The 574,504-nt window shown below is 41.0% G+C and overlaps 23 protein-coding genes, 2 long non-coding RNA genes and 2 other non-coding genes across 60 annotated transcripts; 13 read left to right on the top strand and 14 right to left on the bottom strand.

The window, feature by feature from the left end:
- Positions 1 to 1,275: 1,275 nt before the first annotated feature.
- iqsec3b (IQ motif and Sec7 domain ArfGEF 3b) lies at positions 1,276 to 65,816 on the bottom strand. Its single transcript, XM_058645795.1, has 15 exons — positions 64,926 to 65,816; positions 52,703 to 52,777; positions 36,140 to 36,257; positions 33,183 to 33,584; positions 31,805 to 32,529; positions 30,775 to 30,936; positions 28,221 to 28,343; positions 18,148 to 18,314; positions 12,190 to 12,329; positions 11,918 to 12,049; positions 11,702 to 11,801; positions 6,889 to 7,047; positions 6,701 to 6,793; positions 4,712 to 4,755; positions 1,276 to 3,315 (listed from the first exon to the last, which is right to left on the bottom strand). Exons 1-15 carry the CDS (start codon positions 65,480 to 65,482, stop codon positions 2,896 to 2,898), a joined length of 3,417 nt encoding a protein of 1,138 aa, XP_058501778.1. The 5' UTR covers positions 65,483 to 65,816; the 3' UTR covers positions 1,276 to 2,895.
- On the top strand, positions 5,717 to 12,859 carry LOC131470164 (uncharacterized). Its single transcript, XR_009241868.1, has 3 exons — positions 5,717 to 6,117; positions 6,692 to 7,010; positions 10,594 to 12,859. It is a non-coding gene; the product is annotated as an uncharacterized LOC131470164 (long non-coding RNA).
- Positions 65,817 to 66,314: 498 nt separating the features above from the next.
- On the top strand, positions 66,315 to 76,109 carry wash1 (WAS protein family homolog 1). Of its 2 annotated transcripts, none has more exons than XM_058646028.1 (11): positions 66,315 to 66,435; positions 68,536 to 68,676; positions 69,289 to 69,400; positions 70,072 to 70,218; positions 71,366 to 71,502; positions 71,599 to 71,734; positions 71,821 to 72,016; positions 72,294 to 72,476; positions 73,394 to 73,552; positions 74,807 to 74,878; positions 75,824 to 76,109. In XM_058646028.1, the coding sequence occupies exons 1-11, from the start codon at positions 66,428 to 66,430 to the stop codon at positions 75,964 to 75,966; spliced, it is 1,434 nt and encodes a 477-aa protein (XP_058502011.1). In that variant the 5' UTR covers positions 66,315 to 66,427; the 3' UTR covers positions 75,967 to 76,109. The 2 variants fall into 2 exon arrangements, with proteins under 2 accessions (XP_058502011.1, XP_058502012.1); XM_058646029.1 differs by having other exon boundaries at positions 74,810 to 74,878.
- Positions 76,110 to 76,202: 93 nt separating this feature from the next.
- ddx11 (DEAD/H (Asp-Glu-Ala-Asp/His) box helicase 11) lies at positions 76,203 to 89,190 on the bottom strand. The gene is made up of 28 exons (XM_058646027.1): positions 89,117 to 89,190; positions 88,626 to 88,768; positions 87,788 to 88,003; positions 87,607 to 87,693; positions 87,372 to 87,508; positions 87,219 to 87,276; positions 86,353 to 86,460; positions 85,502 to 85,589; positions 84,085 to 84,287; positions 83,867 to 83,941; positions 83,444 to 83,521; positions 83,103 to 83,149; positions 82,910 to 82,989; positions 82,758 to 82,799; positions 82,613 to 82,680; positions 81,802 to 81,840; positions 81,567 to 81,705; positions 80,782 to 80,916; positions 80,564 to 80,676; positions 80,407 to 80,479; positions 79,720 to 79,823; positions 79,487 to 79,636; positions 79,011 to 79,079; positions 78,728 to 78,828; positions 78,313 to 78,397; positions 77,370 to 77,445; positions 77,124 to 77,278; positions 76,203 to 77,037 (listed from the first exon to the last, which is right to left on the bottom strand). Exons 2-28 carry the CDS (start codon positions 88,752 to 88,754, stop codon positions 76,999 to 77,001), a joined length of 2,694 nt encoding a protein of 897 aa, XP_058502010.1. The 5' UTR covers positions 88,755 to 88,768; positions 89,117 to 89,190; the 3' UTR covers positions 76,203 to 76,998.
- Positions 89,191 to 89,667: 477 nt separating this feature from the next.
- On the top strand, positions 89,668 to 89,739 carry trnaw-cca (transfer RNA tryptophan (anticodon CCA)). Its single transcript has one exon. It is a non-coding gene; the product is annotated as a tRNA-Trp (tRNA).
- Positions 89,740 to 90,757: 1,018 nt separating this feature from the next.
- Positions 90,758 to 100,319, top strand: fkbp4 (FKBP prolyl isomerase 4). Of its 2 annotated transcripts, none has more exons than XM_058645050.1 (12): positions 90,758 to 90,842; positions 91,650 to 91,776; positions 92,513 to 92,657; positions 92,754 to 92,896; positions 94,506 to 94,626; positions 95,794 to 95,950; positions 97,353 to 97,443; positions 97,842 to 97,925; positions 98,037 to 98,222; positions 98,826 to 98,969; positions 99,068 to 99,163; positions 99,272 to 100,319. In XM_058645050.1, exons 2-12 carry the CDS (start codon positions 91,678 to 91,680, stop codon positions 99,374 to 99,376), a joined length of 1,371 nt encoding a protein of 456 aa, XP_058501033.1. In that variant the 5' UTR covers positions 90,758 to 90,842; positions 91,650 to 91,677; the 3' UTR covers positions 99,377 to 100,319. The 2 variants fall into 2 exon arrangements, with proteins under 2 accessions (XP_058501033.1, XP_058501032.1); XM_058645049.1 differs by lacking the exon at positions 90,758 to 90,842 and adding an exon at positions 91,354 to 91,461.
- Positions 100,320 to 101,644: 1,325 nt separating this feature from the next.
- b4galnt3b (beta-1,4-N-acetyl-galactosaminyl transferase 3b) lies at positions 101,645 to 135,521 on the top strand. The gene is made up of 20 exons (XM_058645048.1): positions 101,645 to 102,176; positions 109,408 to 109,463; positions 109,547 to 109,627; positions 113,950 to 114,045; positions 116,207 to 116,297; positions 116,399 to 116,499; positions 116,600 to 116,667; positions 118,266 to 118,344; positions 118,976 to 119,036; positions 120,493 to 120,627; positions 120,757 to 120,866; positions 122,488 to 122,588; positions 124,976 to 125,037; positions 125,145 to 126,291; positions 128,769 to 129,031; positions 131,395 to 131,548; positions 131,648 to 131,720; positions 131,906 to 132,059; positions 133,178 to 133,304; positions 134,365 to 135,521. The coding sequence occupies exons 1-20, from the start codon at positions 102,041 to 102,043 to the stop codon at positions 134,480 to 134,482; spliced, it is 3,213 nt and encodes a 1,070-aa protein (XP_058501031.1). The 5' UTR covers positions 101,645 to 102,040; the 3' UTR covers positions 134,483 to 135,521.
- Positions 135,522 to 139,781: 4,260 nt separating this feature from the next.
- c2cd5 (C2 calcium dependent domain containing 5) lies at positions 139,782 to 176,058 on the top strand. 17 transcript variants are annotated; one of them, XM_058644660.1, is made up of 30 exons: positions 139,783 to 140,100; positions 141,626 to 141,734; positions 142,319 to 142,405; positions 142,512 to 142,683; positions 142,780 to 142,875; positions 143,520 to 143,675; positions 143,791 to 144,028; positions 147,530 to 147,690; positions 149,531 to 149,755; positions 150,148 to 150,236; positions 153,766 to 153,874; positions 160,221 to 160,335; positions 160,468 to 160,566; positions 160,681 to 160,792; positions 160,889 to 160,968; positions 161,734 to 161,920; positions 162,004 to 162,168; positions 163,493 to 163,537; positions 164,093 to 164,233; positions 164,756 to 164,819; positions 164,909 to 164,970; positions 166,140 to 166,238; positions 167,136 to 167,225; positions 167,314 to 167,392; positions 167,683 to 167,769; positions 170,070 to 170,102; positions 170,370 to 170,501; positions 172,551 to 172,744; positions 172,828 to 172,974; positions 173,962 to 176,058. In XM_058644660.1, the coding sequence occupies exons 2-30, from the start codon at positions 141,645 to 141,647 to the stop codon at positions 174,076 to 174,078; spliced, it is 3,471 nt and encodes a 1,156-aa protein (XP_058500643.1). In that variant the 5' UTR covers positions 139,783 to 140,100; positions 141,626 to 141,644; the 3' UTR covers positions 174,079 to 176,058. The 17 variants fall into 17 exon arrangements, with proteins under 17 accessions (XP_058500639.1, XP_058500641.1, XP_058500652.1 ...); XM_058644661.1 differs by lacking the exon at positions 163,493 to 163,537; XM_058644671.1 differs by lacking the exon at positions 163,493 to 163,537 and having other exon boundaries at positions 170,370 to 170,471.
- Positions 176,059 to 176,901: 843 nt separating this feature from the next.
- Positions 176,902 to 187,747, top strand: lmf2a (lipase maturation factor 2a). Its single transcript, XM_058645420.1, has 14 exons — positions 176,902 to 177,119; positions 179,765 to 180,018; positions 180,332 to 180,360; positions 180,728 to 180,921; positions 181,125 to 181,303; positions 181,712 to 181,850; positions 182,075 to 182,203; positions 183,803 to 183,908; positions 184,001 to 184,097; positions 184,216 to 184,398; positions 185,357 to 185,525; positions 185,616 to 185,727; positions 186,743 to 186,851; positions 186,958 to 187,747. Exons 1-14 carry the CDS (start codon positions 177,026 to 177,028, stop codon positions 187,279 to 187,281), a joined length of 2,118 nt encoding a protein of 705 aa, XP_058501403.1. The 5' UTR covers positions 176,902 to 177,025; the 3' UTR covers positions 187,282 to 187,747.
- Positions 187,748 to 187,792: 45 nt separating this feature from the next.
- miox (myo-inositol oxygenase) lies at positions 187,793 to 195,561 on the bottom strand. The gene is made up of 10 exons (XM_058645421.1): positions 195,016 to 195,561; positions 194,854 to 194,934; positions 194,615 to 194,695; positions 191,382 to 191,544; positions 190,572 to 190,639; positions 189,763 to 189,872; positions 189,431 to 189,498; positions 189,223 to 189,272; positions 188,639 to 188,751; positions 187,793 to 188,552 (listed from the first exon to the last, which is right to left on the bottom strand). Exons 1-10 carry the CDS (start codon positions 195,031 to 195,033, stop codon positions 188,444 to 188,446), a joined length of 861 nt encoding a protein of 286 aa, XP_058501404.1. The 5' UTR covers positions 195,034 to 195,561; the 3' UTR covers positions 187,793 to 188,443.
- A 4,950-nt stretch (positions 195,562 to 200,511) lies between these two features.
- adm2b (adrenomedullin 2b) lies at positions 200,512 to 208,482 on the bottom strand. The gene is made up of 2 exons (XM_058645422.1): positions 208,066 to 208,482; positions 200,512 to 201,210 (listed from the first exon to the last, which is right to left on the bottom strand). Exons 1-2 carry the CDS (start codon positions 208,167 to 208,169, stop codon positions 200,820 to 200,822), a joined length of 495 nt encoding a protein of 164 aa, XP_058501405.1. The 5' UTR covers positions 208,170 to 208,482; the 3' UTR covers positions 200,512 to 200,819.
- Positions 208,483 to 220,298: 11,816 nt separating this feature from the next.
- LOC131469657 (MOB kinase activator 2) lies at positions 220,299 to 226,830 on the bottom strand. Its single transcript, XM_058644877.1, has 5 exons — positions 226,361 to 226,830; positions 223,506 to 223,645; positions 223,329 to 223,425; positions 221,369 to 221,493; positions 220,299 to 221,011 (listed from the first exon to the last, which is right to left on the bottom strand). The coding sequence occupies exons 1-5, from the start codon at positions 226,438 to 226,440 to the stop codon at positions 220,773 to 220,775; spliced, it is 681 nt and encodes a 226-aa protein (XP_058500860.1). The 5' UTR covers positions 226,441 to 226,830; the 3' UTR covers positions 220,299 to 220,772.
- A 3,838-nt stretch (positions 226,831 to 230,668) lies between these two features.
- On the bottom strand, positions 230,669 to 252,505 carry ppp6r2b (protein phosphatase 6, regulatory subunit 2b). Of its 6 annotated transcripts, none has more exons than XM_058644882.1 (26): positions 252,197 to 252,505; positions 249,684 to 249,825; positions 249,444 to 249,602; positions 249,226 to 249,324; positions 247,638 to 247,824; positions 245,152 to 245,289; positions 244,997 to 245,062; positions 243,253 to 243,365; positions 243,010 to 243,123; positions 242,434 to 242,554; positions 241,478 to 241,639; positions 241,146 to 241,370; positions 240,975 to 241,039; positions 240,775 to 240,890; positions 240,531 to 240,616; positions 239,772 to 239,849; positions 239,562 to 239,659; positions 239,420 to 239,477; positions 239,043 to 239,164; positions 238,791 to 238,966; positions 237,940 to 238,096; positions 237,548 to 237,627; positions 236,722 to 236,932; positions 234,996 to 235,019; positions 233,323 to 233,466; positions 230,669 to 231,309 (listed from the first exon to the last, which is right to left on the bottom strand). In XM_058644882.1, exons 3-26 carry the CDS (start codon positions 249,569 to 249,571, stop codon positions 231,276 to 231,278), a joined length of 2,802 nt encoding a protein of 933 aa, XP_058500865.1. In that variant the 5' UTR covers positions 249,572 to 249,602; positions 249,684 to 249,825; positions 252,197 to 252,505; the 3' UTR covers positions 230,669 to 231,275. The 6 variants fall into 6 exon arrangements, with proteins under 6 accessions (XP_058500865.1, XP_058500867.1, XP_058500863.1 ...); XM_058644884.1 differs by having other exon boundaries at positions 233,315 to 233,466; positions 241,137 to 241,370; positions 252,197 to 252,504; XM_058644880.1 differs by having other exon boundaries at positions 241,137 to 241,370; positions 249,444 to 249,599; positions 252,197 to 252,501.
- A 2,315-nt stretch (positions 252,506 to 254,820) lies between these two features.
- Positions 254,821 to 263,909, top strand: dnaja2b (DnaJ heat shock protein family (Hsp40) member A2b). The gene is made up of 9 exons (XM_058646050.1): positions 254,821 to 255,003; positions 256,906 to 256,965; positions 258,938 to 259,164; positions 259,252 to 259,332; positions 260,784 to 260,917; positions 261,015 to 261,211; positions 261,317 to 261,461; positions 261,621 to 261,748; positions 261,841 to 263,909. Exons 1-9 carry the CDS (start codon positions 254,926 to 254,928, stop codon positions 262,027 to 262,029), a joined length of 1,239 nt encoding a protein of 412 aa, XP_058502033.1. The 5' UTR covers positions 254,821 to 254,925; the 3' UTR covers positions 262,030 to 263,909.
- A 3,515-nt stretch (positions 263,910 to 267,424) lies between these two features.
- LOC131470313 (uncharacterized) lies at positions 267,425 to 277,549 on the bottom strand. The gene is made up of 19 exons (XM_058646049.1): positions 277,533 to 277,549; positions 277,310 to 277,447; positions 275,622 to 275,711; positions 275,414 to 275,542; positions 275,236 to 275,324; positions 274,416 to 274,591; positions 274,191 to 274,329; positions 273,214 to 273,345; positions 272,622 to 272,741; positions 272,410 to 272,524; positions 271,603 to 271,726; positions 271,252 to 271,517; positions 270,716 to 270,995; positions 270,252 to 270,637; positions 269,650 to 269,907; positions 269,418 to 269,567; positions 268,240 to 268,344; positions 268,066 to 268,157; positions 267,425 to 267,976 (listed from the first exon to the last, which is right to left on the bottom strand). Exons 1-19 carry the CDS (start codon positions 277,539 to 277,541, stop codon positions 267,904 to 267,906), a joined length of 2,871 nt encoding a protein of 956 aa, XP_058502032.1. The 5' UTR covers positions 277,542 to 277,549; the 3' UTR covers positions 267,425 to 267,903.
- A 926-nt stretch (positions 277,550 to 278,475) lies between these two features.
- Positions 278,476 to 311,777, bottom strand: kcp (kielin cysteine rich BMP regulator). Its single transcript, XM_058646048.1, has 46 exons — positions 311,234 to 311,777; positions 309,790 to 310,328; positions 309,322 to 309,394; positions 307,729 to 308,033; positions 307,475 to 307,643; positions 304,177 to 304,250; positions 303,991 to 304,084; positions 303,797 to 303,879; positions 303,612 to 303,705; positions 303,290 to 303,369; positions 302,866 to 302,951; positions 302,635 to 302,725; positions 300,544 to 300,643; positions 299,829 to 299,914; positions 299,598 to 299,691; positions 298,481 to 298,630; positions 298,304 to 298,410; positions 298,135 to 298,228; positions 297,340 to 297,513; positions 297,121 to 297,203; positions 296,942 to 297,035; positions 295,959 to 296,141; positions 295,708 to 295,878; positions 295,424 to 295,597; positions 295,258 to 295,340; positions 294,357 to 294,447; positions 293,074 to 293,156; positions 292,788 to 292,961; positions 291,509 to 291,688; positions 291,147 to 291,411; positions 289,621 to 289,703; positions 289,428 to 289,521; positions 289,176 to 289,349; positions 287,623 to 287,705; positions 287,423 to 287,543; positions 286,952 to 287,034; positions 286,344 to 286,443; positions 286,177 to 286,262; positions 285,084 to 285,186; positions 284,784 to 284,926; positions 284,299 to 284,471; positions 283,715 to 283,826; positions 283,024 to 283,125; positions 282,769 to 282,933; positions 280,776 to 281,076; positions 278,476 to 279,360 (listed from the first exon to the last, which is right to left on the bottom strand). The coding sequence occupies exons 1-46, from the start codon at positions 311,337 to 311,339 to the stop codon at positions 279,140 to 279,142; spliced, it is 6,324 nt and encodes a 2,107-aa protein (XP_058502031.1). The 5' UTR covers positions 311,340 to 311,777; the 3' UTR covers positions 278,476 to 279,139.
- Positions 280,103 to 280,175, top strand: trnaf-gaa (transfer RNA phenylalanine (anticodon GAA)). Its single transcript has one exon. It is a non-coding gene; the product is annotated as a tRNA-Phe (tRNA).
- A 3,289-nt stretch (positions 311,778 to 315,066) lies between the features above and the next one.
- Positions 315,067 to 326,359, top strand: LOC131470166 (cadherin-related family member 5). Of its 2 annotated transcripts, XM_058645797.1 has the most exons (16): positions 315,067 to 315,166; positions 317,074 to 317,195; positions 317,315 to 317,520; positions 318,965 to 319,021; positions 319,093 to 319,185; positions 319,250 to 319,336; positions 319,415 to 319,525; positions 319,865 to 320,035; positions 320,459 to 320,549; positions 320,813 to 320,919; positions 321,850 to 322,050; positions 322,172 to 322,303; positions 323,308 to 323,386; positions 323,511 to 323,701; positions 323,802 to 323,822; positions 324,942 to 326,359. In XM_058645797.1, exons 2-16 carry the CDS (start codon positions 317,108 to 317,110, stop codon positions 325,674 to 325,676), a joined length of 2,370 nt encoding a protein of 789 aa, XP_058501780.1. In that variant the 5' UTR covers positions 315,067 to 315,166; positions 317,074 to 317,107; the 3' UTR covers positions 325,677 to 326,359. The 2 variants fall into 2 exon arrangements, with proteins under 2 accessions (XP_058501780.1, XP_058501782.1); XM_058645799.1 differs by lacking the exon at positions 315,067 to 315,166 and having other exon boundaries at positions 316,980 to 317,195.
- Positions 326,360 to 328,119: 1,760 nt separating this feature from the next.
- Positions 328,120 to 334,439, bottom strand: calub (calumenin b). The gene is made up of 7 exons (XM_058646461.1): positions 334,282 to 334,439; positions 332,925 to 333,167; positions 331,989 to 332,182; positions 331,574 to 331,740; positions 331,421 to 331,481; positions 330,554 to 330,753; positions 328,120 to 329,648 (listed from the first exon to the last, which is right to left on the bottom strand). Exons 2-7 carry the CDS (start codon positions 333,143 to 333,145, stop codon positions 329,544 to 329,546), a joined length of 948 nt encoding a protein of 315 aa, XP_058502444.1. The 5' UTR covers positions 333,146 to 333,167; positions 334,282 to 334,439; the 3' UTR covers positions 328,120 to 329,543.
- A 148-nt stretch (positions 334,440 to 334,587) lies between these two features.
- gtf3c6 (general transcription factor IIIC, polypeptide 6, alpha) lies at positions 334,588 to 343,466 on the bottom strand. Of its 4 annotated transcripts, XM_058645481.1 has the most exons (10): positions 343,170 to 343,466; positions 339,992 to 340,068; positions 337,802 to 337,946; positions 337,489 to 337,568; positions 337,101 to 337,134; positions 336,719 to 336,799; positions 336,553 to 336,616; positions 335,670 to 335,714; positions 335,467 to 335,574; positions 334,588 to 335,280 (listed from the first exon to the last, which is right to left on the bottom strand). In XM_058645481.1, exons 2-10 carry the CDS (start codon positions 340,009 to 340,011, stop codon positions 335,150 to 335,152), a joined length of 708 nt encoding a protein of 235 aa, XP_058501464.1. In that variant the 5' UTR covers positions 340,012 to 340,068; positions 343,170 to 343,466; the 3' UTR covers positions 334,588 to 335,149. The 4 variants fall into 4 exon arrangements, with proteins under 4 accessions (XP_058501464.1, XP_058501465.1, XP_058501466.1 ...); XM_058645482.1 differs by having other exon boundaries at positions 337,489 to 337,946; XM_058645483.1 differs by lacking the exons at positions 337,489 to 337,568; positions 337,802 to 337,946.
- Positions 342,702 to 361,267, top strand: LOC131469997 (zinc finger homeobox protein 4-like). Its single transcript, XM_058645479.1, has 11 exons — positions 342,702 to 342,790; positions 345,560 to 347,261; positions 347,343 to 347,881; positions 347,973 to 348,186; positions 348,827 to 348,934; positions 349,934 to 350,070; positions 350,860 to 350,970; positions 352,461 to 352,620; positions 352,771 to 357,437; positions 357,558 to 358,223; positions 358,301 to 361,267. The coding sequence occupies exons 2-11, from the start codon at positions 345,596 to 345,598 to the stop codon at positions 358,415 to 358,417; spliced, it is 8,385 nt and encodes a 2,794-aa protein (XP_058501462.1). The 5' UTR covers positions 342,702 to 342,790; positions 345,560 to 345,595; the 3' UTR covers positions 358,418 to 361,267.
- Positions 352,973 to 371,011, bottom strand: LOC131470002 (uncharacterized). Its single transcript, XR_009241850.1, has 4 exons — positions 370,850 to 371,011; positions 370,035 to 370,276; positions 366,452 to 366,530; positions 352,973 to 353,102 (listed from the first exon to the last, which is right to left on the bottom strand). It is a non-coding gene; the product is annotated as an uncharacterized LOC131470002 (long non-coding RNA).
- si:ch1073-390k14.1 (deoxyribodipyrimidine photo-lyase) lies at positions 370,051 to 376,124 on the top strand. Its single transcript, XM_058645480.1, has 9 exons — positions 370,051 to 370,281; positions 372,019 to 372,637; positions 372,728 to 373,039; positions 373,131 to 373,303; positions 373,384 to 373,468; positions 373,543 to 373,775; positions 373,885 to 374,079; positions 374,843 to 375,068; positions 375,152 to 376,124. Exons 1-9 carry the CDS (start codon positions 370,051 to 370,053, stop codon positions 375,694 to 375,696), a joined length of 2,619 nt encoding a protein of 872 aa, XP_058501463.1. The 3' UTR covers positions 375,697 to 376,124.
- On the bottom strand, positions 376,115 to 380,900 carry LOC131470001 (glycine cleavage system H protein, mitochondrial-like). The gene is made up of 5 exons (XM_058645486.1): positions 380,750 to 380,900; positions 380,374 to 380,456; positions 379,631 to 379,694; positions 378,014 to 378,145; positions 376,115 to 377,305 (listed from the first exon to the last, which is right to left on the bottom strand). Exons 1-5 carry the CDS (start codon positions 380,874 to 380,876, stop codon positions 377,208 to 377,210), a joined length of 504 nt encoding a protein of 167 aa, XP_058501469.1. The 5' UTR covers positions 380,877 to 380,900; the 3' UTR covers positions 376,115 to 377,207.
- A 3,052-nt stretch (positions 380,901 to 383,952) lies between these two features.
- fam107b (family with sequence similarity 107 member B) lies at positions 383,953 to 411,215 on the bottom strand. Of its 6 annotated transcripts, none has more exons than XM_058645657.1 (4): positions 411,124 to 411,215; positions 390,366 to 390,537; positions 386,329 to 386,485; positions 383,953 to 385,298 (listed from the first exon to the last, which is right to left on the bottom strand). In XM_058645657.1, the coding sequence occupies exons 2-4, from the start codon at positions 390,491 to 390,493 to the stop codon at positions 385,179 to 385,181; spliced, it is 405 nt and encodes a 134-aa protein (XP_058501640.1). In that variant the 5' UTR covers positions 390,494 to 390,537; positions 411,124 to 411,215; the 3' UTR covers positions 383,953 to 385,178. The 6 variants fall into 6 exon arrangements, with proteins under 6 accessions (XP_058501640.1, XP_058501641.1, XP_058501638.1 ...); XM_058645658.1 differs by lacking the exon at positions 411,124 to 411,215 and adding an exon at positions 408,269 to 408,437 and having other exon boundaries at positions 390,366 to 390,504; XM_058645655.1 differs by lacking the exon at positions 411,124 to 411,215 and adding an exon at positions 408,269 to 408,437.
- A 21,612-nt stretch (positions 411,216 to 432,827) lies between these two features.
- elapor2a (endosome-lysosome associated apoptosis and autophagy regulator family member 2a) lies at positions 432,828 to 450,881 on the top strand. The gene is made up of 22 exons (XM_058646297.1): positions 432,828 to 433,122; positions 436,068 to 436,188; positions 438,937 to 439,126; positions 439,203 to 439,350; positions 441,235 to 441,324; positions 441,773 to 441,878; positions 441,965 to 442,117; positions 443,307 to 443,395; positions 443,819 to 443,999; positions 444,086 to 444,214; positions 445,360 to 445,450; positions 445,539 to 445,641; positions 445,728 to 445,865; positions 446,975 to 447,238; positions 447,327 to 447,500; positions 448,185 to 448,371; positions 448,454 to 448,550; positions 448,639 to 448,740; positions 448,830 to 448,956; positions 449,038 to 449,216; positions 449,811 to 449,979; positions 450,178 to 450,881. Exons 1-22 carry the CDS (start codon positions 433,015 to 433,017, stop codon positions 450,244 to 450,246), a joined length of 3,015 nt encoding a protein of 1,004 aa, XP_058502280.1. The 5' UTR covers positions 432,828 to 433,014; the 3' UTR covers positions 450,247 to 450,881.
- An 8,757-nt stretch (positions 450,882 to 459,638) lies between these two features.
- grm3 (glutamate receptor, metabotropic 3) lies at positions 459,639 to 513,854 on the bottom strand. 2 transcript variants are annotated; one of them, XM_058645390.1, is made up of 14 exons: positions 513,721 to 513,854; positions 508,465 to 508,567; positions 501,289 to 501,348; positions 488,128 to 488,665; positions 486,096 to 486,239; positions 480,211 to 480,480; positions 478,137 to 478,758; positions 467,693 to 467,935; positions 467,378 to 467,567; positions 465,279 to 465,588; positions 464,531 to 464,724; positions 464,032 to 464,164; positions 461,005 to 461,185; positions 459,639 to 460,361 (listed from the first exon to the last, which is right to left on the bottom strand). In XM_058645390.1, the coding sequence occupies exons 4-14, from the start codon at positions 488,443 to 488,445 to the stop codon at positions 460,285 to 460,287; spliced, it is 2,682 nt and encodes an 893-aa protein (XP_058501373.1). In that variant the 5' UTR covers positions 488,446 to 488,665; positions 501,289 to 501,348; positions 508,465 to 508,567; positions 513,721 to 513,854; the 3' UTR covers positions 459,639 to 460,284. The 2 variants fall into 2 exon arrangements, with proteins under 2 accessions (XP_058501373.1, XP_058501374.1); XM_058645391.1 differs by lacking the exon at positions 501,289 to 501,348.
- Positions 513,855 to 574,504: the final 60,650 nt, after the last annotated feature.

The raw sequence follows: 574,504 nt of genomic DNA on the forward strand, positions 1-574,504 counted from the left end.
ATACTATATAATTTGATCAGTTTTCATGATTTTTTTCTTTGCTACCTGAAAACATCCGACAAGACGCTCTCAGAATGCGATCCTCTTCCGTAGCAGCCTGTCTGCATTTCAAGTGCATCAGCTTATATCCATGAAGCGTGCCATATTTATTTAAATGATTTTGGAGAAACAGTGCAATGTCCAGCAGATCCAAAGTTTTCTTTCTGTAAGAACAAACGTCCTGTGGTGCCTGCACCTCAGAAGCTTCACAGCTCACTCTCTCATTCAGAAAAACAACATCTCCACACACTCAGAGACCCGCGTCCTCCTCGCATGCCTTGTATGGACTCATGAGTGAGTTAGTGAGGATGACAAAGAGTCTATAAAGAGGATCATGACAGACAGGACTGAGCGAGTATAGAGTAAAAACTACTTTATTCTTTCATTCTCTTCAAACAGAAAAAATTAGAAATATTCCTTTAGTAAACATTTTTCATCTTTAAGAAATCTCCTTGTTAGAAATATTGTGAGGGTGCAAAGATTAATGACAATACTCCACAGTGAAGGATGCAGATTGGTGGGTCTCCATGACAACCTAGGAGAGGCCGGGGGCTGGGGAGTAGTAAGGGCTTGGGTTAGGGAGTAGAGCAAGTGAAGAAAAGGACATTAATCAAGCCGACATGCCCTGACAATAATGATACAAACATATCATTTAACTGTAAATGAAAAACAAAGCAAATTAACAGTAAAAATATATCATGCTGTAGAACAAGTCAGTCAGAGATTACAGTAAACAAAGCAGGGATGCTGACTTGAGTCATCGAGCAGTTTCTAATGTGTTAATCTGAGATTTACCTCATCTAAGATTTGTTGACGCTTTGGCAACTGTGTGTGTGCGTGTGTGTGTGCATGTGTGTGTGTGTGTGTATCTTTGTGAGGAAGCAAAGACATAGCTGCTCCTCACTTTCTGTCACACCTGGTTTTGGGATTAGAATTAGGTTTATATCAAATTTAGATTAAAGGTTGAGATTAGGGAATGCATTATATGGATCAGTGTCCTCACTAAGATAGCTGTACACAATGTGTGTGTGTATGTTTTCTTGTATGTGTGTCTTTGTGAGGACCAAAAAAACTAACCAAAATCCTATAAACCAGGTTAAAATTGTGTTTAGGTTAAGGGTAAGGGTTGTGATGGTTAAGGTTAAGGTAAGGGAATGCATTATGACTATGAGCGTCCTCAGTAAGAATGCTGCATGATTGCATGAGTGTGTGTGTGTGTATGCATGTGTCGTGTGTGTGTGTGTGTGTGTGTGTGTTAAATGTTCACCAGTACAGCATAGCCCTTTACACACCCCATCTCCTAATAATCCTGTAATAATACAACATGGTAATTTAATGACAAATATAGATCAGTAACGATATCAGTGTGTGTGCGTGCGTGTGTGTGTGTGTGTGTGTGTTACCATGGTAACTGGAGTGTGTTCTATAAAAGCTGCCTATTTCCCCATCTCTTGAAGTAGCAGGATTAAGGACAACCCCCCTGATATTAGACGTGAATAATATTAACTATAATCTTTTTAATAATATCATTTTTCTCCTTTTAAACTATATCTTCTCTGTACAAATACGTAGATACACACACTGGGCAAACCCGTCACTTTTTTCAGAATAAATCTATATCAGCTATTTACAATATATCCAACTTATTCGGTGGTGCAAAAAGTACAAGAGGTGCGTGGTGTGTGTGTGTGTGTGTGTGTGTGGATGACTTTTGATCTGCGTTACAATCACGCTCCAGCTCAAAAACGTTGATGAAATCAATAATTAATCGATCTTCACATTCACTACATTTATGCGTCTCTGCTTGTGTAACATTTTCAGTGTGCAAGGAAAAATAAAACACACATGAGGCTTCTTTTTTTAGGTTATCGATTATTAAACTAAAGATAAATCTCTGTGGGGATAGATACAGCCTAAATGAGCATCAATATTCACACTAGATAAGCCATTAGGAGTAAATTTACAAGGAGAGGAAGTGATCTGCCTTTTTTTTTAACCTTGTTTTGGATGCATTGCCAGCGTCGCTCCCTGTTGTGCATGAATAAGCAGAATGAGCACACAATCGCTCGGCTCTGGATACGACTCAGAGGTGCAGATATTCTGTGTTGATGGTGTTTTACAATGCGGCGCATCTGTTCCTGAACACTGTGAGAGCCAGACGCCACAGAACCAGGGCAAACATGTGCGTCTGTGAAGGTCACACAAGAGCCGAAATGAAGCCCAGATCATGTGATTGTCATCAGGATGAGTTTAGTGAGTAACATCATCCTTCCTTTACGACACTACACTAAAACATAGAAATGTTAGAGCCGTCTTTTCCATCTTCCTCCATCTGTTTCCTCACACACACACACACAGATTCTCTGTTCCCTAGAAAATGGAGGAAACAATCAAAGCGGATAGTCTTCACATTATGCAGAGATGAGAGGAAAATAATTACAGCGTGGAGAAGCTATATTAGCAGTGCTGAAATGATTCTTCGCTCTGTGTGTGTGTGTGTGTGTGTGTGTGTGGTATCTAAGACTGAAAACCTGCACGTGTAACAAATATCTTCAGATTTAAAGCTGTTCTGTGTCCTTTCATGGTTGCCAGAGTCTGCTTCTCTGCCTCAGAGACAGTTGCTGGAGAGGTGACACAAAAAAGCAAAGTCACGGGATCTCATGAAGACTGTGAAATCCTGACAGACGACGCTTTACAAGACAACACTGTGAGTGGATTCCTGTTGGTTTCCTTCTCCGTCGTCTCTTCATGTGACGGTTTGACTCACTGCGATGCTACTTTGACCATTTCACTTATTAACTTGTTCTCCAGCAAGTGTGCGAGAGTTTGGATGAAGGTAACATCGTAACCCAGGACTCAGACGATGCTGCGGGAGCCACTGGAGTTGCGCCTGCGGGTGAGAGGCATGGTGTGGTGCAGGGGCAAGGGGGAGTCAGGGGGACAGAACTGGTGTGGGTGGTTGTAAGGTGGAGGCGGTGGCGGCAGCGGGGGCTGGGGGCCGTCCCCCTCTCTGACGCGCACAGGCGTGGACATGGCCGACTGGATGAGCTGATGCGTGGCTGGGCCCTGGCTGAGAAAGGCCTCCATGCGGCCTCGTCCACTCTGGTCCACGACGATCACCTTGACGATCTGCTGGCACTGGATGAGAGTTTCTGGGCGGAGCTCCCCGGGCTGCACGGAGCTGAGCAGTGCGGGAGGAGCGGTCAAGGCCAGGGGGGTGGAGTCAATGCTGGGCTGGCTCAGTTGATAGGTCTGCAGCCTGTTGTGAATTGACACCTAGTTTAGAAACAGTCAGAGAACGCATGAGGAGTTACCAGCCTGAACACAGCCTCTACGCAGCCCTCTGGTGTGTTACGCACGTGGGCATGCAGGCATGCAGGGAGGCGGTGTGCAGAGCGAGCGCATGCAAAATACACGCCCTCTTTCTTTCTCAGTTGTGTTCCTTTGGTTTTTTTCGTCACATGATTCACAATTTCTCTCAACATCGTTTTTCACACATACACAACACAAACCAGCCCAGAGAAAGAAATGGGTTATAGGATAAGACTTTAGAGGATTTAGGTCAGAGAATGTGGAAACAGGTTTGTGTGTGTGTGTGTGTGTGCGCGCGCGTTACTCATGTTGTGCGGATTTAAATCTGTTTACACAGTAACATCATGGGGACTTCTCATACTTATGGGGTCATTGAATGCATTTAGTTGTGATGGTTAGGGTTCTGTCAATAGTAGGTACGGCTGCCATAAGAGTTTGTCTCCAGAGAACATCGTTCTGGATGTGTGTGTGTGTGTGTATATGCGTGTACTTGTACATACATCTTTGTGAGGACCAAAAAACCTATAAACCAGAGGAGGTGAGGACATTGTGACTCCTCCTCACATTCTGTCACACCCTGAAAAATCAAGTTTAAGTGAAGGTGAAGGGCTAAGATTTAGGATTAAGTTGTGATGCTTCACGTGTATGAATGTCCTCACTAAGAATGCTGCGCAAACGTGTGTGTGTGTGTGTGTGTGTGTGCACATATGCTCAATGAGTTGGAGAATGAGAGGCTTAAAGGTTTAGAGGTTGTCAGGAGAGGAGAGAGAGAGAGGTGACACCGAGGGCTTGGTGTCTCGCTAACACAGTCATTTACAACTCTAAGGGACTGAGTGAGAGGCAGGAGAACGAGGAGAGAAACTAGTGAGGGGAAAAAACAGCTTCTGTCGCTATGTTTAGCTAAAGGAACGGCTGTTTTTTTTTATGTGTTTTTTTACAAATACACATCCACCCACGCTCACTCGACAGACTGTTAAACGTATCAAGCTTATCTGGCTTTGTAGATGGTTCTCTAGGAGCCAGCCAGGGCTTATGGTGGCTTGCAAAGGCTTACAATACAATAAGGCTGGCAAACAGCCGCTGATGAAAGGAGGGTTGTTGTGTAGTGAGTCGTGCGACTGCTGATCCACTCACGAGGCTCAGTTTGTGATACCACTATTGTATCTGTGGCTGTATAGTTGGGATGTGCCTCGGGTGCAGCTCTTTTAAAAGCAAAGCAATGAAGCAGACTTTGTTCTCAGGACGAGGCACAGTCCCTGTCTAACTGCTCACACACACACACACACACACACACACAGAAGCACAGAGCTGAGGAGACAGATACTCACCTGAGGGAGACATGAGAAGCTTTGGCACTCACCTCTACTGTGTTGTTGCCCGTTTGATCATACATGTCCTGTTGGCCTGTGGAGCGAGGAAAAGAGAAAGAGCGAGGAAGAGAGTCGACATGTTGATTTCAGCCTCATAAACACAAATCATCATTTCCCCGTGTCATTCACACGTCCAGTGTTTGTTTCTTGTGTCTAGACTTTTTTTATTTTCATTGTTAAACAAGAACAAGATCTCTTTTCAATAATGTTTAGTTATATCCAACAACTTCGTGCCACATTTGTGTCCTGGAGGAACAGCATCATAACAGGACACTGAATAAGATAAAGTTTAAATCATTGTTGGTAATGTTAAGGATAAACTCAACAGTCACTCCTTTAAAATGGTACTGTACTGATTACTTTATCTCTAACTAATGTAATTAGTTATATTAATAGTACATGTATTAGTTACTTTTGCTCACACACCTCTCCCTCTCTCCCCTGTAACTTAGTATTATTATATAATATACTATTATAACTGATGTAAATGACTGCACTACAGGAAAAGTAATCCCATTAAAAACACGTTGTGCTGTTGCCCAACAGTGAATCTAAACATACAAGTTTGGCCAAAAGGTGTAACATGAGTCCAGTTTTTAGTTAATTTAATATTATAGACTAAATATTGATATAGTTGATGTGAACATCACTAACGTCCTCTGGTATCTTTTATTTACTGAATGATTTAGACATACACGCCTCATATGTATAACCTCACACAAACAAGTGCATCCAAAATGTTCATAAAAAAGGTTAACAAATAATATAGTACGTGGTATAGATAGGAGTATAAAAAACAGTACTACTTACGTATTAAAACTACTCAAATGTCAAATTTAATTTAATTTTCAATTTTTATTGTGTTACTGGATTTAAAATGTATATTTTTGTTTCTTGTATATTAAGCTTATTATGCTGGAGGTTGAAATAAAGAGATTCACATTTCTATTTGTTTATTTTCTGAACCAATGAGTAGCGAGTTGTAGGTCATGTGTCAAAGAGAGAGAGCGCGCGAGCCGGGACACAGCTCACAGGTGCTAGATAATATAAGTTATCAGTGGAAATACGTAACCCACATATTTCCTGAAGTTGGTTCCTGTATTATTGGAGCACACAAAACGTGAACTCTGTGTTTTCAGTGGAGAGACTGTTGTGAACAATGTCATCCGACGAGGAGTCTATGTTCCGACAGTTAGCCACCTGCGTTAGCCTAGCTCTACGGTGAGCGAGAAGCTACCACTGTGGGACGCTAAGGGATGTACGTTCGCCGACACGCGGAGCGCGACACAGCGGAGTAACCTAGATGAAGCTGGAGCACCATCGAGATGTTCTGTGAGGGACACTGCACGGGATTCGGGAGAGAGGAGCTTCGTGGGCACTTTCTGCTCAGGAAACGGTGAGTTTTCTTCGGGTTTGTGCCTTCTTCTAACTCGGGAGAGTGAAGCAGCTGCTATTTGGGTTAGCTAATACGTAGCAAGCTACACTCAGCCTGCAACAAACTAAAATTGGTATTTATAACTATCTTGCTGGCTTCAGTTTTATTTTAATCTAATGAGGTTTAAAGGAACCATTTTTTGAGTTGGGAATTTAATGTGCACTTGAAGTGTGTTGTTCTGTTTGATGTTGGTTAATCCAATAAGAGATTTGTAACTCAAGTGAAACACACTGTTTTCTTTTAATTTGACCATTTGAAACTGAGGAATATTGATTTAAATGTTTCTTATGGTAGGTTGGTTTTGGGAACATGTGTGAAGGTTTATTGATCATAATCTAAAGTGGTTTTACTCTTCTATTGCTATTGATCACAGTGAAAAGCCTAAACCAGACACATATTTATAGTTAGAGATAACACATTATTTAAAGAACCCAAGGTAGTCACCTCTACTCATACCCAAAGTGCTAGGGGGTGCTACATATGCACTGCTATGAGTAATGTATGCTGTGTTATGCGTTTCATGCTGCGCGAGCAGAAGCAGCACCTGAGGGAGAGCCATGTCCTGTGTGTATGTCCACTTGACCACCGTTGGTGTGTATGCTGTGCGGCTGGATGCCCTGTTGCCTCTCCAGTTCCCCTGCAACACCGGAAAGTGAGATTACATACACTGTCAACCTTATACAGTGCAGTGTGTGTGTGTGTGTGTGTGTGTGGGTGTGTCCTCTTTCTTACACTGGATGTGTATCTGCTCCATTTCGTTGACCTCTGTGATGGCCTCTCGGAGCTCCTCTGCAAACTTCCTGAGCTCGTCACCGCTCGGGGAGCAGAAGCTCACCAGCTGCTTCTTCTCTGAGGTAAACGGGCTCAGCATGGTGATGCCATGGGCGTAGTCTTTAGAGAAACACCAAGAAAAAGACGTTCATATGATTATTAGAATGGTGTATTTCCTTGTAGAATTTATCCAGCTTACTTCCTCTTCTACTCTGTAGTTTTCCTTTGTGTGTGTTCCAGGTGTTACTCGTGTTGTGGGGACCAAAACATGGTCACATTATGGGGGATTGTCCTCCTTAATGAGACAAAATCAAGCCCCCGTAATGTAAATTATTATTTTTTAAGGTGAAGGCATGGATGATGAGGTTAAGATTGGGATTAGACTAGTAATAGTTATGGTTAAAGGAATATTTCACCGTTGGAAAGATGAAGGTCAACTATGTGAAATAACATTTGAAGCAAGTATAGATGAACAACAACAACTCCCAGAATGCACTGCGCTCGCTGCCCCACAAGAGTCTCGCTGTCTCAAGCTTCGAAGCAGATAGATAGATAGATAGATAGATAGATAGAATACTTAATTCATCCTCGAGGGGAAATTGTATTAGCTTAACTGTTAGCAAAGATGGCGGACACCGTGTTCCGTGTTTACATTCTGGTGAATGAAGTCTCGTCTCCCTGTGGGTGAGTCTAAAAAGTGCAGAACTGTAGTTGTAGATTCAAACCTTGAACTGATGTTTACCCTATGCTGATTCCAAAATTTCCAAAATTTGATTTTTTTACAACTCAGTGGAAAACTGAGGGAGCGAAGCACATTTAAAAAAAAAATACTACTGCTATTCTAGCAATACAAAGACGCATGCAAATCAGTGAAGTATTCCTTTAAGGTTGGAGTAAGTCTCCAGGAAAGAATGCAAGTCAATGTACTGTCCTCTGAAGTCACGGAGAACAGAGTGTGTGTGTGTGTGGGGGGGGGGGGGGGGGTCATTAGATCCAATTCTGAACCTTTCAAACTGTATGATTTATGATCAAACACCTGCCACACTAACAACAGCCCCATCACTCTCAGCTTTTGTTTGGCATTCATAGATTCTTCCAGTGAAAGACGAGATGTCAAAATCTATTTATAGTTCCACAATTTGCGAGCAATTTTATGACAAACTGTCCCGTTAACAGACTGTTTTCTAGTCAGTGTATCATCGGTGCTTAGTATGGACACAATGAACTGTTGAAAATGACATCTTTGTGTTTTCTTGCAGTATTTAAACCATTTGCAGTTTGATTTTGGACGTATAATATTTTTGTCACATTAGACTTTACCACCAATAAGTAAAAAGCACTCTTGTTTTTTATGAATATATGGTGTTGTTTGTACGTTCACTAAAACACAAAATCTGTCCTGACCTTCAAGATAACAGATAGTCCCTTAGTAACATTTGTCACGAACCACTCGAAGAACCCACAGAATCATAAATATAAAGAAAAATAGACATAACTGGAGCAGGAAGCATTAATCAGCATTTACAGCAGACGCATGAGAATCAAAGGAATGCAGATCGCCTCAGACATTACACACACACACACACACACACATCACACGGCTAACACAGTCCATTAGGCTCACTCACATTCAGGACAATGAGAGCTTTGTGCCCACTTCAGTCGCATTCATTCATGGTTGACAAATTAATTGTATTTATTGAATGCATTTGTGTAATCTAAGCTGTGCGTAACAGCTGTTTGTATGTTGTGTGTTGATGCCGCGTCGGGCTCTGTCTCATTTTTACACTCACACATTTAGACGTTTATGTTTTTCCACTTTTTGACATTTGAAGCTTCACTTTTGTGTTTTTATTAGGGATGCACGATATATCGGCATTAATATTGGTATCGGCCGATGTTCGTCATTTTTTAACATATCGGCATCGGTGCAATGAGTAAAACTGCGCCGATTTTAACAACCGATGTTTATACCCGTCTAATTGCTGTTTGTGTATGTGTGTCGGGAAGGGGACAGCGTCAGTGATGCAAGCGCAGCACAAGGTGTGTGTGTGTGTGTGTGTGGAGGAGAGAGAATGTCAGCGGTGTGGGCGATTTTCAGGGTGTCAATAGAAGATACGCGAAAAGCATTATGCAACACTTGCAAAGTCGAGGTAATGCGAGGAGGGTTCCGCGTCAAGTCATTCAATACCACAAATTTGATCATGTCATTTGAAAAACCGCCACCCAGAAGTACACAAACAACGGCAGGAAGCTAACGCTAGTAACATTAGGCAGCAGACAAAAAGAAAGCAGCGCAGCTGGGACTCGACCAAAGGAAGACAGTGGCCAGGGCAATAACGATCAAGGTAATGGAAATGATTGCTCTTGACGACCAGCCGAGGGTTCCGACGGTTGATAGCGCATATTGAACCCCGCAACAACCTGCCAAGTCGGCGCTACTTTTCCGATGTTTTGCAATTGAATAAATATCTGGTTGCCATGAATACTGGCAAGTTTGATAAAGTATTTTAACATGTTTTTTTTAATTATGGCAGCTCTTAGTAGAGCTTGTCAGGTATTGTTTCTCATATCTGTTGTGTAGTTTTATTGTGAAGGGAAGTGGCGCGGTTGTTGTTGCCGGGAGGAAGGGTTGTTGACTTTATTTACGTACCCAGTATAGACGCCCTTATCTCGGTTACAGTAACTTTGGCAGGGTATTATTTTTATTTATGTTCATGTTTGTAATTTATGATCCAAACTTTCTCACAGGAGTTTAGTGAGTTGAGGGAGTTAAACTGTACTTTAATTTAGTTACACACTTGCTACAAGTGGTAAAGGTTTCTAAAAACCTTTACTTGTAGTTGGTTACTTGTGTCTTATGTGACCTTGTTATTTGGAGGTAAAACATGTTTTGAAAATAAAGAAAGACATTCAAAAATTCAGCTTGCATGATTTTCATTCTGTACAAACTTTTATCATCTCAGAAACTTTTTTTTAAAAACATATATCGATATCGGTAAATATCGGTTATCGGCCATAGCAGCAATATTAATATCGGATATCGGTATCGGTGGAAATAGTCATATCGGTGCATCCCTAGTTTTTATTGTATTTTCTTCAAATAACGATCGTCCCTCAGTTGTTCTACACATTCTGTTTTACAGCCTTGTGTATCTTGTTTACTTGCTCTCACACATCATAGATTTCCTTCCCTGTCCCCGTGTTTTCCTAATGGTTTTACCTGAGCCTCCTTGTGTCAACTTCTCCCATTTAGTCTCTGTGTTTACCTTTATTTCCAGCTGCGGTTGCAAGGGGGTGGGAATTATGGGAATTAACTGGAAATGTTTGATAAGATTAGATTACTGTAAATTCAGCTCATACAGGTCAGGACGCACCCTGAAACTGAGGAAGCCGAATGGAATTCAGCCATGATTATGTGGATTATTTACACCTGTTCATTTTAGTTTTCTTTCTTTCTTTGAAACTGAGGAGATGAGGTGGGAAATCAGCAAATCAGATTATTTATTTTACAAAAAAATGACCATAGCATAGACAATATAGTATCACTGTTGATGCTGACACTAAAACCATGATGATAGATTTTCATATTGTTCTATTTTGTATATTGTTCTATTTTGTGAGATTTTCACACACACTTCACTTAAATTCCCCTCTCCTAATCAGCACCATTGTTTCTGGGTGTACACCTGGCGAACGACGTATCTACAACCTCTAACACCATGGTCATCACAAAGAAGGCACAACAGTGGCTACACACATCCCTCCGGAGGCCAAAGCAGGCTAGCTGACCCATGCCAGCCCTCACCACTTTCTACAGGGCACCACTGAAAGTGTTCTTACTGTATCCGTGCCTGGTTTTGGTCTTGCACAGTATCTGAACACAAACAGTTGGACAGGCTTGTGAAAACAGCAGGGACGACCGTTGGTGCCCCTGTTCCATCTCTGCATCTCTGCTGGAAATCTTCACCCAGCGCTGTATCTACAGAGCTGCCAGCATCATCAAAGACCCCTCCCACCCTTCACATGGACTGTACAGGAGCATTCGCACCAGGACCACCAGATTCCTCAATAGCATTGTTGATCTTTCAAACCCTCCTCGTCATGGCCCTCCTCCCACTCCTGAAGGACATAACCCTTCACTGGACTCCACCAGTACATTACCTCACACTGCACAGTGACCTTTACACTTCACAAGTGCAGTTCTTACAGTAACATTGTTGCACCTCATTTCAGTTTAGTATGTTTTGCTGGTACTGGGTGAACGTGTGTGATTGTATGTACAGTTTTGTGCTATTATTTATGTGCATTGTTCATGTTAGGGGAATGTTGTTTCACTTGTGTCCGTACAGAAGTGCAAGTAACAATGACAATAAACTAAATAAATATCCTAATATTATCTAAAGTGCCGTCGTCATACACCAACTACGTGGTGGGCAGAGGGTTTATATGATAATGTTTCGCGGGGGCATAAAGATATTATATATTATAACAGATAATATAGTTTTCTTTGGTTGATCACTGCCTTAAAGCAGAAAGTCTAACACTGTATACTTGAGTATCTGTTTTATATATCGCCATATTTATCAATGTTATTGCACAGTGCAGTCATGACCCTTTGACAAGTGGTTCAAAACTTGGATCCTGACCCAGACTCAACAGACAACTATGCTGCTAATAAGCTCACTCAGCAATTTTTCCAGCACGAGGTGTGAACTGTACTCAGAGAGAAAGTGCTGCAGAGAGAGAGAGAGAGAGAAAAAAAGCATCTTACACTCATTGCTGAAGAGGTGAAACTGCATTCCCAGAAGACCCATCGCTTTACAGAAGTTGTATGAGGCCGAGCTTTTTTTCTTGGGACACAGTTTGAGGATCTGCAGTCGAGACAGGAAACGCAACAAAGCTGAATGAACACACACGTTTTGTGTTGGTTTATTCTCAGGTGTCTATTTTCAGCACTTGAACGTATACATCTACGGAGTATCTGTACCAGAAGCAGGTCATTGAAGAGGAAGACCTCCCTCTGAAGCTGGGACAGTTTCTGCTTGTGAGGCTTGTTGGCATCAGGGACTTCAAACAAACGACAGCAGCACACCAGACGTCTGTGGGGCACAGCCAGGATCTACAGGGGCGGAGTTAAAAACATGGAGACAAAATAATGTATAACACCAAAGAAGAGAGGAGACTGGACACACAGGAACAGACAGGCTCATGATGCAGTAGGGGTGGGGAAAAAGGAGAATACATGAAGACATTACTCACAGTTTTCAGGCCCAGGATGGATTGCTCCACGCGGCTCACATAGGTGACATGATCCTCATTTGAGCGGAGCTCTCTCTGCTGAATCCGCTCATAAATGCCTGCCACCATCTCTCTGGGGATGTCGGCTCCATCATCCACACCTGAGGAAACAAGGGCCCACAGGATGTGATCGGTGGACAAACATGAGGTGACAGAGAATCTCACCATCATTGATGAAGACTGTGATCACGTTTAAAGCTGTAGTGTGTAACTTTTAAATATACAGAAATGTTTGTTACATTCAAACCATTGTCAACTGAGTTCACACAATACTGATTAAGCCTCCGCACGACCCTCTCTGTGTTTAATTCAACTCCATTCAAATGTATTTGCAGGGCGCCAAGTCACAACATACATAAACTCAAGGCACGTAAGGCAAATAATATTTATTTAATATTTACAATATTATAGAGAGCAGAGAAACCCAGCAATTCACATGATGAGCAAGCACTAAGCATCATAGGAGAGAAAAATCTGACAGAACCAGACTCAGATCCCATGCAATGACGTTACATGGGAAGTAATCAAGTAAAGCAAGATGGTTGCAAACATGTTGAAGTGATAAAACATAAAGAATCACAAAAAGTGAATTGTTATCTTCTATATTGTACAGGTCCGGTGACTTCATGTAGACCCTTAGGTAGATTTGTTTTGCAGTAAAAAGGAGGAGACAAAACATGGCCAAAGACACGTTATGGTTAATGGTCTGTATCTATACAGCACTTTTCCTGTCTTGATAACCACTCAAAGCGGCTTCACACTACAGTTATTGCCATTCACCCATTCACACATCTGTCATACTCCTTCACATGCACATTGGCCTATAGACTAGCAGAGTGGAGAATTGGACCCAAAACCTTACAGTTGAAAGACAGCTCTCTCTACCACTGAGCCACTACCGTCTCCCTAAAAAGTCATCCAATAAATAAAATTAAATAAATAAATAAAGAGCAATTGCAACAGCTGTTTGTATCACGATTAGCCTCAGACCTCGGGACTTTAAATCTCTGACCAGATAGAAGGTGCTGAGAATCACTGAAAAGAGGATGGGAGTCGTCATCACAAACGGAACAACTGTGAGAGTATGCAGTGACCCTGGACACAGCTGTGACTCCCTGATTCACTGTATAGTGTATGTTTCTATTCTTTGTAAATGTGATGTGTTTGTAATCTGCACATGTGACACCTCTACACATCTCTGTGGATCTGATGACGTTTCACCCATTTTTTCCTGTTAAAATGGTTTTTGTGAAGAAAAACGTCACTGAACAGATTGTAAAGCCCATCTTGGCAAACGGTGTTTGTGATGTTATATACAATCGACTTGACTAGAAATCTACTGCTCTTAAAAGCATTTTTGACAGAATAAATGCTTATTGTCTCCACCCACCCCTGTGCTGCTGCTGTATAGACACAAACGCTCCCTCAGTCAGCTCTGTTTTCAGATAAAGGACACGGCAAACAAAAAATAATCATTCCAAACACGGGAAGAATAACAACATGAACAACAAAATCACCACTGCAGATTTTAATACTTAGTTATTTTATGACTTGACTTTTATCATCAAATATTCCTAGTTATTTCTGAACATGTTTTTACTCATAGTTGTTTTAATTATTGTCAGATATTTCTATTTCTGTGACCCTATAATAAGGTAAGGTTGCTGCACAAATGGAATCTTAACATGTAGTCAGCATTATCACCACCCACACGCTCCTTCTGTTTTTATTTTGAAAGGCTAGAGCAAAGTGTGGCCCGCCTCCGGTACTGTAGTGGGTCATAAGAAGTCATTAAAAATAGCAATTTAAGTTTCTAACTTTCAGTGTTGTAATTGAACTTCACACTAAATAACCCATAAAAGATAAGCGATTTAAAGAAGTAACTAGCGTTAATAAAAGAACCGTGGCATTTAAATCATTCTTTCTCATCTTTTACACACAGCAGCCGTTCACACGTTTTGACATGAAAAGCTCATGTAACAGTAAAACAACATGGAAGCTAAATGGATCTCAGCCATCATTGATTGGATTATTTATAGTTCTGATTTTCTTACTGTGACCCAGGGTGACGGTCAATCAGTGGCAGAGTGAGTCGTCTTTGAACGGGGTGTGGGTATGAAAGACGTGTGATAAAAATGTGCTGCATATAGATGTACTGTATGAATGTGACAATGAATGGTTGTGAATGAGCAAGTAGCAAATACTGTAGTGGAAAGCAACTCTTGAGTGGTCATCAAGGTTAGAAAAAAAATACAGACCATTTACCGACTGCTCTGCAATAGAACATCACTGAGGATTCAGTTTGTTGTTGTCTGGTCTTCACTTCACACTTTCTCCCTTTTCCTTTTTGGTCTCTTTGTATTAATTGCCTTTTCATTTCTCCTCGGCCACCCGTCACCAACACCAGGGCAATAAAAATCAGTCATAACCCACTGGTGAGGACTTCACCACTAAAAGCTGACAATATCTCCGGTAACTGGAGAGGGATCATATTTGGCGTGATGGAGGATGGCTTTTAGGTGGGAAAAAAGAAAAATCTGTTGATATGAGTGATGATTAAAGGTTTTGGTGGACATAGCAGAATTTCAGAATTTAAATTGAGTGTGTGAGAAGAAGGCATGGCCTTTCAACTGCTTTATCTACCAAGTCCAATTCTGAGCTTTGATATCAGACACTGCTGTTCAGCAGATTAGCAAACAGTCATTTCAGAGTAGACAGCATTGTGGCTAACCAGAGTCTGCCAGCGGTTTGATTTCACACTGCAGACACGTTGTTTGGACCAACTTCAGAAAAAAAAAGGGAACCAATCACAAACCCCTGGTGTGATAGAGGCGGGCTTATCGTGATGATGACAGAGAAGCGACGTCTAGCAGCGTTTGTAAACAACATGGCGGTCACCGAAGAAAAGCTGCGGTGTTTCCATTCGGCCGTTGCTTCCACCTTAAGTGACTTGCTCAGCTCAGTATAGCGGGTAAAAGTCTTTAGACACCGTGACTTGATAGCCATCGCTGGGATGTTTTCCATCACTCTGCATACGTCATCCAGCTCATTGGTGTGATTGGATGTAGGTGCATACAGAGGCATTTTCATCTATGCTGGTTGCTCGTACTCAATCTCAAATGAGGTTTAGATGCAGTCTGGTGTTAGTCAGGCTACATCGGGCCATAAAAGTTACAAACAAAATAATGCACAAAATGTCCAATGAAGTGTGGAGCAGAATAATCTACAATGGCATTTTATCAATAGAAAAAATCAGGACTCCTTGAGGAGAGACAACTGAGATTGAAATCACCAATAAAATCTTGTCTTATTATTATTTTTTATTACACAATTATTATAAAACATTTAGCTTATATTTATATATTTCAGCAACTTAATATTTCCATTAATGCAAAGGTGTATTGTGCACAAAACTGGGCTTATTTCCTTGGGAGAGAATGTCAGGTACATGTTACACTGTGAGACAGGTTTAATATTCCTTCCTGTCAGTAATATCACAGACTGGTTGACAGTCGTTGGAAGACAAGCACCAAGAAACGCAGCAATGTGTCTGCACAAGCAGTGACATGGAAAAATTCCAGGGATGTAAAAAAATATGCAAAAGGCTAAAAAAATCTAGTTGAACGATTGCTTTTTGAACAATGGAAATAATTCACTGTGTTTGCTTGACTTTAAGGACAAACAAAACACCTTTTAGAGAGTGAAACTGAGTGTAAACCCAACTTTTACATGTAGCAACAGGAAAATCCAGAGGACGTCAATATGGTCTGTAGACCTAGGAATAAGGTGGATTAGAGATCATCATTAAAACCATAATTACCACTGAATTTGGGGCGGCTTATCTAATTTGTGTCTAAGATAATAAAGGCAAATTACTTTCCTCTCACTGTAGCAGCTCTGAATCACAGAACACACTTTTATCCCAGTATGTGTGTAATTTGATTGTGTTCCTGCAGAGCACGATTATCCTCACACAAGTCTGACGCTGCTTTACATGGTGTTGGTAGAAACCTGCTCCGATGACTAATTATAACTGGCTTGCACCATAAAACTACAACATATAACACATGTTGTTTAATGGTGGATTTTCTGGGTGTAAAAATGAAAGTCAACCTGCTGTGCTTTGAGCCGTGCCTGCGTGAGCTTGGAGGAGCTCGGTGCAGGTGATGAGATGCTTCTGGAAACCGAGTCTCCTGTTATTAAATCTAACACAAAGTGAGCCTCAATTAAACGGGTCGACGCTTCGTTCTCTGGGGCAGGGCTTTCAGTCGAGGATATCTGAAACATCCACCTGCACAGCTGATGCTTTTCTTGATGGTAGTGAGTGGAGGCAGGCTACCGCCGTCTCCTTGAGTAATTTACTACTGTTGAAGAGGCTGTCACTCAAACACTGATAGTGAGATTAAAGTGAGGTTTATAAGAGTTTTCTTCTCCTTTCGGCTTCTCCCTTTAAGGGTCGCCACAGTAGATCATCTGCCGCCATTTTGTCCTCTCCCTTGTGTCCTCTTCTATTACACCAACTGTCCTCATGTCGTCCTCCTCAACATCCACGAACCTTCTTTTTGGTCTTCCTCTTTTCCTCCTGCCTGGCAGCTCCATCTTCAACATCCTTTGTCCATTATAATCACTATCCTTCCTCTGCAGGTGGCCAAACCATCTCAACCGTGATTCTCTCTCACTACTGCTGGAGCTATCTCCAAACAGACTGTGCTGTTCTATGCAGCTCCCTTTCAATTTCCACTTCTAGTAATACTAGTGTAGTGGCCGTTTATACAAAAGTCCAAGTTTCTACAGTTGGCCACTTAATCTGCAGCGGTTTAGATTCTGACTCGTGTCCAATTAGTTATCTTCTCTTCTTGAGAAACCCAGTGTTATTCACAAGTTTAGTCCAAAATCTGCAGTTATACACATGTCCTACTGCACACGTGGCAAACTGCCTTAAAGCTCCATGAACTGGCGTAAAGCTGCAACACAATATTAAGCATATTGTTGTAACTGCTTTTATCCATCCAAACACAAATTAGTCTTAAAATAACCAGAAACTGTCCATATACTATTGTTGAACTGTTGCATGAACATGAGTGTATTCAGAACATATTGCACATAATACATATTCTAAAAACACTTAAACATTTAACACATCCAAATATTACTTTGTGAGTGGCTCTCACAGCTAACGTATATTGGAATATGCAAATACTCTCCTGCACTGGTGTCCACTGAGAGAGACAACTTCAACAAATATGAACTCATTATTATCCGAAAATAGACCTAAAATGTCTGTAACTCCTGTAGAACAGTTAAAAAGACAATCCCCGAGATCTCATGATTTAACAGAGGGGGTATGTGGTGGTGTATTTAGCAAGACAGACGGACGGTCATGGAGGAAGTACTGAACGTTTCAGTGAACAAATCTTTTTAATGAACTGATTCTAATGATTCAGTGCACCAAAAAACTGCTTTGCCCGTCACTAACAGGGATTCTGTCTTGCTCCTGCTAACCTCCATTCCTCTTGTCTCCAGTGTGTACCTCCACCTCTCCGTCTGTCCCATACTCTCACTACAGATTGCAATATTATCTGCAAACAACATAGTCCACTTGCCTGATCTCATCTGTCACCCTGTCCATCATCAGTGCAAACAACAAGAGGCTCAGAGAGGTTGATAAGATGGACTTCCCTGCCCTCTTCTCTCATTTGCCTCCTCCTTATCATTATTTCCACACAGTCTGCAGCAACACCTCTGAGTTGTGCATGTGTTGTAACTATTTTTAACCCCTATTTCAATCTCATGAACCGCTTTCCATGAATATTTACAATTCATTATAGCAGCTCTGTCCATTGGGAAGACTCACGCTCCCTGAAATGAAACACTCTGCACATGCGGCCTCTATGTTAACACACAGACAGAAACACCAACCTCTCAGGTTGCGTATGAAGTCATCGAGGCCCATTTTGCGCTGGGGTTTGATGTTGGGGGAGTACATGTCCGTGTTGAGGAGGACCACAGCAAAGGCCAGGATGAAGATGGTGTCTGGGTTGTGAAACTGCTGCACGACATCAGGATTGCACATACAGTACCTCTGGCTGTGGACAAAAAAACAGCACAATAGAGTTGTTTAATGATGTCTTTAATGATTTAATCACTGTGCCACATCTGCAGACACAATCTCTCTGTAGTTGCCCCTTTCAAATGTTGCCTGGTCTAAGAAGCTTCAGTTGACCTTATTTGAGTAAATGGCTCAAATGACACACCCTGTTATGTCACAGATGATGTCACCCCGTGTTGGTGGAGACGTTGCCAAGGACCCGATGAAGTGCGGTGTCAAGTGTGAAGTGTTTTGAAAGAGCGCCTCTCTAGAAAATTGAAAAATACAGACCTTAACTCAAAGGAGAGAGAATTCTGTGGCAGAACAAATATGACCTTGCTATTGTGGCTAATCGTTCTTATTCAGCTTCGACTTGAGTTGACTTTTAAAACAGCGTCAGAGACTTGTGAGAAAATGGTCTTTTTGTGATAAGGCTTATAGTTAAACCTGAACTATACCTTAGTTGTGCTGATATAGACCTAGACTGCTGCATTGAACGCTGACTTTCTCATACTCTTTGTATGATATTATTACATGACACTAACCTTCTTCTTTCTCCTTCCTAGAGTTTATATTATTATTAGAAACTCTTTAGAAACTCTTTATTAGAAACTCTTTAGCTGGGTGGAACGGTTCAGTACAGTTCGTATATATATTTTTTTGTGTTTCTAACAGGAATAGTACCAAAATAACTGTCCCCAACCGTTCCATTCAGTGGTACCATTCCCTTTCCTTGGGGTGCCAGAATAAAACGGTACAGTATTGTCTGGGTGGAGCAAGACTGACTCCACCCATGACAGTTAGCTGATTGGGTGACAGGAAAGTGCTACTCCTTTTGCGATCAGTGTAAATATCCCATAGAAGTCGAGGCAAACGGCCGCAGTCTGTTCTCATACAAAGATTTATTATGTCTTGTTGAGACAAACGGCCACAAAGTGAGCAGGAAAAAAAGAGCTGCTGGATGTCCTCCATTGTTGTCTGTTGTGTTGTGTTCAATGTCGTCTTTCATTGTTGCATCGGTACAACGTCACACTTGCATGGTCATTGGGCACAGCCCACACTCCACCAACCAAGTAAAGGTACTGTTCTCAGTTGAAACACAAGCCTGACCCTGGGCGTTTCCATTCCAGACCATACTGTACCATGATGGACAGGAACCTGTGACTCCAGGGCTGCAGGATCCATAAGTGATGTTGCTATTATTAGTAGTAGTGGTGTATTGTGAAAGTGATATCGGTATCACTTGTATTGCATTTCACGCTAACTGCTTGTTTGAATAGCATTATAATACAATAAAGATATTACGACTGTCTTTAGAACGACTCTGACAGAACTTAATACTATTATACAGCTGCTCCTGGTCTCACTCTTCTGTTTTTACCCCCCACCTTTCTGTCCCCCCACCTGTCCTGTCAGGTGTCCAACTAGTCGTGGGTGCACGTGTTTGGGTCTGGTTATGTCAGAGATTTATTCTTGTTAAAAGTTTTCTCTCGCTATAATATTGTAAAGTCTCTGCCTTACAATGTAAAGTCCTGTGAGATAATGTGATTTGATTTTATCTTATCTTATCTGACCTATCTCTCACTTTAAGACAGAGCGGTCTAATGAATGTGACTTTTACTGTACATATACACATAAGAACAGTAAAAGGGTATTAGAGAGGAAAGACACCTTCAGATGTATGACACTTCTAGTTATGAATGCAAATAGTCACATGTGACCTTTACTGGATTTGATCACTGTGGATGGTAATCTGACGATACAAGAAAATGTAACTTCACTTCAGATGTGGATGAAGGAAGGAGTCAAGTGAGACTGGCACCACGCAGGAGATGTGAGCTAACGCTGCCCAGTCTGCTTCACGTCTGAACCAGAGATGTTGCATATGGAGGTGCTTTTCTCTGCTGCCCACAGGCTTCACAGACTCTCCTTTCCAGCCCTCCTCCCTCCCTGCAGCTCCCTCCCCGTCTCTCTTTACTGTCACTTACACTTACACAGCGGGCCATTTCAACGAAGGGAGGCTTTTATCTCTGCAGCCAGGCAGAATGCAGACATAGAGAGGGCTGCTCTGCTTCAGAGGACTGTATACTTGTCAAAGCACATGCAAGCAAGAAGCCACATATATGAGCCCTCCGCAACAAGAAAGCCTGTTCCCAGACCCCCACACGAGATCTGAGACCAGGGAACTCACTGGATATCACTGGATATATGCTGGATATTGCTTCCTGCTCACTGGTGAGCAGGAAGAACAGATCCTGCTCACCACAAACACCATGGCATATATAATATGCACATATTCAACACACACAAGCACGTGGAGGCACAAATGAGCGTTCTGTCGACTTGATGTACTTCTGCAGCAAATACATCAGAGCCTAAACGTGAGGAAAGAGCTGTGGTATGTATGCAAATGATCACGTATGTGAATGTGTGAATGTGTGAGTGCATACGTGCGCACATGGTCGAGTGTTTGTGTGTGTGTGTCAACAAACATGCAGATTAGGAAATTTGGACACTAAATTACAGGTGCGAGTATCAGAGTGAATGGTTGTTGTTTGTGTGTTGGCTCTGCGTTGGACTGGTGTCACTCTACAGCCCCCCCATGACCCTAACGTTGTATAAAATGCATGGATGGTTGTGGTAGTTAAATTAAGGTCTAAGATGTATAGTTAAGTTAATAACCTATAGTTAGGTTAGGGTTGGGCATTCACTGGTTAAGATTAAGGTTAGTGATAGCACTTAGTTTAGGCCGACCAAATGAAGTCTGTGCATACATGTGCGTGTTTGTGCTTCATTCAGTCATTTCCATGTGTGGCTCTCTGTCTGTTATGTAACCAGTTTGTTTGAGCACCAGCTCCCAATCTCTCATCTTCATATCTGCATATGAAGGTTGCATGGCAGCCAGCTCAAATACCTCTGTGTGGAAGCACTTGCATGCTACAAACAGATGACATAACAGCTATTACGTAACAGACACGACATCAGAAGTCTGGCTGTCCTAATAAAGCTCACTCCTGTCTGACTTACACACTCACAGCTCCGGCTAGAGTGTGTAATCTCAGAACACTGATGAATTTGTAATGTGCACCCAGGGGCTCTGCGTGTATGATTGTGCGTGATGTGATTAGCTCATGATTAACTGATTGGCCCTCTAATCAGAAGCAGTCAAGGGTGGTTGGGGGGGGGGAGTCATGACTTCTCCCTTTTTTCTGGTTAAAAGTGACAACAGTGTTTCTGAAAGTGTAGTGTGTCCCTGAATGGCTGAGTTTAAAGGATGTTACGTCATTGAACCCTACAGAAGGACTGTTGCTTTGGAGCAAGGGTATCGGGGGAGGAGGGCAACATAGGGCGAGAGGCAGGGTATACCCTGGACAGGTCACCTGGACAACCATTCACTCTCACATTTACACCTACGGCCAATTTTGAGTGTCCAGTAAATCTCTGCATGTTTTTGGACTGTGGAAGTGACTGGAAAGAACAACACACACACACACACACACACACACACACACACAGATAGTTCTATCTGTAAACTACATACAGAAGATCCTAACCAGTGACCTCCTTGCTGTGAGGTAATAATGCTAGCCACTTCTCCTCCCAACTGTGACCCAACTATTACCTCAAGCCAAGCACATTTAGAACCATGGTTGACCCAAATGCTCTTTAAAGCACTTTTCACTCAAACCTGCTTTACACTGCAGTCATTCAAACTTAATCACTCGTGCTTTCATACAGTGCACCTACAGTATGTGCAGTATGCTGCTGAGGCAGGAATCAAACCCACAACCTTTAGCTTGAAAGATGACTCGCTCTACCACGGAGCTACAGTCACCCCATGTGCGTTAAGAGGTAAAACAACAAGGTGAAAAATGCAACACGATAAAACATGATAAAAGTCAAACTGTAAAAATAATAATAAAATAAATGAAATGGTAAAAATGGACTTAGACTAAGTGAAAGCCAAGGAGACGAGGTGGGTCTTGAAAAGTGATTTAAAAGGTTTGTTAATGGCAGATTTAATTTGAATGGGTAAATGAATCAATCAATGACACATTAATACCCTCTTGCGAGCCTGTTGCATTTGCTTTTCTAGAATGTTCAAGAAAGAAAAGAAGCAGTCTTGCTGAATCTTGGTAGGACCCAACTCAGAAGGATCCTCTGTACTGAGGACGGTTCAAGCATATGATGAATTTATCCCCAGGTTTTCGTGTGGATGCATCTACAGGTGGATGTAGTCTTCCAGTGTGAGACTTACATGATCTGTATGTTTTGTGGACGAGCAGAGTTAGGAATCAAACCTGCATCTGAGACGTCTGAGCCAGCGGATCCTTTCAACAGGACAGGCCGAGGTACCGCTGCTCTGTGCTGGACACTGTGAGCACCGAGCGCCCACATATGCTGAGCCGTTCCTCCCAAGTGCGTCATATCTAAATAATAATCTTGATACGTTAAACACGTTTTAAATGTATTTTAAATTTTAAAAAAAATGATCAAATGATCTTTTCTCTTTCAGCGAAATGCATTCTGGGATACATGGCTTTCACAAGTATGCACAAGTCACCACCTGATGCATACTTGGACCAATGGATGGAGCGAGTATGAGAACCGTTCTAGCTGCTTGTGAAGTGGAACAGTACTCCAACTGTGGGAGTACAGAGAAGTACAGAGAAGTACAGAGAAGTATGTATATTGAGAAACGCCTGTGTGTTCCTGCCACAGGCTGGGCGTGGCAGACCCTGAAACCTGCCATCACACCTGCTGCTCAGCTCACTGATTGCAACCCTGTTATAAATAATCTTCAGCTCCAGTCTTCCCCAGGTTGTTGTTAATCCTCAGATGGTAATGGCATGTCTGAACTCATCTTTAAGTTTTGTTTAATTAGTCTCTTGTTGGCCTCCTGCCAGCCGCACTGCTTGGTCCTCCTCTGCTTCAGACTTAGATAAATATTTTACTGTGCCAGCATTTTTTAGCAAGTTAAACGTTTCTCTCATGTTTTGATCCAGTCAGAAACTAAAGCTTAGCAATATTGGCCATTTTGCCCCTTGCTGCAGCACATCAGGAGTCCACCATATTGGGGACTGGCTTGTAAACACATTATTCCAATCTGCCCACAGGATCCATCATAGTACTGAAACTGCCCCGTCAAGATCACTAATGATTGCCTATAATATTATCATAATGAACTGCAGGTCATTTGGTCTGCGGGGGATACGGACACTAGATTGGTTTTAACTTTTTTCAAAAAGATATGAAGAGTCTTTCAGTCAATCCTTTTGCAGATGATAGCATTAATCTCTGTAATATTACAGCATTAATCTCTGTAATATTCTCGATAAATTTCGATTAGTTTTTATAGTATTTATGATCTATGTGGAGTACATTAATAAGTGCAACATGGAATTTATCAAATGAATTACTGAAGAGATGGAAGAGGAAGTGTAAAACGTCACACTGTGTCAATCATGGTTGACATACCCCGTATAATATGAATCTAACATTGTCAGGAGGTTTGATTGTGTAAATGGCTTTATGCTTGTGTGCCTGACACAAAGAGGCATTAAGTGCAATGCAAGTCTCTAGTAGCTCATTTCAGACCAACGCAGTTGTCTTTCTCCCATTCAGTGACCGTGCTGTTGAAATAGAAAATTCACCATCTGAGTGCGCGTGGTTGGTCTTAAAATAAGACGCGGTCATGTTGGAACAAAGCTGTGTGAGGACGGATGTGATTGTTTTGACAAACCAAAAGCTGGTGTGAAGTAAGTGCTGCTGTATTCCACTCGTTTTTGTTTGTCACACACACACACACACACAGAGGCTCGGCTTTTGCTTAAAGTGAAACAGTTTTCTCTGCAGAGACACATTCTCTATTAAGCCGTGTTTCCACTGGGTGGAATGGTAGGGTTTGGTACACCACATTATGTATTTTACTTTTGCTTTTCCATTAGGAACTGTGCCAAAATAACCCCAACCGTTCCATTCTTGTACCCTCCCTTGGGGTAACAGAGTATGGTACGGAATGGTCAGAGTGGACTCCACATAAGCTAGTCCGCTGATTGGGTGACAGAAAAGTGTCGCTTCCTTGCGCTGTAAATATCCCATGGAAGTCGAGGCAAACGGCTGACGTCTATTCTCACACAAAGCTTTGACGTGTTGTTGAGACAAACAGCCACAAACCAAGCAGGGAAAAAAAAGTGATGCTCCACTCCTTCTGTATCAAAAATCTTAATAATCAATCTAAATGTTTCTTTAGAAACTAAAACAGACTATTACTATTTCCTCCTCCACAACAGAAAGGATTTCCTCCAAGTGTGATTCTTTCTTCGGAATAAATTTCTTTTAAACTTTTTACAAAATCTTTTTAATACAAGTCCTGATACTGATGTTAATGTGGTGCTTAATGTGGTCTTTCCTTATTTGTGAAGCCCAAACCAAAGAATAACTTCACAAGATGCTCACATGTTCCTCATCAGCAGCTGATCATCTGATAGTTTGTTTGAATATATTACAACTTTGTTATTGTAATATTGCAACTTTTTTTCTCTTAATATTAGGACTTTATTCTCCAAAGCTTGTTTTTTGTCAGTATGGCCCTGATACTCAGTCATAGGAGATTGCAGTCTGACAAACACATTTTTTCATTCTGCTGTTCAACCAAAACAAAAATTATTCATACATGCCCTAAAAGCTGCTTTGCGATGCTCTTACATCATGAAAAAAAGCGTCTTTCCTCTTCAATATTTCAGTGTTTGTCAGAGGGACTGAATGATGATGAGGTTAGGGCTGTGTGCCAAAGGAAAGTGCCAAATAATGAACCAAAAATTGTTGGTTTTTGGGCTTTACACATGGGATTTGATGATGATGAAAATGTAGAACAACCAATAATGGCCAGCCTTTCAGACAGAGGTCTCAAACTTGCGGCCTGTGGGCTCCCCAATATAGTTCATGTGACCCGCCACTTAATATCAACTTAAAATGTCATTTTTTATATATTTATACATTCATTTTGCATCATAAATATTTTTTATTGTTGTTTTATTAATGTTTTATTAGGAACTAACCTAATAACTTATTTTTGAAAAGCTGTGAAATACTGTCACAAATATTGGTATTGCAATCAGTCATGATTGAATATCCATCCATCCACCCGTCCATTTTCTACCACTTTACATAACACACACCTGTACTTAACAGGTTTACAGGTTTTTCTGGGAGGGTTCACTTGAGTGATTTTGAATAATGGAAAAGGACATATTGTTAAAACAGTTCAGAGGAGCAGTCATGACCCTGTTCACATTCTATTTCCTGTGGGAAAGAGCAGCCTATCAGTGCAGGGAGACACAACAAGCTAACCAATTACTTTGAAACAAAAAACAATGATCACATTTTTATTGCAGTTTTTGTCCTAAGGGTAATCTTTAGATATTAGCAGGTCATTTGAAGGAGAACTTCAGCCAGAGGATACTGTACCAATTGCAGAAGTTATTTGTCCTCCCTCTACTATCTGTTTTTGCCTCAAAGATGGCAAAATGGCATCATAAAAAAGCAGTTTCTCTCCAGCTGATGTTACACTACACATTCCACTCAAAGGCATAAATGGAGTGTGCAAACGGACTCTCAAGGTCCTCTTGGTATTTAACTGAATCATCTTCATCTCTATTTTTATACCAAGGGAAATTTGATCTGCACAGGGCAAACAAGACACATCATAACAGGAAATATGACAACAGCAGCAGTAATCCACAACACAGGTACAGGTACAGTGAAGGTAATCCAGCCTCACTCAAACAAAAACTGAATTACACTTAAAAACATTGTCAAGTCAAGAGCTGTACGTATAAAAACAAAGCTACGAGCAAAGATACACATGAAAGAAAGCAAAGTATCTGCAGCTTCTCAGTGACCACAGAGATAAAGAAGCTAGGGCACTTAAGTATCCTAACTACGGGTGTGTTTACACCTAAGGCCTTGTTTAGACTGCAGCCCAAAGGGCTTTGTAAGCATATCCAGATTGTATGTATCTTGATTTTTGGACTGTCTGAACAGCTAAAAAAACACAAATCTGATCAGATTTTTACAGATCTAAAGTCTCAGTTGCTCAGATAGGAAGTCAAAGTGTCCTCTGCGTCACTCACAGAAAACAACAGTGACCAGAGAGATGGAAGTTAATTGGAAGCACGACCAAGAAACAGAGGTGAGCCAGCAGTTTTGTGGTGCTTTAGGGTGATGATGCTCAGCTAAATGTGTAAGACATGGATGATGGATGTGCCGGTCTCACTTCCATATATACATAAGCTTGCCCTTCTCCTCACTTGTGAATGTAGATGAGAACACTTTAGCTATTGACACCGATCTATAAAAGAACCGCATTAAAGAGTAAACACACCAGGGATCAATTTAATCACACTGAACAAGGCTGGTGTGTGAACACGCCCTAAGTTTATCTTTCACTTGGATTTGCTGCACCTGAGTCACTTCACTGGATGCTGGGAGACCACAACGCTGCTAAAAGTTAAGTTAATACCGTATGTTTATTATGTTATTTTGGATTAACTAATTAGGGATAAATGTATACTTTTAAAATTGATATTTATTTATTCTTCTCTCCTCCTTCAAAGTGTGTCAATCTGTTCTTATTCTATGTGAGACCTCATGTTTGTTTCCTGTTGCACCGCAGACAGGCTGCCAGTCCGTCACAGGGCCAACACACACAGACACTCACACTCACCCCTACGGTCAGTTTAGAGTGTCCAATTAACCTCTGCATGTGTTTGGACTGTGGGAGGAAACCAGAGAACCGGCATGCTGAAAGGCTCTTGTTCTGACTAGGGCTGCCACGATTCGTCGACTAGTCACGATTATGTCGACTATTAAAATCGTCGACAACTAATGTAATAGTCGACACATCATTGTTTTGTTTTTTTAACGTTGTTTTCTCTCAAAACTGCTGCGACACCTTCCACTGCCGCGTCTGCCTTTCTGTCCTTGACACACATGCTCAGTAGTGGTAATCTGGGTCAGCAGTGATGTCACCGGAAGTTATACCAGACGGGCTTAATTGTCTTCATTTTTAGTTAGCATATATACCTTAAACACCTCAAGCTGAAAGCTAATGATTGTTATATAAGAGCAGCTGCATGCTGGTGTGATAAACTGTATGTTACATATTCAGTTAACGTATGATCCAATTAGTCGACTAATCGAAAAAAATAGTCAGTGATTAGTCGACTATCAAAAATAATCATTTGTGGCAGCCCTAGTTCTGACCGGGTCGCAAACCCTGCAAAGGCAACAGTGTTAACCACTACACCAACTGTGTGGTGCTAAAACAAGTGTCGGAAAAAGGAAATGTGCTCATAGTGTTTTATGGACAGGAGAGAAGAACATTACATTTACCATTTAAACATATTCAGTGGATTGTAGATGTAAATGGACACTGTTCACAAACAGAGCATCTATTTTTGTCCTGATGTTGATTACCTGCAGCTCAGATCTCCGTTGTGATTGGCTGATAATCAAACGCTGCTGGGTTTAGGAAAAGGTTACATGCAATCAGTGTAATTTGCTAATGACACAGACCGGATTTGGTTTCATCAGCGCCTGTGACGGTGAGCAGCAGAACCACAGTCTGTCTATTACAATGTCATTGTGGCTATGTCTGCTGCCCTGAGGCTCAACATGTGACTGTGGTTATGGCTCATTGTTTTTCTCTTTTGCATAGATGCCCACCGGCCAAAGGTCTATTCATTTAAAAGAGTTCAGAGTGCCCTCCTCACATCCTTGCTCGTTCATGTGGTTGTTGTTTTGAATTTGCATTAAAAGATGAAGCCAGAGCCAGTGAGCGAGTGAGTGAGTGAGCGAGTGAGTGAGGCCTGGTAACGTGAGCGAGAGATGACGGACTCACCTGAAGGCTTCGATGAGTCTCTCCACTTTCTGTGCTTCTCCCTGAACACGGACATGAGCCTGGAACTTTCTGAGGGCTTCATCAAGCTCCATACCGGAGAAATCCATCTCATCCACGACACAACTGAGAACAGACGATGAGAGAAGAAGAAAACAGGAATCAGAGAGAAGGACGAGGGTGGGCGTGTGTTTATTCTTGTATTTGTTACCTCTTCAGGACCGTTTCTGGCATAAACAGTAATCGTTATGGAGACCAAAACCTGGTCCTAATGAAAAACTGGTAAAGTTTCGAACTAAGATTTTAATTGTAGTTAGATTAAGGTTAGGGTTCGGCATTAACTAGTTATGGTTAAGGTTAGGGATAAGGCCTTTCTTAAAATGCATAGAAATACGAGAATGTGTGTGTGTGTGTTCCAGGTATTACTCATGTTGTGGGGACCTAAATCAAGTCAAACAGTAAATTATTACATTTTAAGGTGAAAACATGGATGACGTTAGCGTAAGGTTAAGGTTAGGGTTTGACCAGTAGTAGTTAGTAGTTAGTAGTTAGTAGTGTGTGTGACTGTGCCCAAGAAAAGTGATGGAAAATCTTTCTTTTACAGTCTTACTTCCATTACTCAGTCACTGACCTGGAAGATGCACAAAGTGACAGCATGTTTGCACAAACACCTCCTCACACATGCACGCACACACACACACACTTTGTGCAAATATCAATGAAGAAAAAAGGGTCTGATGACAGGGGGACATGAGAGGGAAGGAAAGATGGATAAGAGGCTGAAATAATGAAACACAAAGAGCATGGAAGCGAGAGAACGAGAGAGAGAGGTACATGAAAGGCCGAGTGCACACACACACACACAATATACTGTGATAGTACTGTGTGTGTGTGTGTGTGTCTACAGTGACCTATTTCTACAGTTTCTGCAACAACCTCAGCAGAAAAGCCTCCTTATCCTGGATCTCTGTTGACAATGGTTGGATGCATTGAGTCGGCGCTCGTTGTCATGGACAGTGATGCATGTTTGTCTGTGTGTGTTTCTATTAGCCAATCCTGTTTTCAATGTTTGAAAATCCCTCAGTTGATTCTGATTCAGTTGATCTGTGTAAGAAATGTAAATCTAAATGTTCTGGATGAAACTAAATATTTAGGGTGGAAATAGCCTTTTATTTCTGTATTTTAGAAAAGATCTGGTCATCGTTTAAAATGCAATAACTTGCTGTTGTACATATTTTTCATATATCACCTTTAAAGTCAGAGTCATAATTAACTTCACTGTTGACACCCATGAAATGAAATCTTGCATTGATTTTACTATATATATATATATAAATGTATATATTTATACATGTAGTCACAAAAGTTTTTTACATAAAAATCCTTGTAGTCTTCAGCTATTTGACTCATCCTGAACTCTTTTTTGTTGTTTTGGTTGTTTTATTAATTTTGCCTCCAATGAAAATGCATTGCTGGCTTTGGATCTATCAGCTTGAACACATATGGCCTCGCTCCAAAAATGATTTGATTCTAGTTGTTGACGTCATCCTTCATCATAGGTTCACTCTACACACACTGCACAAACACACTGTCGTGTCCCTCAAAACGAGGAAAAACAGGAAAACTTTTTGCTTTCACAAGCAAATCAATTCTGTCATGTAAGAACAATTTACTTAAAAAACTCAAAAACTTCTAACTCTTCCTTTATTTGGTTAAGCTGACTTTGAATTTGCACACACTGACTCATGGTTTTAGCTTGTTACTGATAATTAATTTTTCTAGTGCAAAACTTGCTTGTCAAGATTATTTTTCTTTTTAGGCAAAAAAAATAAGAACAACTTCCCAGAAATAAAAGTCACTACAACACGAAAGAAAATGTCTCCACAACAGAGTGCAGGACATCCTCATGCTTTTAACACGCTGTTATATCTGGTTCAGGTGTTTCCATTGGCTACTGTAAAGACAGAGCTGTGTGTCTTTACAGGCAAGGAAACACTTACACTTGTTTTTCTGCCGTTTCCGTGTAGATGTGGCCTTAAATATGCCGGATCAAACAGCGATCTAATTAAATCTGCATTTCTCAGATATGAGTCATTGTTGAAGGAAGATAAATGACTTGATTAGATCCACATGCTCAGTAGCATTTGATGAACTGACGGAATCATAAGTGTTTCTTTTAAAGGTGCACTTTCATTTTCTTTCTTTAGTGTTTTTTTTCTCTCTCTTTTGTGGAGGGTTGTTGGACTTGGTTGGTTTCTTTATATTTATAAAAGTGTTATTAACAACACCATCAGTTACAATCTCAAAACACCTACACAGAGAGAAAGAGAGAGAGAGCGTTGTCTTTCAACTCCCTTGGCAACACACTTGAGTGAATGGGTGAACGGTAAAACACAGCTCAGCGAGGTCATCAAGACTAGCAGAGCACTATATAAATACAGATTCAAAGAGATTCAGAATTCAAAGAAGTGATTCATCACATGAATTAGATACAAAGAAATATGTACAAGGTACAAACAATATATACGTGTGTACAGTATATAGAACAGGAACTCACTCAAGGACATCTCGGTTGAACTGCAACTTGCTGTTCCCCAAGAACTCTCCGATCATCTGTCGGCTCAGGCCCTTCCTCTGCAGCAGGAAGTGAGCCACACCGATGGCTGTATCTGGGACGAAACCACGCGTGATCAGGAAGTGGATGCCTTTTTCTGGGTTCCTGCCCACAGATGGCCAACAGCAAAAAAAATTAATGAACGTTAGAGCTAACACGGAGTGTGCAATGGTTTCTGTGCATTCGAGTGAAAAGTTGTGGGGGCAGAGAGACACAGTGTGTGTGTGGGTTAAGGTTAATGTCCTCTGAAGTCATGGAAACCAGACTGTGTGTGTGTGTGTGTGTGTAAGGGGAAAGAGCAGCACAAAGAAAAGAAGGAAAGGAAGAGTGCATCCATGCACAAAAGCTGTTAGCTCTGGACCTCTGGATCAGACCCATAGTCACTGATGCATGTGAGTTAATTTAATTTAATTTGTATTAACTAATAATAAGTGCAGGCCAAGCGTGGAATCTATTTATAGGCACTGAGAGGCTCCAGAATTGTTCCTGACCTCCTTGACTGCTTCTGTATCCCTCGACTGTGTTTTCTGCTCTTTCCTATCTTTTGCTCCTGGCCACTGCCCCCCCACCCCCACCCCCACCCTCTCTTCACATCTGTTTTCATGGCTGTTACAAAATGGCACTGAAAAGATGTCCTCCCAACAATAATCAACAATGATGAGAGTGTTTTGCCGTAATACATGTACTTTGAACACAGAGCCAGAGGGGTGTGAGTGTGTGTGTGTGTGTGTGTGTGTTTCTCTCATAGGATACACATTTCAGACTGTCTGACTACCAGTCGAGTGTCTCCTTCAAATTGGGACAAAATCTGTGTCTCACAACTGAGAAATAAGCTAATTTTTGGGTCAGTGGTTGTAGGATTTATCCAGGAAATGAAGCTAGGATGAGAAGAAAGATTATGAGTCAGTGGGCCCCTGGCACTGACTCCCCCCATGTATGAGTGGTTGGGTGTGTGTGAGACAAGCAGACTCACACATTGAAGAGGTTGAGTCCTATACGATAGAGGCGTTTTCGGTGTGTGTCTGTGGACAGGGTTGGCGAGCGGCACGAGGCTGGATCCTGGCATCGATCCCTGGGAAGAGAGACAACCAGGGCCTGCAGGGCTTCGGGGCTTGGCCCACCTGGGATCTGCTGCGGATGAGTGTAGTGGTACTGCTGGTACTGGGTGTAGATCTGAGCAGGCTGCTGGTTAGACTGGGTGGACGTGGAGATGGAGGTGGAAGCAGAGGTAGAAGTGGAGGTGGACCCCAGTCTGTCTGAACCTGTCTCCCCCTCCATCCCTCCTCCTCCTGGAGCTGGCAATGTGGAGCCCCTCCTGGATCCTGGATCGACCATTTCCAGCTCCTCACTGGGAGGAGGGGCCGGAAACTCAGGTTCTTCCATAGACTGGCCATCTCCTCCACCAGCCATTCCACTGAGAGAGGTCTTTCTGCTGCCCGACTCTCCTCCCCCTGTGTTGCCCAGAGAGGTTGTAGTTGTCGTTGTGGCGGAGGAGATGGTGTAGGAGCTATTGCTGTCAATGTGGACAGTGACATCCCTGAAGGCCATGAGCAGCGAGCTGGCACTCCGAGGCAGACAACTGCTCTCCGCAGCTGCACGAAGAGCTCCCGGGTCCATCAACAGGCCCTTGCCCTCTCCACCCTCTGATAAGCTCCAACCGCGAAGGGCCTCATCGATCGACTGGGCCAAAGAGTGCAGCTGCAAACAAGATGACAAAAATACTCACACACTTCAAAACCACTGATTTCTTGTCAACTCCTGCATGATTAATGAGTGGAAAAGTCTCAAACTGCAGCAGGCACGCAGATGGTGGCAGCAGTCACTTCATTTGTTGAGCTATAGCTGCTGAGTAAGGTGCTTATTTTTGCCTTTAAAGCAGAACCATTATGGTTTTTACCATAATTTAAAAGCTTTAGAGTCATTGTGATGGTTAAATGTCTTGTTGTGGGGAGACTGGGGGCTGTCTCCACTCCAGCCTTGCAAGATCGGGGCCACAGACCCGCGGTCGTCAAAATCTGGAGGTCTCGCAAAGTCTCGTGTCTCGCAAGAAACACAAAGTACTTCATGGCACTACACACACACACCTCAGCCAGGTACCAGCTATAAGAGCAAGGCAGCGATAGCGCTATTTTAGACGATCATCATGGCAGAGCCGGTGAAAAAGAAGCAGAGAAAACGGAGGAACTGTATGACCGAGCAAGAGGCTGAACACGAGTAAACATCAGAGCAGCTGTTTCTGAACAGTGAGAACGTAAAAACACAGAAGCATGCAAAACGGATGCCAACCATCATGGACATGGCTCCACGGCTTGCTGGTAATAGGAGGTACAGAACGAAATGAGAAGACTCACTTGTTCAGAGAAGCAGTCCTCCAGCTGTGTGAGTGTGGATCCTGGGGTTGGAGACGGAGCTGTGGTTTGGGTAGGAGATGGAGCAGCAGCTGGGGCAGATGCAGGTGACGGTGGCAGAGAGGTGGAACGACATGGAGGAGGAGGTGGAGTTTTGGAGCGCAGAGGTATTTGTCCCCCTCCTGGATGCAGACTGTAACTGTGTCTCTGGGCTGTATTCCGGTTTCGGTCTGAAGGGCTGGGATGGCGCAGGGAGATCCGCCGGGGCAGCTTGCTCTCAGACAGCGAGTTGCGGATCTTCTGGAAGTTTTTGCTGAGCTGATACTGACGGAAAGCCGTCTGGATACGACGGGCTGCCCGCCTTGCTATGAGATGTCCTCCATACTTCTGCTCCAACTCTTCTATCTGCAGAGGAAAAACAAGTGTGTTTAAATATCAAAGTTGTTTACAAGGCTCTGAAATGTACTGACGACACAGCAAGAGTGCTTTTGCAAAGTGCGGCGTTCATCCACCGACAGGAAAACATCATACTGACATTTTGCGCCCAGGTCTACTTAAAGTAAAAAGAATTCAAGCATTCGCTGGAAGCTACAGCATCCTGAGTGTGTTGTATAAGCCCTGATATGCCTCGTACACAAAGACGTCAGCTTGACATCTTATTGCTGCAGAGGTAGAGCGTCAGGCCTTCTCCAGCTTCACTGTTGTTTTTAGTAGCCACAGCAATGGTTAACTGTGAGCTGAAGGTGGCTTGCACATTTTGAAATAGCTTTTACAGCGACTAGAGATGTAGTACACTGTTACTGTATTGTGCTTAGAATAGCTGGGGGTATTGTAAGCACTAACTTCCAGGTATTTTTACCAGACGGCAAAGCTGACACTAACGAAGAAGAGATTTTTGAAAGGCCACTGACATCATCTCAGACTACATATGACCCAATCCTGTTTCTCATTTCTACTCATACCCCTTTTTCACTTGGAACTATTACAAAGCAGACATTCAATTCAATTCAATTCAATTCAATTCAATTCAATTCAATTCAATTTTATTTGTATAGCGCCAAATCATAACAAACATTATCTCAAGGCACTGTAGATAGACAACATCAAGGAGTTGTTCACACAATGAGCAAACACTAGGCATCAGTGGAGAGAAAAAACGCCCTCTTAAAGAAATCTCTGACAGAACCAGACTCAGAGATGTGCAGCCATCTGCCTCGACCGGTTGGGGTGAAAGGAAAATAAGGAACAGAGGAGAGGTGGGGGACAGAAAGGGGGGAGGGAAAGGACAAGAGGGAGATGAGGTAGCGACAGAAGAGAGAGAGAGACCTGGAGCAGATACACAACATCTGTATCAAGTTACAAGTTTATACAGTCATTAATGACATGCTTATAGCAATACAATGTAATTTACATAAGCAGCAGCAGAAAGTGTTGATAAAAATGATATTGATATCAACTTTTAATTATAGCATAATAATAATAGTGATGATATGTATGATAGTAATAGCCTCAAAAACTGGATCTGGATCCTGCAACCTGCATGCGACATGACTTGCATTTGCTAGATATTCAACATGCTGTCCTCACTTGGTGCATTAATAACTGTAACTAAACCCCTAAACCACTATACTGTAAACCACTGATATCTAGTCATGTTGTTTGTTGATCCAGATGCAATTCTTCACATATGAGTGTGCCACAGCTTTCTTAGTCCACTCTTCTGTCACTGGTTCACTCTCTCATCATCCGTTTGTCCAAGCAGTGCGAGGCACATTGTCGCAGACCACAGCCCCTGCACTGCTCCCCACTCTCGCTCCCACCTCCTCTCCCTCACTCAGCTCTCAGCCCACTTCTTGGCATTTTTTTTTTACAAAATCAGGCATTGGGAGGAGTTAGCCTCAGAAAACAGGGTTAAGTTAGCCTTTAAACACTTCACAGGAGAAGCAGAGACATGTCAGAAAACATCTGGATGAATTTATGATGTGCACAAAAGGAAAGCAAGCAATTTTTGTTGTGTAGTGCAGCTACACAGTATGCTTTCCAATGTTTGCTTTATGAGGGCAACAGCATTTTCCTCGGGTATGGTTCATCTGGGAAAAATGTCACTTTCAAAGGCTCATACAATTGAACCTACTACCTGACCTCAACAAGAATTATGACACGCTACGCCTTCTCAAGTGGTTGGGGCACTTGAGAAGGGGTGAAACAGGATTGAGAGTATAGGCGGAAGGTCCCGCCCCGTCTTGACATATAGCATATATACATATATATACAGTATGTATCTGCTAATACTGGCGAACAACAGAAGGCTGTGATAAAGGTGTTACTAAAAATAAATGAAAAAGTAAACCCCTGCCCAACCCTATATCTATTGTTTGTTAGCAGATCTACTCATCCCAAAATCTAAGTATCCTTCTGAATTTTTACCAACCCATATTTTCAGCAAGAGGGAGAAAAGAAGGAGGGTGGGAGTGGGAGTCAAGGGAAGATGAGACAGAGAGGGATGAAAAAGGAGGACAGCCATGCAAGTGTCTGCGCAAAAACACGCGCACACAAAGTGTGCGGACACACACACACACACACACACGCTCATGTGCACACACACACACACACACTGCAGCAGCAGAAGCAGTGACAACAGCAGACCCTTCAGCAGTTTGCTCTGAGAAATGAAGACATCTCCAGTCGCCAGGAGCAGTTATTAGCTGTTACCATGACAACCAAGCATCTTTTGTGCTCATTTTGCTGTGGCGGTGGAGTTACTGGTGCTCTTTGTCATGTCAGTAGAGACGGAAATGGATCCGAGAGGAATTTCTTTTTTGTCAGACAAGACACAAAGTCAAGTGATCATCCATCACACACTTCGACAACTGGATAGGTGGAGGAGTCCACATCTGCCCCGTCACACCATGACAGTGAGTGTGGGCCCACACACACACACGCTTTAAAAAAGACATTACCTGTTTATTCTTATTCTCCAGGCTAATTTCATACTCGCTGGGTCCCTCCCTCTTGGTTCCCTCCACTTCCTGTCCACTGCCAGAGGAGGTTCCATCCTCCAGGCTCAGCATCTGTCCACTGTCATGGAAATAAAACAGAAAGCTATCAGTCATCCCCTCTGACCTTCAAAAATCTGCCATTATCACAGTAGCAGCTCATCAGCTCTGCAGAGTGTGAAGAGGTTCATGAGGGAAGCAGCAGGTTGGAGCGGGATGTGTGGATGTGGTGAGACGATGATTGCAAGACTGGAACTGAGACTCTGCAACCGACATGTGACTTCAGTGTTTGTGCCCACATTGTGAAATGGTCTCTACAGTTTGTGACACTGTTTGTTCACTTGTCTATTTGTGAAAGGTTAAGCAGATCAAAAGATAGATTATCTTTGGTTGTGGAAATGCCAGCGCATTTAGATGCTCAGAGCAGAGCGGAGTGTGAGCCAACACTCGATGGGAGAAGGTTAAGGACTGAGGTCAGGGTTAGGATAAAGATCCAGGTTAGGCTTAGTGGACTCATTCACTGTTGGCTCACACTCAGTATCATTAATATTTCCATGACCCATAAAAATCCATCCATCCATCCATCCACTGTCTACCACTTTATCCTTCACATGATGGTGGGATAAATAATTATAAATAATATGGAGGTCTGTGGAGAGGTGAAGGTAAACACGTACAAATGAATATTCAACCAATAAACAGAAAAGGGCCATCAGATTAATAAATAACAATAAGGATATAGAGAGCACACAAGTGAACTCTCCAGTGCAAATAATATTCAAAGCAAGAAATAACTGACTGCCAGATAAAATCAAGAAATAGTTTTCAGAGACAAGGGGGATATCATTTGAGAGGGAAGCTAAATTTAAAAATACACTGTGCCAGGAAAACTTTAAAAAGTATATGTGTTTTAATCTCCGCGGTTAAATTATGAAACAGTCAAATCAGAGTAAAAAAAACAAATTTTAAATAAATATAAGGGTGAAGAACAGCAGTTTAATCCCAGACGGTGATGGAAATTGTTGTGTTTAAGGCCAGAAATAGTGATGAGATAAAGAAGCCGTTACATTGAGTTGTGTGTAATAGGACTGGGGTAGGAACATGTATAAGTTTATGCTTCTTTCTATACTGCTTTTCAAAAATGTGACGAGAAGGAAATGTGAAAGTGTTAAAAAAACAAATAAATAAAATATATATATATATATACATATATAAATAAATAATTGTGAATGTTGAACGTGTTTGAAATAAATATATATTCACAGTTGGATGTAGGGAGGAGTAGTTAAGGCGTTGCTTTGATTTTAAATGTATCAGCTTTACAAAGTCAATTTTTTTATATATAAAAATACATTTAAAAAGAAGTATGGCAATGACATAATATGGATTCCAGTGTCTGATTCATAGACAAACAACTGAGTGGTTTTCATGTTCTAGTGTCTGGATTATAGTATAAGAGGATGATAAGTCTGTGATATTATATAAGCGCTCAAAAACATGCAAGACAATAAAAGACAGAGTCAAAAGTGACATGCAGGAAAAATAGAAGAATGAACAATTTGAGCTGCACAGGTCAATAATTCTATGAGTTATAATCTCAAGGACAAGTTAAATAAATGATATATTTACATCTGGCCTGACTCTGAACGTCAGTTTCAGTTGGAGGAGGAGGAGGAGGAGGAGGAGGAGGAGAAGGAGGAGGCTGCACTTCTAATCCCAAATCCTATATTCCCAGATGGAACAATGTTCTTTTCATAGGCTGCTTCTTTTTACATGACAGCACTATCTGCTGCACATGCTGTTAGAGCTGCGCAGGACTCCCTGAATCAGAGTTATGGCCATGATGACACAGCAGAAACCATCCTTTTTATTGTATATATATTGAGTTTTCCATTTTACACGTAAGGGTCCAAAAACATAAAGTGGCCACATTCTCTATAGCTTCTCATCTCACCACTTTAAAAGGAGAGAAAACATTGACATTCAGCACCGTTCAGCCTGTATTCAGCCAAACTGGTCTAAGCATAGATGTATGATCCACGCCTAAGAGCTTTTATAATGGTGTGCTATTATGTGTGTGTGTTTGGTACCTCTTTGGGACCTTATGGTATAAACACAGTCCTTGTGAGGACCAGTGGTCCTCATGGAGACCAAAACCTTGTCCCAATGAGGCAGACTTTCTGAGGAACTGGTAGAATTTAGATTTGAACTGTGATGAGGTTGTTTAGGGAGACTGTGGTCTGTGTTTGGGTTACCGATCCAGAGTCCTCACAATCAGGAGGTCTTGCAAAATCTCAGGTCTCACGAGAAACACAAATGACTTCATCGCACTACACACACACACACACACGCACACACACACACACACACACACCCTATCCAGGATTTATTTTAGTTATTTTAGACGTTCATCGCGGCAGAGCCGGCAAAAAAGAATCAGAGAAAACCAAGGAAACGGAAGAGGTGAGTTTTTACAATAGTGAGGATAAAGCAGTAGACGGTGGATGGATGTTTACAGTAGTGTTGTAAAAGTATGTGCTTCTAAACTGTAGGGGGCGCTCCATAGAGAAAAAGGTGAAAAAGTGACCAGTTCCACATTAAGTTTCAGGCTAAAGCTGCAACTAAGAAATTTTGTAATACCTGATTAAGCTGTCGATTATTTTCTCGATAAAACAATTAGTTGTTTGGTCCAGAAAATGTTGAAAAAGGTTGATCAATGTTTCCCAACCCTCAAAATAATGATATGATCTCTAAACAAACCACAATAAAACCAAATATTCAGTTTTAACCATGACCATACACATATTCACATTTAAGAGCTTGTTTTAATCATTTAAAAAATCACAATTATCAATGAAAATAACTAGTACTGAAAATAACTAGTACCGCGCGCGGTTCTGAACGGGTTCGAGCCGACCCACGCGGGTCGCCGTGTGCCACGGCTCCCCGCGTGCCTCGCGCTCTCACCCGTTCATTCACCGCGCGCGGTACTAGTTATTTTCAGTACTAGTTATTTTCAGCGGCGTCCCCGCGCATGTCGTTCCAAATTTCGAGGGGGATCGTGCAACGTATGGCAAAGTTATAGGGCACTTCCTGTTTAAAATGGCAGACTTCCTGTTTGGTCAAGTGCGTGTCCGTAAACGTGTTCAGGGAACTTCCCTTGTCTTACATATCAAGTTTTGTGCAGATCGGACAATCTTATAGTTTACTTCCTGTTTCGGGCATTCCACTTCCTGTTGGGAGGTCATCTCTTGCAGACATGCTCAGGACAGGTCCCTGGTGTCACATAAAAGGTTTCGTGCAAATCGGACTACGTACGGCAAAGTTAGAGGGCACTTCCTGTTTAAAATGGCAAACTTCCTGTTCGGTCAACGGCGTCTCCGTGAACATGTTCAGGGAAGGTCCCGTAACTCACATATAAGGTTTCGTGCAAATCGGACAACGTACGGCAAAGTTAGAGGGCACTTCCTGTTTAAAATGGCCAACTTTCTGTTCGTCTGTGGAAACATGTTCAGGGAAGGTCCCGTAACTCACATATCTAGTTTTGTGTCAATCGGACAATGTAAGACTTTACTTCCTGTTATGGGCGTTCCACTTCCTGTAGGGAGGTGACCTTTTACAGACATGCTCAGGACAGGTCCCTGGTGTCACATATAAGGTTTTGTGCAAATCGGACAATGTACGGCAAAGTTAGAGGGCACTTCCTGTTTAAAATGGCCGACTTCCTGTTCGTCTCCGGAAACATGTTCAGGGAAGGTCCCGTAACTCACATATCCAGTTTCGTGTCAATCGGACAATGTAAGACTTTACTTCCTGTTTTGGGCCTTCCACTTCCTGTAGGGAGGTGACCTTTTACGGACATGTTGAGGAAGGGTCTGGGGTCCCACATACTAAGTTTCAAGTGGATACAACAATCCCTGTTGGAGCAGCATCAAAAACTATAAATGTAATTCTGTCTGCTGTCACCAGGGGGCGCTGTATTTGAAAATGAATATTTTCATATAGACATGTTCAGGGCCGGACTGTCATCAATCCTTGCAAGTTTGGTTCAGATCGGACCAGGATTGGCAAAGTTGTAACAGTTTGTTTTTTTAGAATTTTCTACCACCACCAGGAGGCGCTGTTTTCAAAATGTACCGTTTCAGCAACATAGTCGTCTTCAGCAACTAACCATCATCAACTATAGCAAGTTTGGTTGGGATCAGACCTTCCATCGCGAAGTTATAAGAGTTTCATTGTCTGTTATGAAAAATTATTATTATCTCCAATTTTGGCGCCCCCTATCTCCTACGCCATACAATATTTTAAAAAGCTTTTGATAACTTTTGATGCTCAACTCGTCCACATTGATCTCACCAAGTTTGAAGGTGATCGCACAAAAGCTCTAGGAGGAGATAATTGAAATACAAGCTGTCATATTGTCTGCTGTCACCAGGGGGCGCTGTTTTCGAAATTTAATATTTTCCTATAGACGTCTTTAGGGCCGGACTATCATCAATCCTAGCAAGTTTGGTTCAGATAGGACCAGGATTCACGAAGTTGTAGCAGTTTGATTTTTTGTCCCAAAAATCCGACTTTGCGTCGTTGCCACAGCAACACCGTTAAACGATTTGTCGTCATATTGATCACGCATCATCTACCATGTGTTTTGACTGTTGTCACCAATTTTGAGTGCGGTACGATTATCTGTGTAAAAGTTATTCCCGAAATCGTAAAAAAACTTTTTTTTGGTGTATTTTCTTTCACCACAAGGAGGCGCTGTTTTCAAACTTCACCGTTTTTTCATAGACGTCTTCAGCCATGGCCCATCATCAATCATAGCAAGTTTGGTTCGGATCGGACCTTCCATCGCAAAGTTATAAGAGTTTTGTTTTTCTGATGCGAAACATCAGAATCATCACGAACTTTGCCGCCCCCTATCTCGTGCGCCGTGCGACATTTGAAAAAACATTTGATACCGTGAGCTCCTCAACTGGTCCACAGGGACCTCACCAAGTTTGAAGGTGATCGCACGAAAACTCTAGGAGGAGTTAGTTCAAATACCATTGCTGCGAATTCGCCAAAATCGCCAAAAAATCGCCAATCAACCCAAGATGGCGGATTTCCTGTTGGGTTTGGATCATGGTCATAATGTAATTTTTTCTTCATCCTGACCCACTACACATGTGTACCGAATTTCGTGCATGTGCGATATTTGTGTTGGTCATGGTGAATTTGGACAGGTGGCGCCGCACTTAATGGCCCCTCCCACATTCAATCTTCGACGCACATTCCCCGAATCTTTTTCAGACGTAAATTTACACCAGGATTGATGCGGTCACAAAAATTGGTGAGTTTTGGGGTATGGGAAAGGCCTCAAAAAGGCAATTCATTTGGGGGAATAATAAGAATAATAATAATAAAAATAACTAGTACCGCGCGCGGTTCTGAACGGGTTCGAGCCGACCCACGCGGGTCGCCGTGTTCCACGGCTCCCCGCGTGCCTCGCACTCTCACCCGTTCATTCACCGCGCGCGGTACTAGTTATTTTCAGTACTAGTTATTTTCAGTACTAGTTATTTTCAGCGGCGTCCCTGCGCATGTCGTTCCAAATTTCGAGGGGGATCGGGCAACGTATGACAAAGTTATAGGGCACTTCCTGTTTAAAATGGCAGACTTCCTGTTCGGTCAAGTGCGTGTACGTAAACGTGTTCAGGGAACTTCCCTTGTCTTACATATCAAGTTTTGTGCAGATCGGATAATCTTAGAGTTTACTTCCTGTTTCGGGCATTCCACTTCCTGTTGGGAGGTCATCTCTTGCAGACATGCTCAGGACAGGTCCCTGGTGTCACATAAAAGGTTTCGTGCAAATCGGACAACGTACGGCAAAGTTAGAGGGCACTTCCTGTTTAAAATCGCCAACTTCCTGTTCGTCTCCATAAACGTGTTCAGGGAAGTTCCCTTGTCTTACATATCAAGTTTTGTTCAAATCGGACAATGTAAGACTTTACTTCCTGTTTCGGGCGTTCCACTTCCTGTAGGGAGGTGACCTTTTACGGACATGCTCAGGACAGGTCCCTGGTGTCACATATAAGGTTTTGTGCAGATCGGACAACGTACGGCAAAGTTAGAGGGCACTTCCTGTTTAAAATGGCCGACTTCCTGTTCGGTCAACGGCGTCTCCGGAAACATGTTCAGGGAAGGTCCAGTAACTCACATATCTAGTTTCGTGTCAATCGGTCAATGTAAGATTTTACTTCCTGTTTCGGGCGTTCCACTTCCTGTAGGGAGGTGACCTTTTACGGACATGTTGAGGAAGGGTCTGGGGTCCCACATACTAAGTTTCAAGTGGATACAACAATCCCTGTTGGAGCAGCATCAAAAACTATAAATGTAATTCTGTCTGCTGTCACCAGGGGGCGCTGTATTTGAAAATGAATATTTTCATATAGACGTGTTCAGGGCCGGACTGTCATCAATCCTTGCAAGTTTGGTTCAGATCGGACCAGGATTGGCAAAGTTGTAACAGTTTGTTTTTTTAGAATTTTCTACCACCACCAGGAGGTGCTGTTTTCAAAATGTACCGTTTCAGCAACATAGTCGTCTTCAGCAACTAACCAGCATCAACTATAGCAAGTTTGGTTGGGATCAGACCTTCCATCGCGAAGTTATAAGAGTTTCATTGTCTGTTATGAAAAATTATTATTATCTCCAATTTTGGCGCCCCCTATCTCGTACGCCATACAATATTTTAAAAAGCTTTCGATAACTTTTGATGCTCAACTCGTCCACATTGATCTCACCAAGTTTGAAGGTGATCGCACAAAAGCTCTAGGAGGAGATAATTGAAATACAAGCTGTCATATTGTCTGCTGTCACCAGGGGGCGCTGTTTTCGAAATTTAATATTTTCATATAGACGTCTTTAGGGCCGGACTATCATCAATCCTAGCAAGTTTGGTTCAGATCGGACCAGGATTCACGAAGTTGTAGCAGTTTGATTTTTTGTCCCAAAAATCCGACTTTGCGTCGTTGCCATGGCAACACCGTTAAACGATTTGTTGTCATATTGATCACGCATCATCTACCATGTGTTTTGACTGTTGTCACCAATTTTCAGTGCGGTACGATTATGTGTGTAAAAGTTATTCCCGAAATTGTAAAAAAACTTTTTTTTTGTGTATTTTCTTTCACCACAAGGAGGCGCTGTTTTCAAACTTCACCGTTTTTTCATAGACGTCTTCAGCCATGGCCCATCATCAATGGTAGCAAGTTTGGTTCGGATCGGACCTTCCATCGCAAAGTTATAAGAGTTTTGTTTTTCTGATGCGAAACATCAGAATCATCACGAACTTTGCCGCCCCCTATCTCGTGCGCCGTGCGACATTTGAAAAAAATTTTGATACCGTGAGCTCCTCAACTGGTCCACAGGGACCTCACCAAGTTTGAAGGTGATCGCACGAAAACTCTAGGAGGAGTTAGTTCAAATACCATTGCTGCGAATTCGCCAAAATCGCCAAAAAATGGCCAATCAACGCAAGATGGCGGATTTCCTGTTGGGTTTGGATCATGGTCATAATGTAATTTTTTCTTCATCCTGACCCACTACACATGTGTACCGAATTTCGTGCATGTGCGATATTTGTGTTGGTCATGGTGAATTTGGACAGGTGGCGCCGCACTTATTGGCCCCTCCCACATTCAATTTTCGACGCACATTCCCCGAACCTTTTTCAGACGTAAATTTACACCACGATTGATGCGGTCACAAAAATCTGTGAGTTTTGGGGTATGGGAAAGGCCTCAAAAACGCGATTTACTTTAAGGAATAATAAGAATAATAATAATAATTAAAGCTGCAAGCAGCGTTGTACGGGACCTCGCGGCCGCCACCCTCTACCGGCATGTCATGTATAACGTGGGCTCTGGCCGGGTTACTTATCTCGCATGTGAAGTTTATTGCAGATTGGTCGACGTATGGCAATGTTACGGGTCACTTCCTGTCTGGGAAGACCTACTTCCTGTGTGCAGGTCATGGTTTGCAAACATGTTCAGGGCGGGCCCTTGGTCTCACATATCAAGTTTTGGGCCGATTGGTCAATGTTTGGCGGAGTTAAAGGGCACTTCCTGTTTCGGGCGACCTACTTCCTGTGTGCAGGTGATGTCTTGCAGATGTGTTCAGGGCGGGCCCTTGGTACCACATATCAATTTTGGAGCCGATTGGTCAATGTTGGGCAAATGACAGGGCACTTCCTGTTTCGGGCGACCTACTTCCTGTGTGCAGGTCATACTTTGCAGACGTGTTCAGGGCGGGCCCTTGGTGTCACATATGAAGTTTCGGGCCGATTGGTCAATGTTTGGTGAAGTTAAAGGGCATTTCCTGTTTCAGAGGATCTACTTCCTGTGTGCAGGTGATGTCTTGCATATGTGTTCAGGGCGGGCCCATGGTCTCACATATCAAGTTTGGAGCCAATCGGTCAATTTTTGGGCGAGTTACAGGGCACTTCCTCTTTAGCGGCGAAACGCGTAAATCAAAATGGCCGACATAGCGTTGGGGTCAAGTTTGCATTCGTAGACGTGTTCAGGGGCGGGGTCTCGTGTCACGTATGAAGTCTCGTGTGGATAGGCGAAAGTATGGCGAAGTTATAGCACACGTGTTGTTTCGTGGCGAGCCGCCGAAATTCGCCAAAATTCCGATGGCTGCCGTGGCCACGCCCCTTTGAATCTGCGAAAGTTTTCTATAACTTTTGATCTTGGATGGGTTTGGAACAATTTGACGCGTTTTGCGCGTTGCTACGATGAACGCCCTCAGACAAGTTCGTTCAGTTACGAAACTTGTAAAACGCCAAGATGGACGCCAAATCCAAGATGGCCGACTTCCTGTTGAGTCGAGGTCATGGTGTCAAAAGGATTTTTTGTTCGGCTTGCGCCGAACAATCACCCCACCAAGTTTCGGGAAATTCGGTAAAACTAAATTTTGCCTGCTCCATAGGCAGTGACCTGTGGGGGCGCTAGTGAGCCATTTTGCATTGGTTTTTCGCAATTCCACAAATTTATCGAATTTTTCGGCAGTTCTGATGTGCGTGCCAATTTTCGTCCGTTTTCACACAGGTTCAGGGGGTCAAATTCCAGATCCCGTGGAGAGAAAGAAAATAATAATAATAATAATAATAATAATAATAATAATTCCTAGAATAACAATATGTCCTCGCCCACTGCGTGGGCTCGGACCCTCCGCGCACTGTGTGAGTGCTTGGTCCTCGGTCCTTGCACACTACTGTGTTAGTGCTCGGTCCTAGGTCCTTGCACACTGCTGTGTGAGTGCGCGGTTTATGTTGCTAGAATTACAATAGGTCCTCGCACACTGTGTGAGTGCTCGGTCCCTAATAATAATAATAATCCTTCCAGTTTCAATAGGGTTCTTGCAACCTTGTTGCTCGAACCCTAATAAAAATAACTAGTACCGCGCGCGGTTCTGAACGGGTTCGAGCCGACCCACGCGGGTCGCCGTGTGCCACGGCTCCCCGCGTGCCTCGCGCTCTCACCCGTTCATTCACCGCGCGCGGTACTAGTTATTTTCAGTACTAGTTATTTTCAGCGGCGTCCCCGCGCATGTCGTTCCAAATTTCGAGGGGGATCGGGCAATGTATGGCAAAGTTATAGGGCACTTCCTCTTTAAAATGGCAGACTTCCTGTTCGGTCAAGTGCGTGTCCGTAAACGTGTTCAGGGAACTTCCCTTGTCTTACATATCAAGTTTTGTGCAGATCGGACAATCTTAGAGTTTACTTCCTGTTTCGGGTATTCCACTTTCTGTTGGGAGGTCATCTTTTGCAGACATGCTCAGGACAGGTCCCTGGTGTCACATATAAGGTTTCGTGCAAATCGGACAACGTACGGCAAAGTTAGAGGGCACTTCCTGTTTAAAATGGCCAACTTCCTGTTCGTCTCCGTAAACGTGTTCAGGGAAGTTCCCTTGTCTTACATATCAAGTTTTGTGCAGATCGGACAATCTTAGAGTTTACTTCCTGTTTCGGGCGTTCCACTTCCTGTAGGGAGGTGACCTTTTACGGACATGCTCAGGACAGGTCCCTGGTGTCACATATAAGGTTTTGTGCAGATCGGACAACGTACGGCAAAGTTAGAGGGCACTTCCTGTTTAAAATGGCCGACTTCCTGTTCGGTCAACGGCGTCTCCGTAAACATGTTCAGGGAAGGTCCAGTAACTCACATATCTAGTTTCGTGTCAATCGGACAATGTAAGACTTTACTTCCTGTTTCGGGCGTTCCACTTCCTGTAGGGAGGTGACCTTTTACAGACATGTTGAGGAAGGGTCTGGGGTCCCACATACTAAGTTTCAAGTGGATACAACAATCCCTGTTGGAGCAGCATCAAAAACTATAAATGTAATTCTGTCTGCTGTCACCAGGGGGCGCTGTATTTGAAAATGAATATTTTCATATAGACGTGTTCAGGGCCGGACTGTCATCAATCCTTGCAAGTTTGGTTCAGATCGGACCAGGATTGGCAAAGTTGTAACAGTTTGTTTTTTTAGAATTTTCTACCACCACCAGGAGGCGCTGTTTTCAAAATGTACCGTTTCAGCAACATAGTCGTCTTCAGCAACTAACCATCATCAACTATAGCAAGTTTGGTTGGGATCAGACCTTCCATCGCGAAGTTATAAGAGTTTCATTGTCTGTTATGAAAAATTATTATTATCTCCAATTTTGGCGCCCCCTATCTCCTACGCCATACAATATTTTAAAAAGCTTTCGATAACTTTTGATGCTCAACTCGTCCACATTGATCTCACCAAGTTTGAAGGTGATCGCACAAAAGCTCTAGGAGGAGATAATTGAAATACCAGCTGTCATATTGTCTACTGTCACCAGGGGGCGCTGTTTTCGAAATTTAATATTTTCATGTAGACGTCTTTAGGGCCGGACTGTCATCAATCCTAGCAAGTTTGGTTCAGATCGGACCAGGATTCACGAAGTTGTAGCAGTTTGATTTTTTGTCCCAAAAATCCGACTTTGCGTCGTTGCCATGGCAACACCGTTAAACGATTTGTCGTCATATTGATCACGCATCATCTACCATGTGTTTTGACTGTTGTCACCAATTTTGAGTGCGATACGATTATCTGTGTAAAAGTTATTCCCGAAATTGTAAAAAAACTTTTTTTTTGTGTATTTTCTTTCACCACAAGGAGGCGCTGTTTTCAAACTTCACCGTTTTTTCATAGACGTCTTCAGCCATGGCCCATCATCAATCATAGCAAGTTTGGTTCGGATCGGACCTTCCATCGCAAAGTTATAAGAGTTTTTTTTTTCTGATGCGAAACATCAGAATCATCACGAACTTTGCCGCCCCCTATCTCGTGCGCCGTGCGACATTTGAAAAAACTTTTGATACCGTGAGCTCCTCAACTGGTCCACAGGGACCTCACCAAGTTTGAAGGTGATCGCACGAAAACTCTAGGAGGAGTTAGTTCAAATACCATTGCTGCGAATTCGCCAAAATCGCCCAAAAATCGCCAATCAACCTAAGATGGCGGATTTCCTGTAGGTTTCACAGGAAAGTCGTCATCGACTTTTTTGACCGTCCCCACCTAATGAACGTGTGTACCAAGTTTCGTTCACATACGTTAAACCCGACATGAGTTGACCTAATAGAAGTTTTTTGCGTGACTTTTTAGCCCCTCCCACTTCCAATTTTCCACGCATTTTCCCCGAACGACTTTCAGACGTAAATTTACACCAGGATTGATGCGGTCACAAAAATCTGTGAGTTTTGGGGTATGGGAAAGGCCTCAAAAATGCGATTTACTTTTAGGAATAATAATAATAATAATAATAATAATAATCTTTTGCATTTCAATAGGGTTCTTGCAACCTTGTTGCTCGAACCCTAATAATAATAATAATAATCCTTCCAGTTTCAATAGGGTTCTTGCAACCTTGTTGCTCGAACCCTAATTATCAAAATAGTTGACGGTTAATAGATAGACAGGGCTGGTTATGGTTAAGGTTAGGTGTAATGTTTTGTTTCTGAAATAAAAGGAAAGCATTGCAAACCTGTGTGTGTGTGTGTGTGTGTGTGTGTGTGTTGTGTACAGTGTTTCCTCCCCTATGATAATGCTTACTCTAATCATTTTTACACGAAGGGGACTAAACAGGACTGTGTGTGGGGGGGGGGGGATAAAAAGCCTGCTCATGGTTAAATAATGAGTGCATCACTAAAGTTCCTCTTTGTTTTCTGTGATTGCTGTGAAAGCAACTATTCTCCGTCCCAAGCCACGGGTCAGAGACGGAGCCAGAGGAGCTCGGTCATATCTTTAAATGAGACGAAGCTGGAGAGAGAAAAAAACAGAAGAGAGGGAAACCAAGGGGGAAAGGCCGAGATAGAGACTGAGAGAGGAGACGGGAAGACACAGTGAGAGTGTTGGTGTGTGCCTGCTGGAGGCTGCCTCTATCACAGACTCTATTAAAACACTGCCGGGCCCCAGCGCTGCAACAGAATACATTAGAGTACATTAGAATACTTTAGAGGATTTAAAAGCAGGAGTTGAGGTATTAATGCATCTGGACAGCAAAAGCCTCTTTAATGATATGGGTGCTATACACTCACTCTCTCTCTCTCTCTTACTCTGTTTCTAATAGACACTCTCACACCCACACACTAAAACTATGATTTCTCTTTTTTTGTGCATTTTTTAGTTTGTTTTCTGTCTTTAAACGACTTTCATTTGAATGTATTTGTTGATATTTTCTGAAGTTTGCTTGAGAAAACATGTGAACTAATGTGACTGAGTGTACCCAAAGAAGTTCCAAAAATATGTTCCATGTTCTATTCACCAGTGTTAAAAAAAAAAGCATTCAAACATTTAACTTACACATTTAATGGTTATTTATGTAAAATGTTGTGTTAGAAATGTTATAAAATGTTACTGACGAATGCTGCAACAATGTTAGAACGTCACTAATGTTAGTAAAATGATTTAAAATGACTTCAGTGTTAAGTTTATTTTTAGTGGACATTTTAAAGCAGAGGTGTCAAACTTGCGGTCCGTGGGCCAATCAATTTCCAACATTTATTGTTCTGCATCAAAATACTTTTATTTTTCACATTCTATGAAATATCATAATGAAAAATGTTATTGGGGTTTAATTATGGAATTCTGTGATATGATTTGAATCCCACTTTGTCCACGCTGACTGAACACTTGTTGTTTTTTCCCCCCAGGTCATTTGAGTTTGAGTTTTTGAGTTTTTTAATGGGAAATACATGAATGATAAATGTGATTGTTGAGGATAAAGCGGTAGAAGATGGATGGATGGATAAATGATTAGGTCCTGGGATGACTGGAAAGATGCAAGCTCCTCCTTCAGGGACTTCACAGACTAGGTTTGCAGGATAAACAGCATTTTCAAGTCAACAATGTGAAATATTTAGTGTAACTCTAACCCACAGAGCATTTAGGCAGCTTTTCCCCCATTACTGCTGGATGTTAAAACGTATAATACAGAGGCTGTATTAGAATGTGCAGTATAGAGCGTCTTGTATCCTTGTTTTAGCACAACCTATCGATAATCTGATGAAAAAGATTTAATTTTTAATTTTCACCAACTATGTAAAAAAAAGTACTACAAATTTTTTTTAAATCAGATTAAATTTGTGAAATTTGGAAATATGTCAAAGTTCAAAGTTCGTTGGCTCTTTTTTATGAACAAAAATAAAATAAAAATTGTCTTTTTATCACTACTACCATATTTAAGTGAGCACTAAGGGTTAATATCAACTTATGGTGAGTGCTTTTTTGTAACGATGCATGATAATATTGTGTATTGTCCCTTATCCATGCACATGCTCACATAGCAAACACACTCAGAATTCACTCCTGCTCCAATTGTGTGATGTCACGATGAAAGAGGAATGAATATCTGTCACATTCCATCTCTGGAGGCCCTACAGTAGCGACACAAACACACACACACACACACACACATAGAGGGTGGGAAGAAAAAAAGGCCAGAGGCTGATCTTATTCAATGTGTGATGGTGGTACAGCCATCAGTCACACACACACACACACACACACACACACACTGAGCTGTGGTTTTACACACAGCTTCTCTGCATGTCATCATGTCAGCTGAGCGTCCACTGCTGCTGTGCCTGTAGTCCGTCCAATTAGGACTAGATTATAGTATGTGGGTGTAGGAGGAGCTATACGTCATCAGAGGGAGGGATGTGATAGATGGAGGAATGAGATAGTGATGACGACAGAGAGATGATGATGAGAGGAGTAAAATAAAGTGCTACACAGGAATATAAAGTAGATAAGAGAGAAACATACATACAGTGATACGTGTGCATTTTCATGTTTATTCTGTATATACTGTATTGTTTCTAACTTGTTGTCTATTCATTGAAACTGAGAGTTTCTACATCTGAGGTAAATGAAAATGATGTTCCACGAGTTACTAAGGCCACGTCCAGACGGGATCTTTTTCAAAAAGTCCCCCGTAAAGACTCAAAACGCTGTAGTACATATGCCAGCACTGTAGGTTGTGCTGTAACGTTACACCAAAAAACAGAGAAGAGGTCATTGTGAACATTAGATATAATAACAGAAACTGAGTCAGAGAAAAGAAAGGTGACTTTGTCATAAACACAAACCTTTAGGAGAACGCACAACTCTGCTGCATGAGTGAGATTCATCACACACACACACACACACACACACACACAGCGCACATAAACAGTCACAGACGAGCTGTGGATGTTCAGCACAGCAGACTGTGTGTGGAACAATCACTGATCTGTTTTCAGTTTTTTCTCTTTATTTTATGATTCAACACTTTTTTCACCCCCGTGTGTGAAATCTCTAAAGACAGGACGTGTTCTAGTCTTTACATTTTACTCTTCATTGACAGTAGTTAAAGGTAAAACTGTCAAACAACCTCCAAACACAAGACAGAGACAGAGCTGGGAATATGATGTCATCGTTTTCATAAAGTATCGTGAAGTACTTTCTGTCTACGCGGAAATGCGAGGCAGCCGTTTTCAAAAACTATTGTTCTAGGTCCTCAAACGCTGTCTCCGGCAAAAAAGTACACGTGTTCACCTAAAGCCGTTTCTGTCCCTAAATATGATATTCACATGACAGTGTTTTGGAATTTTATGAGAATTCCTTCGTTTTACTAAACGCTGGTGAAAACGGACGAAAAGTGGCAAACAAATCAGAACAAATATTTAATAAAATAAAGAAAACACGTAAAAAAAAGTGGTTCAGAATGGCTCAGTAGCGCCCCCTGAGGTGAGACCCAGTAAGCCAAAACTAAGTTGCATCAAATACCATAAAACTTGTCACAGACATGTCACAGCCCGAGACGAACAAAAAGGTCAATTGGGACCATGGCCTCAACTCAACAGGAAGTCGGCCATTTTGAATTTGGCGTCCATCATGGCGATTTGCGCATTTTGTTTTCGCTACAAAACAGGAAGTGCCCTGTAACTTTAATTTTATGAATAAAATTGTTTTACAAACAGAAAAAGTCATCACAGATACACGATATACGATATAACGACATCCAAAATCACCTGTCTCATGTCACGATATAGATATAATATCAACCGACCGACATGATCCTGACAGACTAATCGGAAGTAGATTCAACTGACGCAATCTACAGAGAACTAGTCAAACGTTGGTTAATAATACTTAAAAAATAAAAGTAGTATTTGTAGTCAAGAGGCACTTTTGTATCTGGTTAGGGTTAGAGACACTCCAAGTCTCCTGGCAGTTACTCATCAACTGTTTACCTGTTGCCATGATACTGAATACCCGTTGATTACTAATAGAGAGTGAACAATGGACTATATAAAGTAAATAAAGTGTTCCCCAATAAATTAATCAATTACATGGAATGAATTGTGACTAAATGGTTACACACACACACACACAGACACACGCAGACACACACAATAAAAAAAGAACAAGCTCACACACATAAAGCGATAGAAATAGACGGGAAACACACAACACACAGGCAGGCGTGCCCACGCTGAGACAGATGGCAGAAGTGGCTCCAGTATAGATCCTTAAAGTCAACACTTCTATTCTCCGGTTACTATGGGAGTAACAGCCATTGCGTCATTGCTGCGTTGCCATGGGCACTTTGATAGTGGCAGCATCAGTTCATACACTGTCTTCACACACACACACACACACACACACACACACACACACACTGCTCTGTAGCTATATACAGTACATGTGAGTTGCCCTTGAGGCTGTAAGCGCTATAGGTTTGCTATGGTGAATTTAACTCTCCTACTGTAACTCTGTGCTCTATAAATAAAACAGTTCTCTCACACACACACACACACACACACACACACACACTGATGGGCATATTTAAAAGCTCATCAGTTAGATGACAACACGCACTAGAGAGACGGAGAGTTTTCATTGGCTGAAGGAGCAGATTGAGACGTGAACAGATGACGGGCTCTGTGATTGGCGGCTGAGTCTCTCTTACCCAGATGAGCAGGTGGTGTCGCCCTCTGGATGTTCAGGGGCAGGGCAGCAGAACTGATGCAGCACGATCTCACTTCTGTAGAAGGAAAGACAAGAAAAGGAGAAGAGGTGAGCAAAGAGGGGGAGACAGGCAGAAACTGAAGGACAGCATGTCTTTGGTTATTGTTGGCCATTTGCTGGTTGTTTGCCTCGTCTGCTCATTTTAAGTCAGAGATCCCAAAAGGCCCTGAAGAGACTCATTAGACTCCTCTGGGTTTTCCCCATGAGTTTGATTACACTGTGGCTCAATTCAATTAGAGGTACAGTACACAACTGAATCCGTAAAGCAGATTTCTCAGGCCAGTTATTGGCATTTTTATATGAATGGCATCCACAGATATATGAATATATATATCATTAATGATATGTACGCACACAGCAGACAACAATGGCTGGCTGCTACAAATGCTGTGAAATTTTAAGTTATTAGAGGAGAGTGGGCACTACAAAGACCGAAGGTAATTTGATCCACGAACCATGAATATACTTCCTGTGGACTCGTACGCCTGGATGGCCGTGATGAGCCTTTTCTGGTCTCAAAACAAACAAAACTGGAAGGACATTTGTTTTTGTTTTTATTGCAGTTGATTGCTGGTGTATCTACATGTCTACTCCAAATGAAGATATTAGAATAAAAGAAAACAATGGCTGGCTGCTGTTTGCTGGCATCATTTTTTTCTTCTTTGGAACATGTTTCCATAAGGAATAGTACCAAAATAACCAGCCCCTATTGGAGCTGGACCAGCTCCACCCAGGACAGTCAGCTGATTGGACGACAGAAAAACATCACTCCCTTGTGATTGGTGTAAATTTCCCATGGAAGTCGAGACAAACTGTGCTGAGTGTGGGGGCAGCAAAGGCCCTACCACCTCTAGACTGTAGTCTGGTTTGAGAGGAACCTCCAGCAGCAGTTGGTCAGAGGACCTTAAGACTCTGGTAAGACTCAGGGGCCCTCTGTATACCATTGAGGGCTTTAAAAAATATGTATTATACAATTAATACAAGCTGCTGGATGTCCTCCACTGTTGTCTGTTGTGTTGTGTTCCATGTCGTCTTTCATGCCGTCGTTACGCTACACGTCCATCGGGCAGTTTCATGTCAAATGATTAATAACTGTTTCTTTTAGTTAAACTATCACGTGCATCAATTGTTATTGTTAAACAGTTATATTTTATCTGATGGAGGGAAGAAATAAAAAAATCAGCCATCAGCAACACTGGATTGTTAAGATTAGATTTGGCATATATTTCATAGAACAAAGCATTTCAGTGGAACTCTCAATTCAAGGCTGAGAAAGCATAGCATGAGAGTGTGAGTATTTCCATGTTCTGTGCTTCTTCACACCTGCCTCCGCTCAGTTCATCATCAATGAATACTTGGCAGATTTGCCAAAACCCAATCTCTAGAGATTGTTCCTCCATCATGTTCTCTAATCATTCTCTTCTCATGTTCACTTCTCTCTCATTTCTCTCTCGTACATTTTGAATTGACAACAATTAACAGACGCATCACATGTTGTGAGTTGTATTCAGTATGTTATTGTTGTCTAAGCCAGTGATTATCAAAGGTTCAAGGTAGATTTTTTTTTTGGGGGGGGGTCCTCAAGTACATCCAGCATCTTAACTCAGTCAGCATTTTGGAGAAAAGCCACACAAATGGGGAAAACATGACTCCACACAGACTCCAGACTCCACACAGAAAGACCCTCAGTCAAACCGGGTTCTGAACCTTCTTGCTGTGAGGCAACAGTGCAGGCCACTTGTTGCAGTAGTGGCCTGCACTGTTGCCTCAAGATTTATGAAACTGCATCCATAAAATGAAGCTGCAGTTCATTTATCAAACATGGAAATCTTGCAAATGTCTAGTTTATCTATTCAAAAATCTTATTATGGTAAAAACTGTCAGAAACATTATATTATGCACAACTTTGCTCTTGTCATGATTTATGGAAATGAATTGGTTCAAGAAGGTTTGTCTTATTCCATTTTTTTTATTTATTTAATATTAAAAATTAAAAAATCTCTTGTGCAAAGACCTGGCCAAGACAGGCAGCAGGGCATGGAATACAACTTTTTCAGGCAAACATACACTTACATTACATTACATTATATTACATACATACATACATACATACATACTCAATTATATGTCAAAGATTAAAAAAATATACATAAAATACAGTATCTACGTACCTAAATTATACAAAATCCAATATAAAATCATATAAGTAGCAATTATGTTCCTGGCTCCATTCCTTTTCACCCTCTACACAGAGACTTCATGTTCAGGTCATGTCAATGCCACCTGCACAAGTTCTCTGACGACTCTGCGATCGTCGGCCTCATCAGGGATGGAGATGATATTTATATAAATGTTCTATATTTTTCAGTGTACTTGGGCACAGTATAGCATTGTTAAAATTGCACTTAATTTTCTCAAGAAATTTCAGGTTGTTCATAATCCGTTTTGTAAAAAGATAAAACATAGGGAAACATTTGGAGTTCTTGTTTTCTATAGATTATTATGCTGTTATTTTACTGGTCTAAAATGAATTTGACACCTCTCATATAAACAGTCAGTCAATCATGACTTCCTGGTTTGGTTGGTATCTGGTGTCCAATCCTTTCACACTGAGCTGAAAGCATTACAATGAATGTCTTAAGTCTCGTGACCTTGGCGCGGCTTATTGCTGGTGACACAGACCCACAGTGACAGCCATTCTTTCTCTGAGTTAGTGCAAAACTCAGAGTGACAGTCGAGGCTGCTTTTCCACAGCATCTCCCACCGACTTAAAGGTGCAAATGCCTCCAATCTGCAGACTTTATGTGAATAATACTCCTCCATCTGTCCTATACGCCTCTAAGCCCACCGCTGACATCACACACACTCACAAACATTCTGCTCATGCACGAGTCGTTTTCTAGCCATCACAGCGTCAGTGTTGGAGCTTTGAGTGCAGTAGCTGCTGTCTTCATAGACAAAGCATTGTCACTATATTTGGAATATTTTACATCTCTCTTTGGAAAAATCCATTTTCTCTGCCAGAGGCTTAAAACTCTCAGAAACAATTATGTCATATTTCATTATTTATTTTTCAGCGCAATCATTTCTATTGTGCTGTGTTCCTTTACGTGATTTGTCATAAAAGGTGACAGAACTGTGGAAACTCAACAAACTCAATATCATCCTTAAAACTCGCTTTTTATCATATAGTGTATTGTTGATTTTTTTTTGGGGGGGTCATTTTGTAATTACTTACTTTTGGAAACACTTTATATTTCCATGTTTTGACTTTCACTATTATTTTAACACCTACCTTGTTTGTTTTGTTGTAAAAAACTGCTGCAATTATCGATTATTTTCACAATCGATTAATCTGACGATCATTTTCTCAATTAATCTAGTAATCATTTGGTCAAAATAGTTCACGTTTAATTTAGTGATCGATTAATAACCGATTAATTGAGTAATTGTTTCAGCCCTCGTTGTAAAGCACCTTATGAGTATGTATTGAAAGATTATTATTATTATTATTATTCAGGGCCTAAACATGCATGAACAGTGGTGGTGAAAGTGTATGTGAGCGTGGTTCAGTGATCCTGAACATGAAAGAAAGTGCACAAAAGGTCATTTTGGTGATTGTTATTATTACATCATAAAAACCAGGAACATCTGGTCAAATAAAACTAATACTAGTACATTCAAAACCACTTATATCAAACAATCCTGTCAAAATAAAAGTGCGCTGAAGAGTAAGACTTTATTTCAAACCATTTTATGGTACAAACAATTTAGGCTTTGATCTTACTATTTTATTCGACTCATTTTGCTCATGTATAGGCCACGCGGTTGGTGCAGTGGTTAGCACTCTTGCCTTTGCAGCATGGTGTTCGTGACCCGGTCGGAACAAGGGTCTTTCTGCCATGGAGTTTGCATGTTCTCCCTGTGTGTGTGTGTGTGGGTTTTCGTCCAATAACATGCAATATGTGGATTAGGTGAATTGGACACTCTAAATTGACCACAGGTGTGAATGTATAGAAAATGGATGGATGCTCATGTACTATCTGGTCTAACATTGTATGATCTGCAAATAGCTTTTAATTTATTATATTATTTATTAATGAATTATTATCATAAGTAGGAGTAGTAGTGGTAATGAGCCGTACGTTTCCTCCTCTGCTTTTAATTCTACCCAAGGCTTTCTCATGTATGAGACGATTATGTGATGATTTATGTCCCTCTTTGTCGTATCGGAAAAAGAAAACTATCATTCAAAAGACCATTTCAGAGCTGGTGCTTCTCTTCAACCTCAAGTGCACAAACTAATTCAGAAACTATAAACCTGTGCTGTAGAAATGAGCGGGGAAATTGAATCACAGGGTTTAATATCACTAACAATTTTATCGACGCTGTCTTCATTGGCATCAAATTGGCATCAAATTAACCATTTAAAACAACATCCCGGGTTGTGATGAGCCGCCGAGTAGAGAGCCAAGTCTCTGAGACAGTTACCACATCAATAATTGACAGGAGACATCTGTGAGGGAAGAGTTCGATGGGGTTATTTCTTGCTCCACAGCAAAGATCAATGACTAAATATGAGTAGTGAGCAAGAGAGGAAATGTGTGTTTCCTAAAATATCAAATATACTGAATGTCAAAATGCATGGGATAGGAATGAAAACACAAAAAGATGTTGAGCTGTAAGTAAAAAACGTCATGAAGGGTAAAAGTAAACAAACAGACATTATTTCCTTGTCTTTCCTCTTGCTCGGTCCATTCTGTCTTTGTTTCTGTTTTTAAATCGAATATTTACAACGTCATCTTCTCTGTTTTTGGTGTAACGTCAAATTAAATGCATTGCATAAAGTTCTGTGCCTGAAATAATTAAGACCTGTTGTTGACGGGATTTTTTCGGAAAATTAATACTATTAGACAGACTATATTTCATATATGGTCCTGCACTGATTTGGAGTCATTAGGTCACATGACTTAAATGAGACTGCGGTAGTTAAGAGCGATGGGCCGGACATTGAACAAGCCGTGATTGTGCAGCTATCACTGGGTGGAAACGGAGGAGGTCACCAATACATCTGGAGCGAATGTCCATTGAATATCCAACTGGAAAATTCTTTTTTATTTTACTCATTTATTACTGATTTAATCATTCTTCCTCGTTCATCGCAGCGCTGGCACGGTGCTGCATTTGAACGAGTTGTGACAGCTGCAGATTTGTAAATTCATAATTGTAGAAGTCGTAACTTTCTGAATCGTATCCTCAATAAACCAGTTATGACAGTTATCTTACCCCATACGTATAGCACACACCCTGGCTGATCCCTGATCGACATGGAGCGACCTCAAGTCAGTTTTTTCACTATAATCGAGCTGATTTCTTCTAATTGGATTGATATGGCACAAAAATACACCAATGACAATGTAACTGAATTGGCTTTTTACTTTTGGGAACACTGTTACTAGGCAACGATAACAAAATACAGCACCCCATCAATGTGAGAAGTACCAACAGCAAAAGTAACCGCTAGAAATCAAACATAAACGAAATCATCTACTAATGAACTATGATATTGATGGTGTGTATTACAGTGTACTGTGTATATCAGAAAGGTTTCTCATTGTAAATACCTCTCTGATAAAGCAGGAGGATTACTGGACCTGACAAGGTCAGAGAGAGGTAGCACACACACACACAGGGAGTCACCACATTGGTTGGTACAAGACATAATGGCTATCTGCCTCCAACAACACTGACAAAGAGAACAGGTGAATATTTTAACAGTACATGCCTCCTGCTGCTGTCGGCCCGTGCTCTCTCTCTCTCTCCTGTGTTGTAAGAATACTTTAAACAGTGCTTTGCACCAGCCACTATCCAGTAGTTAGTATAAGGAACAGGGGGAGGAGAAGGAGTGTTGACATGCAACAAGATCAACTGTGTTTAGACTCCAAATCCATTGCCAGTGCTTTGTATTCACCTTCAACGGCATCACATGACGTGAGGCCTGTCCCTGCGCTGTCCAACCCATTTGTCTGCCAGCAAGACAGGTAAACAGAGGAGACAGCTACCTTAGATGCACCCTTTTTCCACCATGCTCATCTCTGTTTCCATCTCTCCTTTTACCTGTCTCACCCCCCTCTCCCCCTCACTCTCTGTCTCTCTCTCTATCTGCCTCTTTCACTACGGTGCATTCCAGTGTCAGCCTCCAGCTCCTTCCTCTGGACACCTCCAAAGGCTGCATCAAAGACGACTGAGCACATTCCTCTCTCCCCTCTCTGTCTATCTTTCCTCTCTCCTAAGAAAGGCTGATTACTGTTCGCTCCATGGGCTAAGTGGGGCAGATAGGAGGCTCAGCTGGAGAGAGGGAGAGAGAGAAGCAGGGGAGGGGATCCTGTCTCACCCTCCGACTAAGGCAAAGCCACATGCATAGGCAATGTTGACAACAAAGCAATGCACACAAACACACTCAGAGCTGATGTTAAACTTGACCACATGTGTCTGTGAGGGAAATAAAACTGGGCCGTCTTAAGCAGAGGCGGTCCTAGACTCTAAATGACCAGTGAACTTCTAGTCTGGTCAGGAGGGGGCAGTTAACCGCTCAGTGATTTGAAATCAAAATGATATTTTGATAATCCATCATGATGTTGCAAATTAAAAACAGTCAGGATGATGATGATGATGACCATTTAAAAGTAAGATTATTTGTTTTGATATATAGTTCTCATGTTTGAGACATCTGCCCTCATGAAAATACAACCAGCACTTTTTAAACATCATTAACATTTGTTTTTAAACATAAATAACCTAAAACTATACACACTTACAAACATCAAATAATCCCACACACACACACAAATAAAAAAAACATTGCTGGGTGGGTCTTCAAAACTGTTGCTGACCAGAAACAAATGTATGCCTGTCTTTTTCTGTGCGCCTCTGCTCTTAAGCCCCATTCTGACTTGGTATTAAAATCTAACCTGTGTGGTCCAATCACATGTGGACAGCCTGAAACACGACTGTTCACATCGGGCACTAAAACACATCCTGAATGCATCTGCATCTGCACATTATGATCAGATCTGACTTTCACACACACACACACCTTTATTCAAATAAACAAGATTCAAGAGTCTTTATTGTCTTTTACTAAGTAGCAATGCAGTTGTTACTTAGTACAAGAAATTAAATTATTAGTGCTTGATTCAACTTTCCAGAAGCTGCATTGATGAGGTAGAAAATACAGTGAGTCAAGTCATATAAAATAAAGTATAACATTTATTTAACCAGGAATAAACTGATTATAAATAACTAATAATAACTAAAAACTGCCTGTTCTGCCTGTTCTGATCAACATATATAAAAAAGCAATGAAATGCAAAATAATAAATAAAAATGAAACTAGGCTGCTGCAAACTGTTAAGCAGCTGAAGCAAACAAGTACAAACAAGCTGAAACAAATGATGTGACAATCTGTGTTAATGCTGTGAATATGCGATGTTGTCCATAAATTGATGTATAAAATAAAGCTTTGCCACTTTTAAACATAAACAAACTGTCATTCAAACCATTGTCAAAGGAGTGATTAAGCCTATCATCTGAGGAATGAAAACACCAACAAGCACTCATGAAACAAACACATCAGCAGCATCTCTATCACTCACTGCAGAAGCTCAAATGATGTCTGTTTCTTCCTGCTGAGAAACTACCTGAAAAATACCTAGAGTGTCTTTGATTCACTTCTCTGCTTCTTTTGTCCACTCCTCATCAGGGGGGTGGAGGCTGCTCAGCTCAGATCAGAGGATGTCAGCTTAGGATGCAGCCTCTAATCTGGACCGAGGACAGATTGTGTTCACAAGGCTCAGGATTGTGGTCACGTGCTTCTTCAAAACACATTAGAGTTTGGTTTTTGTGATCGGATCAGAGGACGCGTTCAGGATTGGGAGTGTTTGGACTTGAATTTAGAGTGATTTACATGTGATTGTTGACCCTCGTGTGGAGAATAAAGCGGTAGAAGATGGATGGATGGATGGATGGATCAGTCGGGACAGATGTTGATGCCAGGTCATTCATGGGTCAAAATATAGAGTGAGATAAACACTTGATACATGCATTAAGTGAGATAAATGGTCAAATGGTCTGTATTTATGTAGCGCTCTTCCACTCTTAGACTAGTCTTCAGTTGTTAGAGGCCAGTACTAGAAAACTACAACAAGCACATTTGTTGACACGGTTTGGTGTTAGCCGTGCTTGCTTTACACTACAGTTTCTGCCATTCACATTCATACCCATGCTCACAAGCAATTTGGAGTTAAAGATCCCATAGCCTGGAAGTGCCAATTAACGCTGCATTTTTGTGTGTATCTGCGTCATAACCTCCTTTATGAAGCCCTAAAAGTCCATAACAATCAGTTCAGCCACTGCTGAGAGCGCAGGGTTTGATTGTTTTCCTGAGCTCTATGAAGCGGAACGGCACTTCTGTTGACTAGTTACGTCACTGGCGAATTTCACCACTCCTCTAAACAGCAGCGCCTCCTAGTCCGGGCACTAGAGTCCGGGCACATCCGGGGACGTACTTTCAACCGTAGAAGTAGAAGAACTACTCTCGTTGTAGCTGCTGAGCTCCGTACAACCGATACGCTCAGCAGCTACAACGAGAGTAGTTCTTCTTCTTCTACGGTCAAAGTAGCAATATAAAGCAGGACACAGCACCGAACTTCACCTAAAGGAAGGAGCAATGCCAACAATACGTATATAACTGTCTTTGTGTGCTTGTTTTGTCGTTTAGCATTAACGTTATCCAAGCTACAGGCGTCCTGCAGCAGTCTTTCACTTGTCACAGTGTCTTCTGACTCTGGCTCAGACTCCGGATCAAATGCGTAAGGGATTACGGGATTACTCAATGTTTTGATAATTGCTAGCGGTGCATCTGCCTTTCTAGAGGGGGAGCTTCCAGGTAACTGGCCAATCACAAGACAGTGGGAAAGCTCTCGTTGGCTGGCCAATCACAAGACAGTCCGTGTTCTGCGGCTCATCGGCTCGTTTGTAGCGACTAGGACGTTTTTGACCATAAAAACGACTTCACACTTGATAGTACACCTCCATATCTCACATATAAGTGAGATAGGACCATGCTATGGACTCTTTAAGTGTCATGCCCAGGGTCACATTGGCACGTAGGCTAACAGAACAAGGAATCAAACCCTTGACTTTCCAGTCGAAAGGCGACTCGCCCTTCCACTCACCCACTGTCAATGTGAAAGCGAGTGTTTGCTCATTGTGTGAACTGTTAGGTTTCTCTGCCCTGTATATAGCATTTTAAGGTCTAAGCCTTACTATAGTCCACCACCTCGAATCGACCTGCCTCACCTTGGCACAGTACGTTATTTTGCGTTTATAGTACCTGATACCAGGTACAGGATGCAGCAGGCAGTGACAGGATCCTCTTTAAATATGCAAGTGAAGGCTTGTCTCACCTTCACCTGTGTGACCAGCCAGAGGCAAAATCTACAAAGTAGGTGTTAAATTACTGGCCTTATCCAGATGGACTTCAAATCACTGATGACATTGGGATGTGAGGTTGCATTCAAGGACACGTAGTAGAACTGCAGGAGCAGGAAGGCCATTAAAAAATAAAAAATAAAACTCAGCTCACACTTCTGCATGATCAACTGGTGGTGGAAGCTTCTGCTGTTTTCTACCTCCGGCTTTTATAACAACAATTGATTTATTGTAATTGTCTTCCTTGCCTGTAAAAGTAATTTGAATTGGGAATCACTGGTGTGATGCTGATTCCTGTCAAAGACTGACACATAGTAGCTGCAGGGTACACACTGGTTCCAGGTTAAAGATACGGAGCTCATCGTTTATTTTTCTAATTGAATGTTTAGTTTTTATTTGATTTTTATTTTTGTTGATATTTGATATCAATTCTCAACGATTAAAAATGTGGTCACTTCTGCAAAACAACAGAGGTTGTATGCAGTACAGTGGGCCAATATAATATCAGTGAATGATTCATGGATTAATCATTGCAGCCCGAGTATACCAGTTATTAATCAATTACTAAATTAACCGTCAACTATTTTACCGATGAATCTGTGTTTGTTATTTAAATAATTAAAACAATAATTCTTTTCAGATTAATTTGCTCGATATAAGAAGACATTTGAGAACATTACCAATTTCAGGTTTTGACAGCATTCTTTCCAGATTTTCTGACGATTAATCGATTAATCGTTTGGTCTAATTTACACAATTAGAATGCAAGTATGTTCTTCCTTTTTTTGTGGTGTGATTTCTCATTTGGTATGTATAGTTAGTTTTTTATTAATTTGTTGCTGTTGTATATTTTACACTATTTAGAGCACTTTCAGCTAAATGAGTTGTTATTTATGTGTAAACATGTAGATTTTTTAGATTAATTTGTGAGCTTTTGCCCCATGAAATGTCTGATAAAAGTGTGGCAGGTAAAACTTCTTGTAAGATTTATACCAACAAATTCTTTAAAAAAAATGATATACATATATATATATATATTTCCGCTCTGTTCCTCCCCTGTTCTGTGTTTCCCCCCTCACTGGAGGTGGGGTCCCAGTGAGCCCAATCAGCGCTCCTGCTGTGATACAACACACACACACACGGTTTTCTCTCATTAAGTGATGTAATGTAGAATGAAGCTCTGGTTCCAAGCAGGGAGTCTCCAGCCCTGTGTGTATGACTGTGTGTGTGCACGTGTGTTTCATCTCACACAGCTACATCAGAGGCATGCTGCTCTCCTGAGACTTCCAACATCCTGTGCAGTAAATAATGGAGAAACCAGCAGCGATGATGATGATGACGACGATGATGATGATGATGATGATTGGACACGGTGCCTCATCTTCGCACGTGAAGCTGCTCCATGTCTGACATTGACCGCTGCACTGAGTGTGTTTCCAGCACATTCTCACACACTCACACACACATGATTAGGCCTACAGCTGTTTGTTATGTAATGATCCAGTAATCGTGATCCAGTTTCTGATTTAAATAATCCAGCTCTTCCTCTTGTGGCACAGTCCTCAGCTAACACACACGCTGAAAATTGCAAATGTGCAAGTGCCTTCCCTCATTAGTTGAACACCACTCTTACTGCAGGACGCGCATGCTCGTGCACATTCTTAATGATACTGGGTTTTTTTTTTCCAAGATAAAAGCCTCACATCTACTGTGAAGGATTCACAATGGAACAGTTTAGACGATACTGCAGGTCTTGCAACCATATAGGGGTGACCCTAGAATTTATTGTGATACATTTAAATGACGCAAGGCCATATATCGTGATCTGTTACCTCTAAAAAAATATTGGATTTGAAGAAAAACTTGAATTGTAAAATGAACGATGTAAGCATTAGCAAAATGAACAATGTTAATTTACAATGCATATACCTTATATGTCTAGTGAGAGGAGTGGAAGCAGGAGGAGTCGGTCAAATGGTCGCAGGTCTGCAGCCAACTAGTGGTCGGAGGCTTAAGTACAAGACAAAACCAATGTGTAAGAATACTTCCAAATTGATATTGCCCTTCAAGTATTCTATACAGTATCAATATTTAATGTCACCCCTGGTCAGTACTGCAGAAAAAACCATAGAGTGTTTTACATTACATTAAAAAAAAGAAAAACTACCATAGAAACCATGGACTTGCACACACACACACACACACAGTCACACAGACTAATGTCCTCCTTTAGAGGACATTACACTGACTTGTTGTTAACCATTTAAATATCACGTCTTCCCATTAAAATGTAAAAGTCTACAAGGAATTTGTTTTGAGGAAGACTATCTATCTATCTATCTATCTATCTATCTATCTATCTATCTATCTATCTATCTATCTATCTATCTGGCTGAACTGGAATCAAAATATCTCTTTGCAATTCTAACACCTGCAATTTCCTTTTGATTTGTACTTTTTAAGACATGCTTTAATCGAGTGTTATAGGTTTCATGTAAGACAGAGCTCTTCTATAATGCAAGGGTGAGAACTTAAAAAGATATTCCTTGTTTCTAAGATGTGTATTGCATTCAAGAGGCAAAAAAACCAACAACAACTCAACAGAATAACCTTACATTAATATAATTCCTATAGACCAGATGCAAACAACCATAAACCTCTGCTCCACTCACTCAGGTTTCCTTGCCAGGGCCAGAGATCGACAGAGGGTTGTCGGGGTCATCTGCACCAAAGAGCGGCAGCTGGAGTAACTTCCGCCGTCGTTCTCTGGGTCACTTTCGATCGGTGAAACCGTGGACGGATCGGCCGGCACCAGCTGCATGTCCCCCGGGTCCATTGGTTGTGAAGGCGAAGGCTGGCCCCCCGGAGTGGCCTCGACCGGTGCTGGTGCAACTGCATGCTCTGGCAAAGAGCCAGTGTGGAGCTGAGGCTCCTGTGGATGAGGATGAGGACGGTGGTGGTGGTGGTGGAGGAGGTGAAGACAGCCGGGGTCGGCTTGTTGTTGATGATGATGGTGATGGTGATGAAGATAAGGATGCTGCTGATACTGGACCCTGACATCCCGCAGGTGCCGGTTCTCGCCGATGAGCTCGTCCACCCGCCGGTCCAGCTCTTCTATCCGGGAGCGCTGGGTCTGGATGAGACTCTGCTGGTTCTGGACGATGGTGGTGAGCTCCCGCAGGTACAGAATCGCCTGCACGGGGTTGTCGAGCAGACTGGAGCTCATCATACCAGAATGCAAGAGGAGGAAAGAATGAGAAGAAGAGAAAAATGAAAAAAGAGGCAGCTGGAGTGACAGAGGAGATGCAAGTAATCGGTGAGTGCGGATAAGAAGGTGAGCTGCTGTCCTTCCTGTCCGCTCTCCTCTCCTTGATTCTCCTCGGTTGTGGAGGATGAGGCTGCACCGACAGAGCTATGCTCTCTCTCTCTCTCTCTCTCTCTCTCTCTCTCCTTCGCTCTCCGTGCAGAGTGGTGCTGATGAGAGGAGCTAGATCCAGATGTGACAGCAGAGAGGAGGGGATGAGGAGGAGGAGGAGGAGGAGAGAGGACAGATACGTCGTTACACACAGGCCTAGAGAAGACTACAGAGTAAGCACGCGCCCTATAGGCTGCAGAGAGGCATTCAGTGTTTTAATATTAATAAGAATAATATCATATGTGGTGTATTAAACATTAACAGTATGTAGAGGTATAAATAAATAAATGTAGAACTTTTGCATATTTTACTTACGTAGAAGCTCAACTATTTTCTTCATAAAGTAGTCACGTTCCTGTCTCGCCTGGTGAGCAATTGTTTTCTGAATAGGATAATTTCTTCCTTAAATCATAATCCACATCCTTCAGAATATTTCAAATCCATCCTTTACTTTTTGAGTCATTCCGCTCACAAACAAACAAACAAACAGACATACAGACAAACAAACAAAGAAACACGGCCAAAACGTGTCCTCCTCGGCAAAGATACATAATAATAATAGAGGAAGAAGAAGACGACGACGACGAATCAAAAAGAGCTGAAATTTCCGAGGTGTCTCAAAGGCATCGTCACTTTTTCGGCGCGGTCACGTGTCACGGAGATGCGGAAGTGCTAGCTGTGCTAGCAGCTCTCACAGTCCAGCTTCTTCTGCACATTATATCCACTTTTTTCAAAGCTGGGAACAAGTAAACTGCACTCATGGTCAGGTAAGACACGCTATATGTTGTTTATGGTTCAGCTAAAGTGATTATTTCAACGTGAGTAGGTTTAGTCAGTCAATGAGTGACTAATTGGTATACATTATTTTATTCCTAATATTTTCGCTAGTAAACTGTTTGACTGTATGTTTGTTTATTAGCAGTAGGCTGTTAACAGTATTCAACGCCAATGATGATGAAGTCGGACAGATAACATTTTGAAACTGAAAGAAAATCATCACAGTTACTTTGTATATTTGAGTATCGTCACGTGAGTCCGACGTGTTAACATTAGACAAGCGTGTGTGTCAGCAGTTAAACCGTGAACCGTGAGTCTACTGAACAACAGCTACAGCAACAAGCACAACCAAAGAGATCACTCATGACTACAGACAGACACGTAAGGAGACAGTAAACCATAAAGTTGAGTAGAAGTTAAAGACCCAGTGTGTAAAAGTGAGGCCAAATTACCACATTACCCCAGAATGAGCTTTTTGGGTATAAGTATCAGGGTCAGCTCTATCATCCATCATGTTTTTACAACAGCCCACAATGGACAAACTTTAAAAAAAAGTCTTTTGAGTTTTGATGAGCTATAGGCTACATAAGTTCTTGGAAGAGAAAAGTGAGGTGCATCATGTAACTTCATCAACTGTTGCTGCATGTTTACACTGTATCTTTAAGACCACATTGAGGTCAATGAATTAAGACCAAGTGCATATACATACATGTGATGCAAGACTTTGCTCCACATTACATTAAAAAGTTTCTAATCTAATCTACAGCAAGTGCTTTGAGATAACATATATTGAGTCAGTCAAGTGAATAAAACAAACGTCAGGGGATATTGAAGAATTTTATAAGTCACCATGAGTAGCTATGACTGGGAAACCGTACACTCAGTATCAGTATTGTGACCAAAACCACTTGATCAGATATCATAAAAAGGAAAAAAATGAACACCCGATAAGATCCGTAAACCTTAAATATGACAAATGCGTCAATAAGCATAAGGGACATGCTGTCAAGTGAGATGTCTGTTGCCACCATCATGTGACTGGGGTGTGAGTGAGGACAGCAGATGCCCTCTAAGCAGTTGGACCATCATGTCTTTGTTATAGATGAGTGGTAATTGTATCAGCTGAAATGTCTTATTAACAGCTAAATTGTGAGACTATATTGGATTGATTGGTCTGTGACATGTGGTATTGGACATAAAAATTCATCCCTAACCACAAACATCATTTTTACATCATGTTCTGTAAAACCAATAAGAATTCATATGAGCAAATAAACATCATAATCATATTCTGTGTGAGTGTGTTGTAGTTGGGAATACTTTGGCTGCATTTGAAAGCGTTTATGCAGTATAAATATTTCATTAGTTTCAACATTGTGTTTACAATCTCTCAACAAAGCACAGATCCCATGTCTAAAGCTGGTCCTGCTCACCACACTGAAAACACACACATTTGAACTGTAACTGTGTATTTGGATTCAATTTTGGCTCTAATAGAGTAAAGTCCACTCTGCTTATTCCCTGACATAGTAGCCTAATTATATTTTATATAAATGGAGGTGCAGAGATTGATCTCCGCTATCTGCCATCACATCTCTCTCACCCACATGACTGAGCGTCTGTGGTGTTTTCTCTGTGTGTGTTTTAGATGTTGTTATGCAAATCACTTCTGTGGTTTAGGATAGCAATTTTTATATATATTTTATAGAACATTCTAAATACTTACATTATTGTTTATGTTTATGCATTTGAAGATAGAAATCCATCCAGTCACTTCATACAATCATTTGTGATCTTGACCGGTCAGAATTAAAAATACCAGGTCCTCTATAACAAGATAGAGTAAAGATCTGCCTTCTAAAAGTGGTCTTGAGACCAAAAGCACTGTAACACTACCACAGCGAAATCAAAGCTGAACCACCAAACAAACATCTGCAAGCAAACACCAAAGGGGTTGTCAAAGAGATACACCACAATTATATAATGAATGCATTTGGTTCACCTTAAGGACAAAAAAAAACTTTTAAATAACTTTTACTATCATGTGCCTTGTTGTAGCTTCACACTGTTGATGTGTTGATGTTTGTCAGGATGAACCAGAAGCACAGTCTGGAGGGTCAGGTGTACTCGGTGCCTCTCATCCAACCAGACCTGAGGAGAGAGGAGGCTGTCCATCAAATAGCTGATGCACTTCTCTATTTGGACAACATCTCTACAGATATTTTCAAAAGGTAAAACCCAGACTCTCTGTCTCTCTCTCACACATAGTCACACATAACTGCTGCTACTGTTATTTTCTAATATTTGTGTCTTTTCCCATGGTGGGCACTTGACAGATCACACAGATTGCTTTTTTTTTTGTAAGACAAGAGTGAGGTCACATTGATGACATGATACGTATGTTTTTTTTATTTTTATTTTTTTCTTTATTGTGCAAAATATAATTCTAGGCAATGGAAGCTTTTAATTCAGGCAATATTTTTTTTTATTGTATAAATAAATAAAATGGTCTTCTTGCTTCAGGATCTTGTTGAGTGTTTATAAAGGAGGCAAAGTGGAAAAGGTTTTCTGAACTCACACGTTTTATGTGATTGTACAGTAAGGTCTCACTCTCAGACAAGTGTTTTCCTCTCTGTGTCTTTATTACTTCACCCAGAGTGAAGGATTATTTTTGGTGGCTGTGTGTGTGTGTGTGTGTGTGTGTGTGTATGTGTGCTTCCACACTTGCCACTATGACTAACAGAGGGCACCAGAGGCTTGTTTGCGTGAATGGGGTGAAGTCTGCCATCTCTGATTGCCTTGTTCATGTTGGTGTGTGTGTGTGTGTGTGTGTGTTACTCCAGGGTGTCAGAGAGCGTAGAGAAAAATCGGCGGCAGCTGCAGAGCATCACGGACCGGATCAGACTCGCTCAGGCCCGTGTTGACAAAATCAAAGGCAGTAAGAAAGCAACTAAGGTGAGGTACCGTCATTGTACCAGGGTTCCCTCAGTCATGAAATTCCTCATAAAAAAGTTTTGAAATTAGAAAAACTGGTTTGGACGTACGTCTTTTTCCAAGTGTTTTGGAAGAGTTTTAAATCAGGAATGGCCCGATCCAATATATGACTACTTATATAGATATACTCACTTATGTCGCATGATATAGTCAGTATACATTATGTTCACTTCATGGTGATGTTATCAACCTCTAACATGATGCTAATCTGCAGATTAAATGCAATTTTAATAATGTGTGGCTATCAATTGACAAATATAAGACACAAAACAGACAGACATTCCATTCCAAATTCCATGTCACATTTTTGCTACAAAGCCTATGATAGGGCTCTCGCATCAATGTAAGAGCCTCATTACTGTGTCCTATGGTCACTGTAGTGGCCAAACTACTAAAATTGAATCATGGAAGTTGGGTAAATTGTTGTGGAAAAGTTTTGAAGAGTGAGACTGAGGTGATGAGACAGAATAAGACAGACTGGGTAGTGTAGGAGTTTTCTAACTTGCAGTAATGCAATATCATTAATGCAAGCTGCCGGTAAACCTCGTAGAAGAAGAAGACAATCCCATATTACTTTGAGGTTTGTTTTTTTAAATCAAATTAACAGTACTAACCATTGTCTGTGTGTTTAGGTTTTCTCCAGTGCCAAGTACCCGGCCCCAGATCGCCTTCAGGACTACTCATCTATCTTTACTGGTGCCACAGACCCTTCCTCACAGAACCGCCCACGACAGAGGATACAGAACAAACTTCGACCCTTCGATGAAAAGGCCTTGCAGGTCAGATAAATATTCAATCAGTTGGATGATTAACCAAGCCGAATTCTTTGTAACAATTAACATAGGCCGATTGTTATTTGATTACTACTTATTTGTGTATGTTTACACATACCAAGTGCACAAAAACCTTGTTTTTTTTCTCCAGAAGTTCATTTTAAGTTTAGTTTGTTAAGTGTCATGTATGTAATAATATTTAGTGAGGGACAGATCATAAGTGACAGCAATTTAAACTGTTCCATTTTATCACAAAAATAACTCATATTTTTTCTAAAAAAAAAAAAAAAGATAAATGTATAGGTGACCCTGCTCTACAGTTATTATGACTGATGTTAAATAACGCTACAAACTTTGAGGGCTAAGATTTGAATTGTGGTTAAAGTTAAAGTTAAAGTTAGGGTTAGGGTGAGGCATTAACTGGTTATCGTTATGCGGATCACGCTTTGTTTAGGTTGTGCAAATAAATGGAAGTCAATGCAGTGTCCTTAGAAGAAAAGCTGTGCAAACCTGTGTGTGTGTGTTCCAGGTGTTAAAGGAGACCTGAATGTGTTTACACAGTCACAAATCAAGTCCTCGCAATGTAAATGATTCTATTTAGGGTGGAGACATGCGATATGGTTACAGTGAGGTTAGAGACAGTCTCCAGGATATTAATGTAAGTCAGAATAATGTCCTCTGAAGTCATGGAAACCAGACTATGTGTGTGTGTGGGTGTAAGAGTGTGTGTTTCTGTGCACACTCACATTCAGCACAAGGTCCTGAATTATTTATTGTGAACACTACACTTTTTCCTTGACTATCTTAGGAAACTTGATGAAAGCCATTATATTTCTGCTGTGTGTGTATGTGTGTGTGTGTATGTGTATGTGTGTGTGTGTGTGTGTGTGTGTGTGTGTGTGTGTGTGTGTGCATTTGTCAGAAATGGAGAAACATCTTTGGCCGTTTTCATCCGGAGCAGAAAATGCATTATTCACTATTCCCCCAGCAGCAACAGCCCTGATGATATACAGTGTTTCTGTGTGTTCCAGTGGTTGTGGACACGCGCGTCAGTGTGTGCAGGAGCACTTTGCTGACATTTGTGATATGAGTTATTCAAGTGTGTGTGTGTGTGTGTGTGTGTGTGTGTGTGTCTCTGCGTCATCTCTCTCAGGAGAAGTTGATGTATTTCCCAGTGTGTGTGGGAAACAAGAAGAAATCAGAGGATGAGACAGAGGAGGGACTGGGAAGTCTGCCGCGCAACATTTCATCTGTCAGCTCCCTGTTGCTCTTTAATACCACAGAGAACCTGTGAGTCCACAAAAAAATGAATACTAGTAACTGTAAACACTGATCCTATTTCCATAATGTCTTCATGTATCTGGATTTGTGTGCGTGTGTTTTAAGGTATAAGAAGTATGTGTTCCTCGATCCTCTGGCGGGAGCAGTGACCAAAACACACACAACTTTAGAGACGGAAAAAGAAGATAAACCGTTTGACGCTCCGTTGTCCATCACAAAGAGAGAACAACTAGACAGACAAGTACGTCCAACTACGACACATTGTTAACCAGACTTTCTTTTATACAGTATTTCTCATTCACTTTGATGATCCATTTTCTCTCTCAGACGGCAGAGAACTATTTTTATGTACCGGACCTGGGAGAAGTGCCCGAGATAGATGTGCCGTCTTACTTGCCCGACCTGCCGGGTATAGCAGATGACCTGTCCTACAGCGCTGACCTCGGGCCCGGCTTTGCCCCGTCAGGACCCACACACAACATCCCTGAGCTGCCCTCTTTCACTGATGAGAGCAGTGCACAAGGTACACTGTACAGTATATGCACCTTCACCTGTTTAGACTTTGCTTTGTTTATTCTCATTCTAAGTGTCCTCACTAAGAATATAGTATACAAGAGGTGAGTGTGAGAGACTGAGGAGGGTCAGGGGGATAGACAGAGGTGTGATACTGCAGTGTTTCCACGGGGGGGCAATAGTAGTTCCGCACTGGAGCTTGAAGACATTTCTTTTTTCAATGAGCTTATTTATTTAATGTCACAGCATTTATTGCATTAATATTATTGTTTCCTCTCTCATTTCAGGATTTCAGCTGCAGCGTAATGCTGCACCTCCACCTCCACCCCCGCCGCCTCCTCCTCCTCCTCCTCCTCCACCTGAACCGACCATCACCTCAGCTCCTCCCACAGGAGCTCCACCTCCTCCACCTCCTCCACCCCCTCCTCCTGCCAACAGCTCCACAGAAGTCTCTGCAGTGCCCAATTCAGGTTTGTAACATTCTTAGTGTGAAAAATGACTCTAGGACTAAAACCTTAAAATTTAAAGTTCACAAAGACTTAAACAAACAAAACAAGGTGTAAATAATATAAATGTGGTAATAATAATGATAAGAAGAAGAAAGAAATCGATGAACAACATGAGATACCCATTTTAAAATCATAGGAAAATAAAGATTAATGATGACGTGAAAAGAACTAAATTCAGTTCTAAATATGATGGATAATTAAAATAAATACATTTGAAAATGAAGAACAACCAAAGAAAATGTCTTAAGTAAAGAGGTAGACAGTTTGAACATCCTACAATATAACAGTATTATATCTATATCATGGTCTTAGATATTGGATGTAGTCCTATGATGATAAGGTATCTATGATGACGTTTCCTGGTTTGTTTTAAAGGCTGTTACTTGATAATCATCACTTTTATTATATTGAAATACAGTAAATAGTCAGATATTGGATATTATTGTTCTTATTATCATGATATATTCATTAAAAATACATACAAAATGATATTTATTCCTCTTGCCCAAGGACACATCAGCATATAGACGAGCGTATTTCATCGTTTCTAACATGTAAATATCCTTCATTTAACATTAAAAAGCCAAAGAAATAAAGCAGCTATTATCTGAAATGAAAGGTAATAATTCTATTTTAAGATCATGTGATGCAGATTATGAACAGCAGATTATTTACAGCAGATTATTGTCACTCTCCTTTGAGAAGCACAAACATGCAGCAGCTTTAGATGATGTATATCAGGATAGCTATTTCCCAGACTTACAGAAATATTGATGTGATTTATATTTTACAGTATAACGATATATCAATAATGAAATAATGATAAAATAGTATATATTGGAACCCTGAAAGGCACATGTGACTCTCCCTGACTGCAGGTGCCATGTCCGGTGCTCCCAGCGAGGTGGTCCAGCCGTCAGACGGCCGTGCCAGTCTGCTGGAGTCCATCCGCAACGCCGGGGGCATCGGCAAAGCCCAGCTGCGCAACGTCAAAGGACGCAAGATGGAGAAGAAGAAGCAGAAGGAGCAAGAGCAAGGTGACGCTTGTTTTATTCACCGCCACACGACGCAGCTTCAGCAGTGATCAGAAAACAATGTGTGACGAAATCCTGACTTAGAAATCACGGTCACTCATCAGAGGTTGTGAGGGCTGCAAGTCATTAATGGGTTAGTTGTTTGTTCCATAAAATAACATAAAAAGTTGTGTCTCAGTGTTTCCCAAACCTCCAAATGACGAGGTTCAAACATGGGATTTTTTTTTGTCCACAAACCAAAATGTAAAAAAAAAAGTTTTAATGATTTCTTTGTTTCGTGGAGCAAAGAAACCAGAAAACTTTCACATTTAAGAAGCTGAAAAATCAGAAAGTTTGTTTTTATTATAACACTCAAAAATGGTTCACAATTAATTTAGTCGTTGATTAATGATCAATGAATCGTTGCAACCCTGGAAGTGATCTTTGAAGTTATGATGAGATTATACCAAGATGATTGGGGATATATATTATTGTGATTATTAAGACAGATATTGCAATAGTGGATTTGATTTGCCATATTATTTATGTACATTATATACAGTTCAGTACTTGCTGTATAACAGATGAATACCTTAATGCAGCAGTGATACATAGCAATCAGAAATATGAATGAATGCGTGTTGTCTCACATTTTGAATCTGGAGTATTTCATTATTGATTATAAAAAGCAAGTTAAGTCAGTCATGGTGAATATTTGTAATATATTAAATGTTATTAATGCATGAAAGTTTTATAAAAACAAATCATTCTACTCCAGTGAAGACCTCATTTGTGGTGCATCTTTTATCACGAGGTGGCAGCAGCAAGCGTTTCATTAGTGGCCTCGTGTGTTTTTGCAGAAGTGTTGACATTTCCCAGATTTCTTGAATGCATCTTATAGCTGCTCCTCTAATCTCAACAGGCTGTAGGTCTCACAGAATCCATGAAATTTACCAGGGGAAATGTGACAATATGGTAAATGTCAATTTACCAAATGTAAAATCAAACAGCGGGTAATGACAGTGCCATTAGCTCAACATGCTGTGAACCCTGCTTTACTTTTATTAGTTCAAAGAGAAAAAGCAAGAGAGAGAGCGAGAGAGAGTCATGGGCAACAGTATTAAAGACAGGTTAGCGACAATAAACAATTAAACATGGACAGAACACGAAAAAACAAGATTACACAAATTTATTTCCATAGTTTTTACAGTTTAAATGTATTTTACGATGTAGTAGGACTTTCTCTACTTACTAATACTGATTCTCTTTGTCTCGCAGCAGTTGGAGCGGCATCTAGTGGTGGAGACTTTATGTCTGACCTCTTCAATAAACTGGCCATGAGAAGAAAAGGTGAGCAAACTTCTTATCATGTCACATGTCAGTAAGCCTTTATGCTGATGATGTAATGCCTCTCCTTTAAAACTCACAAAGCTCTCGTTCTGAAACTAAACTTCTCAGCCATTTCCAGATGGAGTGAGAGATAATTAGGGCCCGAGCTACAGATGGCAGGAGCCTATTGTTCTCCTTCAGATTATTATTCTCTCCGTGTCTTTGCGGTCATTTTTGAGGAGGTTAACGTGCATAAAAAGTCTTGAAACTTGGCATGGAGGTGAAAATGCAATATTGGCATAGTTCCCGGACCCCTGCGTTGCTCATGGGCTCTATAGCGCCCCCCTAAGGTGAAAACAGAGGCAAAATTGAGTTACACTGAATTCCCTGAAACTTGGTGGGAAGATGACGAATAGAAAAGTCGACTGTAACCATGGCCTGGACTCAACAGGAAGTTGGCAATTTGGAATTTTGGCACTACGTAAATGAGCGAGACACATCAGAGGCGAAAAGTTTCCTAGTTATAATTATTTGGCTAACACTTTAGATTAGGGAACTCATTTTCAATATGAACTAGGTGCTCACTAACATGCATAAACAGCACACTATCCCTTTATTAGTAACTATTAAGCACGTCTAACACCTTATTCTATATAACCTTATTCTACCTCTATTACGACATGAATTAAAATTTTTCCTGATCAAGGTGTTAATGCGTGCTTAATAATTACTAATAAAGGTCTGGTATGCGACTTATATGCATGCAAGTGCTACCAGTATTTGTATCATTTTCTACACATTTACATACCCTGGTATATTCAGCAGAGCAGTGTTTCTGATTTTCCTCCACCAGAGGAAGCTCACGTACCACGTACCACAACCTGTGGCTAGATATTAAACAAACATAATGTCACATGGTGAGAGCTTTGAGCGCATGTTGAATAATGTGCCGTGTCTCCTCTGCAGGTATATCTGGGAAGGGTCCGGCAGGCGGGGAGTCGGGTGACGCTCCGCTGGGCAACAGCGGCGCGTTTGCCAGGATGTCGGATGTCATCCCACCACTTCCTGCGCCACAGCCGACAGCAGACGACGACGACTGGGAGGCATAGAACGTGAAGACTTGAAGCTGTGATGTTTTAATTTCCCCTCACAATGCCACTGATAATGTTGGATATTGATTTGTCCAAACAACTAATTATATTAATATATTCATTGTAAAACATATTTTCATCCATTAAAACAATTAATCAACGCTGAAATCACAGAAACATCCTTTAATTAAATAAAAGTCACTTTTTCCATCACACAACACCTCGATTACTAAACGGATAATCGACTTTTCAGCTTCTTAAATGTAAATATTTTATTGTTTCTTTGCTCCATGAAACAAAGAAATCATTAAAGCTGAATCGTTTTGGTTTGTGGACAAAACAAACAAACGCTGAACGACAGTTTTCAACTTTCTCTGACATTTTACAGATGAAACAAGTAATCAATGAATGTAGGAAACACTGACAGATGAGTCCATTATGAAAACATAATCCTACTTCACTGTTTCAAATTTTTCAAATGTCTGTAAGGGTCAATCAGAAACATGGCCACCTTTGTCAGTGCTGTGTCTGAAATTGTTGCAGTAGTTGTTTTTCTGGTGAATTTTGAACTTGTTCCAGGCTGAAAACTGTCTGCAGTGAACACTCGAGTTGTTAAGATTCATTATTTTCCACATTTTCATACATGAAACAGTGAAAATGGAAGAACTGCCTCTCTGCTTGTCTATTGAACTTAATGTAGAGGTCACTTTAAAGGTCCGGTGTGTAACATGTAGCATGTGACGTTTGTATTAATATATAATATAATTATTTTAGAAATAGAAAAAATCCTTTGGTATTTGTAGCCTTAGAAATAGACTTTTACATACTTATATATATATATACGGCCGCCATCTTGTGCTGCTATGTTTCTACAGCAGTCAAACCAACCACAGCTTTCACTGTGCACTGTGTGTGAGAACAGCATTCTCTCTGGTAGGTGAAGGCCACTGTAGTTCCCTGAAGCACTTGGGAAAGGGAGGGTTCTTCAGATGTCAGTTTTCCCCTCATCATCCAGGCTCTTCATGTTTCCATTCAGAGAATGGGACGATGTCAGTTGAGCGTCTCCTCCCGCTTTTTCTCCTGGAAGAACTAAAAACACACGACGTGTGTGAGCGGCAAAGAAACTGGACGAGTGAAACATTGTTAAGTAAAAACAGTTTGAATTGAATCTTTACCTTCCTCAAGGCAGCGAACGCCGGGCCAAAGGAAGTGTGCGTGCTGGTGCGATCTCTGATCCATGAGGGGAGTTTGGAGAGCGTGGCTGCTCGGGAGTAACGTCTGTCACACAGCACGATGGACGAGTAGTCACCACGGTGACGGATAGCTCTTCCTGTTTGCGGGGGGAGGAGTCAAATAGTCATAAATATTCATTACTGTCTCATAAACATGGACATTTTCAGTCATGGAAATGGACTCTTTACCTATGGACTGATTGACAGCCTTCATGCAGAGGTTTTCTATCAGTGCTTGGCCAGGACTCCTCCCTCCACTGTGAGGCTAAACAAACAAACAAACAAACCATTAGATACTGTAATAATATTACTTTACCAAGCAGTAAGTAGCAGAAGGCAGTGAGTGTTTCCCAAAGTCTTGGTCAGCAGATTTTTTTTTGGGGTCCTTTTTGTGCATGTGTTTAAAAATAACATTTATTTACCAAACATATTCATTGACCATCAAAATAAAAGATATCAGCTGTTACAGATATGTCACAATGTCTATTGTAATTTGGGTCACAATAGTTGGCCATCACAGAAAGTTGTGAGGTTTACAACATGAATAAAAACATATACGACGATTTGGAAATCCTTCTCGACTTATTATTCCATTGAATTCACTACAAAAACAAGGTATTTAATCTTCAAACTGATCAACTTTATTGTCCACAGAACAAGTTGACTGGAAACAGGTGAGTGTAATGATCGGGTCGTTCGGGTTGAGCGTAAGCAAAAAGTCCAACAGTTTACGAACAACGTACTATTCCATCATCTACAGCTCATAGTATCATCAAAATCAGTTTTATCATTAAATATCTCGTCTTTTTCTATCCAAACACCCTTGAATTTTTTACCATGTACAGACTGTGAAAATCAACATTTTAGCCGAGTCATGTTCTGAACTGTTTATTTATTGGGAGAGGAGGAATATTTGTTACACAGATGTCGTTTAAAAGACGAACAACAACTGTATCCAACATGAAAACGTGACATTAGTTCCATCCCTAGTTTCATGGAGTAATTTAACAAGAAATGTAACTTGTATTACTGATACCAAGTAATAAGTAGAGTAAAACTGTTATTTTTAAAGCGTAATAAGTCATTTCATACACTTCCTGACTAATTAGCCTCACACTGGTCAGAGTCTCACCAGGTGCTTGTCCAGATAGGTCATCTTTTCCTGCAGCTCCGGGGACTTGATGTTGGGATACGGCATTCCCACCATCACCACACACCTGTGATCACATGCACAAATGAACACGTCACACTGGCAGCAGCACTGCTCAGTGTCAGTATCGCTCACTGAATCAGACAGATAAAAATGTGAAATACAACACAATCCAAACATCCTGTTTGTCACATGCTTCCCTCACTGAGTCATGTTTGTGGGCGGTTTCTTTCTTCTTTATGGGAGAAGAATATTTGTTCCACAGTTGGAGAATGGTGCACAGATGTGTTGTTAACAGCTTGATCAGCTTGAACAGCTTAAAAAGGTCTAAAATGACTGAATCGCACTGATATTAGTTGTTTGTGTTTTCAGTATTCGACTGTCAGACCGCACACACCTGCCCAGGTCGTCAGAGAAATTGATGCCCTCGCTCATCTTTCCTCCAACCACAGAGAAGAGTAACGCACCGGTGAGTCCACCACTGTCCAGAGCACAGCGCTGCAAGAGTGACATCACAAAGTGATCACATGAGGTTTGACTCTAAATGAATGGTCCGCTATTTTGATAATGAATCGTTTGGGTTTTTTTTTTATATGTGAATATTCTCCATTTTCTTTGATGCATATAACAAAGAAATCATTTTGGTTTGTGAACAAAGTGAGAAATGTGTCTGTTTTTACCTGGATACAACGGGTGAAGTCATTCAGCACCTGCTCTACCTGGTTGGCCTTCTTTGGCTCCTGGAAGATCTGTGGAGGTGTTTGATGTCGATCAGAGGCCGATGATAAACGTTCTCCAGACAGACTGACATACATAAGACATGCTGTTAGGAAACTGGAAGTAGCTCCTAGCCGACTGCCGCACCTGCAGGCAACACTTTGGCCACAGGGCTTTTCAGTGTCGCTGCTCCGACGCTCTGGAACTCACTCCCTCTGGCTACTCACCACACACCAACTCTGCATTTTCATCTTGAAAGTGGGAGGTGACTGCATTCGTCAGGCTAAAGCCCTGTTACAACACTGGGTCAAATTTGAAAGAATTCTCTGAAGGAGCTCTTAAGATAATATACGTACAAGGTACAAAGGTTCTCAAGGATGATGCGACGGTCAGAGTGAAGGTTTGTGCCAGTAGTAAAGAAAGTGCCGTCATATTTCACCTTCTTCTTGTTCGCGAGGCGGCCCAGAGTCCCGCTGGCCTCCCAGTGAGAAACGATCCTGCGTGAGTATTCGTAAGAAGGGAAGAAACACACGACTCCCCCTGGCACCACGTTGCAGATGTTGGAGAGGATGCGGCCCGTCTCATCCATCTGCCCACAAGCAGCCACAGAAAGGTTTGTAGTTGTGTAGTCATGTGACAAAGACAGTGCAGTAGAAAGTCTGGATAACGTACCATTTTTGGGGAATCTCTGCTCTGATAAGTGAAATCCAGCTCCTGACCGGATGGACCGCTGCACAGGACCAGAGGAAGAATGTTCTCAGGAGGAATCACATGACCTACAGGCACAAAAAGGAATGGTTGAAGCTGTTATAAGTAATATAAGGGATTTTCTATTTCTAGCAAATATAGTTATTTGTCAAATATTCTAACTCCAGCGCATGAAAGCTAGTGAAAGTAATGCAGGGTTCACAGTTGAACTGATGCAATGAAATATCACAATGTTTTGTGTGGCGATGATATGATATCGCGTTTGAGACACCAAGACATTTTTGTAGAAATATTTGGTTTTATAAATACAATCATTGAGAAATTTAATTTATCACGAATTGTCACAGTAACTGATCCACTTTTTATAAATCAAGCGACTACTCATGCCCATCCCTCATTTTATACATAATAATCATAATAATAACCACAAATCTATTAGCACATGAAGAAAATTGCTAAAATTATACCCGTTTAATTTATACTTAAATCTCAAATTAATCTGGAGTTAATAACAGTGTGTGCCTCTAATTCTTTGAAACCTGCATTCTATGAGTTAGTCAATCTGATAACCCAGTAATAAACTAGGTCTCAAAGTCAAAATATAAATGATTATTTGATTGTTTCTGTAAAGAGTGTATGATAAAAACTCACCACAGCAAAACTCAGTGATGCGTTCCTCACTCACTCCGGCAGAAATCAGCAGCTCTTGTTTAAAGTCTGAAACCTACACAAACAATATAACTTTAGAGCCGTTGAACATGCACAGAAAAGTCCTGGATCATTTGCAGCAGATGGAACGTAAACCCACAGGCTGCATGGTCCCGCCTGCAATGATGACTGCTCTGCACTCCTTCAGCACCTGAGCAAAGTGGACGGCTGGATTCAACAGCAGGAACTTCACACTGCTTTCTGACAAAGTACCTGAACGTGAGAGAGATAAAGAAGAAGAACAACAACAATAACTTAAAGTGGTTACATTTTCTTCAATCCCTGCTTTCATTGTCGTGTGTGTAAATATGAAAGGACCTTGTCTGTGCAGCACCACTCTGCCGTCAGTGTTGCTGTTGGTGAGAGCCACGAAGAAAGCCTCCACCTGCATCATGGGAGACGCAGACAGTGCTTTCTCTGTCTCTACAGACCCCTGCTGGTCTGATGAGGAAACTGCACACAGGGGAACAAAGCAATTCTGAATTGGCATGAAAACAAAAATCACTGCAAACAGAAATATGGCAACCGTCCGCTTTAAGATATGTGTGCAAATCAATCAATCACTGCAGTGCACAATCAATTTAAATACTTCTTTGGCCATCAATCATCGAGCAACAGACGTTCAGACATAATTAAATGATGTATTCTGCAGCTACACGAGTGTCTACTGAACATTAATGTGTGTAAAGAACGTGTTTAACCTGCTCCTGAAACTATTAAGATTGTAGTGGGTAACTCTTTTAAACAAAAACAAATATGATTACATCAGTGTGTCAGTGTTTAGATCTTCACAGGAAGAAGCTTTATAGCTTAATGTCAAAACAGACGAAGGCAACAGCAACATGAGTGCTGGTAAAGTGAGCAGGCTGCAAACAGGTGACAGTTGGACTGAAAACACAAAGAAGCTAATTCTGCTGCTCAAAAGACTGCTGCACTACTGCTGTATACACAATAACACTCCCTCAGCCAGGTCTGATAGAATAAATAGAAGATTATTCAAAGATACCATCTACAGCTTTTAGTTTTTCAGTATGACACCATGTGTGTCAAACTATTTTTATCATGTTAAAAACAAGCCCCGTCTTGGGTGTGCGATGTCTGACCTGGTGTCGGGCTGTGGCTGCTCTGCAGTGTTTGAAGGTAACGGTTTAAACCCTCTGTGCGTCGGTTCTCTTTGCTGGAGGCGCTGTGAGTGTGAAGGCTCACACCGGAGCCTGCGTACTTCTCCACAAAGCCGCCGAGCTGCAGGGAAAACACACGTGTATGTTCTGTTCTACAGCAACTCATCTACTGCATATGATCCATACATTTAAAAAAAACTATATTACAAACACTTACCTTTCTGCTGATCATGCTTTTCCCAAAGTATTTCTGTAACTAAAAAGAGAATGACGGTTTAGAGCTTAGAGCTGCAACTAACGATTATTTCATAATCGATTAATCTGTCGATTATTTTCTCGGTTAATCAATGAACCAGTTGGTTCATAAAATATCAGAAAACCTTAAAACATATTGATCAGCGTTTGTCAAACCTGGAAATGATGATGTTCTCACATGTATTGTTTTGTCCACAAACCAAAATGATTGACTTTTAATGATTTCTTTGTTATCCAGAGCAAAGAAATTAAGAAAATACTCACATTTAAGAAGCTTCAACAATCGGAAATCTTGTTTTAATCATGAAAAAAGCTTCAAAGCGATTAATCGATTATCAAAATAGTTGTCGATCAATTTAGTAATCGATTAATAATGAAAATCGATGAATTCTTTCAGCTGTAATTGTGTTTACAAGCTACAAAGGACTTCACTACAGCTGAGCATATACACTGCTATCACTATTAGATTCTACGATGCATTACAATGCACTATGTCCTCAATTTTCTATATTAATGCACACAGCCATTTTTCATCAGCCAAGAAAGGCAGTCAGACAAAAATTCACTTAACTATGGGTTTAAAAATGTCTTTACAATTGAAATGTAGTGTTTTCTGCACTGAGTTTCAGCGTCTAGCAGCTTGAAAATGTAGACCACTATGTGCCGTCAATGCCTTGATGCAAAAATCATCCATTTCTGCACAGCACCGCATCTTAAAAAACGATTATTCTCAACATTCTTACTTGTAAAAGCATCACAACACTGACTGATACCTTAAACAAGTTGATATTGTCGATCTGAGCCTTGAAGAGGAAGTTGTTAATGGTAAACATCTCGGTTCCTAAAAGAAAAACGGACATTATTTTAATGAATTCGGTGTATTACGTGTTTAATATCTGTGTACTTTAACTTACTTACCTGTTTGTGTAATCTGGCTCTGTGGATTCTGCCCCACTTTACCTGCAGGAGCAACATTTGCACCATGATCAGATCAATGTTTTTCCCTCTCTCTGTTTGTCATTTGTCAATAATCGATTATCAAAAACTAATTTGAGACCAAACACACTCACCTCCCAGCACCCGGACGAGCCCTTCAATCACAAACTGTATCTGTTTGATGTACATCAGGTTTTTTGCCTTCAACCTGTTCCTGTTCTCACACACACACACACACACACGTTTCAGAATGATGATTAAAATGTGAATCTGTACGTCGTGTGTGTGTGTGTGTGTGTGTGTGTGTGTGTGTGTGTTAATCCTCACCTGTAGCGGTCAGCATACTGGGTGAGCTGGGAGTGAGCACGACTAAGCTGCAGAAGGTTGAGATTTTAGCATATGACAGAAAACACTGTGCACGGTTTGTGTGTGTGTGAGTGTGTGTGTGTGTGTGTGTGTGCGGGTATTACTAATGTTGTGGGGACCTAAAACTGTTAACACAGTCACATTATGGGGACTGTCTTCCTTGTGGGGACAGTAGTAGTAATTGTGGTTAAGGTTAGAGTAAGTCTCCAGGAAATGAATGTAAGTCAATGCTATGTCCCCTCAAGTCATGAATGTCCAACATGTGTATGTGTGCGTGCGTGCGTGCGTGCGTGGGAGTTCACCTGAGCTCCGGACAGCTCTGCACTGTGTACACAGGAGAGTGTGTCACTGAGGTTGTGGGCTTCATCTATGATCACCACCTATAAAACCATGTCAGTAATATGACAAATTAAAGGACCTGATCATTCTTATCACTTCAAAACACACATTCAAAATGATCACACAGGGTTGTTAAGGGCTGCTACTCACAATCATTTTTCATAATCGAGTAATCTGTGGATTATTTTAGTTGCTTGGTCCAAAAAGATTTAAGAAAAATATGGAAAAAATGTGGAAAAATGTTGATTTTTGCTAATTATACACTTTGTTATATGGAGCAAAAAAACTTAAAAAAATGAGTTGCCGTTGCAGCCGTGTTGCTCACAAAGAGTAATTCATCAATGATATTATTTTTATAAAAAAGTAATAATAACATGTAATCCTACCTGTCCCTTCAATTGGACTCCGGCTGCCTTTCTTGTGGCTTCATGAAGTACCATCTGATAGGGCAACACCACCAACTGTGCAGACATAAAAACATATGCAAAGCAATTCATATATGTGAACAGAGCATTAAAAATTAAAATAGTGTAGTTCAGCCTTTAAATATTTAGCAAAACTGTAGAGATGTTAGCACAGAGAAACAGTGTGCAGTGCGTTTCACCTGTGCAGGGGGAATGGCGAGGCGTGTTCCGTAATAAGGACACGAGTGCGTCTCCCTGCCCTGCTTCAGCAGCTGCTCGATGTCATGAACCGTTCCAAGGAGTTGGTCCCTCATCTGCTGCAGTGCCGAGGCTTTATTAAAGGGACACACGGCCTTTGGTGGGCCTCGCTTACGCTTCACACCCTCGTCCTGATGAGGTTTCTCTGCAGAAATCATTCACAGAAATTGTGATGCCACTCACGGTCACACACCATAGTCCTCTGTTAAATATTGAGGTTTTAGACATTTCCCTGGTAATTGTATGAGATTAAGCCATGTTTTTAGGATTGTGAAGTTGTTTTGACTGATCTACAGTTCGGCATTGTTTGGCTTGATTCTTGTGTCAGACGTCTCTTCCTGTGACGCCGCTCTGACCAATCAGTGGCCGACAGTCTGGTGACATCACGTTTAGTACCTACTCAGCTCGCTTGGAACCTCACCAGAGCAGGTACTAAAAAAAGTACCTGGTACCAGATACTATGCTAGTGGAAAGGCAACTTAATCGTGCCGTGGCAAGGCGAGTAGAACCGTTGGTCTTGCAACCCTTACCCTGCAGGTACCATGCACACTACTTCAGACGTCATTGTTTGTTTACACTCAGGTGTTGTTTAGCCCCGCCCCATGGTCCAGCCTCTCTTCCTCTTGATATGTCCAGTCAGATTTCCATTTGGACTTTTTGCCGATATCCAATATGCCGATAAATTGGGGGTGCTTGGGCCAATAACAGATATAAAGTATTCTCCTTGTACAAATTACAGAGGTCATTTAGTCTCTTCTGGAGTGAAATTATTTTTCATACCCACTGTGCAACAGATAAATAAATGTAAAATAAATAATAGTTTGAGAGGGTGCAAGCAAAACAGTCGAGGACGTAGCAGCCTATTCAGCCTACTATTTTAGTTATTAATCATATTTGGGGGTCTAGGTGTGTTTCTGGATATCCAATAATACTTTTCAAAGTCAACACCGATTGTGCTGATGATATCGTGCTTCCCTAGTTTCCATCGTGTAGCCTGTCATGTATATTGGCATGAATTAACACTCTGTGATCACTAAATATGACATAGTGACCGTCGTATCAGACAAAACATTGTGTAGTTACATTGCATCTTGTCCATGAGTTAAAAACTCGAGTCTCTTCTGTCACAGTTTTGGCCAGAGCCCAGGACGCTCACTAGCAGCTGTCACAAGCTCATTTACAGCCACATGTGTCGCTAGGAGCGACTGTTTTTAGCCCCTCCAAATATTTATTTAATTACCACCAGTCATATCATCATCAGCATATTCAGCAATGTTATCATATAATGCTTGTTTGTTGCCTGCGATTGTCCCTCTGTTAGTTCAGTCGTGATGGAGCCGTCATGTGAGCGTCACTCACCATGTTTGTTTTTCTGCATCTCCATGCAGCGGTCATTAATGCGCTGGATGCTGCCCAGGCGACGCACCTCTTCATTGATGCACAAATTCTGGAAAGAACACGGTGTTGTGTTTACTGGGCAAATAGTCACATGTCAGTGTAAATAATTATGTTTTTACGAAGGGAACACAAACAATATTTTAGTAAGCCTCTGTCTGTGTGCTGATGGACAGAAATGTAGACGTGAGACAGCTTCGGACACCTTGTATCTAATTTCAGCTCCTGTTATTTAAAGCTCTGGCCATGTAATCACATTTGTGACATTATTCTTAAATTAGAAAACACTAGAAAGGAAACAGCCCACTTGTATTTCTACATGGAGACAGGCAAGGCTGCTCTAGATCGTTCACAAAAGATTGTGTTAATAGCACTGCTGTTGTCATGCTGACCACTGCAACTGCCTTTGGTTCACTGATACATCAAAACTGTTCTCCGAAATTCTTCATTTTTCATTTCTATCGTGTGGTCAACAAAATATTATGAATACTGTGGAAGAGTGATTACACAATAGAAAAATAATAAAGAGCTCTGTGTTTAATTTGAATGTGTCACAAACATCTAACTTTGATTTCTTTTAATTGAGTCTATCAGACAGTGAATCCAAAATACTAGATTTCAGAATGTTAAGATTGTGTGTGTGTTCCAGGTATTACTCATGTTGTGGGGACTGACATCTGTTCACACAGCTAAAGAAGCAAGAAAAAGGAAGACCCATAACTTAAATGATCACATTTTAAGTGGAAGACATGTTGACCAGGTTTTGGTGAAGGTTAGACATTCACTGGTGTGTTTGTGTGTGTGTGTGTGCATACCTGTCGTGAGCCCAGTGTGACCAAACTAATGTCCTTGCTGAACGGGCTCTTCTGAACCTCATGAACAAATTGAGCCAGCTGGGAGTGAGTGCGACTGCAGTAGTAAATCTGTGATCACACAAAGTTATATTTAAAGAATTATACATATCATATTCAGGGTCACATATTGAAAACACTCTAAAATAAAGGAAGAAGATAAAAACACAGTTGCTTTCACAACTCTAAAAGCTCAGAAAATAATATGGCGTTGGAAAGCAACAGCTACATTTGCACCGAACGTCTTTTGCATCTGGGATGCACCGCACATTTAATTTAATTTTTTTTTTATGATGTTTTATTTATAACTTTGTCTTACGGTTCTGAGCATCTAAAAAGAGATACAAAACCTAATCTTGTTGCATTTCTGTGCTGCTCAAAGTCAGTCTTTAGTTGTAGTTTTCTTTGTTGAGACAAAGATCTTGGAATTTGCATTTCCCAGGCATCGCATCATTTGCTCGCTCTTACTTAACTTTACTCGCTCATTGTTCTGCACAGAAACTCTCGTCAACAGCAGAGAGAGACAGTGGACAGTGTCCACAACACCAGTAATTCTGACTCGACGTACATAGAGCCATGCAGAGTGCATGAAGGGCCTTGAAAAACAACGTTCAAATTCACAAACTGTCGAGGATTTCACTTAGTTTACTAAGATCTATCCTCAGATTTCATGCAGAAAGCACCGAGTAGGATTTTGTGATCATTTTCAAATATTTATAATTTTACAGTTTCACCTAAAGGGAATAGGTTTTGTATATGAAGTACATTATTTCTAATAGTTATGGTTCACATTTTCTGCCTCACTCACACACACACACACACACACACACCTTGGTGACGTGTTCCTCGATCAGTTCATCATCTTCATCATTTTCCGGGCCACAGAATCTGGGCATGTAAACAAACACATGTTTGTTCATCTGACTTTTTTCAATGTGATGCAACATTCGACAGAGTTGACATTTATTCACTTCTCTCTTCACCTGCTCGTTCTCTTTGACTCATCATCGCTCTCATATTCTGCAATGATGAGCTCCTCATCCTCTTGATCTCCTTGCGTCTCTGTTTGGTCTTCTTTACTGAGCTGAAGCAACTTGAACGCTTCATCATCCTCACAGCTCTTCAGACACATACACAGGAATTCATGTTTTTTATTTGTAAAACAGTAATTGACAATTGTTTTTTTTGTTTAAAATGCCACCGTTTAATACCACTTACCTTTCTTTTCATTGCATACTTCAGCTGAACGTTATTTCTAATCATCTCTAACCGCTCCTCTCTCTTCTTTCTTTTTAATTCTTCCTCCTGACACATAAAACATACAATTTTATTTTAAAAGCCAAACAGAAGACTTTCTTTTGTTGGAGATTCACACCAAAGTAACATCTGACACTCTTACCTTCAACTTTGAAACCAAATCACGTTCAGCCTTTTTCTGGACAAAGTCAGTGATCCAGTCGGGCTCTGCTGAGGAGCCGGCAGTGGCAGACGAAGCACTCGACGTGGAAAGAGATACTTCTCCTTCCTGAAGCAAAGCAGCAGCTTCCTGCCTCCTCCTCTCCTCATAGTCTGTGAGCCAGCTCAGAGCTCCACATATCAGACTCAGAGACTTACCCTGCAGTTAAAAAAACAAAGCATGCACAGGAAAGATTTAAGTGCTGCATGTAGTGATTTTTACTACCATTTCGCTACAACTGTATTAAGTTGTGGATCACAACTTTATTTTATGCACATTATTGAATAAATCTTTGAAAACAGTAAGTGCAATGTTTTCTGCGACCCATCTGTGGGTCCCAGGCCAGTCTCTGGGATGTCTTTGTGTCACTTATTGTTACTCATATTAGTATCACTTAATATTTTCCCTGTGCTCTGTTTGGCTGCGAGGATCTATTTTGTGTTTTGTGTTGCTTAGGGCTCCAACTCCCGATTATTTTCACAATCTATTAATATTTTCTCAATTAATCAGTTAGTTGTATGGCCCATAAAGTGTCAGAAAAACCATGAAATGGTCTTCTCAAATGTCTTGTTTTGTCACACAAACCAAAATTATTCAGTTTTAATTATTTCTTTGAACTTTAAATAAATAAAAATTATTATTAAAAAAACTATTAATTAAGTGATCAATTAATGACCTCTAACAAATTCAGTACAAATTCAGGACTGTCTGATCTCACACATAGAAACAAATTCAGGACTGTCTGATCTCATACATACATCCACACATACTCTATACATACCGTTCCTGTTGGACTTTCAAATATGCCCACTTTCCCCTGGTCAAGTGCAGTGTACAGTGCTTGCATGAACTGCTCCTGGATGTTATAAGGCTGGTAGGGAAATGGAAACTGGGCCCTGCCATTCTCCATTCTTGTGATTCTGACTGAAAGACGACACAAAGGTCGGATTTAACGATTCAGGTCAGATATAATTAATCTTAACCATCTAAGACTGACTATATCTTATATAGCTGACAGCTATGTTTACGTGTGTGTGGCTTATAATTCACTTAAGCTCACTATAATACACTCCGTTCATGGTAAGCATTCCGACTTCTGTATGTGTCAGTGTATCTAGCAGCTAACATTTGGTGTGCTGTCTTTAAAAAGCTGTCAGCTGCCTCAAATTCATTTCTGCCTAATTTACAGTCAACTTAGTCACCTTGTTATCTTAAGTCGTACGTAAAAGTAACGTGTACTGTACTAATAACCATGCTACTGCTTTTACTTACCCCCCGTTTCTCTAAAAAACGAGCTTTTGCTGTGTGTTATTATTGTTGACACATGGGTATTGAACACTCCCGCCAACAGGAAACACTGGATCCGGTATCTGACCAATAGGAGACGAGATACGAGAAGAAGCGCTTGTTTTGGGTGCAACCGTGCTTGCGTGTACGGGGCTAAGTGCCTACATGACCTCTATGTGTTCGATATCGTAGAAATGTTTCGTTTATATAAATTATCTGAATATAAAAATTATATAACAGTACATGATATGCATCAAAAATGCGGTTACTATGTTCTACTCAAACGCACCGCCTTTCCTGGGCGTACCTGTAAAATAATTTAATACTACCATGAACGCCCGTTTTTTTCCTTTTCGTTTTTTTAATAAAACTTTATTTGAACAAGTATACAATTACAACAAGGCAATCAGAGATGGCAGACTTTCACCCCATTAACGCAACAAGCCTCTGTCGGCCTCTGCTGTCAACGTTAAAGATGAGTAACTATCACATATAGATTTGGAGCTAACTTCTCTGATATATGAGATCGTGCAACAGACTCTGTGGCGCAACGGTAGCGCGTCTGACTCCAGATCAGAAGGTTGCGTGTTCAAATCACGTCAGGGTCAAATTTCTTGGTTAACGCAGGTAGGTAACATAAATCATAATTTCGCTCCTCTTGGTCACCAAAAACAATATTTCATTCCAACTCCGTGGGGTGAAGTAATCAAAGAAATATAGAGATACCGACCCAAGCCAGGGTTACTATGGAAACAAAACTCTAAGGTAACATAAAGAGAATAGACCACTACCTAAAACAATTGCTTAAAAGATTAAGCTTTTTAGTTTGAGCCTGAATCAGCAGAAGGCTCAAGGAAATTATTTGTGAATATGAAAGTTGGATGAGAAAATTTAAATGTCAATATTTGACATTAACGTTACCATAACTGTAGGTCAGGACAATCATAGTTGTATCTATATTTTGTCCAACCCCTGACGTAAGGTATATCAGAGTATTGGACAAACTTGAAAAAGGGAAAAACTGGTTTTAGCCACTAAACAAAAGCCTATGTCAGCTGAGATTGGCACAGCACCCCCGCGACCCCAGTGTGGAGGATAAAGGTAGATGTACACTAGAGGTGTAATGCTGCCCTCCTCAGTCTAAACTGTGAGTATGGTGACCCACTTTTTAGAGATCACAATATAAATCATGACGAGCAAAATTGTGCATAAAGTAGTGATTAACTTACAGCCATATGTGTAACACCTGAGATAACACAAAAAAATCTCCTACAACCGACCCACAGATGGGTTGTAGGAGTATACCGTCGTATACCCTGGACTACACCACTGGTCCCGACCCAGTCTTTGGGAACCACTGATTTAGATAAACCTTCAACTTGAGAGAGTAGAATTTTGCCTCTAAGCCATTTAACCTGACTGCAGCCTGTCCTGTACCAACACAGGGTGCTAAAAGAAACAGTCTACAATTAAAATAGAGGTTAAATAATAATCAGAAGTTTAATCAAAACTTACATTTTTTAACTATATCAAGTTCTATCGTGTAGTGAAGCGTTAAAATCTCAAGATCACAGCGATATAAGGTAACGAGCAAATGGTTTTCTTCCTGTAGGGGGCAGCATTACCCCCTCTATGTGTATAGCCTGCCGGAGATTATTGTTAGAAGAAGAACGTAAACCGTTGACGCATTCGCTCTTCCCACAACGTACAGGTGAACACTACTTCATCACATTATAAACAGGAATAATAATACATTGTTGTTGTAATATAGGTCTCGTACTAATATGGTAGTCTATATGTGTGCTTCACGTTGTAACATCAAACTGTATATATTGTTATAACGATAGAGTTTGCGCTATAAAGTGCGTTATAAAGTGATACTAATCTGATTGGCAGCAAAAAGCTTCTGCCCGCACTCACACACACAGGTATGAATACACACACACACACACACACAGAGAGAGGCAGGCTAAACGTTACTTCCCAGCTACATGAAGTTGTATTATATATATATATATATATATATATATATATATATATATATATATATATTATTATTAGGTATTATTGTTGCATTTTCAGGAGTCTCAAACATATGACGTTTGGGAATATGCTTTTTAATTCAGTATATTTGCCTTTGAACGTGTTACTGCAGACCGGGGTGCTTGTTGCTCTCGCGAGACTTGGCAACTGCGCTCATACCCCGCGGTAACTCGTAGACTGTCTGGAAACTTCTCCGTCCTTCTATAACCGTTTGTCAAATCTCAGACGGCGAGACAACGTGGACGTGAAGCTTCCTCCCTGAATGCTCGTCCTCTGCTCGGAGCCAGGTGTGAGAGGTGTTCAGTAAGAGCAGGCTGCTTTCTGCGCTGCTACCCGGGAGCTTTACTGCGCATTTTATTTGTATTTTATATAGCAGTATTGAGAGTAGCTCAATAAAGCTAGCGGGTGCTGCCTGCTTCACTCTGGTTTGAGCAGTAGTTAGCTTTAGCCTCAACTGTCTTGAATTGTGGTACAGATCTCAGGAGGACATCAGCCTCTTGACAATGAAAATGACTGCAGAGGAGCAGACAAGTGAAGGACAACACACCATCCCTATGGAGGGAGAGGACATCACCCCAAAGAAAGACGGGGGCGTTTTAAAGGTAAATGACGCTGTTTTGATGCTTTATGTCAACCCAGCTAGTTGAGTGGTTACTTGTTTGCTTGTTATTCTCTCATTCGTTTACGATAATGTTAGCTGTTTTTTAGCTAGGCTACCGTGTAAACCACTGTGTTGACAACACTTTAATCTTGTTTTCTATCATTGCTTTCATACATTGCTTATCAACATGGTATCAAAACACAAAACAAGTATGCAACCCACGTATCTACATCTCGTTAAGGCTATGGGAAATGCCAAATGTAAATGACAGTTATGTTATTTAATATTCCAACACACACACGCTGGCTTTTTAGTAATTGTTAGGACAGTAATAGACATAATGCAGTCCCTACCCTTACCTTCATAATGTCAAAACATGCCATATGAACCTTTTACTGACCTAATTTATTTATAACCTCAATGTTAAAGCAAAGTGTCCCACCAGACATTTATTTGAAACTAGAGAAATGTCACAATGGTGCTTTTAAACAAAACTGTATCCAACTACAGAAAGACATGTAGACACACACACTCACCAAGAGGTTCGATTAAATGAGATAGTCTATGTTCATTCAACTCCTCTGATGCAAAGTATCAGACTACAGACTAAATATGTGTGCAGCTGTTTAAAACCATGTGGTCAAATGACTCATAGTTGTAGTTGATTATAATTATGTAATATAATAATTCACCCTCAGTTCTTAATATGAAGTTCTCATGATGTTTTTGTGTTCCAGCTGGTGAAAAGGGAAGGCACAGGCACAGAGTTTCCCATGACTGGCGATAAAGTGTTTGTACATTATGTGGGCACATTTGTGGATGGTACTCAGTTTGACTCCAGCAGAGGCGGAGGAGACAAGTTTTCCTTCGAGTTAGGCAAAGGTTGGTCTTTACATGTAACAAAGACATGAGCATTTATGTGTCATGGTTGATAGTTACCCATCTAGTGTGTTGATAATTTGTCTTCTCTTTGTTCAGGTCAAGTCATAATGGCGTGGGACATAGGTGTAGCCACAATGAAAGCGGGAGAGTTGTGCCAGCTCATCTGTAAACCAGAGTATGCTTATGGATCTGCAGGCAGCCCTCCCAAGATACCACCCAATGCTACTCTTATTTTTGAGGTAAGTCCCAGGCTACATCCACACGAACAATAATAATAGCTTCAATTGTGCCTTTTAAGAAACCCAAGGTTGCTTTATAAACGGTAATAACAGAACGAAACACGACAAACACAAACACAATTAATTGGTAAAACATATATTTAAAAGACTCCAGAGTTGGTGCCTGGCGAATAGCCAGAGAGAGTGAGTTCCAAGGGCTTGGCGTTGCGAGTCTAATGGCTTGTTTCCACTGGTTCGCCTCGGCACAGTTAAGTTGCATTTCCATTAGCGTAGTACCTGATTCCAGGTACTGTTTTTAGTACCTTCTCTGGCGAGGTTCCAAACGAGCTGAGTAGGCACTATGTGTGACGTCGCCAGACTGCCGGCCACTGATTGGTCAGAGCGGCGTCACAGGAAGAGGCGCCCAACACAAGAATCAAGCCAAACTGTAGATCAGATAAAAGGACTTAACAATCCTAAAAACGTGGGTTAATCTCCGTATTTAGCGACAGCACTGCTGATTGCGACCGGTGAGCTGCATCACATACCCTGCCGCTGTATGTCAGTCCAGTGGCTGTGTCAGACGAGGCTGTGCTCCGGTCATGGAGGAAGTACTGAACAAATATTTGAACTGATTATAATGATTCAGCTACACTGAAAACAACTGCTTTACAAGTCACTTGTAAAGCAAGTGTGTGTGTGTGTGTGTGTGTGTTTGTGCGTTGCATCTCAATCTCATGTGAGATCGAGTATGAATCATGAAAGGGTGTAGTCGCCTCCTACTTTCGCTGTACACAATTAGATAAACCTACAACTAATCAGACCAATGATTTGGGTGAGCAATGGAAAACATGTCAATAAATGTGCTTGTTGTAGTTTTTTAGGATCTAGTAATGGTGTCTAATGACTTTTAGAAGAAACAGCCTAATCGAAAAACGTCTACTCTTAGGTGGCTGCCTTGTTGGATTAATACAAAAGGTCCTAGATATTGCTTCTCTGTTGTCATCTCGGTTTAGCCCGCCTCTTGTGCACAGGGGGTTTGTGATTGAGTCCCTTTTTTTTAGTCCTTGCGGACTTGTCTACAGAGTGAAATCAAATCACTTTCTACATCAAATTCTATTGCTTTCCACACTACCCTGGCATTTTCAAGCCCTGAAAATGGACACGTTTGCAAACAGTACTAGCTCAGTTCTCATTTCATTTGAGACATTTGAAAAGATGACCCACCTTCACTTCCTCATTGGTGCTTACCAATAATGATTAGACTATAAACTGGGAACGAAAAAAGCTCTGTAAACACTTGGTTTCACTTTCACCTCGTCGTCTGTCTCACAACAGGTGTCCATACTTTTCACCTTTGTTTTTTCTTGTTAGTACTTTCTGAAACCAAGCAAATGATTGCTAAGGAATCAGCGTCCTGTACCTGAAAGTTGGTATGAATGTGGATTGCCTCTCGAACAGAGCTAAAATGCATGACTGTATTATCAAATGAAAATGTGTGGATGTAGCCTCCATGTTGTCTGAATGTTTTATTTTATCATTACATACTACAATGTATATTTCAGGGAATGTGATTTAAATACAATATGCTTTACCTTGATCCTAACTTAACCTGTATGGACACTTGTAGGTGGAACTGTTTGATTTCCGAGGAGAGGACATAACTGAAAATGAGGATGGAGGAATCATTCATCGCATTATTACCAAAGGCCAGGGATATTCTAAGCCAAATGAAGGAGCTTCTGTTGAAGGTAAAGGCTCACATCAAGGCTCAGTCCCATTTCACCCCTTGCCCTAATTACTTATGGAGCATTCAGTTTTCTTTTTTTTTTTAGAATTGACATCGATCATGATTCTCTGGCTCGATTTTTTTTTCACAATTCAAAATGTTTATTGCAATCATGAACAAAGATTAGAAACATTCAATTAGGCATTCAAGTAATGTGTGATTTCTTTAGGCCCTGCATGAAGCGCTTATTGTTATTATTGTTATCGTTATTGTTGTTATTGTTATTGTTATTATTGTATGGCGTGTTTCCACTAGCTCGACTCGGGACGTCATAACCAGGGAAAATGCATGACGTCGTCAGACTGCCTTGCACTGATAGGTCACAGGAAGAGGCAAAAGAATGAAACCAAACAATGCCGAACTGTAGATCAGTTAAAAATACTTTACCAACAATTACCAGGCAAATGTCTAATATCTCATAATTTAACAGACGAGTCTGGTGTATTTAGCGACAGCACTGATGAAAGCCTGCGAGTTACATTCATATTGTTAATAAATAATTAAAATTTGGCATTAAATGTAGTGTGGTACATTGCAAACAAATGGTGGACATATCACTCATGGCATCATGTAGACTGTCAACATGGGAATTACATGGTTAATTAAATGACATAAAACCAAAGATTGTAGAAAAATGACAGATCTGCGCTAAAAGAGAGAAAAAAAGACATGGAGAATCGAATCGTGACCTTAAACTTAAATCGAATCGAGGATTTGGAGAATTGTGACACCCCTAGTCAAGTGTCAGATTTTCTTCAATATCCTGTTCTTTTCATCCTGCCCTCTATAAATGTCAAGTTCATTTTATCACCAGAGCACAAAACAACATGCATATGTGGAGATGTGTCTTAAGGTTTGGGACTGAATGTTGTGACAGAAAAGTGACAGTTGAACTCCATTGTAACTCTTCTGAATCAAAGCAGCATGTACGGGACATAGCATCAGCTCCACAAACTTTTCACAGGTGCATTTCAGTTTTAATGAGTGGAGAGGGGGCAAGTAGTAGAGTATATAAATAACACAACCTATATGAGATGGCAGGATTACTCTTTAGTTTAACCCACAGTTGACCAGCAGGATGTTGTTGCTTAACCTAATCCAAGCTTCTTCTTTTCTTTACCTCTTGTAGTAACTGTGGAGGGCACCTGTGAGGGTCGCGTGTTTGACGAGAGAGAGCTGAAATTTGAGATTGGTGATGGGGAGAGTCTTGGCTTGCCACCTGGAGTGGAGAAAGCTATCATGGCTATGGAGCAAGGAGAGGAGGCTCTCTTCACCATGAAGCCCAAGTATGATCATTATTACTAATTTAATGATGTCACTACAATAGTGAGGGTTTCATTTTTATTTTATTTTTCTATTGATTTTTATCATTGTCGTTAAAGTAGGCTTAAAGTAGTTACTGTGGCCATGTCACCTGTTCAAATTTATGTAAGTCTTTCAGTAACTATAGTTGCAATATTAGAGGTGGGTGATATATATTGTCTGTGATAGTAGCACTTGTTTTTTAACGATGTGCAAATTGACAATATCAAGTATACAAATGACTTCACATCACGATGAAACACGCATGTAAACTTACTCGATGAATGCATGCCGCAGAAGTCATCCTCGCTGCAGCAGTCAGCACTGAGTGGCAGGATTCAGTGTCATGTGACCACTAATAGACTCGAGAGTAGGGATGTCGCGATTACTTGATTTCACAATTAATCACGTATTAAGCGCTACGGTATATTAATCATAACTTTTCCTTGATACCGTCCCCAATTGTTAAAATCTGGCAGAGGAAGAGTTATTCCCTCCAACAAAGCGCATTAAATCAGCCTTGTGGAAGTTTTTTGGCTTAAAAAAAATGACTACGGTGTCATTGTGGATGACGGTCATCCACCTGCAATCACGCCATTTTTTGTGGCGTGATTGCAGGTGGATGGCCGTCATCCACAATGACACCTTAGTCATTTTTTTAAGCCAAATGGAGGAAATACGAGTAATATGTTTCACCATCTGCGGGATAAACGCCCGGCTCTGTACGCCAGAGTTAAGGTTAACACACAGTAACTGGGTTAAATTACGTTAATGTTCAACTAACGTAACATTGAAATGGTAGGAAATTAAATGTTAGCGTGTCATTTGCAATTAATTGTGTTCTACACGTGTTCGGCTTTCAGTGTAACATGACGGCGGCATCTGGGAATTAATTTAAGAAATTAAGAGTCATTATAAATTTGTTTAAATTTAATTTTTGGATATAGTAATAGTATTATATTCTTGTATATATTAATGGCATTTGTTTAAAACTCATTCTCTATTTTTTAAAGCTTAAACTTTAAGACAATAAGTAAGAGTTGTTTCCTTATTGTGTCCACTAATACAGACAATAAAAATCACATTTTTAAAGGATATCAGTTGTTCACATCTTAACGAAGCCGTGTTGAATCACACCAGTACAACTAATACTGTCCTAATCCAACCCATTTTAAGCAAATGTGTTAAATTCACAAGTGTAAAAACCCAATCTTGTGTTGTGTTCAGGGTTAAAGATGACATTAAGGAAATTTGCCACATACATAAGAGTTAAAACCTAAGCTGTGATTATGATACCACACCAAATTAACCCTGCACAGCTATGTTTAGTACAAGGCATAGTCACAACATTTGAAATAATTACTGATGATTATCTTTGATTTGCAGGTATGGCTTTGGGATTGAAGGAAATGTTAAGTATAACATTCCAGGAGGAGCAATGCTGCAATACAAGATTAAGATGGCAGCGTTTGAGAAGGTAAACATTAGGGTTGTGAATCTTTAGTTACCTCACAATTCAATAATCCAGTGGCGTTTATTACCCTTTGTTTGCACTTGTCATAAAGTGATTGCAGCTCCTGCCTTGTAACGTAAAGTTTTTATTTTGCCTCAAAATCACTTGATTTCATTCCGCACAAACCCCTCCGCTTGGTCGCCGTGCTCCCTCGCATTTACCATTACACTAAAATAAAATCCTGCCTAGAACCCTGCACAGTGGGAGTCAGTACTTCTAACATTCAGTCCATTAAACCGAGTGAAAACATTTTTCTTCTTTGTTCTTGGTGCTGTGTAACTCGTGCTACTTGATTTTTAGTTGGGCAGTTTGTGTGCTGCAACAGTTTTCCCCTCTGAGTCGTTAAAAATGTTTTTCTGTAGGCCAAGGAATCATGGGAAATGAACACAGACGAGAAGCTGGAACAGAGCAGCTTAGTCAAAGAGAAGGGAACACAGTATTTTAAGGTACAGTAAACAGGGGATATTGTATTTATAAAGCAGGCAACAATAAAACAAATCATAGGCCGATTTTGATTGCTGATTCTTAATGTTTTCCTATGATTTTCTATTCCTCAGGAAGGAAAATACAAGCAGGCATCAGTCCAGTATAAAAGGATTGTGTCATGGCTGGAGCATGAATCTGGTTTGTCCGAGGAGAATGAGAAGAAAGCGAAAGCCCTGCGGCTGGCTGCACATTTGAACTTGGCTATGTGCTTCCTTAAACTGCAGGAGCCAGGCCTAGCCTTAGAAAACTGTGACAAGGTAACTTATATATGTGGCTTATTTTACAACCACTTTTGATGTTGAAGTCAAAGTGCTTCAATTTAATGTCTCTTATGTGGGTCCACTTGTAAGCACTAATTACTGACATGTTTAACTGGAGAAAGCAGTCTGTTCCCCTCATTGTGAATCTCACAAGGTTAACAATTGTTTTTTAAATGAAAATGAAAATCCTGATCTGTGTCAGACACATGGTATGACAGTGGCTTGCATTGTTGCCTCACAGCAAGAAGGTCACAGGTTTGAATCCCACTTTTACTGAGGGCCTTTCTGTGTGGAGTGTCATGGTCTGTCTGTGTGGAGGTGATTTGGTTAATTGGACACTCTAAATTGATTGTAAGTGTGAGAGTGTCCAGGCAGGGTGTGACCCCGCCTTTTAGCCCTGTGTCAGCTGGGATTGGCTCCAGCTCCCACATGACCCTCGTGTGGAGAATCAATGAGTGAGTGTGAGCGTGAAAGTCATCTGTGTCAGAATCATGATCTGTGATTCATGTAAACAACCATGGCCAAAAACCCAACCCAACTTTTGAATCATTCTAATTGTAATCATAATTATGCAGGTTATGATTTGATTCATGATTACAGGCTCTGCAGTTGGACGCAGCCAATGAGAAAGCTTTGTTCCGAAGGGGCGAGGCGCAGTTTGGTATGAAGGAGTTTGACAAGGCGAGAGACGACTTCCAGCGAGTTATTCAGCTCTATCCTGCCAACAAGGCTGCCAAGAGCCAGGTACACATTCATGTCTTCATGTTGTATCAGCCCAGTGACTGTCATCATGAGGGTAGAGTGAAATACAAACTAAACAGTCTTATGTCTTTACACACCAGGTGCTTCTTTGTCAGAAACATATTAAGGAGCAGCACGAGAAAGACAAACGCATCTACGCCAACATGTTCCAGAGATTTGCAGAGAGGGATTCCAAGGTGAGGAGTTGTCAGCCACAAGGGGGCAGAATCAGCATATGTATAGATTGTCATAGAGGTTAAACATGTTTCCCTCTGTCTCTGTCTTTTTCTGCCTTCATTGAGCAGAAGGAAGCAGTGAAAGTGGCCGGTGACAGCAAACAGAACGGCGATGGAGATGAGATGGAGGTGGAGAGCAGAGAAAAAGAGTCTGCAAGTGAAGAAAAGGCATAGATGAAGCTCCGACTGTATTTACTGTTCATGTGTAATTTCAGACTTTTTGTAACTTCAGCTCTTTGTGTTAAGAGTGTGTGCGCGTGAGTGAATGCGTGTGGGTGTATGTGGGAGAATTGGCGCTGGCACACAGGAGCACTGCCTTTGCCAGCTTGTGTCTGGGCTTTTTTTTGCTGTTCTAGTTAGTAAACAAATCTTTGGAGTGCCACGACATCACTCACCCCTGAACCCTGTTTTTGTTGTTAAATCCACAGCTTTGAACTGCACATGTGGTGTCTCAGCATTTTGGGTAGGAAAAAAAAATGAAATCCCAACCCCTCACCCGTCAAGGGCTAGAACATTGATCCTTCTTCATGGTGTTTTGTTCTTTTTCTGCTATCCATCCAACTCTCTTCCTGGGCCTACTGATCAATTCTCAGAGTTGTGATGACTGTGTGCACAAATATGACATGTCTGAATTTTAATGTCCCAAAGTACATATGTAGCAGCACTGTGGATAATATGGGACAATGAGACCTTTTTCCTGCTCCCCTTTAGCCCTGAAGGTACAAGACTGTTGTTGACATTTGCTTTGACTTTGTAATTATAATTATTATTCTTTTTCCCCCTCCCCTGTATTGTGCTTGTGATTTTTCTGTAATGTTCATGAAATGAGTTCAACTGTTAACTGGAATATGTGCATTGTTTTTTTTAAAAGCAGCTACAGTAGAAAGGAGCGTGAAATAGCTTTTTCCTCAATGAGCTCAAGTAATAAAAAAAACAGTTAAGTGTTAGTCTTAATTTACTGTAAAAACTTATGAATGCGTGTGTGTGATTCAGCTCTGTGTTGTCACATACAGCCGGGCTGTGGGCCATGTGATGAGTTTTGTTTTGTCAGAAGGGCTATGGTTTGTTCTGCCCTGACGGAAGGATATAATAAACAATAGTTACATCTCTGCTTTGACATTCTTGACTTATTTGTTCTTAAGGTTTTCTGTTATGTGGGGGATTTCTTATGTATATGAATCTGCAGACACTGGAGCACAATTAAACAGCTGAACATTAATATGAAGTGAAATGTACTTTTCTTCTTTCACTAGTGACTCATCTTTTCATATTAAACCTCTCTGTACAGTTAAAAAACAAACTGTCCCGATTGATTCATTCTGCATGGAAAATTATTGGTGTCAAGCACATATCCATGCAGAGTATTTGTGTACAGGATACTTTAAGACAAGCCAATAGAATCGTTAGCGACGCTAGTCACATTCTGCACACAGAGTATGAGATGCTGCCCTCTGGGAGGAGGTTTAGAGCTCCTCGCTGCAGACTGAACTGATTCCTTTTATTCCTGTGTCTATTAGGCTTTTAAATAGTGGCAGATAAAAACCGAAATAGGCTCAGGGTTGTGTTTTTCATGGCTACTTTTATTTTATTTATTTATTCATTCAGCAGAAATGGGAAATGTGTTGAGAGCGCACTGTTGGGCACCATGTTGTGTATTACTCACCATTAGGGTCATTTTAAAATTTGTTGTATCGTGGTGTATTGTATTTGTATCATGTTGTATATGTTTTTTCGACTGCAGCATGGGTGTAGGGCAAAGACAAATTTCCCACTTGTTGGACAATAAAGTTAATCTTAATCTTAATCTTAATCTTAATACAGATTTGAAATGTTTTCTTGAATTTTTCCTGAAACCCATTTTTACGTGTTTTATAGCCTAAACCAGAGGTGTCAAACTGGTGACACGTGGGCCACATACAGCCGGTATGTGGAATATAATTCCACATAAATTTGCTAGAAATATTTTTATAATAATATATATATTTTATTTAATAGAATCAGTTCATGCCGTTGCTAAATACACCAGACACCTCGGTTAAATATTGAGATTTTAGAGTTAGTTTCCCTGTTAATTGTTGGAGATTAACCCACGTTAATCTCATACATACTCAGCTCACTTGGAACCTCAACAGAGCAGGTACTAAACAAATACCTGGTACCTGGCACGGTTAAGTCGTGTTTAAAGACACCATAAGAGGTATTCTTAGAAAGTCTTACATTATATTTAAAGAATCCTGACAGTATAGAATAGATATTTCAAGAGCCCTAAAATGAAGGTCGAGAAATTGTTTCATGTTTGTGTTTACATCCGGTTTTTCCGGCAGATGGCTTTATTTTGAAGGCAGAGCAGACGCTAACTTCCTGTTTGTGTGTGTGTGTGTGTGTGTGTGTGTGTGTGCGTGCGCGCGCGTGTGTGTTAATTAGTGTGGGAGCAGCCTGGTCTGCAACCACAGGTCAGAGCCTCAGAGGCTCAGAGCAGCGGCGGTAACACCAGCATCTTCTTCCCGGAGCGGTGTGTAAGAAGCACAGCAGAAGGAAACGTGTCTGAAGTTCTAAGTGATAGAACGAGTTCGCAGCGTCTGGTTCTTGTTCGCGTCTAGTCGCGCTGGAACTTTCTTCCCGCGGGATGAGAGGAGGAAGCAGCGGCGCCTCTGCTCTTCATGGTGTGGGACACCGGTAGCTGCTGAGTGAGCGTGAACCCGCCGTGAGCAGCGGACTGCGGCTGGCAGCAGCAGCAGCAGCAGGACGGGCTTCGCGGTCTCGGGTGTCGCTCCCGCTCCCTGTGTCGGTTTGACAAAGCCGGTGACTGATGTAGAAACCGATACTGTGGAGCCAAACATGATCTCGGTGTTTTTCCCCCTGAAGAAGCTGCGGCGGAACAGCAAATGCCTGCTGTTCTCTGCCATCCTGCTGGTCTGTGCTGTCGCCGTCTACAACGAGATGTACGCCGCTAGAGCCTGGAGCAGTGATCCGAGTAAGTTCTGACCCACTCTTACCGAGCAAGTGTTTGTTTGTTTGTTTGTCAACTTTTGCATCAAACTCTCATGTGTTCACTTGTGCTGTTAGGTCACGTCATTACCTGAAAGTGATAAACAGCAACATAACAAAGAGAGAAAGGAGAAACACGCTTATTAAAGGATTACAGAGAAAGTAAGACGAAACTCACAGTGTAGTTTAAAACAAACAAACATCCAACACAAAGATCATAACAAAAGTTGACCTGTCCTGTTTACTTATTTACATGTTTGTCACATTCATCTATTTATAAACAAAGAAAATCATGTAGAAGAGAAGCACATATCAATTAAAAAAAGTTTGTTATAGTGCAGCTTTAAAAATGACCACATTATATTAGAAGCTCGGTACATACATACATTACATATACATGTAGCTGGACAGTAATTCAATAACAACAATCATCATAATACACCGTTTCTACAGTAGAAATGTTATAAAACTCAACAGTGTGTTGATGTGTTGTCTATGCACTTGTGCAAACGTTGCGGTTTGATAATCACACACTGTATATTTGCTGTGACAAGCCTCCTCCCTGGTACTTTAATGCTTGACTCATCTGTCTTGAGAAGCTTAAAGCTGCTTTTCCCCCACAATTCTCACTCAGAAGAGTAAATATATTGATCATAGGTAAATTAATAGAAACAGAATAAGTTAAGTTAATTCAAAATAAAGATAGATAGAGCAGAAGATGTTGAGAACCATGTAGTCTTCATCTAACTTTGAATGAACCACATTTATTTAATTTATTACTGATTGAAGTGTTTTCTTTTAAAGATTGTCTATAGATAGATATATAGATAAATGGTTACACCTAATTGAATTAAGTGAATTCAAACTATAATAAGCAAGATTCTTTGTATAACTAGCAAACGTTAGTTAGTTACGACTTAGATGTAACAGAATAAAGCACTTTTTTAAGTTTGTCTAGTGATAGATAGATATATAGATAGACAGATATTGAACTAGTTTTTAACTATTATTTCATTATAGATGCATAGACCTTCATTGTTATTGTAAATTACACACAACTGGCTATTTATATGCATCACTTTCAACTAATGTGAAACTCCTTATCATGATAACCTTTGTGGCCATGTTTTTTTTCTTTCTATATATTGCAATGTTTTAATGAATTTAGCTTTTTGTGTCTTTAGTTTGCAGCTTGTTGCTCCTCACCATAGTTGGCATTAATGATTGTGATGATTGTAGGACAAACACTGTGCTGTTACTTTTTCATGTCTTTAATGAGGCTGGCGACGTTTGCACAGGAAACACGAGCCACAGCAGGTGAAACAACACATCCATTTAAAGAGACCCACCTGTGTGTCTGTGTGTTCTTGTATGGGTGTCTTTGTGAGGACATTTTGGCTGGTACTCACATTCTTTGATAGGCTTTTTTGATGGTTCTAGGGTTAAGGATAGAATTGGTTTTAAGACGCTTCGTTGTGATGGTTGAGGTTAGGGTAAGGTGCTAGGGAATGCATTATATCTATGAGTGTCCTCACTATGAATGCTGCACAAACGTGTGTGTGTGTGTGTGTGTGTGTGTGTTTTAACACAAGAGTGAAACAAGTGAAAAAGAAGGGGGGTGGGGAGGTCACAAGGTCAGATCACAGGTTTAAAGGAAGTCTTGCCTCACCAAACTTCCCGCCCGTTACCATATTTACACCTCAGCTCACCATCTGTTGTAACCACGCACTCACTCACTGTGAGGGCACATGCAGTTGCACTGGATGGAGATGAAAACACATGACACACAGACACAGACACACACACACACACACTCTTTTTGAACAAAGCCCGGCATGTAAACACATGCCTGAGACCTACATTACAGGGCCTGCCTATATGTACACATTCCTGGGCTGCAGCCCCCTCGTCACAGTCAGACGTGTCTCAAAAGCTGGAGGACTTTCCACAGCTTTCAACCTCCACTGAAAGAACAACGTGGACAAAGAAATGTGACATAGGAGGTGGAGATGTGGACACGAGTGTGTCGTGGTGCGTTCCTTTTGGAGACAGAGTTCAGAGGGCATCCTGAACTCGGATTTCCAACTCGCAAACTCGGATCAGCCTCCCCGACGCCGATAAGGGATTCCAAGATGGTTGCTACCACACAAACGCTGAAAATGTCATGATTAATATTAAAGGTTCACGATAATATTGCAATAATTGTTAAAAAAAAGAAAAAAGAAGACAAAGCAAGGGCTAATGTTAAGGACAAATGTTGGAACCGATAAAGGGGAGCAAATCTGTTGAATGAATGCTGTAAAAAAGACAAGAATCTTTAATATGATTGTTATCCAATCCAACTTTATTTATAAAGCACCTACAAAACGACCACAGTGGACCAAAGTACTGTACAGAGTAATAAATCAAAAGACAGAATATATAAAAAGCAATTAAAAGACATATAAGCGGGGCGGTGGCAGCTCAGGGGCAGAGCGAGACGTCTTGCGTGTGAATGTGCACCTGAGTGAGGGCTGCAGGTGTGTAGGGTGTGTAGCAGCTTACAGGGGCAGGGCGGCTCAAGGACATTAAGGGATTTAAAAACGAAAATAGAATTTAAAAATGTATCCGAAATGTATGAGCAGCCAGCGGATTGAAGCTGAAATCACGAGGTCCAGGAAATCCTGAAAGATGTTCAAATAGTTCTTTAGGGCTGTGTAGCTGTGTTTCCATGGTTGTCGTTTGTCACAGCGTGCACCCCGCTTCACAAGTAAAGGTACTGCTCTCAGTGGAAATGCAAGCCTGACGCTGGACTATAGTTGGGATGCTTTATATTATCGGCTGATATTGGCTGATTACTAAAACAAGAGGATGGATAGGCTGCTACCTGCTTGTGATGAAAATGTACATCATCAACTGTTGCAACAAGTAACTGCATCTCGCAGTGAGCTGTCTCATAAAAGCTCATAAAAGTTTGAATTGATTTGAACAAATTACGAGTCATTAATGCCGGGGTTCCTGTCCGTCACATCAGCTCATCACCTTCCGTCTAAACCACAGTGAGAGAGATTAAAACTGAAGCCCCAGGTTTCCAGGGCAGCACTCAAAGGCTTGGTCTTTAAGGGATGACTTGTTTTTCCCACATGTAGGTCACATGGGCTCTTAAGAAGATAGATAACGTATGAAGTGTTGCAGTTAATAAATGTCCCGAATCCCAGCAGAGAAGTGGTGGCTCTGTACAGCTGAGTGGTTTTTATGTGCCGTTCTGGCTGTGCTGTGCACTTCATGTTTAAATGATACTGTGAAGAAAAGCTTGTGACGGCGAAAATGAGGAGATTTATTTATGTATTTTGACATCGTCTGTCCTGGAGAACACTTCCAAATGCAGATCATTTTACCCCCCAATATAGAGTGGCTGCCACAGGAGAATAGCTGTGCTAAATCTAGATTAGATGGAAAAACAGTAGCCATCAGGGCTCAGTGTCTGTGTCTGTTAACAATATCACAAACTTGTAGTCTAAATTCTGAATGACCATGTGAGGCTGAACTATGTGATGCTTCCTCCTCACTCAGGTGGTGCACAGGTGAGTCTTTGCCGTCTCTGATGTGTGATGCATTGGATACTGTAGTTCAGGAGGCTCTGCTCCCCCATAGAAACAAAGACGCACCTGGGCAACAAGACCACGTCGGAAAACTTACAAAGTAACGAAAAATGCTGGCAAAATAGTTCACGTTACAATGTCAAATTAGAATATGTGAGGAGTTTACGATGTTTCCATTCAAACACATTATGTGCATGAGCAACTATGTAAACACTGCTGTGTTCTAGTTACAGATAAGAAACTACCTGCCCACCCCCACCCATTCATAACTCTCTGAAACACAATTTCCTGCAGTTTGAGGTGCAAATGTTGTGGAAGGTGTTAGACTTGACTGACCCTGATGATGATGATGATAATAATGATAATTATTATTAATTACTGTCTGTCTTCTTCCTCTTTTCCTCATTTTCACAAAAGTAACTCACAAAAAGTGTAAAAAAAAAAGTCCTCATTTTTATATAGCCTTCATATTATAAAGGACATTATCGACTGTAAATATGTCAATAGTGGGAATGAAGCACACTGTTCTCCACAAACAACATCCATTTATCCACCTTTTAAAAGTTGGCTTCCTATTATTCAAAGGAACCAAACAAAACTTCAATTTTCTTCAGCTTCATCACTCAAGTTGAGTGTGTTGCCATGTGTGGAGGCAGCAAGTTTCTTTCTATCAGCTCCAACATTGTAGCTCTGATTTCACAGAGTAAACACAAACAGTCAATGTGCAATGATGACCCCAACAAGAGGAAAATCAAATGGATCATTCTTGTTGTGGTAAATAGTGTGAAGGAAAGGGAAAGGGAAGGCAGGAGAGCCAGATGAGCACAGATGAGGATAAAAATACTCTGCTCTAGCTTGCTTTCCAAAACCTCCACTCTAGAATTACTCCTGTTGCCATAATTGGCCACGATGTCTCAGGGGTGTGTGTGTGTGTGTGTGGGTGTGTGTGTTTGGAGATCTCCACCCTGGTGATAATGACAGACTTGGTGTCCACAGGCTCTGTAAACCCATTTCACTGGCTGACACCGCAGGGTACGTTAGGTCCTCTTTTTAAAAAACCCTCCACCCTCTAATTTGAGACAGACCATGTTTGAACTGGAGTAATATTTCTGCTTCTGCTCTTCCAGAGCAACAAAGAGAGCTGCCGCTGCTGGAGCTCATTAAAGACTGAGATGAGTTACACCGGTCACCAATGTTGAAATGGAGCAGTGGCTGGGTGGGACTCCTTTGGGACACTGGGCTTCCTGCAGCACAGTGGAAATGAATGAAAAAGCATGTTGCATGGAAAAGACTGGACAGTCTCTTCACAGCCATAGTAATGACCCTCCCTGAAGCATCAAGTTAGATTTATAGTATGGTTATATACGTATGTTGTGGTCATTTGCAGACATGGGTGTGTTTCAGTGGTTACAGCAGGATGTTGTCTTTGCCAGGTTTTTGATATTCAACTTAGCAGGTAATTCAAAGTCCATTTGTAACGTTATGGAGGGTTTATTGGCAGAAGTTGAATACACAGTCACTTCAAAAATAACTTGACTTACAAAGTCAATGCACAGACGCGAGTAAACGCGCGTTTCACTTTGGCCGGGCCGGACAGTGCCAACAGTCGGCCATGTTTTTGCATCATTCGCTCGAGTAGAAAAATGTCACCTGTGGCAATAACTACGTCTCATACACTGACACAAAGAGCAGTTGGCCTCGAGATTCTCCAACTAATGTCACGTCCGCGACACAAGGGTTGGTTCACAATGGAGGATAAACTTATGTACATGATCTACAACATATTTATATTTAAACTGTAGTGTGTAGAGGTCGTCAAAGTTGGGTTTTTCTGTCGCTGGTGCCGATGTTAAGAACTCGGGGTCAGCCAATGGCCATTATATGCTGCTGATAATTGAAAGTTTTCCCCTCTGTTTGCATGATAAAATGTTACTCTAATGCATATTACAAAAAAATTGTTTTCAACAGTCAGATTGCTTACAATTTGTTAAATAAAATAACTTTGTTGTGTTACACAGCCTTGTATGCAAGGACAATGCAAACCATCAGTGGCGGATAGACGGGTTTAATGAGGAAGCTAACCGCTCAAACAAAGTAGCGTCATCTTATCTGAATCTCCGCACTCAAACGCAAACAAGTTGCACTGAGGAACCGATTGTCAGCATTAAATGAACCATGCTTATGGACAAACTTATCATCAGAGGTGTATAAAGTACTTAGTAAAAGTACAAATACCACCCGTAAGAAAATCACTTGAGTAAAAGTAGCTCACATTAAATGTACTTAAGTATCAAAGTATCTTGTAAAAAAATATACTAAGTATACCAAGTATCAAAAGTACAAAGTATTTTTATAATACGCATAAAAAGAAGCAAAACAACCAAAAATGTTTAGATGGAGAGTTCTTAAACGTCTTTATCTCGTGGCCCTTTGGGCACAAGAGGCACTTCATTCTGTATGTTTTAGGATTTTCCCCCATCTCAAGGAGATGCTGTCAGTGTGGTAACATTTTCCACCCTTACCTCTAATCTTCATGAGTACGTATATTGTTCTTCTCGTCCTCTCGGACACGCCCATTCCAGATAATCCCAGAGTAATTATGTTTCTGTTTTAATTTGTAATAAGTAACGAGGTGGCAAATGTCAAAGTAACGGAGTTTAAGTATATGTTTTAATATTTAAATGTAGTACAGTAAAAGTCCTGAGTTTTTTTGAGGTTCAAGTATTGAAAACTACTTAAGTAGTGTAACGAAGTACATGTACTTTGTTACTAACCACCTCTGCTTATCTGAGCACGGTGCCGTCTGTGAGCAGGGCGGAGTAACCTAACCCTCATCCACGCTGCACTGTTTGTGTGAGCTGCTGCCGGCTCCACCCACACAAAGAGTGGAATTCTCCTGTGACAAAAGTGTGGTTCATGTATCAACAGCCCGGCTGATGCAGACGCACGGCGCTCACAGTGCTCGGTACAGAGCAGCGGTTCCTCGGCGTGTCCTGTCAAATTTAAACGCTGGCTCACAACTTGAAATAAAACATCTTCTGTATCGTGGAGCGCCGTTTTAAAAACATTTGAGGCGAGACATTGGAAATTAAGTTGTGGTTTATGTATCAAGATAGGACATATTTATAGTTTGCAGCGACAATGTTGGAGACTCTGGCTCAGAAACTGGTTTTTCGATGATTATAAGATACAACTTTCAAATTTGCATGGAATTTCCATCCCTAAATTTGTAGATATTTTTAGGGTTTCTCCAGGATTGTTGAAGGATTTTCCAGAACGTCTGGCTTGGGGTCGTTCACACGTGGCAGCAGGGTTGAGGATTTAAACATAGCGACGTACATTACTGCCAAAAAAACATACTTATTTCCGAGTAAGAGTATATAATATATATATTATATAATATGTGCTTAAGAGGAACCTTGCACACACCCTCAGATTTTCCAGTGCCAACAACCATAAGAATTACATCATGCTCAATGATCATTTTGGTTTTACAATATGACTTATTTGAAGCCAAGTCAGTGCAGAGACACTTGAAAAATAACATTTTCCACCAAATAGAAGAGGAGAAAATAAGTAGAAGTGACAATGTTGTGCACAGTCACAACTGTCTGAATGCATTTTTTTTTTCCTCAGGTATGAATGCAGCAGTTGACGAGAACAGCTGGAGGAGAGCAATGTTTGACCAATGGGTAAGGATGGCACACAGAAAAACAAGCGCTAACAGGAAATGTGGTGATCCAAGTGAAGGTTTCGGAACATTTGTGTTTTCCAGTTCAGGAAGGACCAAGTTAACTACATGGAGGATTCAGCTGCTTGGGCGTCAAGCTATACTCCACAAACCTGGAAACCAGAGGTGTGTTTGTACATTATATATATAGTGTGTGTGTGTGTGTGTGTCCCCAGTGCCTACGTTCTGTAACACTCACCTCCTTTGAACTCTGGGTAACCTGTCTGGGCCTGTTGAGCTCCCTCCCACCTCCCTGTATTTTCCTCTGTGTACAGTTTCCTGCTGCAGAGTGTGCTTCACCACCTTTCATCTGCTCTGTGTCAGGGTTATCATATTTCCACTGTACTATGCAGCAGGTCTCAGGTTTGGCCAGTTGTTTACACCTCACATTTCAGTTGATGTTGTAGTTTCTGGCTCTGATCGATGTAATCAAACGAAACATTAATACTGCAATGATCCCGCAGATCCTTTCCGTGTATGTGAATGGCATAGTAGTTCACATGGTAATGAAGGACGGGCAGGAGTATTCCTTCAATTGTTCTTTGCTCCGTATAACAAAGTCAGTTTGGTTTGTGGACAAAACAAGACATTTGAGATGGTTTCCAGGTTTGTTCTACATTTTCTAACATTTTACAGACCAAACAATTGCTCGATTCATTGAGAAAATAGTCAACAGATTGATCGATTTTCAAAATAATCATTAGTCGCAGCCTCATAAACATGTTAGTACAACTTATCAAAACATTAATTACTTTCAGTCGGACCAGACTTCAGCTGACCTGAGTGCTCCATACATGTACAGTACCACAGTGCCCCCACCCCTGGCTAATGCCCGGGAAAAAAGGAAGAGAAAGAAGAAGAAATGAGTAGAGAAGAGAAATAAACAACAACCCAACTGGACTGATGCAGAGACTGAAGTTATTGTCTGTCACCTTCAGTTCATAGAGAGTGGGAAGATTTGGAATTGCACTCGATATAGGTTTTGCACTATTTGTCGCTGTGACATTGATGTAAGTACTGAAGGAAAATGCTCCACTGAAGATGGACAGATAAACATAAAAACAATAGACATGCCGCCGATTCCTCTTCTATAATGTTGGTTTTTTTGAGAAGCTTGTACATGTACCAGAGGTTCCTTAGCAACAAAACTAGCAGAACTATTGCAGATAGACATTCAACTATGCATTTACTTGATATGATGCAGCTTTATTTATTTGTTAGATTTCATTTTAATTTGCACTGACTGAATAGATAAAATTCTACATTTTACGTCCAGAAATGTTCTGCTTTCTGACAGTTTCTTCTTTTGCCAATTTGCAATATTGTTGTTGTCTGATCTCAGATGTCAGTTTTTGAAACAAATTCTATTAAGAAATAAGTTTTTCTGTGTTACGCATACATCATGATCCATCCATTTTCTACGATAGGCGGGGTCACACCCTGGACAGTTTGCCAGTCCATCGCAGGGACACACACATAGAGACAAACAACCATTCACTCTCACATTCACACCTATAGTCAATTAAGAGTGTCCAATTTACCTAATCCCCATATTGCATGTTTTTGGACTGTGGGAGGAAGCCGGAGAACCTGGAGAAAACCCACGCACACACGGGGAGAATATGCAAACTCCATGCAGAAAGGCCCTTGTTCCAACCGGGGCTTGAATCAGTCTTCTTTCTGCAAAGGCAAGAGTGCTAACCACTCCACCACCCGTGCGGCCCACATCATGACATATCAAACGTTTAATAACTCAATAACGAATAGACTATCTCAGAGAAGACCATTTACCATTCAGTATAACAAAGGTTAGGTATATATACATTTTTTTACTTCAGAAATGATGAAACAAGTGCTTATTTTAACTATCGGACATTTTATCACGATAACTATTGTTATTAGGGCTGCATCTAATGCATATTTTCCCAATTGATTCATATGCAGATTATTTTTTCTGATTAATCAAGTAAAAAAATTATTTTTTCCCAAACCAAATTCTCAAATATCTCGTTATGTCCTCAAATCACAATTTCTTTGTTATAGGGAGCAAAGAAACAAGAAAATATTTAAAATAACACTCAAACTGGTTAATCGATTATCAGAATAGTTGACATTTGACATTTATTCGCCCCAACTGTTCTTAACTCATTTTGAATTTCTCTATCATGACAATGATTTTAACCTCATTAAACCCACATGTAAAATGGACATCTTACTGTTGCAGCTCCACATGAACAGTTTCAATATGTACAATGTACAGTAAATGTACCTGTTCTATTATAAAAGATTAAGTAGGTCAGCACTGGGTTTTCTTTTTTTCCTACTCACAGTAAATGAATGAAAGAGGAAATACACTAAGTTAAGACTGAGCTGCACAGCAAAACAAACTCCTCAGACTCACGTGGCCTTTCATTGCACACACATGGAACATGAAGGGAAAGGGGCGTGGCCATGGTTAAAGAATGATAACATGCGACACAGAGCCTGTAAAGCACTCTGGAGTCACTAATTTACTCCTGTGTCCTCCTGCCATATTTTAACATGTAACCACCACAGAGTCTTAAGCTTGACCATTAATAAAATCTGATGACTAATGAAATACAAAAGGCTTTGTGTCTGGGAGCTGCACGCCTCAACTGCGCTGTAATAAACACACACACACGCACAGAGAGAGAGAGGGAGAGAGAGGGAGAGCGATGGAGAGATCAGATAACATGACCTCTTCAGCAGATGTCACAGAGGTGTATGTTTACATGGCATCTGCTGAAACTCCACTGCCTCGTGTGTGTGTGTGTCTCCTGCTGACTTTCACTGGAATCATTGTAAGTGTGGAAGAGAATTAAGTCTGCTTTCCTCTGACCTTGTGAAGACCTGCATCAGATTTTCATCTCTATCCAAATTCAGCAGCAGTAAATGGGATTTCAACCCTCATGTAGAGGATAAAGCAGCGATGAGGGAATTGTGCTTATTGCCATATTGACTGCATCAACAGGTACTTCCTGGTTTTCAATAAAGCAACCTGACTATTTCAACTAAGAACGATGTTCTGTAGTCGGTGTCTGCAGACGTTACTAGTGTTTAGTGATGAATTAAACTGTAGCTACTAAGTAACTACTAAAAACAATGTAAACATTTTTTGTTTACATTGTCTTATGTCATCATTTTGAATTGCTAACTTAATCTTACAAGCAATAATTTACCAGAAATGCCCTGGCTTATATTTTAGTTGTTATAGAAGTTGTAATGTGTTGTTGTTGCAGTATACATATAGTAACAAGGTAACATAGTTTAATTGTGAATGCTGATGGAGGAGGACAAATGAGTCTTTATTTTTGTGCTGTGTATCTCTCACTGAAGAGTAAAAGCTTGTACTCATGGGATGGATGTGTTCCAGACTGGATTGAGCCTGGAGGAGGCCGTGAATCCTCCAGAGATTCTCTTGCTCTGTTTCTCACATGAACTCACTTGGACATTAACCAGAGATTACACCAGGGAGCTGGCAGAGGATTATCTGGAGAATTTGCGTTCACACATCAAATCTCTAGAGGTTAGGGCATGACTGAAAGCAGTTCTATCTGTGGTAGAAAGCACTTCTGAAGGATATTACCCACAATCAAGTCCTAGTATTAATTGGTTGCTGTTATTTCACCTCTGAAAAGGACGATATGTTTGTGGTCTGTTTTTTTGTCTAGTGTGAGCAGCACAATTATTATTATTAATTCTTGGAATAAAGTTTGTGGCTGAAGGAAGCAGGGATTCAATCATGCTCTTATGTTATTTGTGAATGAGTTATCTATTATCTTTGATGTTGCAAAACAACTGGATCCCATGTGCCTGCTCTTTGGTCTTCCACATCATCATATAAACATAAAACACAAGAGACAAATGAATTTATTGACTTTTGCTGCCAGGAAGACTATTTAGCTGTTTTGGCTGAAGGATGTGTCTCCCCGGGGTTTTTATGTCACAGATGTCACATAAACATGCCAGTCCAAAAAACTCCTACATACACACAGTTCAGAAACAGATTTATACTGTGTGTCCATCGTCTTCCGCGTCAGTGTTCATATAAACAGTCGATCCCATCATGACTTCCTGGTTTGGTGCTATCACGTGTCCGTTACAATGTAGCTGTAAATTCCAATCTGAACAAAAGTAATTGTTTGGTCCATAAAATGTTGAATAAAATGATTTGGTTTTAATGATTTCTTTGTTATATGAAGAAAAGAAACCAGAAAACCTTTGATGATAAAATGATAATATGGTTGGTTTAAAATGACTAAATCCTGAGGTCAGATGAATTACTCCACAAACACCAGTGTGTTGTTCACAGCAGTGTCTTCTCTCTCTCTCTCTGCCTCTCTCTCTCTCTCTCTCTCTCTGCCTCTCTCTCTCTCTCTCTCTCTGCCTCTCTCTCTCTCTCTCTCTCTCGCTTTCCCTCTCTGCAGTATAAAGGACAGGCCAACCTGCATGTCTTTGAGGACTGGTGTGGTGGTTCCATAGCCGGGCTCCGCAAGAACCTGCACTACCCGCTGTATCCTCACGTGAGTTCCGACCCTTACATCAGTACTTGACTCTACTTTGGTTATGTTTGGTTGGTTATTTTCCTGAAATATTTCTGCCACCATCTGTTGGATTGCCATTGCATTCAGTGTGCCAACTGTTGAGGCGTCTTTCCACCGGCTCCAACCTTCACACATGCATCAAATCTGAATCAAATCAATCAAAAAACAATATTTTGCCAATATTTTAGAGACGCCCCCAAAATCTCACAAATCATGTTCCCATGTTCCCAGGGGAGATCATGTCCCACCTGGCTCCCCGGTAGTTCACACCATTATTGCATTCATGTTCCCCAGAGGGTGAATCACACTCACTTTGGTGACCCTTACAGTTTTCTGCCCATGTCCTTTGAGGAAAATGTTATAACAACTCCTGGATGGACTGCCATGAGATTTCATCCAGACATTCACGGTCCCCAGAGGATGAATGATACCGATTTTAGTGATCCTCAGACTTTTATTCTTCTGTCATCACAGGTACTTCTGTGGTTTTGAGTCAACAGTCACAACATTGATTGTTCTGAAATGTGACAAATTCACAGTCCCCGGAGGATGAATGGTACTGACTTGTGATCCTGTGACTTGTCACTGTGAAGTTTTCCTCCAGAGTGAAATTTCACAACAACTATTGAAAACACTACGATGAAATATCACACATACATTCATGATCCCCAGAGGATGAATCGTGCTGACTGAAGTGATCCTCAGACCAGTGTCATCACACGGTTTCTTCTTTGGTTTCGAGTGAACCGTGACAACAAATATGCTGGATTAGCGAGATTGCCATGAAATGCAATTTATTCATGATCCCTAGAGGATGATTCATACTGACTGTAGTGAAATATAACACATTCATGATCCCCAGAGGATGATTCATACTGACTGTAGTGAAATATAACACATTCATGATCCCCAGAGGATGATTCATACTGACTGTAGTGAAATATAACACTTTCATGATCCCCAGAGGATGAGTCATACTGACTGTAGTGATCCTCAGACCTTTCTTCTTGTGTCATCAAGGTTGTCATCTGTGGTTCTTGAGTGAACTCTCACCACAAATATTGGATGGATTCCCATGAAATATCACACATACATCATGATCCCAGAGGATAAATCATGCTGACTTAAGTGATCCTCAGACCATAGTGTCATCACATGGTTTTCATCTGTGGTTTTGTGTGAGATGTCACATCAACTGTTGGACTGGTTCCTAGTATTGAAAAGTATGTCTTTCTGCACATGAACTGCATTCATTTTTCATGATCATTTGGCTTTTATTTAGCACCACTATCAAGCCAAGATTGAACTTGGCTTTAGCTGTATTTTGTGTCTACTTCTCATTGGCAAATGGCAGGATATTGACTTACCATGTAGCATTAGCGTGGTATATCCCCATAATGGTAAGTTCCATTTGTAGTCGGAACACAGATTTCTAACTAGGCTACTTGATCAACCCCGACATAGGATTCCATGATGGCTGACACCATAGAAACACTGCTACTTACCATTACCATTAAACGTGCTTCTGTTGTATTTGTTTCACAGTAAATCAGTCGTACACATGGTACGGTTTCATATTTTAACCATAGACTTGTTGCCTCACTGTTTGTGTGAGCAGAATACATGTAGAACGTTGTCCTTGACTGGTATTAACAACTGCTAGCCCGACATACGTTTGTGTCCATGGTTCTTTCCAACTTCTGGACTAGAACGTGGTGGTGACTCTTCATAGAGCCTCACATGATATGTACTTGTGAGTTGCAGCTTTTAGTGTAGCTTTAAACCTCTTGTTCATTGGTTTAGGGTGAAGCTTTTTTATGATGGATGTCTGATTTGTGGTTTACACATTGTCTGAATTAATCTTGCACTGTATTTCAGTAATGGCGATGCTTTCATGTGCATGTATATCCTGTCTTACCCTCTCATAAAAGGATAGTGCTGCAGCTGTGTGTGTTATGTGGCAAGAGGACATTGCTGCACCCAGTCTGTCACACAGAGACACACTTGTTTTCACACCAAGAAGCATTCTGTATCCACATGTTAGATCCTCATGTACCTGGACTCGAGATGAACGGTAGTTCAGCTTTGAGTAAACACTTTATGTGAGTGATTCTCTGTTTCCCTGTCCTCACTCTTTCAGACCAGGACTACAGTGCAGAAACTTGCTGTCTCACCTCAATGGACGAACTATGGGCTCAGAATCTTTGGTTATTTGCATCCATATATTGACGGTACAACATGTACTTTTACATTTCCTCACTTTCTGTGACCACACTTATGTCTTTTGTCTGTCTCCTGACATCTTTGTCTCATTTTTCCTCTTGCCTTTCAGGAGACTTTGCTTTTGCTTTGAGCTCTGATGATAACTCTGAATTTTGGCTCAGCTCTGATGACTCTCCCCTTAATGTGCAGTTATTGGCCTGGGTTGGAAAGGTATGGATGGCAGTTGTTTTTCTTAAGCAGCAGAGAATGACTGTATTTCCCCATTTGTGTCACTATAATTTGTGTCTGCTTGTGGGTTTGGTTTCTGCAGACTGGCACAGAGTGGACAGCCCCCGGCGAGTTTGATAAATACAGTACTCAGACTTCCAGACAAGTTTGGTGAGTTTATTGTCAGATCGACAGCTGTGGTCAACAATAGCCCCCTTTTACATAACCTGTTCAAGGTAGAAGTGTTACACCTTATTCTCTCTCACGGATCTGCACAAAGGGGACAACAACTGAATGGGAGACATTGTTCTGCTTTCATGCCAGAAGCAAATGTAGACACGGAGCTGAAACCATGTCTCTAACGCGGGTGTCCATTGGAATGTGACACCAAATTTTAAAAATTCACTAATTGAAAATGCATTTCCATCCATCAAGCTAGTTAGTTCACAGAGGTGGTGCAAAAGTCTGGATCACCATAGAGGAAAGATAAGAAAGCACAACTTGGTGACGTAAATACAGTAAATATCAATTGTTTTAATTTTTAATTAAGGAATGTTGTGTTCCACATCAACCAACACGTATTTAAATTTACATTACTTACTGTATACTGTACTGCAGTGACTTTTCAGTCACATGATTTTATAAACGTAATCTTTTGGCTGAGTAATCTGTTTCCATCACACTTATTTGCAATTCATTTTCATTGATGCATCAACTTTTCCAAAGAATAAGATAAACTAGAACATGATCAAATAATAGGTGCAGTAGTATAGAGATTAAACTCCATAAAAGAAGTGTAGAATGAAATCATTTGTGTCAGATCCTAATATGAGTTCAAATAAAGATAATAAGATAATAAAACAAGATAAAGAAAGAACAAAAAACAACAACTGTTGTCTCTTTAGTCTCTTTCAAATAATATTCTAATATTATTGTCTAGGAAGTGACCGATCGACCGGGCAGAACTCTATCAATAAAAGAAGCTACAGTCTGACACAGCAGCTGGATGTCTCATTACATCTTTATGGCAACCAAAAAGTAGCCAAAATGGTCATGATGTTTTCAATTAAGGATTCCTTTTAAGATAGAAAATATAATCATCATGGAGGCAACTACTTGTATAAACACTGGCACTTCAATGCAGAAAAGGTACATGACCTTCTGGGAATCCAACAAAGAAGACGTGATGTGGTGATACGGTAAACACTCATGACGGAAAGCTGTGTCACACAGCGTGGGTGTTATGGTAGGCATCACTATCTAGAGCAGTTTGAGTTGACACTATTAGCAGAAAAAGTAAATATCAGCATGAGATCAACACCATGCACTGCATATGAATAGTGTCATTGTTTGCTCGGTAAGAACGGTTTTGAAAGTGTTTGAATAGCAAAACAAACTGTCCAGGGTGTGACCCAGCCTATCGCCCTGTGTCAGCTGAGATTGGCACAGCACATATGCGACCCTTGTGTGGAGGATAAAGTGAAAGAAAACGGATGGATGGATTGATGAATAGCAAAACATGACTTGCCCCAAAAAAACAAAACAAAAACACACACATATTGTGTGAACAGCATAGAAAAGCGATAAAAAAACAACTAGTGCAGCAACATTTTAAGCAAGTAGATTTAAAAAAAAGTTAACCCTAACCCTTGGACATTTGTGTAGTGCTGGGAATGAACCTGAACTGTGTAATTAACCTGAAAAGACATATAGTTATCTGTATTTTGTGTCTGATATGTCCATGATGAAGTTTTTTTACTGTCCGACAGGCTTTCAGCTCAGAGGCGCTACTTTTTTGAAGTCATTCACAAGCAGGACCATAAAGGGACAGACCACGTGGAGGTGGCAGTAAGTACTTTGATTCAGTACAGACGTACTTCCTTCTTACGTCACTGGTTCCATCCCTCTGGTCTTATTACCTCCACCAAGGAGGTTATTTTTTCATCAGTGTGGGTTTATCTGTAAATTTGTTCTTCTGTTAGCAACTTTTCCGCCTACAGTTTTTGACTAATCAGATTTTTTTGTGATGGGTAGGCAATCACCCAAATATGATGTTGTCACAAGATATTATCACATTTTCAAGAAATCCTTATCACTTATAATGGGCAAAACTGTAGAAAAAAAGAAAAAGAAATCATTGAAAACTGAGTAGATTTGAATTTGGTGTGTGTTTGCAGGATCAGACACTCACCTAATCAGAAGATTAAGTTTCATCCAGATTTGATCCATATTGTGGATTAGGTGGCAGTTTAACATGGTTCAGATTTGTATACAGTATCTCAGTGACATTCAGGATTAATTTTGTCATGTTTATGTAAGATGGTAATAACTAAGCAGGTGAAGTTCTGTACAGATCCAGAAAGATGTAAAACACAGGTGACTAAGTGTTTAAGCCTCGTGGAGGTCTCCACTCTCTGAGTGATCTTGTCCGTGCTAGTTTTTACGACATGCAGATCTTTGTGTTTGTGTCTTCACACAGTGGCAGTTTCATGGCTTCGATTTCATGGTTATTGAATCCAGGCACATGTCCCTCTATGTCAGTAAGTACACACAAGCAAGAGAAAACACGACTTAGTCAGGATATTTCACATATGGCACTAAAAATAAATGTACAAAACATTTACTATGTTGATTTTCTCAAAGTCGGACTAATGATGCATTCCATTTACATCTGAAGGCAGAGCTGGGAATGACCCACAGGTCCACTGCACTCTCGTTGAGAAGTGAGAAAAAATAATATGGATGCAAACAAACTATGATTGCATTTGCTCACAAAAATTGGCTAGCAGCATGTCTATGGTTAAACATTAAACAATGCTACAATTCATGACTACGGAAATTCTGAATACCAACTACAAATAGAGCACAACCAGATTTTGCATTGAGGAGTTGAATTACTATTGCATGCAAATGTTTAACCCAACGTTAAAAAGAAAGATACATCAATGTTTACCAAACTTACAATATGATGACCAACTTTTTAAATTTGTACGTAATGTAGCCTCTAATTCACAGCCACCTAATATCAACTTCCTACTGTTAACCTCCTAGTATATTTAAAACGTATACTCATGTATTTCATATACTTCAATACACCCGTTTGTGTATAAACTCTGGAGAAATTCCGCTAGCTTAAATGCTAACACGTTAGCATAAAGTCCGTTAGCTTAAATGGTAATGCGTTAGCATAAAGTCCGCTAAAGTGAGATTGGAGTCGGCATGACCAGAAGCCTCTATTGACGTTAAGAAGCCACAATTTAGTTCTCCTGCAATGTGTTTTTTCTTGTCCATCTTCATTTAACGGTGAAAAACACGTCACATAGCTGAAATAGAAGGTTGGGAAAAGTCTACAAATCTGTTTGGGGACCGCCAAGAAACCTCCTGCGTCCCATTTGTCAGTCCCAACCAAGTATTAAGGAAGCACTGCTCTACATGGTACCAAAGAGCTGCCAGTTTAAGTTGTGTTGTATTTGACAAAAGAGTTCAACCAGAAAACACAGAATACTAACAAGCTGAAAGGGGCCAGGACAATACATTCAGACTACGAGTTGGACAATACATCGGTTCTCTGCTAGTGCTTCCGTACTGGATCGTTTAGTCGTCAGTTATTTAAACCCCTGCTTCTGAAGTTCACTCCACCCTGTGCCTGATTTTCATTGTACTGCTGTATAATGACAATAAAGGCATTCAAAATTTTGAAAACAATGCAGCCCTCTGTCGAACCCGGTCATGAACCCAGGTCTTTTAGCCACTACGCCGCTGTGTGACCCTCAATTTCATTCAATAAATCAATTCCCCTCGAGAGCTTGTACGCTAGACGAAAGGACTGCGCTTCAGGTTGAAACAAAGTGAGTGAGATTTCACAGTAAATCTGGATCACACAGTGTCCTAACCATAAACTGTTGCCTTGCATGTTCTTCTCAGAAGCTCACACCGCACACCAAGTCGGAAGATAAGTTTCACAGTAAGCTCAAAGAACTTCTCTTCACCCCGCAGATGAGTCAACATTTTCGATGAGTGATGTTACCCACATACCACAGACGGCTGCAAGTCACCAGATCACGCCCCCAAAACAACACAGTGCTACAGTCGACATGCTGAGGAAAGACCTGCGAGACACGCTTTACCAAGGTGAAAGACGTTCAAGCACATGAAGTGTCTTCACTTCCTATTGTCCTGGATGCATGTGTTATGCAAAGTAAGTTCCTTCCACCACAGCGCAGAGTAATCATCTCTGCGATCTCTACATTGTGCTTGCAGTGCCTTTGATCAACAGCAAGTTCCTACAGGGGGTTCTGCCTGACTGTGTGTACAAACCCAGCTACACAATCAAAGACTTTCCTCTGCTGCGCTACCAAGGACTCAAGTTTGTATGTATTTGTATATGTTTGCTGAATTTATCTTGGCTCATGTGCAGCTCTCATGACTCTTTTTACTTATTTTATTCCAATATTTGTTTTAAATTTCACACAATTAATACAACAAGAAACTGAGAAATTACAAGAAATTACATGAGTCGACTCACACTAAAAAAAATCAAAGTGAAGTGCTCAGCAAACACACTGATGGATGACTTTCAAAATGATGAAAATAGTGAGCACATTCTCCCTGATAAGGTGTAAGTGTTTTTCTGAGGCTAAACAGCCTCAAAGAGAACTTCAAACCATTGTCCATGTGGTGCCTCAGTAGTTTTCCATGCATTTTCAACAATGTTTGGAAGGAAGTGCGCACACGCTTGTTATCTTAAAATTGCACCACATGAGTGACGCCTAATAGTGAGACCACAGATTTTAGCAAACAGAAAGCCTCACCTCTCTCTTTCACAGGTCAGGGAACTATGGTGGCCTTCATGTGCCAAAAAGGATGTTCTTTGTTTGTGTAGTGAGCTCTTCATGACGCGATAGAATGCTTTGGCTGCTTTGTCCATTCGGGCTGCCGTAGAAACTTGGTGGCCTCCATAAAGTAAGACCCATTGCCTTAAAGCTGCAGTGTGTAACCTTTGGAGGTTTTCATTGTCGTTAATGTCTTTCTCTCTTTTTTGTTAATAATTTCACGGCAACAGAGGGTTTTTTTGAGCAGTAAAATTCACTCCTGAAACTTTTCAGTCATACTCATAACCTGTTTGCAGTCAACTCACTTTACTCACGCAATGTTGCTGTTGCCTCTCTTTCCCGACATAAAACATCACGATGTCAACAACGATTTCAATGTTACAGACAATTGCTTATAATTGAAGTGAATCACTGCAGGTTTAAGTACTTATAAAAAGTTGAATCCAAGGCAACATAAACAAAAGGATTGTTTTAAAAAGCAATTATACACTTATACAAACATATAAATGGATAGTGTTACATTTCTGCTGATAAATAAATGTAATACAGTGGATTTTTTAACTCAGGTGGAAAACAGTTCAGTTTAGTTTCAGATACAGTCATTGTGAAGTTTTCCCACAAAATCTTCGCTCAAGAGGAAATAAAAAACGTGCCTTCTTTTCGTAGTTGTTGCTTTTGTGAAGTTAGTTTCTGTTGATAGTGAGCATTGCTGTCTCTCTGAAGACTCTAAATTAGGATAAGACCATTTGAAATATAAATAATAGATATCTATATGAAATATATAGAATAAAGTCATTATGCACCCATTTAATTAATTTAATTAAAACAATTGAAATGCTGGTTTCTTTCACGTCCTACAACCTCTCCTATTCGTCTCATAAGTCTCCATATGTGTCACTTTCCAGTGACTCTGGTGGTTGCCAGGCAACCTCATGCTCATGTCACTACTCAGCCAAAAAGTACTGTGCAAACTTGCCCCACCATAAAACCACAACCTTTTTTTTTTTTTTTTAACGTTTTGATATTTCTGCAGCTTAAACAAAGTAGGTGTAGTTTTGTACACGTACACACACACACACACTATAATCGCCTCATCAAATATATTGTCATGAGAATGTAAGCTCTTTTAACAACATGTCCTTTAATTTCATCTCACCAGGTGCACATGTCCTACATCTACCCCAACGACTACACCCGACTCACACACATGGAGTCAGAGAGCAGCTGCTTCTACCCGGAGAGCAACTTCTACTTTAAGATGTGAGATAAACTGACTATAGATCCATATGTAGTGAGGCACACTTTGTGCATGCATAGTCCAACGAAGATGGGACACAAAAGTTCTGGGGGCCACTGAACACCTAGTCTGATCAGGGGGTCAGGAGGGGGCCAGTCAAGTGAAAAAAGATCAACTTTTTGGGGAAAAGCAACACTTAAGTGGTGGTGGGTGATATGAGCTTAAAATCATATTGCGATTTTTCATCGTGACTTGCAAAATTTCAAAATCAAAGTATTTGTGTGACTATGAATCGATTTCATAGTGCACAATAAAAACATTTATTTATGACCTCTGCCTTTAAGGGTAACTAAGTATTCTCTTCTGAGGCTAACTGAATTTGAAGTGGGCTGAGAGCTGAGTGAGGGACAGGAGGGGGGAGTGCAGGGGGCGTGGTCTGGTAGTGAAATCTGACGAAAGCGTCGACTAAGAAAGCCAAAGAATTTGAATGCAGTAGCTGGTGTTTGATCATAGAGGCACTAAATACACCAGCTTTTATCAAAACATGTATAATTTCTATACTTTACACTAAACTGTGATAAGATTTGCACCTGGATCAACAAATAACATTAGTACATATATATATTATATACATACACTGGTTTACACCTGGAAAAAGTGGTTCAGTGTGGGCCGGGCGATGGGAAAAAATCTTATCACAATATACTTTTTTACATCATTTGATATCAATAATATGGCGATAGAAACCAAATCAATATTTCTGTAAGGCTGCGCAATATGGCTTATAAATAACGTCTGGATATTTTTTGGCTATATGGAGATATATGGGATATAAAGCTGCGCACAGGTTGTGTCTCTGGACTCGTGAAAAGACGCATATTGTGATGTGCACTCTAAAATAAAATATCCACTGTTGATGATCTGTATTACATGATCTTAAAATGCACTTGAATTATATTTACGTGTTAAAAACGATTAAAATTGACTTAAATTCTGCTAGAACACAAATAAATAGGCTTAAAATGAAAGAAGTGTGATTATAATATAATATTTTTACCAAAACTTTGTCGATTGCATGTATGTGTTAACCCCTATATAGTATCTCATGTCACAATACAGATATCATATGGTTGTGTTGCCCAGCCCTAGGTTTCTTGTCAGTGATCTCCTGTGTGATGACAGGTGTTACATGATCGTGCTCTTCCTCAGGGCTAACTATGCCATGTTTGAGAATTGTAACCTACTTTTTTTTTACCGTGCTGTAGGCAGTTTGGTGATCAGTTCACTCAAGCCGGAGTCTGATTCCAGTCTCATGTTCACGTCTGAGTCACAAAACAAGCGTCTGAATCAAAGTTGTAGAATTCATGTACACAAAGCATGACTTTCGGTCTCTTCACACTGTGAGCTGTGAACGTGTTTGTTGTCTTACATGCTCACGAGAAAGTGATGGCGTTCATGTAGCAGGCAGTATTTCCTGAGATTGAGTCCAATTAACATATGACAAGAAAGTCTGAATGAAGTAATGTCTCAAGACAGGATTCATCTAGAAATACAGAAATATCCTTATTTATAAACCATGCCAGTTTGCCTTTATAAATCTATTATATATAAACATAATCTATAGCTGTATTTCCATTGAGTGGAACATTTCAGTTAGGGTGCAAATTTGTTTGTGCTTTCAGTCGAAATAGTCCCAAATGTACCCACCCCTACCATTCCATTCTTTGACACCCTTCCCTTGAGGTACCAGAGTAAAATGGTACGGTACAGTCAGGGTGGAGCTTCATGCAAAAACGTCCTATATAATAGTAATCATTATTGTTCAGTACATTTCAGGGAGTCTCAGTCAAGCAAGGTTTCATGTGTCTGTTCAATCATGCTCATCTTGTTGTCAGCAGAAATGATTGGATTTATTTTCCTGAGTGAAGGCATGATGACACTTTTTTGTGTCCAATACCACAAACTTTGACTGATACTGTTACAGTCATTGTGGACCTTGAGCTATTAACAACACATTTTAAGCTATTTCAAAGACATAGTCCTTAAACTGTGTCACAAATATTCTTCTCCTATTAAAGAATTTCATGGATTTTACATTTTTATCCGTCCAATATCTGATCCGGTGATTTTGACCAGTATTGGACCGATGCTGATACTGATTATCGTATCAGTTCATTTCTATTATTAATCCCAAACTCTGCGTAGAAAGTGACGTATTCTTATTTTATGTGAGGTAGCGTATAACTGCACAAAGAAAGCGCTGACCTGTAGTTTCTTTGTCACACAAAACAGATCTACCACACAAGGAAATGACTCATCTCGTCCTTGTCCTACCAACAGAATGAGCTGTAGCCTCTATTATTTCAGCTGAAACACGATGTAGACTAACTCTTTGTCCCTTTAATTCCAGGTATGGTTTCTCTGAATACATGAGACTTGATCATCCTGATATGAATGGAAACGGAATCTCTGGTAGAGTTGGGGTTTTTTCCCCACTTTTTCTTAAGAAAAAGTTCTTTGTATTCATTTTTGTGAGCCTGTTTCACCCTTATTTCTTTGTGTTTCCTGGTGAATGTTAGATTTTGACTTCCAGCAGAAGTTAGTCATGCATGAAGACGATGATTTTGATGACAACAATGAGAGGGAAAGGGAATCCAGGCGTGACCAGAACAACAATGCACTTTTTCCTGACTACGGAGATGATTTTGACGACTACAGTCAGAAACGCACACGTAAACTCTTCTCTGTACCCGTGCAGGAAGTTAACAACATGCCAAACTCCTCTAACACAAGACTGCACATGGGTAAAGTGAAGATGAGACAAAAGAAATATAATGTGCCACAGGCTCAGACTGAGAAACCAGAGACACCTCTGCCAACACAAGCCTCGAAACATCACCTGGAACAAAAGAAGGGCCTGGGTAAAAAAGTTCAACAGGTGAAACCTGAGGGAAAGCGACTGCCTGAGAGACAAAAGAGAAAATCAGCAGCAAAAAAAAGGCAGCGTAGGAAAAGTGATCTAATACAGCTTAAAGCACAGGAGCGACCTGTCGTTCCAACAGAGCAGCTCATCACTAAAAAACATCCCATTCAGAGGTCTCGTTCACTGAATCAAACCAGAATCCAGAGACGCAAAGCCTCAAAGAAACCCACTGTGACCAAGCAGCAGAGGATTGTAACTGCACAAGTGGAACATCACCCAGACACGAGGAAGCATGTTACCGCTCCTAAAAGAGACATCATCCCACCTTTAGTGCGGTTAGATCAGAGAGACCCCTTTATCAGAAAACACCTCAGGGAAAAGGAGATGAAGATGATGGTGAAGCCTCAGGATGTAGATAATGACATCGACGGGCCTCAAATGGTCACCACAAAGACTGACGGTGATTGGTCAGATACGAGGGGACAGGAGGACATGCTGATGAACGAGGACAGAGGAGATGACCTGGCCGGGAAGCAGATGTACAACAGAGACTCAGACTCTCTGTGGCAACCACAAGAGGACTCTGAAGGCACCGACAATGAGGATTTTACTCCTGCACCAGTGTTTGATGCCGAGGTGAAGTGGAGCCAAACCTTCCAGTTCAATCACCTGGACATTCAGGCTCAGCGCTCGGACCGGATAGACCTGCACTGCAACATCTCCGGCAACCTGCTGCTCCACTCCAGTGATACCCTGCCGGTGGTCGAGGCCTTCATGGAGCAACTCAACAAAAAGCATAATGGGTAAGTGTGTTTAAAACTAACCAAAGTCTTAAAACCAAAACAGGATGAAGTGGAACGGTTCAGTTCAGTACGGTACGTAGTTTTCTTGCTTGGTTTCTATCAGGAATAGTACGCCCTCAACCTTTCCATTTTTCCGTAGCCCTGTCTTGTTGTAAATGGAACAGTACGGTATGGGTGGAGCTAGACCCACGACTGTCAGCTGACTGGGCGATAGAAAAGCGTCACTCCCTTGCTGCCGGTGATTCTTTAATGCCTGCAGTCTCTTCTCATACAAAGATTGACGTGTTGTTGCGACAAACAGACACTAAATGAGCAGAAAACTAACGAGCTACTGGATGTCCTCCATTGTTGTCTGTTGTGTCGCGTTTGATGTTGTTGTTTGTTATAGCCACGCAGCCACAATGTCATACTGTTGTCATACTACTACTAATGTTAAATTTCCCTGTAAACATAAACGATCACAAATCAACATCAAATTAAGTGCAATTAGGCTCCAGCTAAAAGAAAAGCAGTTAACCTTACAATAAATGAGTGAAAGGAGACGATACGATGTGAAACTAAAGCTTATAAATGTATGTAACATAAAAAGTATACTGTTTACAGTACACTATATAATCATCTGTGCAGGATATGATGTGCAGGACACATGTTTATGATGAGAGCCGGTGCATTTACAGTATATCAATGTCCAAGAGTGGGATCAAAGTCAGTGTGTGTGTGTGTGTGTGTGTAATCTTACTGATAAGACTCACAGCAGAGGGGAAGAACATGTGCTTGTGGGGTGAAGTTTGGTCTGGATGGACCACAACCTTCTGTCAGATGATGCTTCAAACTGTGCGTGCCTGGGGTGGGAGGAGTCAGCACTGGGTGGCATCAATAGTAATAGCAGAGAGTCTCCCAGATGGATATAAACAATTTACTGCACCAGGAAACCTAAAAATATAAATACTGTACAGGGATGACACGATACCACGGGTCCGATATCACAGACTTCAGTATCTGTTGATACCGATATCAGTCTAACACAGTCATTTTAGACCTTTTAAATTGTTAAGCTGTAAACAACACTTGTGACATTTCAAGCTATTTTGCAAACATAGTCCAACTGTGCATCAAATATTCTTCTCCCATAAAGAAGAACGCTGCTAAAATGCTTTGGCTGATTTCTGTTTACGCTCTGTGCAAGCAAGCAATACAGAGGATTTTACATTTCTATCTGTCCGTTATCCGATCATGTGATTTTGACCAGTAATGTATTGGCTCATCCCTATTTAACATATAAGTCAACAAAGCCATAGATAATGTCAAAATGTGAAATGTAAAGAGATCTCCCACAGTCTCTAAGACTGAGTGGAAAATACTGAAATTGAAGTTAATAAAATTGAAAATGAATATACTACCCATTAGTATGTTTGTGAAAATGTATAACCTCTTTTTAAGTAATGGAATAAGCCTTTGACAGTGTGTGCCTGGCTTTAAGGACAGCAGCCACAACGGGCTAAACCAGAATTTGCATTTCACGTTTTGAAGCAGGAAACTTACAACGCAAATGATAATTATGACGCATAAATCAATCCAGAGGGAGGAGACAAAGTGAGAGGGGTTCCTTCCTGGAATGTAAAGTTGCCTGACGTGGTTGACAAAGTGATTACACTCTGTGCTCTTAGCATTAAATGACACCAACGCTTACACACTAGACCTTTAATATACAAGGGTGGGCTGAAAGGTGTTCTCTGAAGACACACTGTTACCTGTGAATCAGGGGTGCTCTGAAAACACCCCCCATTAGCACTTGGTACATTCCTCCAGATGAAATCAAATTAACCACAGACTGTATGAAATTAACACGGCAAAAAGGCGACCAATCAGAATTTGAGTCGAGCCAGAACGTATGGACTCATAAATCGACCAGTCGACTGGGACTTTACAGCCCTATCAGTTACTCCGTTTGTGTGTTTGTGTCACATATGAAACAATGTCATGACAGTTTTGTCATGACGACCCCGCCCACACTGAGGAGGAACTATGAAGTCATGGAAAACAACGTGCCTCATACCAAACTGAGTAGTGTTAGTTCGATTAGAGACGAGTAGTGCTAGAACTGTAAAAGTGCCACACACAGAAGTAATGGCAGGGCAAAGATACTTGGCATGCATTAAATTCAATCTTTCCTGATACTAACTGCATTGTTTCCTTCCAACTAAAACCCACATTTGACAGCTAATGGCGGACTTAGCAAACATGGCAAAATTTGGCACCTGCTCTTGTCTCTGAAGAGGCAAAAGTGTGCAAGAAACCATATTTTGTAATTCTATACTGTGCATAAAATAAGTACACATCACAATGTGCTCTCTACAAAAATTTTAATTACCCTAGTTAGTTCAAAATCAAAATCAATTTAAGAATATTTGGGCTGTTTTTGCAGTGTAATCATGTGCATGTGCCGTCATAATTGTGACTCTGTGTGTCACCTGCAGGCGCTTCGCCTTGGAGCGTGTGGTCAACGTGGTGAAACGTGTGGATAAAGTGCTGGGAAATCGTTACCTTCTGGAGCTGCTTCTGAGAGACGGGGTGAGCGGCCAGCTGCTGCGTCTGTCCAAGTACGTCTACGTTCTGATCCGCCTGAGAGGGCCACGCCACTGGGACCGTGGTTTCCAAAACCAGCAGTCTGACACTGTGCTGAGTAACCCGGTGGGCTTCCGCTGGAACCCCGATGCCACTGTCCACTTCATAATACCAGGTACTGTACATCCTTATCGGAACATGTGCAAGTGCACTGAACGTTGTGTTAACAATAAACCATAAACACAATAAACAGAAGCAGAAACAGCAGATGATATTGATATATCTGTAGTGAGAGTAGGGCACAGGTGGAAGGTCTGCACTGGAGAGAAGAGGAATGAAGGTTAGCAGGAGCAAGACAGAATACCTGTGTGTATGAATGAAGGTGGTACGGTGAAGATGTGAGGAGTAGAACATGGCGTCACATGTATGTCAAAAGTCGTGAGAGCGGTAAAACATGTTCACTACCAAATAATATGAGTGCACGCTTGCAGATATTATCGTACGTCCATGCTATATAGGTCTTTGCACCCGAGCAGTTCAGACAGCTGCGAGTGAGAAAACTCAGCTGTGTCACTCAAGTCGACCAGACATCAAATATATGCTTCAACATGAGTTCTCGTCTGTGCAATTGTTTATATGGTGTTTATTTTTTGAACATTACAAACTCTTTGCTTCAGGCTCAGACAGGGTAATACATCCAAATACATCTCAAAAAAAACAGGCAAATACATTTTAAAGAGGAGAAAACATGGGTAAAAGTCATTTGTTACACTTATCTTTGTTTTTTTGTTATGTTGTGTTCTTGTCTAGTTAGTACATTGAGTTGTATATGCACTATATTAATTAAAACTGTTACTTTAACTCACAAATCTTCTTACAAGTCTTTTGGAAGACTCATAGAATTATAGCATCATTGCAAGCACTATGTAACTGTCTTCATTGTTTATTGACCTGGAGATAATTCAATAAAAAAGAGAAGAAGAAGAAAAAATGGGTAAACAAAACTTCCACACAATAAAACAATAAAAAAAAAACACAACTTAAATTGTGTCAAAGGCCAATGTAAAGAGATGAGTTTCAAGAAGAGATTTAAAAGCAGACAGGGAAAAGGCAGAGGTTTGGTTTTTGGCTGATGATTGAGCAGGTGGGTGTGTTAGGGTGTAGCAGTTTAGCAGAGGTGGGGCAATGCATATAATCTGCTCTTTAATTTCTAATCCCTTAATAACCTTATTAAAGGATTAGAAATTAAAGAGCAGATTATATGCATCGCAATTTCAGTACCACAGCACTTCACACACCCTCTCAATGAACATCTAGCACTACTGCCCTCAGGCTGTTACAGGGCTATAAAGGTGCATTTGAGTGGCAGGTCTGATTCCCTCAGTCTGATTCCCTCAGCCCGATTCCTTCAGTCTGATTCCCTGTTTGATTCCCTCAGTCTGATTCCCTGTTTGATTCCCTCAGTCTGATTCCCTGTTTGATTCCCTCAGTCTGATTCCCTCAGCCCGATTCCTTCAGTCTGATTCCCTCAGTCTGATTCCCTCAGCCCGATTCCTTCAGTCTGATTCCCTGTTTGATTCCCTCAGTCTGATTCCCTCAGCCCGATTCCTTCAGTCTGATTCCCTCAGTCTGATTCCCTGTCTGATTCACATAGTCTGATTCCCTCAGTCTGATTGCCTCATTCTGATGCCCCGTCTGATTCCCTGTCTGATTCCCTCAGTCTGATTGCCTCATTCTGATTCCCTGTCTGATTCACTCAGTCTGATTCCCTCAGTCTGATTCCCTCAGTCTGATTGCCTCATTCTGATTCCCTGTCTGATTCCCTCACTCTGATTCCCTCACTCTGATTCCCTGTCTGATTCCCTCACTCTGATTCCCTCAGTCTGATTCCCTCAGTCTGATTCCCTCAGTCTGATTGCCTCATTCTGATTCCCTGTCTGATTCACTCAGTCTGATTCCCTCAGTCTGATTCCCTCAGTCTGATTCACTCAGTCTGATTCCCTCACTCTGATTCCCTCAGTCTGATTGCCTCATTCTGATTCCCTGTCTGATTCCCTGTCTGATTCCCTCAGTCTGATTCACTCAGTCTGATTCACTCACTCTGATTCCCTCAGTCTGATTCCCTCAGTTTGATTCTGATTCACTCAGTCTGTGTAAGAGTGGATTCATGGTAGTAAAGTATGTTAAGTTTGTATTGTGGAGTATTGTGTTGTTGTGTTGTTGTGTCTGTTAAACAAGTGCAGTGCTGTGAAGAGAGGAAAGAAGTCCGAGTGAAAAACCAGTGAAAGATATTCTCCAGGCTTTCTTCATTCCTTCAGTCCCTGTCGTTGTATACATTGTGATGTGAAAGCTTTATTTTCAAACAAAAAGTTTGTTCACAGCTCATTATGCCATATGCGCATGCTCGCAGTCTTCTTCTCCAGTTGTGGTGTAGCGGTGCTACAGCGCCACGCACAGGCCTCGCGCGTGTACTACAGTGTTTAAAAAAACAATGCCATGTTTGCAGATAACTTTATCTTTGTGTCCTGTGTGTCTCAGTGAAAAACCAGGGTCGATGGGTCAGGACGCTGATCGATTACATGGAGAAACTGTTCAGAGAAACTGGGGACACCAACTTCAACCTCATCATCACGGACTACGACAGCACTGACATGGACGTGAGGAAGGCTCTGCAGAAATCTTCACTCCCCAGGTTTCCGTATTTCTGTGCTTGCATTTCCTTTCACGCAGCTCATAAATGAATATTTATAGAGTGTTAATGTGCTTTAACAATCCCTGTTCAATGTTTCAGGTATCAGTATGTGAGGCTGACTGGAGATTTTGAACGCTCTGCTGGTCTGCAAGCAGGAGTCGACCTTATAAATGTAAGTAGAAACATGAGTTGAAAACATCCTATAATGATATACCTTTTCATATCATTCACTATCAATTATATTGATATATCAAAATAAGACGATATCCAAAATCTAAGCATATGTTGTCTCATGCTGCGATTACAGATAAAATATTGATATATTTCCCCGCCTTAATGGATGATTATCTTCCTCAGGACGACCACAGCATTGTGTTTCTGTGTGACCTCCACATCAACTTCCCTTCCTCGATCATTGACACCATCAGGAAACACTGTGTGGAGGGATACATGGCCTTCGCTCCCATAATAATGAGACTGGACTGTGGGGCGACACCACTGGATCCCAGAGGTACACACACACAAACATCTGCAGTTTTACTGCCATGCGATCGCAGCTGCTTGAAAACGGAATTTCAATTTGTTAGAAATAGCGACATCTAACGATGACACTGCAGTGAGCAACTCTGCATTCCAAGAAATGGATGTCGTTCTTTGCCTGTTTGCACTTCAAAATAGTGAAATGCACACTTTCTCTGTCTGTTTAGGCTGCTGTAGAACGATGGTGGCGGTTCTGAGTAGGGATGTATATCGTTAGGATTTTATCGATACCGATACTCCTTATCGGTACCGATACTTATCGATCAATTATGTCATTTTTTGTTACAAGGTGTTAAAAGATTCAACCTTTTTTTTTATTACCACATGTTATATTAAAGCTTCAACAGAACATAAGCTATGCAATTACAAATGCTTCTCAGAAGAACATGAAAACAGACAGAGCCGTACGTCAAACTTCTCCTGCCACATTTGGCCCTTTTTGTTAAAGAAAAGCAACACGGAAAAGTGCTTTTACCCATTTTTTCCAGAATAACTTTTAATATCTGCCAGTTATGTTAAAATAGTATATTAACAATTTGAAATGAAGAAAGACTAAACGTTTTATTGAGGAAAACACTGTAGTTGAACAGTACAAAACATATTTAAAATAACAAAAATGGAAACTCTCCTCTCTGGTGACAAAGACGCTGATTCTCCGGCTTCTTCTTTTTGCTTAATGCTGGACAGTAATTTGACCCTTCTGAAAGAGAGGCACATCTCTAATGATGTCTTCCAACATGGGCTACACAGTAAGGTAGTGGTTAGTATTGTTGCCTCACAACAAAAAGGTCACCGGTTTAAATCCTGGTTTTCGACCGATAGCCTCTCTGTGTGGAGTTTGCGTGTCCTCCCCATGTGTGCGTTGGTTTTCTCAGGGTTCTCCGGTTTCCTCCGACAGTCCAAACACATGCAGAGGTTAATGTGACACTCTGAAGCGGCTGTAGGTGTGAATGTGAGGATGAAGAGTTGCTTGCCTCTGTGTGTCGTCTGGTACCTGTCCATGTCGCCCTGTGTCAGCTGGGATTGGCTCCAGCAGCAACACACACAAGTTTGTGTGTGGCTCCATAATGTGATGTGTGTGGTTTGCAGGTTACTGGGAGGTGAACGGCTTTGGCCTTCTTGGAATTTATAAGTCGGATCTGAATGCAGTGGGAGGAATGAACACCAAAGAATTCAAAAAGCAGTGGGGAGGAGAAGACTGGGAGCTCCTGGACAGGTGTGGTCCTTACTGAAAAGTGTCATTACATTGTTTTTCCACTGTTCATCTTTTATTTCTGAGTACATATTTTTAAAGACACCACCGTAAACATCCATCCATGTTCTCCCGCTTTATCCTCAATTTATTGTAAAAACTCACAGCTGACTGTGACTGACTATGTATCTCACGAGTTACGTATGTCGTTCCCACGGGTCAGTATCGCGCGGCCATGGGTTACACATCTCAGGCCATGAGTAACGTGTCTTGTTCCCACACGTTACTGCGTGGCCATGGGTGTACGTATGTTGTTGCCACAGGTCATGAGCACACAGCCACAAGTTACGTGTCCTGTTCCCAAGCATGTGTGGCCACGAGGTACACGTACATACTGTATCTCATGAGTTACATCTCGTTCCCCCAGGTCAGTATCGCGTGGCCATGGTTTACGCATCTCAGGCCACAAGTTACATATGTCTTTTGCATGTTATTAATTAGTTATTAATGCGTGTGGCCGCGAGTTACGTGTCTCAAGAGTAATCGTATTTCACGAGTTGCATATTTCAAGAGTTACGTACCTCGTTCCCACACATTATTAATGCTTAGCCACAAGTTACATATAGCGTTACCACAGGTCATTAATGCACAAGTTACGTATCTCGTTCCCACAGGTCAGTATCACGTGGCCATGGGTTACGCATCTCAGGCCAGAAGTTACATATGTCTTTCACATGTTATTAATTAGTTATTAATGCGTGTGGCCGCGAGTTACGTGTCTCAAGAGTTATCGTATTTCACGAGTTGCATATTTCAAGAGTTACGTACCTCGTTCCCACACATTATTAATGCTTAGCCACAAGTTACATATAGCGTTACCACAGGTCATTAATGCACGAGTTACGTATCTCGTTCCCACAGGTTATTAACTCGTGGCCATGAGTTTAAGTATTTTGTTCTCAAGCGTGATTAATGCGTTGCCACGAGTTAACATATCTCACGAGTTACACATCTCATTCCCAAGGGTCATTAAAGTAACGTGGCCAAATGTGATGAACCAAACCCTCTTTGTTTTCTGCTCCAGGATCCTTCAGGCAGGACTGGAGGTGGAGAGGATCTACTTGAGAAACTTCTTCCATCACTTTCACTCCCGCCGTGGCATGTGGAACCGGCGTATCCCGCCTTCGCCCAGCCACAGGTGACCTCACAAAAATGACATCACTACAGTTACAACCAGAGCACTTTACAGCTGAATCATGGAAACTGCTGTTACACCTGCTGACTGACAGGAAGTGACATACCAGAGGTGCAGATACCGCGCGAGTTCACGCAAACGTCGCAGAGCAGCGACACCTCAAGGAGCCGCAGTGAAATACAGCAATATGGAGATTCTACTGATTCTACACTCCTGAGTTTGTTTCGCTGGATGTTCTATTGACTACTGAGACGGTACTGGCTGGTGCCACTGACTGTGTGATATTTATATGAAGGTACTGCTGTGCACCGTGTTACTGACTGCAATGATGATGATGATCTGCACTACTGCCCGACCGACCACAGACGCGACACAAATGAAACGGCAGCGCTCGCATAAACCCAAGTGTCTTACATCACAACTGTCTCAAGTTTTGCACATTTCGGATTGTTCTTAACTGGACGGAGAGAAAATAGTTTTATTTGTGACAAAAAGGAAATGTCCTGTTTGTATTTGACTGGAGGGCCTGTAGAGAGTAAACGCAGCTTCACTTTGACGTGATTTAAATGAGAGGAAATATGGAATATTTATTGCATCAATGTCTGTGGGATTTTCTTCATGGATGTTTGTTCTTGTTATTACTCAAAAACGAGCCCCGACTATTCTGAATCATGTACCTCAAGTTGCCTGTTGATTGTTGTCGCCCGTGTTTAACGTGCCTTCTGCTGTTGTTGTTGTTGTTGTATTTGTATTTATTCAGGTACCGAATTCAGGAAAAAAAGCTTTAAAGTGGTGAAAATATTTTGGCAAGAAAAGGGAATCATAGTCAAATGTTGTGTTTCACAATGCATCACAGACAGTGATATAGACTGTATTTAATAGAAAGCTGATTGTTGCCTGTTCTCTGTGCATCACCACTTACCGAAGACAATAGGTTTATGTTTAACATGCAGCTTATTAAATATGTAAATATGGCATTAGTCCAGGCGTAGTTTTACTGTCATTGATCTGCTGGCTCCATTGAATTGTTGTGGATCATAAAAATAATATTTCACAATAATGAAACTTTTTATACAGTAAGTTATAGGTAGGAAATGTAGCTAAGGAAAATAATCATGTTGGTTCATGTTTGCTTTGTAAATGAAGACAAAACTAACGTTTTTCCGATTTTCCACATTCCGGTTGAACAGAGTTGAAGAAATGACACTTTTTTATTGTGGGCAGAGTTTTGTAGTTTGGTTTCTGGTTTGAGCAGGGGACGTTTTGATACTTTCCATTTTTCTACCAAAAACCGTTTCTCCTTAAACTCTTCTCCTTTGTTGTGTTTAGATATACCTCATCCCTCCCTCGCTCTCTCAGTGGTAGGAGTTCACCTCTGCCGTGTTGTACGGTTCAGTCGTCTCTTCTCTCAGGGACATTTCTGTTTCACTGTGCCTTTAAATTCTGAGGAATAAATTTCTCTAAAAATGTATATGTTGCCTTTATTTTCATTACAATCTGTGTTAATACTTTTATTTTGCGTTTATTTTCCATATGGAATTTACACATCTGAGTTATTCTTGCTTCTCATTTTACATTAAAAGATATACAGGATATGCCGTATATCTATGTGTGTGTTGGGTTATTACTGTCTATAACGGATATTTGTTTTGGGTCCATAAAGTAGTATACAGATTTTTTCAAACTTTTTGTTAAGATTTACAGCACGTGTTTATGTTTTAACCCTTAGAACACAGAGCATTTTGGCTGCTTTTTTCCATTACTATGTTAAAACATGGCCACACAGTTGGTGTAGTGGTTACCGTTCTTGCCTTTGCAGCAAGAAGAGCCAGGTTCGAGCTCTGTTTGGAACAAGGGTCTTTCTGCATGGAGAAACACACAGAGAGAGTTGTGTGTAGCTGACAACGGGTTGAACGTTGACATTTATTTGGATTTAAATATTATGCACTGCACTTTTAAGCAGGTGTATATTTTATAAGATGACCCTTCTGTAAAGAGGCTAAAGGTCATGATCCCTGTTTCTTTACCTTGGATTTTTGTTCTATTTGTCTGCTATTCTGTTCCTTGTTTCCTGTTTTATTTTGTAGTTTTTCCCTGTCAAGTTTTACTTCCTGTACTGCCTTCCGTTTTGATCGTCTGTTCCCCTCTGTTGAGTTTCACCGTCTGTGCTCCCCAGTGTCTGTCAGTTCATTTAGTTCAGTTTCTTTAGTTAATTCTTGTATCTGTGTTTTTCGTTTGCCAGTCTTTCCTGCATTGGTTTCTTTTTTGCTTTTTTTTTATCGTTAAAGACTTGGTTCATTCTTGAAACTGCATTTGGGTCCTCAATTTTAACATAGTGACATTAAAATGTGTTTTCCCTTCATGGAAAGGAAGTAGAAGAGGTTCGACTAGCACACTGCAAAAAGTGCAAAGTATCCCTTTAAACGGTTGGTATATTGCATGATTTCACTTCACTTTCACAGCTGCATATTAAATGTGTTGTAAGTTTCATAGTAACGTGTGTCATCTGAGAGCAGTGTTATGCAGTAATGAACTGCATGAGTTATTATTGCAGCCAGAGACAGCGCAGAGAACACTTGTGTTTATTAACCACTGAGATTAACGGGGTCTTCACTGATGCTGTCACTATGCCGATGAGGCATAGTCTGAAATGTCCTCTCCTGACCAGGGTATTAGCTGAAGGTCACAGCATCTGTTGTTGATGTGACTGTGCCTCGGAACAGCTTCAGCAGATGTGCTTCAGGTTTACCCAAACTTTCTACACAGGAAGCTTCTTTTTAAAGTTGACAAACTTGTTTGGGGACCCCAAAAAAAGTCTCCTGTGACCCATCTGTGGGTCCCGACCCGCTGTTCTCAATAAAACTCAATAAAAAGAAGAACAATATGATGAATAGGGAATTGTGCATATAAAGGATGTGTCTCATGCTTTTTATTTCACAGGTTAAGTTTGGAAACGCAACATTTAAAACAGATGTATGTCCCAAATCCCTCAATCCACCATGGAACTCTAAGTGGTTCAAATTTGAGGTAAGAATCCCAGTGAGCATCTCTTTAAACAAGGGCTGATAAGTATACTAAATATAGCATTGTAAAAATAACATGTATCAAAATATTTTATATTAAATGCTTAAATATCACAGTTAACACAACAGTTCTTCTTTCTTAGAAGCTGTCGCAGCTGTCGCTGTCCCATCATGCCTTTGGCTGTTGGACGTGCCGAGCAAGTAGAGCACGGGGACGGCTTGTTCATATAGCCGAGAGGTATTATGGGATATAAGTAGGTAGGTAGATGGATAGATAGATAGATAGATAGATAGATAGATAGATAGATAGATAGATAATAAGCTAACTAGCATAGATAAATAATTCGCTAAATAGCTTAGATAGATAGATAATAAGCTAACTAGCATAAATAAATAATTAGATAGATAGATAATAAACTAGCATAGATAGATATTTCACTAAATAGCTTAGATTGATAGATAGATAGTATAGATGCTATAGATAGCTAGATAGATAGATAGATAGATTGAAGTTGTTGTTTTTGCACACCTCCCTCCTCTCTCTCTTGTGGTTGAATTCAAATGACCCATGGGTCATTTAGTGTGTCTCTGTGTGCTTTGCAATATAATTACAATTTGAGTAGTATAACAATAATAAAAATAAATACATATATTGTTTGATGTGTATTTCATCCTTATCGTATTGCATGTATATAAGAGCTGCACATTATATTAATGACCTTATTATAATTATTGTCACATACAGATTTTTATTTTCCAGTAGGGTTCAGTATACATACAAAAGCCTTTTGTTCAAATTTAGTTTGAATTCTTTCAGGGAGAAAAAACATGTTTTTTGTGAATAACTTTTTCTATTATTGTATTATTATTTTCTATATTAATTTCTAATATTTAGCAAGTTCTTGCACTCATATAAAGTCTATAAATATATAGTATATAAATAGTATTCTTGTCCACTAATTACTTAATAATGTTGCTGTTTAATAGAATTTCACATATTTATATAGTTAGTTAACTATGTACTTAATCTTGATTGATGGCTCTTTCCTCAAGAGTTCCAGGGATGGCACAGTTGTTTCTCTTTGTAGATACATGCTGACGAAAAATATCAGTCTGTGTGGTGTAAAAAGATGCAAACCCTAAGCTCTAACTGACATTTCCTGAAAATGGAAATGTTAACCTTCATATAGTGTCATTTTGGTTTCGTGGTGCATACATACAGTACAACTCTAAATTTTAAGATGATTTTCAGCCATACATGCAGTATACTTGTGAGCATGATCGGTAATGTGAGAACAAATGAAGGAAAGTGCTAGTCAGTGTAATGACGTAGTTCCCTGATGTAATTTCCTTAGCTACAGGGAACCTTATATGTTAAGTTCAAGTTATTCTTGTGTTTTTATGGGCCTTGACAGGAGAAAGAATAGAAACTCCCCACACCCGCCCTGAGTGTGGGGAGTTGCCTAGGCATTGGTGGCTGCCTAGGGAAACACATAAGGGTGGGCTGGATGCCCACAAAGAAAACTCCCAAACTTTCTATATGGGGACACACTTTTTAAAGACGGCAAACCAACGCAACATAGCAACATAAATCATGACAACAGCAAATTTATGCACATATCTTTGATTTGGTAAACAAATTGTTTCCCAAAAATGTTAACACATAATTTTCAACTAAAAGGTTGAGAATATTCTGCAAATGTGTTTGTGGACCCAAAAAACATCTCCCATGATCCGCACTGATATACATGTAGGCTATGAATTTCCCCAATTGATGCTACTTTTCAGTTTTTGTACAAGACAAAAATGGACAGGAAAAAATGTTTTTTGCACCTTGATCATAACAATGCCGTAACGATCTCTTTGTACAAGGAGAAGGGAAGAGGAGGAAAAATATAGAGGTATGTCAACTGGTAGTTGCTTTATAGCATTTTATTATATTAAAATAAATGATAAAATACCAGATAGGACTCAAAGCTGTGTCCACAACCTTGAAGATGAAACAGGTAGTAAATGTTTCCCATGTCCATTACGAAGTATGACGCTGCCTTTACGTGCTGTCGGAAAACAGGGCTTTATTACGTAGCTACCACAAAGACCGTAAACTAGATTCAAAACCTGCTTTTAGTGTTTGGTATGCATGTGTGTATACTGATTAATATTTAAAATGAGGATCTTTCTAAACAATGTTCACATCACTTATCATTGTCTAACTGGAAACTAGTAGTGTGACGTTTTAAGTGTACGCTACGAGTTTACGAGGTGTCCTGAAAGCAGCACACACCAAACCCTGCAAATTCATTCAACACGGGTTGTATCTTCAAGCTAGCTGCAGGCTCACACGCTAGCCAGCAGCATGTGTAACGAATTAAAACGTCGGTCTTTAACTTAAGTTCCACAGCAGTAACAATATACGTCAGTAGCAGCATCACTTAGTGAATATAAGTGAGCGAAAGGACACTTTTTAGGCGGGTGCGTTGGTAACGAACGTGTCGTGTTATGGGAGAGAAACGGAGGTCAGATGAGCGGTGGGCAGAGAGTGACGAGCCTGCTGCTGCTGCTGCTGCTGTTTTGACAGCTCTCCTGTGATACTGTAGTACTGGTAAGGACGACTGAATGTGACGAGCAGCACCATGTTATTGCTGTACAGTATGATGAGGGTTTATAAACATGGCCGAACAGGTAGAGCTAAAGAGATTGTGGCTGTCTGAGTGGCTTTACCTGCTAGCCCCGCTTTGCTAACATAATCTTGGCTAAAAGTGACGGTTGCGTCTGTGCTAATAAACGCCACTGAGAGTTCAACACATCAGTTCAAACACAGCTGCTAAGATATTTATGGATACATTTCAAGCGTTAAATACTCACATTAGAGCAGGAGATAGCAAACATCCACCAAGGCCGCTCGGTTTCACACAGTCACCACAGTTCTCCCACACAAATGTAATCATTTGTTTCTTAGGCCATGCCACTGGCAGAGGTCCGTTTCATTAGCATTGCATAAATAATATTACTGGTTGACAACTTAATAATGTTGTACAATACTTTGTGGGGATTGCATAATGACATATTTATTCATATAATTCACAATCAACACTGGAATGTTTTGGAATGAAATGCACAAGTTCCCTGTGGTGTGTGAAAACTATTTCAAGCTCAACCTTCGATTAAAGACTTTACAATATTCTCCACAATTTTGTCAGCTTTACTGAAAGCAACAGTGGTTGTTGACTGATGAAGGAATTTTTACAATAATTATATTTAGACTGATGACTACCATACAGGGCCACACGGTGGTGTAGTGGTTAGCACTCTCGCCTTGCAGCGAGAAGACCCGGGTTCGAGCCCCCGGTTGGAATAAGGGCCTTTCTGCATGGAGTTTGCATGTTCTCCCCGTGTGTGCGTGGGTTCTCTCCGGGTACTCCGGATTCCTCCCACAGTCCAAAAACATGCAATGTGGGGATAGGTAAATTGGACACTCCAAATTGACCATAGGAGTGAGTGTGAGAGTGAATGGTTGTTTGTCTCTATCTATGTGTGGCCCTGCGATGGACTGGCGAACTGTCCAGGGTGTACCCCGCCTATCGCCCGATGTAGCTGAGATTGGCACAGCACCCCCCGCGACCCTCTGGTTGAGGATAAAGCGGTAGATGATGACTGACTGACTGACTACCATACACTGTTATTAATGTGTTTGTTTCATATTTAACTCTAATGTATTACTCTCTTCAGTTGACTGTGTATTTAAAATGAATCTAAATGATTTAGTAGAGAAAGCACTTAGAGAGCACAAACCTCTGATAATGTTGCTCAGTTTCCCACAATGTCCGTAAACTCCCCTGACAATCCCTGACCTGTGTCGCCATCATTACCAAAGTCAGTTAATTTTTTCCTTGGGCCATAACTCACATCTCCAGAAGATTTCATTAAAATCTGGCCTTTATTTTTTGAGTTCTTCTGCTCCAAATCAGACAAACCTTTCTTTGTAAAGGTGATGCGTTAAGCTGCGTGAAGCTAACATATGAGCCAGGGTGGCGGGGGCACTCTCCATACTGTCAACAACATATGTCCTTGTTATGCTGAGTCCCTCTCACTGATGTTTGTGACTGTAGGTTACTCTTTGTTTACAGATCGACTTACATTACAGTCATGCCTGGGAAACTAAAGGCAAAGATTGTGGCGGGGCGTCACTTACCTGTCATGGACCGAGCCAGTGACCTCACTGATGCTTTTGTGGAGGTGAGTGAATGTGCTAAAAAAAAAACCAACAGGCTTGGTTTATTATATGGACGTTTGTGTATCTGTGTCTGACATTACACTGTAAGTGTAAATATGAAATGATTGATGGCTGAGTTCCATTAACTTACCTCAACTTCCCTCCTGGGTGCGTTGGGCTTTTTTTAGGAAGGAAAGCACACATGTGACTGACATAATGATGATGATGTTAAGTTCAAGTAGTTATGACTGTGTGGCAGTGAATCCACATGCACCATGAAACTGAGAAAGCTGAATGGAACTCCGCCATCATTCATATGATTATTTACACCTGTGCATGCATTTCCATCAGTGACGTAGAAAACAAGGCCTATTGTGTTAGAATAAATATTAAGTTGTATTGTGTTACTATATAAGCATGGTGTGCATCTGTGTTTTGTTTTTGTTTGTCTCGCCTGTTTTAATCTGTGTTGTGGTTGAATAGTGTGAATCCTGCTGTTTAAAACTGACATTAGCGCTTCTGTGCACATTTGGTGCAATGTGCATTTGCTGTTGAAAACAGCAATAAAAAGAAGAAAAGTATGATTAATATGCTTTTTATTTCACAGGTTAAGTTTGGAAACACAACATTTAAAACAGATGTATTTCCCAAGTCCCTCAATCCACAGTGGAACTCTGAGTGGTTCAAATTTGAGGTAAGAATCCCAGTGAGCATCTCTTTAAACAAGCGCTGATAATGTTTTAAATGCATCACAAACAGACAATTTATCATCTGTCCTTTTTCCTCCTAATGCTGTTTAGGTTGATGATGAGGACTTGCAGGATGAACCATTGCAGATCACTGTTTTGGACCACGACACCTATAGTGCCAATGATGCCATAGGGAAAGTTTACATTGACATTGACCCACTACTGTGCACTGAGGCTGCTTCTGTCATCTCTGGCTGGTTTCCCATCTATGATACCATCCATGGTATGATAAGAACTAATAAGACTATAGAATAGCATCACACTGTACTGTATGTGTTATTCCTATTCTAATGTTTTTCTCTTTATTATTTGCCATTAGGTATTCGAGGGGAAATCAATGTCCTCGTCAAAGTGGAGCTCTTCAATGATTTGAACCGCTTCAGACAATCCTCCTGTGGTGTTAAGTTCTTCTGCAGTAAGTCTGACTTGACTTGTTTTGTTTGTTGTTGTGTGTTTACAGCTTTAAAATGCATCATGAAACACAATTTGTACACTTGAACCAACAACACATTAAACCACAGGAGTTTGTCTGCGTTAGAACGGCACTTTATTCACAGCACTACAGGGTGATACACAGCTTCTCTTATTATTGTACAACTCTCACAATAAGAGGAATAACAAAAAATATACAGGGTGATATTCACCTGCTGCTCGCTAATGTAAACGCATGGCACACATTACTTCGTGCTTACATACACACAAGTCACACACACCAGGCTTAGCCTGTAACTTAGAAGAGACTAGATTAGTTTGTGTCTGACAGGGTGGGGGTGTGGCATCACGCTGGAGAGTCACCATCGTGATGCCACACCCCCACCCTGTCAGACACAAACTAATCTAGTCTCTTCTTAATTACAGGCTAAGCCTGGTCGGTCAGCCAATCACGATGCCAGTCACGATGGCACAGCCCTTGCGACTTATACATTCAGAAAAAAAATTTGACTTGTGTTTAAGACTTGCAGTTAAAGGTGTACCAATAGGAAATGGGTAGCTCAAATTAAATGTTATGGTTTGAGATCCTTTGATTCTGCCTGATGCTTATCCACTTGTGTATAATAGCCACATCTATTCCACGCTGCTACCGTGTTGCGATGGTGCATGGGTTTGTGGAGGAACTCGTGGTGAATGAAGATCCGGAATACCAGTGGATCGACCGTATCAGAACTCCCCGGGCCTCCAACGAGGCTCGTCAGAGGCTCATCTCCCTTATGTCTGGTAAGAGCTTTCACCATGATCCTCTTTTCATGTGGATGAAGAGGAAGAAAAATGAATCGCCTGCTTTACACCATCTCATTGCTGGTCCAATGCTCTTTGCGCTGTCTGTGTTTAGGAGAACTGCAAAGGAAAATCGGGCTTAAGGTACTGGAGATGGGCGGGAATGCAGTGGTGGGCTACTTGCAGTGTTTTGATCTGGAAGGAGAGTCTGGCCTGGTGGTCCGGGCCATAGGTACTGCCTGTACACTGGATAAAATCAGCTCTGGAAGTGCCCCCAGCACCGCCACACATGTGCATCCTAACACAGCCCCTGCTTCTAATGCCTGCAATTCCCCCTCGAAGGATGGAAAGGAGTGAGTATGGACCAGTAACACATGCATGGATCCTACATTTGTTTATATATATTACTGGGGATTTAGTTTGTGAGAATGAGGAAAGATGAATGCATGAGAATGAGAGTGTGTGGATGAAATGAATTGTATGCCAGCGTATGTGTGTGTGTTAAGATACAATTACTCTTGTGTGTGTCTCAGTATCTTTGATTGTCTCACATACAGTTTGTGTGTCTCTGGTGTCACATGTGTATTTCTCCACGAAACTAACTGCACAGGACGTAACCTGAGACACACACATGTACAGTACACACACCCATCTCCCCTATTTGCTCTTTTAGGCCACTCTTGCATGGCTTTCTGCTCTGCCTCTGCATGTTCTAGTGCTTTTAGTGAGTATCTAGCAGACATATAGTTACATTACTTTGTCCTGCTGTCCTAACCCTGGCTACTGAGTGGTTAGTTTGTGACTTCACCCAGTTACTCTAACTACACCTGAGTGCATGTGTGCCTCTTTCCTGTATATCTTTGTGTCATTGTTTTGGAGATGGAGTTTGGAGGTATATTCTGAATATATATATATATATATATATATATATATATATTCATATTTGGGGATTAAACTCCTCTTTGACTCTACTTCTGTATGGCACCATTGGGCACCTTTCTGAAAATGTGTGAAAAAATGCATTAGAAGAGGTTAGCGGTGTGGAGTTTCACTTGTGTCCATCGTTACTAAGCAATCAAAACCTGAGGGCTGCTGAGATGACTGGAGGTCCTGCAGCCTCAATGAATTAATAAACAGATTCATTCAAGAAAGAAATTAAGACGGAAATAATGAATTATCATTACCACATTTCCCTCATAGCAGCTTTGCTGCTTGATGGGTGTGCACTGCAGGTAAATCCCCCCAAAACAAAACTAATCTTGTCTGTGTGCACCCTTTCCTTTTAAATAATTCAGGAGCTTCATTTGGATGATGGCGATTCAAAACTTATTTCGGAGGGGACAAAGGGGACAGAGTTTTTAGGGATGCACGATATTGGGCTTTTTGCAGATATCTGATATGCCGATATATTGGGGTTGCTTTGGCTGATAATGGAAACCGATATGTATACATTTGTCCCAGCAGAGCCCTGAAAAGTTAAAAGTGCAGGATTTCTCTATTTATTCACAACATGGAGAACGAAGTGCATAAAGTCTATGTATGGAATGTGGATGGGACATCTCCTAACGTCACTTTTTGTGCCATTATCCCACTGTAAATTCCTTCTCCTTTGGCCAGGTAACTTCCAAAATTCAAGTTTCCCTCATTCATTTGAGCAGACATCATTTTCACCATTATTGCACGAGGATGGGCTATGATATGTATCGGCAAAAATCGATATTTTGACCCACCCCTAAATAACAATATTGTGCATCCCTACCTTTTTTTTATCTCCTTTGACCCAAATAATAAAATAGGTGTTCAGTGCTTATTGCAGTAGGAAATGTTGAGATTATTTCATCTTTGTGCAACACTGAACTTTGCTTCATAGCCACTGTATGCCACAACCAATGCATACGTGAACCCCCACGCGTAACCTCCCAATAGTAATATTTTGGGAGCTGATATAATCAGTTGTTGGTCATTTTTGCTTGTTTTTTCAATCTGTCATGAATATTGTTGCTCTTGTAGTTGTATGTTGATGTACATGAATGTGCCTCTTTGGGCCTCTTTCTGCTGTGTTTTCTTCCCTGCTGTGTACATTTGTTAGAGGCTACATCCACATTACTCTGTTTTCATTTAAAAACACACACACTCTGCTCTTGGTACGCCTGTTGTCCACATAACCTCGGAGAAACAATGAAAATACTGTTGGTTCTGTTTTAGTTTTGAAAATTGTCCAGCTGCATTTTATTCTGGATGGACAGAAAGCTAGACCTTTGGAAGCAATGTTACAGTTACCAATAATTACTTCCTATCAGCCACAACTGGATTATTAGCTGTGAATTGAAAAGTTTTTCAAAACACTTACTTTCATTTTCACCCCGTCAATGGGTCCTCATAACAGAAGTTGTTCTTACTTTTCACCATTATTGTTTCTTGTTTATAGTAACAGGATAAGAAGACGGTGAGAATGCACATACAGCATGTGTGCTGTGTACAAAACTTTCTTTAAGTAACCATTACAATACAAACAATCACAGAAACAGAGTCAGAATGAAGAAAGGCAGGATGACTAAGGAAAGAAAATAAAAGTTATCACAAAGCAAATAGACCAAACTATCTCCAAACACAAGAAGAGGAGGACGACAATGACAAAGAACAGCAAAATCATGACTCCGTGTTAGTTGTCTACATGAAAACACAAGGGTGGTGTTTGTATGCATAGTTTATTTGAATATGCTGCATCAAAATGAAAATATAGTGTGGATGTAGCCTGAGACTAAGATGTGTAAGCTGAGAGCTATGCATGATTTTTCCTTCTCCTTTCACACGGCTTTGAGTGGAGTAACAAAGGCGACGCAGACAAATCCTCTTTTCTGTTCTTTTTTCCTTTTGTCTCCTTTTGTAAGTTGTTGCAATGTTGTGGTGTTGGTTGTTGTATGCATCTCTCTCTTTCTCTCTTGCTTTTCTCTTGCCTACATTTGGATCGGGACGTTTCTCACTGCCCGTGTTCAAAACCTGCCCTCCATCTTCCTCTCTTTTTCTGCGTGCTGATTGGCCCAGGTCTCCCCTTGCCCATGGATGTCGCTCCACCCACAACAGCCCAGTGCATTCGGCCTGCAGCTCCCAGAGACTGTCCCAGAACTTCTCTGTCTCTGTTCCCACACTCATCTTTACTGGTACGCAGGGTCAGGGAAGGTAATACGTATGGAAGACAGACGGAACATAGATGATGTTTAACAGCAAATATAAGCCACATATGCCGGGTAGAGTGACCACCTTCTCGTAACAATAGAGAACTTGTATAGACAGAGGTATAAAAGAAGACACACCCTTTTACGAGAAAGAGACGGAACAATAATCCTAGCCTCAACTAGCTCCTCCTATCTTTTTCCAAGGGTAGAAAGGAGGTTTCACATTTCCACCTGCATTGGTCTGCATTGAATGGCTTATTGCAGGAAGGTGATAGGTGGTGTGGCTGTAGCCCTGAGGAAGGGCCTGCCATCGCTTCAGTCACCTGACCTTTGCCTCATCCTATGGGGACACATGCTTCAGCTCATCATCCTCTGTTCGATCGAAACCTTTTGTTTGCCATGTTGCTTTTGTTGTAGCTTATTGTGTGTGTGTTTCTTTGTGTTAATGTGTATATATTTTTTGCCCTCCCCCCTCCCCATGCTTGCTTTGTTTGGTTCTCCAGCCACCTGTAGCACCTCACACTCACCTCACCCAGGAGACTTGCAGATTAAAAAGTCAACACTGACTCCACACCCTTAAGTACATCCACACAAATGCCCACAGGCTGAGGTGGCGACTGATGTATGTATGTGTGTGTGTGTGTGTGTGTGTGTGTGTGTGTCATGTTCTCCTGGCAGGCCGGTTTTTGGTGAGGATGTACTCTCGTTCTCTGGCCCGCCCACCCCTTTCAGAGCCCTCCCCACCTCCTCCTCCTCTCCTCCCCCCTTCTCTCCCTCCAAGCCATGCAGCCGCCAGTCCTCATCATCAGACACAGACCTCAGTTTGACGCCCAAGACGGGTAAGAACACTGTCCCCCATCCCCACTTTCCCTGTTGTCACCCCCTTCTTCCCCTACAACTCTTCCGTACAACTCATTTTGGTGCTACTCTGGTGGTCGGTTTTAAATTTTTGTTGTTTTTTTTTCTTTTACTTTTACGTTTCATGATTATGAATCCTTCCCTCGTGTCCTCAGCAGACTGGTGTGTCTTCTTGCTCCACTGTATTTAACAAAAGGTTTTCTTGAACATGTATGATTACATGAAGTCACACCAGATCTGTGTATGTGTGCTGTTCCCCTTTTGTTGTGGGTTTTACATGAAGCACTGTGTCTCACAAGAGGATGATGTTGATCTGAGGTCGCCGCTTCATTGACAGCTGTTGCAGTTAATCACTGAGGACAGGGCTTGCGTGATCAAACTCAATGCCAAGGCACCTGAGCACATTTTAACACAGTTAAGCATAAATGCTGAAAGGCCTGAAGAACCATCTTATCAGAGCCAGCTCTTGACCTTTCAGGGAGAGACCAGCAGTCTACCTTCCTCCTTATTTCCTTGTTTCTTCCAATCCTTTCTCCTCTTCTTTGTCATTTTCTTCTCTTTGTTCAGCCTCCATTCTTTTGTCCTTCTCTTTAACAATATATTGATAATGAGTTTTTTGAAACCTAAATTTAAAATAAAATGAGCGTGCCGCTATTGGGATCCTCCTAAGTGTGGATTTGTCGTCTGGATGATGTCAAAATGCGTCAAAGCGATGTGAACTGTCCCAATTGACACTCAAATTGCTGGCTCCTTCTCATGCGGCAGACAATTGCTTGTTTTTGAAGGATACATTAATGTATCCTTCGCAAGTGAGGCTGTCCTAGACGTCTGTGAGTGCCAGTGGCAGGGCTTTTTTTGTAAACTTTGATAACAACACAAGTAAGGGCTTGGTGGAACCTGGATCATTATATTCCCAACAGAAATGTTATATTTGTGGTTTAATCCACAAATATAAATTCTTCAAAAGTAAACCCTGTTAAAATTGCATAAAGAATGAGTTAAAATTACTTGGTAAGCCCCTTTAAATATTAGATTTTTATCTAATTATATCATAATCATATCTTCTTCTTCTTTGCATTTGTCTTCATCTCCAGGTTGCACCTGTTATGTCAGGTTGTTGCATATATCTTCAGATTTTTAAAACAGAAAGGTGCATTACCGCCACCCTTATTGCACTGCTGTTGGTGCGCAAAGAATTCTTGGATATGGTCGGCCGCAAAAGATACACAAATATATCCTTCAAAAATGAATTAGCTGACGGTTCATGTGACAATTAGGACAGCCCGCAACACAGTGCTGTAGCGCATTTAGACGACATCTGGATAACAAATGCACACTTGGAGGAAGCAGCCTTGAAGATTGAGACAGAGCTAAAGTATACACTCACAGAAACAGAGCCAGGGGAAAGGAAGAAAATTAAAGCGAACAGACAACAACAAACAACAGTGTTTTTCTAAATACTGTTTCAAGGCTCCCAAAATGCAGTTTGCATGTGACTGAAACACCAGAACAACAAGGCTACCAGAGATGGCAGACTTCACCCCATTCATGCAACAAGCCCCTGTCGGCCTCTGTTGGTCATGTTGGCAAGTGCGGAAACACAAACGGACACACACACAGAGCCACTTAAAAATGTGGATTCACGTTCACTCGTTTCTGTGTGGACTGGCCCTAATCCAGACACATCCCTTCTTTCCATACATACTTACTCTGTCCTTTTGTCCCCCCCTTTTCTTCTGTTTACATTGATGCTTATTGCTCTATCCTGTTTTCCTCTGTGCACCCTCCATGTTTTTTTTTATTTTTGAATGTGCTGGACAGAGAAACCCCAGCTAGTGAGATGCAGGCCCGGCATCTTTCTCTGCCCCAGCTCCCCCATCCTCTCTTCAGACAATCTTTACTTCCCTGGGTCTGGCTCACTGGGCCGTGGTCCCAACACTGCCCTGAGAGCTGCCACCCCACCCTGTATCTCCTCCATCCAGTCAGACTCTGCCCTGCTGAGAAAGAGTGTGTCTTTCACTGAGGACCTACTGCTGGCAGCCTCTGGTATAGTAGGACTGCTGTGTGTCTTCAAGTAACACAACCTTCTAACAGTTTTGCTCTGGCATCTCTTGTGTGTTGGTATCTGGACACATCACACCCAGATTGACTTGACTGGAGATTTCAGAAACATTAACAACATATGCATGGTATAACCGCTCAGAGCAGAAACACTTGGACTGATTCCTGCAGCATGTGGTTTGATGGAGTTGTCAGGTGAACACAGTCCTCACTCTCGGTTCAGTAGAGTAAAAGAAAATGCTTAGAGTTGTCTTAGGAAGAGTGAGGTATGGTATTAAGGTGCACAATATCAGCAATTGCTATAATCGTCTGAAAGTGTGGCATTTCTTGCCTTTTGGTTAATGTGATAAAAGTGATGAACTCTCCTCCATGATCAGGTATGGGCAGTGGAGGCAGTGCCGGCAAAGAGGCGGGACCTCTGAAGACCCTGCTGCGACAACAGACACAGACAGCCCTTGAACAGAGGGTATGATCACATGCTCACACACACACACACTCACCTTTCATGTATTTAGTTACTCACTGTATGTGGAGACATTTGAGACTGAAACGCACTGTTTTATTTCAGCTAAGGCTTTTGTTGAAGTGTCATTTCACTTGGATTTACTTTAACTTTTATGCCAAATAAATAAAAACTCAGTTAATGCTTTGACATGTCTCAGATGTATGCACATAAGGCACACAAAGCTTTCTTTGACCCTTTTCAAATCTGGCATTACCATCCTTTCTCAGTGGTCGTGTGGAATGCTCTAAGTTCAGACTCCAAATCCATCCTGAATGTGTCCTTGGATCCAGTCACAAACGACAGTGGTTGGAGGGACACTTTTGTCCACATTCCTTGAACTGCATGAACACTGTCTGTCTTCAGGACAGATGAGACAACTTCCCCAGCTGCTGTCCTCCCAATAACACTTTTTTATACTCAGCACTCACACATTGATTTATTTCCAACCCTGTCACAATATTAACACTAATCACCATGTGATGTTTGGATAATGGTTTAAACACAGAGCTCTGATTCACTCAGCTCCTCTCTGTCACTCACACAGACACACAGATGCACACTAGGGCTTTCACTTTTTATCAAAATGTTGGACAACCATTCAAACTTGGGTAGGGATTTTCCAACTCGGACCATAAAAACTAGTAATGCAAGTGCTTTCAGACTGTGAGGTAATTATCAAGTTGTTCAGCAGAGGGCGCTGTGAGCCCAGTTTGTCCTGCATCCACTTTGTATTTGCTCCTCAAAAGAGGAAACAATTAAGTAACGTTGTTTTATGGTGACAATGGAGGACAAAAACAAGCTTAAATGTATTTTAAGTGGACAGTCTTGACAATAAATCATATGAACATGTAGAAATAATTCTGGTTTTATGCCATCAATGGCAGAGTAACTAATAAATCAGCATACTTTGCTGTTCACTAGATGGTGCTGGTAGAGCTAACTGTTAACGTAGTCAATGCATCACACACAGCCATCTGTTGTTTTTATGTGTGTTTGTGCGGGTGTCCGGGAGGTGAGAAATATCTGAATATCTGCAATTGTAAATTTTATTATGTAATATATAATATATGGTTGAGCATGACGTTTGTTTGTGTGAATAATTAAACACATTAGTCCAACTAAAATCCTGCTAGTCTTAGTCGGTCTAACATACCTGGATAATGCAATTCATAGTCTGATTGATCCTGCATCGAGTTGGACATAGCGTTCTGCAGAAGTAGAAAGGGACGATGTATAAACCGCAGTACTGTTGTACACGATGGCATCGGCTAACAGCAGATATGAAACGGACGGACGGACTACGGCCAATACATTTTCTCCTCTACATATAAACCCGGACCCTGCAAGTTGTCCGATTCCCTGTCTTAGAGGGACTACGGCCTTAGCTCGTAGATTAAACTGTGCATGTAAACATGCAGAGAGTTTTCAAAACTTTGAGAAGATAATGTTCTCAAATGTCTTGTGTTATCCACAAACCAAAATTATTCAGTTTTAATTATTTCTTTGTTATATGGAGCAAAGAAACCAGAAAAAAATGACATTTAAGAAGCTGAAAAATCTGACAACTTGGTTGCACTGTCCACATGAGGTCAGACTACTGAGGATGGATGTTAATACCAGGTCTGACTTGGGCCTGTGTTAGACAATACTAATTTACACTTATGAGATGGGAAGTGGGTCTGTGTAAGAGCAAGTAATATTCCCTCTTTTTGTCCTCTTGATCACTTGTGCTACATCAGGGAACGTCCTCCTCTGGGTTATTGTTAAACGCCAGGGTATGTCCCAATCAGTGTGACACTTCCTCTGTCAACCTTTCCTCTTAACACCCTGACCTGCTGACGGCCACCATCCAGTCTGAATCGGCTCCTTACCCTTCCCTCCCTGATCTCTGTAGAGGGACGGGCTGGGTTGAGTGACATGGCTTCCTCATGTGTCCTCACATTTGCTTGGCACCCACTGTGCTCTAAAGGGTTTACATGCACGTTGGGTTGAGGGCTGGCGGGTGGGGGGGGGGAGGCTAAGAGTTGTGGTTTCCTCAGGTTTTGAAAGAAGGGCATGTGACTGCGCGTGTGTGTGTGTGTGCGCGTGTGCCTTCTAGTTACTCATATGAAGTCCCCCTTCTGTCTGACTCCTTTTCCTGAGTGTGTTTCTGGTTGCTCGGGAATGAGCATGGTCACCTCATCACCTCTTTCTTGCCTCTGTAGTCTGAGTAGAAGATGTCAACCATATTAGTATATTGGACAAGAATAAAACAAATGGCAGTCCCACACCTGATTTTTAAACTCTAAAGCCCCATCTCCACCAAGCAGTACAGTTTGGTTCAGATTAGTACTTGACACAATTATTTGCATTTCACTTGTCGAAAGTTGGGAAAATAACTGATCCATACTATCTCACATTTGTATATGGGTATCTAGTAATGTTGTTTTTGATCCAGGTTCAAACCAAAAAAAGGATTGCAATTATACATGTTTTGATACAAATCACTGCCTCTCTGATCAAACTTCAGCTACTCAATTTTGCCAATAGCTATTTCAGTCCATGCTTGCATCACTGGTACACTCTTTCATCACCCTCTCATCAGCGTGAGGCTTGTTGTCCCAGCTTTCAAAATCAGGCAAAATCAGTTAGCTGCAGAAGATGGGGTTTTAGTTACGCTTTAGCAAATGATGTCTTAAATGTTACGTGTTCTTGAATGAATGAATTAGCAGGCTGTGTTGTGTCGCTACTGTATGTAGTTGATACAGATATCGCCATCCAGCCATTGAAATGCAAGTCAGGTCAGGATTTACCATTCCAAAACGTACAGTAGCGAGCTGAACTGCACTGCACTGCTTGAGCCAATCCATCATTGCATGATTGGTAATCACAGCAAACCTCAAGGTTTCTGTAAAGTTGGTATCCCTTTAACAGAGAATGATTCTAACAGGCACAGAAAGTCATTTTAACTTCACTTGTGAGTGATTGCATGGATTATGTGTGTGTTTGGGTGCCCTTCAATTTAACTTGAAAGGATTGAATAAACCACTTAATCATTGATATTGAAAATACTTAATATCAGTCACTTTCAGATCTATTTGAATTGGGGAATTCTTGCACGGGGGAACTCTATCATATCTTTTGCTGCATGCTTGCACATTTACTAACATCAGGTTTGCACAGTTAAAGATGCACTATGTAGCATTTGGGACTTCAAAAATTCAAAAGCCGCTATTGGACATTTGAATCTTTTTAAATATGCCTGTTTTGGGAATTTGTAATATTTAATTTGAAGTGGACTGAAAACATTTAAAGCTTTTTACGATTTTGTATCATAAAAAAAAAAAAACAAAAAAAAAAACCTCATCTCTTTCCAAAACTGCAAACTTAAACTCAGACACCTGCATATCAAATTAAATCATGACATTTAAAATATTGTAATCAATCAAAACTACACAGGAAAAGTGTTTTTTCTCCAATACTCATGACCACACTTGTTTTCTTTCATCAGGAGTTTCCATTCTTCACTTTAACATCTTTCCCACTGGGTTTTCTGGTCCATGTCGGTGGAGTAGTCAGTGCCCGCTCCGTCAAACTACTGGACAGAATACACAACCCTGGTGAGTCCCACACACAAAAAAACACAAGTGTCCTAATGTGTCTCGTCCATTGTCCAAAACGCTATCAGTTAGCTCCTCCATCGACCTACAATATTGTGTGAGTGTCCAGTCTTGCCGCAAGTGGGTGTTAGTTGATGCTGCCCCTATTATCTGCCTGTGTTCCACTCTGTTTGACTGTGTAGATAAGTTGTGTTGTAAGACCTCAGTTCTCGAGTCCTAAAGTGGGTGAAAGCTGTTCCTGGTGGTCACGCAGCTTTGCCGCACTTTGGCGGCAGTAATCTCAGTTTAGGCAGTAATCAAAACAGTGAAAAACACTTTCATGAATGGGGCAACTTTCACTTTATGATTTGACTGACTGGCTGTGTGTAATCTTTTGCTGTGCTGGTGATGCGATGGTTGTGTCTGTCTGTGTTTGTGCGTGAGGTGCAGCCCCCCCCCCCCCCCCCCCCCCCCCCACCCCAAAATGAGGCTTTGTAGTGGTGCATGGCTCCAATCTGTTGCCTGCTGCTTCTGTTGTGTGATGATGATGATGTTTGGTGTTTTACATTTCTCTGCTCAGCTGATCAGCTTCTGATTTGTGTTCACTTCTAGTCTATTATTTTGTAATGTAAATTTAAAAAAAAAATTAGATTAACATCGACGACAGCCAGATTATTATTCATTAAGTGAGTAGAAGCTGTTTAAAGGTCCATTTATTAGCCTGAGTATTTTTTTCCATTTGACTAATTTGAATCATGGATTCTGAGAATTTAGGGAAAGTGGGGGTGGTGCTGATGACTGTTTGCTGGGTTTAGGATAAGCATGGTTCTTTTCAGACGTGGACAAGGAAACAAACATTAGTCACTCAAATCTTTTACTGCTAAACTGCAAAAAAGTCAAGCGTCTGAAATGCTGTCTGCACTTGTGCAAATCTTATAGTTTGACTTGGAAACCATTCTGAAGAGAGCCCTGTTCACTGTTGCTGTCGTATATTAATTACAGATCAAAGTTACAGCTGTCCTGTGGAGTTTTTTGACCGATTTTTTTGGTCAATTTACCTGTGCGTTTGATAAGAATTTTGCACAGTGATGCTCACTTAGAAGGCAAAACATATGAAGGAGATGATGTAATGTAATTTGGTTCATTTAAGTCTTAACTAAAGTTAAGTTGATGGCTTTAAAACACAACAATTTTGTTCAGGTTGAGTGATTTGACTAAAATACCTAATTGCATTTTTCATGAAATACTACAGGTATATTGCAAAAGAGAATTACTTGATTGGGTATTATCAATATACTGACTACTATACTACAAGGATGAGAACTTAAAGATGTCAAATGTGAATTATTTCTAACATTTATGTATTTAAACTTGCATAGAACATAGTAGGGACGAGCCGATACCATACTGAGTATTGATATTGGTCAAATACTGGTCAAAATCAGTGGATTGGATCTCGGAAAGAGAACAATCTTAAATCCAATAGGGCTGCCACAAACGCTTTTTTCGATAATTGACTATTCACCGATTATTTTTTCGATTAGTCGGATCATATGTAAATTGCAGTTTATAGCTCCAGCATGTTGATATGGAAACGATTAATTGTTCAGCCCTACTTCCAAATATTATATATTATTTACAGATGTTTTTAAAGCAGTTTATAATCTCAATAATACACCTAACACATGCAAACTCCACAGGCAGGGCACCTTCTCTTGTACTAAATTGAACTGTTTCTGCATGTTGTTTTTTTTAATGGCTGGGTCTTTATCCCTCTTCTCTTTTCCTTGTCAGTCTTCTTCCTGTATGATTGTTTGAGTAGGCCTGAATTAAGTTGGTGTCTGCACAGTGACTGTGAAGTGCCGTGTGACCTCTGCTGTTGTCTTGTGCTTGTTTGTTAGACTCTCTCTTTTCTTTTTCTCTCTCTCTCTTGTTTTCTGTACTAACGGTGTGTTCTGGCCCAGCCTTGGGTAACACGCGCTCATACAAACTGCTAGACTGGAATAGTATCACTGCAGGTATTTCCCCCCTTTTATAGCTCTTACCCATGTGAGCAGTGGCAGCTCAATGAAGTTAAACATCTTTAAATGCATCTAACACTCAGACCAGCCAGTCTGTTTATGTACAAAGAGATTTAAAAAGTCTGCCTGAGTTACTCGCTGAGTTCACTGAGCTGCCATTCTCCTCTCTCTAATCGGTGTGAGTGTATGCTGAGCTGATTGGAGCATGCGCTGTGTCCCACCCACCCCATCCAGCCTGACCTGGCTGCCCCCACCCCCCCCCCCCTCTCCTCCCCACCCCCAGCTCATCCTACTGCATGGAAGAGCTGCAGCTCTTCCCTAATGTTGTCCCAGCGCTGTTTCTTATGCTTTCTGAATCAGCATTGTGGTCAAACCTGTCTAGACCAGTGGAGGTTTAGGAGGTTTACTCAGTGACTAAGAGCCACTGACTGGGCATGTGCATCCCTAACTCACTGGGCCGTATTCATACTGGGGGGGGGGCAAGCAAAGGAGGGATGGACGGATGGATGGAAAGCAGACTGATTGGATGGGTGGCACTTGAGGAAAAATGAATGGGGCTGTATGATTGGGGTGGAAAGAAAGAGCTGAGGTTGGGGAATGTAGAAGGACACTCTAACTTTGAAACTAGACTAGCTTTGAAAGGACTCTGGTGAATGAATATGGCCCTTCCCTGCCCATGAGAGTGTACATGGTCATGAGCGTGCACGTTGGTGAGCTTGTGCCTGTGTGACATGCTGCTTCTGATTCAAAAGTGCCCACCTTGTGGGCTTGATGCCTGACCATCAACCACTATTTATCATCTCTTCACTTTCATCTCCAATTCTTTACCCTCTCATTCATTCATCTCCTCCTTCTCAACAGGCAACTGAGTGTCTCTCTCTCTCTCTCTCTCACTGGGGCTCTGTCAGCATGTCATGTCAATTAGGGATGCACGATATTATCGGCACGATATTGTCATGGGCCAATATTGACCATAAAATGCATTATCGGATTCAGATATCGGCAAACATGCCAAGATTCCTGGACTAATGGCTTAAACAGAGGCTGCTAACTCTTTCACTTCTATGCTTGTGCCTTCTCCAACTTCTGTAGTGAAAGGTGTATATTGTGTAAATATTTAATAATTTCATGTTTTACACTTTTCATTATCTTGGTTTTATTGATATTATCTTTGTTTTTATTACTATTTTGGATTTGTAATATGTTTTTCCACATTTGTGCATGCCACTTTTTGACCCCTGACCTTGTTGTTGGATCAGTAAAGTAAATTCTGATCTAAGCTATCTTTCTTCACAAAGCACAGGTGTGCAAATAATAAAAACTAACAGACCTCTCCTGTCTGGAAATATACTAGGGATGCACAATGTTCTTGGCACGATGTCCGTATCGGCCAATATTGGCTTTAAAATGTATTTTTGTATATCGTCAAACACGCCGAGTTCCCCCCGATATGACTAATGAGCAATGACTTAAACAGAAGGCTTAATAGGCTGCTACCTTCTTCTTGTTTTACTTGTGCTTGCAAAAAAAAGTATATATACATTTATATATATACCAATATATATATATATATATATATATATATATATATATATATGTATGTATATACGTGTATATATACATATATATGTATATATATATATATATATACATATATACATATATATGTATATATATATATATGTATGTATGTATATACGTATATATATATATATATATATATATATATATATATATGTATCGGTATCAGTTTTCAGATATATCAGCATATGGTGCATCCCTAATGTCAAGGCGTCATGAGGTGCAGCTCATTACTCTAAAATAGCTTCCTTCATGTATTCGGTGATCCACAACTACCTAATGAATTACATGAAACTCGTCAACAATGGTTAGACTAAAGCCTATGTCACACATAGGTGGGTATTTTTTCTTCCCCCCAGTTTTAAATGTAATCTTGTGAACACATGCCAGATTCTCTGAAACCTCTTCATTCACATGATGAAAACACAAAAAGCTCAACAGATATAACCCTGACTGTAATGTCTTGTTGACCAATTAGAAGACCTGTGCACGCTGTCCACTTAGTAATGCTCATACTAGCACAAGTTGATTTCGTACACAATGTGATGTCACAAGCCCAAAACTCTGTTTACCCTGTTGCCAGGGAGGTTGTGAAAATCTTTTCTAAAATGTGCATTTTCAGAGATTTACAGTAACCTACGGTTTGTTTGTATGAAAGATCAAAACGCACAGAAAAAAATACCCACCTATGTGTGGACTGGGCTTAGTTTAATAGTCGTGGTATAATTTTAGCAAAGCCTTGTAATACTTTTAAAATGCATCCATGGCTTATTATAATGATAATCCTTTTGATTTCAAATCCTTTGTCGCCAGGTTAGGAAAGTCTTTCTTCATAAGGAGGGGCACTGTCTTTTATATAATGAATCTATAAAAACAGTCATTAAAGGGGACATATTATACCCTATTTCCCCCATTAAAATAGTTCCCTGGTGTCCTAATGAACATGTCAGTGACATGCCTTGGTCAAAATACCATAAGGATGAAGCATCATAGCAGTTCAATAACCCTGCTAAGCCCGCCCCTTTCAGAACGCTCGGTTTTCGTGCTTGGTCCCTTTACATGCAAATGAGACACAGGCAAACACACACCCACTTCTTCCAGGGGGTTTCTGATTTGTCCTCGTTACAGCGCTTTACAGCTCTATTCGTCTCCCCCTCCCTCCACTAGTTCTCTGACAATATCAACATGGCAGCGTGCGCAGAAAACAGCCAGAGTGCCGTCACAGGAAGAGACGTTCTACATAAGGATCGAGCCGAACAGTGCCGAACTGTTAATCAGTTAAAAACACTTAGGAACAGCACCACTGATCGCCAGCGGCGCGCGGCGAGCTGCATAAGCTGGCGCTGTATGTTACTGTATCAGACCGGTGACTATGCTCCGGAGACCTCGTCACCGCGCCACCGCTGATCGCCACCGCCGAGCGGCGAGCTGCCTAAACGCATACAGCGGCCGTTTAGGCGGCTCGCCGCTGGCGATCAGCGGTGCCGCGGTGGCGATCAGCGGTGCCGCGGTGGCGAGGTCTCCGGAGCATAGTCACCGGTCTGCACCGGAGCTGGCGATCAGTCGCATACAGCGGCCGTTTAGGCGGCTCGCCGCTGGCGATCAGCTGATTTTCACAGAGAGTGCAGCACCTCTGCACAGAGAGTGCAGCACCGCTGATCGCCAGTGGCGAGCGGCATAAACTGCCGCTCGCCGCTGTATATGTGATTGTATCAGACTGAGTCTGTGCTCCGGTCATGGAGGACGTACTGAACAAATATTTTTAATTAGGACGTCTCAGAATGGTCAGTTATGAGCTCTATGTGACCTTTTCTTAACAACGTGTGTGTGTTTGTACGTCGGTGAAATACGTCCCCTGACTAAATACGGCGACCGCTGTCTAGTGCGAACACACGTTTGCTGACTTTATCCGGCACATTAGCTTCATATATCAAATCCTCTGTGGAAGTTTGTGTAAAACACTGTGCTCCACTATGCAGCCACGAACAGCACACTTGTCCCTCCGCGTTGACATAATACCGCTCTTCCTCCCTCGCCTGCACTCTCGCAGGGACAAGGTGGAGCTAAGGTGGAGCTCTCGAAGTAAACTTACTGGTGGGGCGGTAACATTCGCGGTGAAATGCGCATGCTGACGTCATAAACGCAGGGAATTCAACATCGAGTGTTTTATCGCCTATACTTACACTAAGGGGAACCACGAAAACATGACGGAGTATTCTTTTTCCACACTTTGGTGACTGGTAGGGCCCCCAGAGTCCCAAATATAAGTATTAAAATGGTTAAAAAGTTGATTTTGCGTAATATGTCCCCTTTAAGATATTCTTTCCACACCACTTCAGCTGGTGCCTGTTGTTTACACTGTTCTGTTAGTGTAGCTGACTAAAGGGAGACGCAGACAAGAGAGAGACCATGTTTTTTTCTTATAGTGTAGGAATGTCACACACATCGATTGTCATCGTCATAAAACATTCTAATTGTCTCTTTGTTTTTACAGAATGATAGTTGGTTTTGGCTTGCTTTATTATACATTTTAACCCATCAATCATCAGAAAATATAAATTGTTATTGTTTGATTATGCTGTGGTAAATTTGTCAGATTAGACAGCAGATTAGATGCAGACTATTTGTAAACCGTTCAATTGAAGAGGAGTCTTAAATTAGTTGCTAGTTTTAAAGATTTTAGGGTTTATGGTTTTAGAAGATGATTCAGTCAATCTAGAAATGAGTTGTGGATTTTGTTTGACTCAAAGTTTTTTGTTTTACAGACGAGCCAGAGACTCGTGATGCCTGGTGGGAGGAAATCCGTCAGGAGATCAAGTCTCATGCCAAAGCTCTTGGCTGCCATGCTGTTGTGGGCTACAGTGAGAGCACCAGTATCTGGTATGTAATAGTAAATGACTTCCCACTTATCCAACTAAACTACAGCCAGTTTTTTGACCAAACTGGCTGTCTCCTGTCCTCATCACTGGCAACTTCTCTCTCCCCTAATGTCTCCATTTCTCTTCAACACAGTGAGGAGGTGTGTATCTTGTCAGCGTCGGGCACAGCATCCATCTTGAATCCCAGATACATGCGTGAAGGTTGCCTAGACATCGGAAACACTGATCACAGGTTGTTTTTGTGTGAATCTCTCTGCATGTATAGAAAATGTAAATTAAATATCCGTACGTACAGGATGGACGGAGTCATGAAGGCTAATACCACAAGGTGCGTGTTGTTTGCCAGGTTTGAGGAGCCGTCGCCTCCAAGCTGTGGTTTCTGTCACATCCCGTACGATGAGCTGAACATGCCATTTCCCGCTCAGCTCACATACTGTCACCACTGCAGACGACAAAAGGTCTGAAGACGTGATGCATATAACTTTGGTTTCCCAGAAAGAAATTGTTAGTGAAAAAGTAAGTTGATTATTTAAGTTGTTTTTTTTCCCACAAAGGTTCCTGATGTGCTCTTCACAACAATTGACATGCCATCTGAAGCAGCCGTCTCAGGGAAAGGCTGCCTTATTCAGGCCAGGTAAGAAAACTTACAGTTATAATCTGCATTAGCCCATTATTACTTCTGAATGGAAATTTGCATATTTTGTTTGTTTGTTTGTTTATTTATTTTTTTTTTTTTTTACTTAAATATACACATTTTTCCTCCAGAAACTTGATAGTCAGTAAAGCTTTTTTTGCTATGCTTTTATTTGACAGTTTAGTTCTTTGATTGTCTTTTTCATGTATTTAATTCTATACATTATTTTTATTCAAAATATGTAAATGCTCTGCATTGTGGACTTATAATGCAGATTGGTGAAACAGTAAATGTTTATTGAACCCTGGCGTTCAATTTACATACATGCATTAGCCTGTCATAAGACTTATTTTAACATAGGCAGCAGTCAGGAACCACAGCTCTGACCTGCTCTATCCTCATATCACTAATACCACCAGTCATGTTCTTAGCAGAGGTTTAGTGGTTGTTCCACACATTTCACTGAAAACATTGTAATTATAGCTCCTACTGTGTCTTTTTCATGTTATTTAGTTGCTCATATATTTTGTGGCTTTTTTTTAAAATCCTTCATGTTTTTATCTATAATATTCATCTTAATTTTATTTCATATAAATAACAGAAAAAAACAAAGAAACCTGAACACAAATATTTTCTTTCAATTCAAATTGTACCATTGATATGTGATGATATTCTCCAGTAGATCAGCATAAAATTGAATTCATATTCAATATATTGATCACACTGATCAATGTGAGTTAACTGCAGTGTGTATTGTCTTCTTAGGCTGTGTCGTCTGAAGAAGAAAGCCCAGGGAGAAGTGAATGCTACGGTCATCTCCAACCTGCTGCCTTTCATGGAATACGAGCTTCACACTCAGCTGATGAACAAACTGAAGCTGCGGAACATGAACGCTCTGTTTGGCCTACAGATACAGATCAGTGTTGGGGAGAACATGCTCCTGGGTCTGGCTGTATGTACAGTATATTTGAGTTTAACATGTTTTTTGTTTATTTTCCTGCAGCCTTGTCCCTGATAATCTCTGTATGTGTGCAGTCTGCCACAGGAGTGTACTTGACAGCATTGCCGGCGCCAGGGGGAATTCAGATTGCAGGGAAGACTCCTATTGACCTGAGCAACGAGCACCACATCCTCACCATCCAGAAAAGGATCAATGACACTATAGCCAAGAACAGAGAGCTTTATCAAATCAATCCTCCGGTGAGACGCACAACATACACTGTGTCTTCAGTACAAAACATTTGTTGCCATAATTAAATGAATTAAGTCCAGTACATAAAGATGTCAACAATTCTCACAACGGTACAATACGGTACACTATTTATTGCGCTACTGTGATAGTAACGTATCTCTGAGTAGCTGGTGTGTGGTGAATGAGATGCACTTTGATTGCTTGTGGCTCTTTAAAGTTTTGCCTCTTTATAGAGAACTAGTTATAGTGTTTGATAATATGTCTTTGGCAGGATTTTATACTTCGTCTCCATCATATTTACTAACAACCTAAATCCAGCAACCTTAAATATTTTTGCAAAATGTGTAAAAATGTATAATGTATATAACATTTTGAAGTCCTCCAAGACATAAACATAATACTTGAACAAACCTTTAAAGGTTATTGATAGGCCTGGGCATTATATGTATTATCGTGACAGACATGAAACAAGATATGGTCTTAGATTTTGAATATCTTCATATAAGGATATGTATCTGTGAGGACCTTTTCTGGTTTTAAAGGCTGATAATCATGATATTATTTATTATGTTGAATACATCAGTGGATTGATTAAAAATACATGAAGTCAAAAAAATTATGTTTATTATATTAGTCTTGATTGTAAGCCTAATAATTTGTTATATTATAGCAGCATTTGACTATATTTATAGGCAATTTCATTGTTTTTAACACATAAATATCCGTCATTTGTTATTAAAAATCCAAAGAACCCTAACTAATAAAACATAAGGAAATATTGGTTTGATTTATATTACATATATATATATATATATATATATATATATATATATATATATATATATATATATATATATATGTATATATATATATGTATATATATATATATGTATGTATATATATATATATGTATGTATATATATATATATGTATGTATATATATATATATATGTATATATATATATGTAATGATTGCCCAGCCCTACTAGGAACAACATATACAATACATGACAAGATATTAATATTCAAACTTGGCCTCCCAGTGTATAAGATTTAAGTGTCCACTCGGACTAAAAAGTATGGAAACATAACATTTGAAGAAAACTTTAAAAGGTTATTTATTTTGAGAGTCATTCATGACATAGACAAGGTTTGAGCATTATTTTAAGTCCAGTTGTATCAGGATAATTAGGTGCTATTTACAGAATAAAGAGTTTCCATTATTTTGGACATAATGATCTCTGTTCGAGTGTTGCTCATGTAATCATACATTATCTGCTCTCTGTGAATCCTGATAAACTTACCCCTCTCCTCTCTCTCTGGTCATTAAAGAAATTATTTGCCCTGGACCCCGAGGTGTTCGGCGGCATAAACATGGTACTGAGCACGCTAACTTTATGCTGTGAGACGCAGCAAAGCATGACAAAAATAATTCACTCTATTAATCTAAATACTGCACCACCTTTACCATAACTGAGTAACAGATCTTAACTGGGGACTTTGGGAACAGGACAAAGTGTAATCCACTCCAGATTAAACCACTATAGACTATTCCACTCATTCACACTCTCACCTGTATATTTTTATTTTGTCTGCATTTGCACCACTCCATACTTTATACTCCAGATTTATAGTTGAATTAACACCAGTCGTGTGTGTGTGTTTGTGTGTGTGTGTTTGTGTGTGTGTGTGTGTGTGTGTGTGTGTGTGTGTGTGTGTGTGTGCGTGCGCGTGTTCGTTCGTGTTTGTGTGTTTTATGGTTCAGCTGACTGGGTACATGAGTGAGTTTGAGCATGTGTTGCGTTTATTAACACGGTCCTTCTACTACAATCAATAACAGCTGTGAGGTACAGGAGTGCAGGGCTGCTGTGGTGATGATCTGGTGCTCACGTTGACCTCCTGTACACTCTGAGACCTTGCATTTGTTGACAGGAACTGACTGAGGAAGTGGTGGGTTCTCCAATCCCTGAGCCGAGACAGCGGTCCAGACTTTTCCGCTCGCACTCGGAGAGTTCAGATGAACTGTCAGAGCTGGACCTGTCCCACGGCAAGAAGGATGCCTTTGTCCTGGAGGTGAATAAATATGAAGATAAATGAGATACATATAGTATATGTATATGATTCCTGTCTGCCCATCACATATTTGTCAATCCTATATCTTAGAAGTGACTCAAGCAATTTTTTTCAGATTTTACACAAAAGTTGAGGATGAAGTTTTTTGACACAAAGGTCAAAATCACAGATGTCGCACAATACATTTTTGTGAATGAATGTGCTAATTATGACACATTTTCTGACATTCAAATTGAACATCAACTTAATTGTGACAATATAATGTTCTGGAAAAAAGGGAAGCATTTCTGGCCACGATTTAACGCCGTGAAGTGTAACTTAAGCACTTTTTGTCAAGTGTAAACCAGAGTATGGGTAGTATCTAGTAATGTGTTTTGCTGATCCAGGTGCAAATCTTCACAGTTTAGAGCAAAAATATTGACACACACAGGCTCTCAGCCCACTTCTTGGCATTTTTCAAAATCAGACAGTTAGCCTCAGAGGACACTTAATTGATAAGTGTTGATTGTTCCTTTTCTACAGATTGATGACACTGATGCTGTGGAGGACATCCACTCTCTCCTCACTGATGCCCCTCCCCCACCTGGTATGTAGACAGGGAATTAACAAATATGTATAGTAACTCTGTCAATTTCTGTGGCTCCTAACTAACGTTATTATTTCTCATGTCTCCAGGTTTCTACAGCTGCAACACTGAGATTATGCCTGGGATTTGCAACTGGACTTCAGCAGTGCAGGTCACACTTCACATCATCATCATCTTCAACCATTTAAAATGATTTTTATAAGTTACAGGCCACTTTTAGAAATGTACACACACTGTGTAGTTGTGTATGCTTGGTGTTCTGTTTACCAGTTAACATACAGTATGTTTTATGGCTGAGCAACATAGCTTATAAATAATATATAAACCTATTTTAGGTTTTTTTAGGATATAAATCTGCATACAGCTTGTTTCACTGCACTCGTGAGAAGTTTTCTTTTGAGATGTTGATCTCAAAAGTGAGTGTCAGTACACTCTAAATTAATCGTCAACTATTTTGATAATCGATTAATCGGCTGTTTTTGAAGCGTTTTTTTTAAAGGATTTAAACTAGTTCCTCAGATTTTTCAGCTTCTTAAATGTGAACATGTTCTGGTTTCTTTGCTCCACATAACAAAGAAATCATTCAAACTGAGTCGTTTTGGTTTGTGGACAAAAACAAGACATTAACGAACATCATTAATACCAAGTTTGAGAAAGAATTATCAACATTTTTCAACATTTTCTGACAGTTTATGGACTAAACAATTACTCGAATAATCGAGAAAATAATCATTAGCTGCATCCCTACTGTAAATACACTCTAAAATAAAATGTCTACTGTTTATTATCTGTAATACATGATCTAAAAGTGTACTTATTACCTTTCATTTTCGACGATACCCGGTTTATTTCTCTGGTTTTTTACTGTTAAATGAAGAATGTGTTAGAAACCATGAATATGGTCAAATTCTGCTATAACATTACATTACATTACATTACATTACATCACATTACATGTCATTTAGCAGACGCTTTTATCCAAAGCGACTTACAAGGGAATTCAGTACAACCTGCCAGGGGTGGAGTTGAACTTGCGACCATGAAGTCTTTTGCACACAGGGTGCACAGGGTACCGGTCTTAACCACTGAGCCACTCCACCCCAATATAACACAAATAATTAGGCTTTAAATGTTACTGAGTTTTTAAAATATAATTTTGTCGATTCCATCAATAAATACAATATTTAGTGTATATAATATAATATTTTGTGTATTTTAATAATTTATTCAATATAATAAATATGAGGATTATGAATGTGACAGCCTTTAAAACCAGGGATTGATTATTTAATGTGACGTGTCTCTGTTACTGTCTTACAGATGTTTACGTCAGTGAGAGTCTTTAGGTTGAGTAATGTCAATCTTACGAACCAAGGCTTGAACAAGATCTTTACTGACTTGTGTGAAAATCTGCTCAAGGTAAGGAGCCACTTATTGATTATTATTGATTACTTATAATAGTATAATCTGTACTTCAGGTTGTACCATGCTGATACACTATAACTGGACTTTGATATGTATGGTAGAGCTGTTTCAACAATACTGTTTTGTTACACCTATCACAAATTCACACTCGTTCATTTTATGATTTATAATCTGCTCAGCTTTAGGGCTGCGGCAATTTATCGATTTTTAATTGATTACTGAACTAATCACTAACTATTTTTTTTAATAATTAAAAGAAGTTTTGCAATTTTTCAGTTTCTTAAATGTCAATATTTTCTGGTTTCTTTGCTTATTGTAGCAAATAAATTGTTAAAACTGAATAATTTTGAGACATTTGATCATTATTTCCATGTTTGGGAAACAGTGATCAAGGTTTTCCCACATTTTCTGACATTTTATGGACTAAAACAACTAATTGATTAATCGAAAAATAATTAATGGATAATGAGAATAATCATTAGTTGCAGCCCTACTTAGCTTTGACTGTCTCACTGTAAGAACATGAGATGGAACACAATGGTCTCTGTAAATTGTTTTGCACCACATGCAGACAAAATAGCTGGATACAGAATATTTTGAAGGGATCATGTTTTTGGTCAGGTACTGTTAAGTGTACAGGGTCTTTCATTTCATATCTGTGTGTATAATGGATCAGTGTTACTGCGTATGCCTGGGAAAGCAAGCAACATTATGTCAGGATTACTAATATAAATTATGTTAACTGTGGTTAATGTCACAGTGGTTTTCATAAATATACATGGCAAGAAAAAACAATTTATTCTGCTCTTGTATATTGCTGATATACAAGAGCTGCTGCAGAATAATGGTGATTTCAGTGGTTGTGTTTGTAATTGATTGTATTTTTTTCAGAGTTTTTACTTCAAGTTGCGCTCCATGATCCCCTGCTGTCTGTGTCATCTCAACTTCACTGTAGCAGTGCCAGAGGACGAACTCATACAGGTAAAAAAGCCTCCTACACTGCAACTCGTTTGCATTATCGCACACATGTTAGAATTTACCGATATACACCGCTCTGTCTCCCTCACAGGTTGCAGTGACAGCAGTTGCCATGACCTTTGACAAGGACCAGACACAGGAGAGGACAGCAGACAAGCCTGTCACCAAAGGTCTGTCTGCTTATTTATTTGGTGTTTTAACTCAGTTTATACTCGGGATATACTTTTCATTGGATAAGAATTTGGTAGTTAACCTTAAGTAATGCTAAGAGTTACAATGCTAAGATGGCTAATGTCAGAATTGAGTTTAGAAATACTCTCAGAAACCTAAAAAGGCTTTAAGAGTCTGTCTCACAAACAGACTTATCCTTTTAAAGCCAGGCTACTTTAAACAGTAGCATCACCTCTGTTGTGTTGCATGTTAGAAATGTAAACACCAGTTGGATTGTGCATCTTTTCAGGGTGCAGTGAGACTGAAGAGCAGCTGCAGTTTCCCTTGGAGTTGTTTGCAGACTCATCCAACACTCAGACATCATCCAAAATCTCAGGTAGCCTTTAACTGTGTTCCCTTTCATTGCTCCCCGAACTCTTCCTCCTTCTGTCCGGCTTCACTAACAGGCAATGCCCATCTCCTCCACTAACACTTCAGGTACAATCTCTTTACTCACCCCTGTTGCAAAACTCTGCCAAAATCAGCTGGTTATGGTTCGTTCAGCAGGTAAATAAAACAGTGATGTGGTGTGTGTGGCCCAGTTTGCGCTGTTTTGCTTTAAACTTAGACGCAGTGTTGTAGTAGCATCACTAAATCTTGAGTACTACAACACTGCTTAGATGATGGCGTGGTGTAGTGTGTTCTAGATGATATGTCCTGTCCTACACTGTGGCGGAACAGTTGTCAGCCAAATGAACACATTAACATTGCAATGTAAACTGTCAATCAGTGTTGGCTCAAATTGAGTGGATCACAGCACTTTCTTGACAGCAGAGTTTGATGATGCATTCAGCAGCTTCTTTCTGCTCTCCATAGACAGTGTATCTCCAGCTCATGTCTTCAAAGGAAACACTATTCAGGTCTACAGACGAGGGGATACAGTGAAATATCGTGATATTTTGCGTGACAGTATTGTGTCGCCTTTCAGACACCAAGTATTGATTTTTTGGCATATCATTTTTAAACTGATGTTAAAAAATAATGAAGCTTTTTGTGGATTGGCATAAAAAAATCAATTGATGTTTCAGTCCACTAGATGGTGCCAAGTGTTCACGCTCACTGAAGCTGTTGTATATTACAATATATGATTTGGCAAATACTTTATTGTGGTGTGTCTGGTGATTCCCACCCCTACTACAGACTGGGTGTGATTGACTGAACAACCCAAAGCATCCATTTTATTTTACATCCACTTTAATGTTTAGAAGGAGATGTAGTAGGCTACAAAGTATTCCACATTTTACATTAAAGAGGGGTGTTGCAACACCCCTCTTTAATGTCCTTTTTGGAGTATTCAAGCAGTCTTATTGAATTAAAGTTTTGTATTATTATTTTTTTTTTTTTTTGTAGTTGTACTAACTGTATAGAAAGGCACTTTAATGTGCCACAGCCTGTTCTGTAGAGATGGACTGTCTCTGTTTGCACTTTGCAGAAGTGCTTTTTTTACTGTACAAAATTTGTTTTCAAGTAGTATTTGAAAAGTTTGCCCAGAGTCGCCTTTAAGTTTACAACAGTGCCACTGAATTTGCACAATTTGCAGAATTTTTTTTTCACAAAAAATACTGTTAAAACCTTGTTTTATGGAATACATTTTGTATTTTTTGTGCTCCTTAATATTTGAGTTGAAAAATAGCAGCATTTTCTTTGACAATGCAGCAAGTAGACTCATAATACCATTTATTTATTGTATACTAATTATACAATATTGTCCACTTTAATTTCAATCACACATTTTTATTGAATCGTGCAGCACTACCTCAGACAACAATCAAGTTCTTGCATTTTGAGACCATTTTCTAACTGGGATTGGGTCCCCTGTCTTTAAAAGCCATTTTTGTAGCACACCTCATCATCATCATCATCATCATCATCGCTGTTAGATAGAAGTGGATCAGAGCTGTGTGCCAGAGAACCTGGCAGTGAAGCACAGGGATTAGATTTGACTTTACTGAAAACCCTCCAGCGAGAGTAACTTGTTACAGCAAGAAGGTCCGGGGTCAAAAAGTGACAGGAACCAAAATAAGCAAGAAGGTCATTTACAAAAGTCAGAATTTTAAATTACAAATAAAAATAGGATTAGAATTAGGGATAAACTGATACAATATTCTGTATCAATCAAAATCACTGGATCAGATAGAAATATAAAATCTGACACAATCCAAAAATCCTACATATATTGCATGCTTCACTACTGTAAAAATCATGTTGTAGGCTGTTTTTTTTTTTTCTTTATGGGTGAAAAATATTTATTACACAGTTGGAGAATTATGTCTTTGAAATGGCAAAAATGTGTTGTTAACAGCTTATTGTAGTTTATAAAGGTCTAAAATGACAGATGTATTGGATAGATATCGGTATTGGCAGATACTCGAGTTTGTGATATCGCTATTGGTATCGGACTTAAAAAAGTATTTAAGAATCAGCAATTAGAATAAGCAATATAAAATATGGAAGTATAAACAATGAAAATGATTGTTTCCATAATTTACAGCACACACCTTTTACTTCTGAAAGTAATTTGAGAAACACTGCTGTAGATAAACCATGTCATGTACAGAGGAAAATGACCCCAGACTCTTCTAGCTCTCTGTCACGTGAAAAGTAGACTTTAATTTCTTTTGTGTGTGTGACACACAGGTGTCCCAGAGAGTACCGGTGTCTCACCCAGAGGTAAGCCCCTCCTTCATCCCCACCATCTCCCTCTACCTCCCTACTACCAGAACGACTACACTGCCCTGTTTTTTGACTTCTCATCCCTTTGTCTCGGACAGAGTGATTCTTCACCACTCCCAAACCTCATCCACTTTTGTTCTTTTCTGTTCTTCTGTTTGTTTTTTTTCTGTCTTGTTGTTGTTGTTGTTGTTGTTGTTGTGTTTGTGTATGTTTGGGTGTGTGTGTGTGTGTGCGCGCGTGTGTATGTATATATGTTCTCTCCAGCTGCCTCCGTTGATTACGGTTCCTTTGCAGACAGATGCAGCACCTGGCTAGAGCTGCTTAGGCTGAAAGCTCACACCATAAGACGAGGATCAGTTAAGACAAGTAGGAGGACACAGTCTCTAGCACACTCTGGTGATCATGCCCACAAATGCAAAACGCAGTTCCACAAGCAATCCCACACTCACATACACAACACGCACACAAAGCTTGCATACACGCACACCCCTCTTCATGCATGCCGCTGGGGGGCGGAGCATCTTAAAAAAATAAATAAAGTGCCAGCTTTTTAGCTACAGTGTGAAAGTTGAAGCCTCGTCCCTCAGAGGGATCGCCATCAGCAGCTTGGCTTTGAGATGCCTGTAGCCATGGTAACAGCAAAGTGAATCTGATTTGTTTTATTCTTTTTGCACTTGCAAGCAAATCTTTCCACCGACGCACAGATCTGATGATGATGATGATGATATCTGTATTGATTAAAACGGCTTTAATGAAAAAATACGATTTTGTAAACTAATAAAACTTTGTCTGAATCAAACATACACAATATAGACAAACGTATTGGGCTACAACTTTTATTATTAAAATAGGATAGGATTTTCTGGGGATGGCCTGTGTCACCTCGTTCTAGTGAAGGGAAATCTTACTGCTTCAGCTTACCAAGACAATCACTCCAGCCTCCTGCTTTGTGGGAACAGTTTGGGGAAGGTCCCATAACGTAACTGGCCTGTACAGAGCCCTGACCTCAACTCCACTGACCACCGTTTGGTTATGAGAACAGAGACTATGAGCCAGACTCGCTCTTCCATCAGTCCATCTTACATCCGTCAGTCAGTACCTTCCCATACATACACAGTTAAAGTCATGAGTTACTTTGGCTACTGTCCAAGCACTGACTTGGAATGTATTTATTTTGAATGGTGTGAGTCTAACTCCACTACACTAGGTGATATATGTTCCCTTTCAGCTCAGTATTAGGTTAAGTATTAGTTTTCTGGTCGACCTGTTACATCACAGACCAGGATAACCTTAACTGGAGCTACAGTAGTTGGTACCATGTTGAGTATCATTCCATGTCTTTCTTACCATCCATTTACTTAAAGCTGTACATTCAGCCTCATTGTCTGGATTTTGCCATGTTTTTCTAGCTTTTGTCACCTTCTTCTGTGTACTTGCTTTGTTTATTATTTCTGGATCACATGTTCACATGTGCAGAGCTTTGTAATGTCATGTAAACGTACTAACTGTCTGACCTCACAAACTCCAAAATGTTGCAGAAAGCCTTCCCAGAAGAGTGGAAGTTCTTCCTCTTCTAATAATTTCCAACAGGCTGTAATGCTGCGCTCCACAATTCAAAGTTCTTCAGTCTCATTCTCTTCATCACAGTTCAGATTTTCTCATTGAAGTTCACAAAGTTATCCATCTAACTCCTCCCATCTCCCCAGACACGCCCATCCCCTCAAAGTTCACACCCTCCCCTATGAATTTAGAATGTGTTGGTGGTCCAGTACTTTTGTCTATGTAGTGTATCTTGTCATCGTTAAAGTATGGAAGAGGACAATGATTTTCTGCAAGACTTGTTGTGATTTTCAATCCACAGTAAGTGAAATCCAGTGTAATGTGTTGCCCTGAAGGCTCCTGATCTAATGGGACGCAAGTCACGTCATGCAAATAACGGAGCATCTTTCACACTCTGGCTCATATACATGTTTCCCTCAGCTCATAGCTGTCTCTGTCCGTCTCCATTTCTCAAGCCTCTTCCACAAATGCACACAGGTCCAAATATTCTTTCCGTGTACCTCACTGTACTGCGAAGATTGTATTCACACACGTCAACTTACACAGCTGTGCCCAGGTCTGTCCGTCTGTCTGCAGACACTGTGTATGTGTCCTGTCTGTTTGCCTCAACTGCATGACATGCATGGCAGAGTACTGCTACTACTGCATGTGAAGTCACACATGAACTTACACACACACAAATGCAAATGCTAACAGGGTTGCATTTTTTGCACGTACATTGCACATTGACATTCCTTTTGCTTCAGAGTTCACAACTGCTTTTTATTTATTTTCCACTATTTTTAATATTTTCTGGTATGTATACTTTTTTTTTCTCTCCTGTCCCTTTGTTTTCTTTTCATATCCGCTCTTCTGGACTTCTCTCTGCTCTCTCTGTACCTGCAGCCTCCTCTTTGGATCGCTGCAGTCCGTTGCCTGAGGGACGTTCCAGATCGCTGCGCTCCAACCGCTCCTTTGGGGGCGGTTCCGTCACCGTGGTGAAGATGACGCCGCTCTCTTTCCTCCCTGGGACACGCATCCTTAAATATCTGGGGATTATCAATATGTTTTTCATCAGAGAGACAACGTCCTTGCGGGAGGTATGAGCTGACATCATCATTCATCATTTCTTACAAAACATGAAGATAAACTTAAAACGTGTGCGTGTGTTTCTCCTCTGCAGGAAGGCGGTGTTAGTGGCTTCCTGCATTCGTTCATAGCAGAGGTGTTTGCGATGGTGCGAGCTCATGTAGCAGCCCTAGGCGGTAATGCAGTAGTGTCCTACAGCATGAAGGAGTGTATGTTAATGGAAAATCCACATAAGAACCAGGTATTCTATGGCACTCATGCACAGTATAGAAACACAGACTTAACATGTGCATTTACATTTACATTCACAACACATTTTAGACTGTTGTTAAAAACCAAGTTTTTTATTTATGTGCCCATGTATTTATTTGAAATATTCATGACAGTTCCACTTTGGGAATAGTGGACCAATGACAGTCTCAAAAACCTTCTATCTTATAACACTAGCCATTGTTAAGAGTGTGATCGCTAGCCAAAGAATTGTTGCATGATGAATAGAAATAGGGAGTGGGCAAATTTACATATTCATGTACATTATAAAATACAAAGTAGGTGGTTGTGTAGTATCTCTGCATCATTCATTGGCTTTTGCAGCTGCTGCTGTTTTACATAGGGTTTGTCTTTGAAAATCACTACAAATAATAAACTAGACTAGACATTCTAAATACTCCTCTGAACTCAATAAAATGCCCGGACTCATTCAGTGTCCTGGTCCTGTAATATTTCACAATTGAAGCCTAAAAATGAATGGAACCGGGGAACAGTAACACTGCTCTTACTTTGAAACAGGTACAGGATTGTTGTGTTTGTGATGCGTGTCACAAATATAGACATGTACGAGCTGTTCAGCAGAGAGAGACAGAAAAACAAACTTCATTTTTAAAAACCGCTGATTGTTGTGTGGTGTATGCAAGGGATTTGGGAAAAAGGGAATTAATCACTAAATCAGGAAGTGAGCTGACACTTATGATCTCCACGCTGCTCCCCAAAGCCACCAAAGTTATTGTTTTGAGATAGACTCTCAGCAGCAGAAATTACATGTTGTCTATATAAGGCCATGAAATTAGTTTTATTTATGCAACAAAAACAACAGTTGGCAATATAAAATTCTGAGAAACAACGATGAGTTTTAATCGTTTTAATCTTTGCAAGGAGAAGAAAATACTCTGCTATTTTTGTGAATCCTCCAAGGTGTTTTTAACGTGGGGTCTCCTTGTTCCTCCTCTAGGCTCAGTGTCTCATCAATGTGAGTGGGGATGCCGTCATCTGTGTCTTGGAGACAGACCAGGAGCCCATGTCCTCAACAACAAGCATTGGACAGACCTGCACTAGTGGAGCCACATGACACTCAGTCTGAATGAATCCACTCAACGAGCCGTCCAAATGAGTCTTTAATGCCTGCCTTACAATTCTGTGGACACAGATGACAAAGAACATGTACTCACACATACCCTCAAAAACATCTGTATTAATATAAGATAGTTCCTCTTTGTGTTCTTCTATTTAACGAGAGCAATTCTGCATGGAAAACCAATGTTAGAGTATTTAGCATCATCAATCTCAGCCATATATTTCTGCCTGTGTATTGCAGCCGTCCAGAGTGGGCTCACCCACAGCTAAAACGTCAGCCATTCCTTTGTTTTGCACCAATGACATGTGCTACGGCAGCTATGACTCATAATGTCCAGCCGAGGATCACATGAGGCAGGAAATGGACATGCCAAAAGGGACGAGAAAAAAACAAACATCCAGTCTTTCCCGCAGTGTTAGACCTTATCAGACCTGGTAATGACATTCATCCTGAGTGACTAAACACTCCTTCCTCTGAGCCAACATAGAGACGGAGATTGTCTCCTCAGCTGATTTCCACCAGTTTGCTGCAGTTTCACAGTATTTTTACACTTATCGGTGCTCATACACCACTGCCACAATAGTAACACTGATTCGCACATGATTTCTTATTCTAATTGTAAAAATGGTAAAAAAAAAAAAAAAAAATGTGTTATTTGAATAACTGGAGCTCATCTTTTTGTCTCTCATTTTTTTTTTACTCTCATGCACACACACACGCCAACATCAGACTCCTTACAAACACAAGAAATTGACATTAGATGTGAAGAAACAAAGATAATGAGAGACTGGATGGTGCAGGAGTGTAATGATTTCAGAAGATGGCAGTAATGTAGCATCATGGATTTAATCTTGACGCATCCAGGATGCATTTTAATGCCAAAGGGTTAACAGTCCTACTTCAAGATGTCCACTCAGGGTTGATGTTTGTACCAGGTCTGAATGTGCTGTAGGTAACATGCATGTCGAATGTTCATTTGTCCATTTATATAAACATCACCATGGCTTCCTGGCAGTCTGGGATATCAGTTTTAAGGCTAAAATCCAAACGGTGAAGGAAAACCTTTAACGCCATTTTGTTATAATCATGTAATCATTCATTTGTGTCATGTTTTAATTTCCAAATTCGAGTTTGTATTGATTATTGTTGATTAATCATCTTGATTGCTGTTACAGTATTGCTCGTTGCAGTATCCTGTCCAAATTCCATCAGTAAGTGTCAAATAATGATGCCACAGATTACAACCATGTTTCTTTTTGTTCTAAATGTCTGGAGTGACTCGAGTTACGCATGTTAATAAATGGATCATATACAGATGTGCACCATATACAGATGTACATATCTACAGATAGCATATTTTTGTAGAAAAAGTATTTTGATTGCTTTATCTTAAATAATAATAATTTCTATGCCATTTTTGGTCACCTTGGACGTAGAGAGGGAAACTGATATAATACAAATATGGAAGTTGCTGAAAATCTTTTTGACTGAACTACACCTGGAGCGGTGTGTGCACGTCAGTTTCTTCTCTTGATGCCTTTCACTATTAAAGTCAAATTTCACATCTTTTTGCCAAGATTATTGCATTGGCAGTTATTTACCAAATAAGTCGTACTACTGATCTGACTCTTATGCTGGAAACGAACGCATCTCTCTGTGAAGGTGCCACCTGAAACTTTATGTTCTCTAAATCAGATTTTTAATATTTTTCTATCATGAAGTTTATATTGCTCATGTTGCTTGTGCAATGAATCCCTGATGTTTTAACTGTCATTGTCAGATATTTAGTGGTACCTCTAATCTGTTGTGTGATCAGGGCTTTGTGATCAGTTTCTCATACTTGTGTGTAAAACTTGAATGTACATACTGAGATGCTCTTGTTTTAGCAGCATGCAGAGCCCACTTTTCTGTTGCTTTGAATCTGTATGTTTGCCTGGTAAGTCTCAATACACAATAAACTCAAACCAAAATGCCTCTGTTTGTCATCACTGATAACGTCTGAATCATGCCTATACATATGTTTTTTATGAGTTGTGTCTCTAATGTCAGAAATGAGTGAAATCACCATGGTGATGCAATCAAGTTGTCGATGTAGAAAAACAAAAACCCATGAAATGAAAAAGTTAATTCTCACATTTGGAACTACTGAAACCATTGTTGATTCAATCATTAATATCTGATTGATCTTAACATTTCTGGCAATATGTCAGTGTGTTGTTTTGTTTATCTCATTTTCATTGACTGAATGTCAAACCCAGGCACAATTTTTAATACCTTTTCAAATAAAATGATTGAATATGCTTACTTTTTATCACAAAGGTCAAAGTTTGACGGTATTTTGACAAAACCCATACTATATTACTGAAAAGAGACAATATTTTACGTTAAACAGGGATTAAAATGCCAAAAATTCAAATATTGAGGTGGTGAAATAATGCTGACTCATTTTAATTACTCTGAAAACGTAGTAATAATCATAATTTCAGTAATATACTTTGTATTCATTTTGTTGGTGATAATGTACTTTTACATTTCAGATTAGATTAGATAATCCAGTATTGCAGGGGAAAAAGCACTTTTTTACAGCAGCAAGGTCAGGTCAAAATGACCAAATCAAAGTTAAAAGATCGAATTTAAAAATCCAAATTCGAAAAAAATTGTATAAACCGTACAATAAGACACAAACAGCAATATAATAGTATATGGGAACACATATTAAAACAATTATATTGATCAAATAAATTGTGTTTTATCAGATGCGTCGTGAATGCAGCACAACGGGCATCACAAACTGCAGCGACATCGTGAGGCTGAACGGGTGAACTTGCTACCTTTTTTTTCAACTACGTGTCCGTCCGCTCCGGTGCGCCCTGCTTCCCGTCGCTGCTGCCGTAGGACAGCGGCTGTTCAGATTCAGGTCCTCGGCCGAGACAGCTCAGACATGGGGGAGATAACACTGCCGCGGCGCATGTTCCTCTGGTGCATGGCGCTCATTTACCTCTCTGCCTTCGTTTCCCTTTACGTGCAAATACCAGGTGAGACACACACACACACACATAATATATGCGCTACGGTGACATTTGGCTACCTAACTTACTGCTGCTCCCTGTGTGTGTGTGTGTGTGTGAGTGATGATAGCTTGTTAGCTACGAACTTGGCGCCCAGTCTTCATGATGTTCCTCCGCCTCTCGCGCTCTGCAGAACCTACTGGAAGTTTCTCTACAAGCTAACATATGTGTATATATATATTTATGTACTGTACATATATATGTATAAATATATATATACATTTTCAGTTTTAACAAAATCATTTTTTTTTCTTCAAACCGTGTCACAGATATAAATGCTGGATGTTTCCACTGAATGGACTGTGAGAGGGGAATGAGAGTATGTGATTTTCACATTGTTTATAGTAGTTTACGGAAACTAGATCATATTTATCTATGGAACATGGATGGGACAATATATTATATTATCGTGCATCGCGATAAAAAGCTGTGACGGTGAGTTAAATGTCCTTTATTGTTATAATATTAGATGTAAATCTTTTGAGTGACTTTCTCCAAATGCCACTAGTGGGAGCCTGTATCCAGGACTTCATGAAGATTTTTTATAGCATTTATGAGTATCACGGTCTGCAACGATTTGGGTGATGATGAATCTGTTTCAGTGTTGTTGTTGTTTTAATGATTAAAATAAGTTCTTTATATTTGACATTTTATGGTTTCTGTGCTCCTTCAAACTGAATAACTGGTTTGTGGACAAAACAAGACTTTTGACATCATCGTTATTTTAAAGTTTGGGAAACAGATGAACATTTTTCAACGTTGTCTGACATTTTATGGACCAAATGATTCATTGAGAAAATCATTGTAGACCATAATCTTCAGTTGCAGCCATTGTTAGCAACTTGTTTTTGTTTATTACAATCCTTAAAAATAATTTAGGTAACTAATTAAATAGTTGATCTGTTCCCTTGTCTGTATTTGTGCACATAAAAAACGAAAAACTGCCCATATGTTTATGCATAAAATTTTTTTAACTGTGTGTTTATAATAATCTTAGTAATAGTGTAAAATGACGTAATTTAAGTCATAGTATTTGTGACAGAATATTTGTTGTTCCATGACTACTATTTATTTATTTATTTATTTATTTCGGTCATGACATTTAGATCACTCATCACATAACAGTGCAGTTCACACAATATACATAACCGAAAGGGAAAGCGGGAGAAGCAAAGCTTAACTAGTCCCGCCCCCATTATCATCATATATTTCATTTCCTCTTTTTTTTTTTTTTTATGACATTTTGACAAAGAAAACATGTTTCAGCATCTGGTAGCACTCAGAGATATAGTCTAGCTCTAGACAGTCAACTCAGACTCCATGTGTGTCTGTACATGTGTCCATGATGTTCCGTCGCACCGTTTCCCACAGTGTCTACAGATTTCTGTCCCTGACCTTTGTCATACTTTCCTTCTGTGTCATTCTTTATCGATTAATAGTCATCTCTACATACTTCTTTTTAAATACACTCAGTTTTGCTGATTTTTTCATCTCCTCATCCAGATTGTTCCACTGTCTGACCCCCGTGACCGATACAGTAAAGGATTTTAATGTAGTTCTTACCCTTCTCTGCCTAAACCTCATGTTCCCTCTTAGATTGTGTCCCTCTCCTCTGTTCAGGAATAATGTCTGTAGATTGTGAGGGAGGTTTTTGTTGGCAACCCTATAAATCATCTCTACTGTGCGGTATTTTATTAAGTCATAGAATTTAAGTATTTTTGATTTGGTAAATAGTTGATTTGTATGTTCTCTGTAACTGTCATAATGTAGGATTCTCAAGGCTCTTTTTTGGAGTATAAACAGGGGATAAGTATTGGTTTTGTAAGTGTGTCCCCAGACCTCTGCGCCGTATTGCAGGTGTGGAGAGACTAGTGCGCAGTACAACAAGTACAGTGCCTTCTGGTTTAATAGTTTTTGTGCCCTCCAAAGTATGGACACACTCCTGGCCAGCTTGCCTTTTAAATATATATAATATATACTATAAAAATGTACACATGTTCCTACACAAAACAGGAAAAGCTTAATTGAAATGGAAACAAATAGTTAACTGTTATAATTAGTTCCTCATTTCACTGTCAGTCTCTCTAATCATGTGTTATTCTGCTTTCCTTTGTCATGTATCATCATAAACCTATGTATTATAGTTGTATATTAACACTGTAAACCTTGTAAGCTTTTATTATTATCGTAAACAATTGTATTGTGAAGACCTTTGCAGGAATTTCATCTGGACCTGTTAAGTTTTGGCACTATGACACTTTCTTTAATGTTTCATAGAATTAATCTTTGATTAAAAACAAAAAATTGCTAAAAAAAAAAAAAGTGTTAATCACGTAACAGCTTGACAGGCTTCAAACTTGGCAGGTGACTGACTGAGGCACCAGTGTGTGCAGCAATGACTTTATAAGATAAGAGATCAGAGATATTGGTAAAAAAGTAAACATTGAATGGGTAATGCACTATTCAGTAATAAACGTAAATGTTACAGCAAATACATGCATTTCTTGACACCTGGAGAAGTGCTGCCTTGAAGCATTGAAGTTGCACATTTTTCTGCATGAGTCTTGAATGTTGGTCCTTTCACATGTTTACAAGTTTGTGTTGATTTGCAGGTCTCTATGGTAACGAGGGACTGTTGCCGGCTCGTCGGCAGCTGCGGTACAGCGGTAAGCCCCTGATGGAACAGCTACTGTCCTCTCCCACTCTGCTGTGGCTCGGGCCTCGGCTCGGCCTGGACACACACACCGCCATGGAGCTGCTGTGCCTCATAGGAGCAGCACTGAGCCTCGCTGCTACACTGGTGGAGGCTCTGCGAGGCAGCGTGGTGTTCTTCTGCCTCTGGGCCTTATACCTGTCCATGTACCAGGTAGACTTGTATCTTTTTTTTCTCCTTCTACTTCTTGTGGCTTCTCTCTTTAGGGCTCGCCACAGCAGATCATCTGCCTCCATCTTGTCCTCTCCCTTGTGTCCTCTTCTGTTACACTAACTGTCCTCATGTCCTCCTTCACAACATCTGTGAACCTTCTCTGTGGTCTTCCTCGTTTCCTCCTGCCTGGCAGCTCCATCTTCAACATCCTTTGTCCAATTTAGTCACTGTCCCTCCTGTGCACATGACCAAAGATGGTGCCACTGTCTGAAATGTCCAGCTTATACTCATTGTACATATTTGTCTCTTTCAGGTGGGCCAGGTCTTTCTCTACTTCCAGTGGTGAGTGTTATGCTAATATAATGAAGAACTAACTGACAGTAGCGTTACTTAGACCCTGTTCAGACGTGGTATTAACATCCACCCTGAGTGAGTGATCCGTTCACATGAAGCACAAGTCTGAACGCAGCAAATGTCTCCTAAAAGCTTTCTCACATCTAATCTCAAAACAAACCACATTCCTGAGCAGCAGGAATGTAATTTGTCCTGAGGAGGGATTACAGACTGACCCACTGCAGTTCTACAGTTTTTACATTTATCAGAGCACATACATTAATTTATCTTTTGTCACCACCACAAATAAATACTGATCAACATTTTATTATAGATAGTTTTAAATATTCTGTTTTTTCTTGTTCTTTTATAACAGGGACAACCTGCTGCTAGAGACAGGCTTCCTCTGTATCCTTGTTGCTCCTCTGTCACTAATCCGAGGGTCACGAGGGGTCAGAGAGCACGATGGCATGACCTTCTGGTTGATCCGCTGGCTGCTCTTCAGGCTGATGTTTGCCTCTGGTGTGGTGAAGCTCACATCACGCTGTCCCACGTGGTGGGGCCTCACAGGTACACACATACCTGACCCCCCCCCAAAAGCTCCATGGGGGAGTCACAACACTGTTTTAATTTTAAGAATGTGGTATTGAGCCATCTCTAATGTGTACAGTGGTGAAAAATAGATGGGAACCACTACTCTATTGTGTTTAAGAATGTAAAACACCAGAAGCTGAACTTAATCTCTTACGACATCTCATTAACTCTTCTTACAGCTTTGACGTACCACTATGAGACTCAGTGCATTCCCACTCCTCCGGCCTGGTTTGCTCACCAGTTGCCAGTGTGGTGGCAGAAGCTCAGTGTGGTGGCAACCTTCGTCATTGAGATTGCTGTACCTTTTTTGTTCTTCAGTCCTCTACGCAGACTCCGAATTGGCTCCTTTTATTTGCAGGTGGGTAAGGCTGGCCAATGTGGCCTATAAAAAATATCTGTTTAGGCTATATCCAGATACACGAGATATATGTGGATATAAAGCTGCACACAGGTTGTTTCTCTGGACTCTCCTTTTGAGATGTTAGTGACAATACGCTGTGAATACACTCTAAAATAAAATATCTACTGTTTATGATCTGTTATAATCAATTAAAGTGATTATGAATATGGTCAAATTCTGCTATAACACAAATAATTAGGCTTAAAATGAAAGAAGTGTTATTGATTGAGTTTCTCTAATTCAATCAAATGTGTTGATTCCATCCATCAATATATGTAATGTTAAAAGTTTTTGTCGTGTCTGCGATGACAAGCTTGTGCTTAGTATAACCATATTTACTCCTCTTAAATTGTCTTGTTTGTGTAGATGCTGCTCCAAGTGCTGATCGTCTTGTCTGGAAACTACAACTTCTTCAACTTGCTGACAATGATCCTCTGTCTGTCTCTGCTGGACGATCAGCACGTTCACTTCTGGCTACGCAAGGCAGACAGGAGCCCCAACAGTGGTAGGATAAACATGTGGGATAATGTATTTATGTTTGTGTCCATTATTAGTCCATTTATAAGCTTAAATTATCATATTAAAAAAAGGTTTTTGCAGTTTTAACTGATGTGTGTATGTGTGCTATTGATTGCTGCATAAAAAGCGGCTGTTTGGACCTGATCTTTTTGTATTTTGTATTTAACAGAGTATCACACATGCTTGTTTTTCTGTTTGTGCTCTGACCAGAGTCCAGGGTGTGGTCATGGCTGTGTTACCTTGTGGAGCTGGCTGTCTGGTCTTTGATTATCTTTGGATCAGTTCTATGCTTTGACCTGCAGCTGGATCAAACAAAGAGTGGCATCTCATCCAGGACAGGTGTGTGTGTGTGTGTACACATTAGAGGCGTTGCGATACCCCATTATTACCTCTGCCAAGGAGGTCATGTTTTTGGCTTTGTCTGTCTGTCTGTGTGCTGTATAAGTAGCATTAGAAAAGGACAGACACATTTTCTCATGTTCCATGGAGAGGAAATGATCATATTTTGGTGGTGATCCTTTTTTCCAAAAAGTGAGTGTATTGACACTGTGGGCGGCTTAGACACATCTTTGCACATAATATATCGTGTCAATAATTTATTTTTGGAATCCAACATATTAGGTATTGTTGCTAGTTGCATATCTATAAATGCAAAGAACATCTGTCTGTCTGTTCATCATATAACTGTCCAACTGTGCGCTTGACAGACTTCAAACTTGGCAGGTGACTTAATAAGGACAACAGTGTGCACGGTGTTGACCTTGATGTTGTTTGGATGATAAATGCAAGAGATATTGATAGAAATGTGACACTATATTGCTAAAATAGTCGTTTCCGCCCCCTCTCAGCCAGCTGCCACACACACAGCGCAGCACCATTTATCTGTTGATGGGATTCTAACATTGAAATAATTAAATGTTGAGGAAAAACAGTTTCTGTATCAATAGACGTATTTATCTCACACAACTTAACAGTTTTAGTTAAAACTGTTGAAGTTAAAGTTTTAAAAAATCAGCTTTATTCTACAGTTTTCGCATCGACATACAAATCCAGGTCTTCACGGCACTACGTTCACTAATCATGCTTGAGCAGTAAGACGTAGACGGTACAACCAGCACCAACTCCGTACTGGGAGTTGCTTCTTAGGGATGTCCACGGAGCAGGAGGCGACACCACCTTGTGGCGCTATTTAGTATTGCAGTGACAACACATCTAGACTGTGATTGTTAGTCTTGAAGAATTTATCTGTTAACCTGTTCCATTTATTTTAACAGAAAGTACATGACTGAAAAATTGGTTATATTTCAATGTTAGAATTTATATTAAAGAAAAGATAGAAAATAAATCTCTGGAGCATCCCTAAAAATCACCTTCAAACTTTCTTCCTTGGTTCATAAAATTGAATTCAAATCCGTCCATCACAAGCAGAAGAACACAGACGATGTATGTGTATCTGTGTATCCAGTATATGCTATACAGTATTATTAGTTATATAAGAAAAGTGTGCTATTAATAATTATTCTGATCACCTGATCTGTCAATGAGATTATCATATGTTTGCAAAGCCCTAATTTGAATAAAGTAAAGTTAAAGATTATATTATGATTTACAGATGGGCATAAGAATTTGATCAGGTCCAATGACTATTCATAATATATCAAAAAAACAAACATTTAGTTCGTGGATTTCATGTGTTGCAGAAGTGATGAAATTCAAAAGGATCCTTGAATGCATCTCGTTAGCTCAACACACTATGAAACCTGCATTATTTGATTTCATGCACTGGAATTTATAATATACCACAAATAATACCATTGAATATTTGAATAGAATTTTTGCTAGAAATGCCTATCCCTGTCATTATTATTATTCAAACTCTGCATTTTTTAAGTTGTGATCATTTTTCAGCTTATTGTTTACATTGTTTGGTCCTTGCAGCATTCACATACCACCAGTTTAACCAGTTTCTGAAGACTGTTACTATCCCATGTATCTGGATTGGGGTTCTCTCTCTGACCTGGGAGATGGTCAAAGCCATGTTCAGGTAGGACTCTCATCAGTGCAGAGCAGCACACTTAATGACGTAGTGTGTTGTCATGAAGACTTTCAGTATGATGTGACTTTTTTTTTTTGTAGGTGTGCTTGTGTGTGTGGTTTCCTGAAGAGGTTTTGTGGAACACTTCAGTGGACCGTGTTTGCTGCCGCTACTGTTGCCATGTTCACCGTCAGTCTGGTTGGTGCTGTTGCAAAATTAGCAGCTCAGTTACTAGCAACTTCACATTATGTTGAACCTCATATCAAGTCAGTGGGATAACTCTGTAATGTGGAATGTGGAACTTTTTCTGTTTCAGGTGCCGTTCACCTACATCGAGTATGACTCCAACGCCAGGTTGTGGTCAGGAGTGCGTCGTGCTAATGAGGTTGTTAATCGTTTCCAGCTGGTCAACTCATACGGCCTCTTCAGACGGATGACGGGCGTTGGGGGACGACCAGAGGTCGTCATCGAGGGAAGCAACGATGGAATCACATGGACGGTGAGTGAAAATACATACAACACTAAGTTGTTGTGGATCCTGAAGGTTTAAAGGTCTAGATTCAGGACTTGTCTGCCATTCATCCCTCCATTTTTTCCAAACATATCAGAAACATTGTTGTAGTCAATGACCAGGATGAGATGTCAGCTGATGTGGTTCCCATGGACACAAATGCTTTAACATGGTTCATGTCTTGGGTTTATGTGGATGGATCTGTTATTGTTTGCATTGTAAGCTTCCACTGGGCTTCCACAAGGGAGACAGCAATCAGTGGTGGAGTGAGTCATCTTTCAACTAGAAGATTGTGGGTTCGATCCCTGGCTCTGCTAGTCTACATGTCGATGGGCAAGACACTTAACCCCCACACTGCTCCTGACAGCTGTGCCGGCAGTGTGTGAATGGTTCGGTTCGGTTCATATCACCGTTTTTGATTTTATGCAATCATGCAAAAACTGAAAGACTGGAGCAGCTTGATTAGACACGTCATTGTCCGTCCATCTATCTTCCACCACTTTATCCTCCACATGAGGCCCTCCTCTTGTGTGTTCTCTCGCCATTTGTACAACTGACCCTACTGCACGTAGTTGTGCTGTGTGTGTGAGTGAGTGAGTGAGTGAGTGGTCATCAAGACTAGAAAAGTGCTTTATAAATACAGATGTATGTATATGAACCAGTATGGCTGGTTTGTCCATTCAGGCTGCTGTAGAAACATGGCTAAAGTACATGTAAAAGTCTTGTTCTAAGGCTACAAAAAACAAAATAATTACGGTTATTATATTATATTATATTCAGTGGAGCATTAAGCTGGTTCTAAATATGCTTCTGAATGATCACACTGATAATTACGTACGGGAAAAGATATTTCTATTTTCAAAATCTGTACAATAAATACAGTTTTTCATAATAAATAATAAAGCACAATAATAAATAATATATTGTGGTTTTTTTTGGCTTTTAGGAGATTGAGTTCATGTATAAACCAGGGAACCTGAGTGCACCTCCCCCTGTGCTGACGCCTCACCAGCCCAGGTTGGACTGGCAGATGTGGTTCGCTGCCCTCGGGCCTCACACAGAGTCTCCATGGTTCACCAGCCTGGTGTACAGACTGCTGCAGGGAAAGCAAGATGGTACGCTCCCCCAGAAGCATGTCACACCCTCTCAAAGTCTGAGTTGCAGTAAGAAGTGAATCTCTGAAAGCTCTGTCCTGTGTTGTACAGTGATAGAGTTGATCCAGACAGATGTGTCGCAGTATCCTTTCCACCAGCAGCCTCCTGCCTACATACGAGCTCACCGCTACAGATACTGGTTCACTCGACCACAGGCTGACGGGTCAGTTCTCTCTTTATCCCACACTTCACTGAACACACGTGCTGTGCTATTACTGCCATATTATTCACAGGTACTAGCATGATTTTACTGTCACCATCAGGTAAACATGTTTTTTAAGTTCCCTTCATTTTTGTGTGCAGTCACATCCTGAAAACATACAAATCTTTATGTAGACTGTACTTGGTTTGTTTAGGTAGGTAGCAGTGTTGGACATATTACTTAAAAAAGTAAGTTACTGCATGGTAAATGTAACTAGTTATCAGGGAAAGTAACTACAACGCATGAAACTCTAAATTCAACCATATGTTCAATTATTTACAGTAGAACTGAATATTAAGTATGTTTAATGAATGAAATGGACACTTAATAGAATCAATTATTAACAGAAGACATTGCACACTAATCTACACCATTTTAATGTTATGTGAGACAAATGTAATACATTGTTGTTTACTTATTACTATGTTTATTATTATATTAATAACAACAACATTAATAATAACAATGAAGCAAATCAGATGTACTTCCAGTTGGTAAACACTGGTTTTAAACATTTGTTTTCCACTTTATAGTGAGCGATCATTAATTAACGGTAATAATTGTTAATAAAGGCTTAGTTGTAGTTAAGTAATGCTCATTAAGGGAAGGCATGTTTTACATTTTACATTAAGGGAGCATGAATAAAGGCAAATTATGCTTGAGTAATGCTTAGCGGAGAAGTAATGATTATTTAGTGATATTATATATGAATGAAGAGTCACTAAAGGGAAAAAAACTGAAACCTTTAACTGAAGTAAAGCTTAATGTAATTTTAACTGTCAGTTAACAGTTATTACTGACATTAACAGGAGCTTTATAGACCCTTGAATAATATATGGATTCATAACTACATTAAAACGAATTACATCAATAAATGGTTTGTTAAAACATTAACTGTTAGTAAATGCTTAGAACAATTAATGTACTCTTATTGTTTAGTGTTTAGCAAATAACTGTGATTGATCTTTGTTGGCAGTTCTTATCCTCAGCGCTGGTGGAGGAGGGTCTATGATGAGGAATTCTATCCCACAGTGCACCTGGGAAACACAGTCCTGGAGAGCATGCTCAGCCACTACGGCCTCAAAGTAAATACATGTTTAAAATCATCACTTGACTCTTGATTGTACTTCATCAGAAACAGGACAAAAGAGATGTCTGTGTACTTGAATATTGATCTTTATTCATCTACAGGACAAAGCGCCTCCACGTACGTCCAACACAGCCGTTGCCCAGGTGGTGAGGTGGCTGCGCTCTCAGGTCAGAGGTGTTCCTGCCCACTCGCTCATCTGGACACTCATTGGCTGCAGCGCCACCTTCTGTCTCATCCGGGGACTGTTGAAGAGGAACGCGGGGACGACGCTGGAGCATCACACAGAAAAGTCAGATGAACCGCAGGCAGTGGAGGAGGAAGAGGAGAAGAAGAGGAAGAGAGAGGACAGTGAAGATGAAGTGGAGGAGGCTGAAGAAGACGAGCAGGATTCTGCTTGTGACGATGAAAAGGAAGATGATGAATGAGAAGAGAACTTTTGATGATGTAGGTTAATGGCTTTTTTTCATCACCACCTGCCTTTAAAATTGTTTTCCTGTTTCACAATTTACCAAATACTGAATATGTCCAACTTCCTGCACTACAATGTTTTTACTGTATTTCTGTTTTCCACACCAGAAACCAACCCACCACCTAATCTCCAAGCTGAATTCAATAATTAATCTCATTGGGTGTTTATATTTTATTTAAATCCTCTATTGTTGTTTCAAACTCTTTATATCTGCAAATTAGTTCATATTGAATCACAATAGAGAAAAATATATAATATAAGATGGTGGAGGGTTTGTTTTGTTTATGTTGCCACTGTGTATGTGTGTGTGTTTGTGTATGTTTGTGTGTGCGCGTCATCCTGTGGAAATAATGCTGCACTTTTTATTTCTAGTCACCAGCTTTTCTTTTGTCTTTCACAGTATTAGAAATTACACAAAATACTCTTTGTAATAATTTTTTTGTACAAAGATGAAATAATAAAAAAAATCCTTTTCTATAAAATTTTATTTGAAAATGAGTCATAATTATCAGTGACATATAACAATATCAGTAATATCAGTACAAAATCCATCTATGTAGTTTTAAATTTGATAGTAAATTAGTGAGCTCTTACATTTTTCTGGGTGTTTTATGGCCTTTAGCAAGGTTTGACAAAATAATATGGAATATAAAGATCTATAAATGCCTATATTCACATGTCTCAAGGTGTCCTGTGAGCCCTTTTACAGGCGTGTTTTTTATTGTTGTGGTCTATGGGAAAATTGCTTTTTGGGCAGCATGAGTACTTTTTGTTGCAGTACCACGAGTGACCACTGGAAGAAATTAGCTGCAAACGTAGGGGGGCGGTGCTCTATCCAGTTCTTGTAATACATCCATGGTTTGGATTAGAGGAGCAGCTTTAGGATGCATTCAAGAAACCTTGTAATTGTCATCACTTCTGCAAACACACTAACTAAAGGGCGTGACCTTGTGATAATCAATGCGCCATGTATTCACCAGGTCATCATTGGAGTAGAAAGATTTGCTTTTATGAATGCAATCATTGATAAATGTGTCGACTATTTATATACATTGTATCATTTTAAAATATTAAGAATAGCCACAGTAACTGGTGGACTCATGACCGTCCCTTTGTCGTCACCACTTCAGTGTTCCTGGACAGTACTTGTCGATCAGAGACTGGTAGTAGGGCTTCAGCTTCTCGACGTCGGGGAGTTCAGTGGTTTTTGTGTACAGGTCAAATTTGCTGCAGAGAGAATCAAAACAGTCCAGCTTCAGTTCAAAAAGGGTGAAGTGGACAGTGTGAAATTGAAAAAGAGGACAGTAACTCACTTGAATTCTTGGACCCAGGGCAGCATCTGCAGGTCTCTGTCGTCGCACAGGTGCATGTAGTCTCCGTGGGAGTGCCATGGGTAGAACGAGTGGAAGCGGATCATGTTCATGCCCTGAGGAAAAAGATGGAATTGGATGAGCGGGTGAAGAAAGTGGATTTTCTGTTCAACTTTGACTGATCTGTTCTGCTTAGTCAAAACCTAAGGAGAACTTCTAACAGCTCATATATCTGCGTAGATTCATTCATCCAGGTCATAGATCTCCTAATGTCTTTGAATCTGCTGCAAAAGTAGTAGATTCATTGAAGAGGTTTCACCTCTAATTCAAGAGGCTTCTTCACTTCTGACAGTTGGTGATAAAACCCAGGAGTTTAACCTGTGAGGGAACTCCAGTGTGTCTGAAAGTGTAACTATATAAACCAGTGTATGTGGGTAATAATCTAGTAATGTTATTTTCTGATCCAGGGACAAATCTCATCATATGCTGTGATAAAAATCAGCATATGATGATCAGCAAACACCAGCTACTGCATTTGCTTTTGCGACAAATCATTCAATCATGACTTAACATGATAACTCACTCACCTCTTGTGGGATGGAGCAGTTGTTGAACTTCAGGACTCTGTAGAGATACTCTGCAGACAACACAAGTTCAAAGTTCAAAGTTCAAGTTCATGAGACAAACAGACGTTTTGATTGGAACGCAGCTTATTTTACAGGTTGTGGTCTGTGTGTGTGTGTGTGTGTGTGTGTGTGTGTGTGTGTGTGTCTGTCAGAACATGATGTTTCATACCATCATGGCCCCAGGACATGAGGACTTTGTCGAGCCCACAGTTTGGTTCATACATCCCATATTCAGTGCTGATGAGAGACAAAAGAAAAAAAATAACCTGTTATCACATTAATCAACATGCGTGAAACAGCACAGACAGCAGAGCAGAGTCATTCCCACACAAGGCTCAGTCACACAGATTCATAAAAGCTGCTGGATTATTGTTTTATTCATCAAAACGTAAAGTAAATCTCCTGTTTTGTCATTTTGACAATCCTGGTTAATAAGAGTTAATAAGAGGGTTTTTACTTGTTTAAATGTTCACACAAATGACACAACACAAGGATACTCACTTGTAGTTGGTGTTTTTGTCGTCTGGGTTATCGAGGAAGGTGTTGTCTCTGAACACAACTGACTTTTGATACTGGCATCCCACGGGGAAGGTGTCGCCCACTACAGCCCACTGCACACACACACACACACACACACACACACAAAGCTTGAATAAGATTATCTTTTGGCATACGACAGCCACTGTAGTTCAGGAAAGGGAGGAGTTATAGGAAGAATTCTGTGCCACTTTGCACCAGAATGTAATTCTTTATATGTGAATGTGAATCACTCAGTTTGAAATAGAATGTACTGCTTTGAAAGTGTTCTCATGCTTTTGTGCCATACATCCAGGTCCTGAGAGTAATGCAAAACCAAACAGATGCTGATGGATGGGTTTGAAAGGAAGGTAGAGCCAAGGTTCTCAAACTGTGGCATGTGTACCACCAGTGGCACGTGAGCTTCATGTGGTGGAGAAAATGACACAAAAAACAAAATAATATTAATAAATGAAATAATAAGAATTAGAGTGGCCTTATCTCTCGCTCCATATTTGGCTCATTTCACTACAGCGGTGTGTGAAAAGTCTGTAGCTGACTTTACCCGACCTATTTACACCGCTGTATTTTAACGTTGGTTAGAACCACTGAAGTGGAGGACATAATTAGACATGTGGAGGTTGTTCAGAGACAGAGGCAGAAGAAGAAGGAGAAGGAGAAGAAGAAGAAGCTAGTAATGCAACATTACAGATGTCTGTTGTTGTAAAACAACAAAGAAAACGAAAAAGGCACCACAATGAAGCTGGTCAGTCCGGTTTGAATGTGTCTCTTACCTGTGGCTCTTCCCAAAGACCCAACATCTTCCCAACATCATGAATCAGACCCACCAACTGGAACCAGTCTGTGGAGGATATTTCGGTTTAGGAGTTCAAACACCTGGGGTCAAACATCCAACGCACAAGAGAGGTGAAGAAGAGAGTGGAGGCAGGGCGGAGTGGGTGGAGACGAGTGTCAGGGCTGATGTGGGACACAAGGACGGCAGCAAAGGTGAAAGGGAAGGTCTACAAGACGGTAGTGAGACCTGCTATGATGTAAAGCTTGGAGACAGTGGAACGGTCTGAAAGACAGCAGGAGGAGGAGCTGGAGATGCTGAGATGTTCATCCAGGATGTGACCAGGATGGACTGGATTAGAAATGAGCATATTTGAGGGTCAGCTCAGGGTGAACAGTTTGGCGATAAAGTAAGAGATGGTTTGGTCACATGGTCACGAGGCGAGATAGTGATTATATTGTTAAAGATGGAGCTGCTGGGCAGGAGGAAAAGAAGAAGACCACAGAGAAGATTCATGGATGTTGTGAAGGACGACATGAGGACAGTTAGTGTAACAGAAGAGGACACAAGGCAGAGGACAAGATGGCGGCAGATTTTGTCCTAAAGGGAGAAGCTGAAAGAAGAAGATTTTTAGATTTTTACAAAAACACAAAATGATTGACATCATAAAGGATAAATTACGTGAGCTAAAAAAACTGATCAGTCATTAAGAAAATTATGTTTTTGTAGCACCATATGTTTTTCTGTCAAAGAAGAAGAAGAAGAAGCACATATTTATACTTAAACGTTGTCTCTCTCTCTTTAATGTTACCTTTGTCTGGGTGAGCTTGGCGGATGCCCTCAGCCGTCTGGAAGGCGTGGTAAGAGTTAGGAAAGTCCACGTCAGGGTCAGATTCATCCACCAGCAGGTTCAGAGCCAAGATGGCGTCCATCATCCCCATCTGGGTGTGGTTGAAGGCTGTCCACTGAGAAAGCTACAAGGAGGCAAGAGGAAGTTTACCATGAAAGTGAAGCTTCTGGGTATGAACCTGGAAATGAAGGAATCAGCTTTAGACTCACGGCAATAGATTTTTCAACAAAGTGAAATAAGTTTATTTTTCAAATTTAAGGAAAAAAACATCTAACGTTGCCTTAATAAGATCTTGCACCTTGCTTGTAACAAGCTACAATGGTTTATATGAAATGTTTAAATTAATGTGTTAAATCTATTACAGATCGGTGTGTGTGCAAATATAAGAAATTCTAAGGTAGAAATAGTCAAAGTTGACTTAATCAAGTAAAGGAAGAGTAATTTTAAGTCAATTACATGACAGAATTTCTTTAATTTAAATGTACTAACTCTTAAATTTTGGCCTGTTTTTCTTTGTTTTAAGGCTCGTCACAGTCTGACAGTGGCTGCAGATTAACAAGCTAGTTTCAAGTATTCTAGCCAAGATTATTTTTTCTTAGAACAATAACATTTTAATCAGTTTAAGAATATTTGGGCTGTTTTTACAGTGTAAAACCAAAAATGTCCTGCTTCATCCAGTGGCGTCATTAGGCCTATTTTAGGCTAAAGCCCCCCTAAAAAATTTTTTTTACAAAAAAGTGCTGACAAATTCAATATAATGTGGCGAGAATTTGAGTTTAGATAAATAATCATATAACCAGTTAAATGTGATCATAAATCTTAGTTTCCCTTATGGAAGCGGTAGAGAGTCAGAGTCAGTGCGTCGTTATCGAGTCCATTCCACTTGTTCATATAGAGCACGCCCAAATCACTGAAATCCAGTCCACGTTTTCCCTGCAACCTAGCTTGCACTCGGTACCTGGGTACCTGCAGTGTGTGTACCGGGAGCGGAGCACACAGAACCGACTAGAGCAGCATTAGGAGAAGAACGTGAACAAGAATGGACATACGACATTTTTTCAAGAGAGTAAGTATCACTGCTGATAGTAACAATAAGTTAGCTGCAGCCCCCCAGCTAACAGCAGAAAGTCCCACGTAATTGCCAAATGCTCCCTGTTTGACAAATAAAAACCTGGCTTACACACTCTGTAGCCGAAAGCCCCCTGTACAGGAGGCAGCGTGAGATGCGTGCTGTATATCTCTGTGCACGTCTTACCTTTATTGTTTGCGGTCAAAAGTTACATTTCAGCTCCAAAAGAACTCTGCTACTTACAGTAGCTAGCTAGTTAGTCCGAAATGCAATGTGAAGGTCCTGGTTGTTTATAGAGTTAGGTGTGCACTCTTCATATTATCTTTGGGGTGACTTCCTTCTGGAGCATCAGCTCAAGCATCAGATGCACACCGTGAAACAGCTCATTCACGTATGATTATGTGGATAATAATAATAATAATGATAATACGGTAGTAATAATAATAATCACTCCACCACCCCTATTGACCTGAAGGAGTCAGGGCAGAGGAGCAGAGAGAGTGAGAGGGGAGAAACCTCTACTGGAAAGGTGAGTCTAAAGGATTTCACAGGATAGAGTCATTTGTGATGCAGACAGTCCTGGAATTTTATGGAACTCAATATGAATATGAAATATGAAACATTTCAGTCCAAGTGCACCATACAAGACTTATTTAACTTGAGCTTTTATTTAGGAGAGTAATGATTGGAAAGTGGAGATAGCCAAGAGAGTGATGTATAAGCCAAATTAGCCTGGCCCAAATATTTTCAAGAGTACCTTAATATAACTGTCATTTATGTAATTAAGTTACATTTTTTCAGGGCTTAAAATTACAACCATTTTAGTCACATATGTGCCCAAAATATATTCTGTGTGACTTCAAAATATTTGGGAGTAAACAATTATTGTGTTGTGAGTGAAAGTCATGGCATTACCCTCTTTGTTGATCAGTTATTAATTCAAATCATTGTGTTAAATGTATCTTGAAGGGTCAGGCAGAAGGAGATGCGGAGGGAGAAAAAGATCAACAGGCAAGGTCAAGGCAGAGAGAGCAAGGGGATCCAGACATGGATCAAGAGGCATTTGCACAGTAAAGTATCTCTGTTAAATCTGTCCAAAACGTGCCATTTCTCAGTTTTTGTTAGCTGTTTGTGAAATTAAACGTTCGCTCACATTCTGTGCATCTCCTGGGGGCTAAGCCCCCCCTGTCCTTAAAACCTAGTGACGCCCCTGGCTTCATCAAATTCACTCTCACTTCAGTCTGCTGCTCTGTGCGGCTGCAGGTGCATCAGTCGGCCACCAGGTGTCCTTCTTACACACTTTGTTAGACTTTGCAATGAAAATGAACCAAAAAGAATAAATCAGCTGATCTCAGTTTAGCCCTGGTCAGGTGTGTGATATTAGTGTGACTGTAAATGTATTATTTTAAGTTGACATTTATTAAAAGTTTCTGTAAAGTGAAACATTTGTTTTCCTTTGGTGAAACTTAATTTATGTATAATAACACTATATATATATATACTGTATATATGTATATATATCTATTTAGTGCTATTATACATAAATTAAGTTTCACTAAATGTAATGTATTATAAGTGTAAAACATGTTGTAAATCTTAGTATCTGTGTGGTTGTTGAAGGGTCAAAGGGAACAATAATAAAGGTTAACAATGGTTAATAAATGCTTAATGATAGTTAAATAAAACTTTTTCAGCTCTCTCATGAATAGTTTACAGTTATTATTTATTAATTATTAACCCTTATGATGTATATCTGTATATATTCTGGAAACTGTCTATAATGTATATTCTATTTTAACTGTTTATCGTCTTATTATCTTTCTATATTGTACTTTCTTGGAAATGTATGTTTATTATCTTTGTCTTCACTGTCTTTGCTGCTGTGTGTTAATGTAAATTTCCCCACTAATAATCTTATCTTAATCTTATGATTGTTATGATGATTATAATGATTGAAAGGATCACATGGTCTGCTCGAGTCTAGAAAAGGTAAATAAAAGGTCAGGGTTGATCTTTAAAAAAGAGTCTGACTGATATTTCAAACTTGTTGTGTTCTTCTTGACTGATTGTTGATGTCAAACATCTAACGTTTCTCTGTGGTTTGAGTTTGTTTGGTTTTTCTCACCTTTTGCTTCACAAAGTCCACAGTTTGGTTGGTGTGCATCAGCTTATACGTCCTGAAGACGCGGTCAAATAGGCTCCCAGTCTGAAACACAGAGATCGATCACTCTTTGTTTCCTGTCACTTTTGACTATAACTGACCACCAGTGCCTGGATCAGCTGACTGTGCATAAATATAATACTTAATAAAGAGCAGGGTTAGGTTAGTTAACTCAGTGTTACATGTGCTTAAAGAATTCTTACCTCAAAGTTTCTGTAGTCTTCTTTCTTCTTGGCTTCGTCCTTCTCTAAGTTGGGACGATATGTCAGAGAAGGGTCTGGACCCTGCACGTGAAACAACAGTGCCATCATTAGTTCAATACATGTTTAAAATGATATTTCAAAGAAAGTAAAGCGTCTACATACAACGTGAATGACCCTCATGGTTGTCAGCTGAAATCTTTGCTTGTTGACGTGTTGTTTGTCCTCTGGAGCTCAGTGTCTGTCCCTCTCTCTTCATATATACTTGTTCTGTAGTACTAACTCATGTCCAGTCACTTTTTAACCAAACCTCACCTAACTGGGTACAACCTGTGTGTGTGTGTGTGTGTGCGTGTGCGTGTGTGGTGTGTGTGTGTGTTCCTGTCAGACGCTGCTTTTGTGGACACATTCAGTTTACAGCCGGTCAACTTGGGGAAGGCTTATTTAGTTTAGCAACAATATCTGTGTGTGTGTCCTCTACTGTGTGTGTGTGTGATTTTCTCAATCATCAGCATTTTATCTGTTTTTACTGATGCAGAATGACTCAGTAGTTTTTGTGTCACTGTGTAGTTAGTGCCTGCTGCTGCAAGGCATACTAGTGAGAACCTAGAGTTCTCACTAGTATGCCTTGTTTTAAGTATGTCGTCCAAAAAGTGACAAAAATGTCATAGTTTAGTATGTCGTCCAAAATGTGACAAAAATGTCATAGTTTAGTATGTCGTCCAAAATGTGACAAAAATGTCATAGTTTAGTATGTCGTCCAAAATGTGACAAAAATGTCATCGTTTAGTATGTCGTCCAAAATTTGACAAAAATGTCATAGTTTAGTATGTCGTCCAAAATGTGACAAAATGTCATAGTTTAGTATGTCGTCCAAAATGTGACAAAAATGTCATAGTTTAGTATGTCGTCCAAAATGTGACAAAATGTCATAGTTTAGTATGTCGTCCAAAATGTGACAAAACTGTCATAGTTTAGTATGTCGTCCAAAATGTGACAAAAATGTCACAGTTTAGTATGTCGTCCAAAATGTGACAAAAATGTCACAGTTTAGTATGTCGTCCAAAATGTGACAAAAATTTCACAGTTTAGTACGTCGTCCAAAATGTGACAAAAATGTCACAGTTTAGTACGTCGTCCAAAATGTGACAAATATGTCACAGTTTAGTACGTCGTCCAAAATGTGACAAAATGTCATAGTTTAGTACGTCGTCCAAAATGTGACAAAAATGTCACAGTTTAGTATGTCGTCCAAAATGTGACAAAATTTCACAGTTTAGTACGTCGTCCAAAATGTGACAAAAATGTCACAGTTTAGTACGTCGTCCAAAATGTGACAAAAATGTCACAGTTTAGTACGTCGTCCAAAATGTGACAAAATTTCACAGTTTAGTACGTCGTCCAAAATGTGACAAAAATTTCACAGTTTAGTACGTCGTCCAAAATGTGACAAAAATGTCACAGTTTAGTACGTCGTCCAAAATGTGACAAAAATGTCACAGTTTAGTACGTCGTCCAAAATGTGACAAAAATGTCACAGTTTAGTACGTCGTCCAAAATGTGACAAAAATGTCACAGTTTAGTATGTCGTCCAAAATGTATCCATCTATCTATCTATCTATCTATCTATCTGGGGGTGGAGTGGCTCAGTGGTTAAGACCAGTACCCTGTTTGTGGAAGACATCATTTTCGCAAGTTTGACTCCACCCCTGGCTGACTGTACTTAATTCCATTGTAAGTCGCTTTGGATAAAAGTGTCTGCTCCATGACATGTAATGATATATCTATCTATCATTTGTGCTTTTCACACCACACCATGTTGCTGGACTGGTGTATTATTTAGAATAATAATAACAAGGCATTAGTTTGACGTGCAGCTGTGCCGACAGAGGTCAGGGCTGGGACACACACACACACGCACACACAATATTTGAATGGACTCTGCATTATATTACTGTTGTTTGTCCGTCTGTCCCCATGAATGTGTTGTTTAACAGCAAGAGCGATATTATATGTGCGATGAATCGTCAGATACACTCTCAAACTAAGCATTTCTTAAACTCCCTCATCTTTCTTTTTGTCTTATTTTAAAAATCTTGGATTCATTTCACCTTGACTTAAACCTATTTTCTGTTTAAATTATTCATTAAATGACTCCTTTTTAAAACCTTTAATCTTTTTAATGTTTGAATCTCCCACTTTTTAACAGTTTGTTAATGATTGTAATTGTTACCACTGTGTTGTTTTCTTACATGTCTTTCTCTCTGTTGTTCCGTTGTGAATGAGTGTGAGGTCAGGTGGAGCAGAGGTCACCTGAGGTCACTGACCTTTGAGGTAAGTTGTGTTTGTGATGTGGGGTTATATCAATAAAACTGACTTGACCGGACTTGACAGTGTCCTGTGGTAACCGCAGTCAGTTTATTGAACTGTGAGCATATTCATGGCTGTTTTGATGCATTTAGGGGATGGCAAGACACACACACACGCACACACACGCACACACACACACACACACACACGCACGCAGGGATATGTCATGTCATGGTGAACTTGACAAATGTGGCATGGTTTGGAGTTTCCTGATCACCTGTCCTTTCGTCTGTAGTCTCATTGGTCTGCAGATCATTCTCTCCCCTGTTAGACAACCCCAGGTCCAGGAACAGTTTTGTTCTTTTTATTCATATAAGCTTAGATTCGCTACACTTTACCATTAGTTTTTAAATAAAAAAAGATTAGACAGTTAAATTAAGTATTTTTGTGCTACCAAGTAATATAATTCTGTTCAGTAAGGCCTCCATCACTGTCATATGTAAAAAAAATAAGCGCACCATTTCCAGACACAGTGACATCTGGTGGATTCTTTTTAGTATAACATGCCTCAATCATGAGGTAGAGATGGCTCAGTAAGGTTGAGTTTAGTTAGGCACTCAAATGAGCTAAAGTTAAAGATAAGACCTGGTTTTAGGGTTAGGTTTAGAATTGGGTTTAGGTTAAGGTTAGGGTAAGGGGTTAGGAAATGTGTGATGTCAATGATGTGTCCTCACTAAGATATGAAATATCTTGTGTGTGTGTTACTCATGTTGTGTACACAATCACATTATGGAGACTTGTCTGGCTTTTGGGGACAAACATCAACTCTCCATAATGTAAATGATTTCATTTTAATGTGAAGGACATGCTGTATGGATGAGGTGTGTGTGTGTGTGCGTGCGTGCGAGCCATCATTATCACTAACACAGTTTAAAGAATGTCTCACTCATAAACCACGTGAGCGTCCACATTAAAAAGTCCGACCTCAGACCGTGACATTTGACTGGTGTTTTATTTCCCAGATGGTGCGACTGTAAAAACAGAGTTAGACCAGAATATCACTTCCAGGCAGTTTAGAGAAGGACACTTGACACATGAAGATGTAGAGACGTGGAATATTTACAGCACATTCATTTTAAGTTAAATAACACATTAAAATTCAAGTCATAATGATGATTATAAAGACGTATAAAGTGCTTTCATGCGTTTCTATAAGAATATCTACGATAACAAGAGTTATGCTGACGTGGCACACACACAGACAAAAGCACCAGCCTACATTAATGAAGCAGTAAATAAACAATTAAGGCTCAAAAATTATGAAAATCAAAATATTGTTTAAAAAAAAGCACTCTGTGGTCGAGTTTGTAGAGTTGTCCGCTCTCTGGTTCACATTTTAAGCTGGTGAAGACATTCGATGTGTTAAGACGTGTGCAGACAGATCATGGATTAGTGTGAGTGGTTTATTTTGACTGACTGTGTGCACTGTGGGGAACACAGGGGTGAAGGGTTAACTGGGTTTGACTGGTAGTTTATTCCTGGTTTCCATTCACACTGAAGCAAAGCTACTTGTTTGCAGAGGGAGCAAATGGATTAGCTCAGATCAGAAGGATCAGAAGTGATGACGACAGCAGACATTAGTTGCACACTTTGACCGAGGCTTCTCTGACATCACACTTTTCCTCCGACACACTTAGTGTCTAAAAATATTGTGTACATGCCTTGGACTACAATGTCCCAGCAAACAAGTGTGTGGTAACGGCTTAAATCAATCTCCTGTTTGCTTTGAACAACCCTGAAGTGATGCATACAAAGAATCCACTTCATTATCACTCACTTTTCCATAATACAGGTCTAGCACCACACGACTCCACTCGACTGGGTTTGGTATCAGACACGTCGTTTTCCATTACTGGGCTCATCATAGCACGGCTGCGCGAAACTGCTGTGATGTTGTTTTATACGCGACACAAACGCAAACTAACGACAGGCAAAGCAGTTCTTTTAGGTGTACTGAATCATTAGAATCATTAAAAAGATTTGTTCAGTCCTGTATGACCGGAGCACAGACTCGGTCTGACACAGTCACTGAACTGAAATATGGCTGAAAAATGGAAAAGAACGAGTAGAGTCGAGTCGAGCCGAGTCGTGCTAGAACTGTGTAATGAAAAAGTGCCATTATAAAGTCATACTAGGATTCTACCCATTTGAATCATTGGTAGGATCCATAAAGTTGACTCATCACAGTAAGCATTCCCTCATGGGTTCAATTCCCAGCTCCGCTAATCTACAAGCCGATGTGTCCTTAACACTTAGCCCCACGTTGCTCCTGACAAGTGTGATGGGTATGAAAAATGTAATGTGCTGCACATAGATACATAAATACACTGTGTGAGTGAATGGGTGAATGGCGAAACTCTAGTGTTAAGCAGCTTTACACGACTAGAGAATCCACAATATAAACACAGACCATTTACCATTTGTTAGCAGAGTTGCATTCCTATCAATAATGTGTTGTCATGGTAGTTTTTTTGGCCTCCGAGCAAATGAGCAAACTGAATTTATTTTTGAACCTAACCAATAATGCTAAAACTCTGCTAAAGTATGTCCACTAATAGCAGATGCAGATGAGTTTTGCAGCCTTTTACTCAAGATTTCTGTCTATATAATTCCAACAACATGCATAAAATGACACTATGATTTATTTAACTGGAAATGGCCAATTTACCTAATCAAAATAATAAGAGGTGTTACAGAAATGGCTGTAAAATGAACAGAAACATTAATATTATCACTTAAGGGTGTGAGTGGCCTGCTAGAATAGGCTAAATGTATTTATTTAGTCCTTTTTATCACATAATCAATGTTTTCACATGTTAATGTGTTGTATTTTGCTCTGACCACATTATAATGTGAGAGATAAGGCACTGCTTAGCACTTTTTTACCACAAGTGTTTTCCCTTTGCTGCAGAATTATCAGTGATTATGTTTGTTATCTTATCTTTTTGATGCCCTGTTGACCTTCACCTTGTAAATTAAGGTAAATGCACGATATTGGACTTGTTACTGATATACGATATGCCAATATATCAAATATACATATACATGTATGTATATACATACACTTCCCCCCCTGCATCCAATTGCAGAGGTCATTTAGTATCTTCTGTAGTGAAATTAACATACATGTTTTCATACTCATGTCACAGCAGATGTATATATTTTTTATCACTATGCAAAAATAAATGAACATAAAAAAACAATAGTTGTTGAGGCCGCCAGCATAGAAGTCAAGGAGGTAGCAGCCTATTCAGCCTACTGTTCTAGTCATTAGTCATATCAGGGTGTCATGATCGCCAATATCCAATAAAACATTTTATAGCCATTATCGGCCAATAATATCGAGCATCCCTAGTAAAACTTGATGTAGAGTTAATATTTACCATTTAAAGGTCGGGTGATACTTCTCTTATCCCCCTCTTACGTTGCATTACTTTTCTTTTTTTTATCTTTTTACCGAACAATAGAATAAGACCTAAATTGCAAAGAAACACAATAATCCTACGCACAAACATCAAAAGCCTTATTCTCAGGTTTTGTCATGTTACTGTTGCAATAACATCTGGGTTTCTTAAAGGCGTGTTGCCAGAGTTTCGGTGTTAGCCGTAGCTGTGAGGACTGCGAGGGTTGACGGGGGAGGAGTCTTCCCTCCCACTCTGTCCAATCAGCTGGTAGAGACGGTGGCTGAGGTTCTGAACCTGACAGGTGCCTAAGACGCACCCCACCCTCATCAGGTGGCTGTGGCTCCTCCCACCAGCGGCATGGCGCCGACCTCTTGAACCGCGCAGGTGAGCCGGTGCTTCCTGCAGCAACAACGGATCAGACCATGTGAGCGGGGCCTCTTTGTGCAGCAGTGCTTTCCATGAGAAATGTCTGTTGTGTCCTGGTGTGATGTGGTTGTCAACGGTAACAGAGAGGTCAGACACAGGAGGCATGGCGGTAACGTGAGGGGAAGATTTGGGGGGTTTGGAAGTTCTGGCTAAACTCAGCCTGTAATACACAGAGAGAGAGAGAACATTTTAGAACAGACACACACAAACTTGTTTTTATATCTTAGTGGGGACACCAGGCACACAGACATCATGCATTCCCTGGCCTTTTACCCTAACCCCAACATAAACCTAATTCTAAAACCCTAAAAACCATGTCTTAATCCTGAAAAAGCACGTTAAAGTTGTGGGAGCCAGACAAAGATAGATTTGTAGGTTTTTTTGACTGTACAAAGATTTAAGTACACACGCACACACACACACGCACACGCACAAACACACACACACACAGAGATAGCATATACATGAATCCTGCTTAGGTTTCTCAATGAAACTGGATCCAGATGTAAGATGAAATGCCTAACAGGAAGTCAGGCTTGTCCGAAGGGAATATTGTCTTTACTCAATCTCCAGTCTCAAAAACCACAAAGAGTTGATTGAAGAAAACAAATGTGAGAAGGAAAGATAGAAGGAGAGCTGGACAGTGTGGTGAGAACTGCTTCTGTCACTGGGGAGGATTCACACTGGCAATCATGCTCTCTATGTGTGTGAGCTGTTAATCGATGTCCTGCGCTGATGATTTCTTTGGTGAACCAGCCCAGAGGTCAATGGTTGCACTGACAAAAAGCATTTACACTCATGTTTTTGTGGCAGGCTCTACCTCCTTTTGCACCTTGTACTCAGCCTGCTTTGCACCTTCCAAGAAAATCATGTGCATAACAATTCCCTAAAATACAGATTTTTTTTGTTTTTCCATGGTACCCAGTGTTTTTTTTACCTGCTCTAAAAATCCTGAAAATGTGTTAATTTCCATCATTTAGCAAAGAAATTTCTTAAATATTGTTATTTAACAGAGGAGTCTGGTGTATTTAGTGACAGCACTGCTGAAAGCGGGCAATCATGAGCCAAATCCCAACTTTTTCAGTGGTATTTCAGATCAGTTCAGTACTGTTAAACTAAACTCTCTCAACATTCACTGTTTTGCTGATCCAAAAATTGGCCCGTGTTGTGCAAAAGTCTTAGGCCACCATTTGATTTGTTTTAGCTGTGCCATCATGACCATGCAGTATAATTATGTGATTATTTCCAATCACTTGATCAGAACACATCCAGAGAATACAGGAAACATGTATGCAGATTTAAAATAACACATTTTTAAAGTGTGAGTCCTTACCTGACCTCCCTGGCTCTCTTAAAACTGGAGAAGAACCCCAATTATTGTCATTGGTAAAACTTGTGTTTGACCAACTTTCAGTCACATCATTCTAATCTAAATGCCAATAGTCAAAGAATTCGACAGACATAAAAACAACAAAGCAAACAGTTAATGGTGCTTTTAGACAGTACTGTATGTATGACATGTACTGGATTAAACTGACATATTGTAGATGCTCTCCTCTGGGTAAAATATTACAAAAAGTAGAGCCCCTTACATGTGAAAAGGGCTTGAGACTGCACACATGTTCACGTGGACCTGCAGAAGACAGTTAAAGAGTAATGAGCTGTTTTCTCGTACACGTTAGTCAATAACTGACATTTTAGTGTTGAAACCGACTAAAATGCCAATTAGGGACCTCTAGACATTGTTCTGCTTCCTGTACTTATCCAGACCAAAGTGGTTCAAACTGACTGTCAACCAACAACTGACACTGTCATCCACTCATCAGCACAACTAAATGTTGTGTTAATCAACTACAGTGTGTGAGCTGACACAGAGTACAGGACAGGAGGGAAACTCGCTGTTGTCTGTTTTATTTTAACTTTTTTTTATCTTTAACGTTTTGTCTTGACTTTTGTGGAAACCTAAATCTGTTTACACAGTCACACCCTGGTGACTTGTCTTCCTTATATGGACAAAAAGCAACTCCCCATAACATAATATTATTACAGTTTATGGTGAAGACATGTTGTATGGTTGGGATGAGGTTAGGGTTAGGGTTAGGTTAAGGTTACCCCAAACAAATATGGATTCTTCATTGTCTAATTCACTCCAAACATGAATAATTAACATTATGATGAATTGGTGGCAATAAATTAAATCAGAACTTCAGAAGTCCAGAATTATATTTGGCTATTGCTGGGCTTTTCCACAGAGCCCGACGTAGATGCTGGTAAACCACTTCTCTTGACTTGTGTGAAAGTACTTTCTTTCACACCTCCCTGCTGAGCAGACAGGCCTCTTATTCAAGAGTTTAACCACCATTTTGCAATACTTAGTAGATAATGTGAAGCAGCAGGGGGCAGAGGAACCTGGATGATGTCCAGCTTTTACTCAGTGTAGATCTCTGTTACAAAAACATCAAAATCATTAGAAAAATTCTATCTTGCTTCTCCCTCTGGTGCTGTTATTTACACAAAAACTCTTTCAATTATATGCAGGTGAGGTTTGTCAGAGGAACACTCAGATAATGGTGTGAACTGCTGGTACCAGCCCACAAGGCCCGGGAAAGACCTGACCGTGGGCTGTTCAGAATGGTCTCCTACTTTTCTCAGGTACTGTGTTTCCTTCTTGGTCCATTCACATTTCTGAAGGTTCAGTGTAAGTCCTGCAGTCCGGATTGTACCTAGGACCATCAGGACTGCTCCAGATGTTCTTCCCAGGTTAAGCTGAACACAACCACATCAACTGCTGTAGGTAAGGGTTACACTGCTGTCCTCACAACCTTGCAGCACTTTGTCTATGAGCCTCTGGAATGTTGCTGGGGCACCGTGTAATCCAAAAGGTATTACAGGGAAATAAAAGAGGCCAAAAGAGGTCCAAAACGCGGTGAGGGACTCAGACTTGCTGTCCAGAGGGACCTGCCAGAGACATACCTGCTCTTGCAGAGGTCCAGGGTGGTAATAGAGTTGGCTTTCCCAATCTTCTTTAGCATGTTCTCAATCCGGGGCATAAGGAAATGCTTACATGAGCACATGTACACACACACACACACTTACACTTTGGAAATTGCATTGACTTGCGTTCATTTGGACATCCGAAACTTAACCACAATTTACATAGCAGCCCTAGACTTGACCAGTTTCTCAGAAATTAAGTTCTGCCTCAGTAGGACCAGGTTTTGGTACTGGTTTTTAACAAATGAGGCCCTAATGAGCCAAAAAAAATACAAGTACACACACATTCATTTGCACAGCATTAGTAGTGAGGACACTCACAGACATAACCCATCACCTAACCTTAACCTAACTAAATGACTAACCCTAACCCAATTTTAACCCTAACCCTAAAACCTTTTTAAGAAAAGAATGTGGGGACCAACCAAGATGTCCTCACTTTCCCAAAATGTCCTTGCACCCCACAGTTTATGTTTTTTTTGGGGTCTTCACAAAGATACCCATGCAAGAACACACACAGTTTGGTTTCCATGACTTCAGAGGACATTACACTGACTTCCATTCATTAACTGGAGACTTTACTCTAACCACAACCTCATTTAACCATACACAATGACTTCACCTTAAAATTTAATATTTCACATTATGGGGACTTTTTGTCCCTATAAGAGATTTAGGTCCCCACAACATGGGTAAAAATACACACATGCAAGTAACGTGACTGTCTGGCAACACATGATTTTACGACACAAATCATGTTCATCATGCTCACTCATATGTGCAAATGCTACACACACACACCCACAGACGACACACACACGCACACACACACACACACGCACAGACGACACACACACCCACAGACTACACACACACGCCCACCGTACTTGGTTACAATGAACTAGTAAAGTTCAAAGCAATCAAAACTGTTATAACACAAACAACACAGGTGCAAACTATACCTGCACATACAGTTCAGACATGAAATAATAAAAGTGTGAGTATGTGTTTGATGAAAATGATGTTGCAGTGTTTTTCTCTGTAAACAATGACGTGATGTCACATTAGCACAAATAAAATAAAACAGCTTTTTTCTCATAATATTATGACATAATGACTCTAATACTCTAATAAATTGTTTCCTTTAGCTGCAGGACTGAAGCTAATAGAACTGTGCACAACTGTCCACACTCCGTTTCCTCGCAGTGAGAGGACCTGCACGGTCTCAGTCCGTCATATTGTGGGATTCAACATGCAGCACAAACTATGAGAGGTGGTGAGACCTGAATGCAGCACTTTTGCGTTAAATAATCACTGAAACTTTTGCCTTTATTTATGTATTAGTGTCGCTAAGCACTTTTTTTACATTCTGCATTAACTTGAAATACAATAACTTCACACATTTATCTCGTAGTTTCTCAATAGCCTGAGTTTAAAAGTGTCTGGGCTAACCATAAACCCTGGGGTTCACGTTTCCCAGAAATTGAGTTGTGATGTCACTGATGTCCACAGTAACTTCCATGAACTGAGTGTTTTTCTCAGATAACCGGGTTTGTTCTGATACGGACTGGGATGTATGCTGTGAGTGAGGTCAGCTTTATTTGTCTGTTCTTTCCCAAACAGAAAACTTCTCTTTCAACATGACCTTCACACACGGATGTTAATACTGTCACATATACTTTATTATACTGCACCTCTACACATGTGTGGAGCTCCACTGATATGGCTTTTTCTATGGTTGTATGTATGATGCCAGGATGATTTTCTTTCTTTCTTTTTCTTTTACTATTTGTATAACAAATGATACACAAAAAAAACATACACCAAACTCTAATGGTCTCGTATAAAAGAAATTATTTCTAGTATAAAAATAATGAACAAACTAAGTATTGAATACATGAAAAGAGGACATCACAGAACTAAACTCTGGCAAACAAAAATTTAGTAACTTTGCAACATTTATCAAGTTTTTAGGAAGTTTTCTGGCATAAACACTGATCTTGTCAGGACCAGTAGTCCTCATGGAGACCAAAACCTGGTCTGAATGAGGCAGAACCTTTTCTGAGGAAATGGATACATTCAGGGCTAACATTTGAATAATAGTGGTTAGGGCAGTAGTAGTTATGGTTAAGGTTAGAGTCATTTTCCAGGAAATGTATTCATGTCAATGTAATGTCCTCTGAAGAGTGTGTGTGTGTGTGTGTGTGTGTGTGTGACAGACAGACAGACAGACAGACATACGACTTTATTGATCCCTTTGGGAGGTTCCCTCGGGGAAATCAACAGCTCCAACATCAACACCCAGCACTGTTAAGATTAGAGTCACACTTTACAGGAGACTGGAAAGAGAAACACCCCAGGTACCAAACACCATAAAATATAGAATAGAATAAAATAAGCTAAAAATAAAGATAAAATAAAAATAAAAATCTAAAAAAGTATAAAAATACAAACGTAAATGACCCATGCTATATATATGTATGTATGTATATATACATACATACATACATACAAACAACACATATACATATATATATACACATATATATATACATACATACATATACACACATATATACATATATGCACATATATATACATACACACACATAGGTGTGTGTGTGTGCGTGTGTGTGTGTGTGTGCGTGTGTGTGTGTGTGTGTGTGTGCGTGGGTGTGTGTTGTGAACTTGTGAAGAGCCTGAGAGCAAAAGGAGATTCTACAACATTCCTCCCAACTAAGAGCACAGCATGGGGTTCTTCACTGAACTGAACACACACACACACACACACACACACAGGTTTGTGTATCTGTTCTTCTTAGGACACTGGACGCACTTGCCTAAACAAAGTGTTATAACCTAAACTATAGGTAATGCCCAACCCTGACCTTAACCTAACCATGTCTTCACCATAAAATATACTCATTTACTTTATGAGGGCTTGTTTTCGTCCCCATAAGAAAATCTAGTTTCCCATAATATGACTGTGTAAACAGGTTTAAGTCCCCACAATGTGAGTAATACCTGGACTACACACAGACACAGTCCTGACAGGGTCAGTGTTCATACATGTCCTCACTGTCTCACTCGTTATTATAATATAATCCTCTCACTTCTTCTTTATCACTCATTGTGATTACTGTTAACACCTGAGACTTCTCCTGCACTCTAAACAAATAAATCACCTAGTGCACAAACAATAACATGTAACTATGCAGACATATTACTCCACTGAATAAATCACTACTGAAATGTTGGCGACCATAAACTTTATATAACATCTTAAAAAAATCATACAATAAAACAGCAGAAATAAAGCAACTCGTCATACTCCTTTAGCACTGCAAAAAAACATGTACTAGTGTAACTGAATTGAATTCAGTGTATTCAGTCTAATCACACCATCTTTTCAGTTTCAAGAAAACTGTCAGAAAAAGGCAGATCATTTATGCTTGAAACAAGCGATTTTCCCCTAATAGTGGTTATATTGTCTTGTTTTTTAAAGGCATGTTTGAATATCCAACCATTATAAAATACAAAGTAAACTGATAACACATGTGACTTTTATAATCAAACTGTGCTGCTGTGTGTGTGTGTGTGTTGTTTGCTGCCTGGCCTCTCATGAGTATTGCTCATGTATCCTTGTCCCAAATCCCACTAAATCAGCCTCCACCGTCTCACCTCCTGCTGCTCTGAGGAATTACCTCATTCTGCTGCTGCTGGACCTTTTTCTCACATTAATAACTGCCAGGCAGCAAAATACAGACATAACAATAAAGTGCAATCTGTGATTTACTGATTGATAAATTAGATATTCTGTTTGTTTAGTGAAACAAAATCAGAGAAAACATAATAATGAACTCATTCAGCATAAAAATAAAGAGGTTTTTATAGAAAGGTCAACCTAAATCATCGAATGCAGATGAAGCCACATCATAAAGTTCAGTAAAGTAATGAAATGCTTGTTCCAGATGTCACTGGTGAATGATGAGTGAGTGAGTGAGTGAGTGAGTGATGGTACCTGTGTCTGTGAGAGAGGCTCTGCAGAGTTAAAGCTCGGGTCTGGACCTCCACAGGCAGGAGGCCAAGCAGCAGCCACAGCCACGCGGGCAGCAGCGCACACATCACAGGCGAGAGACAGAACTCAAACCACTCAAAAAAAACAAAAAGATGTGCAAAGAAAACCCTGAAATGATGAGGAAGTATAGTATATAAAAATCCAGCCAGTCGTTTTTTCCCTCTCTAATCAGTAAATTGTCCAGTATGGATGAGAGACAGTGTCAGCATCCTCAGTCCTGCTGCTGCTGCTGCTGCTGCTGCTGATGATGATGCTGCTGCTGATGATGATGATGGTGCATCCTTCCCTCTGCTCTTCTCGCCTGTACTTGAGGGAAAAAGTCAGAAACTGAATGGGGCTCACTCACATCGAGTGCAACTGGAGCTTTCTCATTTATAAAACCCGACTGGAGGAGGAGGGAGGAAGAGGAGGAAGGAAGAGGAGGATGAGGGAGGGGGAGGGGGAAGCTTATTGTGTGTCCTACTCCACAAGGTAACCTCTAATGAATCCTACAACCTAATTACCCCCTGCTGTTTCTTTTTTCCTCCATATGTAATCTCTGTGACGCGGCGTGAAGTCCATGTGTCACTTGTCACTGCTTTTATCAAATGTCAGGTCACGGTGACCTAATTATTAAATGTTTATTATTGCATTTCATTTCTTCTTTCACTGTGAACTCCTGCTTTTCTTTCCTCTTACTGTCCTTATAAGAACCCAAAGAAACAGCAAAAACACTGTTATAGCAGCCGTTTCTCATTTAGGATGAAGACAAACGCCACATGAAGTCAATCAGGAGCTGATAAACACACTTATCCATCACTGATGACATTACAGTTCAACTTTGTTGCTAAAAGATGAAAGAGAGGCCTCTATTTACCTCAAAGCTCTTGGATCTATGGTCTAGCACATGAGTCACTGAGCTGTGATGAATGTCCTCATGCCCTTTTCAAAAAACATCTTCTCCAGATGAAGAGTGTGTTTGTGTGACATTTATAAATGTAACTGTAAAAACTGACCTTTATCTTACAACTGAGACTCAATCTCAGTCAAAAGCAGAAATACTGGACTATACAAGGGTTTTATAGAAAGGTTTTTTTTGCAAGTATGGAAGCAGAGGCGTATTAAAGGAGTTTAGGTCCTAGGGAAAAATGGATCTGGGGGGCCCCAACTTCAAGTATCGAGGAGACCGTCGCACACTGTCTGAATTTGCTTGATAAAATACTGTTATTATTGTGATGTTTCAGTACTAGACGGTGCTTCACAGGTCCTCTTAATAATATAGTAATATCAGGAAAACATCTGATATGTGTGAAGTTTTCTTTCCTGTTTTGAGTTCCTACTTCAAACCAATCCTCACAACACTGTTGTTCATGTATAAACAGTTCAGACATAACGTCTCTGAACTATGTAACTATTATGAGCAGGTAATTCACCTCCAACTAAATGTTCTACTGCTACAGATAAAACTCTTTGTTTCACTAATTTCATCTGTCTCATGCTTTGACACCAGACCTGAGACCAGGATGACGACTTAGAAATTGCAAGGCAACTTTGTTTTCATTAAATAAATGGAATAGCTTCAGAACGGCTAAATAACATCAGACTCCTGTTTCAAAATGAAACATAAAGCAACTGGAGTACATGGTTTTGAATTTTTACAAAGATAAACTATGACGCACGATATCTTATATTATATTAAGTTCAAAGTAGTAAATATTATTATTATATATTTGCAGTAAATATTGGTTAAATAATCTTGATTTGTGGATCCTCTTGTTGCAAGTGTGCACCTTTGACTGTGATCATGAAACGACAAAGGAACACTTATGAAATGATGCAGAGTGTAAACAAAGATACAAAGATATGAAGATGTTTGAAATAACAAAAATAAAATAAAAAGCCTGGACCCACTGTGGTGGCCCCCATCCCTCAGCTCAGAGGCCCCCAGACAAGCTTCACCCTCCGTGTGGAGACGCCCCTGCTGCCACATGTGCACATGTTTTTTTGATGTGATGTCACTGCACTGTGACCCACATGGTTCCCAACCTTAAAGTAGTGGCTGAGTTAATCTGAGGAGTTATGACACCATGATGAATGAGGAAGATAAACAGGGTTAGCGTTAGCAGGCTAATGTTAGCTCTTCCTGTCTGTGCACAGTCACAGTAAACAGTGGATAAGATAAGATAAGATAAGATAATATAGCTTTATTTATCTCACAGTGGAGAGAAAACGGCGTTACAGCAGCTGTGTGGAGGCTAAAGAGAGGCTGCCGCTGACTCACAGCTCACTGAGTTGGTTTTAAATATTACAGACATATTAATCACAGGTCACTCAACCACAAAAAGCAGTTTGGAGTGAGTGTGAAATAAAAGAAAGAAAGAAAGAGTCAGTGATCTTGTTCTCTTCTTTTCCTCCGATAACAACTTGTCTTTTCTTTTCTCTTTGTGTGACTGAGGACACAGACGAGAGGCTCCGAGTGTGAACCCGATTAAAGAATGTTCTCGATGTGGAGGTGGGGTCACTTCAGGTCTTAATTAAAGGAGAGACTTGTGTGTGTGTGTGTGTGTGTGACTCAGCGTTTTTCAGTATTAACTTCTAAGCTCAGTTTCCAACACTGTGAGCCGCCACTCAGTCCAACATGTGCATTAACACCAATGTCTGTGTGTGTGTGTGTGTGTGTGTTTGTGCTTGTATGTGTGGCTTTGTGAGGACCCACAAACAGTGAGGGCATTCTGGGAACGTGGTCTTCACAACTTTAAAGCACATTTTGAGAAAGAAGGGTTAGATTTAGTTAGTTCAGTTAGTTATTATGGTTAAGGGTTAGGGTTAGAGTTAAGGTACTTGTACTCTCTATGAGGACCAAAGGTCTTATGAACCACAGGAAGGACATTTATCTTGGTCATTATGTTCTGTCACTCCTTATAAGGCTTGCTTATGGGTCACGACATAGTTTTAGGGTTAGAATTAGGTTTACGTTAGGGTTAGGTTAAGGGTCAAGGTTAGGCATTTAGCTGTAATGGTTATGGTCAGGATAATGGGTTAAGCGAGGGAAGTCACTGTGTGTGCACTTGTAGTTGTTAACCCTTAGAACACGGAGCACACCTGAGCAAAAAGTCATCAAATTGTTTAAAAATCGGATTGAATTTCACAGCTTGTTTTATGAACAAAAAGAAAAGAAAAATTCAACATTTTAGAGCATGAATATGTGACCTATAAACACACACACACCCTAGGATGTCCATATAAGGAGAACTTGTGGGTTAAGGTTAAGTTTAGGTTGACTTTGTGGTTGTGGTTAAGCTGAGGTGAGGCTTACCTAGTTATGATTAAGGTCAGGGATAACACTTAGTTTGAATCAAGGTCAGTGAGGTGTCCTAAGAAGAATAGCTGTGTGTGTGTGTGTGTGTGTGTGTCCTCCTCTCCCAGGTAACGATGCTTTGGCTCTCTCTGGACAGACTGAGTTTCAGTATCAGACTTACAGTTTTCCCCCCTTCGATACCTTTTTCCAGAAACTGTCTCAGTTTCTCAAAACTATTCACTCAAACTGAAAAGAAAGTAACTGCTTTGTCTCACGACAGAACTCAAAACTGTGTTCTCTCTCCTCTCAAAAGTGACTCTTTTCACCAAATCAGTGCACACAGCTATTCCATTAGTGACGGCCTCTCTTTCTATGCCCCAACATAAACCACGACATTATCCACTAACTTTTCTTTAAAGGCTCATTATTGTGCATTTAGTTGTAGTAGTAGTAATGGTAGTAGTAGTAGAAGTAGTGGTAGTAATAGTAGTAGTAGTAGTAGTAGTAGTAATGGTAGTAGTAGTAATAGTAATAGTAATGGTAGTAGTAATGGTAGTAGTAGTAGTAGTAATAGTAGTAGGAGAAGTAGTAATAGTAGTAATAGTAGTAGGAGAAGTAGTAGTAGTAATAGTAGTAGTAGTAGTAGTAGTAGTAGTAGTAATAGTAGTAATAGTAGTAGTAGTAGTAATGGTAGAAGTAGTAGTAGTAGTAGTAGTAATAGTGGTAGTAGTAGTAGTGGTAATAGTAATAGTAGTATGCACATAGGGTTAGGGTTAGATTTTTTTATTATTTTTTGTTCCATTCAAATGAATAGTGTTTTGAATGAGTTTCCTTTTACTTATTTTGGTGAAGTGCAGATTTAGTTTTTGTCCAAAATTACACGACATTTAAATACAACATATATGTCATGTACATTATATGAACAGTATTGAGGCCCCCATTTTAATGAATGAATTCAGGTGTTTCATTCAGTCCCATTAGTGAAAGAATTGGTCATATTTATACATTAATATAGCTCACTGAACTTGAGTGTGGTACTATAATAGATATCTGACGGTTTCTGAAAGCTGAGAAGTTGCAAGTTAAAACCAAAATGTGGTTATTACAGTAATTTGACTTGTGCTGTTGCAGGAAGATTGACAGCAAATCAATGTCTCTGTCACCAGAGAGGAAAGAGTTGGAAAACCTGTACATTTTTCTTTAATTCTTTTGCCTGTTTTTGGACATTGAGATAAAGACAAATTTAAAATTGAACACGCAAAATCTGGTGTTAATGTACAACTAGTGGGTTGTTGTTGTTGTTGTTGTTTTTAAATAAACCTTTTTGTTTTTCTTCATGTTAAAGTGTTAATACACTATTTAACATGCAGTAAACTGTAAATAACTGCCAGATCTGGCCCTTTTATGGTTAAAATAAGAAAAAAAAAAATCAAGGATATTCTGAAGCTTAGGTATTAAAGGGTTAAAGATCACTGTTTTATTAAAGGTCACTATTTTACATAAATCAGTTTTAATTCTTCATCTTACCAATACTTTTTAATAATTCAATGCTTCTATGTTTAAAGGAATGGCCTTTTTTCCCAGCACAGTTGTGTAAGTTTGGTGATAAAGAACATGACTGTTTAAAGCCCTGACCTCAACCCTAACAAACACCACTGGGATGAATGAGAACAGAGACTGTGAGTCTCATCCAACATACACATCATCCTCTAATGTGTGAATGGGCCAAGAATCCCTCAGACACATTCCAAAACACTTGGATAAATTCTCCCCACACGAGTGATAGCTGTTATATTTATAGAATATAGAATGAGCTGTCATATAAATGCCTGCAGGTGTGAATGTCATGTGTAGGTGGCCCAATACTAATCATTTTAAGGATAAAGCATGTAAATGCACATATTTCATGTACTTTAAACGCTCATCTCAATCTCTTGCTAATAGTTCTATGAGACTGTGCAGGTGTTTGGATCAGGAACATACGTTGCACAAGAAACTGGACGTTTCTTTCATGTCGTTACAGTGAGTCCAGCTGGAGAGTTAAGAAAAGGAGATTCTGTTATTTGAAGATGTTTGAGTAGAACATTCGATCAGTCAAACTCCACCTACATCCTCAAACTTTGACCCCTCTGAGGAACAAAAACAATTGCACTAACAATATTTAAAACTTTTATAGCTCTACATTGAAGCTATTCTTTTTAAACAGCAGCAGTGAACACACACACACACACACACACACACAAACCAGGTGCAGGAGCAGTGGGCAGCACTTCTGGGATTGGGTGCCTTGCTCCTTGACCTGTCCCAGGATTTGAACCAGCAACAAGCCCAATTCCCTTCCACTCGACCACGGGCTTCTAAAGTGTTTTGGGCAGTTCAATCGTTCTGTAAAATCTTTTTGTCTTTTAGATTTTTTTTAAGTCACTGAGGGCATGTAATACCATGTTTCACCACAGAGAGGCGTCAATAGACGCAGACAGACAGACAGACAGACAGACGACTTTATTAATCCCTTTGGGAGGTTCCCTCGGGGAAATTAACAGCTCCAGCATCCACACACAGCACTGTTGAAAATAGAGAATAGAATAAAATGAGATAAGAATAAAAATATAAAAATAAAAATGAAAGTGACCCATGCTATATATATGTATGTATACCTACATACACACAACACATGTATATACAGTATATATACATACATACATATATACATGTATATATACGCACACATACATACATATACATATATATGCATACATACATATACACATATATGTACATATATACACATACATACATACATATACACATACACACATATATACATATATATATGTACATACATACACACACATATACACACATACTAGGTACACACACACCTACAGTTACCCCATAATGCCCAGGGTTTTATTGCACATGTCTTTATGGTTTTATTGCACATGTTTTTATGTTATTGTTGTGGTTGTTGTTTGTTTAGTTCGTACTGTTTGTTTGTTTAACAGTTAAAACACAGTTAAAACACAGTTAAAACACTGTTTTGCTTTGTTTAACCAAAACCATAAATGCCCAGTGTTTTATCTTATATATTATTGAAATATGACGCCTGATGACAGCAATCTATAGTAAAATAATAACTCTATATTCTATATCCTTTGCTGCTGTAACTGCTGTAATGTGAATTTCCCCAGTGTGGGATCAGCAAAACCTAATCTAATCTAATCTAATCTAATCTATCCATCTTCTACCACTTTATCCTCCACATGAGGGTCGCAGAGGGAGCTGTGCAAATCTCAACTGATATAGGGCAATAGGCGAGGTCATACCCTGGACAGTTCACCAGTCCATCGCAGGGGCTAATCTAATTTGATCTGATCTGATCTGATCTGATCTGACCTGATCTGATCAAATCAAATCTAATCTTACTTTACATGGCAGTAAAACCATACATTTTAGCACACTAACAACATTATTATAATAATATTGTAATAATTTTGTTTTAAAAAAGGTAATATTACGTGATACAATCTTATTTTTTTTAATTCCACTTTTTGGTAATAACAATGTAATAATGTAGTAATAAGGGGGGAATATTACAGTAAAATAATGTTATTTTCAAAGTTATATCAGGAAATAGCTTGGTAATAAGAAACACTACCTTCAGATGATCAAATTGATAGTTATCATATTATATAAAGTTGAAATTAATTAATTCACTGTATGAATGAATTGTTATCATTTTGGGTGTTTACTATGGAAAATTAGATGGTATTTATGATAATATACCTAATACCTATTACTACCCATTATATTACGTGTTGCCTTTATGGTTTATAGCAATTCGTCTTAATTTTCTTTTTTTTTACAATTTAAATGAATTGCTGTCATCCAGGGTTGTGTTTTTTGGACATTTTTTAAAGAAAGTGTAGTGGACTACTGATGCCTCTCTGTGGTGAGATATGGTATTACATGCCCTCAGTAAAGAAGATCATCAAATCGGTCTTTATTCAGAGCTTTTGTTGGTGCAGTGTTTGAATGGGCCAAGACTTTTATACATGGGGGGGAGGGGGGGGGGGGGGGGGGTTGGATGGTGGGCAAGGTTTTAACAGGGGGGCCATATACTAAGAAAGGAAATGATTGTGTTCCTCTAAGCTGGTACTTAAGGAACATGATTATTGATCATTTTTATTACCCAGTGTTAATGCTTCTCTCTCTCACACACAAACACACACTCACATACTGTACACTGCTGTCATTACTGTGGTCACATTAGAGATCAAAAGCTGTTATCACATATTATATATATACATATATATGTATATATATACTGTATATACATATTTATGTATATACGTATATATATATATACACACGTATATATATATATATATATATATTTTCACGATTCTTAACATAAAAAAAACACAATATCTAGCATGTTCCATATATACTACATTATTAGCACCTTAAGTGCCAAAAATGTTCCATCTGTATAAACAGCAACTTCAATTAAGTGATTTGTTTTTAACCAATATCGTCACCTGGAGCCTCATGTACAAAGGTTGCGTACGCACAAAAACGTGGCGTCCTTTTTCCACATTTAGTCATCAGAGTGATCAGAGACACACAATTAACACAAGAAAATGGTATTAACAATGGCAGCGTTAGCATTATTAGAGGACCATGCAAATGGTGCAATCCGACGTGAGCGAGTATTTAGGGAACGATCGTTTACCAAGGCCAGTGTTACTGGAGTTGTACGCAGAGCTGCGGCCGGCCCAAGAGCAGAACATCCCCCCACTGGAGGAACCGGATGCCGGACCCGTCAACTTCAACCCACCCCTGGAAGCCATAGGGGCCCGGTAGAATGGGATTTCAAGCATGTAAAGAGGCAAGGACAGAATTTACTTGTACACAAGTGCATTTATTGATTTGCTTATATCACTGGAGTACATTAATTAGTTGATCCAGTCGATTTCACTATTTCGAGGAAATGTGATTCCACGTTGATTGGGATGTACAAAAGAAACGTCTGAATTTATTTGTGCCTACAACAGTTTCTGGGTTTCGGCATACGCCAAGTTTCAGTAGGAAATCCATGCAAGTCTTTGTACATGAGGCCCCTGGTCATTCATTTTCTGGGTTAAACTAGGCCTTCACTGACTATTCTATTATACAACAGCACCACCTGCTGGATTAGCTGGAAACTTACATCTATGCCCAGTGGAGGAATATTTTAGCCACCAAGAACATTTCTTATTTTCCTTTTGTACTCAGATAATGACTCCAAAGAATCTATGAAGCAGGGCCGGTTCTAGGCAGGCATATATGAGGGGGCAGTCAGAAATGTGAAGGGGGCATCATGTGTACACATCATGCTCCAGCACTTGTTTTGTCTGTGCTTATAGTAACAATGCTTTCTTCATTGAAAGGGGTCTATGTGTCCAACCCCAACCTAAAGAAGTGGATTGCACTTTGTCAGGCCTCTACCTTCAGACCTGTCCAACTTGGGTTTCCCACCTGAAGACTAAGCTCCTGCTGGTATAGCTCTTAAGGTCACTGAGGCACGCAACCTCCCTGACCACAATACGGTGGCAATCCCTCAGGGGGGGAAACTGAAAAATAAAAATAAAATAAATGAATAAAATAAAATAAAATAAAAACATCCTTCATCCAGATTTTATCAACCAACAACATAACATTTATCTTAACTGGATGGCCTAATTCTCAAATTTTAACCTAAAATAGGACTTCACACACTATAGTCAATATTTACAAAACTGAAAGGTAGTCTTATGAATAATAATAAAACATCTTCTCAAACTAATTTATAAAACACAACAGATATACAGCAGAACTTTTTTTTTTTGCCAACTTAACAGCTCAAAAAACGAATTTCTCTCAGCTGTGATTATATAAATGACATGTAATGTAAAAAAAAAAACAGTACAGAACTACAGCCTGGGGCGGGGCTTTACGTAGGGGTCCGTCAGACACAGGTCACTTGTCTTCAGTTTGTCACATGCAGTGGACATGGCGCTCCTTCAAAGTCTAACCCACTCCGTGGCCGTGCTGAAACCTGACACAAACTGTCAGGCTACGTCTTGGCTCATTTGCATACTGCAACAGTGATTGGATGTTTACTGAGGGCTGAGGTGTGTGTGTGTGCGTGTGTGTGTCTGTGCTGCGCAGCCTGTGAATACAAGCACAGCGGAGGGACAGAGAGATGAGAGGGATGTATCGTGTGTGTCCCTTTTTCGGCGGATTTTTCCGCCACTGCATATTATTTTGGCAACTTGTAATGTATATTAATTGTGTGAGTATATTAAAATGTGCTTTCTCAAATTCCAAAATTTCGATTTGAGGGGGCAATACATTTATTTAAGGGGGCTCTGCCCCCTCTTGCCCCTGCGTAGAGCCGGCCTCGCTATGAAGTGCATGTTTTGAAGGGTTTTTTTTGTAATGACATATTAAAAGAATAAAAACCGAGTTAGGCCTCTGAGATCTACTGGCTCAGGTCACATAGTCGAGCCCAGAGTTCAGACCAAATGGTGAAACAGCATGTAGCTGTTATGCTGCTCTCAAATTTCCCCCATTTTCCCCTACATTCATTTTCACATACACTGTATATGTGCCCAGCCATGGCAAAACCAGCAACAAGTGGGCTGAGGGACATTTTGAGTTATTTACAGATTCTGAAGGTGTGATTTCTAAGCTTTCCATCAATGTCTAAACCAAAATCTGAAAATATGTGAAGAAGATGTGGCCATTTGAATGTAGGCACTCCTCAAACTGCTTTAGGGAGAAGTTTAGCCTGAAGGATTTACACCTTCTGGGAGCCAAGAGACAGAATCATCACATTTACATAGCCCAACCCCCTCCTGGTCTAGCTGTCAGTGAAACCACACCTCTCTGTATGTGCTACTTCTCATCACAGAAACTGGAGCACAGATACTATTTTGTAAGCTACACTGCTACACAGAACAATACATAAAAAAACTGGACATAATGACCTCTTAAAATTTGAAATGAAATAACTTGAAAAATATATAGGAAGGGGTGTGTGGCTTATTCTGTTATCATTTCTTGTCCTTACATCTGTTGTTGTTGCTGTTTCTTTTTGTTTTGAAATAACAGTTTGCAGTGCAGTTGCAGTAAATACGGTTATTCTCATGTCACTGCCAGTCTCCGTTGGCTGCTAAATAATCCATCTGTTTGGTATAAACTCTGGAGAAATTCAGCACATCAGCATAAAGTCCGGGACCACAGCAGAAGAGAGATCGGTGTTCATTGAGAAGAACAGCCACGATTTAGTTCTTCTGCAATGTGTTTTTCCTTGTCCATCTTCATTCAACAGGGAAAACACAGGCACAGCTTCTGAAGCAACAATAACAGTGAGGAGCCTCTGCAGCAGCAGCTGTATATTAACTAGCCATATGTTTCCTCTGTGAAGAGCAGCTGATTGGCCGAAAACAACAAAAGCAGTGAATGTGTTATCACCATTTACAGTGATCAAACAACCCTAATTCAAATACAAAGTGTATGGTTTATAAAAAAAGTGGGGTGCTCAGTATTAGGTTATAACGAGAAACTATCACGTTATAACGAGAGAAACTATCACGTTATAACGAGAGAAACTATTACGTTATTTCGAGATACGATGTTATCTCGTTATAACGAGTTTGCGCTGGGCCCACTTGTTGCTGGTTTTGCCGTTGCGGCCGTTTATACAGCGATGGGTGTATCTTGTAATAACTGAATACTTGTGTGATTATGTTGTGTTAGACCTTGATATTTTCACAACTGCACTTCCCATCATTTAGGAACTTATTAACCAGCTAACTAGTTAACTAGTGAGCAACATCCAGAGTCCAGTGTTCTTGGCAACATTTGCTCTCATGTTTGTGAAGAAAAAAAAGTGTTCTGAACGAACTGTTTGAGGTTCTTGTTTTCCCTGTAGTCATAAACACACAAACCCTTATCACTGGATCACTGTGACGCTGTGTGCTGGGAACTTCAAAACAGAATGATTCTCAGAAATTACTAATTTTGTTTTCTCATGTTTCTATAAATGAGTAGATTTTTTTTAAATCTGTAATAGATTTTTTATGTCTTTATGTTTTAAATATTTACATGCTTTTACCAATTTAAAATTATATTAGGATTTACAGACATGTCTGTAAATTAGTAGTATACTCATTTAAATGCATAATAATAATAATGACAATGACAATACTACTTGTTAATGATAATCACTGGATCTGGATCCTGCAGCCTGTGAGATGAGGACACACAGAGAGAGAGAGAGAGAGAGAGAGAGAGAGAGAGAGAGAAACTTGGGAGAGAAAGAACAAAGTTAATGACATGTAATAAAGTCACATTTATACCCCGAGTGTGAGAGTGTGTGAGTGCACCACATAATTTTACACAACAGTCTAGATCAGAGGTCTCAAACACGCGGCCCAGTGGCCACATGCAGCCCTTCCATTGATTACAGATGGCCCGCCACTTAAATCTTTGTTTTTGATATATATAGATTCATTTTGCATCAAGAATATGTTTCTTTTGTGAATGACATATCGTTATACGGCAAAATGAACACCTTTATTTTGTAAAAGAAATATCATTCACATGCTGCCGACACAGCCCAAAGACACATCCACATGTAGACTAGCATAGAACCCACAACCTTCAAGCCGAAAACTTTTTTTTATCCTCTACGTTAGCCGTCTGTCAAGTCTGCTAGGACAGAAAACTGAGTGATAACTTTACGATCTGTACTTTTACTTGAACAGAATGACTCCAAGTAGACTTAGTGATATAGTGAAGCATCTGTCGTTACCTCTCTGTGTGTGCTCTCATTTGTGAATCATTGCAAAGAAAAAAGCATGACATGTGATTTTGAGTTGACCGTATTCAGAGAACGGGTCTGTCATATACTGTATGTTTATTACAGAATCATACATGAGAAGATACAGATTCAGTTACAACAATGTCAATGTCGCTGTCGCTCACGTCGCTCCACAAACCAATTCAGGCGTGTGGGATTATTTTAAAAAGCAACCGTTGTTCATAATTGTCTGTGAAAAGACACCAGGAGATGTTGTGTTTTCTGTGAGACATATATAAACGACCTTGAAGATCTTGACCTTATCAAAATATAATAATGCACCAATATTTTTAAAATACACATACATGCAATATTTATGTTTCACACAGTATCACAATGACTATTTACAACAACAGCCACACAGGCCTTTCTGCTCTGAATTACAAACAAGAGTTTGGCCCCGAGTGGAGAGAGAGAGACATTACACTTTTATAAATGCGATTTACGTGAATATGTGTGTGTGATTAAAATGCATGTCCAGGTTCAGTCTTGCTGTCCCAGAGCGTTGATGAGGTCCAGCATTGGCTCAATGTCCTCAGGCTCCAGCAGCGTGTGCTGCCGACAGAAGGATGTGAGGTGTGTGAAGAGTGTGTTGAGATGGCCCTGCAGCCCCAGAGCCACCGTCTCTCTGTAGTGAGACCAGTAAATGTGAGCCAGGGTCCTGAACAACAGCAAAAACACTTTCTGGGCCAGGAAGAAGAAGCCTGTAGGAAACACTGAACCTGGGAAAGAGGGGAGAGATGATGAAGCTTCATCATGTTTATCATTTATCCACTTTTCGAACATCTGACCTCAGTGATCTAATCTCTCACGGAGATAGCGTTAAGTATATTATATGCAAATATAAGGTACAAAATGATGGTTTTTAATGAGTCTAATTATGTTTAGACACAAAAAATTTCTTTGTCCCTCATTGACTTTGTTGGGATGTGGCCTCACTATCAGCGACACATGAGTCCTCAAAGCACCTCCCAGTGCAGTTTTCATGATCAGATCTTGGAACGCGTTCAGCACAGATTGAGAGTGTTAAGATCTGAGATGAGTGAGGACGTCCAGGTGGAGGTCACACATTCATGTACCTGTTTTTGTGGGGAACACATCTTCATCAGTGAGCAGGTCCTGAATGTAAGACATGGCGTAGTCGAAGTAAAGCGGAGCAGAGCACTTTAGCTTCCTGCCGTGGTCGTCAGTCCACATGTAAATCCTGACAATGACAGCAACACACATAGGGTCATTCATTCATTCATTCACTTTAAAAAAACAGTGGTAGCTAAATCTGCTCAAAGACTGTGTTATTACTGGATCACATCAGGATCAACTAAACATGAGAATGTCTGCAAAATGTGGTGGACACATGCATTTATAGTATGATATTATATCATATTTTCCTGCACAATACAAGTATTATTAGCATATGAGTATTTGAAGTGTCTATGCAAAGAATACAGTAACTACACACATGCACAAGGCAGAAAGAAGAGACATCATTTCAAATATATCAAAACAAGTTCGAGCACTTTCATCATTTCTAATGAAATGTGGGATGTTGGTCTCATTTTTTTATTGCCTATTCTATATCCTTTTACCATTAAAAGTACTTCTTATATTTGTCAATTGTCTCTGAACACCCCAGATCAATCTCATCTAATATAATCTAATCTAATCTAATCTAATCTAATCTAATCTAATCCATAAATGATACTTTTTGTACTTCTGGAGGACACGTTTCACCCAGAGAGCCAACGAGGTTATAAACATGCTGCTGTTTGTTTGTCTGTATCTAAGGAAAAGCCACTTAATAGACTTTAATGCAACTTTATTGGAGGGTGTGGCAACCAGTGAGATACTTGTTCTCCTGTTCTGACGCCTCCAGGATCACCATTTGGCTGCTGCTATGATGGGGTCTTACAAACAGAGGGAGAGGGATCACCTGCAACCAGGCTCCTACTGGACAATACCAGCGGTCACTCACACTGGTGTTCACTCACACTGGTGTTCAGTTCATTTAAAAATATATAGTCTTTAGGAGTGTTTCCCAATTTTTCTCCATGTGTTTTTAAAGACAATCAATTGTTGTAAATGCAATGTTTTTGGAACATGTGATATCAGAACTTCAATAGGAAAGCAAATCATCAGGAGATTTAGTAAATTAAATAAAACCTCATATCATACTTTTTATCATTTTTTTGTTTTTTTAAATACAAATAGACATAAATCTCTCTCCCTCTATATATAATATATATATATATGATATATATAATATATATATATTATTATATATATATTATTATATAAGTCTTTGTTGATATCTGATATCTATAGCAGGTGACAGTTGATGCAGATCCTGATTTTAGTGTTTAGTGCACTTTCTAGTTTCCCCTATTGTTGTCATATACAGTATTGTGCAGAAGTCTTAGGCCACCATTAGATTTGTTGTTTCAGCAATGCTTTAACGACAACAGAGGATCATTATTTATATTTCACTTTACTGGAACACATCCAGAAAATATGTATGCAGTTTTTTGTTGTTTAAAAAAAAACAAAAAATATTGTTGTTACTGGTAAATCCTGTGTTTGTCCTACTATTTCATTGAAATAAATATCTGCTGTAAAAAACGTCTATTACGCCAGGTTTATTCAAGACATGCTTGAGCATCACATACACATGCTGCATGAGTTCAACTCACTGACAGCTCGCTAATATATAAGAGCAGTTTTAAGTCACATCACTTCACTTTTGCACAGTACTGTACACTCTTCAATAACACACATGTTGGGTCACATGGGGGATTAGTGGCTAGCACTGTTGCCTTGCATTATAAAGACCTGGGTTTGTAACCTGGTCTGACCTACAGTCTCTCTGTGTGAAGTGTGTGAAGTGTGCATGTTCTCCCAGTGGCTGTGTGTCTGTGTGTGTGTGTGTTGCCCCTGTGATGGACTGGCGTCCTGTCCAGGATGTGACCCCGCCCTTTCACCCCATGTCAGCTGGGATTGGAACATAAAGCGGTCAACAACGAATGAATGAATGAATGAACTCACATGTTGCCTGGTCCACATGCAGTTGGACAGGTGGAGGGAGTGCAGAATTCCGACAGTGCGCTCGAGAACAGGTTCACATGCTTAAAAAATGCCACCGCTGAAGAGAAATGAAGGGAAAGGACACATTGAACACGTCTGTCTTCAGAGGAAACAGTGGATTAACTAGGATCTACTCACTGTTGCTGGCCAGCCACTCGGTCTTGTCGACACCCGGAGGCAGTGTAGTGAGGGTGGACATGTGTGTCTGTGTGATTCTTTGGCACACGTACTGCTCCTGCAGATACGGACGCTCCTCCAGATTGTTGTTATTAATTCCCCTTGGGAGGAGAGTGCAGAGTTAATGAAGCGGGGACCGAAAAATATGACTGTGTAGAACAATCAATAGGTCAGTGGATTAATTACTGCTGCTGCAGCTGGGAGATAACACCTTTTACAACCATCTCATCACACACACACACACACACACACACACGCGGACGCTGCTGAGACTGCAGCTCTGTCTGGACAGTTGATTCAGAGTCATTCATGAAGTCACTGCTGCAGTGGTCATCACAAAGGACCTGATATGACTTTGTAGAAGTGTTTCACAGAGGTGGAAGTAACCGAGTACGCTTCTCTCCTTCTTTTGATGACGTTTTACTTTTAACATACAAACATCTGTACTTTAATATTCCTTATATTCTGAAAACAGTGGCCCTACTTTACTTAGTTAACACTTCATATTGCAGTACAGTGACACTATGGTCATGTAATAGCTTGGTAATAACAATGAACAACATGTGTGGGACATGAGGGAGAAACAATGTCAGGTTTATGATATGGTGATTGTTATTCATTTTCATGTGAAGGTATTACTTATTAACAATTAGCTATTGCCTGGATATTTGTATGGACATGTGATTGAGTGGTTAGATGTTTCAAGTGTCAGCTCACATGGACGTAAAAGACACACACACAAAAATACAGCAAGTCACAATGAAATGAAAAAACAACAAAAACAAACTGAGACAAACTGAACACTTCATAATGAAATTTCATTGTATTTTCCTAAGACATAAAAAACAAATCTAAACCTTCTGCACTTTTTGTTTCTGAAACAACAGAAGTCTATGTTTCTGATATACTGGATAATGAAGCAAAATTAAAAATAAAAATAAAAAATAACATGGTAAAAAGTAAATAATGTCATAATTTCATTATATTCCCAACTACAACATTATTTCAATACTATAACCAAACTATTAGCATCTTGTTACTGAACTGTAAAGTAAAATGTTTGATTCTAACCTACACAGGGAGGGAATGTCAGCAGTGACATGTTTGAATAAAACTGAACCAGGATCTGTGTGCACTGTTAAAGGCACAGTTCACGTGTTTTGAAATCGGACTTGTGTGACATGTGTGTGTGTGTGTGTGTGTGTGTGTGTGTGTGTGTGTGTGTGTGGGGGGGACGAGCAGAACATGGTGAGGGCAGAGCAGTTCTGAAGACCCAACTGAAAAATATCAGTAACATTTACACTTGATTTGGAGCAGTTAAACTGTGTGTAAAATATAATGGTTAAAAATATAATACATAATAATAGATTCAGAAAACACATGACTAACCCCTCAAAATATTCAAATTAAATCATACAGGTTGTTTTTTTTCCACTTGGGGGTTCTTTTACACGGCTATAACACCTTTCCTCCGCTGTCCCTGTTCACATCACAACAAAAAACTCTTGAACTATTCCTATTTACTAAAGCCTCCTATTGTGTGTGCTCTAGAACTCTATTCTAATTTTCACTGAAGTATTAAGTCGATCATGTATCTTTTAAGTTAAACATTCTTTCTTTTGACTTTAGTAATTAAGGAAAGTGTTCTGTGAGTACTGTCTCTGTAATCACTGACAGAGTTGGCAGTTTGGGGACTTGTTTGTTCATAATGAATCATGTTTGCAAAGCCAGTGTGCACTGGAAAGTCAAACACGCCAGTGCAATTTGACTTTATGCAAAACGCGGCAGCCACGTTTGACACAGAGATATTTTCTTTGGGATTGAAGAGAATATTTTAAAGTGTATTCAAATAGTGCAGCTGTTTTTAGACACACACACACACACATGCACAAAGCAGCTGTTTCGGAGTTTACTCAGTGTGACCTTGCTTGCTGTGATAAGGGGGAAACACACACTGAAGCTCTCTGTGAGGTTCCACTCACCCTTTGGTGTGTTATGTGTGTGTATGTGTGTGTGTGATGACAGGACAGGACATGGAGAAGGACTTAAACTGTCCCAACAACAGCAGGTCTTTGTCCAGAGTAAAAGGTCAGAGGAGGAAGAGAAGGAGGAAGAGCAGAGCGAGGGGAATGTAAACATTAACTGTGTAAAAGGTACAGTCGTCCAAATCCAAACCATGATGAACTTCTCCAGCGTCCACAGGAACTTCTTTTGTTAACATCCTGTCGTGCTCCTCCTCAGTGCGAGTAACTCAGTTACCACCTACTGGCTTCTAGTTGTCAGCGTGCAAACACACACACACACACACACATTAAAGCCTGGGGCTACTTGTGATGTTGTGTTGGTGTGTAAACACGCTCCTCTGTGACCCTGCTCTCCCACTCTCAGCCATGTGTTTACACTTTACCTCTGCTGTGAGGGCGAGGCAAACACTCGGCTCCAGCTGACTCCCTGAACATTCATCCCACAGCAAACATTTGCATAGCAACTCAGATCAAGCATGTTGACACACTTGTCTCTGTTCTAAATACTTCTCAGTGTGTGTGTGTGTGTGTGTGTGTTGGAGGAATCCACCTTCACTGATGCCATCAAATATGTAACACACCATGTTATCTGGAGGACATTCCTCGGTAAACCATGTGTGGCCAGTTTTCTGGTCATGTTTCATCCACAGATGTCACTGCAGTTTCCTTTTAGAAGTTACTTTTTGTTCTTTCAGACACAGGAAGACAGAAAAGCAAACGGGGGGAAAAAAACACTTTGTTTTTCAGACAGGAAACTGAAACATGGAAAGAGAGAATGAAGACTGAACTTACAGTTTTCCCTTGCTGATGTCAGACGGATGACTCTTGCTGCCTGCCTCTGTAGCTGAGGGGTAACTATGGCAACCCCCCATGGCGTAAAGCTAAGACCACAGCTGCAGGTCGTGCCAGTCCCACTTTTCCATCCCAAACATTCTCTCACTCCCGCACACACACACACACACACACACACACGTCTACACTCTGCAGGCAGCACACCACACGGCCACAACAGTGCCAACACAAACTTCTCTCAGCTCACAAATGGATCCACACAAGCTCACAAACACAACACAACCTCCCCTTTTTCCTCCCGACGACAACTTTTCCACACACAGAAGAAGCTGAAGATCGTGTCCTGTGCTGGAAGTGAAGCCCTCCAGCTGTCTGACTCCCCTTTTTAGCTGCAGTGATCCAGTGTCAGTGTGTATGTGTCTCCTTTGTCTGGAGTCCCACACCCATTGGCTCCTCCTCTCCCAGCTCTGAGCGGACAGGCAGGTTTCTCCACAACCCATTTAAGTACAGATCACAACTCCTCCTCCTCCTCCTTCTTCCCCTTTTCCACACACACACACACATATGCACGCACACACACACACACATTGGACATTCATGACTTGAGGGGACATTGCATTGACTATTCTATTCTCATTCTATTCTATTCTACATTCATTTCCTAGAGATTTACTCTAACCTTAACCACAATTACTACTGGCCTAATCCTAACCCTGACCCTAACCTTAAAACATATCTTCACCTTAAAATGTAGTGATTTACGTTATGGGGACTTGCTTTTTGTCCCCACAAGGAAGACAAGTCCCCATAATGTGAATGTGTAAGCAGGTGTAGGTGTCCCCACTCTGGGATTGGGAAGTGATAGAAGTAGCAGCATAAGCAGGGGAAGGCAGAGCAGCAGCAGGTGTGTTCACTGTCAGTATTCTTGGTAAACTACAGAGGAATGTGATGACATACATGGTGCATCTTAGTCCGAGGAATGAAAACAACCAGCACATTCGTGCAGTGATATATAGACAGAGACAGGAATCCAGGCTGTGCAGTTAGTGAAAATATGATAAGTAAATGACTGGGCTTTCAGCTCCTCCCCTCTTCTCTTTCACATACATAAGCTTCATCTGTGCCTGCAGCACACCGAGTATCTACAGTATGTGACAGGTAGGTTTGTGTTTCACATGTGTGTGTGTGCGCTGAGACAACACAGCCAGGAACATAATCCTGCAGCTCACCTGCCCTCAAGGTAAACATACGTTAAAGAGCAAGTCCGGCCGCTCAGCGAGACAATCACAGACTCGGGCTTGGTTTGTGTTTTTTTGGTCAGACATTTATTGGCTTCATATCTGAATGCACCGGCTAAGTTGACACAACAGTTAACAGACACGTTACTTTCTAAGTGAAAATAAAACAAGTCCACCAGCATCAGTCCACTTTACAAAAAAGAAAAAAGAAGGGCATTTTACAACACTGCTGTCTTTCACACCACTGCACAGACACGGATGTAACACGCTGTAGGATGGAGGAGAAACAAAAAACAAAAAGATAGAAGTGACCGACAATGGGAAGAATTAATAACTCATTTTCTCTCAGTTACAAATTCTGGACTCAACACGGTTCGATCCAGGTCTACGGAGCTTGAAGTGGGCCAGCACTTCTTACGAGCTGTCAGTACTCTGTCCAGTTCATTATGGCGCAGAATAATCATTTCCCAGGGTGCACTGCATGACATTCACCCGTTCTCCCGAGAGTCTAGCGCTTGTTTCTGGTGTCTAGAGTTTTTATTTCACTAATATTCATTTACTTCTTATTTCCTGCAGAACAGCATAATAACAAGACACTAAATACAAATGTGTGCTTATAGTTTAAAGATTATCTAAAGATACAAGTGTCCAGTTTTTAGTTATTTTAATGTGGATGAAATAATTAAATAAATCTTCTGGTATCTTTTATGTACTGAGGATTTCCCTACTTTAATGATTTATACACAGGCGCCTCATAAGGAGAAGGGGAGTACTGACACTTCACATACTGCAGCGCTCTTAAAAATGACTGAATCTCACTGTACCCGTAGCTGAACTGAACACACACTACACTCTCAGGATGACAGAAACAAAGGTGAGGGTCAAATGCAGTGCTAATGTTTGACAAAAGACGGGGACAATATTTTCTGACAATGTACACGATCCAGACGGAAAACAGCCCCCATTCTTTTCTAACCCTGACTTCAAAGTGTGCTAAACTAAACTCTCTGTACACTTCCACTTCACACAGCTCAAAAAGTACAGAACAGATCACAGCACTGCCATCCAAGAGGAATATCCCACCGCTGATAACTCCGGATCAAACACAGACTACTTTAGATAAATCTGTAAGACCACTGCAAAAGAACTCCACTAATATGAAACCCAGTTGAGGACTGGTGGGAAGACACACTTTGGCAGAAAGCATTGAAGGAAAAGAAAACATTTGTCTTAATTATCTACATGAGTCACTCGTCCACGTCAAAACATTCCCACCTCTTAGAGAAGGGAGTAATATGGTGGCATTTTAAACACCGAGTACTAACCAAAAGTGCTTCTAGAAAAAAGTGCTTTTAAAATAAATTCAACAATATCCACTGTATGTACATTGTTCTGTTGACATACAGCAGATTCAGTTAAAGTCAACTCCTGCCCTGAGAGAAAGAGAGACGAGGAAAAGGGCAAAGTAAAGCATGACTGTCTCGCACGCACAAACTTGAAGGATAATTCCGGCTGAATACAACTTTGCTTGTGTTTTGGCAAATATGATGGTGGGAAAACTTCAAACACGTAAATGTGAGTGTCAACGACGATGGTTTTAAAATCTCTGGACACATATATGTTTGCAGTTCAATACACAATGTATTTGTGAATGTAAACAACTAAAAGTTGTTTTTAAAAGTCTTAAATCTGTTAAGTATTTGTCTTTAGGATCATTGTTTGGTCTATAAAACAGTCAGGGAGCATATTTTTGTCTCTCATCAACACAGCGATGACATTCACTGAGGAAAAACCTCCACAAACCCTCACATTACGAGTGTAGGATTTAGTGACATCTAATGGTGACGTTACATATTACAACTGAATATTTCTCACAGCAAACCTGTAAGAGAAAATGGTCATGTACAATACAGAGGTAAGGTCGGTCCTTAATTTAACTTTAAAAAGCCAAAGAAATAAAACAGGTTTTATCTGAAGGGTAATAAGTGTATTTTAAGATCATATAATACGGATCATAAACAGTAGATCTTCCTTTTTTAGCGTGCATTTATAGTGTTTTGTCACTAAAGTAGAAGCAAAGTCTATAAATCTAGATATCCAGATATTATTTATAAGCCATATGAGGGATGTTGGATCCACACACTGAACAAAAATAATGCCAAAATATGGCTGCTGCCATCTCGTGTCATTTGGGGCTAGAGTCTATACAGAAGGGGAAGCTACAGTGTACAGCACGTTTACCTGGAGCTGCTGCTTCATCACATATGAAGAGAGGTGAATGTACACAGTGTTTCTTCACGTTCACATGTTCTAACACATGTGACATGTAACATTGTCGGCGGTTTAAAGCAAAGTTGTAATTAACCATAGTTTATCCTTTTGGTAAACAACATGGAAGACTTACTGCACACTCATGATCACATGTCCAAACCTCTGTGTAGATGAAGGCATAAAGCAGAGGATCAGCAACTGAAACACAGACATCATTATTGCCTTCAACTCTCTCACACACACAGGATCCACACACACACACACAGCAACCTGCAAATCAACCTTTCCATACATTATATGTATTCCAAAAATAGATATGTTTATATATTTATATATATGTACTGTTTACATTTATATTACGTTTACATGTTACCAAGAATAGCCACAACCTAATACAGGTTCAAATTCCACAATATTATATTTAAACAGTTCTGAGGGTGATATGAAGTGATGTCACCGTCTTTTTAAAGTTTGTGTGTGTGTGTGTGTGTGTGTGTCTGTGTGTGTCTGTGTGCGTTACACATGTGTGCTTTCTTTGTGACTGCACCTCACCTTAGACCTGAGAATGCACTCTTGTACCTTTAACCGTGCTGAAACACACACACACACACACATGCACGCACGCACGCACATGCACGCACACTTACTTCACACTCTAAATGACATGATTCTCTCTGAGGTTTGAGGAGGAAATGACACGTGATGCTCCCAGAGGAAGAAAAAGAGGGAGCACTTTTTGTTCCAAAAGCAAATCATTCACATTTGGAGTTGTAGGGGTTCTGGCAGCATGTATGGGGGGGGGGAATGAATATAATTTGCACAGTAGCACTAATGAATCATCTGTGGCAGCTAGGAGTTTTGCAAGCAACTTGGATTTTGTAATCTTGGCTGATAATTTCATTATAATTCCTTCACCAAAGTGTAAACAGTCAAATGCTTTTTTCTAGAAAAAGTCCACTGGGCTGTGATTTAGAACAAACTGATATTCTGAAGCTGAATTCATAAAAAGATCAAAACCTTCTTGAGATTAAAGTACTATAGCCGGCACTCGGACACTCAGTGTCTTACTTCCCAAAAATTTGTATGTAACACAATTTGGCTGCCAGGTGTCTGGCAAAAGTAATTCAAGATGCACATTCTCCTCTGAAGTGCACCAGATTTAATTATGTCCTGATTCCTTAAGTGCAGTGGAGACAGAGTCATCCCACGTGTGTGTCTGTGGAATCCATCATACATACTGTTCAGAGCTATTTGACATTTAGGATCTTCCTTTGGACACAGAAAAAGGGAAATGAAGAGCTGCTAACAGGAAGCGGAGGAGTCATGGCCATGGCTATGTGTTGAATGAACTGGAGATGCACACAATTGTGTGTGTGCACGCGTGTGTGTGTCCCTGTATGGCATCATTAGGCCGGTCCATTAGCAGAGGGCTCCTTCTCTCTGTAAGGTTTGAAAGAAATTAGAAAGAGAAAGAGAGAGAGGCAGAGAGTTAGTCTGTTTAATTTACACTTATCTTCACCAAGCGTCACCATAACACTTTTTATGTAGTGATATCAATCTAACTGTATGATCAGTTTTAATGAAATTAAATACATTTTTTATTTCAGGCATATGTTTAAATTGTTGGTGTGCATAGAAACCGTGCCATGGCAGACTACATAAACTTTTATGATAGTCATTCAGAATTATACAGCAGTCAATTGCACGTTGGAAGCAATAAATCATCTAACTATACAATAAAATATACAAGGAGACAATAAAAAAACAGCACCATACACACTTATTGTAGTCAATGAGCACAAATATGAAAATTACCAAGTATGTAAAAGGCTAAAAGATTCATTTGAGCAACACACTCACAGCCCATTTATTATCAGGTAATGTAACTAAAGTAAATCTTTCTATCTAATAAGCCAACCACATGTCAGCAACTGCATTTACGCATGCTGAATAAATATCCAGTGAGCAGCAGTTCTCTGGGAGAAAATGCCTTGTTGATGCCACAGGTGAGAGAGGAAGGATCAAACTTTGAAGCACACGGGCTACAGCAGCAGAAAGACCACTAATGACACTTTATTAGAGGTCTAATATACCTAATAAACTGACCCGTGAGTGTATAGATTTTTATACATTTTTGGTATGTGGTACATATTGACTTGTCATGACAAAAAACAACAACAACATAGGTTAAACTAGTGATGTTAATATTTCAGCATGCCAGTACCAAGGCCCTTACCCGGGTACACCAGAGTGACATTTTTAGATTTTAGACCAAGATTACATGTACGGAGACGGTTTGGAATTTCCTGTCAGTAGTTGTGTAGCTTTACGCAGCAGACAGGACAACAACTTTAACAGATTACAGGTATCATGTGTGCAGTCTGATGTTGCTAAAACAGCAGCGGGTTTAAGTGAAAGGCTTTAATGGAACATGAATGCATTTCATTCATTCATTTATTCAAACGTCCAAACTGAGCAACAGCACAGAATTATAAAAAAATATCCTCACACATTAAATGAAGTCACTTCTTCATGTTTATCGATAGTTACGAGTGTTTGCACAACATTGCCAAGAAAGCAGACGCGCTCTGTTCAGATACGTGAAGGCAACCAATACTGGAAGTGCCACACATAAACAGGAAGTCTGACCCTACTTGTGATAGGTTGAGAGGTGCTTTCCCGTGTATTTAGAGCATTTAAGATATGTGTTGACAGCGTGCAGATGGGTATTGGCCCTTTTCCACTATGGTCCCAGCTCACCTCGCCTCGCCTCACCACGGCACGGCACAGGTTGGTTTTCCACTACAAAAATAGGACCTACTCAAAGTGGGCAAAGTAATCACTGCATGAAACAGCAGTGACTTCGTTTTACACAAACACACAAATGAGTGACTCGTGACTTGTAAAGCAGTTGTTTTCAGTGTAACTGAATCATTAGAATCAGTTCATGAAAAATATTTGTTCAGTACTTCCTCCATGACCGGAGCACAAACTCTGTCTGACACTGTCACTGGAATGAAATACAGCGCTCGTGATCCTCTGTTAAATATTGAGATTTTAGACATTTCCCTGGTAATTGTTGGAGATTAAGCCACGTTTTTAGGATTGTTAAGTCTTTTTAACTGATGGACAGTTCGGCATCGTTTGGCTTGATTCTTGTGTCAGACGTCTCTGCCTGTGACGGCGCTCTGATCAATCAGTGGCCGGCGGTTTGGCGACTCTTGGGTCACTTGGAACCTCACCAGAGCAGGTACCAAAAAAACGCAAGTGGAAGTGGAAACGCAACTTAACCGTGCCGAGGCAAGCCGGTGGAAACACGCCATATGATTTATGATGTGTTAATGTAATTGAAAAAAATGAGTGAAACTTTGTGTTGTGTGCATGGGTGTTATTAATGGCAAACCTGCTATGTAAGGTGCTTTAAATGGTCATCGAGACACAACACATAGTTACCGTGTGGAGGCAGCCTGGGTGGATGAACTGGCAGTAGTTGGGTTGGTACAGTCTCCATGTTTCTTTCCTACTTTAGTGTCCTTCTCATGGTGTTTCCCTGTATCTTCTACAGAGATCCCCGCTACTGGCACCTTACCCACTTCACTGAGGACAAGAGAAAAACAAACGACACAATAAAACAACTAGAACAATAGCCATGATCTGAAATGAGTGATCCTAATGCAGATACTATTGGCTGAATCACCATAGTTGTCTGTTTCTGTCCACACTGGTCTGTAACTGGCCAGAACCTATGAGAGCTGGAGGGTTTCTTTGAAAGGTAGTTAGCTCTCAGTCGTATCATAAATGTTGGATTATGAAATAGACAGAGTAACAGAAATTATACTATATGACCAACTAAGAAGAGCCCTGTTTTACTAGGAGGTAAAACATCATTTATTTATGGCAACGTGGCGTCCCACCATGATGTGTCCTGTTAGTGCAGAGCTCCAGGAGGATGCAGCAGAGGGTTCAAAACTGACCATGGCATCATGCCTGTAGGTGCACTGTTGGTTAGTAACTTGCTCATTTACAGATTTGTTAGGATGTTTGGATTGGTAGCAACCTTTGTTCTTAGCATGCCATTTGACAAACTGTTAGCGGTGTTAGTGGGTTTTTCCAGGGCCAAGATCAAAAGATTTTTAGCGAGGCCAATAACCAATAATTGGAGCCGATATTTATTTACAGTAAAAATACAAATCTGTCAACATTTTATATGTCCAACACAAAACTATTTTTAAATGCCTTTGATGTTCATCGATACTTAACTCTTTCTACATGAAGTTTAAATAAAAAATTAATACATTTTATACATAATAAACAGTTTTAATTAAATTAAATTAAATTACAGTTAGAGATGTGTTGTTGTCAGCTATTTTAAAGCAAATGGCCCAGAAGAAGAGAGAGACTGACAAAATGCCTAATATCGGCCCCCATTAAGTCACTTCAGTGTTAGGTCAGTGAGTAATAACACACAGCATTCAGTTTGATAAGTAAGGCAACAGAAGGCAACAGAATCATGTGATGACTACAGTGCTGAGTGGACAGTTTCATGGTGTTGATCACACAGTTGTGTTGAAGCTTGGCTTGATGTCAACATAGGGTGTCTGGCATGTGCCCGGCACATGGGTATGTGTCATGTGAGGGCTCCAAAAGTCCAGATGAATGTACCAGAAAGATGAATGACATCATCTCTGGTGTGAGAAGGCCACTGGAGTTAACTTCATCACTCAGGTAAGGGAGGGGTGAATGAAGGAGTCCTCCTTCTGTTACAACCTGCAGTCTCACCATTAGATGTCACGACTACTGCTCATTCTTACACACTGGACCTTTAATACTAATCCAATGTAACCACTCCATGCATCTCAATCAGATGCTTTAGCAGTGAAATGTGTGCGAGTATAGACTTGAGTGTATGGGATGAGCCTAGCATAGGGGCCAGCATGTCACCAATTATAGGTTAGTACATGTTTGATGAATTAAGCTCTTTTTATTATACACAAGGGATTGTTAACGCTGCATCCTGTTAAACACAAGCAAACAAACACATATGGCACATCTGTGCTTCTGATGGCCATGAAAATCCTTCATACAATTTCTGTAAAGCATTCCACACTCCAGCGGGAGAGACATACCATCTGACTGCGGGTCTGAATATTCTGGTGTCAAAGGGAGATGAGAAAGGAGGGAAAAGAACAGGAGTAGGTACGACATCAGCAGAAATACAAAGGAGGTGGAAGAAAGGCCCTGTTCACACCTGGCATTAAAAGGCTCTCTGGATCATGTGACCACATATGATCTAGCCGCATAATTGTTTTAAAGAGCAAAATTATGTTTTTGACTGTACAGATAAGTCCACTGTCAGTGTGTCTGTGTGAGCATGACAGAGTTGTAACGTTAAATCATTTTTAACCAAAACTGATCAGTGATGATCAGTATTAGTGGCTGTAAATAAACAAATTTATGAGTGCTGATTAGTGTTAAAAAAAACAAAAAACAAAAGAATTCAAACTAGCACTGGTTAGATGTCGTCACCTGAAGAGGAATTCTTTAATGACGGTTTCTATGGTCAGACCTGAGAACACATTCAGGACACATTGGGGACATTCAGACCTGAACTATTCATTCAAAATTCGATATTATTTCGAGTGCGGGATGTAAAGTTCATGTTTGAACTGTAATTATGTGCTGGAAATTACATTACATTACATGTCATTTAGCAGACGCTTTTATCCAAAGCGACTTACAAGGGAATTGAGTACAACCTGCCAGGGGCGGAGTTGAACTTGCAACCATGAAGTCTTTTGCACACAGGGTACCGGTCTTAATCACTGAGCCACTCCACCCCAGGCTGCCATCTCATAAGCACCTATTTACATGTACATGTACGTAGTAGCCCCCTGAGAAGGTTTCCTACCATATCATATGCAAGTCTACAGTACATGAGGGAGTCAGCATCCCCTGCTTTGGTGGACAGACTACTAACCTAATACTCTCTGTAAAATGGCTCATAAATCTGTGTGTTTTACAGGGACATCTGTGTGCTTTGAGCGTGTGTTCTCATCCTCAGGTAATATTGTAAATAAAAAGAGAGCCACACTCGATCCTGATGAGGTTGACAGACTTATGTTACTAGCAAATAATATCAGAAATTAATCTGGGCCGTTTGCCTTGACTATTGCTTCTATAGAGCTCTGGAGGTCACATGACTCTATGACCCTAAGATGCTGCTAAAATGAACAGGTTACAACCTGTCAACTGTAAATCCGCGTAGATCGATTGATATATCGCAAAACTTAACTGACTGAATATATGTGATCCTTATAATGCCCCTGGCGTGCTTTTTATGAGTTTGGAAACAGCCGGAGAGGACATTATTCCAGACCTGCAGTATCCTGACATCTTCAACTTCCTGATTAACTTCCCTTCATGAAAGTTAACGAGAGCCTGGAGGGAAACGAATGGACGCAATCTGGCTTTGTGACAAACATTCAACTCTGGAGTCTACCGGCTACCGGTGTTGTTGTCACTGGAAGGATAAGTGTCATGTTAGCATTGGCAACAGGCAGAGTAATGTAAGTAATTGCTGTGTTAACGTTGTTGTGTGGACCTGCACATCAGTCATGATTCACCTGCTCACTGTGAGCACGTTTCATAGCAGTGATTCACCTCCACTGTCTCTCTGGATCTGGATATGCGTGATCAGATCATTCAGATTGTTAATACCAGGTCTGAACGGGGTCTTTAACTGTGTGGGCAGAATGTGTGCAGGAGGAAGGGAAAGAAAGGCTCTATAAAGAAGTATATATTGCTCTAATCATTAAGAGTTGTTGCTCGTCATTTGTTTATGAGCATACATACCTGGTGAAGACTGCCCTCTCGTTTTTAGCATCCATGGTGAGCTGGATGGTCTCCTTGCCCGTGCCAGTGGTGATTGTCTCCGTGGTGACCGTCTCACTGGATGTAGACGTCGTCTTTCCTTCTTCCTCGTCGCTGTCGGAGCTGCTGGACGAGGAGCTGTCCGATGCCACCAGCGGAGCCTTTCTTGCCACACACACACTCCACACACATGCTGCAGACAGAGACGTGAGAAATCAGCCTCCATCTTGACTGTAATGCTTCAAAAAAAAAGTCTTTCATCTGGTTACATCTTAAAAAGGTCACAGGGTATTTCAGAAATGTATTTATGCACCATGCATTTATCAATATATCTCCTACAATTGCTAAAATTGTCAATTTAAAAGATCCAGTGTGTAAAACTTATCAAGTAAAGTTTCATTTTGCAGCTGAATATCCTTCACCTCACTCTTCCCTCCCAAAGTGTGTTGGAGAACCTACATGTAGCATTCAGTTAGCATCAAAACTCAAAAGATGTTTAACTGTGGGCTATTGTATAACATGATGTTCCAAAATGTCTATAGACCTGGCTCCTGGCTCACGCTGGGGTGACGAAAAACAACAAAATATGCAATCCCAGTGATTGTTTTACAATTGTTGTAACTTCAATTTCTGCCAAATACAAAGTATTTAACACACTGGAAATTGAAATAAATAAACATATTGAGTAGTTTAAAAATAATACACCTTGTGTGGACAAATGAAGTTGAACAGACATTGTACACATGATGGACAAAAGTGTAAGTTTTGTATATACGTTTTAGCCTCGAGCCATGTAGCAGTAACTCACGGTTCTGGTTTGGTTTGGTGTTGTGTGATCCGCTGAGCTCTGAGTCCACAGGAGAACTGCATCTGGGACCTGTTTCAGAGCTGAGAATATAATAAGACACAAGAAAAAAAACACTATGAATACACATTCACATGTTTCCTTCTGTTTGATGCGACCCAATAAATAACAAACATGAAATGTAACAACTATGTCTTTCCTCTTTAATTGCATTGTGTAACACTTAATAAAATAAATAAAAGATCATTTTATTGGTAAGATTTGTGATTGGCAAAAACACATTGTAATCTTAAACAATATTATTCAATTAGGACTTGTAAGACTTAGGGGAAAAAAAATATCACTTCAGTGTTATAAAACTATAATGCGGGTATTTACTCCACGCTCGCACTCACCAACAAAATGGCTGGAAGTCTGTGAACTTGGCCCAGCCTTTCTCCTCTGCATTTGTGGCAGCTGGTTGTGAGACTGGAGTGTCCCACGCTGCAAAAGTCGCTCCTGCTGCTGGGGCTTTGGAGTTCACCTCCCCAAAGTCTGCTATCCAGCCGGTGGCTGCACATGAACACAGCACCATACACATAATGTATGAGGCTCTTACTAAAAACCTGTTTCACTTCTGATTAGAGATGCACCGACACCACTGTTTTCTGAAGGTCAAGTACGATGTCTTTAATTTGAGTACTTGGCAATACCGAGTACTTAATGATACCATTACAGCTTAAAAATGAATTTGAAAAATACATCATTAGATACTTTTGCTGTTGTTTAAACATTTACAGGTCTCCAAAAGTATCGGAAGAGTGGGTTGGGTTCGACATCAAAAGATGAATTTAAGATTTAAGACATTGTGATATATTCAACAACTTAGAAGAAAACCTCATTTATAATGGAACACCACATTTTTAGCTGAGAAAAAGTACAGGAACAGATTTGAATTAGACTTAACATTTAGTGTCAAATCCTTTGCTGTGTGTCATGTTGGTTCTTTAGATGTTTTCTTAAATAACTTCTCCTCCTCTTGACAGTCTAGCGGAGCACAGGTTATTGTTTGCTCTAATTTTGTTGTCATCGCTTTTCTTAAAGTATTTCCAAAGTGCTGACACTGCGACACATCCACGTATTGCCACACACATGCTCAGCTCACTTGGATATAGTAAGTAAAGTGGATCCAATATTGGTATCGGTGCATCCCTAGTTCTGATACGTCCACAAAAGCAAATGTGCTTTACAAAACAACATATCTCACTCTTTGCTGCTTCAGTCTGGCCTTGGCTTGAGAAAGGATCTGGCTCATCTTTGGGCTCCTCTTCTTCCTCTGAGTCTGAGCCTGCTGTTCTGTCAGAGGCTTCGGTGCCACATGCTGCTGTCCTATCACATGCTTTAGTGGCTGCTGGGCTCTGAGAGGACTGTGACCCACCAAACCTTCAAAAGAAAACAAAAAGAATTACTTCAAATAAATCACTTCCACATGCATCAGCATTTCTGCTCGTCTTTCTACCTGTTTCGGGACTTTATTTGTGTTGCATAGTTAGTGACTTTCTCCTCCCAAATGTCCTCTTCATCATCATCAAAGGGCTGAATCCTCTCCTTAGAACAGGCCTCAAACACAGCTGTGTTAGCCTGGAAAGAACGAGAATGGCAATACTGACGTGATGCTGTTCAACTAAATAACGTTTAATATTTAAATCTGAATTAAACAATACATTTGCTCACATTCATTCAAATCAATGACACATAAAACTGTCAGAAGTAGTAAGGAATTGAAGTGTATTGACTTTTATCATAAAAATCATTACTGCAACAAAGGGAAATAAAACGTCACAGAACAAATCTGTGATTCAGCTTGTGTGAATAATTAATGAATAATTAACTCACACTGTCCTGGCCTGCATCAATGTTGATATTTATTTCTGCAATCCGGTCAAATGTCGCTCTGAAATGATGGCAAAAATCACTTCATCAACACACAATGACAACGTTACAACAACACAAAGAAAAGAATCATCGTTGCATTTACCCAATGCTGTCGTCATGATCGGTGAACTCCTCATCATTGAAGCCAAACTGATCCACAAAGTTAGCGGTCATCTGCTGAATCTGGTAGTCCGAAAAAGCCTAAAATAAAAAACAATAATAAAACAATGTTGAATTATCTTACTATCTTTAATAACAGCCTTCTGTGTGTGTGTGTGTGTGTGTGTGTGTGTGTGTGTATTTGCATGTGTACCTGCTGTAGTGTCAGTTCTTTGGGGAAGGGGCTCTCCATGTCATCCTCTGAGGAAGGACGTGGGTTTCCTGTGCCGACCTAAGCACGGAAACACCACAACAAATGAACTATGGCCGGGTTTTAAAATTAGATTCAGTCATATCATCCACGAGGCTGCACCAACAACTCAGACCATTAAAAGCTGGAAAAACCTTAAATAATGTGACTTGGAGAATATATGTAAATGTGATTTTTTTTTCTGACAGGTATTGAGATTTAATTTAATTTAATTTGTGATATAATATTCATAAGTCAGCTTAATTTCAATATTCAGAAATGGATTCTCAAACTGTGTTACACAAATACTGCTGTACTGTATATACCAGTGTATGTGAACAGAGTGGAGGAGGACTTTGACTGGAGTGAAAATTAAACAAATAACAATAAATTAAATAATAATGATGAGTCACCTTATCACTTGCTCTATGTTAATCTAATTTCACTACACCAGTGTCTGAAGTATATGTGAGGAAGAGGAGGATGATGAGACAGTAAATTATCTTATTGGGAATAAATCCGCCTCCTGTGCTCGGCCTATTTACACCACTGTATTTCAATGTCAGTGATAATGGTGTTACTTTGACGGCTCAATATTTTCTCAGGTGGAAACAGTTTGGTAGAGCATTACCACAAGTACCAGTGAGTCTGATATATTCCCCATGAATCATACACACGGCAGCTTTAATTATTTTTTATTCTGATGCACGTTTTCATGTTTACCAGGTCTATGGTGTTCCTTCTATTCGTCTCTGACAGAGTCTGGTCCACAAAGGTTTCCCAGCGTCCTCTGTAGTCTTCTGGTAAATCTAAATCCCCCCAAAATAAACCAAAAAACAAATACTTTTGTTTTCTATTATGACATTATTTCAGCTGAGACACATGCATCAGTTTTTTACTATTTTTGTCACTTCCTTGCATGTATGATTAACTTGTGTCAGATGTTTCAGAGTTTTGCCACACACACCTGTGATGAGATTACTAATCTGCATGTGAACCGGACCTTTCTCCAGGTTGTGGACAACTGTGTTAGCAATTCTGGTCAGATGTCCCATGTACCCTCTTCTCATACCACCTTCTGACCTGGAAGCAGAAGCAAAACGCTGAGTAGAGTAACAAACATTTGTGCTCATTATAAAAACATTGAACATGATTTTGGTTTCCTACTGTATTTTATCATTCTCCTCCCAAGCCTCTAGAATCCTCTGGACAAGGTGGCAGTGCTGAAACAACTTGAGAGACAAAACAAGAAGACAATGGATTTATTTAATTCAGAAAGAGCCACAACAATGGCTCATCCAGTAGATGGAAAAACACAGAGATGCTTACATGAGTCACCATTAATGTATGAGCAGAGTTTTCAGGGGTGTCTGAAGGTTCAGATGTGGCCGTCTCGGTCAAAGTCTGCTCTTGTGATGCATCCTGTTGAGGCTTGAGTTTATCCTGGGACCCCAAGCAAGTCTGAAGTCTCATTTCATGGGCACAGGGCCGCAGTATGGCTGCAACGCAAAGCTCCACTTGGAGGTGCAGGAAGTTGTTCCATGTGTACTTGAAGAACAAGTCCTTAAAAAAGTATACATTTCTTTCAAAAACTTTTATCAATTTTTACAATAGAGTTGTTGTTTTTTTTAAAAAACAACAGCAACAAATTGTTGTTTTGCTCATCATACCAGCAGCAGGTCCATCGTGTTGAGTCTGCAGAGTTCCTGTGCTACGACTGCATGGCTAGCAGAGCTGGTATATAGCAGAGAGGCAACTAGTCTGGCTACATGGAGACGAGTGTTTCCCAGTGGTTCCTCCAGCACACCCAGGGTAGTCAGCATAGGACTTCTCTAAACACACACAAGGAGAATGTTCCAATCACTGTACATCTACTTGGCAGTAAATCAAACATAATAACTGTAAAAGAGGCTTGAACAAAGTTTAAATATTTCAATTGCCACACACAGAAATGAGACAAACACTTGTTTAAAACAGGTTTCCAGTTAACAAACATCTTTGCCACACAGCTCAGGTAAGTGCAGTGTTAAAGATGACACAGGGCACAGGGCAGGGGTCACCAACTATATTTGTCAAAGGGCCAGAAAACACTTTGGGGACCAGACAGATAGATAATTGTCTAATAATTTAGTCTAGTTTGGATATTTTAATTGTGTTTAAATCTGTGCCAGAAGACTTTAAGCGCCGTGGTTGGGTTGTTTTTGAAAATGAAATACTAATAGACAGACGTAGTACTCTGGCGCTCGCAGAAACCCATCTCTGCATGTGTAACAAGCAGAGATGGCATTGTGTGCATTGTGAATTTACCAATTATCGCACATTATTATAGCCACGCATTATTATCTCGTTATTTTTTTAATCAAATGTCACCAGAGCGGTTCTGTAAAATGTGTCTTTATCATTAAAAAATCTGAATTAAAATTATGCTTAAAAATTGACTTTTTACAACCCTGTCTGTCAAAATGACAGAGAGCTAAAAAGTGTAACGCGACCGCTGATCATGTTGACGACACCACTGAATGCAAGATTCTCCATACTGAGCACTGTTTTTTGTGCTCAATATTTATATGAAATGAAACAAATACGTTATTAAATACATGTTTATGTAGTTAAACTGTTTCTGTACCTTCGGTGGCTCCAGAAGTAGCTGGTGGAAATGTACCAGATGTGGTTCAATGGCCAACAGAATGCTGCTGTTAACAGTGTAACTTCTCTCAAATCCCTGAGCATCCATTACACCGTCCACCCTGTCATACACCAAACACAAATTAAAACAGATCCACAGGGCCACATTCGTGAAGGAACAATGTGACATTTTGAGCACAGAAAAAATATTTTTTGCAAGCACAGAAATTATATTTTGAAGAGAAATTATACGCAAGCAAAACATAATGTCATTTGATCATTTAATAGACTACTGTCTGTCATTTTTCAGCTTCTTAAATGTGAATAATTCTGAAAACTGACAGAAAGTAGAAAATATTCACATTTAAGAACCTGAATATCCTACTCATTTGGCATATTATGGAAGCGTTGTGAATGGAGACAAAACACGAATGTGGCCCAAACATAACGTGGAGACAATTTCAGAAAACGTTATCTACGCCTGGGATCAACTGAAAACTGACATCAGTGAGTGAGTCTTATGTAGCAATGTTATTTATAAGCTGGTATAAAAATTGCTTTCAAGCGTCTCACTCACACAGGCCTCCTGATCTCCAGCAAGGTGAGAAGTACTTGAATCCCATTGACAATACAGCTCTCAGTCCTCTCTCCTGAGAACATATTCTGCAACAACTGCTGCACACACTCCTGTCTGGAGAAACAATAGAACATATATATATATATATATATATATATATATATATATAGTCATCTCCACATCCTGTAATAGAGAGTGAATATGTGTGTGTGTGTTGGAATATCATAATTATGTCTGACTTACGACTCCAGCACAGTCAGCAGAGGGTCAGGCTGTGAAAGCTCTTGGAGCTGATTGGCCTGGTCTCTGCTCAGACGTATGATGTCACACAAAGTCTGAGATGCATTGGACTGCCTCTGTGAGAGAAATACACCGACACACATTGAAATTCATTATGTGGACATTATATAATACAAGGGGGGGGCTAAAAAGTCCATAGGATGACGAGGAAGGAGCAATGCCAGAGCAATGAAACTTGGTATGAATTCAATTCAACCTTCCATGATACTAGCTGCATTGTTTCCTTCCAGATAAACCCTCATCTTAGCCCTCAGGGACATTCATGCTGATATGGTTGCTGCATTAGGGGATGATTAGGGTGTTACAATCTCGATTGTAACTCAAATATTGATCGAGACGCCGCCGCTATCTCAACCTTCGAAAGGAAAGTTGGAATCAAGGATTCAACCACGCCCCCCAGTGTGACACCCTGCAGGTGTGCCAGAGGGGGAAAAACAAAAAACGCAAGTGTTGTAGTTACAGCCATTGCAGCAGGATTACACGTTACCTCCTCCCGCTAACCCAAAGCTGCTGCCAACTTATAGTAACCATGGCAACTGCTGATTTGGGCAACACATCGGCTGAACTCGAACGCCCTCCTGCTTCTTGGAAATATTTAGCTTTCCCCCGTGAGTTTCTCAAGGTGTGTATATTATGTTATGAGCGTGTAGTATAACACAGCACATCTCAGCACACAGCACATCATAAGGACTGAGACGTAACGTAGCAATGGCACACAGCCCAACAGGAATAAACAAAAGGCAGTATGCACAGTCAAAAAATAAATATGCAAATATAAAAACCCGTCGATAATATATTTTTCACAGAAATGTTTGTATATAATACAAATAAGAAAAATATGATAAATATATCTTTTGTATAAAAGACAAGATAAAAAAAATAAATAGACAATTAAATTAAAAACCAATGATGCTAGTGGACAAAACCAGACAAGTCTAAAAATGGCAGACCCATCTGTGCTAAAAGAGAGAAAAAAGATTGAGAATCGAATCGTGACCTTAACATCGAAAATCAAATTGTATCGTGACACCTCTAGGGATGATGATGATGATCCAGCTTTACCAACTGTACAATAGTGGGCAGGTGAATTCAAGAGGGGTAGGGATAGCCTTGAAGATGACCCCAGGTCTGCACGTCCTGCCACAGCCACAACCTAAGAAAACCATGTGGTGAACCCACAGATGTTTGATTATTAAGCCAATGCTGTAAGCATCTCCCATGGAGTAGAGAACATCCTGGACAACAAACTTGGCGTGTGGAAGGTTTTCACTCAGTGGGTGCCACAGCTTTCGACCCTGAAAAAGCAAACCAGGCTGCTCATGTCACAGGGGAACTTGGCACTTGGTTTTGAAGCGGATCCAGTTTCCTTACCCAGGATGAGTGTCGGGTCCACCACTTTGAGACAGAGATAAAAAGGCAGTCTATGCTGATACGTCTATGCTAAGGACATCTAATGCTGTGTTTCCATCATGTAAAAATGCAAAAAATATGCACTGTACAGTACCAAACCGAACCGTTACTACTACTCAGGAGTAAGTGCTGCAACACTGATGGAAGAAGAATGTACAGCAGACCATGGAAAAATAAAGCACATTTTGTTCAGATTCGACCACTGCATCATGGTTGACCTATGAACTTCTCAGCCCATACTGTTTTACATTTGTGAAATATCAAAAGGCCGTCCTACCTCTTCATCTCTTTCAGGGTGAATGAGCTCTATGAGTCTCTGGGCCAGCTTCTTATCATTCAGCCACTGTTGTGAAAGAAAAATGAGATTAACCATAAACACAATATCATTGTATAATCTGTCAAAGTATAAAGCTGGGTCCATTTGTCTCGTACAGTTAGGGTCTCGAGCCGCAGCAGTGGTGGCTCCACACAGCTGATAAGTCGTAGGAGCACATCCATCATGGCTGATGTATCAATGTGCTTCAGGACCAAGGAAAGGAATCCCTCTTTCCGTCGCAGGAAACTAATCACCTAATCACAACAGAGGAAACACATACACACACACAGAGAGAAAATGATATCCCTGTGGTCAAAACTTTAGTTTACTGGTTCACTGAAATAATATTATCCTGAGTAGGGGTGGGAATCACAGGGAAACTCACTATATCATACGATACGCGATACATGCTCCACGATGTGATAATTCTGTGATAATCAATGGATTGCGAGACAATCATATAGCGATATGTCACAATGTCTGTCCAACTGAAGAAAACAAAACGTCGCTGAAATGTTAGAAGTACAGGATTTATTCACAGCACTGAGAACAAACGTGGATGGGCCATCTCTTAAAGAAGCTAAAAGGGAACACATTATTTTGTCCAACCACCATAAACCACGTGTATTATTTAAAACAATTGACTCTGTTCTTAATGTCCCACAGGCTGTCTTTGTGGAAGCCTCCACTAGGGCTCTCATATTAGCTCCTGCTTCTGACTCTGCTGTCTATGTCCTTTGTTCTGCTGTTTTTGATCAGTTTGAGCATAAGTCAGTCAGTTCTTGCCATTATTCACAGCAGTCTGTCTCCTGGTGTGGTGCCTGTGCAAGTGTAAACATGCAGTAGTGCAACCCCCTGATTAAGAACCCAGGGTCTTGATTGTTAAAGGTCTTTAATGACATCCTACAGGCTTCTAATTCTGGTGAGTATGTTGTTCTTGTTCTGCTTGACCTCACTGCTGCTTTTGATACAGTGGACCACAACATTTTACTATCACGCTTACAGTGCCTAGTGGGCACTTGTGTTACTGCTCCTGAATGGTTCAGGTCCTATCTGGCAGACAGAACGATGTGTGTAAGGCTTGCTGGTTCTGAATCCACTTCTCACCTGTCACACAGGGTCCCATGGGATCCAGTGCATACTGTAATCATGATCTTCAGCTGCAGGGCTGAGCATTTCAAACCTGTCACTAGCATTAACAACTCCGCTGTCTCCGGTAAGATACAGTAGGTGTCCTCAGAGATGTCTCACTGAAAGTCTCACAGGGCCAATTAGAGGTAATACATCTGTAAAATGCATTAGCTAAAGCTATGTGTGCACACATATTCACAACCTACAGATAATACACACATAACACTAACACACATAAAGTTAAATTATATCAAAAACAAATGCAAACATTCACACCCAAACCATATGCATGTAAAATGAAAATATATCCCCATATCATGAAAGCAAGAGAGGTATAAATATTTCTATAATAAGATTAGAAGAGTTTAACCTTTTTTTAAACCCACAGTGTGGAAAAACTTTACTTGTTACAACAACATAAACTAACAATAACACTATAAAAAAGAAAATAAGAAAATAAAAATAGAACGGGTAAAAACTTTGAATTAGGGATGGCCTGATATAACTCTTTCATATCTGATACCAATATCACAAACTTTGAGTATCTACAGATTCTGATATCAGTCTGATACAGACATTTTACATCTTTTAAACTACAAAGCTGTGAATAACACATTTGTGTTGATACATTTAACACATAATCATTTCAAGCAATTATAAAAGACATCATTTTCCAACTGTGTAACAAATATTCTTCCCCCATCGAGAAGAAATAAACATAAACACCTAAAACATGACTCAGCTAAAATGCTGTGGCTGATTTTTATTTGCATTTTTACAGTCTGTGCGATAAACAGGAGGTTTGGATTGTATCAGATTTTGCATTTTTTGATACTGATATAAAGTATTGTATTGGCTCATATCTTATACATAACATAGGAATATTTAAAACACTTATTAAGATATTTATGTAAATATACAATATACACCTTTCCCTATGGAGAGTACATGTTGCGTGCAGTGGTACAGGCTTATTGCACACAGAATTAAAAGAGGACAGACAGTAGTCATCTTTCAACTTTAGGTTGTGGGTTTTATTCTCGGCTCCACTAGTCTACATGCCGATGTGTCCTTTGGCGAGACACTTAACCCCACGTTGCTCCTGAAGCTGCACTTCCTAACAACCTGCTAACTGTACCAAGACCCAGATCACAAACACCCAGAAAGACTTTGGAAAACCTGACTGATTACACCCAACTTCCAAACCTGCTGGCTGAAGTAAAACAATGTGCAAACACAGCAGCAGGATTTGTGAACTGCTGTGACAGGAAAGGGCTTCTTATGCACTACAACCACCCTGAGCAGGAGTGAGAGCCTGGCCCCGGCTCTTCCTCCTGATACAGCACTATTTCTCTCTGTACATATAGTTAAAGAAGACTTAAACTTTTGCGCTAAAGAGGGAAACTCTGGACTGCACCTAGAATCCCACAAAGGAAAAGAGTGTGTGTGTGTGTGTGTGTGTGTGTGCAACCTGCTCAGTCTTCCGTGTGATGAGGTTCCCAATCGTCTTGCTGAAGAACGATGCCAGGAGGGGGTTAAGTGGGGACGGTTGCTCCAGGAAGGAATACAGAGTTTCCAGCAGAGGCTCCTCATTACCCAGCTTATCATTGATCACTCCCACGTCACATGTCAACAGCTCACATGCTATATTTGAATACCTATAAAGGTGAATGACACACATTTTTTAAGGTTTTATGATATTTTATGGACCAAACGATTAATCAAGAAAATAATCGACTGATTAATTAGTTAGTTGCAGCTCTAGTGCCAGCCCAGCCTAAGCAGAAGTCACCTGTGCTTGACTATTATTGATACAAATGTAACGCTATAAATAGCATTAATTTCAGTTGTGTTATTTACACCAAATCAGTGTGACTCTTGTTTATTTTTTACTTTAGAACAGGGGTCTCAAACTCAAATGACCTGGTGGCCACTGAGCATCTAGTCTGGTCAGGAGATTCCGTCAAGTGAAAAATAGTCCAACTTTTTGGGAAAAAGCAACTCTTCAGTAATGGTGGGCGATATGAAATAAATAACAATATTCCATTATTATTTCACAATAATAACAATTTTTGATGATCTATGAAACAATATATAGTTCACCATAAAAACATTTCATTGATGCAAAATTATGCAAGATTTCATTCATTCTATGAATGAAAAACATACAGAAATAACTCATTAAAACTTGACACTGATTTGAGAGCCACATAAAAAAAATCAACTTGACAGCCCATGTGTGAGTTTGAGACCTCTGCTCTATAAGGTAGTAAAATCACAAAAGCGGCCTAGTATTTATTTGCAAGTGTGGTGATACTGAACAACAGACATTGCAGTTGCTGTAAACAAGTAAACCAGTTAAACGGCGTTTGTTTTTAAAACTAGGGAACAGATGTTCAAAAGTGCATTAAACTACAAAATAAAACCAATTAATTTAAGATTAACACTATAAAGATAAGTGGAGAAATCAACAAACATAAATACTTAGATCCTTAATAATGACATAAAACAGAGAAATCAGAAACATCATATGAGCAGTCGGCAGGTATAGTGATCATGAAATCATAATTACCTTGATTTTGTGTACATAGTATAATTTTCCTATTCATTTCATCAATATGTTAAATGTTATTTAACATATTAGCATATAAATATTGTTGCTTGTGCTGCAGGCCGGCTACGTCTGGATACAAAAAAACAAGTATTTGTTTTTACACCTGGTATTAGAATGTGTTTTCTGTGATTGGATGGTGATCAGATAGCACTTCACCACATGCATTTACAAGATCCGACCGCCATCTGATCACGGTCACCTTACTTCACCTCCACCTTTTCTTCTGCAAACATTTCCAGCAGCAGACTACAGCGTCATGTCCTATATTAGCTGCATGTGTATCAACTCCTCTTTGTCAAAGTAGGGGAAGAAGGTGTCTTCAACATGTATTTACACCTTTGATTAGAAGTGGTCAGGAGCTATCCGATTGCAATCTGATCACAGAGAACGCATTTTAATGTCGGGTGTAAAGGGGACGCATGTTATTACGGTCTACTCAACTTACTTGAAGCGTTTGGTCTCCTCTAAACCAGCAGGGGGCTCTGTAGTAATCATATAGACCAGTTCCTGCATGCATGGGTCCTGGCATAAGAACAGGAGAAGTCTGGAAATTCATAATGTGGAGAAAAGACATACAGGTAAGCTCGCACCAGCAGGACTGAATAGAAAGTGAAATGTGATTTTGTGTTGCTCAGATTCTTTAGCTTCTCTCAGTAAACACACCTCCTGTTCTGAGCCTTGCACTCCTGCAGCACATCCTCCTCATCCATAAGCTCAGTGAGCGTGACATCCTCCTTGTCCAGTAAAGCCTCCAGGTGAGACGACGTGTGCAAGTCGAACTTCCAAAACATGGTGGACGTCACCAGTGCACAAACTCAGCTGCTGATCAAAGATGGGCATTTCTTAAATTCTGTCAACTATCTGCAGAATGATTTGTTTTTTTGACACAACGTACACTCTTACTTTTGGACAAGGAGTGGTAATCTCAGTCAGGTCTGGTTACACAACAGCAATGAAGTCACATCAATCACATAAGAGAGTCACAAACACCTGCTTCACTCATACTAACAGCAGACAAACAAAACCAGAGGAGAACGTCTTCAACCTGGTAATGAGAGAAAAAAAACAGAGACAACAAATGTGACTGTTCTTTCCAGAATAATATATCAACATAACTGTATTCAGTGTCGATATAACATGGGTTCAATACATAGTGAAATAATTCTTCATTGTACTATTTTGAGTTGGGCTGGCCAATATATCAACATTATATTTATATTATGACATGAGACAAGATATGCTCTTAGATTCTGGACATCATCAAATTGTGATATGGCATCTGTGATGACTTTTCCTGGTTCATAGATTTGTGATATCAATATTACAAATTAAATATTATACACAGACATAATACATGGAATCAAAGTTATATTTTAAAAAGTCACTTAACACTAATATAAATGTAAGCCTAATTATTTGTGTTATAGCAGAATTTGACCATATTTGTAGTCAATTGCATTGTTTCTAACACATGTAAATGTCCCATATTTAACATCAAAAAGCCAAAGAAATAAACCTTTATGATCTGAAATGAAAGGTAATACCTCTGTGAAGCTTTATATCCCCATATATCTCACATATCGGGATATAGCCTGATAATATCAAGATATTATTTATTAGCCGTATATTTAGGTAAATAGGATACTCTAAATTGACCGTGTGATAAAGCGGTAGAATACGGCCGGATGGATATTTAAGCTATATGTTTAAGCTATATAAGGAGAGTGACAATACACTGTCAATGCATCTACTGTTTATGATCTTACATGATCTTAAACTACAGTTATTATCTTTCATTTCAGATACTACCTGCTTGGTCAAATTCTGTGTTCTCAAGGGTTATTAAGTGACTTTTTTTCAATGTAACTTTGTCAATTCCATGTATATTCTAAATCTTTATATAATATTTCATTTCTAATATTTATTTCGCAAATGTATTCAATATAATAATTATGATGATAATCAACACAACAGCCTTTAAAACCAGGAGAATCATGATTATTATTAAGACCATATCTTGTCTCATGTCACAGATATGATATTGATACATTTCCCAGCCCTATTTTATTAAGTGAATATGGTCATAATTTAGTGTTTAGTCATTTAGTAACACAGACAAGCATACAGGGGAGAACTGGTACTTATTTTTTTCCCACTTCTCAGACTGTTTTTTTATCAATATAGAAATTTAGAACCACAATTAACTGCTTTCTTTAACTTTCACTCAGGAGCAAACTCAATATCGACTGATATTAGACCTTTTTACTGTGATAATGATTTTGGCCACAGTGGCCTGTTCTAGCTACCAGGGACATCTGTCTTCCTTAGAGCCAGAAGAAGAGTTAAGGGCTGCCACTGTTCTCTGCAGTGTATGTGGATAATTTAGTTATCCACATCAACATTTGCATTTCTCAGATACAGTTGCATCGGCAGCAATTAATGATTTTAGAGTAACAATGATTAACAAAACAAAACAAATCAAGTGTATGATGTGTATCATCTTTGTCTGCATCAACAACTGCCTATAGGACGGCACCTGAGAGAGAGGAGCTGTCACTGCATGTCTCTCAAGGGAGAGACATTCACATTAACATCCACATGAACCACACCAGATCACAGATACAAACCTACAAGTATCCATTAGTCCGATTCCCATGATGTTTGTCTAGATTGTGGATATGGGCCTGATTAAAAATAGACATGATCTAGGATTCTGCAAAGTCAGCAGTCACACACTACAACATGTGGGTCATGTATCATTTTACAGTGTGAGAGGAAAACAAAACACTTATTTCTCTATATTACGTTTCATCTGATGACATTTGCTATTTCTATGTATATATGAGAATGTTTCCCCATCACTTCAGTAGAAAAACAGGCCAAGGCTACAAACAAACAGGTGCTTGTAGCTTATTCTATTTATATTATCAGTATATATATAATGTCTTAAATGAATCATAATAGCACACAATGGTCAGGCCTCTGTCATCCTGACATCAGCTGCTGGCGATGGATAGTCTTTCAACCGGTTAATAATCATATTAATGTGCACTGGAGTTAATTAGATTATGATATTATTAGCTTTCGTGTTAACGTTAGCTTATCTGATGTTACTAACCTCTCTCGGCCAGTGCGTCTTTCCCTTAGCCTCGTAGGTTCACTGTAAACCGGCCCGCTAGCAAAGTCTCACTCATGCTACCGTCGTATTTTAGTACGGTACCAGAGAGGGGGGGTAAAAACGCTGTTAACGTGAGTCAGTCATTTATGGAGGCTGTGTAGCTCGGTACGTCCATGTCCTGACTGACCCAGTCTTCCGTCCGTCAACCTGACAGCTCGAACGCGCTGTGCGTCACTCACATGTTTGTTTGTTTGTTTGTTTGTTCCCCCCCCTCCCGCTTCAGTGAAGCTGCTCTTACCTCTCCTCCATCATTTTACCGCCTGTCATCTGGAGGCTTGAACGGAAACTCGGTCACCCGGCGGTGGCCCACGGCTGGCTGCTCTTCATTACTGCGTTGTTAGCGTGGTTAGTCGCCTTTCCGACCGGTGCAGTGTCATTAAATGCAACGCACAGCCATTGGTGGAAGAACTGCTGTGTTGACACGGACCAAATTGTGCTTAAGCAAAGCTTAAGGGGGGGGGGGGAACCTGTCGCACTTGAATATCAAAATGGTGGACACCAAACTGTTATCAAAAGTAAAGCTGAATATTAACAAGTGACATGTTTATATCTGTTGTCACGCTCAGGGCCAGACCGAGCCTTTGTGGGTCCCTTTATCCCCCCCCCCCCCCCCAGACACACACACACAACGTAAACGTAAACAATGTCTTTTCTTTGAAGTCTTTGAAACATGGCATCAGTTCAAGAAATGACTTCATCAACACAAAGCCTACAAAACAAAACAATTCCAAACATTGTAATACATGTATCAGACCTCTACATGGAGTTGTAGCACTGCTACAGAAATACACCAATGGTTCATTGTGTACTAGGGCTGCAAAGGTTATTCAGTTGATTATTAACACTAAATTAATCGTCAACTTTTGGATAAATCGATTAATCGGTTTGAGGGGGTTTTCAACTATCACAACAAGTTTTCTGATTTTGCAGCTTCTTAAATGTGGACATTTTCTGGATTCTTTGCTCCATAGAACAAAGAAATCATTAAAACTGAATAATTTCTGTTTGTGGAAAAAACAAAATCAAGAATTTTGAACTGTGATTAAGAAATTCGAACTGTGGAGGGCAGCAGTACTTCTCTCAGTGTACAGCCTGCTGGAAATTATTATTAGAAGAAGACTTATCTTAGTTCTACTGTGTTGATTGTGTCTTAAACAGTGTTTAAGACACAATCAACCTTGTACCTTGTTTTTAATTTTGTAGATAAAATATTAAATAAAATATATATTATAGGGCAGAAAACTCATGTGAGTGGTCTTACACTGTTACATTAAAGTTGGAAACTTATTTTCAATTCTTTTAACATGATGTTGCGGTGTATTTTCAAGGTTTTTGGTGGTGTACCTATTATTAATTGTGTGAACTTTCTGAAGATACATGTAGTGAACACACAGGAGTGGGAGCAGTGGGCAGCACTTATCTGTTCCAGGGAGTAATAGGGGAGTGGGTGCCTCACCCTTACGCCTTATCATATGAACTAAAGATACTTGTATTGTGTGCACAACATTCTACTTTGAATAGAAACATTAAGTCATTGGCTGGTCAATTCGACCACTGCTCTGAAAATGGCTGGCAGCTAATGTTAATACAAATGTTTTAATTGTAACTAATTGGTAAGTAAATGGTGAGTGGAAAATACCATATTTACAACTCAACTGGAGTATTTCAAGTACCACAATTTACTGAGGAAAAGTACATTGAAAAAAAAAACAATTGACACAAGTTGACATTAAAATAATAATATTTATTCGGGGCGCATATGTGGGATAGAACACATTCACATTCTAAAAATCAAGGTAAAAGGATAAACAATCATATGTGGCTGGACTCAAACCAACAATAACTTAATAACTCCAGCGTCTGCATAACATGACCAGTGGAGCATTGTGTGATTGGCTAAATGTTGGTTAGATTTTAGCCAGAATTGCTTATCCTTATCCTTATCCTTGGGATGTTTAATCAAATTTATTATAAATATTATTAATATATTACTGGGGGCTGCATGGTTGGTGTAATGGTTAGCGCTCTTGCCTTTGCAGCAAGAAGACCAACGGCCTTTCTGCATGGAGTTTGCATGTTCTCCCTGCGTGTGCGTGGGTTTTCTCCGGGTTCTCCGGCTTCCTCCCACAGTCCAAAAACATGCAATGTGGGGATTAGGTAAATTGGACACCCTAAATTGACCATAGGAGTGAGTGTGAGAGTGAATGGTTGTTTGTCTCTGTCTGTGTGTGGCCCTGCGATGGACTGGCGAACTGTCCAGGGTGTACCCCACCTATCGCCCGATGTAGCTGAGATTGGCACAGCACCCCCGGCGACCCTCTGGTGGAGGATAAAGCAGTAGATGATGACTGATGACTTAATTCACATGGATGATTGAAGTAATTGTCGATTTTTATTTTTTCAGTGTACATGAGTTTACTTTCACCTACTCCTGCAGTCTTTTATGATTTCTCATAAAACGTGTTATAATTGAAAGGAACACAGTGAAGAGCAGTGTAGGGCTTTTATTCTTTTTGAAGGAAGTGACTTTGAAGTCAAATTTTTGTTTTATTTATTTATTTCAATCCCAACTTCCTCTGTTGTTGTGGGAATGAGACATGCACGTCAGATCACTGTCTGGTGATTGAATAACAATAATCTCTGAAAATTAGTGGGAAAAAACAAAACAACAACTATATAGGTAAAGTGGCCCTTTAATTTTAAACCAATACATAAGAATAAATGCAATTTATCCCAATAAAACGTGCACACGATGGTTGCTTCTTTGATCTTCAAAGGAAACCATTTGTGAAAAATATGGCTGTCGTAAATTGTGGTAGTTGTTGATTGGCAACCAACGATTTCGATGTGGGGGATCGTGTGAGTAGTATCTGGCAACCCTGATTCATAGCCACAGCCGAGCACTCTACCGCTGCTCGCTCAGCTGAAACACCGCAGAAGGTCTCCCTGTGGTAGCCGGTTAGCATCATGACCAACGTTGTGGATACCAAGCTATACGACATTCTCGGTGTTTCGCCGTCTGCCTCTGAAAATGAACTAAAGAAGGTGCGTTACATGTTCATAAGCAAAGTAAATTGCGTTAATGTAAGAAGAGAATACAAGAAAAAGAAGAGAAATATTCAGTAATGTGTGGCCTAGAAACAAGCTAATCGACGCCGATCAGCTGCTGCTTGCGAGTTCGCCATCCTAGCCACTAAGCTAAGTTAGGTAACGGGGAAGTACTTGTAGTGGCTCGGTGTTTTAAAAACACAATGGCGATTCACATTAATAATACTGGATTAAATGTTGTTTATCAGTTAACTTGTTTCTATGAAGGTAGATTCGACATGATGTAGTTAGCTATCTTTAAACGTAGATAAAATCATCCTGACCACGAGTGTGTTAGCATACCGGCTACTCGACGATACCCTCCAGGAAATAGCCGGCGACGAGCCAGGCAGTATCGAAGCGACAACATTTGTCGCAGCACAACAGCCCGTATTGCTCAATGTGTCTGCTTAAGTAAACACGTGATCCACACATTGATAAGACGGCAGTTTATGCTAACCTTTCATATTACGCTTATAAACGCAGGTTATCCCCCGTTGTCAGTCAGTCACGAATTGTTTATAATCCACACTGCGTTCCTTTCTAAACACGACCTTTAGCTACTACCCGATGTCGTACTTTATATACCTAAGTCGATCAAACTATTTGGGAAATGAAATGCAAACATAGATTATTTTAACTATACAGTTGTTTACTACCAAAAAACACTGGATGGTAACGAGGCAAACCCAATAATCCGAGTTTCTCGCCCCTTGTAATAATCGTCATGAATCGATTATTAATTGATAATGTGAATTCACATTTTTGTTCGCAGAAACGAAATAATTGTTGCCAAATGCACTCAAAAGTATATTTGACGAAGTACATTTTTATGTCTGCTGTAACTAGTAGTTACTTTCGATACATCAAGCCTTTTTATAATGAAGCTATATAATAGAAATAAATGTTAATTTGGAGAATATGAAATATAGTTCCAAACTTAAATTGCTATTAATTGTAATGGTGCACACTTCGATTTGACCACAACATCCTTAAATTAATATAACACATTTTTTCATTGGTCAAAAATTAACATGGGCAGTGCTATACTACAATTACAGTGTTTGTAGTTCCATGACACTTCTTCAAGACTGTATTTATTAAATGTTTAAAATTCTGTAACTGTTTGTATTATTTGATATTACAAAACCACTATAGTATATAAGACAGAGAAAAAAAAACTCCAAAATATATCAACCAAAACAAATTGGTACCATATATATATTAGCCATTAGCTACCCTGATATGTTAAGATCACTCAACCTTTACTCATTCTCTACACCTTGTTAATGAATGTTACAGGTCATAGGGCTGCAATGTATAATCATTTATTAATTGTCAACTAATTTTATAATCGATTAATCAGTTTGTGTTTTTCTTATAATTACAAGTTATCTGATTTTTCAGCATTTTAAGTGAACATTTTCCAGTTTCTTAATATTAGTATAAATTAATATCAATAAATATTAACAAAAATAATTGAAAGGTTTGATAAACACTGGTCAGCCTTTAATGGACCAAATGATAACTTGATCAATCAAGAAAATAATTCACAGATTAGTCAATTATAAAAATAGTTGTTAGTTGCAGCTCTATTACTGCACTAAGACTTTAGCAGGTGATCATTACAAATAGTAGGTAGAACACTCTGTCATGACTGAGTGTCTGAGATGTCAAAAGCAGCAATGCACTTGCGGGTGTCCTGATGTTTTTGACAGCAGGCTCACTTGTCAAGCTTGTGGCTAGTAAGGACACTTAAAAGAGATGGTGATTAGCTACAAGAGTTATTCAACAAATATGTCAGCTGAATACGGGCTGCTCACCTCATCATTGATCATATTTATTTTGGTTTTATTGCAGGCCTACCGCAAACTGGCCAAAGAATACCACCCTGACAAGAACCCAGAAGCTGGAGACAAGGTATGATGCACCAAAGCATGTCATGGAAATTTCAGCTGCACCATAGTGAACATCATGACCAAAAGATAGATGCAGCTCAGTTGCCGAACAGCTGGGATCAGGAAATATGCCAAGTTGGGTTTTTCCATAATCACACACCCACCTCTTTGAGAATTAGCACAAAGCACAGATGAGTACACAGAATATCAAATAAATTCTCCCCAGGGAGAACTTGAGTCATTTGTTGATATGTACTGCTCTGTGTCTTTATTTTTTTTTTGGATGTTGCAAATGTGACACTGTGGGATATCTATTTAATTTATAATATTTCCACTGGTTTTAGACCAGTGGAAATTTGGCCATTTGTGACAATTTCAATTTATGTATGTACTTGACTGAGGTATATGCTCAGACTCTCAGCTAATAAATAAATAAATTAGATATTTAAACATACTGAATAACATTTTTTTATGGATTGAACCAATTTAGACAATGTATAAAGACATAGCTAATCTTTGTACTGACTAATGGTTATTATGAATTTACGTGTAATTTAACGGATTAATTGCTGGTTCCTGCTAGCATAACATACCTAGAGTGGAGGGGCACATGGGAGACATGCTACGAGCTAGGCTGTCCAACTTCTTGATGCACATCAATTCTGGTGAAATATAGACTTTTGAACATTTAACTTTTCTATTGCAAATCAGCCAGAGCAGGTCTGTCTCTGTATGAAACGTGTGCTGCCTGTGTGGGAGTTGTGTGACAGGCAGTGGTATTTAGCCCCACCCCCTGCACCAACAGTCTCTGACAGAGACGCACACAGAGACAAATGGCTTAATCTGTCCAGTACCATTAGCAACAAGGTTGAAGTAAGCACTTTTTGATTCCGCTGTATTTCAAAATTGAGTGCTGGGGCCTGTTTAGTGCTGGGTTTTGGTACCCATCTCATAGCTATTATTTATATGTGTGTGTGTGTGTTTGTGTGTATATATACATATATATATATATATATATATATAAGTTTGGCCAATTATAACACATGAATGTTTGTAACAAACCTTACTTTCTACAGTGCTCAATATCTTCTATTTCATCAATTGGATCAATAGAAAGGTTGATTGAAAGAGGGACCAAACAAAAAATTATAAAATGGCAACCACTGTTCACTTCCTTACCTCCATGGTGTTGGTATTTTCTTTTTTGAAAAAGAGTATTTTGTTTGTTACAGTTCAAACAGGTTACACCAGTGGTTCCCAAACTTTTTCTGTTGGGCCCCCCTTTGGAGGGAGAAATTTCCTGGGGGCCCCACGACATTTCTGCTTTAGCTTGTGAGAAAGCAATTTTCAAATAAAAATATGAAATGTGCAATTCTAACTATAATAGCGTCATTTTTTTTTTGGATAACAAAGAATACTTAACAAATATCAATCATTTGCTGTGCAATTCATTTATTTTGTTTTAACAATACAAATGCTGTCCCCTGCCAATGTTTTGAGACAACACAGAGGTCTTTGGTGGCATTTTCTGGTCTTGGGTTTTGGTCGTCGTGAATCATTGTTCCGTTCGGCTGACGTTGGCTTGTTGTTAGTTGCACAGTTTTCTTTTTGCCCCTCAGAAACTTCTCTATTATCCAAACCTTGTCACCAGTGTAGGTTTTGTTGTGGTACGTCACTTAAATGAGTCCAGCTTACAGCGAGACCAAAGGTTCCGCCTGCTAAACTTTAGGACTTTTAAAAAAACAGAACTTGGGCCCCGGGGGTGGGGGGTCGTGGAGACCCTTTTTTTGCCCCCCAGTTTGAAAAAGGCTGGGTTACACAAAGGTGGCAAAAAATCCTACCGAGCAGAACCACAAAAAATGGAAATGGTGTTAATCGTCCCTTTCAGCATGTTCACTCTGCTTCCATAATCTTGGGGTATACCCTTTAATTTTGTGAATTGTATCTCAGCACTGTTACACTTTTCTGATCTTTTTTTCAATATTATTTTCCAGTTTAAAGAGATCAGCTTTGCATATGAAGTACTGACAAACCCAGAAAAGAAGGAGCTGTATGACCGCTATGGAGAACAGGGTTTGCGGGAGGGCGGAGGTGGAGGGCCTGGCATGGACGACATCTTCTCCCATATTTTTGGTGGAGGATTGTTTGGTTTCATGGGCGGACAGGGCAGAGGACGTAACGGAGGCAGGAGGAGAGGGGAGGATATGGTTCACCCTCTAAAGTAAGTTGTTCACTTTCATGAACACTGTCCTTCAGTGGCTGATTTCAATTATCAACGCACACCTCATGACTCTTTTTTGTCACACAGAGTTTCTCTTGAAGACCTCTACAATGGCAAAACCACCAAACTGCAGCTTAGTAAGAACGTGCTCTGTGCTGCCTGTAGTGGGTGAGTCAACTTTTAATATTTTGGTGAAATTGTTTAAAAACCTGCACATTTATCTGAAGTTCTTATTTATTAGGGGTAGACCAATCATTGGCCTGGCCAGTATTAGGTATTTTGCCAATTATTGGTATCACTGTTTTATTTTACCACGGATGTAATTACAAAGTGTGCTACTGTGGCTCCGCTGCCACCGTCTTTTCCTCTGGGCCATTTCTTCAACTGACAGCAGCTGACAACAACATGGAGTCTCTTACTGCTCATTAGTATCTGTCATTAAACCCGAACCCTTGTGAAGAATAAAAGGGCTGTACCATTATTTCTCACACTTGGCTCATAAGTGACAATTATTGATATTTCATGTGTTAAGTTTAAGTGTTGGTGAACATTAAAGTAGGGGATGGCGATACTTCTGCGCACGTGTTGTATATCACGGACCCTAGTATACTCTTGCGTCAGGTTCCTGTAGTATCCCTCTTCATCATCGGGTGGCAGTACAAGTCTTGACACAGGGCATAGGACATATTCCTACCAATGAAGAGGATAAAGGCACCGGTCCACATGAGTGGAGAGCTTCATTGTGCAACCGTGGCAACGAGAAGGATGCTTGTAGAGGACGAGCTCTCGAGCGAGGAAGAACTTCTGTTGTCCAAATGTTTTTTTTCTGCTTGATGAATGGGGTTTATACTCCAGTGGAGTGGACATTTAGTAGTGCGCACATGCACTGTCTTTGCACACGGTTCCATAATCTGGGCCGCACACACCGGTGTGACGCAAGCCACATCATGTGCATGGTGCGTGTTGGGCATACCAGGGCCTTTAAACAGACCCCACTGTAAACATATCAGTGTCTAATTGCCCATAATTTCCTGAACAAAGGATGTGTTTAAAAAAGCAACCGGTAAGAATTATTACAAAATAATTCTTAATATTGCTACATGAATACACCCCTAATCATTTGATATCGAGATATATCACAATATATGGCTTATCAATATTATCTTAGCAAACACTCTTGAGGTGTTCTCAAAAGGAGAATGACGATACACTGTAAATCTCATCTATAGTTTATGGTCTGTATTACATGATCTTAAAATACAGTTATTACCTTTCAATTCAGAAAATACCTGGTTTATTTAATGAAGGATATTTACATGTGTTAGAAATAATGAAATTGTCTATAAATATGGTAAAATTCCACCGAAACACAAATAATTAGGCTTAACATTAAAAGCGTTACTAAGTCACCTTTTTAAAGTATTACTTTGTAAAAAATTATGTTTTGTTTTTTTAAACTTTTTATATATAATATCGGGTGTATTTTACTAATTCTTCCAATGCGATGGACTGGCGAACTGTCCAGGGTGTGTGTGTGTCCCGCGACCCTCTGGTGGAGGATAAAGTGGCAGATGATGGATAGATGGTATTACAATTCTGAGGCTTTGTTTGTTTTCTAGTCAGGGGGGAAAGGCAGGAGCAGTGCAGAAGTGTGTGGCGTGTAGAGGACGAGGCATGAGAATCATGATCAGACAGCTGGCCCCTGGAATGGTCCAACAGATGCAGTCAGTCTGCACAGACTGCAATGGAGAAGGTAATATGTCCGCAACACTCACAGGTTTAAAAAGAAAATGCACAGTAATGAGCACTGAGAAATTAACTTACCCGTGTCTGTATGTGGTCACGTGCAGGCGAGGTGATAAACGAGAAGGACCGCTGCAGAAAGTGTGAGGGTCATAAGGTGTGCAAGGAGACCAAGCTTCTGGAGGTGCACGTGGACAAGGGCATGAAACACGGACAGAAGATCACATTCAGTGGTGAAGCTGACCAAGCACCGGGTGTTGAACCAGGAGATATAGTCCTGGTGCTGCAAGAGAAAGAACATGAGGTAGTCGAACTGTATGCTCTCTCAAATGTCAACAGTTAACTCACTGTATGTACTGTACTGTATGTTTTAATTTTAATAATTTAAGTTTTGATTTTCTTTAATAAGGAATTTCGCCGTGAGGGCAGTGACCTTCACATGGTCCAGCGCATCGGCCTGGTTGAGGCTCTTTGTGGCTTTCAGATGACTGTCACACACCTGGACGGACGTCAGTTGCTTGTCAAATACCCACCTGGCAAGGTCATCGAGCCAGGTAAACACGTCTTCATACAGTATTCTTTGGTTTCAGCAGAGTTTTGGAGTCTATATTATACGATAACATACTGTATTTATAGCTTAGTAGTTAAGGCCTCGTGTTACATAAGCTTCAGATTGCATGAACACATCTTAACTGCGTGTTTGTGTGTGTCAGGTTGTATTCGAGTGGTGAAGGGAGAGGGAATGCCTCAGTACAGAAATCCTTTTGAGAAAGGAGACCTTTACGTCAAGTTTGACGTCCAGTTCCCTGAAAACAACTGGATCAGCCCTGAAAAACTCAACGTGAGTCACAATCATTAAATGTCCCGACTGCCACTATTTTAACTTCAGTAAAGCTTATAGAGTAATAATAATGTTTTATTTCTATCTTTCAGGAACTGGAGTGCCTGCTGCCCGCTCGGGCTGAGACTCCAGTCATTGCGGCTGACGCAGAGGAGGTGGACCTGACCGATTATGACAGGAGTCAAGGGTCAGGAGCCGGAGCCAGGAGAGAGGCCTACAATGATAGTTCTGATGAGGAAGGTGGCCATCACGGCCCGGGGGTGCAGTGTGCACACCAATAGACAGAAGCATAAACACACGAACAGCCCTCGAGTCTCATCGCTAATACCATTCAAGACTTGATGCTCATACATGCACACCTCTCTCCTTCTCATGATCCCAATGAGGAGGAGAGATCCACACATCCATACACATGTATAACGACCCTCCTCAGTTCCACGGTGCCCATAAGTTAGAGAGATGCTGGAGGTGTGATGACCATTTCTTTTTTGTGTGTATGGACAGTATGGTCTCATTCTCAGAGGTTCATTGAATGAACTTGAGCCGGACCCCTCCCCATTTTCATCCTAGGCTTTTTACCTTCCACTGTGGGAAACACCAGTCTAGTGTATAAAATGCAAATATTGTTGATTATCTTGTATAAGGTGTAGTTTAGTCTCTCAAACACAAACGCATGCCGCTTCTCGTCGAACAATCTTGCACATGTTAGATCCAGGGTTCAGACACCAGAGAGTGTTGACACCCACCACCTGTTTTATTAAATGTCAGTGTGTCACTGCTATCAGAGTGTCCTGCTGTCATAAGAGCCTGATCTGATTACAGTCCGAAAAGCATTTTAAACCCCACCTCATCCCTCAACATCAAGTCACAGATTTTGAAAATGGGGGACTTGCTGGTTCCGTTCAGTCCGCTGTTGTTGCATTGCTAGAATATTAAAGCCTTGAGTACAGCACCTGTCAACGAGGTGCCATTATCGTTTCTTAGTTTGGATATTGTTTGCTTGTTTTTTTTGTTGTCGTCGTTGTCGTTGGTTTGAATGTCAGTGTGTCCATGACCACAGAACTTGAAGCTAACTATACTCTTCAATTAAGCTGAGGACACACTTGTGTATTTTGTACTTGGGCTGCACAATATTAGGAAAAGCTGCAATATGCAATAACATTGAATATTGCAATAATGATGGGTTGCGATAAATAAATACTAAAAGTATATGGTGTTATTGTCTTTCTGCCAACAGACTTGCACAGTGAGTAGCTTATACAGACACTGAAAAGAGGAAAAAAATGCATTCTGTCTGTTTCAAAAACATGCTTACAGCATAAAGGGGATTTAAGTTGTCTCAGCAACTACAGTGAGAAGAAGAAAACAAACATTATCTACCTTTATGAGCAGTTCTTGACCAGACAAAAGTAGCACGAGGAACATTCTACATTTATCACAGGTCAAGCACTTTGTATATATCTTTTGCGATATTTATATTGCGTGTTATCGCACATTTTCGATGTATTGTGCAGCCCTGCTTCTACATGTGTTATGCAGTGGCTCAGTGTGGAAGCTGTGGTGAAATGTCCTGGTTCATTGGGCTGAAACTCCCAGCTTTGTTTTTGGACTGCATTGTGAATGGACAATATTTAGGCTCAATTAAAGGAGGAGGGGAAACATGAATGTATATTTGCGCAGAATCACCCAGGTAGATGGTATTTTTTTCTTTCTGCACACCAGACTCCATAGATCCTCCTCTCATGCTGAGAAACCACTGGGCCAACACCAAACCCCCTCTGTATTTCATTTCACTCTTTCTCTCCATTGTAGATTTGTTAGCGTTAAACATTTTAAAATATTCTCATCCCCGATATACGTGTAAATAAATACAGCCCCAGTCCATAGGTGCTTTTATAGAAAAAGTCTACAGTGGTGTCCGCCCCTCACATTATTTCTCAGTCATAAAGTCGGTCATTAACAATATATTATGTTCCTAAAAAAGGAGTAAGAGGAACCTCTGTAGACTTTTTAACCTGCACCTGTGTGACTTTTATTTAAATTAGGCCACAGGGGATTCATATGTACACAAGTAAAATTTGGTCATTGATAAATGATGTTACTGTTGATGCTTATGTTTGTCAAGATGATAATTAAACTGTATAATAAACAGTCACAACAAGTCTGCTCACATCTGTTCATCTCTTTCATATACACACACACACAAGAACAGGACGCTCGCCACGGATGCTGACCTACAGCTTAACACATCACCAAGTGGCTTCCTAAACATTCTATATGGGACCCACTCTTTAAAGATGGCCGACCATTGTGACCCAAATGGTTTTGGTCTTTGTATTTATAAAGAGCTTTTCTAGCCTCCATTCACACGCTGCCGACACAGACATGTAGACCCGTGGAGCCCGGAATCAGACCCACGACCTTCGAGCTCTAACACCGAGCTACTGTCATAAGACTGGGGTAAATCGAGACATGAGCATCCTTTTGATTAATGTAGCAACTCATTTTCAACTAATTTCTGTAACTCCTCATCATTTTCAACTGTCCAAGAGATTAAGTTAGAATGTCAGAGGTGATGTGTGACTAAAGGACAGCGCAGGGAAAGTCTACAAGACGGTAGTGAGAGCTGCTATGACGTTTACTTTGGAGACAGTGGCACCAGTGCTGGAGGTGGAGGAGACAGAACTGAAGATGCTGGGAGTGACCAGGACGGACAGAATTAGAAAAGAGCATATTCCAGGGACAGTTCAGGTGGAACAGTTTGGAGATAAAGTGAGAGAGTCAAGGTTGAGATGGTTTGGTCACACGCAGAGGACGGATAGTGATTATAGTGGACAGATGATGTTGACGATGGAGCAGGAGGAAGAGAGGAAGACCACAGAGAAGGTTCATGGATGTTGTGAAGGAGGACTTGAGGATGATGGGTGAAACAGAAACGGAGGACAAGATGGAGGCAGATGATCTGTTGTGATGACCCTTAAAGGAAAGCGCTGAATGAAGATTTAAAACGTATTATACACTAACACTTATACAATTTGAACTAAAAAGGTTGGGGAAATTCTGCAAATTTGTCTCCAAAACAATCTCCCATCTGTGGGTCCCAATCCAATCTTTGGGAATCACTGGCTTAGAATATTTAAAATCTAACCATAAACCTGTTGCAGTCTTTTTGAACAACACTAACCACTATGACGGGTATAGAAGCAAGTAATGTGTACAGTATTATCCATCAATCCATTTTCTACAGCTTTGTCCTGCACATGAGAGTCGCAGGGGGCGCTGTGCCAATCTCAGCTGACAAAGGGCGATAGGCGGGGAGACGGATCACCAGTCCATAACAGTTCCACATAAAGAGACAAACAACCATTCACTCTCACATCTACAGTCAATTTACAGTGTCCAATTGACCTAATTGGACACTATGTTTTTGGACTGGGAACCCGGCGAAAACCTGTGCACACATGGGGAGGACATGCAAACTTCATGCAGAAAGGCGAAATATGTGGCGAACCGTGAGCACTACAGCTGGGCCTTCACCTCAGCCATCATTGCCGAGAAAATAAATAATCGTGGAAAAAGAAAGCAACAGTATGATGAATTGAAAGTGTTAAACAACTGCAATTCTTTAATTAAAGATGACAAGGATGTAAACAAATAGACCATAACATCAATAACATTCCCCACAACAAGATACATTCTCAATATCAACTTCATAAAACTGGAGACCATTATGGCTACATAGATGATATTAAATAAACATACTCCATGCAAACATAGCCAAAATCTGGAAATATAAACACTGAGGCTCATTTCATCACCATGGACAGTGCTATGAAATCACAGCGCACAACAAACCATACACACATTGAGAAATACATTCATGAGCATCCTCAAACTACAATACAATTTCAAATGCACAAGTTGGTAATACAAATACTATTTTTTTTTAAGATATAATGAAGTGCGGTGCGCCCGGCCCCTGCGGGATCCGACCTCAGCCGGTGTTGTGCCGAAAAGAGACTGCCCCCCACGGGAACAGTAGTAATATAAAACTCTTTATTGCAAGGAGTGATGTTGACCAAATTCACTGTCCATGCATAATGCAAAGGCAATCCATTACAGTTCTACATATGCTGCATTATTGTATAATTATACTGTAAAATGGGCAAGTTATCCAAAAAGTTACTTAAAGGCGACATAGACCGGAAGCTCCAATTAATGCTGCGTTTGTGTGTGTGTACCTGCGTCATTACCTCGTTTATGAAACCCTAAAGTGTCAGAACAAACAGTTCAGCCACTGCTGAGAAAATAGGGTTTTATTGTTTTCCTGCACTTACTGATTTCTCACTATGTGTTATGTGGTTGCTAGGGTTACAGGACATTTCTATTGCACAGTAAAAAAAAAAAAAATAAATAAAAATTCTCTCAGTGCTGCGTGTTCCCGTTGGGGGCAGTCGTTTTTCGGCACAACACCGGCGACTGGTGAGAGGACCCACGAGGGGATCCTAACGCACATTCTCAGTTTTTGGTATGTGTATGTGTTATTTTTCCAAGTCCCCAGCACTTTAAAAACAAAGTGACGCCCTTGAGGTGGCTTACAACATAGGCATACCTTAAAGTACATGAAAACGAAATCCATTCGTTGGTCTTCCCTTAGTTTGTCGTAGTTTGTCCTTTGACTTGAGCTCCAACAGAAGTCCTTTCTCTATGGACATCAGTACCAAAGCTCCCAGGCGATCCTGTCCAGTACTGCGAGTAAGACTGTTGGTGGTCAGTCAGCTCCTTAAGTGTCAGAAAGTGCAGCAGGTGTGATGGGCTCCTTGCCTCAAAGTTTGTACATGACTGTCAGGTCAATCTTGAGCCTGGGGAAGTCAAACTGCAGCCGCAGTTTTCACTCTGCAGCTTCCGGTATGCTGTGTGCACGTCTCCAACTGATAGTAATTTTCGGTCTTGAAATGCCTTACCACTTTCACAACCTTTTCTTTTAATTCCAGTTCTAGAGTTGGACTTCCATTTTTTTATTACTTAAGTTTTTCTGTGAAAGGCCGCCTTGACAAAGGCGATGCTATCAAGCTAGCCACAACATCGCTCTCTCAACCTCTCGCACCACTCTGGGGGGCGTGGTCTGCAGTTAGACCTGCGCTGTTCGGACTTCACGAAGGCCGAGGATCTTTGTTTTTGGCCCGCCCACTTAAAATCAAACCGTGATTGGTCAATTTGCCCATAACTCTCCAAACACCAAAACACATAGCTTGGCCTTCTCCGGGATTCGAGAAGTCCTAACCAATTAATGAGCCAGCTAACCAGGCCTAATAGAGACCGACGATTCTGATTGGATAACATGTTTAAGGACAGTAACCCTTTCATTGCTGATGGCAACTTGACAGTAAACTTAACTTTAGAACAAAGATGAGAGAAAATGTATTAAACGTATTGTATTAAGTTAAATGACATAGATTTTTTTAAGTATATATATACTATACATATATATATAAATATATATATATTTTATATATATATATATATATATATATGTTATTTAATTACTCATATTTTTTGGTTGAGAATTAATGTTGGGCCTTCTCTGAAGGTGTAGAAGGCCCTAAAGGTTCCCCACTTAATACATATTTTAGATATAATACTATTATATATAAAATATGTATTTAGATAGTTTTGCTGCTTTTATTCCTGATTTTTGTTTTAATTATATGAATCCTAATTCTTTTTACTTTTTTCATGTATTCATCGTCTTTTATAATTTCATTCTTAATTCTGCTGATTATTCTGCTTATTTATCATTTAGGATTTTATTAGTATCTACCATTTTATCCTCCACATAAAGGTCGTGGAGGGGTCAGAGCCAATCACAGCTGACATAGGTGGAAACCAGGATTCAAACCAGCGACCTTCTCGCCGTGAGGCAACAGTACTAGCCACTACTTCACCGTGTGACCTTCATTAGAATTTTGTTGACATTTTACGTTGCATCCAGTGTTTCCTCAGAATGGGTGACATCTCCTTGGCTCCTTTTTTGTGTATGTTTTTTTGAGGTTATATTTATGTGAAGCCCTTTAGCGTTACAATTCACACAATACAAATGAAGTTTAATTTGTTTTGAACAAAGGAAAATAAGATTCTGAAGCAGCTGCAGTATCTCAGTCTCCTTCATCCTCTGTTTCTCTGCTGAGAGCAACAGGACCCAGGAGCTCCTTAAATCCTGCAGTATTTCTACAGGAACAAAAACAGAGATGGAGTGAGTATAGTGTTTCTAAATGTTAGGTTGGAGTTTCTCTGAGATTGAACGCAGCGCCAGGTACCTGTCTCGTTTGGACTGCAGGACATAAGAGCGCTCTCGTCTCAGCTGCTCCAGTCGCTCTCTGACCACAGTTTTCTGACGGTTCTTGTCCTCCTGAAAACAGTGGCACTGGTGACTTCACACAAATACACCTGTGGAACAGAATGATGCAGAGGAACATCTCCTCAGTGTTTACCTGTGGTAGACCTTGTGTCAGGTGTCTCAGTTCGTCTGTGACCTTCAGGCCGAGCAGGTCCTCCTCTGCCTTTCTGCTCTGCATGATTGACAGGCGTTCCCTGACCTGAATGGTATAATACACTCTGTGACACCTCTGACCTTCTCATCACTATGGACAACAATAATCCCTTCACTGACCTCAATGTCAATAAGACTTTACTGTGACTATGATGTAACTAATAGAATGTTCCATTTACATTCCTGTTTACTTGTTACAGAAGTAATCTGATTGTTACGTGATATTTCCAATAGGACACTAGGATCAAATGTCTGTGGAACTTTGAATTGTATTGAAGGATGTTTATACTTTGTTCTCCTGTAAAAAGCAGCGTTGGACCTCTCTGCGTGCCAGAAATGATTAGCAGAAGAAGAAGGAAGAAGAAGGTACTGTATGCAAGGATGTACTTGTATACTTGGAAAGTACGGCAGTACACAAGTACAGAGAAGTATGCATATTGGGAAGCGGCCACTGACACAAATCAGTACTGATAGGAACCAGCCTGAGACATGTAGATGCTCGCCCCCCATGAAAATATTGCTGCCAGTGAAGGCACAGGGAAAGACGCATTCACTCACTCACTCACTCACTCATAGGGCGAAAGGCGGGGTCACACTCTGGACAGGTCGCAAGTCCATCACAGAGACAAACAACCATGCAGTTTGCCTAATCCCTACATCTGCATGATTTTGGACTGTGGAAAGAAACTGGAGAAAACCAGAGAAAAGACTCACCTTTTTAAATCTATGCATGATTCAGTCAAGGATACTTTATCTCACATGTTGTCTCACAGTGAAATAAAGCCGGGACCATATTGTTAAGATATTGTTGGTTTAAGTGGGCATAGATTTTGACAGGTGAGCCTTTTTGTTAAGTGTCTAAAATCGTTTCTGGTCAGGAGGGGTCAGATCAAAGGAAAAAATATTCTATTGTGATGTCCCAGTCATTTTGTAATTTCAAAATAAAAGTGTCTATTTCGAAATGGAACGATATACTGATTACATTTAAGATGCAAAATTAATCTGTAAATACAGAACTCATTATCATTATAACATGATATTGGACATTGATGGGCTGAGAGTCTTATTCAGACTCTAGTCCTAATCTGGTTCAAATCATATATTGTTGTGTTGTCTCACCCTGAGCAGCTGTCTCTCTCTGTCTCGCTGCTGTCGCTGTTCAACCTTCCGTTGCATGTCCACCAGGTTGCGTATCGTCTGCTCTCTCTCCATCGCTGAGACTGGTTCTCTCGCTCGCTCTCTTTCCATCTGCGTCTCTGTGAAGTCAGACTTTGCAACAGAGGAAAAAAAAACTGTGTTTCTTTCAATGAGTTGAATGTGGTAATGTTTAAAAACAATGTCTTTGACATACTGTGGTCTGTGAATGGTGTTTCTGGTCCTGAGTGTGAGTGGATTCTCCAACATCAAGCAGCTCTGACTCTGTTGCAGTGAGACACGTTTCCACATCAACCTCAGCTGTGTCGCTGGTCTCTCCAGAGCAGAGGTCATCAGAGTGTGGCTTCTCAGGGGGGTGAGTGGATTCAAAGGACTGTACCACCTGCAGATCACGTTCAGGTACAGCTTCTGTCTCGCATGATTGGTCAACCACTGACTTCTCCTCCGAGGTCAGCTGTTGGAAAACATTTAAATGATTACCTGCTCATGGCATTCGATTGTGATGTAACAAAACAGGGAAGAACAACGTCCACTTCTTAAGACAGGTGCATAAAAAAGAAGTAGCAATGAGACTCTAACACACGGTCTAAACATCTCAGTACTTGACGTTCGTCAGGCCTGATGAACCGTAATGTTTCAGTCGTACTCCCGTCAGGATGCAGGTGCAGGGCAACTGTGTGAGAGTTGATGAAGTTGCACGAGTAGAAATCGAAACTAGTTCCGACTGTAACCAAAAAATAATCAGGGAATAAAATCCGAAGCTTTGTTTAGTTTTGTAATGTTTTACAGTGTGAGTACCTCTCTCTGCTCTGCAGACTTTACATCATGGCACCCGTCACACCTGTCTCCAGAAGTCTCCTCACACTGGGTGTCTTCAGCTGTGCTGCACATGTCACTGGTCTGGACTTGAGCCTTCAGACTGCTGTCACAGCTCTGACTCAGCTCTGTAACTCTGTCTGCAGCCTCTGCGTCATCGTCATCGTCATCTTCTGGTGGTTTGCTCCAAGCTAGCGCGATCAAAGAGCCCTGCTTCTCATGAGACTGGGGGCTTCTTGTTGCACTGCCTGCATTCTCCTCTTGGGGTCCTTCTCCTCCTGCAGTGAGACTCTGATGGGTTTTACTCGGTGCATCTGAGACACACAAAATCTCCAAGTAGGGCATCTCCTCCACGACGAATCCACAATCTGGGTGGAGGAAAAGTAGATTGTAGTTGCAGCTGTGAGTGTGTGATAACACACTGTGTTTGGCTGTGTTTGCAGTACCTGTGCAGACATCCTGCTGGTTAGTCATAACAGCAGCCTGGATTTGGTTTATGTCTCTGTCTGCAAACACTGCCAGAACTTCTGCTGGCTCAGAACTCGTGCTCTGGACCACTTCAGTGGTGCTGGATGGAGTCTTCTGCAGCTCATTGTTCTCAGACACAAACACGGAGCTCGAAGTAAGGGCAGCATCTGAGATCAGGAATTGGAGCAGGTTGGCGATGCCCCGTGTTCCAAGTTCAGACTCATACTCATCTCGCAGGACCTGCAGATGATCTTCCCCCTAAGAGACAAACATTAGTGGGGTTTCTTAAAGGAATGTACTTCACTGTGGAAAACACAACTATGTAACAACTGATAGTATTGCTGGACAAAGCATGCAAATATTGTTACAATGATTCTGTTCATGTGGATCAAACAGAGGCAGAATAATCCCCACGTTATGCACTGCAACTCTAAGTTAAAAGAAAACAATTATCCTCAGAGAAGGAGCAAAGATAGACGACACAATGTTAAATGTATGAGCATCGATGTCTGACCTGGTCCAGCAGCGCTCGCAGTAATGCAGACGCTTGGAGATCATGAAGTTCCTGCAGCTGAGTCAAGAGGAGTAACGCGCAGTGTTGCAGCTGGTGTTGGGACTTCACTGCTGCTCCACTGCGCGTGTGGACCTGTATCTGAGCTGTCTGAGTCTGGACATGTGGCTCAGTGCTGGTTTGAGGCTGACTGTGCGTCTGCAGGCTGGTGAGGATTTGTCTCAACCTTTTAATGCAACTATTCCTCAAAGCAGTGTGGTTATGACCTTCTGCAAAGGAAACGAGAAGTATATAAAAACATGATGGGAATACAAGAGTTTAAAACTGTATTAAACAAACATTCAGTCTGTTTACCTTCTTCTGGTGGCGCAGTGTAAACTGGCCCCTGCAGATCCTCCAGGGAGACCCCATGTATCAATTTGACGAGGTGCCTTCTCTCCTGATCCTGAGTCAGCACCAGCAACTGCAGCACGGCCTGCTGGGAGAGAGCCAGAGTTTCTTTTTCTTTTTTTATTCTTCTCCTGATGCAATTACAATGCCCTGCATACATTTACTAGACACTAAAGTGTCAGGAGGCCTTTAAATAATCACAAATTACTTTTTAGTTAATATGGTTCCATTTTGTCAGCTTATTTAAATGACTGTGTGGAGGTGTGGGGAAACATTGTACACACAGATCATCTTTGAAACCATTGTATCAATCAGACAACAGAAAAGCAATGGATGATGAATCGACTTACAAACTGCTACGATTTCAAAGGTTTGCTGTGTAAAATGTAAGTTAAATAATTTAAATTTGGCAGAAATTGTAGATAAAATAATTAGATTTATTTTTTACATAAATCACCTGATTGTATGAATTATTTGTTTTTCATTCCCCCAGAATAAGCTCTTTATATTTGTGCTAACAGGATCAGCTGTACAGAGACAGCCATGTTTTTACAGTAGCCCACAATGGACAAACTAAACTCTCTCTTTTGGAAAAAAAATTGGAAGAAAAAGGTGTTATAATCAAATTGTTGTACATTTTGTTTAATTAAAATTAAAACATATGAAATGGGGCTAGCATTTAATAAGTAGATATTTCCTCCTGCTCCTTTTCTCACATTAAATTGTTTTAAATTATTATTATTTTAAATAAAACGTTCATATATGTAGTACCTGCTGTGTTGACACTGATATCAAGTCTTTATTCAGCTCATCATCATCATCGCCTTCACCATGTAGCCACAGAGCAGCAGCCTGCTCTGCTCCACCTGCACCGCTCACACGAGGCCTGAACAGAAGCAGGACGTACAAAACTGAATAACATCAGAGCTGATCACTGCATGTGTGATTATTTACAGTGTTTACTGCAGTGTCTGCTGCATCACCATGTCTCCCAGGACTGCCTCGCTGCCAGCAGAGCACAGTAGGACACTTTCTCTCTCTGAGCTCGCAGAGTTGCCAACCTAATGTGTAGACACACCGCTTTCAGTCTTTCTCTGTCCAACCTGTGATGTAAAAGATGAATGAATGAGAGGTGAAGCAGAGAGTGCAGGCCAGGGTGGAGACAAGTGTGACAGAAGGACGGCAGCAAAGGTGAATGAGAAAGTCTACAAGTCAGGAGGAGGAGCTGGAGATGCTGGGATTCTCAGAGGGAGAGACCAGGATGGACAGGATTAGAAATGAGCATAATCCAGGGTCAGCTCAGGTGGACCAGTTTGAGATAAAGTAAGAGAGTCAGGGTTGAGAAGGTTTTGCCACATGAAGAGGAGAGAAAGTCAAAGGATATTGGTCAAAGGATGGTGAAGATGGAGCTGCTGGACAGAAGGAAAAGAAGAAGACCATAGAGAAGGTTCATGGATGTTATGAAAGAGGACACAAGGGAGAGGACAAGATGGAGGCAGATGATCTTGTTGTAGATAAATCTACTGATGATGTAGAAGAAAGAAAAGTAAGTATATGTGTGTGTGAAATCTTGACCTCTGTCCCAGCTCTGTCAGTTTGTCCCTCTCTTGTTGACGACATGTGTGCGTCTCATACAGGAGTGACGCAGCAGAGCACCGCTGCTCCCTGAACTCAGCACAGCTTCTCAAAGATGCATCCAAACAGACCCTGCAGGAAAATCCTCTTTAATCTTTAATTCTGCTTTTACTGTATTATATTATTATATTGCAGGGTTTGTTGTTGTTGTCGATTGTCATTATTTTGTGTGAACAAAATCAGTGTAACATTATAATCACATCATAAAGTCACCAGGAAGACGAGCCTTGCATCTGGCCCGATTGATTTTTTTTAATTGTTTGTTTTTCTTCATGCAGAATTCAGAAAAAAATGTGAACTGAGTCAAACATCAGTTTAAAGACACTCTACACAACAGTCTGTGGCAAATTAAGGTTACTTTTTTCAACCAACGCATCTCTTCAATTTGCTAATTTTTGTACAATATTGAATAGTTTAGATTAGAAGAAAACAGGTTTTGCCTGATGAAGATATGATGTTTTAGGGCAAAGCTAATAAAGGAAGGCAAATAAATAAACTAATAAACTAATACATTAACTAACAATGTTGCTTTTGCCTCAGTCTGTGTCGAGATAAATGAATCACTTCATGAAGAACTGATAGAGTTGATTTGTTTTTACAAATTTTAAGTTTAATTTTAAGAGAAAAAAATACTGTTATCATTGGAAGGTTTATTCAGTAACATTCAAAATATACTCTAACGGTTAATGACTTGAAAATAATGCTGACTGTCATTTGCATCGACTATTTAGAAAAATGTGAGAAAAACTTGCATAATAATTTGGAACGCGGTGTATCTAAAAGTAACAGTATTTGTGAGTTTGGTATGAAATTAAAATGTATTTTGTTTTTCATTTGAATTAGTTTGGTGATGAAGAAACTTTGCCGTAATTATGACTTTTGTTTATACATTTTATTGATTGGTGCATTTGTGTTACCTGTACATCCTAAATGCTCCTGGCAGCTCAGCCAAACGGAGCATGTCACCTGACTCCAGAGCCTCCTCTGCAGACTCCTCCAGCCCCTCCTCCTCTCTGTGTTGTTGCCATGACAGCAAACTCTCCCAGACACTCTCAGCTTTGGAGTTTTAAACAGAAAACAGAGGAAAAACAGAATCTTAACTGAACTTTACGTGAACTTAACACACAGTAAATGTCCCTTACTGTGATGCTCCACAAGCATTTCTGTGTAAAGCAAGTGGGTCACGACGTCGTACTTCACGTCGACCAAGAGGAAGGCGTCTGACAGGGAAACACAGCCCCACGCGTGACCTTTGACCTTGAGGCTTTGCCTCCACCCGGGTGAGGGCAGTATACTGTGCACACCCTCAGACGCCAACCTGAGCACAAACACACATTTAAACACATTAAGACATATTTTTAAAACCCTCATGTGGAGGATAAAAACAGTCCAAGATGAGTGAGTGATTGAGTTCAGATAATGATACAGTGAATACATGAATACTACGATGCTAGGTATAAGATGTAAGCAAATACAGCTGCAGTTAGCACAGATGCTAAAACAGTTTTGAGGATGCTGAACCATGAATAATGTGAGTTTTCTTATTAACTACAGGTCCCACAAAAATGACAGTTAGCCCCATAGAGTCTTAAAGTAACCAAAGGTGAAGTGTGAAATACTTATTGTAATGCTTCTAACTTTTATCTCCATTTTTTTGGAGTAGATAATACTTTTTTTATGGTGTATGTATTAAATTTATTTTCTCATTATTTATAAATGAAAAATAATTCTATATTTTAATATTTTCTTGTGTTTATAATGTATGCTGCCTACTTAGTACTTTGACAGTTTATTAACATAGATTTTTTTTTACGCTTTAAGTCTAAATCAGGTATAACCTAATTTATTTATTTATTAGGTCATGTAATGCAAATGTGAAACACAAGGTCCTTTACACAGTGCAATAAATTGGTGTAATAAACAATAACGACAATAATAATAAAATCATTTTCACACGCTCACCTGATCCAGCACTGCCTGGCTGCTCTCTTTAGCCTCTTCACGCTCCTCACCCTCTCACACTTCTCATTTCCCTCCAATAGTTTCTCTGTCTGTGTGAGAAATGAGCAAAAAAAGAGGAATAAATAATAAAGAAAAAGATAAATCTGACACAGACAGACACACACACACACACACACACCTGTACAGTGTGTGTGCTGAGTGTGCAGTGTGAGTGTTTCCTCTGGTGAGGATCAGTGACGACAGGCTTTTCCATCACAAAGATATTGTTAACGTTGCCTGTGTTTATCAGCTGCAGATCCCAGAACAGCTGAGGATAACACAGAGACAATCATCACACTCAGTCGTCACGCACAACCCAGACAGACAAAGACCATTTAAACGTGTACCTTTTCCTTCTTTTCCCTCTCTCTCTCCATTTCTAAGAGCACGTCAAAGACACATTCACCAGCACAGGACCAGCAGCTGTCTCCTGTAATCTGAGGAAACACTTTAACTCTACATTAAGTATTATTATTATTATTATGATCTATTAATGAAACATAAAACTTTACAATTAATAAAGGGTAACAATGGTTAATAAGTAATGCTTATTCTGTACTTCCATAAGTTTATGAAGTCATATGGGATGCATGTTTTACACTTTACAATAAGGACCACAAAGGTAAAGTATGCTTAAGTAATAATTAGTTATAGTTAAGTCATGATTATTTACATGGATAAGGTGTCACTTAACTTTACAGACACATTAACCTTTCCCTTAAGTGACACTTCATTTATGTATCATAGCACAAAATGATTATTACTTAACTCTGTTAAGCATTACTTTACCTTTAATAACGCTCCTTGAGACACTTAATGTGTAAAATATTCATCCCTTAAATGCGACTATTCATAAATGTATGAGAGTACAGATAAAAAAAAAGACATCAACACAACTCCTTATATGGACATCCTGGGGGTGTGTGTTTATAGGTCACATATTCAGGCTTTAAATAAATGTGATTTCTTTTCATCTTCTTATGTGTCGTTGAGTCAAAATTATGATTCATTTTATATCACATTTTTATGTGTTATTTTTAAGTAGCAATAATTGTGCAAAAAGTCCCTCAATTTATTTTCGTTCATAAAAACAAACCAAGTGAACTTTGAACTGTGACAAATTTCACAAATTCAATCTGGTTTTAAACATTCTTAGTACTTTTTACTCAGGTGTGTATAGTTGGAGAAAATGAAATAAATGTCTAGTTTGTGCCGAACAAAAGGATATAAGACTCTCGCTATTGCACATTCTTATAGCCTCTCTATAAAGCCAGATTATGGATTAGGTAGCAATTTCAATTTAACCTTTTAACACCGAGCGAATCACAGACGACTGATTGCTGTCATAAAAATTCCAACGTGTGGTTATTATGGTAATTCACTCGCGCTGTTTCAGGAAGATGCCGAATCAGAGTCTTCACCAGAGAGAGTCGGAAAAAACGCCTGTGTTTTTGGACATTAAGACAAAAACTCAAACAAATATGTTATATACTGTTCAAATCTGGTCTTCATGTACAACTACAGTGGGTTTTCTTGTGTTTTTTTTTGTTTGTTTTTAAAACAAAAAACTTGTTTTTTTCTTCATTTTAAAATGTTAAAACAGTATTTTAACATGCAGTAAATTGTAAATAACTGCCAGATATTCTGGAAAAATAGGACATTTTCTGGTCCTTTTATAGTTACAACAAGTCCAGATGTGTACATCTCAGTGAATGTTGTCATGTTTATGTAAGATGGTAATCCAGAACGTCATCAGGATCCAGTGGTTCGAAAGGTAAACAAAAATCCTAAATATAAGCCATGCGTCACAATGCAAAGGCTGTAAAAATGTAAATAGAGAGAAGAATATTAGTTTGACAGTTTCAGAACGACGTCTTTGAAACAGCTTGAAATGCATCAGGTATGAGACAAAAAGTGATGTCATGGCATCTCTATGTAACACAAAGAATGTTTATGTCTCAGTGATCGTGTATGATTTGATTTATTCTGCTTAATAAAAGACATAAAATGACTCTGATAAAACAGTGATGCTGACCTGCTCCATAGCTGCGTGTGCTTGGTCCATGTCGGCGGGAACATGAAACACTCTGCTGTAGAGGAGACACACGTCGTCAGGGGAAAACTCTTGGCCCACAGATATTCCCAGAGACTGGTACAAACCAGCCACGCACTCCTGCAACGGACACACGAGGATTTCACTGCAAATGAACAAAGAGAAGAAGAGTTTGATCACAACGTCCACACGGAGAACATCTTACCTGCTCCATGTTTGCAGCAGCAGTCCCTGCACAACAGCTGGATCAGGTTACCAAGCAACAAAAGTGACAGTGTATCTGTCACAGGGAGACAGAGGGGAGGGGAATGTGATACGTGACCATGTGACCCAGCACACTCGTGTGAAAGTTGGTGGATCACAGCCCATGAATTGTTAATATTACCTTTTTTCCGAGTCTCTAATGTCATGTAAGCAGGTAGTTGCTACAAATATGAGTAAAATAGAGTCACATGTGGACACAGAGGACATGTTTACAACAATTAAGTGGTAGTAAGTTTGTTTCTTCCACCCTTTAGTCTTCTTAAAGCTGAATCTACTTATCGTTAATCATTCATTCGTTCTTATCATTCTACTGAACATTTGTTCTTATTTTTATCTTCTCTTCATTAAGTCAAAGTTGCACATTCTGATTCTTCCTCCACAATACCACATTTTAATTGTATGTGTTTGTTAGGTGATGATGGGTGGAGGTCTTATCTAAACTGATAACTGGATACAGTTGTTGTATTTCTGCTCCTGGTCTCTGTCTTCTGTCTCTACCTCACTTGTCCTCTGTCCCCCATTTTTCCTTTCACCCCAACCGGTCGAGGCAGACGCTGCACATCTGTGCACTGATGCCTAGTGTTTGCTCATCGTGTGAACTGTTCTGTTTCTGTGCTCTCTATGATATAGTAAAGGTTTCTGTCTCACTGTGCACAGAGCCTTGAGATAATGTATGCTGTGATTTGGAGCTACACACGTGGACAAAAGTGTTGGTACCCGTCGGTTAATGAAAGAAAAACTCACAATGGTCACAGAAATAACTTGAATCTGACAAAAGTAATAATAAATAAAAATTCTATGAAATTTACCCAATGAAAGTCAGACATTGCTTTTCAACCATGCTTCAATAGAATTATTTAAAAAAATAAACTCATGAAACAGTATACAAATAAAACATTTAATTGAATTGTCGAGTTGGCATGTTCTCCCCGGGTTTTCTCCAGGTTCTCCAGTTTCCTCCCACAGTCCAAAAACATGCAATATGAGGATTAGGTAATGTAGGTGTGAGAGTGAGAGTGGATGGTTGTTTGTGTTCCAATAATTAATATTTTTTCTTCTTTTTTTTTACTTAAATATAAAAATATAAAAGACATATTTGTGAAACTTTAGTTTATTTGTAAAACTGAGAGAAGAGAGACAGAAAAATACCTGAGGTCTCGTGGTTTATCTTGTATACAGTCAATGCCACACAGGCTGACACAAACCTGCACAGTAAACAAAAATATTTCATAAAAGTTTCATAAATGTGTTGATTAGCATGTGACATCAACTCTCGTGTGACATAAATATTCAGTGCTACAGATTCATATATAAAAGGTTTATACCAACTCTAAAAATGCAGTATTACACGTCAGTTAATCCACAGGTCATGGAGTTCACCAGCAGATCTTTCTTTTATCATTTCACACAGTGAGAAAACATGATGCAGTCCAGAAGTGGATTGTAGATTATCAGAGGGTGACAGTGCATGTGTGTGTGTGTGTGTGTGTGTGTGTGTGTGTGGGCATATACATTTAGCATATACGCTGAAAGGGAGCAGTCCGAGCTTTAGGTGTGGTTGCCGTGGATAATCTTGGGACACTTCTCGGGCTGTATACAGTAGTTGTTGTGCAGGACCAAACCAGCAGGACACTGGCAGCCTGGAACACAGGGTTTGAAGCAGTGGCTCTCTATCACCCCCAGAGGTACGTCCACGTTAAAGCAGGTCACGGGACACGGGGGCCCACACTCGTCAAACACAAAGCCCCTCTCCACTGGACAGCCCACAGCTGTGGAAGACAGCCACAGGAACACAACACACAGAGATGGTGGTCAGCAGGAGTCAGCAGGTTTCCTCCCACACACACACACACACACACACACACACACAAACAAGAACAACAATCATGGTGCAGTTTCAAATGTGAGCAGGTGTGTTTTTCTTTCATCTTAAAGGTTATTCAACTATTATTAAACTGCTCACAGGTAAGAGATTACATTTTAAGGTTTGCTAAATTACAACATGATAAGATGCACAAAAAGCACAATTACCACCAAGTAACAGAGGAAAAAAGAACATTCATGTTTGAAAAACCAATGATAATCAGGAGAGTGTGTGAACTGTGAAATACTTGTTCTGAAACATGCATTTCACTAAATAAACTCAAAAAGCTGCACATGGAAAATTGAAATATTTAAAAACTAGCTATTTTGTTGCTGTTTTGTGAAGATTCTAACTTTTTTTGTCTTTAACAAACTGTCAGTATCAATAACATCCTCATTTTTCACTGTAGATCAGTATTTTTCTGATCACCTGTTGTCAAAAACAATCCAAAGTAAAGATCAGAACTATTAAAATACAAGAAAGAAATCTCAAACATTTACTTTTTAGTAAAACAAAATCATTTGCCATTTAAAAACAAAGAGCAACTCTAATAACACAGTATAGCTCTGTGTGTGGGTGTAACGGCAGTGAGTCTGACTCCACCCCATTGATAAGACGAATGAGTTCAGTGCAGATAACAGCTCAGGGCCGAAATAGCTCAGTTGGGAGAGCGTCAGACTGAAGATCTGAAGGTCCCTGGTTCAATCCCGGGTTTCGGCATTTAAAAGCGTTTATCTTGGCCCCTGTTGACCTAAAACGACAGTGAAACATTCTACCAGTGGTTGATCTTGGTACAGCTCAACTTCAACTCCACCCCTGGCTGATTGCACTTAAGTTGCTTTGGATAAAAGCGTCTGCTAAATGACATGTAATCATGTACATACTGTTTATGTTTCTTATATTAATCTATTTGACTTCCATGACTACCATAAATTTGACAAGATAAAAAGCAGCATGATCATTTGAGATGGATATTTAAGTAGGCTACTTATTTGATCCTTATAGGAGTCTTTGTTACACAGTTGGAGAACTATATAATGAAATGGCTGGTTAGGGACAGGTGGAAAATGCATCAGCACAAATGTAACAGCTTAGTAGTTTAAAACATGTCAAATGACTGAATCAGACTCATATCAGTATCTGAGACACTGCAACAAGTTGCAATGTTGGTATCAGAAAAAGAAGTGATGTCAAGTCAACCCTAACAGGAGTATACCAAAGACTGGGACACCATGGATCGGTTATTTTACTTAACAACTGTTGACAATGGAAATGGAAGCTTGGTAGAAAACAGGCGTGTGAACAGTGTGCTTGTCTCACCACACAGTGACGGGCTCCTCCACTTCAGCACAACTCCAGCCACCCTGCACTGAGCGGCGTAAGCCTCCAGCGCGTCACACAGACACTCGTCACTGTTGGCCCCGCAGGCGCAGAGATCATACACGCAGGCTGCGTACCAAGGTTCAGGAGGCACCACGCGATGGCATGGCTTAAACACGGTAGACTTCAAGACCTTGCAGCGAGCGTTAGCCCCCTTCTTTGCCTGGTAACCTGCGTCCTTGCAGGGGTCCACGTCCTCGCCAGGTCGACAGGTGGAGAGGGAGCGGCTGCCGTTTGTGACCTGAAACGACAAAAGTGTACCTTGATTTACCTTCTTTTTTTATCACCAGCTGCCACTGGTGGATTCCTCTTGGAGAGTCTTTACTTCGTACTGTCGTTATTTACAACGCTGACAAACTTCAGGGAAATGTAACTTACATGCGTTTTTACACTTCTTACTCATATTAATAAAACAAAGTTATGGAGACTATTGTTGAAAGTTAAGTTTCCCCCTAAACTGCCAAACAGGAAGCTGCAAACTTCAGCTCCAACGACAATGATATATCAGATATTATATTCAGTTTGTCAGGTTCTGTGATTCTCCAACTGTAGTGAGTCACATGATGTCCAGAACATGTGAGGTCAGTGGAACGGAAGGATTTTGACCAGAGCGTGGAGCGGCACATGAATAAGTAATGCCAGCGTCACCTTATCTCTGAATCTGTCTTGCCACAGAGTGAAAGTGGGGTCCTCGAGACACATTAGAGTCCACTGACACTCCTCATGTACTGTAACCATGTACTGCCACAGTACGAACACCGTGTAAGTGTTTCCTGTTTCAGCGATACGAGGAGTGCTCCACCTCCTCTTTCTCTGTCTCTCATGCAGACAGACACCAGTGATTTTGCTCGTCAGTGGAATGATCTGCCTCAGCACATCAGACCGTCCTCTTTCTTGTCTGTTTTTAAATCTCTTCTCTTTGGCCTTTTACACACAACTTAATTTTTATTTTATTAGGTTAGGATTAGGGTTATTTACGGTTGTTTTATATTTTTTAATTGATACATCTTTCTTTACATGTATTTTATTGTTATTTATTGTGTCTTCTATATATTCTTCTGTTCAGTACTTTGGTCTCCTGTGGTTGTTTTAAAGATTTGAATTTGTGAAATTCTGTTGTGAGATTTCATCTGAACGTCAGAGAGAGCACCTCTCAATGTCTGAGAAACGTCAGGAACAGTTTAAGTTTCAGTTTTTGTGCCAGTCTGCTGTATATGGATGTGGTTAACAATTCATTATCTACTGTAATCAGGGTTAAATCTGACACCTGTGAAATGTCCCCTACTGGATTTGGTCGGCTGTTGAGTATAGTAGAGTATAGTATATTATAGTACAGTACAGTATACTGTAGTATAGTATAGTATAGTACAGTATACTGTAGTATAGTATAGTGCAGTATAGCAGAGTAGAGTACAGTATAGTATAGTATAGCAGAGTAGAGTACAGTATAGTAGAGTATAGTACAGTACAGTATAGTAGAGTATAGTATAGTGGTATAGTGTAGTATAGTACAGTACAGTGTAGTGTAGTATAGTATAGTATAGTATAGTATAGTACAGTATAGCAGAGTAGAGTACAATATAGTAGAGTATAGTATAGTGCAGTATAGTAGAGTATAATACAGTATAAATATAATGGTATAGTATAGTACAGTATAGTGTAGTGTAGTATAGTATAGTACAGTATAGTGTAGTATAGTATAGTATAGTATAGTACAGTATAGCAGAGTAGAGTACAGTATAGTATAGTATAGTATAGTATAGTGTAGTACAGTATAGTGTAGTATAGTATAGTACAGTATAGCAGAGTAGAGTACAGTAGAGTACAGTATAGTATAGTATAGTATAGTACAGTATAGCAGAGTATAGCAGAGTATAGTACAGTATAGTTCATTGAGGTGTGACTCTCCATATGTTCAGTGACCATGTTTTACCCTCCAGCTGTTGCCAAAGTCAGACTCTGACAGGCTGATGCGTCCGCTGGGCGTCCGCAGGTCGTCCTGGTAGTAGTTGTTGAAGTTTCCACAGAGACCACAGGTGTGGCCCTTGTAGGAGCCCGGCACACTCACCTCCAGGTGTGAGCGACCACTCCACTGCACCTGCAGCTCAATCAGAGACAGTGTGAGTGGATTCAAATGAAATAATCAGCCAGAAAAAGACATGTCAAAAAAGACTGTGAGATTCTGCACCTTCAGGCCGATGTTAGTGTTGAGTAGGATGGTGTTGCTCTGCCGTTCTATATAGATGTGTGGTTCTCTGAGGTACGGCAAACTCACAGCGTCATCATTGACCTACAGGTCAAATGAAAATGCAGTTCTATTCAAAAGAACACTTAACAATGTGGAAAAACACACAATGGAAACAAGCAATTAACACATTAGAGTAAATGAAAGATGGAAGCTATTTTAGAGGATGTTGATTTACCACAGTAACTTACCATGTAACATAAACACAACATAAGAACATCATTCAAATCAAGCATAATTATTATGTTGAGCCTTATGCTAAAGTCATTTTAGTCAGCGTTCAATATTCGAATCCTTCCCCTCGACCTTGAAGTTGGCAGATTTAAAAATGTTCACGAAGAAAACAGATTGTGTGAATGATGCAGATTAAATGAACTTGAGAATGAGTCACACTGTCGTCTGCGTTGTCCTCACTATGATGATCTAAGAAGACCTTTACTTCAAATCCCTGAAATATTCTGGCGCACTGATGACGACAGAATGGGATGGATTTTTAAGTTTAATGCATACAAGCTTTGTTCGTTCATTGTGGAAGAAATAAATATACGTGGTTTGTGGATGTGGACCAGCACCATGCAGCATTAAGGACAAGCACAACTGCATATAATTATTCACAATAATATTGGACACAAACCTTGACGAGCCAGTCCTGAAGCAGCTGCACGGCAACGTCTCCAATGAACACTGTGACCTCTTTGGTCCAGGAGACTCCTTTACGTCCTCGATCATCGTTAGTCACATGAACACTGGACAGAACAGAGAGGAGACACTAAGCTTCACTGTTTTTACACATTTTCTTTCACTGAGAAGATCCAGATTAAATCTTTCATCATTTTCTGCTTAATTGTTTACCGCAGACAGTAAAAGCATAAAAACATGTGTTTAGTACATTCATTCTGTTTTTTGACTTCTTATAGTCCTTGAACAATTTAAAAATAAACCTTTCCTTCTAACTTTAAATATGACTTGGTATACAACAATTAAAGCTAAGACAGGTACCATTTCCTTTTTTTTAATAGTATTATTTTATTATTTATATAATGACTTTTCATGACTTGTTGAATCAACAGCTGCCATGTTGGTTCCTTTTTAGGCGTCCTTACCAGATGTGTCCGCAGAGCAAAATCAAACCCTTGGCAGACTGGGCCGGGTCAACCCAGGCTATAGTTGTGGCCTCCTGCTACCAGTCACTACCGGTAACTATAGCGACGCTCTCACCTGAAGTCTCCGCCCTCACAGTCCTGTGCCAGGACGTATGTGCACGCTCCCTGGAAGTGCAGCATGCGGCCGTCGAAGGTGCGATAATGAGGGTCACCGAAGGCAATGCAGGAGGCTGGACGAGGAAGACAGTGAGGACAACACAGACCTGGGACGACTGCTGGCATCTCATCCTGAGAGCACACACACACACACACACACACACACACACACACACACACACACACACACACACACACACACACACACACACACACAGTGAGTAACTGTGATGGAGCCAGGGGCCTCAGTGGAGGCTAAATAAATGTCAGCAGTGACAAAATGAGCTGTGAGCAAGCAGCTGCAGGGTAAACACTAATGATCTTTAAAGTCCCTCTACAGACTAAAGAGTTTCAACAGTGAGGCATCATGGGAACATCTCAGACAGTGTTTAACCACTGACAACAGTGTGTGTGTGTGTGTGTGTGTGTGTGTGTTTTACTGACTGTTGCGCAGGTGAGGGGAGGGCAGCGTTCACTGTGACAGTGCACGTCTCCAGACACACATGTGCAGCTGGTGCACTCATCCACCTCCCACTGTTCGTTACTGTGATACACTGTTCCCTGGTGCAGACACGACTCCCTCGATTCTGCAGCGCACACACACACACACACACACAGACAGACAGACAGACAGACAGACAGACACACACAGACACAGAGACAGACACACACGTTTAAGCTGTAAGGCAGAACTCAGAGTGACACAGCAGTTATTGACGTGACTGTGTTTGCTGGCAGCGATACCTTTGCATTCAGGGCAGCATTTCCCGGGAATCTTCACTAGTTTTTGGCCGTCCAGACAAAGTGTAGGTAAACACTCCTCAATGCTGCATTCAATGTGACCCAACTAAGGATGTGATATAGAACAACAGAGGAAAGAATTGCGTCATACGTAAAGGAGATGCTCCAGGTTGAAAAGATACAACAATTAATTCAAACTTGTGAGGATTTGTTTTGAATGAAAATCGGTTATCTCTTAAACTAAGATTCCTGGAAGTCAGTAGAAACTTTACCAGAAAGTTCTATTTTTTGCTGTTGTTTACAATAGTTAACCCTAAGGGGAAAATGTATTCAAATCCCACAAAGGGAAATAAAAACAAAATAAAAGCGAAACCTGTTTGAATAATTTCTTTGCAATTTTTTGTTTGTTTTAACAAGAAAAAAAAGTTTTTTGTGTGAGAAAATCAGAGACTTAGCCCTAGATACAACACTGAGGTTTTGCTTAGATGTTAGTGCTTAAAGCTGTGCCTGCACTTGATGTTACACTTCATGGTATAGTGTGCACTTATACTGTAGCCCTGTCAATGCTGTGTTTTCATTGTGTGAAGTGATATTATATAGAGCTAACAATGTGTTTGGGTAATGGTGTGATGCATTCCTGCCGGGTTGAAGGCGGCAAGTAGTCGTATTTTAGTAGGTATTTTGATTTTAATTAATGTCATTTAATGTCATTTCACTGGTTAAATATGATCTATGTTAATTAGTGTCAAATAAAGTGTTTTCAGACTCTTGTCTGGCACTGTTTTATTCATTTTTTTGTTTTTTTTTCTCTGCCCTGGCAAGTGAGCCGTAAGGGGCAAATACATGGGAGATGCCCTTGGATTTCTTTTCTTTAGTTTGTGTTTGTTTGTCTTGTTGTTGTTTCATCTGCTCTCTTCCCCCCTTCATAATCGACCCAACGTGAATCCCGGTGTAGTCGTCAGGACAGGCTGAAGGTGTACACTGGACCTTTAAATATCATTGTAAGAGCTTCTTAGTTATTCTTTGACTGTTATTTCCTTCCACCAATGTTAATGTCAGTTATGCCATATTATCTACTGTATATTATTCCACTCACAATACAGGAACAAGTAACACAGTTGTCGTCGCTGTCTGTCCAGCTGCTGCCGTTTTCCACTCTGCTCTGTCCCTCAATCACACAATCTGTACAATAACAGAAGAAAAACAAAACGTTTCAGGGAATTTAGACGTAAAACCACGGGGAACAGAGAGGTTCGGCCTCACCTTTACACACAGGACAGCACGAGTCTGGAGGCGTGGCCTGCTCATCGAGAGGACAAGAAAGTTGGGGGCACATTTGGTGCAGACAGGTCCACGTAAGGTCCTATAATCAGAGACACACAAGTGTATATGGATATTAACAACTCAGATTAATTAGATGAATAGTTAGTTAGGCTATTTCTGTTTCTGTTCAAGCTCAGACTCGGGTTAAGATTACTTTATTGTCGCCATATGGGTCGCAAGAAGTTTTGTCTGTGGTTTCCATGGTGACCAAACCCACGTTTGCTTACCATGTTACTGAAACCATATGGGACTTGCTTAATATGCCCTCATAGTACCCACTTAGTACCCAGGTAGACTGGAGAGGGCACTAAATGGGCTGGAAACCATGGACAAACCTGCTTGGGACCCATATTGTCAGCTTAAATATAAACCCACTATAAACCCTGATGTGTGTGTGGCACAGACACATCATACCAAACAAGTCCTGATCGCATGAATAAAAGTGAAATGCATCAAAGTGTGATTTGCATAGAAATAAATAGGGAAGCATGGCTGAATGTTCCTTAAATCCAAATGAATGTTGGTAAACAAATATGGATCACTCAGACCTGACAGTGGCAGGTGAAACAGGGGTCGTCAGTGGCCAACACCTCGTTTCCAATCAGAGCAGCGGTGCAGTTACTGAGAGGCTCTAAACACAAATAAAACACATTTACACAACTCAGTCCAGAGCTCAGCAACAGTACAAGGCAGAATAGCACACGCTCACCGGCCACTTTATTAGGTTCTCAGTTACTTTTGCCTCATTTTAAACCAGGTTGTGAGTGAAAATCCCAGTAGATCAACAGTTTCTGAAATACTCAGACCATCAACCGTGTCATGTTCAAAGTGAATGAAATCACCTTTATTTCTCATTCTGATCCTCAGTGCGATCTTCAGCAGCTTGTCTTGACCACGTCTACATGCCTGAGTTTCTGCCTTGTGTTAAAAAGCAGGTATAATGGTGTACCTAATAAAGTGGACACTGGCCTGTGACTGTATAGTTCATTCATTTTACAGAAATGCACTTTCATACTGACGTGCACAGACGGGACAGCAGGAATCAGGTCCAGAGAAGAAGATGTTGCTTTTAGGGCAGTCGACCAGACTGGGACACTGCTTTCTTAAACATCTCAGGTGTTGTTCTCCATCCGGCATCACCTGAGGTACAATAACATGAAAATGCTTCTATAAGCATTTATCAAACACACATGTGAAAGTCATACGAGTCACTTCATACCTCACAGGAGCAGATCTGACAGGGGTCGTCTGCTGGATGAAAACTGTCTCCGGGGCCGAACACTCTGCCCTCAAATACACAATCTGTTCAAAAACATCGTGTAACTTTATACATGTATAAAAACTGGTTTATCTGTCATTGTTAGAAGAAAGAACAGCAAAGTTACAGCGCTCACCCCACACTAAAGTATTAAAGTATTAAAGTATTAAAGTATTAAAGGTCCACTGAAGAATGTGTGACGTCTAATGGTGAGAGACTAGGATATGGCTAGAATTCAAAAACAATACACAGTATATTATATATAATAGAATTTTCTTTGAGATTCAGGCTGAGTTGATATCATGTTAATGCACTGTACACATAATTACTATGAAGACTTTGCCTCAGATTTGCAAAAAAGGAAACAAATGTTTCACTGTTTTCTGTTTATACAAATGTAACAAAACCCCTAAAACACTTCCAGGTATAAACCAGTGGATATGGGTACCTAATCATTGTATGTGCTTATACAGGTGTCAATTCTCACAGTTTATTTAAAGTAAAGTTTAAAGTATTGATATTGTACACGCCAGATTTTGAATAATGCCAAGGAGTGGGCTGAGAGCTGAGTGAGTGAGGAGGAGGAGCAGCATTGGGGAGAGAGAAAGGTGACGAAGCAACAACTCTGGCATTTGTAAAAACGGGGAGGAGTCTGGGACATCAAGCCTTGCACTGATTAAACATGTGAGTGATGAAAGAGTGACCACTGATGCAAGTGTAGTAGCTGGTGTTTGACCAGAGAGGCAGTAGATACGGATTTTTACCACAACATTTACTGTATTATTTCAATGCTAAACTGAGATTTGCACCGGTATCAATAAATAACTTTAGTAGATACACATATACACTGGTTTACACCTGAACAAAGTGGTTTAGGGTTTTAGTTATACTTATAAGCCAGCTGGCTTGACTGTTTGGGCTGCTGTAAAAACCTGGCAGCACAAAGAAGGCATTTTCCATTATACAGTTCTAGCACGGCTTGGCCTGGTTCGACCCTACTCCGTATTTTTTGATTTTCCATAAGGGATAGTAACTGGTACTTTTTTGGTTCCTGCTCTGACAAAGTTCCAAGAACTAAACCGAACAATGCCGAACTGTAGATCAGTTACAAAGATGTAAAATCCTGAAAACATGTGTTAATCTCCAACATTTAACAAGGACATTTCTAAAATCTCAGTATTTGAAGGAGTCTGTGCTCCAGTCATGCAGGAAGTACGAGTAACAACTGTGTGAAAAACTGATTCTAATGATTCAGTGCAGAACTGCTTTGTTTGTGTGATGGTTTCATGCAGCTGTGCTATGACGACCCTGCCAATCTAGACACTTTTTATTTTAACACATACTTATGGCTAGTATATTCAATCATTGGTTACACACTGCACCTTTAAATATTGTAGAAACAATGCAATCTGTCCAAAGCAGATATGATGAGTTAAAGTATATAAGGGTGGTGAATATTGCACACACAGAAATGACACATGCAGCTAACGTGGGTCTTATTGTCGTCTGCCTACCAGCACACACGGGGCAGCACTCGCCGGGCACACTGATGAAGTTGATGCAGGGAGACAGACAGTGCACTTCAGAGCAGGTGGTCACGCCGTCCACACACATGCACGTCATACACGGGGTGGAGTCTGCAAACCAACTGCTGCCCTCTGTGTGCTCCTCCCCTCCATACATACAACCTGACATTAAACAAATAAGAATCAGTCACTGGTGTGAAACTCTTCTTCAGAGAGCACGATGGTATTGGATGTAATCACCTCGACAGCGAGGACAGCAGGCTCCACCATCGGTCACCTGATGCATGCATGGTAGCTTGGGACACCGAGGAGCCGAACACTGCACCTCACCTGCCTGCGGGACTCACACACACACACACACGATCACTCAAACACAAAGGACAAAGTAAATACTCTGGGAGGAAAAGACTGAGATTGAAAGCTGAGGTCTGACCTGGCAGGTGCAGGTGGAGCAGTGGTTTGAGGTCATGGTCCACATCTGTCCATCAGCGAACTCCTGTCCATCCAGCGTGCACACTGAGACCAGAGAGAGAGGAACAATAAAGGGATTGCATTCATTCTATTATAGAGAGAGAAAATAGTGTTTTTGACAAGTTGAAAATAAAATAAATGAAAAGCAATTCATGTTATTTATGTTTCAGCCTTCATCAGCGCAAACACGAGCTGGATAATGTTTGTCTTTTTTATGTGATAAAAAGATCTTGATAGTACTGTGAAGGCAACCTCATACATGAATCACTGGTTATAGCTGCTTTCAGATATTATGACACATGCATGGTCTCAGACCTTGTTTATAAGTCCATCACATGCAGACACATTATTAATTTAAAAATTCTAACTCTTGCTTTTGGGCCACATGGGAACTGTTGCTTCACAGCTAGAAGGTTGCCAGTGTAAGTTTGGAGATGGCATGTTCATAACCATCAGCTGATGACTGTTCGTCTCTGTATGTTGGCCCTGTGATGGACAGCTGACCTGTCCAGGGTGTGTGCGACCTTTCACCCTGTGTCAGCTGCAGTAGTGGTTGCTGGTCTTTGAAACATTGGAAGCTGATTTCAAGCCCAGTTCATTATAAATAAATCCTGCCCTCTATTGAAGCTGAGCTTCCACTGGTTCTAACGAGAAGTAACTCACGTCAGACGATCAGCGATAAACAGCTGATTCTGAACCAAGTGGTCAAAGGGTTGATCGCATTCTAGCGAACGTCTAGAAATGAAATGTAAATAAAACAGAACATATTTAACTTTTTATTTGATGACATTTTAGAGGAAGCAGAGTTTCCTTTGCTGTCTTATGCTGTGTTTCCATCATGGTACAGTTTGGTTTGGTACAGTTTGGATTTCGACGTCTAATTTATGCGTTTGCCTCGACTTCCTTGGGATATTTACACCGATGGTAACAGAGTGACATTTTTAATTTGCCCACTCTGACTGTCTGACTGTCACAGGAGCAGCGTAGCATTTTACCGAGGGAAGGGTCCAAAGAATGGAACGGTTGGAGTCTCTTGGGGACTATTTCTAATGGAAACATACTGTACCAAACCAAACCGTTCCACTCAAGCAATCAGCTCTGGTCAGCTGGGATGTCCTCCACATCATAGTGGTCGACAATGAATGGATTATTGTTTGAATCTTTGCTCATTTCTGAAATGAACACATTTAGGGTTGCAACGATTTCTTAATTAATTGAATAGAAAATAAATTTTTTGTACTATTTTGATAATCGTGTTTTTTTTTTCAATAATTAAAACAAGCTTTCTGATTTTTCAGCCTCTTAAACGTGAATATTTTCATTAAAACTAATTCAAACTTTGAGGACAAAACAAGAAGAACATTATTAGTACCAGGCTTGATAAACAACATTTAAGGAACAAAACAAGCATTCGATTAATCAAACAAATAATCTGCAGATGAATCTATTATTAAAAAACACGATTGTCAGTGTACATGGTGTACATACCCGTGCACTCGGGGCAGCACTGTCCTGGCTTGGTAATGGGTCGAGCACAGTTTGTTGGTGGACAGACAAGTGGCACACAGGTGACGGTGCCTCGGACGCATGTGCAGCGCTGGCAGGAGTTAGAGGAGGGAGTGAAGGTGTGACTGTGAGAGTGGACGATGCCCTCGTACAGACACGAGTCACAGACCGGGCAGCAGGACTCTGATGGGACAGGATGGGAGCACCGCACCGGACAAGGTCTCCTCTGACAGTTCACCACCTCATTCTGCTCAGAGGAGGACAAAGAATCAACCAAACTGTGTGTGTGTGTGTGTGTGTCTGTGAGAGTGTGTCATGAGTTAAAGGTGAAATGTCAGACTGACCAGGCAGGAGCACGAGGAGCATGGATCAGACGGAGAAGAGAAGGCGGAGCCTGAATGATACTCCCTCCCCTGGTGCAGACAGACACCTGTGCAGACGGGACAGCACTCGCCCGCCGGGGTCACTGGACGCACACAGGCAACGCTTGGACAAGACACGTGTGCACACACCACACCGCCATTCTACACACAGAGACACACACATTCCCACACTGAGAACAGAATTTAAATATGCTGATCCCTCCACATGGAAAAACCTTCAGAATGATCTGAAACTATCAGAACTCGTCTCTGTGGGCTGAGTTTAACCCAGAGAACAAGTTGAACCCTGAGAACACAGAACATTTCCATCACTATGTTTAAACATACAGTTTATACAGAAGTTATAAGAGTATGTAACATAGTGTCTTATTTCCTTTTTTCAGCACAACCTAGACAATCTGATGGAAACATTTTTTTAACAACTATATAAACAAAAAGTATTCAAAATGTTTAAAATCGGATTGAATTTGTGACATTTGGAAATATGTCACGGTTCAAAGTTCACTTGGCTCGTTTTTATGAACAAAGAGGGAAGAAAAACTGCCTTTTTTGGGACGTCTGCACAATTATTGCTACTTTATATCACGACTAAAAATGCAATATAAAAAATGAATGATAACTTTGATTCAACCACACATAAGAAGACAACCCCCCCCCCCCACCACCGCATTTTTAAAGCCTGAATATGTGACCTATAAACACACACCCACAGGATGTCAATATAAGGAGTTATTATTCTCACGGCAAACTACCACAGGTAATACGGATGTATGGATTACGGCCCGGGCCAAAGGCCCAGGATATTATTTATCCCGATATTTTAATGGGGCCCTGAAGCCACATAACAGTGGTTATGTTATGTGATATAGCTTCATCCTTTTCCATTTACCTTCCACCTTTCCTGTCCGTGCCCAGAGGCCCACTGCTCATAATCTGTCCCAGACTGGACTCTTTGTACTTGAGCCTGTATTCCATCTTGGTTGCATGCTGTGGTTTCTTGTGTGTGACAGTTAAATGTGTCTGTTTGTATTGTTGTCAGTTCTTATGCTGCTTTCTTGGCCAAAATCACTCTAAAAAAACAAAAAGACTTTGACCTGGTTAAATACTGTACTTCCTTTCTGGTATGTGAAGGCTGAACACAGGAGTCCTTGGTTTGCTGCAGTCTCACCATTAGATGGCACTACTTCTCACTCACTGGACCTTTACTCTCATGTACCGTGTGTGTGTGCGTCGTTCGTACCAGACAGGAGCAGAGCTGACAGTGATCTGTCGGGTGAGGGAATCTCTCCCCGTTAAAACAGTCGCGTCCGTTAAAGCTGCATCCGTCACACGCTCCACACCCACAGCCGTCCAGAGCTGGGTGTGGACAGGACACAGCTGGACACCGTCTTTGCCCACACACCACCTCGCCTCTCTGTGACACACACAAACACAAATAAATAAATAAATAAATCAATAAAAAGATATGATGTACAGGTGCCATGGTGATGGTGCAGTAAACCAAAGGTTTGACTGATCTCACTCACTGAGCAGGTGCAGTCCTGACATCCTTTCTCTCCTCCTGACAGAACCTGGCCTTCAACATAAGTCACACCCTGGAAGTGACAACCTACACACACACACACACACACACACACACACACACACACACACACACAGAGCATTGTTTACACCCAAAAAAGTTTTGAGATCTTTAAACAGTTAACAAGTTAAAATATGTTGAAACATATGATGTCTCACTTTGTTTTAATGATATATTTTTATATGAACACACAATATTAGTCTTCTCAGTTGTGGCCAAAATGGGTTTTCATCGATTATTTTTGATCAATATTTAGATTATGATCAGAGTTTATTGGTAACTGAGCAAACTAAATTGATAATTACCATTATTATAAAGCTGAAATTCATTCAATTCATTCATTCGTTCCACACACATTTTCCATTATTACCAACCTATTACTTTCTTGTATGACTACGTATCACTTCCCTTATTACCGTCTTTGTATTATCTATGAAAAGTGGTGAAAACAGCCAAAGTCTTACAAACTACTGTCTTAATCACCTGGTTTCATAAAGATAATGTAAAAACTTGTATATAAGATAAGATAAGATACTCCTTCATTAGTCCTGCAGTGGGGAAATTGACATTGTCACAGCAGCAAGACAGTAAAGATAAAGCTAATACATAATAAACATGCAACATGCAACAATAAGACTATAAAAATGTAAAAAAAAGAATGTATATTATAGACATTTCCCAGAATGTAAATACAGGAGGAATTATCGGAATCAAAATTTGCATTCAGTAGATTGGTGTCATGATCTGTGTACAAGACAAAAGCTACAATATTGATCACTATCTCAGGTCTCAGGAAACAATCATGAATATTTTAATCAATTAAATACATTTGCATTCGGATTTTCTTTGACACAGCTTAATCCCACAATTACTTCAGTTTTTTCCCCTTATGTCTGAACGATTTGTCAGTGTCTATTATTTTAGCTTGTGTACTTGTATGTGTAGTTTTCATGTACAGGTTTCTACCACACCCTCACTCATTCAACACTTTTCTTATGATTTATGAAAATAAATAAATAAATAAATGTTGTTACTGCACAGTAAAGTGTTAGCATCTTCTGACCAAATTACTAATAAATAATCATAATCTCAGTGCTGATAAAAATATGTGTAATTAACAGTGAGAAAACTTTGGAAGACTGCGTAATACCCCCAAAGACCACCAGTGGGCGATGACCCACACTTTTGGAATCAGTGTGATTTCCACACTGTGCAGTGTTTACATACCGTGGCAAACAGGGCAGCCACACTGGCTGGTGACAGGGTGAGGACAGGGAGTGGCTGCACACGTCTTCTTCACACAGCGGACTGACCCACTCTGCAGGTCAATGAACGTGACATGGTGAACCAGGAGGAGGAGGAGGAGGAGGAGGAGGAGGAGGAGGAGTGTATTTGCAAATGTACAAAGGTGCTTAAAAAGGTTTTCAGCCTCACCTGGAGAAGACTCACATTTTAGTGCATTAGTGTATACAATTACATCCCAGTGTCTACACTGATGCTTGTTGTCGCTTGATACAAGTGACCTGACACTGTGTGACTTCTATCTGAAATCCCACCTGTGTGTTTTTGAGTAAATACAGTGAAAGAGAAATTGCTTCACATACATAAGCATCATTGGAGAGAGGAGATTTGGAATAAACCAAAGCAAAGCTCAGATGCTATGTTCAAATATAGAGGATTACTTTAGCGCGGAGGTCCTTGTGTGCTCTGTTAAGGTCTGGTTCCCTTTAGGTCTGGGGGGGGGGGGGTCAACACACTGAAATATTGTGATATTTTGAGACACCAAGTATCGATTCTTTTAGCATATCATTTTTTTACTGATATACATAAACATTAAACTTTTTGCGGTTTAGCATTAAAAAAATCACTTGGCATTTCAGTCAAATATGCAGTATTTTGTATTTTGACTTCACTTCGTTTTATTGTTGTATTGTACCCTGTTTGTTTGTGGTGTTTTATAAGCTCTTATTGAGTGCATGACACTTAAATAAACTAATCAATCAATCATACGATTGTGTTTTTATCTTTTTGTCCCTGAAAGCTGCAGTGAGGAGGAGACTTTGCTTTCTAGTTGAGGTGGAGAACTTTTTGAAGTACCTTAGCCTCGTATGAGTGTTGTTGCTGTTACCTGGCAGCTACATTCCGAGCAGGGGTTTCCTGGGTCAGGGATGGTCTGTCCGTTCATGAGGACCGCACTGTTATAGAAGCAGCCTATGCAATCAAGACAAAACCCGTGGATTTAGATGGTTCTGTAATCAGGCACTGACAAAATAGGGATTCTGAACAAAACATACGTTGACATTCTCCACAGCATTGTCCTGGTGCTTTATACGGGTGAGTGCATTCTCCGTAGCAGGGCAGTTTGGTGCAGACGACGTCTCCTCCGTAACAGTAACACACACCACACGGGTCGTTGTCGTCAGCAAACTCAGTGCCGTCAGGATATTCTTTACCATGGAACGTGCAGCCTGCAAATAACAATGATTTATTACAGTTCTTTCTATTTATTTTATTATTCTATAAAACAAACGTGTGCCGTCTGTGTGTTTTCTTCTGCGTTGCTTTTGAAGTCACTCACCGTGACAGGACATGCAGCACTGTCTCTGGACTGGGTGGTTACAGTTGGACGGTGGACAGCGTTTCCTCTCGCAGCGGACAGAACCCTCCCGACACACACACGCAGCACACGGGTCTGAGGCGGCGTCCCACGTCTCCCCGTTGGCTCGCTCTCGGCCCTCATACAAACATCCTGCACACAGAGATATTGAAGCTGTCATTAGTCATGGAGTCATTCGTTTCCCGGCAGGACATGTTCATGTGAGCGTGCACCTTCACAGGTGCGGCAGCAGTCTTGAGTGATGGGGTGAGAACATGAGGTGAAGGGACAGGGCTTGTGCTGACACTGAAGTGTGCCGTTGGTGCAGGTGCATGTGCGACAGTTGTCAGTCGGGTGGTAAAAACGCTCAGTGTGTCGGTAAGTTCTTTGTTCATACACACAGTCCAGGAGAGGAGCTGAAAGAGACGAGCATCACTATATCAATATTACATCTCAGCATCACATTAAAACATTCTTATTAACTAAGGGTTTCATGGGAATGAAAGTCCAGAGGTTTTTTAATGTGACCAAAAGGTGAAGAAATCACTGAAAAATACCAACAAATAAATGGGTGAAAAATACATGTGTGAGCTGCATTTGTAAGATAAATAAAGATAATAAAGACTCATGCAAAATGGAAGTGTGATGTTTTGTTTTTTAGCTGTGGGCTACAATTTGTGCCCAATTCTTTTAAGCTGATTATACACTCAAAAGATAACCATTATATTCAATTTCTGTTGATAAAGGCTATAATTTCAACCTTCAAAACTGTCTCAGATGGTCATGTCACCTCTGTCAGAGCCTGAGCAGGTCTGCATCACCTGCACTGGCACCATGGAAGTGCAACCTTCTACGTCATATTTTACTTAGAAGAAGCAGAGGGATACTTGAAACGAGGGCAACCTGGTCCTGCTACCCCTGGACAAGGAAGTGTAAATAGTTTTCTTATCATCTATGATGATATCTGTGTCAGGCCGTGTTACTGAAGACATCTCACCCTCTTGTTCATCTCGTTTATAAATCAAGTGATTCAAACAATGTGCAGGTTACTGAAACACCGTTGTTCTGTTGTCGTTTTTTTGTAGTTTAGGTTAAGTTTTTGTTTCTAATATCTTCAAACAATGTTATCATATATCTAAAAAGTGCTATAACAAGAGCAGAACCTCACTGGATCTTTTTCTCTGCTCCCCTCTTACTCCAGCTTGTAATGTCTTACCTGGACACCGGGGGCAGCAGTCTCCTGGCAGCACATGGGGGTTTGAGCACGTCAGTGGTGGACACCTCCTCATCAGACACTGGACGTTCCCATTCTGTAACAAACATGACGTGGACTGGTGTTGACTGGTGTTCACAAAAACAAAACACACGTGACAACATGAAGGTAACTGTTCTTACGACACAGCTGCACGCCCTGCACGTGTCAGTGGGGTGAGGGAACTCCAGTCCGTTGTGATACTCTTTCCCAGCATAACTGCAGCCTGGTGAAGAAGAAGAAGAAGAAGAAGAAGAAGAAGAAGAAGAAGAAGAAGAAGAAGAAGATGATGATGAAACTGTGACATTTTACTTTGGTAAAAAGTGGTTTATTGTGACAATCATTGATTGATATTTCTTCACCGTTGCAGTTGTTGTGACAGCACGTTCCAGGACGAGGTGCGTTACACTGAGGCTGAGGACACAGCGCTTGGTGGCAGTCGATCCTGCCGCTCACACACTTACACTCCTCACACACACTCACGGGATTGAGAAAAGCCTGTCCGTCCAAAAAGACACGGTTTTCAAAGGAGCAGTCTGCAAGAGATCCAAATACAGATGCTTTATGGAGCTGACAGAGGAATGGACATGAGGTGCATTGAAGAAAAACGGCAGTAAGTAAGTAAAGCTTTATTTATAAAGCAGTTTAAAACTAGAGACATGGACTCAAGGACTTTTCAAGACCAATTCCCTCAAATTCACAAATTCAAGGACCTAATTATACTGACACAGTTTAAGATGGGAGAGCAACTTGTAAGAGGCGTCCACTTTTATTGATTTGCAGCACGCTCTGCATCTGGACAAGAGACTGTCCTTGGGATATTGGTCAAAGTCAGTCTTTGTAGTTTTCTTTGGTGAGACAGAGGTCTTGGAATTTATTATTTATTATTTAATGCTATTCATTCATTGTTCTGCACGTAATCTCATGTCAACAGCAGAGAGACACAGTGGACCATGTCCACAACACAGTAACTATGACTCCACGTTTGTTCTGCGTAGGCCTCGTCTGTGGCATGAAACAGTAGGTGGCGTCTCATTTACCTAAATATCAACTTGTCTATTTAGCCTTGAATCAACAGACTTGAATTTCTTTTTAAATTCTCAAACTTTCAAGGATTTCAAGGACCCGATGGAACCCTGTGCCATGGATTTATGTACCTGGACATTTAGGGCAGCACTCTCCGGGTGGTGTGTATGAGTTGGTGCAGTTGAGTGGAGGGCACTGTCTCCTCTCACACGCCACAGTGCCGAGCTGTGGACAGACAGGAAGTCATTCATCAGGTCAGAGGTCAGTCAGAGAGCGGCAGAGACACACACACACACTCACCTGACAGGTGCAGATGTGACAGGGCTGATCAGGGCTCGTGAACCTCTGATTGTTGCTGTAGATGCGCTGATTATAGTCACAGCTTTCACACGCTGCACAACAGGATCCTTAGACAGAAACGGACGGATGTTGACATGACTGTGCACTCACACACAGCTCACACGCACACACTCTCACCTGTCGTCTTAGTGGGATGTAGGCAGTCAGTGGGTGGACACGGTGTGTGTGTACACTGGATTTCTCCATTCACACACGTGCAGGTGGAGCAGTGGTCGTCACGGCGCCAGTTAGAGCCTTCTTCATACTCCACTCCCTCCAACACACACGCTACAATGAGAAAAGACGTGCTGTCATGTGAACACGTGGATGAGCTGATTTATCCCGATACTATCCGTTGGATATTTGTCCAGTTTGGACTTTTTGTTCCTTTGTTTTCTTTACATTCGTTTTTTTTGTTCTCTGCTTCTTTGTTCCTTGTTTCCTGTTTTATTTTGTAGGTTTTCCTTGTTTAACTCTTATCTTTTGATTGTCAGCTCTTGCTGCAATGTGTTCCACCTGTGTCTTATTAGTTCCACCTGTGTCTTATTAGTTCCACCGGGGTTTGATTATCCCTGCCTCCCAGTTTCCTGTTTCCTCACGTTTTACATCTGTGATGTGAGCTGAGCCTGTGAACCGCAGTCACAATCCAGACTTCATTAAAATGACACTTTTAATACAAAGAAATGTAATTCAAAGTGCGTCACATGATTGAGAGGCCTCCTCCGAGCCTTTGTACGGCACAAATATACGTGAAAAAGCTGAAATGAGTCAATGCCATCATGGATCTCAACAATCAGCAATGAGGAAACACTGGAGACTGAAAATACTAATGATGGAACAAAACACAGCAGCAATATAAGAAAACTAAATGATTATATTCATTAATTCAGATGATGATGATGTTAAAGTTGAAATAATAATAAATGCTATGTAAATAAAATAAATCACTTCAGTTTTAAGCAAACTGAAGGGTGAAAGAAATAAGAAGACAAGTAAATGAATAAAGCCTGTTTAAAATTCAGGTTAAAAAGATAAATCTACGGATTACAAAAATAAAAATAATCCTTTATTAATCCCACAATGGGGAAATGTATGTTGTCATAGCTGCAATGACAGCAAAGGTAATAGATGATCATCTATGAATGTACAATATAGAAAAAACATAGATTATAAGTTAAAAAGGTAGAAATCATGTCTTACATTGGCTTTTAGGGACTATATAATAACTAAAGTTTCAGTCTGTGTGGATTATTACCTTTGCAGACTGGACAGCAGAGATGTGGCTCTCTCACAGGGTTGGAGCACAGCACTGGAGAGCATTTCTGCTCATGGCAGATTACATTCCCACCCTGAAACACAAACACAGTGTGTGTGTCATATGAAATTAATACAATAAATTAATACAATAAATGAAAAATAAAATGTGTCAATTAATCAAGCAGAAGCAGAAGCAAACAAAAACAGGCAATTATATTTTCAAGTTTACCTTACAACTGCACTGTAGACAGGGTCCACTCCCTGCTGGGCTGAACACTTCTCCATGAGCATAGACTCTCCTGTCATACTCACACACTGCATGCACACACACACACACACACACACACACACACACACACACACAATTTTTAAAGAGCACAAACTATTGTGAACAAAAACCACAATATAAATCATAACAAAAGCAAAATTGTGCGTTCTGAAGTGAGTCATTTACAGCTATATATGTAACACCTGATATCATCTTGAATTGGTAAATTTATTATTTCCTAGAAATGCTTAGCAAATCCATTAAAACACAATTTTATGCATGTTATTTAAAACAAATACACATCAATCTTGACTAACATCGTAATCTCGACCCATCTGTGGGTCCCAACCCAGACTTTGTACAGCATCCTTAAGGAGGACACTCATATATATATATATATATATATATATATATATAATGTACAAGCCCTTTACCCTAACCTTAACTGTGACAACTTCATTTCTAAAGCCCCTTTTCCACCTATGGTCCCAGCTCAACGTGGGCGGAGTCATCACTGCAAGGCTGCATGAGACTGACTTTGTTTTACACGCGACACAAACACAAACGAGTGACTAGTGACTTGTAGAGAATTAAACCATAAGTTGTTCTGTTTTGTTGTTTTTCATTTAAAATAAAAATACATGTGACTTGCAGAACAAATATCACAAACACTGACCGTCACATGAGGGACAACACTCTCCCTCGGGTCGGGCTGGATGATTGCACTGTGGAGTGGGACATGACGAATCCACACCTTCACAAGACACTTTACCAGCCTAACAGACAGAGACCAGGTGAGATTAAATCAGTTACAGTACTTCATACTGGATTTGAATTAGTATCTTCAATTAAAATCCCCTTAGGGAAAAGATTTTTCTGCATTTGACCCATCCTAGGATTAGGAGCAGTGGGCTGCCACACTGAGTAGCACCCAGGGAGCAATGGGGATTGGGTACCTTGCTCAGGAGTACCCCAGCCCTTTTGACCTGGTGGGGACTTGAACCAGCAACCATTCAGTTACAAGCCAAGTACTTGGCCACGGGCTGCCATTCAAGTCAAAGAAAAGCAGACGTGACCCAGCGATAAACTTTTCTTTTTCCAAATGAATGTTTTGCTGGCGTCACAGATCATGTTTATGACAAAGACAATAAAAGTACATTTTTATTTTTATTTTATTGTCTCTGTTAATCATAAACATGATGTGAGATGCCAGCAAAACCATAAACTTTGTATTTGAATTAGGGTTGTTTTTTTCGGCCAATGTCACAGAGGAAACACATGGTTACTTAACTTAAACCCAATTGGGGGACCCTGACAGAGTTTTTCGATAAGGATCGCGAAAGAAGTGAATTTTGAGAGAATATTTTGAATCTGGGCATCAAAATTAAACAGGGAAATCTGGGCTACAAGGCTGTAACAAGGCTATTTTCAATGTGACAAACACAGCTCAAATAACACCTAAATGAATAACTACGTATCAAACTTTGTGTGTTTCGCCGACAACTGTAAAATTGTTCTTACCTTAGACGTTTCTCTGTGAAAAAAAAAACTTTCACCGCCAACAAAGCGCTCTCCAGTTAGACTGACTTCCTGTGTTACATTCAAAAGCTTCCGGGCTTCTCTAGGTGACGTCATCGCGTTTTGAGAAGCATGACCCTATCCTAAGGCAGCAGCCAGGCGCGTTACACCCGCACGCTCTGTTGCTTCTCATTGGCTAACAAAGCTGTCAATCAAAATTCACGTCCTTCTATTGGCTGTAAGGAAGCCAATGAGATGTGGTCCATTCCCTCGCTGAGATACAGGCCAGCAAAGAGAGACAACTCTCAATGGACTCATTTGGTGTTTGTTTTTGGAATGGAAAACATATTCAAGTCTGCAGGAACTTTGAAACAATGCCATAAATTATTTTATTGAACATTAATAGTTGTATAAAAGTGAAGAGGCTGAATTATTTTAATTTTTTGTGTGTGTGCGATCTTCATTTACTCTTCACCAGTAACACTTACACTGTTATTACACATCTTAACAAATCCCGCAGTTTTTCCCTTTACTATGTGGAGGCACTAATGTTATTTTAAAATGCTAACGCGTTAGCATTTAAGCTAGCGGACTTTGTCCCTAACATGTTAGCATTGGCTGCCATTGACTGCTATAGACGTCAATTCAATCACTACTCTGCAAATGGCTGGCAGCCACGATTTAGTTCTTCCTCATTCCTCGTTCGTCCATCTTCATTCAATGGTGAAAACACACACACAGCTTCTCCAAGCAGCAGTAACAGCTGCGTATTAAGTAGCCATGTGTTTCCTCTGTGACAGTGGACAAAAACAACCCTAATTCAAATACAAAGTTTACGGTTTTAAGACCCCATTTACTGTGATATGAAGTATAGTCGAAACTTCAACTTGCACAATTTTGAAAAATTGTTTACCTTGTTTGTGCTGGGTCGACTTGCTGCTGGTTTACTCAAGGTGGGTCACATATCATCCATATGTGCTTTTGCCCTCTGGCAGATGCAACAGAGTACCAGCAGGCAAACTTAATCATTTTAAAAACTCCTACATCTATTGAAGTTGTTTTTATCAATTTTAACAATTGTTTCTGCTTTAGTGCTTTTACTGTGTTATTGCTTTTATTGTATTTTACTCTCATGTTTAACTATTTATTGGACCATGATGGCATTCATATGCAGAGCTTGAGTCCAAGACAAATTTCCCTATGGGACAATAAAGTATACTGAACTGAACTGAGCTGTTGTTATACTCACAGAGCAGTGGCAGCGGAGGCAGGCGTCTCTTCTGGAGGGGAACGTCTGTCCATCCACGTAGACCTTGGACTCATATTCACACTGCTCACACCTACAGGTCACACACACATAACACGCCTTTCTGGATCTTTCATTTGGACATCCACATTCACATTCATGGATGAGCTGGATTGATTCAGGTTTGAAAGTGATGAAAAAAACAAACAAAAAACAGTGAAGCAGCTTTGTTACCGTGGGCAACAATCTCCGGTACGATGTACAGGGTTTTGACAAGACAAAGTGGGACAGGGATGAGGTGAACACACCACATCTCCATTCTGGAAGAGAAAAACACAGATATACTGATGATTATAGTCATCATCAATTAATCTATCCAGTATTTTCTCAATGAATTGTCAAATAGGTTATTTGGTCCATAAAATGTTGGGAAAATGTTCAAAAAGTGTTTCCCAAGCCTTGAAATGATTCAGTTTCAATGATTTTTAACGATTTTATTAATATGGAGCAAAGACACTAGGACAAAAAACATTGAAGGAGCTAAAAAAACACTAAAAACTTCATCGCTGCTGCCCCTACTTAAAATCTTAAAATCTTCCCAAATGATTCATACACAATAATCACTTGATTTCCATAATCATGTCCATCAGAGACGTACCACACATGTACACTCTTGACAACGGTCTCCAGTGGGAATCACCGCTCCGTTAGGGAAGTCATGACCGTTCACACCACATCCTGCAAAGACACATGAGCACAAACTGTTTCTCAGCATAATTCCAGGCAAACACTACTAACACCACTGATTAGCCAGAATGACAGAATTATTTGAGTTACTGCTGCCTTTCTATCATCTTGAAAACAGTCTGGTCGTTCTCCTCTGACCTCTGACCTCATCAACAAGGCATTTGCTCCCAGAGAACTGCAGCTCACTGGATATTTTCTCTTTTTGTTTAACCCTTTCACCACTGATGACCCACCTCGACATACTGGGCAGCAGCTAGCAGGTGGTGCAGCAGCCGGGTTTTTACACGGCGTGTGGCACTGCTCCCTCTCACACTGCACACGACCCTCCTGTAAAGAGACGGCACATGAACATGACCGGAGATGACGGTGGATCAGAAAAAGAAGGTCATTTGCAAGAGATAATTGGAATTAGCCCCACCAAACAGTAGCAAACATCACAGGGACTCTGCTCGGGTCTCCACTTGGCTCTGTGATCGTAGCGTACACCGTAATAGATACAACCTGCAGACACATCACTGCACTGTCATGGTGCTTAGAGGGACTTTTAACACACAACAAAAACAAACAAGTTACAGTTAATTGTGTCAGACAGGTGTGTCTCTGCATTCTTACTCTTGCATTGTTGGCAGCAGTCTCCAGACACTGTCTCTGTGTGTGTGCAGTCCAGTGAGGGGCAGGACAGAGGAGAACACTGCCTCTGACCGTCCTGATACCAAAGGAAAGGACACACAGTTGTTGAGTCTCCAGTGAATATGTGGACAACAAGCAATATGTGGTTGTGTGTTGTCAAACACTTACCTTACATGTACATGTCTGACAGCCGCCGAGGGTGTCGTAGGACACATTGTGAACTGTGCCGTCCAGTTCACACCCTGGAGAGGAGACGGAAAAATTTTTTAAGCTTCTGTGCGTGTGTTCCAGGTATTACTAGTGTTGTTGGGACCTAAATGTGTTTCCACAGTCCCTATAATGTTAATTTTTACATTTGAAAGTTATTGGTTAAGGTTAGACTTAGAGTAAGTCTCCAGCAAATACATGTATGTCAGTGTAATGTCCTGTGTGTGTATGTGTGTCCATCTGTCCAGTACTATTACTTATGCTGAGTAATAATACAGGAATGTAGTCCGTTTATTTTGGCAATAAAAGAATGTGGAAATGAGTTTGGATCATTTCAACCTGTTGTGACCTCCATAGAAAAGTCATTCTAATACACCAGGTTTTGAAAAACTACTGTATATTTGATTTTTTTTTTAAACGTCTGAGATCAATTATTAACAACAAGTTGACATTCAAATAATAATATGTATTTGGGGTGCACATGTGGGATAGAACACATTCACATTCTAAAAATCAAGGTAAAAGGATAAACAATCACATGTGGCTGGAATCAAACCAACAATCACTGAATAACATGACCAGTGGAGCATCGTGTGATTGGCTAAATGTTGGTTAGATTTTAGCCAGAATTTCTTGCTTATCCTTGGGATGTTTATTCAAATTTATTATAAATATTATTAATATATTACAGGGGGCTGCATGGTTGGTGTAGTGTTAGCACTCTTGCATTTGCAGCAAGAAGACCTGGGTGATCTACTGTGATCTGTATGTTGTAATGCACATGTGTGTAAATGGTAAACTTAGGCATAATATCATTGAATAATATGTTTTTTTAAACGAGAGGGGAAAAGTTTATAGGTTATTATGTTATTATTTTACTGGTCTGGCCCACTAGAGATCAAATACACTGTATGTGGCCCCTGAACTAAAACGAGTTTGACACCCCAGGTTTATGGGATTATTTAAATTATAAACTATAATCTTTATTTTTTACAGTGAAAAGTAAGAAATACATATTGAAGAGTTGAATTGTGAATTGAAATTCAACAGCTTTTTTGAAATTCTAAATCTGATGAGACGTATTTACTTCCATTCGTCCACCTGCTCCGTCTATCAAGACTGATGTTCTCGAGGTCACGAGGAAACATCTGTCTGTCTCTCTGTAGAGTAACTACAGCACAGCATTGCTGTAATATAATATAATATACTCTACACATGTTTGCTCCCACACATAATGTTTTATGGTGCGTAACTATAACCAGAGGAGCCTGTAGCTTTCTACCTGTTTAAGACAAACCACTGCTGAGTCTATTAAATCTGAAGGAGTTTTACAGCAGGAGGAAACAGAGAGAGGGGGGGAAATTGGAAGGAGTCGCAGTTGTTTTCCTCCCGATGGATCTCTCTCCCTCTCTCCCTCTCTCTCTCTCTCTCTGAAGGACAGACAAACAACTTCCCCCAGTCTGTGGCTGTTTGAGTGGTTTTGCAAACAAAAAAGATTACATTAAAGGCCTTACAGGTCTGACAGTGAAGTTTTTTTTCATCAAAGGCTTTTAGGAGACTCATCAAGTAGTATTTACACCAGAGAGAGAGAGACAGAGAGACAGGGAGAGAGAGAGGGAGAGAGAGGAGAGGCAGAGCGACGGCTGCCTACTGTGCCATCAGTCAACAGGCATTTCCTCCAGCAAGCCAAGCATGCATGAGATCAAAGTACCACTCTGTGAGTGTATATCAACTGGCTGCCATTAGAGTCTTCTGGCCTACATGCAGAAGCAATTAAGGAAATAAGGAGGCCGAGACAGAGACGGTGAGAGAGAGTACAGTATAGTCCAGGGGGGGGAGAGAGAGAGAGAGGAGACAGTGGACACATGTGTATTACATTGACGGTAAAAATGTGCACAACAAGCAGGACAGAATGAATGCAGTTTATGTCCGTCTGTGGACGGAGGAAGTTAGAGAGAGACACTGGGAGTCCTTAATGAGTCCAACATTAGTCCCACATGTTTGTTTCATCTCATTCAAAGAGACAAAGAATGAGATATAAGACGATATAGGACGTTTCCTCCAGTGATATTTGGACCCAAGGCAACACAACGCTGAACACAAACTATTACACGTCCTAATGTAGCTGATGCCGACATGTAGCCGCGAGGTTCACAGACAACCTACTGTGTATCACAGTGTAACAAGCTTTGTTCAAATGTTTCTCTGTATGTTCTGTATGTGTCCAGTTTCTATACTGGAGGGGCCAACACATGCAATATGGGGATTAGGACACTCTAAATTGACCATAGGTGTGAATGTGAGAGTGAATGGTTGTGTGTGTGTGTGTGTGTGTGTGTGTGTGTGATGGACTGGCAAACTGTCCAGGGTGTGACCCCGCCTATCACCCTATGTCAGCTGAGATTTGCAACCCTCCTGTGGAGGATAAAGCGGTAGAAAATGGATGGATGGATGATTTTAACATCATCAGACGCATCAGCATCACAATTTCAAATCCTAAGTATTAAACATGTTTGATATTTACGACTGAACAGCAACAATAACCAATGACAGCGAAGTGACCGGGAAACAGATGTTGTGTAATTTTGCTTAGAAGCGTAACTGCAATGACTTCATCCACAGTTTTTTCATTTCTAAACACAAAATGCTACAAACCGATGACGCCGACGCCTCCATGTGTGTTTATGTTCTAAAGTCACAGGAGTTTCTGTGAGATCCCAAATCCCTGGAATCGTTTGATTGACACCAAGTGTGTGGTCCTGTGTCTTGACTGGATTGTCTAATCTGTGCTTTCTCTGGATTAAAACATTGAAAACATAGTTCATTGTGTCTGTGGTCTCCCATGTTTTTAAAATCAAGTCAGATTGGAAAACCCTCTAGTGTGGGGGGGCAGACATGAGTCAACTTGAGCTGACCTAAATTCTGTTTTTGACCCTGAATTTTTGCCTGTCACTCATTCAGACTTGTTTGTCTGTTGGAGTGAGACCTTGCTTTTCACCTTTGACCGAGTAAATCTTAAGTTCCTGAAACTAAATCCTGGTTTTGTCAGGCTTTTGTGTCCTTCTCTGTCGGTGTAGGTTACACCCTCAGAGGTCAGAGGTCAAGAGCAAACATACTCCTCCACTTTGACAGGTATTAGACCAACAGAGGTCAGAGACAGGGACTTGTTATTGTTATTGTTAGCGTTAGGTTGCTTCTTATACTCTATCCCCATCTTTCTTCATGTAGGACAGTGAAGTGAAAGCTGAGTCATGTTTACCTCTGATGTTAGACTGACATGTGACCTTTCCAGATGTACAAGTACAGACAGTGCTGAGGTCAGTTTGCCAGCTCTGGCCGTCGTCCACGTCACGTCCCTCCCACTCACATCGCTGCCTCACACACTCACATCCCTCCAGGTACTGAACGCGTGATTGCAAGTCTGTGTTCTGTTATAAAAAAAAATATGTCATGCCATATTACATCATATTAGTTCTTAGTTATCTAAATAAAAGTTATATATTCTGTGGCTACCTGAGCTTTGACCATGTCCAGCATACGTGCAAGCTCCTTCACTGTTTTCTCCAGCTCCTTCAGCCTGTCGTCTTTCGGGCTGTGAGAAACAGACTTGACTCCTTGAGGAGACCCCGGAGGCCCCAGGATGACACCTCTCTGCAGCTGGTCACTCTGGATGTCCAGGGGATAATTGCTGGTTTGGTCCATGGGCCTGCAGCTTGTTTGGGGTTTACTAGTGAGGTCACCCTGCTGAGATGTTCCACTGCTGTCACTCTGAGAGTCTGAGCTCTGTGCGTCAATGTCCTTGGAAGGAGACAGATGATCTGGGGAAGAGAATGGTAGAGTTCGTAGTTCCGTTTCTTAAAAAATGAGGTGATAAGTGGTCATGACACACAGACTGAGCTCGCCATAAGAATATGTGTGTTGCATATAAAACCTATAAAACCGCTCGCTCCCTGCACCAAAGTCCATAGTGAAAATTAACAATTTTAAAACACAGCGCACAGGAGTCATTTATCCACTGCTGCCTCCATCAGTAAATTTAATGATATTATTTAGTGACTTTGATGTTTGAAATCCTTCCTCCAGATTAACCTCAGTGACACACATTTACTAAAAGAGGCAGAAATAGACAGCAGCTCCTGAGCTAAAAATGCTGATTTTCTCTATAGACTCTGGTGTAGGAAAGGACAGGCCTAGATTTTTATGAGGTGAGCCTTTTTTTAAGTGGCTAAAATCGGATTCCACACACACGGAGCACACTGGGGGCACATGCAGTGCTATCAACACATTTTAAAGAGCCCAGGCTATTGCTTCAATATGTTAGCGGGAATAAAAGAACACATTCAGAGCCTGAACAAACATTTGGGAAAAACACAGTCAAAGCTAAGCTCCACAGAGAGGAATAATAAACTAACAGAGGGACATAAGATATGTTCTAATGCACGTCAACCATGGTGGTCCCTACACTGAGCTGTCACAACCAGATACATGACTCCAGACATCATAAAACTATTATGTGTTTATCAGTGACACTGAAACCTCTGGGGAAGTGTAAATCCTCCTCACGTGACAAGCCCACACAACAGTCTGTCATACACACATACACGTGTATAAAATAAACACACACAAGTCAGTATGTACTGCACACACACACACACGCACACACACACACGCGAGGTATTTAGAAAAACAGCTCTGCAGTTAAAGCCGTAGTACGTAACTTTTAGATACACATGAATGTCTCAGTATGGCAGTGTTTGAATCTCATGTCCCAAGCTGCACACAGGAAGTGATTTGTTTTATGTCCCGGGCTAAAAACACGGAGTGTTTCAGGAGAAAATTCTACTGCTCAAAAAACCCCAAACTCCCGCCCCTGCTCTGCTGCTGTATACACACAAACGCTCCCTCAGTCAGGTCTGATAGCCTGTTTTCAGATTGAGGATGCAGCATACAAACAATGTTACAATGTTCTTATTCAAAAAAACAGAATAAAAACATCCAAAATCCTAAAAAAAAAACCTTTAACTTTAGTTTGTGAGGAATTTTCAAATGTTTCTTTGACCCTTCAAGAAGAAAACGCTGCACATGCAGTAGTTCATGTTTCTTTACCTGTTACGTTGTCACAGGACCACGGACGCTGTAGATAAGGTTTCAGTGAGATCTCAGCTCTCTTCAAATGACCCTGCAGAAAAACACACATACGACGCACGTTATATGATCTCACAGGGATTAAAGACGTGCAATGTAAAGTAAATAAAAGTCAAAGTAAAGAGTTTCTTTTGTTGATATTGATTTGATTTATATCGTAATACAAAATGATGTGGGGAAAAAAGTACATTGTAATAGGAATTTTCCCATATCACCCCCCAGCCCTAATTATAAGCATTATTATTTCACGGCTGTGCTCAGCAGGTTTTCTTCCAAACGTAGGTCAGGGGTTTGATCCCTGTGTCTCTGGGCAGCATGTGATCAGTAAGTTAGATTAGTGACAGAAAAAGCATTGTATGAATGTGTGAATGACAAAACTGAAGTCTGAAGAGAGTACCATTTAAATATGTCACCGCAACTTAAACTCACGCTAAATTTGCTGTCTTTTCGTCCGGGAGTTCCAGCGAGAGTGATGACCACATTTGGTGGCAGTTCCAGTTTGATCCTCTCTTCACTTGTTATCGGGACAACAGCAGCATCTTGACAGTTGACAAAAAACACCAGTCTGTCAGGCTCCACGCTCACAGCCAGCTGTACCCAGTCCTCCCTGGAGAAGGGGTTTCTACTGGGGAAGTGAAAGCTGGCAGGGCCCTGTGAAGACCCTTCTCCTCCAGAGTGATAGTCCAAACGCAGAGTGTCATTGACAGTGGAGGAGATGATCTGGAGAATGGGCGAGGACTGAGAGGAGAGTGAAATGAGAGTGGCGGTGGACGCCGATGACTGATGCCCCACCAAATAAACACCCATGCTACCCTGCAGTTTGGAGAACAGGAAGTGGGAATATTGTGGAGGTAGAGTCAGGTACGGTGCTCTGGATCGTATTTTGTATGCCACACTGTCAGGACTGGGCTGTCTGCTCACGCCGCTAATCTGGGAGGACATGTGGAGAGCTTCCAGAAGGTCGATCACTACAGGACAGAGAAAAGACACAGAGTTACACTTTTACCACACTCTGCACATACAGTACATACGCTGTGAACTCCTCCAGAACAACCTCGACATGGGATTCCAAGGCTGCCACCTTACAAACTTGGGGATGGCGTCACTTACAGTTTTCCGATGTTAATGGAACACAGTTATAGTGGATAAGGCCATGCTCTGGTTAGAAGTCTGCAACCTCTCTCCAGTCTCACATCTAAGTCATCACAAAACCCTTCAGAAGATCTCAGAGTACTTTAGGGGGTTTGTACCAATCTCAGACCTGGTGGGGATTTGAACCAGTAAATGTTGATTATAATCTGTTGATATGTTTTTTGATTGATTGATTAGCTGTTAGCTGGTCCATAAATGTTAATAGCTGTTTCCCAAACTTCAAAATGTTTATGTTCTCAAATCTTTTGTCCACAAATTAGATTAGATTAGATTAGATTAGACTTCATTGATCCCACACTGGTGAAACAGCAGAGTTGGGAACCGACAGCACTATATATATAATATATAATGTAAAATGTACAAATGCAAAGAATAAACAAGCACAATAACAATGGTAAAGGGATGAACATGTATGTAAAAAGTGTTTCATATTTAACCTATTTTGTACAGGTTTACATATGTTAATTAACACAATTTTCACAAGTTTTCTTTCTTATATGGACCAAAGAAACCAGATAAAATATCCATTTAAGAAGCTCAAACTAATAATGGATTTGTCATTATTACATTATATACTGCTGACAATTCTTCTGTACTTTAACTCAGTCTATCACTTTAAAGTACCAGTTTATGTTGGTACTTTAACCAACATAAACATTCCTCCCACAAATATACAACAATACAACAAAAAAAGTACATTGAAAGCCCAGCGGTGACTCACCGTCGTGTGGATGTGAAGCAGCAGCATGTCTCTGCACAGACACGGGTAACAGCCAGAGCGCGTGAATCCACAGCAGCATGAGTGTGTGTGCTTTCCAGTTCTCCATTCTCCCACACGAAGACTTCTGCGAGACTTCAGACACTTCAGTGAAAAGCCATGGCAGTCATTGTCCTTTGAACCCGAGCTGGAGCCATGCATTTCCCTCTTCCCCTCTCCACTGAGTGAAAGAGCGCGCACAAGAAACATGGAACATCTGGATGCAGGCAGGGCGTCACTTCTTCTCTTCTCTGCGCGCACACACACACACTCACTGACTCTCCCCCTGAGGCCAGAAACACTCCACTCTCTCACACAGGATCACGCACGCAAACACACACACACACACACACACACACAGGCAGAAACGCTTGGTGATTCATTCAAAATCAGAGTAAGAAAAGAAGAATAACCAGGTTGAGGTGAGCTGAGGGTCTGAGGTAATCTCCTCCTCCTCCTCCTCCTCCTTCTGAAGGATGACTGAAGTGTTTTCTTTTCTTCCTCTGTGAGCTCTGCTCACTGCTGTTCATTCCCCAAGACCCCAAGATTGGTAATCAGCTAAAACCTGGTCTGGAGACTGGAGAGGAGCCATGAGTCAGAGCCAGAAATGACTCTCTCTCTGTGTGTGTGTGTTCTTGTATTTGTTCCATCTTTAGGAACTTTGCTGTCATAAACTGACCTTGTCAGGACCGGTAGTCCTCATGGAGACCAATACCCGGTTCTAATGAGGCAGAACCTCATGTCTGAGGAAGTGGTTAAGTTTAGGGCTAAGGTTCTTAACTGTGGTCAGGTTAGGGTTAGGCATTAACTGGTAATGGTCAAAGATAAGGCTTTGTGTGTGTGTGTGTGTGTGTGTGTGTGTGTACAGGTATTACTCATGTTGTGGGGACCTAAATTTGTTTACACAGTCACATTATGGGGACTTATCTTCCTTATGGGGACAAAAAGCAAGTCCCTGTAACTTTACTACAGTTTAAGGTGAAGACATAGTTTAAGGTAAGTTTAGGGTTAGGCCAGAGGTAATTATGGTTAAGTAAGTCTCCAGGAAATGAATCGAAGTCAATGCAATGTCGTCTGAATTCATGTAAATCAGTATGTGTGTGTGTGTGTGTGTGTGTGTGTATGTGTGTGTGAGGACCAAAACAGGAGTGAGGACTTTTGTCTGGTCCTCACAACTTTAACGGGCTTTTGGGGGGTTAAGACCTGGTTGTTGGGTTAGAGTTAGAGCAAGTCCTCATAATGGGAAATGGGAATTATTACATGAGGTCAGTAGTATGTTATAGTTAAGGTTAGAGTAATTCTCCAGGAAGTCTATGAAAGTTATCTATGTAATGTCCTCTGAAGTCTGTGTCTGTGTGTGTGTAAACACTGCCTCTGAGATCTGCCTCCCTCCCTCCCCCCCCTCCCTCTCTCTCTCTCTCTCTCTCTCTCTCTCTCGTTGTTGGATCTCTGTGGTGATGACAGGACACCCAGGTGTTCCTAATGGATAAAACAGACTGTTGTTGAGTCTCCTGCAACACACTTAGTAAAAGCTCAGTAAATATCTGATGAAGGATTTGAAAAAGCCTTCATCAGATCGTCTCAATCCCATTGTGTGTCCACATGTTCAACATAATCTCAGTCGAGCTGGTATGTGAGTGTAATTGAGATTATTACAGCCACTTAGACACAGGTTATGTTTAGTTATGTTTAGTGTTTTCTTCTACACACACACACGCCCAGGCCCTCTGGATGGCTGATTTAAGACTAGCGCTGAAAGAGTTCCCTTATCTTTGTTTTCATTTCATTTGTAATGTGGCTTATTTATGATATGAAAAATGGTGTTATCTTCTGCTTATTTATCATTAGGATATCTTTATTTACTTATCTATATTCAAATCTTTCACAGCTGTTTCACAAACTGATTACATATATATGATAAACGTGAGGTGTGTGAATCACTCTCACGCGTTCTCTTGCTCTCTCTGTTTTTATTTTTAAGTTTATTTTAAAGAATTTTATGGAGACATTTCACAACTGAGGCAAAACATGGAATAACAATTATGTCATGTCTCAGTGTGTGATTGGTTGGTGCATTTATAAAAACTTATTAAAAGTATAAAAGTAATGCAGGAGCTACATGTTGAGCTACAACTTTTTGAGTATCTGTTACTTTTTAATGTAGTATTAAATTTTACAGACATTTTTCAAAGAAGCACTACCATTACAAGATATAGAACATATCTAGTTTATTTATATATATACTTAAGTAGTATAGAAGTATTCTAACACTTATTAAAGCAGTTCGGTATTGCAGTGTTAATAGTAAAGTAAAATACTGTATTTAATTAGTTGTATTGGTCCTTTACAGGTATTTTAACCAGTGAAAACTCTTCACATGTAATTTAAAAGTCCAGTTTAGTCAGATTAAGTCAATATAATTCGTTTTTTTCTAATGTCATGTACCTGTATTAAATGTCTATTCCTGAATCTATCAACCTCGTGGTTTTACAGTTAAATCTCTGCTGACCTCCAGTGGCCATGTGCTGTCATAGCAGGTCAACACAAACACTTCAGATCCATTCATCTAATATAAAACAAATGTGTCTTAGTGAAATAACATTGATGAAGTGTGGGCTGTGGATGTAAAGCGCTCCTTTGCACTCTGCTTTTTGTTAAGGACACAGACAGTGCAGTGTGTGTGTGTGTGTGTGTGTGTGTGTGTGTGTGTGTGAGGCTCATTCAGTCTTTGAACTCTTTCACTCTGCTTTTCTCTGACAATGGAAACCACTAACACATCTGCATTCACCAAAACATCACTCAGCATCACTCAGACCATAGCTGTCAACACAGGAGCTCTGCAGATATGTGGAGACATGCACCTCAGTGTGTGTGTGTGTGTGTCTGTGTGTGTGTGTGTGTATTTGTTTCCTCTTTTCTGGCATAAACACTGATCTTGTCAGGACCAGTAGTCCTCGTGGAGACCAAAACCTGGTCCCAATGAGGTGGAACATCTTTTCTGTGTGTGTGTGAGTGTGTGTGTTCTGTGGGGGGGGGGGGTTAAGACCTAGTTTTAGGGTTAAAATTAGGTCACATTATGGGGGCTTGACTTCCTTATGGGGACAAAAATATCAAGTCCCCATGAAATGATTCCATTTTAATAATGTAAGACATGTTGTATGGTTAGGATGAGGTTAAGGTTGGAGTAAATGAATGTACGTCAATGTAATGTCCTCTGAAGTCATGAAAACCAGACTCTCTCTCTCACTGTGTGTGTGTGTGTGTGCGTGTGTGTGCGTGTGGTGTGTGTGTGTCTCTCTCTCTGTGTTGGGACAAGCGTCTCTCATGCTGGGACAAGAGCGTATAAGAATGTGGGTTAATCTAGAGCAGCTGATGTTTGATGGCTAATCCCATGTCAGGCCCTATTAGTTGTCACACGTCACTAATTGAGTTAATCCAACAGCCACAGCACCTGCTCACACTCGTGTAACAAATTCTAAATGCACGTGTTGAAATACAAAGTTTAATACAAGCTGTCCAGACTGGAGTGACTGAACAAAAAGAGAACCTGTGGTAACGACCAAACCCTGGGCCTGTTGAGCTCATGGAGGTCAAGTGCCTTAAATCACAGCAGACAAATCTCTTAAATGCACCTGTGACCCCAGTCTCTGACCTCACCTTCAGGTCTCTTTCCATCTCTCATCTGAGAGGCTGAGTGTCTGTGCCTGACCGTGTAAGCCCCGCCCTCAGGCTTTAGCCACTGAGCTGACGTTTATCCCACACACCATCACACTGTGTGTGTGTGTGTGTATGAGGCTACTGTTGTAGCAGTGTGGCTCCTTCATTGTTTTTTCTGTGTTTGTTTATGTATGAAGACAAGTCAGGAGGATATGGAGCCTGACAGACAAACAACAGCAGGTCAGTCAGCTGATCCGCTGTAATGCATGTATCTCCTGCCCTTCATATAGACAAGCATGTTGACTCTGTATATTGATCGTGCATCAGCAGCCAAGCCTCCCACTGCCGACAGGTAAGTCAACAGTCTGCAGAGTTTGACAGAAAAAGGTCGATAGAGTCAAATCAAACATATATTAATGTCCCCACATGGAAACAGCTGCAGATCAACAGGACAAATCATTCACAGAATACAAATAACAATAATAATAATAATAATAATAATAATATTGCACCTGCTCTGAAAAATATGGAGCCTATATGTCAAAAAGTAATGTATTTTAAATACATTCAAATATAGTAGACAGGACCGGACATTAAAAACTAAAACAAATGGTAAAAAAAAAAACAGAAACCACTCTCATTACATTACATTTACTATGTGACTTTAACTGCTATATGTGTTGTCTATCTTTTGAAAGATGATGTTACTGCTTTTTTCCCCCAGTTTTATCAAACACTGCATTTTGCGTTTGCTAATATTTGATATTGAGGAGAGCTTCACCTCATACGCCTCGAGAGGTTTTTCTGAATCTCTTCTGCACAATGTGTGACTTTTGTTGTTTCACTGCTTTTGTGTTTACAAAGGTGTGAATCTCTCAGAATCTCACGATTCTAGACACTTTTAATTCTTAGCTTTTATATTTGGAAAAAGCTGCATCAAGACAAACAAGTCCAAGAAAATAATCCAAGAAAATGATAAACAAACCTGAAAATAGGTGACATTTACTGTGGCTCACTTCATCAAAAGCCTTTTTTGCTGTAAAAGTCCAGGACTTTTGAAATGAAACAAGCTTATGCCGATCAAAACTGATGTGCCAGAAAACACAAATTAAAAACCAATATGTGCAATAATTCAAGTGCTTTGCTCTCCGGTCCATGTATAGAGGATTAAATGGCATTACTGCAGTAAGCATGTGTGTGTTTGTGGAGAGGACACATGGACACAGAGTGAAGCTCAGTCTAACACACAGCCAAGAGGAAATCTGGTCAATTATTGTGTTTCGTGCATAAATATTGTGTTTTTCATCTTATTGCCTCAAGACCTCACAATATCCTCCACAATGAACATCAATGAACATGTAAACAGATAATAAATCTGAATTTCAGGGGTTTGATTCTAGGCTCCATTAGATCGACATGATCATCGTGTTCCTCGGCAGAAACTTGATGACTGTTCCTGCAGCGTGTGAATGAGTATGAAAGATGTGCTGCGTATAGATGTATGAATGCTGTATGAATGTGTGAATGGCAAATCTGTAATGCAAAGCAGCTCTGAGTGGTCATCAAGACTACGTATATAAATACATGTACCATCTGTGTGTTATAAAAAGATCTGTGTGTTTATAAAAAGATTATATTGTGTAGACTACACAGTTCACAGAGAGAGTGTCTCTCTCTTTGGTCAGGATGTTGCCACATGAACCACGACTCTTCATTTGCAGGATGAATGTTTTTTCAAGGCTCCCCTAATCGATTATGTGTTATTATGTCCTTTAAACGCCATAAACGCTGCTTTGTGGTCGAGTCACAGGAGTAAAGACAGATTATATGCGTAAATATGTTTGTTAGCAATATTTTACATCCAACATTAAACATGACTTCATTTTTATTTTATTTTTGCATCATAAATGTGTTTTTTATTGCAACCTATACATCATTCAATATCAAAACTGCTTTTTGGATTTCTTTGTCCCTTGCAGTTACAAATGTTAACCACTAGATGGTGCACTAAATTGGTTCTTGTGTTATTATAGGAGCAGTTGAGATACAGTGGTCACATTAGGTCAGAGACACTGGATTAAGGGAGGCTTCAAGAGACACTGGGAAAGGTCAAAGGTCACTCTGTCTTTCTCACTCCCTTCTCTCAGACTGAACTCGTCCCTGAGGCCTTGTGGATCCAGAATGGCTTGCTTCCCTGAACTGAGGTGCACTAGAGCTGAGGCTGTGTTGTGCTCACTGCTGATCCTCCTGCATGTGTTCACAGCCACAGGTCAGAGCCACAGTCACATTTCATCCGGTTAGAGTTTGGTTCTTGGCCCAGAGTGACTGTGTTTGTCAACCTCCTGCGTGTGTGTGTGTGTGTGTGTGTGTGTGTGTACACTTACACAGGGATGTCAGGGTGGGGTGGTGGATGTTTGGAGGGTCAGGATGTCTTCACGAGGATAACAGAAAACAGCCGTTCAGGAGAGGTGGTGGCTGAGCTCAGGGTGAAGGAGGTGGAGTGGACACTGGAGGGGCAGGACGCGGGGTGGTTCTTCTTGGATGAAAGACACATCCGGCTGAACGCATCAGCTGACAGGCCTCTGGACCGAGAGGTAACAGCTCAACGTGAGACCACACAGACTATAAATAAAAACACAGGAATAATGTTACAGTGGCACACCTTATATTTACTTACATATAGTGCAGCATCAATACATTCATGCAGATGGTGGAATAAAAAAAAAGAACAGATAAAACCCAGGAGAAGGGTGTTCAAAAAGGAGTAGATTGAATTAAAAGTTAGATGTCCTTGACCCTTTCTTGCTACTATATTCAAATTTAGTATGTAAATAACTATCCCAAATGTATTTACAACCCACATATCCACACAATGTGACAAAATGAGCAAACGTTAAACAAAATTAGGATCCAAAGGCAGTTTTTAAACCCCAACAAAAAGAGTCTTCAATAAAACAAAATAACTCCAAAAGGCAAAAACCAATGTAGAGCAGGAGGAGATGGCAAAAAGTCAAACACAAACAGAGAAAAAAATACCCAGAAACAAACAGAAGTAAAACTAAACGAGGTACTCACAAGGGAAAAACTACAAATTAAAACAGGAAACAAGGAAAACAGAAAAGTACCTGGAGAAACTTAGGGTTCCTGTCAGTGAAGGCTGATCAACCTTCTCTGCTTAATGATGGTATAAAAAAAGAGTTCTGTTTTAATGAATTTAAAGCTCAAATGCAACATTTAGGTATTGTCACACTCCTCACACTTGGGTTAGGGTTAGGGTTAGGGTTTGAAAAACATCAAACTGGAAATAGAAATAAAGTGATAAAATTATCAGAGAGCAGAAGGTCAGGTTCATGGGTCCATGTGTTCATGGGTCCAACTGAAGTGGCTGTGATGAGAAAGAACAAACCAACAGAGACTGAACCTCAGAACCTGGTTCTTGGTTCTTGGACTGAACACAATCTCCCGCTGTGTTATCCTATTCTCAGCCCACTGTCTGGCATCATGGCAGCTTGGTGCAAGGTCAGCCAGATTATGAGTCTCTCTCTCTCTCTCCGTGTCTCACAGTCGGTCTACGTCTATCTCACAGGCAGTAACAGATACTGATGGACTGAAAACATTATAAAACAAACGCAAATGTATGATTATTAAATTATTAAGTTACCATGTGACCATGAAGTATGATTAGTAAAATCTACTGCATTCAGTAGATCAGTTTAGTTTGTCACTTTCCCCCTCTGAAGATGTCACTTTCTTTCAAAATAAAACACTGATACATACATAAATACATTCTATCTATGTTGCAATAGGGATGATTCAATCATTCATTCTATATATGATACTAATATCACAACCTTGAATATTTACCAATACCAATGGTAAAATACCATAGTTTTGAGAAATAAAACAAAGATTGTTCATAAAGATTATTATTATTATTTAATGACTCTTTTCAAGTGAATGATTACAGCTCTTGTGCATGTCTCTCTATTATGTTAAATGAATGAATGAATGAATTCTGTCTCTCTGTTGATGTCTCAGGTCCTCGGTCCCCTCCTCATGGCCAATCTCATATGTTCTTACGAGGACACACTTCAGGTAAACTCTCTGTCTCATCATCATCGTCATGTTATTCCTGACTCGTCAGTCAAACATGAATGTTTTGACAGATCGCGTACAGGATCGCTGTGGAGATTATGAACGAGAATGACAACGCACCAGTGTTTGCAGAAAACACCACTCTGTTTTTTACCATCAGTGAGGTAAGACAGTCACAAACATGCACACACGAGTGTGTGCGACATCAAACTTTCCTGTTATTTCCAGCTGACTCCTGTGAACAGTGTGGCCTTCACTGTCCAGGCGGTCGACGCAGATAAAGACCACATCATTTACTCCATCGACCAGACATCGGTGTGTTTTCTTCTTTTACTTTTAACATAAAAGAGAAAATGCTGCATTTGTCTTTATGTTTGTGTTTGTGTTCCACAGCCTGATGCTGAGTATTTCAAGGTTGACGTCCCGACCAGTGGAAAAGTCGTCCTGTCCAAACCTCTGGACTATGAGACGAAGAATCTGCTCACTGTGACCATCCACGCTGTGGTATGCTGCGCATACGTCACTCCATGTATTCATCTGTGTCTCTTTGAGGCTCATTTATACTCACTATAAATGAGCCTATATACATACCTTATATGTTGCTTTGGTATGGATGTTATGCAACACTTCCTCTAGAGGGCGGTGCCAAGTGCCAGGTTACAGGCATCAACAAACAATATTGAAGAGGTTCTTTAATAGAGCTTGAGTCGAAATGTATGGAAATGCAGAATGTAAGATCACTGGGAGAAGGAGAAAGACAGTGCTAGCTAAACATTGATTGATTGATTGTTTGATTGATTGATTGATTGATTGATTGATTGATTGATTGATTGATTATCTCAGGAAATGAACACAGCTGAGAGTTACGAGACCAGCGCCAACGTCTCCATCCAGATCGTGGACGCAGATGACCAGTACCCACAGTTCTTACCCTGCTCGCTGCTTCTCCTACATGAGACCAGTCACATCTGCACCAGCCCTGTGTACACAGTCAATGTAACAGAGGGGGAGGAGGTCAGTGGCTAAACGCCACACACACACACACACACACACACACACACACACACACACACACACACACACACACTGTTACTGTACATAATTAAGGATACTTGTATAATGTCATGGATTTGCTTTATAATTTCCCTCAGTAAATGGTTGTTTACATCACATTTAAGATAATGGGATGGCTTTATGGGTTTTGACTTAAAAACTTAACACACACTTAATTACCTGTGAGAACAGTGGTCTACCTGTGGGTGGGTAGACAGACAGACAGGTAGGTAGACAGACAGGTAGGTAGACAGGCAGACAGGTAGACAGGCAGACAGGTAGGTAGGTAGGTAGGTGAAATTACAAAATATCACAAACCTGTAGTTCAGTAATAAGATCCAGGCCACACAGTCTACTGCCTTCACTGTGTGTGTTTTGCTGCAGGACATTGTACTGGAGTTCTCTCCTGGTCCCATTTATGCAGTGGATGGAGACAGAGGAATCAGAACTCCTGTCAGCTATGCTATACTCTCAGGTAACTGCACTCCCAAACTTTTTATATGCAGACCCTGTTTTTAAAGATGGCATCTAAAAAAAAACACTGTAAAAATCAGGACAAGAGCAATTATGTGCATGATGGAGTGACTCATTTACAGCCATGTCTGTAACACCTGATATTGTTTTGATTTAGTAAATGAATTATGTCACAAACCACTACAATACTGAACATGCAAGTTAATATTTAGATATAAAAGTGCTGTGCTTTCATGTCTGTGGGTGTGTTTATGGTCTTACTAGGAGACGATGAAGGCCGTTTCCTGATGGACAGACAGACAGGAGAGATGAGACTGATTCGGGGAGTAATCGACAGAATCACAACTCCAATGCTGCACCTTCAGGTCATGGTAAGATTCACATACTCTGTTAATAACAGAAATTTAGGAGACATAAGCAGTAATAAACCAGATATTAGTACTATTGAAAACCTGTTAGGGAAGTCATGTGTGGCCCCATTTGTACATATATACAGTAAATACATAAATAATTAGGTTTTGTTCATTAATATTAAGTTGCTGGACAAAATCAGTGGAGTGGGTTCATGGATGTTGTGAAGGAGGACATGAGGACAGTTGGTGTAACAGAAGACACAAGGGAGAGGATGAGATGGAGGCAAGCCCTAAAGGCAGAAGCCGAAAGAAGAAAAAGAAGAGACTGCCAAATAATGAGCTGTTTTAGACATCCACCAAGAGACTGGCTGCCAAATACTGAGCTGTTCTATACAGCCACCAACTGACTGACTACCAAATAGTGAGCTGTTCTAGACATCCACCAAGAGACTGCCTGCCAAATAGTGAGCTATTCTATTTATCCACTAACTGACTGACTGCCAAATACTGAGCTGTTCTATACATCCACCAACTGACTACCAAATAATGAGCTATTCTAGACATTCACCAAGAGACTGACTGCCAAATACTGAGCTGTTCTAAACATCCACGAAGGAGCTGAGAGCTAAATAGTGATCATATTGGACAAAGGATGTTAAAGATGGAGCTGCCAGGTCGGAGGAAAAGAGGAAGACCACAGAGAAGGTTCATGGATGTTGTGAAGGAGGACATGAGGACAGTTAGTGTAAGAGAAGAGGACGCAAGGGAGAGGACAAGATGGAGGCAGAAGATCTGCTGTGGCGAGCCCTAAAGGGAGAAGCTGGAAGAAGATCGAGTATATCTTCTTTATTTAACTATCATTTGGACACGACTGCATGTGTGTGTGTGTGTTTTTGGTATGTGTATTAAAATCTTAAGCCCTGCTCTCACTGTGTTTCTATCACCCAGGCATACCAGGATAACGACCCCAGGAAATATGCCGTTGCCACAGTGACAGTCCGAATTCTGGCCACAAACCTCTTTAATCCAGAGTTTGACAGTGCAGAATATCATGGATTTGTAACAGCTGGAAAGAGTCATGCCTCTCTGGTCAACACCTACGGTGACAAAGTGTTGATGTTACATGTTCAAGACCGGGATTTTCAGCATGTACACACACACACACACACACAAAACACTGTACAACTACAATGCTAAACATTCTCAGCACATCCTCGCACTTGTGTTCCTCTCTGTTACTCATGACCTCATCTTCTCCACAAACTGACAGGGCTTCAACCCCATGATGTCCTACACCTTCAGTCCCACATCCAATCACACAAACATCTACCAGGTCACAGAGGAGGGGCTTCTTATTGCCAGGACCAATCAGCTCACACCAAAACACAAACATGTTATTGAGGTGAGCTGCAGACACAATGTTACCATGGAGCATTTAGACCGTTATGGTGACTATATAAGTCACTATAAATTATGTAAAATTATTTTAACTTTTGTGTGTCTGTTTTAAGCACAGATTAGGGAGAAACATTTTTGGATTGTATGTTATGGCTGAAGGAAGAATTATTAGAATATAGTGGTGATAGAGACTCAAGATTTGTTTTAAGAGTGTATTGACACTGAGGCTAACTGTGCTTTCTTTAGTTATTCCATGCGTAAATATTTAATTTAATAATTTAAGGGGCAAAGCATGATATTGAAATTCTGCACATGCATTATTTGTCATGAAAATGTACAGATGAGTGTTTTTTAGCAAACATTTCGGTCACTTTAAACAATATCAGTTTCACGTACATGAATGAAAATGTGTCAGGTCGACCATTACTCAAACCCAACAACAAGGCAGCCATTTTGGCTTAAACAGCCATTTTGGGGCGATTTTCCACGTGACATATATGAACGAACAAAGAGATTTCCTACAATTAACCTCAAATTTGGTGAGGTCACTCTGGACAAGATAAGGATTAAAAGTTCACCTAATGTCTTATTGTGTAGTTTTGTAGGATTCTGATGCGTAAAACTGTTTCAACTCCACTAAAGAAAATCCAGTTGAAACGAAAACTTGCTGTGTTTTGTTTCAGTTTGCGACCCACAGCGGGAAACAATCTGCGGGGATTTTAAGTTCACACACACAATTGAACTGAATTCAGTTTACTGAGCTTTAAAAAGAACCTGTGTGTCATGAACTTAGCAGTTACAAACACAGACTTAATATTTAATGCATTATAAAGTGCTAAACATGAATTCACTTTACAGCTTTCAGTAGGGCCGCTCTAAGCCTTTATGGGGCGACACTATAAATTGTATTAATCATAGTTGTGTAATTTACTCCAAACCAGTGTCAGGGCAGTAAAATCACATAAATGTCCCAGCATTCATTTGCATTTTCACTACATTATTTTGCAGGTGAAAGCTATAGACCAAGAGTCAGGTGATGCTGCCTTTACGACTGTAGTGATCGAGGTGTTATCTGAGGGACAACCAGGTAAGAACACACACACACACACACACAGAGACTCACTCAACCTTAACCATAACTACTGGTGCAACTCTAACCTTAATCTAACCGTGTGTGTGTGTGTGTGTGTGTGTGTGTGCGCCCACTGCAGTTCCTCACAGTCCAGTGAGAGAGCAGCGCCTGACAGGCTGTACTGTGGGCAAAGCCTTCTTCCTGAGCATGGTGATGATGACGGTGCTTGGATGTGTCGTTTACATGGTGATGTGGCTGAAGAAGAGACAAAAGGGGAAGAGGAACCCACTGGAGAGAGGCTGTGTGGCTGAGGGCAAACACCCCAATGTGGTGAGATCATGACTGTGACTATAATCTAATACATTCATACTTAACAGGCTTTGTTTGTGAATAAACTCTGATATATATATATATATATATATTCCCACAGAGTTTACGGTGCTTCCAACTGGTGAGTTCTTTATTTTTTCATCCCATTTCTGCATAAACCACTGCTTTAGAAATAATTCATGGTGTGACAACTGGGTAGGAAAGCTATTTTAACTCTATTGCTCTATTGTTCTTTTTTATTAGAAATGACCAATATATGACTTTATTGTCACTGTACAAGATGATATTTATAAGACAAATACGAAATAATATACTAAATACAAAAACTACAACAGTAAACAATGGAATATACCAATAAGAACACAAATGTTATAAATATGAAGTATAAAATATTGAGTATGTATATAATATATATGATATATTAAGTGCGTGAGCTTTATTATTGCACAGCTAGAGCTGAAACAATTACTCGATTACTAATTTAATCGTCAACTATTTTGGTTTGAAGCTTTTTCTCATGATTTACACAAGATTTCTGATTGTTTTTGCTTCTTTAAAGCATTGTATAAATGTATGAAACATGTCATCGAAAACAACTCATTCTTGGATTAAAAATACAGCTTTAGTGACTTTTAGAGCATTTATCAAGTTTCTGAGAACAAATAATGTGTTACACATAAATATGTAATAATTTTCCAAAATCAGTTTATCAAATGCTAGCATGCTAAAATGCTAGCATGAAATAGGGAACATGGTAAACATGGTAAACATGATAGCCTACCTGCTGAATGTGTAAATGCCTTTGCTAAAGCAGTGGTTCGCAAACTCTTTATACCAAGTATCAGCTGAGAGTGGCGTAAAAAGGTCGAGGAAAGTCCGCTACAGACTTTTCACAGGAGGCAGATTTACTCCCAATAAGATCATTTAATCTCTCATCTCTCCTCTTCCTCACAGACACTTCACACACTAGTATAGTGACATGAGATTAAGATGAGTGAGAGATAAAGTTACTCTAATTATTATTATTTAATTTATTATAATAATTTAGTCATTTGTTTAATTACTACTCACATACCCTGGTATATACAGTAGATCAGTATTTCTGATTACCAGAAGTACCGCCAGAGGAAGGTCGTTTACCACTGTTTTCATGTGGGTATGACAACAGATGCTCACTATGCTATACAATAATGAGCAGGTTCAAAAATATTCCAGACATTAACTCAGTGACTGTCCTCAGGTGAGTCATGGAGGTGCTACGCCTCACATGGAGGTGGGATCCTTCAACAGCGAGGAATACGGAAGCTGCAATCCTTCCTTAAGCTTCCCTGGTAACCCTGGTATCCCTGGTTTCAGCACCATCCACCAGGATCTGCCCTCCTGCCAAGGACTTGTTCCACCTATAACCACTGCTGCACCCAACACCACCGCCATCCCCATGGAAGGTGTGTCCAGCCACGTCACGCTCTATTGCTGCGATTCCACGGCAACTAAAAGCTCTCCCACTTTCCACGTAGCCACTGTGGCTGCACACGAAGAAAACCTGGACTCCTCAGCACCTGTCACGCCCATGGAACCTCCTGCTCCACGACCTGACACCCGTCCCAACCCAACATCTCCAAACTCACAAGCAGACCCCGTCACCAGCCCGTCCTCGCAGTCCAGTGCTAACTTAAGCCACACCCAAGTTCCTTCAGCCGAACCTTCTCACAAACCTCGTGTGAAGACGCCCCCATGTTCACCTTTACGGTCCTCACCCCTCCCCGAGCGGGTCAGTACCCAACCCCCACCCACCCCAGAGCTACCCCCTCCAGTAACACCACCTGTGACTCCACCCAGCACCTCACTGGACCACACAGACCAATCAGAGCACAGAAGGTCGCAGAGGGTGGAGGATGAGGAGGACATCGGCGTTCCAGGAGCCGAAGATGCAGACAAGGACGATGGCGATGAGTTGGAGTCAGACGAGGAATAGCTGCTGAGGGTGATGGCTCGCTGTAATCCCATTTCATCTCATTCAGTAAGTGATGCCACTATGGACTGAGGGGAACAAGGTGGACGACGAAGATGGGGGGATGAAAGACGGAGGACGGGTGACATGTCGTCAAGCAAGAGAGAAACACTACAGTCTGATTCTGCAGTGACTGATGAGGTCAGAAAGCCGACGAAGGATGAGAAGAGGATGAGACTGAGGAGATCAGAGGATGAGAAGAACTGTAATAAGGAACTGTGGAGGGCAGCATGACACCTCTGAGTGTAGAGGAAGAAGAAGAAGAAGATGAAGAAGGTTCCAGCAGGCAGCTGTACAGTAAGAGTTCCAAGGCTGCTCTCCACAGATTGAAGGTCTTTTACACAGATCAAGGTTGTCCTTCATTCAAATCTTCATTCTTTTTTTCGACATCGTTGTTTCATCACATTTGAAATTTTCTCACCATGGCTCCACTGCAGCTTCATTTAGCCCATGGCCAAGTGGAAAGGGAACTTGACTTGTAACCGATTCGAATCCCCACCCAGCCAAAAAGGGCTGGGCTACTCCTGAGCAAGGTACACAACCACCAATACTCCCCGGGCACTACTCAGTGTGGCAGCCCACTGCTCCTAATTCTAGGATGGGTCAAATGCAGAGGAATACTTTCCCTAAGGGGATTAATAAAATATAATTCTTTAATTCAACGCCTCCAAAGCCAACAGTCCTTCCCTTTATCCTTCTCATTCTCATCCTCACCCCCGCCAGTCCCACTGCATTCTCCTGCTCACCTGCTGGAGTTCACCTCAAGCATCAGAATGGTGAAGTTAGGTGATTAAGTGACAGGAAGTCTGGCGTGGAGTCGCAGTATTATAGGAACTGTATCCACTGTGATTTTCACACATGACAGTTCACAGGGAATGATCCATAAAGATGCACAGATATCCAGTGAGCAGCAGCTGTGTGAGTGAAAATGTGAAAATGCCTCGTTGATGCCAAAGGTCAGAGGAGAGAGACCCGTTTGAGATGGTAGAGTGAAGACAGGAACCACTTGTTAGAGCTTTGAAGAACATCTCTGAAAACCTTGAAGCAGATCAGAGCAACAGCACTTTCCAGCAGGTGTACGGTATACCAGGAACATTTGTGTCCACACATTATACAGATCATAGATACTTAATGCACAGTTACTTTAGGTTCATATCACATTATTATCCTAGCTGACAGCTTGTCCAATTTTCAGACATTTGAGGGTCTTTTTAAACAGCTCATGCACCCATAGTAGCACACTGGCTTGTCATGATGTATAAAAATATATTCTGTTTATGAATAATAAGACTGTTTTCTTGCTCTCAGGTTCACTCATTGTCTAACACGATAATAAAGTGTTTCAACCTACAAATGTCTCCAAGATTATTTTAATGGCACAGACTTACAACTTACAGCTAATGCAGCACCTGCATTAGCATGATGGAACCTGTTACTTTAATTGTTTTGTTACACCTGCTACAAACTCTCAATTCTCTTTCTTTTCCATGAACATGAGCAAAGTTATTGTCTGACTGAAAAAATGTGCCATACCACATTTAGATTTTAAACATGCAGTGTGTAACATTTAGGAGAGTTTATTGGTTTATCACTACACATAAGTAATATTTATGTAAGTGAATAATAAAAATAGACTTAAAAATAATGACTTTTTTTGTTGCCACTAAACTAGTGGTTCTCAAACTTTTTCAGTTTACACAATTTATAGAAGAGTCTTTCTGCTTTTCCTCCAAGTATCACCAGAGGAAGCTTGCGTACCATTGGTGGTACAAGGACTTTCCAGGACAATTTCCTCAAAGTAGAGGACTAAATGTGCTGAGCATTCTGAGCTAACGTCAGAGCAACAGAAGCTGAGTGGCAGAGCGAGTCGTCTTTCAACTCCATGGTTCAATTCCCCGCTCTGCTAGTCTACATGCCGACGTGTCTTTGGGCAAGGCACTTAACTCCAACCTGTGCTGGCAGTGTGCAAATAAAAGATGAGTGATAGAAAAATAATTTCATGTGTGCTGTATGAAAGTGTGAGTGAACAGGTGAATGGCAAAACTGTAGTTATATAAAAACAGACCATTTACCATTTAACAACAGAGAGTGCAAGCGCAGGTCACCGTGGTTTACTTACAGGTCAAAGATATCTCTGCCAACAGCCCATGGCCAAGCAGAAGGGAATTGGGATTGTTACTGGAGGGTTGCAGGATTGAACCCCCATCAGGGCGGTTCACTTTGCTCACTTTGATCCCAGCCACGGGGGATCAAACAGTGGATGATCCACTGTGGAAAGCCCTAGAGGTAGAACCTGAAAGAAGAAAAAAATCTCACAAAAGAATTACAAAAAACAAGCAGGAGAAAATGGTTAGAGGGTGACCTGAAATCACAAGCAGCACATAAAGACCTGAGAATTCAGCAGACGTACAGTTCCAACTGTATTTGTTTTTATTGAGGTTCTTCTCAATCACAAAGACTGGACCTGCTTGTTAGAGTGCTCTGTTTGCACAGCAACAACTTATTTACAATAAAGTCACACGTGAAAGGCTTGTGGCTGCAGTGAGCCTGTAAAAAAACATTGTCATATACATTATAGCATAAAAATTATCAACAGTGGTTATAAATGTTGGTGAATGGTAGTGATAATGTAACCATTAACTAATATATTTGTGTGAGGGGAGGAGGGAAGAAGCTCTCTTCTTTTAAACTGCGTACAAAGATTTTTTTTTTTCTTGCTTGGCACAAACAACTTTTTAGTTCAGCTGAAACAAAGTCAACTCAAAACAAGAGGATTCAGTCATTAATAAGAATACTATGTACACACATAGATTCACGCACACACACACTGTTGAGGTGATGAGAAGGAAGGGAGGAGGCAGCTTTGACGACGAAGCATCTGCGAATCCCTTTACACCTGATGTAGGAACGTGTTTTCTGTGATCAGATTCATCAGATCAGATCTGATTGCTATCTGATCATGGTCATGTAAGCTGCCATATCAACATTTGCCACATGTGAAGTTGCGCTATTGTGTGGCTTCTTCTTTGCTTTTCTAAAGCAGTTGAAGTCATCGTCGAGTGGAAAACCAACGAAAGCAGCAGCACCAACATTTTTCTGCTTTCGTTCTCGGGTGTATTCACACCTGTACTTAGAAGTGGTCAGGAGCTATCTGAATGCAATCCGATCACAGAAAACACATTTTAAAGCCAGGTGTAAAGGAGGTCCTGTTACTCCCAGAATATTATTCCTCCATTCCTTCAGCTAAATTAGCACAACCCACAGCTTATGTCAACATGGACGCAGCGGGGACCAGTGAAGCAAACACAGCAAGGTCCCAGCGAATGATTCTGTATTGCACTAGTGCAAAATGTCTTAATTTTTTTTACTGGAATCTCATATTCTCACCTGGTTACAAACTATTCTAAACTACATAATAAATGATCGAAAACACGAAAACCAAAGAAATCAGTAACTAGCATGTTTCAGTTTCTGGCCCGATTGCTTGATTTGAAAGATGATTAGGACAAATTCTAAATTCTTCACAGTCCAGTGCTGTTTTCTTGAGGGTTTTGTTTCATATAAAAATGTGATTTCAAACCAAACAAAAAGAGAAATCTAACACAGGTGACTGGCCAAGGCTGGGATGATAAAGCAATATGTCCTAGTGTAACACGTGAGGACACGGCGCAGGCATGTATATATGACGTCAAATATGAGCGAGAGTACAATGGGAGACATTCAAAATAAATTATTGTCCGAGGCGTTGGATTTAGAGGAGCCCATCTTGTGTGTTTTTGAAAGGTGACACACACACGATGAGCACACAAAGTCTCTGGAAGCAGGAGGACGTTAGAACTCGTCATGTCGAGTCAGAGCCTCTCCAAAGTCGGTGGCCTGGCTGCCCACGAACAGGTCGTACTTGTCCACGATTTCTGCCTTGGTCAGACGGCCGTCCTTTCAGAGAGAGAACCAAACATGATGGGAGGGTTGTCAAAACAAATCTTTTGTAATGTGTTATTTATTAAGTCAACACGATTGTTTAAGTCTGATAGTTTCTCTTAAAATCCCAGATTGAAACTCAGAAAAGACACATGTTTGGCCGACCGCTCGCCACAAATAGTCGGTCAGACCGGTTTATTGAAAACCAGGAAGTGACCTTGCATATAGTCAAATTTGATCAGCAATGAAAACATGGTGTCCAGTCACCACAGAAAATAAACACTTGATTTGCCATTGATGTTGTCGTTTGTTTTATTCAATTTCTGCTAATTCATATTAGGTGTTTATTCAAAATACTATCGAGTTTTGAGCCCTTTCCTGGAAATCAGTATGAAGTTTGACAAACCCTATATGGTAATAATAATAATAATAATAATAATAATACTACTACAGACTCTTAACAAGAAAAAAATCATTGGTATGGAACATTGGTATGGAAACACTGATGTTAGTGTGTGTTTTGTAAATGTTATCTCCCTGTTAACTAGGACGTGTGCTGCTGCCTTTCTTGGCCAGGTGACCCTTGTGTAAGACATCTTTATCTCAATAGGTCATTTATCTGGTTAAATAAAGGTTCTAAATGTATCCTAATGGGCTGCCGTACTGGAAATGTTAGATATTGTACAGTTATTGTGTTCCATAAAGCTAAAGTAATTAAACCACATCCTCCTTTGCAGTGTTTCAAAAGATAAAGTAACACCAAACATGTTTATCTATTTGAATTCAGTGGGGACTAATAGTATCTATCTGTATGTTTGAGACCTGCAATACAAACAACCAAACAGACGTGTGTGCATTTAATGTCACACACACATAAACGTTAAAATATGAAATCATGCATGACGTTTTACTATACATACTTTGTCTGTATCAGACTCATAGAGCAGATGTTTGGCCTCTGCCTCGGCGTGGTCATAGTCATCTGGCAGGATCCAGTCTCTGGTCTCCTCCTTGTCCATTTTCCCGTCCTTGTTTTTGTCTCTAAACTCACTGAACTGCTCTCTCTCTGTCTTCACCCACTCTGGCTCTGAACCATCTCCCTCCTGGTTGTACATGTCACCTGAAGTCAAAGGTAGGAACAGAAGGAGTCAGAAAAGTTGTTGCTACATATGTTTTGGTGTTATGTTAAATTATCTGTGTTCATAAAGCTCTTTTCTGGTCTTTGATGACCACTCAAAGCTTTACTCATTCACTCAAACATTCATACAGCACACTTTCTTACACATTCACTGCTGTCAGGACAAATATGCCCAAGGACACATTAGCGTGTAAACTAGTGGAGCCGGTACAGGTACTATAAATTTCATAAGGCTTCCTAAAACAGTTCCCTTACACTTTTACCAGTGCGTATTATTTTTTCTTTTTTTTTGATTGCAGAAGTACAATATTTAATCATGATTGTTTGCATTTTCTCATTTAAAATTGCATTAATTTGCAATTAACAGCAGTTTTTAAGTCCACATTAACAATATAACACAACTATTAGCAGTGTGTCTTGATTGGGAATCAAACTAATGCAAAGAAAGTTACTTTATGAACTAATAAATGCAATAAAAAACGACCCAAAAACCCCCTTATTTAATGACGATTCACGTGTTAATGCTAACAGTCCTAGTGCTAACATTTTGTAATATTTTTAAACCTTGTATTCTCCATGTGTCGTGGTTTTGTCCCCAGTAATAACTGAGAATAAAGTGACCCAAACTAGCGATGCTATAAAAACTCACCTATGTACTCATTCAGATCAATTAAACCATCTCCATTCTTGTCGATGTCTTCCATAGTTTCCTATGAAAACAAAAAAGATGAACCATTTATATACATAAATATCTATCACTTGTGTTAAGTGTCATTAACACATATGTGTAATATTCACTGACCAGCACGACGATGTCTTTCATGTTGTCATACTCCTCGGGGTGAAGGAAGGCTGTGAACTCCTCCTTGTTGGCATTCAGGTCATTGTCCTCGTTAGCCATTTTAAATCTTCTCTCATCGCGAGCCATCATCTGCCTGTAGCTGATGCCATCATCGGCATCTGGATCGTCTGCAAGTTTGGAAAAGTTTTATACTTTCATTATAGAGCTACAACAATTATTTGAGTAATCTATTATTAAGCCATTACTAAGTTAATCAACAACTATTTTGCTAATTAACATTTGAGATCATCATTATCAATTAATCAGTGAATCAAGAAAATATTTGTGAGTTTAGTTGATAATGAAAAGAATCGTTAGTTGCCGTCCTTTTAAATAATAAAATGAAATGTAATGAAAACATTAAAATAAGCCACACCAAGGATGTATCCATATGTGACGTTCTTGTATTCCTCCCACGACACAAAGTTATCCCCGTTGAGGTCGTGAGTCTTCCACTGCCGCTCCACATCGTCGTAGATCCAGCGCTTCTGAGCGTGTTTGATCCACTTCTTCATCTCCTCTGCGGTCACATAGCCGTCCTTATCCTCATCGATGCGTTCAACCAACATGCTGAAAACAAACGTTTAAATCCTTAAGATAAGATAGCCTTTATTGTCATTGTATAAAATGACAATAAATTATCGAATGATGTGTCAGTGCAGATTAACTGTGCCGTGGGGTCACAACCACACATTATTATTGCAACCATATTCTGTGCACATGGGGTTGTGCACAGAATACGACGACGAAAAAAAAAAGCACTTACTTATACATCACACTTACGACTAGCAGGCTTACTTGAAGCACTTACTTACTTCAATTTCAATTCAGTGGATTCAGTTTTAAAAGAAATTCCACTTTTTAAATGTATTCACAAGATTAAGACAGCAATGTTACCAGTATTACTTTTGATACCAAGTTAAAATTATGATTATTACCTTTTAAAGGAGTATGTAATAAGTACATCCTGAGTAACTTGCCCAACATAAGATGTATACAATTAAGTTACGAATATGATGCAGAAAATGTTGTGATTCATTGGTCAAACATATAACACTTGGAAATTGCTGGTTTATCTGTTCACAATAATAGTAGGTGTTACACAAAGGGCAGTAAAAATAATCAGAAAACAAGCACAAATTTTCTTATAGTATGAAACGTTTTTCATCTTTGGACAGTGGTGCCATATAAAAGTAGCACTGATATAGCATATAAATGACATAAAGAACATGTTGCAAATATGTTAATAAAGAAATTAGCAAGTTTCATTCATCCCCCAGATTCATAAACTGCCTGAATGAGTTTAAATTACCCGAGTCTCTCCTTGCTCTCCTCTGGTGTGAGCTGGTCAAAGGTCTTGGCCTCCTCTTCTCCCAGAAAGGCTTCATGGTCATAGTCAAAGCTCTCGCCATCGTCATGCTCCTTGTTGCTGAGAAGCTCATCGTGATGAACACGGTCCTTCTTCTCAGTTGGCTTACTGGTGGCGTAAACCACACAGAGAGCAAAGCACATGAAAAACGGCCGCAGCTCCATCCTGTTTATGTGCCAACACCGTCTGGAGAAAGAAAAAGAGAAAAAAAAAAGGTTTGGCCTTTGCTCACTCACAAGGTATGTGGGCAGACTGTTACAACTGTAAGCAACACCCTGAGCTATGACAGGAATTGCTCTGCTGATGTGTTCCTGATGCAACCCACAGCCAACATTTCCTTGACATTTTGGAACAGTTTTTTCTATGTATGAAATGAGCTATACAATTAAAAATGCCTTGCCACTCGAGACATTAACACAATTCTCTACACACAACAACTGACAACTTTAAATGACATGTTTGTCAGTTTCACGAAGAACACTCATAGTGTGACGCAACAACACACATCATGTCATTATTACGTAAAATAGAGGTGAAGACTAGCTCTTTCAATATTACAAATCACAAACTACAAAAAATTACCATATTTCATGCAAGTTAAAAAAAATCTGTCCAGCTCAACAAACAGGAAGTCCGCGTTAATTCTATTTTAAAACGATCACTATGAAACGCAATACAACTATTAATTTCTTACAAAAATGTGAGTTTAAGTGACTCCGTTCCGAGTTCTAATAATTAAAAAAAAATTAAAAATAACATTACGTCGGTGAACACTACCGCGACAGTAAAGGAAGTACAGAATAAAAATAGCCTATGAAGTAATTCGGGCGCATTTACAGTGATGTTTGTTGATAAATACTTGCATATTGACTCATGCCTCACTGCCAAAAGGCAGAAGGATTACAACACTAATAAAAATAAATCAATAAGTACAATTACATGTCATTTGACAATATTTTGGTTTAAATAATTATCTTACGATGCCGTCCTTACAACTTCAATTGAATTATAATTTAGTATATTTCATGGTTGAAGCATTTGTGCGACTCTTTAAATCACGATAATGCGACAAAGTTTTCTAGTTAAGACCGTTATTATTTATTACCAAGGTTAGAGACCAACACTAGTGGAGCTAACCTAGCTTACTGTTCCGTTGTATCTGCTGTTTCCTTCGTACAGTAAAGATAAATATGCAGATATATAGTCAATCGTGTTGCCTCTTCCTATAAACCAACGGAATGATATACGTATTTAAGTCAATTGTAGTAATTTAGGTCAAAAATTACGCTGGAAAACTCACCGGTGTCTTCAGAGAAGTTCGTCGTTGCAGTTTAAGACCCTCCTTCCGGAAACACACCCACGTACTTCCTGTGCTAAAAGGCCGACCGACCAATCAGGCTGTAGGAAGCCGAGTGCGATGTCGCTCGCTGATTGGTACACTTCAGGAGAACAGCGGTGATTGGATTGGCCGAGAACCGCCACGTCCTCAAAGTCAACAAAGCCCCGTTCATTCATAAAACTGACACGAAGCAGCAGCACAGTAACTGCCACTACTAACACTTTAATAGCTTCTTGTTTCAGTAAAAAAACAACAAAAAAAACCCACTACACTAACAATTTATTTTTATTTTAGTTTCTTTACAAAATATATTTAAATATATACAATAGCTTGAGTGACAAACATTTGCTTGGTAAACAAATGTTCACTCCACATTAGTACAGCACAAAACAACACAAACTGCAAAATTTGTAATTTGTCAAAATAAAAGATGGCAACTTCACATCAGTGAGCCTACTTGACTAAATTGACCCCCCAAAAATTACTTTCTCATTTTTCTATTAACACTGTAGCCACAATAGGAGTGATAATGTTGTTTCATCACAAATACAGGCTTTATACTTTTAAACTAAATACCCTTTATACTTGTTTGAACGTATAAATGGCTCACTGGTCCAGTAAACTAATCCCTACTACAATCTTTCAAATGGAGCAGATTGTTAAGGCTGCTACAAATATTTTCATTATTACTTCATATGCACAGAACAGCCAAGACAGCAAAACAATCAAGTGTCTGACTGCTCAGACTTTACTTTTGTGCAAACATTCCCATATTCTCCCCCAAATCCTCTTAAATCCTCATATTGTTATATAGCAAACTTTCAACCGCTCAACCCTCTGCTGAGGTTTCAAAAACTATGCAGTCCATATTTTCCTCTGTCTCCCACTGGTGGTTGCCCATTTCTCCTTGACTGGTTTGACAGCTTGAGTCCCTCTGTCCACCAACATCACTGCTCCCAGCTGAAGCAACACAAAAAAAAGCCATAGTCGATTTTGAACAACATTGTGAAAAGCCGATTTTTTTGTAAAGCTACTGATGGAAAAAAAGGAAGGCATTCAAGCTGCTGGCCAAAAAAAACCCAAACAAGCAATATGAATACAATTAAAAATACAAGTCTAGGACAGATGTTGAACCATCAAGCTGACCTGCACTGGTTTCTCCCTCTTTTATTTCTGTGAGGAAGATTCGTTGCATCATCAGCTTCTTTACAGTGTGGCACATGTACTTCAGGTCTGGTACACTGTCGGCTTGTTCTGCATGCATACATGTCAATTAGATAAAAAAAGAATTATTAAAAACATATACTGTACACACAAACATGGTCGAAACAATAAACACTGAGCCTTACCTTTCTGTGGTCCCTCCTCGAACAGCACGCAAGTTCCTAAAGCGTCTTAACAAGAGGGAGGGATATAAAAACATTTTTTTGATTAGGGGTGTTCCTTGATTGCTGGTTAAAAAGTCAGCTTAATCTGTCTTTATCTTTACATTTCTGTAAATTTAGTAAGATAAAATGTTATCAGTAATACTGTCTGATTTCTGAGGGTGGAGTCTATAGATATTCTTCATTATGGGAAACTGTATTTCACGTTAGAAGATAAAATGTTCATGCCATTCTCTTGTTCTAGATAGCAGTAGTAGTTTTTTAATAATAATTTAAAAATATTAATAGTAATATGATAATAGTTTTCTTTTCTTTTTCTATAGCTGCCAAGGAGATGCAGAAATGTTCTGCAGTTGGTGTCTGCAGAAGCTACCAAATGTTTTTAGTGATGAAATATAGAATTTAACCTAGGGATGCAGCAGCACTCCACTTTTGTCCCCTCACAATGTCTACATTTTATCGCCTTTTCATTTTAGGCCATTTTGATCCCTCAGGGCTAACTACTAAAACAACTACTACAAGAATCCCTAAGGTTACCATAAAAAGTCAAGACAGCTGACTGGAAATAAAGAAGCTGGCTTATGTTTTAGCAGCAGGTTTGTGCTTCCCCTAGTTTAATGTTGTATTTTGATTTTTCTTTTTTAAATCTAATTTTAAAACGGGTTTTCCTAGTTATATTAGTCTCAATGTGATGTGCTCTATAATTTGGATATTCATTTTGAGAGCAACAATAGTTTAAACATTTGGGGAAATTCAGCTACCTTTGTGGGTCTTCTGTGGACTTGTCTTTAATGTTGACATGAATCGTAAAGCTTTTTTTCCTCTACCTTTTTAGGTTTATTCTTACCTTCATATTCTCCTGCAAACACATACTGTCCCACCTGCATCATGGGTCTGTCACTGTCAATATCCTTGGACGCAAATGGACAAACACACAAAAAGCAGTGAATGAGTGTCATGACCTCGCGTCATCAGCCAGCTTCTCTTTAATCTGACAATAACATGCAGCTCACCAGTATCTTACATGTGCCCCGACTCTTGGACAGAAAGTCGTGATTGATTATTCCAGAGAGTTCCACCACAACAAGCTGCTCCTAATCACACACACACACACACACACACACACACACGCAGAGAGAGAGAGAGAGAGCACACTGATGTCAAAGTCAATATACGATAAACAAACGGATAAAATAACATATTTACGGGAGTATTGTCACTATGGTTTAGTCACAATTATTATATTAAAATAAAAATAATTTCTTTCCTCCTCAAAAATCTTATTTGAACCGTTTAACCAAAATAACAACACATTCTACAACACTAAGCTAACGCGTTAGCTACATGAAACTCGTGTTATACCGTTAGCGAGTATCTTTTTCCCCTCTATCATACCTCTTCTTCCCATTCATCCTCCATGTCCACAGTCCTAGAATAGAGAAATAAAATAAAATAAAAAACAAATAAAATAAAAAGTCAATTGATATTGTTCACAGAAAACTGTCACGGTGGTTCATTGATGTGCTCCTGTAAACAACAGCACTTCCGCGAATGTATGGTGTCCGAGAGGAGTACGTTGAGGATAAGCTGCGTTCAGTTATAGATCCAGACCAGACAGGGGCGCTGTTGCTCAGTTTTACAGATATGTAAAGCAGCTGAGGCGTTGAGTGTGAAATTGTGAGAGCAATTCTTTTCTTTCCTTCTTTCTGTCTGTCTGTCTGCATGTCTGTCTGTCTGTCACTCCTCTACATGTAACATTAATGTTATTAATGTATCTGCTGACCTGCAGGAGGCCATGGTCAGATTGATGTGATGAGATGAAATGAGACGATACACTTTACTGATCCCCAGAGGAACATTCATCTGTTAAAGGCAGAGGCAGCAAAAACAAAAAGAAGCTTACATGTGAAAAAAAAGAATTTAAACAAACCAAAAACAAAACCACACAAACAGACAAGCAAAAAAAACTGTTACATTCAGAGGTTGCCAGATAAGAAATGCTGCTAAAACATGTCTGAATAAATCACAATTCAGGTGTACAATAAGGAAAAATAGTGATAAAAAAAGAACATGGTAGCATAGTGATATGAACACACACACACACACATCTGAATGTTCAGATTTGCTTTGTTTGGACTGCAGTTATTACACAGGTGTGTGTTTTCCTCTGGTCTCCGTCCTGTCATGGTGGTCAGGAACCTGTGCCGGAGAAACCTCGTCCACATTGGTAAAAATTTTGCTCTCAAAAAAATAATTTCTATAATTAACAAAATGTAAAATAATTAAAGGCTGAATCTATATAATGTATAATTTATAAACCAAAGACATGTCAAAGACGTTTCATCAAGGCTGGAGAATCAACCAACAGTTTATTTATTTACTTACGACACAGACGACTGGTAAACAACACACATTTATGTTAAATTATACACACATTGAAACGGGGCAAAAAAATGATAATGTGTCTAATAGTCTTTATTTAAATCATAGAAAATGTGGATGTCGCTGATCGGGGTCAGGTGACAGACAGCAGCAGCAGCACCGGAGGTCAGGACGCTTGTTGGGAGAAAGAGCAGCTGTAATAAATAGAAGATTGATGAAAAGAAAATCTACTATTGTCATATTTAATCTACTATCAAGTGGATTTTACACATGCGCCGTATTTTTCTCTCAGGCAAATTTATATTTTTAGGTTCAAATGTTTTGCTTTTTCTCTCAGATGCTTTGATTCTGTTTAAAAAAAACAGGCATGTTTACAAAGTGGTGGAGACAATTGCAGTTAAACTCTTCTAAATAATCTATATATTGCTGCTGGGACAGTAATGTTGCTGTGGCAGATTTAAAAATGGGGTCGATGCGTGAAAATCTTTTTATTCCTGGGTTTTCATCTTCATGGATTTCTTGGTAACAATAAACAGTAGAATTAAGATTTAAAGGGCAAAACACAATAACCCTGAATAACATTCCCTGGACAAACAAAGCCTATTTGAACACAGCGTTTTATGGTCTGTGTTCAAATTTGAGCTAGAAAAATGGAACAATATTTTTTAATTGAATTGTATTTCAAGCATTTGAGGTTTTTTTTTAATGTGGTCAAAGAATAAATGGTTAGACAAATTGAGATAGAGCCATGTAGCGAGGCCCGTTTACAGTTTATAGGAGAACACTGGTGGGCCGACAACAGACTGCAAATACCTGTGTAAATATGAAGCAGGTTTGCCGACACCTCACCGTCAGAGAGAGAGCGAGGCACAGAGAGAGAGAAAAAATAACATTTTGAATCAGAGTCAGGCAAACCAAATTAAAGGGGGGTGCAAATCCCCCCATGATGTGCCTTCTCCCTCCCCATTTCTGGCCTATCATCTATCTCTGGACCATGGTGGGGTTGTCATGTCGACCAGCCCACGAGTTACTATGACAACGACTCAAGGGGAAGCACTTGCTGGGGAGGTTATTGCCTCCTTGGGGATGTAAGAAGGACAGGGGGGAATGTGAGCGGAGACAAAGATGGAGGGACTTATAGACACTGAAAAGGCTTCAATGAAGGGAGAGGTCAAGTTGGAGTGTGTTCGCTTCAAGTGTGTTTGTGCACGAGTGTGTGTGTGTGTAAGGCCTGTGTGACAATGCAGAATTGGACATGGTGTGTGAAGCAGAGTTGCCAACTTGAATCTTTGCATGTACTTCAAAGTTTTTTTTGTTTTTTTTTTACCTCCTGGACGAGACCTGATCTGCTCCATATATATATATATACATATATGATGTATTACACTTCCTCCTCAGTGCCATACCCTGGGGCAGAAAGGGGCCGTGGGGGCAAAGGAGGGAGTGACATTAAGGACCCTCCAAGGTGTCAGATGGGTCCCCAGCTTCCCCCCACAGTTTGTCATATAAATGTCATAAAGACAAGTTTGGAGTTGGGGAGCTTTTGGCTCTCTTTCTGCCCTGGGGGGGCAGCGTTGGAGTGGTTAATTGCCCCATTAGCACTGACAGGGTAAATTGGTGGAAGGGCTAACTATATATTACAGTGAAAACAACAACCTCTGGCATTATACACCTGAGGGCACTGAGGCCGGGGCAGGTTTTTACAGTGCGGCCTGTGCATGCTCAAGTGTGTGTGAGACAGACACAGAGAAAAGACACACAGTGTGTGTGTGTGTGTGTGTGTGTGTGTGTGTGTGTGTGTGTGTGTGTGTGTGGATTATAAATAGACATGTAAATTCACATTAGAGCTTCAATATGGCTAAAATATTACATTTCTATATTTATCGCTGCGGAAATGAACTCACAGTGTGGAGGAGCATCTCATCTCACGTCTCTCTTGAGGCTCAAAATGTGCAGCACTTCACACACAGACTGCATTTAACTGTGAAACAAAACACAACACATAACAACACATGATCAGCATCAATACTTACATCAGTGTCATCCTGTACAAGGGTTAGATATTTCATTTCCTGCTGTTTATAATGCATGCACACCATGTATTACCTTTACATTTTAATGTATGTGCGACTGCACCACAGCAAATTTCCCCCCGCCGTGGGACTGATCTCGTCTTATCTTACCCAATAAAAAGTCACAAATGCAAATGTAAAGGGGAATTTACACCGTTAAGTACTGGTGCAAATAACCCGAAGGGCCGACGACTGTTCTGTGCCATGGCACTGGCGTGTAAACATTACAGATAATTTGTTTATGGTGGAAATTCAAATAGCCCTTAAACATTCAAGAAACATGTACAGTAAAGATAGTGGAGGTGAAGATTTTCTTTCCCAGAGCATATCAATATGTAACAGCTGACCTGCACATCCACGTTATTATAGATTTATAGATATGTAGATAGATTCAATTGATTTTATTGAATTCTAGAAAATCACAGACACATCAGTCAGTGAAGGCACACACACACACACACACAGAGGGGGAGAGATGTTGATAATGTGTGAATCCTCAGTCATACTTCTGAGCAGCTGACCCTGGGTTTTCTTGAATTAAGAGGTGAATCATCTCTAAAAGCCTCAGCAATTCCAGCTGCTTTTGTGTAGCACACTAAAAAAAAAACATGAATTGAACATGAACCTTTCTTCCTGTCATTGTCTCGTGCTCACAAAACCACCCCGAACTAAGAAAACAGACACATGTCCATGTGTGGCGCGAGGACAACTGCAGCATCTGTGATGGATGTTAGTGATCAGCTGCGCTCTTTGCTTACACAGGTGTCATCATGTGCCACAGAGACAGAAAACCACTTTAAAAAAAATATATAATAATAATTATTGGATGGAGTAGAAACGCAAAGGTCAAATCATTTAGCACTTTATGAAATGGTCTTTTGTCCGGACTCAAAAACAACAGCAAACAAACAACACAGAAATAATCCAAAAATGTCAGTGCAGTGAAAAGCAGCATAACGGAATAGCATTAATATTCATGTATTATTCTGATATGGCCTTGTATGCTGCGGTTGTTTCACGCAACACTGAGCTGATAGTATTCTCTCTGCGGTTAATGCTTTTTGCTTTTTTCCCCCCAAACCTCACGTTCGCGTGTTACAATATTTCTCTATTGTTTTTTCTGCATCTAGTGCGATTTTCCTTTTCCTTTAAAAACGTCTTTCCCCCCCTGAAATTGCATAAATAAATAAGTTAATAAAGAGGATGTTTACGCGATGACAAAGGCAGGATATTTGATTTTACAAACACAAAATTATTATTTTTTGTGTGTCTTGTCTGACTATTATCTAAATAAAATATGGACGGTGGTGGACAGATTGCACATCCAGGGTTAAAAAAAAAAATCACAATAGTATTATCATAACAATAGAGCCGAAGGATGGGACGGCCGGAGCAGGACAAGCCCTAATAATATGATATATATATATACATATATATATATATATACATATATATGTATATACATATACACATATTTGAAATTTAGATACTAAACTGACATCCGCAATCCAGAGCTGTTTCCTAAACCTGCTCAGTCAGTGTCTCACCATCAACTCAGACTTTATTTTTTTCACTATTATTATTTTTCATTTAAACATTTATATTGTTCATATAATTGTCTCGTGGCAATGTTCTCCAGGTCAAATTCTGAGGTGCAACTTTTCAAAACCACGCCGACGTGACAATAATGTCATCAAACCACAAGAGGATTTTTTAAGTCCGGATCCAGAACCTTATTCTGTGACTTATCATAAACAAAAGCATAAATGTGATATTTGTAAGAATAAATCCTCCAGGGCCTTTCTGTGTATGTGTGTGTGTTATCAACAGTGAATCACGGAGATAATGTCGCATTGTGTGTGTGTGTGTGTGGGGCAGATTTTCGGAGGAAACATCCAACAATATTCCTCAAAAGAAAAAGCTAGTTATGAATAGATGTTGTTTTTTTAGTCAATATTTACTTTATGCGGACGTTGTGCTACTTCATATTATTATATTATGTATGTACATATATATTATTTTGACAATCGGAGATCGTGTCCACCTTAAAGTAGAATTTTCCAAACATTTGATCAAACGTAAAGAAAAAAATTCACCATTTCAATTGTTATTTCTATTTTCCTCATCCCCTTGTTCTCTCTCTCCCTCTCTCTCTCTCTCTCCCTCTCGCGGAATCCTATTGATCCAAACGGGCTAATTAGCGGCGTCTGCGCAATTACGCACATGCGCACTGCGCGCAATCTCAGCCATTTTTCGAAGGGGGAAACTAATTAGCAGGAATAAAGAGCCAAGTGTTTTTCCCCCCACAGTGATCAGAACTCATTCTACCTCTGGAGCTCGCGCAGACCCCTCCGTCCCCCCTTCTCCTGTTTACTACAGCCCGTATATGTAGCTTTAATTACACTGTTGTTTGCTAACAACTCGGACCCCGCTGCTCTCTCCCTCGCTCTCTCTCTCTTCCCCTCTCCTCCTCTTTTTTCCCCTCTCTTCTCTCTCCTGGCTCCGTTAAAAAAAAGAAAGAAAACACGCAGAGGATCATTCATAAGGAATGAGTGGGCTCTCTCCACGACTGTTTTCTGGACTACTACACATTCAGCATACGGAGCTTTGTGCCGGAGCCGCTGCGGAAATGTAAGTGTGCGAATTTGTTGACGGTTTTGTTTGAGAGGAGCAGAGGGAGGACGCGGTCCGGTGTCGGTGCCGGGGATAAAGAGGGGGGTGTTCGGTCAGTGTAGTCCGGTGCTAGTGGTCATACTAACGCTGTCTTTGTTGCCATGTTTGTGCAGTGAGTCACCTGTTACTGGACACTGAAACACGATCACTTTGTTTCTCCAGCTGAATTTGAATGTAGCACGGCGAGGTCCAGTGTAAACAAAGGCCGAAGTACAGAGAGTGAGTTAGTGTGTGTGGACTCTGCGTGTTGGTCAGCACAGAGCGAGACAGGGGCAAACTATTCCAACAGTCCCACAATAATGGAGACGGAGAGAGAAACAGCGTGTAGTATTATTACCTTGATAGTCGAGTACAAGTCCACGGACTGTCCACGCACAGCAGTGTTTGTCCTCGTCCAACTGTTTGTCCAAAATACGAAGAACAATAACAAAAAAACAACATGCATTTTCCTAAAGTATGACCACACAACTCTTCTCTCTCTCTCCTTCACACCCTGCTGTCTTTCTCTCCCGTCCGTCCGTACATACACACACACACACACTGCTCTGACTTCTATTTGTTTGGACAGCCCTAACCAAAGCCTTAACCTTAACCAACCAGTTAATGCCCAACCTTAACATCTTAACCCTAACCTTTAACCAGTTCTTCAGAAATGAGGTTCTGCCTCATTAGGACCAGGTTTTTGTCTCCTTAAGGACTGTTTATGGGGTGTTTATGTCAGAGGTAACAAATAAAAGCAAATACAAGCAACCCTAAAGAGGTAACACACACACACAGGAGTATGTCCATGTAGTAACATAAACAGTAAGAACCGCTTCATTACATCATCATTACTGTTATTATTATTTTCCAGTAATTGTAACACCACTTGCTCCATTTCAGGTGTTCTCTGGGTGTGTGTGTGTGTGTGTGTCTGTTTGTTGCCTCTTCTCTGGCATAAACACTGTCCTTGTCAGGACCAGTAGTCCTCATAGAGACCAAAACCTGGTCGTAATGAGGCAGAACCTCATTTCTGAGGATTCTGGTTAGGTTCAGAACTGATGTTTTAATTGTGGCTAGGTTTTTTTTTTTAATTGTTCAGCTTATGGTCAGACATGAACTGGTTATGGTTAAGGTTAGAGAGATAATGCTTTGACCTAATGCATCGAAGTCAGTGCAGTGTCCTCAGTAGAATAGCTGGGCAAAGCTGTCTGTGTTCTTAACTGACATGATCAGAAATGGTCTGCAGTGCACAACAGGATGTATACACATTATGACTCACATAGATGTCCACACACACACACATACACACACACCTTGTTAAATGATGGCTTCCCGCACTTGTGATCGATGGGGAGCCAGGAATGCTTGTATAAATAGTTACATTGCCGATAGACCCGAGTTATTGATTGCAGTGTAAATGAAAATCTTTATCAGATTAGAGACTGTTCTCAGCTGCTGGCAGGCAGGCAGGCAGGCAGGCAGGCAGGCAGGCTCGGCCCCTCAGCGCTCTGTGGCAGGACAGTGGACAGCTGCAGTGGGCAAGGGTCTGTGGCCTGTGACATAAACACAGTACATTAAAGCACTATCAGAGTGCCGATATGAGCCATATATCTTTAAGCTGCAGAGAGGAGAGAGGAGGGAGGGAGGGAGGGGGTAGGAGAGGAGAGAGGGTGTTGAAGGAAGAGGTAGGGGGGTTGGTTGAAGGAGAAGGTGAAAGGGTTACATTAAGGTCTCTCCTTGATTAAAAAAAGGTCAGTAATGAGAATGTGGCGCACAGAGTAAGAGAGATGTATCTGTCTCATGTGACGTCCATCTGTCACTCAGAAACAGCAGAGGAGACGAGGAGACATTAATAATATCAGGAAGCTCCTGTAGTAGTGACGCATGCGACTGTGCTCACAATTCAGGTGCTTTGTGAAACCTTTTTTTTTTTTTCTTAAATTTACGATTCACCACAATATTTGTTTTCAAACACACAAATAACTGCCTGAATGTAATAAAAACACACCTTATTTCAAAAGCCACGAAATGGGTGTATATTTTATTTTCAGAGCAATGCACATAATTGCACTGATGTTTATGTATGAATGTATATATGTATGTATGCTTTTCTTTATACTGTGCAAGCAATGGGACTCAGGGGACTGACACAATATTATACACATACAATGAGGAGGGGGTCATATATATCATAATATAATAGAATGCACCGCTGTGCAACAACATAAAACATTACTACAAATGTCATCTACGGAGACGTCACAGTATTTGTATGTGTGGATTAAATTATATTTTCATTGTGTTAATTTGCACTTGTTCCTCACATAATTCCTCTGTACTCTGCAGACTGAAACACTGGCCTTAAAAACTGTTCTTTTATCCGCTTTTATCTAAGTGTGGCAATTTAGCAGAAGCCCTTTAGCTCAGAAGCATTCAGTTCTTTATTTAATCCGATCCCCTGAGGAATATTATAGACCTCCTGCGTAGCCTTTACCCGCATTCCTCTACCTAGTTTAGTGTTCAAGCTATTGATTTTCCCATTAAGGGCTAACGCTAACCCCTGTGTAACCAGCCTCTGTATTGCGTGCTGTGAAGACTGTATTGAACAGATGCTATCCAGGGACTCTAATCAATGGCCTCCACTGTTAAGCAATATTATTTACATGACTCATGTATTTAATTTGTTCTCTTTTTCTCCCTTTCTTTCTATTCTCTGTCTCTGTATCTTCTGTATCTGACACACAGGTGGGGTCGTGATGTGTGGCAGCTGTAGCCTCTGGTATGGACAGCGGTGAAGGGGGAGGAGGGGATGGAGGGGCAGGAGAGGAGAGAGATGCTGACCTCAGCCCCCAGGCTTTATCTCGTCCACTCCTGACCCCAACGGCCATTCCTGAGCAAGGGTCGTCCTCGAATACCTCAGCCATGGCCCCTGCCAAAGAGCCCCTGACCCTGCCTCAGCAGGAGGAGGGTGCAGAGGGGTCCCAGGCTGGGGAGGAGAGCAGGGGAAGAGAGCAGAACAGAGGAGGAGGTCGACACTCGCAGGGGAACGGAGCGTGTCAAAAGCAGGTGGTGAGGGAAGACTTGGTGGATGGATATTCGTCAGGGCAAAGGAAGGAAGAAGGGGAGGCGCATGTAGGAATGGGAGAGGCATCAGATACAGGGGGCCTCTTGGCAGCTCTAAGCAGCGAAGGCGAAGAGGAGGAGAAGGAAGAGGAGGAGGCCATCTCAAACCAAAGCCAAACCAAATCCAAATGTTCTTTATTACCTCAACAGAGCCAGCACAGCTCTTCTTCCAGCACTGCAAAGGCCAGTGGCACACTTGACAGCAAAATAGCCGCCTCTCCAAAGCCCTCCCCTACTTCTTCCCCGTTTCCAAAGCCCTCCCCTTTTCTTTCCACCTCTCCAAAGCACTTCAATAGTCCATCCTCCTCTTCTGCCCTGCTGAGCGAGACAGAGGTAAATGACATTAAGGGAGATCGGGGCTGGATTTCTGGGTTTCCTCAGAGCTTTAAATCCCAGCAGTCTACGGCTTTTCCACTGGCAGGTACAGAGCCTGCCAGTGCACCTGCTGAGGATGATGGGCCAGCAGGGGTTTCTTACTCTTCCGTTTCCAATGGAGATGGTGCCAAAGCTCCAGAACCAAAAGACAACCAGCTTGACATGGAAGTAGATGAGGAGAGAGACAAAGAAGGAGAACATAAAGAAGTTCTCCTCAAAAACCTCAACCAAGACCTCTCTCCTAATTCACTGACCAGTCACATGACCATAATGCACTCACGCAATTCCTGCAAGACCCTGAAATGCCCCAAGTGTAACTGGCATTACAAATCTCAGCATACATTGCAAGTCCACATGAAAGAGAAGCACCCAGAGACGGGGGGGCAGTGTGTGTGCGGTGCTTCTGGGGGCAAGTGTGTGTGTGGTGGCGCGATTCGAGGCGCGTGCGGATACTGCAGTTCGGGGAAACCCCATCCTCGCTTGGCCCGAGGTGAAACCTATGCCTGCGGCTACAAGCCGTACCGCTGTGAGGTGTGCGACTATGCTACCTCATCAAAAGGCAACCTCAGCATACACATGCAGTCGGATAAACACCTTAACAACGTTCAAAGCGGAGGCCACTCGAACGGCCACGTGCACACGTCTCACATTACCAACAGCAGTAGCTCCTCCAATGGCCACGCGGCAGATGAGCCGTCATACAAGCTCCCGCTTTCTATGCCCGCACCCGCACCCCAGCCCGCTAAGCTCACACCACCGCCACACTCCAACTCCCACGGTAAGCGGTGGCGGTGCGATGTGTGCGACTACGAGACCAGCATTGCCCGTAACCTGCGCATACACACCACCAGCGAGAAACACACACACAATATGCTGCGGCTCCAGCGAGGTTACTACCTGTCTCACTGCAGGAGCCTTGCTCCGCAGCTTAAACACCTGCAAACCACAGGTGAGAGAAGCGTCACAGCCGGGACACGGTGGCATTTGAGAAGTTTGAAATTCTTACTTGGTCTGTCTCTCTTTGTTTCAGGTGCGGAGCTCTCGCTGAACATGCGACTGACCAGTCAGCAAGTCGCAGAACAGCCAGTCACCCTCGGGTCTACCCTGACTCCTTCTCCCTCCCCCTCTCCCTCCCCCCCTCCAGCGCCATCCATGTCCCCCACTGGAACGCTCTCTCAGGGCATGTTCCAGTGCCTCGTCTGCTCCTGCTTCTCATCTGACAGCTTGGAGAATGTGGAGCAGCACCTGAACATGCCGCGCACCTTACCCCAGTCGGAGTGGTGCTCCCTGGTAGCTGGAGGCTGTCACTGCAGATTGTGTGGTTACACCACGCCACTGAGGGCTAACTTCTCCTTGCACTGTCAGACTGACAGACACCGCACCCGGTACCAGCTCACTGCGCACCTACAGGAGGGCGGGGACAGGGGTCAGGAGGGGGCCGCCATCTTAGCCAAGGGAAACCCTGTCCAGCTGAGGTGCAACCTGTGCGACTATGTGACCAGCAGTTTGGAGAAGCTACGTGGACATTCCCTGAGTTCACACCACAAAGCCAGTGCCCGGGTGTACCGAGTCAGTACTTTCTCAAAAATAATCTGAAAGAGAGTCATGTTTTCACTCAGAATTGCTTTCATGCATTGTCTTCTTCTTTCTCCATCTGCAGTTCCTGCAGCAGTATGACGGTGAGGTTGACGGAGGTTTGTGGCTGTTCCACTGTCTCCTATGCAACCACTCCTCCTCATCTAAACTCCAAGTCCTGAAACACAGTCAGACGACAACCCATCAGCAGAGGGAAGGGCTTCTACAGCTGCAGCCAATGGATGGAGAGGAGCTGGCAGCCATTTTCACCATCAGGAAAAGCCCCGATGGTGTCACAGGTGAGAATACTAACTGTGTGGTCGGGTGTGTGCGTGCTTCCTGACATTAGAGCAGCTGACAGTGGGTTGAGATGAAAACAGTGAGAAAATGAGTAATGGCTGCTACGGCAATATTGACTGAGTAAATTCATTAGTCAATACACATCCTTGTTATATCCCCAATCACCCCTGACAACGGCTAACTAGTACCTGCTAATCAATTACCCAATACAAATCCTGTGGGGGGATGCGGAGACTGGTCAGTGGCGTGTGCAAAAATAAAACATGGAATTCACATCGTGCAAAGCGTGCGAATGGCTTATAGTCCCAACAACTGGAGCTGAAACTCCTCAGCTGTAAATGAAGTCTATCCTGTGATTTGCCTCTGTGTGGATTAAGACTTATTGAGGTGAACTGATGTGTTGTAAGTCCATATTACCGCTACTCCACCTCTGAGGAGAATCTAATGGAGAATCAATACTTGATAAATAGTGAATGGAGGCAAGGAAGAATGAGTACTGGTTGGAAGACATTGGTCTTTTTTGAAGGATGCTATCTAGAGGATAATATAAACTGCAATTAGACTGATAGTTTGTGAGAATGTGTGTATGAAGCACTGTCTTAATGGCATAATGTAAGGATTTGTCTTGTCCTCTTCCAGGAGAACTCAGTGAGGACATGGAATCTTCCAGCGAGACCACTACTGGTCTTTTGGAGACAACCAAAGACGCATGTAACTTAGGGGTGAAGCTGATTTCTGAGGAAAAAGGTATGGAAGCATGTACATGCAACTTAATAGTAAGGCTGGGCAAGATGGCTTATAAATAATATTTTAAGTCTATATCCCAATATGAGATCTATCGGGATATAAAACTGCACGGAAGATGTTTTCTTTTGAGACGAAGGAGAGTGACAATACACTCTCAAATAAAAGATATACATATAACATGATCTTAAAATACACATTATTACCTTTCATTTAAGGTTTACTTCTTTCTTTGGCTTTTTGGTGTTAAATGAAGGATATTTACGTCTGCTTTAACACTAATAATTAGGCTTGAAAAAAATTTAAATTAATTTTTTTTAATCAATATATGTAATGTTTATTTATACCATTTAGTGTATTTCGGTATACTAAAAATGATGATTATCAATGCAACAGTTTTTAAAACTAGGAAAAGTCATCACAAATGATCACGTTATGACGATATCAAATACCCTATCCTGTCTCATGTCACAATGTAGATATAATATTGTTATATTGCTCAGGCTTACTCAATACTTAGGATTCAAATAATATTAAGATATACACTGCACAGCCAAACAAAGTCTCATACTCTGAGGTTTGCTTGAATTGGTCAGGGTTGGGTTTAGCAATGTTTTGTTCCTGTAAAAATGAGGTCAGTTGACGACCTAAATATATGCTGAGGGACCAGTCCAAGACGACAATGTGAGGATTCATCAAGCTCAAATTGTGAAAGGATGATTTAGGAACGATGATGAGTCATCATTTTCACTCATGGATTATTCACCACAGAGTCCAAAACGTAACTCCATTTAGAGTCTTTGTGATGCTGGAGGACACTTAACGCAGCGGCATTTTTCCATCATAAATACAAGATTTTGGTGAAAAATGTGCACTGATGTTGCCTAATCTTGTCAAAGTAATGCCATAGAGCTTGTGCCTTTTTTGGCTGGACAGTGCATACATGCTGTGTTACATGCATAACAAATATAAATGTATTTTCATGTGAACGTTTACTTGCAGAGGAAACTAGAGAGGAGGAGCAAGAAAAGAGGGAGTCTTTACCCTCAGTGAAACGTCCGTCCTCTGGATGCGAGGAAATGGAAAACTCAGTCGAAACCAAACGCCCTAGAATACACCAGCAAAACGAGAACCAGCAGGTGAGCCCATTTTAATAGATTAAATATGTCAATGTCTATATATATATATTTTAGATTTTGTGCACATATAACAGTGCACAAAATTTTCAAATTGAAATTGCAATTTCAAACAGTGCAAATTAGAAAAAAAAACACACAAAAGCTGCTATCATCCATGCAAACAAAAAATGTGTTGTATAGTATAATGCTCCATCATTTCGTTTCTATGACACCGTGAATTATGACCTGAACCTTAAGCCACCCCCCCCCACCCCCCAAAAACAAAAAATTAAATTATATCACAAATCTAATAGTTATTCCAATATATGTCAGAAAATACACAATTAGACATTTTCCCCCAAATTGTTCAGCCCAATCATGGACTAGAAGACACGGCCTCTGCTTGTGTAACTACATGCTTCATATACCTTTTCCAAGGTCACATTCAAGCCCCTTTTTCAAGCACTTTTTAAGGTTATTTTTTATGCTTTTCCAGAACATTGCAGCTGTGGTAAATTGATATGAAGATATATGATTATTATTTCAATCTTTCTGTCACATAAAAAAGGAGATGGAATGTATAATGTAATAAATGTCTAAATAAGCAAACTGTTCTGCCAATAAGCTATTTTTGGAAATCAGTATTTCAAGCATTTTTACGCACTGTATGCAAAATTAAATCACTTTTCAAACCCTGAAAACACAACATTAAAACCTGTATAAACCCTTTAACTACTGTATGTTCACCACTTCTAGCTTGATGCTTTCAGCTGAAAACACTGACCATTTATTTTTCTTCTATTCACTTAGACTGTCCAGTGTCCTTTGTGCCAGGTTACACTCCCGTACACACACCTTCGACAGCACCTCACACATGTGCACAATGTGGCACAGGATTGTGTGGACAAGCTCATCAGCGCAGTAAGTCTGACAATGCGAGTGTGTTTTTGTTGCATTTTCGTTCGTCAGGAAGCCAAATAAAAAAGAGACAGAGAAGGCAAAGCGTTGGGGGATGGGGGAGAGTGAAATGTGGGGAGACAATTCCATTAAGAAGGCACCAGAGAGGCAGCGCTTTTTTTAATGCATGTTTAAGTAGCTCCTCGCTATCATCTTTGATGCAGCCGTGCATTCTGGGTGTGTATGTATGTGCATCTTCTAGAGTGGAAGAGAGAAGCTTTGACTCAGTGTGTGTGTGAAGGAAAAGCCAGTCTTTCTATAATGCATGTTTAAGTAGCCCTCTATTACCAGAAGTGCAGTCAAGCTAAAAAGGGGCCCCCATGCTTTTTTACTGTGTCTCTCCAACTAACAAAGACTGGTCATCTATCCACATCACCATCCTCCATCTCCCTGGCCCGTATGCTAAGTGGCCTTTGTCTCTTGCTCTCTTTGCCTCCACTTCACTGACTGCTTTTCACCCTTTTTCCCCTCTGCTGTCCCTCCCTCCCCCCCTCCAGCTATTCCTATCATTCCTATTCTGCAATCTCCATCCCTGCCCCTCCCTTTCTGTCTCGACCAAGCTCTCTCTCAATTTCTTATGACTTACCCCTCCCTTACCCACTCTCCCTCTCCACAGTTTTTTGTTCACTACCCTTACTTCCTCCCTCCCTCTTCCTGCTCTCTCTCTTTTTCATATTCTACCCCCCCCCCCCCCCCCCCCAAAACCATCATCCTCCCTCCCCTCCCTCACTCTCTCTGATAGTAATTGAGGTTCATTAATTCAGACTGAGGTGATGATGGCCATTATGTACCTTGCTTTCCAATTACGCTCTCTAGATTAAGCCTGACCTTCAGTTTTCTCTGCAGTGTGTCCCCCTGTGTGTGTGTGTGTGTTTGTTCCTCTCTTGCTCCCTTATGAAGCTGTTATGCAGAGAAAACTCTTGTCATTTAAGTCTCATCCTTAGCTGTCCATCCTTTCCTTAGGGTAAGCTGTTCACATACAGTAGATATAGTATTTGCTCTCAGCGCTCGCAGCTGTGGAGATGGAGGCTTCCTATATGAGGAATGATTTTAAATAAATTCATTATTCACCTCAGCAAAGTTTTATTAAACCCTTGGGGCACGTTGGAAGGTGTCACTGGAGCTGAGGGGCGAACCCACATATCTCAACCATATACACTTATTACCAAATAGCTGCCTATACTGCTGTGCAGGCAACTGCAAGATGTAATAATACACAGACCCAGGCTTTAATGTTTTATGATATTAGGATATGGAGTGCAGGCAATTCGTGTTTATATAGCTTGATATTTGCTTGCTATTATGCTGTACAATTAAGCATGTTTTATTCATAGTGTTAGATTCAGAAAATACGGTAACATCCCATGTTTCTTTTATTCTCAACTGGTTTTGGAAAAACACATTTTTACTACAATTAAATGGGGGAAAAAATAAATACAATTTCTCTCTATCAGGTCAAACCACCCATGAAAATGCAGCCTCAGCTGGAGACGGAACTAACAACAGACTGGAGCACAGACGATATCCAGAAAAATAAAACCACCAAGAACATCAATGAAAATTGTTCCCATACTGATGATTCCATTTCGTCTGATGATGCACAGAAAAACGAAGGTTGGTATGACATGCATGGTGAAATTGACCTCAATTTATGTATTAAAGAATCATTCATATTTGTTTATGATAGGGGTCGGTTGTTGTTGTTCTAGTCGTGCTGTGGAAAAATACATTTCTATTCACATTCATCCTTACTACATTTTGCAGGCACTTCAGTGGCAAACACGGAGGGAGATTTAGCCGCACCCAAAGATGTCACAGCTCTACTTACCCCACCCCTAGAAGAAAGCACCAGTCACCCTTCCAATGGCAGACTGGCTCCTGAGTCCCCGACTCAGATGCCCCCCTCCTCACCCCCCACCTCCCCACCTAGCGATCCCCCTTCCTTCTCTGATCGCCATGGTTACCGGTTCCGTTGCAGCAGGTGCAGCCTGGCGTTCCCCACTCAGGAGAAGCTCCAGCTGCACTGGCAGTACCACGCCATGAGGGCGGCGACAGAATGCCCCCTCTGTTCCAGACAATGCCGCAGTCAGGAGGCCCTGCAGAGACACATGCAGAACACACACTCACAGGTGGACAACACACAGGGACTGAACACACTCTTACCGCCACATACAGCTCAATACATGGAGCAAAACAAGAGCTCAGTTCAGCAAGAGTTCAGTTTATCACCTCAGGTGGGTCAAGAGGCAGGAAAGGATGAGGATGAAGAGATAGAGGACGAAGCACAGGGCACGGAGGTGAAGGAGGAACAAAAAGAAGAAGTGAAAGAGAAGGAGATGGTGACTGAAGATGGAGGTGAGGAGGATTTGACTGAGCCAGAGAAGGTGTCACATGAGGAGATAATGTCAGAACCAAGTTCCAGCTCCCCTGTCAAAAAATGCTATAACCCCACAATGGACCGTTATCTGGATCCATCCAGGCCCTATAAATGCACCATATGTTCAGAGTCTTTTACTCAGAAAACCATTCTTCTGGTCCATTTTAACTCGGTGTCCCATCTCCATAGGGCCAGACGAGCCCTGCAGGACTCTGGCACAGGTGTTGCTACCCCTGAGACTCCCCGTGGTCCAGATCCTCGACCCTATCGCTGCAAACTTTGTGGAGTGGGCTATAGCCAGAGCTCCACACTGGACATACATCTCCGCTCTGTCCTTCATCAGACTAGAGCTCGTGCAGCTCAGAACCCAAATCTACATTCCCCAGCCTCTAGTATAGCATCAGTCCCCACCTCTGCTTCTCAGTCTGCTGCCTACAGAGAAGAAGTATCCAAGAGTTTACCTTTTACTAAGAGGTTAGATGTAGCAAGCTCTTCACTGTTAGGTCCTGGCTTGACAACTGAGGTCCACCAAACCCTCTCTAACCCAACTGACAACCAACAGGCTAAAAACAAAGTGGCAGAGCTTCTAGCATCACAAAACCAGCTAATACTGATACAGCAGCAGCAGTTAGCTCAGGCTCAAGTGCAGGCCCAAGCTCAGTTACACCACACAGCTCTGCTCCAGTCCCAGATGCTACAGCACATTCCCTTAGGGCCAGAGAGTCTCCTTAAACAACAATTCTCACTGACCCCAGACACCTTGCTTTCTCTGCAACAACAACTTCTTCTGCCTTTTTACTTGTCAGGAGAAATGAAACTTGATATGAGTCCCGAACTTGGTCAGTTATTATCTCTCAACTCCATCCTAAATGAACATGTAAAAGCAGAAGTGAAAACTGAGTCCCCTCCACAAACTGATGAGAAGCAAATCCAGAAACAAAGCTCAAACTCAGCTGTTAGCCATCTTAAGGATCATCTGCAGTGTGAAAGCAGGATTGAAGCAGTTTACAGTAGATCCTCTACTAATCAGACAGAAAAAGAAAACAACAATTATTTTATTGAGGAAGAAAACAAAGAAATCCCTGTCCCTACTGTTAAAAAGGAGGCAACTGACTCCTCCTCATTTAATCTTCATGAATTGCAGTGTCCTCCTCCCAGAGTGCCCTATGCTGCTGTGAATGGAGAGCCTCTAAGAGCCCTTCTACAGAGTTATGGGTATGAGTTGGCAATGCAATATATACAAAGCAGACACAGACACCAGCAGCAGATAGCAACTCAAAGGAAACCTGATGAACAGGAGTGCTCTGATCTCAATAAGATGGAAGTGTGCTTAGAGAGGGAAAGAGATAAGTCTTGTGAAACAGAGAATGAAAACAAAGAAATCTATAACAAGGATAACAAAGGAGTAGAAGGTAATAGAGATAGAGATGGCTTTCCAACAGAGGAAAATCAGAACAAAGCTCCAGAAGTGGTGAATAAAGAGAAAAGATGCTGTGGAGGAGGAGAAAAGTGTAAAGACTGTGGCAAGTTATTTTCAGATGCCTTGATTTTAAAAACCCACCAGGAGTATATTCACAGAATGCTTTATCCCACTGCTGCACTGGAGACATTTTCCAGAAAATACAGGCTGCAATATGACCAGCTGTACCCCCTCACACAGACTAAATCTGGTGAGAATTCAGCTACTAGCCCCCAAGCTGCAGTAGTCTCAGCCTCAGCCACATCCTCAGAACCAGCACTCGAGCCAGGTAAATCTCAAGTGAAAACAAGTGCATCCTCACCTTCAATCCCAATTTCAGATCTTATAACCAAAACAAGTGTTACAGCTACAGACCTAACTCCAGCTGCCCCGGTAGTTTCTTCTCCCCCACCCCCCTTGCAACCTCCAGAACTTCCACAACAGGAGGCACCCATCCCAGGTACATCTGCTTCAGCGACTTCTCAAACCACATCCCCTTCTAAATCCATACCTCTTCCCTTACCTAAATTACCGATGCTCTCTCTGCCCATGCACCAGCTTCCTATACCCCCAATGCCTTTACCCAAGCTTCCCCTAGCTACCATTCCTTTCCCCATGGACTTACCTCTCCTGCCTCCAGTTCTGATGCAGTCTATGGCTCTACAGCCCCAAGCATGGTTAGATTCAGGTGTGAACCCTGAGCTGGCAAAACTATACCAATCTCAATTCAACTCAGCATTGCTGGGGCAACCTCCACAGCTTAGTCCTGCTTTGCTAAGTCAGACTCCACAGCTCAGTCCTACACTGCTGGGTCAACCAGCCCAACCCAGTCCTGTCCAAACAGGACAGCAACCTCAAGCCAGCTCCACAATACTAGAACAGCAAGGTAAGAGAACCAGAACACGAATCTCAGACGAGCAACTGACTGTCCTGAAGAGACACTTTGACATAAACAGCCTCCCCAGTGATGAAGAAATCAGCAAAGTATCTGCTCTCTCTGGGCTGCCTCACAAAGTGATCAAACATTGGTTCCGCAACACCCTTTTTAAAGAGCGCCAGCGAGACAAGGATTCCCCCTACAACTTTAATAACCCTCCAACCACGTCCCTAGAGGACAGCAGAGAGGAGGCAGCACAAAACCAAACATTGACACTTTCTCCATGTTCTCTGTCCCCAGGCCTCCCGGCCAACATCTCCCCTCAGCTCCAAACAATAGACCTCCAGAGAGGAGACCCTCATAGGGGTCGGCGCTCTTCAAGAACGCGCTTCACGGAGCAACAGCTAGAGACCCTTCAGGGGGTGTTTGAAGCCACTCCTTACCCCAGGGAGGAAGAATATGACAGATTGTCGGCACTGTTGTCTCTCCCTAACAGAGTTATTGTAGTATGGTTCCAAAATGCTAGACAGCGAGCCCGTAAAAATCCAGACCGGGGGACAGATGATGGATTAGAGGGTGAAAACTATCCTGACAATGTCCACAGACAGAGAAATGACTGCTTTAAGAATGATGAAGGTAATGAAGATACCAGCTGTGGGGATGAAAATGACTCAATGGATCTGACTTATGAGTATTACAACCAACCCGACTCTCCTGTCCTTGATTCTTCCACTCATTGCACAGAGAGTGAGCATTTAACAGTTAAAGGAGAACCAACACCTATAACCAGGAAACAAGAGGATAAACCGGTCTCTCCTCACACTGACAAGAGTCCAGCTCTTGTTCAAGCTGAAAATGGAATTTCAGATTCACATATCCATAAAGATATTCTCCCAGTATTGAAAAGTCGGTCCTCATCACACCCTGAGCCCAAGCTGCAGCCTGAAAGTTCTCCAGAAAGATCACAGCCTTGTCTGTCCTCCTCACAAAAAACAGTACCTGCATCTCATTTCAGCCAGGGACATGTACATAACCCTCCTCCTGATGAAGCTCATGAAAAGCATGTTGAGTCATCATCTAGTGTTCCACCGGCACAGTCTGCAGAGACCCGCACTCAGTTGCCCGATTCCACGTCTGTCCTATCAACTGAAACACAGCTACAAAGCCAGCTCCAATTGCAAACCCAGGCTCAATTCCAGTGCAGTGTCTGTCCAGTGTCCTTGCCATCCTTCCAGCTGTGGCAGGAGCATCAGACCAGGCACCTTCTGGCAGCTCAGTCACAGGTTCAACTCCTTCACTCTGGCTTCACAGACCGAACCATGCCTTACATGATGCTTCACCCCAACCACACTTTGATGGCAAGCCAAATGCTGTCAGGAGCTATGTCCCAGATTCACGCTACCCCCACACATCCCATGATTTCACATTTAAACAGCTTACAAATTAAAAGCACACTCTCTGATCACTCAAGTAACACCCTCACTGGCCTCTCTCAAAGTTCTTTGACATCAATGAAGCAGAGAGAAACTAGCTTCGAAGTCCAAAGGAGTATTAGAGAGGTTGAGGAGGAGCACAGAAGGGACAAGCGTCAGAGAACCACCATCACCCCAGAGCAGCTTGAAGTGCTGTACCAGCGCTACAGTATGGACTCCAATCCTACACGAGGAGTCCTGGAAAGCATCGCACGAGATGTGGGCCTGACAAGACGTGTGGTTCAGGTACTTCATTTGTTGTGTGTGAATAAAATCCAATGTTTTTGTGAGGTAAAGAATCAAAGACAGAGAATAACATGATCTTGTTGAGAGTCTCAAATTTGAAATCCATTTTTTTCTTTTCAGGTGTGGTTTCAGAACACTCGAGCCAGAGAGAGAAAAGGACAGTTCCGGTCGATGGGGCCAGGATCTGGTTTCAGTTTGGGTTTGAACCACCTTCGCTGCCCATTCTGCAGGGCTCTATTCAAGGTTAAGAGTGCTTTGGATGCCCATATGAGGTCACGTCATTGGGCAGAGGCTGAAAGAGCAGGCTACATTTTATCAACAAGTAATGGGCAGATTGGGATGGCTATGTCATCTCTCATGGACAGACCGGGCACCTCTATCTCCTCCAAACTTATCCACAACCCCAGCTATGTCATCAGCAACAAAGAGTTAACTATGAAGCCACCTGTGACCTCATTGTCTTCAACCACTGATCTTAACAACCCGGATGATGAGGATGAATATGAGGAAGATGATGAGGAGTACCCATGTGAGGAGGGTTCCAGTATCGCTGACCAAGAATCTCTTAGTCCTGAGGAATCTGGGGGTCCTAGCACTGATTGGGGTGAGACACAAACTCTGCAGCAGCTGCACCACCGCCATCATCAGCAGCAGCGCCAGAGGACACAGATGAGCCACTTTCAGGTTCTACAGCTCAGAGACTTCTACAGGAGCCATCGCACACCCAACCGACATGAGTGTGAAGCACTGGGCCAGGAGCTGGGACTGCCTCACCGTGTCGTGCAGGTAAATGTTACAAATTCAAAAGACATTTAAGCAATAACATTATTTACGGTGAATAACCAATACTCATCTTTTTACAGGTGTGGTTCCAGAATGCCAGAGCCAAGGAGAAGAGGGCCAGGAGCCTAAGTTCTGACTCTGCAGAGAGGGAGCAAGCAGAGTTGTCTGCAGGGGCAGGGGAGAGAGACAGAGCCTAAAAAGGCAGACCAAGGCCCTTTTGCTTCCTTCTACTTTGTTTCCCCCCAAAACCCCCTCCTGCACTTGTCATCGAGCTCAAAACATATACCATTTCCACTTTGCTGCCAAACCTGTAACCTGAACACCCCAAAGATACAGAGCCACAGTGGCCCAAAGAGAAACTCTCTCTCAACTAAAAGTACGAGAGATCCCAAACAAAGTCCTCTCTACCACAGCTTTCTTCTTTTTTCATATCATTCTTAAACCTTGTCCTGGTCTGTCCTTTTTCTTATTTTTAAAAAGAAGAGCTCCTCTCTCTATTCTGTCAGACACCTTACTACAACCAAACACCACCTTGATAAAACCAACCAGATGCCACAGAGGCCAAAGATCATTCTCCAAGTATGTGACCTCACTGCCCAGCTAGACCTGCAGTCTACCTCTCAGTCTGCATGACAGACTCACTGTGGGTCCTCCACCAGACAGTACTAGATGACTAGCTGTGTAGCATGTAGTGCCAGTCAAGACTGGAAAAAGAAATTGTCAAAGAGATTTTAGTGTAAATAGAGCGCTCCAAAAGATAAACTTGAAGAAAAACAAAGCAGTTAACAGTGGAAGAAGAAGAAGAAGAAAAAGAAAAAGGGAATAATATCCTTGAAATAGATGGAGGTATTTGCATAGAGCTTTTGTAAAGACTGACTCAGATTCCAAAGCTCGTAACCAAAATTTTACATTTCTGTGGATTTACTTTCAAAGTGTTTGTTTTCAATAACAAACTGCGGAGCTGACGTATGTACGGTGAAGGGGTGAGAGATGTGCAGCTGGCACAGGTAAGACTGGCGCAGACGGACTGATATGGTGCCAGCGTGCAGCTTTGCCCTCCACAAGCCAATGATGAGTCTTCTGTTGTACATGTTCACCTTCTTTGTTCCTTTAGTGGATAACAGCCCAAATAGCACAGAACGTAAAGGCCAGTTTGTCCTGAGAGGGTCAGACTATTTTTATAGCACTCAACCATTATGCTGTATATGAAAACTTTAACCAAACTCAAATTTACATTGTGTGTGTTTAGTAATAGTTTCTTAATATAAATCTTATGGATTGAGATGAACTGTCTTGCTCCAATATAATAGTGTCATGATTATGAAATGAAGATTATGACAGCTTTGATATGTTCAGGCAAGGTGATTTAACTGCCTTTCCGTTCTATTTGAATATACCAATGGCTTACCAATGTTATGTGATTAATGTAAAGCTTTCTATGCTCAGGTCAACAGCTCAACATGGCTCCGCTTCAAATGTGATCTCAATACTGTACTTTTTCTGTTTTCAAAACAGAAGATGCGTGGTGTAACCTTGGACTAAGTATTTAAAGACATCTACAAAACATCTCGGAATTTCAAAGATCTGAGCTTTTCACCTTTGAGTATTAGATTGTTACAAAAAAACCTTATTGAATCTAAAGTGTTTAATAGTGTGAGGGGTAAATGTACAGTATTTAGCTTTTGTATGGTTGACTCAAGACTTCATTGGATGTTTGAGACATGGCTACCTTTTCCACTTACAGATGGGGAGCTACTGCGCAAAGCTGAGGAAAAAAAAACTTTGGATGTTATTGATGTTATTTTTGTACACTTAATTTATTTTCCCTCGTTCCTCCTTCCCCTACACACTCTCCTCTTTTCTCTCTCTCTACCTTTCTTGTTCTGTTCATTTGCAACCAGTCCTTATTCTACTGTAATAATGATAATATAACAATAATAGCTAAACAATAATTAATGCTTTAAGACAAAAATCCAAAGACGTGATAATACTTTAACCATATGACCTACAAAAATAAGCGCTACTGTTTACTTGACGATGTACTGCTGTTTTTAAAGAAGGAAGGAGTCCCTATATCTAAGCTACTGTTTTCTGCCTCTCATAAGCACACTGGAAACTGTAACCAAAACCCCAACCTAGAGCCATGGCAGTCTGTAATATAACGGTTAAAGAGTTTTACTCCTCTTGAGAAATGTTGCAGTTTATTTTTCTTTCCTTTTTTTACCATAGTGTTGAACTTCAGCCCTTAAGGATGTCCAGTTTGCTGCTAATGTACTGTAGTTTTTAAACAATACTGTAGAAGATGCATGCTCTGATCGCTTTACCACTAGGCTTTAATGACTACAAACTGTAATGATACCTGTGATGCTGTTGATAAACTGCTCCTCTGTTATTCTGTTGAAAACAAATGGATATGTGGGGGCTCAATTCCATCAAGTTTGTTTTCGGTATCCTGTTATTTACCCCAATTCTGATTTTTTTTTGATTTTTTTATTTATTTTTTTTCAAAATGGCTTTCATAAAACCCAAACAATATTTTTTAACCTTCCAAGTTCAAAGAAACCTACTTGGGGCATTCATTCCTCAATACTAATGGAGATACTGCATAGCTATTTGAAGGAGTTCAGCCTCAAACCTTCCACTAGCGGTGGTGTCCGTCTGTCCGTGTTTTCAGCGTCTCTAGTCTTATTTGTCCAGCTAAAACAGCTTTGCTGAACTCGGATTTGACACCACCACCAACCTTCCAAAGGATGTGGACTGACTGATAACTCATGTCATGTTTTATTCTTAAACCAACCAATGTTTACGACAATACCAATGACCTTTCTTCTGTACAGAAATGTGCATTCCAAATAACACAAAGGCAGTTCTTTTGTATGCTGATTATTTTGAATTTCCTTTCTCTCATTCTCTTGATCTTATTGACTGTAAGATGTACATATTGGGGTCCTCTATGGTGAAGGGACTCTGTTATCCTTACTGTAGGTTAAAGTATTCCTTTCTTCTTTTTTTTTTCCTGGATATGTTGTTGCCATAGTGATGACCAAAAAGATACCTGTGATGTGCACCTGTCCTTATGTCCTGCTCCAGTGGTTTAGTGTGTCTCTATTCTCTCTTTCCCCCACTTCTCCCTTACTGGTGTGTGTTTCTCTTTCCTTTCCTTCCCCATATTCCACTGAGCTAAATAAAGTCTGCTTTGGTGCATGCTCTGGTGTCATCCCTTTGGTGTAACTAACTGAGAGAAGCCATTTTGTGAACGGTGTGGTATGCGAGGGTGCCTGCCGATTATGTACGGGATACATATTCCAGGTTGTTCAGTAGCATTGTGTGTGTGTGTGTGTGTGTGTGTGTGTGTATGTGTGTGTCTAGGTTTTGATATGCAACCGTGTGTGAGTAAGGCGTTTGGTGAATGGAACCATGACCTCTGGGGTCACTTCATTAATTACATCTGTGACATTCAGCCAGATGAGTTTCCTTTGTGACTAAATGATATGATGAATATTAACGACCTTGGATGAATTACACTGCTGCTCCTGCTGCTGCTGCTGATGATGATAATGTGTTTTACGACTCGGGGAGAGAAGGGAGGAAAAATTGCACACCACAGCACATTTAGGACATGTAGATTTTCATATGTAACATTTCAAAGACCACAGCATTGCTTGGTTGAGAAGATTTTTTTTATTGTTTTGTTTATGTTAAACCTCCATTAGCTCAAGTCAAAATACCTCAAAAAAGAAAGAAAAAGTTGTGTGAACACGGGAGGGAGTGTTCATTCAGGGCCTGAGGCACAAACTGGTACCTTGTCTGTTTTCTTTAGCACTCAACCATCACAGAGAGACAACAGGAAGCCTAGGTGTGGATCAGTGTTAGTCGAGGATGCAGGGGTGAGACAAAAACGGAGAGAAAACAATTGCGACGCCAACTCGGAGGCACGCCTGAGATAGCTTCGCAGCTGATGATAGCCATCTTAGAAAGTCATCCTGATAAAGTGATCCCCCCACCATTTCTCCTTCCCCCTGTCCTCCCCCCTCTTAATCAAATGAGCACTGTGCAGCTGGTGGGGTTGCGGCAAAAAAGGGGGTATGAGTGTCGGCGTGGGGAGGAGGAGGAGGTGGTGGTGGTGGTGGGGGCTTTGAGGGATGGCGTGAAATTATTGCCTGCTGGTGTATATGTGTCGCTGGGGGTAGTGGGGGGTTGGGCAGGGTTTGGGGGGGTGTAATGTCATTGCCTGCTGGTGTATCTGTAGTGGGGGCTCATTTAGATTTAGATTGGTTGTGTGAGGAGAGAGCTGAAAGGCCAGCTCATGTTTATGCATGAATCCCAAAGCATGCTGCTGTGGTGGAGCCCGCAGTTAAAGAGACAGAGCTGAAATACAGCCACACACTCTACAGACACACCTCTGCTTCTCCGGATAAGGCTTCTGTCGATGCGATGCTACGCTATCAGATACACTTCAATCAGCTTGCGCCCGTTTGTGGCATTTATTTCGGTCTGTCTGTAGTTACTCGTGTTTACGCTTGTGCCCAAATATAAATCACGCTGCTTGTTTTTAAATCTAGAAATGTATCCAATTTCAGTTTGGTCATCACAGTGCTGTGTCCTGATAATTGCTTTGCTATCTGCAACAGCTGATGCAGAGCTACACACACTGATGCTTCCCCACACTACACTCTCTCTCATACACCAGGAGTAATCAGTAAATGTCTACGAAGGAGAGTTTGTTCAGCACTTCATCAGGTATAAAGTGGTTTTTATTTGGAAATGTGGTCCCTATCCATCTTTTAAATGACTTTTTAATGGTCGTCAGCCCCATCCTAATCAATCATGAGGCAGAGCTAGCCTGCGAGTGCAAATACACTCTATTTATAATTCCTACATTCTGCAGCAAAATCTGACGCCCTGCCTTCTTGGAAACTGTAAATGGACAGAAAAATCTGTGCAACTGTCTCTCTGATGCTTGTGGAGATTTCCTCAAACAATATCCTGCATAATCAGTCTTTATATCATATACTGTGGCTACTTTAGAGACTTTTATCATTGTATGAACAGTACAAATGTATGAAAGCACTGACATTTTACTGTCATTCTTGTTTTTTTTTTTTACATTCAGGTCCACAATTTCTTTTGGTGACCCCTCACCATCCCCCATCAATCCAGGCTGGCTTGTCGCTTTCGCACCCCCCCCAGAGTACTTTACATCTATAATGAGATACAAATACGCATCAGCAGGACAGTGTCTACGCCACGCGTCACTGTGTGAATATTACTCACACTTATTAGCTGGATTATGTTAATCTTTACACTCTCTGCTCGCAGACAACAGACTCCCCATGATATGGGGTGGTCACGGCAGTAAGCGTGTGTTGTTGTCAGCGTGTGTGTGTGAGTGTACGGCTGTGTGTGTGTGTTAAAGTGATTGCCATGTTGTCAAACTGATCTGCATGTGAAAGAACGGTCTAATTACATCACTTATGCAAATGAGGGAGGCACAAACGCACACATGTACACACGCCACTGATGGCTTACTGCTGGGGTCAAGAAGATGGTGTGAGCTATATCCTCTTACCGACTAACACAGGGTGGCAACGCCACCTGTCAGAGATAGAAACACACTATAGGTCACAATGGGTGTTTTGATATACTTCTCCAGATAAATTTAGAAAAAGGAGTGGAAGGGTCAACCTCACTAAAGCACTTAGACTCTTATTGGACAATGTCCGACCACATATCGTCTGATTAGGCTTTTTTTCCAGACCGAAACATTGATAGTATCCCCGTTGGAATGATTGATTGAGTCTGACACATTTTAATTACACCCAAATTAAATGAAACGGCCGGCGGACTATAAAACATCGCTGTTTAATAACGAGCTCCTCCATTTGCCTTTTTCTCCCCCCTACCTTCATCCAATTCCATTTTGGCTGCCCGCACCAAATAACCTCTCTCCGTTTAATGATATGCAAATGAATTTTCATGAACCCCCATGATCCCATGCGATGATTAAACTGAGATGACATTAGCTGCCACACTGTTGCCACTGTCAGTGTTTCTGTCTGACTCCTTTCTTTCTCCTTATCTCTACCATCTTTCTTCGTATCCACGACAATAGCCAACTGGTGATATTAACGGGTTCACTGTCACCATTCCCTTATGGATGTTCTTTGTGAGAGATGACATTCTGCATATCCAGTGTTATTTCAGATACATTTCTTCCGGTAATAGTAGGAAAGGGGCGTCAGAGCATGAAATGTTGGTCGTCACTCCCCATATGACGATGGTGGTACGCCAAAGACGTGCATGCTACAACAATATATATATAACCATTGTAACGCTGCAACATAGATGATTTTGGTAACCTTCCACATCTCTTCATTCTCCACTTCCCAGTGCTCCCCTCCTATCGTCTGGTCTCAGTCTGGATCCAGCTCCACCTCTGCTGTCGTTTATTGTACTCCATTTGCATAATGAAGCCCGAGCTTAATTAAGATCCCACTGGAGTCTGGAGCCAAGGATGAAGGAAAGAAGGACGGGAGGGAGGGAGGGAGGTGTGTTTGGGGGGGAAATCCGTCGTTCCTTAGCTTATCCGCACGTGTCCAAATAGGAGGCACGATTTAAAGGGGGAGAAAAGCGTTGACGAGCGATTAAATCGCTAATTATGATCGGCTGTTAGAATTAGTGTGTGGCTGTTAATTAGCTGCAGATGAGATGCCCAGACAGTTGCCCGCCCCTGACGACTGTAGCACCCTCCCTGACTGGCAATAGCGTAACACAGCTTGACACCCTGGAGATGATGCCAACACATCCCTCCCTTCACACACACACACACACACAGCAGCAGCAGCATCAGTGAGGGGATATCCCTTTAAGAACATCCCAGGTGAGCATGTTCAGGAAACAGACTCTTCATCATCCTTGTCCACGCACTCCCACTGTTCTTCGTTAAGCACAAAATTCCTCTTTTTCACTCTTCTATATCCTTTATTCATTTTGCTCATTAATCCTCTTCTTGTCTCGCTCTTCCTCTCCACAAAGGAATGGTACGATCCCTCGTCTTAATTCTCAGTAATGGGCAGCAGCATTCTTCCAGTACAGCAGCTGGCACTGAGCAGGCATGAGTTGGCATTGAGGAAATAATTTTTTTTGTCATACTCCCACTTCAGCTCCATAGCCACGGTTCCAACCAACTGCTACTATTTTGTGTCCGCAGTTACAGCTCTTTTTGTGCAGCTTCCGCTGGCGCCCGCGCCTCCCAGGTTGCGCTTGGCATGGTGCCATCGCCGTTTCTGCTTTCCCCTGAGGGATGCCAGCGCCAAAGAAATGGCAAAGGCACCCCGAAATGTACTGTTCAGCTTATGGAGGTTTCTGTTTACAAATGTGTTTGTTATGTTGTCTTGGCTGTGTGCCATCCTTCTCCTCGTGCCCTTGCCGCCTCTGAAAAGATGCCATCACAGAATTGCTGGCAACCGTTGCCTTGGCACCTCTTCTTGGCTTTGTCCAAGTAAACAAACGGTGATTAGCATTAAATCCTCAGAGGTGAGTCCCCTTGTCTTCGTCTAAGACATATGTACGCCGTTTCGCTTTTGTCTCGTTGGCTATGCCGCGGTTGCAGGCTGGCACTGTGCCCGCTGGCTGGCACGCGGAGACTGGCACTGGCAGAATGAAAAGTCGGAAGATGGAGAGAACGTAGGATTTTCCGCCAGCGATTGTCTTCTGTTCTGTAATGTTCACCTCAGTATTACGCCTTATAGTTTCCGAGTATTCATCATTTCCCGTCTTCAGCGTCCATCTTTGCTTCTCATCCACCTATCTGAGTCATCCTTCTCTTTGCTGCCATCTTGCTTGCTTCTAAGCATTCCGCGGTCCTCTGGTATTTCCTATAGCTTCATTTTTCTCTGCCCGTGGTGCTGTTTGTTTTGCCCCTTTATGCCTGTGCCAGGGTGGCACTATGACAACCGTATGGAGGTCTGTTTCTCGTCCTCTTCCATTCTTATTCTCCTCGCCCCTTCGCCCATGCCCGCCCCTGTTCCAGCCCTGACTGGATGGCACTGTGCCAACCTGCCACCGCCATCGCTCTCATTTGTAGCTCATCCCTCCATCGCCCTTCCCCCTGTCTTTACATTCACATCCCTCTCTCTTCCCCTCGTTTCTTTCATCCACTTTCCGAATCATTTACCCTATATGTGTTTGTCTTCAGTGTCGCATTTGTATATGCACGCGATCTTACTCACCGGTACAGAACTTTTCGTTTCTTGAATGCAAACCACAAATCATCGCTGTGTGTTGTCAATGGGCAGACTTTTCTGGGACCTGAAGGAGAGCTCAGAGAGACAGAGAGAGAAAGAGAGAGAGTGACTGCCCTGTAGGTAATTACTGCAGCACTTACTTATTCCACTGAGACATGAAGAGAAAGACGATGGAGTTTAGAGAATTGTTTTAATTAACTTTTGCCAACCCCCCCATCAGGTGTGCTCCATTTTCACATTTCACATCTCCTCATGCAGGATGTGCTTGTTCACACAGTCACCAGACAGCAATACCATTGATCAGATTATCAGTCAAATCGATTGTGTGCCATTAACCTCGCCCACTTCGCCAGGATGACCCTTCTCTCCCCCTTTTTTTCTTCGTTTTCCTCTCCTTTGTACAATCTCTCATGTCAAACAAAGGCTGCCAGTGGTGGAGGAGCTATTAAGCAAATACTCATTAGTACACAAAACATAATGAATATGTAAATGATGTGTGTAATTTATGCATGGGCTGAGAGACTTGTTCCCTTTAAGCCCTCCACTGTATTCACACCCTTTGCCCCTTTTTTTTCCTTCAAATTTCCCGTTTTAACACCAGTTTTTCTCCTCTCTGAGACCACATCATGCCAGTGAATCCATGGCGGACTTCTTAAGGTCTCGCTGGCACCTCTTTTATTCAGCATTTTCTGCTTGCCTTTAACCACGGTTTGTAGTTTTTAATAGTCTCTCTGAGAGCCCCTCTCTTCTGTTTCGTGTCTTGCAGCTCACAGTCTGTCCTCTCCAAAAAACAAACCCTGCAGTGATGCATTAAACCAACTGCTGAGTGTTTGAACAAGGTCTTTTTTCTCTCTCCCCCCCAAGAAATGTGAATACTGAATAGTTCATCCACCAAAACCACATCAACAACTGACTGTGTTGTTTGTGCTGTGTTTTCCCTTTGTCCCCTCTGTGACTGTGTTGATCTTGATGTGTGTGGTCTGAGCTGTGTGGCAAATTGAAGCGTGTCCTGATAGATGGCGAGCAGCCTTGCTCCTGTCTAGGATAAACACCTATAATACTCTGGCTCCTTTGGCAATCACCATAGCAACAAACCATGGCACCCACGTGAGTTGCATAATAAGATGTTCCCCAAGACCACAGTGCATGAAGTGGCGACAAACGAGACACCTGCAGCGGTGAATGTGAATCAGAAAACAACCATTCAAATGTCAAACTTGAACTCTGACTCATTCCCAATCGATCGGTTATATTTATCTATAGGCTTGGCATCACATAACACACACTCGCACCGTCTCTCTTTTCCTTCAGACCTTAACAGGTGCTGATGAGCTGCAGTCGATGATTGTAATGAGCTATCGATCACCGTGGGAAAACAGAGGGACAGAGAGGGGTGAGGGAGGAAGGGGGGAACCAGAGGATACACACACACCAACAGAAGGAGGTGGACTGCCAGGGAGAAAAAAAACTTCAGATGAACTAAATGGAGACAAGCCACCCAAGACAGAGTATCAATACCTGCTTTAATCAAGTCCTCATCACCTATTGTTCAGCTTTAGAATAGAATGTATGGGACAGTGCTTTCTTTCCTCTAGAGCAGCTTCTGGAGCGGCTAATCAGCCCAGGATGACCATGCACACATGCCTATCATGACTGCGTCCAGATGCCGGTGTATGGCACTGACGCAGTATCTCTATTTTTCCTCCTTTTTTTGTGCTGTGTGCATGTGGAGTGGAGGCAGACGGCTTTAGGGAAGGGGGAGGTGCGTTCTTACGTGTGTGTGTGTGTGTGTGTGTGTCGTGTGTGTTGGCTGGCGTTTCAGATAATGAAATGCAGCAGGGGAACAAAGAGCTGGGGGCCCCTATTCTCTGTGCTGCAGCTTCATTTTCACTCCCGTCAGTCTATGATTCTTCCATACTCTCTTTCTTGTGTATGTGTATGTGTGTGTGTGTGTGTTTATATTTGTATGTGCATCTTGTTGTGTGTGTGTGTGTGTGTGTGTGTGTACATCCCCCTCCTCCTCCTGTTAGTATTCTGCATGGCAGATCCCCCTAATGTAATAACTGTGTCTGCATGTCTAATTTACAGCAGGAGAGAGTAAATAGCCTATGGTTAATTACAGTATATGTGTGAGTGTCTGTGTGTGTGTGTGTGCATGTGTCTGCACGTGCGTGGGTGTGTCAGAATGATTTATGAGTTGCAAATAGCTACACCAGTGGCCCGTTTCTCCTCACTTAGTTTTTAATCTGTCTTTCCATTAATTTTCCTGGAGACGTTATTATGGTTTTATAACACTGTGCGCGAGGACGCGCATGTGAGTGCACGCACATGATAATGAGACAGAGGTGTGGACATTTTGTGAAGATGGAGGTTACATGGTCACCTGAGCTGCTCTTTGCCGCTGCTTATTCTTGAAGCTGCTTCTCTACTCAGTTTCGCTTCCTTGCATCCAGCTTCTTTCATCCCCTCTTCCTGCACTTCCTTCCCTCTCTTCATTGAGAGCCACAACGAACACAGATCTTTATTGACAGTACACGGTGGAACATGGAAACAGCAGGTCAATCCGTTTAGCCCAAGGGCCGATACACCAATTCACCAATTTGTCAGTGTTAGTTTGAGAGAGAAAAGCAGCTAATCTCTCCTCTCTGCTCTCTATTGATCACACACTTAGACTCCACTTCTCTGTCTAAACACTATTGATTCTCCCTCTCTCTCTCTCAATCTCTCCCTCTCTCTCTCCCATATACCACTCCTTTCAACACATCTCCCCTTCATACACACTCAACTTCTCACATCAGAGGCCTGAATTATTATCATATGTGTACATAAAGCCAATTTTAATCACATTATAGATGAGTAAGTCTTGAACTTATAGATTTCTGTATAGGTTGAGCTTCTCTGCCATTCAAAACAGCTAGTTTGACCCACAAGAGTCACAAATATTGCTCTACATACCCTCACAACCGTATACTGTTGCAATCCTACTATAGCGTGAATGCTAGTATCACTGTCAACCAGCTGCTTTTCATCCTTACATGACAGAGGAGCATTTCAAAAAACAACATGTCCATCAAGATGAAGGTTATGTGAACGTGACAACTGGAGTTTTAAGGGTAAAACGGTTTTACATTAAGTAAAATGGGACTAATAGATTGGATTTTGCTTTTAGGGACACCTGTCTTTAAATATTTTAGCAAAAGCAAAGAGGGTGATGAACCAGAAGTAAAGAGATTAAAATGTATCCTACAGCATTTATCAAATATATATTTAAAATAAATATAATTTTCCACCTTAAAATCGAATTATTTAAATCCCAACAAATGCTTTTTGAAAATAGCAGCAAAGCAGCGATGAAGTTCATCATCGTCCCTTCACAGTGCAGCTGTTATTCATTAGACATGCACGCCCCCTACAGTTGTCATCTACACATTACAACCTTTGAAATTGCAGGTTACAAAACAGACACACACGTGGCTTGTGTAACCTCAAAATCAGCTGTTTTCGTAACTGCTGCAGTGTGTTTGTGTGTGTGTGTGTGTGAGTGAGACCGGTGAACTGTTATCGTCACCTTTCACTTCGCGAGGATGCCTCCGTCAGCGGCGGGAGCAGAGGACCGCAGAGCCTATGTGAGAAAGCTGCTGAGGGAAGTGCTGGTGGGTCGAGAGGATCCAGAAGGCTTCTTCGCGATGTGCGTGTCCGTCCTGGGACACCAGGACACACGCTCCCACTTCCTGACCCTCATCCAGCCTCTGACCACGGCTAACAGCACCCTGCACTCCGGCCTCACCTCCATCTACCAGGATTACTTCTCTAAGGTCAGAGAATACGTATTTGTACTAACAGAGCTCTTATAATACTTGAATTAATGGACAAGAAAGGCAGTCAGAGAGAAGACAGTGTGTATTTAAACATATTTTTTTTAACATAAAATTAAAAGGTCATATTATGTTTACATTTTGATAGTAAAACGACAAGATCATTATGCAGGATCTGGTATTTTGGTGCATAATAATAGGCGGAATATTGACATTCTGACAGGTTAACCTTAATAATAAGTCTAAGGTAGGAATCCAAGTCATTAGAACATACTATTACCGTTCTGAGTAAAAAAATAGACACAATAAATAATAATAAATACATTTAGAGATATTGGAAAAAGTAAAATAAAAACTATAAGTATTAAGCAGTTTGCTATTCGAAGTGTATTTGTAAACAGTTCTCGGTCTCACGTTATTTTTGATCAGTATTTAGATAACAGTCATTTTAAACGAATATTGACTGACAGTTACTTAACTTTGAATGTTTAAATCTAAGCCTCAGTAAGATATGACACATTTTAAAGTTCGTGAAGCTAACGTGTTAGCTAACAGGTATGTAACTTACGTGTATTTGAGCAGAAACAGCACACAGAAGACATCCTTGTGACGCTCTTCGTAGTTATGTGTTAAATTTAAGTACCTTTCAGCCCAAATTTGAGCCCCTAATTCATTTTCTTCGTTCTCCGTGAGAAATATCAGCAGAGTTCTGACCCCTCACTGTGGCACTTTTAGCTCCTGTCATGTTAGCAGTTTTAGCTCCTGAGCTACCAGCATCCGCCCCACGGTTTGTCAGTCTAACGAGCTAATGTGCTGAAGTTAAACGCCTTTTCATTTTATTCCTACACTAATACGTTGTGTGACAATTAAAGAGTTAGCACAATTAAGGGCTTTGTAATAAAATAAGAAAAGATTAATTTATTGTATGTACACAAGTTAATGGCTAACAAATAACTCACATTCCAACAAACTCAAAATATATTGTCATCATCAATATCCTTACATTTATGCTTAAAAACTGCCTTTCAAAAACTTTAAATACATCTGCACACTCAGGTGTTTTCATCTATCTTAATTGATCAAATTTCAGCTCTACACTAGAACTTTATAGGGGAATGTGAACTCACTAAAGTCACACTGTGAGAAATAGTGACATCTAATGGTGAGACTGTAGATTTGATCAAACAAGAGACTCCTCTGCTCAGATCTTGCTTTTCCAAGTATGTCATGGAACTACATAGGCCACATACCAGAAAGGATGTCCTTCCTCATTTGTGTAGTAAACTTTGAAGCACACACTCCGGCTTGTTTACCTGTTAGGGCTGTTTTCGAAACATGGTTTGTGCAAGACAGCGGTCTCCATAAAGCAAGGCCTCTGCCATGAGTACATGTTAAAAGCTTGTTCTAAGTCTATGAAAAAAATAAGTGTATAGAAATAGAAACATATACGTAGTTTATTAAGTTTCCATCAATCGATCCTCCTAAATGTAGCACACTTCACCTTTAAATAATTGAAAACTGTTGTGGAACGTTGTTAAGAGCACGTAGGTCCATGAACATAACATAACATGAATAACTTAATACTAATTAAAGCTATATGTTTTAATTTTCTTCAACAACATTATTTTTTGTCAACAATGCAAAGTCATTATACATATTTTTTCCCATTGTTTTTATGCTATAACTATTTCTGCATGTTAGTCGTACTAATAATGAATTGTTCTGATTTCATTGTAGACCGAAGATGAAGAACTGGAACTGGCGTTGGCTCTTTCTGTGCTGGAGATGAAAGATGACCAGCGGCCCACCCCAGTCCAGGAGCCTGGAGACGGACAGACTGACAGCAGATCGGTTCAGCTGACCTCAGTAGGTCAGCCTCAGGGAAGCAGACGCACACAGCTAACAGATAGAAGTGGCGGGAGTAAAAATGGAGCCTGGGGCATGGCATGCCCACTGAAGAAACCCCAAGAGACTGAGCTCCAGAAAAACACACAGACCCTGGCAACGTGTCAGACTGTGTGCGTCGCCTCACCATGTGCCTCACTTTCTAAACAAGAGACAGATTTGGAAGGTGATGAAATGACTGAAGAGGGAGATTCGATTCAGTCAGGGAAAACAAAACGATCTAGAAACAGACGGAAGCGGCGTCAAGCAGTCGGACAGCAGGTCGTAGGTTTGCCCTGCTCTCCATCAGCAGCAGCACCAGTCCTGCTCTGGTGTAGGAGGGATTTGCGATTGTGTGATAATCCTGCTCTCATTGGCTCTCTGGAGGTTGGGGCGCCCGTCATTCCAGTTTTCATCTGGAGCCCTGAAGAAGAGGAGGGACCTGGGATAACTGTGGCCATGGGGGGAGCTTGTAAGTATGCTTCTTCACAGCTCTGTCATACTTTTCATCAAATGGAACTTTTTTTATGCAAACACACTGTGTATTCTCTTCTATCTACAGGTAAATATTGGCTTCATCAAGCTTTGTCTCATTTCCGATCATCTCTGGAGGGCATTGGCAGCCATCTTATCTTCCTGAAAGCGGACAGAGCGGGGAGTGGGTTGGGATCATCTCTGCAGTCCCTTAAAGAGCTGGTAAAAGAGACTGGTGCGAGAACAGTGATGGCTAATGCGCTGTATGAGCCCTGGCTGAAGGAGAGGGATGATGAAGTGGTGTCAGCTCTGCAGAAAGGTGGCGTTCAGTGTAGAATGTTCCACTCTTACTGTCTCAGAGACCCGTACTCTGTCAGCACTGAGGGTGTGGGACTCAGAGGTTAGTCACAAATGTGAACATGCTGAGCTTATTTGCTAGATTGTGAAATTGCCAGTTTTGGTGAACGTGTTTGCTTTCTTATGTGACGCAGGAATAGGTTCAGTGTCTCACTTCATGAGCTGCTGCAAACAGAACCCAACATCTGCACTAGGGGCTCCTCTGGACCCTCCAGGATCTCTCCCAACACCTGCCACCTGGCCTCAGGGTGTCTCATTGGACACTCTGGAGCTGGCTCGCATGCCCCGCAGGAAGGACGGCTCAACGGTCAGTAAAACTACAGGAGCAGTCCTCTTTGGCCACGCTGAAGTCCAGAATTCAATTCATATGTTCGTCTTTGCATTCAGATTGACTGGGCAGCTAACATTCGTAATTCCTGGGATTTCAGTGAGGAAGGCGCACATGTCCGGTTAGAAGCTTTTCTCCAGGATGGTGAGATATGTTTCAGCAGACTCACTACTCCTTTGTACAAATGTTTATCTCATATTTACATCCATTTGTCTTAGGTGTGTACAGGTATGAGAAAGAGTCGGGCAGAGCAGATGAACCCAACACTAGCTGTGTGTCTCCCTACCTTCACTTTGGTCAGCTCAGCCCACGCTGGCTACTGTGGGACGCCAAAGGGGCCCGCTGTCGACCCCCAAAGTTTCAACGGAAACTGGCCTGGAGAGATTTGGCCTATTGGCAGCTAACACTGTTTCCTGACCTCCCATGGGAATCCCTCAGACCTCCATACAAGGTCGGTTTATGGTTCAGTTGCCCTTCATTTTCTTTGTTAGATAATAAAAGCATTTGTCGTAAAATGAAAATCAATGTTTCTTACCAAGGAAATTTACTGGTAATTACAGGCTTTACGGTGGAGCACTGACCATCGCCATCTGAAGGCCTGGCAGCGTGGTCGAACAGGATACCCTCTGGTGGATGCGGCCATGAGGCAGCTATGGCTGACAGGCTGGATGAACAACTACATGAGACACGTAGTGGCATCTTTTCTCATAGCTTATCTCCATCTGCCCTGGCAAGAAGGATACCGCTGGTTCCAGGTGAGACATGCATACATAAACGCTGTTGAGTAGTGGTACGGTTAGGTTCAGTTTGGTATTTTATGATGTAAAGATATTAATATAGTATAAAAAGAGTGTAACATTAGATTTTTCTACAGGATAAATCTCATAAATGTTCTCCTATTCTGACTGTTCAGGGTGATATGGCTTGGATTCCTGAGTCAATAAGGTGTAAATGTGAAGTGATACAACTGTGGAATCATTTTATGCCAGAAAACAGGGTGAATAAAAAGATTTACTTTGGATCTACTTTTAAATCACACAATTCTTGATGGACTTAAGAGATGGAAGCTATTTTAGAGGATGTTGACTTACATTATTTACAGCAGTGTTTTTGGAGGGACAGCTCAGGTTGAACAGGCAATGTGGAGATGGTTTGGTCACGTGCAGAGGAGGGAGAGAGAGAGACTATCTTGGACAATGTATGTTGAAGATGGAGCTGTCGGACAGGAGGAAAAAAGAAAGACCACAGAGAAGCTTCATGGAAGTTGTGAAGGAGGCAGATGATCCACTGTGGCGACCCCTAAAGGGAGAAGCCAAAAGAAGTACTACAAATTGTCAGAATAGAACATTGGCGGGCTAAACTGTGTTGTGCTGGTTTGATGTCAGTGGCGATAGGTGACACAGCTATTACCATGTGACCCACACACTGGGGAAAAACGCACGTAAACAGACACAAAACACACTTCAGAGTGTAGTATGTGCTTCACACTGAATGAATCTGACATTTCCTTGTGTGCAGGACACCCTCGTGGATGCAGATGTTGCCATAGATGCTATGATGTGGCAGAACGGTGGCATGTGTGGTCTGGACCACTGGAACTTTGTCATGCACCCCGTGGATGCAGCCATGACCTGCGACCCCTGTGGCAACTACGTCAGGAAATGGTGTCCCGAACTTGCAGATTTGCCCGACGAGCTCATTCACAAGCCATGGAAGTGTCCCGTGTCCATGCTTCGACGCGCAGGTGAGAAACCTGCATGCATGCTCAACTGCTGCCACCTGTGTGGAAATTAAACATTGTGATTTCTAACGTTGCCCACTGTTCAGGTGTCGTAATCGGCCAGACGTATCCCGAGAGAGTAATTACTGACCTGGAGGAGCGAAGGAGTCAGTCTCTGAAAGATGTAGCTGTGGTGCGTAAAAGGTTCGGGCAGTATGTGGACAAGCGCACGGGCTGTGACTTGGTGCCTCTGCCTCCTCGCCTGGTCACAGAGGCCCTTGGTCCGTCACACGGGAACGGTGGCATCGTGGCAGAAGGGAAGCAGTTCCTGTTGCCCGTCATCACTCGCATGGAATTCAAACATCAGCTGGCAGATCCAGACTCGGACGCAGCCTCAAATCCTTACAATGCCGTCCTGAAAGGGTACGTGAGCCGCAAAAGGGACGAGACCATTGCCTTCCTTAACGAGAGGGACTTCACTGCCAGTGTGTTGCACGAGGGGACACAGAGAAGAGAGAGGCTGGAGAGCGACCAGCGCAGAATGGAGGGACTTCCCCGGCCTCCTGCACCTCCCAGCAGAGCCAGACGAACTCCAAAAGCCAAAGACAAGTTCTCCGTCGTACCTGGAGGGGCAGTTACTTCACTCACATGACGAACATCGGAAAGCAATCAAGTCATGAAGTTTACAGGTTGAAAGAAACCAGACAGTTCACAGCCTTAATGTAAGAGAAATAGACTTTGAACAGTATGCTATTATACTATGTTCAAAGCAATGTACTGAATTTTTGTTTTGAGTCAATGAAGTTTGAAGTGTTTTTTTATACAGAACTACTCACAAATGCATTGTAACATGTGGCTGTAAATGTATGTATTTAAAATGTCCTCAGGAGATTGTTTTTCAAAAAATGTGATTTATTTAAAGTTATTGTCAGTGTGTTTGTCAAAAGTTATTCAGCCAAATCAAAAGAAATGCAAACCGCACATAATATGCTCTGAGATAACATCACAGCTTACATCTGAGTGATGTGCTGCATTCTTATAAACTTATAAACAAATAAAAACAAGACTACATGTGTAAAGAACCATTTATTTATTTATTTACCACTTCACAGGTTGCATGTCTACAGTGTCGCTGTCATTAATGCATATGTATGACCCACATGATTCTTAATACAACAAAGTGCTTTATTTTTTAAGTTTAACAACACCCTGGAATAGAAAGTCAAAAGCACATGCTTGACGTAAAGGCATCATTCGTACCTGGTATTAACATGATGTCGCGAGTGATCCAGTAGGAAGTAGATACCTTGTAACTTAAATATTCTGGATGTTTCTGTGACCACATGTCATGTCATCTATGACATGTCATGTCATAGATCTGGCTTCAAATAGTCATTTATGACACGACATGTTCACAGGGAGGGAGGGTTGTGTCCAAAGTCAAGGTTGTAAAACAGAGAGAGAGTGAAATCAAAGCACTACTCTTTTTTTTTTTATTTAACCCATGAGAATAAAATAAAACATGTTGAGCAGTGTGTTAATACTGAGGTGGTGGCTACAAATAAATTAATGTGTGGGTGCTGACAAGTGTCCTGAAACCACATCTGTATTTGCATTCAGACCTGTGCGTCCACTGTGCACTTGTGATCAGACTTCAAAGTACAGACATGAAATAAAAAGTAAGTTTTAAATGACATTGACATTGATTGTGTGACAAAACTCTCTCTCTTGCGTTGGTACGAGCTGTCAGTCAGCTGTGAAATGTCACAATACCCACCATCACATGCCTGCACTGTGCACCACTGGGTTTCTGAGTCTTAGACCCTGGTCAGACTTGGTATTAACAGGGTTCCAACACATTGGATGATCTCAAATTCAGAGGACCTTAGCTGTGACTGGATCACTGAGGACGGATGTAAATATCAGGTATGAACAGGGTCTTAGTCTCTTCTGTTTGGAGGCTTTGAAAATGCGAGAACTCAACACTGAATGTTCAGTAGATGTAACAGTAGATAAAAGATTCAGAACACTCATAATTCTACAGCACTGGCAGGTCAGCAAACTGGGAGCTTCTACATTTCATCATAGACTTGTTCCTGACAAAGGCTTCGCCCGCCAGTGGTGTTTTGGAAAGCAGCGAGGAACTTATTGGGAGGCGAGAGCTTAGTCCTCAATGGAGCGGACGTATTTCTTATAGGCTGCTTCGTCCATTAGAGCGTCCAGTTCAGCGGGGCTGGCAATGGTCATTTTCATCAACCAACCTGTAGTTAATATAAGGTAGATATATAAGATATGCATCACATGGCGTAATTCAGCTCCATTTTATCACAAGTAATATATTTAATATCATAAATTCCAATTGTTTTGCATTACTGCTACTACTGTGTGTCAGGTAACCACCGTGCACTCCTGATACTAGCCTCACTGAACTGGCAACCAGAACCTTTTAGGATTGATTGAAGTCTGAATGTTTGTTTTTAAATCCTTAAATGGGCGACACCTCAGTATCAAGGGTGAGACGATTTTGTGTCCGATACCAATATCACAAACATGAGGATCTACAGATACGTATATAAGTCTTAGTTACTAACTAAGTTAAAGTTAAAATGTATTTATTATTTACCAATCGTCATGCTCTTTAACACTAACACTTCAAGTGACTATTTCTGTGTCAATGCATTACTGCCCTCTACTGTCCAAATACAAATACTGCTAATTAAGTTTAGAACACATAATCAAAACCTTTATCTTAAAACATTTGAATATTAAACTATTATAATTTCAGTGCTCTAGTTTTAGTTATTAAAACTCAATGCGCTGACTTTGAAAACTGCAGTGACTTTTTTTAGAAGGTAAAAACTGTGGAGATGTTGCTTTTTCATTTAAAATATAATCCTCAAAATTGTGTCACAGTTCATTAACAGCAGGTTAATCCACACCTGAAGGACAGTGTGCGTTTGTGCGCTTACCGTCTTCGTAACAGGATTTGTTGATAAGACTGGGATTGTCTGCCAGTCGTGTATTGACCTCTACAACTTCTCCAGTTAGAGGGGAATAAAGTTCACTGGCTGCTTTCACACTTTCCAAAGCTCCAAACTCATCTGTGATTGAAACAAATAAAAAATGAAGTCATATTAAAGTTTAAGTCCTTTCAGTAATTTACAGTATCTCTGTAAATTCAACCAAACACAGGTGCAACTCACACAACTGACACATCGTAATCTTTATGCCCTAGTCTTTATGTTTTGATGATCTAGAGTTAAATAAAGATGGAATATCAGTTGCAGAAGGTAAATGCAGTTCAGACAGGAAACTGAGTTTAAGGCTTTGTGTTATATTAAAACTGAAATGACTGGAGGTTAAATTGATGAACAATAATCTGCAAACCTTTTAATTTCCTTAATCCCAGTGGCCATTTGACTGTTAAACCAAGACAGCACCTTCTGACCATTTCATTTATTCTCTCTTGAAAGTTTTAATTTTATCATCATTATCTGGTAAATTGCTGTTTGCACTTCAACGTGTGCTCACACACGCCACACGGGGGCGCTGGCAAGACATTTACCAGGTTCATCAGCCTTTTTAGGTGAGAGGTATCGGTATCTTTTTATTTTATTATTTTTCACATTTTATTGACTAAAAAAACAATCAATGAGATAATTCTATCAGTAAGTAGACGCATCATTGTTCATTTTGCTCAAAATCCCTTGAACACAATGATACAAATAATCTTAACAACACTGGTCCAAAAATATAGTTTATTTTGAGGCCAGTATAGAGATTGATATTTGAGAAATGAGAACTGTAATGAGGATATGTCAGTTTAACTAGAACAGAGATTTGAATAAGACTCCCTTATTTATTTATTTTCAAACATGTGTGACCAAGTGTATTTAAGTGGTTAGAAGAGAAACTAACACTCGTCACTACTCCTTGGCGTCATTTCTAAAAAAAATATATTTTTTTCAGTTATGAGTGACAAACACTAAATTTCATTCCATAAATGAGTGAATGAATCAGGGGAATAAAGGGAAGTGTAAGGCTGCAACAATTATTTGATTAATCAATTACTAAATGAATCATCAACTATTTTGATAGCTCCATTTGAAAAAGAAGTCATTAAAACTGACAATTTTGGATTGTGGACAAAATAAGACATGAATAGAATATCAACATTTTTCACATTTTACGGACCAAAAAAAATATTCGATTAATCGAGACAATAATCGACCGATTAATCGATCAGGAAAATAATCACTAGTTGCAGCCCTAGGGAGGTGTGAGGCCCGGCTTCATCGTCCTTTTTCACAGAAGATATTTTGACATGTTTTAGTAGCAGCAGCAGCAGCAGCAGCAGCAGCAGGTGTTCCTGATTAAAACTGTAAGACAGGACAGTGTGTCAGAGAGCAAGTACACACCATGACGCTAAATGGAACTCAGCCATCGTTCAGTTGACTGACGATTTACACCTGTGCTTTTCCTACCATGAGCTGCCAAAATGTCTGATGTGAAAAAAGCTAATTCTAGTGAAATGTGTGCTTTTACAGAAGGATGCAGTAAAGTCAGCCTGAGTTACACATTCATACCTTGCTGTGTGAGTTGCTTCCCAACCTCTGGCAGTTCACAGTAAACTACATCTCCCAGAGCCTCCTGCAAGTGTCAACAAAATGTTCATTATTATAGAATAACACTTGTGTTGTGTGTGGGAGAGAAAGGGCCACTGACCCGGAGGCCTCAGAATCAAATTTCTTCACGGTGATAAAAACACTCCCCCTAGCCAGGTACTAGGTATAAGATCATGGTAGTATTATTTTAGACCAGAGGTGTCAAACTCATTTTAGTTCAGGGGTCACATATAATGCAATTTGAACTCAAGTGGCCCAGATCAGTAAAATAATAGCATAATAACCTATAAACAACAAGATCTCCTAAATGTTCCCTTTGTTTTTTAATTGACTTTTACACATGTGCATAACAACTTGCAGATCACAGTGGATTTTCAAGGGCACAAAACATTTAGTCAAAGGTTTAGTATCTGAAACTGACAAATATATATTTTTTCACATTATGAGCAGCTTTCATGATGTGAAATTTTAACAAATTCATCCTGTGGGCCGGATTGGACACATACAAAACGGATGCTGACCGGCATGTTCACGGTGGTGTCGTAAATATATGTACTCCCAAACTGTAGAGGGAGCTCTGTAGAGAAAAAAGGCATAAAAGCAAACTAGACCTGCGAAGTTCCACTTTCAGGGTTCAGGGAGGCATTGGGATTGGACAATAATGTAGGTGTAGCCTTGAGTTTACTCACTAACAATAGACTTACTTGTGCAAAGTTGCTGATACCGACAGTACCAATTCCACTGTCTTCTACTCGAATCCATTCGTGCTTGTCTGTGAATTTAAGTGCTGCAACACAAAGCAACAACACAACACAATGAGAACATACCCAGCTTCCCCATTATTTACAGTCAGTTTGACAACTACGGAATAAAACACACAGCGAGACACACACTATTCTTCTCAGAAACGGGGTTCTGTCTTATTAGGACCAGGTCCTAATAAGGACTGACCAGGTCCAGTGTATATGACAAAAAGGGTCCTAGAGAGGCACCAAATACAAGGACACACACGTTACCCAGGAGCTACTGTAAATGTCAGCTAACACGCGACACGACAACGTGTAAACAGCGATAAAATACCTGCTGCTAACCGTCCAGAAGATGACAGTGTTCTCCGGAAAGAAGCGTTATACGCCGAGCGTCTCAGTGAAGGCAAAACTGTGGAAAAGTTAGAAGACAAGGAGCGAAGGAGAACGCCGGCAGCCATCTTTGTCGCTTACTGTTGACGAGAGCGGCGCGCGCCGGAGTTTTTCTTGGAGGCAACGGTAGCGCTTTACTGCCCCCCACTGGTCAGGATGCCAAGTTGTTGACATATGTCAAACATTGACATAATATAAACAGCAATGGATAGATATACTATATTTATAATAAATGTAAAATTATAGTGTAGTGGCTCCTGCTTTTCACTCCTTTTAGGAACAATATAGAGGAAGTTTTTGGCTCTGTTGGCTGAGGTAACAAGTGACATCTTCCACTGGTCAGTCGTATTTACTAAACAAAACTGTTAATTATTATTATTAACTATGCCACTTTATACTTGCTTTAATATAAACATCATTTCATGTTGTGATGCAGAAGTTTACCACCCAAACAAAAAAGAATGAAACACTGTGGTATATGAAGGCCACTGTAGTTTCCTCACTTGGGAAAAGGAAGGGTCCTTCAGTTTAGTCATATCATTAAAGATCCCTAAATCTTAAACACTGGACCTTTAAGTCCAACTAAAATTCATTTAAACCATAGAATGATATAATATACTGTATACTGACCCTGTGATGGTCTGACAACCTGTGCAGAGTGAACTCTACCTCATCTCCATGGCCCTCAACAGGATAAGTGGTTAAATAATAATATATACTAGTATATACAGCGAATACAGATGGTCCCACAGCAACTAGTCTGTGTACATGAAATTACTTGAGAAGTGATTTGAGACAAAGTGAAATAAATAAAAAGAAATCCTGCAACAACTCATGATATTTTTAGAGCTGTCAAGGAGTCATAAGTCACTGGGAGGGATTGTTACATAACACCCTGGGTTTGTGTAGCAATGGTGTGATTGTGGAGGCGCAAATGTTGTGCAACACAAGAAGGTAAAAAAGACGCACACTGTGATTGTTCATTTCATAAAGATGACTTAGCTCTACTTATGATTGAGGATTCTGAACAAACTGTGTGCCAACCTGACAGCAGTTAAGCAACAACAACAACAACAACGTCCTGATTAAATTTATTATTAAATCCAGAATATTTCATAACCAAGCACACAATATTCCAAGAAGGGAAGGGGAGTTTTTTTTTTTTTAACTCTATAACGTAATGTTACATGAAGTCATTGCTGCAGTTAAAGAAAAACAGCAACATCATAATATCCAGAGTTCATAAAGGCCCAGACGCAATATCTTTATTCAAGTATGTTCAAACACGGTCATTAGACAGAAAACTTTGGCCACAACAGATGTTAGTGATGTTTGAAAAGGAGTGAGGAAGCAAAGGGAGTCACCAACAGGTTTGACAGGTTTTTCAATATCAATAGAACGTGCTTTGTTTAGTTATTTTATCACACTAAACAATATGTTTAATTTAATTAATAACCTGCATTATTATAATTCATTCTGACAACACAAAAAAATAATAGTTTGTAGCATGAAAATGTTCACTGGTTGATACAGGTGTTAGTTACTGTTTATTTTAACATCTTCATATTTGTAGCTTCAAATCTATTTGTGTTGCTGCTTTACTGCCCTCTGCTGGTCAAATACAATTACTGCTAGTTAAGTTTACTTGTACATGCAGTGTTGTAATGAAACAGCTGCGAATCATCCATTAACCAGAAATAAACTCCAGACTTTTCCAGTCACTTACAGAATAAACTTTAAAGTTCTGCTGCTAGTCTACAAATCACTAAACGGTTTAGGTCCAGAATACAATTGTATGGTGGAATGCAATTATTTACCAACTATATTTAATTCCTGCCAATTCCCATAAATTAACTTAAATTCTCACATAACATAACATAGTATAATATAGTATAACATAACATAACATAACATAACATACAGTCCAAAAACATTCAGCGGTTAATTGGACACTAAATTGACTGCAGATGTGTGTGTGTGTGTGTGTTTCAGTATCATGTCATTTTGAGCTCATTTAGGCCACCATGCAGTTCTGCCTCACCCATTAAAACCTCAAAATTGCATGTTTTCGTTATAAAATCTATCCAAAGGATACTAATTATATAAGGATATATGAAGTTGGATTCTTTTTTTGCTTTGTACCTGCAGGATCATTCAGTACGTTTACACGCACAGTTTAATCAAGCTTAGGCCATAGTCCAACTAAGACACGCAGGGAAAAGACTTGAACTTGCTGAGTGCGACTCTCTCCTGACGCTCTGTGGTTCTCGATGTTTCACAACCTCCTCTACATGTTCACTGTGATACAAATGAGATGGAGCATGGCTCTTGTGGTTGCTGCGTAGTCCGGAGAAAGACCCCACTGTTGCCGTTCTATCAACATGAGCCATGTCCTAGACTGACCTGCGAGTGGCAGTCATGAGCCTCGGACCAAGTGACCAAGTGTCACTGGTGGGGAAGTAACAGAGAAAAAAATGAAGATACTTCTTGACTGCAGTTGGGAAGCACAATTAAAAAAAAATAAAAAAATACTACCCCTATTCTAGTAATACAGCGCTAAATGCAAATTGGTGAAGTGTTCTGGTATTCGTCCGTGCACATGCTGCACACGCTACATCGCATTGTACGGACCCTGGTATACTCGCACATCAGGGTCCTGTAGTACCTGACTCCACCATCGGGGGGCGGTACACGTCTGGATGCTGGAAATAGGACACATTCTTACCATAGAAGAAGAAAACGATGCTACAGCTCCCTCGCCAGGTCGAGGCTCGGATGACTATCCTTGGCGGCGTAATGTGTTTTTCTGCATGGTGAGCACGGCTAGTACGCCACCTACTGGTGGGGCAGAAATTCTGTTTGCGCACGCACTCTCCACGCGCACGATGTGCGTCGGGTCTGTGTGTGCATAGGGTACACCAGGGCCTTTAGGGTGTACAGGTGATAGGGAAAGGCCCCCAATTAGCTTCTTTGCCCGGGCCCTCCCAGAATCTAGGATCACCTCTGCGTCAGTGAATAAAGTCAACATCAGCTCCAGACTAAACAAAGTGACTCGCTGCTTCACTGCTATTTCCAGCCTGCTGGTGGTGAGATAGGAAGGAAAAAGAAGGAGTTCACCAAATAAAGGAAAAAAAAGAAAAGGAACATGTTAAATGATGTTTATTCAAAAGAAGATTCTGGTGAAGAACACAGGGAAATCATTTATGTAACTTTTCCTCTCATGATAATAATCATGCTGTCGTCTCTTAGAGACCCACAAACCAGAGATTTAGACCCGTCATACTCATCATCGTCATTTTTAAACAAGCACTTTCTCACTGTGTGATTTATTTGATTTATTTTTAGTTCAGATTTGTTGATTTAAATCTGCTTATTTTATGGCTCCACTGTGATTCCAGGAAACTTAGAAGTAGTTTCAGGAGACATCTGAGGACATCTCAAGATGACAGAATGCACATTTCCAATCATTTTTCTTCCCTCTACCAAAAGACTTTGTTGGTGAAAGCACACGAGGAACAGCAGACGGGGGCCGGACGCCCCGTCCAAATGACCGACTTTAAAAAAGCTTAAATTATTTATTATGTAACACTTTTATTCATACAAAACCACAGAATATATAAAGAAAATGTCACTCTCATGCCTGGGAGTTCCACTATTGCTCCAACACATTTTGCATTAGCTGAGGAAAAATGGCATGTTAAAAAAAAGATTCAAATCAAGTGGAAGGAAAAACACGTGTTTCACACAACCTCACACTCCCTTTGTCCTGTTCTGGCTTCATAAACTATAGAGTAAAACAAAAATAAAAACAAAACACAGAACCACTAAAAGTGTCCTCCCCTATACCTTGGGCTAAAAGCTACAAACATAAATAACAAAAGCACATTTGTTTTGGCTTTTTTACATTACACAGCTTCAAGAGTCTATCCAGTGTCCACTTTTCCTTATTTGATTCAGAAGATAAAAACAAAAAATAACAACGAGAACAACATTGATGACAGTAAAGAGAGAGGACTGAGACCAGAGGGGGTGAGTGCGTGTCTGCTTGTTTCATTTCTCCGGCAGAGCTCGCTGGAGCCTCGCGTTGCCTCCCGCTGAGAGGCGCATGTAACATGTCTGTGTTCGGTCCCTCCTGCAGGGGGTGCTGTGTGCAGCTGGGTGGGTGTGAGGAGCGGCGGTGAGTCCAGGTGAGTCGACGGCGGGGTCCTTTTGTTTTTTGTTTAGTCTGTAAAGTCTCTCCTCACTGCAGGAAGGAACAGCTAGGTTTGGGAAAAGCCACGGTCATGTCACCGACAGACATCACTTACTCACACGCACACGCACACACTCACACACACAGTCAAGCTCGACTCAGACACCCCTGCTGCTTTTTAGGTGGTTCGTTCCTCGCCGTCGGTCTCCTGCTTGGTCCTGCGCAGGTTGCTCTTCATCTTGACAAACTCGGGGGTGTTTTCCTGCTCCTCCTCCATCTTGTGTTGCTCCAGCTCCAGCTGCAAATTCAAATGATTCAGAATTAATCCATTATTGTTATCACTGACTGGTCCTTTAACGCTGTAAACATACAGTATACACAGAGGTTATAAGAACGTGCAACATAGAGCGTCTTATATCACACATATAGCACAACCTAGACAAAATAACATTTAACTATATAAACACACCTGAGCAAAAACTACTAAGAATGCTTCAAATCGGATTAAATTTGTGAAATCTGGAAACACATCATTGGAGTAGAGTTGAAATGATTAACCAATTATTAATCGATTACTAAATTAATCAACAACTATTTTGATAATCGGTTTGAAGCTTTTTTTCACGATTAAAACAAGATTTCCGATTGTTTAAGCTTCTTAAATGTGAATATTTTCTTCATTTCTTCGCTCCACATAACAAAGAAATCGTTAAAGGTGAATCATTTTGGTTTGTGGACAAAACAAGACATTTGAGAACATCATCGTTTCCAGGTGTTAGGAAAAACTGAGCAACATTTGATTTTTAACATCATTTTAACTCAGATTTAAGTGAAATAAAGGTGTTGATCATTCTAGTCCCGGACGTCGTCTTGTTTTGCTGGATTTTTTTCATTATTATTTTTTACTTACTTAAATAATAATAAGTATATATTACTTTTTAATAATAATTTTTTCAGAAATACAACTTCATGTGCATAAAATAAACAAAATCCACATTGTATGATGTCTGACTGTAAACATACTGTATACTTACATAAAAATCTTAAATGGTCAGTAAATATTTTGTAATATTTTGAATATTTTCCTTGAGTCGTTCCTCAAAAATGTGAATTTTCACAGTATTTTTGAGTGAAAACTACTGCATTCAATGTGAAAATGTCATATTAAAAAGTGCATTTTTTGTGTTTTTCTGTGACAAATGAATGGAAATCTTGTCTGAGAGTGATCAGAGCTACAGTACGAGAGCGGTGAGTGACCTCAAAAGATAGAAATGGGAAAACAATAGTTGGGAATTGCTGTGTTCATATCTCTGCTGTCAATCATTTACCTGCTCTAGTTTCTGTTGTCTCTTCATGAGCTCTATCTCCAGGTCGCTCCTCTTCTTGTGCGCCTCCTGCTCCTCCTTCTGGGCCTTGAGTACTTGCTCCCTCTTCCTTTTCTCCAGCACCTTCTGGAGCTCGGGTTTATTCTGAGGAGCGAGACCCCTGTGAAGAACCAATCCCAGAAAACAGCACGTCACTCCAGAGAAGCTTCATGAGCAGCTTACAGGAACACATGCTTCTAATAGACTCCAGACTCCAGGACCCCCACCTGGTTCTGGGATCACACACACTGATCCGTTTTACTTGTTCTGGACTAAACAGGTCAGTTGTGTGTTATGGGAAATGTTCTGATTTTGGGCCAAACACAGATTGTTCTACATTTATTAATCTGCGTACACGGCGGCTGCCAGCATGTGGATCAGACTGGCGTGTGTATAGGACACTCTTTTATTCTGATCACTTTGTCCATGTAAACAAAGCCACTGGGATCCAGAGGGATTGTTATGCAACACAAAAAAAAATCTAGGAAAATCGTTGTTAAGTGTGAGCGTGGAGGCGCAAATATACCAAATGTTACGCAACGCTCCAAACTCCTCCAGATGATGACAAAGAGTGAGAAAGACGGAGGAGCGGAGGACGAACTAAGTACTTAAGACAGAGTCAGAGTCAGCTATAAAAGGCAAAAAGCAATAAAGAGTGCAGCCTGTGAAGGATCAGAGGCAGCAGTAAAGCGCAACATAAGGACAAAAAAAGAAGAAGACCAAGAGTGTCTTTGGTCTGAAACTCAATTTCAACGTCTATTATGAATTTAAAGAGCAGCTCATCGAGATCACTCAACTTCACCTTATAGTTGAGGGCTTTTACCAGCCCTCATTGCTCCCCGGGCGCTACTCAGTGTGGCAGCCCACTGCTCCTAATTCTAGGATGGGTCAAATGCAGAGAAACAATTTCCCTAAGGGGATTAATAAAAAGTATAAATCTTAAATCTTAAAAGATGAACAAGCTGCATCACACACACACAAAGAACACAGTGTGTGCCCACCTGAGTGCAGTTGAGCAACAACAACGTCTTAATTAAATTCATTATTAAGTCCAGGAGATTACATAACCAAGCCCATGGAGTTCCAAGAAGGGGGGGGGGGGGGGGGGGGAGTTGATGAACAACAGTGTTACATAAAGTCACCGCTGCTTGTCCTGCGTGTTGACAGTGAGGGTCTGAAGAAACGGGGAGGAGTTACAGCTACATCGTGTGGTCGTTTCTGAGCACAAACATAAGGGAGGAGGGTCAAGGTCAGCGAGAGCAGCGAGTCCAGGCAATAAAGCCGAACCTGCTTTCACCGTGTTCCACCGACATTAACATCCCTGACCCTCCCACTCATGACCCCTCCTACTGTGGCTGCATGCCCTCCAGCACACACAGGAATGTGGCGAACAAAGCCCACACGTCAATACCTCCATCTGCTCTAACGCTTCACCAGGGCGGGTGAGTGCCATGCCTGTGTGTGTGTGTGTGTGTGGGAAGGGTCATTACAGCTAAGGTAGCAAAGCAGTGAAAGGCCCTCAGCTATACTGGACTGTTTTGTAATCTTGATTACATAACACTGCATCCATCCACCCCATCACTCCCCACTCTCCTCCCTGTGACTAATCCACCGTGTAGGCAAACTCTCCATCCTCTCAGCACACGACAGAACAGACGGGCAGGACAGAAAACACCAGGACGTAACAGGACACGACCCATCACAACAAGACTATACAGGACACGACCCATCACAACAAGACTTTACAGGACACGAGCCAACACAACAAGACACGAGCCAACACAACAAGACACGACCCATCACAACAAGACTTTACAGGACATGACCCAACACCAACAAGACTTTACAGGACACGAGCCAACACAACAAGACTTTACAGGACACAAGCAACACAACAAGACTTTACAGGACACGACCCATCACAACAAGACTATACAGGACACGACCCATCACAACAAGACACGAGCCAACACAACAAGACTATACAGGACACGATCCATCACAACAAGACTTTACAGGACACGAGCCAACACAACAAGACTTTACAGGACACGACCCATCACAACAAGACTATACAGGACACGACCCATCACAACAAGACTTTACAGGACACAAGCCAACACAACAAGACTTTACAGGACACGACCCAGCACAACAAGACTTTACAGGACACGACACATCACAACAAGACTTTACAGGACACGACCCATCACAACAAGACTATACAGGACACGACCCATCACAACAAGACTTTACAGGACACGAGCCAACACAACAAGACTTTACAGGACACGACCCAGCACAACAAGACTTTACAGGACACGACCCAGCACAACAAGACTTTACAGGACACGAGCCAACACAACAAGACTTTACAGGACACGACCCATCACAACAAGACTTTACAGGACACGACAAGACAGGTTAATCCCTTTCAAAGTCCAGATTTATTCACTTTTTTATTTACATATTTTCACTATGTGCTACGACTGATGTATGATTTTACTGTTGTGATGTGACCTTGAATGTCATTAAAAGGCACTTTTAAATAAAATGTATTATTACTATTGTTGTTGTAAAGCCACATTTTGGAAAATAAGATCATCTCTCCTCATCATTTATTAATGCCTGGCCTGCATCGCGTCACTCTCTGGCCAGTCTCACACAGAGGGTAACTGCTGTGATGTAACAGCTGCCATCAGCGTGCGTTGTTTACGTTGCTATTTATAGCTCGGCCACAGGGCTGCAGCGTATGGAAATAGAAGATACCAATATTGAGTGTGAAAGTGATCAGGATGCAAACGGATTCATGCAATCCAGTCTAGACTAGAAGGCTGCGTGGAAATTCCCTGCTGTGTGAGCAGCCAGGTCCCTGTATATGATCTTTACATAAGCAGTTTATGACACACACTGATGAACACTAGGTTTATGTAATAGCTTCTATGAAATGTTTACATCCTGAGTTTCACATAATAAAGCTGCTGGATGTTGGAGGGAGCACTGAAGTCAGCTGCAGTCTGTGTACAGTGTGTAAACTTAAGCTGAGCTATGGTTGTAACCATTTTCTACTACTGTTCCAGTATGGAAACAGTGTGTGCGACTCCGCTCCACTAGGTGGCGATACACTCTTTTCAACCTGTCAGTATCAGATGTTTTCTGGTAGACATTGACACGATTTGTTCTGTGCATGCGTGAAGTATGACAACGTTTATCACATTTTTTGAATACACCTTTTTATGTGATCTTTGGTATTAATGGTGTAACGGAGTGGTTACATGGACGTATACTGTGCAGCTAAACACTTCATTTTCTTTACAGTCACTCAGCCAGTCTTTCATCACACTGCGTCCTTTCAACCTGGCTTTCAAAATAAGAGCCACAGAATTCGGCTTTTTACTACTTCCTGCGAGACCCTTTTGTCCCGGCCAAAGCGTCTTGACCCGCTCGGGTCGAGTTGAAACGTGAACACACGTGACTGTAGTTCAACAACATGATCAGTGGATGTTTTTGACTGTGAGAAATTATATTTCATAATGTTCCGCCTCGCTGACATGTTTCCATGTATTTTAAAAGGTCACTTTTTTACCTCCGTGTAAACCCACTGACTCACTGCACAGATAATTGTGTAAACCAATTACATGAAAGAGACAGAGCTGCTGTGAGAACTCATCCTCCATCCATCTAGAGGTTAAACTCAATCAGCCTGGATCTGGACACTGTAACCAAAACAAACACTGTCGAGATAAAAGAACAAAACAAAACCAACTGCTCCAACTTCTAGGAGAGTTCCTAGTTGAGGACAGCAGCAGCAGCCTCTTATCACTCCATAAACACATAAAACATCATCTGTCTAATCATTTGCTGCATGTGGAAAACAAAGGTCCATGTGGTTTTTATTATCGTCTCAGTTTCACTTGGATTTCCGCCATTTATTGTTGCTTTGTTTGTTTTTTTAAATCAGAAAACATATGGTTTTCAGTTGTGTGTGTTGGTTTCCTGACCTCTTCTGGTTCATGAGCAGCTCTCTGTGCAGGTCCTGGTGGTTTCGGGAAGTCTTGACCGGGTTGATCAGCTTTTTGGGTTTGATGAGCTCATCACAGTCTCCCTCCAGATAGTCTGGCTCTGCCATGACACTCCTCCCTGGTGACAGTGATAGACCAGGGTCACACGGATCTGCATCGACACACACACAAAAACACACTACTATGAGAAGGCTCGGGAATCAGGATCAGGACTCAGGAGGATAGGAATAAGACAACATGCACTATATGCAATAATGTTGAATATTCTGAACACAATAACACCTGTGGTGAATAAACAAACATTTATCAACTCATATGCAGGGGACTGGTGGGAGAGGAGGAAGAATCCAGAAGGATTAAGGAATGAGGATGAAAGAATGAGGATGATAACAAAGGAGAACTTTGATGAGGAGACGAGAGAGTTGCTGGGTGAATGTTGAGCTGCGTTGAAGAACACTGAGGAGATGAGAGGATGAGAAGAACTGTGAGAGAGAACTTTGAACTGTGGACGGCAGTGTCACACCTCAAAACTATTGGAACCATCATATCCTCCACATGAGGGTCATGGGGCCAATCCCAGCTGACACAGGGTGAAGGGTGAGGTTCACCGTGGACAGTGACACAGAGACAAACAACCATTCACTCTCACATTCACACTACGGTTTAACTAGTGTCAAATTAACCTCTGCATGTTTTCGGACTGTGGAAGGAAACTTGAGAAGGCGGCGGAAACGCACGCACAAGCGGGGAGAGAACAGGCAAACGCCACACAAAGAGAAAATGATCAAATAAAAATAGTGTTGTTTTTAAAAAAAATCTACCTTTATGGTAAGTTATTGGGCCACAAAAATCAGAATAATTATAACATTTTCACAGATGAAGATGTCTTTGCGTTATCCTCTGTATTAAATGGTCTATAAATTATGCAGCCCTTTGTACACGTCGTCCCTGCGACCTTTAACAAACTGGACGGATGGATGAGCTCAGATGTTGCTCCTGCCCAGGGACAACAGATGCAAATGAAGCCACCAAGCTGCAAATTGTCCCATCAACTAAAGTAATAATGAATAGATGCAGCAAGTAAAGACACGCAGCTGTCTATTTGGAGACATGAGTCACAGCAGGTTTTTTTCTTTCTCTCCCCTGTGTGCCTCGTGAGCATCTGAACAGTGAAGTGCAGAGTTTTTGAAAGCACTCTCTCTCTCTCTCTGTCGTGATGCAAGGACTCAGCACTGGAATTACATAATTGTTCCACGCTGACTGAATATGAGGGAACACTTCGTCCTCATCGTCAGACGGAAACAACAACAACAATGAAACGATTAATCAGAACCACATGGAAACATCCTCAATATACAAGTGTTTGAGAAGTTACGACAGAAGATACAACACACTAATGCTTTGACTAGGTCACTCATCACAAAATAACTTTTATTTCAGCTACAATCAGTGCTCATTTTTACTGCTTTGCACAGCATATGAAAGTATGTATACACATACAGAAATGTACATGCTGTACATGGACTAGAACTAGAACAGCCAAGTGATTGACTTTAACTGCAGTTACAAACACAACAACAAACACTGAGTCTCCGCCACAGAACTCACCCTGCAGATGAGGAAACACAGGGAATCTGAACATTGTCGTCATCGCTGCTGTTCTGACAGGGAGCTGGTTTTTCTTGGAACACACTCTGACAACACGCTGCCGCTCCGATTATCAGTCTGCAGTAGAGTGTCACATAAGGAGAGGTGTCGGGCACATCTGTCTGTCTGTCTGCTGAGCTGGTCGGAGTTCAAAGTCGGTTTTATAGCTCTCTCTCTGCTCCCTCTCTCTCTCTCTCTGCTCCCCCCCTCTCTCTCTCTCTCTGCTCCCTCCCACTCTCGCTCAACACACATCTCTGTGTAGAGAGGTGTTATGTAAAAATCTATGAGTCCTATGCTCATAGATTTCTTTTTTTTGTATTGACAGAAAAAATATTGTGATTTTTAATTATATCGTGACCAAGGAATCGGAATCGGATGGTGAGATTCTAAAATAACACTGGCGGCGGGTGATGGTGGGTGAGTAGTAGAGCATAGTCATTTTTCCCCTGGAAGGTTGTGGGTTCGATTCTCAGCATCAGCTAGTCTACATGTGTGACAGAAAAGTGCTGTAGAAATACTCTCAGTGTCTCATTTTGTCCACAAACCAAAATGATTCAGTTTTAATGATTTCTTTGTTATACGAAGCAAAAAAAACCCAGAAAATAATCCCATTTAAGAAGCTAAAAACTTGTTTTAATTATTAAAAAGCAATCAATAAATGTATCAATGTAGTAATCAAATAACTGTCACAGCTGCAGTGCATATATACGGTGTATGTATATATATATATATATATATAAATATGTACACACACACGTTAGGATGAAGCTCGTTTCACACTTCAGTGAATAATAAAAGATGGTTTAAGTGGAAGGTGGTTAAATATGAAGCCTCGTTTGTTGTTTTTCCCACAGTCTGAGGAATGATTCACATGATAACAAACGCTCGTGTTCTCAAATCTGCCTGTGACTTTGTGGTGTTGCCAGGTTACCAGTGTCTCTAACGCCTGAAGTGAACAGAACAATCAGTGTGTGCTTTGTTTTCCCTGAGAATCATGACACTGAATGTGCCAGACACGAGTGTGTCCTCGGCATCAAAACAACAGCACAGAGGGTCAGTGTGTAATGACGGGAACTAACCACTAGAGGTCGTCAATCTCACACTGCAGGAACTCAACCATGTCAGTTACATAACAAAGGAGCAAAAAAGGTAAACATGGTTTGTGTTGCTGCTGAAGAACAAAGACGCAGGAATGACACAAAAATACACTTGAAGAATATAATGGAAAAAATAATCAAAACATGGCTTGGATTGAATGGGTGTGTGTGCATTTCTCTTGTATATTTTAACCATATTTAAATAGAGAAAATAAATATATAGAATATATTCACATTTAAGAAGATGAAAAATAAGAAAGCTTCTTTTAATCATTAAAAAGAAAACACTTAAACAAACACTTAAATCGATGAATCACCAGTCAAATTCAAATGTTTTATTTTACTAACTTGGGAAAACAAATCTGAATTTATGGGTAGAGGTGGGCAAGATATACTGTCTAAGATCATTTCATGGTTGTTGTTTTAAAGATATGCAAATTGACATCATTGGGAATTTTAAATTAAACACCTGAATGCATGAGCAGGATTCAGTGTCACATGACCACTAGTGGGCCTATGTGCATCACATGACCCCTCACTAGCATAGCAGCCTGTAGTTCAGTTATAAGTCTTTGGATTTTTACTTGAATGTTAAAGTTTGTTTTCCTGAAACATTGTGTCCATTGATATAACCCTTTAGCAACAATTATTCACATCGCCCACCCCTAACTGTGGGTATACAAATGCAATAATTTATCCAACTCTAAACCTAAATAAGAGAAGTTAGGGTCAGATTTGAAAAGTAAAATGAACTCATGAGCGTTTTCCTCAAAATAATAATAAACTCTTACATGAGCCTCCATCGCTGGCTCTAACCTGAGGAACATGCTGTAACACAGTGACAGTGTCTGTGTGTGTGTGTGTGTGTGTGTGTGAAGGCGGTAAACGGGGTCCACACACTCACACGTGCTGAGCACATCAAAGGCAGGGTTGTGCTCATGGCGGAAGCTGGGGGGGGGAAGAGACTCACAGACTGCCAGTGTTGTCAAAGTGTCCGTTAGTTTAACACATCTGCTCAGACTTCCTCTGCGCCCCGAGGGAGAGAGGAAGTGACATAGGGAGTTCAAAAGAAACCTGCAACCTCAAATTGGCGCCCTACTTATAGTCAGTCTTAACACTGGTAGTTTGGCAGGTTTTACTTTACAATTATTCTGCTTTTGCTTTACTTAAATATATATATATATATATATATATATATATATATATATACATATATATATATATATATACACATACACACCAAGGCCACTCAGTTCCCCACAGTATCAGTACAGATCAGGGTCCAGATTTTGACTATACTACACAGTTACATAGATCTATAGGAGGTTTCCACAGTTTTCACCTCCTTTATACCCAGAAATAATAAAGTAAATAAAAAATAATAAAAGAAGCCCCAGCTCAGAAAACAACAGTGACAAAAACATGAAGAAATTGTTGTTGGCATATTTTTTGAACTTAAAACTAGCTGCATGCTAAACCAGACTATATAAACAAGATGAAAGGGGTGTTTCGCCCCCTGGTGGAGTGGAGGTGGACTTGCTTCATTCAATAAATTGATTCCCCACTAGCGCTTGTTTCACCAGTGGTTAACCACTGGTTAACTTTGCATGGAGACATACTAGCTGACTTCCGTTCCAGGAATCCGGTTTGTTTATTGGTTTTTGAGACGACACACACACACACACACACACACACGTGCTTACACATGCATTTACAGACAATGAGACTCCACAAGACCTTACAGGGTGCCTCATTTGAAGAATTCAATATGTCCGACGCTTGGTCAAAACAATGGAAAAGAAAGGAGAAAAAGTGGGTCAGACGAGAGTCCAGGAAAGTAAAAAAAGACTTTCCTCGGTTCACTCTCTTCCTGTCATCCTCATGTGACTGTGAGCTCACGTCATGGGAAATGTCACATTGTTGATCATATGATCCAATCAAAGTTAGAGAAGTAAATCCACATCCAAGCTGAAACAATGCATTTTCACTTATAAATCATGCTGAATCTGCACTGTACTTTTTACAGTAGAAAATGTTTACAAGCAGTAAGTATACTGTGTGACTGTGGCTCACTTGGCTATGAAGTGAAACTGAAACTGAAAATAAGTGGCTGTCCACATGAGAATGAGTCCAGGTGAATTATGTCCGTTTTATCCACATGGAAACTGCATTTTGTTGCAGCCTGTAACTGCTTTATCTCCATTTCTGCTTGTCCAGACTGAACTGCAGCCTTACAGTTTTCAACCTAAGTAATGTGGATGTAGCCTGTGTTAAGGTTGGACCTGTGGTGGCAGGTTGATTCAGATGTGATAATATATCCTGGAAGGGTAGAGCATCTGCACTGTGCCAAGTGGTTAATGCAGCAGCAAACTCTGTGAAAACAGCTAACACACTTGCAGACTTGCATTCATAATTACAGGCTCATTTCTCAATTTCCTACTCAGCTCAAGTCGCCATGGAGACGTGCCATCACCCTCACTTAATTTAGTGACACAGCACAATTTCCAGGATGCAGACACCTTAAGGCTTCCTGTGGGCAGCTTCAAACACGCTTAATGTTCTTTTTTGTAATATGAAAGCTTGGTGGAGTGTTATAGTGTCTCACTGTTTCTGTTTCCCTGCCTGTAGTTTTAGTTTGCTCAGCATGAAATGACAAAACAAACGTTTTTACCGACAAGAAGCATAGATGTAGTGTTTCTCTCTGAAACAGACCTACAACACTGTGAACACTGGACGTAAAGCTAGAGTTGGCAAGTCTGGAAAAGCTGGAAATACACGGCATTCTATTGGAACTCAGAACTTGGGGTTCACCGCGTTCCAGTTGAGAAGTCATAGCGCAAAGGCATCTCGGGCTAGCCACTGTTAGCAATACCAGTCGACGACAACACTTTACATTCCACCCAAAACAACCATGGGAACAGAAATACTTTGGTAGCTTTGAGCACAGATAACGTTAAAGCAGAGGAGTCCATACAACAGCGCGACTTTGAACAGTGTTGTTGTTGTTGATATGGAGACTGAATGCGACGCTGTAGCCTGCTGCATGAAATCTTTGCAGAAGAAGAGGGGAGGGGACGTAAGGGGGGAGGAGTAACCGTGATTGGATAGCGAGATAAACTAAACAAAATAGCAGCAGGTGCAACAACGGCTAATCAATGTGAACCTTTGACAGGCTTTGTAGAACAATGATCACTCCAGTTCCTTTGCAATGCAGACAATAATGTGGGGATCTACAGAACTGTCAAAGTAGCTCCTGTGTGAAAGCACCTATTATTATGGCAGGTTGGCAACCTCTTCACAAAATCATCTATGCAATAAAAAGCCCTCTGCATGATGGGGAGCACAGATGGGCAGAAAGAGTAATGTTGTTGGACATAGAGGGACACTACAGTAACTGGCCATTATCAGCACTCATCTTTTAGTTCAATGGTAAGAAGCAGACAAATAATACTATGAATTACAAAGACGTGGTTTGTTACTGGAACAGAAGTAAGAGCTAATTATGTATGTTTCCATGAACAAATGTTAAAATATGGGGAACTAAATGCTGTATAATGACAAGGTTCGGCCTTGTCGTCTTCCTGCTGCAGCCTGGATGAGACAGCAAACGTAGGCGAGGACAGAGGGCAGCTGGTGGCCTGCTTCTCCATCTGACCCCCCCCACCGCCACCACCAACACAACCCCCAGCCCTCCATCCCCCTCCATGACACAGACACAAACGCACCATCCTGGAGCTCTGCAGAGGGGCGGGGTTTGGCCGGGCAACTGTCGCGTGCTGGCTGTGAAGACACGGTGTACCACGCCCACTCCAACATCAACCGCTCTCGCTAGGATACATTTTCCACAGTATCCAGCACAATCGTGCACAGGGATCAGGTTTACAGAGGAAACTCCACAGATCAGCATTTCAGGATCCGGTTTGTCATGAACACATCAGATAAACAAGACTCAACTTGTGTGTTTTTTTACTGGTGCTTAGTGAGCAGCCTACGTGACCCAGGACAACAAACCACAACCACGTTTAGTAGATTTTCTTGATATTGGCCGCAGTTCTGAAGAACGGACAACAATTAATTGAATGAAAAATACTTAAAAATTTCTTGAAACTCAATTTGCCATCTGCTCTCTTGCTCCGATAGCTCCTCCTTGTCCCATTTACTTTGATTTCATTCGCTCTGTGTCTGTCTTTTTTTTTTTTTTTGGCTTTATCCCGTCTATTCCGCTCACAGATGGGAGGTCCACCTCTCAGGGGAAATTGCGTCATCAATAACCCTAAAGCAACCCCCACACCCCATTCTCCCTCTCACTCACACACACACTTTCCCTCCAATGCTAAGTATAATAAGACAGACTGATCTGGGTGTGCGTCTCCTTGCCTTTCTGTTAATGAAGCAGCCATTCAGCCACAACTAAAGGACGCCTTAATTAAAACACACACATAGACAGGCTTTTTACTGACAGCTGAGGGGAGTGAGGGAAAGCAGGGGGAGTGTGTGAGAGAGAGAGAGAGACAGTGAGAGGAAGAATGACAGAAAAAGTGAAAGAGAAACCGTGAGTTGGAGGCCTAGAAGTGACAATGAGCTGCACACACACGCCTGTATTCTATCATACACAAAGATGTTCTCAGAGCAAACAATAAACACACATATTTTCCTGTCATAAAACAATCTATGCAAAACTTGTTTGCTGTATGAAGGCCAAAGAAAAAACCAACAGCCAATGAGAGCAGACACAACATGAACAGCACGATCATGTTTCAATAATTCAAATGCATTCAATAGTTTTTTTGGGATCTCCAAAAAATTTTACATTTTTTTTTTCCAGCCTTTTACTTAAAGCTGCAGCATGTAACTTTTTTTGGGGGGATGTTGTTATTATTCTGCCCGTGTTTGGTTTTGGTGAACAGAAACTATTTTCATACCACGTCCTTCAACTGAAAACTGAACATCTGAGGTCTCTGTCAAGCAAAACTATCAGACCTGACTGAGGAAGTGTTTATGTGTATACCACCGGGTTTTCTTAGTGTTTTAAGTCATACAGCTCAATGTTGCTGTTGCTTCCGTCCGTCTTCACATAAAACAAATTACTATCCGTGTCCAGTGTGAGAACGTCAGCAGGCGATTTCTGCTACACTGAAAACAGAGAGGGAGAGAGAGAGACTGGTGGAGCTGATAGTATTAATCAGAATTGTGTGAAATCATTCAACAATGGTTAGAATGTAACAGACATTTAGGCCACATTTAAGTTTGTTTATCACACTTGTTGTGACAAAATAATCTACAATTCAGCAGCCAGCCACCAGAAATGGATGCTCAGCTCATTTAAAAAAAAGGTCCAGCTGAAGTATTATTAACACGTAAATACGTTTTCAATAAATACTGTTGTGATACATTTATCAAATACAGCTAATTTATAATATAAAATAGGTTCAGCAAGCCACGTTATCCAAGCCTCACAGCCACACAGGAAGTTGGGTTTGAACGATACGTATCTTTTATTAACACAAGCTACGCTTCAACCTCACCAAACCTGGTTTTACAGCCCAAATTTGCTCTTGTCGCAGTTTACATTGCGAGTTGGGTCATGGTGGTTTGGCATCTTTAAAAAGTGGGTCACTGTTTAATTAGTCGGAATTAACCCGTTTCTTTAACGTATCCGCTTTTTATTCACATGAAATTGGCATTTTTGTCAACACCACCCTTGTGTTTTCATGTACACGACCAATACACTACTGTGGGAAATCGACAATGTCAAAATAGTTTGGTCTGTCTCCCCTGGCTTTCTTCATTCCTCAGGCACAACAATCCATCTCACTTTAATTTGCATTTGCCTCAACAAAACTAAACCATGGGACGATCTGCAGAAAGACACAAAGAAAGACATCAAGTGATGGAGAAAATGGTTCCTCAGAAGTATGCTGGGGAGTTTGGGGGTTGAGGTCTGTTTTGTATTTCCTGCCTCAGAGTGGGGGTCTGGGGCAGACGCGAAGAGGAGCAGGGGAATTCTGAGGCCTCATCAAGTACTGACCTCTGCAGGCAGCCGCCCCGCTCCCACAATACTGTGATGATGATGTCACTAGGGAGAACGTGAGGGTATGGGAATGTACAATCAGAGGGCTTTTAAGGTTCATACGCACACACACGCACACACACATGCAGAAAAGGAAATGGATAACGCAACACATAAAGCATCATGTGAGTAAGACATGAGCTAAATGTGTGTTTGTGTGATGTCATTAAAGGCAGAACAGGGTGTTTCCATAGACTGTCATGACCCAGACTCATCACTACGCCTGCCAGCGATGAAAAAGAGTTCATCTGAAAAACATCTGAATTTCACTCCCTTCAACGTCCATACACTTCTCATCACTCTCACTGAAACAGCTGAAAACACTCTCCTCTTCTCTCCTGAGGACTGTATTTGATGTCATATCCTCTAGAACCACAACAATTAGTGGGAACTTTAAAATGAGGCCAGTTGTTTACTGGACACAGACTATTTGGATAAAAGGCTGAAAGGGGAGGGACTTTTATAACTCCACTTCTCAAAAAACAACAAACTTCGGTACATTCATCACTATAGGGAGCATTATAAAGGCACAACATTTGTGTTGTGATTGCATGCGGCTTTAGTTCGTCAAAAATGAGTGTCTGTCTGTCGCCGTCCCTCTTTGTGTCTGGCACCCACTGGATGACCACAACGGCTGCATTTGGTCTTTGCAAATGAGCTTGACCACTTCCACATCCAGCTTTTAAGAGTTCAACGCAGCAAGATGTTCATATATTAGGTCCGGGCAATATATCTATATTATGACACGAGACAAGATATCGTCTTACGCACGTTTCCCTCGTGGCACAGTTTGGTACAGTGTGGGACAGTAAAGCCCTGGGTCAGACATGTGTTTCCACTGAGAAAATCTTACTCACTTACTTGAAGTTTTATATTTTGTTGTGTTTTACATGTCGTTTGTGTCTTATTTAAGTGTCTTGTTAAGTCTTTTGTTATACCTTGTTATTTTATTGTGTGCCTTTAAGGCGGGAGTTGCTGCAAAATCTCATTATGTCCTTATAATAACAATAAAAAATTCTTGATCTTGAACTGGACCTTTACTCGGTAAGTCGGGTGCGCGCTGTTACCGATGACCGCATCAGCAAGACTCGTAGCGTGACATGACGACAACGAACGCGACACAACAAACGACAATACAAGAGACAACGATGGAGGACGTCCAGCAGCTTGTTTGTGTCCTGCTTTGTTTGTGGCGGCTTGTCTTAACAAGACGTTAAGACTGCGGGCACTGAAGAAACACCAGTCGCAAGGATGTGACGTTTTTCTGTCACGGTGGAGCTGCTCTAGCTTTTCCCCAAGGGAAGGCTGCTGATATAGCCCACAAATATCGAGATATTCTTTTAAAGCCATACACTAGTTTATGTGCCTTGACAGGATCAGATGAACAAGCCGCTGTTTAAAATAAACAAGTGGAGTAATAAACATAAATCACATATGTCGTGCTGAAACTGGACATGTGTGAACTCTCACGTACGCTTCGATGGCGGTGTGTGTTCCGCACTGATGTGCAGTTTTGTAGCCGTGCGTCGTGAGCCCCCGGGCGGAGGCAGATTACAGAATGAATGGGATGGATTGAAAAAGGCCCAGACACCTCTTTGAGTCATGCTACGGGAATGTGATGAACCTGCACAATGATTCTTGCTTTGGGCAGACTACAGCATAGTACACATGTAGGGGCACGGGCGCGCACACACACACACACACACACACACACACAGGCACCTATAATAATACAGCTTTGATATAAAATAGTTTGTTGTCCTCTTAAGGCAGTTCTTTCTCAGGCTATGTGTAGCTGCATCCTTCAAGAGGGAATATATTTAGTGATAAGGAACACACACAGAACACAAACTTGCACTAAAGTCTGCACTACAGACGCTCGTTTTCCTGCTCACTTTGTGGCTGTTTGTCTCTCACGTCAAGCTTTGTATGAGAATAGACTGCGGGTGTTTGCCTGGACTGGATATTTACACTGATCGCAAGGGAGTGTGGTTTTTCTGTCACTCAATCAGCTGACCGTACCATACCATTTAACTCTGGTACCCCTAACGAAGGGTGCCAAAAATGGAACAGCTGGGGCTGGTCATTTTGGTACTATTCCTAAAAGGAAATGTATTGTACCAAACAGAACTGTTCCACGGCTCCTGACTCTCTTACTTTATTTTCAACCTATTCAACCTGAGCCGTCACTCAGACGTGCTGATTCCTAATCTAGTCCATTCTGGACACTCCCAATGAAACCTTACCCCGGAGGAGGGAACGAAGGAACGTATACAACTGAACGTATACATATATATGTATGCAATAGTAATTCGACTCCCTACCGGATTATGTAGGCGTGTTTATCCGACTACGATGTTTACATGCATTTTAAAAGTGCAGTTTTAGTTGGACAAATTATGTGTTGTGCTACTTTCGTGCTCATGCACGAATCTGGGTGTGGGCCTGGGACGTTTTGCCAAATGTTTGTGTGTCCTGAGTGCTCCGACGTTTGAGGAGCTCTGGTTCAGGTTATAACACGCCGTTGAGTGACGACACAAACATTTGGATTGCAGAGACGTCTCTTTTAAAAAGTGCAAATCAAAGTGCTGAAGCAAACCAAAATTCTGAACACCTGTTCAGGGTGACTTGTGGTGGGGGCAATGTGGGGTCACACCTGTCAGTCAAACACAAAAGGCTGGTGTATACTCTCTCACAGCTGACACTGACACATGGTCCTGTATGTGTATGTATAGATCTTAAGAGAACAGTTGGCACTGACTGAGAGAGTTGAACCGCGCACACACACACACGTATAGAATCTCCAGACAGTCCTGCCATGCAGACATTAAGTAAGAAGACAAATTACACACAGACCCAGGACATGCATGTTTCATGTGGCTCCTCCCCAGTGACATGTAAACATATGAGTACAGTATATGCTGTACTCTCCACAGACACACACACAGACACACACGTCATCCTTTTAAATGCAGCAATATCAGTCTCTTTGGTGGCGTAAAAGCTATATCGTAAAAAAAGCCACAGTCTCTTAGTCTGTAAGTGTCAAGAGCTATTGGGTGGGTGGGTGGATGAAGGGGGGGGGGGGGGGGTCTTTGTTATGGCTCTGCTGTCTGTTCCAGTTCCAGATACAAAGCCGTGTGCTTCACTGATGTGTTCCCCTGCATGTGGCTAGAGACCCGCCCCCTCCTCGCTGTCTACTGGCTAAGCCCAGCTTCGAGCTCAAATCCCATTGGCTGTGAAGGATTCCTGGGGAGGACTGAGGAGGTTCTCCTTTGTTTACATGGTAGCAGAGAAAACCCCCAATAACAAATGCTACCTAGGCTAAAGAGACAATCGAGAGTGAGTGAGAGAAACACACACGAGTGGAAGCACACACACACACACACACACACACACACACACACACAAACGGACAGATAATGAGGTAACCAGGTGTCCAAAAACAGGCCAAATGAGGATTCTTTTTATCCTCAAATGCTTTATGCTCGACATGACACAAAATATACACTGGGTGCATATTTTTAGTCAGGATAGTAGGCAATCATAATCATGTGGTTTCATTGCACGATGGAAGTTTCCAAAAGCAGTATGGGTACATGTTCTGGGAGCACCGTCAACTTCAGGCTGGAACAGAGACCAGAGACTCTGTTCTTCTTCAGTGGACACACACATTTAAAGGTGGGAATCTTTAGGTACCTCATGATTCGAACATGATCATGAGCGATTATATAATTAAATCTTTTAAAAAAACGTTGTATTTTAAACATCCTTCATTAAACACTCAGTTGTATTTACTTTCATTGACGTCTATCAATATAAAATTGTGTATGGGAAGCTGCAGATGAATTGCCCTTCTGGGAGCTATAAAGTTTTCTGAATCACATGTTTCACTGGAAAACAAAGAAAGAAAAATCTAAATCCTTATATGGCAACAGAGTTTGTGATGAGCTTCATGTTTTCTCAGTTTTGTGGAAGATTGCCCGTTGTGTTGCTCGTACTTCATACAAGTGTGATGTTTATCCAGTTTATTGGTTAAGGCGTATTGTAATATTTGTCAAAATATAATTTTAGAAAAATTATCATTTCTCTCAGATCTGCACAAATATAATTATTAAATGTATTTTTCGAATGAAAATGATGTAACGATTATATTCCCTCTGATATCGCAAATTATATCGCAATCGCAATTATTGTCGCAATTCTATATTTACTCAAAATCGTTCAGAACAGTCTTAAAATGCTTGATTTCATTTGCAGATTAAGGCCTTTTCATAATAGTTTGAGAGAATCGCGATGCATGGGAAACTAGATTATTTCTCCCACCTCCATTCCTGTTTGCATCACATATCTTGATAAAGATTTAAAAAGAACGTAATCCAATTCGTGCGTCTCAGTCAGACTCGCTATCTCTGTATACTTCAACCTAACAAGCTGCAAGGAGGAAGGCATTTAGAGTCTGTGTGTGTGTCATCCACCCTACACAGAGTGGTCAGCGCCGTAATGGTACTTTATTGTGATTGAAGCTCCAGCATTACAGCAGGAAAATCAATGGGCTTCATTGAGAGTCCCTTAAGGTGTGTCTGTGTTTGTTTTAGTCTTTTTTGGTAAGCATCCATATATTTATACATCTTATCTCTCTAAATCAACACTGAGCCGTTAGGCAACTCAAACAGTACGGAAGTCAGGCCTCTGCACGTCTGACTCCATTCTTCATCCCACAAAAACCCCATTACACTGTAGCTCTCTCTCTCTCTCGCTCAATATCAAGAAACTCAATACCTGAAATGTGACATCATAAAGTGAAAACCATGGTAACAAAACCACAACACAATGGAAACAAACTTCTGCGCACTGTCGTTTTATCCTGTGATTGCATCACTCGTGTTTGCGTTGCATCACAAGATTAGAGTCTAATAAGATTAGAGAAAATGACAAGACTGATTGTAAAAACAAAGCAGCGATCCAACACATTTTTGTTAAAGCGTGTAAACAAAAGCCCAGCTTTCCTCTTAAGGTTATGATTTTATTTCATAAACATCCACTTATTTGTTATTATGTGACTGGAGGGCTGGGAAACTATAGCGGTGTCTCTATTATCCTTGATTCGATTCTGATTTTAAGCTCACGATTCAATTTGATTCTCAATTTTTTTTTGCTCTCTTTCAGCGCAGATGGGTCTGCCATTTGTAGACTTGTCTAGTTTAGTCTAGGATCACTGTTTTTCTTGTCATGATAACTTTCATTTCATTTAATTTCCTTTTCGAATGTCTACATGGTGTCATGAGTGATAAAATGTCTATCATTTGTTTGCGATGTACCACATTTAAATGATTTATTAACAATATGAATGTAACAATATCCAGTAAATGCTTAAAAGCTAAAGTTTTCCACCACTGAATAAGGTCTGATGCTACAAACATCCAATGAGGACGGTGTTGCCTGTGTTGTCGTAGTTACGTCTACGTAACTAAGCTATGCTACACATGCATAACATAGCTTACATCGGAACTCAAAGCTGGGAGTGATGCCAACGCATTCCAGAGAGGGGCCAGAAAAAGCCATGGATGCAAATGTTTCCTGGGCTAACCATTGTTAACAATACCAGCCCAAACCAACCTCTACACGGTATTTCGCACACAAACAGCGTAGCAACATGTCTACGGATAGAAAATTGCGCCGTACTACATACGACTGTGAAAGAAATACGAACAAGTGCTGTTAATGCTAAAAAAAGCAGTGTTTGTTTCGAGGTAGCCAAACTCGAGCTATGTGAAAGCTGAGTTCAAGATGGACCTGTGACCCGTGAGTTCCCCATTATGACAGGAATAAGGGTAATGTGAACTTAAATTAACTGGCCAATGAAGAAGTGAAAAGAAACTCCAAATCCTAAGTTAGAAAGATATTGTGACGAATCATTATGATTATCGTTCAACATGTCAATAATCACAGAATGAGTGAGTAGTTGTTGTGGGACAGTGATCGCATATACTATTGTGATGCTAATGCCTCCCACAGAAACCTTACTCTTTACTCACATGGCTAATTATAGGGAATGGACTTTAAAAAACCTTTGCTGCAAAGACAGTTTTGACCAGGAATGAACAGTATGTGAGTGAAGCACTCGTAACAATGACTCACACACATGCAGGTCTTAAGGATCAGTGCATTTCTGCTGAGTAATGGCGATTTTGTGACCACAGACAGACAAAACAGCAGGGCTGTAGAAGATAATACAGTCCACCCAGTGTGGGCTGCCACTTACACCCTCCTGGACACACACCCAGTCCTGACCCAAATACCTTGATTTACTTGAGGTCAGAACGAGTCCTTGACATGGACTCGGCTTCTAAAACGATACAGGTAAAAAAAACAAAAAAACAAAACAACCACCAGAACCACTAATGGACGTGCTGTTATAAAAATGGAAACTCAAGACATTTCATTCACATATTTAAATTCCTTTGAGTGCGATAATAATGGAGCAGAGAGCATTTCTCTCACACACACACACACACACACACTTAGTGACAGCATCAGCCCTTACGGGAAACAGAAGACAGCATGAGACTGAGTAAGAGGAACAGGAGGGAGAAAAAGAGAGGAGGGAAGGAGGGGGTTCAAAGATCAGAAAACAGATGTAAATCATTTTGCAAACTCCGCTCCAAATGACTAACACATGTGCAAGAAACTTTCCCCTCCCACCCCACACACACACACACACACACACACACGAAAGATCTGCACCGTACCATAAAACATACTCATTTGGGCCACCTGCTTTAGTCGCTTCTCTCACTTGATAAACCAGACTAAAGCTCGGGACACGCAGTCCTGACAGTCGGCTGATGGCAAATGACAGTGAGCAACTGTGATGGAGCCTCAGACTGACATGTGTTGCACTGATACACACCTAACGGTCTACAGCTGAGGAGCAGGGCTGCCGCGATAATCACGGGAAAAAAATATTGCGATATGAACAAGAATATTGCAGAGGAGGACGAGATACTGCACTATCACACGTCGGCACATTAAGACTGGTTCAGTCAATGGTCACTGCAACGGTGGATCAGTGGTAGAGCAAATTGTCTTTCAACTGGAAGGCTGTGAAGTTTGATTGGCAGCTATGTTAGTCTATGTGCCTGTGTCCTTAGACTTAACCCCGCGGTGCTCCAGACGGCTGGGCTGGCAGCGTGTGAATGGGTATGAATAATGTGTATATTTACTACAACACCCATACGCACAAGCAACTGGCACATACATGACTTTCCTTACCAACAGGTGGCAGTATTCTGTTTCATCATTACAAAAGGGAAGCCGTAAGACCTGTTTGTTATGAACTTCAGCATTTATCATGACAGACGGACTCATGATAGCACGACAACTTCAATTTAAACAGTGCCTGTGAAGATGATGTTGGAACTCATGTGTAGCATTCAGGAGAGTTTGTTGGAAATGAACCCATGAGTGTGTTTGTATGAAAACACACTCATGGGTTCATTGTTTTAAAAAGTCGCTTGCTTTAGGTAAGGGCCTTGAATGAGAATGACTCCTCCCACATGAAATCTCATGCATAAACCAATGATGAACGTGGTGAAAACAGCACAGAGTGGGAGAATTGAAAGTTGTGAATGTTTACATTCTTTCTGGTGTGTGAAGGCCACTGCAGTTCCCAGGCACACTTGGGAAAGGAGAAGCGAGCACAGGACAGTCTCAGCATTGGACGTCACTAGTTCTTACACACTGGATCTTTAAGTATGGAAGAAGGTTCATAGGGCCCTTTGGTGTGCGCCCTCTCGGTGACTATAGTCCTTTTTGCTTAATCATTTTCTGATTTCATCAACTGTCACCAACAGATGGTGACACTGATTCAACATGCTGAAGTCACAAGGGTTGATTAAGCTGCACACATCACGGACAGTCATGCACCATCTGATGACCCACCATTGGGGAGTGGTGTATCCCTCCCAGTGTGTCCACAACAGAAACACACACACACACACACACACACTGTTTAATGTCTTGTTAAAGTTTGACAGAAAGAATAGGTCACAACGATACGTACCACTGTGGTTATGGTATGTTAGATTTGAGACTGATAAACCAGTTGCAACATCATACAGAACACACACACACACACAGTCTAGTTTCCATCACTTCAGAGGACATTACATTGACTTACACTCATTTACTCTAACCTTAAGTATAACTACTACTGGCCTAACCCTAATCCTACATGTCTTCAACTTAAAATGTAATAATTTACATTATGGAAACTTGCTTTTTGTCCCCATTCTGTGACTGTGTAAACAGATTCAGGAGTAATACCTGGAACACAAGCCTCGTGACAGTTAGTGGAGTACGTGTGCCTGATGACAGCTCTGACTGGAGCCATGTGCTTGGACACAGAGTCATTGCTGTGCTATTTCTCGCTCACACACACACAGCTCATTCATAACGTATGGTCCTCTCTCATGCTGTTTGCCTCCTCGAGGGTAGAGATGACATTATTACTTGTGAACATTTCGCAAAAACAAAGCAGCATTTTGTTTAAATCCACGAAAGACAAATGTGTGACTGTGTACATCTTAAATGCGTGTAATGTCACTTATCTAAAACAAGGACCGAGATACAGTAAAGGGATAAACAACACTAGTTGTTCTACTATTCTTCGCAAAAAAAAAAAAATAAAGTGTAAAGTGTCAGTGAACGCACCACCGGTACAAAGTGAACGCATCCTAACTGTCCCAGTCTTGGCTGCTGCACAACAAGCACAACGTGTTATGTTCCTTCACGGTGCTCTCGCTACAGTCATGCGTACAACAACAAAAGGAGACAATGAAACAAGAGTTTGTGTCCTGCAATCTCATCACCTCTCTCTTTCTCTTTCCCCCTCTTTCTTTCTCTCTGTCCTCGGTCTTTTCTCTCCTCCGAACCCCGCTGGTTCTTCAGTGGACGGGGTCAGGCTCAGTTCAATGAAACGTGCTGCTGCTTTTGTTAGTGCGCTCGTGAAACACGTACAAAAAGCAACCCCGGACACGGACACACACGAACCCACACACACCTACCTCAAAGTCGACTTCTCCAGCTGAACTTGTTTAATTCTTCCGTGGACGCCGGGCTTCAGGCCACATCAGCGCGTCTCTGTGTCACTTGTCTCGGTTAAGGTGTGTCTGAGCGACTCCCCGCTTTTTGGAAACTGTTCAACACGAGCTCCACACACACACACACACACACTCAGACGGGACCCATAGAAAATGTAAATTTAAGATGGGTGGGAGGGTTGGAGTGACGTCACGGGACGGGCTCCGCCTCCTCTTTCTTCATCCGTGCCCACTGAAGTGGACGAGTAGTAGTGGGGAGTCCTCGCGCTCAGGGCGGGGCGTGGTTTATGTGGGTGGATGGAGAGCTCACGAGAAGCCACAAACATGTTTAAAGATTTAAAAAAGAAAAAAGAAAAAAAGGCATAGTACGAAAAACGTTTGAATTCATAGAGATCATAAGGAAAAATATTAGGGCCACATGTAATAAAAAATGAAAGAAAGAAATAATAAAATCATGAATTCAGAGATTAAAGTCAGAATTCTTCTTTAATCTCTGGATTCATGCTGTTTTTTTTTTTTACATGTGGCCCTCAAAATAAAAAAATAAAAAACAGGATTCTGACTTTTTCTCAGAATTTTGAGTCTTAGGTTTAAAAAATTTATAATAAAAATGTGCCAATAATCCTGGGCTATATGTAAAAGTAAAAATAAAAAAATACAATACATGTTTGTTTGTTTTTTTAACTTTTGTTTCCAAAACAATTTAACAAGTAGCATTAATCCTCTTTGGTACGTCTGATATGTCTCAACAGTATCAACCATATCAAACTATCATAAAATAATAACACCAATACATTTGATGTATAAGGCACTTTACATTAACACAATGTCAAAGTGGTGTTAAGGTAATAGGAGCATCAAAATTCAAATTCAAAAAAACTGATGAAAACTGAGATAAGACACGATATTAAAACAGCTGCTAAGAAAATAGTTTTAAAATAAAAAAAATACTCAATATATGTACATAAAAATGTGTAACAAATGTGAAAGAAATTCATTTTTAAATCGATTACATAAATTCACACATTTAAGCTACATTAAATTACTTGGAGATTTGTTCATGTATGTATATTCTCGATATACTGATGCTGTGCATTTTCCTACACTCCTTTCTTGGGTTATGTTATGAACTCTGAGATCTAGTGAAAGAATCATTAGCATTTTCTTGCTCATATCATTTGACCATTGGTTACCATTGACTGAAATCAATCAACATGAAGCCTGTTGTCAATGCAGATTGAATTTCCTGAGCATTCTTCATGTTAAAGTGTAATCTGCTTACTGATGAAGTTCTGTCTGATCTACTTATCTGTCATCCTCCTTCTGCTCCATCGGCTCACCCAAACCCCTATAGGTTCATCGCTGTCTGTGGGTTAATGTTGTCTTGCTTAGTTCAGGGGTTTACATACATACAGGATTTTCTTTTCTTCTTTCTTCATTCTTTGTCACTGGGTTTGACCTCTGTTGGGTAAGCAGGCTTTACTGGAAGTGACAGAAAAGGCCAGAGAAAGTCCCTCTGGTCTGGTTATAAATCTAAACATGTGTGAACGAGGGGGAGGGGAGGGGAGTCGTCTGAGAAGTAATACATTCCTGGAGACCTTCTCATAATTTAGCAGAGGGGTGAGTAAGAGTGTTGAGCTGAACAATAGGATGAGTCATGACAGGGGTCTCCTCTGACAGAGGAGACAATCAGGGCTCCTGCCAAGCAGGAAACAGATGTGTACAACACCCAGTGTGTGTGTGTGTGTGTGGGTGGGTGTGTGCTGCATGTGATGTTGTAACAAGTTTGTCATGCTCAGAGCCAACAAACCGACATACCTGACATTTTCTTTCTCATACGCTGTGTTTACATGTGCAAAATGTCTTCATTCTGAAAAGATTGGTTTGGATTCAAACCAGCAGTCCTCATGGAGAGTTTGGGTTTAAGATTTGAATTGTGGTTAGGTTAAGGTAAGGGTTAGACATTAAGTTGTTATGGTTTGGGGATAAAAATGGGAAAAATACATACATCCACATACATAGATTTTTCCTAAAAGTGCTGACATGTGAGTCTTAAGGTCTTCAAGATCAGAAACAGTAGCTCTGTTAACTTGTGCAAAAAGTCTTCATTCTGAATGTGCTGCATCGGATCAGTTTTACAGGACACATTTTTATTCCGACCACACTTTGATTCTGATTGCCTTTGTCAATGTAAACATTGCTATTGTGACTTTTGCGTTTGGTCAAACTTTAACAGGAAGTTAAACAAACTGACTGTAGAGGGTTGAAGTTCAGGTGTGTGTTTATGTGTTTTTTACATTTGTCCACACACGCACACACACAGTACTTTTATTTTTAGTACTTTTTTACTTTTATGAAGAAAAAGACTTAGTTAATGTTATCAATGTCAGTCTGACTAAAGCCAGACTTTTGAAATACATGTTTGTCAAACTGAAATTGTAATCAATTGAATTTCTTACTTCATTTTCTTACTTTTTCATGTACAGTACATGTTGAGTCAGATTCAAGCTAGCCTAGGTGCTCTGCACATTCCACAGTTCTCACCCTGAGGCTTTGACCCAGAAATAGAAGAAGATGGTGGGACTCAGAAGAAGACGACAGTGACACAAACATGGAGAAATCCAGATTCTTATTCTCTGTCAGCTTAAAGAATAAACTATTTTTCAAGTGATGCTCGACATGGTACCAATTAGCTGCCAGCTAAAGTTTTGGTCTGTGACATGATAGGAAAACAACTGGAAAACGCCTAATATTAAAGGCCACATAGACCGGAAGCTCCAATTAACGCTACGTTTGTGTGTGTGTATCTGTGTCATTACCTTGTTTATGAAACCCTAAAGTTTGAGAACAAACAGTTCAGCCACTGCTGAGAAAATAGTGTTGTATTGTTTTCCTGGGCTCTGCGAAGCGGATCGGCACTTCCGTAATTTGATGTCGTCATCAGAATCCCTCACCACTCCTCTCACCACCGTAGCATCTCCTAGTGCGGGCACTAGTCCGGGCACATCCGGTTGCGTACATTCAACCGCAGAAGAAGAAGAACTACTCTCGTTGTAGCTGCTGAGATGCAGAGCATCCACCGTGCCAGAGGGGGAGCTGTGTATCTGAGAGCTGGCCTATCTATTACGTCACTTCCAGGGACCTGGCCAATCACAGGACAGTGGGAAAGCTCTCGTTGTCTGGCCAATCACAACACAGTCCACGTTCTGGGGGTGTGGTTTTGGTCTGAAACAGCGCGGCTGACGAGAGCGTCAGTGAGGAGATATTTTGATCGGCTCATTTGCAGCGATTAGGAGGTTTTTAACCATGAAAACAAGTTAATATATGTAAGTAGACCTCCATAACTAACATATATATATATATATATATATATATATATATATATTTATATATATATATATATATATATATATATATTTTTATATATATATATGTATTCGATGTCACCTTTAACAAGGTGTAAGGCGGCATATCGCCACCTAGTTGAGTGGAGTCGGCCATAAGTCATTAAATACATTGATTCCACTCTATTGTTCATTTGTGTAGGAGCCAGAGTTCAGTTAGTTTAGTTCAGGGTTAGGCCGGGTGGCTGATGCAAGATTTGACACTCGTTACAATGTAATTTATTAACAGTTGAAGTACTTAACTGTTGGACTTAGGCCTTTGATTAAATTAGCAAGGAAAGGAACATGGCTTCATGACCTTTCTGATGTTGTTTTGTCCTTTAGATAAAAGCTACCATGGACACTTTGATATCTTTGATGGCTAAGATAGAAAGGAATTGGAAGATAGGTACTGAAAATTATCTAGCAGTTGGATAGATGTGTCCGTTTTAGAAGCTGTACGCTGTACTAAGTTTGGTGTAACAAGGTTTTTTGACCTACGTGACATTAGGTTACATTGTCTTACTGTTGGAATCTATAGATCTTCATTCACAAACTGAACAAGGGTATATTTCTCTGTGTTGTTGATCCTCAAGAAGCCTGGATACATGTGTATAGAAATGTAACTTGGATGTACGGCAAGTGGAAATAAATGTGCAAACCCTTCAAACAAATCTCCCTCGCCTTTGTGATTGATGAATTACAACAGTACCTACGAGTCAAGCCAATTGAAACCTACTTACAGCTAATGACTATTCAGTGGCTTTGGAATGAAGTGTACTTTCGCCACTACAGTTTGATCACAAGAACAGTAATCCAATAAAATGTGTAGTTTATGGGTGATGGCATGCTAATGACGAGCCACGAGCTACAGCGGTTGCCATCTGTGACATATTTTAGTCACCTAGTGCAGCGGAGATGGACACACCTCGTTCAATAAACTAATTCACTGTTGACGCTTATACACTAGGACAAGGGTAGTTGAGCTTTAATCGTAGCTAGACTTAGCTCCAAACACAAGAAGAGGAAGATAACGAAGATAGCATCAGTGGATGCAAGAGTAAGAGAGAGGTGGCATGATGACATCATTGTTTTCCCAAAGTAGTGTATTAGTTGTCTAGACACGAAAACGCAAAGGTGACGTCTTTGGCACTTTTTCATTATACAGTTCTAGGTTTGGGTGTTACTGTACCTCCTTCACGTGGACGGGGTCGTCATAGCACGGCTGCACAAAACTGCCATGAAATCGTTTTAGTCCATTACAGCTCGCTCTGTCCAGCTAAGAGTGACACGTTCACACCTGGCATTAAAAGGCGTCCTGGATGTGACTCCTCCTGTGATCACATTACATCAGACCTGGCTTCCCTTTCTTTTTATTCACATGCACACTGATGTCACGTCTGCGAGCAAAATTAAATCTTTAAACAAAGTTTCACTCATCTTGTGTTTAGCTCATCTTGTGGCCACATTTGTCCTCAAAACAAATTTTGTGATCTCATCTAAGGACGCATTCAGGACAGATTGGGATTGTCTAAACCTGAACACGATCTGGACATGATCAGATCACAACAAGAGTGTGGAGACTCCCAAGAAACCACCAGCAACACACTGAACAAACAATTTTAAAGGTTTATTAACCCTTAATGCTTACGTGGCACAGATCAGTGCCACAGTCACACCCTTGGTAAATTGTGTATGGACATAGGGTGTGTGTGTGTGTTTATTGGTCATATCTTCAGGCTTTACTTATGTAAGGTAGAGTCAAAGTTATGATTAATTTCATATTTCATATATTTAAAAACAAAAAAACGAGAGTAGCGATAGTTGTCAACCCATGGCCAAGAGGTTTGCTGGTTAAATCCCAAGATTGGCAAAGGGATGTGGTGCCTCCGAGCAAAAACAAAAAGTGTTTAATGCAGTTTAATGCAGGAGCCTAATGTGACAGAGAATAGAAATAGTCCAGCACATTAAACCAAGTAAAACATTGAACTGTTGTAAAGAGGAGAGATTAATCCATCACCCCTTTACTTTAGTCAAGAAAGCTAGTGTACTGTATATTACAAATAACGTCAAGCTATTTTTCAAATGAAAGAGACCAAAACAGACCTATTTTAATTCCTGTTAGACATAATGTCTTTATTCAAATTAAAGGTAAATCTTTTACTTCTCTAAGGGAAGAAAGTACTTCCTCACTTGCTATGGCAACAGCCGTGTTTGAGCAAACTTGACTCACCTAGTGCTCGGCAGAGATGTCACATCTAACTGTAAGTTGTTTCTGTTCCAGATGGTTTGAGGGAAGTGACAAACCTCTTCCTCTGAACCACAGCTGAGATGGAGCTTCACCACTAGTGCAGAACTGAAGAAGCCTCTTGGATGAGAGGTCCAAGTCCAGCTGCTACAGAATCAATGTGTTTTGAGATGATCAAGATGATCTGGATGGATGAGAATCTACAAAGACTTCACTAAGAAACACCAGACACAAAAATGCAGTGAACACTAATTCACAAATACCACTCAATATCCCTGTGCCCTTTACCCTTATTATGTGTTGTCCATGTACACAATGTGAGGCCTCCTGACTGACATGCATGTGTCAACATGTGTCAACATGTAGACACAGTTCATAGTCCAGCAAGCATTGTTGCACTGTAAATAAAGGGTTTTTGAACTTTTCAAACTAGTTCAAACTAGTTATTATTAGTCTGTCTGAAATTGTACTTAGTAACTCAAGTTTCTAGAAGTCTGGCCCAAACTGGTGTTAACGCTCTTCAGACTTTGACCTGACAGTGATAGAGGCTGATACACAGAAGAAGAAGACAACAGTGAGATGAACATTAGAGTTCTCAATGGGCCTGAAAACCAGACCAGACCCGGCCCGCGGGTCTTTAAGCCCAAACCTGATGCAGCCCGACACACCAGCATGAACTGTCCGCCCGAACCGGACCCAGCGATGATTCACAACAAACAACATACCATTAACAACCTGCACGAAATGTGTGTCATGAGAAGAAAAAAGGAAGGTCGAGGCCCGACCCGACATATCGCCACCTAGTGGCGACACGCTTATGTCACAATGCCAATAACTCATTCCCCACTGGTGTTTATTTACTGAGACAAGAACAGTTCAATGGCAAAGTTGAGCTAAAACCTCAGCTCATCTAAACTGTGCATGGAAATGTAACGAGCAATACGCATAATATGAGCTGCGGCCCCCTGGTGGTTCATGAAGGTACTGCAGATGGGCTGTGAGAGGTCATTAAAAAAGTTTCAGTTTTGTAATTAAGCTCCAAACAAGTACGATATTTATGATCATTCTTTAAATGTAAATGCATTTCATTATTTTTTACTGAGCTTTTTATAACTATAAGTCTTCATATAGTAGCCTATACGGTGGTAGAGTGGCTAACATTGTTGCCTTATAGCGTCAACGTGCCTTATAGCAAGAATGTCACCAGTTCAGATGAAGCAGTGGCTCTCAGGTGGAAATGGGAAATTGTGCTGAGTAAAATTGCAAGAGAAACTTTAAAAAGGGGTCACAGCATTCTTAAATATGGGAATGACTGATCCTGTTACTTCTTCCTGTGGGTAAATGGGCGTTTCCTCACTGGAAGTTTCCACTGCTTGGACAGCATCACTTCTAACTATCAGTATTAGTGTAATGTCTGGGACAGATGTTGTTCTTATCGTCGCCGGCCTTCCCACCATCTTGCCTTCTTGTGTGTGCATGTTTATAAGTGTGCACATGTGTGTGTATGTAGGTTTGCATGTGAGGCCCCTTGTTTTTTTTCCCCTTCTCAGGTCTCTCAGGACGGCCACTTTAAACAGGATATGGCAGTTATCTGAAAACCATGGTGACACAGAGGCTTTCCTGTGAGCGTGTGCAGGAATTACAACTGATAAAAGTGAATCAAAAAAAGTTTTTATAAGAATATACACAGCTATATCTTCTTAACTCATTTTCTAAACATGTTTTGCTCTTTAGGGAAGAAAAACAACACTGATGATTTTATAAACACAGAAGAAGACTGTAATTTCCTCATTTCTTTGTTGTTTGAGTGGAACCCCCCGCTTTGCTCGTATAACAAAAACACAGAGATGGCAAATAATCACACATAATTCTAGTGCAGTAAACAGCGCTCAACCACGTGCATGACCTACTTCTGAACGATTCAGACTCTACACCAGCACTAGCTTCCACCATATGATGAAGCAGTACATGTTCCAAGAGCCCTCGGCTAAATTTGAGATTCTCGTTGAAATGATTTTAACATCAAGCCACCATTTTCCTCCTTCGCCCTCATCCCAAACAGACTTAATGCATTCTTTCCACTTTCTGTTCTCCCTCATGTCTGACCCCAGAGCACTGGTGGAGGAACCACAAGATAAAAATGTGGACCGAAGGCAGTTTTCCACATTTACCGCATGTGTTTTGTAAGAGAGAGTCTTGGTGACTTTATGTTATAGTTTATGTGTATTTGCATGTATGTGGGCACATTTGCAGGTTGTTTGTGTAGCTTTTAATAAAGCTGGCCGACATGATACTCCAGCCTGTCTGTCTGGTATTGGGGTAACATAATACATGCAGGTTTTCCCTCTTATCCCTGTAAGTGTTCAGCCAAAGTTCAGTTAATTCAATCATTGTTGCATGACTCACATCATCGTGTCCCTCCCTGCTATCACACACACACACACACACACACACACACACACACTCATACAGGTTTGTGCAGATATCCTTTTAAGGACACTGATTTGACTTCCATTCATTTGTGCAGCCAAAACAAAGCCTGATCCATCACCAGCTAATGCAGAACCCTAGTCTTAACCTAACCACAATGTAAATCTTAGCCCTAAACTTAACCAGTTCCTCAGAAATCAGATCCTACCTCATTAGCACCAGGTTAAGTTATTATTCCAGAAACAAGGACAAGTGTATAAACACACACACACGCACGCACACACACACACACACACACACACACACTCCCCTCTGATGTATAGTTGTACAGTTTAAATGTATTTAGATGTTTACACTGATGTTAAGACCTTGTCTATGCATCTATCGCTGTGTTCTGTCTCTGTAAACCCTTGATTGTTTGCTGCCCTGCAACAGGTGGGTGCTACGTGTTGTGATTGCCAGCACATGTGTTGGGTAGGAGTAGTAGAGTAGTGTACATTATAAATAAATAAAAAATATGTTCCTTGAACATGCCACTCTGAATGAAATGAATATGAAATAAATGTCATTCTGAAACAAGAGGGCTGGTTATATGCCGATCGTCATTTGGATCATAACAATCATGACTTTCTGGTTTGGTGTCTGATCTGCGTCAACGTGACATATCGAACTGATGAGGTAAGTTATTATGCCAGAGGTAACAAGTACAAGTGTGTATACACAGATTAAATTCCATTCACGTCATTCAAATAAAGCCTTATCACTGACCTTAACACTTTCAGATTTAAATACTCACCACATTCACTGGGACCTAAGGTGTTTCTTATAATGGGCTTTTTCCTCTTTTTTAACGTATAGTTGTTAAGTGTAAGTGTATATTTGGTTTCTGTGTATGTTACCCTTGATTGATTGGGCCCTCCCAACAGGTGGAGGTTAATCGCTGTGATTTAGGAGTGACCTATTTTATAAATGATCATCTTCTGATCTCGAAGAAAACGTCATCACTTTCAGTAAAATGTATGCGTTTGGAGCAAGAGTGTGCCAGTGTTTTTATCCAGAACCTAAACACAAGGTCCTCAGAAATGAGGTTCTGCCTCATTTCAACACAAACCAGCGTTGAAGCCAGAAAAAGTCCTAAAGAGGTAACAAACACAGAGGGGAGGAGGTTTGTGACATCAGTGAATACTTGTGAAATGACCTCTTTTTCCCCAGATTCATCTTAGACTCTCCTTGCAATTTGCATTCCATCAGCTGACTCTCCATCATGCCTTGGCTTTCTCTGTGTTATTGATATTTTTGTCGTTGCCTGTTTATTTGCCTGACGTCTCCTTTTAATGCCAACGCACATGTTTTCCTTGTTATGGATTTAGCAGAGGCCTAAAGCGAAGTCTGGAGAAACAAAAAGTCCAGCGACAAATCATTTTACTGAATTCTCACTTATTATTCATGTCTGTTTATTTTCCACGTGTCTGTCTGCGACCAGCCATGTGAGGCAAATGTGACCGAAAAGACACATTCCATTCAAATGTAAAATTTCACTCGGGCGTGAGAAGAGCCCGTCATCTTCCCTGCATTTGCATGCCTGTGTTTGCATGTGTTTGAATGCCACGCGTGTGTGAGCGCACGGGCAGAACGCTCAGGACACAGTCGTTTCACTGCACTTCCAGGATGTTGTCGCTGAGGCTGTTATTAAAGCCTGGCAGATTTATTGAGCGTCACTGTACCGAGCCTCTCCACTTAGTCTAATGACTGCCAACAGAAAACAGAGCAGAGGCCTGACTTACACTCCAGTAATGGCTGAAAGATCTTTACTGTTGGACAAACATGCGTTTGACCCATCATGTCTGTTTAATTACACAGACTTCACACATGTGTGTGTGTGTGTCTTTGCCAGACTCTTGAGATCTGATACTCCACCCAAAAATGTGTTCAGACTGTAAAGGGCAGATTGTTTTTACTTCTCCTTCTCCTTGATGAATGTGTAAATACAGGCCTGAAAGTGTGTGTTTTTGTACTTTGTGTGCGTGTGTGTGTGTGTGTGCGTGTGTGTGTGTGTGTGTGTGTGTGTGTGTGCACTCATGCAGTGCAAACAAACGCACATATTTCTCCACAGTGCTGATATTTGCTCACAGATTCAAATGGCAATAATAATAGTTAATCATAAACCGAAACAAACAAAAAAAGGGACTCAGCTCAAATGTTGGAAGGTGTGCAAACCTAGTTATATAATCATACATCCATCCATCCATCATCTACTGCTTTGTCCTCACACATGGACACACATAGAGACAAACAACCATTCACACTCACACCTATGGTCAATTTAGAGTGACCAATTGACCTAATTCCCATATTGCATGTTTTTGGACTGTGGGAGGAAGCCGGAGAACCCACACACACACGGGGCGAACATGCAGTCAGTGCTAACCACTACACCGACTGTGTGTAACACAAGTTATTATTATCAAAGCCATATGTACAGATCTTTTCTTAAACCTAGTGCTGAACATTTAAATGTCACGAAAGGTCTGTTACATTCAAATCGTAATCAAATGAGTTTCCATCGTGCGTTCAGTCAGCTCAGCACGACTCTCAGCACGTGTTTCGTGGTGTTTACATCTCGTGTCACCGTGGCAACATTCCTGCACCGCACATAACAAGGGGGACAAAAACAACGTAACCCTAATAAAGCGAGGCAAGTTCCACGGGAGAGGTCTGATAGTATTGTTTGACAGATAAATGATGTGATATCATTTCTGTTCAAATAATAAAATCCACAACGAAAAACCCACCAAAACGTACAGGTTTGCTTAAAGGGAAACATACAGTAACTCCCTCTGCTAAGGCTAACTCCACCTAATGCCTGTGATTTTGAAAAATGCCAAGAACTGGCCTAAGAGCTGAGCGAGGGAGGGTGGGAGGGTGGGGAGCAGTGCAGGGGGCGTGGTCTGATAGTGGAATCTGACACGGATCCTGCACTGGGTCAATATGCATAATAAATTATATCACTCCAAGAGATGGAGAGAGAAAGATGATGAAGAGACGGTGTCTAAAAAAAAGAGGGAGGAGTCTCACGACAATGAGTCTCACGCTTGTTGGACAAGAGGATGACATGATGAGAGTGTTTCACCATGAGAGGCAGTAGATACACCGATGTTATCACATATATACATTTCATTACTTTACACTAAACTGTGAAGATTTGCACCTGGATCCAACAACCCGAAAAAGTGGTCTATAGAGCCATGGTTCTCAAATGTGGTTCATGTACCATCAGTGTAAGCAAGCTTTCTCCGGTGGTAGGAACATCAGAAATACCGTGTGTAAGTGCGTAGAAAATGAATGAATCATTCTACAGTTCTTTTAAATCTAAATGAAAGAAATGGCTCATTGGTGATCAGGTCGGTCAACAAACTGTATGTGTGCTGAACTCTCTCTGCTGCTTACGGATCTGTTGCATGTTTCTCTTCTATTGTTTGTTGTTTCACTCTGGTCCTATAACTATATAATGTATATGTCCTTTTTATTCTGTTTAGAGGATTTAGAGGACGTTTTAATGTCTGGCCAGGGACTACAGAAGAATATGGGTTTAACATATGGTTATAGACACATGTATCTCACTGTCTGTCTAACTGACTGTCTGTCTCTCTGTGAATAAGCAGGATTTCCAACCAACGCTGCAGGAAGGCCTCACATACACACACACACAGACACACACACACCGTGGCCTGCAGAAATCAAGGTCAGTATGACAATTGAGTGCTTGTGTGTGTGTGTGTGTGTGTGTGTGTGTGTGTGTGTTAGAGACAGAGAAGGTTCTGTACTTACATTACACCCTGGTGCATCATAATCTCTACTTTAACTCTGGTGGAGACATAAAAATCATTTTTTTATCTGGTTGAAATAAAGAGACTTCTGTTGTAAGAAGCTGACACTTGATGATGTTTCTGATGTTTCAACAGGCAGATGTTCTCTTCTCTCACTCTGAGCGTGTGTGTTTATCCTTTAAAAGCATTTATAATACATATAGTTTAACAAGATATTTTCACAAAACTACAATTTACAGGAAAATGGTACTTTACTGCTTTACGTCGGTGACCTTGAGTTTCACTTCATGTGTTTTACATTAAAACAGTAAGTTCTCATGTTTCTTGTTAATAACCGTATAATGTTGCATGTTGTCATGAAAAATCATGTAAAAATGTCTCGATGTCAAACTTTTAAACCTTTTTATTTTTGTGACGTGGCAGAAACGTTGATGAAACACTTCGTACAGTATTTGATACGCATGTGTCGTCACTGTTGCTCCTTCAACGTCCTCCTGACACGACTCATTAAGAAGCACAAGCATTTGAACTAGAACATTTGAAGGGTTTTCCCAATAGCCAAGTACTGTTTTTGTTGTTTTGTGCGATTGTTTTGACATGGTTTTGTTTGACATCTTATGTTTCTTTTCTATAACCGTTTTTATTTTGACTGTTTTAATTGTTTTGAATGACTATTTTTGTTGTTTGTCAGACTGAATAAATGCAGAAAGAGTTCAAATGTAGGTAGTGAAATAGAACATTATATGTTTTTGTTGTGTTATATGATTTTTTTTCATTTTCTTTTGTGACGTCTTAGGCGGGTTTGAATGACTGCCTTATAATTGTGTAATTGTTCTACATGACGTTAAGTTGTTTTGTTTCTTACGGCTGTTTTAGTTATTTTCAGTCGTTTCTCCTTTTTTATGACTCCTCTTCAATCTTTATTCATATAACACTTTTCATGCATATAAAATGCAACACAGAGCTCAGCAATCACACATTTACCCACACAGCTCTTCACACACCTAATAGATACAACTAAGACAAAGGATTAATGTTGCTTGATGTCTTTGTCTGTGTTCACCATCATTGAAATAAAGAATCTCCCTTAATAAAGTTTTAAACACAATTTCAATTTACTGATAATTTATTATTTATGATTCACCTGAAGAGTGTGATGGTTTTGCACTGGGTCACATTGTCTTTTTTCTTTTGCTTTAAAAAAAAGAAAAGAAAAGAGAAAGATTTTATCTCTCACCCCCCGACACTCCAAAAATCCGTCCAATATTTATGAAAGAAATTTCAAGAGCTTCACTGTAGATGGAGCAGCCTTGGTTTGTGGATGCCAAGGCTTTGTTACGCTCTCTGCCTTGCAGGTCTGCTGGCACACACACACACACACACACGCACACACACACACACACTGTACATACTCAGTCACATTATTAATCAGCCACTCAACTCAATCCTTTTACCCATTTGTGGCCCTCCACCCCTCCCAACGCTGTGCCCCCAAGACTCATCGCCAAGGAAACGACCGGCTTTCAGACATCCTGGCAAGGTGACACACACACACACACACACACACACACACAGAGAACATTGTGTCCTATCCTCAGTCCTCAGACGACATGAAATCTCCCAAATCCCTCATTAGCAGATGAGTTTGAAAACAAAAAAAGTCAGTGTCAGACACACGGAGGGGCACAAACGTGTGACCCTCATCATTTCCTCTTTGCTTTTCCACATTAAAAATCAACCACGTTTCTCCGTCAGCAGACGACGGCGGACGGAGCCAGAACAGTTTCCATTTGCGAAATCTGTGCCCGGACCAAACTGCAGGAGTGCGGAGGAGCAGGAGACGACAGAAGAGACAGAGAGAGAAGAGGAAGCGAGTGTTGGTGTCCGTACCTGATAACCCTCCATCCTCTGTGTCTCTACTGTCCGACCTGTCAAATGCTGTTTCCTGGAATTCTGATTCCTGAAGGAAGGGAACACAAAGGGAGTCTGTCAGTCACCACAAGGTCATCGCTGAATAACAAACACATTAAATTAATGTGCTCGGGCAGTTACACGTCAGCAAAACACATGCCTGCAAGTGACTAAGTAAAGAATAGGGAAGAGAAACACAGATCTTTGCACAGTGGCTTAACAAAACTTTCTTTAGTTTTACAGAATTGCCAATCGTCAGGCCGAGTCTTTGTTCTATACATTGTTTGGACGGGATAAGTTTCACATGGTGAAATTATCAGCAGAGCTTCTCAGAGATTTTAGTCCCGTCTGAATGTGCCACGTCAGTAATCATTACCGGACGACGTCAGGAAAGATTACAGCAGCTTTTACCTTGAGTGTAAAGGTTCGGAACAATTACCCCAGCAGTAAATATGTACATAAATATTCTATCAGGTCCTGCGAGTCATTTTCCACAGATTTTCAAGCATGGAAGAAGCACTCACTTTCAAACCAGTGCGACAAACAAACCCTAATCCTAACCCAACACCATTCCCAACCAAGAGAAAGTTCATGTCAGAGGTACAGGAAGTGCCTGTAGTTCCGTAAGCACCTCACTATGTACTGTACTGTAGGCCGAGGCCATGTGGCTCATAAACTGCAATAGGCTCGTCAGTTAATATTAATTAGACCGTACATAACTGTTGTATGAGCACTATGGATCATACCCACAATCACCTGCCTGTTTCAGGTGATTGTTTCTGCCTGCCTTAAGCTCCGCCCTGCCACATCCACACACCTCCCTCTCTCTTTGGATGGTTCCTAATGTTGCGCAGTTGTCTGCAGCTGTGAGGCTGTATTAGTTGTCCAGTGGGGGCCCCCACTCTCAACTCGAGGCCCTGGGTCATTGCCTAGCCCTTTGCTACGGCTCTGAGAACATGATGTCAGTGTGATTGACAGCTGGTATGGTCCAATAGGAGCCTGGTTGATGCCAAACGTCAACAGTTTAGGATTCCTCCGGGTGACGTCACAACCGGTGGCCACTTGTTTGCCACTAACTGTTAAACTACTGATTGTCATGTGTTTGCAATCAGTCACCACTGCTGAAGTCGCGAGAACAACGCTGCTTATACGACATTAATGAATGTCTGTGCCAATGCAATAAAACACAATAGTGACTAATGTAAATATATACTGGAGCTGAGTCGGCAGTTTGAGGCGGGGTTTGGGAGAGAAAGTGATTGTTCTTTGATTTATGTCATTCTTTACAAACCTTTCAAATCTCTCCGTTTGCCTAATAACAGTGTTGAGAAATCATTTACTGTGTGTGTGTGTGTTTGTGTCTTTACAGATATGTGCATTTGAGACGGAGAGAGAGAGACACAGTGATACAGTCGTACGTTATGTTTGTAACACCATGTAATCATTGTTCCTGTGTGTGTGTGTGTGTGTGTGTGTTCCAGGTGTTACTCATGTTGTGGGGACCTAAATCTCACACAGTCACAAAAATCAAGTCCCCATAATGTGAATTATTGCATTTTAAGATATGAAGACATGAATGGTGAGGATCAAGTTAGGGTTAGGACATGGAAACCAGACTGTGTGTGTTTGTGTGTGTGTGTGTGTAAGTGTGTGTGTGTGGTGTGCTCAGTGAGCCATAAAACGGTCACTTTCGAGGGAGTGTTCAGAGATAAATGCAACAGCTGTATTATTGTTACACACTGATATGGACACACGCACACACACACACACACACACACACGCACATAGATAAAGCTTAGAGTGCACAGGATCAGAGCTACATCTGTTGTCCTGGTTGTCTTAATAAAGACTGTGATGATTAAGGCCCAGTCAACGTGAAAATGTAGCTTTGTTCTGTGGGTTTATTCTCATGAAAGAATAAAGTGGTAATATTGCAAGAAAACTCATAATAATACAACTTTTTCACCTTTTTAGTGCCTCCATCCACATGATGTTGCAATACAGCTTCAGTTTATCATGAGAATCTGTATGTCCTAAAGCGGTGGACGCTCTGTTGTTGCATCCAAAATATAAACGAACATTCAAATTGTTTCTTGAGGAAACTATAAAACCTCTTTGAACAGTGCACAGCACTAACCAGCAGCAGCCTCACAGTCTGTGTGAGTCTCCACTTCTTACACAATCTTTTCAAAATCCTGATACTCAAGTAGTTCTGATGTGAGAAAAGATGAAGTATTTCCTTATTTGTAAAGCTCAAACCAAAGTACAACTTCATAACATGCTCCAGATTAAGGCTGTAGTTCATCATCTGAGATTTAGCTTGAAAATGGAGAAAATGAGATGTATGCCTTTTTCTATTAATATCTGGACTTAATTATTGTAACATTACGACTTATCTTGTAATATTACGACATATTTGTAACATTACGACATATTTGTAACAGTGCGACTTTTATCTTCTAACATTACGATTTTTATCTTGTTATATTACGACTTCATTCTTTGAAAATATCACAACATTTTTCTTTTCATATTACGACTGAATTCTTGAATCAGTATATTTTCATTCTTAAAAGCTGAAATATTTTGGATGACCCTAATACTCCGTCACATGACTGGACGTAGCCAGACTTCCATTAGGGTCAACAAAAGTAACGTACATTTCCTTATCGACCCCTTTCCTTTCACCCTGTGTGGATGAACGTGACCACACCCCCAGTATGAGTCCACATGGACTGTATGTGCTGACTCTGCACTCTTGTTGTGGTCAAACGAGACAATGCTTGAGATATTATGAAGAGGTCCAAACACGTCCAACTCAGCACTCAGAGCATATTAGGATGTACAAATCAGAGTAAGATGGTGAGAAACTGCTGCTACTGGAATGGAAGATTGAAATTGACACAGAACCTCATTTTGTATGTATGGAAATGTGGGAAAGAGGAAGGTTTGCCTTAGCCCTTACATACATACATACAGTTTGTTTTCTTTATTTTATGTTTAAAAACTTACATCGCCACCTGCTTTTTACACCGCTAAACAGCAAGGTTGGGTGTTTTTATGTGTTTTTAAAAGTAAAGAATACCCACCCACCCACATGTGGTGTATGTGAAGTCTGAAGAATGACACACAACCACCAGCAGTTATCACACAAGTCTCATTGGACATACTGTCTTTACAGTGCTGTGACAGTGGTCAGCTGATAGGAAGCTGGAGAGATAAAAGGTCAGTGCACATCAGTCTCTATTGTGTGTGTGTGTGTGTGTTTTAACCAGCTGACAAAGATACAGCAGCATGAAGAAGTGTGTGAAGTAACCGTTGTGAAAACCTCTTTCCTGTTTCGAAAAGGCTGTTTTGTAACTCACTCTCTCACAGAATAATCATCAGAATAATGATGATAATAAGTGGTTCTGTACGTCCACAGCCTTATTACCCAGAGAGGAGTGTTGTGCTGTTGGCCAATGAGGAGGCTCCGCTGCACTTTTATTGCAGTGGATGTTACAAGGTAGTTAAAGAGCATGTTTACATTTGCGTCATAGCTACATGTTACAAGCCAGATGCTTTAAGTCGTCCAGGAATTTAAAAGCCTCTCTTCTTCTAAAGTGTGTCAGAATAAATGTGTTTAATAGTGTCACAGCACGTCACTTAACTCGGACAATCCCGCCGCCTAAAAACACCCCCAACCCGACAGATGTTCACACATCTGCTGCAGAGAGAACCCTCTTAGGATGCAGTAATAGCAGCACAAATCCCAGGATTCCTATTAAAACTCTGTAGCCCTCCTCCTCCTCCTCCTCCTCCTCCTCCTCCTGCTCCTCCTCCTCCTCACAGTCTCCTGCAGTTTCCACTGCTGATCAGCACCATTATTGATCAGGGGACATAATGTGTCATCCTCTGCTTTGCATAAGCAGGAAAACCTTGTGCACAATGGATTCTGGTAAATACTGACGTGACAGAATGCTCTCAGCATACTAACGCACACACACACACGCACACACACACACGCACACGCACACACACACACACACACACACACACACACACACACACGCACACACACGCACACACACACGCACACACACACACACACACACACACACACACACACACTGGGTCACACAGTTGTGTTTACAGAGATCAGGAAACACAGGTCATGTTAAACAAGGAGCTCAGGACACATTTCACTGACACACTATCTGCTGTCACTGAGCAGAGTGACCTCACAGTGTGTGTGTGTGTGTGTGTGTGTGTGTGTGTGTACACACACAGGCGTGTGTGTTTTACATCTTAGTGAAAAATATCAGTCAAAGTTTAAGATAAGAAATGAATTTAAATCACAACTGTTTTACAGAGAGGATTTATGATTATATTTGTGTGCCTACTCCCCCTTGTGGTTATATGATGTACTACACAGGAGCTACACTGTCCAACGTAACATCTCATGTGAAAGGGAAAAGCACAGGGTGAAAGGTGAGGGGTCACACCGTGGACAGGTGGGTTGTTTGTCTCAAAGTATAGACACCAACAATCATTCACTCTCACACATGCAGTCAGTTTAATGTGTCCAATTAACCTCTGCATGTTTTTGGACTGTGGGGGGGGGAAACTGGAGAACATGCAGACTCGGTCAGAAGGGTCATGAACCCAGTTGTTTTTGCTGGAGGAAATTAAACATCGCCAAAACTAAATGAATTGTATTTGGTTTGAGTAACGCTCCAAATCTAATGTGTTCAAATATATCATGTACTTTCTTGCTCTGACCACATTTATTTGATATTCTCTAAGGTAGGAGCGGTCACTGTGTCCCGAATGATGTTGTTAAGTCACTTGTTATTGAGAGTACTGTCAGAAAAACATGTCAAACAAACATCACACTGTACACACCAGGTCACACTGTTACTTATCTACAAATATGTGTGGGATTTATAAAACTCTCCTAGATAATGGTCAATGATTCATTAAAGTCAAGTCTTGGCACAATAATACGTGAAAAACGACTATATAGTGGCTTAAGTCATGGAGTCACCTGCAAGAAAAACGCAGTGCTTCAACGTTGCTGTAATTTTCTTTTTAATTGGACTCCACTGTCATCATATGTATTATCATTAAATGTTATTGTGTATTGTTATTTCACCTGTGTTTAAGTCTCTCACTACTTTTCACTTGTGTCCTACTTCATGGTTCAAATCTGAGTATTTATGCAGGTTGTTTAAGGTGGAGTGTACTAAATCCAGAGATCACATGGTCTGCTCTGAGTTTATGAGGTTACTAAAATTATATTTCTGCATATTCGCCAGTATGCTTTGTTATGTATAACAAACCACAATCACACACACTCTATTGGATAATCAGAACTCAAATTAAAACCTATTTTTTTTCCGGTCCACCTTAGCAACACCTCTGTGACCTCTGACCTTCTGTGACCATAACTGCGCATGCAAGGGTCAAGTTCCCGTTGTCAGCATCTGTACAACAAAATATCATGTCTGAGAAACGTTATGATAAGACGGGAGCACAGGACAGTTTTTATCCATGTACAACAAAAACCTATAAATGCTGTTTATTTTTGAATAGAAACGTTTGTAATTATTCACTTAACTCTTTTGTGTGCATGTGTGTGTGTGTGTGTGTGTGGGGACAGGGGTTTGGATTGGGGGGCCTGATTTGTAAGAGGGGTGGGTTCAAGGAAAAAGGTTGTTAACCACTGCTTTAGGGCATACTGTAGCTAATGGCTAAAGAAACAAATGTATTGTGTGTATTTTTGTTTTCCCCTCCTCTTCTCCACCTGTTTTCTTTGTTATTTAGTGGTTATAAGTATTTATCATGGACCTGAGATGCATCATGATTATGTGATGATGCAACAAGTACAACAAGTGAATGTGCACTATAGGTCGAACTGTAACCACCACTAGTGTTATTGTCTCAGCAAAGTTTGAATGACACTTTCATTTGTTAAGATACAATCTGAAAACACAGGACATTTGTATGTTAAAAAGTAATAATCACTTGGCATTTAGCACATCACAAATTCTTTTTTGACTCACCTTAATTATACCAGGATTTTTTCACTATAGACTTTGTCTGCTCATGTGATCCAGTGCTTCCTCTATGATATTATCTGAATGTGTTCTTCTTACAAATAAAAGGAGAAATAACTGCTAAAACAACAAATCTGAGATATATAGATGTATATATGTATATTATATATATATATATATATATATATATATATACATATAAGTGGGGCCACACGGTGGTGTAGTGGTTAGCACTCTCGCCTTGCAGCGAGAAGACCCTGGTTCGAGTCCCGGTTGGAACAAGGGCCTTTCTGCATGGAGTTTGCATGTTCTCCCCGTGTGTGCGTGGGTTCTCTCCGGGTTCTCCGGCTTCCTCCCACAGTCCAAAAACATGCAATGTGGGGATAGGTAAATTGGACACTCTAAATTGACCATAGGAGTGAGTGTGAGGGTGAATGGTTGTTTGTCTCTATCTGTGTGTGTGGCCCTGCGATGGACTGGCGAACTGTCCAGGGTGTACCCCGCCTATCGCCCGATGTAGCTGAGATTGGCACAGCACCCTCCGCGACCCTCTGGCAGAGGATTAAGCGGTAGATGATGACTGACTGACTGATGACATATAAGTGGAGTCTTCTTACCTTAGATTGTAAGATAATAATGGAGGGTCTGGGGATTTGAGGATACTTCAGCTCCAGTTGTGGACTACACTCCAGCTCCAGCTCGTCGTCCTCAGAGCTGAGGGAAAGACTACGACAGGGTGTGGACGACTCAGAGCACGGCTTATCCTCCTGGTTGTGCTCAGTGCTGCTTCCATTGACTTCTCTGGGTTTGGTGGAGTTTGTGGTGGAGACACAGCTGACTGTGCTGTGAGGCTGCTCGTGCTCCCGTGCTGCCAGAGCTTTAGGCTGGGAAACAACTGCACCTGCTGTCCCTGCTGTCCCTGCTGTCCCTGCAGGTCCATGCGTGTTTCTGCTTCGTCTGGAGCCGTTTGGCTCCTGAGGAGGGGCAGGGTCAGGGTTGACATCAGACGGATGACCAAAACAGTGGCCCAGGGACGAGCAGGGTAGTCCATGCATGCTGGTGGGTGTACAAGTTAGCAAGAGAGACAATATAACCACTCCTAACTGTGTTGACATTAGGTGCATGTGAGGCAAGATTCTCATATTATACTGATAATGTGATCATGAACAATTTCAGTACATGAGACAGAGCTAACACTCTGAAGGGAGTCATCATAGCAACAATTATGAGGAGATGTCCCTCATATCAGGATGTCGTCCAGCAACAGCTAAAACCTTAGACAACCTTAGAATGTCCATCTGTCCCCACGTTGTCCTCTGAAAACAGAATCCCAGTCAGGCTGCTCCTGTACGGCTTCCTCCACTCTTCCTCTGCGGTCACGTCCAGTTCAGACTCATCCTTCCTCCGTGTCTTATCGTCTCTTCTCTGCCCTTTCGGACTACCTGTGCTGCATGCTGGGTGTCTGGTTACCTGTGGAGGTAGTCCCTGCTCTGCCGTGAGTTCAGACACTGGGGTTGAGCTCCACTGTTTCAGCAGGACTCCGGTTACCATCTGACGCGGGCTCAGTTACTTATATACACTCGCTGCACAACTCTATAAGCACTATTAATGAATGCAGTGGTCCTCAGCACACAGCAGGGGGTCCGACTGTGAAAAGAGTCCAGATTCATCCCATGATATGCACTTTATTACGTACACCTCCTGTTTTTTTATTATATTTAGGCAAATAAAGGGTGATATTTACATGTGAAAACTATGTGAAAGTAAGAGAGAAGGACAAATGGTATAAAGGTTAACAACATGTATCTATACACACATGCATACACCGAAATAATGCACGGATGGGGTTGAGAGGGACTAGTGGGAATCTAAACAATACGTCAACTGCTGGTTAAACATGCAGATTAAAGGTATATTAAATGTTAAATTATGATTCAAGTGTGTGTGTGTGTGTGTGTGTGTGTGTGCTGTTTGAGAAAAAGAAAGAACTGCTGTGTACTGCTGCATAATAATCAAGGAAAACAAGGATATATATAATAAAAGCATGTATCAAAATATTAATAATAATAATAATAATAATAATAATATATAACAGTAATATGTATTGTTTCAAAAACTTATCAATGTATATCATGGAAACTTGTTATTTTGTACACTTCTAAGTGTCGTGGCGTAACAAAAACACATTTTTGAGCTGTGCTGTCGCTCAATGCTTGGTGTCTTTGTTAGTGTGTGTGTGTGTGTGTGTGAGACGTGACATGACGACAGCCTGAGGCCGAGCATCCAGCATCTAACGCAAGAATCTCCAACCAGCCAATCACGTGGCAGCATCTCATCAGTTCATTTAGAGACGGAGAGAATCAGAGTCCTGGGATTTTCACACACAAGCCAAAAAAGTGTACAGAGAATATCCAGTGAGCAGCGGTTCACTGGGAGAAAATGCCTTATAGAGGCCAGAGGTCAGAGGTCAGAGGAGAATGACCAGAAAGACAACATGAACTCAAATAAGAATGACTTAAAATGAATGTCTAATTGCAATTATTTTGACAGGAATTACGATTGCGATATGAATTTATGATGACGGTGTGATGTGTGTGCAGATCTGTGAGAAACAAGCATGTTCTCATCAGTCTGTAGAATAAGAAAGTGTAAAGATCAAGACAGTTATTCATCTCAAATTATATTTTCACACATATTTGATCACTTCGATTACTTGTTCAGCCCTACTCTATCAGTCTATATTTGTTTGTTTTTACAAAAGGCTTTAGAGTCAAAACATAGCAAATACATTTCATTTTGTCATGAAAAATGATTTATTTTACTTGTTAATCAGCTAATTTGTGTCATTGTTACGTTACAAACTACTACACCACAGAAGAAAAGACATAGTCGTCAAAAACACGTGACTTTTCTCAGTGATTAAAGAACGATTTATCAGAACAAAATGGTTCCTACAGTCAATGTTTAGTGTAACATGTCATCGTTGCTGTTTGTGTGTTTATCACTGGCCTGAGAGATTAAACGTGCTCAAGTATGACAAAATAAATTAAGAAAAAACATCATATCTGCCCTCAGAATATGTAGGCGACAAAAATGAAGATAAAAATTGAGAAACTGAATGAATGAACTGATGTGATGACAGCGCAGTGGCCTCAGTGTGAACAGGTTAGTGGAGCGTTACTGACGACTGAACACGAGGGTTCACGTTACAGGCAGACGCTGTAAGTGATACGCCTCCACTGAGAAAGAGAAAGGAGGAGACAGAAAGAGAGAGGGACAGACACACAGACGCTAATGTTAATTCCTTCATCTCATTATTTTTAGCACTATTTTACTTTTTAACTGCTTTTCTCCTCCTGTCAATTATGGTTTACCTGACATTTCTACAGCAAATATTCATACAATCACATAAAGCAGACTTGCATCTATATTTAAATATGTCATTTATATAGGATAGATTCCTTATTTTCATTGCACAGGGGAACAGCTTCAAAACACTCACAATCATTTAAAATCACTGAAATGCAGAATGAGAGGCACGTGCACAATGAGGGGAGATGTCCATGATTTAAAATAAAAACGAGCAGCATTTAACCTTTCGCAATAACAACAGTTCAGTTCTTTGTCTTACTGTTGTAGAGCTTGGTTTCCCTCTGGCGGCCATCAATGTGTACTACAGCGGCTCAGATTTAATAGTCATTGCCTTTAAAACAAAACCCAGTTACTTTTACCACGGAAATTTACAATGACAACAAGAAACACGTGTTTATGTCAGGGATTATATTGTGACGTTAATGCCACAAAATAACGTAGATCTTATTTAGCCGTGAGTGACGTCACAGAAGCGTCAGAGCCGGTGGTAAAGGAACAATCCCGAGTGCGTCAAGACTGCAAAAACACACCAGGGCTCTTTCTGTCTCACCTTCAAAATAAAGCTTTGCTTCAATCCGATATTAAATCCGATCTTTTCAGGCAGACTCTCCATACTTTAAATGCAGACAGTGGATTTGAACCCGTCTGCACAGCTTTTAAACAGATGGAGGTAAAATACTCTCGACTCTCCAAACAATCATAATTTCAAGTTTTTAATCCACACAAAACCTAAAACACTATTTTTGAAAACATTTTCAAAATGTCACCCTTGTGTTTTTTTTGGACATTATTTTAAGAAAACAATGACGTCATAATCCCACCTCACATGTTAACTCTGTCCACAAACATGTCATGGTTTTTTATGTATATTTTATGTAAGTATATAAACAGCATGCATACCACTTTAAAAACACATGCTGCACACCTCCTTCACTGTTTCTAGTGCTGTTACAGCGACACACACAGGCCTGGCATGAGTACTACAGCATTTAGAGTCATTTTGGCGGGGTTGTGTGTGGATGAAGACATTTCCTGACACTTTGTGTTTACAGAAAACTCTTTAAGGATGAAAATGAGAAAACAAATAGTTTTTGCGTGTGGATAAAGCCTCAGTCAGTGGTTTTGTGTCATGCTCAAACCGAAAATGTGTTTATTCTGCTGTCTGCAGATTCCAGATTAAATGTGGATTAAATGTGGATATGCAAACAAGACACATTTCTACTGGCAGTTTCATCCGCGTTGCAAGCTTTATTTTGAAAAGACTAGCCGGAAGTGGTTGTAGAGCGTGTCCAGTGTGAGCTTGACGACAGCCTGGGTCCGCGCACTGACAGGGAGGATAATCGCAGGTGGTCAGCTTGGTTACAATCTGCAGACTCGAGGCGACAGAGGCAGGTGTTCGTCTGTGTGTGAGCGGCGCTTTAATCACACCCACTGACGTCACACACACTCTCTTCTCTCGCGGATCCACACTGTGTTGTGTTTTCTTTCTTCCTCCTCTTCCATGATGCGCTCCCGTGTTTGGTTCGTCGCCAGTTGCGCTCGCATCCTGCGCGCGCTGCTGCTGCTGCTGCTGATGGACGGAGCGACAGGACAGAGAGCGTGCAGTGAGGTGAGACACGCGAGGATCTCCACACAGCAGGGATTCACCTGAAACACACACACACACACACACACACACTCAGTGTGCCTAATAAATGGGATTTAATTAAAAAAGCGACTCATTTCCGGGTTGGGTCATGGCGTCATGATCAGGTTGAGCATCAGAGCTGGAACATGAGATGTTCCTTCAAGCATTAGAACAAGCCTGGACAACATGGAGCTGCATCAATGTTATTATTATGGTCTGCTTTCAATTCTCATCTAGAGCTAGACTGATAAATCAGTCGACCGATTTATCAGGCCGATATTCTTTTGAGCAGACACTTTTAAAAAAAAAAAAAAATGAAAGATCTAATGTGTAGGAAAAGTGCACCTCATTTTCCACCTAATGGTACAGCTCAGTATGTCATACAGTTATTGAAAAAGCCGATATGATACTCTGTATCACGCTCTGTCAGATTGTGGTGAAAATGTTGTATTGGATATTTAGGGACACAAATATCTAACATGCGATATGATCAAAACACCTGGAATATCACACTGTAAAAGATATTATCAGCATATTTGGCTTTACCATGTATGATGCCAAGATCCACTGATATGACCAATGCTAAGCTAACTAAAACATCGGCAGAATACACTGTTATCTTATATATGTTGTGCAATAAAGAAAATGTATATCTGCATCTGCTGTGACATGAAAATGTAAGGTTAATTTCACGACAGAGAGACTAAATGACTACATGAACGTGTGTGTATATATATATATATATATATATATATGTACACACACACACACACACACACATCAGACAGATGATATATCGGCATATCAGTATCAGTCCAGTATTGTGCGTCTGTAGTAAAAGTGTAAATAAAAAACTGAGTCATGTTGTTACACAGTAAAATGTCAGGTTGTGGTTAGCTGCTAAGTGCATTAGCACAAATGTGCTGTTAACAGCTTAAGCTTAAAATGCTCGCGTACCACTGGTGGTACACGCACCACAGGTTGAGAACCATGGATACAGAGCAAAGAACTGTGAAAATGTTCACATTTTATTCAAATGCTCGACGATTACTTCAGTGATTGATTAATGATCGATTAGTCATTGCAGCCACTGTGTGGATCATTTATTATTGAATATATTTTATAAAACTGGCCACATTTATTGGACCTAAAGAAATTCCTTCATATAACATATATAATTATTAGTGCGCCAAAATATCAATTTGGTGACATATCGTCGTCCTTCCTCGTGCATAATGATAATGTTAATATGTTAATTATTAAAGGAAGGCGTTCTAACGTAAACCAGTTCACCCTGTGAGCCAGTTTCACTCACAGGGCGTCGCTGCCTCATGTCTCCAAATGAATGAGTGAAACTTGGATGGAAGCAGAGGGGTGATGGAGGAGAAAGCTACGTTCAATACATGGACTTTAGGCACTTTGTTCTCGATGTTGTGAATAGATAGAGAAATCCTGACGTTTCGTTTTCTTATATATTGATTATCACAGAATCACTGTATCGTGGACCATGCAGCGCGTATCGTATCGTGAGGTGCCATTAGCTGATTTCTTCAGACGGGCCGTAGAATTAGTCTTGTAGCTTCTCCTCTGTTCTCATCACACGCTCTCACTGTTATCAGTTTCCTGCATGATTTGGCCTTTTCCTTCCCTGTGCTCTGGCTCAGCTCGGCTCAACACCTCCTCAGCACAGACTGGCAGCTCTGTCCCAGACACACAGTCCCAAGATAGAGGAGCAACATTCCTCTCTTATTATTGGCTCAATCCCTGTTTTCACACAGAGAATGAGATTAACAGCAGCAGCAGCAGCAGCAGCAGCAGTTCTCTGAGACCATCACATGGTTTGACTGTCACATCACATGGTGACAGTCAGATTTAAAGGCATTCATTGTTTATTGTGTCATGTGAACATATAGTACAGTAATAGCAGTGAAGTTAATCTGTGTGTGTCACTGAAGAGTTGTGAACCCTTTGGTACAAATATCCTCAGATTACAATCCCTTGCTTTTGTAGATTTCTTGTTTTGTGCTCATTTTGTTAACTGCAGATAATCTTTAAGTCACTTAATAGAATTCGATTGAATAGTTGAATAGATTTCTGGTCCTGGTCTGTGGCAGATCAATCACAAATGAAACTGTTAGATTGCAGCAAAAGAGTTGGCGATTGACGTAGTAACGGATTAATAACCGAGTAACAGTCGCAGCCCTAGATGTAAACTTAAAGATAGAACTTGTTTCCTGTGTGTTAGAGTTAGACTTTTTAGATTTTTGAGCCAGAGCTGAAACAATGAAAACTAGATGAAGAAAAGTGACTTCTGCCACAGCGCTGTGTGAAGTGCTGTGAAACGAGGCCGCCGTGCTCTGTTTATGGTGCAGAAGAGACCACAGATAGATTATAGACACCAGAGTGAACCACTGCTCTGCTACAGACAATAATAATCACGTCCTCTCAGTGTTTCTGCTGAAATCAGGAAGAATCGGGCGGCGACAACAATGCTGCCATCGTCCCCGGTCACTGTTGCCATGGAGATGGTATGTTGTGTATCCAGGGTGGAGGAGTGGCTGTGGCTTTAGAGATAACACTGCTGGTCATCGCGTTTTATAAAACCTAAGCAGCTGTGTGTGCTCGTTAAAGGGATAGTTCAGGTTTTTTTTTTTTAGGTACTTCAGGACACACATGGTCTCTCTGTGTTTACAGCGAGACATGAGACTGTGCTGCTGATACAGTAGCTGTGTCCTCCTGGTTCAGCTTTGATGTGTAAATGATTGTCGGCCACAGTGACTCAGACTTCATCACGGTGGAGGCCTTTTGTTATTTCATGTTCGCCTCCTCCTTGATTTTCTTCAAGATTGTTGTGATTTGTGGCTGATTTCTAACACGCATGTTTTCTTGTGTGTGTGTGTGTGTGTGTGTGTGTGTGTGATTGGCAGACAGACTACTACTACGAGTACACAGAGTGTGACAGTACTGGATCCCGGTGGAGAGTGGCCATCCCACACAGAGCCGGTGCCTGCACTGGACTCCCGGAGCCCGTACGCGGCACAAAGTGCAGTAAGTCCAGTCGCTGTGTGTGTGTGTGTGTGTCCCTCACCCTCTTATCAGCAGCCAGGAATTTCCACCACTTCATGGCATACTGACTGACCCTGTTTGGAACGCCTCAGAACCGAGCACAGAGTAAAAGCCACAGGACAATAACCTCAGAGGGAAAAAAACAAACCCAAAAATGCTGTCCCTTAATTGGTTTTCTGCTGCTTTTACTGCTGAAGCCGCCTCATTATCTCACCATGCTGTTGCTAAAAAAGTCTTCCGACAGTGTGGGAGAGTGGGAGTTTCAGTGAGTGGTGACAGATGGTTTTTGAGACTTGCGTCTTTTATTGCTAATGTTTGGTTCTTGAAATAGATCTGCTGAAGGAAAGGTGACGAGGTCAGAACAATGAGTTTCAAATGTTAGTGACATTTATGATCTTTCTATATTCTCAGTTTGAATATCTAACGGTTAATATTGAATTAAGGATTGACTTAAAGCTTTAATATGTAACTTTTCAACACACAATCAAAACAATCGTCACATCAACTCTATCAGCTCCACCTGCCACTTTTTACAAAAACTAAGTTTGAGTGAATTTATAACGACCCCTAATCCATTCAAACGCCTCCAAAATACACACCATAAATATCACCGTTTTCATTCATGTATTAACAGTTTAACAGAGCTGCTGGTGTTCCAGTATTCACCGTTAGGATGAAATAAACACTGACAACAGGAGAAGCTCCAAACAACAGAAATACTCCAGGCTTTGTGATCAGAGTGGAGCTCAGGAGTGATGGAGGGGAGGCAGACAGGCAGTGAGACGGCAGCGGACTTCAGGTGAAGGGATATCTGTCAGAATAAGTGCATTTACATATTTTCTAGTTTTTGTCTTGAGTTATTTTCACTGACATCTGAGTGGTAGTAAAAAGAGAGGCAGTGAGACGTCTCCTTGTGACAGGGTGGTCACAAAGGTTTGTTGTCTGGAACAGGTTCATCCTGCTCTGTCTGTCTGCTTCACCTATGGTTCAATTCATGTTATCACAGGCGGAATCTGTGTGTGAGCTGGAAAGGTCACAAGGTCACTCACACTCGCGTGTTTCCTTTCTGAATGTTAATGAAAACCTATGGAGGATTTAGGGCTGCAGCGATGAGCCGAAAACAAATGAATAAATGAATTGTCAGTTATTTTGATTATCGATTAATTAGCAAAACCAGTTCTCAGATTGTTCAGCTTCTTAAGTGAGAATATGTTTCTTCAAATAAATCGTTTTAAGTTCTAAAACATTGATCAACAGTTTTTTTTTGCAGACCAAAAACACACAGATAATTGTTAGTTGCAGCTCGACCTGAATTATAATAGTGGATTATTATGAGGAGAGTTAAATGTTAATATACAGTCAGACCACACTGCTCGTTGCATTCCTGTGTAAAAAGGAAAGAAAGAAATGTTTCCAGTTTGGCAGGAACACAACAATCACCTCACACCTTTTGTTACTTTGTCATCTTCCTGTTTAAAGTCAACACAAAAAGCACGAAAGAAGAAAAACAGGACTCCGTCATCTTTACATCTTTAATGCAAAACGGCAACGATAATCAAACAAATCAGCCCATTATTACTTATTTATTCAAGTTGACACGTTTATACCACAAATTATTAAACTGGGGATTATTAGATTTGACCAAATGGAGGAATAAAAATGAACCCGCCAAAATAAAATCAGTGTCATATCCACTATTGGCTAAACCTGCATTTCCATATAAAAAAATTAATAAACACAAACTATACATGCTGCTCTAAACATGTGCGATATCACCAGTATCATTTAGAGAAGTGCAGCATTTCTGGTAATCTTTACACTGTCAATAAATTTAATGCTGTATATATTTGATTATGTACTATATATTCTGTTGTAATGTGATTTAAAAAAAAAATCTTTTAATATTTTTTCTATTTTGTATATTCAATGATGTTAAAATGCACGTTTGTTATTTATTACCTTTACCTTAACTTATATTAAAAATCAACACAATGTGATGTAACAGCTTGTAAAAGCTTACAATATAAGATGTATAATGGATTAACAGATGCACGATACCACTTTTTTGTGTCTGATACATTTATGTGTCTGATAAATGGAATATCTGCAGACACTGATATCAGTCTGACCTTTTTAAACTATGGAGCTGTTAACAACACATTTGTGCCATTTTGAGACATTTTAAAAATACAATTGTCTGAATGTGTCACAAATATTCTTCTCCTATGAAGAAGAAATAAACTGCCTCGGCTAAAATGCTATTTAATACATATTTACAGTCTGTACATAGTGAAGCATGCGATGTGTAGGACGTATCGCTCTGATACTGAGTGTCATATCAGCTCTGGCAGAGAAATCTGCCTCCAACAAAACATCTTTGTCCCTCAAGGAAGAACAGGAACTCCTGAGTGATGTGATGTGAGGATAATACATGGAAAATAATAACGACGATCCTTGAACGGCTTTCTGCAACGTACCAACACGAATATCTGTGCACACGCTTCTTCTTCTTTTCACTGGTGGCTTTAAAGCACGCTGAGGCGTCATCGCTCAAGTGAGCGTGAGGCTGGCAGATGCAGAAAAGCACATTAGCTGTGCACAGACACACACACAGTGTGTAACAGGATGTAAGGATTAAGATCATGTCTCTTTAGTTAGATCCACTTTTATATTGTAAGCATGTTTTTCCCTCCCTCCCTCCCTCCCCCTCTCTCTCTGTCTGCCCTGCAGCCTTCTCATGTAAGTCCGGGGAGTTCCTGGAGATGTCGGCTCAGCAGTGCATGAAGTGCGCGGCAGGAAGCTACTCCCTCGGCAGCGGCGTCCGCTTCGACCAATGGGATTCCATGCCCAGTGGATTCAGCAGCCTGGCGACGTCGCTGGAAAACGCTCCCCGCGGAGAAGACCGACTCACCTGCAACAGGTGTGTGAGTAAGATTCAGGAAACGCTCAGATCCAGATGCAGAGAGTTTAGAGTTTTCTATTGTTTTCCCTCGCAGCTCCTCCTGGACGCCTCAGGGAAACTACCTGGAGTCCAACAGGGACGAATGCACGGTGTCGCTCATCTACGCCGTCCATCTGAAGAAACAAGGCTCCGTCAGCTTTGAGTACCAGTATCCAGACAACAACCTGCTCTTTGAGTTCTTTGTGAGTGCTATGATCTATCTTTATTCTTCCTATTGATGTGGTTAAGTAGATATGGAGTAGGCGTGGGAATCTTGAGGTAGGCAATGATTATGATTCTTAAACCATTCTATAATTGCATAAATTATTTTTAAAAACAGTGTATTTAGAGATCCGTCCATTTTCTACCACTTTCTCCTCCACACGAGGGTCGAGGGGGATGCTGTGCCCAATCTCAGCTGATATAGGGCGAGGGGCGGGGTCACACGCTGGTACACCCAGGCCATCGCAGGGACACACAGAGACAACAACACGTACGGTCAATCTACGGAGTGTCCAGTTGACCTGATCCCCATATTGCATGTGTGGAACCCGGAGAAAACCCACACACACACACACACAGAGAAATGTAGAAAGGCTAACAGTGCTAACCACTACACCATCTGTTAAATATTTAACTGTATTTACTTCCATTGGTGCAAGAAAAAATCTAAATCCTTTGCAGTGAGTTTGTGTTGATGATGATGATGATGATGAAGAGCGTCATGTTTTCTCGTCATCATCACTCGTCAGCATTTTGCCGGTCGTTTGTTCGTCCTCCACGTCTCGGCGCTGACGTGACGTGTTGTTATTGCTCGTGTGGGTTGTGTTGCTGAAGTATTCCAGTTTGGTTTCACGCAGCGTCGAGCTTGAGGTTAAGGCGTGTTGTTAAACATAATGACACAGTGACAAAGAATCCTGGCATTGAGTCACGTACAGGAGTCTGTTACTTCATCATTTTCAAAGACAATCTCTAAAGGACAGATATATTATTTTTTATTTTTACTGTCAACTCTACACTGTTCTGTATCAAAACAAACACTTTTATTTTGAAATGATGTCCAATATCATCACTAATATCGTTATTGCTATATCCTGATGGAATATTGTGTTATAGTTTTAGGCTTTTAGCCTTTTTTCCCCACTTTCTCACTTGAGTGCAGATACAGATATTTAAGTGAGAGCAGAGTGTGACCGCGCTCAGGTCTCAGCTGACGGACAGACAGTGTCTCCTGTTGTCTGTTGTAAGCTGACACATCGTCACAGCGGAGGAAAGCAGCAGCGTTAACACTGGCTGCATTCCATATCGTTGTATCCTGCTGTTGTGCAGGCTGCCTCACTGGCAGAGATCAGTGTTGTGACACTAAAATGGAACTGAGCCATAATGAATAACAATACTATGGCAAGACTAGTTGGGCCTTTTAACTAGTTCTTAAGCCCATTTTCCACCTATGGTCCGGGCTCGTTTGGTCCTTTTCAATAAAAGAAATAAAAGTTATTAATGTGTTCATGAATGAATGAATTCTACTGGCATATACTTTATTGTTTCAATACACAAGTGTACCCAATAAAAATATTTATTATAAGGCTGGGAAATATGGCACATACATACTATCTAGATGTGTTTAGGCTATGTCCTGGTATATGACATTTATGTGGGTATAAAGCTGCACACAGGTTGTTTCTCTGGACTCATGAAAAGTTTTCTTTTGAGGTGTTATAACAATAAACTGTTAATAACACACCGTTTACATGATCAGATAATTCCTGGTTTATTTCTTTGGCTTTTTAATGTTAAGTGAAGGATATTTACGTGTGTTAGAAACAATGACGTCTGCTATAACACAAATAATTACGTGTTATTGAGTGACACTTTTAAAATATAATTTGTACATATATCTATGTACAAATTACATAGATATCGCTATATATGTTTTAATCAATCTATAATATTTAATTTATCACTCATTTATTCAATAATAATAATAATAAATCATAATAATATAAGGCATTATATTGATTCATTCCCAGCCCTATATTTACTCATGTTTATAAAATACACCGGTTGTTTATTGTTTGTTTTCTCAGATCCAGAATGACCAGTGTCAGGAGATGGATCAGTCCACTGACGCCAAGTGGCTGAAGCTCACCAGTCACGGTGAATGGGCGACACACACCGTGAGTGCAGCACTGTTGACATGAACACTGTGTGACGCCTCTCCCACAATTAACACGATAAATGTGCTGCCGGCACCAAACGCCTGTAAACAAGCAGGAAGTCTCGCCACAGTGAGACGCTGCTGTCACTCACTGTTGCCTTCAGTGTTTTTAGTTTTATTTTATTACTATAACATTTGTTCAGTCCTGTATTTTGTATTTTTGGGTGGGAAAAGTCCTGTTAAATAAATGTTCAGGCAGCTGGACGGTTTCCACTATTTAATGATTTATAGCTCTTTAATCTGCACATGTACATATATTAGCAGCATGTATTAGTCTAATTGAAATAGATTTTTTTAAATTTTATTTATAAATTGAACAAACTGAATAAACAGTTAGAACTAATACTACTTAATTTGTTGTTTTTTTATAATAAATTTCATATTCAATTGGCTTTTTTGTGTAAAAGGTGAACCTGAAGTCTGGGACCAACATCCTGTACTGGAGGACAGGAGGTGTCCTGATGGGGACAAAAGTGGTGAAACCTGTCTTGCTGAAAAACATCCAAATAGAAGGTCTGTCATTTTTCTACTTCTTTTTTTACCTCTCACTCTGTCAGTGACACTGAAAACACTCTTTGTTGTCTTTTGGCGTCTACAAGGAGTCGCCTACACGTCAGAGTGTTTTCTGTGCAAACCGGGGACGTTCAGTCGAGTCCCAGGCTCGTCCACGTGTGAACCCTGCCCTCGGGACACCTTCTCGGGTCACGGCGCCAGCTCCTGCACTCCCTGTGACACCAGCATTCAGTATGCAGGTGAGTGAGGACGACTGGTGCAGAACCAGCTGTGGACATTCTTAATTAAGCTTCATTTGAAAACAATCACAAAACATTTGTGCTTCCAGACCAGCTCTGGATCACAAGTAATCTCCCTCCACGTGACATTCTGTGGTATTATTAGAATATTCAAATATTCTAAACAAAGTAATGCAGGAGTAGCTAACGAGATGCATTCAAAGACCCTGGTAAATTTCATCTCTTCTGCAAACTCACATGAAGTCCATTAACTAAATGTTTACTGCTGCTGCTGCTGCTGCTGAGAGATTTGTTTTTATGAATGCAATGATTGATAAAACATTAGTTTTGTAGCTTTTTAAATGCTGTATATTATGAATAATCACAGTAACTGATCCACTTTTTATAATCAAGTGAGTAATCGAATAATTAAATACTCATTTTATAAGAATAATGATATTTTTATTGCCAAGCTGTTACCGGAAAACTTCATTTGTTCGACACATGTGCAAAGTGTGACTACTTCCTGTTACCACTAATGTATTATGATAGCTGTGGAATGAATGACAGCTAACACTAAAAATTACATTTAAAAAAGGGCATTTTATTTTATAAGAATAACAAGTGTCGGCTGTTTGTATTTCCAAACGTTACGGCACAAATTGATTGAAAGTTGATCAAACTTTAGAAGAAGAATCCTGTTTGTTATGAATGCTGTTGTATTTTTAAATTATTTATTATTTTTAAGTTCTCCTGCATTTTTAATTGACTTATCCCATAATACTCCCTTGAATGTGGATCACAAGATTAGATTTTCTTTTTTCTCGGGCCATTCATCAACATTCATCCGTCACTTACTTACCGTTACTATTTGAATTAAGATGAGTAACAAATCCCTTTTGTTTATTCCCACATGTAAAGCAGTCTGTGTTCTCGACCCTGTTTGACCATGAGGAGACGAGAATAGGCTCCGAGTTATTACATATTTCATGGAGTTCACCTCTTCATGCATATTGCATGACTGCTGTGCCTTTCGCAGAGTCTCCAAGCAGGAAATGGCTAATTATTATTTTCTTTAAATCTAATATGGCATCATTATTGACTTTGATTGATTTCACTTTGATTCTCGTGTTTTGACGTGTTCTAAATGTATTCTGCAGTTGCTCTTTTTAAACGACGATTCTTTTCTTCTTTTGCTCACTTTTCCAAGCGGAGGGATCAGCGATGTGTAAGGACAGACCTCCGTGTTCGTCCAAGGACTATTTCCAGATCCACACAGCGTGTGACAATGAAGGCAAGGTGGGAGATAAACACCACACACACACACACACGTAGACTGGAACAAGAGAATCACAGCTCAACTCCTTTTTATATATGATACATTCACACCTGTGAAAATGCATGTTTATTATTTAATCCTGTCATTGTAGGATTAATAAAGGAAAAAATGATTAACTTTTAATGATTTCTTTGTTCTCCAGAGCAAAGAAATGCAGAAAATATTCACATTTAAGAAGCTTAAACAATCGGAAATCTTGTTTTAATCATGAAAAAGCTTCAAACCGATTAATTGATAGTAAAATAGTTGTCGATTAATTTAGTAATCGATTTATCGATTAATTGTTTTGGCTCTATGCATGTTTATTATTTATTCCTGTCATTGTAGGAGTAATAAAGGACGTTCTTATCTTATTATTTTCATATCTTCTGATGTGATTTCAGACGCAGGTCATTTATACGTGGATTGAGCCTAAGATCTGTCTGGAGGCCGCGACCGGAGCTGTGACGTTACCTGCAGGTGGGACGCGAGAGCCGTGCCCCCCGTGTAACCCTGGTTTCTATAACAATGACACAGCCACCTGCTCGCCCTGTCCACCTGGGACCTTCTCTGACGGACTCAAAGGTACTCAGAACTGTTTCTCGCTCTGCTTCATTGTCCTTCCTTCAGTTTTGCTGAATTCTCTTTTGAATCCCCCGTCCGTCCACCAGCGTGTCAGCAGTGTCCGGCAGGGACTGAACCCACCCTCGGTTATGAGTATAAATGGTGGAATATTCTCCCTGCAAACATGAAGACTTCCTGTTTCAACGTGGGCAACTCCAAGTGTGACAGCATGAATGGTGAGTTTGAGTTGAACCTTAAAGCTACAGTATGTACAACTGAATGTCCCTCACCTCACCATTCCCTAACAATGTGTTGGAGCACAGATGGAAACTTCAGTTAGCATCAAAACTCAAAAGATATTTAGTTTGTCCATTGTGGGCTACTGTAAAAAAACATGGTGGTCCAAAATGGCTTGACCCTGTGACTGATGTGAAAAATAAAACATAATCACGTGATTCATTATTTTGTCTTCAATTTCTGCCAAATGAAAATAATTCCATGTAGATTTTACACACAGGACCTTTAACACTGTAAGAAATGTAAATATTTGCATCTTTGTCAGAGTGGAATCAAACTGATTTTTAGACTTTACTCCGATAGCTATGGGCCCCCTCCAGTGGGAGTTGGCGGTACTGCATGTGAGCTGTGAGCGATCATAAAAATAAACAAAGAAAGATTTTTCATTTTCAGTTTTGTAACTTAGCTTCAAAAAGCTGTACATTATTATCTTGATGAGTTATTTTCTGCCAGTTTTTAATAAATAATATATATCAAAATATAAGATTATTAATTATTTATGAGTTGTGATTGAAGGTTTTGGTGCAATGACATTCTTAAGTATAGGAGTGGCTGCTTTAAAGCAATACTATGGTACATTTATGATCATTTATGCTAACAACATGTAAGATGAAGAATATGGCCTTTATCACTCCGCTTTACACCCCAGACGTTTGTTCACGTATGTAACTTAAAGTCATGGACAGCATTTCAGAGGTCAGTGTGTTCAAGACAAACGCTGAACTGTGGATGAGCTAAAAACAGTTTCCATGTCAGTGTAAAAAGAAATAAACCAACTATCCATTACTGTTCAATTACTAAATGAATTGTCTAAGAGTTTAAGTGTTTTTTTTGTTTTTTTAATAATTAAAACAATTTAAATCTGAATATTTTCATCTTTCTTTGTTCCATATATCAAGGAATCATTTAAACTGATTCATTTTAGTTTGAGGACATTTCAGGAGCTCATTGTCGCCTCTAAATCATTTAGAGATTTGTGGTGAACTGACAAACATTTTCTGACATTTTGTTTAATTAAGTAAAGATGAATCGATGACGTTAGCTGCAGCTCACATTTACTGAATAAATGTGCCGTGTCCTCTAGGTTGGGAAGTGGCAGGTGATCACGTTCAGAGCGGAGCCGGGAGCTCAGATAACGATTACCTCATCCTCAACATCCATGTTCCTGGATTCAAGTAAGTCGTGTGGTGTTGTGTTTCTTTCATTGTCCATCACGCTGTTGTCCTTCTGTCTGATTCCTCTTGTCTCCGTTTGCTGCGTCAGGCTCCCCACGTCCATGTCCAGCCATTCTGCCACAGAGTTCGGCCGCGTCACGTTTGAATTTGAGACCTCGTGCAAGGCTGACTGTGAGCTCTACTTCATGATGGTGAGGCGGCGCCCGACGTGTCTGCTGCTACTTAATGTGCACGTGTTTGAATGAGATATCGACTCATGGTGAAATGACTCTTGCAGGACGTAAACAGGAAGAGTACCACTGTCGTGGAGTCATGGGAGGGAACTAAAAGCAGACAGACGTACACACACGTCATGACCAAGAACGCCTCGGTTTCCTACACGTGGGCTTTCCAGAGGACCAACCAACCTTCAGATGTAAGCTCAACGACACACTGATGCGCCACAGTTTCCACAGTTTCCAGCAGTCTTTATATCTCATATACTTGAGCAGGAATGGACTTTTGTTTCGGGTTAAAATCAGTTTCTCCTGCAGTCACGTTATCAGTGAGATCGAGTTTCTTGGTTTAATGTGTCTTCAAATGGGGCTGAAATGGGTACGTGAGCCATTGTCGGTAGATATTTGACTTAAATTGAATGTGCAGTGACAGTGTGGAACATTTAGTGTCACATTATATGTCTTTATTCTTATTATTACCAACGTTATTATGACATGCAACAGGACACGGTGATCGGCTCAAGGAAAACAACGAGTTTTTACATTGGTTGGCCAATCTTTTGTGACTTGGAGCCTTGATAAGATCAGTAAACACATGTGTGATATATTCGGTCGTGAAACAGAAGAGTTGTGGAAAGCTTCCTGGCAGTTTTATCATCCTCCGTCAGTCTCGTAAAACTAGGCAAAGCAAACACTCCCTCGTGTTTGCTTTCAGAGATCATTTCTGAGGTGGTGCTGAAACCAAACTGCTAATCAAACAGATGCATTTCATCACTGAACTCATAGAAAAAGACAAGATGGTTTTTATGGGAGGATATTTAGTCAGGATACTTCCAGCTCCTGGTAGTAGCAGAGTGGGAGCTTAAAGGTTCAGTTTGTAACATTTATGAGGGTTTATTGGTCATAGTTTGTTTTAATCAGTGTATACATGCTTTAAAAGAACAATCATTTGGTTTCTGAGGCTTAGAATAAGCCTTTTATATGTACTTTGATTTACAGAGCCGCCATCTTGTGCCACCATTTTTCTATCACAGCCCAAACAAACTCACACTGCGTCTGGTTTGTTTAACATTTTGAAGCAGAAGCTTATTTGGAAAAAGAGAAGAATGACATCCTTTCTGGTACATGAAGGCCACCGTAGTTCAATAATGAGCTCAGGAGCTTGTTCTAATTGTTACAAACTGCAGTTTCACCAGTCGATATCACACACTTGCGTCATATTCTATAAAATCCAAATATTGTTTGGTTCGTCCTTAAACTCTCTTGACACTGCAGCTGTTTCACTTCCCGTTCGCTCATGTTTTTCCAGCTGCGTCAGCACGTCGCTGACGTGGCGCGGATCTACTCCATCTCGGTGAGTAACGCCGTGGACGGCGTGTCCTCGGCCTGCAGGGCTTGTGCCCTCAGCACCCAGACGTCCAGCTCCACCTGCGTGCCTTGCCCACCCGGACATTATATCGACGCGCACAGCAACCAGTGCACGGAGTGTCCGCGGAACACGTACCTCGTCTCTCATGCCACGCCGGGCCCTGATGCCTGCAGACCCTGTGGACCTGCCAGCAGGAGTGACAAGGTTTGTGACGCATTCTTTTGTTTTTATGAAACGTGATCATTTATATGACACACGACCTTATACCTTATGTTGTGTGTGTTTTTCTCAGGACCACAGTTTATGTTACAGTGACTGTCACTTCACCCACACAGAGGGCAACGCCACTCTGACCTTTGACTTCAGCCTCATAGGGTCTGTAGGATCACTGATGAACGGTCCAAGCTTTACCTCCAAAGGCACCAAATACTTCCACAACTTCAACATCAGCCTGTGTGGAGGACAGGTTTGTGCAGAGATCAACACACTTCACACACACTGGCACAAAATTGCACAAACATTTCTCTCTTTCCTCCTTTAATATCTCACTCTTAATTTATCGCAATATTCAGCAATATTATCAGATATTGCACGATTTCCTAATACCGTGCAGCCCACATATAAATTGGGTGTTAAGTGTTATGAACAATGTTATTGGGTTTGTCATACTCAGACTCACATTTGTAGGCTGTAGTGACCACAGACCATACAATCCTATTGTTTTCCACCTGTGTGAGTTGCTCCCTTGATGACTGAGAGAAATAGACGCTTAGAAAATATCCAGACGTGCTTCTAAAATAAAATAATGTCCGTTTATTGGCTCCTCGTGGATTTCCAAAACAGTGTGGTAGAAAATATACTGAAAATGTCACAATAAACAAAACAAAACTGTCTATTTCAAACCAAACAAGATCTCCAACTCAAACGACCTGCGGGCCAATGTTTGTTTAAAAAAGAAGATCGAACCACACACGATGTAAATGGTCAATTTCAATTAACAATGGAAATATGGATTCAGAGGAATTGGCTCCTACATGGGCTGTAAATTCAAATTGAAACTGTGACTGTGTGTAGAGAAGCCTTTTATTTCAGTTGAACATGTTTTCCTTCATCTCTGACGACGTAAATCCTTGATCATGTTCCGTCTCAGGGTCATCTGGCCGTGTGCACAGACAACGTCACAGACTTGTCCCTCACTGAGCACCAGACAGAGAAAGGTGAAGGAGCCTCTGCCGTCAAGACCTTCATCTGTCAGTCCACCATCATCCCGGCCAGTGGGCGGAGTTTCCACACAGCGCTGTCGTCACAGTCCATCAACCTGGCTGACACATTTCTTGGTTAGTGTGTGATCGTGAGGGACTTTGGTAACATTTGAAAGTGCATTATCACAATCAAGCAACCTGGCTTTATGTCCTGCAGGAGCAACAGTCAGTGCTACACTTGGTGAGATAAAGGCTGCACCAGAGCTGTTCCCCCAGACCTCGAAGAAAGTCCCTGATGTGAACTTCTACTACAAGTAACTCATAATTCCACACACGTTTCCTTTTTTCTTTGGGAAAAACCTCAGTGCTCAAAACACGCTTTTCTCTCCGTTTGTCTGTAAGGTCTTTAGAAACGACCTCTTCGTGTGAGTCTGGTCGCAGTGCCGTGGTCACGCTTCGCTGTAGCCCAGAGAAGAGCTCTAAAGGAGAGCTCTCAGTTCCCAGGTACAACATCTCTGTCCCTGTCAGCCTGTGTCTTTGCTGTGATGTGATGTAGCAGTGACACACTGAGACTGTGTTTCTGTCTTCTACAGTCAGTGTCCTGCAGGAACATGCGACGGCTGCACGTTCCATTTCTTATGGGAGAGCTCAGGGGCTTGTCCGACATGCACACACAGAGACTACCATCAGATAGAAGGAGCCTGCAAGGGAGGACACCAGGTGTGTGTGTGTGGGGACAGAGTTTAGCCCGTTTTATATCAGTAGTAACTAAGTATTGTGCGTGTGTGTGTTCATCTTCAGGATCTGCTGTATGTGTGGACTGAACCAAAGCTGTGCATGGGGGGTGTGACGTTGCCGGAGAAGAAAAGTTTGCCATGTGAGGGTATGGAGTTCTGGATACATCTTGGTGCAGGTCTGGGAGCCTTCACTGCAGTGCTGCTCATCTCCATCACCTGCTACTTCTGGAAGAAGAATAAACGGTACCATTTCATTGTTTCCCCCCTTCATCCCTCCTTAACCTAGTCTCTCTCTTCTGTCCAGTTCTCATGCCATACTTCCCTGTCCTCTACCTGAGTGTCCTCATGACCCTGTTCAGATCTGGTATCAACAACTGTCTGGAATGATCCAGTCAAGGGCAGATAGATCTCCACTCCTCTCCTCTCCTCTCCTCTCCTCTCCTCCACTCCACTCTCCTTTCCTTTCCTTTCCTTTCCTCTACTTTCCTTTCCACCAGATGAAAAGTATTATCTTTACTGTTTTAACCAATTTAGTGCCATACCTGCATGTCTTTTTCTTAAAAAAAGTTTTTATGGGTGTGTTTTTATTGTTTGTATTGCTCTTTTGAATGATTTAATATCCTCATTTAGTATTCTATTATTATTCCATCTCTCTTCTTTTAAGTGCTGCTGACTTACCCAGAGTACTGTGTGTTGTTTTAACATGTCTCATGTGGAAATGAGAGACACTCTTGAGTCTTTGCCTCCCCTTCACTGTTTGTGTTTCATGTTCATGTTCATGTTGGCAACATTACTCCTCCTCTACATTATTGACTCTGTGGCTCGTCTCCTCTCCAGGCTGGAGTATAAGTATTCCCGGTTAGTGATGTCTGCCAATAAGGAGTGTGACATGCCAGGGGCCGACAGCTGTGCTGTGATGGAGGGAGAGAACGAGGGAGACATAGAGGACGAAGTCGTCTACACAAAACCTTCTCTGCTTGGCAAACTCAAAGCCATAGCCTCCAAGGTGAGAGTTAAAGTATCACATGACGTTAAAATGTTATTAAACCCCGTCTTCTGACGCTAACTCCACCCAAGGGAGTGGAGACAGCCCCCAATCTCACCACAACAAGACATTAACCATCACAATGATTCTGAAGATTCTGAAGCTGTTAAATTATGGGAAAAAAAGACTGCAAAATAAACATTTGTATTCTGATTTCAGGGAAACGGTGAGATGTACGAAAACGTGCAGCTGAACTCATCCCATTCCAAAGCACTAGTGTGGAGCTAGGAGATGTGGTGAAGTGAGTGCTGACCCTGGAGAGACTTCACCACTGATGGACCCTCACCACCCTCCCCTCCCACCCCTTTATGAGCTTCAGTACCCTGGAAAACCCAAGTGTGTGTTCACTGACACACGTTAGGCTCCCAGAACCAGGTTCAGAGGAGTCACACTAACATGCTGCTGCTGGCCTTAAAGCTCGGGTACGACAAAGCCGTCCAACTGTGTGTGAGAGACACTTCCTGGTCATCTTCAGATCCAGGTCGATGTCAGAAAGGCTGTTCCAAGAGCTCAGGTTAAGAAAAGGACCTATTTGACATGTGTTCGTATTTATTTCAGTCTGTGTAGCAGATAATCTTTCTTTATCAAGCCATGGTGCCGCTTTTTTTTTTTGTTTTTTTTGGCAGCAGGCTCACCATGGCTAGTGTGTGCATTTGTGAGTGTGTGTGTGTGTGTGTGTATCTTTCATTGACACACACTTATATATTTTGGCCAAAAAGAGCTGGTATTGTCTCATTTGTTTTGTCCTTTTCGTTTTGTTGAGGTCACCGCAGTGAGATCTGGAAATTAAAAGATGTCATCATTGTGGATGAGGTTTTGGTGTTTGGTTGTCAGTGTCAAATAAATGATGTATTTGTGTAGAAGTTGACTCGGCTTGATTTATTCCCCTGTCTGTTCTTCTCCTTTGACAAATTACCAGAGGACTTTGAGACATAGACTTCTATCGACTCGCTTGAAAGCAGACGAATGGAAAATAAAAGTAACATAATTAATTCCACAAGATAATGATAATCATCATTATCTTGTTAAATTGTTTAAATCATTTCTCCAAATTCCAAATGTCATCTTTTATTGTTCAAGTGTAAGGAATATTTAATATCCTCTGGGGGCGAGTTCTTGTACAACCTCATAACAGTCGTCATTACTTGTGTATAAATAGGAATACATGAATGTATAGATATAGGATATTATATATAAAACACTGACACTGTTATTAATCATCAGTTCTCTGTCAGCACCGTATTAGTTGACTATACTTCTAAATAGTATGTCACTTGAAAGTTAACAGGATCACAAATTATGGTCAATTCTTAGTTGATTATCTGTTGATCAGTGGGGAACCTTCAGGGCCTTCTACGCCTTTCGAGAAGGCCGAACATTAATTCTGGACCAAAAATAATATAATACTATAATATATATTAAAAAATCGATGTCACTTAATTTAATACAATACATTTAATAAATTTTCTCTCATCTATGTTCTGAAGTGTTACTGTCCTGAAACATGTTATCCAATCAGAATCGTCCATCTCTATTAGGCCCGGTTAGCTGGCTGGAGAAGGCCAAGCTCTGTGTTTTGGTTTGGAGAGTGATGGGCAAATTGACCAATCACGGTTTGATTTTAAGTGGGCGGGCCAAAAACAAAAGATCCTCGGCCTTCGTGACTGACAGCGCAGGTCTAACTGCAGACCACACCCCCCAGACTGCTGAGAGAGGTTGAGAGACAGTAAAATGGCGGCGGGAGATGAGAGCAATGTTGTGGCTAGCTTGATAGCATCACCTTTGTCAAGGCGGCCTTTCACCAAAAACTTCAAGTAATAAAAAATGGAAGTCCAACTCCAGAACTGGAATTAAAAGAAAAGGTTATGAAAGTGGAAAAGAATTTCAAGACCGAAAATTGTTATTAGTTGGAGACTGCACACAGCATACCGGAAGCTGCACAGTGAACTAACTAACTAACTACGGGCTGCACTTTGACTTCCCCAGACTCAAGATCGAACTGACCTTCATGTACAAACTTTGTCAAACTTTGAGGCAAGGAGCCCATCAGACCTGCTGCACTTTATGACACTTAACAGCTGACTGAGAGCATGGCAGCTGTATTCCCTCACCTGCCTGGTGCTGACCACCCCCATGTCCACCTCCCCTGTGGAGTGGTCTTACTCGGCTCTGAAGCGAATCAAGAATCGAGCCAGAACCAGTACTGAACAGGATCGCCTGGGAGCTTTGATACTGATGTCCATAGAGAAAGGACTTCTTTTGGAGCTCAAATCAAAGGACAGACTTTACTACGCTGCCATCACCTACTTCATCAGGAAAGACCGACGAATGGATTTGGTTTTCATGTAAGGTAGGCCTGTGTTGTAAGCCACATCATGGGCATCACTTAGTTTATACAAGTGCCAGGGATAATAACCATAGCTTATTTGTGGTTGAAAAAGTGCTGGGTACTTCATCCGTTTGATGTTTCATTACAATATGCACTGCATTACAGTGTATTGAGTGGCTCTGACACTCCTATGAGGAAAAAGGAAAAATAACACATACACATACCAAAAAATGAGAATGTGCGGAAGGATCCCCTCGCAGGTTATCTGCCCGGCCGCCGATGGACTGTGCCGAGTAGCAAAAGTGCGCACCATTGTATCTTAAAAAATAGTCTTTGTGCATTTGAAATTGTATTGTAGTTTGAGGATGCTCATGAATTTATTTCTCAATGTGTGTATGGTTTGTTGTGCACCGTGATTTCATAGTGCTGTCCATGGTGATGAGATGAGTTTTAATGTGTGTTGGAATGACAATAAAGAATCATGAATCTTGAATCTAGTTGACAATTAGTTGCTGTTGAGAATCAACTATCCTACAGTTGATGGACTATAGGGAATAAAAAATAAAAAATATATTCAATCAAACAAGAATAAAACAATTATATATAAACTATAATCTTATACTGACTATAGTGTATAGTGTAATGCCGTGTTATCTGGTGTTGTGCTGCTGTAACACAAACACGGCTTGAGTTTCTGGGATCTATCATGTACAGTAGTTGCAAGCGAAGGTGATCAGTGGTCGAGCGAGTCGTCCTTCAATTTGAAGGTTGTGGATTCAATTCTCGAGCAAAACACTTAAGCCCACGTTGCTCCTGACAGCTGTGCGGGCAGCGTGTGAATGGGTGTGAATTTACCATAAAACATTACTTACATGGAAGAACATTATATAAATGACATTAGTGTTAAAAGTTGTAATGAATAGCAGCAGCAGCAGCCTCCGCCTAATTGGGATCAGCTGTGAGCAGTCAGCTTAATGACACCTCAGCTACACCTGCAAGAAAATCACAGCAGCACAGTCCACTGCTTGCACAACTGCAGCCTCTGAGTCACACACAAACAAAGTGTCATCTCAACATTTATAATTATGGCGCAAAGTCAGTTTGAGAAGCTGTGCGGAGCAGCAACTGATTCATGATACTCAACATTTTATGTTATGAAGCTTGTGAGTGTAAACTGCAAACGACCGTCATTTCAAAAAGGTACAATGAGCTTTGTTTTTGGGAAATTACATTTAGCTTAAAAAGAATCTTGTCTAGATTTTGAGTAAAATACATCATAAGTTATTTTGGCAGCACAGGCTCAGGATTAGTTTCCTGTAATGTGTTTTTTTGTGCATCTGATACTAAAAGAGCAAAAGGATGAACCTTTTGCAATGATATTTCTGAAAATATCATTGCTATGATAACAGTAACTTTGCTTCGTTTAGTTTGATTTATTAAATGTCATCACTTCATACCGCTTAAGTGAAAAATGGCTTCTATTTTCATTTCTTTTCCACTGGAATAAATAAAAAAGGTGATTTAATGGGTCACAGTGACTTCTCCATGTCAAAGCAGCACTGACAAAAATGTATTTGTGTATTTGTCTGTGAGCATTATATTCGATGAGAATATCTAGACGTAGGTACAGGCCCAAAGAGGAAATGATTCGATTCTGAGGAGGTTTATGACATTCGTTCATTAATAACTCTGCTTTTTTTCTAGGTTACTGTGTCGTTTGGCTGAAATATGGATCTTTCTCTAGTTGTTCTATTGATTATATGAACAAGATTCCAGTTTGCATGCCTCAGACTTTTCTCACTTTCTCCTGACTCACCTGTAGAGGGCAGTGCAGGACATTGTTTAATGTCCGTGTCCTCTTGAATAAGCTTCTTTGTATGTGAACTAAAAGAAATATTATGTATGTAGACACGTGTCTAATTATACAAGTGTTAAATCCCTGCCTGCATTATATTTATATATATGTGTGTGTGTGTGTGTGTGTGTATGTATATATATATATATATATATATATACATATATATCTCAGTGCAGTGCATATGTCAGTGCATATGTATGTATATGTATATACATATCTCAGTGCAGTAAAGATATATATGTATATATGTATGTGTGTGTATATGTATGTATGTGTGTGTATATGCATGTATGTGTGTATATGTATGTGTATATGTGTATATATGTATGTATGTATATATATATGTGTGTATATGTGTATATGTATGTACAGTATATATATATATATATATATATATATATGGGTATGTGTGTATATATGTATATGTGTATATATATACATACATATATACATATGTATGTATATATGTATATGTATATGTATGTATGTATGTAGATATATAGAGAGAGATATGTGTATGAGATATATGTATATATACATGAGTTCACCACCAGAGGGCAGTCATTACCCGGCCACGAGGCAAGAATCAACATTGCAAAGGTAATAATTGCAGAGATTATGATGTAGCCTAAAAAAGGATTTGAACAGATTGTCCTGTTCTTTACTGCACTGTGTCTGTGGCTGCAGGACAGAAGACGCTGCAGACACTGTCCTTTCGTTCCTGCTTTCTTGCTTTCTTGCTGTCAGTCTGTCCTCCTTAAGAGACTAAGCTTAGACACTGGAGTGCATTGTCTTAAGGCGGGGAGCACTCCACTGGACACTTTAATTGGAGAGCCATCACTCAGGGAACAGATTAGGCAGGAGTGTTCGACACATCTCCCAACATTTGCCAACACGCACTGTGAATAGAGCCAGTGAGTAACTGAGTGTGTGTGTTCCAGGTATTACTCATGTTGTGGGGACCTCAGTCTGTTCAAAGTTCCCTTAAATGACTACATTTTAAGGTGGAGACATGATTGAGGTTTGGGTTAGACCAGTATTAGTTATGGTTAAGGTTCCAGGAAATGAGTAAGTCAATGCAATGTCCTCTGAAGTCATGAAAACCAGACTGTGTGTGTGTGTGTGTGTGTGTGGTGAGGGGCTGTTAATGTCGCTAAAGAGACAAATCTATCTTGAGATTTACTGACTGTACACACGCGGCTGAAGAGCCGGACAGACACGAGACAGAAGCAGCAGCCGTTTGCTTGTTGTTATTTATTATGATGTCATCACAGCCTCATTATTGCACGCATCATAAACTAGTGGAACTATGGCTTTGTGTCCAGCCAGTTCCAGAGTTGCAGCTTTGACTCCCTCAGCTTCATTTCATTCCACAGAGATCCTGTCTCGTCTCTAAGCCTCGAGAGCCAAGCACACATTCTGTTGAACAGCACAGAGCCTTTCGTCGAGCACATGGCAGTTGGCACAGAGTGAACAGAGGAAACCATGTCTGCTGTTGACGGGTTGTTGTTTGACAGGGTTATTCTTGGGTAAATCCAATTAATGAAGCTTCCAGATGGAGTCATGATAGGATGCAGTAATCTAGTGGAAAGCCAATGTAGTATTTTCCTGGCAGAATTTCCCAGCCTCCTCAAGGCTCCCTCAACGGGATGTGCCGTATTGGGCGTCCAGATTTGAGGAATTCTGGAAGTTCTGGGTCATACTGTAAAAGTCCACTGTGGTCAGCGTGACGTAAATGTCGTCACCCGTGGACTCTTTGCAGACCTACACAGAACATGTGGTCCAGTTCAAGAGAGACAACAAAGACAAGAAGTCCACTGGTACCTACACATTTACAATCATCGCTCAAATTATAAAATGAGGAGGGGGGGGGGGGGGGGGGCCAACCATGTGAGGACTACACTCAGTTTAGTATGAACAGTACCACGGCCGTATACACGAGGGCTGCACGACTGATTGCAAATTAATCGGAATTGCAATCTGACCAAAGGCCAAAGGTTTGGTTTGATGATGGAAACATTCAAATTTTCTTATATATTTTCTTTCATGAAAATTAGAGTTAAAATGAGAATATCTGTCAAAGAAAACACAATATGATTTAAAAAACCATATCGTGCAGCTTTAGTGTAAACACTAGCAGTGCTCTTTGGACAGGGAAGTATGACACAGGCCCAAATGTGGCTATGTATATCTCTATATATATATATATAGATATAACCATATGCAAAAATGGACTTAGTCTTACAGTCGGACATCACATTCAGTCGGAGCAATACGACTGTCAGTCACTGGTGTCCACTCTCATGTGCCCTGCTTTATTGTCTATTTACCTCTTAATGGGAACATGATTTACGAAAGTGACTTCAGGTCCTATTTAAGAGCTGAAACCCTAATGACTGGGACCATTAACTCCTCAGGAAAATGTTTATTGACTTTATAAATCAAGTGAGAAGTAGAAGCTCATTTTCCCATCGACTTCCATTCAAACAGCTACAGTAATTGCTACTTCCTGCGGCTTCACTTTTTAAACTGGGAAAACCGCGGCCGTTTTTCATAGAGCGTGTGTTGGCTGCTTGGTGATCCTGGCTGACAGAGACTCAGTGGCAAAGACAGAGTTGGCGAGGGAGAGGTTAAAGGGCTGAGGCGGACTGAGAGGGAGAGGGTCAGAGGAAGAGTGTGAGACTGTTGTTCATGACTAGTCCCTGGACTAAGTGAGAAGAAAATCAGGGTTAAGTGCTCTATTTGTGCAACCATTAAAATCTGTGAGTAGAGCGGTGCGAGGCCCTCACTGAGCCAAATCTCATCAGTCACTGCCAATTTGAATCACCACCAGCAAACCCCCGTTTCCCTCTTTATATTCGTCTTCTTTCACCCTCTCCTCTCACCCTCCTATCCAAGCAGACAAACACACATTCCAGCAGCGGATGTGGCGGTGGTTGTCCGTAGCAACCTGCCATGCGGGGTGTATCTTGTGGGAGCAGGACCACTGTGTGAATGGCTAAGCTTTCTGCTCACAAAAACTGAATCTCGGAGATGCTTTGAGCTTCCATGGCAGCACTGTGACTTCTGGGCTGTGGGAGTGCTTTACATAATCCAGCAGCAGCAGCAGCAGCAGCAGCAGCAGCAGCAGCAGCAGCAGCAGCAGCAGCAGCAGCAGCAGCAGCAACAGCCTTCTGCTCTCTCTCTCTCTCTCTCTCTCTGCCCTAAACACACAAGCCCCAATGTAGGTCGACTAGTCTTGGTGCATCCTCTAAAATTCTCTCAATCAGTCGTTCAGCGTGATAATCACATGGTGCTGTTAGGAGACCGACTGTGCCAAAGTGTGGATGGCTCGAAAAAAAAAAAAGTTCATCAGCTTCTTTGTATTGATGGAAAAATATCAAGCATAATAGTCAGACTTTATATTATTTAGACACATTACAGTATGTGCAATAGGGCTGCAATGACCAATCACTGACTTAGCTATCTATTCTGATAATTGATTAATGAGTTTGAGCGCTGTTTTTAATAATTAAAACACATTTTCTATTTTTTTTCATCTAAAATGTGAGTATTTTCAGTTTTTTTCTCCATTTAGCAAATAAATCAGAATCAAAACACATTTTGGAAATGTTTCATCTTCATAAATATGACTTTTCTGGTGTCTTCGCACCTTTTAACAAAGAAACAAGAATTAAAACATGTTTTCAGATATGTCAGCATGTTAAATGTGAATAATTCCTTGTGTCTTTGTTCCATACAAGAAAGAAATTAGAATTACAATAACTTTTTAGATTCCTCAGCTTTTTAAATGTGAATATTTCCTGGTTTCTTTGCTCCGTATGCGAAGAAATCAGAATAACAATAGGTTTTTAAAATTCTCAGATATTATTTTCTAGTTTCCTTTTATACAACAAAAGAGATTAAAATTAAAAGACATTTTTAGATTCTTCAGCATCTGAAATGTGAATATTTCCCACTTTCTTTCCACTGCGCTTCAAATAAAGTAGAATTAAAACAAGTTCTTTGATTTCTAAGCCTAATAAATGTTCAGGTCCTGGTTTCTTTGCTTCACATAATAAAGAAATAGTAGTAGTAATGGTTTGGGGACAAAAAGACATTTGTTGATGTTGCAACTTTGAGGTTTGGGAAACACCGTCGTGTGTCACCATGAGTCTAACAATAATTTAATAATTGAACACACTGTAAAATCACTTAGGTTACTAGTTTAAACCTTTTTGTTTGTCATTTATTCTCCTCCTTTTCTCTCAGATGTCACTCCACAGAGACTCTGTCACATTTCCAGCCCCAAACAGAGACTCTGATGGGTGTGTATGTTCTGTTAAGTGCTGAGTGGAATATGCAGATGAGTTCTACTCTAACATCCTTTGGTTAGCTGGGATCTGCCGGCAGCTGACACTGTGTGCTCTGCTTCCTCCTGTGAGCCTCTGTGGGACTGCCGGAGCCAGCTGCTCGACTCTGCCTCTCAGCGTCAACACATTTAACACAAGCGTAAACTGCACACTTCAATAAGCTGCCGAGCCAATGACTTCATCTTAATGGAATATGAGCTTCTCTTCCCATTCTTTCATTCACTGGAGCTGCTGAGCTGTAAAAATGTAAAGTCAGTGATGGGTGTCTTATTTTTTTTAATCACAGGCTGAGGAAAGAATGGGTGGAGGACGAGGAGGAGGAGGAGGAAGAGGAGGAAGTCCTTTTAACCCCGGAACTCCTCTTGTGTCACTCACTGTTTCAACACGTCAGGTAAGCGGTGGATGGCAGACACACTGGTGGGGGCTTTAAATAAAACATGTACTCTATACTGAAGTCACATTTACATCTACCAAACATGGATTCTGAGCTGGTAATGTAAACATGATCTCTTACAACGTTTGCTGAAGCACTATCAAAATACATTAAGGCACATAGCCATATTCAAAACATCAGCAAACACCATATCTGTGGGGCACGAAAAACCAACCAAACAAACAGAAGCTTCCACCCCACTGTCGTTGGACAAACTCACCATGTGTTCACCAAAGCAAGAGACAACTAATTCAGATCAAAAACTCTCCAAATAAATACTTCACCCCTGCCATTAATTATTATTATTATTATTATTATTATTATTATTATTATTATCATTATTATTATTATTGTTATTATTATTATTATTATTATTATTATTATTATTCGCCATTACAGCAGCACTACTTCACACTGCACACAGAGTTGCTTTGGTGAACACATGACTGGCCACTATGGCCATTTAGATAAAGGGATTCCAGAATCAGACATAGAAAAATGTATCAAAAGCAAAAATCTACTTTCCTTGAAAAAAGAAAAGAAAAATTGCTTAAATTAGTTCTTTACGCTGATCAAAGATAGAAATCATATTGACCAGAATGTGAAAAGGCAGATTCTCAAACATAAAATTGGGCGCTGACACTTAAGTCATTGTGTTCAATGGATTTTTGTTTGTAAGTCCATTCCAGCCGTTATTTTCTTTCCAGTTTATGCTTTTTGTCCACATTCACGAGACCGTTGTGCTGTTGGAACCATCAGTAGTGTAATATACAAATGTACAGATAAACGGTTATAACAATGAGACCTACAAAAAAGCATGAGAATAAAAAGTTGGTGGAATATTGCGGGTGAGGCGAGCATTTAGCCACAAATGTGCATCCGGACCGAGAGGGACACACACACACACCCTTCTACCATGATTAAGCACATGTCTATTTACACTGCGTCATAACAAAGCTATCAAAAACAAAGGCTCCAAAAATTCCTCCCTAAAAACTTTTTTTTGTTCTTTTGTTTCTCTACTTACAACAATGTGGATTCCATGTATGTACAACCCTAGAAAATAATTTAATTATAGTAACACACTTTCTACATTTATGAAACAATACAGTTCTAGTCCACAAGGACGGTTGTTTGTGTGTGTGTGTGTGTGTGCGTGTTTGTATGTGGACAGTGTAAACACTGTGTGTTTGTGTGTGTGTGTAAGATGAGGAGAGAAGGTTTAAGGGGGATGGAGATGATGATGTTAATCTAACAGTCGCAGGGGCAGATTTCATGAGTGGACTGTAGGTGGTCACAGAGAGGACGTGGTGGAGTCGACTATTTCTCTCCCGTTGCACACGGTCGGTACGTAGTGGGCACTGACCGAAGCTGGGGAAAGACATGAGAAGAAACACACAGTCAACACTTATTCTTCTTGTATCTGTCGCATTCACTAAACTCGCATTTATAAAACTTGTCGTAGGCTGGTTCACACTCGGGTTACGCGGTGGAAGCTAGTGCTTCTTATGGCGCTTTTCCACTCTACAGTTCTAGCACGATTTGGTTCGGCCCAGCTCAACCCAACTTGACTCTACTCCAATAAGGGACAGTACCTGATACCTGGTGCTTGTTATTAGCCAAGCCTCAGGCCCACCCACTGTCAATAGAGCTCTGCATATCACATGATTCTATGAACCGCCATGTTGGCAGCAGGTGCAGCAATTTAAATGTTCAGAACCGGTGTCAGAGTTCACGGTGCACTTCCATGGAGAATGACCGATATGTTGTTTGTATTGTTGAACAGTATGGAAGTGATTAAAGCATAATTAATGTTTCAATTAAGGTCAAAATTGAAATATAATCTTCTATTTTGGGTTCATATATTTGTACATCCGACTCCAGAGCAGTCAGTGCCTCCTCAGTCATGAACCTCCCTGGTCCTGAGCCAGTGTTCGGGAATGACTGGGTTCATGTGTTGCCTAGTTTTGTCACAATTAAAGCAAAATACGACGGGTAACGGTGTGTAACTTACCATGAGACGCATACGTGGTGGTGGCAGCCCCGCTGACACTGAAGCGATTGAGGTTAAGCCTGTGACTGGTCACATTCTTCTGGGGCTGGAACATGATGATATGGACCTTCGGTGCAAACATGCAGCCCAGCACCACAAAGCCACTCAGGCTCACTGAGATGCACATCGTGGTGGTCTGAACCTGCACACGACAGGAGGAGAACGAGGAGACACTCATTACTTATGATGGATAAATCCTGCTAATGCTAATGTAGAGCAAAGTAATTGCCATTAAGTGCTAATTTGATGATAGTAATCTGCAATAATGAACATTTTTTCAAAGGCACTTTGAGAAAATATAATAAATCCAGTTTTTAATATACATTATATAAATGCCTTAGGTAACCAACCAATTTATCTACACACACACACACACAGAGAATGAGGCCTGTAAAGTGACAATATAACTGTGTTGGCGATAAAAAAAACTTGTCAACAGTATCTCAGTGGTAGTTTTAAATCCATTCTTTCTGATTTTACCGTCTCTCTTAGTAGAAATTTGTCTTGGGGATTCCAAGCCTGGACAAATGGGGAGAGCTGCGTCAGGGGGGCATACGGCGTAATAGTACAATAGTATTCATTATATAGTGTAGTAATTTGATATTTTTAATAAAGTTGTTTAGTAATTGTGTTTATTGTGTGTATTATTGTATGCTGCCAAATTTACACCAAAACAATACAATTTACTGCTTTTTTTTTTAGATAAAAGAGATAAAATTAAATTAAAGTTAATTCAAATTTGGCCCGCCCCTTTTTGTCCCTCATGTGGCCCCTTAGGGAAAATAATTGCCCACCCCTGCTCTACACAGTTTGTATGGTGAACATGGTGGAACGGTGTTAAAGAAAAGAGCATGTTACAGCAGCTTTTTTCATCTGATGTAGTGGGGAAGCATTTCGGATGATATGGGTCAAGAAATGAGAAAGGAGAAAAACAAAAACCAATTTGCAGACACTGCCAGACTGCAATGACCCACACGATGGGGAATCTGAGTAATATGAGAAGCCACTTGGCAAATTATCACCTTGAAAAGATATGAGAAGATGAAATTCAGTGTAGCCGAATGTCTCTAAATCAAAGGTTTAAAACTCCACTTCCCCATACGAGCGCAAGAACTCAACACATTCTAAGATGAATTGTTGAATTTATAGTCCTATGGCCATTTTCTGTACAAAAGATTCAGAGGAAGGGTGAAAGTATACAATCCTCTCAAACACCACCGCCACCTTTCATTCTGTGCCATCTCCTGTGTAAGTTTGTTGAACCAATCCTGCACCAAGGTTATTATAGTTAATGAAAACTAACGAAAACTGAGGCACGTTTAAGCGTGTGCAGTCAAAGGAGTGAGATTTGAACATGTTTCCTTAATCTCAGTTGACATAACATGGTCATTTAATGACTTAATACGATCAATGTCTTACAAGCAGCTCCATTAAGTGTCAAAGATCGCCGTTGCAGTCGTATAATAGCAAGTCATAAAAATCACAGTGCTGTAAAAACTGCCAACAGCAGGAAACTCTTTAACGTAACATCTCCTCCTCTACGTAAATACATCATACTTGTGTGTGAGTGGGTTCTTGTCATGCTGGTGATGTTATACTTTCACTTCACTCATCTTAAAGCCAGATTAAGATAAAATAAAACAATCCTTTATCTGTCCCACGTTGAGGAAATGTGCAGGCAGGTAGGGGACTGAATTCCGACAATGTTCTTTGCCAGCAATCACAACAAAGGAGAAAAGAAATAAGGTAAAGAAATAAATAACATTAAATAGGGAATTAACCAAATAAATCCTTATTTTAATCAAGAGACAGACAGACAGACCGAGAGACGTGTGTGTGTGTGTGTGTGGGGCCTGGTCTAGCATCAGCACCCTTGTATACACTGCTGTCTGTGTGTGGAATTGTGTGCCTAAGATAAAAAATGTGTGTATGCTCTAGATTTGTATGGATCAGGTGAACACTGAAGCTAAAGCATCAAAAGTGAACATGTGTCAGCAGTTTGTCACTCTGTTACTGTGCAGCTTCAAGCTCACACGACACCTGTGCACCTGCCTGACTGCTCTGTGTGCACACTTGGATTAATCAACATTAAGGAGACACACAGGGGGACAAAAACTGGTCCCTGAAGGTCAGTGAGGATTAATAATAGAGTAGTTTGACATACAGACATTCATTAATTCATTAATTCATTGTCTACCACTTTATCCTCCATATGAGGGCCGCTGGAGCCCATCTCAGCTGACATTGGTTGACGTAAGTGACGTAACTGCATGGTTGATAAGCCCCTTCCAGCAGCGCGCTGTTCAAGAACCCATTTGTGGACTCGTTCATCCAGCTCTGGCCATCGCGCTTTCAGCCCCTCGATTAGCCTTCTCTGATTTTTTCATAGAAGTAAGAGTTACCTCTGCTTTTTGCCAGTCGTCCCTGACAAGTTTTTCACTCACTCCAAACTTTCTTCCTGCTTGGTTACCATTTTCGGCTGCGTACCTTATAATTTGCAGTTTAAATTCTGCAGTATAGCTTTTTCTTTTTCTTGTCTCTGTCTTTATGGTTTAGTCGTGTCATTTTTTCAGTGGTGCAGTAGCAGCGCTCAACATCCATGAACCTTCTCTGTGGTCTTCCTCTTTCTTCCTGCCCGGCAGCTCCATCTTTAACATCCATGGTCCAATATAATCACGATTCCTCGACTGTACATGACCAACCAATTTAAATTGCAGCCATGGCCGTAATCTGGTTCAGACCCAGATAAAAATTTGTTGTTGAGATCATTTTTAAGAAGTTTGCCCACTATAATAGAGATCACCCATCCATCACAAGAAAATCAGATTGATCCTTCAACAAACGTACAGATAAACCCATACTGATTAAGACATAACCTCCTACGTGGTGGTAATAAATAACTTTTACAAAAAGTTAAACTTCTCTTTTAGGATTGTAAGAACACAGAAATAAACATTTGTTCTTGAGTATGTGTGAGTGTGTCTGTACCCTGTAGTCGCTTGATGTAACATAAAAGATGGGGAGAAAGGCCAGCCAAATGATGCAGGTGGTATACATGGTGAATCCAATGAACTTGGCCTCGTTGAAGTTCTCTGGGCACTTCCTGGTCTTGAAGGCATACCTAGAGGAAGAGAGTCATGGTTCTGATCAGGCATACACCATGAGGAAAAGCATCAACACCTACAACCTCTGAAATATGATGAAATAGATACATCATTTGAAGGTTTTTTTAACCTCTAAGGCCTGGGACATACCATCTTAACAATTAGCTCAAGGCAAAATATTATTAAAAAGCCACTATGCTGCCTCGGGTTGGCACATGTTGGGGGGAAAAGTGTATTAGTCACTGGTGCCTCAAACACCACCTTGATAAGGTCTTTGAATCACCATTTGTCCCAGGCTTAAAACACAATGAAGCCAATGAAGCAGACACAAATCACTTAAGATGGCGGCTTTCATGCAGCGCTAACAGCTGCGACTCACTTACACAGTACACAGGATGACCAGGAGCACGTCGTATCCCAGTGACAGCAACATACTGGAGTCGCGTACGTTGCACTTGAGGATGACAGTCTGCCGTCGCTCTGGCAACGTGAAGCGCCGTGTACCTGGAACCTCCAGCAGCAGCCACACTGACACCATCACTAACTGAACGGAGATTAGGCTCAGACAGATAAACACCTGGAAAAAAAATGGACAAGAGAATGTTAAAGGGTAACTAAACCCCCTCTTCTGAAGCCTAATGACTTCTTCTTTCAGCATCTCCCTTTAGGGGTCGCCACAGTGGATCATCTACCTCCATCTTGCCCTAGCCCTTGTTTCCTCTTCCGTTATACCAGCTGTCCTTGTGTCCTTCACAACATCCATGAATCTTCTAACTCTGCCCAATGCCTGATATTGAAAAATGCCAAGAAGTGGAAAATCCCTCCACTAACGAGGTGCTCTGTGCATCAAGCTTCTCAATGGCTTACACCACGCTTCAAGAGGTGAAGAGAGAAAGGAAATGAAGCGACAACTCCAGTGTTAATAAATGTGGGAGGAGTCTGGAACAACACGCCTCTTGCTGATTGGACATTATTTGACGAAAGTGTGTACCAATGACACAGTCTTGATACCCATATACACTGGTTTACACTTGGAAAAAGTGGTTTGGGCTTTAGTTAAACTTTAAAGTCAAGACATGTCCATCACACTCACTGATGCATGTGCATGAATATAATGCTGCATTCACTGACCTGAGAGGACGGGCTAATGAAGCGTGGCCTCGTTGCACCCGCTCCGTCTTTCACACCACTGAATATCCGGGCAATTCTGTTGGTTTTGGTGAGGAGGGCAGAGTAGCAGACAGCAAATGATGTGCCCAGGCCGAGGCGACGTAGAGCACAGATGGCAGGAGATGGTTTGGCTAAGAAGAGGAAAGTCATGGCGTAGGACATGAAGACCCCCGAGAGAAGAATGTAACACAGCTCCCTGCCTGAGGCTTTCACCAGCGGTGTGTTGTTGTTTCGTACAAACACCCAGAACACCAGGCCGGTGCACATGAACCTAGAGACAGGAAGGTATGTTATGCAGACAGGCAGATAGGAATTTCAGGAAGTCAAAATTTGTAAGACGCTTATAAACTGGTAAACACGTGTTTGATGGTGTAATAACCACAGTCACAACTGGGCATTATGTCACAACGTTAATGATGTCACCAAATTGAGATGGGCATGTATCAGGGTTATTTAATCTTCATTTTTATACAGTCGGAGGATGGTAAGATGTGTTGCCTGTAGTATATACATATGCACCAGATACTTGAAGGTGACATAGACCGGAAGCTCCAATTAACGCTGCGTTTTTGTGTGTATCTGCGTCATTACCTCGTTTATGAAACCCTAAAGTTTCAGAACAAACAGTTCAGCCACTGCTGAGAAAATAGGGTTGTATTGTTTTCCTGGGCTCTGCGAAGCGGATCGACACTTCCTTAATTTGATGTCGTCATCAGAAATCCTCACCACCGTAGCGCCTCCCGGTGCGGGCACTAGTCCGGGCACATCCGGTTGCGTACATTCAACCGCAGAAGAAGAAGAAGAACTAGTCTCGTTGTAGCTGCTGAGATGCAGAGCATCCACCGTGCCAGAGGGGGAGCTGTGTATCTGAGCGCTGGCCTATCTATTACGTCACTTCCAGGTACCTGGCCAATCACAGGACAGTAGGAAAGCTCTCGTTGGCTGGCCAATCACAGCAACTGTTTGGTCTGAAACAGCGCGGCTGACGAGAGCGTCAGCGAGGAGATATTTTGATCGGCTCGTTTGCAGCGATTAGGAGGTTTTTAATCATGAAAACAAGTTAATATATGTAAGTAGACCTCCATAACTAACATATATGTGTGATACAAGCATTCTATGTCGCCTTTAACCAAAAACCTTGCAAACCCAATTTGGGCTGCAGTCTAAACAAGGCCAAACTTCACACATGCATATGTCAGCAGCAGAAAACATCAGATTTCTGAGTCCAGTCAGTATTTGCCTCGTGGAAGATTTACCTTACGGTAAATTTGGAAACAGAGGATAATGCAATGCAATTGTGGATAAAAATGAGCTGTAAAGGATGACATCGTCTTCCATTATTGTTTGATTTTGTTGCTCTGCTGCGATGATGTAGATTGATGATGTCAACACTGTGCATGCGTGCATGGATTCTAACGACTGTTTGCATTGACACATATCAGGTACACAGTATATCTGATTTATGACCACACATTGAAGTGACCTGAAAATAAAATAAAATTTAATCTGAGTCACATCAGAAAAAAACTGGATATGAGTCACTTTCAGCCTGGTAATTTGAATGAAGGCAAAGACGCTCTCAAAATTTGCCATTGTTGAAATGCCTTCCTCATGTCCTATGGTCGCCTCCCTTGAACTATTTGCTACATTGCTGCCTTGTATTGTCCAGTAGTACTGCTTTGTTTCATCTGTTTGGTACATATACATAAGCTGTCAAAACACATCCACAAATGAGGAAAAATGGACACAGAGTAGGCTCCACTGATTTTTATATCCATTTCTAGCGATGCGTATGACATGCTAACAATTGCAGCTTGGGTATGAACCAAGTAAACACAATCCATAATTGACACTTTTGCCCCTGTGGTTTTGAAATGGCTAGAAAAAATCACCATCTTTGCTCTTTAAATGTGTTATACTTTAGAGTCTTCCGAGTAGATGCCTGGTAAATCCAGTGTCTGACAAACAGTTACCTTGAAACATCCCAGCCTTCACTGAACACACGGACCTTTGAGGATAGTGAGAAACTGACACCATGTTGACAGCCCTTTATCACTCACCCTACACAGGCAACAGTAATTGGACCAATGGCCCAAGCATCCTCCCACATTATATAGTCCTCGGGTAGGTCGTAACAGGATGTCAGGTCGTCAGTGGGCCACTGGCCGGGAGCACAGGGCGAGCAGGTGAACTCATCAGCCAGGTATTCATGAGGCTCACAGGCTGTGCAGATCCAGCAGCAGTACTCACCTGGGAAACAGGAATATGAGCAGCAGAGTGTGACAGTGTGAGATTTTTTTTTCTTCCAAAAAGGCACATGTCGCTTGATATGTTGCTGTGACGAAAAAGAACATTGTCGGAATTCAGTCCCCTACCTGCCTGCATTTTCTTCATCTCATTACGCTCACAGGGGTCGCTGCACTGCGAGGTGGGCACCGCTTCTCTTGGCCAGTGAATCAGATCACTGCTCAAACTCAGGGTCTCAGCCCATTCGCCTACCGGCACGTAACCATAACGATCACCAGAGCGCTGGTAGCTGAAGATATTGTATCGGCCCATGCCGTCCCCCTGGGTATCAAACTTGACTGTTGTCTCACTGCCTGGTGGAGCGAAAGGGGCTGGAGGTGGTGGGAGGTGATGAAGGAGAAAAATGAAAGAAAGTGATAAGACGAAACGGAAAAGGAGATTAAACCTCGACATTCACAAACAATCATTTCATTGATGTCTCCTTGATGCCTCTTGAAAAAGCAGCAGAAAGGACACAGACAATAAGCCTTGGTCAATTAAACCTCTGGAGTTCAGAACAGACAGTAAAGGACATTACAATAGTGTTTTCATTAGTGAGGACCAGCCGGTTCCAAAAGTATTGGCTAAGAGGCTATAAATGCCTGGTATGCTTAGTGATGTCTGTGTGTATCAATGGCCCCCCGTCCTTCCCTTGGGCCACATAGGGACAAAAATTGCTCGAAAATCTAGTCTCAGAAAGTTTATCACCAAATGCATCATTAACAAACTGCCCATAAAGTCATAGGCATGAAAGCAGAAGACTGAATCCCTGGACAGCGCTATAGCTACCCACACATTGATAGAATTAGCCTCTGGGTCTCTTATGTGAGGGAGGTATGCTGCAGAAACTTCCAAATTGGTTTGTATACAAGTTGTTATGAAAGGATTACCATCTACCCTGAGGACCCAGGAACAGAAGAGATTGTAAAATTGGCAGGATGCGGAAACCATAAAAAGGCAACGACCAAAAGACAAGGACAAAAGCGTCTGGACTGAGGATTTTGATTCGATACATGCAGCGTTGGACTTGCCAGTGCTGACACTGGGTTGTTCTGACTTAGACAAAGTGTGTGTCACTGCTCCAGTGCGACTTCTGTCCTCGCAGCAAGGCAATCAACTCTGAGCTGTTGACACGCCGCACAGACAGAGCGGCGTGTTATACGCTGCTGTCACATGATGATGTGGCTGGGGAGAGTGCAGCATATGCTCGCCTCACAAAGCATCACTCTTCAGTGTATAACGAGGCTCTTGGTCATCACTGCCCAGCTGCATAGACTCCAATGTGCCTCAGGGCTGTTGCGGTTATTGCAGTACCACGGTTACGCCATCTTGTCACGCCCACTATAGTCATATAACATCACATAATCCCCAAAGGAAATTATGAAAGTCCCTTGGCACAGTGGATCACACATGGTAAATAACTGTTCATTTACACCTTTTCCTGCTTTTAGGGATAATTGTACATAAAAATCACTTTTTTATAAAGTCAGGTTTTTACCCTGTCGGTCACGGTTGACTGCTCAGACGATGGCTTGGTGCCTTTAAAATAATGTATGTTATGACTTGGTGCTATACAAGTACAAGTGATGTGAATTGGTAGCAACTGAAGGCAGTTGTGCTGCTGTGATATCAGTTGATGAAGCTGACATGTCAGATGTGTTTCCGCACTGTAATCTTCATGATGATGAGCTGCCAGAGATTTGATTTCGCCTCAACTTCACAATCTCCTAAATATGGAACTAATCACAAACATGGCGGCCACCGAAGAGTAGCTGTCTTTCGACTCAGCTGTTGCTTCCATTTTAAGCAACTTCCTCCTCGGAGCGCCCCCGGGCAAAATGTTGTTAGACGCCATAGAAAGCCGTCGCTCCTGGAAAACAACCACATTTGACATGTTCTCCGTTCTCTGGATCGTTGGTCTGACTGACAAAAAAGCATTTTCATCTGCGTTTGTAAGTCAAGTCGGAGGTGACTACACTCAGCTTCCTCCAAAATGCCATGAATCAAATGGTGAAATGTTGTATTTACATTTCATTGCTAAAAGTGCACTAGAACACGATCAACTACATGATTTGTTCAGAATTTATGTATCAATGACTGGGCCTGAACTGAGTTTTCCTTGTTTCACTGGACTACAGCCTTGACAGCCCATACTCAATCGCAAATGAGATTGAGATGGAGTCTGGAGTTAGCTGGGCTAATTTAATTCTACTCGATTTTAAAATTCTATGAGTGGGATTATGTCATGTTGTCTGGGCTTTTTATTTTGTATCAGGCAGTTATCGCAGCAACATCACTGGTTTGACAAATCTCAAGAAAAACAGCCTTAATGTATCTTTCAGCTTGATGGGATCAGTGAAAGGAATATACAGGTTGCAGATAAAAGTGTGTAGTTTTGCTGGACAGTGTGATGGTTAAGGCATCGCTGTGGTCGGCCGTGATGATGGAACTCTGACCAGACGCTTAGCTGTATTGTTTGTGTGTGCGTGTGTGTGCAGATCCAACAGTGACAAGGGCTAAAGCTGTGCTATTGTTGTGAAAGCCTGGCGTCAGAGAAGAATGGTGTGTCAGATGACAGCAGAGGGGGGTTTATGGTTTATGAAATCCATAAATCACAGAGACAACCCAACCGTCTATCTCGCTGCTTCTTCCGATGGTTGCAGGAAATTCTAAGTGTCAAGTCTTTGGAATTTGGGGATAAATGTTGTAGGTGACAGCTAAATGAATATGATTTCAATAAGACGGTGCTGATAATATCTTTGGCAAAGATGAGATATGAATCCATTATACTGCAAGTTGACAGATAATAAAGTCTGTTATTAACAGGGAGCAGCGAGACAAGCGGGTCCTCATCCTTTCACAAACCCATACACACTCGCAGAAACACTTTGCCACTCGCTGATTATCATAACTGCATCTTATTAGGACCTTCGATGTATGCTGAAGTCTAATTAGCTGCATGTGGTAATTATGTCTAATACTGACTAAAGAGATAACAACGTTAACCCACAGACGCTGTGTTGTCCTTGACTTTCCTCAAACATCACACAGACCAGGAGCGTTGACAAGTCCTTCCTTTGGCCAACATCAGCGACCTTGCTGACATGACAGAGCGGCTTATCAGGAAAGTGTATGAGGGTGCAAGTTAGAGAAGGCCACCGAGACTCGAGTGACTGCAGAGCGCTGATACAGACACGCCAGGTCCTTGACTGAGGGACGCCAACTATTCTCCTCAACACTGAGGTTCAGAGAACAAAGGATTTAGATTTGAACTTAACACTAAGGTGTAGCTGTATGATAACATCAGTATCATTAGGTAGTATCATTTGTTCAAAAAGTATATTGTGATGAGATTTTTTTTCCATCACCCAGCCCTATAGCTAGCATTAGATCAGCGGTGTCAAACTCAAATCACCTGGGGGCCAATGAGCATCTAGTCTGGTCAAGCAGGGGGCCCACATAGAGGGAAAAAAGTGGAAAAAACAACTATTTATAGCCGGTGGGCAATATAAGATGTTTATTATGATATAAGACAAAGTAAAAGTGCTTGTTTTGATATAAAATGATTCACAATAAAAACATATTTATGATGAACAAAAACAGAGAATTAAATTGAAAATTTAGCAAAAAATGACGAGGATAATTGTGATTAAAACAGCTTAAATACATGTCATTTCATGTTGAGTGTAATACATTTAATAAAGCAATGATTACAACCGAATGTCTTATTACTATTATAAAAATATTGCCGGCAAATACATTTATCCTTATATTGGGTCTCTATTCCATCACCTCACCGCACAGTGGTGGGCGGGCCACATGTAATCGATTGGAGGGCCACATTTGGCCCCCGGGCCACCAGTTTGACGCATACCTCCACAGGTTTCTGTGCCCATCTCATTGGGGCTTAATTGAACCCTGAACTGTTGTTAAGCAAAAAAAAAAAGAAAAAAGGTCAGCAGTGAGTCAGCCCAGTCCTCTACATGAGTGGCATGAGCTAAGACGTGTAAAAATAGCACCACAGCCCAGAACAGCTGGAAAAGCCAAGACAAAATGAAAATGCAGACTCTAAAGTGTCCTGTGATGGACTGTGACCTGTCCAGAGTGAACCCGGCCTCTTACTGTGTGTCAGCTGGGATCATTTCCCCCCTATGAGAGGATAAGTGGCACAGATAATTGTACATAAGTACATAATACCATGGTTATTCAGTTGGAGGTGGAGAAAAACAATCATCACAAAGATCATTACAGTTCATCCTCTTGGATTCATGAGCATAGGTGCAAAACTTGGTCCCTTGGGTTGATGTTGAGACATTTACGTGGATGAATGAAGTGTTTTTTTTCGTCCAGCTGCTCCCACAGGAGTCACCGCTGCACATTTTCCCTGTCCGCATTGTTGCTTTGACATACTTTAGATTTATCATCAGATGCTGTTACTGACACAACCCTCTCCACTTATTATCACATCAGCATGCAGGCTACCAGGGCCAGGATCTTCCACTTGGACGATGACCTGCTCTGTCACTGAACCTCAGCTGGCTCAGTTTGACCCACAGGTGATAAAAAGATATTTAAAAGTAAGATGTAGGATTCATCCTCTGCAAACAAGGACTGTCTGTACCATATACAGATATCTGATGTATATGGTACAGTGCTCTGTAAACCAATGTATATGAGTATCCAGGTGCAATCTTCACAGTTTAGTGTAAAGTATTGAAATTATTACCTACACCAGCTACTGCATTCAAATTGTGCCGTTGTTTTGTGTTACTGGTTTGTGTTTTCGTTTACCCTCATGTCCAACCAGAGCGAGGCTTGTTGTCCCAGACTCCTCCCCCTTTCATAAAAGCTGTTGCGACGCCATCTTTCTGAACGATTGAGAGGCTTGTCTTCACTGAGCACCTCACACAGCTGCAACTGGATGTCAGATTCACTACCAGAGCACGCCCCCTGCACGGCTCCCCACTCTCAGCCCACTTCTTGGCATTTTTCAAAATCAGGCATTAGTTTAGTAATTTTTAAACACCACTACTCACCAGGAGAGCAGCTAAAAGGACGTCTGTGCTGCAGCTACAGTTTTCTACAACATGCTTCTGTGTGATGCAACTTTCATGAACCAAGAACTGAACCTGTATGATCACTTGAAGAATGAATATGTGATGACTGCTTCCTATAGCGACCAGAGGGCTTTCCTGCTGTGTCTTCATAGTTAATACATACTGTAACATCCTGAAGAAAAGAATCGCTGATTAGCGATTTATGTGTAATTGTCTGTACATACAATTCTCCCTGCCAGGCCAGTTCACTTCAGCTGAGACCCTCGCACATTAATCACAGTTGGGGAGTTGTCAGCATTCAAAGGCGAACCATGTCTTTCTAAGTCGTTCTAACTCCACCAAGTGAAGAGTCTTTAGTGCGGTGATTCACAAAGATTAAGGTTCTGTCCACACAGAAACAAGTCGGGGTGAATATGCAATTTTGCATATTGCAGAAAACTTTTTAAAAAATGACAAAGGAAAAGATTATTTGCGTCTCTGTGGTGATGTGCCTCAAATCTGCACCAGATTACCAACAAACAGCTGAGGCCGGAGAATATAAAACAAATAACAGTAAAATAAAAGGTGAGACAAACTGCTAGTATATAAAGGAGCCAAACCAGATCCCTCATTTTTGAGAGATATTTAGTGTCCTTGCTAATGTGAGAATCACCTTATTATTCTAGCTTAATTAGATGCACTGTGAAAACAGGCTTTTAGCCATGTCGGAGCTAAAGTGAAGCCCAAGGGGGATTGTGGGTATTAAAAGCAGTGAAAGACAGAGAGAAGGCAAAAGGGGCTTTGGTGGAATAAGTAATCTAAAAGCAGGGAGAAAGGGGACATACAGATTTATTAAGGGGGCTCTTTTCTTAGTGTTAAAGTGTCGCTAAATTCCAAAAGCTGGCTGGTTAAACTGTGTCCTCAGGAATGGAGAATTGTGTTTGATTTAGATTCAAACTCAACAAAGTAAATAGTGCATTAAGTATGAGATATGGACACTATAAACGTCACTGTAAATATAGTCATATTTCTTAAGCATGTTAGAGAATATGATCAAAAGAATATAAGAATGCTCTGACACACTATGACATGCAGACATAAACATGGCGTGGAGGAAGAGGGATGCTGCTGATGCTGCTGCTGCTGCTGAAGGACACACAGTCCACATTGTCCATCTTTTCTTTTGTTGTGTCTGAGCACAAGCCCACAAGCATCACCCACGATTGACAACTCCTCGCCCCGCCTCCCGATGACCTATGAACTCGCGCAGCACTGTGGCCGATAATTGGTTGGAGTCATACTTGCAGTGTTGCCAGTCCTCCAAACAAGACACGGCAAGAATCTGCGACACTGTCTTAGATAATCTGACATGTTGACCATGGTGAGAGTCTGATGCGAACATTCGTCACTTATGTCAAATCCAAACAAAGGATTTCAAACACCAAGATAACACATTTGAAGTTACAGATGGAGGCAGCCGTGGATTAACATCGCCTGTGTACCGTGATCTAAAATTACACTTTTTTCCAGGGAGAGAACAGTTTACAAAGTCCAGTTTCCAGGCATAGAAATAGCAGTGAACATATTCTAAAGCATGTGAAGACTTAAACAGGTGTAGATGTTATTGGTGAGCTTTTTGTTAAGGGGCTAAAATCTGAACCGCAGTGTTTCAGTGAAACAGTGGCGCACTAAGCAACACGCTGAGTGAAGTCACTGTTGATACTGCTCATTCATTTTCTACCACTTTATCCTCCACGTGAGGGTCACAGGGAGCTGGAGCCTGGACCGGTCACCCCGCCATCACAGGGCAAACATACGGAAGCAAACAATCATTCACTCACACATTCACACCTCCTCATACGGTCATAGAGCGTCCAATTAACCTAATCTGCATGTTTGACTGTGGGAGGAAACCCGAGCACTCACAGGGAGAACAGAAAGGCCCTTGTTCAAACTGGGATGCAAACTGCCGACCTCCTCGCTGTGAGGCAACAGTGCTCGCCACTATGTATCAGTAACAACTACACTTCAAAAAAACACCTTTGAACTCTCCCTTTAATGGTATGGCCGACATGTTTTTTTTGCTCCCTTTTGTTTCCACTGCGGTCAATGACCTTATACATCTGTGGCTCACAGTGACACATATGTAGACACGCTCCTGAGCATATACAGTTATGTATGAATGAATGAACGCCCATGATGCTACAAACACACATGCAGAGACAGGGCACATAAGCTGTATTTGTTCTCCCTGCAGATTCAGTCCTTTGAGACAGAGGCGCTCCCTGCGCTGCAGAGCAACAGGCCGCGAGGGAATAGAGCGAGAGAGAGAGGGAGAGAGAGTCGACAACACGGGAGCGAAATGTATAGGAGGAAAGGTGCGGCGGCAGAGGACTGAGGCTTGACTTGAAAGAAAGGTGCTGAGATAGAGGAGACAAAAGAAGGTAACAGCGGTCCAAAAGCGGGAGGTTCTGGGAGGGAGGATGAGCTGCAAGACAAGATAAGGGCAAAGAAAGGAAGGAAGTGACAGGAGAAAGAAAGCAAGGGAGCAGGAAAAACAGGGAGACAGCTGAAGAGCAAGAAACTGATGTGACGGCAGCCGAGATATAGGTGGATGGAGAAAAGCCTTTAGATGTGGAATCAATAGAGAAAAGGTGAAGGATGGATGGAGTGATGGAGTGCGGTGGAGTGCAGAAACAATGAACCACAGAGAGGCGGTGGAGGCAGGAGAGAGAAACCTTGTGAAGTCTGAGTGGGATGTGCTGCTTTTGAATGTAGAAAGAGTATAGGACACATTCTGGGTGACAAAAGGGAAACGGACACGGGAGGGAGAGAGGGAGGGAGGGAGGGAAAGGTAGAGTGATGGAGAGTGAGAGAAAAGATGGAGGGTGACAGAGTGAGGGAGAGAAAGAGGTAGAGAAGTGAAGGTTGTTTGCGCGCATCTAAACGTTGCAGTAAGCTCTCTGCTCAATACGGCCCTGCAGGCACACCGCCTCTGCTAACACAGACATATCACACACACACACACAGACAGGAGGGGGATATCACATCCATCACCACTATTTGAACAGAAGACCGTGTGCATGTGTGTGTATTCTGATGTGTTTGCTGCAGATCGGGGTGGTGGGCGGGTGGGAGTTGAATGATGGCTTTGAGAAGCGTGTGGGTTGGGGGTGTCTGCAGTTTCATGCTCGTCAAAAAAACAGCTTTTCAAGCTTTGTAAAAAAAAATAAAAAAAATCCGCTGACTGTTTCGCACGTGTGTTTGTGTATGCGTCTCCTGTGCGTACCAAAAGTGTGTTTTATGTTTTTGCAAAGTACGCAGCGAAGCACTCATAAAAATGCGCAAATGTGCCCCTGAGTCTGTCGGGAGCAGTTCCCATGATCTGCCGGATCACTCCAACAATGGGCAATAGTGTCGGCTTCATTACCATAGCAACTAGCTGAGATGAGAAGGGGCATATGAAAACACACACACACACACACACACACACGACATACTGCCTCAGTGCACCACATACACTGTCAGTAACACATAACAGAGCACAGTAAAAGACGGCTCGCTGTGGCGCGCTGTGAGCTGGAAGTTTAAAACGAGGGGGGACAGTAATTCACTTTATCTAACCCTAACCCACGAGGATGTGAGTGAGATCAAACTTTGACGCGGCGCAATCTGTTTTTAATGACCGCGCATGTGTGTAAGGGCGAGGAGACGCGAGCGAGATGAGAGAGAGTTGAACACTGTTAGTTTTTCTATCAGCAACAGATCAGACTGCGAGCACTGCAGAGGTGCAGTGATGCTGCAGTATTTATACCCCACATTCAACCTCAGCTCACCTCTTCCTGCTAAAGATGTACTGTATACAGTATGTACAGCAGTGACAGCCAGTCAGTGAGTTAGGGCTAACAATCGTCTCACAGCCACCTTCAACCTCCCTGTGGTCTCATTCAGACTGATTCGGATTCTTTCAATGCTATTTTTAGTTGTTGTATAGAAATCAACATCCTGGTAACCTCAAACATGTCATATGCACCTCAGATACATCGCTGGTGAAAGGAAGGGAGGGAGAGTGGGAGAGAGGGGCGCGAGGGAGGAAACATACAGATAGCGCTGCTCGGTTAATCACAAAATAATTAAAATTGCAGTGCGACCAAATGCAACACATACACTATGTGGACAAACCACATACACACCAACAGGGACTGGAGTTGGTCCCCTTGTGCAGCTATAACAGCTTCCACACTTCTTGGAAGACTTTCCTCAACGTTTTAAAGTGTTTCTATGTGAATTTGTGTTATTTCGTCATTCTGTCAAGCATTGGTGAAGTCAGACACTGATGTTGGACGAGAAGACCTGGCTCATAATCTGTGTTCCAGTTCATCCCAGAGTTGGTCAATGAGGCTGAGGTCAGGAGATAAAGGGTCGAGCCCATAGCCTGATTGAAACACCTGAAGTCAGTACTGGTTTGTCCATACAGTGTAGATTTATTGTAGTAATGCCGAACCATGCCATGATGGAACCGCAGCATCACTTTGTTATCTCAGTGTATACTCTTCCTCTCTTTTTTCCCTCCTGTCTGTCTGTCTGTCTGTCTGCCTGTCTGTCTGCCACGTCTCAGACAGAAAAGCTCTACACCCTTTGATTTGTAGCAGAAATGAAGAAGAGGGAATTTCAAAGAGAATCCTCCTCTTCTGCTGATGCACACTGTCCTGATCCAGCATTGCCTCACTGCTCTCTTGTATCCTCCCTCGTTATCACTTCTCCTACTACTTCTCCCCCCCCCCACACTCCTCACTTTTTATTACTCCTGTCAGTCTTATATGAGCTTCCTTCCTTCCCTCCTCTCTCCACACGCGGTGCCACTCTTTCGTCGTCCTCTCTGTCTCTGGTTCCCTGGTGTCTGGTGGCAAAGCTGCCGTGTTAGTGCTGCTTGTCTGGCTGCTGTGATGTCTGCTCCTGGTCACGGTCGGTGGAGGAATAAGCACCTCTAAACCTGTCAGTCCCTGAGACACTGCAGTTTATTTATACCACCTCCTTTGTACGCCACCTGTCAGTCAAGCCAATCCTCTGTCTCTTCTCTCTCAATTCTACCGAGACCTACTGACAGGCAGTGCGCTATAGGAGCTATTATAACACACACAATCTCATTAGTGCCAGAAAGGAAGAATATGGCTGACGGATTAACTGATGCTCTCTTTCCTCAAAGCAACTTTGCAGTGTCGTGTCAATTACGCATGGGTAATAGGTGTCAATGGCAGTCTGGCTCTGACAATACACAGCAATTAAATGGATTTGCCTCAGTTTTTATGCTCTGTTTTGGCTGAGGAGGACAACATTCCTGTGTTGTTCCTGAGACGACAGTTAATGCGGCACAGCACTCCAATCCCCGTCTGTGTCTTGCTCACAAAATCCCCTTTTCATCATTCACACTGTTTCTATCTTCGTCCACCTTGAACGACTTGCTCTTCGCTCCCCTTCCCCACACGCTCCGTCTTACCTGTGAAGCTGACATTGAGGATGTAATCCCTGTAGAGTCTGCGCCCGTCCAGGGCCTTCATGCTGTCACACAGCTTGGTGGTGTTGGAGCACAGACTCTGTTGCATATGGTGAAGAGCGTGAGCCATAGCATACACCGCGTTCACCACGAACATGATCTTTGACTCCGGTTCAAAGTTATTCTTGTCCATCGACAAGCTCCTGCCACACGGAGGGAGGTGAGCCGTCTCCCCGAGTCCAATACCTCCACCTCCTTCTTTTCCTCCACCACCTAAAGAGCACTGGAACCGCTGCTCCCAGAATTCCCTGTACCAGGGGTTACGGAGGTTCTTGACGGGGTTCAAGCTGAGGAAGTAGCGGTTGAACTCTGGCAAGGGATTGGCCGACAGCTCGAGTGTGATGGCTCCCTCGGCGGTGACCTCGTTTCCCTTGACGATGCTCTCCTGCGCGCCCCAGCCGTCGCTGGCCACCCAGATGAAGGAGGTGTTGAGCCTGGCAGCAGCTGCCAGCAGCTCTCTGGCATCATCGCTGCGCAGGAAGAGGACAGCCACACGGGCGTTTGGCTTCTGCAGGAGCTGACGGATCACAGCTTCATAGGACTTCTTAGCGTTTGAGCGTCCCACCTGCAGACAAAGACAGCAGATCATCTGTAAATGCCTCCTTTACTTTCAAACAAGCTCACATTAAAGCCTCTTTCACACTAAAATGAGTGGGTATTAGTGATTGAGACCGTTCCAGTTGCTGGACTGCCTCCGACTTCACCCACGTGTGAGATGTGACATCATGAATGTGCCGTAAACGAAATGAGAGAAAGACGAAAATAAAAAACACCACTGTGGCTCTCCCGTCCCTCCTTAAATCAATATTTCAATTGATGGTAAATGGTCAGTATTTAAATAGCACTTTTCTAATCTTTTTCTAGACCACTCCAAGCTCATTTACACTATGCCATTCACCCTTTCACACCCATTCACTCATTCACATCTTTGTGTGGTGCATTTTCTATCGCACATCTTTCATACACATTCACAGCCATTGAGGAGGAACATGGAAGTTAATCTTCTTCATGGATGAGAGGTGAAATGTCTGGTACAGCTAACCACAGAAGACGACTGAGAACCTTCACAGAGACATGGGCATGTTGAGTCGTGGAGCCCAGGACTCAAAAGAATAGTCGTAAAATGAATGTACGTCATAGCGTTGTGCCTGAAACGACCTAGTCTTCTGTGTCACTGCTAAAAATGAAGCAGACAAAGACAAAATAAACATGTTCACCTGGGTCTTGTATTCCCACGGATGCCAAACAGAACTAAAGCTGATTAAAAACCTGCATCTATTGCAGCCATTTGACCTAGGAGTTATTGTCAATTAAAGCCACTGATCAAAAACCCCTTTAAAAAGGGTTTAAACTGGGCCTTTGGCCAGCGGGAATGGAGCATAACATGCACCTCTGTAGCAAATGAGATGTAAAATGTGGATCTGAAAGTGCCTCGTATGAGTTCTTCTGAGATGAGCTTACATTTTATGGTTCATAACTGATAACATCAATGTAATATAAACCCCATTTGTGGGCAAGACAAGATAAGACATGAAGACAAACTTTTATAAGATCACTAATCGGTCTAGTTTAAGGTGCAGCTTCCTGCCATTCATCAGTATGACACTACAGATTAAAATTGTGCTATTTTTGAGGGTTCTATTAATCATGGAGATTACATCGCAGAGAGAGAACTCTTTTATTTAAAGTGTAGCTAAACCCATAAACCACTTTGTTTTCAGGTGAAAACCAGTGTCTGTGTATCTAGGGATGTTATTTGTTGATCCAGGCGTAAAAGAATTGAATTTATACATGTGATAAAAATTAGCATATCTACTTCCTCTCTGGTCAAACACAAGCTACCGCATTTAAATTTTTCCATTGGCTTTCTTAGTAAACTTGGCTGGAGATGTCGCTTCACCGCCTTTCTCTCTCTCTCTCCCCTCATCTCTCTCCCTCAGCTCTCAGCCCACTCCTTGGCATTTTTTCAAAATGGGGCGGAGTTAGCCCCAGAAGAGGGGGTTTATTTGTACCCTACCTTCTCAGAAGTGGCGATGCAGATGTTCCTCATGCGAGCCTCTTGCTCGAAGGCCTCGATTCCGGTTTCACCGTAATCGCCCTCCGACGCAACGGTGGACACGTACGTCCAGTTGAAGAACCGGAGGATCTCAGCCATGGCTTTGGCCTGGTAGAAGTCCGGGGGAACCGTGCGGGCGAAATAATCATAGCGGGTTTTATCACTGAGCTTGGCACTTGTTGACGCGTAGCTTATCTGAGGGATCTGGAATAGCCGGAGAAGATTGGCGACCTGAGGGAAGGAGGAGGGGAAAAAACGTTTTGTTTTCTTTTTAACAAAATGACCGTATCACATTTTCCCACGAATCACAAGGACATGTTAATATTGAAAACTGCGAAATTTAAATGATCATAAAATAATAATAAGTAATAAACAACACTTTTGGTCAGTCTCTCCACTCTAAGTAGCAAGGAGACACTTGCAAACGGTCTAAACATATTACTGTATCAACATTGCTATATAATTTTTCGAGTTACTCACATCATTATTATAGAAACTGTAAAAATTTAATACATTTTAACTTGAAATTAAATGATAAAAATTGCTAATGGTTAATTTATTTTGTCATGAAATGTGTGATAACTTTATTTCTATTTCACAGATGAACATATTTAAGATGGTTTTATTTGCCTGATGAAGGTCCGGAATATTAATCTCTCTAATCTGCATTTTGTGTATGCACTTAAATTGATGTCTTAAAATAAAAATAATCTAGAGACCAAACATTAAATGAACTAAACAATAGTAAAAATGTGGCCCCTTTAATCAGTCTACCTGTCGTGAAGAAATAGATGCAATGGAGCTACAGCTAATGTGTCACCTGAAAGAAGAGTGCAATTACACACTGAATGGGAAACTGGATGTTATCGCAAATAAATGATAACTTATCTGAAAGAGCAAAATGAAAAGAAGAAAAACAAAATGTTTTTACACACCACAATGAAAAATGTCCCTGAGAGTAATACAAGAAGGATTTGACCTTTACCCCTGATACTGCAACTATTCACATCACTTCCAACCAACGGATGAATAAATATTGTAAAGTGGTTATTATTATTATTATTATCATAAATAATAATAATAATAAACCTCTTCAACAACTGATATATATGGCAGCCGATCACGACGTGTTTTAAACTCTTTTCAAGCGAATAATCAAAGTCGGATCAAATATTATTGGTACACTGATAAAACAAACCCTACGGAATTATGAAGATGGTCTTTTAATAAATGTACTTTTTTCATCAAAGGAGAAAATTCCACATATTTATATGGTTGTTGCAAAACTGGAATTGCTTCATGGATAATGTGATTATTTAAAGATAAGACAATTCACACACACACACACACACACGCGTGCACAGGTTCAATAAATGCCTGACTCATGCATTAGTAACGTAATCTGGGCTCTACTGATGTCCATATAAAATTCCCTTTTACTGTTGACTGGGGTTTATTCATGTTCATTACAATTTTAGTCACAGACGCAGACAGAAACACTAACTGTGGAAACCAACTGCTACAGACACAAATACACACACACACACACAAATAAACAGAAACTACACAGCCATTCTGGTCTCGCCTCAGTTTAATCCTTTTAGAACGCATCACTCTGGCCTTTTTTCTATATATTTCATTCGCAGCTCAGTTGATGGACTGTTTCGAAAAAAAAAAGTCAGAATCTCATTTCACTAATAATGTGGAAAATTAGAGCGCACACTCACCCTCATGCACACAAGGACACGGCGACACACACGTACCAAAACCTGCAGTAACACACACACACACACACACACACACACTCACAGGCAGATGCTTATAGTTTTATGGTTTTATTAGACGCCGTTGACTTAAACGTCGGGGAAGGTCACGCTAATGTAACCGCATTGCTCCATTACCTTCCAATGACCACAGGTTGCTATCAGGCATCTGTGGGGACACATGAGTTCAGTCACTGGTCAAAGAACCTGTTTAATATTCCGGTGTAATGTTAGTTGCTGATCACAGATTAGTGTAAAGTATTAATACAAATGGTGTATCTACTGCCTCTCTGCTCAAACACCAGCTACTGCATTCAACTCATATCATTGGCTTTCTTTGGTACAAGCTTTCATCACCCTAAAATAAACCGTTGTATCTTGTCCAATCAGCACAAGGCTTGTTGTCCCAAACTCCTCCCCCTCTTATAAAAGCCTGACCTGTCATGTGCTGTGTTTCCATCATGGTACAGTTCAGTTTGGAATGGTCAGGCTTGCTTTCCTCTGAGAACCTGGTAGACGGTTGTGTCATCAACAAATGATGACACCGAATGCGACACAACACACAACAATAGAGGCCATCCAGCAGCTTTTTTCTCTTGCTCAGTTCAGGGCTGTTTTGTATGACAATAGACTGCGGGATTATGTACGGGAGTCACATTTTCCTGTCGCCCAATCAGCTGACTGTGGTGGGCAGCTGCCACTGCTCCTCCCTCTCACTCAGCTCTCAGCCCACCTCTGGGCAGAGTTAACCTCAGAAGAGGCATTCACTCCTGATGACCCATGTGATTATGCTAATTTCTTCTTTTTCATTTTTGGCAGAGAGGCAAGTTCCAGTGTCACTTCTGGCGCACACTTACTTTGTTTCACTTGGGACAACGCTCAATACTTTTAATGTCATCTTACTTCATTGTACTCTGTGATGAATTTGAATGAGGGACAGACGTGAGTGATACAGTAACAGGAATGACTTTAACACCGTCGTTACCGGCATGTTTGTGCCATCGAATGTCACACACAGGCGTAAAACCACACAACCGCTGTTTTTTGTGTGTGTCTTTTTCTTTATAATTAGTCTTTTGTGTTTATCCTGGGCCACACAGAGGCGTAGTGGCCAGCACTGTTGCCTTAGAGCAAGAAGACCCGGGTTTGCAACCCACTCCCATCCAGGGCCTTTCTCGAAGGAGTCTGCGTGTTCTCTCCTCCTCTCATGTGCTCGTAGGTTTCCTCCCACAGTTCAAAAACATGCAGGGGTTAATTGGACATGAATGTGTGAATGTGAGAGTGAATTATTTGTTCATCTCTGTGTATTTGCCCTAAGATGAACTGGCAACCTTCTCAAGGTAAACCCTGTCTTTCGCCCTATAGCTGCTGGGATTGCTCCCGTGATCCTGTGACCTTCTTTTTCTTCTTCTTCTTCTTCTTCTTATTATTATTGGCAGTGGGAATGGTGTTAATCAACTTTTCTGAGCAGGTTCCCCCGGGGTTCAAAAATCCTTCTTATACCTGCTGATTTAAGTGTGAAAGGGACTTGTGTTTGAGAGCGCTGCGCTCTTCTTTTGACAGAGGAAAGGGAGATTCACTGAAGGTGAGGAGTGAATATCAGAGAAGAGCAAAAAGAAAAAAAAAAATAAGAGGAAAAGGAGGGAAAAAAATGCTGCAGTGGAGGGATGCTGTGTGTTTTCTGCTTGAGATGCAAGTCACACATACACAAACATGTAGGAATGGAAAGCAGGAACAGTGCCGACTACATAAATGGCCTTAAGACAGTGCAGTTTAATTATGCAGTGCATAACTTTTTTTTCTTATTTGTGTTATTAGTTTGCCTTCATGAACATGATTTGCATGCTGCGTCCTTTATCTGTCAAACAGCACAAACAGACCTGACTGAGGACTGCGAGTGTTCAGCAGCAGCAGCAGCAGCAGCGGCAGCGGCAGCAGCAGCAGCAGCAGCAGCAGCAGCGCAGACCCTCAAACTGCTGAAACTTTGTGTTTTCAGTCATACTCCAGCCTGTTTGAATCATCTCCCTTTGCTAGCACAACATTGTTGTTGCCTCTGTCTGTGTCCAGGGTTCACATGCCTTGGTTGACATCAAATTCAAGGACTTTTAAAGGACTTTCCAGGTCCAGCTGACACAGTTCAAGATGGGAGTGCGACTTGTAAGAGCGTCTTTGCCCATGGCGTTCACTTTTATTGATTTGCAACACACGCTGTATCTGGTGAAGTGATTGTTGTCCTTGGGACCTTGGGTCAGTCTTTGTCATTTTCTTTGGTGAGACAGAGATCTTGGTATTTGTCCCAGGCATCATGTCGTCATTTGCTGTAATAATGACTCCATGCCTGTTCTACGTAGACCTCCCTCGTCTATACATCAAGCAATGCAGAGCATGAAACAGTACGTGGTGTCAAAAATGGAGACATTTACCTAAATATCAACTTAACTACTTTCTTGTACAAAATTCAAGCACTTGAATTTTTAAGACAAAAAGAACCTTGCTAGACACAAGCCACATATTTTTCTAATTGATTTCATTTTTCCTTTTTAAGAAAAATAATCTGCCACATTTTTTCTTTGGCTAAAATTCTGAATACTGATACTTCCAGACCGTAATGTGCCTTAAAACAAGGACAATCTGGCCAAACTACAATGGCCAAAATTTAAAAAGTTGCACTTATTGCCAGCAAATGTAAGACATGTTCACTTAAAATGAGCCTTCATTGCTTTCTTGAACAATTTAAACCATTTAAAAGTTACTTCAAATACCCACCAGTGGCGAACACACATACCAGCAGCAGGAGCAGCTGCTGCTGGTATTCAGTTTGTTACTGACAATTAAAGTTTAAAGTCACCTGTACAAAGTTAAATGTATTATTTTTCTCATGCAAAACTTGATTGCCAAGATTATTTACTTTCAAAATAAGAACAATTTCCCAGAGACAAGGCTAATTTGACTTTATCTGAAATCCATTCTTGCAGCATGTGTGCATATTTGTTTATCATTAAAAACAATGCACTACAGCGTTATCAGGAAATAAATCCTGATGACTTAATTCAGGAGCAAAACACAGACCAATTAGGGAAGTAAAGAAGGAGGAGTTAGATTAGCTTCTCTGGAAAAGAGATCAGCAAACAGAGCACAGTTCAGGTCGTTAAAGCAGCGCTTTCTGTCTGAAAGGAAAAATTAAAAAAACAACAGCAGCAAAAGGGCAACGAGAATGAGCCGCAGGAAAACGAAGGATAATTATGTTTGATGAAGGACGAGAAACAGAGCAGATCTGTTAACAATGGCTGCCCCAGGAAGCAGGAGGAGGAGAAGAAGGGGGCTGAGGTCAGCATACACTGAGCACTTCTTCCAAATAGCCGTGAGGGACGTCCCAGAATGCATATAAAGAAGGTGTGTGTGTGTGTGTGTGTGAGGGGGGGGGGGGGAGTAGGCAATGATGAGGAGGAAGAGCGCAAAGATTTAAGGGATTGTAAAAAAAGAGAAATATATAAGATGCAGGAGAGCAAAGAAGAGAGTGTGGGAAAGAGACGACAGAGAGACAGTTGCAGAGATTAGGGATTTAAGGACTGATAGGAGGAGGCTTTTGTGCAGTCACAGAGGGGGAAAGGAAGAAGGAGGTTTTATGCTAAGCTATGCAAATCACTGAGCTCTGTCACAAGAGCTGGGGAAACACAATAACACACCACTGCAACTTCTAAGAAACAAAGTACACACACGTATGAACACTGCAAAAATTGATTTCCAGGAAAGTCATATAAGCCTTCTTCTTCATTTTCATTTTTTTTGCCTAGAAAAATAATAATTTAAGAGTTTTTACAAGTTTGAATGACCAATAACAAGATAAAACAATGGTTTGCATGAAATCCAGATTGGTGTGTGTGCGAATATAGGAATTTATAAATTGTTAAAGTCAACTCAATCAAGTAAAGGTAAGTTTGAAGTGATTTGCTTGCTTGTAATAAGTGCATCTTTTTTAAATGTTGGCGATTTTCCATTTCCTTGAAATAAATTAATTTGAACCAATTTTAAGAACATTTGACAAACACAGACTGGCACTGTGCGTGTGTGTGTGTGTGTTACCTGTATGGACACACTGCTGAAGGATCCTCCTATGACTCCAGCGATTGCAAGCGGACTGTCGTCCTGCAGAGCGTAAGATCCGTCTGGACAGATGAATTCTGTGTCGTCCACCTTGGTGAGGGAGGCTCTCACAAACTCCAGAGCCTAAAGGCAACAGGTACATACATTTATCTCCAGTATACTGACATTGTGCACCATATGGTGTGCGTCATCAATTTGTGAAAACTGATGAAAACTCGGCTAGAAATGAGCTGAATGCATGAGTCCATGGGTGTAAAGCAGCAGCTCCGAGTGGTCATCGAGACTAGAAAGTGCTATATAAATACATATAGATATTTATCATTTACACTTACAAAATTAAAGAGTTAAAAAAAACAAGTATAAATAGCAGGAGAAAAATGTCTTATTAAAATACGAGCCATTATTCCCCAGGTAGTGAACAATATTGTGCAAAATCAAGCGTTTCTTGGTTTGCTTTAGTACACTCCACACGTCATGACTCCAACCTATTAAATGCATGTTTTGATTCCACTCCGTGATATTTGATAGATGACTGACTTCTGGATGTTATACATAATGGAGGACGAAGATTCCTGGCCTGTCGAGTTGAATAATCATTGACGTGTGATTGAGTGCTCAAACAATGTTGGACACCATGCGGTAAATCTGAACTCTCATAAAATAGTCAACACCTGCAATTTAGACAAGAATGACGCACTAATAACAACAGCTGTGAAAAAAAACTGCCTTCAATCTGGCGTCTAGATTGCAAATCAACTTTGAGACTGAGGCACAATATAACAAGCCGTATTTCTCCAATGTCAAGAACCCAGGGTTTGCACAATCAGTCAAAGAGCTCACTATATAACATTACTGGATGCATCATCTCTAAATAGCACAGCAATAAAATACACTCATCTTTTTGACGATAACAAACTCTGAGGGAACAGGGCTTTTTGTTTGCTGTGTATCTGGCTCATTTCCCTAATCCCAAATAGCTTCAGTTTCTATTTTTATTTCTCTTATCATTTTAAGGCAAAATCTTTTCCCTGCAGTAGATAAATAGATTTACAAGGTACATTTACTTTACCTGAGCATTATCTTTTAATGAGACTTTGCACTTTGGCTCGATTTAGATGGAAACATTACACGTTTTACTTCCAACGCCACAACTTTCTTGTCTCTGCAGCCACAGAAATGCTTTAAATGTAAAATGCAGCAAACGCTGATGTTGCCAGTCAGCATGAGAGAACCAAAAAAAGGCAAATTAAACAAAGTATATCACTGAACTGTGCTATAGAGTTGAAACGCTGCGTCGGCATTTGCTGGTAAATGCAGTTACAACCATACAAAAATGACTATCTTTGGAGAACAGAAGCTTTTACTCAGCTCAAACTATCAATTATACGGTTTGTGCAAGTGGTCGGTTGTGATTTGTGTAACTTCTCAATGTTATGTATTAGTATCTTTGAACAAGTCAAATTTTAAAGTAAATAGTGTTTTGTGCAAATGGAAGCCGGCAGTGATTTTGATTTACATATCTAAGATAATACCCAGTGTGAGTAGCATTTTAAGTGGCTGGCGGATAAAGTATGATTAAACACTGTCATCATCTCTGACGGGGAAACAAGCAGCGTTTGTGTACATATTCGGATCATGCAGTGCTATAAACGGTCTGTGGGGAAATTTAATCCAAGAAATGATCAACATTTTTCACATCTCTGCTGATACAGACCCACTTTGTCTCATTTTAGGGATGATATGAGAGGAAATTAAAATAGAAAGATTATCATCTGTTTTTTTAAAGATGATTTTGGATAAGCAGTGTAGCATGAAAGCGGGAGGAGACATGCAACAAATGACCATGGGTGAACTCAAACCCAGGTCACAGCAAAGGGCCCTTTGTCCTTTGTTTTTTTTTTTTTTTCTTTTTAGCTTTTTTGTACATTTTAGATTTGTAATTACTTGTCTATTTAACTTACAAAGTGCTCATTTAAAAAGAGAGTTGGTGCACATTTCCATACTCACACACCTGCTCCAGTGCATAGGTATCTCTTGAGCAGGTGTCCAGGATGTGGACTCCAAGGGAGACCCCGGGCAGTAAATAGTTGTCCCTATTGATTCTGTCAATGGCGAATAACATGGCCTCCAGCCTCTGGATTCCTCTGTCCTCGTTCACACGGCCACACTCCTCCATCCCGGCACCTTTCTCGTGCACAGGGAACAAGCCGCCGAGAACCAGGTCACCCTCGATGCGGATCTCTCGACGGGATTGAGGTGGGTCCCCGATGGAGAGCAGGACCCCCCGACACATCATCACCAAGAGTAGAGTGGGAATGAAGGCCACCATGTTGTGTTCAGGGAGGGACAGGATTGATGAAATGTGACAAGGGTCGAGCGGCTAAGGGTGAAAGTGAGGGGTGAGGGGTTCAGGGTGAGGTGTGCAGCGCCGGGGTGGTGGGGTTGATTCGAGAGGCCGTGGTTGCTTGGGTCGGTTTGTGGCCCATGAAAGATTCAGGGAGAGCTGAACTGGACGGCACATGGAGGGGCACACCATCTGGACATCAGTCCTGTTTTAGACAGAAAAAGAGAGAATAGGATGGGTTTGGTTTTTGACAAATACCAAGGGTAAAAAAAATCAAGACAAGATCAGAATGAATAATCAACCCCCTGTTTCACCTTCAAACACCTGATTTTTCAGTGTCAACCTCATTGCCAAAATAAGCAGTTCCACAGAGAAAAGAAAAATCCCTCAGAGAGCATCAACCTCCATCAAGGCTCAAACACTCATCAGGGAGGTGGGACAAGGAGTTGTCAAGCATGGCCACCAAAGCCTTGTGGGTGATGCTCGTGGTCTTTTGCTCAGACTCAAAACAGAAAAGAAAGAAAAAAAGATTGTGGATGGTTCTGGATGACCACAGCTCAATGAAAGCCTTCCTCTTCCTCCTCACCATGTTCAAATCTGTATGTTATTGTCACAACCGAACAAGGACTTGAACCCAATAGCACGACTCAGAGACAACTTCCAAAAATATTCCAATTTATTGGACAAAGTAACAAATAAAAATCACTCTCAAAAGGAGGAAAAGTATCAACAGAAAATCACTCTATCGAGGAATCACTAGATAAGCAAAAGGCAAAAGTAACAAATAATAATCACTCACTGGGAGGAGACAAAAGGTCTGGGCAAGGTGCCAAATCAAAATCACTCTTCACGAGGAAAAAACTCTGATGGCTCAAAAAGGGACAAAACAAAGTAGCAACTAAGAAAAGCAAAAACCTTACAAACAATTGACGTGGCATGGATTGGCGTGGGTTCTCTGGCATGACAGACAAGACGAACTGACACAGGGTAAAGGGAAGCACAGGCTATATGTGAACTCAATGTAATGGGGAACAGGTGGAAACAATCAGGGCGGGGAAGATAATCAGACTGGGGGAAAACTACAGGGGAAGGGCAAGTTAGCTAAAACAAGAGGAAAGAGAGATGTCAAAATAAAACAGGAAGTCACAAGACAAAAAATAGAAGGCAAAACTAAACATAACTTAACACAACTTTCTAGATATGACAGTACCCCCCCCTCTAGGGACGGCTCCTGACGGCCCAGATAACTGAGGGTGGCGTCTGTAAAAGTCTGTGATGAGGTCAGGATCCACAATAAAGCTGGCAGGAACCCATGATCGTTCCTCTGGACCGTAGCCCTCCCAATCCACCAGGAACTGCCTGCCCCGGCCCCTGTTGCGCACAGCCAGCAGAGCCTTGACTGAGTAGACAGGACCGCCGTCGACCATCTGGGGAGGTGGAGGGGGTACGGCCGCGGGCACCATGAGGCTTTCCTTAACCGGTTTCACCCGGCTGACGTGGAAGGTGGGGTGGACTCTCATGGACCGGGGCAAACGCAGACGGACAGCTGAAGGGCCGATGACCTTGGACACTGGGAAAGGCCCCACGAACCGTGGAGCCAACTTCCTGGAGGCGACTTGGAGAGGCAAATCCCGCGTAGAGAGCCAGACCTTCTGGCCAGGCTTGTATACCGGAGCAGGTCGGCGCGTCCGATCAGCAGCCCTCTTCATGCGGTCCACACTGCGTAGGAGGGCCTTACGGGCAGCTGCCCAGATGCGGTGGCATCGTCGGACCATGGCATGGGCCGACGGGACGATGATCTCCTTTTCCGTCTCCGAGAAGACAGGGGGCTGGTAGCCGAAGACGCACTGGAATGGAGACATGCCAGTGGTCGAGGTGAGAAGAGAGTTGTGGGCATATTCCACCCACACCAGCTTCTGGCTCCAGGAAGCCGGATTCTGCGACACCAGGCATCGAAGACATGTCTCTAACTCCTGGTTGAGACGTTCCGTCTGGCCGTTGGCTTCTGGGTGATAACCAGAGGTGAGGCTGACGGTGGCTCCAATGAGCTTGCAGAACTCTTTCCAGAACCTGGATATGAACTGGGGCCCCCGGTCTGAAACAATGTCTTTGGGAAAACCATGAATACGAAAAACGTGAGTCATCATAATCTCTGCCGTTCTTTTGGCAGATGGAAGCTTGGGTAATGCTATGAAATGAGTCATTTTAGAAAACCTGTCTACCACTGTGAGCACAGTGGTGTTCCCTTCAGAGACCGGGAGCCCCGTGACGAAGTCCAGTGAGATCTCAGCCCACGGACGAGTGGGAACAGGGAGTGGCTGCAGCAACCCCATCTGCGCTCTGGAGGAGGTCTTGTTGCGGGCACAGATGGAACACGCCTCCACATACTCCCGAACCTCCCTCTCCATGGAGGGCCACCAAAACCTCTGGGAAATGACGTACATGGTCCTCTTAACTCCTGGATGGCAGGTGAGCAGTCCGGTGTGAGCCCAATGGATCACCTGTGGACGCATATCAACAGGGACAAACAAGCGATTCTCCGGACAACCACTAGGTGTCGGATTCTCACCATTAGCCTGCTTCACCTTAGATTCTATCTGCCAACTCACCGCTCCTACCACACGGTTCAGTGGTAGGATGGGCTCCGGTTCCTTGGCAGTAGGCTCGGGGTCAAACAGACGGGACAAGGCATCGGGCTTGGTGTTCTGGGACCCCGGCCTATAAGACAAAACAAAGTTAAATCTGTTAAAAAAAAAAAGTCCACCTGGCTTGGCGAGAGTTCAGTCTTTTTGCTTTGCGGATATATTCCAGATTCTTATGATCTGTCCATACAATAAATGGGTGCTGTGCACCCTCTAACCAATGTCTCCACTCTTCCAAAGCTTTTTTCACTGCTAATAACTCACGGTTCCCAACATCGTAGTTTCTCTCTGCCGGCGAGAGTTTATGAGACAGGAAGGCGCAGGGATGAAGCTTGTTGTCCTTCTCAGAGTGCTGGGAGAGTACTGCTCCCACTCCATTATTGGAGGCATCCACCTCCACCACGAACTGCCGGCTGGGATCAGGAACAGTGAGAATGGGGGCAGTGGTGAACCGCACTTTGAGCTGTCTGAAGGCCTCCTCAGCTTGAGGGGACCACAAAAAGGGAGACTGAGGAGAAGTGAGTGCATGTAGAGGTGCAGCTGTGGCACTGAAGTTTCGGATAAACCTCCTATAAAAGTTAGCAAATCCTAAAAATTGCTGAACCTTCTTGCGGTTATCAGGTGTTGGCCACTGAGCCACAGCGCTAACTTTAGCCGGATCCATTTGCACCTTTCCAGGGGCTATGATGAAGCCAAGGAAAGATACAGTGTCGGCATGGAATTCACTCTTTTCTGTCTTGACATATAATTGGTTCTCCAGCAATCGCTGGAGAACCTGCCGTACATGATGCACATGAGAGTCTAAATCTGGGGAGAAGATCAATATGTCATCTAAATACACAAACACAAAGTGGTTCAGGAAGTCTCTCAGTACATCATTGATCATTGCTTGGAAGACAGCAGGAGCATTGGTCAACCCAAACGGCATAACTAGGTACTCGTAATGACCACTAGGAGTGTTAAAGCCTGTTTTCCATTCATCCCCCTCTCTGATCCTAACCAGATGATAGGCGTTTCTGAGGTCTAATTTAGTGAAAACCTTAGCCTGCTGAAGCTGATCAAAAGCTGATGACATTAGTGGCAGAGGGTACCGATTCTTAACAGTTATGTCATTAAGTGGTGCATAGTCTATACATGGTCGAAGTGTCCCATCTTTCTTTTCCACAAAAAAGAACCCTGCCCCCGCTGGAGATGAAGAGGGGCGGATAAGACCAGCCTTTAATGAGGACTCAATATATTCAGTCATAGCCTTCTTTTCGGGGCCAGAGATGGAGTACAGTCTACCCTTAGGAATAGGGGACCCTGGGATCAAATCAATTGGGCAATCATAAGGCCTGTGGGGAGGAAGGGAAGTTGCCTTCTTTTTACTAAATACCTCGCTCAACTCGTGGTAACATCTTGGGACTGAAGTCAGGTCAGGAGTTTCAGAGTCTGTGACATGAACAGAGGCAATGTTATCACTAGTTTTCACATTATGACAGGACTTTAAACACTTGGTTTTACATTCTTCTGCCCAGTTCAAGACCCTCCCAGTACTCCAGTCAATGTGTGGGTTATGTTTCTTCAGCCAGGGAAAACCCAAAATGAGAGGATACTGGGCAGATTTATATAAATGAAATTGCATAAGTTCATAGTGGTTATCAATGATAACTGTGAGCAGTTCAGTCTTGTGTGTCACTCGAAAAATCAGACTGCCATCGAGAGCGCTGGCCTCTATAGGCTGAGATAATTGTTCTGTCTTTAGCTTGAGTCTCATGGCAAAATCCCAGTCCATGAGACTTTCATCAGCCCCCGAGTCAATGAGAGTCTCCAAACTAAGTGTGGTGTTGTGATGCCTCACCTTAGTCTGGGTTAAAGCTCGAGGAGGGAATTCCGTGGAGGAGAAACGTCTCCCCAGTACCCCCCTGTCGACTGATGAGCCTGTGCCTTTTGCCGGACACGCTGCTAGCAGATGCCCTTGCTGTCCGCAATAGAAGCACCTGCCTTCCTGCAGGCGACGACGGCGCTCCGCTGTGGACAGTTTGGTTCGCCCCAACTGCATGGGCTCCTCCACCTCCTCGGAGGGCCACTGCCTCGGGGTAACGGGTGATGGAGCACGTGAGGAGCTCCGCCAACTGGGTGTAGTGACAGCAGCGCGACCCTGATGACGACCAGCTGTAGAGGCCATTCGGCTTCGTTGTCGCTCCTGTAAGCGGTTGTCTGTTCTTATGGCCAGAGTTATTACTGAGTCTAGATCAGAAGGCAAATCTAGGGGCACTAACAAGTCTTGAATTTGATCTGAAAGTCCCTTGAGAAAAACATCATACAGGGCCGTGGCATTCCATCCGCTATCCGTGGCTAGGGTGCGAAAGCGGATAGCATAGTCCCAAACAGAGTCTCTATTTTGTTTGATGTTGCTCAACTCACGTGCTTTCTCTCGGTCGGATGAGAGGGGATCGAAAGCCTTCCTCAGAGCCTGTTTGAACTCCTTGAGGGATCCACAGATCAGTGAATTCCGAGACCATTCAGCCGTAGCCCATGCCCTCGCCCTCCCGGTGAGGTGGGAGATCATGAATGCCACCTTGGATCGTTCCGTAGGAAAGGCTGAGGGCGAGTGTTCATAATGCATATCACAGTCCACAATAAACGGCCGACATCCTCCTGACTCACCGGAAAACTTTTCTGGGGGGGAAAGGCGAAGAGCCGTGGCATGGGGAGCTGAGATCGATGACGCTCTAGCATCCGCCGGAGTTGGCGTGGTCATGGTCTCTGAGGAAGACGTGAGATGAGCAAGGACTTGATGTACTTGGTTTGCCAGGAGGTTAACTTGGGTTGTTATAGAGGCTTTGAACTCCTCCTGACTTTTAGCCACTCCCTTCACACCACTGTGCAGAGAGGCCATGTGCTCCTCCTGCTGAGTCAGGCGGGTGTTCTGGGAGCGAACAGCCGCTGTCAGTTGTTCTGAGTCGGCTGGGTTCATGCTGGTCAGTTCGTAATGTCACAACCGAACAAGGACTTGAACCCAATAGCACGACTCAGAGACAACTTCCAAAAATATTCCAATTTATTGGACAAAGTAACAAATAAAAATCACTCTCAAAAGGAGGAAAAGTATCAACAGAAAATCACTCTATCGAGGAATCACTAGATAAGCAAAAGGCAAAAGTAACAAATAATAATCACTCACTGGGAGGAGACAAAAGGTCTGGGCAAGGTGCCAAATCAAAATCACTCTTCACGAGGAAAAAACTCTGATGGCTCAAAAAGGGACAAAACAAAGTAGCAACTAAGAAAAGCAAAAACCTTACAAACAATTGACGTGGCATGGATTGGCGTGGGTTCTCTGGCATGACAGACAAGACGAACTGACACAGGGTAAAGGGAAGCACAGGCTATATGTGAACTCAATGTAATGGGGAACAGGTGGAAACAATCAGGGCGGGGAAGATAATCAGACTGGGGGAAAACTACAGGGGAAGGGCAAGTTAGCTAAAACAAGAGGAAAGAGAGATGTCAAAATAAAACAGGAAGTCACAAGACAAAAAATAGAAGGCAAAACTAAACATAACTTAACACAACTTTCTAGATATGACAGTTATCCAATTGGTCTCAGACTATAGGCAGGAAAGTAGAACATATTCCAACATCCTAGACTTGTCGTCGGGATGTCACAAGAGGAGAGGAGATATAGAGCAACGCAAGCCTCTTTCACACTCAAATGAGTCGGTAGACCTGGGATTTATGAACCCAGGTGAACCAGTGGGAGGAAGAAGAAAACAACAGCTCTGGTAACAAGTGAAAACGTAATACAGACGAAGACGAAATGGGCTTGTTCAGGCTGGTCGTGTTTTCTGTTCAGAGCTGAAACCAATAAAATGCAAATGCCAATTAAATACATTCCAACTGGTCAGAAATTCATTGGAATCTGTGTTTAAATGGGTTTTTGAGAAGTGGGAATGGTGTCAGTCCAACATTTCACAGGACAAATGAAAGCTGTCCGAAGCTGCACAATGAAATACTCTTACTCTAAAAGAACAAGACAGCAAAGTAGACCTTTATTGGAGTTTGGGGACAATGTTAACAAGGGCTCAAAGATGTTTCCACTTCACAGCCAGACCCAGACCATGACTAAAAGGGATAAAGGAATGGGTTGGAGATTGTACCATTCTGTTCCCCAACCTACCCCTCCTTTAAATCACTCTGAAGTTTCTTCTTCACAGTGTGTGTGTGTGTGTGTTTGCCCCTGGCTGTATCAGGATTAACTAGCTTAGATTGCTGGTTGATACATGAGCTGAGCCCTCTCATGCCACAGATCAGAAAAGCTTCTCTAATCTGATATCTGTTCCAACAATTCTCAGCTAGACCATGAATTTTATTACAACTGTGTGTGTGTGTGTGTTTTCAGATTTATTGCTCCCTCTCTCGCCTGCATAATTCCACCATGAAAGAAGCTACAGTAACTGACAACAAAAGCTCATGCTGCTTATCATAGCTTTCAACTCAATTAAAGCCCTCACTTTGTGTTTTGACTGTTGCATTTGCTGACATTCTCCACCCACTCTTTTATCAGAAGATAAGATATTTCAGTCGAGAACTCTGTCAACAGACTTTACACGTTTCAGATCAAGGGAGACATCCTTCAGATGAGGAGGAAGGAGGATCCTTTCTGGGTTACTGGTAAGAGTTGGGGTGAAGTAAGCAACTTGTCTTCATGGCTATGTTGTCATGAAGTTACACAACTTGGAGATATGTGGCATGGAGACACTGGCACTGCCTAAAAGACAGGAGGCGGAGCTGAGAAATGAACCTATTCAAGACAGACAGCTCAGGCTGAAAGAAAAGAGATGTATGCAACATGGAGATGAGTCTTAAAGAGGTCCTTCAGACCACCTGACCTTTACCACATCACCACCATTTATTCAATTATTCATTCATCGTCTACTGCTTTATCCTTCACATGAGGGTCATGGTGGGGAGGGTCATAGGAGTGAACAACCTTGTGGGAGGAAACTGGAGAACCCGAAAAAACCCAGATACGCACACGGGGGGAACATGCAAAATCCCCATCACCACCATGACATTACCATTTATGGTTTCTCATGAAATGCCAGCTACGACATGGATAGCCATGAAATTTGGCACCAATACTGTAGTTATGAATGTGTTCTTCTGACCTTTCATTTAGCAGCACCATCAGCACCATCAGAAATGGCGCCGCTATCGTTATATATTCTCACTTTGCTAAAAATGGCAGTGGACCAGGAAATGGTAGCACAGCTCATAAGCATTTTCCTCTAACCGTAAATACTTATAACGAGGAACCTAACGCAGTCAGGAAATTGTGTTTGACCTTCATGTTTTTACCTCAGCCATCATGGCAGACATTTTAGTTTGGGCTCACTTTGCTAAATATTGCTAAAACACAGTGAGTTGTGTTGTATCTGACAAATGAGTGAGTAAATTGGGGAAAACAGAATCACAGCAGTCTGTAAATGTGAAGCAGTGCAGTGTGTGTGTAGCATGCTGCTGCTAACAGAACCGCAGCATCCAGATAAAAACTTGTCTGGTTACATATTAGAGACGCTGAGTTCATTTTATGTCCAACCCATTCTCCACTGCTAAATGAGGAACATGAAAAAAAGCTGATGTCACCGAGTGTTGCCAAGTTTATTGTCAAAGATTTACAGAACTTTTTACTACAGTGGACTTCCTTGGTTTAAACAGCCTGACCTCTGATGGTTAGGTACAATTTAACACCAGTTCATATTATGGAATTGTGTTAAATGAACTCTTTTAGTGTTAATATGACACACCTGTTGTAAGTTAGTAAGTGAAACTAACAAACAAACAAAAACAAACTCCATCTTTTCTGCTCTGCAAAGGTCACTGTACTTTCTTCAGTCTGCAGGGTCAACATCAACTCTCACATTGGGCCTTTAAATGAGTTTTGTTTGCATTAAACACTCTTTCTATTCAGATGAGATATCCAGTTACACTGATCAGTATTTTAATAACCAGCCCCTGCTTCAGTACTTGACTTAAATTCCACAACTTTATGCTTATGCTATACTAATGACTCCAAGACTAAGCTGTTATAGAATGTATATAAAAGAGTCACTTTTTTAGTGCGTGTCTATATTTTAAGCCTTTTTTTTTTTTTTACCAACGCAAAGGCAGTAAAAGCTTTAAGGAGGAAATGACTTTCTTGTAAATTCTCTCATGTCTCTCTTGCAATTTCTTGTGTACTCAGGGGAGATAAGACACAAGCTGGAGGTTGACATTTTGATTATGAAGATCAATCTAGACCAAGGAGCAGGACAATGGTGAAGTTTGTGTTGATTGCTGGCATCACTGGCCTGATTTGTGTGTGTGTGTGTGTGTGTGTGTGTGTGTGGGAGAGAGAGGGAGGGAGAGAGAGAGAGAGAGAGAGAGAGAGAGAGAGAGAGAGAGAGAGACTCATCTTTGGTGGGCAGGTAGGAGGATGAAAGCTTCCCTCAGGAAGCTCAGATTTTTCTGCAGGCAGCTGCCATACCTTTACCCCTCTACTCTATGATATGGCACATATGTACACACACACACACACACACACACCACAGTTTCCCTAAGGGGTTGACCTAAAAGCAGACTATTTCTATGTCTTAGCTTCCGTCACTCTCTCCCATTATCTCTCTCTCTTTCTCACTCAACCAAGAAATCTGAATTATAAAACACAAAGAATTAGGATGTGCGTTAAATGTATATTAGAAATAGAAAAGAATTGCAGTGCTAATGAATCTGTGTAAAATGTAGATAAAAAGTATTTTAAAGTCACTTCCCGTTGACTTTGCTTTAAAGGTCTTGTGTGTTTCGATGTTACCCCAGAATCAGCCTTTTATGTATAGCGATGAACGAATGGGATACAGTATCGCGTCGATCAAATATTGCATGCTTCATTATGCACAGACTGGAAAAGTGTTACACAGTCGTAGAATCATGTCTTTGAACATGTGACAGCACAAATATTCAGTGAGCTGCTTTACAGTTTAAAATCGCTGTATCAGACTGATATTGGTATCAGTAGATAGTAAATACAGAGACTGTATCTGACATCAGTATCGGCATCAGAAAAGACAAAGTGATTTTGTGCCATCCCTAATTTTGGATCCCCGTGTTTTTACAATGTGTGTGTCCACGAAAGTAGAGAACATTTGCTTTCATTTGGCTGAATTAGATGGAGTTTTTGGAAACAACCTTCCATAATTATTACAGGCCAATATGCTGTTGAGAAGCAATCAGGACGACAACAACGACAACAAAGCGGTGGTTGTGTCTCTGTGTGTGTGCGTGTGCAAGTGAAAGTAATCCCTGTGTGTGTGTGTTTATGGAGCTGAGACTCTAAAAACTCTTCAGCTCGAGGACTTACTTGAACAGTATGCTTTTATATAATTGGCAGCTCTTGAAGTCAATTTCCTAAATAATATCTCGCAGCATTTTCACACTGTTCTCAGGGAGATTGCTGGCTTCATTATAACCTCTTGGAAAGTGCCCAAACTTGGCTTCCTGACGCAAGAGTGGCTGTGCAAGCAAAACAACTCACTGTAAAAAATAAATTGCTTGTTGTACCTTCAATATGTTCACAATATACTATTTGCAACATATTGCACATAATTTAAAGGTGATTTATATAAGATATGCACATCAAATGACCTTGGAGTCACATGGCGGGGTAGTGGCTAAAACTGTAGCCTTATAGCAAAAAGGCCCAGGTTCGTAACCCGGTCCGGTCTTTCTAATGTTCTCCCCGTGTTTCCTCCTACAATCCAAAAACATGCAGAGATTAACAGGACAATCTAAATTGACCGTAGGTGTGAATGTGTGAGTGACGGCCCCATCATGGTCTGGCGACCTGTCCAGCGTGTGAATTTGCTTTCTCTTGTTACTCAGTCATTGTTCTGCATGGAATTTTCACGTCAACAGCAGAGAGCTACAGTGCATGGTGTCCACAACACTGCTTGTAATTACGTTTGTTCTGCATAGGCCTATGTAGTCTAGGTACGTCAAGCAAAACAGGGCGCATGAAACAGTAGGTGGCGTCGCAACAAACAAGGGAGACCTAAATATCAACTTAACTTTCTTGCTCAAAATTCAAGCATTTTCAATTACCAATGTCTAAGTGATTTTCAAAAACTTCAAATTCAAATTCACAAACCTTTAAGGATTTCAAGGACCACGGGAACCCTATGGATGCCAGCAGAGCGAGCAGAGAGCAGCTAACTTCTGCTAAGTGTCAGAATTGCTGATTGATGCTACCAAAAAAGCCTTGGTACCCCTCTCAAAGTTGTCTCAACCAAAGGAGAAGAAAAACTTTTAAGGCGCCAGGATTGAGATCTTGGGTGGACATTGAGGTCATTGGCTGGGTCAAAATTTAAAGGCCCTGGAATACTTCCAATCCACGCACAGCAGTGTGGACCCAGCGCTCACCGTGTGCATGAAATAGGTGTCTCTGTGCGTCTCTGCTTTGTGGACAGTGTCACTCGCTGTCCATGGTGCTGAAATGGACAGAGACCTTGACCTCAGCCTAACTCAACAGTTTTTCTCTTTAACACTCACCACACTACACAAAAGCAAAGAAGAATATTTATTTAACCCCAGATCAGCGGGGTTAATGTAATGTCGTGTAGATAATGTCATTAAAGGGCAGCAAAACAATTTGACAAAGTTGCTGAAACAGCGCCGCAAAAAAAACCCTCAGCAGAATTAGACTATACATGAAGAAGTGAAGGATCAGAGGGCGGGCTGTGTGGCAGGCTCATTTTTAGATGGCAGGTCTTGAAGATCAGGTTGCTGCGCAACCCTGCCACCTATAACACAACACACTATAATAAATACACTACCTCTGCTGCTGTAGCCTTTTATTTTTCCACCGACTTAACCGTCTTGCCTTTGTATTGCTGCTGCTGTGAATTACCGGCAGCTGTGGGTGAACATGCCAGTATGACAGCAGATATGACAGTTTCCACCTGCTCGTCATCTGCTCCTACACCTACTTCTTCACGCCGTGCTTTTTTAAAAACTAAAATGAAATAAGCAGCTTTGCTTACTTCATTTTGACAACATTATATTGCATTCAACCGCTAACTAGCCTATGGTGTCTACGGTTGACACTACTCCTACTCATGGTAAAACTAACTGGATAACGTGCCGGTAACGATGCAGCCAATCAGAGTCAACACAAGTGAGGTAGAAGCCACTGATCTGCTGTGACGTTTTATTTTACTCAGGATTTAAAATAGTCTTCTGATTGACGCCACCTCTGGTTTTAAATACATGCTCAAGGCTACGAAATCCAAACATTTTTTTTATTTTAAAGCAAATATACAAACAGACTAATGGGTCGTATATAGCGTGGTTAAACTCAGCCACATCTACCAGTGATTTGATTTTGCTCTGCAGAAACATCACAAACATTTTTTTTTTTTTTCCCCTAGAAACGCAAACACAATGGCGACAGAAGAGCAACGTCTAGCAGCTTTTGTATACATCCAACATTGCGACCACAGAAGAGCAGCTGTCTTTCCATTCGGCCATTGCTTCAGTTTTAAGCGACTTGCTCCACAGAGCTTCCCCGGGCAACATTTGTTAGATGCCATTACCAGATAACTGTCGCTCCCACTAACCACAACAAGCATGTTTGTTGACACGTTTTCCACCAGTCATCTGTACCATTGGTCTGATTGGTTGTCGGTCTATCCAGTTGTGTACAGAGGCATTTTGATGTACCTCAGTGGGTCATGGGAGGTGACTACAACCTTTCCAGACTCACTCTGAATCTGAAATGAGATTGACATGCAGTCTGGCATTAGCCAGGCAAGATAGAATAAAATAATGTCGGCCAATAAACCGTCCTAAATGTTACATCATGGACCTTTGAGGTACGCAAAGAGGAAGACACAGTAATGTAACATTATAACTTTGTTTTTTCAAAATAAAAGAACTTTAAAGATGCTGGTAGGTGGACTTTGTTACTTTCAGATGTTATTTCCAGTGTCAACTGTGCTAAACTAATTAATGGTAAGAGAGTGGTATCGATCCTCCCCAGCTCTTGACAGGAAAGTAAATAAAAATGTCAAATTATTCCCCGATCATGTACTTAATTCCTTCAGCATTACATTTACATATATATACAGAACATTCACTGAACACATACACAGTATACGTCATGACTAACCTGAATAAATGAGTGTTGAAGCAGATGGCAGCCGGCACATGGCAACATCACCACAGACACCTAATAAAAAGAAATGGAGAACACGGAGTTCATGAGCTGACTGTCAATAGAAAGACAAAAAGGAGGTCGGATAGAGTCTGACCACTGACCCTTCTCACTGGAGGCTATGATGCACTGCCACACCTGACAGACATCCCTGTTTCACCTCTGACCTCTGCACAAATCTGAAGTCAGTAGGCGCAGGCAGCATACGCACCGGCACACTCTCCTGTTTCATCTTCTTTTTCCTCCATGCATGGCATCACCTCTGCATCCTTCTCCTCTCCCTCTCCTCACTGGTCTTCCAACCTCCCTATTTACTTCCTCCTCCCCTGCACCCTCCACAGCCCTTGCTCTTCCCTCTAACAGGCAGGGCTGCTGTGGATGACACGTATCCAGCTGAGAGCAGCCGTGCAGGGTCGATGGACCGCGTACACTGAGAGCCACACACTTGTGTGTGTGTGCGTGTGCTTGTTTATCTGTCTATTGTGCACCTCACAGAGGCACAGCTGCATCACTGGCTCTCACCGTATGAAGATACATGTGTATGTGGATGTGTGAGTTCTTTTGTGTCGGTTTACTGAAAGGAAAGAGCAATGGGAGGAGGCGAGCTGTCAGATGCTTACTTAATACAGAACAGCAGAGAGAGCCCTTAATTAGAAATGCACACAGTCTGAGGTTTATCGGTTAATTCAGCCAATAGCTGTGTGGTGATCATCTCTCTCGCCTTCTTCCCTCTATTCTGGAGATTCATGCCAGTAAGTACAGTGCAACTCATTAATACACACAACTAACATCCATGTGTTTTTGGCTACAGTCAAACTACTTTGTTTTGATGTAAAAGTGGTGCTTTCAGTTTCAAGCTCAGCTTCAGAAGTAACCCGCGTCCGTATCACCTGACCATTCAGGTATACTGGTCACTGCACGTGCCGGTGTAAACAGGAAGTAGATTGTTCTCCTCTGAAGTTCTTTGATTGGTTTCACAAAGTTCAATTAAAGAGAAACGATTGTGAAAAAGTAAGAACGAGGAATTCTGTTATGTTCTGTATTTGGTCCAAATGACCAACACTCATTCACTCTCACAGCACACACGTGCAGCACATCTTCTATCATAGATCTTTCAGACTAATGCACACGCCGCTGGCACAGCTGTCAGGAGCAACAGCATGTGGACTCGCTCTTCCACGGAGCCACTGTAGCCCGCTATGTTATGAAACTGACCACAAGGTGAAACTGAATTTAACGGAGCTTTTGCTGAGTTGTGGCTATAAAGAACCAATCCGAAAGCACACGTGGGTACTGCAGCATCTTCTCCAAACATCTCCGTTGTTGCCCGTACAGACTGAATTAAGTGGCAACCCGTCGTGATATCGCCCGTAAGAATCTGAACTCCCATTGTGAAACGCTGACGTTTTACAATCCAAAAATCACCTGTTTTCTCTACATGGATGACATTATATTCTATTTCAGAAGACTTGAAACTAGTGATTGAGACAATGAACTGCTATAGAACATGTTTACTGATGGTATAAATCAAGTGGGAAGTGGAAGCTAATTTTTTCCAATAGACTTTCATTCATCAGGAGTTCTTTATGCAACCAGTGGAGTCGCCCATTAGTGGCCAATTACACTACTCTTACTTCCTGGATAGCTTCAACAGGCAAACCAGGAGGCCAAGTCCACTTGTATACAATGTATGTGTAAAATACAGCCTGAGCTAGCAATGCTGTATAGTTTTTTGGGCTCTAAAACACCATGATAATGTTTATTTTTGTTTAAATGAAAACAGAGTAGTGCGGTTGTATGGACGCAGCTGTTTATGTGTGTGCAGACACGGTGTCCCAAACAGTCTGACAAGTGCGATGGGTTGTGACCATTAATTATTGACAAAATGCATTTTAGGCAGGAGAGAAAGAGGACCCACAAGTAGGACAAAAATATACTCCATATAAAAAAATGATGCACACTCCTCTCTGCTTTTATGAAAACATCCAGTATAATAAAAACTGCCTTTTTTCTTTTCCAACAGAACGTAATTTGATTAAATCATGTCTCTGAAATAATGCGCCTCGTCAAGTGAAAACAAACCGCGCGCTCTCTAGAAGCGGCTTTCTGTGTGAGGTGACAGTGGATAACATGGGTCAAACCACAGTTTATCACCACTAACCAATCAAAAATCAATAAGCAGCTACCCTGATCTCGGATGACTATTGACATTTCATTCACACAGTCAGATAGAAACCAGGCCTACGCTGTATCGATTCATCAGTCCATTTCACGACCTGCATTAGGTTCAAAGGTTAAAAGCTGCACGTTGGAAACATAGAAATTGATTTCCTGAATCTAAAACACAGCTGAGATTGAAAAAGATTCAACTGTACAGCTATTGATATTTGCTTAACAAGAGAAGTGCCGTTCCAGAGTGTTGCCCTCATGCTGCAGTGGAGGAGACAATCGATACATTCGAATAGTTATACGGAGAAATTGGATTAATCCTTTCAAAAGGAGGTGGCTTTCTGTTTTTAGTGCTCTCGTGTTCAGTGGCTACTCCGAAGCTTACTCCATTAAAGGAGCTTTTAACCTTTGAGCTCCACAGTGGGAGTGCTCAGCATTGACAAGGTATTTACACCGTACAACAGTCAGACCACAGAGAATGATGACGATCAATGTACTGTGTAAGTTCTTCAAATGACCACAAAAATGTATCAAAGATTTTGATTTATTTTCAATTTTACTGCTTATTTCACACTAAATCATCAAAAATGATTTGTTTCAGCATCTGGAGTATGCTCTTTATTTAAGCGGATTCTGTTTTATAACACAGTATGAACTGAATTTGGGTTTCGGACAAAACACGTGATCACAAGGTTTCACTTTGGGCTCTGAGAAACTAGATGGAAATAGAAAATATCAGAAAATACCTGGAGGTTAGGCTAAAGCAGCCATTCTCACTGTTTAAATCATATGTAATTCACTTCATAAACAGGCAGAAAATAACATTTGAACTTTGAATCAGGTCTCCATAGCTACACTGTAAAATGCGACAAGTTGATTTTACTTTAAATATAATTATTAATCTTGAGCTTTGTTTACGTCTCCTTGTTGAGTTTACCCAAGATTAGTTCAAATTAAGTGTAGGGTGTATACAGTACATTCATTCATTCATTCATTCATTCATTCATTATCCACCGCTTTATCCTGCCCATGAGGGTCATGAGGGGCAGGAACCAATCCCAGCTGCCACAGGGCGAAAGGTGGAGTCAGACACTGGACAGGTCACCAGTCCATCGCAGTGCCAACACACACGACAAGACCAAACAACCATTCACTCTCACACTCACACCTATGGTCAATTTACAGTGTCCAATTAACCTGCATGTTTTTGGACTGTGAGAGGAAACACAAAGAGAGAACATGCAAACTCCAAACAGGAAGGTCCTGGTGTACCCGGGTCTGTCTGCAGTAAGGCAACAGTGCACTGCAAAAACAGCCCTACTAGAAATAAGCCAAATATTGTTAAATTAACTCATATTTTCCTATTTGAAGAAAACAAAAAATTCCAATGAAACATTTTACTTGGCGAGGGTTCTTAAAACCAACTTGTAAATGGAACTAGAAAAAACTGGCCCAAATTTAAAAAAGAAAGGAAGTTGTGCTCATGAAATGTTCGATTAGAATGAATCTTCCTTTTCACTTCAAGAATAATAATTAGCAAAAAAACAAAAAGGTGCAAACTCAAAATTATTAGCATCTTGGTTAGGGCATTTCATGCCATAGTTTTTCACTGGCAATGTTATATTAACAGTTGTATGTATATATATATATATATATATATATATATATATATACATATATACATATATATATATGTATATATATACATATATATATATATATATATATACATATATATATATATATATATATATATATATGTATATATATATAGATAGATAGATATATGTACCTATGCCACTACAGAGGATCTTGGCCCATTTCTGTCCATTTATTTTAATACAGTCCACCTGCAATATTTCTACGAGCCACCAGGTGGCTGTGGCCCGCACTTGGGGAAGTACTGGGCTAAGGGAATATTCAAACAGTTGTTCGATGCAGCTGTAGAATGTACACGTATCAGTCTATTGGTGGTCCACAACACACAGGGTGATTAAAAATGACTCTTCAGTCTAAAAACAGAGCAGAGCAGAGCTGTGGGGAAATGTATGAATGAATCAATCTGCATTTTATCACTGGTGAAGGCGTCGGGCCTGTCAGAAGCAGAATTACCCCTCTGTGGATGACATCCATCAACTTAACTGTCATGTAATGGCCCTGGGAGTCATCGAGGAACATCAGTCAACCTTTTACCACGCTGCTGCATCCTACTTAATCCATCAGTGTGTCCATCCATCAGTCTGTCTTCACCGCGGTCAACGCGCGAGAACGTTATAATGAACGGGTGGAGAATAATAGAGTGTAATCGCCACATAACTACACATCAGACAGCCAGGACTTTTTTAGTTAACACAATACTGAGTTGTTGGTGGTCATATGTGGAGAAAGTTAACTGCAGTGTTCCCTGGATTTGAAGCTGTGTAAAGTCTGCAGCGTAAAAGCCTGATTTACACTTTTGGCAAAGTGTTTGTTTGACTAAACTTAACAAACCAAGCAACATTTTCAGTTTGTTCTCTGGCCAAAGGTTAAAGTTGTGTAGGCACGCTCCTCTAGTCAGCTCTGTCAGCTGCTGTGAGAGCTGAACCATTCATCATTTTCACGACACAATTAATTAACGCAATTCATAGCTTTAAAATTCTTATCCTAGCATGATATCAGTGGTTCTCTAACCTTTTATACCAAGTACCACCTGAGAAAATATGGAGCTCAAAGTAACACCGTTAGATTTGCTCTCTCATCATCCTCCTCTTCCTGATAGTGATAGTTTGTCATCTTTAAAAAAGTAGATCCCAAGAAAAAGAGTTTGGGAAACATCGCCATAAAGCATTGTCAGTGTTACGATGCCAAACCTTATGTTTACAAAGCTTCTGTTTTATTTGTTTATTTTGTTTTGCACTTTTTATTTAATTGAAAATGTATTATTTATTTTACCCTGCAAAATTTCAACAAGTAAAATAATATAGTTATTAGTTCACAATAAAAATAATATTTCTAATAATAATAACAATAGTAGTACAATGAGCCTACTTGCTTCTAAGCTGTTGGAAAAGCATGGGAACTGTGTTGTTTTACACAGTAAAAAATACTGTGTTTATGTGAAATGTGTATGTTGCTCCCCCTCATGATTCAGAACATATGTGGTATGCAGCGAGCGATGATTTGTTTGTCTTCTTAACGTGAACATCAACCGCTGGAAGCATTTATTTGTCTTATATCATATAATCCTGTGTGTGTGTGTGTGTGTGTGTGTGTGTGTGTGTGTGTGTGTGTGTGGGGGGGGGTTCCTGCTATACCAAAAATAAACAAATTCATTCATGAGAATGAATCATGAAAGGATTTGACATGTGACACTGTACTGGCTTTTGACATAGTTGCGTGGAAGAATATAGAATATAGAGAATATAGACTCCGCCCCCATCATCTGTACTTACTGTATTCACTGAAGCAATGGGACTGAATACACTAACTTGTTTGGTGTAAAATCACTCATTATAACACAAATGCAAGTGAAAACAAAGTAAAGAAACAACCGTGACCCACGTCACAACGTGTTTTGTTCTTTTCTTTCTAGCACCCGACATTCAGGAAGTGGTGCCCTGTTTGCAGCGCACCGCGTGTGTGAGGCAGTCACCTTTTGTTACAAGTGGCCGCTGCTATGATCACTAAGCCAGCTCCCTCCATCCCTCCCTCCTTCCCTCCCTCTCTCTTTCACTGCTTCCTTCCTCAAGCTCATCATTTATTGAAGGGTCTGATCTTTCTCTGAGACAAACCATCACAGCTGTACATCTCACTGCCCTTTCACCAACGAGTGTTCGTATGTGTCAGTGTCTGTGCATGTAGTGAAGGAAAAGACTTGTCTTCTCTCTGTGTGTGTGTGTGTGTGTGTGTATTTGTTGCCCCTCTGGCTAGCACTGTTGCCTTGCAGCAAAAAGAGGCGGGTTCTTGACCTGCTCCTACTGACGGCCTTTCTCTGTGTGCTTGTAGGTTTTCTCTGGGTTCTCCAGTTTCCTCCCACAGTCCAAAGACATGCAGAGGTTAATTGGACACTCTAAATTGTTTTTTTTTTCTTTTCAAATTGTGAATTTGCGAGTGAATGGTTGTTTGTCTCCATACGGTTGCTGTATGTGACCCGTTACCCTCATGTGGAGGATAAAGAAGTGGAAAATCAGTACTGCTCTCAGTATAGCAGTGTTTAGATATTCTGTCACACAGTGATGTTCCCACACTGCACACAGACAGTGAATATCTTATCAAGACAGATGGAGGGAACGTTGCACTGAGCTAGTAAAGTGAGACGACGGCCAACAGGTTGGAGTTTGACCGAAAGCAAAAAGAAATGCATCAATTGCATGTCAGTAAAGTTAGTAATCACAGCGCAGCATTTCCTCAGCAGTAGCAACTGTAACTCTGTGGCTTGTGGCAGCTACTAGATGAACCGTGTGTGAGGATGTGTTGTGCAGCTCAGCATATGAGGAGCTATAGCTTTATTAAAACTATATATAAATAAAGGCCACAACAAGCACTGGTGACTAATTTGATTGCAGAAAGACACTGAAAGATGCTGTCTTCAACTGTTATGGCTGATAAATTTCATGTTAAAAAGCTTAAATAAGAAGAGGGAAATTTAGTTATAGCTAAGAACTGTGTCATCTGCATATAAAGGAAACATACAGAAGGGCTGCAGCTTAATGTAATTTACATTGCTAATCTATGCTAATATTATTGAACTAACTATTATAATGATTATTTGCACCTGAGTAATGTTATAAAGGCTAAACAAGCAGAGGGATATTACAGCTTAGCATTATGTCATCTGCATATAGAGGAAACATACACTTTTACAACAAACACGTTGCTGTGATAAATAATAAATAAGATGTGGCCAAGGACAGAACTTTGGAGAACTATCTTGACACGCAGCAGCCAATGTGAAGGATTAACAATAGTTTTGAAGTTACATACCTGTTCTACTAATGGGTTAGATGCCTCTTGACTTCACTGAGATTAGATGTTTCCATCCCATTGTCTTCAGCACTGATGAGCACATGAAACCAGGGAGAAAAAACTGAAAGAAAAAAGAGAAAAGAAAAGAAAAAATCGTTATTCACTGTTATGTCATCAGTGTCACTTTTCACAGAATTGTGTTTAATGTGATGTTAATTTCCTTTTTGCCTGTGTATCTCATACATCAGTGTTTCCCAAACGTTCCAGATGTGGACGCACTCTTTTAGAAAATGTTTAGAAAATGCATCATGGTATACTTAAATATACACGTAAAAGGTGTAATAAACAAAGGTTTGCTTTTAACTTCTGAAAAGAGATCATGAAACCTGATTTATTTATATTTGCATCCCAGAATGCTAGAGATTAAAGCAGAACTTTGCCCTTTTCTCTACAGAGCTCTCCCCCCCCCCCCCCCTCTCCTGGCCATGTGCATCTATTTTCAACGGAGCCAGCAAACACAAGCTGTGGGGCTGGTTTTCAATTCGCGCCATTCAAAAAAACCTGCTCTGAAGTTTACTCGTGTGTGGCCCCTCCCTCGGTCAGACAGTTGTTTCCTCTTCCACCCTCGCTCTCTCCAACAATGGTTTTGTCTGCTTCTTATTGCTGACTCTGCCATGAGGAATATCTAAAATAACACTATTGCTGCCTCAATCTTGCTCACAAGACCCGAGACTTTGTGAGACCTCCTGATTCTGACGATCGGGATTGGAGACAAAAACAAAAACAAAAACAATGTCTCTGAAGCCGTTAAATGAGGGTAAACTTCATGCCTAGTTCTGCTTTAAAGACAGAGTTTTGTTGAGTTTATACATTTCTCACATCAGTCACCCCAGTGGCAGACAGCCCTGCACAGCATGACCAGTATGACTGCACTGATGACAGCACATTAAACTAACTGTTATCACTTAATTAATGTACAACGCTGCTTAACTGTTACATCAGAGATGCTACACACAGCCACCCGCCACTTGAAGGGGTTACAGCCCCAGCAGATGGCACTTCCCCCTCTCCTGGTGTGGTGCAAATGCCTGGATGTTGTAAACCAGCAGTGTGCAGAATGGGACAGATGACATCTTGTAAAAATCAGCATGTTCAAGCGGCGCCGTAACACCACATTCAGCACAGGTATGTAAAGCTGCTGATGCTAGCAGTGCTTATTTTAGCCCCACTCTGCCAACTATCTGTTGTCTCCTCCGTCCCCACAGTTTCAGAATGAACTCCCAACGCATTGTTTTTTCACTGTAACATAAACTACATGCCTGACGTCACTGCTCTCATTTCCTATTTCTTAGTAACACAATAACTTATAATAATATAGTAATAATATAATAATAATTATAATAATACTAAAGTATTTGATATGTAACAAACAAGTTATTATCACTTAAAAATGATCAATCGATTCATGTAGAATAATATCCATTTAAAACTTCCCAAAAATGATTAAAAAAAAGAAGTTGAACTGTGAGACTGTGAGACTGTGAAAGATTCTTGAAGATAATTATTGAATTAACGTTTCAAGTTGAGATCTATAATCTGTAACGTTTCAAGAATATATTGTATTTATGAGCTGTTAGGATACTCAGTATTGGTATTGGGCCGAAACTGGTCAAAATCACACATACAAATGTAAAATAGCTTGAATTTTTTTAGCCCAAAATGTTGTTTACAGCTTCATAGTGAGTAAAAAGGACTGTATTGGACTGATATGGGTATCGGCAGATACTTCTGATATTGTGATATTGGTAACGGAGATTAAAAAAAGTGGTAATTTGGCCGTTTGTGACACTTAAATGAATAAAGTTCATTCAAACTAAAATAAGAACGTTGTATAACTTACAAACATTATACATTTAGTTGTCACCAAGTTAAGCTCTATATTATTTTGTCATGATAGGGTAATTGTGCCATTAATTACACGACAGGTCCATGTAAGATTAGATTAGATTAGATTAAATTAAATTAGATGTGGGTTTTTCTTTCATGGTGTTAAAATACTTCCAATATTTTCAGTAAACCAATATTCACATAATTCGGCATAATTTGGCTTTTTTCTGAGAGAATCTCATCATTTTACACTGAAAAAAGTGTAACTAACTTAACTGATTTAATTTCACCAATTGAAATGTTGAAAGTTTTTGTCTGTCATTTTCTTTTTTCCAGTTGTGCTGTATGATGTTGCTGCATAAAGGGACATCATATACACGTGCAGGTGTGTCTTATGTTGGAAATCATTGGAGGTTTTTCTGTTTACCCTTTGGAAACAGTTCTGTATTAGATTGAACTGCAACTGAATGTGAATTCTAGCTGACCACAGCTTTTTACAACTACATTTCTAGCTCATGTGGACTGAGTGTTTGCTTGAGATTGAGGTTTGGGGCACAGTATTACTTTAATATTTTTTGCCTGCAGATCTTTCTTGCACAGAAATGTACGGCTGTTACATAGACACTGACTTTTACAGATGAGGCGAGGATTCAGGTGGAAGAAGAAAGGAAAAAAGAGAAAGAAAAAAGAGAAGAAGGCGACAGTAATGCAACATTATGGATGCCGACTGCCAACAACAACACCAAATAAGAAGGAGACTTTACATAGGTTTATTTGTTTTTATCCCATAACCTCAGAATTCACTTTCCCCTTCGTTTCCTCTGTGCCTGAGATTTCACTTTTAACGACATGAAGTCAATAAGACATTGAACTATCGGGAAAACCATCAACCCACATTATACATTATACATTGTGCATCTAAAATCTGTCACACACGTGTCCAAACATCTCTCCTCCTCCTCTGCCAGTTCACAGATCTGCTCTGTGGAAGCTACAAGGCCATTTCTCCACTTATGCACAAACACAAGCAGAAATGCTGAAAAAAAAAAACCAAGGCCACTGACGGACCATTGTCCCCAGACGCGCTCATACAGCACATTTTCCAAACACACATGCTCTCCCTCTCTCTCTCACACACGCACACACATGCACACGCACACACACACACACACACACACACACACACACACACAGGCATTTGTGCAGCTACTCTTCTTAGGACACTGCACTTCAAATTCACAGCCTAAACAGAGCGTTACACCTAACCTCATGCCGAACCCAAACCTTAACTGAACCACAATTCAAATCTTAGCTTTAAACTTTAACCAGTTCCTTAAAAAAATAGGTTCTGCCTCATTGGGACCAGGTTTTGGTCCTGACAAGGTCAGTGTCTAAGGACCTAAAGAGATAAGAAATACAAGAAAACACACACATTCTCACGTAGCATTCTTACTGAGGACACTCAAAGACATAATGCACTCCCTTACCCTAACCTTAACCATCACGACTAAATGCCTAACCCTGAACCTAAACGCAACTCTAACTCTGACCCTGAAACCAGATCTTTACCCGCTTAACTTTAAAAGTTGTGAGGAGCAGACAAAATGTCCTCATGGTTTATACGTCCTCACAAAGATGCATATCCAAGAACACACACACATATTTTAACAAGGTCATCAAAATGATCATCCACTCCTAGAACTCGTATTTGACCTTCCAGTCCATCCAAGCACTAAATGATGCACATAATAAAAATAATAATAATAACAATAATAATGCTAACAATAATAATAATAATGATGATAATAAGGCAGGAATCAAAGTTTCCCCCAAAATACACACATACAGCACATGGAATAAATGCAGCGTAATTCAGAGGCAAACCATAAAGAAAAATGTCAAAACTTTACAAAAACACACATAAATATCTGATTATTTATTCAACATTTTAAATGGTTATCTTATTATGTGCAGCTCCCAATGGACAGTTTTATTTGAGTCATTTCAGTCATTGTTATTATTATATTTATTATTGTTGTTGTGACAATAACATGTCGTCATTTTTGTTGTTGTTGCTCTCATAAATACTTGCTATGACAGCCGTATTAACACCAGCACCACCAGGTGGAATTTAAATAAGTTTAAATTAACTCCTATTCTTTATCTAGAAAACAAGCATTTACACTGAGGTGGGCTGGAGAGTGGCTCTTCTGCTACATCACTAAACATCACTAGTGATGTAGCAGAAGAGCCACTCTCCAGTGTTAATACGGCTGTCATAGCAAGTGTTTATGAGAACAACAACAACAAAAATGACGACATGTTATTGTCACATTCTGTCACATGCTGTTAACACTGTTAATGTTCAAAGTGTGTCACTTTTTAAATGGGATGGACACTATTGTGCGTTATACTAACACTATTGTGTAGTAAATAAAATAATAAATTGACTGTGTGAACCACCTTAGGTTGCCTGTTTGCATGAAACACAACACAAGCTATGAAACGTGTTAAGAAATAAAGAGAAACCACACTACACCCACTGTTGAATGAATGAATGAATGAATGAACACAGCACGAGCCTTTCATCGCTTTTCTATCTAATTTCAATATAACATCCGTGGTAAATGTATGTTTTTTTCTTTATCTTCTCTGTGAACAAACTTCAAGTTTCTTCTCTCTGGTGCATCGAGGGCAACTGCAGGAACAGCATCAGGACTCGCTCACGGTGTGAAAGCAGCTCCATGCTCTCGTGGCTGATAAGACATGATCACAGTCGTTCCCCCAAGAAAAGAAAAAATCCCACAGTGAGAATTGACAGACTGCTGCTGTCAGAGTCACATCCACCTGTGTCTGTGTTTGCAGAGACACTCACTGCCCACCCATCATCTCTTTCATGCACACACACACACACACACACACATAAATAACTTCTCCACTGAAAACAACTGCAGATACTACTCTTTGTTTCACCTTGTACATCTTCATCCTCCTCCTCCTCCTCCTCATCACCATACCTCTGCTCTGCTGCAGAGATTATTATAGCAACCAGGGATGAATGATTTTTTTTATCATCACCACCCCGCGATCTGAAGCTGCATGAGAATAAACAGGCGGTGCATGGAGGAGCTGCTGCTGCTGCTGCTTCTGCAGCACAAGTAAGTGGGTGTTTTTTAAAAATCCTGCGCAAAGTTCAAAGCAGGAAAAAAAAAAGCTCTCAGCAGCACCGTAGGACTGGCTGATGCTCCCTCCTCGAACGGTCCCAGACTGGTAATTCCCCCCCCCCCCCACACACACACAGCATGCACCGGCTCCCTAATACTGCAACAACACATGGATCAGAGAAACTGTATAAGAATGATGTGATGGATGATGATCAGCACCTACCTGCACCACCTGGATCCTTCAGTGCGTGCGCACAAATCCTCAACTGCAAGAAGTTTGACTTACTCCTGATTACTCGGAGGAGTCGCACTGAGTGAGAGAGAGAGGGGGAGAGACAGGGAGAGGATGGGTGTGTGTGTGTGTGTGACAGAGAGAGAGAGAGTGAAAGAGAGAGAGAGAGAGGGGGGCGGTGGAAAGGGAAACAACAGACGTGGAGAGCTGTAGCCCCTTTGCCAAAGGATGCTTCAGTCTCCTAGCAACAACAATCGATCTGACAAGGAGACATTTTTATTGGATAAAAAGAAAACTTAGCCATTCACCCCCTCCTCTCTTTCTCTCTCTCTCTTTCCTTAACACATGTTTACCACTCTGAATAACAACAGCGCTTTTTATTGAGTGAGAAGAGAGAGAGAGAGAAAAGGAGAGTGAGTGAGTGAGTGAGTGATGTTTTAAATGCGTGTGTTGAGGTGAGGCATGCAGAATTCACCCTCATCTGTCCTTCACACAAACTGACTCAAACATGTACAGTGAAGAGAAGAGAAGAGAAGAGAAGAGATTTCTCCATCACCGTCTCACTCTGCTCTATCATGTGGTAACGATGAGGGTAATAAAGATGCCATCCACGCCTCATCTATAGTTCAGGCATGTTTGAACAATCTGGCACTGGCTGCATAGAGATACAGCACGTCGAGCTAAAGACGTTCACTGCTGTGGCCACAGTGGTCTTTCATCCTCAACATGATGCATGGTATATGGCAAACACACACACACACACACAGTCTGGTTTCCATGACTTCAGAGGACATTACTTTGACTTACATTCATTACTCTAACCTTAACTACTAACCATAGAACATGTCTTCACTTTAAAATGTTATCATTTATTGGGACTTGCTTTTTTGTCCCCATGATGTGACTGTGTAAACAAATCTAGGTCCCCACATCATAGGTAATACCTGAACACACACACACACATACACAGTATCACACAGATAGTCTTGTTAGGACACTGCATTGACACAGCCTTACTTAAATATAACCTTACAGCTCCCATTTGTATGTTGCATCCATCTGAAAACAAGCTCTGTCAAGCAGTACTATCAGACCTGACAGCAGCAGCACAGGGACGGGTGGGGGCGGGGACAACTGGGCTTTTTTGAGCAGCATGATTTACTTCTGTAATGCTTCTTGTGCGTTTTTTTACCGGTTTACAGTCACCTTGCTTAATGTTGCCGTTGTTTCCATCCGTGTTGACCGACGACAAATGACTTCCTGTGTGCAGCATGGCGATGTTGAGAAAGGGACATGAGATTTGTGGGGAATTCATACACTTCATCAGCATTGTATGAACTCAGTTGTCTTGAATGTCACAGGCATTTTGTTAGACTTGAGTTACAATTTACATGAGGACAAGGCTTTGGTCCTCATGAGAACTGCTGGTCCTGACAAGGTCAGTGTTTACACCAGGAAACGTCCTAAAGAGATGACAAATACAAGTACACAAACACACTGCATTCTGACTGAGAACACTCATTATCCCAACTTTAACCATCACATCTAAATGCCTAACCCTAACCCCTAACCTAAACCTAAACCTAAACCTAACTCAAATCCAGTAGTAACCCCTGAAAGCAAAAAGTCATTTAATGTTGTGAGGACCAGACAAAATGATGGTTTCTAAGGTTTTTAGTCCTTGCAAACATACACATACAAGAACACACACACACACACACACACACCATTAAAAGTTTGCTGTCTGTCTCTCTTTCCCTGTTTTTCCATCATGAGAACAGAGCCAGTGGCACTATATGGTATGTTTGTCAAGGTAAGTGTGCAATTACACACTCTCGCTCTCTCTCTCTCTCTCTCCCTCTCACACACACACACACACACGCACACACACACACACACACACACACACACACACACACACACACACACACACACACACAGGTTTGCGCAGCTATTCTTCTTAGTATTCTGCATCGAATTCCATTCCAACCTTATCCCTATACCTTCACCATAACCATTTAATGCCTAACCCTAACCTTAACTTAACTTAACTTAAACACAATTATAGTCATCAACTTAACCAGTTTTTAATAAATTAGACCAGGTTTTGGTCTCCATGAGGACTACTGGTCCTGACAAGGTCAATTGTTTATGCCAGCAAAATGTACTAAAGAGGAACAAATACAAGAACACACATCCGTGTGTGTGTGTGTGTGTGTGTGTATGATTATGCACATGGAGTCATCAGAATGCAAGTATGCAAGTGTGCAGCTCCTATTGAAGAGAAAATCCTCTTCATGCATGATTGAGTCACTGAGCATCCAGTCTCTCTCTCTCTCTCTGCTCGACAAGAAATGCACACAACATACACAATAAAACACACACACACACACACACACACACACTAGAGGCTTGATTTCCGTATTGTAAAGTTAGTCAAGTGTGCAGAGATACACTGTCTGAGGGCTGGCTTTGAGCAGTGTTCTCCTGATTGCAGCTACAGGCCACAGAGTGTTGCTTTTGCCTGTTTTATATGCAGATGTATGACGACCGTGAGGTGAAGTTTCCGACTGGCTCATATGTTTTCCTGTGCATGTGCAGTGTGACGCCGTATGGCATAAGACAACTGTCTCTGAGGATAAGCCCGAGATTGATTAGTTGACTGAAGTACTGAGGGTAACAGCATCCACTTCACACCTCCGGACACACACACATGCACGGGCATGAGGTGATAAGTGAACACACAAATGCACACACACTTGTGACCAGTGTCAGTCACAGCTTTCCCGGGCTTGAGTTGTGGAGATGCTGGATACTCCAATAAAGGCCTCATTGTCTGCATGGCATGCATATATGCAGAAAGCCAGCTTTGTCCCGTCAGGGTCCCTCAGCGAGAGAGCTTTGTGCTCGGCCTTTCCCCACAGACCAAGTCACAACACAGCTGAAAAGCAGAAAAAGAAAGAAAGAAAGAAAGAAAGAAAGAAACGATTGATGGGTGAGAAATAGGCACAAGGGATTCTGGCTGAGTGATACGGCCAAAAATGCTTTCATGTTACACATCATCATGATAAAAGTTAGATGGTTATAGACAGACTCTTACTTTTAGCAACCTGTCAATCGTGGTTTTAGACTTTTTATGGACAGGAAACAACAAATTAGTATTTCACAAATCTGTGATAAAACAGGCAAAGTGTATATGTGCAAAGCATAAACATGATATTGGTAGATATTGAACCGTTCTTACATTATTTTCTTTTTTCCCACCTTTTTATATTGTAATTGATTTATTGCCCAGCCCTACTAGAGATGTAGCAGTATTATCAATTTCATGATATCCATAGAGCAAAAGTGTCTTCATATGCTGTGAAATTGTGTCAAACGTCTTCTAGGATTTCGAGACAAAAATAATGTAGAATGTGTATTGCATCACAATACAAATGGTTTAGTTTCGGCGCCCAGGCTCCGGCTTAATCTCTCCCCCAGTTGGAACCTGCTGTGGCAGCAGCAGTAGCAGCAGTAGCAGCAGCAGCAGTACCAGTAGCAGCAGTAGCAGCAGCAGCAGTAGTAGCAGTAGCAACAACAACAGCAGCAGCAGTAGCAGTACCAGTAGCAGCAGCAGCAGTATCAGTGGTAGTAGCAGTAGCAGTAGCAGTAGCAGTAGCAGCAGCTGTAGCAGTAGCAGTAGCAGTAGCAGTAGCAGCGGTGGCAGTTGTAGTAGCAGTAGCAGCAGCTGTAGCTGTAGCTGTAGCTGTAGCAGTAGCAGTAGCAGCAGCAGTAGCTGTAGCAGCAGCAGTAGCAGTAGCTGTAGCAGTAGCAGCAGCAGCAGCAGTAGCAGTAGCTGTAGCTGTAGCAGCTACAGTAGCAGTAGTAGTAGCAGTAGCAGTAGCAGTAGTAGTAGTAGTAGCAGTAGCAGTAGCAGTAGATGTAGCTGTAGCAGTAGCTGTAACTGTAGCAGTAGCTGTAGCAGCTGCAGTAGCAGTAGCTGTAGCAGTAGCAGCAGCAGTAGCAGTAGCAGTAGCTGTAGCAGTAGCAGTAGCAGCAGCAGTAGCAGCAGCAGTAGCTGTAGCAGTAGCAGTAGCAGCAGCAGTAGCAGTAGCAGTAGCAGTAGCTGTAACTGTAGCGGTAGCTGTAGCAGCTGCAGTAGCAGTAGCAGTAGTAGTAGCAGTAGCAGTAGCAGTAGTAGTAGTAGTAGCAGTAGCAGTAGATGTAGCTGTAGCAGTAGCTGTAACTGTAGCAGTAGCTGTAGCAGCTGCAGTAGCAGTAGCAGTAGCTGTAGCAGTAGCAGCAGCAGTAGCAGCAGCAGTAGCAGTAGCTGTAGCAGGCAGTGGGAGATAGGAAATGTTCTTAAATACTGCACCAGGTTGAGAGCGAGTGTATGTGAAGTGTGTCTTATGGATATAAAACTGCAGCTCGACTGCATTGAGTGCCTGAACTAGCTCAGGCTCACATCGTTTTTGTTTAAGCAGAGAAAAGGGAAGTGAGAACTACAATGACCATGGTCCAATTTATGCTCATCAGGAGTGGAGGAAAGAGTATGAATAAAGGAGAGAGAAATTGTGGATGCTCCAGTGGCTTTTACTGTAAATCTGATCTGTGGAAGAATTTCCGTTTCCCAGACTCAAGAACAACAGCCACCAGACTGTGGTGACCTACACACTGAGGAAAACTAGTAATAATCTCCTCACAAAAAAGTCCTCTGGCCAAACATCACCTCAAGTTAAAAACAAAATCCAGCAATACCAAAGAAATTCTACAACCCAAATGGGTGTACTGGTGAATTTATAGCCAAAGACCTACGGCCATTTTCTGAAGTGGAAAATTAGAAATTCAGAAAGTTAGTAAACATGCTTAACCTGGCTAACACTATCTCAGTCACCTCCCACTTCCAAGAGGCGCGACCAATGGACATTGATGAGCGTCTGTAAGCACTTGGATAGACCTACAACCACCAGATTGATGATCTGGATGTAATGGCTATCTAGTAATGGCTTCTAACGACTTTTGCCCAAGTTGCTTAAAAATGAAAGCAACAGCCGAATTGAAAGCCAGCTGCTCTTCGGTGGCCACCGTGTTGGATGTATACAGAAGCTGCGAGACGTCACTTCTCTGTTGCCATCCGTTAAGCCCACTGCTAGTGTGCCAGAGGAAAAAAAGGAAAAGAAAAACAGTTTGTGATTGGTTCTCTTTTTCAGGAGATTCTGAAGTTGGCCAAAACGGTGTCGTTGCCAGCCGTGTCTGCAGAGTGAAATCAAATCACTGGCACACTCAGAGGAACATGCTGGAGCTAACATATAAAATCCTCTCATGGACAAATTTGAGTCAAACACTATTAGCAGCTCTCTACAAAGACAGAGACTCACGACACGGTCACAATATCACAAAAAGCTTTTGTACTGGCTGTCAATACCATGGAAATACTGCTGTGAAACTTGTTACCACCATTGATTGTACAAACATAAAAAGACGTAGTATTCTGCGTGCAAAATGAATTCCCATTGTGAAGCCAACGGAATCACAATGTGACAGCATCATGAGAGTTTTTTCACATGGACATTCACAGATATCACCTGCTATCAGGCTCTTATTGGACAATACTAGCTGTCAGTCACACTGGTGTTCACGCTTTATGTATATTCTCTTCGAAATGGGAATAAAAGTCATCAAAACTAAATTACAACAGAGGAGTCTGGTGTAGCCGGTGATCGCGATCTGAATCACAACCCGTTCAGCTGTATTTTGACGGCAATCTGACTGTGCACAGATGTAGTGATGAGATTCTCAGGTCCACTGTCCACTCATTCATCCACTACGATCACCTCATGATACATGTTTCCATGTTACACGGATCTTGACACAATTCCTGAAAACTGAAAACATTCCAGTTCTTCATCACCTGACACGTCAGCTATTGAGCACGTTTGGGATACTTTGGCTCGACCACAGCAGGTTCCAATCCCCGCCAATGTCCAGCAACTTAACATAGCCGTCGAAGAGGAGTGGACCAATATCCCACATACCACAATCAATAACCTAATCAATTCTTTGTGAGGGAGATGTGTCACACTGTGAGGCTGACAGACTGTCAGACTTTTATTGTGACCAGTTCAAGGCTCACCTGTTCAATAATCCTGTTCTTTCATCTGCATCTGGATATGTTTGTTGGAATATTGTAGTAAAGGTGTCGTGTTCACTAATCCAGAATTTAACAAACGTTTGAACCAAGTTCGAGAGAAATAAGCTTTTTAAGAAATCTCACATATTTTGATTGAATTCATTGAAAGTGGGAGCATTTATTTAGATGTTTGGATGTTTGGATGGATGAACTGACTTTATTAATCCCAGACAGGGAAATTGTTCTTTTACAGCAGCAATAGACATCAGGCATAGAACATAACAATATACTGTGCATTAAAAGGTAGACAATAATAAAATAATATTATAGAATAGAACATATATACATACATTTAAAACTATATAACATATGACTTTTTTGTTAAATGTGATCTACAAACATCATGTTACATCCTGTTCCAATGAAGAAGACCTGAGACTCGTGATGGACACTATTAAATCCTGATGTTTTTCATCAGGTTATTTTAACCAGCCAGCCAGTCGCCCCCTGGTGGCTAATTGCTAATTCTGTTCTTCTTCCTGAGCTTCACTATTACACCCCAATGAGATGTAGTTATGGATTAACTGATCACATGAAATCACCCACAGACACAAAGACACCCTGAGTGTGTGTATGTTTGAACATCTAAATGTAGGAATGTGCCTTTATGGTGAACCGCTCCATCTCGTGCAGCAGGAAGTAGGTCCGCTGGGATCCTGCTTCCTTCTTCTTTGATTCCACACAGATTGTTTGTGTACCAGTGTTAACAGAATTATCCATGCTTCATTTCTCATGTTTCTTCTGTCCTGTCTTGGCCTCATGATGGATGGAGGAGCGAGTGTGCTCAGAAGTGTGCCCAGTGTTGGTCAGACGGCAAGTTACAACCAAAAGCTTCCATTTGCTTTGGTCACTGTTAGGTCACATGATGTGATGTGGCCAAGTGGACAAAAGGCCTTCTAATGAGGTGACTGTTCACCCACTGTGACAATCATAACCTTTTTACCAAAGTGTGACAAACTAATGAAACGTGGAAGCAGTAGATTAGCAGCTCGTGTGTCACTGCAAACTAAAAACATCATGATGATTTACACAATTAACTTGGGTCCAGGAGATTGAGCAGCTTACATAGATGTAGGCTGTGGAAGCTCTTACATGGGGAGCCTTTTATTAAGTGGCTAACATGTTATCAGTGAGTGTCCAGTTTCCAAGTAAATATTTCAATAAACTTCCTTTATGTGTAAATATTCCTTTTGATATTTGTAAGTTTAGCTTCTTATATTGAAGAGTTAAATAAGCTCAGTCCAGACCACAGACCATCGTATCTTTAACACTTAACACAATGAATGCTGTTTTAAGACAAAACCTGACACTTCCTACTAAAATAAATTAAACGAAAACAGATTTTTTTTTTGTCGAGTAAAATAAATCTGCAATATCATATTAGGCAACATGCAACATTTTGGAATAGAAAATATACATGTACCCATACAGGGAGCAGTCAGAAACATGATGGTTTGATTCTCCCAGTGTGTAACAGGCGATAGGAAACAAGAGCTATATTTAGAAATGAATGTATGACGCATATCAAATTTGCCCTAAATGTGTTGTAGATGACTAAGTAAAAATGTGTGTGTGTATTGTATGTCGGTAATGCTGTTTTGGGCAGTTTATGGCTCCTAACGGGGGGTTGGTCTCTAATTATCCTGGTTACAGAGGCATGGCCAACAGACTGTGGACCACACACACTTCACAGGACGTGCACTGACCTGTCTCATGTTCATCTGCCCGTCCAACACACACACACACACACACACACAACATACGTAGAATTAACACACCATTTAAATGGAGTGGTTTATAGCTAAACTTTATTTACTGCCGTAATGATCAGTGTTTCAGGGATAACTTCCGTAACAAAAATAAATAAGTAAAACATGAATTTTTCAACGGAGTTTGTGCATTTGATATCTTTTTCTTCTTTCTTTACAAATATTTTTCCTTATATGCTCCAAGAAATGTTTGTGACGGCAAACACAACCTTTCAATTTGTGGGTGACAAGAAAATATAATGTAATTTTTTTTAGATTTTTTTTTTAATGCACACATACACACACACACACACACTCACACACACAGTTTACAGTATCATTTTTGGCCTCCACTCAGATTTTTCTCACCACGACCACATTTCATTAGTAATTGACCACAGCAGCCTCACTCATTAAACATTAACAGACTGCTTGTGAATTATTGATTAATTATATGAGGCGATCTGCAGCAGCATTCTGACAATAAGAGCACAAGGACGAGAGGAACTGAGAAGCCCAATGTACACACCGCAAAGCAAAGGCCCGGACACATCACTCCAGGGACTCACATGTAGCGTTAAAGCTTAGCATGTCTGAGGCTGGGTCCTTCGGCATGTATCAGAAGTTAGCAGAGCAGTGTCTGCCATGTCCGACATTGTCCGTCAAGGAACTCCAAACAGCCTTGTCCAACATGATGACGTCGAGCAGCTTTTTCATGCATCCAACATGGCGTAGAGCAGCGTACAGAGGCATTTTCATCTACGTCCGATGGTCACAGCATTTCAGTTGAAGCCTCCACGACTGTGACTCATTCACTCACTCACTCACACGTATTTCTGTCTCATAACCAGCGACAGATTTATTTCACTTGATGCTGAATCTCATTTTAGACAGAAACCTAACCCAATTTCTTAATGCAAACACTCTGCCGTGTGTTTCTCCCTGAAGGACTCTGTGAGTGTTCTCTGGTTATTGTGGTCAGCATATTGCATTTCTGTTTCCCGCAGACTATTTTGTGTCTTCATTTTTTTGCCTGTGTTCTATTTAAAATGATAAGGTTGTGGCCAAAATGAAAAATGAAAAAAGGTGGATGCTACACAGCCTAGACCACACAATTGCTGTCCCCTTACCTCACTATAATTGTGCTATTATGATCGGATGAATCTAACTCCGATCGTTTTTATACACCTTATTCCCATTTTCCTCGTTATCGAACGGACCGTTCCCTGGGAGGAGGGTGTGGAGGAGGCCTCGTGGTGAGTGAAGCCACAGCTAAAGGCTGGAAAGTTGAGGTGGGCTGCAGTGGCTTTATGGGCAGTTCCACCACAAGGCTCCTGAGGGAAGTCTGGATCAGAGGGCAAGCCCAAAGGAGAGTTGTCTAAGCCCAGCAGAAAAGGCCCAGTCATTGGCTCCGGTTGAAAAGGAAGGATCCAGGGCAGCAGGTGACGGCAGAGGAGACAAATATTTCACACACACCCAGGTCTGATCAGTCTGCAGTGGGCCTGCCTTGATGGAGGGTGTCTTGTGTAGAAAGGCAGTACAACCTAATGATGTCGAGGCCCACAACTGATGATGTGTCAGATAGGGAGATTGTCACATGTAGCCCTGGGCTATATGTTTCTTTTAATTTTGTTTATGTTAAAAATGTTAAAATTAAGAAAATGTTCATGAAGAAATGTTAAAAATGTTTGAATGCATAATGCCAATTTGTAATTTATTTTTCCAATGGCCTGTAATTATTGTTGTTTCAATATTATTTTTTCTGCGAACTGTTTTAAAAAAAGTCAACGTATGTGACTCCTCGCAGACGGAGCTTCGTTCATCTCCTCGTTCATTATTAGTAAATGCTGGCATGTGACATTTGAGTTGTTCAATTAATAGATTATTTGTTTGATCACAGTCTGTTTATTGGTATGTTTGATCACTGATAGAAATGTGATACATTCTAGTTTTTTCCTCTTTCAGAGAAGTGTAAAGGTACAATTAGTAACCTATTTCATTTGATTTCATTAATTGTTTTTTATTGATATTTCATTTTCTTTACAGGGTGAAGCATTTTTTTTTTTTAATTAAAACTGTATTATTAAATACATTTCTATTTTATAAAAAGGAAAGATTCTGTAATTTCATTCTACTGACCATAGTGGTGATCAGGGTACAGTAAGGGTTATTGGTGTAAAAGAGTTCATTCACATCACACAAATCCTAACCAAACCATATAAGTTAATTACAATTGATATTTTTTGAGTGCTCAGGGAGCACCCCAAGTAGAAGTTAAGTGTATCTAAAGTTTCATGCCTATTGTAGGGGCACTGTGGCGCTACAGTTACTAAATAACTAATAATACTAATAATACTAAAAGTGTCAATTTAACACTACTTCTGATTAGGACAAAATACAATTGGGGTTTGTGTATAATTTTACTCATTTAGTGTTAAAATTAGCCTGGGTGAACTCAGCCGGGGCTGCCAGCAATTTGATGTTGCTCTGCAGACACTTGTGGCCAGGATTCCAGGGTCTCCTGCAAAAGGAGTTTTTTTTTTTCTCCTGGCACGCTAGAGGCGGGCTTAACAAGAGGCGGGCTTAACAAAATAACGACAGAGAAGTGACGTTTAGCAGGTGTTGTATGCATCCAGCATGATGGCCATCAAAGAGCGGCTGTCTTACGATTCAGCTGATGCTTCCCTAACCCTAACCCTGAAAACCACAACAAGCACGTTTGTTGTGGTGGTCAGCCTGGGGTTTAGTTTCACCACTGGGTGAAATACAAATCATTTCTCCAGTAGCACCTCCAGGATTAAGGTTGATGTCCATGATGAAACCTGAGGAAGTTCTTGACCTGATACCAAAGTTGATGGCTGGTGTCTTTCTTCTTGAGTAGGGTAGGGGGTCATTAAGTGGGCACCCTCCTTCCTTGGTGTGTTCCTTGGACAGTCCACTAATGCAGATGCTGTTGCAGAGTGTTGAAGCCGCTGTCTCGGATGACGCCATGCCTTCAAAAATACTGTCACAAACTCAGCAGAACATGAAGAAAACACTTAAAACACCTACTAAATCAGTCACAGTTGAGCTTTTAGGACTTGATGTTGGAAAACCAAGAATTGGCATTGGTGTTAGTTTTCAGATTTATATTTCAGATATTTTTATTCAGATCAGGATTTTATTCTGATTACTTGTGTACAAGACATAGGACACATCGAGAGACGTCAAAGGCGACATCATGAGTCCTTCAATGATGTTCAAGAACTGTTTAAAATCGCTGTGACATCAAATTCTTTTGGCTCTTTGCGACTTCTCTGTTGAAAATAAAATTTCACTGAAAGAGTTTCATTGAGGTTATTATCTGTCATTAGGCTGATTGGACGATCTAAACAGAGACAGAGGTAGTTTAATAAAGTGTGAGAGTAGCACAAATTAACTGTGCAATCTGCTGACAAGGACTTCATAAATGACGCCATCAACTTTGCTGAATAGTCACAGTAGCTGTATCTGCAGATATTGTATTATAGCGTGTCATTTGTTGACTCTGCAGTATTCCTGCTCACAGGTGAAAAAAAACCGCCGCTGCTTAATGTGATTTGTTGGTGAGGTAATGACAGCAAGAACGTTTTTATTGGGTTGTGTTAAAATTGGAAACCGTGAACCCCCCGCCCCCCGCCGCCACACACACACACACACACATGCTATCTGCTTGCGCTGACACTCACAGAGTGAAAATTAGGATAATGACAGTCATCTAGCAGTGAAACTAAGAGCTGGATGTCTCCTCGCTCGAGTCAGGCTGAGACAGTTCAAGCTCATCAGAGAGAGAGAGAGAGAGAGAGAGAGAGAGAGAGAGATGTTCTCTGTCAGCGCTGATGAAATTCACCGGGTCTTGGACAGGGCCAGTCACAGAGGTGCCCATGATGAATAGGGGTCACTGTCACCCCTTTAAATCAATAAATATGACTGTGTGTGTGTGTGCGTATGCATATTTGTTTGTATTCCTATGCCTGTGCTCATATACAGTACAAGTATGTCATGTGTCTTGGCTCCCGACACTTCAGTTCATTATCACATGCTTTAATATTTAATTTAGCGATTTGATAAAAAATGATGTTTCATTAATGAGATGATCCATCCCTGCACATGGACAGTCATCCAAACCAGGCCAACGCTGTGACACTGACACTGAAAACCTCCAAGTTTCATACTTACTGTGCACTCAGAGATACAATATGATGGCATATTCTCAAGTGCTTCATGGGTATTTTTAGCTTATCTGTTCATCAGTGTTACCTAGCGTGACATTGTGTTACATGCTTGTGCATGTGTGCTGTATCTAGCACAGAAACAATTTCATGCTAATCTGTTGATGTCTTGATTGGTCACTAATCCCAGTTGCTAATTTCAAACATGTTCCCACTTTCACTCTTAATAGTAACATTTTTAATTCTCTAATCATACTTTACACTGCAGTACAACAAACAAATATAAGCAATACAGGCAGTGTAAATTAGGGCTGTTGGAACGAATTATGGGAGTCGAATATAATCCTAATTTTTAATATAATTCTAACACTAACCATCAACACTGAAAAATGACAAATAAAGATATCACTGGACAACGAGCAGGGGACGCCAACACTGCACCCTGGCAAACTAGCAGTTGCCAGATTTAGGCTTGGCTTGGCACACGCACAGAGCGTATAAGGTTTGCCTACCTGTATTCTCTAATGTCACAACCACTTCTTTTGTTCATTTACTCTGTACCACTTATCCCGCGAGGGATGACAAGCATTCACATTCACACCTACAGTCAATTCAGGGTCTCCAGTCAACCTAATAACAATCTGCACGCCTACACACAGTGGGAGGAAACTGCTGTACCTGGAGAAAACCCACACACACACACACACAGACAGGAAGCTGAACACTCTACATTCCCAGATTTAACTTTGCTTTCTGGTGACAGTGCCACGTTTTCACCTCACACTGAAAAAAGAAACCTGAACAAACTGATGATGACTAAGTGAATTAAGTTCCAGAAGTTTGACTGAAACCCTCAGGTACTCAATACCCTTGAGTATATGTAACCTCTTTTATCAGTGTAGTGGTTAAGTTGTTGGTTTGTGGCCTTTTTTGGGTACATTTTCTCTGCTTCATTTAACAAACTGATAAAATAGACAGGCACTTGTACTGAGACCTATAAGAACGTTGAGATATAATTAAATATTTACAAGGATAACCCTCCTACTTCTTCATGGAAATCTATGATTACTGAAGCGGTGACTCTGTGATGGTCCGTCACTCCAAACCTGTGTTTGATCACCACCGATTACCAGCCGAATAAACACCTCGATGGTGCTTGACAGATGTACACACATCATGGATGCTCAGCACATACGTGTTTTTCTGAGTTTCCAGTTGTTATTTTGGCTGTTTTTTTTGCCTGAGTGTGGATCTTGCACCAGCGCCACTCCTCCAGTATCTGCAGTCCACCAGTGCCACGCTGCTGCTGTTTTCCCCTCAATGTAAAGACAATTGTATGCCTCAAAGTCTGCTTCTGGGTCCAGATAACTCGCGCCATTATAGACTCTATAGAAAAATAGTGTATTATATTGTTGGAAAGAAACCGAGGGAGGGAAACGATCTCTGGAACTTGATTACAATGGAACAGTTAGCCTTGTTGACAATAACAATGACTTACGAAAAATAGTTGTATTCTGTATTTGCGTATCCCTCCTTGTTTTCTTTACTTGTGGATATGTATGTTTTGTTGTGTTGTGCATGTAACCTAAAATGATCCATTTTATGGGTTTGTTTTTCTTCATTGACATCAATCGATGGTCTACTTTAATGCGGGTTGTTTTGTTCTGTTGGATAAAATGGGAACTATATTGCACCTAGTTTTGTAGTGTTGTGATTGAGATGGGCAGAGTGATACAATTAAACGTGATGAGGTGAGATCCTGCTGTACAAGTGCTGAGAGGGAGAATAAGACAAAGATTCTCTCCATGTGTCATGGCCGACCTCTCAGTTTCCATTATGTTTGAGTTTTAGGGGCAAAACTATTCTTTTTTTTACAAATGATGTCTTGGTATCAGGGAACCAGTGATACACGTCTAGCGAGGCATAATAATGACAATCATTTAATTTCCATAATAATATTTCTGGGTCAGAGTCATTTTGTGCTGTATTTAAATGCTTAACAGATATGTACATGCATGAAATATGACTTTGCAGTTATTTTAAATGTCCTTATAATGTGCCAAACACTTACCTGTACTCTCCTCTCTTTGCCTCCCTGGGTACGCATGTAAAAGAGTCCCCAGGGAACAACCAACTCTATTATTCCAGGAGGGTTCCATCGGATAGGACGGTGCAGGGGTGGAGGTTTATGATAGCTTTTGTTGTGAGTTAATGAAACTTCGTGTTTAAGACATATTGAACTATATTACGCTGTTAAATTATCTGAGATAGTATTATGTGTTCTTGCTTGTGTAGTTATGTTTTTGGTGCGTCAGGCTTTGTGAAATAGGGCCGTGTGATGCACCCCTGTTCTTTGTGTCACCCGAGGGTGAACGTTATATATGGCTGATCTTTTCCTCATCAGGGCAGTTGATGTTTTGCCCTGACAGAGGCTGGTGTTGTGATGTACTGCATGTATTTCCTATCACTGGAATCACTATTCATTCATAAAAACTGTGAATAAATACACACAGTGTGCGTTTGCCTGTCTCTGTCTCCTCACCTTGGGTCAGACCGACACCAAGTGTTTTCTTTTGCACCCACAGCCCAGATGATCGTAGGAAAAAACCCTATAATTATAATAAGAAAATAAAAAAAAAGTACATTTTCTCTTTTCTTACGTGCATGGCCTTACATTGGCCTATACTGTATCGTATTGTGTTGCCTTCCTTCTCCTCTTTATCCTTTGAATGTCTCACGGCGTTTGTATTTGCTGTGTTGTGCTGCCCTGACTGGTGTTGTGAATGCTGTTGTACTGGCTCTCCTCTGAATAATGACAATAAACTAAAATATCTCTTCATCAAATTGTCTCTCCTTCATTTAACCAGATAACAAAATAGATCGGGCTGTTGCATTGAAACCTATAATAAAGGTGAGAAACATTGTAGATCTCAACACTAAAGAATCTCTAGCTCTCTCCTTGTTCCGTGGGTGTAAGAATGGCTTGGCACTGGCTGATTACACAAACCTGTGTTTGATCACCACCTATTGCCAGCTGCATAAAGGTCTCGGCAGTTCAGCTGCTCATCGCCAGAGTGTTTCAACGTACCAGGTGACATACACAGTTGCCCAGAACATGCTTGTTTTTCTGAGTTTGTAGCTTGTTTTTATTTTTTGTCTCATTGGAGGTTGGATGTGATGAATTCATTAATTATAACTTGTCCAAAATTTAAAATGAAATAATCTCTAGCTCTACTCCTAGATTACCAACTTGTCTTTAGTTAATTTGATGCTTGGTTAGTGCTGCCTGCTGCCACACTACTATTTCTGCCTTTGCCAGTCACTCTGGGATGGCGGCTCTTTGAAGAGCTGTCCAGGTGAGGGTTTGGCAATGGCAGAGCTTTTTCTGATCTTTCACAACACAGAGTGGCTTTCAGGGACTCAAATTGCCCTGCAGTGTTATGGATAATACTCCAATGCTCATAAAAAAATAACACACACACACCTCAGTCGTTGCACGCCATACTGTACACACACTTCTCCAGGTACACACAAACACACAGGTTCTCACTCTCACTTCCTTCCTGTATTAAAATAGCAAGTTGGACGACACAAAATCACGGAAAACAATGGCTCTGGCATGAAGATTTCCCTTGGTACCATTTCAGACACGGAGAAAAAAAGTACTTGAAGTTTATTTTTCTCTCTGGACCTCGACTCTTCTCTCGGTCCAGCCCTTTTAGTTTTTCATCCTTCTTTCAAGTTCACCTCCCCCCCTCTAATCAGCTAAAACATTGCCAGACTACAGATGAGACCATATGTGCCGGTGTCTGTTTGTGTGTGTGTGTGCGTAATTACGTGCGTCTAATTATGTGTGCTGTTCTATTCGAAGACACCGTGGAGAAGGCAATGGTGTTGCAGTGAAAAGTAAGCTCGTCACTTGACAGGTTCTCGGCGGGACTTCCAGAAACCACGTCGATTCCGGAATGTGTTGTTGCTCTTTTTAGTCTTTCTGAAAGTGTGTCGAAGGACAGATCTTCTGTAGACTGAACAACGCAGTTTGTGGCTGTGTGGGCGAAAAGGCTTAGCCACTGGGTATGATCCAACTCGAATCTCTGTTCTTAGATGAGCGAAGAGTCGATAAAGTCCTCCTGAAGCTATATCAACTTCTATGTCTAAGCTGTTATCAGACAGAAGACAATAACTCTATCCTTGGGCTATTAAATCTTTTATTTGCTAAGGACAACAAAACCTTTAATGCCACCAAGAACAGTATGGCCGTGTATCTAATAGATACAAAAAAAGAAATGTAACCATGTGTAGCAGGTATGTCCTTCCTGGGGCACTCTAGGGTTAGCCATACCCACTTCCATGTGGTTCCACCTTAAAATGTAATAATTTACATTATTTGCGCTTGCTTTTTGTCCTCTAAAGGAAGACAAGTCCCTATAGTGTGACTGTGTAAAAAGATGTAGGTCCCCACAATATGAGTAATACCTAGAGCATGCGCGCACACACACACACTGCTGTGAACCAAAATCACATGGGTAATAAATCATTCCGTGCTCACATCGTCCCACAGAGGACAAACTACATATAGAACTCTGCATGTATCTAAAAAAACATGAACGTGTTTAACTACACACATTCTGAGCATGTATGATGTATTTCATTTCCGGTGTATGTGTGTGTGTGTGTCTCCCTGTGTATAAACCACGGCGTAAAGCCTTGGGGGTACAATTTCAAATGGAAGCCTTAAGGTGGCCTTTTCTCTGATCAAGTTAAACAAGCCTGTGACTGTGGTGCACCAGGTGAGCCAATATGAATAGATTATATCATGATTTATCAGGTGCCAGACACTGATATTGGGCCTAAATAGCAAATGGCTAAATTTAGACCAATGACCTAAACAGCCAGCCTGTTGTGTTACCCATGAAATGCAGTGTTGCAGTTTTGAAAGAGTTTGTTAAAAAAGGAACTGTATTGTCATTCAATGGCATGGCTCCATATTCTTTAGTGTTTGGCCATGTCTGTCTGACTGAGCGAGGGGCCACACGTGAGTCTACATCAGACTGGAAACACAGAAGCATGCGAAACACATGCAGAGTTACAAAGTTTGTGTTTGAATCCCTTTTTGTTTTTTAGGGGATTCTGTAGTTGGCTAAAACGGCGTCCTTGACAGACGAGGTCAAATCATCGGCAGGGCATGGGCTGGGTTCACCCAGGCTAGAAGAGTACTGAAGCTGTGGGAAACTGAACAGTCTTTCATCGCCCCAAAAAACTGAAATATAGAAAAACAGGCAGAAAAGTAATTCCCTTGTGAGTAAAGAAAACAAAAAACCATTTGAAATTATGCTTACTTACATCTTCTCTTATGTTTGACACGGCACCTTCCTGAAATACTCGGGGTTTGATCCTTGGCAGATTGTCCAGCTGTGCCTCAGTGAACACCTTGTTCCTCTTCTGCTTTTTTTCCCCGCAGCTTCTAACTTTTGCAGTCACAGTTGCATGTGAATGATTCTGGGTTCAAGCTGGGCCAGAGCATGAATCTGTTTTGCATGCGAGGGCAGATCTGAAGTGGGTTTCATGTCTAAATTAGGGCACTCACTAGCAACACATTGTAAATGAGTCTTAATGACTTTCCCAGCCTTTATTTTCTGCACTGTTAGACAGCCCGATGGCTGCACCAAGATGTCAGCCGCTCCTGCTGAGGCTAATATCCTCCAATCACCATGATGACACTGCCACGAGTCATACACACACACACACACACACAGGTAATTGCATGCTCCAGGCATTTATGTATATTATATTGTGTTAGTGTGTGTGTTAAGAACAGAGAATGGAGCACAAAGCAATGCATAGTAACAGCGTCTTCTGAGAGTAACTGTTAAAAAAGAACAACACAGGTTATAACTCAACAGTCTAAGTATGTGACAGTATCTGTGCAGAGAGTTGGATTTAGAAGAGCGGGACTCTTTAAGAACCTTTAAGATTCTGAAGGCGACAATTACGATTCTTAAACAATTCTATAAATGCATTAAGAAACATGTAACTTTTTAATCCAGATTATGCTGGTGGGATTTTACACGGATCTTCGCTAAATCTCATGAGGTGACAATTTTTTATGCTGTGTGACGTTTAACTAGTTTATTGGTTATCCATCGGTTTCCTTTACATACTGCCCGTATATTTCATATACATTGTCCCCATTCAGTGAACAGTCACAGAAGTTCTGTTGTGTTTTGTATCAGGATCGTTTGGGTCATCGTCTTTTTTCCATTAAAACAGTAATACGTGAAAACCAGGGTAATAATAATGAATGATCTTCACCAAAGTCTGTAAACTACAGACGACAGCGAGTTATATTTCATGTTTACGTCTGAGTTTGCATCATTTTGGGTTTGAATTATTGAGCTTATTTTTTCTTTTGTTTTGTGCCTTCACTTAAACATGGGCTGGATATTTGGGCTCTGGATAAACTGGACATACATGAGTTGTTGATATATTTAGTTTGGATTGTACATTTGTAAATTTTTGAGTTTACATTATGATTTCTGGTTTTTCATGTTTGAAGTGAACTCGTGGGGTCATACATAAACATAACACATACTTTTCTAGCTTATAGATTCCACGGTGATTACCATCAGCACATAATGTTTATCCTCTCCTGAACACAGTTGCCAGTACCTTCCCATCCTCTCTGCCTCCTGGTTTTGTTTATCGCTTCCTTTTCCAAAGCTGAACTGTAATTGATGCGATCTCGATCAGTGAGGAACACACTGATCGAGATCAGGCTCAGTTGTTAATTTAATACAAATGTTACAGGTCTCTTCCAGGGTCTTGCAATGGAAATGAAAATATACAAAGGTCAGTGTCCTTCATTAAGTATCACTGAAGAATTTCAAGTGCCTTTTGTGCTGAAGTGATGATCTCATGCTGCATCCACAACAAACATGTGTTTAAAAACAATTCTTCATGCTTGTGTCCATTCGTTCCCCTGTATAAATACATCGTCTCACTTTCACTTAACCTCTGTCAGATTGTTTTTGCTTTTAAGACGAGTTCTCCAGCATAATCTTAATTCCCTATTCTCCCTGATCCATCCTGTTTTCCATTTTTGTCCCTGGATTCTAAGCCTGCTGGGGTTTTTGTATTTGTTTGCCTGATTTGACTTATCCTTATTATTTTGACCCAGTCAGTTTCTTTGAACAAGTAAACTTTGAATCAAGATTCTTCCCCGGTTGTGCTTTTGGGTTATTCTCTGCCAGCACATGTCACACAACCACCAGTGACGAATGCGACATGGCAAAGTCCAAGGATGTGGGTGCACTTGAACTCTGAATAGCTCCGTTCTTGCAGTGACATTCTGTCCGTCTTCTGAAGCCTGAATCCGACCGTCGGGTTCAGGTATCAGAACTCCGGCTTGCGCTGCGGCTTGTGCGGTAAATGAGCGGTCAGGTGATGTGTTTCAATCGCGAGAAAGATGCGAAAGTGGATGCTGAGGAGGGAAACCGGACACACTGGGCTTTTTGTTAGACTCTGTGAAGACGTTCTATGAAGCACAGCGGGAACCCTGGACTCTCCTCAGCAAGCTGTCGTGTGTAAATGGCACGAAGAGACGCTCGCGCGTAAAGTGATAATACAGCACTTCCAACATTCCTCTAGCCAAAATGTAACCAGGTGAGAATGTTGTCACACTCACACAGGAATACCGTACATGCTCATGCCCACACTTACTGCACTTATTTTATTTCTTTGTTCCAACTTCCAAGTGGCCTACGTAAATGTATAAATGACTCATTCTGTGACTGTGATGGACTGGCGACTTGCACTCCACCATTCACCCTGTGTCAGCTGGGATTGGCACCAGCATCCTCCACGACCCTCATGTGGAGGATATGGATGGAGATTTTATTCATTCATTCCATCACAGAGATGAACAACCATTCACTCTCAGTGTCCCGTTAACCTCTGTGGGAGGAACCTGCAGAACCCTGAGAGAACCCATGCACACACAGGGACAACATTTCAACTCAACTTGGTTTGAACTGGGATTCGAACAGGCATCCTTCTTGCTGTGTGGGAACAGTGCTCGCCACTGTCCCACTGTGTGACCCTCAAAGACTTTTGGGGCAATTGTTGTATAGAATATTTATCAGTGTCCATATCACTTTAAGTCCGTCTTTGTGTGTATGTTTGTCAACACAATATGCTGATGACAACGTACTGTATAACATGCGGTCCCGCAGAATGCATGTATGGATAAAAGGAGAACGTTCATGCACGTGTGAGTCATTATCTCGTGACTCATCTAAATCTCTCTTTGTGGATTTCATGTCAGACACGACAAATCCGCACGCTGCTGAACTCAAAAATAAATAAATAAATAAATCAAAATTCCCAGTCCTTTTGTGTGTGTTTCTTTCTGCCATGTCGACTCTGAGATCTGCTGGCTGAGTATGTGGGCCATCATACATTAATCATCAACGCTATTGAGTGGAGTGATAGATACTCATATCAGCATTTACATGTGTAAGTGGAACAGGGTAGGAATCCAAATTATTAGCATCAGACACGAGTTGCACCACAAATGGTGGAGACCATGAGTTTGTAGGTGACAAGTAAACCAGGTAATCTGGGATTTTAATCCCAGAATAACAGAACACAGCAGTCACATTGTCTAATGGCTTCTGTGTGGAAAATGTTCTTCTGGGATTTTTGGGTCTTTTCGGTGTAAAACTAGATTACACAGGATGTGATGTCTGAATAGATGTATAGAATAGAATTGTGAGATGTTTGAGGAAAGAGTACCACTCTAATAAGGCTGCATAGGATCTGATGAATGCAGCATCATAACAATATGCGCTGTAATCCAGGAAAGTTACATCACTTCTTACAGCTAATCTCATGGGAGGAAAGCAGGCCACAAGAATGATGTGAAGCTGGGCAGAGGAAACAAATACAATACAGAAGCTTACGGTGTCTTTTGCTTCTCCTTCCCTTCGCCTGTCTGGGGATTTGCTCAATACTAATATATCTCAACAAATACTGTTATGAAAAACCTTTTAAATAAGCATTTATTTAGCGCTCCAGACATCACATGACCAATTGTGCTCACAGCGACATCATCGTGCTGCAAAAAAGAACCGAACAGGAGCTGTCGGAGTTCACTGCACACTTTAAATCCAGCGATATGCGACGAAACTTGACAGACTTATTTATTGATCCTTATAATCCCCTCGCATGCTTTTCACGCATATGGAGAGGACATTATTCCAGACCTGCAGTATCCTGACATCTTCAACTCTATCAGCTTCCCTTCAACGTTTCAGTTGACCCCTTCACGGCGTATGTGAGCGTGTGCAGACATCTGCGTTTCCTTGCATGTATCGCCAATCAATACTTTGCCCTGCCCTGTCGACCGTATATTCTTTATAGTTTGAGGAAACACGATGAACGCAGACTGGACTGAATACACTAGAGATGCAATGATTACTTGATTAACTGATTATCAATCGATTACTCAATTAATCATCAAATACTCAAAAAAATTTATCGGTTTGAGCAACAGTGGAGGGCGTCCAGCAGCTCGGTCTGTGGCTGTAAAGCTTTGTATGAGAATAGACTGGACTGCCATGGGATATTTACCCCGACATCGCCCAATCAGCTGACTGTCGTGGGTGGAGCCAGCCTAAGCTCCACCCTGACTGTACTGTACCATTTTACTCTGGTACCCCAAGGGAAGGGGGCCAAAGAATGGAACGGTTCTTTGGCCAAAAAAAGCACCATGAACCGAACCAAACTGTTCTACTTGGTGGAAACACGGTTTAAGAGTATCAAAACTTCCTCCACCATGTCTCTGAAGTCCTCTAGGTACTTTTATTTAATATATATATATAAACAAACAACCCACAGCCGTAACTGTGCTTTTAGGCTGAATCTGTAGGTTGATTTGATTCTTTTCAGCCTTATAAAACATTATATTTCGCACACTCACACACAAAAAGTATCACCTTATCTTTCCTTCCCTTCCCTTCCATCCCCACCTCTCCTTCACCTCCTCCTGCCTCTGCCCCAGCTTTCATTCTTCACTCCCACCTCTTTCCTACTCCTCGCTGAGTACACAGGGCAGGGTAGCAGAACTGTCTCGTCTTTGAGACGTGAGGAGTTTGATCTTCAGAAAGTGGAATCTAGATAGCATGTCGTGCTGTGCTTCAGGGATCTGTGTGTGTGTGTGTGTGTGTGTGTGCGTGCACGCCCACATGTGTATCTTACATTCCAGATGAAGATAAAAGCTCTAACCCCGACAACTCTCAGTTCTGCTAAGCAAAGCAACAGGAAACGCTCGCAGTTTTAGCAGCAGAGCTCCTTCAGAATTCCCCCCCAAAATACACTATTATGACTCATATTTATGTCATCGACTCCTTATGTACACATATAAAAACCTCTATCTATCGTTCTGGCAATATTAGTAATGATAGTTTGCAGGACAAAACCCCAAAGATGATTTTGTATTTTATCACCTTGGTTTGTCTGTAAGTTTGTCAACTTCCTGTCTTCAGTTTTTGATGAACAATCTGAATTTTCTTTGATGGGTAGGTGAACACCCAAGTATGTTCCCAGTGAACAAGTCCCTGTGTATGCAGGAACAGACACTTTACCATCAGATCCAAGTTTCATTTGGGTGTAATCCAGATTACAGGTTTGGCAACAATTCAAATTGAACAGAGTTCAGTCCTGTTTAACAAGTTCAGATGAGTATGGATTTGGTCACGCTTGTGTAAGATTGTAATAGCTGGAAGTGAGTAAAGTCCTTTACAGATCATGTTCAGATCATCAAGGACTTTACAAACACGTCTTCTGGATCCAGTCGATCCAAATGTAAACATGTCACGTGCCACTAAGTGAAGCACAAGTGTACTTTTTTGCAGACACACCAATAAGTGATAGTGAATTTGACCTCAACAGAGGGCACCTATCTCAGGGGAACCCCAGCCTTCCGGTTACAAGCCCAGTTCCTTCCTCTTGGCCATGGAATCTGCCTAAGTGTCTGCTTTAACTGCTCCACAGTAAAATGCAGTAAACTAAATTTACTGGCAATGTTAGTACAAAATGAAGCTCCATTTTAATTTGGTTTCCGCAGAGCTTAAGTACCAGAAAGAGTCATTTTCTATTTCGTGTGCACACAGAAAAGATACTTGAATTTGCACACGGGGGGGGGATGGGGGTCACCGGGCCATTACAGGGTATAAAATGGAGACTCAGTATACTCAAGTTTTATTTTCACCTCAGAATGTGACATAAAGACATTCTTGTTGCTCAGGCTCTTAGACGTGGGAATGTCATGAGTAGGAATCAGGAATCTGTGCAAGGTTAATAACATGCAGTATATCACTTTCTGGGACTGTAGGTGCTGTGTATGTTTTACTGTAAGCAAATGTACAGAACACCTTTAATGGTGTGTTTCTGTTGATGAATAAATCATAGGATGACGTGTTCTACAAACATCTACATGCACCTTTTCTGTGGGTAATATGATAAATCAAAGCCAGAGTTTGGCCTTGATTTTTGTCTTGTCAGAAAATCATTTCTTTTGCTGTCCATATTAGAGAGAGCGCTCCTTCTGCTGGGAAGACACTGCAAGAATGTGTGTGTGTGTGTGTGGACACCAAATTCTGCATTTCTTACATAAGTGCATGGTGTTGATAATGTCACTCTCTATCTGCTGTAAAAACACGTTTTCAGGAGACCATGACCTGAGTGTTTGTCTAATTCTAACCAGTGCGTTTGGTTCCATCTGTACTCCTGGGTGTGTGTGTGTGTGTGTGTGTGTGTGTGTGTGTGTGTGTGTGTGTGTGCGTGTGTGTGTGTGTGTGTGTGAGAGAGAGAGAGACACACACACACACACACACATCCAGGAGTAGATCCAGATCCAGATGCACTTGTTTGTATAATAGTGTAGGTCAGGGGTCAGCAAGTAAATCTGGCCTAATCAAATCAATTAGACATCATATCTTCATTAAGCAAAAACTTTTTTTCTCTTTTTATCTAAACTGTTCAATATTGTGTTAATATTGCGTTAAAATGTATTAGGATTTTGCCGCAGACTATATGTAACTCCACAGTTTAACGTCCCTTTGTTCCACTGCCTGAACTACAACGTTTATCTCTATCAGGCCAGAATCCCACCACTGTCACTCAAGGCTGTGCTCGACCGTGCCCCACAGGTTAGACCACGTTCTGATAAAATCCCTTTGGCTGAGCTTTCCTCCCTGACACGGTGCTTTAATACTGTCAGTGAATCTCATGGATCTTATGTCTGCGTCGGATTCATTTTGTTCAGTGTGAGGGAATGTTTATTTTTGAGATTTAGCTTTTGTCACGCTCAGTAGAGATGGGGTTTTTTGGGAGAGCACACATCTTTATCTTTTTGGGGGTTTTTAGAGAATAGTAGCCTAAATGAATGTTTTTGAATTTTCGGCCATGGAGTCTGTTGCCATGTAAAAGTGACACGTGTGTTTGTTTTGAATTATCAATCCACAGCCCTGAAGTGATATAGTTCTTGGCAGAGATGGAATGTAATGGACAAATACTTTGTTTCTGTACTACTTTGTTTCTGTACTGTAAAGTTGATTTTTCCGGTATATATATTTTACTTAAGTAAAGGAGTTGAATCAGGACTTCTACTTCTACTGTACTTTTACCTTTTTTTTTTTTTTTACCATCGTTTTCTGTACAAGTATCTGCACTTAAATACAGAATGTGAGTACTTTTGCCGCCTCTGACTCTTGGAACAATAGCCTGTATTGAAGAAAAATGGTCTTATGGTTTATTTTTCTTAACACATGGAAGAACATGGAAGCCTACATGAGCTGAATGATCTTGTGAGCACGAGAAAAACTCGGATTCTTTTTTCCCAACGTCCTTTTACAGGCTCCGTATACGTCTCTGAAACAGGATAAGCTCATTTCAGGCCCAGTTATTTATATATAAATACGAAGAACCAGAACAAGAAGATGATGAAGATAATTGTGTAAAACTGAAATGACAGTGTATTGTTTACATTTATGCAAACAAAAATGGGCTATGTCACCAAGCAAAGAACACACAACAACACAGCAAAATCCACACAGGACTGAGGCAGAAAAGGCTCCGCTGTCGTGTTTCTACAACGCTGTCAATCAAAAACTGGTTCCACCTTTCAGACAGTTCACGCCCGCCCACCCCCCATCCACTGTCATGGAAGGTGAGCATCCCTGATTGTGAGGTCTTTGCCGCATCATCCACATTATCATCACTGTCTTAGAGAATCTCCACTGATGTCATCTAAACTACTCCATATTGTACAAACATTTGTACACTTAAAATGTGCAAATTTAAGTCATTTGTTGGTTTAAAAAGTAACTGGAATTTGTCACAGACTGTCTGTTGAGAGAGGGGGCGGAGACCCAACACCTGAACACCTTTCACCTCTGTCTCAGTGGTGGTCACTTGGACACATTTAAGTGTCGACAGGTAGAAAAATCACTGCATATACACTGTGAATGACAAAAGTGTTGTTACATTAAGATTAGAAAAGTATAAATACAGAGCATTCTCTATCATGCAATGAGGATGTTCTGTCTAAGTCATGCTCCTGACTTTGGCTCCTGGCCTCACAGACCTCTTCACTGTCTGGTTAAGATCCACCTGTTTACCTCTGTATTTCAAATGGTGTTTTGTTGCTTTTGCACTTTGTGTGTGAGATGTTGTCTAAGGATGTTTTTATATCACGTTTTTATATCATTTTCGTCAACTGTTGTTGTTTTTAAATGTGCTTTATTAATGGTTTGGATTATTATTTTTACGTGTGTGGAACAGTGAATTATTTTCAGTTTAGATTAACCTCAGACTCAGTTACTGCGTGACCTGCATCATCTTGGTTGTGACTGCCGAGTATCTCACTGAGCTCTCTGTCTCTCTGTCTCTCTGTCTCTCTGTCTCTCTGTCTCTCTGGTCTCCTCCCTCTGGTGGATGCTAAGATGTGGACAGCTGCAGCGGTGAAGAGGAGGTACATGAATAAATCCACTGCATGGTTTATCGCTCTCAGCATGTGGTCCTGTTTATAAACACCCTGTGTAGGAATTCAAATGGACTCCTCTCTCTGGCTCTGACTCTGGGTTTCTATTGTCAGAGCCCAAAAATTGGGCACTTTTCTGTTGCTTCCTCCTTCTCCTTCTCCTAACTACATTTTCCTGGTCTCTCCTTTCCTTGCTGTGAAAATATACAAAATGAAATGTTTAAAGTAGGTAAAGTAGGATAAGCAGGCCAGAGAACACGCTGAAATGTGTTTGTTGCGTTTTAAAGATAAGACAGTTTTCAGAAAAACACTCATTATTTGGTCAGACTGTCATTTTGACACCTGGCAGTCCCAAGTGGCCGTTCCCTTTATGCAGTTTGTATTTATATTCATTACTATTACCACAACCCAAGAGACAGTAACAAAAATATCAAGCTTTTTACTATTCATTCCCAAATTTTAATATTTTATTTTCATAGAATTCAGAGAGAGTCAGTGTTGTGTTTTGTAAAATGTCTCTTATTTCATTTTTGTGTTCCCTCGTGTTCCGGGTGTTTCCTGGCTCCGTGGTCAGTCTTCTCTCTCTCACGCCGCTGCTCCAATAAATAAGCAAACAATAAACTGCAAATAAACATTTACAATATACAGAGCCCGAGCTGTGTTTTATGAGGAGAACTCTGGCCGTAATAAGAGTGTGGAGCTGGAGAGGAGCAAACGTTATTGTGTTGGAAGGAAAAGGTATTGTGAGGGAATGCAAGGCTGCTGCAGGGGTATGCAGAAGTTTGCTCTTTACCACCCCGAATACTTCCCATTTTATTTCCTACCTGTGCGTGTGTCTTGCAGTCTGTTTCTCGTTGTTGTTAATTCACCTGTGATGCATCAGTTACACCAGCTCAGTGTAATTCTCCACTCACCAGACAGTCGGAGAAGCACAGACTGAGGAAAGGGATGGGTGCATGTGAGCATATAAACAGAGCTACTGCAACAGTGTAGGCAAACTACCAACCGCCTAGGGCGCCGTGTTGGAAGGGCCCCCCCCGATAACACCACAAAGCAAAGACACCAGGTGTTTTGTAAACAGCAGAGAACAACACAATGTCTGGATGCCGCCTAAACGGACCAAGTCAAGAGTCTACAGCAAAGCGTGCATCTGGGGACACCTATGAGGGGCCCCCCCACGGACGTCCGCCCAGTGCAGCAGCATCACAGGGCCACATGTCATTGCAGCCATCGACTAAGATTGATACAGCAACGTATAGCTCCAGAAGGGACCGTCTGTGCTAGAATCCATATCTAAATGCTATAATAATTTAATAATCCATCCATCTTCTACTGGTATATCCTCCACATGTGCCAATCTCAGCTATGTAAGACATAACACAGTATCCAATCATCCTAATCCCAAAATCTGCATGTCTCTGGACTGTGGGAGGAAACTGGACAATCCGGAGAAAACCCACGCACACATGCAGAAAGACCCTTGTCATAAACCCAGGTCTTCTTGCTGCAAAGGCAAGAGTGCTAACCACTACACCAACGTGTGCCCAAATATAATAATATAGAGATCGAGTGAGTGAGGAGTTTGGACATTATATTTTGGGAGGGGCTCAAAGTCCAACCACTGGTCCTTCACATCCCAGGAGACCCTGGACATGCAGGAGAGACTCGATCCCTGCACTGACCTGGGAACACCACAGTGTCCCAGCAGGAGAGTGGCTGCTGAGACTGCTGGCCCCACGACCCAGACCTGGATGAGTGGTAGTGGTTCACCTCGGGCATAATGGGCAAGAAAACAAATAATTTGGTCCAATGATCTTAATGTCTTGAACATGTATCTCATGAATGAACTTTAATGTTTTGTTTTAAGAGACAGTAAAGTTTGAGTCAGACAACAATGTCATCGGTGAGTGACAAAGATGACGTCTCGGTCTAAATGGGGAGCCGTGGTGTATATGACTGTTTCACATTAAGAATTTAGGCCTGGATATCTATTAATCTACAAGACAGACTCCACAAGTCAAATATTTATTAGCACTGATTAGAAAATTCATATTTTAGATATGACAGTCTCATTCCTCTCCGCTCATAAATATTCACATCATTTCAGATGAAAACCTCCGAAGATTACAGGAGGAGACAAAGCTTCTCTGTCAGGGATTCTGTCGTCCAAGATGTGGAACGGCTCCTTAAAAAGTTTCCCTCAACTTTATTTCATTGGATGGTGTATGATGATTATCATTATTATTATTATTATTATTTGTGTTACATGGACCACAGTCCTGCTGCACGGGGGAACTGTCTTGTGTTTTTTTTTAGAAAGCTTTGTATATTTTCTCACTGCGTGTGCGTGTGCGGTTAAATGTGAGCCGCTCGCTCTCAGGGACAGATGAAACCTTCAGGAGCAGCAGGAGAAAGGAGGAGCGGATGGTGTTTGTTAAATTGGCCTGAGATCAGATTGGGATGACTGAAACTGGTCTGTGTGTGGTCACATTGTGTGTGTGTGTGTGCTGATTGGCAGAGTGGTGTCCTAACAAGTTGAAGAGACCCCCTATTGGACTACATGGGTCATGGGAACTTGCACTCCCAGGGTCTCCATTGGCCATCTCGCCACACACACACACACACACACACACACACACACACACACACATCACAGATTGTAGTGTGATGCTTGTGTTTCTCCTAGTTTCCCACTATCAACACTAGATCCTCCAGAGCAGAGTAGCACCACTTGTTTTTGCCAATTAGCTCGCAGCTATACATGTCTTAGCCTGTTTTCAGTGAGGGCCACTGCTCCCACACTTTGGGCTACATAATTATCTGTAACACATATTTTTGTCCTCATGGCCAATAGAATAAAGCTGCAAAAACAGTACCTTTTTAAACTGTCTGAATTTCGTCTATCGTTTCTTTTTCCGCTGCATTGTACAGGTTGAACAGAAAACCCCAAATAAACCTGGTTTTAATTGTTTTGTATTTCATATTTGGAAATGAGAGCAACATTACCCTGAGTATCCACTGGGCAAACTGTTTGAAAATAACATCAAAAAAGTGATTATCCTGTTTAAATCAGTTGACAGTATGATGCATTAGTTCTATTAGGCTCATTTTGGGGGGTCGGATGATTTGCAATCCATTAAGCGATATGCAAATGGCCTTGTTTGTTTGTAGAGGTTGGGGAAGGACGGAGCTAGACTGCGAGAGAGAGAGAGAGAGATACGGAGAGAGGGAGAAAAGAAGGGGTTTTTGTGTAATTGGCCAAGGTACTATCCTCTGCTGTGTGCCTAATGAGGCCCACACACACACACACACACACACACACACACTCTCAGGAAATTTCACGTCAACTGCAGCAACATCATGGCCTTGAGTACTCGATAGTGCTGGTGTGTATAATCAATAAATTGTGACAGAGGAGAGTTTGAGGGGATCTGAGGAACTGTGCGTGTGTTCACCTCTGGGCTTGTGTTTGTGAGTTAGTTTAACTTGTGTGTGTGCGTGTGTGTAATTGTAAGTGGTGGGGACCAAAATAAGCTCTCTCCTAGGCTGTGTGTGTGTGTGTGTGTGTGTGTGTGTGTGTGTGTAGTCCTTGTATTGATGCTTTATAGGAACTTTTCACAGGAGCAATTTCTTCTGAATTTTATATTAATTGACTGAGTCTGGCCCTGGATGAGGACACGGTTTTTGATTTTGGTTTGTATGAAAGACGGACACCGCTGTCACCGCACATGCAAATTTATCATAGAATAATGGCAACACATGTATACATGATACACTGTATATATATATATATATATATATATACACACATAATGTTTACATATATACATTTTTTACTTAATTCCCTGTGCTGTTTTTTCCTCAACTCTCTGGAAAAGAGAAGCACAGGAAAGAGGAACAATTTTCCAGGACAACTCAAGCCTTTATAAGACATTTCACTTTTTCCTTTCTCGTTTTCCATGCCAGGAAAATTGGTCAATAATTTTCCAGGTTTTCCAGGATGTGTGGGGACCCTGGAATGTTTTGTATGTAAATGGATATGTGCACGGACACATTATTAAAGGGATATAATAGCAGCTTTCTTATTTCTGTGTCTCAGCAAAACAGTCATTATTCAAAACACTTGAAACTCTGGCTGCTGTCGTACAAATGTCATATATCACCTTTAACCAAGAAATCCAAGCAAAAAAAACAACAACAAATGTGATTTGCACATAAAAAAGGTCTCAGCGAGAACATTACCTGAGGGCCGCCCTCCAGACCCAGACTCTACCTTTGCACAGAGAGAGAAAGTGCACATCCCGTAATGAGCTAATCCATGTGCAGCCATGGTCAGGCCTGCTCAGGGAGTCGGTGTTCTCTCAGGCTGAACCATCGCTGCACTGTCGCTTCTCCAACACTTAATGACTTTCTGCTCTGTGGACAGCTTGGGCCAGAGAGATTACATATAAAAAAAGAGCGGGGGGGAGAGTAAGAAGGACAGAGAAAGACAGAGAAAGACAAATAAAGTGAGTGAGAGAAAGAGGCGGGGAGGCGGGCAGTGAAGCATGCCAGCTTCTCTTAGGTTTGTTCTAAATTGGTCCAGACTGGTGTTGATCTTTATCACTGATCAATTCTGGACCTGTTCTGCCCCCGCACCACCTTGCCAAACAGTAAACTGCCCAGCTGGGTTCGACTCCATCCTGCCAGGTAACCGATGTTTTTGCACTGGTGGGTTTTCAAAAGCACGAGAGCTGAGGTCTGACACAGTGCAGTGCAATGTGGCGGCTCATAAACGACCCTTTCCCCCCCCCCGAACTCTTCCAGAACAGCACTGCATACATCACTGTCCACTGACACACTTTGATATTTTCAGTCAACGGCGGGAAGGTTAATTCAAGGTGTGACGTGGATACAACAGCATGTGCAAGTCCACACCAACAGTTGTAAGTGATCGAAAGAAGCAGGTGATTTATGGATTCAACGAAAATACAACAAAATTCAATTAAGTCCATTTTTCACAGGTCAGCAAAAAATCCACTAACACCCGCTAACATCTAGAATTGGAATAGATACATTCACTCTCAGGTCAAACCAATGTGCACAAGGTTCTTATTGGATCTGTTCAGCAGTGATGGAAACTAGAGGCTGACTCGGCACCTTTTTTGTTTGCACGGTTCAACAGTGAACTAAAGTTGTTCAGTTGCTGTTGAGTGAAGGCTTTAGATTGGTAACACACGTCACTGGTCTCCAAGAAAGAGAAGTGTAAAATATTGTCTTTGAAATATTAAGGGAAGAGATGATGATGGTCACTCGCCACTCAGACTCAGAGGTCCTCTTATTTAGGATTATAAGCTGTAACATAACATAGTGCTGCTGGGTCCTTTAGACAAGGGCCTTGCTTTTTAGAGGCCGCCATCTTGTGCCTCCATGTTTCTACAGTAGCCTGAACAAAGCAGTCAGAGCAGGTGTTTTTTGAAGTAAAATGTTACAATACCAACTTTAAAACATGTGGGGTTGAGCGTCTTGGCATGAAGACCAGCAGAGCCGGAGATCAATTATCTTCACCCTGCACGTCATGTGCGAGGTCTTAGCGGCGGAAACATCACCGAACTTTAAGATTCTCTCCGTCTTTCAGCAGATGTGATCTGACGAAGAGTAGATCACAACCAAAACTTTCCGGAGAGGAAGCAGGTCCCAGTCAGAAGGTGTCTCATTGTAATCTGGAGAAGAGACAGAGATGCTGTGGGTGCACTGCATTGTGGGACGGCGGTGGAAGGACTCGGCAGCAGACGCCGAAAATGTCAAACCAGCCTTAATGAATCGTCTGCAACAACAGGATGCCGCAGCTGCTCCCCCGAGTTACTCTTGTCAGAATGTTTCCTCTAAAGTTTTGCAAAGTGAAGCTGGTTTGCAGTCTCAAACCAAACTGTTTGTGTGAAATCACCTGAGCATGAAGCTGCCCACAGCCATTTCAATATCAGATGGTTCATTCTAATAACAATACCTCCATTATTCAAACAGCTGTCCCTTACAAACATGGACCCGGATACAGACGGCGGCCGTGTAAGTATAAATGAAATGAATACATGGAATGAAATGGAATTTGGTGGCGTCCGTGTGCGTCTCCGTTCCCGTGACCCTGCAGGACTCATTCTCATGCTAAACTACTTTTCATTTGCTAACGACGTGGCACGGCTTCAGTCGGCCTGACTGAATATTTATAGAGGCTGTGAGGAGAGCGCGTGGTTTTCATGGAGATGCAGATTCATCTGTCGTCTCTCCATTACCGGTGACCCTTTGCTCAGCACCTACAGTAGAGAGACAACAGACGAGTGGATCTGAGTTTGAGTCTGGTTTTGAGTGTATGGACATGTGTGTGTGTGTGTGTTAACCCCTCATTTAGTCGACCCTCATTGGGTCATTACACCCACTAATGCAGAGTACTGCATGATTCCACTCATAATAGCTCTTCTGTGATATGCAAAAAGAGAGCTCTCCACCGCACCTGGCATCCAGACTCGCACTTCTCATCGCCGACAGTCTCCTCACCCTAATTTGCTTCCTGTTCAGAAGTAATAGGAGCCACTCCAACAGTAAAATGGTTTGTTTTGTCTGGTTGAATAATAATGTGTTAAGAGGCTTCGGCTCAATGTGTACATATGTGGAACAAAGGCTTTGTAATGCGGCACATGATGGGACATCGGGAAAAATAAAACAGATGGAGATAATAGAGTTGCTACAGGTGTGATGCATTTGTGCATTTACCAATGTTTCCTTTGTCTGCATCATCTGAATAATGATTCGATCAGTGTCGCGCTCAGGCTGCACGAGGAGGATGTTGATGAAAACCCACTGTTCCCGTAAGTGTGTTAAATCATCTCCAGTACACGTGAATATTAATCATCCGGCGATGTTTCTATTACCCTGTCGTGTTTTTCAGTGTGTGTACCTGTGTGTGTGTGTGTGTGTGTGTGTGTGTGAAGCGTGGGCAGCAGAAGGTGTGAAGAGCGGATGTGTCCACAAGCCTGTCGATCCACACCTCTCTTTTCTCCTCTCTTTGCCAAAAATCGAAATAAGATCAGTTTGGTGTTAGAGATATTTGAAGTCTGTGCTGTGACGCTGGTGGTTTTCCCAGGTCTGACTGGAAAAAACCACCAGAATCCGTATCACTGCACCAATGTGAAGGACTTCACCAGACCGCCTCATCCATCTTTTATAACATGTTCCTCCAGTTCTCTCCCAATGTGGAAAAACTGCACTCTCTGTTTTAGTGCAGCTGAGTCATGGAACCAAATACAGCACACCCTTCAATTAAGTCCACTTCCCCCTTATGTACATGTGTGAAGCGGGGGAAAATACGTGCCAGTGCTCCCCTTATCCTTTTGAGGCATGTACTATATAATAATAATGTTGCATATAAGCCAAACTGCATATTCAGATGATCCTGTTACATTTCCAATTTCCAGCACACAAATGTGGTAAGAAGTCAGTGACTATTATTAAACTAAACTGTGGTTCTTGTTTCAACAATCAAAATAAAAACTCTTGACACAAGAAACAAACACCAGACTTGTGCGAGTGTTAAATGATTCTTCTGGACCACAATAATAAACTGGACACAGAACCTAAACAGAGCATTGGCGTCTCGTGTGAGCAGTGCCGTACACCAATAATGTTTCGGGGGGGGTGACGGCAGCTCAGTGGTAGAGTGAGTCGTCTTTCAACTGCAAGGTTGTGGGTTTGATTCCCGGCTCTGCTAGTCTACATGCCGGTGCACTGCACATAGATGTGCTGTATGGAAGTGTGAATGGATGAATGGCAAAAAAAGCAGCTTTGTGCGGTCATCAAGACAACAGTGTTATAAATAAATAAATAAAAACTACTACTACTATAAAAATTACAAATTAAATTTCAAGCCTTGCAACTGTTTCTACTTGTGAGTTACATTTTGTGAATTGCACAGGACACAGAGCAGTCAAAACCGATTGCAGCCTTTGTGATTTGCTAATGGCTAATGCTTTGTTTTAATTTGCGATTTCACTTTGAAAAGCAATTAATTGTTCAGCCCTACTTACGAACCTGCTCCCGCAGTCCTGGGTTCGGCTCGTCCTCATAAATAGAGCATATAAATCTGCAAATGTGGTCCATAAAACTGGAAGCTGTGGACTTTTTCACGGAGTGTATAACATGATCTATGTTCACGGCAGCTCTGCTGTATGTCTGTCAGATTGCAAAGGAGGAACAAACCCCACGTACTGTACCTTTCTAAAACAAGCTTGGGAAGGGAACACATCACCATGACAACACAGGGAGGAGTAGGATGTATGCCATTATAAAGATGGAGGCAATGTTGTGTATCCTGCTGCCTCATCCCTGCGCAGGAGCATAAACGTACATTTGTGTGAGACGATGAAACAAAGTATACGCACGCAGAACCACATGACACACACACACACACACACACACCGAGCACACTAATCCATTTATTCAGTCCTTGCCTAATTTGCCACAGCGACGACAGACTGAAGTAATTTCCTCCACGTCTTTTTTTTTTAAATTTTTTTATTCCGCTTCAATGAACTCTTAAACAGTTGAGCTGGAACTTTGATTACTTGCTGCTCATTTGCATATACTCTTCGTTCAGGCCACTATGCCCTTTATGTCAGTGAAGCTGAGGTGACCTTATATTAATAAAATAAAAATAAAATACAAAGTTGCTCAATTATGACAGTCAACCCTTCACCACACACACACACACACACACACACACACACACACTGCACTGAATGAAGTTGTAATTAGGAAAACAACTGAACTTTTTGACCCAAATATGCAGAGAAATGCTGCGTGGCAACTTTAGCAAGTGTTATAAATGTGTTCTAAGCATGTCACCACGGACATTCACAGGGAAATTTAAGGCATAGATGATAATGACATCTAGTGGTCAGTTAGGGAAATGGAGGAGAACATGTGTTCATGGCAGGCACTCAGACCCTGCTGTGGAACATTTCTCATGTCGGTATATTTAGCATTTCAGGTTGAGTCAGAGGGTTTTTTTCTCTCTTGGTAATCCATTAAACAGTGCTATGCTCACTCACTCACTCACTCACTCACTCACTCATAGGAGTCTGTGTTGATTTCAGTTCATATGAACAGCCTAACCAACATTTTAGACCCAATGTAAACTTAACCATAGACATTTAATGTCTTACCATAACCTTAACTGCAATTCAGATTATATTTCTAACCTTTGCTAATAACTCATAAATTAGTTTTGCCTCATTAGGACCAGGTTTTGGTCTTGATGAGGACTACTGGTCCTGTGGTACAGCGGTATTCTTGCTTAACTATAACCAGTCACTGCCTAACCCTAACTTTACCCTGATCATCATTAATATCTTTCCTCTTATTTTAACCACATTTATCTAATCTTAACTCAGACATGAGGTTCTGCAAGTCTAGTCTGGACTGACTGGATCAGTTGTAGAGCACGTCTTCTTTCAACTGGAAGGTTGGGAGTTCAATTCCCGGCTCTGCCAGTATTAGTTAACACACATACTGTATGTGTCCTTGGGCAGGACTCTTAACCCCAGGTTGCTGTATGAACATGTGAGTAAATGAACGGGTGAATTGCAAAAACTATAGCGTAAAGCAGCTTTGAGTGGTCTAGAAAAGCGCTCTATAAAAACAGACCATTTACCATCATGTAGCCCCTTACCTTAACTATCAGAAATAACCCTTAACCTTAACCCTAAACCTAAAACCAAGACTTAACCCTGTAAAGTTGTGAGGAACAGACACAATGTCCTCATAATCCCAAAATGTTGTCACTCCTTAGGGTTTTTTGGTCCTTACAAAGATACACATACAACAATACACACACACACACACACATACATATACACACATTCTTGTTTGGATGTCACATTATTTTCCATTTATGAGGACAGCCATAACTATAACCATAACCAGTTCATGCACAACTTAACCTCAATTCACATCAGTGAAAAGCTCCCAGACACACACACACACACACAGACACAGACTTGCACATGGAGAAGGCTGATTTTCCTCTGTGACATCAAATTTATTTAATCAATCCAGTGCGGCTCCAGCTGTCCAACATGAAGTGTTTCCCAATTATCTTAATGTGATTTGCTCCCCGTTGTCACGGCAGCAACACCACTGATTACAATGTAAGAAGCTGGTGAGCTTAAACACACACACACACACACACACACACTAACTTTTCCTGTCCTCCTGATGCTCTCCTGTCATGAGATCGCCAGAAAAAGTAATGACAGGACAAGCTGTGACAAAGGGAAAGGATGAGGAGACGTAAACCCTGGGAGAGGAGCGATGTCGGGATGGAGAGACAGACACAGGCCCCGGCAGAGACTACAGCAGCGGCGTGTCCTGCAGAGACGCGGGGCAGACATCATCCTAACTATCTGGTGACAGGGCAGACAAGACGTTAAATACACATAAGGAGGCACGTCACAGCTGCAGCGCGCAGACATGGAGCGAGGAACAGAGGGAGACAGGAAGAGATGACAGATCAGTATATCAGTGCCTCGGCCAAAGAGAAGTTAGGAATCCCAGTGGACAATCCTGACTCTCTCAGTCCTTCCATCCTGTGTTCCTCCTTCATGGCCGTACACAGAGAGGTAAGAGTTCTGGCACCTGAGTGACTCTGTGATGACAGTGTGAACTCTGGCCACATATAACAAAGGAGAACATCTGGGAAACACTGCCTGGTCTGAGGGAGAGCAGCTTCAGTGTGGAGGATCACACAGCTGATGGTGTTTGTGTGTGTGTGTGTGTGTGTGTGTGTGTGTGAGAGAGCAGTGCAGCAGGTCTGTTGTCAACAAAGAGGCTTCATGACAAATGAGGGGAAGGAGGGTTAAAAGAGCCACAAAGGTTGTGTTTCTCCTGGGGTTTCTTTGAAGACTGCAGCCCTGCAAGTACATGGTGCGACCCCTGGGGCTGGAACCATTCCTCTCATCACTCCCCCCCCCCCCCCCCCGTATCCTGGGCACTGCAGAGATGGGAAAATAGAGAGGATGCAAATTTGTCACTGCTTTTGTTTTTGTAGTGTTGATGTCGCAGAGAACAATCCATCTCCACAGCCAAGACAAGTGGGAAAAACTGACAACAACAACACTTAATACTGGGTCGGGACCCACAGATGGGTCACGGCAGAATTTTTTTGGGTCCCCATACAAAATCACAGAGTTTTCCCATTTGATATTTATCTGTATAAGTTTTGATTAATTTTCCAAACATCTCTTGGACTACACTATACTTTACTATACTACACTATACTTTACTATACTACACTATACGTTACTATACTATACTATACTATACTTTACTATACTATACTACTCTATACTTTACTATTCTCTACTATACTACACTATACTTTACTATACTACACTATACTTTACTATACTATACTATACTATACTTTACTATACTATACTATACTATACTGTACTATACTATACTTTACTATACTATACTGTACTATACTATACTTTACGATACTATACTACTCCATACTTTATTATACTCTACTACACTACATTATACTTTACTATACTCTACTATACTACACTATACCTTACTATACTCTACTACACTACACTACACTACACTATACTTTACTATAGTATACTCTACTATACTACACTATACTATACTTTACTATACTACACTACACTATACTCTACTATACTTTACTATACTCTACTACTCTACACTACACTATACTTTATTATACTATACTATACTATTCTATACTATATTACACTATACTATACTATTCTATACTATACTCTACTATACTATACTATACTATACTTTACTATACTATACTATACTATTCTATACTATACTACACTACACTATACTATACTATTATATTCTATACTATACTATACTACACTACACTACACTACACTACACTGTACTATACTATACTATACTATACTATACTACACTACACTACACTATACTATACTATAATACACTACACTACACTACACTACACTGTACTATACTATACTATACTATACTACACTAAACTATATATGTCTGTTAATGTACAGTATATGTATTAGCCTACATCCTTACCATTATCATTTAGTAACTTCTTTAAATCTAATTCCCATGTTCACTCATTTAGTACCAGACAGGCTGATCACCTTTATCTTCCTTTTATTGATTAGGTTGAACCTTTTTTGTGTATTCCTGTAACTGTGGAGATTAGTGTAGTTTCATTGTTCATTGTTTTCTTGTTATTTCTGAGTTACTTGTTCTAGCATTTTTGGTTTCTTTTTTAAGGAAGGTGCGGTCCTTGCAAGGCTGTGGCCTCTTGACGTCCACTGACTCATTCTAATATTATTTTTCCTTATGGATTTTATCCTATATGTGCATCCTTTAATCTCGTTGTACACTGTATAATGACAATAAAGGTGATTCTGATTCTGATGCAAATCAGCTCCACACGACGCTCTCTGTGTAATAAACAAAGGCAGAATAACATCAACCATCTCATAAAATCACTTGTGCACTGCAGTTTTTGAGAAGAGGAAGAAAAAAAAAAGATGTTTTTTATGTATGCTGTTGTCCACATGGTGTTGATATACTGCAGAATTTTCAGAGTTGACCTTCTGACTCTATTGAAATCCATGAGACATGCTCCTTCACTCTGTTTATTTTTCTTCCCCCTGTCCTCACAGCCCCCTGCCTGTAATCCATCTCTGATTTCTGTCTTTAGACAACCCTTCTTGTCTTTAATTATTTTGTCAAATCAATTATTAGGCTCCTCTTGCTGTTTGGAAATGCGTTTAAAAAGTGACTGCGACTCCGGCTCGGCAACAGCTGCTCTGGCTTATTTATATCAGCCATTTAAACTCGAGGCTGCGCCGTTTGCAGCATTTCATGGGTAACTGCCTCTTTGTTCAAGTGTCACACAGCGATTTGCCAAAAATGAGTCGGAGTAAGAGCTTACATTAAAGAAGCGCCCAAAACGTCCACATTTGTAAATGACGCACGGCGATGTCTCTCTCTGCCTCATCCATCGCCATCGATTTGCTGCTAAAGGAGAAAAAACAACTTTTCTTCAATGATATGTGCGATGTTGATTCAGAGTGGCTGTGTGCATAAGGACTATCTGATCTGATGCTGAAACTCCCATCATGGAGTTAGAGCACTGGCATTATAATGATGTCCCTGTTTTCAATTTCACACTCAATGGCTTCCATGTGCTAGCGCTTAATTGGGGCATCATCAGGGGAGTCGTTGAATCTATATGTCTCTCTATAGGTGTGTGTGTCTGCGTGTACTTGTATTTGTTACCTCTTTAGGACCTTTTTTTCTGGACCGTTAGTCCTTATGGAGACCAAAACCTGGTCCTAATGAGGCAGAACCTCTTTTCTGAGGATCTGGTTAAGTTTGGGGCTATTAGGAAGTCAGTAGTGCAAGTCTTTAAAAGGATAAATGCACAAACCTATGTGTGTGTGTGTGTGATATAAGGTGTCCCACTGTTTTATCGTCAGAGTTTGCAAAGCAACTCTTTGACTCACAGATACGCAGCACTTTTTTACTGTGCTTGCACCCAAAATGGGCATTTTCGTATTTTATTATATGTTATATATTCTAAATAGGGTCACACGGTTGGTGTAGTGGTTAGCACTCTTGTCTTTGCAGCAAGAAGATCAGGGTTCGAGCCTCAGTTTCTGCATAGAGTTTGCATGTTCTCCCCATGTGTGCTGGGTTCTCCAGCTTCCTCCCACAGTCAAAAAACATGCAACATGGGTATGAGTTCAACTGGACACTCTAGATGTAGGTGTAGGTGTGATAGTGAATGGTTGTTTGTCTCTATGTGTGGGTGTGGTATTATAAGGAAGTAAAGTAAACACTGGCATGAATCTGGCTGTTTTCACACAGATGCAAGTTCTGAATCAGGACTGGTTAAAAGGTTGAATATGCATTATTTAAAATAAAGAATAATAATATCATCATTAACAATTCTCTATACTTCAGATCAATTTTCTACATTTTATGAAGGAAAATGTGTTGTTTGTAAACCTGGTGCTATAAGCTGCTTGGAAATAGCACTGAAATTTTGGGCCGTAAATTCCGTAGCTTCTCCTGCCAGTCGCCTTTTTTCACGGCGAGCATGAATGTTGCAGAGATTTCAGGAGAGCAGGACAATCTCTTGTTATATTTCACCAATGCGAACAGCAATGTTTATGCCTGGATATGATTTAAAGAGTTATGATTCACTTATCAAACATATGTCTTAAAAACAAGGCTGATGAAAATGGCAGTAAAAATAGTCAGAAATCTTGTATTAGGCACAAATTGGATTATCGTGTTTAAAAAGCTGTCCCCACATAAAACCTTTGCTTTAAATAATCCTGAATAATAACAAAATATATATATATATATATATATATATAAAAAATAAAAACCTGTGACCGATGACTGTATCTGGATACAAACATGGAATTAAATGTGTATCTTTTCCAGAAATAGTCAAAGAGGGAAGTACAACAGCACACAGATATCGCTGTAAACACATTGGGGAACACTTTTTTTTGCCTGCCCCCATTTTAAATTTGTCAAAAACATTTTAGTGAATCCAGCAGGAAAATCACTGGAAAATTGACAGTCAGCCTGAATGATTTTCCTGCTATTATGAATGTCAGATCTTCTGCTGCGGTGACACAAAATGTCAATTTATGCCTGAAAACAGTTTAAAGCATGTCATTCCCAGAGTTTTTACTTAACATTTATTAAATAAAAACCACACATGATTGATTTATCAACATCTCTGTACAGAAATGTCAGTAAAAGTGTTCAGAAGGCTTATATAATGCAGACATCTGTCTGCATGTCATGTCCCAATGGTTTGTCATCTTTAAAAAGTTGTTCTTCCTATTAATAGTTTGGGAAACACTGTGTCAACATCTTTTCTCCTATATCAGGGTGAGACGGCTGAAATCTAGACGGCTTATAATGTCTCACTAAATTTAATAAAAAAGTTAGCTCAACATTTGTAAAATAATCCAACAATATTACCAAATGCGTAAACCTGAAGATAATATGTGAGTTTATCTTTATTGTTGTGCGTTATAGATGAAATATCTATTTTACAGTGTTCCAGGTGTGTGCTCTGTTTCACTGTTTGACCTGTCGGACTCACAGACATCAAACACATCAGCCCAAAGCTCTGTCACTAACCACACATCAAAGGTCTCACTTCTCTCTGTCTCCATCTGTCCTCCCATTCCTTCCTGTCACTCCCCAGACCCAGTCAACATACCATTTCCTTTTAAAGCTCATAATAAAAATGCACCGCATCAAAGAGGAGACTGGGCCCATGAAAGCAGCTTTACAACAGTGACATTCATTCACAGGGTCTAGAGAACTGCTGCAGCTAAAGTCAGCAGGGATGCAGCTTAAACACGGCCCCAAAGATAGCGCTAACACAAAAGACACCGCTAATCCACGGTATGTGTTCACCTCTGGGCCCCTCAGTCTCCCCTGCTCTTGTGCCGTGTCCACATGGAAACTTTCACCTATGCTGTATTTTTGTTTGTCATTTTCAAAAGGTTTTGCGTAAACATTACATTGTCTTGGTAAATGTCATGCCGGCGCCCCCGTGTGGCTTGTGTGCAGACAGCAACTTACAAGACAATGATGAATAAATGAATACAATTTCAGGGATGAAGTGAAAATAAAATTTAAAAAAGTCTAACAGTCTGATGGTCGTTGACTGAAGGACTGAATGTAACGTATAGTTTTTTGTGTTTGGAGAAAACAACGTCGACCTGAAGGATATCGTCACATTGGTCAATGATGCTTTTATTTTTGAATTGAGAGAATTCCTTGACAAAAAGAAACATAAAAGAAATGACTCTGGAGAAAAGACTGACGTATACACTGGGTCATGTTACATCAGTAGATAAGCTCTCTGTTCTCTCCACGCTTAACTATAAAGTCTAGCTGTAGTACATATGCAAGGCCTGTATGTGGCACTGTAACACTGTTACACGAACACACCAAAAACGAAGAAGACGTTAAGCAGGCGCAGTGTACAACCTTTTGTTTTTTTAACATAACTTATTTGAATAAGCATATACTCAGAAACAGAGACAGAATGAAGGAAAGGTCAATGTTATCATAATGCAAACAACCTCCAAACGAAGACAAAGAAGATAGCAACGAACAGTGGGGCAGTTTTGGCAAATATTATGTCCAAAGAGAACAGCTAGAGATATTCTTGATATTGTATTGATATGTATTACATTAAGGGCTTACACTCTACCTTGAATATTGGACTGCCCTTCACATCCGAATGTATATTGTTATTTAAAGGCCACATAGACCGGAAGCTCCAATTAACGCTGCGTTTGTGTGTGTGTATCTGCGTCATTACCTCGTTTATGAAACCCTAAATTTCAGAACAAACAGTTCAGCCTCTGCTGAGAAAATAGGGTTTTATTGTTTTCCTGGGCTCTGCAAAGCGGATCGGCACTTCCGTAGTTTGATGTCGTCATCAGAAATCCTCACCACTCCTCTCACCACCGTAGCGCCTCCCGGTGCGGGCACTAGTCCGGGCACATCCGGTTGCGTACATTCAACCGCAGAAGAAGAAGAACTACTCTCGTTGTAGCTGCTGAGATGCAGAGCATCCACCGTGCCAGAGGGGGAGCTGTGTATCTGAGAGCTGGCCTTTCTATTACGTCACTTCCAGGTACCTGGCCAATCACAGGACAGTGGGAAAGCTCTAGTTGGCTGGCCAATCACAACACAGTCCACGTTCTGGGGGTGTGGTTTTGGTCTGAAACAGCGTGACAGCTGTGATACAAGCATTCAATGTCGCCTTTAATGATTTTTTTTGTGTGCAATAAAAAAGTAATAAAAAACTTGAAAGGAAAAAAAATGTTGGTTCCATGTGGATAAAAAGCCAATAAGAATAAAAAGATTTTGATGTGTGTGGCTCCTCCTCCTTCACCTGTTGGCTATGCTGTTAGCTTGCAAATGTATAATGTGTGAAATGATACATTTTACACAACATTTATTTGTGAAGTTGCATGTCGCAGCTGAATATCCCTCACCTTACTCTTCTATGAAGCCTATACTTACCATCAAAATGTAACAGATGTCCAGCTTGTCCACTGTGGGCTCCTGTAAAAACAAGAGCTGACCCTGCTCCTGATATAAATGTGAAAGGCTCATTCTGTGGTAATGAAAAACAACAAAATGTTTAATTATTTCATCTTCACTTTCTGTATAATTTCACCTTTAACAATAGGAAGATGTTACAAATGTGTCTCACTTTAATATGTTGACTCTTGAGTTAACGAGGCAGCTCTACGTTTGCACTGCAAAGAGCAAACAGCTCTTTGATGTCCTCGAAGAAACAGCCGTGCACCAGGATACAGTGTGGCTGCAGCTGTGAAGGATACCCAGAATACTGCAGCTTGTTTTACTCAGCCCCCAGTTTCATTTTGCAGTTGTCTAAAATCCAAAAAATCCCTAATCTGATCGGCTTTTCTCCAGTTACATCTATCCTGTTGTAACAGTGTATTATCTCTGTTCAGGGAACAGCTGCAGTAAACCACACTCATCTGCTTTGCTCTTTTTAAATGGAAAAAGCAACATCACACATATCATTAAAATCATTCATCTCTGTCATTTTATCGTCATCAAAGTGTGCACATGCTTAATCTAGTGGATCTGTTTGTGTCATTGTAACATTCTGCTGTTTCCTTGTACCTTGTATTTAAGCTGTTTGTGTAAATATGCTAACGATGTAAACTGGTCATTAACATTGTGATTGTATAACTTGTCCTGTATGAAGGGCGTGTCCTGTTCTCACTTGTTCTCCCTTGATTAAATAAAGGTCAAGTTACTATGTACATATACTGTATGTCTATAAGGCTTCCACACTGATGATTCATCATTTAAATACAGGGCAAAGATCCAAAAACAAATATTACTCAAGAATTGAGACACTAAAAGAATTTGTGGTACATGAGGAGATCATTTATTTATTAGTCCTAAATATCCAATCCACTTTATATAGCACATTTAAAAACACAATGTCGCCAGAGTCCTTAGAAATATAGACAAATAGATAGATCAATAGAAGAGACCACACAATTCTCATGCTGGGTTAAAAGCCAAGGAGTAAAAGTGAGTTTTAAGATTTAAGGTTTCAAAGTTTCCAGGGTGGGGGCTAGTTTGACATGGGTGTGTAACTCATTCCACAGTTTGGGTGTCAGCACTGAGATGGCTCAGTCACCGCTGTTTTTTTTGCCTTGTTTCAGGAACAACAAGGAGTAGCTGATGTGCAGACCTGAGTGGGATACTCAGTGGGAGTATGTGACTCTAAGAGGTCTGAGATACTGAGGTGCCAACTCATCCAAGGACATAAACTGGATATCAGTTTTAATGTCTGACAAAAATTCGACCTGGTTGAGGATTTTTCTAAGTCTTAGCTGAATAATATAGCCTTTATCGTGACAATTTTTTACTAGTTATATGGCCTTACCAGGTCATCTTTGCCCTAACCCTAAGCTCACTTCTTCTTCATGCCTAACCCTAACCCTGGGGTGATCTTTTCCCTTGGTGTATCCATATGACCACTCAGTAACATATCATTGATATCGTTTATAGAAACTGTGATAAACGTAAGGAGTAAGCGCTGGAATGAATGTGTATGGAATTGAATGAATAATATTCATCATTTAAAATGGTAAATTGCATAAAATGTTAATATGGTACAGCCCTCCATATTATTCTCTATACCCTTCAGGTAGCTCTCGGTCTCAAAAAGGTTGGTGACCTCTGGTCTAGACAATTTGTAATAAAAGCACTTTTTAAAAGACAAAACTGAATTAATTTTAAATAACTGATAAAAACTAGACTAAACTACAGAAATCTGTTTTCCGAGTTTTAAATCGCAGTCCATTTTAAAACCAGAGAACCAGCTCTGTGTTTGTTTACAGCAGGGGTCTCAGTTCAGTAGTGGTGGGCGTTATGAGCTTTAAATGTTTCTGCAATTTTCCATTAAGATACAACTCAAACAATGTAATGATATTTCACAGAATTTCAAAATAAAAGCATGTATGTGGCAATGGAATGATTTACAGTTCACAATAAAGATGCATTTATGATGCAAAATGAATCACAGTTTGTTTTAAATAATACACAAATAAATCAATATAACTTGTTATTGATGTTAAACATTCTATTCTGTTCAAACCTTGATGAACCAAGGATGTTGTGTAGTGTTTGAACAGTGAGTGTATGTGTGCGCACACACACACACACACACACACACACACACACACACTTTAGTGGGGACCAAAGCAGGTGAACGTCACTTCATGACATCTTTGTTGAGCAGGAGGTTTGACACTGAAGACCTTACGTTTATATTCTGAACAAACAAAGCCTACTTGATTTGAAACCTAATTGTTAATTACCAAGCGACTTTTTGTAATCGTTCACATTTGGCAAAGTGCTTAGTGACACATTTTCATGGGGGGAGCATTAATCACACTAACATGTTGGGTGGGTGTGTCGGAAAAATAAGAGCTGGATGTCACAGCAACGAGCTAACAGCCACTAAAATGGTACGTGTTATTTCCAAAGAGTCAAACTTAAGTTCATGTGCATGTCTGACTTCTCTAATATGCTGGAACAAGCTTATAAGCATACAAATAAATCAGCACATGACACAAAAATGTCAATGATTCAAACATTTGTTGTTGTGTTGATGCCCGAGCTGACGGTGCAACGTACACTTTCTTTCGTAAGCCTTGTTTAAATCGTATGGAATTAGACTTGTGTCAATATTTTCAAACAACAACAATACTTTTTAAGAAGCAAATAAAATATTGATTTTATCATTCAAAATATCGTATTTTATTGTTTGGAAATACACTTGTTCTTTGCGCTCCCCGGTTTGTTCATTACGCTGTGGTTTTTTGTTTGTGGGCGGGCCTTAGGGAGCTGCCTGCTGATTGGCGACTGACTTTTGTAGTGACAGCGCAAATAAGTGTAAATATCTAACAAGTTTGTCAGATTATAAACGTTAGATACATACAATTATTTTGTCGGATGTCGATGGGGAACGAGTTCCAGACGGAAAGTGACTCAGAGACGTGGATATTTTATTTCCTTCTTAAGGAGTGTTTTTGCTTCGTCTCAGTCGCTCAGATAGAATTTCAAGTGTCTTCTGCATCACTCGCAGCGACAACAATGATGTGGTCCTGAGAGAAGGAAGTTAATTGGGAATAAATCGAATAAATTAAAATCATTTTTGCAATCAGAAGAAAGTTTTCTCAGATTTCTGTCGTCCATTTTGTTTAGACTACTTGTTTTTTGGGGGCGTGGCCTGTAACTATAAAAATCCATATGGAAGATTAGACTAGACAACGTCAATATGGACACATGCAGATCGGATCACATGCACTATATAATGTGAACAGTTGGTCATGTTGAGATTCTGATTGGGGCTGCAGTTCTTAGACCTTCACACGAGCTGACAGTAATGAAGACGCTGTGAAAACAATTCAGCCCCCATGACTCGGATCCTATAGCGCACTGTAACATGTAATGTACACACAGTTTGTAGTACAGTAAAGCGGTGCGATGAAAGCAGGACGTGTCACATACAATGACATGGCACATTAAGCACAGCTTCCAGCTCACATCCATTAGAAGAGGTCTGCAACAACAGCGTAAAGAGAAGGCAGAGACGGCGGGGAAACTTTGGGGGGGTTCGGGTACTTGAGAGAAAAGTTATAAACAGCAGGAGAGTGTGCATTACAGAGCTGTCCTCTTCACTCATTCAGCTGCTGGAACAGGTGTGATATATCAACCTATACACATGACTTAACATGAACGCTATAATAACTTCCAGGGCTAAAAAACATCTAAGCATCTTTCCATATATGTATGATACATCTGCATGTCTGTGTGTGTGTGTGTGTGTGTGTGTGTGCACATGAAAGCAGGAAACCAATCAACTGAAGTACATTCCATATTAATGTGATTTATGGCTGCTGCATAATCAAAATCTGATTTTTGCAGACCGTCAGCAGAGGGAGGGGATCTATTTCAAATCAACCACAAATGCCACAGGCCCCAGGATGTGCTGTTTCCCCCTCTCTGCTGACAACCCGCGTTCTACGCTTCTGCCCTGAGAGCCTGTTGGATTATAGGTCGGATAGGATGAACGGGAATATGGAATATTTGGTGAGAATAAAGCGCAGAGGTGAGGCATTTAAAGAGAAAAGACACAAGCAGAAGATAGATAGATAGCTAACTGGCATAGATAGCTAATTCGCTAACTAGCTTAGAAAGATTGCTAGATAGATAATTTGCTAACTAGCTTAGATAGATAGATAGATAGATAGATAGATAGATAGATAGATAGAAAAAAGTGATTATGTCACATCAGAACATCATTACTTGTGGTATTTTTCCTAAACCATGAGCAATGGAGGAAGTCTCACAATTAATGTTATGAGGAGAGTAATTAAAAACATGCTTTTCATTAAAGTATTTTTTTTTTATACACATTGGATGAGTCAACGTTCCAGTGAAGCCAAACTGAGCTGTTGGTTACTGAGGCAACAAGTGTCAAAAGCACTCAGATGTTTGTAGACTGGATCAGTGCACCCACATTCCTCCTCCTCCTCGTGATATAATATAGTAATAAATGTATAAATAATATACACTGTGACACTTCCTGTGTGTTTCAGTATTGTAAACCAGGTCCCCGTCAGCTGATTGGCTGATCTTCTTCCTTCTACCTGCCTCCTTCTCACCTTGTTTCTCATCTGATTGGAGCGGCGTTGATCCAAGGTGATGGAGCAGATATTTGATTATCTCGTACGTTTATTTTACACACAGTTTGGTAGAGTTCATATCCCGAGGCTCTTGTTTGTTGTTGGTTCTGGAAAACTACACATTTTGGGGTGTTTAGGAGTTCAAACACAGTTTGTTTTTGTCTTTTTTGTTTTGTCATTAAATTAAACAAGATCTGCTTTTGAAGAATTCTCTTTCAGTTTAGATTTTTTTCTTTTGATTTTTTGACACCAGCCGTTAGTCCCTTTATGTTGTAGTCTTGCCTGAAATTATTTCGTTTTGTACAATGTCACATGACAGCATGAATAAGTGACTTTGTTTTAACCAACACCATCTGGTTTTTATTTGATTTTATTCTTTGAGTTATTTTACGAATCAATTAGGGTGTAACATATAAACATTTATTGGAAAAAAATGTGAAAGATATTTGTGAACAAATGTAGTGAAGTAAAAGTAAAAAAAAGTGCCTGAAAATAAATGTATTTAAGATTAAAAATGTACTTAAGGATGGTAACAAAGTAAATCTACTTTATTATATGGTTGCAAGTAACAATGTTACAGGGGTTTGGAAACAACAGTGGATTTTTCCGTGGATTTGGATGATAAATTCAAAACCTTTGGCATCACTAAGAAGTTATAGTTGTATTTCAAAACACTTTAATTTACACTGAGACAAAACAATGATGTCCAACCTTAGGACTTCTTTTTTACTTCAGCCATGGAATAACTCTTGATCTGAAAACACTGCTCAAATATCATAGGTGGTCATTTTTAAAAGTCAGAGATGACCTCGGTGCATACAACAATAGCCTATGTTTGAAACAATAAATGCTTATAACACACACACACACACACACAAAGGTGACCCTATACCAGACACCTCTTGATTGATTACCAGCCTCAGGCTGTCCCTCTATCTGAACTTCCTGGTTGTTAAGTACTGCTTCCTGTGAGGATCACATTTTTATTTTTTTTCAGTGATTAAGTCGCAGGACTGAGGTCATGATTCATGCTGGGGTCGTCAAACAGGTAGAAGTTAAAGCAGAGACACGGTTTCTTTACACGGTGGATGGAGCTAAAAGAAAAACAACCAGTTGTTTTTAGGGGGGTTGGTTTAAGGTTAAGGTTGAGGCCAGAGAAATGGTAGACTGGCTTGAGGGGACAATGCCATGCCTTCAGGGCGTATTCAGTAGTTTCTCATAAAACAACAAAAAAAGGCAACTTTTTCAACTCCAAAAATTGTAAAACAGTCTCAGAGTTGTATAATGGAGCATTGTTATTATCCTCCTACAGTTAAAATAATCAATATCACTGTCATATCTCTATGCATTATGAAGCTACTATCTGAACATGGTTAGTACCACCTGAGAAAATATTGAGCTCTTAAAGTAACACCATTATCACCAATGTTAAAATACAGTGGAGTAAAGTCAACTACAGACCGTTTACAGGAGGCAGATTTATTCCCTCATCCTCCTCTTCCTCACATATACTTCACACACTGGTGTAGTGACATTAGATTAAGATGGATATAATAATAGTTATAATGCTTACAATCCCATTATAATTATATTGCCCTACATTCTATTTTTGTCGTGATTTTGTCTTTATTCTGGTCTGTATCCTGAAATTCAAGATGCTTTTGTTTAGATGCAGGAAATCATAAATGTTCTGCTTTACTTTTACATTCACCCATTCATATCCATTCACTCTCACGTTCATACGTGTGGAGCACATTTTCTATCACACATCTTTCAGTCTCCCTTATTCATGTTTTCTGCACTAAATTGGATTTTGAATTGTTGTTTCTGGTGCAGATGTTTTCTGATGTTCTGTCAGTGTCAACACGACCCTATTGATTATTGATTAAAACTGAATTTTCACTTTTGATAAAGAACACAGACCTGGTCTACTTCCTGGCTAATGTTAGAATCAGGACCCAAAAAACTAATTTTTTTCTTCATGTTGAGGAAATCCACAGTCTGACATACATCCATATTTATGGAGCTGTACATTCATGTATTTAAATGTTATGACAGTTCCAGCAGTTGTTCTCTGGATATCGCTTCATCTTATTTCGTCTGTCCATCTCTTGAAGCCCACTGCCCTCACATGACCCTGTTTGCTTACTAATTGAGATTCTCGTCTTTAACAACCATCTGGCATTGGTTTCAGTTGCACTGCTCTGATCTAATGAGCTATCCCATGTGGGGGGGAAAAATAAAAACGTGTAGATTTATAACCGGCTCCTTCTCGTGATTCTAAGGCGTGACCTAGTGATTTCAAAGGTTAAAAACTTTACTGCAAGCTAGCACAAGCTCGGCTAATGACCATTACTGCAGATGAAAAGCAGATAAAGGGTTTCATTTTCCAAACTTTATCACTGCTGAACCCCCTTTCTGCCCAATTTATTACCCATTTCTTTAGTTGTAAGTGTCAAAGAAAAGCGGCACAACGCCCACGAGTCCTTGAGTGCTACAACCACACAACCGCTTTGTATTTGTGGCAAACACAACTCATCTCCAACAATAACAATTAATACATTTGTTATATCATTTTGAAAGATTTGCCATTGCATCTAAACCTAACCCTGTTTAAACACTGGATTACACAGGTGGTTTCATTGGCTCCAGTCAGCATTGGTGAGAACCATATATAAAAATAGAAATACTGTGGTGTTCCAAGTCCATTCTGAGGCCAACCAGGATATGAGAGTATATTAAAAAGGCACATATGTGCCATACTTTATCATCTATGTTCCTTGAAATGGGAAAATCATTTACAAAATTGACATGTTCTACTGAAGAAGACCTCAAATTAGTGATTGAGACCATTAACTCATTAAAACTACTCGCCATTTACTTCTTAAGAATTACTGACATTAAAAAAAAGTGAGAAGAATGAGAAATAAGAGGTGAAAAATAAGTGCCAGTTAGTACAGCTTGGAAATGGATTATTCTGGGCCATAATAATGATAATTGGACAACCTAAACAGAGTACTGGCATCTCAGGAGAAGTGCTGGTACTCAAATAAAAGTCCTGGTAGTCCAAATAGTAAAGTTAAGAAGTGCTCATAATGCCATTGACCTGTCCCGAGAGTTGAACCTCTGACCCTTTGGTAACAAGTCCAGTTCCCTTCTACTTGGCCATGGGCAGTTGATTTAGAATTGGAAGAAGTCTTATTTTCCTGTGGACTAATATTTAAAAAGAGTTATTTTTTGCAACCGGAGAGTCGCCACCTGGTGGCTGGTTGATAGTTATGTTCATGTACCAGGCATTCATCTTCCTGCTGTTTGCCGTGTATGCTTTTAGCAACCCTTACTTATGACAACATGGAACAGCGCTGAATATTTTTGATTTTTATCTTACTTCACTTTCTTCTTCTTCTGCTAGAGGGATCATCTTGCCCTATTCCTTTTGTCCTCTTCTGTTACACCAACTGTGCTCATGTCCTCCATCTTCAACATCCTTGGTCCAAAGATAATCACTGTCTCTCCTCTGCACGTTACCAAACCATCTCAACCTTGACTCTCTTATCTCTTATATGTTTATAATCATAATCATCATTTATTAATCATTCACATTTTTGCAGGAAAAGCATATTGTACAGAGTTAAAGTGCATTCAGTTTGATTCCATGTATCTCTGCTCGCTCGTTCAGCAGTGGTGAGGGGTTTAGCTGTTTAGGATCGTTCACAGCACATACAGTGGTTTGCATGTGCTTTCACACAGTAATCCATCTGTGTTCATGCAGTCAGCCATTAGAGATTATTGTTGCATGACACAATTAGGTGTTACCAGGCTGTAACAGTGTAGAAGAGTGTGTGTGTGTGTATGTGTGTGTCTGTGTGTGTGTGCACGCGTGCACACTAACATGGTGGAACGGGGTAGTATGGTGCCAGGGAGTGAAAATTCCATACTGGTCTGCAGCTTTTATTGGTCCCACGATATGCAGCCACACACACCACACACACACACACACACACACACACGTGTGTGCAGCATAGTGAGGATACTCACAGTGCATTACCCTAATCTGAACCATCATGACTGCATGCCTTAATCTTAACCCTTAACCTTAAAGGTAGGATTTGGAGATCCTGGTTAAAGTGTTTGCAGAGGCTACATTTTGAATTCAAAAATCCAACAGGTGACTGACATTTTTCATTTTTGTGACAATGCATTCATTCATTGGTTACAATTGGGGTGTGAAGAGGCTTTTAAGCAATACAGTAAAAAAATGAAAATTAAAGGAATACTTCACCGATTTGCATTTAGGTTTGTTTTACTACATAGTGCTTCCCAAACTCAGTTTCCCCTGAGTCAAGAAATATCGTCTTTCTTTTTTTTGTTACATGCTCACCAGTGACACTTGGTCCAAGCCTTGAAACTGCAACGCTAATTCCGCACTTTTTAGTACCACTCATAGGGGGACGGGTTCCATTCCCAGAATGTAAATGTGTCTGCCGTCTTTGCAAACAGTTACGCTAACAGGACCAAGTGTCACTGGTGGGCACGTACAGTAACAAAGAAAAGAATGAAGATATTTCTCAACTCAGAGGAAACTCAGCTTGGGGAACACAATTTTTCAAAAATATTACCCCTATTCTAGTAATACAAAGCTAAATGCAAATCGGTGAAGTATTCCTTTAAACTAAATTCCAACTCTATCCCTAAAACCAAGTAAAGCCCCTTTAAGAACATGAGAACTGGCTACATTGTCTCACTTTAACAAAATGTCCTCATTTCCTCTGGTTAAAAAGTTGGTCCTCAAAAGGGTATCAGTACAAATACACACACACATATGCAGAGGCTACAAGTTGTTTCCTGTTTCAGCACCAACACCCTGTCAGTTAATCAGCATCGCAGCAGACGCGTGAACCTTGCCACCACATGGGGTAGGAGTAGACCTGGTTTTGTTCCAGTGCCACGTCTCCTTCATAGTGACTCATTGTACCAATCGCTCCTCATTTCCTCCACAGTGAAGGATTGGCCTGTGTGGTGGCAGCAAGAGGGCAGCACCCGGCAGCCTGACACGGCACTCATTATTGTCTAATGAAGGTGAAGGTGCTTTTATGGCTCTGTCTGGCCCATTCAAACAGGCATGTGCCACACAACACTCTCTGAAACACACATACACAAAACCTTCTAATTGCTCTTGCCTCCCATCTCGCCGAGACCCTGGAGATTTGCACTCCCGAGCCTCCATGGTGAGCCCCTGCAGAACTGCTCAATAAGTGGCCTTACTTTTATTGAAACTCCTAACTGCTGTGAATTGTTTCCAATTAGCTGAAATTGGTCAGTTAAGTTTTTTTTTCTTTTTTTTTTTTAAGTTTACAGTGAAAATAAGTGACTCACTGTACCACTACAGCCTGGATTGGGACTATATTAACGTTGAACTCCTCCTCTAATGATGCTAGAGTTCCACAATAACCAGAATTTGTCTGTAATTGGGTACTTAACTGCTCTTAATTGTTTTCATTTGTTTCAAACAGTGTAATAGAGTGATTTATAGCCCGCTACATGGGCTGGCCAGCAGCGCACATCCACGCTCAGCCGTCCCCAAAGACAAGCAGTAGATTAGAAACACACCTGACATGCAAGGCCTTTATGATTGGACGTCACGCTTCGCTGGCACAGACGTTAACGTCACTGCGCTCCTCTGAGACTTTAATGGGAGTCGTGTAAGTGCATTCCTTTGAAATAATGTGCATAAATATGTGGCTGACGGGAGGAGTCAGTGGTAAATGAGATAAGAGAAAAACAGCAGAGTTGATCTGGTATCAGTGATTTGATCAAATACGTGGTCAAACTTTAACTGCGGTATGTCTGCATGTCTGTTATCGAGCAGGAACACAGACTCTGGTGTTTGTTTGTTCATAAATGGATCATGTAGTTCCTGGTAAAAGGAACAGAAAAGGAATAGAAGAGAACGTCTTCACGAGAGAGAGAGAGAGAGAGAAAAGGTCACTGACATGCTGACGGTCTCTAACCCTGAAAGTCAACCATGCTTGACTATCGAAAAAATTCATCTCCCTTTTCTGTTTAGTGCGTTCCCTCCTCTGTTTGCCCCTCTTTCTTTCGCTCTTTATTCACGTCTGTCTTGCTCTTTATGCTTGAGTGACCACAATTACAAGTTGAAGCCAGCACAGGATGCAGCAGTGATTTAAAATGATTCATTTGGGGAATGCAGAGAGCTGACACACTGAAACACACGCTCCCACCACACCACTGCGTCCCACTCACGCTGCAAATGAATAAACAGTACAAGCACCAATAATATAAACTTATGCCAAGAAAGTGCACTGGAAAACACAAAACACTGCATGTGTCCTTTCCCATGAACTGTTGTTGTAAAAAAAAAAATATTTTGTGTTATGTATTTAGGGATTTTTTAAACCAGAGGAACAACATCATTTTGTATTGATCGCCAGAGGTCACGTGACTTAGTGTGGTCACAGCGCCATCACTGAAATTAAGGGTGCTGCAAAATTGAATGTAACTGGCTCTGGAGTCAGTCTGTCAGATTTCTCTGCACACTTTAAATCCACAGAGATCCACCACTGTATCGCAAAACTTCACGGAATGAAAATATCTGATCCGTATAATGTTGTATAATGTGTCATCTGACATCTTCAACTTCCCTGTATCTTACTCCAGAGACTACTCACCTATGGAGTCTACCGGCTAAAGGTATCGTTGGTGTCAGTAGAAGGGTAAGTGTCTTGGTAAATCTACTCTGAGTCCATGATTTACCAAGAGTTAAGAGTTCCCATTGCTCCGTCTTCTTCTATGTTTCATAGCAGTGATTCACCTCCACCAGCTCTCTGGATCTTTAGGGATGAGGTAAAATGCTCTTCTGTTTGCCTGTCTCTAAATGTTGTGGCACAACGTCTATTCACCCACTTCACTTTTATGATGAAAACAGCCGGTGTAGAGACAAGTTGTCTGACATGTTGCCTAATTTATCTATAGAGGTGAACAGGGTAGAACTCTGCCAGAGGGCTGTAATCTTAGTTGCGTGACGTCAGTTACTGGAGCTCTATATTTCACTTCAGTTCCTAATTCAAACGCAAAGGCAAGTTAACGATTTTAAGGCGCAATTAAAATGATGAAAGACAAATCATTTTTAGCTATGTCCCAAGGGTGAAACGTGAAGCTGGCTAAAAACATCCACGGCTAACTGCTCTGTTAATGGCAGGTAGATGAGTATGTGTCTTAGCATTGCACCAGAGATGATGCTGGACTTTACATTACTACCAAAAATGACACTCCTTGAGGTAGCCTATACGTTTTTACGGCTTGTCCACAAAACAACACAAAACCTCCTCTTGTGGTTATAGTTTGTATGGTCTGTTCACTTTTTTGGATAACTTTTATTCATCCTGGCTTCCTTCATACTGTCTCTGTTTCTGTGATTGTACACACTGTAATGTACACTTACTTAAGACATGCTCCATGTGATCTTCTCTAGTGTTGGTGTGCCAGCACTACAGCACCACGTACAGGCCTGGCATGTGTCCTACAGCGTTGAATCCTTTTAGGTGGGCTTGTGTGGATGAAGACATTTCCTGAAACGATGCTGTGTTTACGGAAAACTTTCTCAAAGCACCAAAGGAAAAGTTTGCTTGCGTTTGGTTTCGCCTCCATGTGGATAGGGCCTTGGTCACAGAACTCCATCTTTAGAAACGACCTGTCTCAGTGTTTGCAGGACCTCCTCAGGCGACGATACCCCCCACCATCCTGTCTCACCACCCCTCACTGAGTAAACTGTCTGATAAGCTGTGAGAACACAGCAACAAATTCAGTCTAGCTGGGCCACAGGCATTGCTGTGTCTATCTGCAGTCCTCTCACTCCCCCCCCCCCGGGCTTTCTCTGTCTAGATATGAATCACATGTAAACAGTGTGGAGATGGAAAGTAGGAAGGTGGTTAAGAGCAAGAGAGAGAGAGAAAGAGAGAGAGAGAGGGAGAGAGGGAGAAAGAGAGAGAGAGAATCTTCCGTCCCCACTGGCACATAACAATTAAGGAAGTGGAGTGCACATGCCTCCCTTCTCCATTTCCTCTTTCAGTCAGATGCTGCCAACATCTGACCCTCTGTAATGACAACTCCAGTTGAAAATGCTCCATGACGGGTGAATAACACTGTGGCGTCAGGCCGCTCGACTATAGAGAACCGTTTGTTTTCTCTCTCTGCTGATTCCTCGATATCTGGTACTGATTTGTCTGATTTATACTGAGATATACTGTGTATAAAAAACACACTTGCTTTCTTTACTTTTCCAACTCTTACCTCACGGAGGAAGTCAGAAGTCAGAGGATATTAAATGCAGATTAATCCGTATTTCCTTCATTAATTGAGTGGAATTGGTGCGTAAATGTCTCGTGTGTTAGAATTCACCTCATGGTGAGACCAGCGGTGTGGTGAGTGTACTGTTATCACCCACTCTACCTTTGTCACATAAACAAAATATAAAGCTGCATGGGTTGCCAGATCAGAACAGCAATCACCTACAAAAAAGATGAGGAATTTTGTTATATTTAACAAGTTTTCTTTAGTAAAATTGCTTCAACATCCTGAACTTTTATTTGCAAATAAATTGTTGACACAAGTGTTGATACACATCCTTGCACATTTATCAGTGCTTATATGGAAATCCTGGTCCTTTTGTAGTGGGAAAACCTGCATATTATGAACACTAGTGTTTCACAAACTTTCTATAAGAGGACCCACTTTTTAAAGATGGCAAACGATCGTGACAAGAGCAAAAATCTGCACAATGTAGTGACATATTCACAGCTTTATATAATTTTGAATTATAAAGGAACAAATCAACTTCAAGAGAAACAAATTACATGTAAGTGTATGCATGTCATTTAAAACATACACATCAAACGTAACTACAAGGTTGGGACCATAATGCAAATTTGTTTGGAGACCCATAAACACCCTACTGCGACCCTTCTGTGGGTCCCAACCCAGACTTTGGGAAACACTGTCATTAGAATGCATTTTCTGTGATCGTGATTACACCTGTACAGGTGCTGAAAATGCATTTTAACATCAGGTGTAAAGGCTGCTTTTCCAGTGCTCATTAAAGAACGAGGTTGGCCTCAGCGTCACATAGTAAATGTCCATTCAGGCTGCTGAGGAAACACTGCAGCAGTAAACCAAGGCTCTTGTCCAAAGTACATATAAAAGACTTATTCTCAGGCTAAGAAAACCAAACACTGGTGTTTTTAAAGAGATTAATTAAAGAGACACTTACACTGGGTACACTGAAAGATAAAGGCATCAGCGAGAGAGAGAGAGATTTAATGAAAGAGTGTAGGGTTTTGGTTTATGTCACTAACTTAAAACAGTTGATAGTGAGTGCCATGAGGTCTCTGTGAATCAGTGGAACAGTACACAGCTCTGCTGACACACACAAACTACACAGGGGCGGATATTTTCCAATTTGTTGCGTTCAAAGACTCGCAGACCATGTGAGGTGACATGTCAGCTTGAATTTATTTATCAGTGTCTCTCCTTTTATTTGTCTTCTCCGCATAAGAAGCTCTGTTGTTGAGTTGCACTGGAATCTACAGATGTTTATTTCACTGGAGAGGAATGTGGAGGCCTATGAAGATCTTGGACAGATGTCAGTTCAGCTATTTACTCGGAGTGAGTGATAGAGGTAGTGTTCCCAAAAAAATCCCCAAGATCTGTGAACTCTATCTGGTTAAATATGAAGTTGGCGTTATCATGTGTATTTGGTGAATTCCTGCTGCACCAGCCTCTGCTGGTGATTTCCCTGAGAATAACATTCACTTTCACAAGTCATGGTGAGATTACAGCCACTCCTTGAATGCACGATGGAAAGTGTTGCTGATACTGGCAGCTCTTCACTTGGAAACACATTTGTGCTTTCCTTTGGTTATGTCCAGCGCAGAAAGACTTCACATTCGGAATTAAACTAAAACATGCCTCTGTAGTTTAGACCCCACATGGCAATCGAGAAGAGATACAGTGAACTGAAATAAAGTCAGTTGCTTCCTTTTCTTTGTGTTTTCCAACAATTTCACAGATACAATTACCCTGTACACCCCACAATCAGCTGACTATTTAAATATACTACAGGTTTTTGGCGGCTTATTCATAAGATGTCAAATCCAAGATTCATCAGGGTCAACCACGGAGCTTAAAGCTGCAGTGAGTAACTTTTGGTCACATTTCTGACTGTCGATGTTATTATTCTGCCTCTATTGGGTCTTCATGAATACAATGCTGTGTCCTTCAATACTATCAGACCCACCTGAGGGAGTGTTTGTGTGTATACAGCAGCAGTGCTAGAATCCTTTATCTGCTGCTGCTGCTGCTGCTGCTGCTGAATGATTGTGTTTTTTTTATCAGTATCAGAATCCACTTGTGAAACTTTGTGTTTTCAGTCATGTTCCAACCGGTTTACCTCTGTCTGTCATATGACAAATCATTTCCTGTGTGCAGCGCATGGATGTTAGCGGGAGACACGAGATCCAAACACTGAAACTCAGAGAGAGTCGTGTGGAGCTGATAGTATTTGACAGTTATTTGAATCTAACGTTAATTCGTATTTGTCTTCTATCTAATTTTTAGGACTCTTCATGACCACTATTGTTCTTCCCACTCTCCCACCTTTCAAGTCCCGGCTTTGCCGCTCCCAGCACCACAAAGCTGCGCGTTCCTGCGTAAAATAAATAAATAGTCCCACGCTCAGACACTCGCCAATCCCTAACACACTCAGGACTTAAATAAACCAAATACAGCCGGTCACTCACTGTGGACCGCTCTGCCTCTTTGTGTTTTTTTGGTGTCTAATGAGCCTTCATGTTTACTGTTTACCTTTCACTGCACAGCTTTCTGTATTTTTGTGTTTAACTTCATTTAATTGCTCCGTGGGTTTATTGTTTAGAGTGTGACTGTATTTTCTCCCTACTTTGTCTGGGAAACACAGTCTGGTGGTGTTTTCTTTGTGTGTGTGTGTGTGTGTACTAGAGGCAGACATTCAGTGGGTTGGGTTTTCACTTGCTTGTTTTTTTTCACCACTGAAATAAACCAATGTTTGTTCAGAAGTTACAGAGATGTAAATACGGGAGAAAACAAGCAAAGAGGAGGTGTAGTTTATTTACAACAGCAGTTCAAAGTGAGCGGCTGCATTTGTCTGTCTGTGCAACATAGCTGTGGCACAGTAAATGGAGATGTACAGAAGGTTATGACCCAAGGAAAAAATTACAAAAAAAAATTTAAAAACAGTATTAAATTCTACTTTAACTGTTACATTTTGTTACAAAATTGTCACTGGCGTGAAGCATTCTTTTCCACTTCTATTGGTGCTTCTGTTTTTGAGTGTGTGTGCAGTCCTCCATCTTACTACATGGCGCAGAAAGGCAATTATGCTCGGAACCTACACAGTACATTACAAAGTGACAACCGTAATGTGAAAAACAGCCATGTGACATATGTACAGTAGAGGTAATGTCATTCCAACGCAGCCATAACCTGGAAATATGCCCACAGCAGTCTGAATGCAGGTCATATATTTTTTATCGTGCTCACTTTCACGGTGCGTTAAAGAGTTTTATTGTCGCGTCTCACGCAAGAAAAAGCCAAAGGAGAAAATATGTGAGCTTGAATGCTGCAGGAGGTGTTTGTAGACAATGAGGCAGACGGCAGCACGGAGGTTTTCAGCATATGTTTACAGCCAGTGATGCATTTTAGCCACTGTAAGAGAATCAGCCATGGGGAAAAATGAAGGAAATATGATGCAACATCATCACGGAAAGTGGTACTTTCTGGGGGAACTTCCATGATTGTTGACATGTCTTGTTGAGATCTAATTAATGATCCTTATCCCTAATCATCAGTAAGTAACAATAATTGATAATTAGCTGGGCTCCAGTTGTTTTAGAGCACCACTTCCCTCATGGCAGATCAAGTAATCAGGATTGGTTAATCAGTTCAAGTCCATTGGCAGGGTTTTCTCTGTGTGTGTGTGTGTGTGTGTGTGTGTGTGTCACAAGCAGAGTCTGAGCACAGTGGGTGACCAGGCCCCGGCCAACTGCCCTCACACTAAAAGATCTCCGCGATAACTAGTAAAAGATTTGCTCACAGATTTCTCTCCTTGTGTGACTGTGCACAAGCAGCCGCTCCCACACGAGCACCGACAGCATTCTTAAGAAAAAAGTTGTTTCCTTTCCTATTCTAAACAACAGCAGGACCCACAGAGCTGCTAATGGACCATTTTAGAAGAACATTACATTTTCTGCATCTCAGCTGACGACGCACTATAACTTACCTTCGCTCTTTCACCAGCTGCCGAATGATTCAGTAAAACATTAAAAAGAAGTGGAGACGGTGAATTTGGACAGGTGATAAATTAGCCACTTACTGTATGTATATGAAACACATGCACGTGTGAGTGAGGGTTAATCCCTTTAATGTGAGATCATTTTGCTTTTTTGAAGTGAGATTTGCTCTTGTTTTCACTTTTGCGGAGTCTGTGGTCGTCTCCTGTTCACATCCAAGCATATATTCCTCTGGAAAACCCTCATATTTCTGCAGCTTCCCACTTCATCCACGGTGAACGGTTGATCCTCCTTAATGGAACATCCTCCTTGATGGAGGATCAACTGGATAACAGCGTTGTAAAAATGAGTGGGGGATTAGGGGGCCTTTCTTTGGTTGGCTTTATTGTGTCATGTGTTGGCAAATCCTTGAAGTTC

This window comes from Solea solea, chromosome 12 (genome assembly GCF_958295425.1).
Source record: "Solea solea chromosome 12, fSolSol10.1, whole genome shotgun sequence".
In the NCBI taxonomy this organism is placed as follows: Eukaryota; Metazoa; Chordata; class Actinopteri; order Pleuronectiformes; family Soleidae; genus Solea; species Solea solea.

Excerpts from the sequence above, each read along its gene's own strand:
- dnaja2b (XM_058646050.1), top strand. The coding sequence starts at position 254,926 with ATGACCAACGTTGTGGATACCAAGCTATACGACATTCTCGGTGTTTCG. Across the intron at positions 256,966-258,937 it reads ACCCAGAAGCTGGAGACAAG|TTTAAAGAGATCAGCTTTGC; the intron begins GTATGATGCACC and ends ATTATTTTCCAG. Across the intron at positions 261,749-261,840 it reads TCAGCCCTGAAAAACTCAAC|GAACTGGAGTGCCTGCTGCC; the intron begins GTGAGTCACAAT and ends TCTATCTTTCAG.
- lmf2a (XM_058645420.1), top strand. The coding sequence starts at position 177,026 with ATGGGGGAGATAACACTGCCGCGGCGCATGTTCCTCTGGTGCATGGCG. Across the intron at positions 180,922-181,124 it reads CACGTGGTGGGGCCTCACAG|CTTTGACGTACCACTATGAG; the intron begins GTACACACATAC and ends CTCTTCTTACAG. Across the intron at positions 181,851-182,074 it reads AGACAGGAGCCCCAACAGTG|AGTCCAGGGTGTGGTCATGG; the intron begins GTAGGATAAACA and ends TGCTCTGACCAG.
- ppp6r2b (XM_058644880.1), bottom strand. The coding sequence starts at position 249,571 with ATGTTTTGGAAGTTCGACTTGCACACGTCGTCTCACCTGGAGGCTTTA. Across the intron at positions 241,040-241,136 it reads ATACATTAATGGTGACTCAT|TTGTTTCAGCACTGCCACCT; the intron begins GTAAGCATCTCT and ends TTGTCTCTCAAG. Across the intron at positions 240,617-240,774 it reads GATTAGTAATCTCATCACAG|ATTTACCAGAAGACTACAGA; the intron begins GTGTGTGTGGCA and ends GGGGGGATTTAG.
- adm2b (XM_058645422.1), bottom strand. The coding sequence starts at position 208,169 with ATGTGTGCGCTGCTGCCCGCGTGGCTGTGGCTGCTGCTTGGCCTCCTG. Across the intron at positions 201,211-208,065 it reads AGCCTCTCTCACAGACACAG|GCTGAGTTTAGCCAGAACTT; the intron begins GTACCATCACTC and ends TGTGTATTACAG.
- wash1 (XM_058646028.1), top strand. Across the intron at positions 68,677-69,288 it reads TCTACAGATATTTTCAAAAG|GGTGTCAGAGAGCGTAGAGA; the intron begins GTAAAACCCAGA and ends GTGTTACTCCAG. Across the intron at positions 72,017-72,293 it reads TGATGAGAGCAGTGCACAAG|GATTTCAGCTGCAGCGTAAT; the intron begins GTACACTGTACA and ends CTCTCATTTCAG.
- grm3 (XM_058645391.1), bottom strand. The coding sequence starts at position 488,445 with ATGGTGGCCTTCATTCCCACTCTACTCTTGGTGATGATGTGTCGGGGG. Across the intron at positions 478,759-480,210 it reads GCATCGCCACTTCTGAGAAG|GTGGGACGCTCAAACGCTAA; the intron begins GTAGGGTACAAA and ends CTTTGTCTGCAG. Across the intron at positions 467,936-478,136 it reads CCTCAATGTCAGCTTCACAG|CCCCTTTCGCTCCACCAGGC; the intron begins GTAAGACGGAGC and ends CACCACCTCCAG.
- miox (XM_058645421.1), bottom strand. Across the intron at positions 189,873-190,571 it reads GTCTTTGGGAAGAGCCACAG|TGGGCTGTAGTGGGCGACAC; the intron begins GTAAGAGACACA and ends GTGTGTGTGCAG. Across the intron at positions 188,553-188,638 it reads CCCTGGGTCCAAGAATTCAA|CAAATTTGACCTGTACACAA; the intron begins GTGAGTTACTGT and ends TTCTCTCTGCAG.
- iqsec3b (XM_058645795.1), bottom strand. The coding sequence starts at position 65,482 with ATGATGAGCTCCAGTCTGCTCGACAACCCCGTGCAGGCGATTCTGTAC. Across the intron at positions 12,330-18,147 it reads CTTCATACGCAACCTGAGAG|GTGTGGATGATGGAGCCGAC; the intron begins GTTGGTGTTTCT and ends TTGTTTCCTCAG. Across the intron at positions 4,756-6,700 it reads AGGACATGGCTCTCCCTCAG|GCCAACAGGACATGTATGAT; the intron begins GTGCTGCTTCTG and ends CTCGCTCCACAG.
- gtf3c6 (XM_058645481.1), bottom strand. The coding sequence starts at position 340,011 with ATGAGATGCTCCTCCACACT. Across the intron at positions 336,617-336,718 it reads GGGGCACATGTAAGATACTG|GATATTGACAGTGACAGACC; the intron begins GTGAGCTGCATG and ends TTTGCGTCCAAG. Across the intron at positions 335,575-335,669 it reads CGAGGAGGGACCACAGAAAG|AACAAGCCGACAGTGTACCA; the intron begins GTAAGGCTCAGT and ends GTATGCATGCAG.
- c2cd5 (XM_058644656.1), top strand. The coding sequence starts at position 141,645 with ATGCCTGGGAAACTAAAGGCAAAGATTGTGGCGGGGCGTCACTTACCT. Across the intron at positions 161,921-162,003 it reads ACATGCTCCTGGGTCTGGCT|TCTGCCACAGGAGTGTACTT; the intron begins GTATGTACAGTA and ends GTATGTGTGCAG. Across the intron at positions 167,226-167,313 it reads CAGAGGACGAACTCATACAG|GTTGCAGTGACAGCAGTTGC; the intron begins GTAAAAAAGCCT and ends TCTCCCTCACAG.
- LOC131470313 (XM_058646049.1), bottom strand. Across the intron at positions 274,592-275,235 it reads GCCAGGCAGTGCTGGATCAG|GTTGGCGTCTGAGGGTGTGC; the intron begins GTGAGCGTGTGA and ends GTTTGTGCTCAG. Across the intron at positions 271,727-272,409 it reads TATCAGTGTCAACACAGCAG|CAGGCCGTGCTGCAGTTGCT; the intron begins GTACTACATATA and ends GCTCTCTCCCAG.
- fam107b (XM_058645653.1), bottom strand. The coding sequence starts at position 392,037 with ATGACGACAATGTTCAGATTCCCTGTGTTTCCTCATCTGCAGG. Across the intron at positions 386,486-390,365 it reads CTGCTCATGAACCAGAAGAG|GGGTCTCGCTCCTCAGAATA; the intron begins GTCAGGAAACCA and ends GGTTCTTCACAG. Across the intron at positions 385,299-386,328 it reads GACAACAGAAACTAGAGCAG|CTGGAGCTGGAGCAACACAA; the intron begins GTAAATGATTGA and ends TTGAATTTGCAG.
- elapor2a (XM_058646297.1), top strand. The coding sequence starts at position 433,015 with ATGATGCGCTCCCGTGTTTGGTTCGTCGCCAGTTGCGCTCGCATCCTG. Across the intron at positions 444,000-444,085 it reads CTTCTCTGACGGACTCAAAG|CGTGTCAGCAGTGTCCGGCA; the intron begins GTACTCAGAACT and ends TCCGTCCACCAG. Across the intron at positions 448,372-448,453 it reads CCTGGCTGACACATTTCTTG|GAGCAACAGTCAGTGCTACA; the intron begins GTTAGTGTGTGA and ends TATGTCCTGCAG.
- LOC131470001 (XM_058645486.1), bottom strand. The coding sequence starts at position 380,876 with ATGGCTGCCGGCGTTCTCCTTCGCTCCTTGTCTTCTAACTTTTCCACA. Across the intron at positions 380,457-380,749 it reads TTCTGGACGGTTAGCAGCAG|CACTTAAATTCACAGACAAG; the intron begins GTATTTTATCGC and ends TTTGTGTTGCAG. Across the intron at positions 379,695-380,373 it reads GTATCAGCAACTTTGCACAA|GAGGCTCTGGGAGATGTAGT; the intron begins GTAAGTCTATTG and ends TGACACTTGCAG.
- si:ch1073-390k14.1 (XM_058645480.1), top strand. The coding sequence starts at position 370,051 with ATGCCTCCGTCAGCGGCGGGAGCAGAGGACCGCAGAGCCTATGTGAGA. Across the intron at positions 370,282-372,018 it reads ACCAGGATTACTTCTCTAAG|ACCGAAGATGAAGAACTGGA; the intron begins GTCAGAGAATAC and ends ATTTCATTGTAG. Across the intron at positions 373,776-373,884 it reads CCCTCAGACCTCCATACAAG|GCTTTACGGTGGAGCACTGA; the intron begins GTCGGTTTATGG and ends TGGTAATTACAG.
- kcp (XM_058646048.1), bottom strand. The coding sequence starts at position 311,339 with ATGGAGAACTGGAAAGCACACACACTCATGCTGCTGTGGATTCACGCG. Across the intron at positions 304,085-304,176 it reads GTCAGACATGTACATGTAAG|GACGGTCAGAGGCAGTGTTC; the intron begins GTAAGTGTTTGA and ends CTTTGGTATCAG. Across the intron at positions 284,927-285,083 it reads ATGCTGCCCTGAATGCAAAG|AATCGAGGGAGTCGTGTCTG; the intron begins GTATCGCTGCCA and ends TGTGCGCTGCAG.
- calub (XM_058646461.1), bottom strand. The coding sequence starts at position 333,145 with ATGGAGCTGCGGCCGTTTTTCATGTGCTTTGCTCTCTGTGTGGTTTAC. Across the intron at positions 330,754-331,420 it reads TGATCTGAATGAGTACATAG|GTGACATGTACAACCAGGAG; the intron begins GTGAGTTTTTAT and ends CTTTGACTTCAG. Across the intron at positions 329,649-330,553 it reads ATGAGTCTGATACAGACAAA|GACGGCCGTCTGACCAAGGC; the intron begins GTATGTATAGTA and ends TCTCTCTGAAAG.
- LOC131469657 (XM_058644877.1), bottom strand. The coding sequence starts at position 226,440 with ATGGGGGGTTGCCATAGTTACCCCTCAGCTACAGAGGCAGGCAGCAAG. Across the intron at positions 223,646-226,360 it reads GACATCAGCAAGGGAAAACT|GGGAATTAATAACAACAATC; the intron begins GTAAGTTCAGTC and ends TCTCCTCCCAAG. Across the intron at positions 221,012-221,368 it reads TGTGTTCCCCACAAAAACAG|GTTCAGTGTTTCCTACAGGC; the intron begins GTACATGAATGT and ends CCTCTTTCCCAG.
- fkbp4 (XM_058645050.1), top strand. The coding sequence starts at position 91,678 with ATGAAAATGACTGCAGAGGAGCAGACAAGTGAAGGACAACACACCATC. Across the intron at positions 92,897-94,505 it reads ATGCTACTCTTATTTTTGAG|GTGGAACTGTTTGATTTCCG; the intron begins GTAAGTCCCAGG and ends GGACACTTGTAG. Across the intron at positions 97,926-98,036 it reads AGGGAACACAGTATTTTAAG|GAAGGAAAATACAAGCAGGC; the intron begins GTACAGTAAACA and ends TCTATTCCTCAG.
- LOC131469997 (XM_058645479.1), top strand. The coding sequence starts at position 345,596 with ATGGACAGCGGTGAAGGGGGAGGAGGGGATGGAGGGGCAGGAGAGGAG. Across the intron at positions 350,971-352,460 it reads TGGACAAGCTCATCAGCGCA|GTCAAACCACCCATGAAAAT; the intron begins GTAAGTCTGACA and ends TCTCTCTATCAG. Across the intron at positions 357,438-357,557 it reads TGACAAGACGTGTGGTTCAG|GTGTGGTTTCAGAACACTCG; the intron begins GTACTTCATTTG and ends TTTTCTTTTCAG.
- LOC131470166 (XM_058645797.1), top strand. The coding sequence starts at position 317,108 with ATGGCTTGCTTCCCTGAACTGAGGTGCACTAGAGCTGAGGCTGTGTTG. Across the intron at positions 319,337-319,414 it reads ACTCCATCGACCAGACATCG|CCTGATGCTGAGTATTTCAA; the intron begins GTGTGTTTTCTT and ends TGTGTTCCACAG. Across the intron at positions 323,387-323,510 it reads GTTATCTGAGGGACAACCAG|TTCCTCACAGTCCAGTGAGA; the intron begins GTAAGAACACAC and ends CGCCCACTGCAG.
- ddx11 (XM_058646027.1), bottom strand. The coding sequence starts at position 88,754 with ATGGAGAATGGCAGGGCCCAGTTTCCATTTCCCTACCAGCCTTATAAC. Across the intron at positions 87,509-87,606 it reads AGTATGCAATGAAAAGAAAG|AGCTGTGAGGATGATGAAGC; the intron begins GTAAGTGGTATT and ends ATGTGTCTGAAG. Across the intron at positions 80,480-80,563 it reads CAGGCGGGACCATGCAGCCT|GTTTCAGACTTTAAACAAGA; the intron begins GTGGGTTTACGT and ends TTGTTTGTGTAG.
- b4galnt3b (XM_058645048.1), top strand. The coding sequence starts at position 102,041 with ATGATCTCGGTGTTTTTCCCCCTGAAGAAGCTGCGGCGGAACAGCAAA. Across the intron at positions 114,046-116,206 it reads ACTACCCGCTGTATCCTCAC|ACCAGGACTACAGTGCAGAA; the intron begins GTGAGTTCCGAC and ends TCACTCTTTCAG. Across the intron at positions 120,867-122,487 it reads GCTACCAAGGACTCAAGTTT|GTGCACATGTCCTACATCTA; the intron begins GTATGTATTTGT and ends TCATCTCACCAG.